The 576,716-nt window shown below is 41.6% G+C and overlaps 5 protein-coding genes, 1 long non-coding RNA gene and 1 other non-coding gene across 12 annotated transcripts; 4 read left to right on the top strand and 3 right to left on the bottom strand.

Moving 5' to 3' along the window:
- Positions 1-100,712: 100,712 nt before the first annotated feature.
- Positions 100,713-144,205, bottom strand: CDCA2 (cell division cycle associated 2). 3 transcript variants are annotated; one of them, XM_061425873.1, is made up of 15 exons: positions 143,727-144,205; positions 142,807-142,870; positions 142,550-142,723; positions 141,155-141,300; positions 129,332-129,482; positions 127,822-128,024; positions 125,828-125,915; positions 124,547-124,755; positions 123,676-123,760; positions 122,820-123,037; positions 117,780-117,858; positions 116,287-116,375; positions 115,298-115,435; positions 104,711-104,885; positions 100,713-102,079 (listed from the first exon to the last, which is right to left on the bottom strand). In XM_061425873.1, the coding sequence occupies exons 2-15, from the start codon at positions 142,868-142,870 to the stop codon at positions 100,863-100,865; spliced, it is 3,036 nt and encodes a 1,011-aa protein (XP_061281857.1). In that variant the 5' UTR covers positions 143,727-144,205; the 3' UTR covers positions 100,713-100,862. The 3 variants fall into 3 exon arrangements, with proteins under 3 accessions (XP_061281857.1, XP_061281858.1, XP_061281859.1); XM_061425874.1 differs by lacking the exons at positions 141,155-141,300; positions 142,550-142,723; positions 142,807-142,870; positions 143,727-144,205 and adding an exon at positions 132,635-132,713 and having other exon boundaries at positions 129,332-129,484; XM_061425875.1 differs by lacking the exons at positions 141,155-141,300; positions 142,550-142,723; positions 142,807-142,870; positions 143,727-144,205 and adding an exon at positions 131,720-131,864.
- A 496-nt stretch (positions 144,206-144,701) lies between these two features.
- Positions 144,702-224,988, top strand: KCTD9 (potassium channel tetramerization domain containing 9). The gene is made up of 12 exons (XM_061425876.1): positions 144,702-144,969; positions 158,114-158,235; positions 160,719-160,762; positions 171,068-171,164; positions 171,771-171,829; positions 172,037-172,165; positions 200,153-200,220; positions 200,308-200,403; positions 201,113-201,262; positions 218,781-218,886; positions 220,174-220,307; positions 223,079-224,988. Exons 1-12 carry the CDS (start codon positions 144,922-144,924, stop codon positions 223,193-223,195), a joined length of 1,170 nt encoding a protein of 389 aa, XP_061281860.1. The 5' UTR covers positions 144,702-144,921; the 3' UTR covers positions 223,196-224,988.
- A 5,015-nt stretch (positions 224,989-230,003) lies between these two features.
- GNRH1 (gonadotropin releasing hormone 1) lies at positions 230,004-233,414 on the top strand. Its single transcript, XM_061425879.1, has 3 exons — positions 230,004-230,150; positions 231,121-231,216; positions 232,724-233,414. Exons 1-3 carry the CDS (start codon positions 230,010-230,012, stop codon positions 232,763-232,765), a joined length of 279 nt encoding a protein of 92 aa, XP_061281863.1. The 5' UTR covers positions 230,004-230,009; the 3' UTR covers positions 232,766-233,414.
- Positions 233,415-240,887: 7,473 nt separating this feature from the next.
- Positions 240,888-524,792, bottom strand: DOCK5 (dedicator of cytokinesis 5). Of its 3 annotated transcripts, XM_061425870.1 has the most exons (52): positions 524,700-524,792; positions 445,162-445,245; positions 417,638-417,678; positions 410,695-410,750; positions 407,347-407,443; positions 384,723-384,871; positions 381,184-381,319; positions 379,798-379,955; positions 377,863-377,944; positions 373,701-373,830; positions 368,673-368,745; positions 365,018-365,160; positions 362,354-362,479; positions 354,574-354,698; positions 351,887-351,985; positions 346,699-346,771; positions 343,198-343,301; positions 341,906-342,089; positions 334,219-334,316; positions 333,913-334,002; positions 332,514-332,614; positions 329,123-329,257; positions 322,415-322,526; positions 320,377-320,447; positions 319,471-319,577; positions 316,716-316,852; positions 314,091-314,186; positions 310,805-310,903; positions 306,110-306,204; positions 304,143-304,221; positions 303,141-303,241; positions 300,656-300,714; positions 300,187-300,341; positions 294,327-294,412; positions 291,786-291,945; positions 290,146-290,186; positions 289,172-289,262; positions 284,231-284,350; positions 280,860-280,949; positions 279,119-279,223; positions 269,850-269,991; positions 266,147-266,228; positions 264,722-264,806; positions 263,893-263,979; positions 261,098-261,274; positions 254,440-254,523; positions 253,475-253,612; positions 250,694-250,860; positions 245,130-245,298; positions 244,332-244,470; positions 242,856-242,959; positions 240,888-241,915 (listed from the first exon to the last, which is right to left on the bottom strand). In XM_061425870.1, exons 1-52 carry the CDS (start codon positions 524,740-524,742, stop codon positions 241,811-241,813), a joined length of 5,610 nt encoding a protein of 1,869 aa, XP_061281854.1. In that variant the 5' UTR covers positions 524,743-524,792; the 3' UTR covers positions 240,888-241,810. The 3 variants fall into 3 exon arrangements, with proteins under 3 accessions (XP_061281854.1, XP_061281855.1, XP_061281856.1); XM_061425871.1 differs by lacking the exon at positions 314,091-314,186; XM_061425872.1 differs by lacking the exons at positions 407,347-407,443; positions 417,638-417,678; positions 445,162-445,245; positions 524,700-524,792 and having other exon boundaries at positions 410,695-410,713.
- LOC133252890 (uncharacterized) lies at positions 245,302-283,436 on the top strand. Its single transcript, XR_009738117.1, has 3 exons — positions 245,302-245,759; positions 280,819-281,053; positions 283,242-283,436. It is a non-coding gene; the product is annotated as an uncharacterized LOC133252890 (long non-coding RNA).
- Positions 523,392-526,213, top strand: LOC133252888 (basic proline-rich protein-like). 2 transcript variants are annotated; one of them, XM_061425877.1, is made up of 3 exons: positions 523,392-525,138; positions 525,482-525,584; positions 525,874-526,213. In XM_061425877.1, the coding sequence occupies exons 1-2, from the start codon at positions 524,480-524,482 to the stop codon at positions 525,531-525,533; spliced, it is 711 nt and encodes a 236-aa protein (XP_061281861.1). In that variant the 5' UTR covers positions 523,392-524,479; the 3' UTR covers positions 525,534-525,584; positions 525,874-526,213. The 2 variants fall into 2 exon arrangements, with proteins under 2 accessions (XP_061281861.1, XP_061281862.1); XM_061425878.1 differs by lacking the exon at positions 525,482-525,584 and having other exon boundaries at positions 523,504-525,138.
- Positions 526,214-567,959: 41,746 nt separating this feature from the next.
- Positions 567,960-568,064, bottom strand: LOC133253514 (U6 spliceosomal RNA). Its single transcript, XR_009738310.1, has one exon. It is a non-coding gene; the product is annotated as a U6 spliceosomal RNA (small nuclear RNA).
- Between the last annotated feature and the right edge of the window lie 8,652 nt (positions 568,065-576,716).

Raw genomic sequence — 576,716 nt, 5'->3', positions numbered from 1 at the left:
AAAATTATAAGATACTGATGAAAGAAATCAAAGACAATATAAACAGATGGAGAGACATACACCATGTTCCTGGGTAGGAAGAATCAATATTGTGAAAATGACTACTATCAAACCCAGTTTACAGATTCAGTGCAATCCCTATCAAATTACCAAAGGCATTTTTCACAGAACTAGAACAAAAAATTTCACAATTCATATGGAAACACAAAAGACCCCAAATAGCAAAAACAGTCTTGAGAAAGAAGAATGGAACTGGAGGAATCAACCTTCCTGACTTCAGATTATACTACAAAGCTACAATCATCAAGACAGTATGGCACTGGCACAAAAACAGAAATATAGACCAATGGAACAAGATAAAAAGTCCAGAAAAAAAAAAAAAAAACACCATGCACCTATGGGTACCTTATTTTTGACAAAGGAGGCAAGGATATACAATGGGACAAAGACCACCTCCTACAGTAATGGAAATAAAAACAAAAGTAAACAAGCGGGACCTGATTACACTTAAAAGCTTTTGCACAGCAAAGGAAACTATGAGTGAGGTGAAAAGACAGCCCTCAGAATGGGAGAAAATAATAGCAAATGAAACAACTGACAAAGAATTAATTTCCAAAATACACAAGCAGCTCATACAACTCAATACCAGAAAAACAAACAACCCAAACAAAAATGGGGAAAGACCTAAAGAGACATTTTTCCAAAGACACACAGATGGCTAACAAACACATGAAAAGATGCTCAACATTGCTCATTATTAGAGAAATACCAATCAAAACTACAACGAGATATCACCTCACACTGGTCAAAATGTCCATCATCAAAAAGTCTACAAACAATAAATGCTGGAGAGGGTGTGGAGAAAAGGTAACCCTCTTGCACTGTTGGTAGGAATGTAAATTTATACAGCCACTATGGAAGATGGTATGCTGCTGCTGCTGCTAAGTCGCTTCAGTCGTGTCCAACTCTGTGCAACTCTAGAGATGGCAGCCTACCAGGCTCTTCTGTCCCTGGGATTCTCCAGGCAAGAACACTGGAGTAGGTTGCCATTTCCTTCTCCAATGCATGAGAGTGAAAAGTGAAAGTGAAATCACTCAGTCGTGTTCGACTCTTCGTGATCCCATGGACTGCAGCCCAACAGGCTCCTCCATCCATGGGATTTTCCAAGCAAGAGTACTTCAGTGGGGTGCCATTGCCTTCTCTGGGAAGATGGTATACAGATTCCTTAAAAAAAAAAAACTAGGAATAAAACCACCATATGACCCACAATCCCACTCCTAGGCGTATACCCCGAGGAAACCAAACTTGAAAAAACACATGTATCCCAATGTTCACTGCAGCACTATTTACAACAGATAGAACATGGAAGCAACCTAGATGTCCCAGGACAGATGAATGGGCAAAGAAGTTGTGGTACATATACACAATGGAATATTACTCAGCCATAAAAAGGAACGAATTTGAGTCAGTTCTGATGGGGTGGATGAACCTAGAGCCAATTATACAGAGTGAAGTAAATCAGAAAGAGAAAGATAAATATCATATTCTAACACATATATACAGAATCTAGAAAAACGGTACTGTAGAATTTATTTACAGGGCAGCAATGGAGAAACAGACATAGAGAATAGACTTATGGATATGGGAAAAGGGTGAGATATATGGAAAGAGTAACATGGAAACCTACATTACCATATGTAAAATAGAGAGCCAATGGGAATACGCTGTATGGCTCAGGAAACTCAAACAGGGGCTCTGTATCAATCTAGAGGGGTGGAATGGGTAAGGAGATGGAAGGGAGGTTCAAAAGGGAGGGGATATATGTATGCTGCTAAGTCACTTCAGTTGTATCCGACTCTGTGCGACCCCAGAGACGGCAGCCCACCAGGCTCCCCTGTCCCTGGGATTCTCCAGGCAAGAACACTGGAGTGGGTTGCCATTTCCTTCTCCAGTGCATGAAAGTGAAAAGTGAAAGTGAAGTCACTCAGTCGTGCCCAACTCTTAGCGACCCCATGGACTGCAGCATGGCTTGTTCATGTTGATGTTTGGCAGCAAACAACAAAACTCTGTAAAGCAATTATCCTTCAATTAAAAAGTAAATTAATTTTAAAAAATAAAAGTAATGATCGGAAAAAAAAATACAGTCAAATTAGCAGCCGGCCACCGGTTTTCATTCCCGAGGACAAGCTCTCCAATCTTTTCTGTAGTTATTCCCTCCCTTTCCCTTCCTGTTATTTTGTATTTCCATCAAGCAGAGCCCATGAATGCGTTTCCCTGCCAGCTATTCAAGAGCCGGTTCCCCCTGGAGCTGGTGACACAGAACCTATTAATAAGCAAACACAACAAACTGGCTCATTCTCCTCATAGTTGAATTCCTCTGCCGCCTATTTCTCAAACACTTCCCTTTAGGGTTTTCCTGCGGAGTCCCATTCATTTAGAGGAAATGTGGGAAATTGTTTAATGTTTCTTATTGTAAGTGAGTGGTGGTAAATGCTGATTACATGTGCAGAGTAAAATGTGTCTCTTCTCCTTGACCTCCAAACCTATCTGGTGGCCCTGGCAAAATCTGAGCCTCACACCCCACCTGGGACTCTCATCATCATCACGTGGTCAGTAGAGTAGACTTTGAGGGGAAAGGCTTCCATTCCTAGCATGGTGGTGATGGTGGTTTAGTCCCTCAGTCATGTCCAACTCTTTACCTCCCCATGGACTGTAGCCCAAGATGCTCCTCTGTCCATGGAATTCTCCAGACAAGAATACTGGAGTGGGTTGTCATTTCATTCTCCAGTGGATCTGCCCTATCTAGGGACTGAATCTGCATCTCCTGCATTGACAGGTTGATTCTTTACCACTGAGCCACCTGGGAAGCTCATTCCTAGCATACCTAGCCTTTAGCCTGCACTTGAGTTAAATCACTCTCCCATTCTTTGCCTTGGTTCCTCCAACTGTAAAATGATGAAAAGTATCTTGGCTCTGTACATATTTTTTTAAGAATTTTTTTTTTTTTTGGTGTGGATCATTTTTAGAGTCTTTACTGAAGCTGTTACAATAGTGCTTCTGTTTTATGTTTTGTTTTTTGGCCATGAGGAATGTGCCACCTTAGCTCCCTGACCAGGGATCCAACCCTCAGCCCCCTGTGTTGGAAGGCAACGTCTCAACTTCCAGGGAAGTCCCAGCTCTTTACCTATTTGATTGAAAGCAATTCAATGATACACTGTTTCACAACTACTCTGGGCTAGTAAATGGTTGAGGCTGCACAATAAGCACAGAAGAGCTCCTATCATTTCAGATTGATTCCAAAGAGAGGCTGGGAAACAATGTCAGTAAAAAACTTAGTTCTGAAGGAAATGATGGGAGCAGAGAAATATTAAGTATTTGGTTCTGCTGTCCCCATACAAGGGAAAAGAAAGAGTCTGATTACCCAGAGAAGAAAAGCATAAGCCTATTTCATCCTACTTTCTATTAATAAAAAATGATAGAATTTTTATTTTTCTGTTAGTTAGCTCCTCTAAAACATCTCAGAGAATAGAGCTTTAGAGAGCTTCCCTCCTGGAATTGAGTGGTAGTATTTAGAGTAAAGGGCTTCCCAGGTGGCGCTAGTGAAGGAAAGGAAACACAAGAAAGGAAGCAACTCACATAAGAGTCAAAAAGGTAGTCTGTGGGGTCTTCCCTAGTGGCTCAGTGGTTAAGAACCTGCCTGCCAAGCAGGAGATGCTGGTTTGATCCCTAAATCTGGGAAGATCCCACATGCATTGGAGCAACTAAGCCAGTGTACCACAACCACTGAGCCTGTGCTGTAGAGCCTGCAAGCCACAACTACTGAGCCCGTGTGCTACAACGACTGAAGCCCGTGTGCCCTAGAGCCTGTGTTCCACAAGAGAGCAAGAGAAGCCACCACAGTGAGAAGCCCATGCACCCCAACTCGAGAGTAGCCCCTGCTCACTGCAACTAGAGAAAAGCCACAACAAAGACCCAGCACAGCCAAAAATACATAAGTATATAAATACATAAAATTATGTATTTATATATATAAGCTAGTCTGTGATGGATTAAGGATTTGGCCTTGGACAAGTGGTTGCACAGTCTGCCCACCTACCCTCTATGGCATCCACCCTCTGCAGCAGGCCTACAGAAGGCACTCAGCACACATGAGATCCTTGTTTCATCTTCTGGGTAACCTTCTCTAGACAGTGCTAGAAAGAGAAAATCCAGTGCATTTCTTTGCCACATGGTGAAATGACATGACATTCAGCCCTGGCTAGCTCCCCATTCTACTACACACTCCCATCCATACCTCCAATTACTGGAGCCTCAGCTGGTTTGTGATGAAGAATGGCATTTTTTTTTTTTTCATTGTGGTGAAATATTCACTTTAAAAATTTACCATTTTATCCATTTTCTTAAAATTTTTATTTATTTAGGCCGTGCCTTGCAGCTTGCAGGATCTTAGTTCTCCCACCAGGGACTGAATCCATGCCCCTCTGCATTGGGAGTGCAGATCTTAACCACTGAATTGCCACAGAAGCCCCTAGCCATTTTTAAGTGTCTATTCCAGAGGCATTGACAACAATCACAATATTCTGTGACCATCACCATCATCTATCTCCATAACTTTTTCACAACCCCCAAACAGAACTCTATACCTATTCAACAGTAACTCCCCTCTCCCTTCTCTCTCCGCCCCATGGAAACCTCTATTCTATTTTCTGTTTTGATAAGTCTACCTATCTTAGTTACCTCATAAAGCAGAATCACCATATTTGTCCATTTATGACTAATTTCACATGGCATGATGATTTCAAGGTTCATCCGTGTTGTAGCATGTATCAGGATCCCTGAGTAATATCACATTGTATGTATAATCTACACTTTGTTGATCCATTTCTCTGTTGATGGCCATCTGGGTTATTTCTGCCTTTTGACCATTGTGAATAATGCTGCTATGAATGCTGGTATACAGAAAGACAAAGAAATTTTAATACCGTTTCTTTTGGTGTCCTGATCAAATTCCAGTGGGAGTAAGAGTGCCTCCCCGTGACAATTCTTAAGACACCTGGAGGGCGTCTGAGAATTCAGCTCAGTTCTGACAGTGTCCACCCAAAGACAACATCAGATTCCACAGATTAAGGGCTCAGTCTACAGGACTGCCTCATACACATCAGAAGCCAGTCGCAAGCCCAAGTCATCCCTGTGCTTCTGACAAGCTGGCTATAGACTACACTCTCCTTGAACTTCAGACACCAGTCGCAAATCCAGGTAGTCACCTGTACCTCTGACTGACTGGCTGTAAATCAGAGGGTCTCATGACCACCTCCTTGGCTTTGATTCATTTGCTAGAGCAGCTCAAAGAACTCAGGAAACCTGTTGACTCACCAGATCACTGGATTATTATAAAAGGATGTAACTCAGGAACAGCCAGATGGAAGAGATGCCCAGGGCAAGACACAGGAGAAGGGAACAGAGGTTCCTGAATGTGCCCAAATTCCCACGTGCTTACCAAACTGGACATTCTCCAAAACCTGTCTTTTTGAGTTTTTATAGAGGCTACACTGGGGCTGCCCTGGTGGCTCAATGGTAAAGAACTGCCTGCCAATGCAGGAGACACAGATTCAATTCCTGGGTGAGGAAAATTCCCTGGAGAAGGAAATGGCAACCCACTCCAGTATTCTTGCCTGGGAAATCCCATGGACAGAGGAGCCTGGCAGGCTATAGTCCATGGGGTTGTAAAGAGTTGGACACGACTTAGTGACTAAACAACAACGACTTGTTATTTGGCAGGCCTTACTATTGCCATTGTTAATTGTTTTCTATGTCTTGTAGTTTTTTGTCCTTCTTTTCCTCTCTTGCAGGGTTTCCCTGGTAGCTAAGATAGTAAAGAATCCGCATGCAATACAGGAGACCAGGGTTTGAAGATCCAGGTTTGATCCCTGGGTCAGGAAGATGCCCTGGGGGAAGAAATGGCAACCCAGTCCAGTATTCTTGCCTGGAAAATCCCATGGACTGAGGAGCCTGATGGGCTACAGTCCATGGGGTTGCAAAGAGTTGAACACAACTGAGCAACTAACACTTTCACTAACACTTTTCTCTCTTGCTAGTTTCCATTGCGTTTCATTGATTTTCTTTTGTGTGTGTGTGGTAACATACTTCTCATTTCCTTTTGTGTTTATTTGATAGATATTTTCTTTGTAGATACCATTTCAATTTTATAAAACATCTTAAAGTTATATTCTATTTTAATCTGATCACAATGTAATTTCAATAGCATACAAAAGCTCTATTCCTGTAAGCGCCTTCCTTTTCTTTATATTGTTGATGTCACAAAGTACATCTTTATATATTATTGGGAAAGGCAGTGTCATGCATGCAGTCTTTCAATTCCTATTGAGATTCATAAGAGTGGAATGCTTCTTTACCAAGATATAAAGAGTCAAAGTTGTCTTTGCTGTCTTTACCCTTTTGTGTGGGTCTTGGTGTGGGCCTTCTTGGATCTATCCTACTTGGATACGTTGAGCTTCTCCCATAATGTGTTTATCATACCACTTGGTAGTGTCCCATAAGCTTCTTAGGTACTCTTGACTTTTCTTTATTCTCTTTTTCTTTTTGCTCCTCTGACTTGTCTTCGATTTCTTTCTTCTGGCTCATCAAGTCAGTTTTTGAATCCATCTAGTAAAATTCTTTCAGTTGCTCATTTATTTTTCAGCTCCAGAATCTGGTTCTTTTTTAGATTTTTTTTTGTTTGTTTTTGATTTATTTATTTTTAATTGGAGGATAATTGCTTTACAATATTGTGTTGGTTTCTCCCATACATCAACATGAATCAGCCATCTTTTTGGTTCTTTTATATATTTTTAAGATTTTTTTATGTGGACCATTTTTAAAGTCTGTATTGAATTTGCTACAATATTGCTTTTGATTTACGGTTTGGGCAGTTGGCCTCAAAGCATAAGGGATTCTAGCTCCTGGATCAGGGATCGAACCTGCACCCCCTGCATTGAAAGGTGAAGTTTCACCCATTGGACCACCAGGGAAGTAAGTCCCTGTTTGGTTCTTTTTCAGAGTGTCTCTATATTTATTGGTATTCTCACTTTGTTCATGTATTATTTACTTGATTTTGTTTAATTGTCTGTGTTTTCTTTGGGTTCATTGAGCATCTTCAGCACAGTTATTTTAAATCCTTTGTCAGGCAGCTCAGAGATCTGTCTATTTAGGGTCAGCTTTTGGAGTTTTGCTTTGTGTTTTTGATTTGGCCATGTTTCCTTTTATCTTTGTGTGCCATATTTTGGTTGCTGTTGAGACTTAGGCATTTGAAGAAACAACCACTGCTTCTAAACTTCATGCAGTTTGGACTGGCTTCATACAGGATAAGACTTTCACCAATCAACCCAGATCTAGAGATTCCAGGATCTCTCAAACCTCTTTTGAGGCTGTATCTTCTGAGAATTTGCAGTGTCCTCTCAAACTCCCTAGACAGCGTGTCCCTGGTTCTTCTCAGAAGGCTGTAATCTCGTGCTCCCCCTGGCTGCTGCCTGCAGAACTGCTACTCTAATGTGTTGTGATAGTTAACCGCTTTCCGCAGCTTCCAAAAGAGGACGCTGGTCCTATCAACACTCTGACTCAGAAGAGACAGACACCAGTCCCTCAGACAGCCCCCAGACTGGCCAAAATGTTGGCTGCACGTTCCCCTCATTTGTTTCTGTCATAAGTAATGATCCCCAGTGCAAGAGACACCACACCAGGCTAGACAAGAAGGAGGAGCAGGAATGAGTTTGCAAAATGCAATGAACTTTCCTAACTCTTTTGCTGGGATCTACTCTTGGTTTCATGGTGGTCAAGGTGCTGAAGCTTCTTAACTAATCTCCAGAGTTCCTGCAAAGGTATTGTAGCCTGTATACTGTTGTTAATTCTGTGTCTCTGGGGGAGAAAAGGGCCTGATGCTTCCATATGAGTCAGCTTGCTGACATCACTCTAAACATGTTATTTTTTTTTTAATTTTATTTTATTTTTAAACTTTACATAATTGTATTAGTTTTGCCAAATATCAAAATGAATCCATCACAGGTATACATGTGCTCCCCATACTGAACCCTCCTCCCTCCTCCCTTCCCATACCATCCCTCTGGGTCATCCCAGTGCACTAGCCCCAAGCATCCAGTATTGTGCATTGAACCTGGACTGGCATCTCGTTTCATACATGATATTTTACATGTTTCAATGCCATTCTCCCAAATCTTCCCACCCTCTCCCTCTCCCAGAGTCCATAAGACTGTTCCATACATCAGTGTCTCTTTTGCTGTCTCATACACAGGGTTATTGTTAGCATCTTTCTAAATTCCATATATATGCCTTAGTATACTGTATTGGTGTTTTTCCTTCTGGCTTACTTCACTCTGTATAATAGGCTCCTTCTAACCTTAAAAGCTTCTGCACATCAAAGGAAACTATTAGCAAGGTGAAAAGACAGCCTTCAGAATAGGAGAAAATAATAGCAAATGAAGCAACTGACAAACAACTAATCTCAAAAATATACAAGCAACTCCTACAGCTCAACTCCAGAAAAATAAATGACCCAATCAAAAAATGGGCCAAAGAACTAAATAGGCATTTCTCCAAAGAAGACATACAGATGGTTAACAAACACATGAAAAGATGCTCAACATCACTCATTATCAGAGAAATGCAAATCAAAACCACTATGAGGTACCATTTCACACTAGTCAGAATGGCTGCGATCCAAAAGTCTACAAATAATAAATGTTGGAGAGGGTGTGGAGAAAAGGGAACCCTCTTACACTGTTGGTGGGAATGCAAGCTACAGCCACTATGGAGAACAGTGTGGAGATTCCTTAAAAAACTGGAAATAGAACTGCCTTATGATCCAGCAATCCCACTGCTGGGCATACACACTGAGGAAACCAGAAGGGAAAGAGACACGTGTACCCCAATGTTCATCGCAGCACTGTTTATAATAGCCAGGACATGGAAGCAACCTAGATGTCCATCAGCAGATGAATGGATAAGAAAGCAGTGGTACATATACACAATGGAGTATTACTCAGCCATTAAAAAGAATTCATTTGAATCAGTTCTAATGAGGTGGATGAAACTAAACATGTTATTTTTATAGGAAAAATAAACTATATTTTCAAAAGACACCTTACTCCATTAAATGGATCTCTCCACCTTTACATGCACTGGGCTTTGATCTTCCCCACAATGTTTATCACATTTTACCTTATAATTATCTTTGATTCAACACATGTTGAATCTCTCCTCTAGGCCAAGGGATATCCTGAATTGTGTGTATGTGTGTGTTTGTATTTTGTAGGTATGTTTTAACTGAGAGGCGGAAAAAAGAAAATTAATAAAGTGAAGGGTCTTCAAATAACAAAAGTCAAGGAAGATAGTGGATTAAAGAAAAGTGAGGACTCCATGAACAGAAAGATCATAAACAAAAGAATAAAGGAGCTGGTGATCAAGAATGGGTAAGTCAGGGACTTACCTGATGATCTAGTAGTTAAGACTTCACTTTCCAATGCAAGGGGTGAGGGTTTGATCCCTGCTTGAGGAACTAAGGTCCCACATGCTGCAAGATGTGGCCAAAATTTTTTTAAAATAAATAAACACAGCATTGCAAATCAACTATACTTCAATAAATTAAAAAAAAAAAAAAGCATGGGTAGGTCAGAGGGAGCTAGGTAAAGACGATTGAAGACCCAGAGAAATCTGGCAGAGACCCATAGCGAAGCAGGAAAAGAACACCATCTTAATTTGCAACTAACAGAAGCCCATGAGTATCAGCATGATCATGAATGTTCTCTACACATTTCTATTTTAATTGACATAGAAATATGAGGCCTGCAACCTTAGAATGTCTTAAAAATCAAGTTTATAGCATGCAAATGGTTTGCCTTAAAAAAACTCATTTTTTTCTCACACAGGAAATGTTAAGACACACTGACATAAAAAAATAAACATATTGTATTTGCGCAGATTTACATAAACAATTGCACGCTGACCACCAGTCCGCTGAACGGGAGCCCTGTTTTAATTCCTGTTTCCTGGTGTTGAGAACTGGGACTCATTTAAAAAATAGTACATGTAAGGAGGGAAGGCAAGGAGAAAATAACCAGTGTGATCCCTGCTTGGCTGTCAGGCCTCAGCGGAGGGCTGGTGTCCCAGATTCGGGGTGACTGAGAGCACCTGCAGAGTCACCTGATCCAGGAGAGTTAGAGGGGGAAACAGAGTCCTTTTATTCATCAAATAATGAGAGATGAATAAACAATATCTATTAAACATCACTGCTGTTCAAGACACATGTGTAACACACACGAACATGAGCTTCATGTAAGTTCCATTAACTCACAATGAACAAAGTTAACTGCTAGGTCAGTTCTCTGAACATTCCTCACAACTATCCCAATGTACTTAGTACTCCAGTGTATTACTCAGCTTCACATGTTGCTGCTGTATTTTAGTCGCTAAGTCGTGACCAACTCATGCAACCCCATGGACTGCAGCCTGCTCACGGACTGTAGCCCATCAGGCTCCTCTGTCCATGGGATTCTCCAGGCAAGAATACTGGAGTGGGTTGCCATGCCCTCCCTCCTCCAGGGAATCTTCCCAACCCAGGGATCGAACCAGCATCTCCTGCACTGGCAGGCGGATTCTTTATCACTGAGCCACCTGTGAAGTCCACATGCTATGCTATGCTAAGTCACTTCAGTCGTGTCTGACTCTGTGTGACCCCATAGACGGCAGCCCACCTGGCTTCCCTGTTCCTGGGATTCTCCAGGCAAGAACACTGGAGTGGGTTGCCATTTCCTTCTCCAATGCATGAAAGTGAAAAGAGAAAGTGAAGTCGCTCAGTTGTATCCGACTCTTAGCGACCCCATGGACTGCAGCCTACCAGGCTCCTCCGTCCATGGGATTTTCCAGGCAAGAGTACTGGAGTGGGGTGCCATTGCCTTCTCCGGAAGTCCACATGACTGGCTTCTAAATAGAGAGGAGTCTGTGTTGGGGGTGTGGTTTCAGTGGTAGTATTGATTTCGTGTGTTTTAACATTGACACGTTTCAACATTGATGGCCAGCCCCACTCAGAGGAAAGCAGAGCATGACACTGCTCTTTAAAAGATCAGAGTTATTAGCCTAATGTATTGAAAAGGGTGATGCTCTAGACATGACAAATCACAACCATCACACGAATGCTGACAACACAGGCAGGGAACAAAGAGCAGGGCCGGAATATGAACCATATGGTTTCATAACTAATAACACTTCTAAGTGTCTTAATTGTTGTTATTGTTTTAAATCCGGCCAATGTTTGGCCTCTCTTATTATAACTGAAATGTTATCTATAGCTGCTATCTTCCCCGTATTTCAAAGTGTTGTTCTTAAGGCAAGATAGGAATACATCAGAGACTCTTTCGTATCTTACAGAGGGGAAGTTCAAATGTAAGAGTCTCCATAACAAAACCTATCCAGATATAATAAATGGGGCTGTCAGATTGGTTCTCACTTGAGACACCAACTGTAGCTAATATTACTCAATATGCAGATGTTTTCTGTCTCATTCCCTTGGACCAAAAAAAAAAAAAAAAGAGCATTTAAATGGAATAATGATAAATTGGTATTAATATGAAGAGGTTCTGTTACAGTGCGGCAAAGGACTATGCAGGTCAAGGATCAGAGACACGTGTGAATGATGGGGGCTTCGCCTCTGTGTTGAAGGCTCTCAGGAATTTATTAGCTGAACTGTTCACTCCATCTCAAGACCACACAACACTTTTTAAAAGAGAGAATAAAACCTTGAACTCAAGCTTCTGTTGGCTAGAGACAAGGTTCCCACCGAACACACCGCCCTGGGTTGCACACAGTAGGTGTTTAGAAACAAAGGGCTTCCTGGAGAATAAAAGTATGAACACTATTCTGGCATAGGGGTAAAAAATAGAAAAGCAAATCCTGACTATCCTTTATCCAGACGTCAGAGCTGATGCTTGCTCTCAACGGATTTCTCTGTCCCCGGCCGGACTGTCCGTCTGCCTCCTGGAATTTCATTCCACGGCACCACCGGCAAACAGTCACCTTCACATTTGTTTCCATTTAACTCCCCCTGCTCCCAACCAGCATGCAGGTATGCAACACTGTGGAGGAATGTGAAAAACTTCCCTCAGCTTCTTTTCAGAAGAGAAAGAAAGAAAAACTAATGAAGGGAGCAAAGGGCAAAGGTTCTAATGGGCATCTCCCTAAGTGATGGGGTATCATTCCTGGGGAACACTTGGGGACTCTTGGTAGGCGTCTCCCGGCAGCAATCAAATGCTCTCTGAAGTCCTTAGGACCCAGAGTCTATAAACCTGGAACATAGCCGTTTATCACGCTTCTGAGAGTTTACTTTGGACAAGTTGACTCCATGGGGGGAGGGGAGCTGAATTCACCTGAAAACATAGTACCAGAACACCCGGTCTACACGTGACTAAACTGAGCAGAGGCTAGGCATTCATTCACTCACATATCCTTTTATTAACAGAAGTTGGAAACCAGAAAGTAGCTATAAAAAGCAAACCAAATATTTATCCATCAGGACTCTCTAAATGGCTACACACCCAACTGTCAGTCTTCCATGGAGGGACTTCCCTGGTGATCCAGGAGTTAAGAATCTGCCTGCCAATGCAGGATTCAATCCCTGGTCAGGAAACTAAGATCCCACTTGCCACAAAGCAGCTAAGCCTGCCCACCACAACTAGAAAGTCCGTGGGCTGCAATGAAAGCTCCTGCATGATTCAATGAAGACCATATGCAATTTTCAATAATTTTTTTTAAAGCACTTAGGACAGAAGTTGTCACAGAGGAAGTGCTAAATGGATGCTGGCTATAGTTATTTTGCCTTGAATTTTTGTAGAGGGCTAAGAAGATAATCTGGGTCAGGAAGATCCCCTGGAGGAGGGCATCGCAACCCATTCCCGTATTCTTGCCTGGAGAATCCCATGGTCAGAGAAGCCTGGTGGGCTACAGTCCATGGAGTTGCACAAAGTCAGACATGAGTGAAGCGACTTAGCATGGAGACATGCAAGAATATGCATGAATGTGTCTGTGAGCCCTGCACAAATGTAGCCCCTTAATGTGATATGGATCCATGGGTTCTTGAAAATGCAGGAAGACCTTATTGTCACTGTTTCACCTGAGCCTGGCTTCTCACAAGTGGATACCAAGACCACTTTGAGAGAGACTTCCCTGGAATTTTAGAAAATGAAGGTCCTTGCTGCCATATGTCATCAACCAAAAGTGCCACTGACCTGCCATCTTAGTGATTTCTTACCTGAACAAGAAATCCTGCTATTCTCATTTCTTAGATAAACGTCAAGGCACAGAGAATACATGCCATGGTAAGCTAGTCATGGGTCAAATAATGATGCAGACCAAGCATGTTTTCATCATGCCCTTATCTTTTGCCTCTGAGTGTTAAAAACATCTCTTCCATGTTCCCATTCCCTTCCAGGTCTCATGGTAACTTCCTGGCCAGAGACTAACTGGTCAAGAATTTACTCTTGAAATAAGCTAGTTTATACTAAAAAGTGAGTGACTAACTGCACTTCCATTTTCCAAAAGTATTGCATCCTAATAGAGGTCAACAGAGCAGGACAGTGATAAGCAAACAACCTCTGATACTCAGGAGCTTTGTCAGTTTGAGGCTGAGGACACTTACAGGGCAAGCTCTCCAAGTTTACATGGGGCTCAGGAGATTCCTAGCCCGTGGCACTGTCAATGCTGAAACCAGGACGAGTTGGCCCCCCTGCTTTCTTGGTGCATATTCTGCCCAGCCATGCCGGGGTGACCAGCAGAGGTGAAGACCTGCTCCTTTGTGTTTGACCCTCACACATGCTGCTGGACTTCCAGAGACATCTCTACATCTTCCTTCACACACCACCCTTACCGACTAATTACTCCTCATTCTTTGGCATACAATTCAGTGATCACTTCCTAGAGGCAACTTTTCCAGCCCACTCCACCCCAGGCAGGATGATTTTCCTTATGATGTGTTTTCAGGTCTCCCTGTACTTTTCTGCCCTAGCACCTAAGCTGTAATAACAGCTTTGAGAAGTCAACATTTGTGTTCATGATTGTTTCAGGGATGGCTTCCCCTCCAGACAATAAGCTATACAAGAACAGAGACAAAGAGTGTATGTAACCCCTCGTTCAACTACGAGGAATCCAGTTCTCCTGCTGACCCATGTCTGCCCAAACCAAAGAACCGAAAGGAATCATGGTAGGCTTCTTTATGGGGAAGGGTTCCCAAGTTCAGATGCATACAATGCCCAAGTCAATAAATGAGACCATGAATCCCAGGGCTGCCCCTGTGCCTCTCAACCCATCTGGGCTCCTGCATGGCTCTCACCAGGGCAGGCATAGCTTCTGGGTAAATTCACTGAAATCCAACTCTGCAAGCCTGGGGCTCCTCTGGTCTGAGTTGACCCTGCTCCCCAGAGCTGCTCCAGGCTACAAACCCAGGCTTTCCATAGGAGTTCATTGCCTGCAATCACAAATGAATGAATGAACTGATAAAATAAATGGAAGTAGGTGGGTACGTGGGTCATGGTGGAGAGGTCTGACAGAATGTGGTCCACTGGAGAAGGGAATGGCAAACCACTTCAGTATTCTTGCCTTGAGAATCCCATGAACAGCATGAAAAGGCAAAAAGATAGGACACTGAAAGATGAACTCCCTAGGTCGATAGGTGCCCAATATGCTACTGGAGATCAGTGGAGAAATAACTGCAGAAGGAGTGGAGGGATGGAGCCAAAGCAAAAACAATACCCAGTTGTGGATGGGACTGGTGATAGAAGCAAGGTTCAATGCTGTGAAGAGCAATATTGCATAGGAACCTGGAATGTTAGGTCCAAGAATCAAGGCAAATTGGAAGTGGTCAAACAGGAGATGACAAGAGTAAACACGGACATTCTAGGAATCAGCGAACTAAGATGGACTGGAATGGGTCCAATTCCAATGGAATTTAACTCAGATTAGTCCAATTCCAATGGAATTTAACTCAGATGACCATTATATTTACTACTGTGGGCAGGAATCCCTCAGAAGAAACTGAGTAGCCATCATAGTCAACAAAAGAGTCCGAAATGCAGTACTTGGATGCAATCTCAAAAACGACAGAATGATCTCTATTCATTTCCAAGGCAAACCATTTAATATCATGGTAATCCAACTCTGTGCCCTGACCAGTAACGCTGAAGAAGCTGAAGTTGAATGGTTCTATGAAGACCTACAAGACCTTCTAGAACTAACACCCCAAAAAGATGTCCTTTTCATTATAGGGGACTGGAATCCAAAAGTAGGAAGTCAAGAAACACCTGGAGTTAACAGGCAAATTTGGCCTTGGAGTACGGAATGAAGCAGGGCAAAGGCTAACAGAGTTCTGCCAAGAGAAGGCACTGGTCAAAGCAAATACCCTCTTCCAACAACACAAGAGAAGACTCTGTACATGGACATCACCAGATGGTCAACGCTGAAATCAGATTGACTATATTCTTTGCAGCCAAAGATGGAGAAGCTCTATACAGTCAGCAAAAACAAGACTGGTATCTGACTGTGGCTTGGATCATGAACTCCTTATTGCCAAATTCAGACTGAAATTGAAGAAAGTAGGGAAAACCACTAGACCATTCAGGTATGACCTCAATCAAATCCCTTATGACTATACAGTGGAAGTGAGAAGTAGATTTAAGGGACTAGATCTGATAGACAGAGTAGGTAATGAACTATGGACTGAGGTTCGTGACATTGTACAGGAGACAGGAATCAAGACCACCCCCAAGAAAAAAAAATGCAAAAAAGCAAAATGGCTGTCTGAGGAGGCCTTACAAATAGCTGTGAAAAGAAGGGAAGCAAAAAGCAAAGGAGAAAAGGAAAGATATACCCATTTGAATGCAGAATTCCAAAGAATAGCAAGGAGAGATGAGAAAGCTTTCCTCAGCAATCAATGCAAAGAAATAGAGGAAAACAATAGAATGGGAAAGACTAGAGAACTCTTCAAGAAAATTAGATACAAGGGAACATTTCATGCAAAGATGGGCTCAATAAAGGACAGAAATAATATGGACTTAACAGAAGCAGAAGATATTAAGAAGAGGTGACAAGAATACACAGAAGAACTGTACAAAAAAGATCTTCACGACCCAGATAATCATGATGGCGTGATCACACACACCCACCTAGAGCCAGGCATCCTGGAATGTGAAGGCAAGTAGGCCTTAGGAAACATCATTATGAACAAAGCTAGTGGAGGTGATTGGAGAAGGCAATGGCAACCCACTCTAGTACTCTTGCCAGGAAAATCCCATGGATGGAGGAGCCTGGTAGGCTGCAGTCCATGGGGTTGCTAAGAGTCAGATATGACTGAGCATCTTCATTTTCAGTTTTCACTTTCATGCATTGAAGAAGGAAATGGCAACCCACTCCATTGTTCTTGCCTGGAGAATCCCAGGGATGGGGGAGCCTGGTGGGCTGCTGTCCATGGGGTCGTACAGAGTCGGACATGACTGAAGTGACTTAGCAGCAGCAGCAGCAGCAGTGGAGGTGATGGAATTCCAGTTGAGCTATTTCAAATCCTAAAAGATGATGCTGTGAAAGTGCTGCCCTCAATATGCCAGCAAATTTGGAAACCTGAGCTGTGGCCACAGGACTGGAAAAGGTCAGTTTTCATTCCAATCCCAAAGAAAGGCAATGCCAAAGAATGCTCAAATTACCGCACAATTGCACTTGTCTCACACACTAGTAAAGTAATGCTCAAAATTCTCCAAGCCAGGCTTCAGCAATACGTGAACCATGGACTTCCAGATGTTCAAGCTGGTTTTAGAAAAGGCAGAGGAACCAGAGATCAAATCACCAACATCGCTGGATCATCAAAAAAGTAAGAGAGTTCCAGAAAAACATCCATTTCTACTTTCCTGACTATGCCAAAGCCTTTGACTGTGTGGATCACAATAAACTGTGGAAAATTCTTCAAGAGATGGGAATACCAGACCTCCTGACCTGCCTCTTGAGAAACTGGTATGCAGGTCAGGAAGCAACAGTTAGAACTGAACATGGAACAACAGACAGGTTCCAAATAGGAAAAGGAATACATCAAGGCTGTATAGTGTCACCCTGCTTATTTAACTTCTATGCAGAGTACATCATGAGAAACGCTGGGCTGGAGGAAGCACAAGCTGGAATCAAGATTGCCGGGAGAAATATCAATATCAATATCAGATATGCAAATGATACCACCCTTATGGCAGAAAGTGAAGAAGAACTAAAGAGCCTCTTGATGAAAGTGAAAAAGTTGGCTTAAAGCTCAACATTCAGAAAACTAAGATCATGGCATCTGGTCCCATCACTTCATTGCAGATTAGATTGGGAAACAGTGGAAACAGTGGCTGACTTTATTTTTCTGGGCTCCAAAATCACTGCAGATAGTGACTGCAGACATGAAATTAAAAGATGCTTACTCCTTGGAAGGAAAGTTATGACCAACCTAGATAGCATATTCAAAAGCAGAGACATTACTTTGTCAACAAAAGTCCATCTAGTCAAGGCTATGGTTTTTCCAGTGGTCATGTATGGATGTGAGAGTTGGACTATAAAGAAAGCTGAGCGCCGAAGAATTGATACTTTTGAACTGCGGTGTTGGAGAAGACTCTTGAGAGTCCCTTGGACTGCAAGGAGATCCTACCAGTCCATCCTAAAGGAGATCAGTCCTGGGTGTTCATTGGAAGGACTGATGTTGAAGCTGAAACTCCAATACTTTGGCCACCTGATGCGAAGAGTTGACTCATTTGAAAAGGTCCTGATGCTGGGAAAGATTGAGGGCAGGAGGAGAAGGGGATGACAGAGGATGAGATGGTTGGATGGCATCACCGACTCAATGGACATGGGTTTGGGTAGACTCTGGGAGTTGGTGATGGACAGGGAGGCTTGGCGTGCTGTGGTTCATGAGGTCAAAAAAAGTCGGACACAACTGAGCGACTGAACTGACTGAACCAAGGTAGGTACAAAGGCAAATCTTCCTCTCTACATCCAACTTAAATTTGCCTCTCTTTTAAAACATACCCTTTGACCTCATCACTTCCTTCCTAGAAATCTGTTTTCAAGAGAGGCAGAGAAAGAGCAAATATTTTATTTTGTTTGGGACTCTATCTCCAGATGCAGGCATCTAATAGCAATTAACTAAATTATTTACACAGTATGACAATAACCTTGGCTGAAACCCTTCAGTATCTATGCCTAAGGGAAAAATAAGAGAACAAAAATGTATTTACAGATGGTTGTTTGGGGTGGTGAGGTTGGCATAAATGTTTTCTTCTTTTTGTTCTTCCCAAATTATCTATAATGTGCAAGATCGATTCTATTTTCAAAAAATAAATGAAGGAATATAAAAATTGTAGAGAGCTTGTTGATGCTTGGTTTCAGGGTATGGCAGCAGATAGATGTCAAGGAAAGCTGTGAAAGGGTAAGGCTAATAAGTCTCAAACAGTGACAGCCTCACAACCAGCACCCCTCAACTACTGCTCCCCAAAAACCAGCCTCATGGTATCTTGCAGTCCAGACACAAGTTACCTCATCTACTGGGACAAGCTCCTTCCTCAACAAATCCCTCTTCCTCTTTCTGTGCAAAGTTTTGCCCAACTCTTTGTGACCCCATGGACTGCAGCATGCCAGTCTTCCCTGTCCATCACCAACTCCCGGAGCTTGCTCAAACTCATGTCCATTGAGTCAGTGATGTTATCTAATCATTTCATCTTCAGCTGCCCTCTTCTCCTTCTGCCCTCAGCCCTTCCCAGCATCAAGGTCTTTTCCAATGAGTCAGTTCTTCACATCAGGTGGCCACAGAGTATTGTCACTTCAGCTTCAGAATCAGTCCTTCCAGTGAATATTCAGGGTCTATTTCCTTGAGGGTTGACACATATATATATTTACCAGGTGGCTCAGTGGTAGAGAATCCACCCACCAATGCAGGAGATGCAGGTTCAACTCCTGCATCAGGAAGATACCCTGGAGAAGGAAATAGCTGCCCACCCCAGGATTCTTGCTTGGAGAATTCCATGGACAGGGGAACCTGCCAGGCCACAGTCCATGGGGTCCCAAAGAACCAGGCATGACTGAGCAACTGAGCACATACACACACGCACATATTTTGCAAGATATGTATATCCTGAAAAAAAGAAACAACTTGTCTGCTTCATGATTATTGAGGGGATGGGTCTTATTTACATCCAACTCGGCAAGGACGAGAAGGTGGTCATGTGGGAGGAGTGAAAATACAGGAGAAAGTGTTCTTCAAGGTAAGGTCAACACTCCTGCAAGTCATTTGTCAAAGGACACATGGCAACTGACTTCAGGAAATACAGGAACTGGTTGAGAAGAAGAAAAGACTATTCATTTCCAGATCTTGCTAGGAAAGGTCGTTTGAAAACCCATGAGCCAGAAGGAACAGGCATACGTAAACAAGAGACGGAATTGTATTCTAGATTCATTCATTATTGCTGTTTATTCTAAGAGTCACCCTCAGCCTCCTCACAGCTCTCAGTATTTGTCTCTGAATATCCCAGGGAACAAAATGAACTAACAGTCTCTTTCTTCATTGCCAGATTAAGAAATCGAAGGGTTTTCTTTCTTTTTTTTTTTTTAATAAAAATCTGTGAGGGCACAGAAAGCTTTGAAAATCTAATTTAGAACCATTTAGACTTCAGGCTTTAGAGCACTTATTTAATTAACATTTATTGGATACCTATTAGGCGGAGGGCGCTGTGGGAGGAGCAGAAGATGGTTAAGACACAATCCCCGCCCCCCAGGAATTTTGCAGTCCAGCAGGGTGATAGTCTATCAGGACCAATGTGGAGAAGAGGGAAGAGTGTGCCCAGGTGAGCTTGCAGAGTCCCCATCGCCACATCTGCCTCCCCTCTCTGCTCACACTGGTCCAGTTCTGTTACCTCTCCAGGCCTTGGTTTTCTCAGCTGTAAAATAGAACTGAGGGGCTTCCTCAGTGGTGAAGAATCCGCCTGCCATGAAGGAGATACGGGTTCAATCCCTGATCCGGAAATATCCCACATGCCTTGGAGCAACTAAGCCTGTGAGCCACAACTATTGAACCCATGCTCTAGAGCCTGGGAGCTGCAACGACTGAAGCTGCAGTGCTCCAGAACCTGTGGTCTGAAATCGGAGAAGCCACCGCAATGAAAAGCCTGAGCACCTCAGCTACTTAGTAGTCTCTGCTTGCCACAGCTAGAGAAAAGCCTGTGCAGCAACGAACACCCAGCACAGCCAGAAATAAATCAATAAATAAAATTATTAAAAAAAAAAAAACAGAACTGAGAATCTAAACCTTCCCTCCTTGCATGGGGCTGTAATGATGGCAAATGAGATACTAATTTGGAAGGTAGCCTGATAATAAGTTTACAGCACTATACAAATAGAAGACGGTACCATTATGTGAAATTCTTGATTCCTACCCCTTCTAGAAAATACTGCAAAAAAGCTTTTATTTGTCTCCTTGTGGGCGCCATCTTCCTCTTAGAATGCTTTTGAATGTAAGACAGTGTCACACTGTGAAGAAGAAAATAAATGACATCTTACTTCTGACTATTTTCCCTCCTGAGAAGGTGTCGGTGTGTCCATCACCTTCTCTTTTATGAAAATGGCTTTTATTTTAAGAGTAAAGGAATTTACAAATCATCGACTTTGGTCCCTGGAGAAACTTCAACAAGGTGATTTAAGGAAGAAATTTTTGAGTCATTTTCTTCTAAATGTCTCTTTCTGAAACTGAAAGGACTCAGTTCAAGGACATGACAGTGAAGTATTGACTGTTTACATAACTCAAAAATGGTTTGAAAATGGAGAAAAGTAGACATTAATTCAGCAGCTTATTGAAATTCCTCAAACATTCTTTTTCACCTTACCTAAATCTACAAGTTTAACTTTTTTCTTTGGGAATTTTGTGGTTGATTGTAACAAAAAGGTAGGATTGGGCTACATCAAGACAACCTGATTTCAACTTCTGTTTTTTGCTGTTCTGGTTTATCACTTGACTGACATGTGACTTGAGCTAATCAAGAAGAGATATGGCATATTTGTAGGACATATATTAACCTTAAAAATGCATTCCAGTATACATTAGGTATAGACAAATACTATCTGATTCCACTTGTACAAGATACCTAAAATGCTCAAATTCATAAGAGTTAGAAAGCACATTGGTAGATGCCAGGGGCCGGGAAATGGGAAGTGAGGAGGGGGAATGGGGACTTAGTGTTTAATGGGGAGAGTTTCAGTTTAGGAAAGTGAAAAATTCAGGAGATGGATGATGGTGAGTTTCACAACAATGTGAAAGTACTTAGTGCCACTGAACTGTACAGTTAAATATGGTTAAAATAGTAAGTTTTATGGTAAATGACTTTCATTACAATAAAAAAAGTTTTTTTAATTAAAAAGATAAAGAAGAGATATGGCAATGTGAAAGGAAACAGGGTGACGGCCAAGGCTTTTTAAGGTTAGGATTCCCTAGCAGGACATTCTAAGCCCCGAAATTCAATCTCTCATATCTCTCCTTTGCAGCCCCCACATGAACCCTACCACTACCACCGCCCTACCACGGTCATCAAATGTAGTACGCATATTCTCCACCTCTGCTTATTTTACCTTCTCTGCTTGCAACACCACTTGCACACATTCAACTGTCAAAATCCTGTTGCAAGTCAAGGGCCAGTAAAAATATCACCTCCCTCAGCTGGTCTTCCCAGATTGTTGTTGTTATTCAGTCACTCCTACTCTTTGTGACCCCATGGAGTATAACACACCAGGTCTCCCTGTCCCTCCTATCTCCCAAAGTTTGCCCAAGTTCACATCCATTGAGTTGGTACCATCTCATCCTCTGCCACCCCCTTCTCCTCCTGCCTTCAATCTTTCCCAGCATCAGGGTCTTTTTCAATGAGTTGGCTCTTCACATCAGGTGGCCAAACCATTGGAGCTTCAGCTTCAGCATCAGTCCTTTCAATGAGTATTCAGGGCTGATTTCTCTTAGGATTGACTGGTTTGATCTCCTTGCTGTCCAAGGGACTCTCAAGAGTCTTCTCCAGTAACACTATTCAAAAGCATGCCTTCTTTATGGTCCAACTCTGACATCCATACGTGACTACTGGAAAAATCATAGCTTTGACTACACAGAGCTTTATCAGCAAAGTGTGTCTTTGCTTGTTAATACATTCACTGCTTCCCAGATTACTCCAGATTATATTCCCTAATCTATGTTCCCATTGTTCTTTGTCTGTAATTCTCTTCATAGTTATTGCATTTTGCCTAGTTTTTATTTTTAACTTTTTATTTTGTATAACGGTGTAGCCAATCAACAATGTTGTGATAGTTTCAGGCGAACAGTGAAGGGACTCAGCCATACAGATACATGTATCCATTCTCCCCCAAACTCCCCTCCCATCCAGGCTGCCACATAACATTGAGCAGAGTTCCCTGTGCGATACAGTAGGACCTTGCTGGTTATCAATTTCAAATATAGCAGTGTGTACATGTCCACCCAAAATTCCCTTGCATAATTTTAATAATTTTTTAATATGTATAGCAGACCATCCTGTGGAAGATGAAACCTATGTCTTGCTCTTCACTACTTTAGCAAGAGGGGACATAGAGATTATTCCTTCTTATTCTTTGGGGAGCAGTTCATCCTAGAATAGAGAAGATATTTCTCTCAAGTGAAGGAGAGCAGTTGTTTTGTGATTCTGAGGTCTAGGAATATCTGAGAGTCAAGGCATTGATTAAAGTGCGATAGGGAATGGATGGAGAGAGTAAGAACTTCTAAGTGTTTGGGGGTTGAAAAGAAAAGCAAGAGTAATGGGTTCCCCAGGACTGGAAAAAGGAAGGGCTATGAGTCCAGTAGTGGTTGAGTGACCTTTTCTGGCAAAGGTCCTCTGAAGTGGGGAGACTGTTTAGTTACTAAGTCGGGTCTGACTCTTTATGACCCCATGGACTGTACCCTGCCAGTCTCCTCTGTCCATGGCATTTTCCAGGCAAGTATACAGGAGTCGGTTGCCATTTCCTCCTCCAGGGGATCTTCCTAACCCAGGGAGCAAACTTGAGTCTCCTGCATTGGCAGGCAGATTCTTTACCACTGAGCCATCAGGGGAGGAGGACTGTGTAAATAACCCAAAGGTCTGGGCAATGAGCTGTCAGCTAGGAACTCAATGAGGAGAACAGGCCACAAGACATAACGCTTGAGAAGTGGAATCACCTGGCATTTACCCTCCAAGAAAAAGCCCCTTGGACCTCTGCCAGCATTCAACAGTGGTACCACGTAGCTGTGAGAAGCCATGGCCAAGGCAAGGGAAGACGGCAGACCATAAACAGATCTGCAGTTTTTCCTTTTTCTCTCTGGCATTGTTGCAGCATGCAGGCATCTCTAGTTGCAGTGCGTGGGCTTAGCTGCCCCACAGCCTGTGGGATCTTAGTTCCCCGACCAGGGATAAAATTACGTCACCTGCATTGGAAGGCGAATTCTTAACCTCTGGAGTACCAGGGAAAGTGCCAGACCTGGGATTCTTAGCTTTGTGCAGGAGGTGTCAGAAGGGCTTCCTTCCTTCATGGGAGGAGTTCCCATGCAAAGAGAAGCCACCAAAATGAGAAACCCGTGCACCACAACTAGAGAGCAGCCTGTCGCTGCAACTATAGAAAGCCTGTGAAAAGCAACAAAGACCTAGTGCAGCCAAAAAAAGTTTTTTAACGTTAGCCAGTTGGTCTATGGAGATTATTTCCCATTAGTCTCTAGGATTTAAGCTTCACTGAACTGTGATGCTCACCCAGGACCTAATCTTCATCTTCTTAAGATGTTCCCTGCTAAGTCATCCCTGACCTAGTAAAGGCACCAAAGCAGAACCCAGTTAGACCACCTCGGGTCACTGGTAAAATAAGTCCCTGGATTTTGGGCACCACCATCCTTCACGTGCACTGCATCAGACGCAACAGCGTTCTTTTCTTCTTTATAAGCTACATTGACACTTTCAGCTCATGAAGATACACTTCCACATTCTTTGAGAGTAATTTTTCACCCAGGACGGCATCCTTTTTAGGTCATCCCCAACCTCATTCTGCATTGCATACACTTATTCCCCACTAACTTCATGGTCTCAAAACTATTTTCAAGGAGACGAGAGAAGTGGAGCTTGAAATATAGGTAGATCATCATCTCCTCTTGCATGATAAATAGCTGCTCTGGTCATTTATTGTTCCCATGTTCCCAAATCTCAAACTGCTTTACAGATGTTCTTTAGCCGAGCTGCCCAACATCTGTGTAGGGAAGGCAGGGTGCAGAGTTACCACCTCCATTTTGCAGATGAGAATAGTTACGGGAGGCCCCAGGGACGGCAGCTTGACATTTTTAGGACATTGTGATTATAGTTTATTAGCTTTCCTCGTAACAGGTTGAAGCAGCCGGCAAATAGCGTGTGTCATTGTCCAGCCCGAGGTCATTCTATAAAGTCGAAAAGAGCGAGAAACAGAACCCAAGATGTGGGGACTTCCTAGCTCAAGTTGCAGTCACTGTTTTCCTGCATTAAAGAGATATGTATAAATACACGCACATAGACCCGGAAGGGGCTTCCCAGGTAGCGCAATGGTGAAGAATCTGCCTGCCAATGCAGGAGACACAAGAAATGCGGGTCGATCCCTGGATCAGGAAGATCCCCTGGAGGAGGAAATGGCAGCCCCCTCCAGTATTCTTACCTGGAAAATCCCATGGACAGAGGAGCGGGCTACAGTCCATGGGATCACAAAACAACCAGGCACAACTGAGCAACTGAACTTATGAGCAGACCAGAAACAAGAACACACATCACTCAACTCAACAGAGTGACTCACTTCACTTTCCAGAAGCTAAAGCAGCCCACTCTGTCTCCCATTCTCTTCTCCTGCATAACAACTGACCTCAATCCAGTCAGTGGGCCACCCAAAGACATGGTCCCTAAGTAGGGACTATTTGTCTTTTGAGTTCCTGATGTCTCCAATGAGTATAAAGTAGGGCTGCACTCACACTGCTTGTCAGTGGAGAGTCTCCAAATAAGAATCAGATGGAAAAAAATAAAAGGTAATAGAGCTTTATGCTGGGATTTCCATATCAACACTTCAGAGATAGTTACATGTTCTCTCAATTTTTTCCTAAATGAAGTCTATTACCTCAAGGTATTTCCCGAGGTGCCGATATCTATTGCCTTTGTGAGGACTGAGTTCTTACAAGGCCAGGGTTTGGGCCGCACTGTGCAGCTGGCTGGAAACTGAATTAACCTGTGTTCCCTGGTGAAAACAGCAAAGCTCCCTGGAAGCACCTGAGGATAGGCCACATTTCCAATGATTTTGCCCTTCCTTCTTAGGTGGGTCAGGAAGATGCCCTGGAGGAGGGAATGGCAACCTACTCTAGTATTCTTGCCTGGAGAATCCCCATGGACAGAGGAGCCTGGTAGGCTACAGTCCATGGGATCACAAAGAATCAGACGTGACTAAGCAACTGAGTGCGCGTGCACACACACACACACACACACACACACAGTATACGCCACTGTATGAACATACAGGTCCACTCAAGAGTCCCACTTCCCAGCTATTACTAGAGCTTGCAGTGCAACCACACTGAGGAATACGCTGCTTTAAAAGGACTTAAATGCGGGACTTCCCTGGTGGTGCAGTAGATAAGAATCCACCTGCCAGTGCAGGGAACACAGGTTCGATTCCTGGAAAGATCCCACATGCTGCAGAGCCATTAAGCCCGTGCACCACAACTACCGAGCCTGTGCTCTAGAGCCTGGGAGCCGCCACTACTGAAGCCTGAGCACTCCAGAGCTCATGCTCTGCCGCAAGAGAAGCCACCACATGAGAAGAGTAGCCCTTGGTTGCTGCAACTAGAGAAAGCCTGAGAGCAGCAGCGAAGACCCAGTGTAGCCAAAAATGAAGAAAGAAATAAAACTATGGTTCTTGAAAAAATTTTTTAATAAAAGGACTCAAAATATGTAAAAAATAATAAAAGAAGTTAAATGAAGTGATAACCATCTAGGTGTAGTTTGGCTCCTTTTTCACATTTTCTTAATCATTCTTGGTGATTTCATCTAACGTCAATTTATCCTCAATTTTCATTAAAATGCTTATTTCCTGTCTTACCACGAAACGTTCTCTTCTAATGAAATCATTTCTAGGAAAGAAATGTATCAAGCTATTTGGCATTAAAGCCCTGTGTGGTGCACGGTGGCTACTGTCCAAGGAGTTTTCTGCCTCCCCTAGGTTCCCTTCTTACCCGCTCAGCTGTTAGGGAGAAGTCAGTTTCCTCTGAGAGTCAGGATGGCCTTGGCTCTTCTGCCAGGGGAGCCACCACCTCCTGCAAGTGAGGAGCAGAAGGACATTATCTTGCCTGTATGTGACATTATCTTTCCTTTTTTAAAAAATATAACAATAATCAAAAGTAGATCTTTTTCTGTTCTCAGATTGAACAGATTTTCTAAGAGAAGCCAACAGTGGTTTCATCACTGTCCCCCGAAGCAAACATTTCAGAAAAGTTCCCTCTGGTTCTTTGTCAGTTGCAAAACAAACGCCAGAGGTCAATTGCTGCTTTCTCTGGCGACCTCAGCACACAGATGCTCTTGGCCCACACTTACCCTCAAGGCTCTGGATGAGGGGGAGATTTCTGTGGTCTTTGACTTTGCACAGGGGGGTTTTAAGAAGATTTCTAGGTTACTTAAAATAATTTTTTTTTTTTAAAGCAGCTTGATAAACCTATCCTTCTATCAGGGAGAAAAACGTTCTACTCCACAGAGGTCAGAGAGAAGCCGTATTTCAAGTGTACCATGGGAACCCAGGAGCGTGATACTGGGTCGGTCCCATGGACTCCCACATTCCCCTGGCACCCACAGACATCACACTCCTTCACCCCTATCATGCATGGACGGCGCAGGCAGAGAGACACGCCTGCAAGAAATGCTCTTGGTTACGAAAAAGCCTGGCCACAGGAGAACCCAGCTTTCCATACAGTACAGATAACAGACACACAAAATTATGTTGTTGAAACGTCCTTAATTCATTAAGATACTTGGCATCTTGGAAATCGCGGGGAGGAAATTTCTCTAAGTGTCCTCGCTGTGCTGTCTGGTATTCCATTAGAAAGCAAAGGTTATCCAAAAAAAAAAAAAAAAGAATGAAAGAAAGCAAAGGTTGATTAGAGTCCTTTGGTTGAAGTGAATGTCGCTCAGTTGTGTTTGACTCTTTGCGATCATGGACTATACGGTGCATGGAATTCTCCAGGCCAGAATACTGAAGTGGGTAGCCTTTCCCTTCTCCAGTGGATCTTCTCAACCCAGGGATTGAGGAGATTAAAATGGGGGGGGGGGGAAATAAAAATAAAACAGGACTTTCCAGAATCTGCAGTTAAAAGTGCTAAAAAACTGTTAAGAGCCAAAAATGTTTCCCTCTGATTAGGAAAGCAAATGTGTCCAGCTCCCCTTTTGGCCTCACCTACAGCTGGCTTCTCTGGTGGCTCAGACAGTAAAGAATCTGCCTGCAATGCAGGAGACATAGGTTTGATCCCTGGGTCAGGAAGATCCCCTGGAGAAGAAATGGCAAGCCACTCCAGTATTCTTGCCTGAGAAATCCCATGGACAGAGAGGCCTGGTGGGCTCTAGTTCATGGGGTCGCAAAAGAGTTGGACACGACTGAGTGACTTTCACTACAGCTGCCAGGCAGGTAGGGATCTGGGGATGATGTGGGGACAGGCAGAGCTGGACCTGGGCTCAGGAGATCTGTGGCAGGAAATCTGACTTTGTCTTAAATGGAAAAACTGTCCCACGGAACAAGGTTAGAATCTCAGTGTCATCCGTAGACATCTGGCCTGTGGATAGATGATGCTCTACTTTGCAATGTGGCCCTAAAGCATCACTTTGGCCAGAAATGACTTGAGAGAAGAGAGAGGGAAAGAGATACATGGAAAGCACCAGGGTCTAATCCGAGGATTCAAAGCTTTCCCAAAATAAAACCACTGTCCACCCCAGATAATGGATGGGTTCACAGTTGAAAACTGAAGCAATTTATCTATTACTTTTCACCAAAGAGCAGTAATGCAAGCAGTTGTTGTTTAGTCACCAAGTGATGTCCCACTCTTTTGGGACCCCTTGGATTGCAGCCCACCAGGCTCTTCTGTCTATGGGATTTTTCATGCAATAATACTGGAATGGGTTGCCATTTCTTCCTCCAGGGGATCTTTCCCATCCAGGGATCGAACCCGTGTTTCATGCATTGGCAGGAGGGTTCTTTACCACTGAACCACCAGGGAAGCCCAAGGCAAACATAGAGGTTTGCAAAATAAGCATGAACAGACTACTGGCATCTTCTCTTGGAAACATCTCATCTAAGGAAAGGCTGAACACTCCTGAAGGCAGCATTCTGAAAACCTCTCTTCACAATTCTTTTCCTTTTTCTCTCTCCTTTTTCAACTTGTCTCTTACTCTTCATCTAATCCCCCTCTAAGATTTGAGCCTCAGAGAACAGGAGAGAGCCCTGATACAGTCTCGGAAGAAAACCTTGCCAATTTCTGGTCCTGGCCATGGAGCCTCAAGAGTTTTTGAGGCATGAAGTCATTAACCTCTCAGCACCTCTGAGTGTTTAAAGACATGTACTACCTTTATCTCCCATTTTATACCTGGCACAACAGAGGCAAAGCACAGTTTAAAGACTTGCCCCTGAATATCGGGAGTCAATAAACAAGCAAGAAACACACACACCCTTCTGCACTCACTACTCACTTCCAATCGACTCATTTATTGTCAAACGCTGGCTTGCTTTGTTTGGTTTTAATCCCCATGCCATTAACATGGGAGCCTGGAACATGTTGGCTTCTTAACAGCTCGCAGAACCACAATCATTTAGGATGGAGAGTAAACAGCATCTTATCCTCGGAAGTGGGGACAGGAGGGAGGTCAATGGAGGGGGAAACCACAGTCATGAACTGGGCAGCATGAGGCAGGCTGGATACAGAGATCTCGCTGATGGGGCCACAGAATGCAGGCTGGGGTTCTGGCCTGAGATGCTCTGACTGATCTCTACATTATCTCCATCCTCCAGGTCATCTCTTGGTACCAACATGGGAAGCGTCACTCAGACACCAAACCTTGAACTGTTCCTCATTTTGGCCATTGAGCAAACTCCCCTATTCCTCCTTTGATATTAATACCTATCTCACATATTCCAAATTGTGGCCAAACGTAGTGCTTAATTAGGAAAGCAAAAAAGAATGCAACCAAGACAGGATTTAGAGTTAGGCACACCTTCTGCAAATTCCAATTCCACTGCTCAATGTAGCTATACACCTAGAGGGCAAGTCATGAGGACTCAAAGACTCATTTTCCTGTCTGCTATGTGGGGATAGCAATGCCTAGCACAGAAAACCGTCCTTTAGAATAAAGGCTGAAAGGTGTGTGTACACCTGTTACCACGTGCCTGGCAAAGTCCAGGAACTCAGAATTCCTTTATTTCCCATCTTGCATTGAAAAATCAAACTTGAGGGGCTTCCCTGGTGGCTCAGTGGTGAAGAGTCTACCTGCCAGTGTGGGGGACACAGGTTCCAACCCTGGTCTAGGAGGATCCCATATGCTGCAGAAGAGCTGGACCCATGCACCATAACTACAGAGCCTGTGCTCGAGAGCCTGGGAGCCTCAACTACTGAGTCCACATACTGCAGCTACTGAAGCCTGTGTTCCTAGAGCCTGTGTTCTGCAACAAGAGAAGCCCAGACACTGCAACTAGAGAGTAGCCCCTGCTCGCTGAAACTAGAGGAAAATGTCAGAGCAGCAAGGAAAACCCAGCACAGCCATAAATAAATAAACAAAAATTTTTAAAATCAAACAATTAACTGTATCCAATGCCCCTGGTACATTATCCTGCTGCTGTTATTAATAGCTAAGAAACAGCATTCTACAGTAATAAATTACAAAAAAGGAAGGAAGGACACCAGGAAAGAAAGAAGAAAGGAGGAATGGAGTGGGGAAAGATAAAGGAAGGAAGGAGTGAACTAGTGCAGCCCGGAACAGCAGAGCATACTAGGACTGAATGTGGAGTATGAAAATAGAGCTGGCAATCTTTTTTCCTTTTCTTTTCTTTTTAATTTACTTATTTTAATTGAAGGATAATTACTTTACAATATTGTGATGATTTTTGCCATACATCAACATGAATCTCATTTCCTAATGCACGCTACTTTGGTGACCTCAAGCAAGGTACTTACCCTCTTCTTTGGCTTTCTTATCTTTAAAATAATAATAATCTTAATAACGCCTACCTACCTCATAAGATTATTTTAAGCATTCGGTATAATAACGGACATGAAGACATCTAGCATAGTGTCAGGCACCTGACAAATGCCAAGAAAAAAAAAAAATACTGATTGAATTTAAATGTCAATTCTAAGATTACTCACATAAGCCCTCCTAGGAAGGATAACTCAGTTTCCTCATCCGAAATAATCAGAAGAGCCAGACTAGCTCAGAGTGTGTAGTGCAGACTATCCTAGAGGGACGTGAAAGCCTCATTGTAGAGTTGCAATATTAAGTTGTTCTTATTAAAATAAGCTCACCAGGCTGCATGGGGACAGAATTAAATCCAATCCACCTACAGCAGGGCAGGAAGCAATCAGTCTGCTCCTGAGCAAGGAACAATAAATAATTCAACAAGATGGAGGCATTGGGAGTCTTCTGATTTTTCTTCTGGCTGGTGATAAGTCCTGCTCCTAGTTCCAAATCATAAATGGAATATAATTCCACAGACTGAGGAGGAAATAAAGCATGTTGGAAATGCAACGACATTTTGACAATTCTTTTCCCAACTAATTCCAGTCCTCAGTGATCTTTTCCTTGACTTGAATTTCTTCAGCGTTGGGCTTACAATCCACACCTCATGACTGAAGGAATGATCCGACATCTTGGAATGACTCTCTTTCTACCTTGAGATCAATTTCTTAACAATCATAACAGTTAATATTTATTGACCACTTACTCTGTGCCAGGCATCATTTTATCATTTCATTTTCACACAATCCTCCAAATCGGTGCTATCATTATGCTCATTTCAAGGATAAGTGCTGAGGCCCAGAGAGGTTAAGTGGCTGGTCCAGTGTCACACAGCTAGCAGTGGCATAGGAAAGACTTGACCGAGGACTGTCTGACTCCAGAGCACAGACTCTTTATCCTTCTCTGGTGCGTATTCCCAGGGTACAAGCATCTCAAAGACCAAAGGCTCACCTTCCACCTAATTTCCTACCCCATACTTCCTACAATAGCACTGAGAAGGAAAAGGTGTCAAGTAGGGACTTTCATGGCAGGCCACTGGTTATGACTTTGCCTTCCAATGCAGGGAGTGAGGGTTTGGTCCCTGATCTGGGAGGTAAGATCCCACAAGCCTGAAAGCCAAAAAAACAATACATAAAACAGAAGCAACATTGTAATAAACTCAGTAAAGACTTAAAGAAAAAAAAAAAGTACCGAGTAGATGACTGGCAAATTGAGTTCCAAAAAGGTATTCAGAGGCTTCTTCTAGAAGACTTCACGTGCACACTTACCATCTAGGACCACTGCATACAACTACACTGGCCACAGTGCACAACGCCAGAGGGCACTCTTCACAAAGATTACAACATGAAGGAACCTGCCAGAACCAAGAGCCATTTGCCTCTTGCCATTCCAAACCAGAACCATTTCCCAAGCCCTCTTCAGTGCTCTCTCGCCTAGACTCATCTCCTCTACCTAACAGGAACATTTAGACTTCTGGACATAAGAAGAGAGAGGTTGTGTACACCTTTTACATATCAACGCCTTGCATGCAGAAGACGTAATGAATACGTGTTACAGAAAAGGAAGTTCTGACTACTTCTCATTTTCTACATCAGAAAATGAGTTGCTGCTTTGACTACTTCCTCCTTTGATCAAATATAAACTCCCCACTGATCAAGAACACATGATCATGGATCTATTTTTATTCAGATCAAACTTATCAAATTAGGTCATAATACTTGGTGCCAGTACAAAGTGAAAGTGTTACTCGCTCAATCATGTCTGACTCTTTGTGACCCCACGGACTGTAGACTGCCAGGCTCCTCTGTCCCTGGAACCCTCCAGGCAAGAATACTGGAGTGGGTTGAAATTTCCTACTCCAGGGGATCATCTCAATCCAGGGATTGAATTCGGGTCTCCTGCATTACAGGCAGATTCTTTACCATCTGAGCTACCAGGGAAGCCCCTTCTTAGTATTAATACATGACCAACATTTCCAATCTAGTGTGGGGGGGACACCATTTAAAGCAAACAATATATTTGTTTCAAGAATACTCCCTCTTCTCCAACCAACCTCCCTCTGATGCATACACACACACACACACACACAATAGCGTTTAGAGTTATAATCATTTGACTGTTAATATAATCACTGGTGAATGTCGGTCATAAATACTCAGTGCTAATGGGGTCAGATTCCCTGGTGGACACTGAGGAATGTGCCTGGTGGATGGTGGAGGGGAACCACTTTTCCAGGGAAGTTCAGGGGGATTAACCACCCATCTGAACCTCCATGGCCTTTCTTTTTATTATTATTTTATTTTTCAAACAACACCAACACTCTCTTCCGGCCAGACTGGACAAGCCCACTTTCCTTCGACTGGAATTTACCACTTACTACAGCCTCTTGGCTGGAGAAGGCAATGGCAAGCCACTCCAGTACTCTTGCCTGGAAAATCCCATGGATGGAGGAGCCTGGTAGGCTGCAGTCCATGGGGTCGCTACGAGTCGGACATGACTAAGCGACTTCACTTTCACGCAATGGAGAAGGAAATGGCAACCCACTCCAGTGTTCTTGCCTGGAGAATCCCAGGGACGGAGGAGCCTGTTAGGCTGCAATCCATGGGGTCGCACAGAGTCGGACACGACTGAAGCAACTTAGCAGCAGCAGCAGCAGCACAGCCTCTTGGCAACAGTACTTCGACTTTTATTGTTGGGAGCTGCACAGGGCACATAAAATCACCATGCTTCTCTCTTAGGAATTAAGAAAGCAGGAAGACAAAGGACAGCTTTTAGTCTTGGTAAATTGAAGTTTTGATATCGTTTTCATGAGACTCACCCAGAAAAATTCTCCCTCTGTTTATTGACCACTGCAGGGCTATAGCCCTGCCATAAGCTGTTGAAATGGCAAACTGAAAAGGAAGCAGTATAAAAATAAAATCACACTACCACAAGTATTTACTGAATGTGCGTGTGTGCTAAGTTGCTTCAGTCCTCTCCAACTCTGCAATCCTATGGACTATAACCCACTAAGCTCCTCTGTCCATGAGGATTCTCCAGTCAAGAACATTGGAGTGGGTTGCCATGCCCTCCTCCAGGGGATTTTCCTGACCCAGGGATCAAACCCACATCTCTTACGTCTCCTGCATTGGCAGGCAGGTTCTTTATACCACTAGTGCCACCTGGGAAGCCCATTTACTGAGCATCTACTAACAACTGTGCTCTGTGCTGTGCTATGCTGCATTTAGTTGTTCAGTCATGTCCGACTCTTTGCAACCCCATGGACGGTAGTCTGCCAGGCTCCCCTGTCCATGGGGATTCTGCAGGCAAAAATATTGGAGAGGGTTGCCTCCCGGGGATCTTCCCAACCCAGGGAGCAAACCCTGGTCTCCTGCATTGCAGGCAGATTCTTTACCATCTGAGCCACCAGGGAAGCCCAAGAATACTGAAGTGGGTAGCCTATCCCTTCTCTAGGGGAACTTTCTGACCCAGGAATCAAACCGGGGTCTCTTGCATTGCAGGCGGATTGTTTGCCGGCTGAGCCACCCGAGAAGCCCAACAATTGTTCTCAGAGGGAAGAAAGTATGGTTCCTGGAATCAAGATGCTTGTAACCAGGCCAAAGAGTAAAGGCTAATAAATACAGAACAATGAAAGAGAGAAACAGTATATAATTAAGCACAACGTTAGGTGACTGGAGAAGGAAATGGCAACCCACTCCAGTATTCTAGCCTGGAAAATCCCATGGACAGAGGAGGCTTGTGGGCTACAGTCTGTGGGGTTACAAAGAGTGGGACATGAACAAGCACATAAAACTTGTATTAGGTGACTTCCGCTGAAAACAACCTGCACCTCCACTGTCCTCCCCTTCGTCCATTCTCCATACCTTGGGCAGTCACCCTTCCACAACACAAATCTAAAGGTATCACTTCCTGTTTAAAGCACTTCAATAGCTCCGCCTCTGATGAAGCCCACATTTCTCACCGTGGTCTCAAAGGCCATTCAGGATGGAGCCTCTGCTTACCCCTGGGGTCTCATTTCTCCTCACTCTCCTTCCTCCCTGGTCCTCTATCCATGCCAGAAGTTTGCACCATTTCCAACACATTCAGAAGTGAGACCTCACTCCCACATCCTTTATTCCTTCCCCAGCATACCTCTCACTCCTGCTCCTCCCCCTGCCTGGAACATGAACACACACCCCCATCTTGCTGACCACTGCCCATCCTTCAAGTCTCAGCTCAAACATCACTACCCCCTGGGGCCTCTCCTGTTGTTCCCACCACAGCCTCTGATCCTCCTACAGCACAGGATTTAGTGTGCCAAGAAAATCCCATGGACGGAGCAGCCTGGTAGGCTGCAGTCCATGGAGTCGCTAAGAGTCGGACATGACTGAGCAACTTCACTTTCACTTTCACGCATTGGAGAAAGAAATGGCAACCCACTCCAGTGTTCTTGCCTGGAGAATCCCAGGGATGGGGGAGCCTGGTGGGCTGCCGTCTATGGGGTCACACAGAGTCGGACACGACTGAAGTGACTTAGCATACCATAGCATAGCATTGTAAGTATTTGTTTAACTGGCTGTTGCCACCATTTTACTTTAAGACCTGTCAGGCAAGGAATCAGGTTTGTCTTAATCCACACAGTATTCCCTCTTCTAGAACAATGCACATTTTAGGTATCCCCTGGTGGTCCAGTGGTTAAGATTCTGAGCTTCCAGAACAGGGGGCACAGTTTCCATCCCTGGATGGGGTGCTAAGATCCCACATGCCAAGCAGTACAGCCAAAAAAAAAAAAAAAAGGAAAGAAACAATGCACATTTAAGTGCTCATTCAATAGATTTGAATGAACCTGTACTGTGGCTAGTTAGACAAAATGAAGATTAACAAGGACCAGAATGCAAAGAAAGGAAGACTGCGTGGAGGAGGTACTACTTAACTTGGACGTTATAGGTGAGTAAGATTTTGGAAAGGGCGAAAGGAGGTGAAATTATGGTCAATAATTTAGTGAAATACTTTCAACTACATCCAACAGCTGGAAGGTATTCAACTAATTGTAAACTAATGACAAAAAGCTTTTTCATACCTAGACAGTGTATGAGAAAGCAGAGACATCACTTGGCCTACAAAGGTCCATATAGTTAAACCTATGGTTTTTCCAGTAATCATGCACAGATGTGAGAGGTGAAGCATAAGGAAGAGGTAGACCACTGAAGAACTGATGCTTTTGAATTGTGGTGCTGGAGAAGACTCTTGAGGGTCCCTTGAATAGCAAAGAGATCATAACAGTCAATCCTAAAGGAAATTAACCATGAATATTCACTGGAAGGACTTATGCTGAAGCTGATCCTCCAATACTTTGGCCACCTGGTTCGAAGAGCCAACTCATTGGAAAAGACCCTGATGCTGGGAAAGACTGAAGGCAGTAGGAGAAAGGAGTGATGGAGGGGAGATGGTTGGATGGCATCACTGACTCAGTGGACATAAATCTGAGCAAATTCCAGGAGACAATGAAGGACAGGGCAGTCTAATGTGCTACAATCCATGGGTTTCAAAGAGTCGGACATGCCTTAGCGACTGCATAAGAACAAATGAATAAATAGATTAATGAATTAAAAAACAAGTTTATGAATAGCTTTCTTGATGAAAGGAACAAAAAAAATAACATGAATTAAAGATGTTTTTCTGAAAACATAAAACTAGTACTATTTATCAACATCCCCAAACATATCGTAACAGAGCATGTTAATGGAGGTGGAGCTTATCAAGACTCAGGTTATCAAGTAACCAGCACGTTCCATGTCCCACGTCATTTCTGACATCCCCAAGCCTACTTCCACCTAGATGATTTTTATTACTTTTAAGAGGTCCAGGAATCCAGAAAAAAATGGCTTCCAGTTGCCTTTGGACTTTGTGTACATTCACTGAGTTTTTTCCATATTCTCGCCTTAAAACAGAAAGAAATGCAGTGTTTCTAGCAACAATATATCCAGCACAGGCTAGACTGACAGTTATTCCAAAGCCAATCTCCAGAACATTCGTCAGATATGATAGGTTCTGAGTTTTACCCTCTTCTCAAAAGCTGTGGATTATCGTGGAATTTTCGTATTTGGTTTGCAATTCTCCTGACTAGAAGTCCTGATTAATAGGGGACATGAAGCCTTGTTTAGAAAAATTCAATACATTATGCTCTAGTCGAAGACATCCTGAGCAACTCTTTTGCAAGCTCCACATTGTAATGTTCACATTGACTCCCTCCTCTGGGGGTTTGAGGGGCCAGGAGTTGAGAAGGGGGGTGGCGGGTGAAAAGAAAGAAACCAGCTTCTTGGCAGCTTCTCAACAATAGCTCCAGCTCCCCATCCCCTCCAAAAAAAACCTTTTTTTTTTTCCATAGTTGCTCTAACCAAGAAAATATGCATAGCTTCCTGACAGATTGGATAATGCGGAGATTTGAGAAAATTGTGCAATTCACCTTATTTTCATTTCACCCCCAAATACTTCGGGTGCAAGTACAGTTTCCATCCACACATAACAGTAGTTTCAGTTTCTTAAACTGTCGAGTGGGGCCAGGCAGCAGTAGTAGTGCGTACTAAGCCGCCTCCGTCATGCCCAACTCTTCACAACCCTATGGACTGAGACCTACCACGTTCCTCTGTCCATGGAATTCTCCAGGCAAGAACACTAGAGTGGGTTGCCATGCCCTCCTCCAGGGGATCTTCCCAACCCAGGGATCGAACCCATGTCTCTTAAGTCTCCTGCATTGGCAGGCGGGCTCTTTACCACTAGCACCACCTGGGAAGCAGAGGCATTTTTTTTTTAAGGCAAGGGACATTGCAATGACACCCAATCTTGTTTGGGGATTGCCCCCTCTTGGTCCCTGTTCAACTGGAGTCAATCAATCCCAGCAGGAGAACCAGCTGACCCAGCTTCACTGAGATGAGATATTCCTGGACAACACAAGGAAGTCTTCCAACTTGTACGTTGGAGAATCAGAAGGAACCAGAATTCTGGCCGGCGGTTGCCAAGAAACTCTATATGATGCAGGTGCAAATCATTTTTCCCCCTCTTTTAAATTCAGACTCATTAAAATATGTATTTTGCGAGGGGATTAAATTCAAACATCTGGGAAAGGCAGGGGGGTGGGGGGTGGAATATCCACAACTCCTGAACTACTTTTTTCACTTGGTTTCAGACTTTGATTGTCCCGTTTCTTAGAGGCAGCGGGTGAGAGGCTGCTTGCCTGGTGGGATGACAGAAAAGGGCAAGAAGAGAGTTAGAAAATGACTTCCAAGGGCCCCAGACTTCAACAGCAGCCGTAATTGTGGGAAAGTAACCCGAAGATGCCAAACAACAGGAAATTACCAGAAGAATCTGTCAGCACAATCAGCTGCTATTTTCATTGTTCTTTGGCAAATTTATACACAGTCGGGAACACCTGGGCTGGCCTGAAGCCCAGGTTTGACTAATTGCCAGGGGAGAGGAGTCGTCATTTGTCTTCGAAGGGATTTCCTCCGTTCGCTCCTCAAAACATGTGGTTTCACTTTTCCCCTCTCTCCGCAGGAAATGGCAGGACAGTGAGACGCAAAATAAATGAGTTCACTTCCAAGAGGTTGCCTCCTAAGAGGCCACTCCAAAAATAACTGTCTTGTGAGAGGTTGTTAATAACCAAGATTCTATAGACTGTCCTCAGAAAACAACATTTCAAAGGCACAATGATTTCCACCCCCAGCCCCTTTCCTTCCAAACGCAGCATACATTAAAAATAAAAGTCATGGGAGACGAGAAAAGTAATCAAGTTTTCTGGACAGAGTGAATGTCACTCCTCTCGCTCCTCTGCAAGACCCCTCTCCTTGGAGGGTAACCTCACCCAAAGCGCTTCCTTGACAAGTGAAAGGTGGAATTGGAGTAGTAAGTGATGTCAGTCTCCCTTGCTCTTCCTTGCTGCCCATCACCCCCTTCCCTCTGACACGCAGCATCTCAGCCTTCCAGGGGGGACCAAGGGGCGATGCCTAAGACATGGACTGAGCCCCGTTCACCTCGGCTGCCCTGCGCCTGGCATGGGATTGGTGCTAGTCAGTATCCATCGAATGAAGAACACTGGGCGGGTTGCACGAGTCACCTGCTTTGTGGCAAGCTTCCCAGGAGTAGGTGTAGATATTTTTCAATTTCTTGAACTTCAAGAGATCACCTTTTTACAAAAACCACCTGCCAGAGTGACAGCCTTCTCCCCTAACCTCTTTCCATAGTTTTATACACACACAACTTCTGCTTTATACCTCCTCGCATTATTTCAGACTCTGGCCAAGATACCTTACTTGGGTAGCAAAGTCATCTTTGATATCCCTTCTTGGAGGCAACAGAGCTTTCTCACTTAATTGCCTAGTATTTTAAATGTGCTGATTGGGAAATGTCACGGGGACAGTACGTTTCCAATTGAAATGTACATCCGCCTTTGGTGAGTCTCACCTGCGTTGCGCCCAACCTCTCCAGTGATTTAGGGGTTCTGGCGTCACATCAGCAAAGAATCAACTGCTTTTCCTTTCTTTCCTTCTTGCTTTTTTCAGGCATTGAGAGCAGGCAGCAGATCATTACTACCCCCGGTGAAGCCAGCAACATTTGGGTTTGATTTGCTTTCAGTCACAGACCCCTTTCTCAAAGTCGAGCGGCACTGTAATTCTAAACTGACCCACCTTCCCCCTCGCAAAGGTGAAAAAATGTTATGGAGCTTTTTACAACCCACAGCCCATCATTTATGCCGAAACACTGGGAGAGTTCAGACTTGGCTTATTTTCGCTAACTCAGAGTTGTTTTGACATGTTTATTTGTTTAATTTGTTTATTTTGACTAGCTCTGATTATAATTGGCAGCAGTGTGTAGCATTAACATTAGACAGTGTCTTAGACTTGTCTGTTACAATAATGCAAAAAGAATGTGAAGGAAAATCTACCCACTGCGTAACAATGGCAGGCAGGCAGGAAATCTACAAGAGAGTTCTTCCACACAAAAAAAGAAATGTTAAAAAAAAAAGAAAGAAACATAACCTCAGTTTTCAATTTTATTTAAAAATTTACACAACTGTACAAATGATATCTGAGCACTAATTATTTCCTTTATTCAATAAATCTGCCGCTCTGCTAAGAGACTTAGACAACAGTGACTAAAAGTGGAATTTTTTAAAAACTCTAACCTTTGGAATTTGTTTTTTTGAGATTTTTTAAAATTGTTCTGCTCTCTGGGCTCTTTAACAAATCAAAGCACAATAATTATTTGATAATGTTGTTGTAATATTGGGATGATCACATGGTATCCAATGCAGTTTATGGTTGAAGATACACTTTCTGAATTCTTTGACTTAGACTCCCTGAACAATGAGATCTCCATCGCAAACAGAGGCTTATCTAAATTAGGCAACTTCTCCTGGATTTTTCTCATATTTGCCAAAACAATGGTCATATCACCTTAGCTTCCTTCTTGGGGCCTGCAAACACAAAGCCCATTTCACAGGGATGATCCATACTCTGTGTATATAAAAATATATATAATCCATTTTTAAAAGAAAAAAAAAATCTGTGTTCATTGTTCATCCAGACCACACATGGAAGTCCCAGTGTCCTTTACAAGCATGAGTCCTTAAGCTAGTTAACAGCATCTTGTTCCAGCAGCCTCATTCCCTTGCCCAGAGCTGATGGCTGGTTGTGCTCCTAGGCACAAACTGTAGGGGCATCTGTAGGGGCATCTGGCCACAGTTCCTTAAAGGGGACAATTAGGAGTCAGTTCATCTACATATTCTACTGCCAATTATGCACAGAGCACAAACATGCTCTGCTCACATTTATTATCCCATAAATATTTTCCCCATGCGCAGTATGGTACATTACTATCTGTGATCCTGACTTGGAACACCATATGTGCTCTGAGACTGGGGCCAAGTTCAGGTTGCCGAATCTACGCCAAGCAGCCCAGGGGTCTCTGTTACGGAATATTTGCTCTAAGAAGCCTGGAGACTCTGGACCACCGATTCCTCAGCTTCTATTTCCCTTTAGCTTAAATCAGACTTCTTTGGGGGCAAGAAACCCCACCCTAAGAGCACGGAAGCGGCCAGTTACAGTGCACTTCCCCAGAGGGATTCTCCTCCCGGGCTGTGTCTAAGGAACCAGCTCATGCTTCTGAAGGGAACGGGGAAGACAGATTTCTCTTAGGAGGCACCGGAGTGTTCTTTTCAGGAAAACGTAAGTGTATTATTTTTCTCCCCCAACTTCACTGACAAATAAAGGAATACTGCAGGGCACAGGCCATAAATTCAAGAGTCAGTTTAAAAAAAAATACAGTATGTGACCTCCCTGGTGGTCCAGTGGTTAGGAATCCACCTGCCAGTACAGGGGACATGAGTTCGATCCCTGCTATGGGAAGATCCCACACGCTATGGAGCAACTAAGGCCACGTGTCACAGTGACTGAGCCCAAGTGCTTAGAGCCCATGCTCCTCAACAAGAGAAGCCCCCACGATGAGAAGCCTGAGCACCATAACTTCAGAGTAGCTCCTACTCGCCCCAACTAGAGAAATACCAGCACAGCAATGAAGACCCAGTGTTGGCAAATAAATTAACTTAAAAAATACAATATGGATATAAACATCCAACTTGCTAGGACACTAGATCTTAATTCTTCCCACCACAAAAAGGAAATAAATATGTGATGAGATAGAGGTGTTAGTTTATACTCCAATGACAGTCATATTGCAGTACATACATGTGTCAAGTCAACTGATTGTATGCCCTAAATGTACTCAACCTTATATTCAAACATATTTCTATTTATATATATATATATATATGGAAAAAGAAAGAGCAACGCAAGGTGCTGCCTTTCCTAAGCTGCATTTTGAGTTTTCTCAAGAGTAGCACAAAGCGGGTATACAAGAAGGACAGGAGTCTCAGACTGGCAGTGTACAGTGCCCACCAGATTATCAGACATTGTTCCCATACCCCCTGTGCCTCTTCACTATGCTAACCCTTGTAGGATGAAGAGTCATCCAGCCAAGCCTCCGGAAGAACTAGGTTAAGCGGAAGAGAGAAGAGGGGCCAACAGCAGGTAAATGGCAAGTGCACAGCAGTTCAGTATTTGGTGAAAACACAGCCCATACAGAAACATGCATACATATGGCTGAGTCCCTTTGCTATTTACCGGAAACTATCACAACATTGTTAATCGGCTATACCCCAATACAAAGTGTTTTTAGTGTTAAAAAAATAAATTAAAAAAAATAAAGTCTATTAAAAACAAAAAACTGCCCATACAAAAATCAGAACATGGTCATTCCTATTTCTCAGGTTTGATGTATCAGCAGGTCTGACAGTAAAGCGCTACCGTCGGTCAGAGAACTCTGATAGCCTGGGTCCTCAAGGAAAGTCAACCAAGGGCTCCAGACTTTAAAAGGACATATAATAAGCATTGAAAAGAGAAGGGTTTACAATGTAACACTGACTTAACTTCTTGCTTCTGAGAACTGAAATGCTTACTCACTCCCTGGGCACTGGGTTACCTGGGACCTCACCACATGTCAAGTTCTGTCCTGTCTCTGCCAACGTCTTAGGAGAATTAGCCAGGACATAAAGATAACGCAGTCAGCCTGCATCCAGAAGCACAGGCACGAGTGGGAGACTCTTCCTTTTTACTGAAAGAAAAATGACAGCCCGAGATTCATAACAAGGAACAAGAGAAAGTCCCCTTCCACTTTGTAACAACTTACTGCCACCATCCCATCACCAGCACTAACAGGAGGGTGACAGGAGGTGAGTCACACAGTCGATCTGATTTCCACTCTGCCCCCATTTTACTAGGCTGGTGATGGACAGGGAGGCCTGGCGTGCTGCGATTCATGGGGTCGCAAAGAGTCGGACACGACTGAGCGACTGATCTGATCTGATCTGAAGACCAAGTGGGCTTCCCCGGGGGCTCAGTGGTGAAGAATCTACCTGCCAATGCAGGAGATTCAGGTTGGATCCCTGGGTTGGGAAGATCCCCTGGAGAAGGAAATGGCAACCCACTCCAGTATTCTTGCCTGGAGAATCCCATGGACAGAGGAGCCTAACGGGCTACAGTCATGTGCAAAAGAGTTGGAAACGACTGAGAGACTAAACAACAACAAAGATTAAGCACTTGCCTTATCTGTTCTTTATTTTTCTCCAGTAGTTCAGTTGCTCAAATTACTTCTAGTTTCTTGGAAGAGAGACGTGTCATGCAGACAAAGTGCTATTCTTATTACCTATCTCAAAGGGCGTGCTTCAATTTGTTAATATGAATTGGGTTGACTTTCCTTGTGGTTACACTAAGTAATGAAGCATGGGCCATAAGTGTTTTTAGGCTCCTTCGATATAGAGGTTATATAAATACAAAGCAATATTGAAATGAAACTTCTGCAGGGCGTTTGCCAAGGGACCCAGTGTTTAGGAATATCTTACAGGAGAAGATTAAATGAGGGATAGTGTAATGAAGTCTTACTGCTGGAGGTTCCACGAGGGCCAGTTTCAAATCCCGCTGGACGTCTGGGTGATTTAGAATACGGAGAGCGACCAGAAAGGGGTGAACCTGAAGAAGGGTTTTAAAACCATTTCACGGTCTGCCAGGGTAGTTTCTATAAGGCTTGGGAGATTTCCCAAACTCATTACACTGAAAATTATCAAGACGAATGGAATCCTTCAGGATGATAAGATCTTATATATTTTCACCTTTTAAAAAAAGTATTCCCTCTTCTAATCAGCAGGTAAAAACCTCTGACTATGAGAAATCAGACTCCTTTGCAATGAGCAGAAGTTCTTGGAGTCTGCTGCCTATTCATTTTAAGATACACAAAAGGTACATCCAAGCGACTTGAACAATTGTCCTCATAGAAGGGAAGTAGCAAGTACCCTCTGGCCAGGACTATGAATGTTAGGGAGCTTGTTCCAGAACTGAGAGGATGGACTCGCCTACAGTTTTCCAAGCTCCAGCCCTGAAGTCCTCCCCCGCCCTAACTATCCCCTGCCACAAGCACAGCAAGGGAAGATAATGGGACATTGTGACACTTTTTCCAATATCATATATCCTGGTGTCCTTTATAAAGAAAGTTGAGAACACCAATGAAGCTAATGAAGAAAATAATGAAAAATATATACTTAATAAAGCACCTTATAAAAAAAATAGAATAGCTTGAAAAATACATAAAAATAACTGTTTAAGCTAAAAAGTAAAACAAACACTTGATGGTGAAACCAGAAACCTGACTTCCACCCATGGATTTAGCACTTTACAGGTGATCATAGATAAGGCACTTAATTCTTTCTGGGCCAAGACGTCTGCACCTGGAGAATTAGGACAACTAATCACCCTCTCCCTTAAATGGCTTCCCCGATGGCTCAGCAGGTAAAGAATCTTCCTGCAGTGCAGGTGCTGCAGGAGACTTGGGTTCAATCCCTGGGTTGGGACCATCCCCTGGAGGAGGAAATGGCAACCCACTCCAGTATTCTTGCCTGGGAAATCCCATGGACAGAGGAGCCTGGGGGGATTACAGTTCATGGGGTCTCAAAGAATCAGACATGACTGAGCACTTTGGGACACATACACAGCACAACTGCGATGTGGAGCAAAGCAGGAAATGGGTATGACACACTATGAAACATGGAAAGTCGTTACATATACAGTAAGTCTCCTACATACGAACAAGTTCCATTCCAAGAGCATGTTCATAAGTCCAACAAAGTTAGCCTAGGTACCCAACTAACACAATTGGCTATATAATACTGTACTATCATAGGTTTATAATACTTTTCACACAAATAATACAAACACATACAAAAATAAAACATTTTAATCTTACAGTGCCTGCTCAGCTGCTTCAGTCATGTTTGACTCTTTGTGACCCCATGGACTGTGGGGGTCTATGGCTGATTACATTCTGGCTGATTTTTCTAACATGTTGGCAGAGACAGCATGGACTTTGCGACACGAGGCTCCCCTGTCCATGGGATTCTCCAGACAAGAATACTGGAGTGGGTTGTTATTCCCTCCTCTGAGATCTTCCCAACCCAGGGTTCAAACTTAGGTCTCCTGCATTGCAGGTGGACTCTAGCCTGAGTCACCAGGGAAACCCATTCTATAAGGCTATATCAATACAAAGAAGTGTTATTTGTTTCAGTTTGCAGTTATATTTAATTTGATTCAACAGATGTTGCAGACAAGTCCCTGCCGTGAATAATCAGGGCGTCCCTACCCATGAGTCCTCTGAATATTCACACTCTGGCATTCAGGCAGCCTCCCTTAGCCTCTTCTTTCTCCTTTACTCTGTCCTTCATACAGGCCTCTCCAGCCTCTCCTGCTGGTCCAGACCCTTTGGAACTTGCACAATCCTGCTTAAATTCTCCACTAAACAGACACTGCCCTGGGGGTGTCCTCTGACCCCTACTCTGAGCTGCAGTCCAGGGGATTTGACAACTATGCATCCATCAGTCAGCCAGCCTGTGGCCACTGGGACTTCCCAGAGGTCAGAATCTGACTCTTAGAGTGCCCCACACACCCTGGGCAGAGAGCCGGGTGAGTGGCCACTGACCCCAAGGCAGAAGGCTCTGGGGGTTCCAGCTGGGGTTGTCTTAAATGGTGACCTACATCATGAGAATGTTCCATCACTTTTCCCCTCAGTCTTTCTCCCTCTTCCTTTCTGGTCTTCTTTTTCTTCCTTAATTCTCTTTTCCATCCTTTTTTTTTTTTTTTTTAACATTTATTTATTTGGCTTAGTTTCAACACACGGGATCTTCGATTGCGGTGTGTGGGATCTAGTTCCCTGACCAGGGATCGAGCCTGGGCCCCCTGCATTGGGAGAACAAAGTCTTAGCCACTGGACCACCAGGGAAGTCTCTCTTTTCTCCTTTCCCTAAGTGACAGGCAAACCAGTGGCACCAACACATACACCCATCACACTCACGGCCAAAGAGCTTTCTGACTATTTTGAATTTGCTATGTGGCTCCATCAAGAAGCTGCTCTTTTCTCTTCGCACCCACTTCCTTCTCAGCAATTCTTTTTGTTTTTATAACAACATCATCTATTAAGTCCCAGGAGAGCGTCAACCCTAGCAGGACTTTGCTGTTGTTTTTCAGTTGCTCAGTTGTGTCCGACTCTTTGTGACCCCATGGACTGCAACACGCCAGGCTTCCCAGTCCTTCACTATCTCCCAGAGTTTGCTCAGACTCAGGTCCATTGAGTCGGTGATGCCATCCAACCATCTCATGCTCTGTCGTCCCCTTCTCCTCCCGCCTTCAATCTTTCCCAGCATCTTTTCCAATGAGTTGACTCTTCACATCAGGTGGCCAAAGTATTGGAGCTTCAGCTTCAGCATCAGTCCTTCCAATGAATATTCAGGACTGATTTCCTTTAGGATTGACTGGTTTGACCTCCTTGCTGTCTGAGGGACTCTCAAGAGTCCTCTCCAGCACCATCATTCATAAGCATCAGTTCTTCGATGCTCAGCCTTCTTTATGGTCTAACGCTCACCTCCATACATGACTGCAGGCCTCAGTGCTGGCCCTTTACAACCCAGACTGTCTTTCCCAGGAGCAGGAAGCCCCTGGACATTACTCACTCTCTTCTCACACCTCCCACAAAACCTCGCAATGCCCCCTTGCTGGGCAAACCAATCCAGGAGTCACTGACTTTCCCAAGGCCAGGGGATCAGGCCAAATTGTTTGTGAGTAGGTGGCAGACAATTTCATACCCAGCAAAGCTGGCTATTTAATTCTTCGTTGAATCAAACCAACAAGAACAACAAAAAAGACTTTCAAAGAGTAGCAAACTCTCTTACATAAAAGAGAATGGGGACAGTGTTGCTTAGCACTTTCCCTCAGAGGCTGAAAAACAGGAGTGACAATATATACACAAATCTATGCTTCGTATGGGGCTTCCCTGGTGGTTCAGACAGTAAAGAATCTGCCTGCAATGAAGGAGACCTCTGGAAAATACAGCTGAACTTGAAGTTATAGGATAAATGCAAAGGGTTAGAAGGTAAGGTCTAAATAGCCAACAATCAGCCATCTCTTAAGCGAAATTCTTGGTATTGTTCCATGCAATAGAGGGGATTTTAAACTTCAGCAGCTTGGAGGTGAAGTTCAGCCAGGAGCCGGGACATAGGCATAGATGGCTCTCTGTTGCCATCTAGTGGATAAGTGCTGTGTGGTCTCAAGTGTCTTCACTGAACTGATTTAATGCAGAAACTTCAGCCTACATCACGTTATCTCCTCTAAAGAATTACCAAAGCTTCCAGAATGATCCTCTACTACTCCTAATCCTCCCTCCTCCCCTCATTAGTTGCCTCTGTTTATCTTTCAGATAAAGGAATCTTGGCTGGACTCTCCTTGTTGACGGAAAAACTCAATACTTGGCCCTTGCACCAAATCTTCAGTTCCCCTAATTGGTTTAAAAGATGGGAAAGAGGAGTGTGGAGAGAGAAGAAATGAGAACCAGGGAGAAAGTGAGCGACTCGGGCTTCAGCTGAGTACCAAATGGGAAATAAGCCCTTTTATGGACTCATTTGGCCTCAGTCCTACAAAGGCTTCTTAATTGAGGGAGGAAGCAGACGGAAAAGGCCGTTTTAAGTGACATTCGATTCTTCCTGAGGAATGCTAAGGTTTGTCGCTGATCTGGAGAACAGATAATAGGGACTCTCAAGTCACTCTTTAAACCCACCAGTTAGTTAACCCAAAATGAAGAGTTTAGTTCAAATGCTGCTGAAATTTTTGTTTCAAGCACATACCTGGCTTTCCCCTCTCCCCATCTCCGGATTTAGGTTCTGATGCAGTTGATACAAGCCCAAGGGCCACGGGTCTGTCTTTCCAAACGGATGGCTCCCCTGTAGGCATGAGAGCCTGAGGATATATTTCAGGTAGTTTCAGACTGTATATCTGAAAGGTTGGTTGCACTGTGTCCCCACAAATGTTTGAAAGTGAAAGTCACCCAGTCATGTCCAACTCTTTGCGACCCCATGGCCTTAACAGTCCATAGAATTCTCCAGGCCAGAATACTGGAGTGGATAGCCTTTCCCTTTTCCAGAGGATCTTCCCAACCCAAGGATGGAACCCAGGTCTCCCACATTGCGGGTGGATTCTTTACCAGCTGAGCCACAAGGGAAGCCCTCACCAATGTTTAAGTATCCTTAAAAATTGTTGCTGTTGTTTAGTCGCTAAGTCATTTCCCACTCTCTCGCAATCCCATGGACTGTAACCTGTCAGGCTCCTCAGTCCATGGGATTCTCCAGGCCAGAATACTGGAGCGGGTTGCCATGCCCTCCTCCAAGGGATCGTCCCAACCCAGGAATCAAACCCGAGTCTCTACATGGGCAGGTGGGTTCTTTATCACTGTGCCACCAGGGAAGCCCCATCTTTAAAAATTACTGCTACCTTAAAAACAGGAGTAAAATGCAGTACCAAGGGTCTTTCATGTCAAACGTTAACACATCAGGACACCAGTAAGTTGTCTTGCGTGTCTGGACTTTTTAAGAATGTAGGCCCTTGTGTGTCTCGTCATTTAAGACTGTGCACAAGTGTTCCTTTCACATGCACTGGCTGGCTCCAGCCATGCTGAGCCAGGCTCACGCCTGTCTACTCAGAGAACACACTCTCCTAGCGTGTGGTCAGTTGCAGAGTAACCAGTAAAGAGATGACAAGACATGTGATAACAGCACATTACAAACAGTCTCAGCATTTGTTATACATTTTGCATGCTTGTTTTACTTAACATCTCTGTGATAAATGATATTAACAGATGTTAAATACTGGTGGTCATTCAACTTCATTTTTGTTTTTTTTAACAATTCAACTCTTCCTCTTTAGAGCTTTTAATCAATTTATTTGAAGAGTATCTAGAGACTGCAGCATGAGCTCATTTAAAGTGTACCATTTGCAAATACTTATCTGTAGGAATTAGAATTGTCCCAATACCATTCTACCTGAACAAAACAAATATATATTAATAAAGCCAGGATACAGTTTATCATGTAGATTTTATTAACAAAGACAACAGTAGACTTCTATTGTCTCAAAAGGATTTCTATTGTCTGAAAAAGAACATAAACTTTGGAGTCTGTTATGGGTTGAACTGTCTCCCCAGATTCACATGATGAAGTCATAATACCCAGTAGCTCAGGCTATAATCATATTTGAAGATAAAGTCTCTAAAGCGGTGAATAAATTAAAGTGAGACAATTAAGGTGAGTCTTAATCCAATGGGACCTGTGTCCTGCTAAGAAGAGGGGATTCTGACACACACAGACACCAAGGATATGTACAGAAAGAGGAGAGACCGTGTTCAGATGCAGGAGAAGGTGGCCGTCTACAAACCAAGGAGAGAGGCCTCAGAAGAAGCCAACCCTGCCAACACCTTGACCTCGGACTTCTAACCTCCACAACCATGAGAAAATTAACACCTACTGTTTAAGCCATCCAGGCGGTAGTATTTTGTTACAGCAGCTCCAGGAAACTAATACAGAGCCTAAAACAATTAGGTTGGAAATTTCCCACTCTACCACATACTACCTGTGTGGTCTTGGAAAAAAAAAAAGCTTATTGAAATATAATTTATATATCCTTGCTGCTGTTGTTGCTTAGTCGCCAAGTCATGTCCAATTCTTTGTGACCCCATGGACTGTAGCTCACCAGGCTCCTCTGCCCATGGGATTTCCCAGATAAGAATTCTGGAGAGGGTTGCCATTTCCTTCTCCAGGGGATCTTCCAGACTCAGGGATTGAACCTGGGTCTCCTGCATTGGAGGCAGATTCTTTACTGTCCAAGCCCCATACATATCCTAGTGTATATCTATTTTAAGTACACAATTCAATGATTCTTTAGTATATTTACAGGATTGTGCAAACATCACCATAATAGCTGTGTAACCACGAGAAAGAGGCCTCTCCAGGCCTTAATTCATCTGTAGAATGGGACGAATAGAATATCTTTTGAATGGGTTTGAGAATTTAATGACACAACAAAAACCCTGGGCACATGTGTTTGTTTCCTTCCTTCTTCAGTCACTCTTAGGACTTGGTGCCCTTCTGCCCTAACCCACTGAGTCTCAAATCCCTGATGCTTGCTAGCTCCAACTTTCTTGTCAAGGCTCCAGGACTTGCAAAACTTGACACGTAACACCCTTCACTTCTACTTACCACCTCCTACCCCAAGGGTATAATAGTTAACTTTGGGTCCCCAAATACAGTTTTCAACTCTGTGGCAGGCAGCCACTGTGCCAATGATCCAAACCTCCCGTGTTCATGTGTGCGTGCTTAGTCACTGAGCCATGTCCTACTCTTTTGTGACCCATGGACTGTAGCCTGCCAGGTCCCTCTGTCCATGGGATTCTCCAACCAAGAATACTGGAGTGGGTTGCCATTTCCTTCTCCAAGGGATCTTTCCAACCCAGGGATCAAACCCACATCTTTTGCATCTCCTGCATTACAAGAGCACTCTTTACCAGTGCACCATCAGAGAAGCCCTCTAGTATTCACATCCTTGTGCAATTTCTTTGAGTTTGAATGGCCCTAGTGACTCACTACTAATATAGCAGAAATGATGGGACATCATTTCTGAGATGACAAAGAGGCCCGTGGCATCCCCTCTGGCTCTCTCATTTACTCACTCATTTTGAGTGAGGTGAGCAGCCATATTGAAAGTTGCCCTGTGGAGAGGCCATGTGACAAGGAACTTGTGCCTCTAGCCAGCAGTTAGTGAGGCTAACTGTTAGGCCTACCAACAGCCATGTGCATGAGCTTGGATGCAAACCCTTCCCCAGGCAAGCTTTGAGATGACCAATAACCAAAACCTTCCCTACAGCCTTCCAAGAGACCACAAGTCAGAGGTCCCCAGCTGGGATACCTGACCCACAGTAACTCTGAGATAATATATTTCTGATGTTTTAAACTGCTTCAAAGGATCGTTTGTTACATAGCAACAGATAACCAATACACACACTTTCCAGTATTCCATTAAGAAAGAAAGTCAAACCAGGCTGACCACTCTGAAATGGTATCTCCTCTCCTCAATGCCCAAAACACTGCAATGCCCAAGTAACTAACAAGTAACAGCCTACATGTGGCCTCTAAGAATATGTTAAAATGTCCATTGCTTCTGGCTATTACCTCTTCTTCTCATGCTCTGCAAAAAGCATTAGCAGTTCCTGTGTGCCCATCTTCTGGAAGGGCCTTACAACACTTCCTACCCTGGAATTCAGTTTGAGTTGCCTTGTGACCACAGCTCTCTCCTGGGTTGAAAAAAAAGTTATGATTTTAGAGATTACCCAGCTTTTTTTCTTTGTTAGGGCAGAAGCAATGTTCTCGAGTGACTTTCTACATCTTAAGAGGAAGGAGAATCCAAGACTGGGTTTGAATTTTGATCTGTCTCTTCCTTTCCTTCTGATCAGGGGCTGTGACACAGGCTCTGGAAAACCCACATGACCAAGACAAGGAGGCCTGAATTTATCCTTTGAGTCCCAGGTCTGCTGCTGACTGGCCCCACCTATTCCATTAAGCCCTACCTAAGAGTAGATAAGCCTATTGATCTGAAGGTGAGAGAAGGGGGTTGCAACAGGGTTTGTAGACCATCCGGGTTGATCTTCATCCATTGGTTGAACTTCCCACCATCAAAGCCAGTGATGAGTTGGATAACAAATCTGTTGAAGGCGGGCTAACACAAGAAAAAGTAGTAAACTTGGGTGTAAGAGATTTGAGACTTTTGTCCAGTTACCAAGTGGGTGATTTGTCTTGTGCAATTCACTTCAATTATCTGTGACTCCATTTTCCTATCTATTAAAGAAGAACCTAGATGATATTCCTTCTGACTATATAAAAGGGAAATTCCAAATGATCAGAAAGAGATTTCTTTTCTCCTCTGACATGCATCTGTATTACTCTGGGCTTCTTCAGAAGATCCCAGTGTTATGCTATGCTCTAAACAAACCAATTAGGGCTTCCCAGGTGGCTCAGAGGTAAAGAATCCTCCTGCCAATGCAGGAGATGCAGGTTCAATTCTTGGGTCGGGAAGGTCCCCTGGAGAACAAAATGGCAACCCACTTCAGTAGTCTTGCCTGGTAAATCCAATGGACAGAGGAGCCTGGCGGGGTACAGTCCCTGGGGGTCACAAAGAGTCAGACAGGACTGAGTACGCATGCATGCAAGCAGACCAATTAAGCTTCAGGGAAGGTTAAGGAGAACTGCAGTAAATTATTCTTTGCACATTTCCCATTCCTTTTTTAAAAAATTACATCCCTTAGAGTGGAGACCCCGGTAGGGGTGAAGATGACCTTCAGATCACAGTGACACCAAGGAGAGTGTCTGTGTCTAGGTGACCACCTACCATGAAGGTGCGCTCCAAGTGGACGCGATACTCCTGCGACACGCAGTGGAAGACGGAGCGACTGGGCTTCCTAAGATGTCAGCTTGGCAGGACGCTGCATCCCCATGGCTCGAACCAGACAGCCCAGCCGATACCCACGATGAAGCGTCCAGTTCTCGAGTGGGAACCGGTCATCCACGTTGGTGCCCATGAGCAGGCAGCTACAGGGAGCGCAGCTACAGGTAGTGGAGCCTTGAAGAGTTTCATGGAACTGAAGTTGAGGGCCAAAGGGCATCTCAACAGCACCCACCTTGAGCTCTGGAGCCTTGTGCAGTTAGGCTCCAGGGCGGTTCACTCGGCATCGGCTTGGGCTCCACACCCGAGGCGTCCAGCACGTACATCTGCGGCCCCGCGCGCCTGCCTGGCACTGGCGCAGATGGAGCGCAATGCAACAGATCTGGCCAGGGACCTCGCCGCCAGTGCCAGGTCCTCAGGGCGGCCGAAGCCCAGGCGCTGATGCAGGTCCAAGCCATACGCCTCGCGGATCTCGCTGCTGTTGTTGGTGATGAAGCCTAGATACTCCTCGGAGCCCCAAATACCATCAGACGCTCAGACGCGCCAGAGCCCGCGGTCTCATTGCATCAAAGCCGCATGGCCGTCGCACGGCGGCAGCGTATCAGCGTCCGCAAGCGGCGCCTGGGCGGGTACAAAGCTCAGCCTCGCGCAGTCTCTGCCTCTTGCTTCCTTGATAAATGCACACCAGCTACAGGCGTGGAGGCGGCACCTGTACCTCCAGTGCTTTAATCCTCAGCCAGCAATCTTTGAGACCGAGGAGAACCCTTCAAAATGCCAAAGAACATAGCTGTCCTGTTTTTGCTAAGCCAGGAGGATGTGCCTTGGGGAATGCTGGCAACCACGTGGAGAGAAGCTTTCTGTACAGAGAAGCCAAGACAAAGAGTGGGGGAAGGGAAAGATAGCCGGGTCTCTGGGAGGGCCATGTTCAGATCCAATTTCTTTCTTTTCTTTAAAAAAATTTTTCCATTGTATTGGCCTATAGCGGATTCCCTCGTGGCTCAAATAGTAAAGAATCTGCTTGCAACGCAGGAGACATGAGTTCCATCCCTGGACTGGGAAGATTCAGTGGCGAAAAGAAGGGCTACCCACTCCAGTATTCTTGCCTGGAGAATCCCATGAACAGAGGAGTCTGACGGGCTGCAGTCCATGGGGTCCCAAAGAGTCGGCCATGACTGAGCGACTAACGCTTTCACTTTTAATATAGAGGATAAACAAGGTGATACTAGTGGTAAATAATCCGCCAGCAAGAGACCCAGGAGACATGGGTTGGATCCGTGGGTAGAGGAGATCCCCTGGAGTAGAAACTGGAAACCCACTCCAGTATCCTTCCTGGAAAAATCCCAGGGACAGAGGAGCCTGGCAGGATATGGTCAATGGGGCTGCAAAGAGTCAGACACACTGAGCACAGACACACACAATGTTGTGATAGCTTCCGGTGAACAGTGAAGGGACCCAGCCACACGTATACATGTATCCATTCTCCCCCAAACCAGTTTCTAAGACTGATCCCTGCAACTCTTCTTTAGAGTCTGTGAACAGACCTAGTACTCTTCCCAGGTATGTGAATCCGTGAGTTGAGTTTCAGTTACTTGCACATCGAGTGATCCTAATAAATACAGAGCTTAAGATGTGTTGGGGGCCTCCCAGGTGGCACTAGTGGTAAAGAACCCACCTGCAACTGCAGGAGACATAAGTAAACACAGGTTCAATCCCTGGGGTCCAGGAAAATGCCCTGGAGAAGGGAATGGCAACCCACCCCAGTATTCTTGCCTGGAGAATCCCATGGACAGAGGAACCTTGCAGGCTGTAGTCCATAGGGTTAAAAAGAGTTGGACACTACTGAAGCAACTTAGCATGCACATACACACCGGTGAGGACTTAAGTCCTATGGTGAAACACAGAACCAAAGGCTTTAGACTAAAGGGATGGGACTCTTAAGGCAGAGAATCCAGTGGACGCAGGTAAAACACCCCACTTGATTCTTTTCCAAATGTACAGGCTGGAGATTGCCAACTACTTCTTAGAAAGTGGCGAAAGAATGGAGGTTTGTTTTTTGCCAAATTGTAGTCAAACTCTTAGGCAATGGGGTTACCTGGGCATGGTTTCTTTCAAGCTGTTTTTGTCTCTGAAAGTTAATTGATGGCACCACCTGTACCCATTAAAAGGACTAACAGGGCAGTCTCTACTGTCTCTCATGCAGGCAGCCTTTTAAGTGCAATGTGGCTCTGGAGACAATGTCACTGTCATGTTACAGAATTAACTGCCTGTGCACTCAGAGCAGAGGCATCGTGTTAGAGGGGAAAGAGGGGGGTGTTGGGTGTTAAAAGTGGAGTCAAACATCATACTCTCTCACCCAGTCCCACTATGTCTGAGGGTGAAGGGTGTCACCTGGGTTTTGGAGCCGTGAGATGCTAACAGCTCCTGTGGGGTTAGAGCTGATAACCTTGGCCTTGGTCTCATTAGTACCAAGCTCAAGCCAGCTGAATTAATCATAGAAACGAACCCTTGTCTATGTAACACGCGGATTCCCAGGGCAATTAACTCCGGGTTTAAAGGGAAGTTACATTTATAGTAGCAATCCATATTTGGCTCAGTTTTCCCACCCTGCTTGCTATAATATCCAACACCCCCCAGCAAGTCTCCCCAAATGATGTCTTGCAATCTCAGGGTGAGGTGGGGTGGGGAGTTACAATAAACACAAAGCCCTGACAGTCATAGTATGGTCTCCACCTCCATACTCTTTTTACCATCCTCTTTCTCTGCCCCTTTACTGTCACTAAAAAAGGACTGCCATCATGTCCTGCAGATGCCAGCAGTGCAGCAACACTATATTACACAGACATAGGAAAAATTCTCTTCTAATTCCTAATGCCCATCTATAGGAATCACCAACCCCTAGCATTGCACCCTGTGAACACACACACACATACACACAACTGTTAGTGACAAGGTCTGCCACAGTGATCTCAAAGAAGTGGTGGTGGTGTTATTTAGTGGCTAAGTCATGTCCAACTCTTTGCAACCCCGTGGGCTATAGCCCACCAGGCTCCTCTGTCCATGGGTTTTCCCAGACAAGAATATTGGTGCCATTTCCTTCTCCAGAGGATCTTCCTGACCCAGGGATCGAACCCATGTCTCCTGCATTACAGGTGGATCTTTTTTTTTTTTTTTTAACCATTTTAACCCCTGGGAAACCTAAGTGGTGTATTATACCCCAAATCTTAAAGGGATCTGTTGTACAAAGCACCCTATTCCATTCTCATTCTTTTGTTTGTATTTCCCATGGCTCAAGGTCTGAATCCAGGATCCTGACAGGGAACCAGCCTCCATGGTAACTCCAGTGCTATCCTCCAGCGAGCGCCATCCGGCACCTCAGAACTTACTCACCTTCTAAGCACGCCTCCCCTTCCTGTCAGCCAAAACATCTCGGGGTTCCATAATCAATACCTGTGTTTTACTTTGATGTTTTGGTTGTGTGCATGCTCAGTCACATTTGACTCTATGCGACCCTATGAACTGTAGCCCACCAGGCTCCTCTATCCATGGGATTCTCCAGGCAAGAATACTGGAGTGGGTTGCCATGCCCTCTTCCAGGGGATCTTCCCGACCCAGGGATCGAACCCATGTTTCCTGCATTGGCAGGCGGATTCCTTACCACTGAGCCACTTGGGGAGTTGCATGTGCATAATTTCTATCTTTGTGTCACATAATAGATCATACAACAGTGGCTGTTGACTCCAGGGATCTTTCAAAGGAAGACTTGCCCCAGCTTACCTCAAAGAAAAGGGTCATGCTAGAGTGCTTCACAGTGTAGTGAAGATGAATGTGATCAGGATTATCTGAACAATGACAGGTGAGAATTTATTTTTCTTTCTGTTCCTCGGCTGACATCTTATGAAGAGATGTATGAGCCGTTAAAATGAAGTCAAGCTACAAAAAGAGTGGGTGGGACTCAGGTAATCCACCTACTAGAGTAAGTCACTCTTTAATCCAGTGCTACAAGTTTCCAGAGTGCTTGAATTTTAAATTCAAATTCAAATCCTGGGTACCCAGGCTACTTCATCTTTCTTATCCTGTGTTAGGGATTTTCTTATGTATTATCCCACTTTATCTCCAGGATGAAACTGTGCTAGCTACAATATTTGAAACAAAATACACTGCTTTACCTTTTGTTCTCCAAGTAACACATGTTCACTCTAAAAGAAAAAAAAAAAATCTGATAAAAAGAGACATTTTAAAATAATCCATAATTCCCATACCTAGAGAAAAGTATTTTAACATTTTGACATGTAAGATACATATTATTCTACCATCTTTTTCTATGCATATATAACATATATAATATGTAATATATTACAATTTTAAACCTACATTTTTTTTCTGAACAAGATAAAAGTGAATTTTATTCTATGACATGAAATACAATTTTTTCTACATGTTAAGGTTACAGAAAGTTCCATGATACACCACACACCATCATATAATTAACATTCCTTATTGTTGGAGATTTAAGCTGTTTCCAATTTTTAGTTATCATAAAAATGCTTTGATCAACATTCTAGTAGCAAAATCTTTGCATGTAACAATGATTATTTCTTTTGGATTGATTCTTACAAGTAGAATTTTTGGGTCATAGCACATGTTAAATTTTAAGTTTTTTCTTGTGCCAAATACTTTCGAAGTTAGAGCAATTTATATGGCCACAAGTGGTATAAAGAAAGTATTAATTTCCCTGCAGCACTGCCGGCATTTTTATTTTTGTCTTTGCTGAATTTTTAGAGGAAAACTTAACTTTCAGTTGTTTAAAACACGCAATTCTTGACCTTTGCTAAGGAGGTTAAATATATTTTCATAGGTTTACTGGCCATTTACATTTCTTCTTATGTAAAGTGATGTTCAGTTATTTTGTGTCTTTGAAGTCATTCTTCTCTTTCTTGTTGATTTCTAAATGCTTTATTATTAGGTATTCTATAGGCACCATGAATATATTGTGATTAACTCTTCCATAAGTACCAAAAATAAATTATCCAATTTGCCTTTTAGTATTTGATGCACCTAAATTTTCATGATAGATTTTTATGAAGTCAAATTATTTCATATTTTTCTTTACAGTTTTTATGTTAGTTAGAATATAGTATTAGTTTTTATATTGTTTTATATATGTATTTTTTATAAAAATATATTTGTTAAAATTTTTTATTTTTATAAAAATATATATATTTTTATATAGTTTTATAGATATATATATATTATATATATATATTTTTTTGTAGTGTTCTACTAGTTTTTATACTGTTAGGCCTTCCAAGATTGTTATTTTTTAATCACTTCATTGTCTTTTAGAACTAGAAAGTTTTGTTTTCACATGGAAATTTTTATTTTGGGTATGGTCTGAAGCAGAAATTCATCTTTATATTAAATGGCTAGCCATTATTACGTAATCCTTTTTTCTTCCCATTTGGTTGAAATACTAGTCTTACCATAAAAACTTGCATTTTGAGTCGATTTCTGTTCCATTTCATTGATTTAGCAAAGTGACTGGCATCATTCTGTGTGCTGACTTTTCCACACATCCTGCTTCACCATCCAGAAACTGATTCCTTTTCTACACAAGCTGAAGGCATCTGTTTTTAGATTTCCTTGAAAAACGAAAAGTGAAAATAATGATTAGCTATGGACAGTTTTAAATCAAAGTGTGTCACTCAAAGGAAATCGCTCCTAAAATAATGGGCTATATTCCTAGTGTTTTTGTTACTATTACCCATTAGGAAGTGAAAGAGGGAAAAAAAAAGAAAAGTCCTGTTAAAACACTTGTCTCTCCCTTTATTAACCCTTGAATGACATGGAGATCCAGTTAAAGGAAGGTGGGGGTTGCCAGAACAGCAGTGCTCTGTAGTCCATGTATGCGAAGCAGGGAGCAGGAAGCCATCCACATGGCCATTTTTGTCAACTGCTGCTCCTTTAACATACTAGAGTAAGAAGCCACTTACGATATGGGGTAGTGTAAATAGGCCTTTGACCCTGCCCCAAAGACCTCTATCACTCACTGTTTTGAATCTGTTTCTGGTCAACTCAGTTGGCCCCATCGCAGCTCTAATGAGGCTGAGGTCACGAGTTCAATACCAGTGTGGTCTAATTACCAATAAGTCAACTGTTTCAGCGTCTTAGCTTGTACTTCTAAACCAAGCCAGCCACTTCTGCATATGCCCAGGTCTGGTCACTCAGGGGATGTGGTGAGAGAGCAGAGATAAATCAGATCAAATCTCCCACTGTCCAGACTGGGATGTATGCTCAATGCCCTGATGTTGGCAGGTCAGTAACCGGGTTTTGGAGATGAGCAATGGGAGCACTTTTTTATTGGCACCACGGCCAGTCAGTAATTGGCATCTACTTCCTCCCACCATTTGCAGAGGCTGCCAAACTCCCCTCTCCAAGGACTTATTATTCTAATTTAGAGAAAAGAGTTTGGGGAGGCAGGGGGGCTCCCCACGCTTTAATGGGAATGCTCACAGTAACCATGGATGCCTAGAGTAAACCCAATTGCAAAAGAAATGGAGATATAATCTTTCTTTTTAATTTCATTCCTGAAGAAGTCCATGGACAGAGGAGCCTGGCAGGCTAAGTCCCAGGGGTCGCAAAGAGTTGAACACTACGGAGCACACACACGTGTGTGTGCCAAGTAAATAAAACGTGTTAAAGATAATTTGGAAAACAAGGAAAGAAAACATGGTCTCATCAACATAACACACGTACAATTAGAAACTTTAGACCCTTCTTACTTTTTCATCATCATTTGATGCATTGCACAAATAACATTTTGTAGGAGGAACAAACATTGTTTGAGAAAATGGAGATCACCTACTCTCTGTTAAAAAGTGACTACTTGAATTTTTCCTGGGGGCTTCCCTGGTGGTCCAGTGGTTAAGAATCCACCTTGCCATGCAGGGGACACCAGTTCAGTCCCTGGTCTGGGAAGATCCCACGTGCCTCGTAGCAACAAAGCGCCTGAGCCACAGCTTCCAAACCAGAGCACCTGGAGCCTGTGCTCCTCAGCAAGAGAAGCCACCGCAATGAGAAGCCCTCACACTGCAACTAGAGAGCAGCCCAGGCCAGCCGCAGCTAGGGAAAAGGCCATGTGCACCCGCGAAGACCCAGTGCAGCCAAAACTAAATAATTTAAATAAATATTTTAAAAAATCTTTTCCACAGATACTCAGTCCTCACGCACAGAAATACTGTGTTTGCAATGACTTCCCATAAATACTGAATCCTCAGAGATGCTGGCCCACCAACCTAACAAAAGGCCCATAATTTAAATCTCCCAGGAAATAGATGACGTGTCTGTAATCTTGATACCACTTTCGATTCACATGCTAAAGGAGTTCCTAATCACAACTATTCAGCACAGTATCATTTGGAAAACATCAAGAGGGGGAAGAAAGTCCTCCTCCCTAATACGAATGCAGCAGAGTTGGTGCGCCCTTTTAGAATGTACTGTAATTTCTCATGGAAACACTTTGTGGAAAGCCTGTCATATATCGTAGCCCCTAAGTATGAAACAACGGGTCCCTCTAACCACACAAAACAGCTGTGCCCTCGGAGGAGAGGTCATCTGCTACAGTCGTGTTTCTTTTTACTTTTAAAGAAATGTCAGACCATGTTTTATGCAGTCCTTATGACAGGGTGCTGTTTCTTGTATCACCAAGCTGCCATAACTTCAGGACAAGGAAACTGCCATTATTTGGAGAGTATATATCTTTCTGACTTGCAGGAAAGATGAAAATTAAGAACGGCCCTCTTTCGGAGTGGGTCTAAGTATTCTTTGACAGTCTCCTACAATATTTCAAACATCTTCGTCAGACCCATAAAACCCGACACTCACCTCGCTTGGCCCAGCTGAAGCTGCGGAGGAGGAGTTGGGACTTTTATCACAAGTGTTGTGTGAATGCTGCCACTTGGCAGATGTTTCTGACTGAGAACTTGCAATCAGCTCACTTGATGCCCCCAAGGACAATGAAATGTACATAAAGAAATCATAGGACATTAGGAAATAATAATGATAGCTAATGCTGACCAAGTGCCAGGCTCTGTGCTAAGCCTTCTACATGCATGACCTCAATTTGTCCTCACCTCTCTGGGGACACAACGAGAAATCCTATGACACAAGATAAGAAAATTAAGATAGAAAGAAATCAAGGGACTTGCCTCAAGGGCATACTACTGCAAAGCAACAGTGCCAGGATTCAAACCTGGGGCTTATCACCCTGACCCGTCCATGTAATCAACACGTGCTGACCACGTGTTAATTCCCCAGGCAGTGTGGTCCCACGGAATATTAAGGACCATCTTCACAGTGCTCATGTGAAGCATCTAAATTGGATCTGCGACAATTCATTCTCTCCCTGTGGTAACAACCGTGTGACAGCTTGCACTTGAAATCAGATTTGTATGACCTCCAATTCCATAACTCAGATGCCAAAGTTCTTGACCTGGAGAGTTTTCTAGAGATGAGAAGTAAAGGGAATGGGAAACATTTTCAAAAACTTGCTCCAGGTCTTCATTATCCTAGGATCAATGGCAGAGGTGCTCTGATAAAGTCACTCAAACGTATTATTTAAAATCCTTGGCAAAGTCTGTTTTCCTGCTCTGCTGCTGCTGCTAAGTCACTTCAGTTGTGTCCGACTCTGTGCGACCCCATAGACGGCAGCCCACCAGGCTCCCCTATCCCTGGGATTCTCCAGGCAAGAACATTGGAGTAGCGTAGGTGAAATGTTAGAACTGGCAGGCTGCTTCAGAAATCAGTTTGGATCTGGACCAAGCTTATGAGGGACAAGTGATTACTAAACTAAGTGTAACCTGAGTGAGTTAGTCAAACACTACCTCCCCCAGGGTCGCCCACTAGTTGTGGCATCGGAGGGTCTAGGCAAGGTTGCTGTTGATTAGAAATCGCCCTGGGGATGGGGATATCATAAAATTCGGATTGAACAGGTGAAACAGCTGAAAACTTTCTTCTGCTTAAAGAAGAAAGTCACGAGAGGGGCTGACAGCTGACACACAAATTTACTTTCCTCTCCCTCAAGTGACCTCCCACCCCAGAGTCTCCTTCTTAGCTCTTCTCCCTAGGGATGGGGAAGGGGTGGGCAGAGCCCCCTATGAGCAATCACGGGATAGGTGGGCTGGCTTCTAGCCCCTGCTCCAACACTCACTAGCTGTGTAACTCTAGACAAGTCGCTTAACAAACCATGTCTTTCGACCTCAATTGCTTCATTTTTTTTCAGCAGATTTGTATTAAATGCCAAATGAAATGTCCATATTTCATTTGTGACATGAGGAGTTAGGCTAAATGGACCCTGCATCCTTTTGCATTTTAAAATACTGTGACTCTCTCCCTCTTACGTGATACTCCTTTTTTACTTCCTTCCTTCCCTCTCTATTTCCTTCCTCTGAAATCTGCATTCCAGCCCACCTCTAAGTCTCTCTCTAACCCAGAAACAGAGAAACAAAGATGGAGGAGAGAGATTCTGTAGGTATATGGAATCTTCCTTCTTTTTTCTTTCTTCTCTCCTTCTTTCCTTTTTTGCTATCTTTTCCTTCCTTCCTTCCTCTCCTTTCTAAACCCCATGGTACCTATCTTTGACTTTTTCAGAAAATGCTTCAGGGACTTCAGAGACCACCACGTTTGATTCATTTCCTCACTCAAGCAAACATTTTGAATGTCTACAAGTGCCAGCATTTTGTTAGTCATAATCATTACAATGATTCTCAATGGGATCTGGGTAATATTCATTCACATTCGATTACAAACTGTGGTTCCTAGATGAGCAAAGGAACTGATGTGTATTGTAATCACTTGCCTTTATAGGATTGTCTATCTAACCAGGCACTTAGACTACCCATGAAATGAAATGTTTTCTGCTTTACTCTCTATCAGTAAACAAGCCTTTTCCATGCAGATTTCTGAGCCCAGGTGAAACAAAGCCAGCTATTTGGAAGCCAACAGCTTCTTCCTCCCTGGTAAGGGCTGAGGAGCTGGAGGGGGTGTGAGAGGCGGCCAACCACCACATTTGCTGTCTTTTACAGTAAACAAGGTATTAGTATGTGAGAAATGAAGAAAGCAGGATTGGCCCCAGATAACTAGATGCATATGAAAGAAATTATTTCAGCAAGCCCAGACGCTTGCATCTTCCCATATATAGAAGATTGCTAAATCTCTTCATGTGACAGTTTACTCTTAATTAACAGTAATAGTTTAATATTCAGATTGTTGCAAACTTGTACAGAGCCTATCTCCTTCTCTCCCCCGCCTCCTTGGAGTCAGCGCTCTTGTGGTCATCAGAGATACTGTCTCCCAGGCTTGAGTCCTAACATTCCTGTCAAATAAAATCTAACTCTCAACTTTTCAGTTGTGTGTATTTTTTTTAAGTTGACATACTTTAAGGGGGACAGCTTCTGGACAAGAACAATAAGTGCCGACTCTGTCGAAGGCATCCAGTCTTAACTGCTTGAGCAGAACTTCAAAGGTCTTGAGAAGAGCTTGACCAGCACTGTCGGTGAGAGCTTTCATGATCAGGAAAATACTGCACTGTCTGATATGGAAGCCATTAGCCACATGGTTATCGAGCACTTGAAATGTCAGTAATGTGACTGAGGAACTAGATTTTCTTTTTTTTTTTTCTATTTAATTATTTAAATTTAGATAACCACATGTGGTGGGCTTCCCTGATGGCTCAGCAGGTAAAGAATCCGCCTGCAGTGCAGGAGACACAGAAGATGCAGGTTCAATCCCTGGGTCAGGAAGATTCCCTGGAGAAGGAAACGGCAATCCACTTCAGTATTCTTGCGTAGAAAATCCCATGGATAGAGGAGCCTGGTGGGCTCCAAGGGGTCGCAAAGAGTTGGATATGATTGAACAACTAGTACACAAGCACAGCCACATGTGACTAGTGGCGACCATATGGGGCAGCTCAGATACAGAACATTAGACACTCATAGGAAAGGACATAGGTCTCCCAGACAGAATACGGCAAATTAGGTAAAATGGAAGTCAAGTATTACTGTATAAAATGATGGGATCAGGAGTATGAAATCCTGAATTGAGAGATTAAGAGGGAAAATGCCAAAACAAGTAGAAGGGAGGAATTTTACTCTTAGGCAGTTTCAGGTGTTCCTGGTACAGAGTAGCTTTCCAAAACTTCACTGGATGGATAAATGGTTCTGGTTAGTCTTGTTTGGTGATTGTAAAGAACAGAAACTCACTCACATTAGCTTAAGCAAATGATAGCAATAATTGTAGAAAAGGTGAGCTTGCTCCACACAGAGGTTTAGACCTCCAAAGTCAGGAACTAAATAGAGCTAGGTCTCTTTGTGATTGGGTGACTTTGAAATAAATTTCAATCATTATGGGGGAAATAGCATGATGTCAGTTACCTGTGAATACTGAATCAGCACTTTTCTGGGTTTTAGCACTAATAAGTGCCAATAATAATAACAACAAAGAATCTGAAAGCATATGTCAAGAACAAAATGGATAGAGACTTCTCTGGTATTCCAGCGGTTAAGACTCTGTGTTTCTCAAGGTGGGGGTAAGGGTTTGACCCCAGGTCAGGAAACTAACATGCCATGTGGCCAAAAAATTAAAAACTAATAGTAATAAACAAATACCTTTTTTTTTTTTAATGAGAAGAATAAGGAAGTCTTCATGCTTGGGACAGAAGTAGCTATTAATTGATAATGGATAGAACTAGAACTGAAGTGAAGTGAAGTGAAGTCGCTCAGTCATGTCCAACTTTTGCGACCCCATGGACTGTAGCCTACTGGGCTCCTCTGTCCATGGGATTTTCCAGGCAAGAATACTGGAGTGGGTTGCCATTTCCTTCTCCAGGGGAACTTCCCGACCCAGGGATCAAACCCAGGTCTCCCGTACTGTAGGCAGACGCTTTACCATCTGAGCCACAAGGGAAGCCCAGAACTAGAACTACTTGGGTCTAATTTTTTTTTTTTTTTGGTCCTCCTAGCTTATCTCAGGGGACTTCCCTGGTTCTGGAAAAAGGTTCTGGAAACTAAAGACCAATAGGCTTGATGATCATCTCCAGAAAAGTTTCAAAGTGGGTTTTAATGGAAATGCTCTATGGACTTGGAAAAGAAAGCAGTGACCACCAAGAGCTGAAAGGGTTCATCCAGAATAAATCAAGGGCTTCCCTGGTAACTCAGCAGTAAAGAATCCACCTGCCATGAAGGAGATGCAGAAGACCCAGGTTGGATCCGTGGCTCAGGAAGATCCCCCAGAGCAGGCCATGGCAACCCACTCCAGTATTCTTGCCTGGAGAATCCCATGGACAGAGGAGCCTGGGGAGCTACAGTCCAAGAGGCTGCAAAGAGTCAGACAGGACTGAAGCAACTGAGCACACACGCAGAGTAAATCATGCTAGTCCAACCTTCACTCTGCTTTCAGCACAGAGAATTGCAAGACAGGTAATAAATCACATTTCAGCAAGGCATATGAGTGGATCTCTCATTAGATCCTTGTGGACAAAATGGAGAAATTAAACAGAGTTAAATGCTGGAACTCCAGGAGTTGGTGATGGACAGGGAGGCCTGGCATGCTGCGATTCATGGGGTCGCAAAGAGTCAGACACGACTGAGCGACTGAACTGAACTGAACTGAAATGCTGGTATCATTAGATAGATTAGCAAGCACTTGGATGGTTATCCTCAGAGTTGTGATTAATAGATGGCTGTCACCTGAAGGGAGTTTTTTATACTGTGCCATAGAACTATTTGTCCTTGGCCTGCTCTCCTAAGCATTTGCATGACTTAGATGAGGACGGGGATGGTAAGTTTATTAAATCAGCAGATGACAGGGAACGAGGAGGGAGCGATAACAGATTTCAGGCCCCAGATCTTCTCAGTCTGAGACAGCCAATGGGCCAACTTCAATAAATTTCCAGTGCGAGGACCTGCCCTAGTTCACATTGACAAGTGCCTTCTCCAGCTTCTTAAAAGATCAGAGTGGGTGAAGCCAGGAAAACTCTGCCTGAATAATTGAAAACTCAGCTTCCACCATTTTCCATGATTGGACCACCAGAAACAATTTGCCTTCCAGCCTCTTGGTCTGTTTTGTTCTGTGGTTAGGATAACAGGCGCGGCATCTCTTATCTCATCCTTTGGCTTTTGTTACGACTGACCCTTCGAAGGACTTCTCAGTCCCTTGTCTTGGTGCCTGGCTCTCCAGGAAGAAGTTTCCAAGTTTCAACCAACAGTTATGGCCCTTGATGTTTGGTTCCCCTTCGCAGTGAGGAACTTGTAAAAGCAAGTCTTGCAATTTGCCTTGAAATGGAGTTTCTGTCCACAGTGACCATCCTGGGCTTGTGTGCAAAGTTGCACTGTCCGTTGTGCAACAGGCTCTGCTTGATCTCTGATGTCATCCAAATTCCCCAGTCAACCTTGCTTTGCCCCTTAACACTTGGGGACTGTAGCCACTGTGACATATGATAGACAATCGAAGTTAGTTGCATTCAAAAACCAATTATTTTTCTTGTAATTAAAACATTTAAGGTTTACTCTCTTGAGAAATGAAAGTGTTAGTTGACCAGTTGTGTCCAATTCTTTGCGACCCCATGGACTGTAGTCCACCAGGATCCTCTGTCCTTGGGATTCTCCAGGCAAGAATACTGGAGTGGGTTACCATGCCCTTATCCAGGGGATCTTCCCAATCCAGGGATCAAACCCACGTCTTCTGCATTACAGGTGGATTATTTACTGTCTGAGCCTTAGCCACTTTCAAATACGCAAAACAAAAATTTTAATTAATTTTTATTGGAATATAGTTGCTTTACGATTTTGTGTTAGTTTTTACTATATAGCAAATGGATCAGTCATTTGTATATACACATATGGTGATGGATGTTCACTAGGCTTATTTGGGTGATTATTTGCAATGTATATACATAACAAATCATTATAAAACAAACAACCAGTTATACAAGGGGCAGCAGAAGTTTGTGCTCAGTTAATGATGAACTTAAAACAATTGGGATTCCAGGCTCTACTATCAGTGATAATGAGTCCATCATAAGAGAAGAGAGCATCTTGCTCCCCCTTGCATGGATTAGACCATGATAGGTACCACATGGAGAAATATTAACACATGGAAACTTCCCTGGAGAAGAATAGCTAGCAGAGTGAAAGACTTGAAACTGACTAATAAAACAAAAGTTGCAAACTTTGGCTATTTAGCTTTGAAAAAACCTTAATAGATGCCCATGAGTTTTAGGTCTGGAATGTGAAGAAAGATTATTCTATAAGACAAAGCAATTATCAAACAGTAAAAACTGTAGAAAATCAGATTTCTGACAATAATCTCTAACAATCAAAACTGTCCAAGACTGACACAGGCTATTCTAGGAGTTTTGAATTCCTTGTTTTTAGAAGTTCTCAAAAAAACAAGGTGTTATCTGTAATGTTATAGTCAGAGTACATGATCTAGTGTATAATTGACTAAAAACCTTCAAAGCCCTTTTTACCCTGGGTCTATGATTTTATAAATATGTATCTGATTTTTAACTTGGGCTATTTTTTCCTAATTTTCTTTGTCTACTATTCCAAGAATATACTCTACAGAAGATATATGGCCACTCTTTTTAAGTTTACAAGACAAGGCAGAGGAAAACTGGGGAAGACCAAGATTAATCCTTCTTTGAAGATACAGCTGGTGAATATCTGCTGGGGTCTCCAAAATACTCCTCGTCATTTGTAACCATTCTTGCCCCCACCCCTAGCTCCCTTGGGTCCTTTGAAATATGACTTCAATCCCATCCTGTTATCAGACTCTGGACGACAGGTCAGTTTCCCTCCCGTCTTCCTCGTCATTGATGGGAACCATTCCAGGACATGTGGCCAAGCTTGGTGGAGAGCCTCACTTACTCAGTCACTGAAACCCACGCAATGACCTGATTGGCTCCTTCTTATCCTACGATTAGAAAAGGAACAGAGAAAGGAGGGAAGAATGTAGAAGATGCTATCTAGGCTCATCTATCTCCCTGTGTAGCCCATGACCATCCCATTTCTGGGCCTCTTTCCATCCTGGGCCTGTCTTTCCAGCTAAACAACCTTAAGGTGACTCTCCAACTCTCTCCCATGTCCCTGGGCCACTCTTCCCAGATGAGCATCTTGTCTGCATCACTACCAATCTCTGTCCAAAACCACACATCCTTCACAGGGAAGATGATCTGGCCTGATTGCCTTCAGATAGAGAAGGTGCAGTTATTTTAAGTGTTATTGGTATCATCCCTATTTCCTGAAAACTTACAATGTCAATGCTGGAAGGTACTTCCTTTAACAGATAAGGAAACAAGCCAAGATAAAGAATACTGAATAATGGACTAGTCTCAGAGCATGCTGTAAACGGAAATATGTTGATGGAAACTGAAAGTAGGGGATGATAAGAAATCTTTTCAAATCTAATTGGAGGGAAAGGGAGAGAGAGAGGAAGGAAGGAAGGAAGGAAGGTGGGAGGAAGGAGAGGAGAAATGGAGGGAAGGAAGGGAGGAAGGAAAGAAGGAAGGTGGGAGCAAGAGAGGAAGAAGGGAGTGAAGGAAGAGAGGAAGGGAGGTGGGAGGGAAGATAGGAGGGAGGGAGGGAAGGAGGAAAAGAGGAACGGAGGTGGGATGGAAGGGAGAATGGTGGTGATTGCCAGGGACTGGGTGCAGGGAGTCATGGGGAGTTATTGTTTAATAGGTACAGAGTTTCAGATTGAGAAGATGAAGAGTTCTGGAGATGGATGGGGATGATGGCTGTACAACAGTGTGAGTGTATTTAATAACACTGAACTGTACACTTTAAAATGATTACCATAGTCAATTTTATGTTAAATGTATCTTAGCATATTAAAAAAAATGGAAAAGATTCTTTCAAATAGATTTGACTCTGATTTTCTTTTTTTATTGTTTAAAATGTATATGTCTTTAATTTTTATTTTTTAAATTATGAAAGTATGATAACACATTTACAGGAGACTTGGAAAATACAGAACAAAGTCACATATAGTTCTACTATATTTTACAATAAATTTTAAATAGATAAATTAAGATTTTTTTGTTGGAGTTTCAATATCGAGCTCTCAAAAATTAATAGAATGAATAGACAGAAATGTAGGATGATACAGTAGACTTGAAAAGCATGCTGAACCAATTCAACATAATTAAGATTTATGCAGTTTTCACACAATAGCAGGATACAAATTTTATTCAAGTTCCCATAGACTATAAACCAGGAGACACTGGAACATATCCAGGGACATAAAACCAGGTGCAAAAGTTTCATGGTCTAAAGGTACTGAAATCATACAGATTGTGATCTTCAATGAGAATGTCTAAGAATCAGCACATTAGATAATATGGTAGCAGGCCACAGGAGTCTGAGACATGATGCCAAAGTATGTGAGAAATATCAATACATCTAAGCTGGAAGGTCATAGTTCTCATAGACAAGAGAATTTCCTCACTCAGAAATTTACCAACACTCAAGCCTTGGTTTTCCGCATTCTCAGCAGACAATAGATTTCAAGCAGCACCTTGAACGCAGCAAGGAAAAGATGTTAGGGAAAGTCACTGAGTCTAGAAAAGATAGCCCACTGAAACCCAAACCCCCAGATACTGAAGGATGACTGTATTCTCATAAGATGTTTTAAATTTTCTCCCTAAGTTTGCATTTAAAATAGAACACATTCAGTTGTCTGGAAGATTCACTGATGCAGAATTCCCACTTTGTAATGATGTCGGAAAAGTGCACCAGAGAGCCCCAGAATTTTAAGAATTCTTCCATTTATACTGACTCCTTTTGAGTGAGGGGAAGTAAGCCCCAAGAGAGTTTCTCTTCCTACAGACATTGCCTCACTCTTGCATGTGAGGTCTCAGTTAACCCACATGGGCTATGTGGAACCAGAAATCAATACAAACGGCAGGCAACCAACCCATTCTCTAGGCTTGAGGAGAGTCAAAGACCAGGGAAGACTGATAGGTAAATAGATAAACTCTGCTCAATGGGAGGGCTCTCACTTGTGTTTTGTTTTGTTTGTTTGTTTTTTTCTTTTCTTTTCTTTTTTGGCCTCATGGTAAACACCTTTTTAAAAAAAAAAATTTTTATTGGAGTATAGTTGCTTTATAATGTTGTGTTAGTTTCTGCTGCACAGCAAAGTGAACCAGTTATACATAAACATATATCCCCTCTTTTTTGGACTTCCTTCCCAATTAGATCTTCACAGAGAGAGTCGAGTTCCCTGTGCTATACAGGAGGTTCTCATTAGTTAGGAAGTGCTCTCACTTGAATGGTAGCAATCTGACCCAATCAATACTGCCTGAGGAAGAGTCAATGCTAGGAAATAAATTAAAAGTGGGCTAATCCAGTTCAGCTTCCTGTTCCAAAGCTGCTCTTTATACTCAATACGTCGTTCAGAATGCTTTAAAAGCCCAACAGCAATTTTTAAGGAGACTTCAGTACCCATAAATCCTCGAACAATGAAAGATAGTCCCTGAACAAGAACATTAATAGAACCAGAAATGGGCATCTGCTCCAAGGCTAGCGAGTCTATTGGCTGATCCCTAATCAGTGATGTGACCCAGCATAAAACGATCTACCCAGTAGATAAATAGCTAGATCATCCTTTCTCTTCCAGTTAAAAAGAATAATAGGCAGAAATTCAGTCAGTCTGCTTGGGATACATACCAAATAAGGAACAATGTCTGGGACTTCCCTGATGGCCCAGTGGTTGGGAGTCCACCTGCTGGTACAGGGGGTGCAGGTTCAATACCTGGTCGGGGAAGATCTCACATGCTGTGGAGCAACAACTGGACCTGTGCTCTGGAGCCTGTGCTCTGCAACAAGAGAAGCCGCCATGATGAGAGGCTCTCGCACAGAAACTAGAGAGTAACCTGCCCTTCACCTTCTCTCTGTTCACCACAAATGGAGATGGCCCTTGGGCAACAAAGACCCAGCACAGCTATAAACACATAAATACATTTTTAAAAAGTAAAGAAAGAAAATTAGAATAGCAGAGTATTGGGATCTCCCTGGTGGTTCAGTAGTTAAGACTCTGCCTTCCACTACAGTGGGCACAGGTTTGATCCCTGGTTAGGGAACTAAGATCGACATCCTGTTTGGTGCAGCCAATAAGTAAACGAATAAAAAATTTTTTAAAAAAGAATGGAGTACTGAATGTGCAGAGAAAATGAGAAGAAATGAGGCTAGGGAGATAGCAAGTTTTGTGTACACCATTAAGCAGTCCAGTCTTTATACTGTCGGAGAAGGCGATGGCACCCCACTCCAGTACTCTTGCCTGGAAAATCCCATGGATGGAGGAGCCTGGTGGGCTGCAGTACATGGGGTCGCGAAGAGTTGGACACGACTGAGCGACTTCCCTTTCACTTTTCACTTTCATGCATTGGAGAAGGAAATGGCAACCCACTCCAGTGTTCTTGCCTGGAGAATCCCAGGGACTGGGGAGCCTCGTGGGCTGCCGTCTATTGTGTTGCCCAGAGTTGGACACGACTGAAGCGACTTAGCAACAGCAGTCTTTACACTGAAGGGAAAAGAAACTACTGAAGAATTGTCAGCAAGGAAGAAATGTGAAATGCTGCAGTGAACATAGGAGACATATATCTTTTTGAGTTCGTGTTTTTGTTTCCTTCAGATAAATGACCAGAAGGGGAACTGCTGGATCATATGGTAGTTCTATTCTTAATTTGTTTGCTAATTTTAGAAAAACCAGTTAAGGTGCAGAACAGAGAACAGATAAAAGAGAAGCAAACACAGAGTGAGGAGGCAAAGTGAGATTTGTGCAGGAATATGGAAGAGAGATGGTGGTGACCTGACTGAGAGAAAATGTGCTGGGGCGGGGAAAAGGGAAGCCTAGGTGGCCTGAATTAGGAGCTGACTTCAAAAGAAGTCAATCATTGGCTGGTCGTGAAGCCCGTGCAGAATCATCAAGGATCAGATTTCTAGATTCAGCAATTAGGTGGACAGTGGTACCTTTCAATGAGATAAAGAAGAGCAGCATACATGAAAAGATACCTAACATCACTGATCTGTAGGGCATGCTGTCAGGAAGGGCAGGCTGAATTCTCAGGTACAAGCGATGGCTGCAATATACAAGGAAGCCTTGGTTCTGCTCTTAAGGCCTTTCAACTGATTGAATCAGTACAGTAAGTCCCTTACATATGAACAAGCTCCATTCCGAGAGCACATTCGTTAACTCCGATTTGTTCATAGATTCCACAAAGTTAGCCTAGGTACCTAACCAAGACAATTGGCTATATAATACCATACTGTAAAAGGTTTATATTACTTTTCACACAAATAATACCTAAAAAACAAAGAAACACAAAAATAAGACATTTTAAATCTTACAGTACAGCACCTTGAAAAGTACAGTAGCACAGTACAACGGCTGACACACAGGTGCTGGCGCTGAGTGAACAGGCAGGAGGAGTTACTGATTGGAGGAGGGAGAGTAGGTGGGAGATGGTACAACTGAAGGATCATCATTTCACTCATGCCTCACATGGGTAGAAAGCACATCTGCACCTTTGAAAGTTTGCCAGCTTGAAGGTTTGCATGTGGGGACTTACTGTATATAAGTATCTAAAATAATCTCCCTTTCTTAAAAGTCAGCTGACTATGGGCTTTAATCACATCTACAAAATACCTCTAAAACCTAGATTGGTGTTAGATTGAATAACTGAGAATGATAGCTTAGTCAAATTGACACATAAACTGACCATCACAGACATGTTCGCGATTCAGCAAGCGGCCCAGTGTAGCTGTATAGGCATGAAAGAGCAAGAGAGAGTGGAAGGAGGTGGAGTCAGAGAAATAACAGGGGAACTCAAATATAGGGGGCTGAAGGCCATTGATAAGAATAAAAAGTTCTGAAATCATTAATTCAAAGACGCAGAGGGTCCAGTTAAGGCTGAAGAACTTCAGTTTAGAGTAACCTCTAGGATGACGTTATTTTCTGTAGCAATGTCACAATCCAGGTTCAGGCAAGTTGAAGTCAGACACAAAATGATCCAGAGTTTCTCAATGGACATAAAGGAAGAAGGGAATAGGGCAAAAAGTTTAAATGGCGAGAGAAAGGTGGAAACACGAATCATGAAGCCTAAGTTGGGTAAGCGATAAAGTGAACACTGGATTGCAGAAGAGCGAGGCTTTGAGAGGTTCAAGGAGGATGGAAAAAAAAACAAGACCAGGATCCAGCAATCCCACTCCTGGGCATATATCCAGGCAAAAGTATAATTCAAAAAATACAGGCACCCCTATGTCCACAGCAGCATTATTTATAATTAGCAGGACTTGGAAACAACCTAAAATAGCCTACTGACAGACGAATGGATAAAAAAGATGTGGCATATGCATACACAATGGAATATTACTCAACCATAAAAAGAATGAAATAATGCCATTTAGAGTAACATGGATGTACCTAGAGGTTATCACACTAAGCAAAGTAAGTCAGAAAGGTAAAGACAAATACCATATGATATCACTTACATGTGGAATCTGAAATACAACATAAATGGACATCTACGAAACAGACTCACAGACATAGAGAACAGAGTTATGGTTGCCAAGGGGGAGGAGATCCAATGGACGTTCGGGATTAGCAGATGCAAATTATTATACGAAAAGTGAAAGTGTTAGTTGCTCAGAGGTATCCAACTCTGCAACCCCATAAACTGTACACCGCCGAGCTCCTCTGTCCATGGGATTCTCCAGGCAATTAGAATGGGTAAACAAAGATACTATTGTATAGCACAGGGAACTATATTCAATATCTTATGATAAACCATAATGAAAAAGAATACAGATACATATAACTGAGTCACTTTGCTGTACAGCAGAAATTAACACAACCTTGCAAATCTCTGTACTTCAATAAAATTTAAAAAACGAACAAAAACCCAAGACCATATGACCAAGAAACACATAGATGGCAGCAAGTGCAAGAGAGAGCTATAGAATTACGAGGCCCTGGCTAGCAGTGGAATGTCTACAATTATCCTTCCAGGGATGGAATGGTGAAGGGTTATGAGAGGGAGACTGGTGTATCTGTGAAAAGGGTGAAGGTCACAAAGATGAGTAGGATTTAGCGTGGAAATCAGGAGCCTGAGCCCCACACTGGTGTCCTCCCCGAATGAAGGGTATTTGTCAGGAGGACAGCTAGTGCTATAGCCAGAGCGGAGAGCCCTACAGAAAAGCAGGAAGGCAGCAGGGCTTGTCTTCTACCTTGATGCGTGTGTGAAGTCACATATGAAAGCTATCCATTTGAGATATACTAAGCTTTTATAGTCTCTATTCTGTAAGTAATAAATAAATTCATCATCTTAAAAAAGAATATAATATATATTATATAAGCTATTATATATAGAATGAATAAACCAGATCCTACTGTATACCACAGGGAACTATATTTAGTATCTTGTGATAAACCATAATGGAAAAGAATATAAAAAAGAGTGTGTGTGTGTATACATATATATATATGTATAATGTATAACTGAATCACTTCTGTATGGCAGAAATTAACACAACACTGTAAAACAACTATATTTCAATTTTAAAAATACAGCAGAGGAACATAATGTATGTGGCTGAGATACCTACGCAGGGGACCCTAAATTTGGTATTGAAAGTAGATTTTAGGATAAGCTCTTGACATGACAGCATCTTTTTTTCTTTCCTTCTTTTTTTCTTGAAAGTAGAATGTGGGAGAAAAAAAATGAGTTCAATTTAGTTGAGTTTCAATTAATGAAAGTTTTGTGGTATCTGCTTAGCAGCTTAATAAAAGCAACTTTAGTACTGGGAAAATTTCCTCCGGCCTTCCCACAGTCCCACAAGAAATTTTTATTTAAAAAATAATAATCACCATAATAATAATAATACTTTTTCTTGTTTTCTAAAGAGGACTCCTTGGACTCCACCAGCTACAGCAGTTACTGAGGAAGGGTCAGAGGTTAATTTTAGTTCTCCTGGGTTATGAACGCTGGCAGGGGACTTAAGAAAAACCTTCATCCAATTTTTTTTTCAAATTAAATCAAGAGCATTGATAATTAGTTTCTATCAAAGACATCTAGTGGGAAATGAAAGAACTGAGAAAGCTATAAGCTGCCTTTACTTCTTCATTAATATTTGCTCCCCAACGCAGGTCAAATAAACCACACTCACAGCTTTAAATGAGTTGCTTTAAAGTTGATGAATTATTTTTCTCTTTGGATTTCTACCACCCATCGCGGCTAATTATTCCCACTACATTCCCTTCTCCGACAAGAGGTTTCAGTCGAACAAAGAAAACAAAGCGAGGTTCCCTAGAAATTGAACTGCCTTTCGCTTTCAAAATTTCTTTCACCACACAGGCATCCCACTTCTGAATACTGAGAGAATTGTTCTCACAATCAGAACTCCTCCTGGCTGGCTCGCTGAGAGCTTGTGGGGTCAGCTGATTTTATGGCTTTCAGAATCCCCACCCCAACAGAAATACGATTTAGGAGCCTGAATCTTGCAGGAGGGACAAATGTAAATCCCACCAGGACCACCACCACGCCAGTTTTTCTTGGTTGAAGTTTTCTTTCACTTTCCTACCCCCCCCCTTTTTTTTTTTTTTTGCTTATCTCCAAGAAAAGGATAAGCACACTGTGGTGGAGACACCAAAATGCATGCTTTCCTTTCCTGTTGCAGAATTGTGGCTGGGAAGTAACCATCAAGCCAGCCTCACTGTATCCAGCTGGAGCTGAAGGACTAGTTTTCATCTGGACAAAGTCTGCAGAGGTGTGGGAGCCTAGAGAGTGGACACACTCCCACTTCTAAGAAGGTGTAACTAAGAAGGTATAACTGGGGACTAGAGTCACATTCATGCCTGAAACAATCTATATGAAGCAATGATTCTCAAGACAATAAGACATCAGAAGATAAAGGGCAGAGAACCCTGAGTGATGGAGAGCAAATGAGGTGAGCTTAAGCATTGCCCCACCCTTACAGTCTAGACAGAGCGTCCTGTCAGCACCACATGGAGGGGGAAGCCAAGCAGAGTCCGGCAGTCTCCTAGAATTGAGGATATGTTCCTGGGAGTGTGGGGAAACCAGAACAGCTGGATTTCACAGACCAATGTATGGGGTGGGGTGGGGGTGGCAGAGGCAGAGAGAGAGGACTGCACAGCGATAGAACGCTGGAGCTCGGCAGAGGGTCTCCATTGATTACTCAGTTCAGTATTACTCAGCCTGTTTGTGTGAGTGAACTGCCTGAGGCCAGGAAAGGTACCAGTCAAAAATCTGAGGGAGCAGTAACACCCAGAGCACATCCCCCGCCTGGAAGAGAGCCCTTTTCAGAGAGCCAGAGGGGAGACTCTCAGGGTTCATGAGGCGCCCAAGTTCCTTGCTACTGGAGAACGATTAATTTAGAATAAACACTGCTCTGGTCCTGCCTAAGATGGCTTCAAAGCAAAATCCAAGAGGACAGAACCATTTTTAAGTAATTCAACTGCATCCCAGAGCAAAGTTCAAGGCTATTAGTTAGAATACAAGGATGTGCATGCTAAGAAACTTCAGTCATGTCTGACTCTTTTGCGACCTTATGGACTGTAGCCTGCCAGGGTCCTCTGTCCATGCGTTTCTCCAGGCAGGAAGACTGGAGTGGGTTGCCATGCCCTTCTCCAAGGGATCTTCCCAACCCAGGGATGAAATCCATGTCTCTTAAGTCTCCTTCGTTGGCAGCCGGGTTCTTTACCGCTAGCACCACCTGGGGAAGCCCAGAAACACAAAGATACCCAGCACCAAATTATGTGAAATTCAGTGTCTGGCATCCAACAGAAATTTCCAGGTGTCTAAAGAAGAAATAGATAGCCCATAATGAAAAGGGAAAAAAAATCCATTGAAACTGTCCAGAGAGCATCAGTAGAAAAGGACGTAAAAAGTTTTTATAACTTTTTATATATTGAATATATTTTCAATATATTTTCATATATTGAAAATACATGAATATATATTCCATATATTCAAGATGTTAGAGGAAAGACAGAACAAGCTAAACAGAGACTGAAGTGAGATACTTACTAAAACAAATGCAAGAAAACAACTAGAACTGATAAGCAATTTCGGCAAGATTTCAAGATAAAAAAATTAATATACAAAAACCAATTATGGGGACTTCCCTGGTGGACTAGTGGTTAAGACTCCAAGTTTCCACTGCAGGGGGTGAGGGTTTGATCCCTAGTTGGGGATCTCAAGTTCATGCATGTGGCCAAAAAAAAATTGTGTATCTATACAGTAGCTTGGAACAAAACATTGGAATTAAAAACAATTCCATTTACAATAGCAACAAAAGATACAGAATCCTTAGGGATAAATCTAACAAAAGATATGCAAGACTTGTACACTGAAAACAACTCTCAGAACATATCCAGTGGGAATTCCCTGGTGGTCCAGTGGTTAGAACTCCGAGCTTTCATAATGGGGGCATGGTTTCCATTCTGGGTTGGGGAACTAAGATCCCACAAGCCACACAGTGCAGCAAAAAAAGAAAGAACATACCCAAGGACCAACTCAGTAGAAACATCACCCCTGGACGGGTTTCTCTTTCAATTCCCTCACTACTCCCTAATCTAATTAGGTCATTGCTCTCCCCAGCCCTATCTCCTGTCCTCTGGTGGGAGGCCTCATGGTCCCACCTCCTCTTGAACCCTCCCCCACCACTGGAGCTAGACGAACCTCTAGCATCCCCTCTCTCCATGGAAACTCATGTCTTCAGTATCCCATCTCCTCTGCACCCCAATGCCAGCCGCCTCTTCCTTTTCCATCCATCAGAGTCCAGCAATCCACCGTCAGCACGTTGTGCCAGGCTGGTTTACTTATCTTGGAATGACATTCCAATGGGCCTTCATATGTTGAGTTTTAAGCACCTAGTCTGGTCTCTTCTTAGGGTCCCTTCATCAGCATCACCTGGGGCTTACCCCTGATCTCCTGACCTAGGAATGGCTTTATCGAGAACCAACCATCATTTTTATTAGCTGAGGACTATCAAAATCCATATAGAGGGGGAAATGTATCCTAAATAAGAAAATAATCTGAGGAAGTCCAACTCTGCCCACAGTGACATCCTTTTACATGACTCTGCAGAACGTGTTCTTGCCTGAAGAATCCCAGGGATGGCGGAGCCTGGTGGGCTGCCATCTCTGGGATCGCACAGAGTCGGACACGACTGAAGTGACTTAGCAGCAGCAGCAGCAGCAGAACAGTTTATTCGCCTGAGACACTCTAATTCATTTGCAAACTAGCCTTTTCAAGAAAGAAAGGATCTTTGAAGTTTGTAAAACCAAGGTTCCACTGAGCCGGGCTTCTTGCAACCAAGAAGTATTTGTCCTAAAATTCTTCAGGACTTTATCTTTTTAAATACTTGTTCCCAAAGTTTCCAAGATCCCAGGACTAATTCTGGCAGGGTTCAAGTGCATGTGAGTCAGCAGTAAAGTAACTGTCACGCAAGAGACGCATGTTCGATCCCTGGGTCAGGAAGATTCCATGGAGGAGGGCATGGTAACCCCCTCCAGTATTCTTGCCTAGAGAATCCCACTGACAGAGAGGAGCCTGGCGGGCAACAGTCCATAGGGTCGCACAGAGTCGGACACAACTTAGCAACTGAGCACATACGTACTTGAATTGACACCCCAGCAGTTCATGCAAAAAAAAAAAAAAAACAAACAAATTTCCAAACTATCACCCTCAAATGGGAAGCTGGCCACCCACAACAAACCCCGGGGATCAAAGCCTGTATCTTCTTATAGGACACACACACACTCACATGTATATATAATATAGCAAATATACAACATAACACTACATATTGTTTTTGTTGACCTACAACAGCCCATGCCTCTGAATGGCTGCCGTTGCCTGTCTTCCCTCTAAAGACTCTGATCCTAATAGTGAGACAAGAGCCCCTATCCCCTACATTCATTTGTTGTTTAGTTGCTAAGTCATGTCTTACTCTCTTGCAACCCCATGGACTGTAGCCCACCAGGCTCTGTAGTCTATGGGATTTCCCAGGCAAGAATACTGAAGTGGGTTGCAATACTGAAGTGGGTTTCCTTCTCCAGGGGATCTTCCCAACCCAGGGATCAAACCTACGTCTCCTTCAGTGGCAGATGGGTTCTTTATTGTTGAGCCACCACAGAAGCCCAGTCAGAAAAATAAAAGAAATTAAAAACCCAAAGCAATGTTTTGACTATGCTTTGCTTCTATGCCTCAACCAAGAACTTCCTTGCTGGAAACGAAGTATCCCAAACCTTAAATTTTCTGGCGCCCCACCCTGTCAGAAGAGGCCCCATGTTCTCTGGACCTGTTCCCTCCAGTGTTCTCTCACTGGGTAACATTTAGTAAGAACTCCAAAAGAAACTGTTACTTCCACTGGATTCCATTCCCTGCTTTCTTCATAATGCATGGCAGGCGGTGTGTTTCAGGCTAGTATTTACGTGGCTATGCGGGCTATTTCCAAGCTTGACTATTACCAGTGAATGCGGTGACATTAATATGAGTAAATGCAGGAAAAGGGATGAAATAAAACATATCCTATTGAAGGAAATGAGAGCTCCTTAAGAAAGGAAAACACACATAGGAAAAGACGTGGGCGTATCAGAATACAAATAGGGCCCTGGGGACCATTGGATTCCACAGGCATGATGTTATTGAAGTATTTGATACTAGAGTAAGCACCTGCAGATATGAATTACATCCTTGTTCAGACCACTAACGTCAGAGTACTGACATCTCCGGAAGCGCTTATGTTATATTTCAAATCCCCCTGCCTGCTGCACGAATATCCAATAAATCAATCTCTGATAACAGACACCAGCTAAAAGGCTTAAAATGCTGAACAAGCCACCACAAGCCACCACTCCCTCCTCGGAGGGGCTGCCACCCCTAATTTATTGGGGGTTTCCCTAGTTGCTCACACCTCTCAGCCTTGGGACACAGGGAATGTGAGATGGGCTATTAACACCCTCAGTGCTGGATTGGGGAAACAGCAATAGGCTGGATATCTGGAGATGTTTCCCCTAGTGGGTCTTGGCTTGGAGAGGGTGGATGGAATTCCCTGATGTCTTTCAGGAATTGCTAACACCTCTCCCCACCCTAGACCTGCCCCCTTAATTGCCAACTTCTCACTCCTTGGGGTGAGACGTATTGTGGTAGGCCATGCTCCTTTTATTTGCTTATAATAATGGTGTCTTTTATATTTGCAAGGCAGTTTTTCTAGTAATAATTTCTATGTAAGTGCAAAATTAGAGGCACAATTTTAGGTAATTTCCTAAGTAAATCAGAAAAAAGACAGCATGACCTCTCTAGTCAGAACAGGTGATTTAAAAAATTAATCTGTGGTTCATTAAAAAAAAAAAAAAAAGAGGGACTTCCCCGGCTGTTCAGTGGTTAAGATTTTGCCTTCCAGTGTAAGGGGTGCAGGTTCAATCTCAATCTCTGATCAGGAAGCTAAGATCCCATATGCCTTGTGGCCAGAAAACCAAAACAGAATTTTTTTTTTAAAGCTAAACTTTATTTTAAAAAAGGTTGGAAATAAAGATGTCAAAACTCTAACAATGAATTTGGAGTCGACTTGCTTTTTTTTTTTTCCTTCTTTCCTGCGTTTCTCAAATATTCTATAATACTAATGTGATTGTTGATTTTATGTGTCCAAATATTTAGTCAAATATTTAGTCAATGGATGAGAGTGATATCTGAATTGGCTGAGTAAAGGAGTTTGCCTGCTTTGATATGGGTGGGCCTTGTCCGATCAGGTAAAGACCTGAATAGGACAACTGGGCTGGTGGGAGGGAGCCTCTCTGTTTTCAAAGTGGGACATTGTTTTTCTCCTGTCTACAGACACAGACTCAAATTGGAATTACACCATTGGCTGTCGTGGGTCTCCAACTTGACAACTGCAGATCGTGGGATTTCTCATGGATTAGGGTATCCATAAATGCATTAGCCAATTTCTTATAATAAATCTCTTTATACATATATATTATATGTTTATGCACATATACATATGATTATAATATCATATCATATATATATATATAGCCTATTTTATGGATGTGAGAGTTAGACCATAGAAGAAGGCTGAGCACCTTCAGCTGAAGCAGAAACTCCAATATTTTGGCCACCTAATGTGAAGAGCCAACTCATTGGAAAAGACCCTGCTTCTTGGAAAGTCTGAAGGCAAAAGGAGAAGGGGGCAGCAGAGTATGAAATGGTTAGACAGCATCACCAACTCAATGCACATGAATCCGAGCAAATTCTGGGAGCTAGTGGAGGACAGAGGAGCCTGGTGTGCTGCAGTCCATGGGGTCACAAAGGGTCTGACACAAATATCCCATTACTTGTGTTTTTCTAGAGAACTCTAATACAGCTAGTTTTGCATTTATACCATCTTCAACAGTATTATTTCTATAATTAGAAAATAACTTCAAATTTATCTATGCAAATTTCAGAAGAACTGTGTACTTTGCAAAGACAGCCTAACAGAATTAATCCCACTGAGAGAATTAGTGTTTCATTTCAGGTTTAATTTTGATATTTATTCTTACCACATAAATCTGAAGGCACCTAGAGAGTATTCACTTCAGTATTATTTCATAACATTACTCAAAGATTTTACTGGTTTTGAAAGCTTTTTTTTTTTTGGTGTGTTTACAATGTTGCATTGGAAATGGAATCAGTTTTAATTATATACCAACAATTCTTTTCTTCAGTGAGTTTAAAATGGGTAATAGCAAAAGTCTTAGCTTTGTTCTTAAAAGACAGCATTCTGGAACTTTCCTGGTGGTCCAGTGCTTAAGAATCTGCCTGCCAGTGGGGACATGGGCTCGTTCCCTGGCCCGGGAGGATCCCGCATGCCTCAGAGCAACAAAGCTCATGCACCACAACTCCTGAGCCCAGCTGCCCTAGAGTCTGTGCTCCACAACAAGAGAAGCCACCACAGTGAGAAGTCCTCCCACTACAAATAGAGAAAGCCCATGTGCAGCAATGAAGACACAATACAGCCAAAAAAAAAGCCAAATTTGTTTTAATTTTAAAAATAAAGTATTAATTTTTTTAATTTTAAAAAATACAGATGGCATTCAATAAAAACTTTAAGAACACAATAAACAATAATGAACATGCTTTTTAAATTAACCAAGTGCTGTGTTAATGCTTATCTTCCAGGTTCTCACAATAACCCTGTAGTTTGGGTATATTGGCCAGTTTCATAGTAGTGGAAAGCACAGCAGGCAGAGATGTAACGACTCACCCACGGTCACATGAGCTGGCAGGTTACAGAGCTGGGACTTGAACCTAGGGCTTCCACTTCTGAATTTTATTCTTTTTCCTATGGAGTAGGACACCGTCCCCCTGTATGAAGAGCTGGCTGTCAAGTCGAGATGGATACACAGGAAACGCCGTAAGAGTATACGATTAAGTATTAAACCTGAGTGGTATTTTCATCGACTTTCATCAATTATAGCAAGTCTTGCCTGACTTGCTCCATTTGAAAAACTGAAGTTCAAAGTTGGAAAATAATTCACCCACATAGTTAGTGGCAGCTCCAGAAAGAGAATCCTGGAATGATGGCCTGTGTTCCAAATGAGGCATAAACAGACACATAACTACGGCCCAAGAAGCAGGGTTTCAAGGAGGCCCAAGTGAAGGCAGACCTCCCCTCGGCACAGATGTTCAGGAACAACAGAATGTAATGATTCAGAGGGGAAAAAGCTTGTGTTCGATTGTTGACTCTTTATTAAGCCTTTATAAAATCAGTGATTCTCTTTAGGGTTCCCCAAATCATTGATTTCTTCTACATGGAATGCCAAAGACTGGATGTTCTTTAATAATTAATGTCTTCCTTCAGATCATCCAGAAAAGGGCTGGGGTGGTGGAGGGAGGAGGAATGAGGGAGGTGTGGGAAGAATGAGGGAAAAAACAGGAAGCAAGAAAAAAGGGAGCAGAGAAAAAGAAAACAGAAAAAAACTGGAGTTTGCTTTGTTCAATTTTATGGTTATAATGTCACCATTTTTGAGAATTTTTTAAGGGCCAGGGTCTATAGGAGGTGTTTTATTTACATTGTCTCACAAACTCTTAAAAGGTAGACATTGCCATTATTTCAGACAATGAATTTGAAATGAACTTGCTCAGGGTCACACAGAGCTCACATCTGAATCCAGGTCAGACTGACTCTGGAGTCTGAGTTCTCCACTTCTCAAGAGAAGCACTTCCCCATTTCTAAGCTCTTTTGGCAGAGACCCCAAATATTTCCAGATGCTCCTTTTCAACTTGGGCAAACATGGCTTACCAGTGGTTCCAAGGTACTTGGTGTTCTTTATCTATTAAAGTGCATGGTCTGAATTAAGATTCTTTACCTATTGAATTTTTAATATGACCAAGAGCCAGGACTGCTGATTAAAGCACAGATTTTAAGTAGAATTAATGCTGGTACCAGAAGGGTCCAGTCAGAATCCCTCAGAACTAATAATCTCTAGACAGTACATTACCTCAATGGATTGTGTCATCCTTATTGTTTTCTATGTTAAGGCGTAAGAGGATTGTGCCAGACCCATCAGCTCTGTGTGCCTGGGGAATGACAGAACAAATCGACAGCTCTTGATTGATAGGAATGTGTCCAGGGATTGGAGGGGTGACTTAGGTGTTTTGGCACCTGCTGTGAAAGTGCTGCACTCAATATGCCAGCAAATTTGGAAAACTCAGCAGTGGCCACAGGACTGGAAAAGGTCAGTTTTCATTCCAATCTCAAAGAAAGGCAATGCCAAAGAATACTCAAACTATCACACAATTGCACTCATCTCACATGCTAGCAAAGTAATACCCAAAATTCTCCAAGCCAGGCTTCAGCAGTATGTGAACTGTGAACTTCCAGATGTTCAAGCTAGATTTAGAAAAGGCAGAGGAACCAGAGATTAAATTGCCAACATCCGCTGGATCATGGAAAAAGCAAGAGAGTTCCAGAAAAAGATCTACTTCTGCTTTATTGACTATGCCAAAGCCTTTGACTGTGAGGATCACAACAAACTGTGGAAAATTCTGAAAGAGATGGGAATACCAGACCTCCTGACCTGGCTCCTGAGAAATATGTATGCAGGTCAAGAAGCAACAGTTAGAACTGGACATGGAACAACAGATTAGTTCCAAATTGGGAAAGGAGTATGTCAAGGTTGTATAGTGTCACCCTGCTTATTTAACTTATATGCAGAGTACATCATGAGAAATGCTGGACTGGATGAAGCACAAGCTGGAATCAAGATTGCCAGAAGAAATATCAATAACTCCTGATATGCAAACGATACCACCCTTATGGCAGAAAGTGAGGAAGAACTAAAGAGCCTCTTGATGAAAGTGAAAGAGAGTGAAAAAGTTGGCTTAACGCTCAACATTCAGAAAACTAAGATCATGGCATCTGGTCCCATCACTTCATGGCAAACAGATGGGGAAACAGTGAAAACAGTGGCTGACTTTATTTTTTTGGGCTCCAAAATCACTGCAGATGGTGACTGCAGCCATGAAATTAAAAGACACTTGCTCCTTGGAAGAAAAGTTATGACCAACCTAGACAGCATATTCAAAAGCAGAGACATTACTTTGCCAACAAAGGTCCATCTAGTCAAAGCTATGGTTTTTCCAGTAGTCATGTATGATGTGAGAGTTGGACTATAAAGACAGCTGAGCACCAAATAATTGATGCTTTTGAACTGTGGTATTGGAGAAGACTCTTGAAAGTCCCTTGGACAGCAAGGAGATTGAACCAGTCCATCCTAAAAGCAATCAGTCCTGAATATTCATTGGAAGGACTGATGATGAAGCTGAAACTCCAATACTTTGGCCACCTGATGCGAAGAGCTGATTCATTTGAAAAGACCCTGATGTTGAAAAAGATTGAAGGTAGGAGGAGAAGGGGATGACAGAGGATGAGATGGTTGGATGGAATCACCAACTCTGTGGACATGCATTTGAGTAATCTCTGGGAGTTGGTAATGGACAGGGAGGCCTGGCGTGCTGCAGTCCATGGGGTCGCAAAAGTCAGACATGACTGAGTGACTGAACTGAACTGAATGAGGTGGTGATGTGTGTAGTACCTGGCTTTTTTTTTCAAACCCCCTACTTTTGCTTTATGCTATGCTATTCAAAAACGGCAGTTGGGTTTTTTTTTTTTTTTTGGTCTCTTTGTATCTTTTGGTCCAGAATTTGTCCTAACTGTGCTTGTGTGAGGTTATTTTTCATCCAATAAAGTTTATTTTATTTTGTCATGGAAGGAGAGGTGTATCCAGGTGCAAGCATTGCAGCATTGCAGGGAAGTGTCCCAGGTCCCAGCCTGTCTCGTCAACCTGTCTGAGCTAGAACGAGAAGCTGGAGGGATTCCTTAACCTTACTCAGCCTCTCAACTTAAAGCTAGCACGCCCACTAAACTTATGCTGGACTCTCTGTTTGATCATTAATTATCATTTAATAAACATTTCTTTTGGCATTGGCTGCCCCAAGCCCTTATCAGCACCTGAGCCAGTTCTACCCGCTGGACCTCCAGATGGATATTGCAACAGCTGACCATAGCTCTGATGGATTTTGTTCCCCAAGTTGAGGTGTTTGACAAGATGGACAGGTGCCTAGCTCAAAATACCTCCAGAACTGGATTTAGGATGGAAAAGAATCCCTGATGGATACTCTCTTCTTTTGCCAGACACTAGTGAGACTATCCTGGCCAGCTTCCCCAGTCCTTGGCTAACATGTACACCTGACCCCTTGCTGCAAAACCACGGGTGGATACATTTTGTGATGAAAACATCCCTGTATTTGATTTCCATGACTAGGAAAACACTGCTGCTGCTGCTAAGTCACTTCAGTCGTGTCTGACTCTGTGTGACCCCATAGACGGCAGCCCACCAGGCTCCCCCGTCCCTGGGATTCTCCAGGCAAGAACACTGGAGTGGGTTGCCATTTCCTTCTCCAGTGCATGAAAGTGAAAAGTGAAAATGAAGTCGCTCAGTCGTGCCTGACTCTTAGCGACCCCATGGACTGCAGCCTACCAGGCTCCTCCATCCATGGGATTTTCCAGGCAAGTGTACTGGAGTGGGGTGCCATTGCCTTCTCCGAGGAAAACACTAGAGCAAGGCTAATAGTATTGAATGTGTGTGCTCAGTCACTCAGTCATGTCCAGCTCTTTTTTGTAGCCCATCAGGCTCCTCTGTCCATGGGATTTCCCAGGCAAGAATACTGGAGCAGGTTGCCATTTCCTTCTCCAGGCAATAGTCCCCATCCAGAGATCAAACCCACGTCTCTTGCATCTCCTGCATTGGCAGGCAGATTCTTTACCACTTGTTCCACCTGGGAAGCCCCATAGTTTTGAATAAGATGATATAAAATGCTAGCAAAAGTGAGTGTGTTCAGCAGGATGACACCATAACCATCTCACTCTTCACACATACACTCCCATAATTTTTTAAGTTGATATGTTGTATTTTCATTTTTATTCAGTTCAAGACATTTTCTTTCTTTTTGGCTTCAAAGCAAGTGGGATCTTAGTTCCCTGACCAGGGATCAAACCCAGACCCCTGAAAGGGGAGAGCAGAGTCTTAACCACTGGACCACCAGGGAAGTCCCCGCCCCCATAACTTGATAGAGAGAAATCCAAACTAGGAGTGAGGAGTGTGAGAAGCTGTACAGCGCTTGAGATTTATGTACTGATGGGGCTGATTTCCTTTTGAAGATAAGCAGGACAAGGTTACTGGGAAGGACATTGAAGCAAGACTAAAAGTGGGGTTGTGTGTGTGTGTGTATGCTTAGTCACTAAGTCATGTCCGATGCTTTATGTCCCCACGGACTGTAGCATGCCAAACTCCTCTGTCCATGGGATTCTCCCATGGATAGATTCTCCAGGCCAGAATACTGGAGTGGGTTGCTATTTCCTTCTCTAGGAGATCTTTCCGACCCAGGGATTGAACCCATGTCTCCTGCATTGCAGGCAGATTCCCCAGGAAAATGGAACAAATGGGTTGTTTTGCCTGAAATCAGGAGGCAGAAGCTGCAGCTCTCCTTCAAGGGCATTTCTGAGAACAGCAGCAAGTCTAACACAGAGAAAATCCTCATCTTCCCTGCATAATTTTATTCTCTTCTTGCCACAACCCCCAAATCTTTGCCTCTCTACTTACAGCACTTTCATCAAAGGAAAATGGACTTTAGGGCAGACTCCTGATTCTCTGCCATGCACCAGCTATCTCATCTTGAACAAGTCACGTTACCTCTTAAAGGCTCAGCTTCCTTGTCTGTAATACAGGCATAAGGATGAGATCACATAAAACGAGGGTGCATGAGAATACACCTACCACAGTGACTACATTGTAGATAAATGGTACCAAGAAGGAAAATGCGCTTCTGTAACAAAGTGCAGAAGGATGCTGGGCTGGTGAAAACAAGAGGCACCACATCTGTATCACCTGATTTTCACAGCAGCAGTATATACAGTAGGTACCAGTGATATCCCCATTTTACAGATGGGTAGCTGAGAATCACTGAGACTTCTGTTGTTGTTCTAAGCACTTTAGTTTTTTATTTTTAAAATCACAATAGACCATTCCAGATTTCAGATATATGTGGTAATTAGGATATTTGCTTTTTTCTTTCTGGCATTTCACTCTGTATGACAGTCTCTAGGTTCATCCACATCTCTATAAGTGACTCAATTTTATTTTTTATGCCTGAGCAACATTCCATTGTGTATATGTACCACAAAATTTGGTATAGATGATCTTATTTACAAAGCAGAGCACAAATATATGGATACTAATGGGGGAAGGAGGTTGGGAGGAATTGAGAGATTGAGATTGAGAAATATACACTATTGATACTATGTATAAAATAGATAACTAATAAGAACCCACTATATAGCACAGGGAACTCTACTCAATGCTCTATGGTGACCTAAATGGGAAGTAAATCCAAAAAAGAAGGGATGTATGTATACATATACCAAAGTCACTTTGCTATACAACAGAAACTAACACGAAATTGTAAAGTAACTATACTCCAATACAAATTAACAAAAATAAAGTCAGTGGCATTTGGTACTTGATTGCAAAAATAAATAAAAATAAAATCATAATAGAGTCACACAAAAATGCAAAAATAGTAGACATGTCCTCTTTCACCCAACTTCTGCCATGCTCATCTTTGACCTACAGTCCGACAGAGGCTGTTGTAATCACCTGAGATGCACACCTCAAAAGCAGAGTTGAACACTCTGAGCCTGACAGAGGCTTGGTTGGGGTCACTAGAGGCCTTTTATTGGGATAAGAAATAAAGGAGTTGATTTCAGCACCCTAGGGAGACTGTACTCATCTTTTGATGGGAGAGGTGAGAGTGCTCAACACTCAGTTGTGCTCAGTTGTGTGTGAGAGTTGGACTATAAAGAAAGCTGAGCACTCAAGAATAGATGCTTTTGAACTGTGGTGTTCGAGAAGACTTTTCAGAGTCCCTTGAACTGCAAAGAGATCCAACCAGTCTATCCTAAAGGAGATCAGTCCTGAGTGTTCATTGGAAGGATTGATGTTGAAGCTGAAACTCCAATACTTTGGCCACCTGATGCAAAGAACTGACTCACTGGAAAACCTTGATGCTGGGAAAGATTGAAGGCAAGAAGAGAAGGGGACGACAGAGGATGAGATGGTTGGATGGCATCACCGACTCAATGGACATGAGCTTGGGTAAACTCCGGGAGCTGGTGATAGACAGGGAGGCCTGGCATTCTGGAGTCCATGGGGTCACAAAGAGTCAGACATGACTGGACGACTGAACTGAACTGTGTCTGACTCTTTGAGACTCCGTGGACTGCAGCCCACCAGGGTCTTCTGTCCATGGGATCTCCCAGGTAAGAATACTGGCATGGGTTGCCATTTCCTCCTCCAGGGAATCTTCCTGACCTAGGAATCGAACTCGCATCTCTTGTACTGGCAGGCTAATTCCCCACCACTGAGCCACCAAGAAGTTGAGAGAAGAAGATAGTAATTGAGGTTTGCTGCCATGGTTAGAATGCTTCTGCCTCAGAAAAGGAACTTGGCCCGGACAATCTAGTTGTCAATTGTCCTGCCAATTCAGACTGCCAACTCACTCCATGGTCCTCTAATCTGTTAACTAGGCTCTGGATACTGATCAGCTTCCAGTCACCAGCTGGGCACTGGGTGATGAAAGCCTTGCTGCTTTATTAGCAATTCCTCTGGTTCATCAGTCCTTCCATCCACTCTAACCACACTTCCAAGTTGTCCTTGTCTGAAGTCAGCCAATGTATATACGGCCAGTTCCACCCACCCGTTTCTCTACTCCAACATGAAAACTTGGAACACAGCTCTCACATTTCTTACTGCACTCTTGATTGGATGGGAGTTATTTCATCAATCACTAGCATCCTGCTTGGGAAACGGGTTCCCAGGAAAGAGGAAACTTGATCCTTTTGTTCAGCAGATTCTGCTTCCAGGGACTGCTCCATCTGCATGATGGACCAAAGTGATGTCTCCCAAATGTTTCACAAGCGTGGCTTTCTTCTGTGTTGGCATGATGCCCCAAAGGCCAAAAAGCCCTTATGGAAAATTAACTAGATGAAGCAGCTCCCCTTGCCCCCAGCTGTCCCCCTTCCCACTGCCCATGGGGAGGCCATGCTTATCCACTGAGTGGGGACACCCTTCTGTGGTGGCTGCATCCTAACCTGATCCAGGATCTGGGGGGCAACTCATGAAGCTGAGGAAGCCTGTGTAATGGCAAAAACAAAGAATATTTGTATTCCTTAAAAAAAATAATAAAGGAGAAATGTTCCCTCTGACCCCTACTAAAACAAAAACCTTTGTAGCAAAAAAACCACCGGGCTCAGCTGCAATAAGGTGAAAGGTTAAATGTGGACAGAGTAGTCAAATATAAGCGGTTTCTTAGTTTTCTGGTGGGAATACTTAACAACCTAAGTATGTTTCCCCAGGAGGTCATCTATTATATTTTGTCCAATTTCTTCCTCCAAGAGCTGAATCAATTCATGATGTAATGCCCCAGGGAGAACAATCTTCTGGAAATGGAGTATCTTTCTGGGGACAAGGTTGAGGAAAACATCTTAATATTGTTACAGCTTTGGCCTGGTGGTAACGGCTCTCTGCTTGTGCCCATGGCAGGATGAGAATCGGGAAGGCAGTGAAATGTCAAAGGACACACGCCTCCAAAGTGTTTGCGATTTGCCTAAAATGGTTTTCCTCTCTTGGAGAAAACAGGCTACAAATCCATTCGGACATTTACAAGACAGTTGCAGGACTCTGGGCATGTCCTTCAGGGCCTGAGCAGAGAACGCTGCTTGTTCAGGGTGTTGGCATCTAAATGTAGACATGGCCCTGCTTTCTAGCCTAAACAGTATTTCCTCTGACTTCTTCCCTGCTCCCTTGCCCTCTCTCCTCCAAATTATATTAGAGAAGAAAGGGTAAGTCAACACTCATCATTCACTTTGTTTTAAGGAAATAGATGCTACTTCTATTTATGAGAGACTTTGGATGGCTTCAAAACCCCAACAGTTATTTATTTTGAAACTGGCTAAACTACTTTTTAAACTTTTTATTTTGTATGGGGGTATGGTAAAGAACCCGCCTGCCAATGCAGGAGACATAAGAGACAGGGGTTCAATCCTTGAGTCTGGAAGATCCCCTGGAGGAGGGCATGGCAACCCACTCCAGTATTCTTGCCTGGAGAATCCCATGGACAGAGGAGTCTGGTGGGCTACAGTCCACAGCGTCGCAAAGAGTTGGATACAAATGGAGCAACTTAAGCACGCAAGCATGCATAGCCAATTAACAATGTTGTGGTAGTTTCAGGTGAACAGCAGAAGAATTCAGTCACACATAAACATGTGTCCATTCTCCCCCATACCCCTCTCCCATTCAGATTGGTATATAACATCTAGTAGAGACTCACAGACTTAGAAAACGAACTTATGGTTGCCAGGGGGATGGGATAGTTAGGGAGTTTGGGAAGGTCAGGTACACACTGGTATGTTCAAAATGGATAACTAACAAGGACCTATTGTGTAGCACATGGAACTCTACTCAATGTTATGTGCCAACAGTTACTGATCTCAAGGGCTCCTCCAAATAAACTTTTACAAGAACAGCCAACAAGCAGCCCTATGGCCTGTTCTCCTTAGGCACCTAGGTGTGAAATACACCAAGAGCCCCCAGTCTCTTGCAGGCTTTATTGTTGCTGGCCACCAAGCAGAGAAAATCACTCCCCTATTGTTTGTCTTGTTTATAATATAGGAACAATGGTGTGTCTTATTATATACTTCCAGAGACATGAGAATACATGACAATACCATAGCAGGGTGTTTTGCATGTTTTCCTATCATGTGATTTGTTAAGACAAAAAAACTGGAAAGTCCAAGCCTAGATTACAAATTAAGAGTATATGTAGGTGGACCCGGGTGATTTATTTAAAGGAAAGTTGGGTTGTCTGTTTCTCTCTGAGGGGAAAGGCAGTCTCATTGGGAATTGAAAGGCTCCAATTTATTTGGGGGAGGTATGTTAGTTTTAAATCTAAAAATAAATTTGAGGTAAAAAAAGGAACTCTTTCCTGGTGGCTCAGACAGTAAAGAATCTGCCTGCAATGCAGGAGACCCGAGTTTGATCTCTGAGTCAGAAAGATCCCCTGGAGAAAGGAATGGCAACCCAGTCCAGTATTTATTCTTACCTGGAGAATTCCATGGACAGAGGAGCCTGGTGGGCTGCACAGTCCACAGGGTCCCAGAGTCGGACACGACTGAGTGACTTTCACTTCAATGCCCTCACAGGTTAAAATAAATGAGAAGAATGTAGATAAACCAGAGTGTTCAATTATTCCTACCTTACTCAATGCAAGAAACTCATGTTATCTACCACATTTAAGTTTAAATACTAAGAATTTGGAAAACAATATCGAAAACTGAAAAACAAGTGCCAGCTTTTTTCCAAGAAGCTTGTACTCTGACCCCCTTGCCCTCCCATCTTGAATGTCATGTTCACGTTTGCTCCTTGACGGCCTGAGAGCTGTGGACCTCAGTGACATCCACTTACTGGCTCATGGAAGACTTCTTATTTCCCACCATCCAGACAGACTGCAAAAAACTAGGCATCGATTCCTTAAAATGATTTATACATCCAGAACATGCCAGTCATGCTAGTTTAATAGGAATATAATTGGACCTTGCTATGCTTGGGAAGTAGAAACCTTTGTGGTAATGTGCCGTGTTCCTAACTAAAATGCAAGGTGCAGGCAGTGTTTTATCTGTAGTGTTATTAAATGAAAAGTTAACGGCCAGTGACACGATGCAATGGCTTATTTCCATTCACGCAGATGTCTGATATTGCTCAACAAAGCGGTCCCTGAAAGTTAGAATTTTGTATTTCGAAAGGAGGACCTAAGAGGTGGATTGAAGTCTGCATGCTACCATTTTGAGAGGCAGATTGCCTGGCTTAACAATTTATGTTTCCAGTATTTCTTGGGTAAGGCACAAACCAAGAGCCTGTTGGTCATAGGTGACCATAAATTTGAAAGTTACTATTGTGACTAATAAAAAATGTATTTTGCTAGGCTCATGAAGCACAATGGTGCATTACAAAATGAATTATCTAGATGGTACAGAGTAATTCTTCCCACAGATCCAAAGGGTGGGAATACTTAACAACCTGGACGGGGGTGGTTGGAGCCAGTAAACAGTGTCAGAGGCATTGCCATAAAGGAGTCATTGATACTCACTAGAGTGGGTTCTTTGGGGGCCAGAGAAGGCTATCATCAAGGGAGTTTTATGGCATATTTGCTGGGTCTGATATTCCTAGAATTCTCAGGTTCTTAGTGGCCTTTCTAAATGTTTAAATACTTAAATTCAAGCATTTATCACTCTTCAGGGACCTCTGCAGAATTTATTTACATTGGGAGTTACTATTATCGAAGAGGAGTTCATTTTTAAAATATTAGCAAAAAAAAAAAAAAAAGTAGTCCATTTCAAAGTATTACCACAAATGCAATCCTTTAAGACAAATATCTAACGTTTCAGAACAAATGCCACCTGCAAGCTGTAAATATGTGTATTAATTTTTCCCCACAGTATTTGCTTTGGCTGTGACCTTCCCTCATATTTAGTTGAACAAGGGCTAAAAATTGTCAAACCAAATTCTTGTTTGAGAGTTTAGCTCTAACTACTGCCAGTTTGAGAGAAACACACATCCAGGTTTAGGGAATATGTTTTGTTTGTTTTGGCTGTGACATAGGGCAGAACAGTTTCCATCCCGTTCGAATGCATTCAAGAGAGTTTGAAATATTGCACAATAAAAGTCATTCATTATATCTGTCTCCTTTCCCTTCCAAAAACAAAAATGGCTTCCCAGTTCCAAGTCGACACAGGGGGCAGGAAGAAGGGGGTCACGGGGTCACTGGAAATCACCCAAGACTAACACCAGGTTTTTCAGGTTTGAGTTAGGGACTCCTAACTTCTGAAATCTTCATTCCCAATGTACACTTCAAATAAGAAGAGACTGCTCACGTTGCATTATTGCTCTGTTATGGATGATTGGAAAATGAACACATTGTATGTGTTCAAACGTTAGGCATAACAACATCCAAATGCCTAGCACTCAAACTAAACTAATTTGAACAGAAAAATCTTTTTACTTACTTTCTCTAGGAAGTGTCAATTGATTGACATCAAATTTATACTAAAAACAATTATTTCACTGTTTGGACCATACATTTGGAAAGACCTAGTTTTGCTAACAACTGACGCTCCTGGGCTGCTGTTTGATGTGTCTAAGTAAAGAAAAAAATTGACATTGTGCTTACTAGCAAGCACTCGGGACATCAGAAATGCAGTTTGTTTTTAAATGACGAAAATAAAGGCACCATTAACAGATGACTACATTTGACAGGACAAACACTACCAAAGTGAACTTATTTTAAAAAGCAAATTTTAAGTGGGTGAATAAAGCTGTGAGAATAAAATTATTAGATGTAAATGGAAGTGCTGTCTCTAAATTTTAGAGATTAAATAATTCATATGAAAACAGAGTTAGAAATTTGGAACTTAGAACAAAATGATAAAATCTGAATTTTCTTGAATTATATCTAAAAAAACTAAAAACTAGCTGTTTGCTCCCCACAGGCCACTTTTATCATAGAGAAATCAATTAAACCATTTGGTCCAATATTGTGCTGTGGACAAATGAGAAAAAGGAAAATTTAAAAAGGGTGCTTTCCAACATGTCATTGGTAATTTTAGAAATCTCAGCCTTAGAAAATGCAAACGTATTTTTTTCTTTAATGTGCATGCTCATTTATTTTCCCTTTTCATATAAGTGATATAATGCTTAAAGTATCAAAAAATAGAAGCAGTTCCAGAAAATACTTGCATCCCAATATCCTAAAATTTTCCAAAACTTTTCTAATAAATCTTAAAATCAAGGTCAGAGCAAGGCTAAGTACGATCTTGGTTGAAGATGTGGGACAAGAAATATGTATCATGAGAATGGTAGTAATTACTCACCTTCTCACTAAAGCTATTAGGTTACTTGTAGTCTGTACCACAATTTCATAAAAAAAAACAAAAAAAAAAAAACAGAAAAGCATCAAAGAATGAACAAAATTGGACATACAAACTTGGAACTGTTAGGTCATAGTACATACAATTAGTCTTTCTAGAGCCAAATCATGGTTCTAAAATAATCTTCAAATAAATCTAAGGCTCCCCCTCTCCCAAATAAAAATCCACTATCTTTTTGTATGTGTGATTAATCATAATTTAATTTCACCCCCCAAAGTCTGCTTACTTGATCTAAGAATCTAAGTCCACAGTCAACCTTTCAGACATACTACAAAGAAATCTGGTAGCATAAAAGACAGAAATGCAGAAGCATTTAAGGAGGGAGATTTTTTAAAAAAACTTTCTTACAGACAATTCATAATCCCTAGTCTAGCTTTGAATCCATGCTTCATCTGGATATATTCATAGGTTAGAATACAATGGGATGAAAAATACTTTAAAAATGTGTAGGAGATGAGGCCAACTTCACACTGCATGTGCTGTGCTTAGGTGCTCAGTCATGTCTGACTCAGTGACCCCATGGACTGTAGCCCACCAGGCTCCTTTGTCCATGGGGATTCTCCAGGAAAGAATATCGGAGTGGGTTGCCATGCCCTTCTCCAGGGGATCCTCCCAACTCAGGGATCAAACCCAGATCTCCTGCATTACAGGTGTATTCTTTACCAACTGAGCCACTGTGGAAAACCAGAAATACTGGAGTGTGTAGCCAATCCCTTCTCCAGGAGAACTTTTCAACCCAGGAATTGAACTGGGGTCAATTGAATTGCATTGGAGGCGGATTCTTTACCAGCTGAGCTACTTGGGAAACCCTCACACTGCCTTGTCTCAGTAAACAACAAGGAAAAGACATACAGAACAGAATGTGCCCTCTGGATCCCTGTTACTCTAAAACTTTTGCTAGTGAATTTTGTTCAAGCATCGCTTATTCCAGAAACAAACGAACTTACCTGAAGTTGGTGCCAGCTTGAGGGCTGAGAGGTCCAGGGCATTCCTTTATAATCATTCCCTCATGTATTATAATTCTGCCCTCAGTTCAGTTGTCGCTCAGTCATGTCTGACTCTTTGCGACCCCATGGGCTGCAGCACACTCATGTCCATTGAGTCAGTGATGCCATCCAATCATCTCATCCTCTGTTGTCCCCTTCTCCTCCCACCTAGAATCTTTCTCAGCATCAGGGTCTTTTCAAAGGCTGCATGAAGTGGCCAAAGTATTGGAGTTTCAGCTTCAGCATCAGTCCTTCCAACGAATATTCAGGACTGATTTCTTTTAGGATGGACTGGTTGGATCCCCTTACAGTCCAAGGGACTCTCAAGAGTCTTCTTCAATACCACAATTCAAAAGCATCAATTCTTCAGTGCTCAGCTTTCTTTATAGTCCAACTCTCTCACATCCATACATGACTACTGGAAAAACCATAGCCTTGACTTGATGGACCTTTGTTGGCAAAGTAATGTCACTGCTTTTTAATATGCTGTCTAGGTTGGTCATAACTTTTCTCCCAAGGAGCAAGAGTCTTTTAATTTCATGATTGCAGTCATGATGGCTGTAGCCCTCATAGTCAACAAGAGTCCGAATTCTGCCCTCACTTCCCCCTTAATGAAGGCACCTTGAAGGCAGTGGTCACACTTAGAAATTAATGTCCGGCACATGTATTATTCAATCTACAATCTTCTTACCTGGGATGTACAGGGAAAATTTCCCGTGTTAAGAAATAATTCTCAAATGCTAAGGCTGCTTTCCAAGTAAGGTTAGTGACTTTTTTTAAAAAAATACTAAACCAAGTTATAATACAAATGTTAATGTATGAGAATTGAATCAGACATTTTTAGCAAACTTAACTCTGAACCTTTATTCATTTCATTTTCTTACTGATAATATACAGTGGTCAAGAACAGAATTCTTTCTCAATGACTAAATTTTAGTGTCTCAGGGTGACAATTTAAAAATCAAGAACTGTAGCAAACTACATGAGAAGATTAGGCTGAATATACTCAACAAGGAAGTTGGTTCCTTTCTCTTATTTCTGATAGCTTAGTATTACTGACTTTTTGCCTTAAATGATAATGCATGTCTGGGTGGAATTATACGCTCCACATTGAATTGTTTGGTCAGCATTTTGCTTCCACAGGTTTCCTTCTTCACAAAAAGAACTTTAAATGAAAACCATGACAAAGATTCACAGTAAAGGGGAAAACAAGCTTTCTTACAGTAATTAAGATGGTTCAATGTTGGTTTAAGAACAGACACGCAGATCAATGGAAAAGAATCAAGTCCAGGAAAAAGACCTACACATACAAGGTCAACAGATTTCAACAGAGGTGCCACTGTAATTCAATAAGGAATGCAAAATCTTTTCAACAAATGGTGCTGAATGGCTTCCATTAAAAAAAAAAAACAACCCTCTTCCCACAGATTATACAAAAATCATCTCAAAGTGGATCTGATACCTGACATTAAAACAATACAATTTCTAGAAGAAAACCTAGGAGAAAATCTTTGTATCCTTGAATTAGTCAAAGATTTCTTAGGATACAAAAGCATGTTCCATTCAAGAAAAAAAAAAAAAAAAGAATGGATAAATTAGATTACATCAAAATACTTTTGATATAAAATGTCTTTTCAAAAGATACTCTAAAAAAATTTTAAAAAACAAGCTACAGACTGGGGGAAAAATATTTGCAAGATAGATACATAATAAAGGATTTATCCAACCCCAAAAAAAAAAAAAAAGGATTTATCCAAATATAGGCAGAACTCTTTCAACTCAAAAAAAAATAAGGACAAACAAAAATGTAGGCAAGACATTTAAATGGAAGCTTCAATAAAGAGGATATAAGAATGGCAAATAAGCACAGGGAATAAAATATGTTTGATATCATTAGTCATTAAAGAAATACACACAACGGGATACGACTGCACACCTACAAGAATGCCTACACGCAACGAGGCTGACACCTCGTGTGATGAAAATGTGGAGAAAGTGAACTATGTGCTGCAGGTGAGGATGCAAAATGGTGCAGTTGCTATGGAAAAACTTGGCAGTTTCTTAAAAACACCCCAGCTGTATGTCTCAGGAATCCCACTTTTAGGTATTTAACCAAGAAAAATGAAAACATGTGTCTATAAAAAAGATCCGTATGTGAATGTTTATAGCAGCTTTATTTGTAGAAGCCAAAATATAGAAACAAACCAAATATCCATCAATGGTGAATTGGATAAACTGTGGTACATCCATAAAATGGACTACTACTGAGCAATAAATAGGAAATCAACTACTTACCACATACAACATGGATAAATCCCAAATGCGTTATGCTTAGTTCAAAAAGGCAGACACAACAGGATATATATTACATGATCCCATTTATATGACATTCTGGAAAAGGGAACACTATACAGATAGAAATCGGCTGAGTGATTGTGAGGGTCTGGGGTCAGGGGAGAGGGGATTGGCTGTGACTGGCAGGAGGAAATGTTTTGCAGGGTGATGAGTATGTTCTGTTACTTGGCCGTGGCTGTGGTTACATGACTGTGTGAATTTGCCAAACTTCAAACCGATACACTTAAAAAAGGGAAACTGTACTGTAGGTGAATTATACCTCAATAAACCTGACTTTAAAAAGTTAATAAAAAAAAAGCTCTTTCAATATAAAGCACAAATCAGACATTATTATTTCCTTCTTGGTATGCCAGGTCTAAGTCTCACATTCAATTAATTCTATAACTTAAGTCAGGGGAGTGGGGAGGGGGCAGTCAGAAAAAAATGGAAGCAATGTGGCATGAAGTGATGGGGGAAGAATATGGTGGGCAGAAGGTGAAATCTTTATAAAGGAACTTTGCTAGGTAAGATCTAGAGAAATGAACTGAATAATCATTTAATTTTAATTTCAAAGAATTTATCTTACATTTTTAAATAAGCCTGCTGCTGCTGCTGCTAAGTTGCTTCAGTCGTGTCCGACTCTGTGCAACACCATAGACGGCAGCCCACCAGGCTCCTCCGTTCCCAAGATTCTCCAGGCAAGAACACTGGAGTGGGTTGCCATTTCCTTCTCCAACGCATGACAGTGAAAGTGAAGTCGTTCAGTCATGTCCGACTCCTAGCGACCCCATGGACTGCAGCCCACTAGGCTCCTCTATCCATGGGATTTTCCAGGCAAGAGTACTGGAGTGGAGTGCCATCGCCTTCTCTGCAAACAAGCCTAGTGTGGCATAATTTTCAGTAACACAAAACTGGAGACAACTAGGGTCCATTATTAAGGAGATGGTGAACTACATTATAGAGATCCAAATTATCTCACTCTAGATGGACTGTGAAGAAAGCTGAGCGCCGAAGAATTGATGCTTTTGAACTGAGGTGTTGAAGACTCCTGAGAGTCCCTTGCACTGCAAGGAGATCCAACCAATCCATTCTGAAGGAGATCAGCCCTGGGATTTCTTTGTAGGGAATGATGCTAAAGCTGAAACTCCAGTACTTTGGCCACTTCATGCGACGAGTTGACTCATTGGAAAAGACTGTCATGCTGAGAGGGATTGGGGGCAGGAGGAGAAGGGGACGACAGAGGATGAGATGGCTGGATGGCATCACTGACTTGATGGACCTGAGTCTCAGTGAAGTCCGGGAGTTGATGGATAGGGAGCCCTGGCGTGCTGTGATTCATGGGGTCGCAAAGAGTCGGACACAACTGAGCGACTGAACTGAACTGGGACAGGGGTTAAAAAGATGAAGTAGCACCAGGACTCTCCATAATATCATGGGGATATTCATGGTATATTGTTGAATAAAATTTTTAAGTTGTAAAATGGAATACAGAGTGATCCCATCAGAAAACAATGAAAGCCAATTATTCTCCAGTTTAAAAAAACAAAAACAAAAACTTTTAAGTGCCTCGAAATAAACTTCTTACTGAAAAGTTTCAGGAAATAAATTTTTTCCACATTTTAAATTAAAAAAAAAGCAAAACAACAAAACCGATGTTTACACAGGCAAAGGGTCTGGAAGAGGTTTGCCTGCTGTTAATGGTGTTGACACCTAGAAAGGTGGGGGAAAAAAGCTGTGGCTGTAGGCATGCCGGCATCAAGTGGGTAGAAGAAAGTTTTTCATTTTGCACAGTTCTCTTTTTTCAACAGACACATATGACCTTTGTGATAAAAAGGAGTGAAAATAAACGTTAAGGGGAAGCACCCATAGCAACTGTAGAGCACTGCCCTATTTTAAGGCAGTGCACACAGGGTAACTTCAGATGTCATGCTGCCATCTTCTGGAACAAGTGAGAATCAACGGGAGCAGATACGGTGGAAACTTTTCTAAGGCAAAATGTCAAGGGTTACTGCAGTGAAACAGATCAGGCCAGTTCTTGATTTAACCATTAACGGAAAGAAACCGTTAAAAAGAAGCAAGCATGAGAAAATACAGAAATCATTAACTTTTCACCAATTTATGATATAAATGAGACAGTGCACAAAATTACCTCCAAGTGGTTATGCTTTCTCAAGACTTTTTTTAGAAAAACAGTCTATTTGTTATTTTATAGATAGCAACAAAAAATTTAGAGTGAAATATTTTAAACTTGTAAAGTGTTAATCTGTTTAACTGCAGATGCTAGGAAAAGAGGACAATTTTACATTTGAAAAACCGAGGCAAAAAAATTTACAAAAAAAAAAAAAACACGGACCAAAATATGTCTTAATTCTCATTAGTACTTTTTTGGGAATAAAACAAAGCATGTCAAATTCTAAAAATTCAAGTACAATTGAGATCATATAAAGTAAAAAAGGTAGAAAATAACAGTAATTTTAGCTTCTATGTTGAATAAACAACAAAAAATTTTTTAAAACCCTCTAACATCGTATGTTTCTGAAAGTTTTTTTCCCCTTTTCTTTTTAAATGACCCAAACCAAAAAGTTTCCTTTTTTTTTTCTTTTGGTTTTTTCCAGTGGTAGAGATATGTCAACCAAACCGAACTATAAATGTGGTGGGGGGTGGGGAAAAGAAGTCCATAAATAATTTACCTGTAAAGATAAAAGAATTTCTGAAACAATCCACCCTTTAGCAGGAGAAATTGGGGATCACTTCGAGTGTTAATGTAAAATACATTAGTCTTTAGCAGCGGGAGTCCCAGACCTATTGGTGCCAAGGAGGTAACAAATAGTCTCTATCTGAGGAGGGGGAAATGGGCGCCCAGCAGGAGCTTTCTTCCCTGTTGTGTTATTTATAGAGAGCCCTATTTGTTAACATGTTTCTGTGATCACTGGGAGAGGGAGAGCTTAATGATTTAAAGGATTTCAAAAACAATTGTTTAATGATACAATGATTTATGCACATTCACAAATTCTAGATATATAGCAATTTAGATTTTCAAACTGCTTTCGCCAAGTGACAGAATGTATCGCTGGAACTTAGCTGGAAAAAACAAGTGCTAGTACTTGGTATTGTGAAATAAAAAGTTAGCAAGGCTGGAAAATGCCATGTTAAGAAAAAAATCAGCAGCCTACCACTAGGTTTCTAGTAAACCAATTTTCTAGGGGCCTTCAAGTGAGTTTCTTTCTGGATTTTTTTTTTTTTTAATGGAGAACCATAAATTAAATCCCAAATTACCTGTGACTAATTTGAATAACATGAGAGATGAGTCCTCCATCAGACTGTTTATATTTTCACCGAAAACCAATCTCCCACTTCCTACCTGACAAAGCATACAAGAGTCTTGTTTGAAGGTTAAAATGCTTTCACATTAGTTATTTCTAAATTATAGATTCGTTTCATAGTGATAGATTTGCAATATTCTTATTGAAAGAGTTTTTCAAAATCCCATGTTTAAGATTTGCTTTTAATCTAACTGCTAAAAGTTTTATTTGAGATGAAGTAAATGATTAAAGCTTCTCTTAACTTTAAACCAAAACAAGTTTATCATTTCCATCTTTCCTAGTTGTTTTTGGGGGCAATATTTCAAGACAAAATATACCCCACACCTCAGGCCGCTTTAAGTTTTCAACCTTATATAACCTTCAACTTTCAGAAAGTTACAGTCATTGCATTAATTTGTTAAAGAAAAAAAATCAAACCAAAACTCTTCTCATCCACATAAAACAAGTCAGTTCTTGTTTTATGTGGATGAGAAGATGCTTTTTCACAACAGAAACTCTAAAGCTTCAGTGGTAAATATGTGCCAACATGAAATAAAACTCAAGAGATAAGTTGCTGGGTCTGAAACCAATCCTTTTTAACAGAATACCAACAAAACATTTCTCCTTTGAGGGGAGGATGTATTTAGGTTTGAAGGATGAAGAAATTCACTTATTTCTCCTTAAATGTAGGTTCAACTCAAATGATTTTATTGGAAACTTTTAAAACATTGAGGTTGAACAAAGATGGGAACTGGATGAAAGAATCTTTCAGGCATGAATGGTGGGTTACCTTCTCTCTTGCCTAACTGCTCTGCTGGCAGTGTCAGTGACTGCTTTAGTTCTCTGATAGGTCTGATTCTCTCGAGGTCTCTTGGAGCGTGTTCTCTCCCTTCTGGCCGAGAAAGGATCTTCTTTTGCAGCCTCTTGACTGGGTGGTACTTTTAGGATTGGCAAGTGTAGAGGTACAGAAGCTTCTCCTCCTCCTCTTCCCAGGTAAACTGGCATCAGGAGCAGCGGTAAAGCCCTCACCGTTCTCCTCACTTGATGTGGAGGGCAGCGTGCAAGGATCCTGCCTGGAGGACACAGGCTCAAAGCCTCTGCTGTCAAGAGTACCTACTGTTCTCCTCTTGGTTCTCTGTGAAGTGCAGGAGGCAGGAGGCGGTGGAAGTGAAACCCACACGAGCCCTCCTTCGCTTTCCAAACTTTTCTGCAGCCTCAAGCTGCGTCTTACTTTGGTTTCGCTCTTTGTTCTCTGAAGGCTTTGCTCAATGGAATCAGATAAATCTTTACACAGTTCGGAATTTTCTAAACTAATTTCTACCAAGCTGCTCATGCTGTAGGAAGGTTGGAGGTTGTTGGTTCTTTCCAAATGTAAACCCGGCCCATCAGAACCACCCACAGAGTGTCCTCTGTATTTTCTTTCTCTGTCACTTACACCACTGCAACTGGCTGTGGAGTTTCGTCCCAAATCCTCACCTTGACTTTTACTTACTTTTCTCTGGTCAGTTAAGACATCTTCTGAACAATCACATTCTTTTTGTGAATCGGGTATGAGATGCTCAGTCTGTAGTTTGTCTTCTGGAATGACTGAGAAGCCACTCTGTTTTTCACATTTGATGTTCATATCTTCTGAGATTTTAACTATTTGAAAGAGGTTTTCCACATTTTGACCAGCAGCAGAAAGTTCTTGGGACTGCAGGGGAAAATCGGGTTTTGGATTATCCGATACAACGGGTGTTACAGTCACTAAAGTACAAGAAATATGGCTGTTTTCACACTCAGTCCCGGTTTTTCGTTCGTTTTCACTTTCCAAAGTAATTGCTTTTGGGATATTTTCATTTTCATCCATTTCTATAGAGTTTATATTTGCATCTTGCTCAAAAGTAGCATTACTAAAAGATGAGGAACTTTTCATGTCAGAGCTGCAGGATTCAGATGCATCGTCTTTATTAAAGCCTTGAATCACCTGCCAATCTTCTGGGTCCTGAGACAAAAGATTTTCTCTCTTTGGAAGCATCATTTCTTCAAATTTACCATTTGAGTTGAAATCATCTAAGGGTATGTAAATAAGGTTAAATTGAATTAAAAAGCAACAATGGAAATAAACTTTCACAAATCAAAACAGGTGCCAAATTGTATCTGTCTGCATTTCAAGCTTTCAAAAAGTCACAAGACCTACAAATACCACCCTGTGCTTGCCCACCGCACCCCCTCCCAATCTGTCAGCAGTCTGTCTTGCTCAGTTCTTCCTCAACCTACAGGTTAAGAAAATATGTACTTAATGCATGAATTAATAAAGCACACAACCCGAGACCAGGGAAATGAGAACTGTATCTGAAATGGCTTCCTCTATTCTAATGTGCTTCCCATCCTACAAGGTCAGTTAGCGTGAGGCAGACACATTTTCCATTTCCCGAAAAATGAATTACTAAAAACGGGCAACACTGTGCTTTGGGAAGTTTTCTATCTGTGTTCCCCCTTGAAATAGAAAAGAGAAAATCTGGAATTCTGGGGGCATTTGAGGACTTCGTTAAAAGGGACTTCTGAAGACACTCCGGTTGTATGCCCTGTGTTAAAAAATTAACATGAACTGCACCATAACCTCAAATACAGCCCTGTTGGTTTCCATTCTCTAGAAATCCCCCCCATTCCATGTCCATCTCTGACTATAATTCACCCTCCAAGAAGACGCGTCATCTGGAGCCTGCCGTGTGTTTCTGGCACCTGGTGTTACACCACAGGTGAAAAACACATCAAGGTTTTCAGGTCGCATAATACAGCCTAAGTGAATCCAGGCTTTGTGAACTCTCAAGCTCAGTACCATGAGAAGTCATCTCTCTGGTTATTGCAGATAATAAAGTTTTTAATTGGTCAGTCAAATGTGTATAAAAAAATGTTTCAAACAAAATTGAAACTGAAAGATAAAAACATAAGCTGAGCCCCAAACCTACAAAACAACCTGTCAGTTTGAAAAGGTATTTATACAACCCTGACTTGGGTACTTACAATCATGTCACGGAAAGCTAGAGATAACAGAGGACAGAAGCCCCTTGGTGCCAACCAACCCATATGTCAATTGGGCTCTTTAAATAACTTTAAAACATTGATATTTGTGTATTTTTCATGAGATTAACATACTAGAAAAGGAAGGCAGGGGAGAAGGATGGAGGGAAGAAGAGAGACAGAGGGACGGAGAGATGGCTTCAGACCCTCAGAGCAGATGAAACCTACAGATTAAAAAAGAAGCTTCAGGTATTTTTGAAAAGAAATTCTCTAATAGGATGCATGATGGAAGATATGCACTAACAGTCACTGTTCAAATGCCTTTAGAAAAACCCTATGAGGAACTGGGGATATAATGAAAATAGGTCTTAGTTTCCAGGCTCATGGGAACAAAAACTTGCAGGGGAAGATGGTGGACAGATCATTATAAACCAGGTGGTAAAGGTATAATGTGAACAAAGAGTTTTCCTGGGAATGCAGCCAGCCTGGCTAAGTCCTAAAGGCTAAGCAGCACTGTGCTCAGTTGCTAAATGTGTCTGACTCTTTGTGGCCCTGTGGACTGTAACCTGCCAGGCTCCTCTGTCCATGGAATTATCCAGGCAAGAATACTGGAGTGAGTTGCCATTTCCTCTTTCAGGGGATCTTCCTGACCCAGGGATTGAACCCATATCTCCTGTGTCTCCATCCCGTTGTCCCCTGCATTAGGAGGCAGATTGTTTACCCCTAGTGCTACCTGGGAAGCAGACACCAAGAGTCCATAATGACATGTACCATATTCACCCCTGACTCTACGATAGATCCTTTATAGTATGTTGCAAATGGAATGTAGGCTATAAATATTTGATGAGTGACAAAGGAAGCTATTTTAAAACTGGTTCCATACAAAATTCACGCACCAAATGAACTCATTTTCAATTTTCAGGATGATTTAGTCGATTGAAACTCAAGCATTAACCAACCAGATGTAACTCCAATCCAATTTTTATCAGGGTATCAACAGACTTAATCTTCCTTTTCAACAAAATTTTCCAAGTAATCAAGTTTGATTTATAAGTCTTTCCAGAAGACGTTTAGCAGTGCCAACTCTACTGAAGTTTTTTCAGGGCAAGTTTTTTATTTGTTTGTTTTAATTTTATTTTTAATTCATAGAAGATACACTATTACTGAGCCATCACCTTGTTGACTTTCAGCAATGGAATACACCACCACTCAGAATTCATTTTGCTTTACCAAAATGCTTTAAAAAGCAAAGACAGGGTAAAAGGAAATTCTTTCCCCTAAAATTATATGCAATCTACTGTGTCTGAGTTTCTCTGGGGAGAGGGAGTGTCCAGCAGATTCTGAAAAGTGTCTAGGTGATCTGGAAGTTAAAGAACTACTGCTTTAAAAAAAAAAAAGAACAACAAAAACACGCTTTTTTGGCCACACCTTGTAGCATGTGGGATCTTAGTTCCCTGACCAGGGATCAAACTCACGCCCCCTGCATTGGAAGCCTGGAGTCTTGGCCACTGAACCGCCAGGGAAGTTGCCCACTGCTTCTTAACATTCTTGTGGGAATAGGAGGGAAAGTTGCTGTTTTAAATTTATGTATTCTTGACACAATGAAGAGAAAAGGGGAAAAAAAAGAGAGTGAAATGGCAACAGAGAGGAAGAAGAGATACAGTGGTGCATGCAGGCTACCTGGGTACGTCCTCCGAACGAGGCTCCCAACCATTGGCGTCTCAGAGACCTCCGGCAGCTCAGGGATAGGGCTCAGGAGCGGCTTCTTAGAGGCAAGGTCTCTTTCTCCATATAGAGACTTCTGGACACCTTTTCTCTTTCCCTTTCCTTTCTTCTTTTTGCAACCTTTTAAAACCTGAGAAAATGTATTAGAACGCCGTCACTGAGAAGGATGGAGCACCACGTACCCTTCTGACCCTCAAATTAAATTTTTATAGAAAAACTTAAGACTAGTTATTCCATTTAAAACTTGAGAAACTTGAGTCAGGGTGAAGGGGCTAGGTAGTTTACAGGTGTCAACTAAAATAAAAGCTGAACTCAATTTATGAATTGTAGAGTCACGGTCTGTATTTCCACAAAGCATGTGCTGAAATAAGTTCTGGATAAGTGAAAAACAGGTGAGGTGCTGTAGAACTGGACAGACTGAAGACAAGAGGAACTGTAACTAGGATGTGGTTAGGATGACTCAGGATTAACCTAGAATGAGTTCTCTATTGGAAACTATGGAAAACCGTTTTCTGTTCCGAGATGTGGATGAAGAAACAACAGGTGTGTACATAAAATTTGAAGATAACGCAAAGCTGCTTCAAACAAGAGACGATCTAATCAAGATTAAAATGATCAGGTCAAAATAAGATGGAATTCAATAAGCATAAGCAGAAGATGAGGGAAAAAAGGTTTGGTAATAACTGATAGAAAACATGTGGGTTTCTATAAAAATTAAAACTGCTTTAATACTATCTGGAATGCAGTGTTCAATTCTGACTGCCTATCAGTAACTGACCACTAATGCTCTATTGTTTAAAAAAGTTTCATATGGATATTCCAGCAATACCACTTCTAGGCATATAGCTCATAAAAATATAAAAACAATAAACAAATAAGTTTCGCATGGAGAAGACTTGAGGGGAACCCAAATACTGTATTGAAATAATACAGTATTATTAGGTTGTTATGAGCAAAAATAATGAAATATATTCAATGTGATAATACTGGAAAGAACCAGATTTTAGGTCAACATAAGGAATACATTGCTAACAGTTAGAGCTTCTGGAAAATGGCATCCATTCAAATCTTTATGGAGAAACTGCTTTGTGCAGGTAATAATTTGCTAGGTATGAGATGTAAAAACAAGTCTTTAGGGAACTCTTGGTTTAATGGCAAGTAATTGTAATACATACATACAGACCAGGAAAGACTCTACATAGACTGAGAAGACGGAGACCTGGCCTACAGGAGGTTTTCAAGACAGGGTCCACAGGAAATGGAATGTCTAAGCCAAATTTTAAACAAGTGAGAATTGTTTCGGTTGATGATGGGAGTGCAAAGAAAGGCTTTTCAAGCAAATGCAGAGGGAACAGATCTAAGCGAGGCAGCACAGAGCAGAGGAGGAGCTGTTCATGGTCCACTGACCCACAAAGCAGCAGCAGAAGAGGCCAACAAAGCCAGCAAGGTCCTTCAATGCAATGAATATACCCCAAAAGCAATGAGGGTTCACCACATGGTGACTTAGAGAGTGGAAACATCTGAGTCTGCGTTTGAGAGAGAGTACTTAGGTAACAGCACAGAAGTGAATGGTGTGGAAGAGTGGAAGACATTTAAGAGTACAGAAATGCCACGGAACTTTATGTTCCTTGAGATTTCTATACATATCCTGTAAAAACAAAACAAGAAAAAAACATTCCAGGAAAAAATAATTTTAGAACTGTAAAAGATAAATGGTCCTCTTGGTGATTTATAATATACACTGAACACTAAATTCTCTGAGAAGTACTCAGTATAAATAACCTCTATATACATTAGAAAAATGCTGGCTTAAATATTTTTCCACGAAACATTCTTTTTTTTTTCAGGGAACATCTGTTGATTTCCAAAAAATAATAGTTTGGTCAACGGAAATGGAAACGAAGAGAAAAATCTTTACTTGGGTTCCATAGCTAAGCTGCAAGAGAGAATATTTGGCTTTGTGCCAGTTGTCTTCAGTTCAAATCCCGACTCTGACACTTCACTCACTGCTTTGTAATCTTAGGCAACTTACCTCACCTCTCTGTACCTTAGTCTTCTCATCTGCAAAATGGGAACCACAAAAGCACATACCACAGAAAGCTGTGGTGAGCATTATATCAATACATGTGAAACGGTTAAAGTATGGCTTGATTCATAGGAAAGGCTATGTGTTAGTTATTCTTTTTCTTCTTACTACTTTGAATACTGATAGGGGAGGAAGTATTTATAACATTAAATTATGCTCTTAGTGTTACCGTGTGACCTCAGCCCTACTGCGTTGGTTAGTATACTATGATCAATGTCATCAGGACAGTTTCTGATTCATGGCTCAAGTAAACCCCCTTTTAATAGGATTCTGGAAATCTTTGTTTATATAAACTGTCTCCAACAGTGCCTGGATCTTAGTGGCTTCTCAAGAAACATAAATGAACTAATGAATGAATGAGAAAGGAAAAGTACAGTTAAACATAAAATTTGCCGAACACGAGGAAAGACTAGTGTTGTTTTTTCACAGTCATGGACCAAGAGAAGGACACCACCCAAAAAGAAAAAAGTAAAGATGAACTAACACAATTGTAAAATTACTACACTCCGATAAAAGTTAAAAAAAAAAAAAGAAAACCTGTGGTCTGTCACGAAAACATACCTAGCAATGCTTATCTTACCCACAAGAAGGTTTTGTCTACAAAGGTTAGAATTTTATCAATACCTGAATTTACTCCAATACAAAAAGCCTTCTTTAGACTAACAAACAAGAGATGTGAGTGCATGTGTACTCAGTTGTGTCCAGCTCTTTGCGACCCCATGGACTGTAGCCTGCCAGGCTCCTCTGTCCATGGGATTTTCCAGGCAATAACACTGGAGAGGGTTGCCATTTCCTACTCCAGAGGATCTTCCCAACCCAGGGATCAAACCGCATCTCCTATATGTCTTGCATTGGCAAGCAGATTATTAACCACTGAGCCACCTGGGAAGCTAAGCAATTGGAATCCTCAGGAAGCCATGTGATGAGACTGGTTTAGGAGTTGGAGACAAAGGACAACTCAAGATATTATGCTTAATGGGATTCTATTTACTCCCCAATCACCATTATTTCTTCTCACACAGGGAACGAGGTCATGCAACAGAAGTGCTTACTTCTTCTATTATTTGCACAATTAAATTGTTTTAGAGTAACTTTAAAATTATTTTAAAATAATTCAGGTACAGAGCAACACATCAAACTGAACAGGAAAGCTCCTGGTGAAAAGCAAACATTTTTCTGTCCCTGCCATTTACTTATTTATTGGCTCATTTTTAGTTCCTGTAGCTGGCTCCATCTCTCTAAAAAAGGGACTCGGATTGCTGTATTTTTAACATTTAATAACGTAAAGTTTCAAACACTCAAAAAGAAGAGAGAATAGGACCTTGAATCCCATGTTCCCAACAGCTAACTCCTCTAATTACTAACATAGAAATCATGATTCATTTATAACTCCCTTTGCTCAGATTATTTTAAAGCAAATCCCAGACACAACATCATCTCATCTGAAAATCCTACAATATCTCTAAGAGATAAGGGCTTCTTTTTTTCCCCACACACACACACAAAAAGAAACATTCTATTATTTGGCATTGTATTTTATTGCTCATTTTTTTCCTCTTGTACAATGAACTTTTATTTATTTTTCCCAGCTTTGAGATGTAACAGACGTATAACATTATGTAGGTTTAAGGAATACACATAAGTATATATATTATGAAATGATTACCTTTTTCTAAAATGACAAATACTAGTCAGCAATAAATGGAACTATTGATATACACAGATCTGGACAAATCTCCAGAGAATGATGCTGAGTGAAAAAGCCAGTCCCAAAAGGTTACCTAAAATATGAGTCTATGAACATAATGACAAAATGAAAGGAATAGAGGACAGACTGGTTCTTAACCCTCCAGGACTGGCTGCTGGGGGGTTAAGGTGGGGGAGGCAGTGAGAAGAGGATAGAGCTACAAGCCAGAAGAGATCTCTGCAGCAATGGAAACGTCCTGCATCTTGACTGTATTTTGTTATCTTACCACTGTGATACTGTACAACTGTTTTGCAAAATGTCACCATGGAGGGAGCTGGGCAAAGGGTAGCTGGGATCTTTCTAGTTTTTCTGATAGCAGCATGCATCTTGAAAATGATCTCAAAATAAAAACTTAGGTGCAAAAAAAACCAGATAGCAGTTTTCCCTAATATTTCCTCCCAGTTCCACTTTCTCCAAGTGGCCCTTAATTGTCTTTTTACAACTGTTCAAATCAGGATTGAACAAGGTCTCCACACATGTCATTTGGTTGAGATTTTCTCTGTTCTATGGCTTAGACCCCTGCCATTTATGTGGTGAATGTCCTTGAGGCATATTATCATGTAGTGGCCACCAAGCTCTGGATTTGGGTGACTGTACTCAAGTATGTCTTTATATTCATCTATCTCCTGATACTTCCTATCAACCAGATATTAGATCCAGGCTTAATTAGATACAGCTTTGATCTTTTTAGGAAAAAGCATCTCATGGAAGGTTGTAAATGCCCTCATTGCACCAGTAGGCCCACCTTCTCCCCCTGCATGGCACTACAAATGACCAGTGGTTTCAGGTGCCTATGACCTCCGGCTCCCCCATTAGCGTCTTCTTAACATTCAACAGCTTTTGTGAACAGATCTTTTTGATTAGTGACAACTATCCCTAAGAGCTTTCTCTTATAAACTATTTACCTGAAACATAGCTCAAATTTTATCTTCTAGCTTTCCAAAATGAAAAAACCCGAAAATAAGAATTGATGTCCTAGACAGCTGCTACGGTGACCTTTAAGTTTGGTGGTTCAGGTCAGTTCAGTCCAGTCACTCAGTCGTGTCCGACTCTTTGCGATCCCATGAATTGCAGCACGCCGGGCCTCCTTGTCTATCACCAACTCTTGGAGTTCACCCAAACTCATGTCCATCAAGTTGGTGATGCCATCCAGCCATCTCATCCTCTGTCGTCCCCTTCTCCTCCTGCCCCCAAGCCGTCCCAGCATCAGAGTCTTTTCTGATGAGTCAACTCTTCTCATGAGGTGGCCAAAGTATTGGAGTTTCAGCTTTAGCATCAGTCCTTCCAAAGAACATCCAGGACTGATCTCTAGAATGGACTGATTGGATCACCTTGCAGTCCAAGGGACTCTCAAGAGTCTTCTCCAACACCACAGTTCAAAAGCATCAATTCTTTGGCACTCACCTTTCTTCACAGTCCAACTTTCACATCCATACATGACCACTGAAAAACCATAGCCTTGACTAGATGGACCTTTGTTGGCAAAGTCATGTCTCTGCTTTTGAATATGCTATCTAGGTTGGTCATAACTTTCCTTCCAAGGAATAAGTGTCTTTTAATTTCATGGCTGCAATCACCATCTGCAGTGATTTTGGAGCCCCCAAAAATAAAGTCTGACACTGTTTCCACTCTTTCCCCATCTATTGCCCAGGAAGTGATGGGACAAGAGGCCATGATCTTCGTTTTCTGAATGTTGAGTTTTAAGCCAACTTTTTCACTCTTCTCTTTCACTTTCATAAAGAGGCTTTTTAGTTCCTCTTCACTTTCTGCCATAAGGGTGGTGTCATCTGCATATCTGAGGTTATTGATATTTCTCCCGGCAATCTTGATTCCAGCTTGTGCTTCTTCCAGTCCAGCGTTTCTCATGATGTACTTTGCATAGAAGTTAAATAAGCAAGGTGACAATATACAGCCTTGATGTACTCCTTTTCCTATTTGGAACCAGTCTGTTGTTCCATGTCCAGTTCTAACTGTTGCTTCCTGACCTGCATACAGGTTTCTCAAGAGGCAGGTCAGGTGGTCTGGTATTCCCATCTCTTTCAGAATTTTCCACAGTTTATTGTGATCCACACAGTCAAAGGCTTTGGCATAGTCAATCAAGCAGAAATAGATGTTTTTTTGGAACCCTCTTCCTTTTTCCATGATCCAGCGGATGTTGGCAACTTGATCTCTGGTTCCTCTGCCTTTTCTAAAACCAGTCTGAACATCTGGCAGTTCATGGTTCACATATTGCTGAAGCCTGGCTTGGAGGATTTTGAGCATTACTTTACTAGCGTGTGAGATGAGTGCAATTGTGCAGTAGTTTGAGCATTCTTTGGCATTGCCTTTCTTTGGGATTGGAATGAAAACTGACCTTTTCCAGTCCTGTGGCCACTGCTGAGTTTTCCAAATTTGCTGGCATATTGAGTGCAGCACTTTCACAGCATCATCTTCCAGGATTTGAAATAGCTCAACTGGAATTCCATCACCTCTGCTAGCTTTGTTCATAGTGATGCTTTCTAAGGCCCACTTGACTTCACATTCCAGGATGTCTGGCTCTAGGTGAGCTATCACACCATCGTGATTATCTTGGTAGTGAAGATCTTTTTTGTACAGTTCTTCTGTGTATTCTTGCCACCTCTTCTTAATATCTTCTGCTTCTGTTAGGTCCCTACCATTTCTGTCCTTTATCGAGCCCATCTTTGCATGAAATGTTCCCTTGGTGTCTCTAATTTTCTTGAAGAGATCTCTAGTCCTTCCCATTCTGTTGTTTTTCTCTATTTGTTTGCACTGATCGCTGAAGAAGGCTTTCTTATCTCTCCTTTGTGGTTAGGTTTTCATTATGAGGAAATTAAGTGTTTTTTCCTATTTGATGTTTCTGTTTCAAACCACTGCAATCAATATGTCTGATGGCTACACTGTCCTACCTTTGGTCAGCAGAGGACCCTTCAAAATGATTGTGTGTCCTTTAATGTGGCCCCAGAAGTTTCTTAGGCATCCTTGCATGCACACTGCTCCAGATCTGCGCTCATTTTCTGCATTTGCTGCTGTAAATCTGAAAGTGGTCATTTCACTAAGGTAATATCAATCCCTTTCAGTTGAGATGGTAGACATGGCAATGTAGGTACAAAGGAGGCTCAGTGCTTCTACAATTTATGAACAGAAAGAGCTAGAGAATTGTTTTAAATGGTAAAAGCATGTGTTCATGATATTTTAAATTCAAATTTAGTCTAACAAGGTTTTGAATTTGATTTTAAAGTTTATCTTATTTCCAGTGAAGAGTCTGGATTCCTACTGTTCAGTTACTCAGTCGTGACTGACTCTTTGTGTCCCCATGAATTGCAGCACGCCAGGCCTCCTTGTCCTTCACCGTCTCCTTGAGTCTGCTCAGACTCATGTCCATTGAGTCAGTGATGCCATCCAATCATCTCATTCTCTGTCGTCCCCTTCTCCTCCTGCCTTCAATCTTTCCCAGCATCAGGGTCTCTTCCAATGACTCAGCTCTTGGCATCAGGTGGTCAAAGTATTGGAGCTTCAGCATCAGTCCTTCCAATGAATATTCAGGACTGATTTCCTTTAGGATTGTCTGGTTTCATCTCCTTGTAGTCCAAGGGACTCCAATATCACAGTTCAAAAGCATCAGTTCTTCGGCGCTCAGCCTTCTTTATGGTCCAACTCTCATATCCATACACGATTACTGGAAAAACCATAGCTTTGACTAGACGGACCTTTATTGGCAAAGTAATGTCTCTGCTTTTTAATATGCTGTCTAGGTTTGTCATAGCTTTTCTTCCAAGGAGCAAGCGTCTTAATTTCATGGCTGCAGTAACCATCTGCAGTGGTTTTGGAGCCCAAGAAAATAAAGTCTGTCACTGTTTCCATTGTTTCCTCATCTATTTGCTCTGGATTCTTAATGACAGTTAAAAAAAAAGACACGCATACACAAATCCTTTCTTATTTGCTTCATTGTAGAGTAAATTCTTCTATCAGTGAGTGTTATTGTTTAAGTTTTTCTGCAGTTATTTTTGTTCCTGGGGCAGCAGAGGATGAGATAGTTAGATAGCATCACCTGACTCAACGGACACGAATGTGAACAAATTCTGGGAGATAGTGAAGAAGAGGGAAGCCTGGCAAGGTGCAGTCCATGAGCTTGCAAAGAGTCAGACATACTTGGCAACTGAACAACAAAATCAATGTACATCCTATTTGGAACTTTCACATTTCTGATCCTGAAAAAAATTTATGAGGTTAAGCTACTGACTTGATATACAGTTACATCAATTTGTTTCCTTTTGTTTAACAACTTTAAAAAATTGAACTATAATTGTTTCATAATCATGCAGAACATTTACAGTTCAAAGTTAAAAGGAAAAAACATATTCAGGGAAATCTAGCCTTTTCCTTTCTGTTCCCTCCTCTGTCTCTTCTCCCTACAGATAACCAGGTTTTATTAGTTTTTGATCTATTCTATGTTTTCTCGTTATTGTTGTTAATCATATATACACACACACAATTTTTTTTAATGCTCCCTACTTTCTTAGATAAAAGGCAATATATTGGTTTGTCATATTAGCTGCCATCACAAAATACTGCAGACTGGGTGGCTTGTTGTTGTTTAGTCACTAAGTTGTGTCCTACTCTTTGCGACCCCATGGAATGTAGCTTGCTAGGCTCTCATAACTCCTGCACTGGCAGGTGGATTCTTTACCAGTGAGCCACCCAGGAACATAAAAAATACACTTTTTCTTACACCCTACTGTTGGTTGAAATCACACTTATTAAAGTTCCCTTTCTATTGTTTTAAAAAAAATTTATTTTTGCTGTGCTGGGTCTTTGTTGCTGCACATGGGCTTTCTCTAGTTGCAGTGAGTGGAGGCTACTCTCTGGTTGCAATGAGTGGGCTTCTAACTGCAGTGGCTTCTCTTGTTACGGAGCATGGGTCTTGAGTCCTTGAGCTTCAGTAGTTGTGGGCTTAGTTGCCCCCAGACATGTGGAATCTTACTGGATGAGGGATGGAACCTGTGTCCCCTGCTTGACAGGTGAAGTCTTAACCACTGGACCACTAGGGAATTCCATAAAGTTTGCTTTCTATTTGCTCCAAAACTCCTTCCTACATACAGACTTTTCTTTGGGATGGTACAGAATGAGCTTTTTTTCTTATATGGCACAACTTTTATTTGCTCAATCACAGGCCTTTTTCTTCTTCCCTTCAGAGACACCCCCCCCAACCCACCCCCACTCCCAGAGCACTTTTTTCTTGTTCAAATTTGGGTTGATTGCTCTTCCAGGCTGACTGAACAGCTATGATCAGAGATTTCTGTTCTCTGTTATTATTATTAGACCCACTGTATCCTGAATTCTCAAGCTTACGTCCTCATTTTGCTAAAGTATCTCCTCCAGTAACATTAAAAAACTAAACTTCCAGAGTCTAAACGGATGAGTTTCGTTATGGAAATGTTGGTTTTTGAAGTGTTGGCAGGGTAGTTTAAGGAAAGATGCCTAGTAGGTAGCTGAACCTATACTTATAGACAGGAAACATATGAGTGTTGTCAACTGTGTTACCCATGAAACCACCCAGGAAATAAGCTGTTTCAAAGGTCAGAGAGTAAAATAGAACTCTGGGTAACATAAACATTTAGGAATGGGTGGAAGGACACAAACCTTTAATAGAGACCATACAGGAGAGATCTCAGTTTTGTCAAATGCTGCGGGGCCAGACAGTAGGAACAAGATCTCAAAGACACACTGGATTTTAGTCACTAGGTTACAACTTAGTAACCTAAATGCTGGAAAAATAATGGAAGAATTATTAACATAATAACATCTGACACAGTGACTCTGCAGTGGCCCATGAGGCTCTCCAGCAGCAATGTCGGATGGGAGAGGGGACAATGGTGGCATTCAGAGGGGACAGATGACATTCTGCTTCCAGGAAGGAAGCAGAATGAAAGGGATGAAGACCCGAGATTACAGACAAGTGTGTTGAAAACAGCTTACACGGCTTAGGATGAATGAGGAAACATAGGAAATGAAATCATAGGACTTCTGAAAGCCTAAGAGTAAATATAACACTAGAGGAGGCATGAGTAAGATAGCTTGAGAACGCTGGGTGGAGAGGAGGCTGGGGGTGGAGAGGAGGACATACAAAGGTCTTGGGTACCAACAAGCTGTGGATGTGACAGGGGAGGGGCCAGTCACTGAAGTGGGGAGCACCAGGACCTGGGTTAAAGTGTTAGATCCGCCTTCCACAAAGAAACAGTGATGTCATGAGCCGACATAGGCCTCCAGGAGTGGAGGAAGACAGAGCTAATTTCTGAATTCTTGCTTCAATACGGAAGGTCATCCATCAACCCACTGGCAGCAGCCAAGTCAAACAAGTGACAGATGGCACACTCATCCCTGAGAAATTCTCTCAGAGGATTCCCGTAAGACAGTATAGTGAGACTAGACCAGATTCAAAGGTAAGAATCAATTCCACATTCGAGTTGGTGATTCCCAGCACTGGGTGTACACAACCCAACCCAATGAAGACAATGCAAAAATGGCTTTTGGGTAACGCACAATTGAGTATATAATCTCTTACGGCCCCTTCTATTCTACGATAACTTGATTTTTAATACTCTTGGTCCCATGTTAACTAGAAAAAAAATTTGTTTTTGTGTTTTCCTAACCACACCACAAACAAATGTACTATGTCTACTCTTCGTTACATCTTTAAACACACACTCACCCGATTCTTTCGTGGAAGGACTTTGTCTGCATGCTTGCTTTCTTGAGACTTCCTCCTATTAGTTTTCTTTTCTTTACAAGGCTGAGCTTCTGCATTGAGTAAGTTGCAAACACTCTCTTGTGAAAAACTGATCAACTTCTAGAAAGAAAATTGAAAGCAGGGCTACCGTAAAACACAGGCAGTTACATTTTCATTTCACGTCTTTTCCCTCCCCTGTGGATTCTACCACTTTACATCCCATTTCTGCAGAAGTTAATATAGCAATATTAATAGTATTAACATGCAGAAGTTGATACAACATGGTAAATCAACTAGATAGAATTCAATAAAATTTAAAAAAATAAAAAAATAAAAAGAATCATTGTCTCAGGTACCTACTGAACACCTATAATTTAGTATCAGTACCTAACTACTGGTGGGTTATGAGGGAGAAAAATAATGAACTGTTAGATTATCTAAGTTTGACTTCTGCGTTTATCATCCAAAAATATGAGCAAAAAATATTATCAGTATGCTATATGTTTATGCACTATGATGCTGTAGACAAAAATCCAAATTCAACTAATTTAATAAAATCACAGAAGACATGCATTCAATGGGAGTTATGATCACATTGAAAACAGTGGAATGTAGTTTAGGAAAAGTTATGTCATTTTCTGATTGTTAACTACATGCTACTCTTCTCTGCTTTGCACTTTGATGCAATTTATAATAAAACCATGGAGATCCCAAAGAAACTTTCTAAACAGATGACCTTCCACATGAATACACACTCTGAAATCATCTTGTTTTAATGTATTTTTCTTCTTACAGAATTAAGATCACATCAGGAAAACAGCATCACCCTGGGTTACATGGTAGGTAGGATAAGGTATTAGCTCTTGAAACATCGATTAAACCAAGATTTAACCAATAAGTCATTTGAACATGAAAACAGAAAAAAAAAAAAAAAGCTATTGCAACATTTAGAAACAAACACAAGCACTTACGCTTCTTCTGTCAGAGGTCCGCGTTGCTCTACCGACTCTGAAGGGGGCTATATTCTCGTGGTTACTTGAAGAGGCAGAGGTATCAGTGCCTAATGAGCAAGATATAGCAAGATTAGGGAAGCTCACAAAAACTTTTAGATCCGCTGCCTTGGAAACACTGGATACTCTTGAATACTAATTTTGCTTTTAGTATCCTATAGTTACTAAGTTCGGAGAAGGCAATGGCACCCCACTCCAGTACTCTTGCCTGGGAAATCCCATGGATGGAGGAGCCTGGTAGGCTACAGTCTATGGGATAGCTAAGAGTCGGACAAGATTGAGCGACTTCACTTTCACTTTTCACTTTGATGCACTGGAGAAGGAAATGGCAACCCACTCCAGTGTTCTTGCCTGGAGAATCCCAGGGACAGAGGAGCCTGGTGGGCTTCTGTCTATGGGGTTGCACAGAGTCAGACACGACTGACGTGACTTAGCAGCAGCAGTCACTAAGTTGTATCTGTCTCTATGCGACCCCATGGACTGTAGCCCGCCAGGCTCCTCTGTCCATGGGATTTTCCCAGGCAAGAATGCAGGAGTGGGTAGCCATTTCCTTCTCCCTGGATCTTCCCAACCCAGGGATTGAACCTGCATCTCCTGCATTGCAGGCAGATTCTTTACTGCTAAACCACTGGGGAAGCCCATATCTGAACATAAATGTTAATTACCATGAGAAATAAATTTTGAGATTCAAAAAAAATTTTAAAACATTAAAGTACTTTCACAAAGTTCAAAAAATTGAAATGTGATCACTTTTGATGGTATAAAGAGAAGGCAGTGAAGCACGTCGAAGAGTATAAGCTCTGGAAGACGATAGACTATGATTCCAACTTAGTTCTATTAGTAACTTAACATTCCACATTTTGGATTCTGTGCTAATGAGATCAGTTTGTGTCCGAGAGACAAGAAGATATGTTGGTGACCCATTAAAGGATGTCCACTAGGGGAGAGACATGAATAATGGTTCCCACCCTACCTGCTCTGCCCATATTTGCCAGCCAAGTACTGGTTTGTCAGAAAAGCACAGAGAGATCTTTGTTGCCTTGTCATGATCATAAAAAAAGCCAGAAACCTTGGAATATATGTGTGTACAAAATGTCATGTTGATGAACGGTTTTGTATATTTACAAATGATGCTTACAATCCTTATCTTTTCAATTGTGCAACCTGATAAGGAGTTCACTGTGAATCCTTAAGAGTGGAGAGAGCAACTCCTCTGCTCGCAGTGACTTAAAAAAATGAGGCTACCCACTGAAGGAAGTAATGTGTGGGTGATTATAAAGTATGTGACTCAGAATGGAATGAGATGGATATGAGATTTCTTATATGCTTTTGTATACTATTTGGGTTTTTTAAAAAATCAACTATGATCATAATAAAAATAAAAATTTAAAATTAAGGAGATCTTCATATATACATACATTTAATAATATTTATGATTATTTAAAAGTTACTACCTGAAAGAGTCTCAGCAATTGAAGACATATTAAGAGAACTCAAAACGGCAAACGAAACCTGAAGAGGCTCTATGTTTTCCTAAACAAAAAAAGGGTAGAAATTAGATATCTTTAAATTCAGTGGACATATAAAAAATGTGCCCCAAAGAAAATAAGATATATCTTTGTAGAACAAATTGTAGTAAGTATAAAGATAGGAAATCAATAAGGGATTAACTAAATTACAAAAAGCAAAATAAGATACTGAATATAAATATAATGTTTTATAATATTTACAATCATTCTAAAGGAAACCACATTTACTAACTATAATCCACCAAAATAATAATAAAACTTTTAAGTGAAGGGTAGGCATTGATGATCCACCAATAAGTTACCTTTTGAATCATTTGAAGTCCCATATCCTAACCCCGATAAAGTAAGAAAATCTATTAACAAATACAATCTAACATTACAGTATTTTTCAGGCAAGCTTCAAGGCAAATATAAATGCAGATGTGAAATCTTTTCTTTTACACAGCCAGTATAATGGTAGCTGTTAATTTTTCACAGATAAAATCTGTCAGGTTAAATAAATTCCTTTATCACCTGTGTGCTCAGAATTTTTTTATCAGAAATCAATGCTGGATTTTATCAAATGCTTTTTCTCCACCTACTAAGAAGCCCATATCATTTTTCTATTTTATTCTGTTAATATGGTGAATTCCATAGACTGCTTTTCAAATATTAAACCAACTTTGCCTTTTGGGGATAAAAATCTTACTTATTCATAATTTATTCCCTTTTGCATATTAATATGTTTATGAGGATACTGCACTGTAAGTTTTCTTTTCTTATAATGTCTGATTATGGTATCAGGTTAAAGCTGACAGTGATGAATTGGGAAGCATGCTCAACTCAATTGGAAATCAGTACTGAATATTCATTGGAAGGACTGACGCTGAAGCTCCAATACTTTGGCCACCCAATGAGAAGAACAGACTCATTGGAACAGACCCTGATGCTGGGAAAGACTGAAGGCAGGAGAAGAAGGGGCTGACAGAGGATGAGATGGTTGGATGGCATCACTGACTCGATGGACATGAATTTGAGCAAACTCTGGGAGATGGTGAAGAACAGGGAGGCCTGGCGTGCCGCAGTCCATGGGGTCACAAAGAGTCAGACATGACTGAGCAACTGAACTGACTGACTGAGGCAGAATTAGTATTGCACCTTCCTTAAATGATAGAATTCATTAGTAAAGTCATTTGGACATGCAATTTTCTTTGCGGGAAGGTTTTACTTACAGTTTAATTTCTCTAGTTGATACAGGGCTAATGACACCACTTATTTCTTCTTGAGTGGAATTAACAGTTTGTGTCTTTTAAGGAATGTAGCTTAAGTTCTTGAATTTACTGGCATAATATAAAGTTGTTCATAATATTTTTATTACCCTTTCAATTTATCAATTATTAGGAAATTAGTTATGTCACCTCCCTTATTCCTTGTATTGGTAACGAGTATCCTCTTTTTTCCTGAACAGTCAGATTAGAAGTTTACCATTATTTTCTGTAGCATAATCTTTTGATTTCAATGATTTTTCCTCTATTGTTTTTCTGTTCTCTATTTCATTGATTTTCTGCACTTTAAAAAAATAATTTTATTTATTTTTGGCTGTGCCGGGTCTTTGTTGCTGCTCGCCCGGTTAACAGTGAGCGGGGGTCACTCTTCGTTGTGGTGCACAGGTTTCTCACTGCGGTGGCCTCCCCTGTTGCAAAGTGCAAGCTCCAGGGAGCTCAGGCCTCTGCAGCTGCATCTCCTGGGCTCTAGAGCTCAGGCTCAATAGTTGTGGTGCTAGGGCCCAGATGCTCTGCGGCATGTGGGATTTTCCTGGACCAGGGATAGAATCTGTCTCCTGCATTGGCAGGTAGATTCTTTACCACTGAGCCACCAGGGAAGCCCTACACTTATTTTTATTACTTTCTTTCTTTTATCTTAGTTTGATTTTCTTTTTCTAGTTTCTTAAAGTGGAGCCTGAGATCATTAATTTCAGACCTTTCATTTTCAAATATAGCCTTTAATTTTTAAAAATTTCCCTAGGCATGGCTTTAGTTGTACCCCACGTATTTTTGTCATTTTACTGTGGTTTATATCTGTTAACTTATTCCACTTTTGTTTATAGCCTAAGAACCTCTCCCTACCTTGATACCATGCTAATTTGGTTGCATATAAACAAAAAATTGTTCTTACTCTTGCTTTGAACAATTGTCCTTATGAAGACTAATTAAAAAGAAGGAGTCTGTTATATCTGCCCAAATATTTAGCATTTTCAGTGCTCTTCATTCCTGTGTAGATGCAGATTTTCATGCAGAACTATTTTTCCTTTGATTAAAGGGCTTCCTTTTTAATACTTCTAAGGCTAACCTGTTATGGTAATAGGATTATTTCAACTTTCCTATGTCTGAAAAAGCCTCTATTTCACTTTTTGTTTTGAAAGACGGTCTCACTGGATAGAGAATTCTCAATGGACAGGTATTTTGTATTTATTTTTTTTGCTCTAAGTACTTAAATACATCTTTAAAAGACGTTGCTATACTGACTTCTGGTTCCCATAGTTCCAGCAAGAAATCTGCAGCTGCCTCTCTTCTATTTTGTCTTATGTCAGGTGTCTGTTCCTCTCTGGCTCCTTTGAGGCCATTTATTGTTGATTTTGCCTTTTCATACTGTTCATGGGGTTCTCAAGGCAAGAATACTGAAGTGGTTCCCTTCTGATTTTAAGCTTTCTGTATGTTACGTTTCCTGTGCTGGGAATTTGATGAACTTTAGGATCAATGGGCTTCTAATTCTAAAAAATCTGAACATTTTTCAGCCATTGCTTTTCAAGTATGTTTTTTCTGTTCCTTTCACTATCTCCTCACCTTTGGGAACCCTAATTACAAGCATATTACACCACCTGAAGTTGTCCCAGATCATGAATTGTCTACTTATTCTTGTTTAGTCTTTTTCTCTGTGTCACTGAGAATAATTTCTATTGCTACATCTTCAAATTCACTGATCTTTTCTCTTGCAGTCTCTAATATGCTATTAATCTCACCCAATACATTTTTTATTCCTGGAGATTTTAACGTATAGAATTTGATTTGGGTCTTTGCTTTATCTTTTGTGTTCTTAAGCTCAATCTTTTCTCACATTCTTGCACGCACAAGAAATATAGTTAAAATAACTCCTTGTCTCTCCACAAATGTTACCATAGGTATCATGTCTGGGTCTATTCTTACTGATTGATTTGTCCCCTCATTATGGCACTGTTCCCTACACAACTATTAATTTTTACTTGAATGCCAGACATTTTGAATTTAATGTTATTTGGTGCTAGGTAGTTTTGTTTTGGTGGGAAGGATCAAACCATTTTATTGAGGGCTTTCAGAGGAGGGGTGAAGGGTTGGTGGACAATTACATCTGATGCCTGTAACCTGGGTCGGATCTCCACAGCTTCACAGTTGCTCAAAGTACTTCTTATATTCTTGGGTTTAATTATGCAATGCAGCTACATGAATACAAGTTGGCTGTTAGTTTAATTCTGCTCCATTTAATGAGTCAATACTCTGAGCATCTGACACCCTATGAATTATAAGATTTTGCTACGAGGGTTGGTGTGAACACAATTCCTGGCCTATGTGCATGCATGCTAAGTCACTTCAGTCGTGTTCAACTCTTTGTGACCCTATGGGCTGTAGCCCACCAGGCTCCTCTGTCCATGGAATTCTCTAGGCAAGAATACTGGAGTGGGTTGCCATGCCCTCCCTCCACGGGGTCTTCCCGACAAAGGGACTGAACCCACGTCTCTAACATCTCTTGCACTGGCGGGTGCGTTCTTTGCCACAAGTACCACCTGGGAAGCCCTGTGTGAGCTCTAGGCATTTCCTTCTGCTCATTTCAGCGATTCCTCCCTGGCCTGTGGCAGTTTACTCACAAAGGTATGTACACCAGCACTGACCCTTAGCAGATCTCCAGAGTTCTCTCTGTGCAAGTCTCTTCTCTGGTATTTTACCTGGCGAACTCCAGCCTCCTTCACCTTCCCAGGCCCAAACTCCATCTTCTCAACTCAGGGAGACTTCCAGGCTCCGTCAAGGTAACGCCTCCCTGTGCTGCAGCCTGGAAATCCAGCCCCAGCAGCAAGATGGGGCTCTCATGAGGTTTACCTCCCCTGTTACCCAGGGATTACTGTCTGTGCTTCCAGTAGCCGCTGTCTGTGAACCACTGTTTCTTATCTTTTTCTTTGGCTTTTGAGTTCTTTTTCACGGGAATATAAATTAGGTCCCTCTTACTCCATCTTGGCCAAAAGCAGAATATTCTTATTTCAAGGTATAATAGCGAGAGAGAATGAAAAACAGTCCCAATGTAAAATGGGTAAGTAAAATTAATAGGTAATTCTAAGAAATTCAAATGGCCTACAAACATGTGAAAATGTTCAAACCTCACTAACAAAATTTTCAAGTCATCTTTTTCTCCTATTAAGCTATTAAAAAAAAAAAGTACAGTTAATACTCAGGGTTTACAAAGATATAATAAAATAGGATTACTTATAGTACTGTGAGTTCAAACAAGTACATACTTTCTGAATGCTAATTTAGCACTATGTATAAAAAAATTCGAAAATTGTTCATATTCCTGAGTCCAGTTATCCTACCTGTAGAAATTTAGAAGAACAATTTATATTTATAATATATTGATTCTAAGATTGTTGCTCTTTCACATCTTAACACCTTTGAAATCTGAGCACATGGTCTGTGTCAGTTTAACTTTCAGCATTTTTTCTCAAAGAACGGCACATCTTACAATCAGTAAGGTTCCAAGAAATATGCTATGTTCAAGGAGTCATGGAAGTTATTGTTTTTAACAGGAGAAAACTGGTAGTAATCTAGCTAGAAAATGCATTAACTTATATCATGACCCCCTATTCATTTTGTTTCATGATTTCAAAGCATAATTACTGCTCATGCAAATAGGTGAGGTATGATGAAAACAGAAACAAGTCTGTTTCACACTTTCCATACTTACAAGATTCTCTTCCTTGTCATCAAAATTTGGTTGAGGTAACCACTCAGGAACTGGAGACTGTTCAAGTAGCGGGGGACTGAGGCTACTTAAATCCTTTTTACGGACAGGTGTTTGTCCTTTACGCAGTGGAGTGTTAGCTGGCAAAGATTCATCAAACACTTCAGGGCTTAGGTCCTCTCCGAAAGTAACTCTCTTCCTCTTCTTTGTATTTGGCAAGGCTGTGAAAGTGAAAGTGAAGGCCACTCAGTGGTGTCTGACTCTTTGCGACCCCATGGACTATACAGTCCATGGAATTCTCCAGGCCAGAATACTGGAGTGGGTAGCCTTTCCCTTCTCCAAGAGATCTTCTCAACCCAGGAATCGAACCCAGGTCTCCCGCACTGGAAAGGCTAGTACTTCACAATTTTCTTGACCTTCTGTAGATAATTACATTTCTTATCTAAAAGGCATATCCTAGAATCTTAACATCACTGGATTGGCTATTCATATAATACAAAACATAGTTTGTAGAGAGAAAAAAAGTTTAAAATGGAAGAGATATACAATATTTCCAATTAAAATGTGGTAATAAAATTTAAGTAAATTTTGCATGCTGAATTTAGATGACAAGAATGGTATATCATTTCCTCTACAAATTTCACCATTATACAAAAATGGATAGATGAAGTGGATAGAACCAATTCTGAGACTCTCTAGAGAGATTCCATCCCCCACCTCTCAAGTTATCTTCATTCCCAGGTAATTTCAGAAGCATCAGGCATCAGCAGGTCATTGAAAAGATCACAGACTATCTCAGATGTTTTTAATAACAAGAAAATTATATCCACATGCTTCAAAATAAACCTGAAGTTCTTACCTGCTGTTTGTTCTTTGCAACTGTTTGCAAGACTGGAGGTTAAGCTTGGACAAGTCTCGTCATTATAGAGGTTGTCAAGGTGTTCCTAAACAAAATAAACAACCATGAATAATTTTACATTTATAAATACACATACACAGTCATTAAGAATGGCAACTTGGAATTTCTTTTCTGCCAAGGACAGATACTATACAGTACTGCAGATTACCTTTACTTTCATAATTGATCTAACTTAAATACCATGATATTAGCCACAAAGAAAAACTGGGTTTCCTAGTTATTACTCTAGTAAGTAGTTTTAAGCCAAAATGAAAAAACAGGAATCCATAATGTGGGCTAAATTCATTTCCTCCTTTTGGATCTGGCAAATGAAGTTAAGGAAAATATGAGTGGCCAGAATTACAGTGTACTCTGGACAGTGTCAACTGAGGTATACTGTATAAATGATCTGAAGTATAAGACTTTCCTCAAAACAAGAAAAAAAACAAGTATGTAAATAGCATAATACGGTGTTTTGGCTTTTGTTTTTTTTTTTTTTTAATGTGCACTATTTTTATTTTATTTGGACCATTTTAAAAGTTTTTATTGACTTTGTTACAATATTGCTTCTGTTATGTTTTGTGTTTTTTTTTTTTTGGCCAGGAGGCATGTGGAATCTTCAACATACTATATTCCACACTGAGTGTAAATAAAAAAGTAAAGAGCAAAAAGAAAGTGCCCAGTGCTACTACAAGTGAGAAAGAGGAGGCAAAAAAAATTATGGTGAGACATTTTCCATTAAGCCAGTATGACATAATATTTCAGAGGTACTTATGGGAACCAAAAGCAGTCTTTATTCGATTTGCTTTAGGAGGTGTAGCTTTCTACTGACCTGCAGGCTTTCTGCACACAGCTTCACAGCGGGTTTCTTCAGTACAGAACGTAGGACAAACGTCTTGGAGGACGGAAGGTCCTTCTGGCACAGTGGGGTAACCAGGGACCTGACTTCGGGAGCTGTGTCTGTGCTCACTTCTGTACATTTATCAACTGAAACGGCATCATTGGATCCTCTCTCTTCTACGGAGGCAGCATCCTGGATTCCTACAACACAGAGTTGTAACCATGAGGGGGGCAGACGTCTGAATCAGTCCATTCTACACCAAAGGTAGTGTGTATTTGCAAAGGGAGGAACATGCTCCTCAGATATTCAACCCTAAGACATCCTGCTTAGAGTGTAACATCTGGGATTTCATTTGGAAATACAAAGAAAAAAAAAGAGAGAAAAGTGGCACTGGTCACAGCTTTTAGTTCAAATCAAACTACTGAGGGAAAAGGTAAGGAAGGTATTTTGGCTCCATGCAAAGTTAAAGAGGAATCCTTGGCTCAGCTATTAACTGTTAACCTGCCTCCACTCATGACACTTATGATGGCCATCATGAAACTAACCTGAGCTAGACAATGAATCTTGACCAATTTTAGTGCTGCAAACAGAAGCATTTTTAGGATGTCAGCCTGGTAGGAGGGAGAGGACAAGATGCTGAAGAGAAAGATTATTAAATAAAACAATTCACATTCTGTGTTGTCTAGCTGCTAAGTCATGTCTGACTCTTTGCAACCCTGTGGACGATAGCCTACCAGGCTCCTCTGTCTATGGGATTTCCCAGGTAAGAATTCTGGAGTGGGTTGCCATTTCCTCCTCGAGGGGATCTTCTTGACCCAGGTATCGAACCTGTGTTTCCTGCACTGGCAGGCAGCTTCTTCACCACTGAGTCACCAGGGAAGCCCTCACGTGCCGTTAAACAAGCCAAGGCTCCCCCGCAATTCTCATAGAAGACCACTGCCTGCTGACTGACACGTAACACATAGATTCTGGGTGCTTAAGAGATACAGTGATAAACACGACAGTCAAAGCCTCCATGGCCTGAGAACATAAAGTATAGGAACTGGGAGGTGCAGAAGGAAGGAGCTGGCTGTGCCTGTAAAAGGGCAGTATGTCATCTCTCATACAACAAGAGCTCTAAAACATTTCTACTAAACCATGAGCTCCTAAAATGCAAGGAATGGTTTCAGTGTGTCCAAATGTTCACATATAAGTAAATCAACCACAAATGTCTACTGAAAAACATTTCATGGGTGAATCAGCACAGGTACCAAGGAAAAAAGTAATACTTACCACTTGAAGCCTCTGTAAGTTCTGAAAGTAGAGGAGACTCATTCATTAAACATCCACACTGTAGATTTAAACCAGATGCAGAAGATTTCTTGGGGGGCAAAAACAATGAAGAAGTATTAAATTTTATTATTTATAGGATTACTATTTTTATAAAGATTTGAGTTAGCATTACAGATTATCTGGAAATCTGATGTTAAATCAATCAATACATCACTTCATTATCTAGTTAATTTTTACGGAAGTATGTAGGAATAAAACTAAAAACAGAGTATTCATTCTCACTGACTCCTAAACATCCAATCCAACAATGCTCAATTCCCTAGGAAGTGTTCACAGGGCATAGTTTTTGCTGCCTTATTGTTTGAAATCTAGAAAACTATGTTAACTACTTTCCTTAAAGAGGAAATTCTCAAAATAATGAAAAACAAAATTACTAATCAAACAACAGAAGATATCAAAAGCTAGAAAGGGAAAACCATTAACGGTCAGGGTAGAAAACACACTCCTATTAATAGGGAAACCATTTCTAAATCATGATGTGTCCAAAAATTAATCAAAATTCTGATTAAAAAATTACCATCAGATGATTTCATATCAACTAGAACAGGGCAGAGAGAGCAGAGATTATAAGCGACTCTGAGATACACATGAAACTCATGGGTCCTGATGGTTGACCATAATGGGCAGCAAACATCTATTAAGCCAGTCTAGACAGGATCAACAGGACATGTGCTGGAGCTGCATGACAGAGAAGGTGCAAGGTAAAAAGCTTCCACTCTACTGGCATAAGGTGTCTTCTCTCACTAAAGAAACAGGAACCTACTGTATCAAAGCAAAACTCAGGGTCATGAGAGAACTAGCTACCTGTTTACACTTGTGTGAAGGTCGAGGATCCTCAGGTTGGTGGTGCTAGTGGTAAAGAATCTGCCTGCCAATGCAGGAGACGTAAGAGATGCGGGTTTGATCTCTGGGTCGGGAAGACCCCCAAGAGGAGGGCATGGTAACCCACTTCAGTATTCTTGCCTGGAGAATCCCACAGACAGAGGAGCCTTGTGGGCTATGGTCCATACGGTCTCAAAGAGTCAGACGTGACTGATGCAACTAAGCACGCACACACGCAAGGATCTGCAACAGTATTATTGAACTCGTGTTGCTTATCATCTTTTGATGATGTTGACAGCCTCTAGGCAGTTATAAGCAACAACAAAAAAACCCCTATGGCTACTTGAAAGAAGTGGGGAGAGGAAGAGAAAAATTGCTAAATGACACCTTGCTTTCCAGCTGGTGTTAAACCAGTGAGGGGCTGCAACGCAGACATGACAGACCCCAGACCTTGGGGTCCAGCCCAAGTGTAACCATCACCTCATTTACCAGGTCTATGTAAGTAAGATGCTCATATGTCTACTGCCTACAGAGACAAAATGCTGTTCAAGGGCGGGACTGGGACTTTCTCACCATGGTACCGTTGGTATCTAGAATAATACATCGCAAATAGAAGATCACAGGGCTTCATTTTGCATAGTGTTTTTCATATCAAAAGCAACATATTGATCAAAGCAGTCTATCACAGCCAGTAAGCCAACCAACCACATAAAAATTTAACAAGCAGGGAATGCCTCATACACACACAATTGAAACCCAGCTCAAATATAGTAATAGCATGTTGTTGTTCCTGTTTAGTCACTAAGTCAAGTCCAAATCTTTTGCAACTCTGTGGATGGTAGTCTTACCAGGCTCCTCTGTCCATGGGATTTCCCAGGCAAGAATACTAGAGTGGATTGTCATTTCCTTCTCCAGGGGATCTTCCAGACTCAGGGACTGAACCTGTGTCTCCTACATTGGCAGGTGGGTTCCTTTACCACCGACCCACCTGGGAAGCCCCAAACACTGCAACACAACGTACATAAGTACAATTGCAAAAGGGCATTGACAGTCCTCAAACTGCTAGCTCGAAAGACCAAAACTGCATTTCCTGTTCCCAGTAAGTGCATTACCTGGGAGAGACCAGCACAAGTTTCAACAGCACACTTCATGTCTGTACTGGGACAAACAGCCATATTAACACCGCAGGCCTGGAGATCAACCGCATCAGTTAGATTTACGTCAGAGCTGCTTGGAGAGGATAGTCTCCGACGTTTGGACGATGACTGTGCAGGGAACTCAGACAGCTGACATTCACCAAGACTTTCCTTTTTGGCTAGGTACACAAAACAAAATAAAAGCAAAACACAGGTTCCAAGATTTTCTTTTACAATATCATTTGAAAACTGCACCCATCATCATAATTTCATGATGTAATTTAATGCTTGAACATAAATCCTTTAACAATGAAAAGGAAAATCTAGTAGTACATTTTTATTCAAAAAAGGAAATCTAACTGAAATGCAAGACAACATGACTACTAAAAAGATAACAATTATCAGAGTTAACTTTCTTTGGGCTTTCAAAAGATACACCAAGATATATTTGCATTTCTGATATAATATCTCATTCTATTTTTTTAATTTAAAATGAAACCTTTTCTTTTGAACATTTTAAAGGATGTGGTTATGTTCCAATATTGGTTCTGTTCTGACTGTATATGATTTTATGAAAAATACAGCCACAATTTTTCCTGGGGACAAAAAGGGAATTTAATTGTCCACAGAATTTATAGCAATTATGTAAATAAAATATCTTAAAGCTCAGATAAAAACTGAAAAATAGGTAAGTTACAAATCACCAATATAAATGAGTGTATGGGAGCTGGTTGTGTACTGCAGAGGCAGATGCCCTGGATTTGTATTAGTAACAATGCCCTGCAATCAAGTAGGTGTTGAAATGCACCTGAAGATGGTTCAACAAACCAAACAAAACCATTTGGAACCTTAGGATTATGTCGATTATATCAAGGCCAGGATTTTGTCTAGTTCTGGGGTCTGAAATGCTTTGTGATTGGAAAATCAAAAGTGACAGAAAAAATTATCAAAAAGTTACAATCTAAAACTTATGGTAAAGAGTATGGCAGGCTATTGAGATGTCAGAATAAATATATCTGTTTACAATATCAGGGTTGGGTGTTTGGTATTCATATAAATGCTTACCAAAATTAATAATAATCCTCTAAAAAACCAAGGGTTTGACAGAAAAACAACAAAATTCTGTAAGCAATTATCCTTCAATATAAAAATAAATTAAAAAAGAAAAAAAAAAAGAAGGGTTGTTCACCCAAATCTATGGGCAGGCCCAATTTTAAAGATGAAGCAGTCCATGGGCTCTGACATTGTAACATTTAACACTTAATTGTGGCCATATGAAAACATAAGGTGTATGCTCAGGAATGATGTTTTTTCAAGAGAAATCAGAAATCTAGATTTTTGTGTGAAACATCCCAAATTTTAAATGTTATGGCTCTATTCAGAAAAGATAGCTTTCACACTATAGAAGTAAATCTTTTTTTTAATATCTCAGAGGTTTGTCTCAAAAGATGCAAAAGTCCAAACAGACTGAATTCTTTCTACTCACTCGAGCCTCTGGTCTTGAACACTCCTTCCGCCTCTGAGAATTCAGGACAGTCAGTCATTTTCTCGTTTTCCTTTATGGAGTTAAAAGCCAAATGGAAGGCAGACATTTGCTCTCTTAAAGAATAAACATTTCGATACAAAGCAGGGCTGCCCTGTTAAAATATAGAAGCACAGAGGACATTACAAATCAAGCCAAAGATGGGCTTTTTGAAGATCAGAGGTAAAAAGTTAATAGAGAAGAGACCCTCCTCCCTTGAATCGAACATTTTTTAAACAATTTTTTTTTATTTTCTGGCCATGCCACTCAGCATGTGGGATCTTAGTTCCCTAAGAGTCGAACCTGTGCCCCTGCAGTGGAAGGATTCCCTTTAGTGGAACCATGGAGTCTTAACTACTAGATCAGCAGGGAAGTCCCAAATCATGTATTTTTAGTCTGAACATTCAGTGTGCTGCCCTCATCTCTATTTCTCCTCTCTCCTACTTGTGCTGAGTCGCTCAGTTGTGTGTGATTCTTTGCGACTCCATGGACTGTAGCCCGCCAGGCTCCTCTGTCCATGGGATTCTCCAGGCAAGAATACTGGAGTGGGTTGCCATGTCCTCCTCCAGGGGATCTTCCCAACTCAGGGATCAAAGCCAAGTCTCCCACATTGCAGGCAGATTCTTTACCATCTGAGCCACCAGGGAAGCCCAAGAATACTGGAGTGTGTAGCCTATCCCTTCTCCAGCAGGTCTTCCCAACCCAGGAATCAAACTGGGGTCTTCTGAATTGCAGATGCATTATTTACCGGTTGAACTACCAGGCAAGCCTTACCAAAGAGCAATAGCTACTCTTTGGTAGCTATTAAAAGTTTATATTACTATAAACATGGAGCAACAGGTTGGCCAGTACTAATATTGACAAACCCATGGAGGAGAGAAGAGAAGTCTGTCTGTAGTAGATGGGAAGCACTTTAAAAAGAAACCCAGACAAAACACATCCCAATTATTTGAGAGTTATACAAATCTTTACATTCGATGACTTCCCTGGTGACTCAGATGGTAAAGAATCTGTCTGCAACCTGAGAGACGCAGGTTTGATCCCTAGGTCAGGAAGATTCCCTGAAGAAGGAAATGGCAACCCACTCTAGTATTCTTGCCTAGAGAATTCCATGGACAGAGGAGCCTAATGGGCTATAGTCCATGAGGTCACAAAGAGTCGGACACAACAGAGTGACTAACACTTTTACTTTCATGAACGTTGAGTTATATATGTTGTTTACATATGATGTATATTATCTCTTAAAAACTGTACAGAAGAACTTTTCTTCCAAAGAGGAAATATGGATGAACAGCAGACGCATGAAACGATGCTCAACATCACTAATCATTAGGGAAATGCAAATCAAAACCTCAGTGAGGTATCACCTCACAGCTGTCAGCATAGCTATCATCAAAAAGTTCACAGATCAGGACTTCCCTGGTGGTCCAGTGGTTAAGACTCCATGCTTCACTGCAGGGGGCATGGGCTTGATCCCTGGATGGTAACTAAGATTCTGCATGCCACATGGTGTGACCAAAAAAAAAAGGAACCCTCATTGCTGTTGGGAGGAATGGAAATTGGTGTAGCCACTGTGGAAAATAGTACGGAGGTCTCTGAAAGAACTAAAAATAGAACTACCACATGATCCAGCAATTCTCCTGGATATATAACCCCCTAAAACCTCTAACTCGAAGAGATATATGAACCCCAATGTTCATAGCATTATTTTCAACTGCCAAGATATGAAAGCAACCTAAGCATCCATCAGCAGACCAATGGATACACAGTGTGTGTACTGGAACATCCACAATATACTGGAATACTACTCAGCCATAAAAAAGACTGTAATTTTGCCACCTGCATCAAATGCACTTGGAAGGCATCCTATTAACTGAAATCAGACAGACAAAGACAAATACTGTACGATATCACTTATATGTAAATCTAAAAAACACAGCAAAAATAAAAACACAGCGAACTAGAGAATATAACAAAAAACAATCAGACAGCTCTAGAGAACAAAATACTTTTTATGGGACGGGAGTAATATGGATTGGGGGGGTGGTGAGTGGGAGGTACAAACTAGTGGATGTAACACTGGTTACAAGGATATATTGTACAACACAGGGAATATAACCAATACTTTGTAATACCTATAAGCAGAATATAAACTTTAGAAATTATATAAAAAGTAAAAATTAAAAAATTAAAATCAGTATTAAGAATGTTTTGTCTACACAGTTAGTGAAGGGTTTACCCAATAATAAAAGAGAGAGAGAGACTATATGGAGATTAAGGTTACAGGAAAACAACAAATTCTGGAGACAGAGCTACAAAGAAGGGACAAGAAGAAACTTTTGGAAATTTTACCAAATTTTGCTAAAAATAACATTTGACGATCTGCCTTAGCCCCTGTGTCATGTGGAGGTCTCAGTATAACTAGTTCCATCCACGCTGGTCTCTATTCATTTCTATCCATATACACACCAGGGGCCAGAACAAGAGACAGGTGTTCTGCAGTAGCTTGGATACCTTCCTACACATATCCTCTCTCCTTTGGCAACCCTGAGCTAAATCTTTCTGATGTCATAGGGGGCTTACTTCCTCAGAGGTGAAAGATAGTCATTTGCTCAAACTACAAAGCCAAATAGTTAAAACAGAGCTCTCTGGAAACTCTGCTAACAGCTGAAGAGTCATCAAATTAAATTGGTACTAGCAGAGGTGGGGGTAGGGAGCTTCCCTGGTGGTCAGTGGTAAAGAACCTGTCTGCCAAAGCAGGAGCTGTTTGGTCGCCCAGTTGTGTCCAATGCTTTGTGATCCCATGAACTGTAGCCCACCAGACTCTTCTCCGTGGGATTTCCCAGGCAAGAATATTGGAGTGAGCTACCATTTCCTTCTCCAGCCAATGTAGGAGACATGGGTTTAATCCCTGATCTGGGACGATCCCCTGGAGAAGGAAATGGCAACCCACTCCAGTATTCCTGCCTGGAAATCTCATGGACAGAGCAGCCTGGCAGGCTACAGTTCATGAAGTCGCCAAAGAGTCAGACACGACTTAGTGACTAAACAACCACGAGCAGGGGTAGAAGTGCCAGATAAATGTGATGTATAATGTAAGAGTTCTGTTACCCGTAAAATAAATTACTGATTAAGTTCTCTATCTAGAACTTCTCCCCTCCCACCACCCCCATCTGTATTATTTAGACTAACATATTTCCACTGATTTGGAGCTTACAGCAATTTAAGGAATTCCACTAATAAGCAAAAATAAAAAAATACTTCCCTTTAAGATATCATATGGAGAAAACCCTGTTAAAATCTTGAAGCCATGTTTGATGATGAATCTGCTCATACTCTTGATTTTATTCCCAGTTAAATACATTCATAAAGCCAACTTTGTTACATAATAGAACATTTAAAATTCAAACAGGTTGACACTGTAAACCTTTATGACATAAACAGCACATGACACTCATAAAAAGCTGGTTGGTGGTCAACTCTCATCTGAGATACAGAGAAAGAAAGGGTTTATCCTAAAGCCATACAATTTATGTTTAATGTACCTTTTTTGTAAACTTATATTTGAACATGGGAAGGTTAGGTTTAATTTCCTAGGAGTCTGGCCCATTTTGAAATCTGCTTTAAACAAATTAAAGGTTCCCCAGTCAAAATCATTGTTCCTCTATTTTCTGATGGAGAAAGAGAACAACGTTCATATACAAAAAGTAAAGGAAGCATTAAAAAACATACTGCTTTTTTTGGATACTCTTGTCTTAGGAATTATATCATTCAGTCAACATTCTTTCCCTGTGCCAGAAACCATTTGAAAGGCTCAGAATACAGGAGGAAATGACTTTCTAGAGTAAATTCTGAAAATGTATTCATATAATTTCAAGTACAAGAGGTGCCACTGAGAAGCTAAAAAAGGAGTGTGATTCAGTAATAACAGTGCTGCTCTACTTGAGTCAGGACAGCACTCCCTCTGAAGTAACAGCTGAGTTGAAACGAAAACATTAAGTGGGAGACTAAAGAATTCACCTGCAATGAATGAGAACTGGGTTCAAATCCTGGGTCAGGAAGATCCCCTGCAGAAGGGAATGGCAACCCACTCCAGTATTCTTGCTTGGAGAATCCCATGGACAGAGGCGTCCACAGGATCGCAGCGAGTCGGACAAGACTCACTGACCAACACTATGAATATGAATGAAAGGAAGATACGAGAAGAGGGAGGCATTCTGCAAGAACAAGGCAGAACAAGAGGCCTGGAATGCAGAGAGGATGCGGCAGAAAGAAGGCAAGGGGGCCCAGAAAATGGCAGGAGACAGGGAGCTGAGGATGGAGTGGGCAGGGCTCAGATCAGGGAGGGCATGAAGGCTTCGAGATGTGGTTTGAGTTTAACTGAAGGCATAACAGGAATCCACGGGAAGGTTTTAAGATGCAGAGTGATTGATCTGATTCATACTTTAGCATTTTTATTATTTTTGTTGTTGTTGTACCCCACGGCATGTGAAATCTTTGTTTCCCAGTCAGGGATTGAACCTGCGCTCCCTTGCATTGGAAGGGTGGAGTCTTAACCACTGGACTGCCAAGCAAGTCCCTTATTCGTACTTGAAGTGTATCGCGCTCTGACTGCTCTGCGGGATGGTGGATGGATCAGGGAAGGTGAGAAGTAAGGAGACTAGTTATGAAGAAGCTGCTGGTGATTCAGGTAGAAAGCACATAAGGGCTGTAGCAGCCAAGCTGAGAGATATGAGAGCTTACAGAGAGGTTTCTGAAATGAAGTGAAAAGGCAATGCTGTGTTGGATGTGAGAGATTAAAAGGAAATGAAACCGAGGAAGACTGGCAGGTTGTTGGCCAGAGCAACTGGACGATGGTGTGTGCTGAGATGGGGAAATGGTGGGGAATGGAAACCTAGACTTTAGCTGTGACCATGTAATGGCAACCCACTCCAGTGTTCTTGCCTGAAGAATCCCAGGGACAGAGAAGCCTAGTGGGCTGCTGTCTATGGGGTCGCACAGAGTTGGACCAGACTGAAGCGACTTAGCAGTAGCAGCAGCATGTAATGCTCGAAGTGCTTACTGAAACACCAAAGGGAAGATGCTGAATAGGCAAGAGGGTATCTGAGTATGAGCTCGACAGAACTTTGGGCCAATGTTACGAGTCACAAGTCTATAGACAATGTCCAAAGTCATGGGAAAGGATTATTTTACATAAGGAAAGCAACAAGATGGGGGCAGAGGAGAGCCTGGGGCGCTCAAACATTTTTGAGGGGAGAACCAAAAAAGGGAGATCTGCAGAGGCAGGGATGACAATAACAAGAAAATGAGGTGAGTTTGGTATCCCCAAGAGCCAAACAAAGTGCTTCAAGGAGGGAGTAGCTGCTGCTGCTGCTAAGTCACTTCAGTCGTGTCCAACTCTGTGCGACCCCATAGACGGCAGCCTACCAGGCTCTCCCGTCCCTGGGATTCTCCAGGCAAGAACACTGGAGTGGGTTGCCATTTCCTTCTCCAATGCATGAAAGTGAAAAGTGAAAGTGAAGTCGCTCAGTCGTGTCTGACCCTCAGCGACCCCATGGACTGCAGCCTTCCAGGCTCCTCTGTCCATGGGATTTTCCAGGCAAGAGTACTGGAGTGGGGTGCCATTGCCCTCTCCGAGGGAGTAGCTGAGTTCAGTCAAATGCTGAGGCAAGGCTGATTAAGATGCAAAGTAAGACTTAATCAATCATGGTGTTGGCCAAGGTGTGGGCCATTTGGGATCAAGGCAGAAGCCCAGGTGGAGTGGCTACAGTCACTGGAGACGATGGAAGAGGAGTGAGACAGGACAGACAACTGTTCAAGGAGTTTCCTGTGAGGGACAGGCACAGAAATGGGACGCCATGGGGGTCTAGAGAAAGTTAAGTGGCAGTCGCTCAGTCATGTCTGACTATGTCCCCATGTACTGCAGCCCACCAGGCTCCTCTGTCCATGGGATCCTCCAGGCAAGAATACTGGAGAGGGTTGCCATTTCCTCCTCTAGGGGATCTTCCTAACCCAGGAACTGAACATGCGTTTCCTGCACTGCAGGCAGATTCTTTACTGTCTGAGTCACCAGGGAATCCCCTAGGGAAAGTTAAAGGGACAGATAAAGATTTGTTTGTGCTAAAGGAAAATGTCTCAAAAGAAAAGGCTGGATAAGACAAATGCAGAAGGGAAAACAGGTGAAAATAACACACATGGTCACAATAACATAAAGACTTGAATACTCAAGTAACTTATCTACTGGGAAGTTGTAAAGGATGGGAAGTGCATATCTATGTTTATGATAAAAGGGATGAGGAAGAAAGAGGGCTAATTTTTCATTGAACACAGTAGGAAGTCACTAGCTAATCCCTTAATACTGAAAGAATAAGAAGCAGCAATTAGGAAAAAAAAAAAAAAGAAAAGACAGCCAAGTTGGAAAGGGAAAAATAAAACTGTCACCATTTTCATATGACATATGTACAAACACAACCACACTCAAAAACTGTTGGAATAAAGAAATTCAATAAAATTGCAGAGTACAAAATGAACATACAAAAATCTGTTGTGTTTCTACACTCAAATAAAGAATTATAGGAAAGAAGATTTAAGAGAACATGTACATCTGTATCAAAAAGAATAAAATACTAAGAAATAAACTGAACCAAGGAAGTGAAAGATCTGTATCTTGAAAACTGTAAGACACTGATGAAAGGAACTGAAAAAAGGCACAAATAAATGGAAAGGTATTTTGTGCTCGGGTACTAGAAGAAGCACTTGCTAAAAGGTCCACACTACCCAAAACAATCTCCAGATTCACTGCAACCCCTGTCTAAATTTTAACAGCCAAGGGAACATTTCATGCAAAGATGGGCACAATAAAGGACAGAAATGGTATGGACCTAACAGAAGCAGAAGATATTAAGAAGAGGTGGCAAGAATACACAGAAGAACTGTACAAAAAAGATCTTCACTACCAAGATAATCACGATGGTGTGATCACTCACACTTACCTATAGCCAGACATCCTGGAATGTGAAGTCAAGTGGGCCTTAGAAAGCATCACTATGAAGAAAGCTAGTGGAGGTGATGGAATTCCGGTTGAGCTATTCCAAATCCTGAAAGATGATGCTGTGAAAGTGCTGCACTCAATATGCCAGCAAATTTGGAAAACTCAGCAGTGGCCACAGGACTGGAAAAGGTCCATTTTCATTCCAATCCCAAAGAAAGGCAATGACAAAGAATGCTCAAACTACTGCACAATTGCACTCATCTCACACGCTAGTAAAGTAATGCTCAAAATTCTCCAAGCCAGGCTTCAGCAATATGTGAACCGTGAACTTGCTGATGTTCAAGCTGGTTTTAGAAAAGGCAGAGGAACCAGAGATCAAATTGCCAACATCCGCTGGATCATGGAAAAAGCAAAAGAGTTCCAGAAAAACATCTATTTCTGCTTTATTGACTATGCCAAAGCCTTTGACTGTGTGGATCACAATAAACTGTGGAAAATTCTGAAAGAGATGGGAATACCAGACCACCTGACCTGCCTCTTCAGAAACCTGTATGCAGGTCAGGAAGCAACAGTTAGAACTGGACATGGAACAACAGACTGGTTCCAAATAGGAAAAGGAGTACATCAAGGCTGTATATTGTCACCCTGCTTATTTAACTTCTATGCAGAGTACATCATGAGAAACGCTGGACTGGAAGAAGCACAAGCTGGAATCAAGATTGCCGGGAGAAATATCAATATCCTCAGATATGCAGGTGACACCACCCTTACGGCAGAAAGTGAAGAACTAAGAGCCTCTTGATGAAAGTGAAAGAAGAGAGTGAAAAAGTTGGCTTCAAGCTCAACATTCAGAAAACGAAGATCATGGCATCCAGTCCCATCACTTCATGGGAAATAGATGGGGGAACAGTGGAAACAGTGTCAGACTTTATTTTTTTCAGCTCCAAAATCACTGCAGATGGTGACTGCAGCCATGAAATTAAAAGACGCTTACTCCTTGGAAGGAAAGTTATGACCAACCTAGATAGCATATTCAAAAGCAGAGACATTACTTTGCCAACAAAGGTTCGTCTAGTCAAGGCTATGGTTTTTCCTGTGGTCATGTATGGATGTGAGAGTTGGACTGTGAAGAAGGCTAAGCACCGAAGAATTGATGCTTTTGAACTGTGGTGTGGGAGAAGACTCTTGAGAGTCCCTTGGACTGCAAGGAGATCCAACCAGTCCATTCTGAAGGAGATCAGCCCTGGGATTTCTTTGGAAGGAATGATGCTAAAGCTGAAACTCCAGTACTTTGGCCACTTCATGCAAAGAGTTGACTCACTGGAAAAGACTCTGATACTGGGAGGGATTGGGAGCAGGAGGGAAAGGGGACGACAGAGGATGAGATGGCTGGATGGCATCACTGACTCGATGCAGGTGAGTCTGAGTGAACTCTGGGAGTTGATGATGGACGGGGAGGCCTGGCGTGCTGTGATTCATGGGGTTGCAGAGTCGGACACGACTGAGCGACTGAACTGAACTGAACTGAATTAAATATCACAGAAATGAAACGAACAATCCTCAAGCTTGTTGTTGTTCAGTCGCTTGGTGGTCTCTGACTCTCTGCAGCCCCATGCACCACAACACGCCAGGCTTCCCTGTCCTTCACTGTCTGCTGGAGTTTGATCAGACTCTGTGACTGAGCACGAGCAATTTTCAAAGTGTCGCACTTTTAAATGTGAACAGAGTCAAGGATCACTAGGCATCTGAAGAAAAGATTTGAGCGTGAGCCAGAACCTAAAACAATTAGGTAGTAAAATGAGACCCCGAGATCTAAGGAAGAAAAACCTATAATGTCCTCAACAGGCCACCATGAGAGATAGTCCCATCATGATATTTTATAACAGCAGGAATGGAGCTTCCAGAATGAAAAAGAAGGCCAAACAAAGGATAGGGAATCAAAGATAAGTTGAATGAATGAAGGAATGAATAGGATTTTTTCATTCTCTAAACTAAAATACAACAGAAAATGCCTTCAAAATTTCAAAATTTTGAAGGAAAATAGGTCCAACCCAGATTTCGATACAGGATATATCATAATTCAATTATGTTGGTAGGATAAACTTTGTCAGATATGCAGAGGCTCCAGAAAAATGAGGCAGTGCACCAAGAAAAGATATGAGATTATGGAGAAAGGAAATACAAATAGCACAGAAAAAGGAAATTACCAAGGATGGTGAAAGGAAGTCATGAAGTGACAGCTGTCCAGCAAATCTAGATCGAAGCCAATCTAAGTCAGAGGGCACTTAGAAATGAGAAAAGAATAGATGGACTCCTAAGATTTACAGTTCTGTCAGAGTGTAGGGATTCTCAAGATTACATGATAAAAGATTAAACAAACAAAGAAACAAAAAATGCAGGAGATGCAGGTTCGATCCCTGGGTTGGGAAGATTTCCTGAAGAAAATGGCAACCCACTCTAGTATTCTTTATTCTTGCCTGGAGAATCCCATGGACAGAGGAGCCTGGCAGGCTACAGTCCAGGGGTTGCAAAGAGTTGGATGCAGCTGTGTACACACGCACACAAGCACACAAACACCATAGATAATACACAAAAAACCCTTATTTAAACCAACATTGTAATTGGTTGTATTGGCAGGAAGGGGAAAGTGTTGGAATAGTTTTGGTTAGGAGATGTGAGAGCACAAAACCCTCATTTTTCACAGAAATAAAAACAATGACAGCAAATCTAAAACATAGGGACTTGCCTGGTGGTCCAGTGATTAAGACTCCACGTTTCCAATGTCGTGGCTGCAGGTTTGATCCCTGATTGGGGAACTAAGATCTCACGTGGCGTGCAGCACAGCCAAAACAACAACAAATACCACACTCCAGGCAGAGTTGTAATTACTTCATGTGTATTGATTTATTCATCCTCATAAAACTCTTGCTACTATTATAACCCATTTTATACATGAGGAAACGGACACAGAAGTCAACTAATCTGCCAAAGTCACAATGAACTAACAATAAACCCAAGAATCAAACACCAGCAATACAACCCCACAGGCCATGCTGCCATCTACTCTAACACAGTTCTCAAGTCTTTACACTCTAAAAAATGACTGAGCACTTCAAAGACTCTCAATTCATGTGGGTTGTATCTATCAAGAGTATTTCAAGAACTTTTTCAGAATTGTGGACATTTTTCTTTAATGCACCATAAAATTCAATAAAGATTTCTTAAAGGTTAGTTGCAATGTCAAATACAAAGTTCAAATTAGTTAAAAATTAGTCAAAAGTTCAAGTTAGGCCAATGAACTTTTCATATTATGTTATGTTAGAATCCATGGGCTTATCCTGCAACTTGAAGGTATATTTTGCAAGCACTTGTCATGCAGAAAATACTGGTTCATTTAGCTGTGCGTATCTTTCAAATGCTGACATATTTTATTATGCAATATCCAAACATCACATTCATTAATAGCCTCACGGACACATCAGAAAAGCAGTCACTGGGAAGTTGTCCAGTAAGTTCAGAGTGGTGGTGAATACAAGTTTTTCATGATTCTGATTCTCTCTCAAAAACTTGAATTTTTTTCATTGGGAAGAAATACCTGTCTTTCCTTGAAACGGCAAGTTCACTGTTCATTTCTGAGAAAATGCCAGGCACATTCCCAAGTCTGGCTAACCGTGTCTGTTTGTCATATAAATATGATGTTCCATGAAAATAATAGCTAGTTCAACTCTCAGCGCCGACCAGTCACATCCACGATTTTTCTGGAAACATCCACCACACTTTGGTATGTACTTTGAAAGTGCGTGGTTTCCACTTCCCATTTCATCACTCATAATATTTCAGGGTTGAAAAATTAAAATGGATGATTTTTTTATTGCTTCATCAAGGAAGTTAAGTGATACTGGACTTATTATTATTTCCTGTGAATGCTGAACAGTGATGAAGGTAAAATGACTGCTTGGTGCTATCAGCTTTTACACCATGAATATAACATCAATAGAGTGAAAAAAAGGGCAAATTAACATCCTAGTGCTGTTTCAAAACATACTTTTGACCTCATGGACCTCTTGGATGGGACTCACAGATTCCCAGAAACTTACAGATAACTTTTGAGAAGGCTTGCAGTGCAGTAAACAGCCTTCCATATACACAGGGTCTAAAACTGAAAGATAAAGAAGTGCCAATAGGTGTACCTTTTCAAATAGGAAGGTCCAGACCAAAAGAGCCAAAGAAGGACAAGCCAGAGACCGTCTTTCACCACAAGTCTTCTACTATTTGACTTTTTAGAAGCATTTATTAGTCTAATAAAAATTGGTAAAAACATCTAAATACTTTCCCATCAATAGACAAATACTTAGCTCCTTTCCACAAAGTTATCCCAAATATATTTTATGGGGTGGCGGGGGGGGAACTCTTATATCTTGACACGCCAATGCATAGCAGTTATTATTAGACACTTACAGATGAAACATTAAAAGAAGAAGGTTGGAAAAACAAACACTGCCTCACCTCATTACACAAAACCAGAAAGCAACTAGACAACAATTGGCAAATAAAATAGAAAGCACTTCCAGAATGCCATTTCCATACAGCATCTCATAACTCTTACTAGATCCATGCTCAACATCAACATTTCTGCTAAGGTCAAAATCTCTGTAAGACACAGAGAAGATATTCTCTCATCAGATTCAAAACAGGTGAGGTGCACTGCAGAGCTCCAACACTGTACAAAAGCTTTCTAAACAGAGCAAAACATCCTCCTAGAAGAATTCATGATGGAACTTAGAAGAACACCATACCTGAAAAGGGGAAGTCTGGGTCAATGAAGCATTCTTTAAACTCCGCTGCTCGGCAACGAAACGAATTAGATGGTTTGTTTCAGGAAGGCCCCGAAGACCAACTGTAGAGCGCCGTCTGGATTTTTTAAGGTAGGGTGATGACTTTCCTGTAATGAAAACTCTCTTTTATGTTGGAACAAAACAAAAGGCAATCATCAGTAATCATGCCCTGAATACCCCCATGATCCACTAGCCTGAGAGAGAACATGGTAAAAAAGTGATACAGAAATCTAAATGGAAAACTGTAAGGAAGACTGGTCAAACATCATCAGTTTTTGGGTAGGGACCTTTGTTTTGACTACTGATTTATTCCATGCCCTGGAGCTGTGCCCAGAATATAGAAAGCGTTTATCAAATAGTTGTATAACACATTTGAATTAACACGCCTCATATTTTGTTTCATATTTCCTGCACAGGATTGGTATCACTTGCTTTGGACTAAGAATTTCCCTTTATGTGAATTAGTCTAATCTCCAAGGACAATCTCCCCCTTGGCACATACTTTCAAGTTCTGCTATCTCAAGACAATTTGTTTCTCCTTGATATTTGTCTACCTTCAGCACATTACCCTGAATTCCAGCTGCATACCTAAACACACAAAATAAGTCTAGCTTTCTAAAGGTCTAAGAGCATTCTTCTTCTTCTTTTTTTTTTAAAAAGTTGTGGCATGCTGGATCTAGTTTCCAGACCAGAGATCCAACCTTGGTCCCCTGCATTGGGAGCTTGGAGTCTTAACCACTGGACCACCAGGGAAGTACCAAGTGGGATGTTCTTGAGAAGGAAGCACAGGATGGTTTGCCACTATGGTCTTGTCTCCATTATGTGTTATTAAGCTAGTGCCCTTTGGCTTTCAAGCACATTTTCCTCCATACTTAAATGCTGTTATCTAATTCCATTCCTATTATTTCTTTCTTCTCCAGGAAAAACAGACTTCAAAAGTGAATTTTACTTCTACTCTGTAAGGGAGATAAGCCTGGGTCAATTTTCTGTTTGTAAGTTTGAAGAGGCATACCCTACTCTTTCAATTTCATATTTTCTTAGTTGCCTTTCAACTTTCTCTCATTTTTGCTATACATGACTGTTAAATGAATTACTATTTAGGGCATACACTCTCCTGTATTCCATGTGTTGAGTCAAAGAGCAATTTGCACACATATCTTTCTCCAGTTTAAATACAGAGCATAGCTGTGAATCAGGAACAACATCATCTTGGTGCCCTGGCACCCTGATCTAGTAAGTTTGAGAGCGAATCAATTTAGATACATAGCATACTAAGCTAGATGGGGTAGGTGAACAGTACAGAGTTTAATTTTTAAACTTTTAAAAGCATTGCAACAAAGGGACAACAGTTCTTACCTGAAGAGTTATTTACAAAGCTTTCAGGTGAAATTCCCAATTGCTCCACAGTTACTGTGGAAAAGTTCAAAGGTGATTTAAAAGTCTCTGATGTGTAACAATTAGGAGTCATTTCAGCTGCCTGCTTGTGGGGAGTTACAAGCTTCCCATTTCCCAAAACTAAAGGGGTTTTTCCTGAAACAGACAGCATGTGGTAGAGGTTAAACATCATTAGAAGATAAATATTAATTTCACAGAGACAAAAGATCTCTACATACCAGCGTTATTAATAGGAGACTCCTTGGTTTGAAGGGGCTCGCTCTCTTGTGAACAAGTATCCATCTAAAGAGAGAGAGGAGGAAAAAGAAAAATAACCTCACCTCCAAGATTAATGTGATTTGATTGAGATCCTCTTTCAAGACTGAATTCTAATACAATCCATGTTGTTGCTGTTTAGTCGCCAAGTCGTGTTCTTTTGTGTCCCCATGGACTGTAGCCGGCCAGGCTCCTCTTTCCATGGGATATCCCAGGCAAGAATACTGGAGTGGGTTGCCATTTCCTTCTCCAGGGGATCTTCCCGACCCAGGAATTGAACCAGACAGCTCCTACGCTGACAGGCGGATTTTTTTTTAACCAGGGAAGCCCAACACAGTCTACTACACTGGCACGAAAACAGATGTCAAAAGACTACTTTAGGACCTCAAATTAAAGAGGAATGGAGGAGACTGCTCTTCGGGATGAAACGAAGCAGACCCCGTAAGCCAAGGATTTTTAACCTTAGGGAACATCAGACTCATCTGGGCACTCTGTTAGAGACGCACCTTTTGCAGACTCTCCAAAATTCAGGAGGTTTGCCCAGACCTCAGGAGTTTGCACGTTAAAAAGCACGCGGGTGATCCAGTGGAACACACTGCTGAGAAAACCCCCCGAAGAAACAGATCTGCGGCACTGTGCTGTGCTTAGTCGTGTCCGACTCTGCGACCCCATGGACTGTAGACAGCCAGGCTCCTCTGTCCATGGGACTATCCAGGCAAGAAAACTGGAGTGGGTTGCCATTCCCTTCTCCCGGGGATCTTCCCAACCCAGGGATCGAACCCAGGCCTTCCGCATTGCAGGCGGATTCTTTACCGTCAGAGCTACCAAGGAAGCCCTGAATCTGCACTAGTCTCTGAAATCCGAACCAGATCACTTGCCTTACCTCCCGTAGGGTTTATTTTGAACGCTACTCCGATGAATGTTGGGGCTGCCGTGCCTTCTAGATCTCGGCTCTTTGGTCCTGAAGCATTCTCTCGAGAAAACAACTATCGGCCGCCAAGCCATCCGCGGGGGGCTCCCAGATCCCCCGCCGCCAACACCCCAACCTGCGACCAGAGTCCCTTACAGCCTTCCTTCCGCGAGGGCTCGGACCGCCGCCTGATTCAAATCGCCGCCCCGCCTCCTCGGCGTCCGGGCGTTACTCTGCGAATCTCTACGCCGCCACCACATGCACGTGTGCGCGCGCACCCCAAACCCTGCCAGGCCTCTACATCGCCGTCCCAGGAACAGGAGAGGCTTCGTGGGCTCGAAGAGACACCACCACTAGCTGCCGATAACACACTGACCAAAGAGACCAGCTGTTGACCTCTGTCCGCAGGGACTACTTTCTGTGACAGCCTCGCGGAAGAGCCCTTCGGGTAGTTTTTTGCACCGTACCCCGCCTTTCGATTGGATGCTGCAAACTTCGAAAAGAATCCTTGGACCAATCAGGACAGAAAAGCGGACCGGCTCTTACCCAATCAGCGAGCCCCAGCCTCAGCCGTTTCCTCTGTGGGTTGGGCGAGGGGGAGGTGTTAAAGTTGGGAGGCGCTGACTGGTTATGGATCACTTCCAGCGCTCCACCTCCTTCTCTCAAACCCCGCCTTCGTATGCAGATTACTTCTACCTGGTGTTGGCTTTGCGCCTGCTCAGTAATGCTTTGAGCCGCCGTTCGGCTCCAGGTTGAGCTCTGATTGGCTGATAACCCTTCCCTGTCGGCTAGACTGCAGCCTCTCTTCCCTCCTTCCACCTGGGCTGGGTTAGTAAGAGCCCACCCAGTGCAGGGGGATGATTGGTTGAGTGCTGCCCTGCGCTGCCGGATGATTGGCGGAGCTTAGAGTCAGTCTGGGAGAGGTGGGGGAAGGGCCCCAGACTGACTGAAGAGCCCAGGGGCGGGGTGGGAAGGAGGACCGGCCAACCTTGGGGTGTGGGACGGAGTGTGCGTGCTTGTGTGTGTGTGTGTCAGTAAAGGAAGGAAGGTGGCGAAGGGAGGAGAGTCCGAGTGGGTGGAGGGAGGGGAAGGGCGGGAGAAGAAAAAGGTGGGAGGAGAGACAGGTGGGAGGGTGGCGACTCACTCAGGATCCGGTGGGGGCAACGCAATGAGGCGGGTGACCCTGTTCCTTAACGGCAGCCCCAAGAATGGAAAGGTAAGGGGGTCGGGAGGAGGCGAGGCGGGCCGGGCTGCGGGGGGTGAGGGCAGCGGAGTGCGGAGCGGGCTTGCGGGGCAGAGGGCTGAAGTTGGGGAGAGGGACTGGAAGCGGGGAGGTGGGCGTGCGCCGGGGCAGGGGGCGTCAGGGAGGAGGCCGACCTTGGGTCCCTGAGGCCTCCCCAACCCTGGGATCCCTAGCCCGCGCCTGCCCTTGGACTCCCCAGCTGCTCTGGGGACCGGCGCAGGTCAGTTTGGGCTTAAATGTTCTCAAGACCAGGTGTGGGTCCTGGAGTACAGAGGACTTGGAGGGCGTGGGGACGGTCACTGTCACCTGATGCTCAAATTCCGCTTCCCACCTCCGCCAAGACCCCGCTGCCCCCCGCCCGTGGCTGCAGAAGGCGCTGGTTCCCACCTTCGTGCTGAGTAATGGTCCGCTCCAGAAAGTGTTGGTTAACAACTAAAGCATTTAAGGGTGATCAGGTGAAAACAATTAAAACTTTCTATCCGTGGCTAAGTAAAACGTTCTCTCAGCCTAAGTCGTATAGAGGGATGAAATAATAGTGACATTTTCTAGATGGTCACCCCCCCCACCCACCCACCTTTTAGGATCCCACAGCACCACCGCCGCCAAAACTTCTGTACTCGCTTTATTAATATTTCGTACTATTTTAGTTTCTTAGAGGACTGGGACAATAGACCGAAGTGGATGGATTGGACATTACTCTTTGCTGTGTTAGGCCTTTGTTGAGGGTGTGGTGCTGAATATTTTTCCATCGCTGGAGCAAGCCAAAATGTATCCTGTTCCTTCTCAGCCCCTTGCCCCACCCATGAAAGTTGTTCGGCGTCTTTGGAAAATTTGACCGTTCAAGGCAGACATTTATGGTGTGGCTAAATGACATCTAGAAATTACTAAGCAACAGAGTCGGAGTTGAAGATTGGGCTCCCTGTCTTATCTGCCAGCATGTTTTCCGCATCTTTTGCACACACTGTAAATTTTTAAATAGCGCAATTGTGCCACGGTATAAAAAAATGGCTTTCCAACTACTCTGCAGTTTTGAGTAAAAGTGCTCTAAAGATTTGAACCACGCTGTAGTTTTTTGACTGCAATTATCGTGTTCTTCTGGTTTTTAGAGATTTAATATTCATTAAAAGAGAAGTAGCATAAATTCAAGTAATTGAGTTTTCATAAATTCTTCACAACATTCACTTTATTTCTGACTATTAACTTTTTCTGTACCTGGTTTGTCTGTTGATAACTACTACTCATAACCCAAAACCTATGTTGTTACTGAAAGAAATATTTAGTATATCCAAAGTTAAAATTGTAGTATGTTCTTGAAAACAGGCCTGTGACTGACCCTTTTCTTCAACGTCTCTGCTATGTTATTTCATGGAAGACAAGATGTTTAGACCCAGCCATAAATTTTTAACTACTTCTCCTGAAACTACTGAGTTTTATTCTTGTCAAAAATTGGCTGGCTTAGTCTTGCCATATTTTTATTAAGGTGGCTTTTTTTTTTTTTTAAACGTACTTTTGACTAGGTTAGCTTTTTGGATTTAAATATTAGTTTACTTAAATATTTTGCTAGAGAATCTCGAAAATTGGAAAAAACTTCTCAAATAGTTAATTACAAACATTATAAAAACTCATATTGGAAAAGGCTAATATGATTCAATATTGAAAGTTAAGTCAGGGGCTTCCCTGGTGGTCCAGTGGTTAGGATTCCATGCTTTCACAGCCGAGGGTGCAGGTTCAATCCTTGATCGGGGAACTAAGATCCCACAGGCAGTGCGAATCAACAAAAAAAAAATTAAAAAGACATGTGATAATCTTTACTGCTTAACTGAAAAACATATTCTGTGCCAAAGTTTTCAGTGTTTCCTCCCCTCCCCTTAAACTGATTAAAAAAAAAAATACTGATTTTAAAAAATTACTCTTATTTGACCAAAGAGAGCAGAATAATACATAACAGCCTGCATTTTTGTATAGATGAAGTGACTGTACTTAGCCGGGGTTGGCATGATCTTGACATGATTTTCATGAAACTGAAACAGAGCACTACTGCAAGATAAACAGTTTGGTCTCTTGTCCACCAGTTGGAATATCTGTGTCACTTTCATTATCTCCATACTTACCTAGCTTCTGTTTTTGTTATCCGGGCCTAAGAGTAATGCCTGTTTTTTTTTTTTTTCACATAAGTTTCCCTCCTTTAAAGCTTGTTGAGCAATTGCCAACACTGGGTGGTGAAGCTTGGGGTTGGGAAGGCAGAGTCACTGCAGATTGTTGTTCAGTCGCAAAGTTGTATCCAACTCTGCATTTTTTAGTCACTGTCATTTCAGTTCAGTTCAGTCGCTCAGTCATGTCCGACTCTTTGCAACCTCATGAATCACAGCACGCCAGGCCTCCCTGTCCATCACCATCTCCTGGAGTCCACTCAAACTCATGTCCATCGAGTCGGTGATGCCATCCAGCCATCTCATTCTCTGTCGTCCCCTTTTCCTCCTGCCCCCAATCCCTCCCAGCATCAGTCTTTTCCAATGAGTCAACTCTTCGCATGAGGTGGCCAAAGTACTGTAGTTTCAGCTTTAGCATCATTCCTTCCAAAGAACACCCAGGGCTGATCTCCTTTAGTCATTGTAGAGGACAACATATGCTCACCACGACTTTTGACTTTGTATATTGAGTAAACGGAAGTATACTGAATGTTTTGATGTTGAAGACAGGTTGTGGGGAGGGGTAAGTTGTGCCTTCATTAAAGTGATGCTTTCCCAAGTAAGGTTGTCTACCTCACAGGGTGTGCAAGAGGATCCAGTAATTTAAGAAGAAATACTACACCTTTTAAGTTTTTTTTTGTTTTTACTTAAAGATACAAAATTACATCAGGACTTGATTTGGCCAATCTTGAAGGACACAGGTGCTTTTAGTCATTGAGTGCGTCAACTGGTTGGCTGCTCCCTAAATGTTTATTGTTCTTTGAAATAGTAGCCAATGATAATCGGATGAGATCATCCCAATTAGCAAGACATTTAAAAATATTTTCCAGCACACAAAAATCACTTTAGACTTTTTTTTCTTTTAATGTTTAAAGTCAATCTTATATTTGGCAGGAGTTCACTAAATTTAATGATATATATTTAAGGGATTTTTACTGGTTGACTCATTGTCTTAAGTCATTAAAAGTCCTTTTCTCATTTGGGAAATTATGTTTTCCCTGCCAGTGGTGTATACTTTGTAAATTAGTTTAACCTCTGAGCCACCGGGAAGTAAATGAATACGTGGATATTTGAGTATATCCCCCCAAGTGTTTCATGGATGGGTGCCTAGTCAAAAGAACTTGAAGGCCATATTTCTAAAAAATTGGACTCTTTAAATTTTCATTTTTTTAAGTTGCTACCAGAGTCAGGTTTGAATCTTTTCATCCTTTCTCCACATGCCTCGGAATTCCCGTTCTCTTTTAATATTCTCTGTAACAGTTGGCATCAAGGAATTTGAAATGAGAATGCAGTGAGTGGCTTCTTAGCTACCTGATGTCAGTTCCATGTTTCTGAGCGTTGTGGACTTAAGTTGCTTTTTCTTTCTTCAGAATATTCAACCAGGCTTTTTGTATACCTTATTCATTGATTAAATTAAATCAGCAGTGACTGAGTACTGTCATATGAAGCACCATGCCAGGCACTGCAGCCATAGTGGGATGTGAAATAGATCTTAATTCTGTGCTGATGTTTACAATCTTGGCCCAAGACCTGTTTAAATCTGGCTTTAGAATTAAGTCAGAAATATGTTGTTAGCAAGTATCCAGAGTTGAATTTGTTGTATTAAGTTGAAGAAAGATGAAAAATCTATGTAAAGCTTACTCATATTGAAATCAAAATAATAAGAAACTTGCTTTCTGGATTTGCGTTCTCCATTGAATACATTTCTAAGAATTCATCCATATTGTTCCACATAGTGATAGTTTAGTCATTTTCACTCCTTTATAATAATTATGCAAATTATATACAAATACTATCACAATTTACCCATTCTCCTGTCAATGGACAGTTGGGGTGTTTCTTTTCTTTATACTTTGCTATGAAGTTGATAGTCCTGAATAGTGTGGCATAGCCTGGTGCGCATGTGCAAGTGTCTTTCTAGGGGAATGGTTTGCACACTTGAGCATGCATTGGAATCACCTGGAGAAACTGATCAACTATTGCTAGGCCCACCCCCAGGGGCTTCCCAGGTGGCTCAGCGGTAAACAATCCGCCTGCTAATATAGGAGACTCGAGATGCAGGTTCCATCCCTGGGTTGGGAAGATCATCTGGAGGAGGAAATGGCAACCCACTCCAGTATTCCTGCCTGGAAAGTTCCATGGACAGAAGAGCCTGGTAGGTTATAATCATGGGTTGCACAGAGTCGAACACTGGGCCACAGAGCACACACCACCCCCAGAGCTGTAAATTCCCAGGGTCTGAGTTAAGGCTAGGAGTTTAATTTTTAATCTACCCCTTAATGATCCTAACGCTGTTTGTTTAGAGAACTCACTTTCGAGAACCACTGCTCTAGGGTTGTAATTATTGGATGTTAGTTTTTGTGAATGTTTAGTTTTTTTAAGAATGTCAAATTTTTCAAAGTCATTGCAATAATTTATATCCCATGAGCATGGCATAAATCTTCTCGTTAATCCATATTCTCTTCAACGCCTGTGTGTGTGTGTGTTTAAAAATTTGGAATATTTTAATATGTCTTAGAGTCATTTTTAGAAATAAAATAATTTTAATTTTTTAAAATGTATGAAGCTGAAAGGGTAGATAACTTCATTCTACATTTAGTTATTGTGATTGGTGGGCCAGTTGGGTAAATTGACTTTCAAAAATCCAGTACGTGTTTATTGATTGTATATTATGTAGTAGGTACTGTGGGCGTGTAAGAAAAACACGTTTTAAATATAGGTTTTACTTTGTAAATTTGAATAGCATAGGTTACGATTTGAGAACAATGTTTAAAGGTAAACTAAACTTCATTAAACTGATATGTCCTGGTAGGCATTTTTTACTTTCTTAGTCGGTGGATAGCTTTCATTTGTAATGGGATCTGAACTTTAGAAAGAATTAAGTTAAACACTAATATAATCTAGTGGCCATAAAGTTTAATAGACATACTTCTCAATTTTCTCCATAGAATGCTTCCATTCAAAGTATAGTGCCTAGGTTATTAAAATGGTTAATCATAGTGACATGAAAACTTGAAGTCCACACTAGGAAGTATAACACACATGAAACAGATAGCCATTGTAAGCATGAACATTTTATAAATGCTTGGCCTCTCTGAGGACTGGAGTAATAAGCTTAGTAAGTAACAGAATTCATATCCATGACATACAAGCTTTCCAACGTCACCTTTTCTCAACAGTGTTGATAGATAATGAAAGGTATATATGTAGCCTGTTTGAATCTCACCAACTTAAAATCTTTTCCAGGTGTATCACATTTTAAAAATTGCATCCCATTTTAAAATCTGATATCTCATTGACTTATATAAAAGATTTTAAGTATTATGTCTGCAATCATACTTGTGAGTTATTTGTTAGTATACTCAAGAGAGTCAGCTAAAGCAATTTTGTTGAAAACAAATGCTGCAATTGCCTTTCAAACGAAAAACAAGTATATTGGCCCAACTTAAAGGGAATTTTCAAATATTCAGTACTGTAAAATTCTTGCCAGTAATTTCAGTGCTGTTTTCTCTCATCAATGGCCCTTTGGTGATCTCATTTAAAAAACGTTGTTCATTACCAGATTACTTGTCAATTGCTAAAATAATTCTTATTTGTAAATCTAGTATCTAGAGCTATGGAAACTGTAAGTTATAACTTTTTTCTCTTTTTGCATAAAAGATGTTCATTGTAACAAGTCTGGAGTACAAAAAGTCTCACAAGATAAGTGAACCGTAATTCTACTATCCAAAAATGACCACTTTCCATAGTTACATGAACTCTATGAACATTACTTTAGAATTGCATTTCTGCTGTGTACTTTGTTTTTTACCTAATGTCCGTGGAAAAGACTTAAATATAATTGACTCACACAAAAAGATGCATCCTCATTCAGCATTCTGAAAGCAATGAAAATTTCATCTGACATTCAGGAAACATTTATCAGAGTCCTATTATGAGCCAGATACTTACTGTGACACTTAAGAGGATCCTTCTTTTTAAACTGGCTGCATTTTGTGTGTGTGTGTGTGTGTGTGAGTGAGAGAGTGTCAAGAGATGTGGGTTGTACAGGGAGGTACTTCTTCAACAATTACAGGGGCTTGTTGGTTACCTAAATTCACAGAACAAATAATGACTTTTTACAAACTAAAAAATTTTTATTAAAACTTTACAGCCTCGATAGGAAGTCATGTTAGAAAAAATTTGGTCAAATGATAAATTGTGTTCAGTACTATGTTAGGCCTTATTTAAGTCATAAAGGCAAACGTAATTTGTGTCCAGAATGTGCTCATTAATAGTTCTACAGCCTACAAAAAAAAACACCTGTTGTATTTTGATTGCCTTGTAATTGCCAAACTGTGTGGTGTGTGGCTTTTTTTAACCTTATTTTTACCTTATAATGAAATTTTACTTCAGTGGGAAACAAAAGATGGCAACTACTCCACCTTCTGTACAAAAAGGATTTAAGTTGGACTCTACTACTTTGTTATCGTGAGTTGCTGTGACATGGTCAAGCTTAACAATTAATATATCTGGTTCTTTGTTCTCCATTTTATTCTGCTCTTTGAAACAGTAGTATTCAAAGAACTTCTGTGATGAAGGAAAACTTCCATATCTGTGCTGTTCAATATGGTAACCACCAGCCATTGTGGCTGCTGATCACTTGAAATATGGCTGATGTAACTGATGAACTTAACTTTTATTGTAATTAGTTGTAATAAAATTAAATAGCCTCTGGAGAAGGAAATGGCAACCCACTGTAGTATCTTTGCCTGGGAAACTCCATGGAAAAGAAAAAATTATTATGCCTGATTATTTTCTTTATTATGGTAAGGTGGAAATACAACATCCCAAAATGTATGAGATGCAGCAAAAGCAGTTCTACGAGAGAAGTTAGTAGTGATAAATGCTTACATTAAAAAAAAAAAAAAAACACAAGATCTTTAATAACTAACGTAAAAAATTTAATAGCCTCTCATAGCTAGGTACTTCCAAGTTTGACAGCATGGCTTTCAAATGTGGTAGGTGCCCTTTATTTTCATGAGGAAACAGCTGACCCACAGAAAAAAATCAAGTCAATCATATGGAAGTAGAAAACAGTTTAATTTGTAGTTTTGAAAAAAAAAATAAGTTTATAAAATGGTATGCTCTACTATTTAAATTCAGGAGCATTATATAGAGAGATACATTAAATTTTCATCATTTTATGTTGCTTGAGGGAGAGAAGTAAAAAGAAATGGGGTGGAGAAAGTTGATCTTAGGGCAAGGAGGGGATAATGTCAGGCAAAATAAAGCCATGTGAAGATACACAAGAAGCAGAGAGCCAAGTGACCAACCAAAGCAAATTCAGAACAACTTTTACAGCCTGGGAACTGCTAGGGGAGAGTAGAAAAATCTTTCTGTCATCAGCATTCTTGTCATAGTTGCTGTTATACTAAGAATTTTCTAGATCTTTCTCCTTCTCTGGAACTTTGTGTCTGAAATGACAGAATTACAGGCTCTGCTGCAAACGTGAAAAATGATATGAAACAGAAGGGACATATTTTCTTCAGGATACAATCATTTATGGCATGTCTGCAGTGTACATTCTTTCTCCAGAAAGAATGAAGGGATGGAGCCAAAGCAAAAACAACACCCAGTTGTGAATGGGACTGGTGATGGAAGCAGGGCTCGATGCTGTAAAAAGCATTACTGCATAGGAACCTGGAGTGTCAGGTCCATGAATCAAGGCAAATTGAAAGTGGTCAAACAGAAGATGACAAGAGTAAACATCGACATTCTAGGAATCGGTGAACTAAGATGGACTGAAATGGGTGAATTTAACTCAGATGACCATTATATCTACTACTGTGGGCAGGAATCCCTTAGAAGAAACAGTAGCCATCATAGTCAACAAGAGAGTCCGGAATGCAGTACTTGGATACGATCTCAAAAACGACAGAATGATCTCTATTCGTTTCCAAGGCAAACCATTCAGTATCATGGTAATCCAAGACTATGCACCGACCAGTAACACGGAAGAAGCTGAAGTTGAACGGTTCTACGAAGACCTACAAGACCTTTTAGAACCAACACCCCAAAAAGATGTCCTTTTCATTATAGGGGACTGGAATGCAAAAGTAGGAAGTCAAGAAACACCTGGAGTAACAGGCAGATTTGGCCTTGGAGTACAGAATGAAGCCGGCAAAGGCTAAGAGTTCTGCCAAGAGAACACACTGTTCATAGCAAAGACCTTTTTCCAACAACACAGGAGAAGACTCTACACATGGACGTCACCAGATGGTCAACACTGAAATCAGATTGATATATTCTTTGCAGCCAAAGATGGAGAAGCTCTATACAGTCAGCAAAAACAAGACTGGTATCTGACTGTGGCTTGGATCATGAACTCCTTATTGCCAAATTCAGAATGAAATTGAAGAAAGTGGAGAAAACCACTAGACCATTCAGGTATGACCTAAATCAAATCCCTTATCCCTAAATCAAATACAGTGGAAGTGAGAAATAGATTTAAGGGACTAGATCTGATAGAATGCCTGAGGAACTATGGATGGAGGTTTGTGACATTGTACAGGAGACAGGAATCAAGAGCATCCCCAAGAAAAAGAAATGCAAAAAAGCAAAACGGGTATCTGAGAAGGCCTTACAAATAGCTGTGAAAAGGAGAGAAGTGAAAAGCAAAGGAGACAAGGGAAGATATACCCATTTGCATGCAGAGTTCCAAAGAATAGCAAGGAGAGATAAGAAAGCCTTCCTCAGCAATCAATGCAAAGAAATAGAGGAAAACAACAGGTGGGAAAGACTAGAGATCTCTTCAAGGAAATTAGAGACACCAAGGGAACATTTCATGTAAAGATGGGCACAGTAAAGGACAGAAATGGTAGGGACCTAACAGAAGCAGAAGATATTAAGAGGTGGCAAGAATACACAGAAGAACTGTACAAAAAAGATCTTCACGACCCAAATAATCATGATGGTGTGATCACTCACACTCACCTATAGCCAGACATCCTGGAATGTGAAGTCAATTGGGCCTTAGAAAGCATCACTACGAACTAAGCTAGTGGAGGTGATGGAATACCAGTTGAGCTATTTTAAATCCTGAAAGATGACTCTGTGAAAGTGCTGCACTCAATATGCCAGCAAATTTGGAAAACTCAGCAGTGGTCACAGGACTGGAAAAGGTCAGTTTTCATTCCAATCCCAAAGAAAGGCAATGACAAAGAATGCTCAAACTACCACACAATTGCACTCATCTCACATGCTAGTAGAGTGATGCTCAAAATTCTCCAAGCCAGGCTTTAGCAATATGTGAACCGTGAACTTGCTGATGTTCAAGCTGGTTTTAGAAAAGGCAGAGGAACCAGAGATCAAATTGCCAACATCTGCTGGATCATCGAAAAAGAAGAGAGTTCCAGAAAAACATCTATTTCTGCTTTATTGATTATGTGGACTGTGTGGATCACAATAAACTGGAAAATTCTGAAAGAGATGGGAATACCAGACCACCTGACCTGCCTCTTGAGAAATCTGTATGCAGGTCAGGAAGCAACAGTTAGAACTGGACATGGAACAACAGACTGGTTCCAAATAGGAAAAGGAGTACGTCAAGGCTGTATATTGTCACCCTGCTTATTTAACTTCTATGCAGAGTACATCATGAGAAACCCTGGGCTGGAGGAAGCACAAGCTGGAATCAAGATTGCCGGGAGAAATATCAATAACCTCAGATATGCAGATGACACCACCCTTATGGCAGAAAGTGAAGAAGAACTAAAGAGCTTCTTGATGAAAGTGAAAGGGGAGAGTGAAAAAGTTGGCTTAAAGCTCAACATTCAGAAAACTAAGATCATGGCATCTGGTCCCATCACTTCATGGCAAATAGATGGGGAAACAGGAAACAGTGGCTGACTTTATTTTTCTGGGCTCCAAAATCACTGCAGATGGGGATTGCAGCTGTGGTACATATACACAATGGAGTATTACTCAGCCATTAAAAAGAATACATTTGAATCAGTTCTAATGAGGTGGATGAAACTGGAGCCTATTATACAGAGTGAAGTAAGCCAGAAGGAAAAACACCAATACAGTATACTAACGCATATATATGAAATTTAGAAAGATGATAACAATAACCCTGTGTACGAGACAGCAAAAGTGACGCTGATGTATGGAACAGTCTTATGGACTCTGTGGGAGAGGGTGGGAAGATTTGGGAGAATGGCATTGAAACATGTAAAATATCATGTATGAAATGAGATGCCAGTCCAGGTTCAATGCACGATACTGGATGCTTGGGGCTGGTGCACTGGGACGACCTGGAGGGATGGTATGGGGAGGGAGGAGGGAGGCGGGTTCAGGAGGGGGAGCACATGTATACCTGTGATGGATTCATTTTGATGTTTGGCAAAACTAATACAATTATGTAAAGTTTAAAAATAAAATAAAATTTTAAAAAAAGGCATAAAATTAAAGACGCTTACTCCTTGGAAGAAAAGTTATGACCAACCTAGACAGCATATTAAAAAGCAGAGACATTACTTTGCCAACAAAGATCCATCTAGTCAAGGCTATGGTTTTTCCAGTGGTCACATATGGATGTGAGAGTTGGACTATAAAGAAAGCTGAGCACCGAAGAATTGATGCTTTGAACTGTTGTGTTGGAGAAGACTCCTGAGAGTCCCTTGCGAGGGACTGTGAGGAGATCCATCCAGTCCATCCTGAAGGAGATCAGTCCTGGGTGTTCATTGGAAGGACTGATGCTGAAGCTGAAACTCCAATACTTTGGCCACCTGATGCAAAGAGTTGATTCACTGGGAATGATCCTGATGCTGTGAAAGATGAGGGCAGGAGGAGAAGGGGACGAGGGAGGATGAGATAGTTGGTTGGCATCACCAACTCAATGGACATGAGTTTGGGTGGACTCCGGGAGTTGGTGATGGACGGGGAGGCCTGGCGTGCTGCGTGGTTCATGGGGTCGCAAAGAGTTGGACACGACTGAGCAACTGAACTGAACTGCAGTGTACAAAAGACTATGCCAAGTGCTTTGCATGATTATTTTCTTTATTATGGTAAAATATACATAACATAAAAGTGCCATTTGAGCCATTTTGAGAACACATTTCATCAGCATTAAGTATATTCACAATGTATATAACCTGACCACTTTTTATTTTCAAGACTTTTGCATCATCCCAAACAGGATCTGTGTACCTGTTAAGCAGTAACTCTTCATTCCCCCTTCTGCTCAGGTCATCTTTGTTTTTTTACTTTCTATCGCTATGAATTTGCCTGTTCTAAGTACTTCAAATAAGTGGAATCATGTGATATTTGTCCCTTTTTTTGGTCTGGTTTATTTCACTTAGAGTAATGTTTTCAAGATTCATCTATGTTGTAGCATGTATCAGATTGTATTCCTTTTTATAGCTGAATGATATTCCATTGTATGAAAATACCACGTTTTGTTTATCCTTGTGTTTATGAGCACTTGGATTGTACATTATTTTTAATAATCCACCTTGTTCCTTTTAAACTGTTTGCCTACAGCCTTTCCCCTAAGTGCCACAACTTGGCAACACTTCTCATAGGTTATGATCCAAAATAAAAGAGTTGGAATCTCTGTACTGTGCTGTTGAGAGATTGGGCACTCCTATATTGGCAGGCAACCCCCCTGTGCTCGATTATTCATTTACTTAACAAAAAATTCAGTCTACTATATTCCAGTGACCAGTGAACAAATGACCAGCTCTGGTTCACATTTCACATGACACCTGTATCCAGTATTTTATGGGAAGTCTGTTTCAAGTCATGCTTCAGGTTCAGCTCCTCACCTACTTTTTATTCATAATTCTCAGAGATCTGATAGTGGTACAACTATACAACAAAGCCACTGGAAGTGTATAGTTAGGATCAGAGCCAAAAATTCACTCTGTGTGAATAGTCTCAACCTCTTACATGAGCAGTTGCATGTATGTTGCACTAGTATCAGACTGCCTGGTTTAAAGGAGAATGGAGCAATTCATTGTAACCCAGCCCTGTGCTGTATTTAGTCCAAATCTGGCTTTTATAAAATAATACAATTATTGAAGTTAGATGAAGTGGGAAGTTGTTAACTGTTTATAAGATACTTGATATGGTAAATGTTTGAATAAGCAGTAAGTTTCTTTCTTTTTTTTTTAATCATTCATTTAACAAAGAAGTCATGTAAAAGCAACAACATAAAGACTTAATAGGTCCCAGGTACTTCGCAAAGCTCTGATCATGCATTAATTCATTTCATTCTCCTGATGACTTTCTGATGCAGGTGCACACTATTCATTTCTCCTTAAAGCCACACAAGCATGAAGAGGTCAATTTTTCTTGAGCTGACAGCAAGGAAATGGCAGAATCTAAATTCAAGTGTGGGTCTCTTTTAGATCAGAACTGGAGCACTGTTTAACGTACTATAAGATTGTATCAGTAGTTTGGTTTTAGTTAGAGCTGATTTCTCTAGTTTCAGATTTCAACAGTATTGTGGCACTGAGTAAATATTTGAGTCATCAAAAGGAGAGAGAGACTGTTAACACGTTATTGACCAGGGGAATTTTGCAGAAATTAACACCTGTGGCAGACTTCGCAGGTGGAGTGCCTGTCAATGCAGGGTACACGAGTTTGATCCCTGGGTTGGGATGATCCCCTGGAAAAGGAAATGGCAGCCCATTCCAATATTCTTGCCTGGGAAATCCCATGGACAGAGAAGCCTGGCGGGCTACACTCCACGGAATCACAAAGAGTTGGATGTGACTGAGCATGACATCTCAGGTCAATAATGTGTTAAGGATCTCTCAAAATCTTTTTATGTGATAATCTGATTTTAAAAAAAAAATCTTATTTATAGTGTGGTGGTTTGTAATTTGGAAGTGACAAAATTGATTATGTAAGTTGTTCAAATTAATCTGGTGTGTTTACAGGTGGTTGCTGTATATGGAACTTTATCTGATTTGCTTTCTGTGGCCAGCAATAAACTCGGCATAAAAGCCACCAGTGTGTATAATGGGAAAGGTGGACTGATTGATGATATTGCTTTGATCAGGTAACCTTCACCTTTTTATTAGCTGTCTACAGTGTACCCTCAGCTTCTTGATGCTTTGCTATCCCCCTTAAGTGGTAGTTAATCCCTATTAAGAATACAGGATTTTGGCAAATGATTGACTGGAATTTACTCTTTGGAATTTAAATAGTTTGGACTTAGGGTGCATTGATCAGCTGGAAAACCCTGAGTACATTCCAGTATACTCATAGTCTTTCTGCAGAGTCCATATATGCTTGTGAGGACCTCTTTATATTACTAGAAATGGATCTAGTAAGACATGAATTATTAATGTTAGAAATTTAATTGTTCTCCTTTATGTGGTACTTCTTATTGTTCAATTCATTTCCTAAGAGCGCTTTTGAATTTTATAAGCGTCATGGAGAGCTACTCTGGGGAAGACTTACCAAAAGTAAGATAGAATGTTATCTATAGTTAACTTACCCATGATCCACCATGATAGCGGTTTTGGTTGGTTTGTTTTGGGGTTTTGTTTTTTAAGTGTGCCAGGCATATTTTAAAACCAGTGTCCAGTTCACCTCATTCCATCCTCATGGGATCATAGACTTTTGGAGCAGGAGTCGGCTTAAAGAAAGTGGAATGGGAGCAGATACTAAGTACTGCCGCTGTGCTAGTTAGTTGTATTTGCTTTACCCACGTTACCTCATTTAATTGGCAAAGGCATGGGCTTTTTAAACATGATGTTGTGAAGATGATGCTCTAAATTATGGTAGTATACAAAATTTAATTTTCATTTAAACCCATCTTAGAATAACGTTTCAGCACAACATACTGCCTTTAAACACTTCTGGCCCCTTTGTTTTATGCATGAGGAAACTAACATCTGAAAAGTAGAAGGACTTACCCAGGTCATATGGTTTAATAGTTGACTCTGATTAATGAGAGGAAAACACATTTTTATATTACCCTTAAAAAATTAACTGGCATGGTGAACAAGCAGAAAAGGTTATAAGCTTAAAAGATACAGATTTAAAAGTCCAAAGAAATTGGGAGAATTTCTTAGTTTTTAAGTATTTATCTCCCAGCTTTGGTTTCTTTGGATTATCACATTGTTGAATGATATATCAACCTTAATTTCTCCTGAGGAAACACACTCTGCTTCCAAGGAAAGTTCTGTGTTCCTGTGATGTGTTATTTAGAAATATAATTTATACTTTAGAATTAAAAATTTCTACAACATAGGTTATAATCGAAGAAGGTCATAACTGAAACCTTCTGAACTATAGAATATGTACTGTTTAGAACTCAAATTGAGTTCTGCCAGAGGGGAAGGAGGTTCGGATTAGGAGGTATAAACTTCCACACAAAACAGATAAGTCACAGGCATGTAATTTGCACCACAAAGAATACAGTCAGTAATACTGTAATAATTTTGTATGGGGACAGATGGTTATTTATTGTGGAGTAGCCATCAGATGGTAGACTTATTGTAGAGATCATTTCATATATTTCATTGTCAAATCACTGTATTGTACACTTGAAACATAATATTATACATCAACTATACTTCAATTAAAAGCTTCAATTAAAAAGGATAAGAAATAGCATTTATGTATATTGTATCATATCTACCTGTTTAATAATTTGTGGTTCACAATATAAGCTCTGATAATTTATTTATACTAATGGTGAAGTGGGGCAGGGGAGGATAAACACTGATAATCCAGATGTTTGGATTATTTGTTTATATAGGTAAATATATTTAGGTATTTATTTTTATAGGTTATATTTAGGTAAATATAGTGTATTAGTGTTTATAGGTGTGTTACTTCTAACTATATTCTTCCAAGATATAATATGAAAGTTTATTTTCATTACCAAAGCAAAGAACAGCTGATGATGTGGGAGAAAACCCTAATAATTTTTTTTAGGGTTACAGAAATAAAGTGAAAAAAGAAGAGTTGGCTATAGTTTTAATCATATCCTTTGAGCATAACAGTATATTTTTCAATTGATGAGAAAGCTGAATTCACATAACTTGTATAGTGGGTTTGTTTTTATTTCCATTTCAAAAGTACTTTCATGTGCAGAATCTTCTTTGAATTTAAATCCAGAAACAGTTAAGTCAGAGGGTTAAGCACTTTGAATTTTATGAAAGTCACAGAGACCTACTTTGGTGAAAGCTTGCTAAATAAGTAAATCAAGTTAACTCATCAGTGATCTACCACAATAGTGGCTTTTGGTGTTTTTTTTTTTTTAAATACCCAAGGCAGATTTATCCCTTTAAATAAGTGTCTAGTGAACCTTATTTCATTCTCATCAGATCATAGAATTTAGAAGCAGGAAGAGGCTGAAGTAACCTGGGTTTAAACAGAAAGCATTAGAAACTTGGTCAACTTCTTTACATCATAGATAGCAAAACCTATCTTCTATAATATTCTCTATAATGTAGACCCTCTAGTCAACAGATAATTAATGTGATTTCTGGATTTTGATGGTGGCTTTTTAAATTTTGATTTCCCCAGGGATGATGATGTTTTGTTTGTGTGTGAAGGAGAACCATTTATTGGTAAGTGACTCCCTTAAAAGCCAATTTTGTCTGCCAAAATAGAGATGAAATTTCAAATATTTTACCTGGCTTTACTAAGCCAAACATTAAAAAGTATCTTGTGGCAGTATTCAGCTCTTCATAGCTCTTTGGATTCTGCATTGGGGTTGGGGGAATGTGAAAGTAAATTTCTATCTTAAATTAGATGATCATATTTTAGTATGGATACTTCATCTTTTATGTGTTTTTAAAATGCTCTAGATGTGCACATATCCATTAATTATGCCACAATAAGGTAGTTTTGATTTTAGAACTCTGTTTTCTTGAAATTTTCTCTGATAGTAGTTACCAAGTCTCTCTCTTGTGTTACATATTTTTAAGCATGTATAGGTTGCAGAGGGCTTCCCTGGTGGCTCAGTGGTAAAGAATCCACTTGACAGTACAGGAGACATGGGTTCGATGCCTGGGTCTGGAAAATCCCCTGGAGAAGGAAATGGCAACCCACTCCACTATTCTTTCCTGGGAAATCCCACTGACAGAGGAGCATGGTCGGCTACTGTCTTGGAGTTAGAATTAGACATGACTGAGCAACTAAACAACAGATTGCTTGCAAAAGTAATGTTTGACAATCATTCACAACAGAAAAATCAGTCAAAGATGCCAGTATCAACCACACACACTCATACACATATATACATACTACCCTTTAATTTTGAAGAAAGCAGGTACAGTGTATATCTCAAAAGAAAGAGCCTGAGGCTTAAATAAGGTAAATATTCTTTAATGAGTATCTCAGACAATCACACTATGAATATTTAAGTATTTTTTAAGCCTTCTCAGTATTTGTGTTTATTGAGTGGAGGTAGTTCTTAGGATCATCATATGGCAACTTAGAAGTAAGTGCATATTCTCTGTCTTTGCCTTAAGGCTGTGAACAAAAAATTTTTCTCATCTTTTTTTACCTGTTAACCTAACAGAGTGGCAGGTAGTAGTCACTTGATTGAGTCATTGCATACAAATAAACAATAAAAAGTGATTTAGTGTTTTTTGTTTCATCATTCTGAGCTTTTAGAGTTAAAAATATTGGGTATGTTTTCATCCTCTGCATTTATTGATACCTAGATTATTTTACTTTTGACCAGTGGAAATCCCTTGAAGTTTTCCTCTTATATAAACCTGTTAGTCTTTTACAGATTCCTTACTGTCTGGAATAGCAAAATGTTCATCTGATACTTCTCTTGTCCTAAACCCAGATCAGTTTTTTATTATTGGAAACCTTCATATCTTTTAGTGGAAAATGTCATTTCAAGACACAGTCTGGGTACTAGGGAGGCTCATTGCTCCTGAGTTCATCATCGTTACTAGGTTTTTTGGTGAACAAAATTTGAAATACATAGCTAGTGGATAAGATTCATATGTAATAAATGTTATATTATAGAAAGCTTTATATCATATATAACATAGATAAAATACCTCAAGAAAGTGACTCAGTTGTGTCTGACTCTTTGCGACCCCATGGACTGTCCTTGGAATTCTGCAGGCAAGAATACTGCAGTGGGTAGCCATTCCCTTCTCCAGAGGATCTTCCCAACCCAGGGATTGAACCCAGGTCTCCCACATTCCAGGTGGATTCTTTACCAGCTGAGCCACCAGGAAAGCATGGGTTCATGCTTTGGTTTATAATTAGGATTATAAGATTTTGTTTTGCATCGAGAATATATTTTGCAAACTTTTACACTGAAACCAAAGCCAGGCAAAGACACTACAAGAAAATTGCAAATATCCTGTATGAATACTGACATTAAAATCCTGAGCAAAATATGAGCAAACCAAAGAAGTATATTGAAAGGGTTATACTCTATGACCAAGTGGGATTTATTCCTGGAATTTGAGAATGGGCCAACAGACAAAAAGGAATCAATCTGATATGTCACCTTAGTAGAATGAAGGAAAACCCCCAAAATATCTCCACTGATGCAATGAAAGATTTTGACAAAATTCACATCTTTTCACAATAAAAACACTTAGTAAGTTTCCTTCTATTTCTAGTTTGTTATGATAAAGGCCATATATGAAAAACCCACAGCTACCAACATACACAGTGGTGAAAGACAAAGTTTTTCCACTAAAATTAGGAACAATGCCCACTTTTGCAACTTCAGATTGATATTATATTAGAGGTTCTAGCCAAATCAAACAGGCAAGAAGTAAAATTATTTCTATTCTCAGATAACATGATCTTGTATTTAGATAAACCCTAAACACACATGAAGTTAGAGCTAATAAATGAATTCAGCAAACTTCCAAGAGTCAAAATCAACACACAAAAATCAGTTGTATTTCTATATACTAACAATGAACAATCCAAAAATATATACTTAAACAGTTCAATTTACAATAGCATAAAAATAAAATGCTTAGGAATGAATGTAACCCCTATCAAAATCTAAATAATGATGAAGCTTTGAAACTAGGGAGTGGTGGTGGTTGTACAACATTGTGAATGCACTAAATGCCACCTAATGGTACACTTAAAATGCTTAATCATATTTTGTCTGGGCAATATTCCAACTTGTGTCTTTTTCTTGTTTCCTCCCAGCATTTTACTTTTAGAATATTTCAGTAAACATCCATATACTCATCACCTAGATTCTACTCATTAGCAGTTTACTATTCTTCATTATTCTTTGTTGCATAATGATCCATGTTTCTACCAGTCCATTTTATTTTTTGATGCATTTCAAAGAGATTGTCATTATCAATACACTTCACCCCTGAACATTTCAGCTACATATGATCAACTAGAGCTCAATATGTTTTACATATTTTTGAGTTAAACTTGCATAAAATGCATAAATTTTAAGTGTATCTTACTGAGTGTTGTACCCATCTGTGTAACCCAAACCCCTATCAAGATAAGAATGTTACAATCATCCTAGAAATTTGCCTCAGGCTCTTTCTTAGTCCCACCCTACCCCACCAGAGACAACTACTAATTTTGTCCCTACCATACAATAATTTCCCCTATTATATAAACCTTCATATAGTTAGAATCACAGAACATGTATTCTTTTGTATGAGGCTTCTGTCATTCAATATGATGTCTTAAGAACTGATTCTCTTTTCAGTTCAGTTCAGTAGCTTAGTCCTGTCCGACTCTTTGCGACCCCATGGACTGCAGCATGCCAGGCTTCCCTATCCATCACCAACTCCCGGAGCCTACTCAAACTCATGACCATTGCGTCGATGATGCCATCTAACCATCTCATCCTCTGTCGTCCCCTTCTCCCGCCTTTATCTTTTCCAGCATCAGGGTCTTTTCCAGTGAGTCAGTTCTTCAGATCAGGTGGCCAAAGTATTGGAGTTTCAGCTTCAACATCAATCCTTCCAATGAATATACAGGACTGATTTCCTTTAGGATTGACTGGTTGATCTCCTTGCAGTCCAAGGGACTCTAAAGGGTCTTCTCCAACACCACAGTTCAAAAGCATCAATTCTTTTGTGCTCAGCTTTGGTTATAGTCCAACTCATATCCATACATGAATACTGGAAAAACCGTAGCTTTGACTAGATGGACCTTTGTTGGCAAAGTAATATCTTTGCTTTGAATATGCTATCTAGGCTGGTCATAGCTTTTCTTCCAAGGAGCAGGTGTCTTAATTTCATGGCTGCAATCACCATCTGCAGTGATTTTGGAGCCCCCAAAAATAGCCACTGTTTCCACTTTTCTCCATCTGTTTGCCATGAAGTGATGGGACCGCATACCATGATCTTCGTTTTCTGAATGTTGAGCTTTAAGCCAACTTTTTCACTCTCCTCTTTCACTTTCATCAAGAGGCTCTTTAGTTCTTCTTCACTTTCTGCCATAAGGGTGGTGTCATCTGTGTATCTGAGGTTATTGATATTTCTCCCGGCAATCTTGATTCCAGCTTGTGCTTCATCCAGCCTTGCATTTCACATGATGTACTCTACATATAAGTTAAATAAGCAGGGTAACAATATATAGCCTTGATGTACTCCTTTCCTGATTTGGAACCAGTGTGTTGTTTCATGTCCAGTTTTAACTGTTGCCTCTTGACGTGCATACAGATTTCTCAGGAGGCATGTCAGGAGGTCTGGTATTCCCATCTCTTGAACAGTTTCCACAGTTTATTGTGATCCACACAGTCAAAGGCTTTGGCATAGTCAGTAAAGCAGAAGTAGGTGTTTTTCTGGAACTCTCTTGCTTTTTCAATGACTCAGCAGATGTTGGCAGTTTGATCTCTGGTTCCTCTGCCTTTTCTAAATCTAGCTTGAACATCTGGAAGTTTTCAATTCACGTACTGTTGAAGCCTGGCTTGGAGAATTTTGAGCATTACTTTTCTAGTGCGTGAGATTAGTGCAGTTGTGCGGTAGTTTGAACATTCTTTGATATTGCCTTTCTTTGGGATTGGAATGAAAACTGACCGTTTTCAGTCCTGTGGCCACTGCTGAGTTTTCCAAATTTGCTGGCATATTGAGTGTAGCACTTTCACAGCATCATCTTTCAGGATTTGAAATAGCTTAAACTGGAATTCTATCATCTCCACTAGCTTTGTTCATAGTGATGCTTCCTAAGGCCCACTTGACTTCGCACTCCAGGATGTCTGGCTCTAGGTGAGTAATCACACCATCATGGTTATCTGGGTCATGAAGATCTTTTTGTATAGTTCTTCTGTGTATTTTTGCCACCTCTTCTTAATATCTTCTGCTTCTGTTAGGTTCATACCATTTCTGTCCTTTATTGTGCCCATCTTTGCATGAAATGTTCCCTTGGTATCTCTAATTTTCTTGAAGAGGTCTCTAGTTTTTCCCATTCTATTGTTTTCCTCTATTTCTTTGCATTTGTCACTGAGGAAGGCTTTCTTATCTCTCCTTGCTATTCTTTGGAACTCTGCATTCAGATGGGTATGTCCTTCCTTTTCTCCTTTGCCTTTTGCTTCGCTTCTCTTCTCAGCTATTTGTAAGGCCTCATCAAAGAAAAACAACACCCAATTGTAGATGTGACAGGTGTTGGAAATAAAGTCTGATGCTGTAAAGAGCAATATTGCATAGAAACCTGGAATGTTAGGTCAGTGAATCACGGCAAATTGGAAGTGATCAAACAAGAGACGGCAAGAGTGAACATCGACATTTTGGGAATCAGTGAACTAAAATGGACTGGAATGGGTGAATTTAACTCAGGTGACCATTATATCTACCACTATGGGCAAGAATCCCTTAGAAGAAATGGAGTAGCCATCATAGTCAACAAAAGAGTCTGAAATGCAGTACTTGGATGCAGTCTCAAAAGCAACAGAATGATCTCTGTTCGTTTCCAAGGCAAACCATTCAATATCACGGTAATCCAGGTCTATGCCCCAACCAGTAATGCTGAAGAAGCTGAAGTTGAACAGTTCTATGAAGACCTACAAGAACTTCTAGAACCAATACCCAAGAAAGATGTCCTCTTCATTATAGGGGACTGGAATGCAAAAGTAGAAAATCAAGAGCTACCTGAAATAATAGGTAAATTTGGCCTTGGATTACAAAACGAAGCAGGTCAAAGGCAAACAGAGTTTTGCCACGAGAATGCCCTACTCATAGCAAACACCCTCTTCCAAACAACACAAAAGAAGACTCTACACATGGACATCAGCAGATGGTTAGTACCAAAGTCAGATTGATTATATTCTTTGCAGCAAAGATGGGGAAGCTGTATGCAGTCAGCAAAAATAAGACCAGGAGCTTACTGTGGCTCAGATTATGAATTCCTTATTGTCAAACTCAGACTTAGATTGAAGAAAATAGGGGAAACCACTAGACCATTCAAGTATGATCTAAATCAAATCCCTTAAGGTTATACAGTAGAAGTGACAAATAGATGCACGGGATTAGATTTGTTAGAGTGCCTGAAGAACTATGGATGGAGTCTCATGACATTGTACAGGAGGCAGTGATCAAGACCATCCCCAAGATTCTCTTTTAGACCTCCAGTTTTTTAATTCAGGCCTAAGAGAATGCTCCCAGTCCTATTACAAAAAAAAAAAAAAAATCAAATCTATATGTGCTGAAACTGAGTATAGAATTGTAAGGTTTTTGTTTAACATTTTCTTTTATGTGTGTCTCCTTTCTTGCATATCAGTAATCCTGGTTTCCAGGGACACACATAATGTCAAGAAATTACTGTTTTCCTTCATCTTACACAAAATACACATAAAAGTTTCACTAACAATCCCAATACTTTGTATATGATTACAAAGACAATATGACTACTAAAGACAGTTAAGGATTTTTAATATGCCTATTCCTTTATTTAAAAGTGTATCCATTGTCACATATGCTGTATACATAGACATACACACACACACCATTGTATACTGTACTCTTTCCCTTAAAACCATCACTTATTTTTTCTCCTCCAGTCCTTAAATTGATGTCTCAAAAGGCCGTCTGAAATTTATTTTCCAGTAGATTCTTTATAAAGAACTTGTGAAAACTGTGTTCTCTTGACATCTTGCATGTGGCCTCTATACCTGAAAATCAGTTTGGCTAGTCATAAAATCATATGTCAGATGATTTCATGACAAAATTGCCACTTTAATGGTATATTTTTTATTGTATATCAGTTATACCTCAATTGTTTAAAAAAATCTTTAGGTTGTGATTTTTCTTTAAATACCTTAAATATGTTACTCCGTTTTTTTCTAGCATAGAGTACTTGTGTTGAAAAAAAGCTGATTTCTTGTAACTGACTATTTTTCCTAGATCCCCCGAAGGGTGATTCTCTTTCTTTAAAATATAGTAACTTTAATAGTCTATTTCTAGATGTTCTGAATTGTTCTGGGTTGATTTTCTCAGATATGTGGTGGGCCCTTTCAATACGTAGTTTCACTTTTTTTAATTTCAGAAAAGTTTTCTTGAACTTTGTGTTTGTTTTGTCACCATGATTTGATTTTCTCTGATCAGGATATCTATTGTATGTTATTCGATCTTTTATACTTGTGTTCAGTTGATGTATTTAAAATCTTTTTAAATTATTGTTATTTTTTAAAATTGGTGATTGCTTTACATTATTGGTTTCATTTCTGCCATACATCAACATGAATTAGCCATAGGTATACAGATGTCCCCTCTCTCTTAAACTCCCTCCCTCTAACCCTCTAGGTTGTTACAGAGCCCGGTTTGAGTTCCCTGAGTCCTACAGCAAATTTCCATTGGCTATCTATTTTACATATGGTAGTTTGTATGCTTCCATGCTGTTCTCTCCATTTATCTCACCCTCTCCTTCCTCTCCCTGGCCCTTGTCCGTATGTCTGTTCTCTGTGTGTCTCCATTGCTGCCCTGTGAATAGGTTAATGAGTACCATCTTTATAGATTCCATATATATGCATTAATATGTGATATTTGTTTTTGACTTACTTCACACTATATAATAGGCTGCAGTTGCATTCATCTCACAAGAATTGACTCAAATGCATTCCTTTTTATGACTGAGTAGTATTCCATTACATATATGGACCACAGCTTTTTTATCCATTCATCTGTAGATGGACATCTGGGTTGCTTCCATGTCCTAGCTATTGTAAATAATGCTGCAGTGAATATTGGGATGCATGTCTTTTTCAGGTTTGGTTTCCTCAGGGTGTATGCCTAGAAATGATATTACTGGGTCATATGGTGGTTTTATTCCTGGTTTTCTAAGGAATCTCCATAATGTCTTCCATAGTGGCTGTATCAATTTACATTCCCACTATCAATGCAAGAGGGTTCCCCTTTTCCCATACTTTCTCCAGCACTTGTTGTTTGTGGATTTTTTGATGATGGCCATTCTGACTAGTGAGGTGATACTCACTGTAGTTTTGACTTGTATTTCACTAATAAGGAGAGGTGTTGAGCATCTTTTCATGTGTTTATTAGCTATCTGTATGTGGTCTTTAGAGAAATGTCTGTTTGGTCTTTTGTCCACTTTTTGACTGGTTTGTTTGTTTTTCTGGTATGAGTTGTTTGTATATTTTGGAAATTAATCCTCTGTTGGTTGTTTCATTTGCTATTATTTTCTCCCATTCTGTGGTTTATCTTTTCACCTTGTTTATACTTTCCTTTGCTGTGCAAAAGCTTTTAAGTTTAATTAGGTCCCATTTGTTTATTTTTGTTCTTATTTCCATTATTCTTGGAGGTGGGTCATAGAGGATCTTGTTATGATTTATGTCATATAGTATTCTGCCTATGTTCTCATCTAAGAGTTTGATAGTCTGTGGTTTTACATTTAGGTTTTTACTCCATTTTGAGTCTATCTTTGAATATGGTGTGAGAAAGTGTTCTAATTTCATTCTTTTACACATAGTTGTCCAGTTCTCCCAGCACTGCTTATTCAAGAGACTATCTTCTCCCCATTGTATATTCTTGCCTCCTTTGTCAAAGATAAGGTGCCCATAGGTGTGTGGGTTTATCTCTGGGCTTTCTATCTTGTTCCATTGTCTGTACTCTGTGCCAGTACCATGCTGTCTTGATGACTGTATGTTTGTATTATAGTCTGAAATCAGGTAAGTTGATTCCTCCAGCTCCATTCTTCTTTCTCAAGATTGCTTTGACTGCTTGGGGTCTTCCATGTTTCCATACGAATTGTGAAATTTTTTTGTTCTAATTCTGTGGAAAGTGCCATTGGTAATTTGATGGGGGTTGCATTCTATCTATATATTACATTTGATAGTATAGTCATTTTCACAGTATTGATTCTTCCAGCCCAGGAGCATGGAATATCTCTCCATCTGTTTGTGTTGTCTGTTATTTCTTTCATCAGTGTCTTGTAGTTTTTTGTACACAGCTCTTTTGCCTCCGTAGGTAAGTTGAAATCTATTAAATAATTTTCATCTCTTCCTTCATTTCTTTTTGATTTTTAAAGCTTTCCCCTTTCATCTTTTCTCTCCCTTCAGGCATTATCTGTGGTGTTCTTTCACTCATGTGTTTCTTGTAATCTTCATTTCTGAAATGATTTTTCTTTTTACTTCTAATTCTGAGTTCTCTTGTCCCATTTCTTCATTTTTGGTTCTGGTTTATATTGTTTACCTCTTTTAGTATATTTTAAATATTATAGTTTACCTATCTTGTGGGTATTTCTGCCATATCTTTATTATCTATAGGGATGTAGTCTTCCTTTTTAAAAATAATTTTTTAATTTTGTATGGGAGTTTCTATTCCTCGTTTTTTACATGAAATTCATTTTCCTTTACTGGAGAAGGACTGGCTGACTTAGGAAAGTTTTCCTAATTTCATGGCTTTAGGTTTGCCTTTTCTGTTTATTGTGAAGTATTGAAAAAATATGGGGATTACCACCTTATGTATTCTGGTTCTGGTGGACCTTGTTGACTTTTATTATCTTTTTTTAAAATTTATTTTTAATTAAAGGATAATTGCTTTTAGAATATTGGTTTCATTTCTGCCATACATCAACATGAATTAGCCATAGGTATATATATGTGCCCTCCCTCTTGAAACTCCCTCCCACCCCGACCCTTTCACACCCCTCTAGGTTGTTACAGAGCCTAGGTTTGGGTTCCCTGAGTCATGCAGCAAATTTCCCTTGGCTGTCTGTTCTATGTATGGCAGTGTGTGTGTTTCCATGCTGCTGTCGCCATTTGTCTTACCCTCTCCTTCCTCCCCTCTGCCTGTGTCCATAAGTCTGTTCTCTGTGTCTGCATCTCCATTGCTGCCCTGCGAATAGGTTCATCAGTACCATCTTTCTAGATTCCATATATGTGTGTTAATATGTGATATTTGTTTTTCTCTTTCTGACCTACTTCACTCTGTATAATAGACTCGAGGTTCACCTACCTCATTAGAACTGACTTCGATGTGTTCCTTTTCCCAACAATTTACCCTCAGTGTGGGGCTTTTTTCCTAGGTGGGAGTTTTGAGAGTTCATTTTCCGCTCCTTCAGATCTTACTGCACACTACCTGAATCACCTGCAGTTAAGAGTGGGCGGACCCCTCCACTTCCGGGTGGTTGTTCTCAAGTAGATTTGCTGAGTTTTGCAGTGAGTCTTTATGGATTACTTTGGAATTCTTAGAATCACTACATACCCTGCTGCTGCCATCAAAGAAGCTGATGCCATAGCTGCTCTCCTAGCTGTCAGTACTGGTGGTATACCTTATACTTAGTTTTGTTTTTGATGCTGTCTATGGGTACAGGGCTTGCTGTCCTAGTAGCTCTGCCATGCTTTTATCTGTGTTTTTAGTTTAAAAAATTATGGTATTGGCATCTTCCCCAAATCACCAAATTAATGATTCCCCGAATTAATGTTTATTTTTTCTACCTGTCATCTCTAGATCCTCAGACAGATTCTAAACTACCTGAAGGGCTGTCAGGATCTCACACAGACTGGCTCACATTAAATGTTGGAGGGCGGTACTTTACCACCACACGGTAGGTGCAACATGCGTGTGTGTGTCAACGTGATGCTATATGCTGTCTGTTCTTTCCTTCAGATTACTTATTTCCTTAGAAGATATTCCAGTGCGGCTTAACTATACTGTGTGATTTGAAACCAATTTTTAGAAAGTTTTTTTTTTTGAGAGTAGAAAAATGGCTCATAAGTCATTCCAGAGAAGGCACAAAAAGCATGAATTTAGCATTTTTAGAATGTGTTTTTAAAATATTGAGCAATATACTTGTAACACAAGTAAGAAAATTAACAACACTGAAATTTTAAGACACAACTGCTTATGCTAAAGGGATAAAAACAGCCTACTTTAGAGCATGAAAATTGTGATATAGTTGTATGCTAGAGGGATAGATTAGCATTGAAATTAAAGTCAACTAAATCGATGTTTAAATCAAAGGAAGTGCCAGATTAGAAGGGATTTTGATAAATGGCAACTTACTGCACATTTTTGTCTCCCAGCATCACTCCTCCCAGGTTATAGCATGCATCTTTTTGAGAGAGCAGCTGAGATCAAGTATACTCTTGACTTAAATATGTTTGTTTATAAAGACAAATGGAGAAATCCATTTTTTTCCCTGAATTCTTAGGAGCACTTTAGTGAATAAAGAACCCGACAGTATGCTGGCCCACATGTTTAAGGACAAAGGTGAGTGCAGTCCATAATTTTCCCATTTTGCATCTGTAGCTGTATTGACTTTATAAACTACTGTCCTTTTGTACTTTTTAATGGTATTGGTAATAATCTGTACACGAGTAAAAACATACTGGTATGCTACACAGTTTTCTTCCTATAAATTCCTGACTTTATTTTTTGCTTATGGGGGGGGCTATCTTCATTTTGTTGGTCCCACAGGTGTCTGGGGAAATAAACAAGATCATAGAGGAGCTTTCTTAATTGACCGAAGTCCTGAGTACTTTGAACCCATTTTGAACTACTTGCGTCATGGACAGCTCATTGTCAATGATGGGATTAATTTATTGGGTGAGTTTGCAATGTAATTCCTTATATTTTTGTAAGTTTAGGATTTATACTTTTTTTTTTAAACTAGCTTAGTGTAATGTATTTTCATCAAGTAAAATTATCTTTTTCACTTTTAATACTAAATGCTTTTATGTGTATACGAGTATATATAGTTACAGAGGTATAGCCACAGACCCATGAATTCCAATTTTGGATTCTAAATAGACTTAGAATTTATCAGTAAGCACTCTATTGTATTATTCTTTTAAAATTTTTATTTACTTTTTAAGTTTTTCTTTATTTGTTTTTGGCTGCACTGGGTCTTCGTCGCTTTGTGCAGGCTTTCTCTGGTTGCGGTGAGCAGGGGCTACCCTTTGTTGCAGTGTGTGGGCTTCTCGCTGTGATGGCTTCTCTTTCGTGGAGCACAGGTTCTAGGAGCACTGGCTTCAGTAGCTGTGGCACTTGGGTTTAGTTGCTTCATGGCACACTAAAGTCTTATTGGACCAGGGATCAAACCCGTGTCCCCTGCATTGGCAGACAGATTACCCATGTTGCCACCATGGAAGTCCTTGTTCTTTTTAAAATTGCATTATAAGTGTGACTTGGATTCGGTTATGGACCTTTCCATTATATTGAGAAGTGAGGTCAAGAGAGGAAATTGTACTTTGGAATCATAGGACTGGATTAGAATGTTGATTCTACAACTTACTACAAGATTAACCTGGGGACAGTCTGAGTCTCCTTTGAAAACTGTTAAAAATATTCTCACCTCAGGACTTCCTTGGTGATCCAGTGGTGAAGACTTTTTCTTCCAGTGCAGCGGCTGTGGGTTCAGTTCCTGGTCAGGGAATTAAGAATGCTGCACTGCGTGGGTGGGACAAAAGACTTTAAAAAAACACTCACCCCGGACTGTATAGTGAGATTTCTGTTAATGTTCATGATGACAGTGAACATGAGAATCCTTATAAAGGAGTTCACAGGCCTCATCCAAGTGACAGAAGCCAGTGTATCCTGTGGAGTGGTGGGAAGGTGGTGATCTTACGGCAGTTTGTTGTCAGGGAGATGTGTGGACTTAACGTTCCAGAGCTGTGATTTTTAAAGAAAAACTGAAAATCTAACATGTTACATAAAATCTTCTGACTTTTAAAATGTTTCTCCGCAAACACATCAGAATCAGCCTGGGGGATGTGAGCTTACAATCCCGATGTTGTTGAATGGCATAGGAGTTAAACATGTGGACGGGAGTCAGGCAGTTGTCGTTCAGTCACTTAGTTGTGTCTGACTCTGCGGCCCCGTGGACTGCAGCATGCCAGGCTTCTCTGTGCTTCACTATCTCCCACAGTTTGCTCAAACTCATGTCCTTTAAGTCGATGCCATCCAACCATCTAATTCTCTGTCGCCTCTTTTGCCTCCTGCCCTCAATCTTTCCCAGCATTGGGGTCTTTTCCAACAAGCAGACCCATTGCATCAAGTGGCCAAAGTATTGAAGCTTCAGCATCAGTCCTTTTTGAATATTCAGGGTTGATTTCCTTTAGGATTGACTGGTTTGATCTCCTTGCTGTCCAAGGGACTCTCAAGAGTCTTCTCCAACACCACAGTTTGAAAACATCAATTCTTTGGCGCTCAGCATTCTTTATGGTTCACCTCTCACATCCGTACATGACTACTGGAAAAACCATAGCTTTGACTATACAGACTTCTGTCAGCAAAGAGATGTCTTTGCTTTTTAATATGCTGTCTAGGTTTGTCATAACTTTTCTTCCAAGGAGCAAGTGTCTTTTAATTTCATGGCTGCAGTTACCATCCACAGTGATTTTGGAGCCCAGGAAATAAAATCTGTTTGTATGAAATGGTGGGACTGGATGTCATGATCTTAGCTTTTTGAATGTTAAATTTAAAGCCAGCTTCTATACTCTCCTCTTTCACCCTCTTCAAGAGGCTAGTTAGTTCCTCTTTGCTTTCTGCCATTAGTATGGTATCTGAGGTTGTTGATATTTCTACTGGCAATCTTGATTCTAGCTTGTGATCATCTGGCTTGACATTTTTCATGATGTACTCTGCGTAGAATAAACAGAATGACAATATACAACCTTGACGTATTCCTTTCCCAGTTTTCAACCAGTCTTGTTTCATGTCAGGTTCTAACTTGCTTCTTGACCTGCATACAGGTTTCTCAGGAGGCAGGTAAGGTGGTCTGGTATTCCCATCTCTAAGAATTTTCCACAGTTTGTTGTGATCCACATAGTCAAAGGCATTAGTATATTCGGTGAAGCAGATGTTTTTCTGGAATGCCATTGCTTTCTCTATGATCCATCAAATGTTGGTAATGCAATGTCTGGCAATTCCTCTGCCTTTTCTAAACCCAGCTTGTACATCTGGAATTTCTGTACATGTACTGCTGAAGCCTAGCTTGAAGGATTTTGAGCAAAACCTTACTAGCATGTGAAAGGAGTACAATTGTCCAATAGTTGGAACATTCTTTGGCACTGCCCTTCTTTGGGGTTGGAATGAAAACTGACCTTTTCCAGTCCTGTGGCCATTGCTGAGTTTTTCAGATTTGCTGGCATAGTGTGTGCAGCACTTTTACAACATCATATTTTAGAATTTGAAATAGCTCAGCTGGAATTCCATCACCTCCACTAGCTTTGTTTGTAGTAATGCTTCCTAAGGCCCACTTGACTTTACGCTTAAGAATGTCTGGCTGTAGATGAGTGACCACACCATCGTGCTTATCTGGGTCATTAAGACCTTTTTTGTATAGTTGCTCTGTGTATTCTTGTCACTTCTTCTTAATCTCTTCTGCTTCTGTTAGGTTCATACTGTTTCTGTCCTTTATTTTGCCCATCCTTGCATTAAGTGTTCACTTAGTATCTCCAGTTTTCTTGAAGAGATCTCAAGTCTTTCCCATTCTATTGTTTTCCTCTATTTATTTGCATTGTTCTCTTAAGAAGGGCTTTGTTTTCTCTCCTTGCTGTTCTCTGGAACTCTGCATTCAGCTGGGTATATCGTTCCCCTTCTCCTTTGCCTCTTGCTTCTCTTCTTTACTCAGCTATTTGTAAATCCTCCTCAGACAATCACTTTGCCTTCTTGCATTTCTTTTTCTTTGCGATGGTTTTGGTCACCTCTTCCTGTACAAACCTCCATCCATAGTCCTTCAAGCATTCTGTCTACCAGATCTAATTTCTTGAATCTATTTGTCACCTTCACTGTATAATCATAAGGGACTTGATTTAGGTCATACCTGAGTGGCCTATTGGTTTTCCCTAGTTTCTTCATATAAGTCTGAATTTTGCAATAAGGAGCTCATGATGTGAGCCACAGTCAGCCCCAGGTCTTGTTTTTGCTGATGAATAGAGCTTCTCTATCTCTGGCTGCAAAGAATGTAATCAGTCTGATTTCGTTATTGACCATCTGGTGATGTCCATGTGTAAAGTCATCTCTTGTGTTGCTGGAAAAGGGTGTTTTGCTGTGACCAGTGTGTACTCTTGACAAAACTCTGTTAATCTTTTCCCTGCTTCATTTTTACTCCAAGGCCAAATTTGCCTGTTAACTCCAGGTATCTCTTGACTTCCTACATTTACATTCTAATTCCCTATGATGAAAAGGACATCTTTTTTGGTGTTAGTTTTAGAATTCTTGTAGGTCTTCATAGAACCTGTGAACTTCAGCTTCTTTGGCATCAGTACTTGGGGCATAGACTTGGATTATTGTGATGTTGAATGGTTTGCCTTGGAAACCAATTGAGATCTTTCTTTCATTTTTGAGATTGCACGTAATTACTGCATTTCGGACTCTTTGTTGACTATGAGGGCTAATCCATTTCTTCTAAGGGATTCTTCCCCTCAGTCGTAGATGTGATGGTCATCTGAATTAAATTCTCCCATTCCAGTCCATTTTATTTCACAGACTCCTCTGATATATCAATGTTCACTCTTGCCTTCTCCTTGATCACCTCTAATTTACCTTGATTCATGGACCTAACATTCTAAGTTCTTAGCAGTATTGTTCTTTATAACGTTGGACTTTACTTTCACATCAGACACATCCACAACTGAGCATCGTTTTTGCTTTGGCCTAGCTGCTTCACTCTTTCTGGAGCTATTGGTAATTAATTGCCCTCTGCTCTTACCCAGTAGCATATAGGACACCTTCTGACCTGGGGGGCTCATCTTCGGGTGTTTTATCTTTTTGGCTTTTCATACTGTTTATGAGGCTCTTGCAGCAAGACTTGCAGGGGTTTGCCCTCCCTCCTGCAGTGGACTGCATTTTGTCAGAATTCTCCACTGTGACCCATCCATCTTGGATGGCCCTGCACAGCATGGCTCATAGGTCCATCGAGTTATGTAAGCCCATTCACCATGGTAAGACTGTAATCCACAAAGGGGCACAAACTCTATAATGAAATACGAAACACTCAATAACTTGCATTGTTGTCATATTAAATTTACATTGCCTACCCAAAGCCAGTGTTCTTTGACAACCTGGAGGGATAGGGTAGGGAGAGAGCTGCGAGGGGGATTCAGGATGAAGAGACCAGTGTATGCCTGTGGCTGATTCATACTGATGTATGGCAAAAACCATCAAAATATTTGTAATTATCCTCTAATTAGAATAAATTAATGAAAAGATGATATGGGTTGACCCTTTCATCTAGCTCCACAATGACTCATACTCCTTGTTCCTCTTTCATTCTTCACCTTCTGCCAGTGATTGCTCTAAGCTTCTAGCCTATGTTTCATTTCAGCCATTCTGCTGCAATAATTACTATAAAAATAAACAGTGAGCTATGCTTATACAAATCCTTATCTTCTCACCACCTGTATCCCTCTGCCGCTTTTCACTTTAATCGGCACCCTCTCCTCCTGAGAACGTTTAAGCTTCAGCTTTATATGCCAATGGGCTGTCTTATGTTTCCCACTTTCATTTTCCCCTGTCTCGTTTCATATCCTACCTGCCTAGGAAGTGACATTGGAAGTGTAAATATTTCCGTGCTCCCTCAGACCTCAGCAAGGCAGGCTGTTCCCAAGCTGGGCCTGTTTTCCCTTTTTCATGTTTCCCAGCCACTGTTTTAGTTATTCAGTTGTTCAGCAAACACAGAGTTCTCTAGTGGCTTCATTTGGCTTCACATTGGCGCAAGCGATCATTTGGATTGGCCAAAAAGTTCGTTTGAGTTTCCATGAGCATATGGAAATCCTGAACGAACTTTTTGGCCAACCCAGTACTTGCTTTAAAATGATCTCTAGTTAACATATTTGTCTTTCTCCTACTTTTATTTCTTGCTTTTCTAATTTGTATATTAGTATTTTTTTACCTTCATGATTTCCCCTTGTTCCCTACCTTTAATGGCCTTCATTTTTTCAATAAATCCTCCTTCTGTACTTGTATTTGTCTTGAAAATCCTCTCCCTGACTTAAATCATCTTTTCTCTGCCTCCTTGCTAAATCTCACCTCAATCCAGTTATTTTTTTTTAGCCTGAGAACTTTTCTGGCATTTTAGTGTTTATTTAAGATGAGTTTTCCAAACCCTAATTTAATAAAATAATTAGCGATCTCAGATGTCAAAAACTATGTAATTTAAAGATAATCAAGGGGTGGTCATTTATTGAGGGCCAACCATGTGCCAAGCATTTGACCAGAGAATGTATAGATGATCTCTTTCAGTAATTCTGACAACTCTGTGAGGAAGGTGATAGTATCCCCATGTCACAAATGTAGAAACTTTAGAAAGAGATTCAGTAGCTTCTCTAAGACAAAGCACAGAACTGGAATCTTTTTATAATTTATTTTTAGCTGTACTGGGTCTTCATTGCTGCATGGGCTACTCTGTAGTTGCTGTCTGCGGGCTTCTCATTGCGGTGGCTTCTCATTACAGATCACAGGCTGTAGAGCATGCAGGCTTTAGTAGTAGCTCATGCAGCACATGAGCTCTCAGTAGTTGTGGCTCCCGGGCTCTAGAGGACAAGTTCAGTCCTTGTGCCACATAGTCCTAGCTGCTCCGTGGGATATAGGATCTTCCTAGACCGGTATCAAACCCGTGTCTCCTCCATTGGCAGGTGGATTCCTTACACCTGTGCCACGAGGGAAGCCCCCCTAGCTGGGACTTAAATTCAGGTCATGTTGTGCTAAAATAAAAAGCACTAAATATTTCTTCCTGTTCTCAGCTGTCCAATTTTGTGTTTATAAGACTTTTCTGGATGTTTTTGAGATTTAGTTCTGAACCTCAAATTTAAAAAAAAACAAGTCCTTACTACCACCTTCCCTAGGAAGTTCTGATTTACTCAGAAAATCATAGCCCACTGAGAGCAAGGCTGTCTGGCACCCTCTTCTGGTGGTTCTCTACCTGGGGAAGAGTGGCGAGTGGCTGGCCCTTCATGAGGACTAAGGAGATGAAGCCTGCCTGGTGTGGATGAAAACTGTTCCGTCAGAGTGGCACTGTGCGAACAATCATGTGACCTGTGTTTTGGAATACTGAGGGTAGAGCTGGTTATTTCTACAAAGATCATTTGTTGTTGTTCAGTTGCTAAATTGTGTCCAACTTTTTGCGACTCCATGGACAAAGATTATAACCTTCTAAAATAACTGTTTGGTTTTCCTATATCTACATATAGTTACCCTTATTACCTTTGAACTGTATGAAGGGGAGGGATTACATCTCCTATTTCTATGTGATTTTTGCATCTTTAGTAGTTTTTTAACATGTAAACTCAGAAAACTGAATGGCTGAGGTCTTCACTTGAAGGAGAATTGATTTCCAAATTTATTCCCACCTAATCTAACGAAGATGTTTATTGACAGATGTGAGAAAGTATATATACCAAGCCACATAGAGAAGGTACAGATTTTTTTTTTCAAAGAAAAGTAAGTGATAGATAAGATCTGTTTTGTCATGTAGAAATCATTTGTTAAAATTTATATTATTGAAGTGTAGTTGATTTACAATGTTGTGTAAATTTCTACTGCACAGCACAGTGATTCAGTTATACCTACATAGACATTCTTTTTCATATTCTTTTCTGTTATGGTTTATCACAGAATACTGACCATACTTCCCTGTGCTAGACAGTAGGACCTTGTTTATCCATTCTGTATGTGATGGTCTGCATCTGCTAATCCCAAACACTGAATCCTTCTCTACACATTCTCTTTTTCCCCCTTGGCAAACCACAAGTGTGTTCTCTATGTCAGTGAATCTGTATTTTGGTTTTTGTAGATAAGTTCATTTGTGTCATATTTTAGAATCCAAATATAAGTGATATCATATGATGTTTGTCTTTTCTCTGTCTGACTTAATTTCACTTAGTATGACAATCTCTAGGTTCATCTATGTTGCTGCAAATGGCTTTATTTCATGCTTTTTTATGGCCGAGTAGTATTCCATTGTATATGTGTACCACATCTTGATCCATTCATCTGTTGAAGGCCATTTAAGTTGTTTCTATGTCTTGTCTATTTTTGAAAAATTTTTTATATTGAAAAATATTTGATTAACAGTGTTGTGCTAGTTTTGGGTATACAGCAAAGTGATTCAGTTTATATTTACATCTATCTTTTTCAAATTGTTTTCCCATTTAGGAAGACATTTAGGAAAACAATTGTTATCCCATCATAGGATATTGAGCAGAGTTCCCTGTGTCATGTAGTAGGTCCCCACTGGTAATCTGGTTTAAACATAGCAGTGTATACATGTAAATCCCAAACTTCCAGTCTGTCAGTCTCCCCGTCCCTCCCACTGGCAACCATAAGTTTGTTCCCTAAGTCTGGTAGTCTGCCTCCACCTTGTAAATAGTTAATTTGTATCATTTTTTTAGATTCTACCTGTAAGTGATTTCCTATGACATTTGCCTTTCTCTGTGCTTCACTCCAGTATGATAATCTCCAGGTCCACCCGTGTTGCTGCCAGTGGCATTATTTCATTGTTTTTAATGGCTGAGTAATATTCTACTGCATGTATGTACACATTTTCTCTTTTTTTTGTTATTTATTTTTTAGTTGGCGTAGAGTTGCTTTACACTGCTGTGTCAGTTTCTACTGTACAGTAAAATGAATTAGTCATACATATATCCTTTCTTTTTTTAGGATTTCCTTCCCACTTAGGTCACCACAGAGGTCCCAGTGCTATACAGTAGGTTCTCATTAGTTTTCTATTTTACACGTAGTAGTGTATGTATGTCAATCCCAACCCACTCCCAATTCAGTCCACCTCTCTTTTTTCCCCTTGTTATCCATATGTTTGTTTTCTACATCAGTGTCTCTATTTCTGGTTTGCACAAAAGACCACCTATACCATTTTTCTGGACTCTACATACATGTGTTAACAGATGTATTTGTGTTTCTCTGACTTCAGTCTAAATGATAGTCTGCAGGTTCATCCACATCCCTGCAAATGACACAGTTTAGTTCCTTTTTATGGCTGAGTAATGTCCATTGTATATATGTACCACATCTTTATCCATTCATGTTTTGTTGTCATTTAGGTTGGTTTAATGTCTTGGCTATTATAAATAGTGCTGCCATGAACGTAGGGGTGTATATGTCTCTTTCAATTATACTGTTGTCTGGATGTATGCCTAGGAGAGTGGGATTGCCAGATCATATGGTAATTCTGTTTTTAGTGTTTTGAGGAATATCTGTATTGTTTTCCATAGTGGCTGTACCAATTTGCATTCCTACCAACAGTGTACAAGGATTCCTTCTTCTCCATACCCTCTCCTGCATTTGGTATTTGAAGTACTTTAATGATGGTCTTTCTGAGCAGTGTGAGATGATACCTCATTGTAGTTTTGCTTGCATTTTTCTAATACTTAGTCATGTTGAGCATCTTTTCATGTGTCTGTTGACAGTCTGTATTTCTTCTTTGGAGAAATGTCTGTTTGGATCTTTGGCCCATTTTTTGATTGGGTTGTTTATTTTTTTTGTTATTGACTTATGTGAGCTGTTTGTACATTTTGGAAAGTAAGCCCTTGTTTGTTGCCTCATTTGCAAATATTTTCTCTTGCTTGATAGGTTGTCTCTTTGCTTATGGCTTCCTTTGCTGTGCAGTGCTTATGTTTGATTAGGTCCCACTTGTTTATTTTTGCTTTTATTTCTATTGGTCCTGGGAGACTGACTTAAGAAAACATTGGTCCAATTCATGTCAGAAAATGTTTTATGTTCCCTCCTAGGAATTTTTATGGTGTCATGTCTTATGTTTAAGTCTTTAAGCCATTTTGAGTTTATTATTGTATATGCTGTGAAGGGTGTGTTCTAACTTAATGATTTACATGCTGATGTCCAACTTTCACAGCACCAGTTACTCAGGAGTCTCTCTTCTCCCTTGTATATTCTTGCCATCTTTGTTGAAGATTAATTGACTGGAGGTGTGTTGGTTTATTTCTGAGCTCTTTTTTCTGTTCATTGGTCTATATGTCTGTTTTTGTGCTAATACCATGCTGTTTTGATTATTGTAGCTTTGAGTATTATCTGAAGCCTGGCAGTTAAGCCTGCTGCATTTTTTTTTTTTTCCTTCAGTATTCCTTTGGCAGTTCTGGGTCTTTTTATGGTTCCATATAAATTTTAGGACTTTTTTTTTTTTTTTCTAGTTCTGTGAAAAGTCTCATGGGTAATTTGATAGGGATCACACCAACCAGTGCATCCTAAAGGAGATCAGTCCTGGGTGTTCATTGGAAGGACTGATGTTGAAGCTGAAACTCCAGTACTTTGGCCACCTGATGCGAAGAGCTGACTCATTTGAAAAGACCTTGATGCTGGGAAAGACTGAGGGCAGGAGGAGAAGGGGACGACAGAGGATAAGATGGTTGGATGGTATCACTGACTCAATGGACATGGGTTTGAGTAAACTCCAGGAGTTGGTGATGGACAGAGAGGTCTGACGTGCTGCAGTTCATGGGGTCACAAAGAGTTGGACACAACTAAGCGACTGAATTGAACTGAAAAATAAATCTGTGGATTACTTGGGCAGTTTGGCCATTTTAATAATATTAATTCTTGCAGTCCATGAGATTTTGATATCTTGGTGATCTTTGAATCACCATCAGTTTCATATATGAATGATGAAATAAGTCTTTTACCTCCTGTTCATATTTATTCTTAAGTATTTTATTTTGTTTTAGGCATTTTAAAAGGGATTTTTTTTTACATTCACTTTTTGTGTAAAGATGTGCAACCAATTTCTATATGTTAATTTTGTATCCTGCTACCTTGCTGAATTCATTTTATCAGTTCTAGTAGCTTTTCTGTGGAATCTTTAGGGTTTTTATATAGTATCAGGACTTCCCCAGTGACTCAGCAGTAAAGAATCCACCTGCAGTGCAGGAGCTGCGGGAAACGTGGGTTTGATCCCTGGGTGGCGAAGATCTCCTAGAGGAGACGGCTACCCACTCTAGTATTCTTGCCTAGGAAGTCCCATGGACATAGAAGCCTGGCAAGCTACAGTCCTTCGGGTCGCAAAGAGACAAACAGGATTGAAGTGTCTTACCACGCAGGCACATATGTTGTGTCATTTCATCTAAATATAATTACAGTTTTACCTCTTCCTTTCCAATTTGGATACCTTTTATTTTCTTTTTCTTTTGTTTGCTGTGACTGGGACTTCCTATGCTATGTTGAATAGAAGTGGTAAGAATTGGCAACCTTGATTTATTCCAGATTTTAGTGGAAGGGCTTTTACCTTTTTATACTTGAGTATTATACTATTTATAACTATAGTCATAAATAGCATTTATTATGTTGATATATGTTCCCTGTATACTCAGTTTGGTGAGAGGTTTTTTTTTTTTTTTTTTTTTGTGAATGGGTGTTGAATTTTACCAAATGTGTTTTCTGCATCTATTGACATGACCGTGTAGTTTTGTCTTTCTTTTTTTGATGTAGTGTGTCACACTGATTGATTTGCATATGTTGAGCCATTCTTGTGACCCTGGGATGAATCCAAGTTGGTCATAGAGTATGATCTTATTACTATGTTTTTGGATTTGGTTTGCTTATATTTCAGTGAGATATTTTATCAAATGTATTGGCCTATAATTTTCTGGTAGTGTCTTTTTTCTGGTTTTGGTATTTGGGTGATGGTGGCTTCACAGAATCTCTTTGAGAGTGTTTCCTCCTCTTCAGTCTCTAGGATGAGTTTAAGAAGGATCAGTATAAGGTCTCCTTTGATGTTTGGTCAGTTTTGACAACGAAACCATGTGGTCCTGGACCTCTGTGTTTTTGGTTTTGTTTTTTTTAAGTTACAGATTCTATTTCATTTGTAGTGATCAATCTGTTCAAATTATCTCTTTTTTAAATTCAATTTTGGTAGTCTTTACGTTTCTAGAAACCTGTCCATTTCTTCTCCATTGTCCAATTTGTTGGCATATAGTACTCTTTTATGGTTCATAGTATTCTCTTAGGTTTTTTAAATTACTACAGTGTCCATTGTTATTTCTCCTTTTTTGTTTCTTATTTTGTTTATTTAGGGCTCTTTTCTGTGAGCTTGGCCAGAGATTTGTCGATTTTGTTTACCCTTTTAAGGAACCAGTTCTTGGTTTTATTGATTTTTTTTTCTAATGCTCTTTTTAATTGCTATTTTATTTATTTCCTATCTGATCTTTGGGCTTCCCAGGTGACTCAGTGGTAAAGAATCCGCCTGCCAATGCAGGAGACATGGGTTCACTCACTGGGTCGGGAAGATTCCCTGGAGAAGGAAATGGAAACCCACTCCCGTATTCTTGCCTGGGAAATTCCATGGACAGAGCAGCCTGGTGGGCTGCAGTTCCTGGGGTTGCAAAAGAGCTGGACTCTACTTAGTGCCTACACTACAGCAACAATGACAACAATTTGATCTTTATTGTTTCCTTCTTTCTGCTGACTTTAGGTATTGTTTGCTCCTCTTCTAATTCTTTTACAAGGTGTTTGAGGTTTGTCTTATTTTTTGAGGAAGGCTTCTTTTACTATGAACTGCTTTTGCTGCATCCGTAGATTTATAGTTGTGTTTTCATTGTCATTTTTCTCATATTTTTAAACTCCCTCTTTGATTTTATCATTGAACTGTTGGCTTTCTAATAACATGTTGTTTAGTCTCCATGTAATCGGTTTTTTCTCATTTCTTTTTCTGTGGTTGATTTCTACTTTCATGTCAATGTGTCAGAAAAGATGCTTGAAATAATTTCTATCCTCTTAAATTTGTTGAAGATTATTTTTGCCCTCATATGTTATCAATCCTGGAGAATATTCCATATGCATTTGATAGAATGTGTATTCTGAATTTTCTAGACAAAATGTCAATGTCTAGAAAACTTTAAAATGTCAGTTAAGTCTTAACTGTTCTATCGTATCATGTAAGACCCCTGTTGCCTTATTGATTTTGTGTCCAGAATGAGTGTCTGTTGATGTGAGTATGATGTTAATATCTCCTATTATTATATTCCTATCAGTTTCTCCCTTTATGTCTGTTGTTTTATGTATTTTAATTCTCCTAAATTAGGTGCATATGTGTTGATGAGTATAATATCTCCTTTCTGTATTGATCCTTTTGTCATTATATATTGTCCTTTATCTTTCTCTATGGCTTTCTTTAAGTCTATTTTGTCTGATATGAGCATTGTAACTCCCACTTTCTTGTCATTTCCATTTTCCTTCCCTCACATTCAGTCTATATTTGTCCTTCACCCTAATGTGAGTATCTTGTAGGCAGCCTATTGTAGGCTTTTCTTTTTTTAATCCAATCTGCCACTCTGTTTTTTGATTGGAGCATTTAGTCTGTTGATGTTTAGGATGATTATTGATAAATATATATTTATTACTATCTTAGACCTTCTTTCCTGGTTGATTTTTACATTTCTTTTCCTTTCCACGCTTCCTGTTGTGGTTTGATGATTTTCTTTTGCAGTATGCTTCTGTTCTTTTTGGTCTTTGTACATCTATTATACGTTTTTGATTTGTGGTTACTCTGTTTTTCAAGTGTGTTAACCCTTTATATGTACTTCCTTTAGAATGATTGCCATATAATCTCAAACACATTCCAAAAAAAAAAAAATCTACATTTTCTTACTTACCTCTCCACATTTTATGATTTTTATGTCCTCTTATACATCTTCATGTTTATCATTTTGCTATCCTTTGTGGTTATCATCACTTTCACAAAATTTGGTAAGTAATTTAATTTCCAATTATGATTTTTTCTTTCCTGTATATTCTTGCTTCCCTTCTATTTATAGAAGACCATTCAGTACTTCTTTTAGGATACATTTGGTTGTTGTTGAGTCACTAAGTCATATCCAACTATTTGCAAACCCCATGAACTGCAGGAAAGCCAGGCTTCCCTGTCCTTCACTATCTCTTGGATTTGCTCAAACTCTTGTCCACTGAGTTGGTGATACCATCCAACTGTCTCAAACTCTGTCGCCCCCTTCTCTTCTTGCCCTCAATCTTTTCCAACATCAGGGTCTTTTTCAATTACTATTGATATATTATTTTAACTTTTGCTTGTCTGAGAAATTCTTTATCCTGCCTTCTATTCTAAATTATAATCTTGCTAGTTAGAGTGCCCCAGTTTGCAGATTTTTTCCTGTCAGGATTTTGACTATATCTTGCCACTCCCTTCTGTCCTGCAACATTTCTGAAGAGAAACCAGTTGATAACCTTACACAGATTCCCTTATAATTAGCGCTTTGTTTTTCTCTTGCTGCCTTCAGAATCGTCTCTTCAACTTTTTTTTAAATTTATTTTTAATTGAAGGATAATTGCTTTACTTCCATTCGTTTGGTTTCTGCCACGTTAACGTGAATTACACGTAGATACGCATTGTCCTCTCCCTCCTGCCGCCTCCCACCTTTTCCCACCCTTCTAGGTTGTGACAGAGTCTCAGTTTGAGTTCCCTGATGCATACAGCACATTCCCATTGGCTGTTTTACATATGGTAATGTATATGCGCTACTGTGCTACTCTCTGCATCTGTCTCACCCTCCCCTTCCTCTCCACACCACCCGTGTCCATAAGTCTGTTCTCTGTGTCTGCATGTCTGTTGCTGCCCTTCAAATAGGTTCATCAGTGCTATCTTTCTATATTCCATATATCAGTGTTCATATAAATGTTTGTCTTTGTGTGATCTGTTTGGGTTCATGTTGTTTGGGATCCCCTGCACTTCCCATACCTGCATATCTGTTGCCTTCTTTTGGTTTGGGAAATTTTCAGCCATAATTTCTTCAAATAAATTTTTGATCCCCTTTTATCATTCTGTTCCATTTTGAATGTCTCTTAGGTGTACATTGGTATGCTTTATAGAATCCATAGGTCTCTTAAATTGCTTTCATTTTTTTTTTTTATTTGCCTTTCGTTTTGCTCTTCTGATTGGGGGATTTCCATTATTCTATCTTGCAGATCATTTATTTGTTCTTCTTTATTATTCAACTTGCTGTTCATTGCTTTTAGCTCAGCTTTCATTTCAGCAATGAGTTTTCTAATTTTCCTTGGCTCTTGGTTATTTTTTCTAGTTCCCTTTTATAGTAATCTGCATTTGTATTGATAACCTTTCTTAACTCCTTCAGTGTTTTCATTATGTCTTTGTTGAACTCAGTGTCTGTTAGACTGAAGAGGTCTGTTTCATTTTTTGTTCTTTCAGGGAATCTTCTCGATCTTTTAATTGGAGTGATTACTCTGCATCTACATTTACTTGAGTTTGTCTTGCTCGATGAGTTTAGGAGAAACAGGTGGCTTTGGGGTCTATTATTATGTGGGAGCATCCTGCATAGCTTGTGTGGGTTTAATATTTTTGGTGTGAGGACTGATTTTCATATGAAAGCCTGCTGCCTGTTCCCTCAGTCAGTGCTTACTGTTATCTCCTTGATAAGGGGGTGTCACTGGTGTGGTGACTAAAGCCTGCACAGGATGTTCGGTGGGGGCTTTCTCTTTGCAGTTTCACAGCCCTCTCAGGGGTAGGGTCTCCTCCCTGCTTGTTGGAGTGGAAGCCCACAGATCTGTTTCTGAGCTGCTGTATAAGGTAGTTGATACTGAAGCGCTGTTGGGGAAGGGAACCATGGAGTATTGCTCTGCTGGAGCTGTCCACTGGGGAGTGTGTTCTGTGGTATAATAACCTGTCACTGTTGTGCAGGCTCACAAAATACACTGTTGTTGGCATTGCCCTCTGTCCCACCTCCATTGTGGGAATCCAGGCAGTCAAGGCTGGTGTCTCTTAGGCAGTGTGTTCACAAAGCCACAGAGCAGATCTGCCAGCAAAGATCCACTGAAGTGAGGTATGAGGACTGCTGTGGTTGTGCCCCTGGGTGCACCGTAGGAGTGTGGAAACAGTCCATACTCTGGTCCAGCCTCCACATGCATATGCCCACAAAGCCCATAGCTGCTAAGGCCAGCCCCATCCCAGCCATGGGAGTACCTGCTGTCCACTTGGATGTTATGTAGGTGCTGAGTTTATGAAACTGGCGACCATGATGTAAATCTCCACAGCTGTGGGGAGAGGGCTCAGATTCCAGCCCCGCCTGTACCTCTAGGTGGTCCACAGGCATGCCCCCAGAGCTACTAGGGGCAGCGCCAAGTCACCTGAAAGCACACAGAGGAAGAAACGCCCATGACTGGCCCATTCCTCCCTTCCTTGCTCTTTAAGAAAGGCTTCCCTTCTATGGCAGGCCTGAAATTCTTCCACATACCCCAATTTCAGCCTGTACCATGCTCCAGTCCCTTCAGGCTATCTCCACACAGCCAGCCCCAGTCCTCTCCTGGGTCTGTCCTTGAAACTCAAGTTTCATCACTCAACCACTGCCCACACCAGCAGACTCATATCTCAGGGGAGCACAGAGTGGTGACCCGGTCCATCTGTGCAGGTCTTTCTGTGTTCTGCCTGCTGTATCCTGGCCTCTGCACTCTCCTCCAATCCTTTGTTATTATTCAGTCACTAAGTTCTGTCTGATTCTTTGCGGCCCCATGGAGTATAGCAAGCCAGGCTTCCCTGTCTTTGACTAGTTCCTGGAGTTTGCTCAGACTCATGTCCATTGAGTTGGTGATGCCATCCAACCATATTATCCCACTGTCACCCCCTTCTTCTGCCCTCAGTCTTTCCTAGCATCAGGGTTTTTTCAGGTAAGTTGGCTCTTAGCATCAGATGGCCAAAGTATTGAAGGATCAGTCCTTCCAATAAATATTCAGGGTTGATTTCTTTCCGTTAGGATTGACTGGTTTGATCTTCTTGCTGTCCAAAGGACTCTCAAGAGTCTTCTCCAGCAACACAGTTTGGAAGCATCAAGTCTTCAATGCTCAGCTGCCTAAATGGTCCAGATGGTCCAGCTCTCACATCCATACATGACTAATGGAAAAGCCATAGCTTTGATTAAATGGATTTTTGTGGGCAAAGTGATGTCTGTGCTTTTTAATACATTGTCTACGTTTGTCATAGCTTTTCTTCCAAGGAAATGGCAACTCACTCCAGTACTCTTGCCTGGAAAATTCCATGGATGAAGGATCTTTGTAGGCTCCATTCCATGGAGTTGCAAAAAGTCAGACATGACTGAGTGACTTCACTTTCACTTTCTTCCAAGGAGCAAGTGTCTTTTAATTTCATGGCTTGAAGTCACCATCTGCAATGATTTTGGAGTATAAGAAAATAAAAGTCTGTCATTGTTTCCATTTTTTCCCCATCTATTTGCCATGAAGTTGATGGGACCAGATGCAATGATCTTAGTTTTTTAAATATTGATATTTAAGCTAGCTTTTTCACTTTCTTCATTCACCTTCATCAAGAGGCTCTTTAGTTCTTCTTCACTTTCTGCCGTTCAGAGAAGGCAATGGCACCCCACTCCAGTACTCTTGCCTGGAAAATCCCATGGGCGGAGGAGCCTGGTAGGCTGCAATCCATGGGGTTGCAAAGAGTCGGACACGACTGAGCGACTTCACTTTCACTTTTCACTTTCATGCATTGGAGAAGGAAATAGCAACCCACTCCAGTGTTCTTGCCTGGAGAACCCCAAAGACAGGGAGCCTGGTAGGCTGCTGTCTATGGGGTCACACAGAGTTGGACACGACTGAAGCGACTTAGCAACAGCAGCAGCAGCAGAGTAGTGTCCTTTATTGTGTCCATCCTTGCATGAAATGTTCCCTTGGTATTCCCATTTTTCTTCAGGAAATCTCTAATCTTTCTGATTCTATTGTTCTCTTCTACGTCTTTGCATTGTTCATTGAAGAACGACTTATTATCTCTCCCTGCTTTTCTCTGGAACTCTGCTCCATTGATTTATTTATCTGGTTTTGTTCCAATCCCAAGCTGTTTTGACTACTGTAGCTTTGAGTATTACATGAAATCTGGGAGAGTTATGCTTCCTGCATTGTTCTTTTTCTTCAGTATTGCTTTGGCAATTCTGGGTCTTTTATGGTTCCATATAAATTTTAGGATTATTTTTTTCTAATTCTGTGAAAGGTCTCTTAGGTAATTTGATAGGGATTGCATTAAATCTGTAGCTTGCTTTGGGCAGCATGGCCATTTTCACAGTATTAATTCTTTCCGTGATAATGTGATAGCTTTCATCTCTTTGAATCACCATCAGTTTCCTTTATTAATCACCATTTAAGTCTTTTATGTCCTTGTTGAGATTTATTTCTAAGTATTTTAATTCAGGCAATTTATTTTTTATTTTTTTAATATAAATTTATTTATTTTAATTGGAGGCTGATTACTTTACAGTATTGTATTGGTTTTGCCATACATCAACATGAATCTGCCAGGGGTGTACATGTGTTCCCCATCCTGAACCTCCCTCCCCATACCATCCTTCTGGGTCATCCCAGTGCACCAGCCCCAAGCATCCTGTATCATGCATCAAACCTGGACTGGCGATTCATTTCACATATGATATTATACATGTTTCAGTGCCATTCTCCCAAGTCATCCCACCCTGGCCCTCTCCCACAGAGTCCAAAAGACTGTTCGATACATCTGTGTCTCTTTTGCTGTCTCACACAGGGTTATCGGGTTATTGTTACCATCTTTCTAAATTCCATATATATGTGTTAGTATTCTGTATTGGTGTTTTTCTTTCTGGCTTACTTCACTCTGTATAATAGACTCCAGGCAATTTTAAAATGAATTATTTTTACATTCGCATGGTTAGTGTAAAGAAGTACAACCAATTTCTGTATGTTAATTTTGTATTCTGCTACCTTGCTGAATTCATTTATCAGTGCTAGTAGTTTTTCTGTGGAATCCTTAGGGTTTTCTATATATAGTATAAGGGTTCCTCAGTGGCTCAGTAATAAAAACCCACCTGCAATACAGGAGCTGCATGAGATGCAAGTTTGATCCCTGGGTCAGGAAGATTGCCTAGATGAGTGCATGGCAACCTACGCCAGTATTCTTGCCTAGAAAATCCCCATGCACAAAGGAGCCTGGTGGGCTCCAGTCCATAGGGTCACAAAGAGTCACATACGACTGAAGCAACTTAGCATGCACATGCAGATATATATTATCATTTCATCCGAATATAATGACAGCTTCACCTCTTCCCTTCCAATTTGGATACCTGTTATTTCTTTCTCTTATATGATTGCTGTGGCTAAAACTTCCCATACTATGTTGAATAAAAGTGATAAGAGCGGGCAACCTTGTCTTAATCCAGTTTTTAGTGTAAAATAAAGGCTTTCAGCTTTTCGCCATTGAGTATTATATTGGCTCTGAGTTTCTTATAGGTTGATATTATTCCCTTTATACTTAATTTGGTGGAGAATGTTTTATCATGAATGGGAGCTGAATTTTATCAAATGGTTTTTCTTCATCTGTTGAGATGACTGTGTAGTTTTTGTCTTGTCTTTTATTTGATGTAGATTGATTTGCAAATGTTGGGCCATTCCTGTGACTCTAGGATGAATCCAGCTTGGTCATGGTGTATGATCTTTGTATTCGGTTTGATAATGTTTCAGTGAGAATTTTTTTCATCTAAATTATCAAATATATTGGCCTAAATTTTCTTCACTGGTGGTATCTTTTTTCTTATTTTGGTATTGGTGGCTCCACAGAATGTTTTTGAGTGTGTGCCCTCCTCTTCAGTCTTCAGGATGAGTTTAAGAAGGATCAGTGTAAGTTCTTCTTCGCAGGTTTGGTCAGTTTTGACTGTGAAGCCATCTGGTCCTGGACCTTTGTATGCTTTTTTTTTTTTTTTTTTACAGATTCTATTTTGCTTGTAGTGATCAGTGTGTTCAAATTGGTTTACTTTTTAAATTCAGTTTTTATAGGCTGTACTTTCTAGAAACGTGTCCATTTCTTCTGGTTTGTCCAGTTTGTTGGCATGTCTCTGATGATTCATAGTATTCTCTTACGATTTTTAAAATTTTTAACATATCAGTTGTTATTTCTCCTTTTTCATTTCTTATTTTGTTTATTAAGGTCCTCTCTCTTCTTTCTTATGAACCTAGCCAGTAATTTGTAAATTTTCTGTACCCTTTAAAAAATCTAATTCTTGGTTTTATTGATTTTTTTTATTGCTTTTTATAATTTCTATTTTATTTATTTCCTGTCTGATCCTCGGGCTTCCCAGATGACTCAGTGGTAAGGAATCCACCTGCCAATGTAGGAGATGCAAGTTCAATCACTCGCATGGGTCACTCCAGGGTCAGGAAGATTCCCTGGAGATAAAAATGACAACATCTTTGCCTGGGAAATCCCATGGACAGGGCATCCTGGTGGGCTATAGTCCCTGGGGTCTCAAAAAAGTCGGACACAACTTAGTGCCTAAACAACAGCAATAACAACAATCTTATCTTTATTTCCTTCCTTCTGCTGACTTTTAAGTATTGTTTGTTCCCTCTTTTTCTAATTCTTTTATATGTTCCCTCTTTTTCTAATTCTTTTATATGATGTTTATTTGAGAGGAAGGCTCATTTTGCTAAGAACTACTTTTGCTGCATCCCATAGATTTTGTATAGTTGTGTTTTCATTGTCATTTATCTCGTATTTTGTAATTCCTTCTTTGATTTCATCCTTGAACCATTGTTTTGTTAACAGTGTTGTTTAGTCGCCATGTATTCATTTTTTTCTCATTTCTGTTCTGTGGTTGATTTCTACTTTCATTTCACTGTGGTCAGAAAAGATGCTTGAAATAATTTCCATCCTCTTAAAATTGTTGAGGATTATTTTCATGCTAGTCTGTGATCAATCCTAGAGAATGTTCCATGTGCATTTGAAAAGAATGTGTATTCTACATTTTTTGGATTTATGTCTTGAAAATGTAAATTAAGTCTAACTGTTCTGTTGTATCATGTATGATCTCTGTTGCCTTATTTTCTGTCCAGAACAGCTGTCCATTGATATAAGTGGGATGTCAGTGTCTCTATTACTAAATTTCCTGTCAATTTCTCCCTTTTTGTCTCTCAGTATTTATTTTATGTATTTTCATCTCATAAATTGGGTGCATATATGTTGATGAGTATAATACCTTCTTTTTGAATTGATCCTTTGTCATTACATATTGTTGTTCTTTACCTTTTGCCTTTGTTTTAAAGTTTATTATGCACAATGGAGTATTACTCAGCCATTAAAAAGAATACATTTGAATCAGTTCTAATGAGGTGGATGAAACTGGAGCCTATTATACAGAGTGAAGTAAGCCAGAAGGAAAAACACCAATACAGTATACTAACACATATATATGGAATTTAGAAAGATGGTAACAATAACCCAGTGTACGAGACAGCAAAAGAGACACTGATGTATGGAACAGTCTTATGGACTCTGTGGGAGAGGGAGAGGGTGGGAAGATTTGGGAGAATGGCAATGAAACATGTAAAATATCATGTAGGAAACGAGTTGCCAGTCCAGGTTCGATGCACGATGCTGGATGCTTGGGGCTGGTGCACTGGGACGGCCCAGAGGGATGGTATGGGGAGGGAGGAGGGAGGAGGGTTCGGGATGGGGAACACATGTATACCTGTGGCGGATTCATTTTGATATTTGGCAAAACTAATACAATTATGTAAAGTTTAAAAATAAAATAAAATTAGGGGAAAAAAAATAAAAATAATAAGCTTACTTTAAAAAAAAAAAATAAAGTTTATTATGTCTGATGCAAGCTTTGTAACCCTTACTTTCTTGTCATTTTCATTTGCTTCCCCTCACATTCAATCTATATGTATCCTTTGCCCTAAAGTGAGTCTCTCATTGGCAGCCTATTGTAGGCTCTTGTGTTTTTAATCCAATCTGCTACTCCAGTGTTTTTGATTGGAGCATTTAGTCCGTTGACAGGGTAATTATTGATAGATATGTATTTATTACCATTTCAGACCTTCTTTTCCAGTTGATTTTTTTATTTCTTCTTTGATCTTTTCCTTCTATAGTTTGATTTTCTTTTGCATTATGCTTCTGTTCCTTTTGGTTTTTGTGCCTCTGTTACACGTTTTTGATTTGTGGCTACTCTGTTTTTCAACATAGATTAACCCCTTATATGTACTTCCTTTAGACTGATTGTCATATAATCTCAAACACATTCCACAAAAAAATCTACATTTTCTTACTACTTCTCCCACATTTATGATTTTGATTTCTTCTTTTACATCTTCACATTTATTGTTTTGCTATTCCTTGTAGTTATCATCATTTTCAAAAAGTTTGGTAAGTGATTTAATTTCCATTGTGATTTTTTTTTTCTTTCTTGCATATTCTTGCTTCCCTTCTATTTATAGAAGGCCTTTCAACATTTCTTTTAGAATAAGTTTTGTTCTTCTTGTTGTTTATTCACTAATTCATGTCTGACTCTTTTCGACCCCATGAACTACAGCACACCAGCTTTTCCTTGTCCTTCATTATGTCCTGGTGCTTGCTCAAACTCATGTCCATTGAGTCACTGATGCCATCCAATCATCTCATCCTGTCACTCCCTTCACTTCATGCCCTCAATCTTTTGCAACATCAGGGCCTTTTCCAATTAGTATTGATATGTTTTTTTATTTTTTGCTTGTCTGAGAAATTGTTTATTCTGCCTTCTATTGGAAACGATAGTCTTGATTGGTAGAATATCCTCAGTTCATTTCAGTTGCTCAGTCGTGTCCGACTCTTTGCAACCCCATGAATCGCAGCACGCGAGGCCTCCCTGTCCATCACCAACTCCCGGAGTTCACCCAGACTCACGTCCATCGAGTCAGTGATGCCATCCAGCCATCTCATCCTCTGTCATCCCCTTCTCCTTCTGCCCCCAGTCCCTCCCAGCATCAGAGTCTTTTCCAATGAGTCAGCTCTTCACATGAGGTGGCCAAAATACTGGAGTTTCAGCTTTAGCATCAGTCCTTCCAAAGAAATCCCAGGGCTGATCTCCTTCAGAATGGACTGGTTGGATCTCCTTGCAGTCCAAGGGACTCTCAAGAGTCTTCTCCAACACCACAGTTCAAAAGCATCAATTCTTCGGCACTCAGCCTACTTCACAGTCCAACTCTCACATCCATACATGACCACAGGAAAAACCATAGCCTTGACTAGACGGACCTTTGTTGGCAAAGTAACGTCTCTGCTTTTGAATGTGCTATCTAGGTTGGTCATAACTTTCCTTCCAAGGAGTAAGCGTCTTTTAATTTCATGGCTGCAATCACCATCTGCAGTGATTTTGGAGCCCCAGAACATAAAGTCTGACACTGTTTCCACTGTTTCCCCATCTATTTCCCATGAAGTGATGGGACCGGATGCCATGATCTTCGTTTTCTGAATGTTGAGCTTTAAGCCAACTTTTTCACTCTCCACGTTCACCTTCATCAAGAGGCTTTTGAGTTCCTCTTCACTTTCTGCCATAAGGGTGGTGTCATCTGCATATCTGAGGTTATTGATATTTCTCCCAGCAATCTTGATTCCAGCCTGTGTTTCTTGTAGTCCAGCGTTTCTCATGATGTACTCTGCATATAAGTTAAATAAACAGAGTGACAATATACAGCCTTGATGTACTCCTTTTCCTATTTGGAACCAGTCTGTTGTTCCATGTTCAGTTCTAACTGTTGCTTCCTGACCTGCGTACAGGTTTCACAAGAGGCAGATCAGGTGGTCTGGTATTCCCATCTCTTTCAGAATTTTCCATAGTTTATTGTGATCCACACAGTCAAAGGCTTTGGCATAGTCAATAAAGCAGGAATAGATGTTTTTCTGGAACTCTCTTGCTTTTTCCATGATCCAGCGGATGTTGGCAATTTGATCTCTGGTTCCTCTGCCTTTTCTAAAACCAGCTTGAACATCAGGAAGTTCACAGTTCACATATTGCTGAAGCCTGGCTTGGAGAATTTTGAGCATTACTTTACTAGCGTGTGAGATGAGTGCAATTGTGCAGTAGTTTGAGCATTCTTTGGCATTGCCTTTCTTTGGGATTGGAATGAAAACTGACCGTTTTCAGTCCTGTGGCCACTGCTGAGTTTTCCAAATTTGCTGGCATATTGAGTGCAGCACTTTCACAGCATCATCTTTCAGGATTTGAAATAGCTCAACTGGAATTCTATCATCTCCACTAGCTTTGTTCATAGTGATGCTTCCTAAGGCCCACTTGACTTCGCACTCCAGGATGTCTGGCTCTAGGTGAGGAATCACACCATCATGGTTATCTGGGTCATGAAGATCTTTTTTGTACAGTTCTTCTGTGTATTCTGGCACCTCTTCTTAATACAAATCTTCTGCTTCTGTTAGGTTCATACCATTTCTGTCCTTTATTGTGCCCATCTCTAATTTTCTTGAAGGGATCTCTAGTCTTTCCCATTTGATTGTTTTCCTCTATTTCTTTGCACTGATCACTGAGGAAGGCTTTCTTATCTCTCCTTGCTGTTCTTTGGAACTCTGCATTCAAATGGGTATATCTTTCCTTTTCTCCTTTGCTTTTCACTTCTCTCCTTTTCACAGCTATTTGTAAGGCCTTCTTTGACAGGCATTTTGCTTTTCTTTTTCTTGGGGATGGTCTGGATTCCTGTCTCCTATTCAATGTCGTGAACCTCTGTCCATAGTTCTTCAGGCAGTCTATCAGATCTAATCTCTTGAATCTATCTGTCACTTCCACTGGATAATTGTAAGGGATTTGATTGAGGTCATACCTGAATGGTCTAGTGGTTTTCCCCACTTTTTTCAACTAAAGTCTGAATTTGGTAATAAGGAGTTCATGATCTGAGCCACAGTCAGCTCCCAGTCTTGTTTTTGCTGACTGTATAGAGCTTCTCCATCTCTGACTGCAAAGAATATAATCAGTCTGATTTCTTTATTGACCGTCTGGTGATGTCCATGTACAGTCTTTTCTTGTGTTGTTGGAAGAGGGTGTTTGCTATGACCAGTGCGTTCTCTTGGCAGGACTCTATTAGTCTTTGCCCTGCTTCATTCTGTACTCCTAGGCCAAATTTGCTTGTTACTCCAGGTATCTCTTGACTTCCTACTTTTGCTTTCCAGTCCCCTATAATGAAAAGGACATCTTTTTTGAGTGTTAGTTCTAGAAGGTCTTGTAGGTCTTCATAGAACCATTCAACTTCAGCATTACTGGTCAGGGCATAGACTTAGATTACCATGATATTGAATGGTTTGCCTTGGAAATGAACAGAGATTGGATTGCATCCAAGTACTTCATTTCAGACTCTTTTGTTGACTATGATGGCTATTCCATTTCTAAGGATTCTTGCCCACAGTAGTAGATATAATGATCATCTGAGTTAAATTCACCCATTCCACTCCATTTTAGGTCACTGATTCCTAAAATGTTGATGTTCACTCTTGCCATCTCCTGTTTGACCACTTCCAATTTGCTTTGATTCATAAACCTAACATTCCAGGTTCCTATGCAATATTGTTCTTTACAGCATTGGACTTTGCTTCTGTCACCAGTCACATCCACAACTGGGTGTTGTTTTTGCTTTGGCTCCATCTCTCCATTCTTTCTGGAGTTATTTCTCCACTGATCTCCAGTAGCATTTTGGGCATCTACTGACCTGGGGACTTCATCTTTCAGTGTCCTATCTTTTTGCCTTTTCATACTGTTCATGGGGTTCTCAAGGCAAGAATACTGGTGGTTCACCACTCCCTTCTCCAGTGGACCACATCTTGTCAGAAGTCTCCACCATTACCCGTCCATCTTGGGTAGCCATATATGGCGTGGCTCATAGTTTCATTGAGTTAGACAAGGCTGTGGTCCATGTGATCAGTTTGGTTAGTTTTCTGTGACTGTGGTTTTCAGTCTTTGTGCCCACAGCAAACTGTGTTTTCACCTTCATCAAGAGGCTTTTTAGCTCCTCTTCACTTTCTGCCATTAGGGTGGTGGTATCTACATATTTGAGGTTATTGATATTTCTCCCAGAAATCTTGATTCCAGCTTGGAATTCATCCAGCCTAGCATTTCACATGAGTACTCTGCACATAAGTTAAATAAGCAGGGTGACAGTATACAGCCTTGATGTACTCCTTTCCCAAGGTTGAAACAATCTATCATTCCATGTCCAGTTCTAACTGTTGTTTCTTGGCCTGCATACACATTTCTCAGGCCCCAGGTCAGGTGGTCTGGTATTCTCATCTCTTTAAGAATTTTCCACAGTTTGCTGTGATCCACACAGTCAAAGGCTTTAGCACAGTCAGTGAAACAGAAGTAGAAGTTTTTCTCGAGTTCTTTTGCTTTGTCTGTGATCCAGCAGATGTTGGCAACTTGACTTCTGGTTCCTCTGCCTTTCCTAAATCCAGCTTGTACATCTGGAATTTCTTGGTTCACATACTGTTGAAGCCTAGCTTGAAGTATTTTGAGTATTACCTTGTTAGCCTGTGAAATGAGTGCAGTTGTGTGGTAGTGTGAACATTCTTTGGCATTGTCCTTCTTTGTGATTGGCATGAAAATTGAACTGTTTTAGTCCTGTGGCCACTGCTGAGTTTCCAAATTTGCTGGTATATTGAGTGCAGCACTTTCACAACATCATCTTTTAGGATTTGAAATAGCTCAGCTGGAATTACATCACCTCCACTAGCTTTCTTTATAATAATGCTTCCTAAGGCCCACTTGAGTTCACACTCCAGGATATTGACTCTAAATGAGTAACCACATGCTCGTGGTTATCTAGTCTTTAAGACCTTTTTAGTACAGTTCTGTGTATATTTGTCACCCTTTCTTAATATCTCCTGCTTCTGTTAGGTCTATACCGTTTCTGTCCTTTATTGTGCCCATTTTTGCATAAAATGTTCCCTTGGTATCTCTAATTTTCTTAAAAAGATCTCTAGTCTTTCCCATTTTATTGTTTGCATCTATTTCTTTGGAGTATTCACTTAGGAAGTTTTTCTTCTCTCTCCTTGCTGTTCTTTGGAACTCTGCATTCAGGTGAGTATATCTTTCCTTTTCTCCTTTGCCTTTCGTTTCTCTTCTTTTCTCAGCTATTTGTAAGGCCTCCTCAGACAACCATTTTTTGCCTTTTTGCATTTTATTTTCTTGGGGATGGTTTTGTCACCACCTCCTGTGCAATGTTACAAATCTCTGTCCATAGTTCTTCAGGCACTCTGTCAGATCTAATCCCTTGAATCTATTTGTCACTTCTACTGTATAAGCGATTTACATTATAAGGGATTTACATCATAAGGATTTGATTTAGGTCATACCTGAGGGACCTTATGGTTTTACCCACTTTCTTCATTTTAAGTCTGAATTTTGCAATAAGGAGCTCATGATCTGGGCCACAGTCAGCATCAGGTCTTGTTTTTGCTGCCTGTACAGAGCTACTCCATCTTTGGCTACAAAGAATATATACTGAATGATTTCAGTATTGACCATGTGGTAATGATGTCCATGTGTAGCCTCTTCTCTTGCTTTGTTGGAAGAGGGTGTTTGTTGTGACCAGTGTGTTCTTTTGGAAAAACTGTTACCCTTTGCCCTGCTTCATATTGGGATGAGACTTGCATGCCTGGGAGGAAGTTGTGAAAAAGGAAAACTTCCTACATCCTCAGAAGCTTCTTCACAGGTGGGGAGATCAGCTGGGACAGAAAGGGAGCTTTAGAGGCTAGTATCACCCGATCTGATTCTGTACCAGCTGATCTCAGGATTAGGAACCTTTCCTCTTTCACAACTTCCTCCCGGGCTGGCAAGTACCATCCCGATTTCTTTTTCTTTTTTTCTGGTCCTACCTGGTTATGTGGAGATCTTGCATGTAATTTGGGGTGTTTGGGATATTCTACCAGCATTCCAAGATTTCTATGAGAACTGTTCAAGATGTAGGTGAATTTTTGATACACTTGTTGGAGAGAGTGAGCTCCATGTCCTTCTATTCTGCCATCCTGATTGGAGTCCCCTAGAAATCCCTTTTAAAAAATTGATTCTCCTATAACAAAGTTTCTAAATTATACTTCTGCCTTTTGTTTTGAAGCTGGCTTGCTTTTATTTATTTCTATAATTTCCTGATTCAGTAAGTAAAAGATACTTGTGACAAACTTATTCTGATCTGCTTCATTGAAAAAGTCAATGAAGTGTTAAGATTAGGTGAGCTAACCATTTATTATTGGGTTTAAAAGTCACTGTATCAGTTATTTAAGAATGTGTGATAATTTGGATTTTTTTGGCCTAGGGCTTATATAAGGTAGTTTTCTGAAATAATTTTGTAATATGGAAAGCTTTCTTTCTGATTCATTAGTCTTCTGTTTTTTTTCTTTTGCTGTATGTAAACTATTTAGAAAGCTTTATTTACAGATATTTTTAAGTATTATACATATGTTCTGCTGCTGCTACTGCTACATATGTTCTAAACATTAGTTGTTTTTCTTGTATAAAGTGGGATAGCCTACCCTACTTGTATTTCAAGGCTTCCCTGATGGCTCAGTGGTAAAGAATCTGCCTGCCAGTGCAGGAGACGTGGATTCAATCCCTTGTCCGGCAAGATCCACTGGAGAAGGCAATGGCAACCTACTCCAGTTTCTTTCCTGGGATACAGTCCATGGGGTCACAAAAAGTCAGACACTGAGCAATGACAGCAAAACTTGTATTTCACTTGTGAGAATTTAACTCTATAGAATCCTTTATAAAGGCTTATTGAGGTGAATAGTATTCTATAAAAGTCAAATTGTTTTTGTTATGATAGGTGTGTTAGAAGAAGCGAGATTTTTTGGTATTGACTCATTGATTGAACACCTGGAAGTGGCAATAAAGGTAAGTTTCTTTTTACATTAGCCAAATAATATATTTACTGTAACTGTCTCCCAGAATTCTACACTAATTTGTCAATATGTCTTCAAGAATTCACAACCACCAGAGGATCATTCACCCATATCTCGAAAGGAATTTGTCCGGTTTCTGCTCGCCACTCCAACCAAATCAGAATTGCGTTGCCAGGTAGTTGAAGCAGATTTTACATGAGTTATTTGTGTCAGTAAGTCTGTGAGGGAAGTTTTAAATTCTTCTAGGAATTTTTTTCTTACCTTATTTTCTTTTTTCATGCAAGATATATTTTAATTATGGGTCATAGCATTGAGTCAGTCCCAAAATGGTTAGCATAAAAAAGAGATGTAATAGTCTTTTACTGTTTAATTATGCCTCATACAGCAGTTTTTGGTAGTGCATAGAAATTCCAACAATTAAAAAGTCAATTATTTGTACAGCTGTTATGTATGATCAGTCAGTGGCAGTGGAAGATACTTATACTTTTATGTGTTATAGCAATAACGATATTAAAAACTGCAATACTCAGTTTTAACAATATAACGTTCTTGAATTATAGAATTAATAACATAAGTACAATTTATTAAAAATAGTGATCAACAGGTGCATGACCAGCAGAGATCTATCTTTTTAGCAACTTCTGCACATAAATGAGGCATAGCCAAAATGCATTCTAATGTTATATGTAAATTGAGTGACTTTTAAGACTCCATTAAGGATACTGATTTTATATATCTGAGTTCCATTTGATGATGTTTTGTAATAGACTCCAAGTGACTGAACTGCCAATTACTTCTATAAACCACGGTGCTTAACTATTGTGGTTAAATTAAATACAACAGATGGTTTATATATTGTGACCATTTGTGTTTTTTAATTTTAGGGTTTAAACTTCAGTGGTGCTGATCTTTCTCGATTGGACCTGCGATACATTAACTTCAAAATGGCCAATTTAAGTCGCTGCAATCTTGCCCACGCCAATCTCTGCTGTGCAAATCTTGAACGAGCCGATCTCTCTGGATCAGTCCTTGACGTAAGAATCATCTTTGGTTACAAGATAAAATTAAAATTTTAGTCTATTGAACACTCTCGAAGAGCACAAATTACACCTCTCTCTTAATGAAGCTTTTACATCAGTTTACTAGGTTGATGACAAAACTTAAGGTTCTGAAAGTGAAATGGGTTGGTTTTGCAACTTTGAGATGCTTTATTAAATATCCACCTATAAAGTATAGCAACTGATAAGAAATTAAATCTTGAAATTAGATACCAATCTCCTCAACACGTTATCAGAACTTCTGTTTTCTGTGAATTAATAGGGTAAAGCTGGAAAGAACCTTGGAAAGAATAGAAATAGAATAGAAATAGAAAGAACTTTCTATTCCACATAATTTCTGGAATAGGAAAATGTTATTTCTCTGGGGGTATTTGGCAGATACTTTAAAACAAATGTGGTATGCAGCAATCTGTAAGTTAGCATCTTGGTGATTCTCTCCTTCTACATATATATATGCGTTTACAAGTATTTGTGTGTGTGTGTGTAAGTGTGTATCCGTATGTGTATGCATGCATTTATATAACAGATAACCTATTTGAGGTGAGAGGATATATGTAAAAGCAACAGTGAAATGTAACTTCTAAGAACTTTAAGTTGCTTAATATCAAGGTCCATATCTGTGTGGAGTGGATAGCCATTCCCTTCTCCAGGGGATCTTCCCAACCCAGGGATTAAACCCAGGTCTCCCGCATTGCAAGCGGATTCTTTACCAGCTCAGCCACCAGGGAAGCCCAGGAATACTGGAGTGGGTGGCCTATCCCTTCTGCAGCAGATCTTCTCAACCCAGGAATTGAACTGGGGTCTCCTGCATTGCAGGTGGATTCTTTACCAGCTGAGCTACCAGGAAAGCTCTTTCAATTAATAAGACCTAATATATTAACTTGCTTGTAGTAGTCATTGAATAAGTGTTTATTAAATTTTATAATTTTGGCTTTATTCCTTAGTTGCAAGGTGTTTTTCTATGAAACTTAAATCTAATAACAAAATCTGCCAACACACATTTCCATTATTTTTACCCTGCTTGTTCCATGTTATGATGGAGGATCAAACTGAAAAACAACATAAGCGAAACACTAACACTACAAAGGGAAGGACCTAGCTTTCAAATTCTGAAATGCTGAGAAACAGTTTGGTTGGTTTCTGTTAGGGAATGGGGAAAAGATAGACTGGATCATTAAATATAACTGGTTCTCTATTTTGTTTAATTATAGCATTACTGTGAGCCTGAACCATAATTTTCTTCTCTTTAAATGCTTGTTCTACCCATATTGTGTCATTGATATGAAGGCCAATATACCTATTTATCATTTATAATTTTTTTTATTTAAATGTAGTTGATTTACAGTATCATTTGGCATTCAGGTGTACAGTACAGCAATTCAGTTACATATACATACACTGTATATGTATGTATGTATACATACATATATATATATATAGTCCTCTTCAGATTCTCTTCCCTTAATACGTTATTATAAACTGTTGACTACAGTTTCCTTTGCTACACAGTAGGTCCTTGTTTGTTGTTTTGTATATAGTAGTGTGTATATGTTAATCCCAACCTGCTAATTTATCCCTCCTCCCATCCCATTTTGCCCATTGGTAACCACAGATTTGTTTTCTATGTCTGAGTCCCTTCATGTGTAGGAAACAAGTTCATTTGAGCTTCCACATATAAGCAATATCATACATATTTATCTTTCTCTGGTTTACTTCATTTAGTATGATAATCTCTAGATCCATCCATATTGCTGCAAATGGCATTTAAAAATTCTCTTTATGGCTGAATAATATTCCACTGTGTGTGTGTCTGTATATACCATAGCTTCTGTATTTGTTCATCTGTCAATAAACCCTTAGGTTGCTTCCATGTCTTGGCTATTGTAAATAGTGCCTCTATGAATACTGGGGTGCATTTATATTTCTGAATTATAGTTTTCTTCAGATATATGCCCAGGAGTGGGATTGCAGGATTATATGTAGCTTTAATTTTAGTTTTCTAAGGAACCTCCACATTGTTCTCCATAGTGGCTGTACCAGTTTATGTTCCCAGCAGTGTAGGACAGCTCCCTTTTATCCATACTCTCAACCAGCATTTATTATTTGTAGATTTTTTGATGGATGATGGCCATTCTGAATGGTATGAAGTGATACCTCATTGTAGTTTTGATTTGAGGTTCTCTAATAATTAGCAGTGTTGAGCATCTTTTCATGTACCTGTTTGCCATCTGTATGTCTTCTTTGGAGAAATATCTGTTTAGCTCTTCTGCCCATTTTATGATTGGGCTGCATGAGCTGTTTCTATATTTTGGAGATTAAGACCTTGGGGGCTGCATGGTTTGCAGATGTTTTCTCCCATTTTATAGCTTGTCTTTTCATTTTGTTTATGGTTTCCTTTGCTGTCCAAAAGCTTTTAATTAAGTCCCATTTGTTTATTTTTGTTTTTATTTTCATCATTCTATTCATTTGGAAATGAATCCAAAAAGATTCTGTCACGATTTATGTACAGGGGTGTTATGTCTATGTTTTCCTCTAGGAGTTTTATAGCATCCAGTTCTACATTTAGGTCTTTAATTAATTTGGGGTTTAGTTTTGTATGTGATGGTAGACACTGTTCTAGTTTCCTTCTTAAGTAGTTTTCCAGTTTTCCCAGTACCACACGTTGAAAAGACTTTTTTTCTTCACTGTATATTCTTGCCCTTTTATCATACATTATCAACAATAGGTGTGCGTTTATTTCTGGGTTTTCTATTCCATTGATCTATATTTCTGTTTTTGTGCCAGCACAATACTGTTTTGATTACTGTGGTCAGGGAGCATGATTCCTCCAGCTCCAGTTTCTTTCTCAGTATCTTTGTTGTTGTTGTTCAGTCGCTCAGTAGTGTCGTAACTCTATGTGACCGCCATGGACTGCAGCGCACCAGGCTTTCCTGTCCTTCATTGTCTCCCAGAATTTGAGCAAACTTCTATCCATTGAGTTGGTGATGCCATCCAACCATCTCATCCTCTGTTGCCCCCTTCTCTGCCTGCCTTCAGTCTTTCCCAGCATCAGGGTCTTTTCCAGTGAGTCAGCTCATCACATCAGGTAGCCAAAGTATTGGAGCTTTGGCTTCAGTATCAGTCCTTTTGATGAATATTCAGGGTTGATTTCCTTTAGGATTGACTGATTTGATATCCTTGCTGTCCAAGGGATTCTAAAGAGTTTTATCCAGCACCACAGTTCCAAAAGCATCAGTTCTTCTGTGCCTTCTCTATGGTCCAACTCTCACATCCATACATGACTACTGAAAAAAACCATAGTTTTTATTGAATTGGACCTTTGTAGGCAAAGTGATGTCTCTGCTTTTCAATACGCTGTCTAGGTTTTTCCATAGCTTTTCTTATAAGGAGCAAGCATCTTTTAATTTCATGGAAACAAACACAAAATCTAATCCAATCAGGAACAGAATGGTTGCTCTCAACACTGATGCTTCTCTGATGTACACCTTGATACAGAGACAGACCTTCAGTTTGCTTGATACTACACTTTCATCTTTTCATCTTCCCTGAGAAATCTCAGCCCCCCTATATTTGACCCCTTATCCCAAGCACCTCTCTTTTTCAACATTCTTCCTGCCCTAAGTCTAACCTCTTTGGTTAAATGTTTGCAGAGACAAAAACATGGAAATGTCTCACTTTGGTTGCTTTCTTAGTTTCCTTTATCAAGGTTAAGATAAAAACCTCACACTCTATCATCTTGTCTCCTTCTGTCCTTGATAGTACCAAAATAGATAGATTCCACTACTTTTTATGCTAGTCTTCCAAGTGAATCATAATTCACTTGTAAACCAGTAATTCCCTTGTCTGAACATCTTTCTGTTTATTCATTCTGTCCTCTTGTTTCTTCTACCCGTTTGTGAACACAGTAGAAATATTTGAGATAAATATACAGGAGAAATGGAGCTATGTAGATTTCCACAGCAGATTCTCACTTGACTTAGAATAAAATTCAAGCCCCTGACCAAGGTGCCCACAGACCTTCATAAACTGGAACCCACTGCATTACTGAGAATGATCCACATGATCATTCTGGCCATGTTCCCTTCACTAACTGCATCCTGGATAGAGGACTGCCCTTCCAGCTAACCAAACAGCTGTAGCAAGAACCAATCTGCTTACTTAGCAGGGGCTACACTGGAATTCCCACCATTCCCAGGAACTCTCCTGGTCTTAAGAGATTCTTTTATTATCATAACTTGGTCAGAGAAAGTGAACACTCTTTGGGTCTCCAGTTCTTGTCACCTAGCATATCATATTTAGGTACCAGGAGAGTATTAGTAGGCTATTCATTGGGTTATCTCAGTTTACTTAAAAAATTATAAAGATACACAATACTTACATGCTACTGTACATAAAGCAGATAAACAAGGTTCTACTGTAAATCACGGGAATTATATTCAGTACTAATTTCATGGCTGCAGTCACCATCTGCAGTGATTTTGGAGCCCAAAGAAATAGTCTGTCACTGTTGCCATTTTTTTCCCATCTATTTGCCATGAAGTGATGGCAAATATCTTTGATGATGATGATCCCATGAAGTGATGGGAGCGAATGCCATTATCTTAGTTTTTTGAATGTTTGGTTTTAAACCAGCTTTTTGCTTTTATCTTTCACTTTCATCAAGAGGCTTTTTAGTCCCTCTTCGCTTTCTGCCTTTAGGGTAGTGTTATCGGCATATCTGAGGTTACTGGTATTTCTCCTAGCAGTCTTGATCCCAGCTTGTGATTCATCCAGCCCAGCATTTCGCATGATGTACTCTGCATATAAGTTAAATGAGCAGAATGACAATACACAGGCTTGAGCCCTTGCCAAATTTTGAATCAGTCTGTTGTACCATGTTGGTTCTAACTGTTGCTTCCTGACCTGTACACAGGTTTGTCAGCAGGCAGGTAAGGTAAAGGGTCTGGTATTCCCATCTCTTGAAGAATGTTGTGAAAGTCACAACATTCAAACAAAGTTTGTTGTGATCCACACAGTCAAAGGCTCTAGCTTAGTAAATGAATTAGAAGTATATGTTTTTCTGAAATTCCTTTTATCTATGATCCAGTGGATGATGGCAATTTGATCTGTTTCCTCTGCCTTTCCGAAATCCAGCTTGAACATCTGGAAGTTCTTGGTTCATGCACTGTTGAAGCCTAGCTTGAAGGATTTTGAGCATTACCTTGCTAGCAGGTGAAATGAGCACAATAGTGTGGTAATTTGAACATTCTTTGGCATTGCCTTTCTTTGGGATAGGAATGAAATCTCTTCCAGTCCTGTGGCCACTGCTGAGTTTTCCAAATTTACTGGAATATTGTGTGCAGCATTTTAACAGCATCATATTTTAGGATTTGAAATACCTTAGCTGGAATTCCATCACCTCCAATAGCTTTGTTTGTAGTAATGCTTCTTATGGCCTAATTGACTTCACACTCCAGGATGTCTGGCTCTTGGTGAGTGACCACACCATTGTGTCTGGGTCATTAAGACCTTTTTTGTACAGTTCTTCTGTGTGTTCTTGCCACCTTCTCTTAATCTCTTCTGCTTCTTTGAGATTCTTATGTTTCTCTCCTTTACTGTGCCCATCTTTGCATAAAATGTTCCCTTGGTATCTCTAATTTTCTTAAAGAGATCTCTAGTCTTTCCCATTCTATTGTTTGCTTCTAATTTTTTGCATTGTCCACCTAAGAAGGCTTTCTTATCTCTCCTTGCTGTTCTTTGGAACTCTGCATTCAGATAGGTATATCTTTACTTTGCTCCTTTGACTTTCACATCTCTTCATTTCTTATTTATTTGTAAGGCCTACTCAAGGAGCCATTTTTCCTTGTTGCATTTCATTTTCTTGGGGATGGTTTTGATCACTACCTCCTGTACAATGGTACAAACCTCCATCTGTAGTTCTTCAGGCAGTCTATCAGATCTAATGCCTTGAATCTAGTTGTCACTTCTACCGTATAATCATAAGGGATTTAATTTAGGTCATACCTTAGTGACCTAGTGGTTTTCCCTACTTTTTTCAATCAAGTCTGATTTTTGCAGTAAGGAGCTGATGATCTGAGCAATAGTCAGCTCCAGGTCTTCTTTTTGCTGGCTGTGTAGAGAGAACTTCTCCATCTTTGCCTGCAAATATTCAATCTGATTTTGGTATTGACCATCTGGTCATATCCATGTGTAGAATCATCTCTTATACTGTTGGAAGAGGGTGTTTGCTGAGACCAGTGTGTTCTCTTGGCAAAACTCTGTTAGCCTTTGCCTTGCTTCATTTTGTACTCCAAGGCCAAACTTGCCTGTTATTCCAGGTATCTCTTGACTTCCTACTTTTGCATTCCAGTCCCCTATAATGAAAAGGACATCTTTTTTTGGTGTTAGTTCTGGAAGGTCTTGTAGGACTTCAAAGAACCATTCATCTTCAGCTTTTTTGGCATTAGTGGTTGGGGCATAGACTTGGATTACTGTGATGTTGAACGGTTTGCCTTGGAAATGAACCAAGATCATTCTGTCATTTTTGAGACTGTACCCAAGTACTGCATTTTGGACTCTCTTGTTGACTATGAGGGCTACTTCATTCCTTCTAAGGGATTCTTGGCCACAGTAGTAGATATAATGGTTATCTGAACTAAATTCACCCATTCTGGTCCATTTTAGTGCACTGATTCCTAAAATGTTGATGTTCCTTCTTGCCATCTACTGTTGACCACTTCCAGTTTACTTTGATTCATGGACCTAATACTGGATTTCCCAATATTTCCAATGAAATATTGTTCTTTACAGCATTGCACTTTACTTTCACCACCAGACACATCTACAGCTGGGCATCCTTTCTGCTTTGGCTCAGCCTCTTCATTCCTTCTGGAGTTTTTCTGTACTCTTCTCCAGTAGCATATTGAACACCTACCTACCTGGGGTTGTGGTGGGGGGTGCCACAGAATGGTTCCTCCTTCAGTGCCGTATCTTTTTGTCTTTCCATACTGGACATGGGGTTCGTCAGGCAAGAACGCTGAACTGGTTTGCCATTCCCTTCTCCAGTTGACCACCGTTTGTCAGAACTCTGCACCATGACCTGCCCTTCTTGAGTGGCCCTACATGACATGGCTTATAGTTTCACTGAATTACACAAGGCTGTGATCCATGTGATCATTTTGGTTGGTTTTCTGTGATTATGATTTTCATTTTGTCTGCCCTCCGATGGATGAGGACAAGAGGCTTGTGTAAGCTCCTGATAGGAGGCACTGTCTGTAGGGAAAACTGGATCTTGCTCTGGTGGGCAGGGCCAGTGCTAAGTAAAACTTTAATCCAGTTTTCTGCTGATGGTTGGGACTGTGTTTCCTCCCTGTAGTTTGGCCTGAGGTGGCAGAGTCCTAGAGTCTGTAGTCTCTGTCATAGGCTATAGACTCTATGGTAGGTATAAAGGCAGCCTCCTCCAAAAGGACTTATACCAGCATACCGTGCCTCCCAGGACTACAGCTAGCAATGCCCTTGACTCTGCAGCAGGCCACTGTAAACCCACGCCTCTGCTGCAGATTCCCAGACACTCATAGGTACGTCTGGCTCAGTCACTTATGGAGTCCCTGCTCCTTTCTCCTGGGTCCTGGTGTGCAGGAAGCTTTTTCTGTGCCCTCCCAGAGTCTCTGTTTCCCCGGTCCTATAGAAGTTCTGTAATCAAATCCTGCTGACCATCAAAGTCAGATTCCCTGCTCCTTTGCCGGATCTCTGTGTTGAGAAGTCTCTTGCAGGGCCTAGAACTTTCACAAGAGTGCAAGAACTTCTTTGTTTTAATTTTTCTCCAATTTGTGGATTGTCCACCCAGCGGCTCTGTGGTGGGGCTAATAGCGACCTCCTCCAAGAGGACTTAGGCCACATGCCGTGCCTCCCAGGACTGCTGCTGCTAGTGCCCCTGTCCCCGTGGCAGGCCACTGCTCACCATGCCTCTGGAGGAGACACTCATACACTCATAGGGAGGTCTGGCTCAGTCTCTTGTGGAGGGTCACTGCTCCTTTCCCTGGGTCCTGGTGTGCACAGGGTTTTGTTTGTTTCCTCCAAGTCTCTGGGGAGTGTGAGGTTTGATTTTAAAACTGATTGTGTCCCTCCTACCATCTTCTTGCCACTTCTCCTTTGTTCTTGGACATGGAGTATCTTTTTTTGTGGGTTCTAACATCCTCCTATTGATGGTTGTTCAGTAGCTAATTGTGATTTTGGTGTTCTCACAAAAGACGAGCGCACTTCCTTCTAATCCACCACCTTTGGTGTCTCTGTGGCTTTGGCTACTTGGGATCTTTTGCACCTCCATGCAAATTTAAAATTTGTTCTAGTTCTGTAAAAAATGCCATTGGTAATTTGATAAGGATTTCATTGAATCTGTAGATTGCTTTAGGTAGTATGGTCATCTTGACAGTATTCTTCCAGTCCAGAAACATGGTATGTCTTTTCATTTGTTTGTATCATCTTCAATTTCTTTTACTAGCTTCTTACAGTTTTCTAAGTATTAGTCTTTTACCCCCTTAGATATGTTTACTCCTAGGTATTTTATTCTTTGTGCTGTAGTGGTAAATGAGATTGTTTCCTTTCTTTTTCATTGTTAATATATAGAAATATAACAGGTTCCTGTGTATTAATTTTCTATCCTACAACTTATCTGAATTTATTGATGAGCTCTAGTAGTTTTCTGATAGCATCTTTAGGATTTTCTGTGTAAAGTATCATGTCATATGCAGACAGTGATAGTATTACTTTTTCAATATAGCTTTTTTTCCTTTTTCTTCTGATTGTTGTGACTAAGACTTCAAAACTGTGTTGAATAAAAGTGGTGAGAATGAATGTCCTTGTCTTGTTCCTAATCTTAAAGGAAATGCTTTCAGCTTTTCATGATTGAATATGATGTTAGCTGTGGGTTTGCCAATATTTATTATGTTGAGGTCAGTTCCCTCTATGCCCACTTTCTGGAGAGTTTTTTTTTTTTTATCATAAATGCATGTTGAATTTTATCAAAAGCTTTTCCTATATTGATTGAGATGATCATAAGGTTTTCACTCTTCAGTTTGTTAATGTGAATCACAGTGATTGGTCTGTGGATATTGAAAAAATTCTTGAATCCCTGTGATAAATCCCACTTGATCATGATATGTGATCCTTTTAATGCATTGCTGGATTCAGTTTGCCAATATTTTGCTGGGGATTTTTGCATCTGTGTTCATCAATGATATGTTGTTGTTCAGTTGTTCAGTTGCTCAGTCGTGTCTAACTCTTTGCAAGTCCATGGAATACAGCAAGCCAGGCTTCCCTGTCCTTCACCGTCTCCCAGAGTTCACTCAGACTCCTGTCCATTGAGTTGATGATGCCATCCAACCATCTCATCCTCTGTTGTCCCCTTCTCCTTCTGCCCTCAGTCTTTCCCAGCATCAGGGTCTTTTCCAATGAGTCGGCTCTTCACATCAGGTGGCCAAAGCATTGGAGCTTCAGCATCAGTCCTTCCAGTGAATATTCCAGGTTGATGGTTCAATTCTCACATCTGTACATGACCATTGGAAACACCATAGTTTTGACTAGAGGGACCTTTGTGGGCAAAGTGATGTCTCTGCTTTTTAATATACTTTCTAGGTTTGTCGTAGCTTTTCTTCCAGGGAGAAAGAATCTTTTAATTTCATGGCTGCTATCACCATCTGTAGTGATTTTAGAGCCCAGCAAAACAAAGTCTGTCAATGTTTTCCATTTTTCCCCATGTATTTGGCCATGAAGGACGTGAAGTGACTGAATGCCACGGTCTTAGTTTTTTTAATGTTGAGCTTTAAGCCAGCTTTTTCACTCACCTCTTTCACCTTCATCAAGAGGCTCTTTAGTTCCTCTTTCTTTAGGGTGGTTGTGATCTGCATATCTGAGATTGTTGATATTTCTCCCAGCAATCTTGATTCCAACTTGAGCTTCATCCAGTCCAATATTTTGCCTAATGTTACTCTGCATGTAAGTTAAATAAGCGGGGTGACAATATACAGCCTTGATGTATTCCTTTCCCAATTTTGAACCAGCTTGTTGTTCCGTGTCTGGTTCAATATCATCAGTGATATTGGCCTATAATTTCCTTTTTGTGTGGTATCTTTTTTCTTTTTCATATTTTAGTTTTTATAATTTGTGTTGGTTTCTGCCATAAAGCAACACGAAACAGCCATAATGATACATGTATCCCCTCCTTCTTGAGCCTCTGTCCCCTCCCCTGATCCTATCCCTCCAGATTATCATATAGCGCCAAACTGGTCTCCCTACAATATACAGCAGCTTTTCACCAGCTATACATCTGACACATGATAGTGTATATATGTTGATGTTTCTTTCTCCATAAGTAAGTCAGAAAGAGAAAAACAAATATAGTATATTAACACATGCATCTGGAATCTAGAAAGATGGTATTGTGTTATCTTTGATTCTGGTAGCAGGGTGATGCTGGCCTCACAGAGCTAGTTTGGAAGGGCTCCTTCCTCTGCAGTTTTTTGGAAAAGTTTCAGAAGGATAACTATGAACTCTTCTCTAAATGTTTAATAGATGTTTAATACTCCTGGACTTCTGTGTGTTGGGAGTTGGGAGTCACAGATTCAATTTGAGTACTTGTGATTGGTCTGTTCATATTTTCTATTTGTTCTTGGTTCAGTTTTGCAAGATTGTACCTTTGTAAGAACTTGTTCATTTGTTCTAGGTTGCCAGTTTTATCGGCATATAGTTGCTTGTGGTAGTCTCTTATGGTCCTTTGTATTTCCATGGTGTTTGTTGTAACTTCTTTTTCATTTTTAATTTTATTCCTTTGGGCCTTCTTCCCCCCCCTCCCGCCCCCTGCCCCCCCCCCCCCCACCGCCTTGGTGAGTCTGGCTAAAGGTTCATCAGGTGTTTTTGTTTTTGTTTTTGTTTTATCTTTTTCAAGAACCAGCTTTTGGTTTCATTGATCTTTTCAGTTATTAGTCTGTAGTTCTAGTTTATTGATTTCTGCTCTGATCTTTATGATTTCTTTCTACTAACTTTGGATTTTGTTTGTTCTTTCTCTAGTTGCTTTAGGTGTAACACTGGGTTGTTTATTTGAGATTTTTCTTTTGTTCTGAGGTAAGTTTTTATTGCTATAAACTTCTCTCTTAGAACTGCTCTTGCTGCATCCCATAGGGTTTGGATTGTCATTTTTTCATTTTCATTTGGCTCTGATATTTTTTTATTTATTCAGGGTCCATTGGTTGTTTACTAGCATATTGTTTATCCTCCACGTATCTGTGGTTTTTGTAATTTTTTTTCCCCTTGGATTTGGTTTCTAATCTCATAGCATTATGGTTGGAAAAGATGCTTGATACAATTTTCAGTTTTTTTAAACTTACCAAGATTTGCTTTGTGGCCCAGCATGTGATAAATTCTGGAGAATGTTCCATGTGCACTTGAAAAGAATGTGTATTCTGCTACTTTGGATGGAATGCTGTATAAATATCAATTTAAGTCCATCTGCTCTAATGTTCCTTTTAAGGCCTGTTTTTCCGTACTGATTTTGTTTGGCTGTTCTGTCCACTGGTGTAAGTGGGGTGTTAAAGTCCCCCACTGTTACTGTGTCAGTCTCAATTTCTTCTTTTATGTATGTTAACATTTGCTTTATATTGGGGTGCTTTTATTTTGGGTGCACATATATTTGTAATTGTTATATCTTCTTGGTTTATTCCCTTGGTCATTATGTAGGGTGCATCTTTGTCTCTTGTAACAGTCTTCATTTTAGCCTGTTTTGTCTGATTTGAGTATTGCTCCTCCACCTTTCTTTTGATTTCCATTTGCATGGAATACCTTTTTCTACCCCCTCACTTTCACTCTGTATGTGTCTAGCTCTGAAGTGGGTCTCCTATAGACAGCGTATCTCTGGGTCTTGATTTTTGTATCCATTCAGTCATTCTTTGTCTTTTAGTTGGAGCATTTAATCCATTTACATTCAAGATAATTATGAATATGTATGTTCTTGTTGCCATTTTGTTAATTGTTTCGGATTTGTTTTTGTAGGTGTTTTTTCTTCCTTTCCTCCTTTGTTGTCTTATGATTTGATGATGATCTTTAATGTTGTATTTGGGTTACTTTTTCTTTTCTGTGTATATATCTATTACTGATTTTTTTGTTTATGGTTACCATGAGGATTTGATATAGAAGTCTATATGGACAGATTATTAAGTTGCTGATCTCTTAATTTCAAATATATTTTTAAAATTCTGCATGCATACTCCTTTGCTCTCATGATTACTGGTTTTGATGTTGTATTTGTGCCTGGATGATTTCCTGCCTTTACTGTATGTTTGCCTTGACTGGTGAGGTTTCCTGTTTCCTAATATTCTTGTTCCTGGTTGTGGCCTTTTCTTTGCAGAGAAGTTCCTTTAGCATTTGTAGTAAAGCCGATGCTGAATTCTCTTAGGTGCTGAATTCTTTCTCTTGTCTGTAAAGGCTTTGCTTTCCCATTGAATCTGAATGAGAGTCTTGCCGGGTAGAGTATTCTTGGTTGTAGGTTTTTCCCTTTCATCATTTTAAATATATCATGCCACTACCTTCTGGCCTGCAGAGATTCTCGTAAGAAAATGGCCACTAGTCTTATGGGGATTTTCTTGTATGTTATTTGTTGCTTTTCCCTTGTTGTTTTTAATATTTTCTCTTTAAATTTTGTCAGTTTGATTATTATGTGTCTGAGCATGTTCCTCCTTGGGTTAACACTGAACGGGACGCCCTGTGCGTCCTGGATTTGGGTGACTATTTCCTTTCCCATGCTATTATCTCTTCAGATATTTTCTCAGGCCCCTTCTCTCCCTCATCTTCTTTTGGGACCTCTATCATGCAAATCTTGATGCATTTGACATTTTTCCCTGAGGTCTCTTAAACTGTCCTCATTTCTTTTCATTATTTTTCCTGATTCTGTTCCACAGCAGTGATCTCCACCAGTCTGTCTTCCAACTCACTAGAAGACAGTTCTTCTCTCTCCTTGTTCCTCTGCCTCATTTATTCTGCTGTTGATTCCTTCTGTGTGCTTTTCATTTCAGTTATTAGATTCTTCAACTCTGTTTATTCTTTGTATTTTCTAACTCTTTGTTGAGAATTTCTTGCAACTTCTCTCTCTGCATCCATTCTTTTCCAAAGTTCTTGGATCATCTTTACGATCATTACTCTGAACTCCTTCTCAGGTAGATTGCCTATCTCCACTTCACTTAGTTGTTCTGAGGTTTTATCTTGTTCTTTTGTCTGGACTATATTCCTTTGCTGTTTCATTTTGTTTAAATTTCTATTTGTATTTCTTATGTATGTAGTTGGAGAAGGCAATGGCACCCCACTCCAGTACTCTTGCCTGGAAAATCCCATGGATGGAGGAGCCTGGAAGGCTGCAGTCCATGGGGTCACTGAGGGTTGGACACGACTGAGCGACTTCCCTTTCACTTTCCACTTTCATGCATTGGAGAAGGAAATGGCAACCCACTCCAGTGTTCTTGCCTGGAGAATCCCAGGGATGGGGAAGCCTGGTAGGCTGCCATCTGTGGGGTCACACAGAGTCAGACACGACTGAAGTGACTTAGCAATAGCAATGTATGTAGTAGCTTAGTAACATTTCTCAACCTTGGGGAAGTGGCCCTCAGTGGGGGCTGTCCTGTGTGTCTAGCAGTATACTCCCTTCTCATCATTAAGAGCCAGGGACCAGCCTGATCCCAGCATAGTTTCTGACTCATATTTATGGACTTAGTTCTGCAGGATCGTAGTTTTCTTGCTTCAGGTGTCTGCCCCCTGGTGTGTGAGGCTGGTTAGAGGCTTGTGCAGTCTTTCTGGCCGGAGGGGCTCATGCCTGCCCACTTGCCTCTGGAGCTGGGTCTTGGCCCTGTGGTGGGCAAGGGCATGTCCATGGGCATGTCTGGAGGTTTCTGTGGGCTCAGTAAGCCTGTCTGCTGATAGTTGGGGCTGTATTTCTGGCTTGTGGGTTGGTTGGCCTGAGGCATCCCAGCACTGGAGCCTACATGCTGTTGTGTGGGGCCAGGTCTTGGTGTCAAGGACTCAAGATGTGGGCCTCCAGCCAGAGTTCACATAGATTTCCACTCTGTCCACCACCAGCTTAAGAACCCAGTGAGAAATACAACTGCCTCCCACCTGCCACCTCCCTAGGAGACCCTCTAAGACTAGCAGGTAGGTCTGGCCCAGGCTTCTATGGAATCAGTGCTTTTGACCTGGATTCCGGTGTGTGTAAGATCTTATCTTAGCTCTCCAAGAGTTGAGTCTCTTTCCCATGGTCCCCTTTGCTTCCCTCAATCTACAATCAAGCCCTCCTGGCTTTCAAAGCAAAATGCTCTGTGGGCCTCCTCCCCCCAGTGCTGGACCTTTAGGCTGGGGACCCTGGTGTGGGGCTCAGAGCTCTCATTCCTGTGGGAGAACTTTTGTGATATAATTACTGTCCAGTCTGTGGGTTGCCCACCTGGGTGGTATGAGGTTTGACTGTATTATAAGTGCACCCCTCCTACCATCTCGTGGTTTCTTCTTTATGTGTTTGGATAGAGAGTATCTTTTTTGGGTAGATTCTGGTCATTTCTGTGGATAGTTGTTTGCTGTGATTTTGGTGTGCTCATAAGATATGAGCGCAAGGTCCTTTTACTCTGCCATCTTTGTCTTGCAACGGCCTATGTAATTTTACCTGATACATACTAAAGTGCTGCAGAACTGCAAGTTTATTGATTAAAATGGCTCATGTTGAGGAGTCACCGCCCAGAGTGTAGGGGCTGTGAAAGTAAAAACTAGTGGCTAATAGTCTTTGGCACTTGAAGATGGCTGCTAATGAACAGTCATATGTATTGCAGTGTCCACAGAATATGAGGCCAGCTAAGCACAAGGTGCACCTGACGTTCCCACCCCTCTTGTTGAACTTCTCCCTGGTTAATCCCTTGTGGGCTGTGAAACCTTCTGCAGGAACCCTCCAATTCTGCTGTCAATCAAGGTGACCTTAGCTGCTATCAGGGTTCATGTCTGAGCTGCACCCTCTGTTCTGTCAGTGCCTTTAGAATGCATCTTCTACCTGATCTGCCTTTCATTGTTGACTTTAGCCTGCTGCGTAGGAGCTGGTATAGTAATCCAGCTCTTATGAATCCATTGCACATTCCCAGTACAAGACTTAACAGATGATAAGACCTGGAAGGGACACTGAAGATGAGTATGACCCTGTCTTACAGACTAAGAAACCGAAACGTGCCCTTACCCAAGCCCCAAAGGCTGGTTTGTCAGCAGCATTAGAGCTAGACTCTAAAGCAGGTGTTTTCTTTTCCTTATGTCTTTTTTGATGACTTTTTCCTTTGGAAAATGTGAAATATAGACAAAAATGAGCTAGTGTAGTGAATCCCTTTGTATCTCCATTACTCAGCATCAACAGTATCACTGTTGAAACAGTTGTGTATGGTCTATACCTCTCCACAGAGTATTTTTGAAGCAACTTATTTTACCTGTAAATATTTTATTCTGTTAAAGACAAGGACCATTTATCAAACAATCTTTTGCTTTTTAATAGTTTTATTTACTTATTTGGCTGTTTTGGGTCTTTGTTGCTGTGTAGGCCTTTCTCTAGTTGCAGCGAGTGGTGACTGCTCTCTCATTGCAGTGCATGGGTTTCTTATTTTGGTGGCTTCTCTTATTACAGAGCATGGGCTCCAGAGCATTTGGACTTCAGTAGTTAGCAGCACATGGGTTTCAGAGCACGGGCTCAGTAGTTGTGCACCGAGCTTTGATGCCTGGTGGCATGTGGGACCTTCCTGGACCAGGGATCAAACCCATGTCTCCTGCATTAGCTGGCAAACTCTACCACTGAGCCACCAAGGAAGCCCTAAGCATAATCTTAATATCATTACCCTTTTCAAAAACAGTAATAACTGCTTTCATCAAAACCACTGCCCCTTGATAAAGTAAATAGCCCAAATCTTCTAACTAGAATGCTGATTTCCTTAGTAGCTGCATTCTGAGGTGGCAGTGTTGGTGACCCGCTTTTACCATTTGATGAATAGAGGGTGAAATACTTTTTGCAGTTTTTGAAGACAAAAAAATCTCACTGAGTTTCTTATATATTTCTTTGTGAGAATTCATAGTACAGCCTTGAGTAGAGAGCAGTACTTACATAATAACCTTGGGAATACTTATATTCTACCTGGGAGCATTACATCGAGAACCAGAGACATTTATTTTCAGATATCACCTTCCTGTCCTTTTACAGTATATTTTCAAGTACATAAAATCTAATCATCTTTGAGTTATCTTCTAGGTCCTCATTATCCTACCTGTCAGTCTGAGCTTCTGAACTACCTCGTGTTAAAGCACAGGCATGGATGGAAATGCAAACCTGATTGTCAGTTATCTGTGATTTGAAATGGTCTGTAGTTCATCTTCTGTTCACTAGAATTGGCTGTGGGTGAATAAAACTGCATTTATGAGACAAGGATTTTTCTTGGTATGGTTATCACATAACTTAATCAGGCTTAAGTAAGTAAGTATTGGTCACTCAGTTGTGCCCGACTCTTTGGGACCCCATGGACTACAGCCCACCAGGCTCCTCTATCTGTGGGATTTTCTGGGCAAGAATGCTGGAGTGGGTTGCCATTTCCTTCTTCAGGGGATCTTCCTGACCAAGGGATCAAATCCAGGTCTCCTGCACTGCAGGCAGATTCTTTACTGACTGAGCTACAAGGGAAGCCCTAATCAGGCTTAGGCATTTAGATTTCTTCATTGGTCTAATTATAATAACAACTGCAATTATCATTTCTTTAATGTCTGAGGGTTTTTAAAATACTTTTTACCTTCTGCTTTGGCCCCAATTAGGGAAGGTCTAACATTATCACTGACTTTATAGCTTCCTGCCATATCCAGTAGTTGTTAGACATCAGATCTGATGGCATTAAATTTAAAGTTCCAAAATGTACTTTCTTTTTCCTCTTTATATCTTGAACTGCCATTTGGGTACTCAGGGTTGACAATGTTTTGGAGCGATGGTTGGTACAGAAAGACCCTACAAGCAACTTGGTGGTGTTTGTAGCTAGATGGCACTTTTCATTGCTGGCCTTAGCAGTCCGACCTTTGAAATGAAGGTAGTGACAACATTACTGAGCATCAGAAATTGCATTCCTGCAGTAATAAGAGAAGATCTAGATCCCTAACAACTTTATGCTTTCTTCATACGTTAACTGTTACATTGTCATGAGCTGAGCGGTTTATAAAAATAGAAATAGGGATGTCATGGTCCTCCCTCCCCAGCTTCTTTATCTAAACTCTTTTCATGTAAAGTAGGAATGCTATTGTTTATTTGGCTTTTTTTCTTTTAAAACAACTATTTTAAAAACTTCTCACAATTATTGTAAACAAAATAGTTGATTGTGAGTATATCAGATTTTTTTTTCTTTTCTTCTTTTACTTTGAGCCAATTTTTTCTAGTCCAAACAAAATTCTGAACCATAATAAACACAGACTTTACTCTTTCCATGGCCAGTGTGCCAATCTCCAGGGCGTCAAGATGCTGTGTTCTAATGCAGAGGGAGCATCCTTGAAGCTGTGTAATTTTGAAGATCCCTCTGGTCTCAAAGCCAATTTAGAAGGTAAGAGTCTCTCTGTAATTACCTTCTCTAAAGTAAAAACACACCATTAAGTAAAAAGCCCAGCAAAATAATTGTTACTGGTAAAATATAACCATAGGGAGGAACATTTCTTCTGTCTTAGAGGATTTGCAAAGGGTTAAGCCATTGTTTGGTCTCAGTGATGGAAACCAGCATGCTGAACTCAGGAAATGTGGCCTCCAGTTTTTAACGAAGCTTCAGCTGGAGATAAGTATCAACATCTTAAATGTCCAAACAGAACAGCATTGTTTTTTAAACTTTTCATTTTATATTGGAATATAGCTGATTAACAATGCTGTGAATGTTTCAGGTGGACAATAAAGGGACTCAGCCATACATAAACATGTATTCATTCTCCCCTAAACTCCCCTCTAATCCAGGCCGACACGTAACATTGAGCAGAGTTCCCTATACTATATAGTCAGTCCTTGTTGGTTATCCATTTTAAATACAGCAGTGTCTACCTGTCCATCCCCATCTCCCTAACTATCCCTTCTTCCATCCTTCCCCCAGGGCACCATAACAGAACACCACAGTCTTAATTGTGGACCAAAATGAAGAACTTCAGTTTGCATAAAGCCAGACAGTTTTTTATCACTTTTGGATGTAATGTTTTGTCTGCGAATTCCTTATTGCTTTGTTTTGTCCATGAACTTGTCATTTTGTTTATTTGTATATCTAGAAGACACATATGGAAAAGGCAATGGCACCCCACTCCAGTACTCTTGCCTGGAAAATCCCATGGATGGAGGAGCCTGGTGGGCTGCAGTCCATGGGGTCGCTAAGAGTCAGACACGACTGAGCAACTTCATTTTCACTTTTATGCATTGGAGAAGGAAATGGCAACCCACTCCAGTGTTCTTGCCTGGAGAATCCCAGGGACGGGGGAGCCTGATGGGCTGCCGTCTATGGGGTAGCACAGAGTCGGACATGACTGAAGCGACTTAGCAAGCAGCAGAAAACACATAACTCATTTCCATCACCATAAATTTTTGGAGGCATATTTAAAAGTGCAAACTCTAGGACCAAATTCCTCCCTCAAAAATACAGACTAAAACATGAATTCTTAATTCATAATATAAGCAAACAGATTGTTAACAAAGAACTCCATATGTATGTACATTGGTCAAGAGACGGATTTATAATTCAGTCATTTCCAAAGGACGCAGAGGTCAACATTTACCCCTGTTAAGTCATCTTGCATCTTTTGAATATAAATGACTATAAATATTTTTAAGTTCAACTGCTCCTAAAATATATTCACTTTAGGTGCTAATCTGAAAGGTGTGGATATGGAAGGAAGTCAAATGACAGGAATTAACCTGAGAGTTGCAACCTTAAAGAATGCAAAGTTGAAGAACTGTAACCTCCGAGGGGCAACTCTGGCAGGAACTGATTTGGAGGTGAGTCACTGAGTTTTTGTTCATCCAGAATGACTGAGTAGCTCCTGCAAAATGTACTTAAATAAAGCAAAGGAGTTGGCTGTTCAATACTGCCAGGTAATGTGCCAACCAGGTTGATGGAATGCTTTTCTTTCAGTTGCTTGTTTAAACAAATTTGAATTCCAGAGCAGAATCTACTTACCTAAGTTACAGATGCTAGGGTTCAGATTTTATTCTTAACTGGAGTAGAATTTCTTTACAGTGTTGTTAGCTTCTGCTGGTACTACAACATCAGCCATAGGTAGACATACATACCCCGTCCCTCTATTTTTATCACAGAGCACGGAGCTGAGCTCCCCGTGCTATACAGCAGCCTCCCACCATCTATTTTACACAAGCTAGTGTGTGTGGGGCAGTGCTACTCTGTCTGTCTTGCTCTCTCCTTCCCTGCCTCATGTCCGCAAGTCTGTTCTCTGCGTCTCTGTTCCTGCCCTGCCAATAGGTTCATCAGTACCGTTTTTCTAGATGGCATATTTGAAGGTTCATCTGGCATTCAGTCTGAGCTGATCTCTCCTCTTTTCCTTGGATCTCCCTCAGGTAGATACATTTGATATATGCTTTTTTAATCCACTTGATTGTGGTTTTCTTAGATTTTAATTCCAAACAGAATTAAATGGAGCCAGATTATTTCTTAAACTTGTTTGGAAATTGAAATGATATCTGTGTTTGAAATCAGGTTCAGGGAAAGCCTGTTCTAAATTGGCATCATATTCTTTTTTGAATCTCAACCTGAGACTTTAATTCTGTCCAGCCAGTCATCTTTTTCATCAGAATTGTCTGGTATATATCATCTTGAGTTGCAGATTGAGCTGGCAGACTGCATAGCTGTTAATGGGTCTATATCACTGTCTGATAGCTCTTTCGGCAACAATGGGCATGTCCTGTGGCTGTGCTATTCAGTCCAGCACCTACCAGCCGCATCTGGCTATTGAGCCAGAGCAACCTAGGGATGGATTTGTAAGTTGTATTTAATTAAAATTCATTTAAATGTAAACTGCTATGTGTGACTAGGAGTATTATACTGAACAATACAGACCTAATACAAGAAAATCTGGCATAGATTGGATTCTAGAGAATAGTATGTCAACATTTAGCTTGTTGATTTTTTTAAATGTTTTCATCTTGCTCTTTTTTCATTATAATACTACGAGTACTGTTTCTGTGTTTTCATCTATCCTTCTTTCACTCTATACTTCCTTCCTATGCAGTCCTATTTAGTCCTAAGGTCCAAAATACAATCCTTAATTCAGTGATCCTGTTTCATAGCTAGCATCTAGATTTCTCATCTGAATTTACCTTGTTCTCTTGATAGCTCTTAGCAGCATAGTAGCAGGCCCCGTTGAACTTGAAGGCAAAAAGAACCAGCTTAAGACTGAAGGTATAAACCTATTATAAGTAGTTACTTAACTTTTTAAATATTGTTACTGTCACCTAAGATGAGGATCTTTTCCCTTTGTTTCAGTTAGCATGTGACTACACATGAGTTCTTTATTTAAACAGTAGAACGCCTCCCTTTATCTGATTGCAAAGACTAATCAGAATGACTGTTGGGGCAGCTGCTAACCCTCTATACTATAAAGGTTATGTGCAGTCACCCTTCTCTCTAACCATCATCCCCACCATCCCTAGGGACTTAGCCAAAAATCCCTGTCCCATCTGTCACTCTCTGATCTCAAGGGAAATTTGAAAGCAGCTACCAGTTGTGGTGGTTACACTGCTGTATATAGATCTGTTAAAACTCACTGAATTGTATACATAATTGGGGGGTTAAAAAAAGGCAATTCCTTACTCTGAGAATGTTAATGTTAGGCAGCTACGTGATACAATTATTAAGTAAAATCCCTTTCTCTGTTTAAAAATCTGAATCTTCCCTACCCCCATGCCTTTCATTATTGTTCATAGATTGTGGTAAAACCATTAAGTCACTCAGTCATGTCCGACTCTCTTGCGACGCCATGGACTGTAGCCCACCAGGCTTCTCTGTCCATCAGATTCTCCAGGCAAGAATACTGGAGTGAGTTGCCATGCTCTCCTCCAGGGATTCAACTCACATCTCCTGCATTTGCAGGCAGGTTCTTTACCACTAGCGCCACCTGGGAACCCCAGAGAGATATATAACTAAATCACTTGGCTGTATACCTGAAACTAACACAACAGGGTAAATCAGCTATGTGTGTTTTAGTCACTAAGTCATGTCTGACTCTTGCGACCCCATGGACTGTAAGCCTGCCAGGGTTTTCTGCCCATGGGACTTTCCAGGCAAGAATACTGTAGTGGGTTGCCATTTCCTTCTCCAAAATCAACTAGACTCCAATATAAATTTTAAAAAAAGAATAAAGATTATCTCAGGTCCCAGAAATCAGTTTCTGATGCTCAGACCCTCTGAGTTTGTCTGGCAGTGGAGCTGCTTCCACTCAAGCCCCATATTCCCAGGGAAGCCCATAAAATTGTTTAGATACATTTTACATTCTGGATTTTAAATGCTTAAAATTCAAAAGGGACATGCTTCATCGTTGACCTTTGTTTATATATATTTGTGGTGGTCAGCCTGAGTAAGCATCAACTAGAGAGAAAAAATACGGCTTTCTCCTAAAACTTCTGAAAGTTTTCCAGAAATAACTGAGTTTTATTCTTTAGGAACCTTTTCCTGATATGCCCCAGGAACCATTTTAAGAAGGAACAGATAAGCCCTTTAATCTGTTAGTTCCATGAACACTGTTTGTGTCCTGCAGAATTGTGACCTGTCTGGGTGTGACCTTCAAGAAGCCAACCTGCGGGGTTCCAACGTGAAGGGCGCCATCTTTGAAGAGATGCTGACACCACTACACATGTCACAGAGCGTCAGATGAGAGGCCTGGAGGGAGGAAGTTGCCGAAGACGACAAAAGTTTTCCTTATCACTCTTCTTTCTCCACCCACTCGGTTATCTAGAAGAAATAACACTGTAAGGGAATTAAAAAACATTTAGAGGATTATGCTTGTTCTCAGAGGTGCATAATGGGGAAAAAGTGACTTTTTTCCCCACATTCTGATTTTTAACAGAGAAGCACTCCTTCAGTAGATTTAGGGAAGCTAGATTAGATTGCTGCCTTTGGAGTGGAGTAGGGGGATTTGCCTGGTGGCCTTGCGACCAGGAATAAATAGTATCTATTATATTTGCTTTTAAATAGGCATGATGTTGAAATACCATCTGGGTTTGAAATGCATTTGAGGAATTTAATTTATGAAAAGCACAACATATGCAATTATATTTATTGACTCTCTAGATGCAGTATGGATATTTAAATTGTTGAACTTTACAATTTTGCAGAAGTTGTTCAGGTTTCTAAATAGCTTTAGTGGGGCCTCTCCTACTTTGAATACCTGTCACACCATGTGAAGATGGTAAGATCAGACTCCCCAAGGCTCTCTTTTCAGGTTCATTTTAAGAATTTTTTTTTTTAAGTACAAAAGAGTAGCTAAATTAAAGAAACCGTGTTACTGATAGAGTGGCAGGAAAGAGACGTCATATATACATCGTCAGCTACATTTGCAGTGGAACTCTCTGGATGGTGAACAATTTACCTACAGCTTTTCACTGAGGTTTCAACTTACAATTTCATTCTAAACAAGTTCCACTCCATGCCAGCCCAGGCAATTTTATCTATTTACACTACTCGCTTAGTTTCCTCCCTGTACAGTCAAAACAAGCATAGGAAGAGAGTTGAAAACCAAAAACCCAAGGCGCATAATTAACATTCATTTAACTCAAATGCCAGATAAACAAGGCCAGCTTGGAAATAGGTGTGAAATCCAAACCCACTGCCATCAAAGCTATAAAATATGAATGAATATGGCAGATTCATCTTTTAGAAGTCAGCAGAACTGCAGCTCTGACCCTACCGTGGGGAACAAAGAATTCTAAACTGACAGTTTGACCATAGTTATCAAAAAGCTTAAATGGAAATAAAGGTTTTCGGCTGGTTCCAAGATGGACTACCAATTCAGTCAGCACCTTGGTTCTTATAGTTCTGGTGTGTTGTCGTTTAATACATTTTAGCCTGGCTTCCTTGAGTCACTTGCTCTGCAGGGGCAGGGCCTGAACTTCCTTACCAGTAACTGGTGTGTCCTTATGTCGACCCCCAAGAGCAGGGATGTAAGCTGTGTCCAAATGGGTTCTGAATTCTCCAGACTCATCTGTGTGAGGCAAGGAATCATTAAAAACCACTTTGTCTCCTGTGGGAGAATGACATGTCTTCAGTATTTACATAGCTTATTCTTCTATACATATGCAAAGCTTTCCTTAACAGTAAAGGGTACATATGCATAAGTGGGAGGAGATAGACCTTTACAGGTGAAGGAAAGCAACTTCAGAAATGAATTATTTTCTTTGCTTTATTATTTTTACCAAGACAGAGAAGTATTGTATTGAGAGATAATCTATTTTCATAATCAATATGTGCCTAAATTATATTTAAATCATTTCACTCTGTACTATATTTTCAATAATTAGAGAATGTGTTGTTCATCCACTTAAGGGTACCTCTGTAGACATAACCTAAACCTGCAGAAGAATCCGAAAGATCCAAACACAGTATGCTTAGAAAATGCAGATTTTGGATCTAATGTGTCCTGCATTAATAAATGATGTGAAATGTTGAAAAGGTGTTTCTTGTCTTGCTTTTGGAAATTAGAGCTTTCCAAATTTACTTAATTTCTTCAGTATGCGTTTTAAGACCGGCCCGGAGGGTCTGTGTGAAAAAGAAGAAAGTGCCTTTAAACTTATTTCTTGAAGCATGATTATTTTATGATTCTCCTCTTAAAATCCACCATGCTAACAACACAGACATTTCATTAATGCTGACCAAAAAAGGCTGTCTTCCAGTAACTCATTTGTGTTACTCTTTAGCTGATGAACATTTTTACCTGTTAGCTTTGTTGGGTTTGTGAAATACATTGTTCCTAAAGTGTTCTTGCCTGACAACCAGGAGAAAGAAGTTTAAGCAGGAAGGAACATTTCAAAACTCCCATTAACCCTTGCAGTGAAACATGATTGTACACACAGGTTTAAAACACAGTTGTTTGGGGAGGGGCGGGAAAGTCTAGAAAAGGGTTTTAAACTAGATAAGCTAATGATCTACATTGAGAAAATTTGTACTCATGTACCTGTTTAGAGCAATATGTATTATGCTGTAATAGTCTTTTAGCTGTAATTTCAAAGCAATGAAATATTGTATATTCATTTTCTTACAAAGTTTACCATCATAAATCAAGAGTTGGGGTATTTTCTCCAACTGTTCATTTTATGAATTGGCAATAAATCTACCCCTAGTCAACTTTAATCTTTAATATATGAAAAACCCTAGTAGTTTTTTAAATCTCCAAGGAAATATTGTCTTTAAAAGGTACAACTCTACAAGGAAAAGCAGTTATTATTTTTCACAAAGTACCTTATGCAAGGATTAATTATCTGAAACCCTGTCACAACCTTAGATATGTCAGCAGGAGTTCATGAGTCCTTCCTGCTGAGATTTTACATTAGGACAAAGAAGGTTTCCATCTGTCATTCAGCAAGATTGTGTGTGTTGTATTCATTCGCTCAGTTGTGTCTGACTTTGTGACCCCATGGACTCCTCTGTCCATGGGCTACCCAGGCAAGAATATTGGAGTGGGTTGCCATTTACTCCTCCGGGGGATCTTCCCAAGCCAGGGATCAAACCCACGTCTTTTGCTTCTCCTGCATTGGGAGGTAGATTCTTTACCACTAGTTCTACCTACTAAATCATTGTTACATTTTAGTAATTTTGAGGTGCTTTTTTTAAATGCTAAAAAAAAAGCCATTTTCCCTTTATAGAGAGCCATACTTTAAAATTTAGGAGATTTCTAAATTTAGGGGGAAAAAATGTTTAAGGGTAAAATTCAATTATTTAAATCCTATTTACTAAATTCAGCTTCATGGCAAATTGATCTGTCGTTGGAACTATGACAAGGATCAGTTTGTCACCAAACCTCCACATTCTATTAATTGTATATTTGTTTGATACCCGATTTGGTGCTGTAGAAAATAAACAAGTTTGGCCTTTGCCCTTGAGATCTATGACAATGCTAAGGCAGGTTTCAAGGGCATGACGCATAGTGAAGGAATTCACAGACCATGTGGCTGCATTCATCTAAAAATTTCAAAGCATTTTTCCAAGACTGAATATCAACTGACGGAAATTGGCTACCAGTAATCCAGGGAAGCTTAACCAGGGACAAAAGACTAACATGACAAGGGTCAAAGCCTCAACTCCCCTTTCATTAGTCTCAACCAAAGACACATCTGCTTCAGCAATACTGTTACAAGCACATCACACCTTAAACAGCATCCATCGTTCAAACAAAATGGACTCTTGTTGAAAACCAGCCTCTCATACCTTCATAGGGAGATGAGGTTCCATTCCTCCATGTTAGAATGGCGCTTAAATTATTCAAAGTGTCTAAATGAGATAAAGTCAATCACTTACATTCTATTTTTAATTCCCCCTAGATTTGCAATTAAAGTTCATCCTCTTCTCTACCCTATCACAGATCTGACAACCTCCACAGAGGTGGCTGGGCAAAGAAGTTTATTTGCGTGGACCAACATTGCTTTTTATGCCAAAATTCTTGTAGATGTAATTAATTATTTCCAGATAACACTGGGCAACAGCTGACTGATCTAGCATCCTACTCAAGGAGAAATTTCCAATCTTAACTCTAAAGTGAATACACATCCAGTTATTTTGAAACAATTTACTGCTTAGCGAATGTAACAGACCTTCATCCAACTGGACATGAAGATTTCATTCTAAGTCAGTTAAAACACATCTTTGATGCAGAAGAGGAAACAGATCTGATCAGGTTAAAAGGTCCTTACCTTTCATTCATTCATTCCAGTCTATTGAATGCTGACTAAATGCTGCTGCTGCTGCTGCTAAGTCGCTTCAGTCGTGTCCGACTCTGTGCGACCCCATAGACGGCAGCCCACCAGGCTCCCCTGTCCCTAGGATTCTCCAGGCAATGCTGGGGACTTACTAATAGATGTTTAAGTAAGATGCGATCTTTGAGTGTCATGACTTTTAAATTAGGAGAAGATAATCATGTATTCAAATAAATATAATAAAGAGTAATGGTTCTCTTTTTAAAATGCTTTTACTGTGTAAATATAGCGTCCATTAGCTCACTTCTGGGGTGGAATGTCTATCTCTGAAATTTAGATCATGAGATCTGCTTTGCAGGGCTGTGATAATGAGCAAGGTTAGCGTCATTCACATGCCATATTATCTCTCATCTTTGTACTCCCACGACCTTTAGCATAGGCATTTGTGTCTTTTAACTCAATAACCATCTACTGAAATGAGCTGAACCTCTGGCTGGTTATTTTTGCACTTAGCACATTCAAACTGCAACATTTCTCCTTAACTTTTTGATACTGTAGAAGGCTTGCAAGAAAGACAACGTGGTGTATATACAGGATGGAATACTACTTCGCCATAAAAAAGAACAGAATAATACCATTTGCAGCAACATGGAAGGACCTAGAGATTATCATACAAAGTAAACTAGACAAAAACATCATAGACTGTTGTTTATATGTGAGATCTCAAACACGATACAAATGAGCTTATTTACAAAACTGAAATAGAATCCGAGACATAGAAAACACATTTAGGGTTACCAGAGGAAAAAGGAGGGGGATAATGAGTTTGGGATCAGCAGATGATACATATTACTATATATAAAACATAAACAACAAGGACACACTGTATAGCACAGGGAACTACACTCAGTATTTTGTAATAACCTATAAGGGAAAAGCACCTGAAAAAGAATATATGTATATATATTTGCTGTACACCTGAAACTAACACAACATTGTAAGTCAACAATACTCCAATTTTTAAAAATAAAGAGACTTACCCGGTGGTCCACCAGTTGAGATTCCACACTTCCACTGGAGAGGGTGCGAGTTCGATCCCTGGTTGGGGAATTAAGATCCTGCATGATAGGGCAAAAAAAGTTAAATAAATAGACCTGCTGTATACGCAGGGAACTCTACCCAATACTCTGTAATGACCTATGAGGGAGGAGAGTTGGGAGAGAGAGAGTGGGTATATGTATGTGTGGGGCTGGTTCTCTTTGCTGTACAACAGAGGGTAACAAGCCTTGTTGATCAACTACGCTCAGATAAAAATTTTAAAAAATAATAGTCAAAGAAGAAACCTGGAGGGTAGAAGACTAGGGGATTTCCAAACTCCTACCATCTACTTTAGCGATTCTGTATGGGTTTGGGACAGTACCAATACTCACTTCTTATTCCTTATAACTCAGCTCATTTTACACATGGGGAATCTAAGAGCTGAGAGCTGCTCCTATACAACCTGACTATACAATTACTATTACATGGGCTCCTTAGTGACAGTTTCCATTTAGCATGTGTGCCATTTAGCATGACTTAGTCTAAGACTGCTATTTTCCTTGAACTCTTGATTGGCCTGTCAGTTTCCTCAAGGGAACTCTACCTAGCTAGATTTTAATCTCTTGAATTGTGGCCTCGACTATAAAAGTCTTAGGTGAGATTTTAATGGCCAAGATTTAACTAAATTTAACAGATACACCAGTGGGTGTTCCAATTATATACACCATTAAGGGCTTGATGTGAGGCTTTAAGAAATTACTATTAAAAAAAGAAAAAAAAACACAGTCTATGTGCAATGCAGTTTACCAGTGGGGAAGATTTCGGTGTCTTGGAAAAGTTTCATATAAAAAGGAAGCTAGAAAAGTGAACAGTCAGATTCAACACACTTCAAAGGAAGCTTGAGATTTGGGGGACTCTCTGCTCTCAAACAGGTAAAATGCTTTGTATTTCTAGCACTTTTGTTTAGACTGCGTGCTATTGTCTATCTATAGGGCATTTTATACCCTAAGGGCTTAAGGCCAGGTGTGGTGTCTATAGAAGCCTTGACCTTCTTGGTCCTTGTCACCTCCAGCCGTAGAGCTCTAGCCTGTGGGGAACTGCAAGAGCTCATCAACCAATATTTGGTTCTGTCTTTAGCTTCTTCCCCACCAATGGAAATTTAATCTGTGAGAATTCCACATGTCATCAGATGGCTGAAGGCCGCTGTGGCCAGGGAGGCAGCTGGTCTGGGACTCGGAGCTTTGAAAAGTGTGAGGTCCTCTCTTGTGCTCACAGATGGTCCAGTCAGCGTCCATGTGGAGGACCAAAGGACACACACTCAGCAAAATGCAATTAGCACCACAGGGTAACCATTTAATGTCAAGCAACTTTTATTAGCCAGAGACTTCTAGTCGGAGCCACTTTTCAGAGCAGATGGCCCAATTTTCTTTATCTCAGGAAAGAATCTCAATCACAGGGGGAGAAAGTACTAAGGTAAAAAGTGAATTTGATAAAGGTGGAATCCTGAGGTTTGGATAAGCAAATAAATAATAAAAATCAGAACAGTTTAATTCTAAAAAGTACTCAACATGTTAAAGGACTGGCTTTGTCTCCAAGGCAAGAAAGTACTTTTATGTGAAAACTGTAGATCACTCCCACTTTCGTCTTCTGCGGGGTGAGTGACCCCAGTGTTAGGATTTTCACCAAAGAGGTCTTTGCTTAACCCAGTCTGGGTCTATTTTTATCACTGTGTTGATATTCCTCAGAATGAAGCCGACTCCCAAACTTCTAGCTGGATTAATCCTGCTGATTCTCTGTGTGGTGGGTTGCTCTGGTCAACACTGGTCCTATGGGCTGCGCCCTGGAGGAAAGAGAAATGCTGAGAACGTGATTGATTCTTTCCAAGAGGTAAGTCCCTCTCAACTTCAAAATGAGACGTGGCTTATGTGATCCAACTGAAGGATACTAAAATCCTTTGTGTGCCCAAGTGTGCTATGGATTCTTGCCCCTGACCCAGGTATTCTTGGGGAGATAGGCACTTCCCAAGTCAAGCCCCATTCCTGCTTTAATTCGGACAGAGACCAGTGGAACAAAGAACAGGAATGATTCCAGAGAAACAGGTGCAAAGGAGCAAGCTATACTCTAAGGATACAGAATCACCAAAAGACCTAGAAACAATAAGGCTTCTCAGGTGGCTCAGTGGTAAAGAATCATCTGCCTGTAATGCAGGAGACCTGGGTTCCATCTCTGGGTCAGGAAGATCCCCTGGAGGAGGAAATGGCAACCCACTCCAATATTCTTGCCTGGAGAATCCTATGGACATAGGAGTCTGGCAAGCTACAGTCCATGGGGTTGCAAAGAGGCGGACATGACTGAAGTGACTTAGCACATGCACAGTATGAAATAAAGAAGCCCAGAATCCTCTCCACAGACTATTTGTGAAGCAATTCTCTATTAACTATGACATATTTAGTAAAAACTAGAAAATTAGAACAATCCTAGTCATAACTCTAAGCTCTTTTATTTTTTTGTATACTTTCTCCTTGTGAGGTTCAAAGTACTTCATTTTCATCACTTCTAGGAAGAAAAATATTCTCTCTCCTTACTATGGCCTCCGGAGCTGCACACCAATCTATAAAAGTGTCTGACAGTATCCCATAAAAAAAATTTAAAAACCCTACGTGTTGCATGGTGCAGCCAGAAAATAAAAAAACATTAACATTTTTTAAAAGGAGAATTGAAAAAAAGTCCCCATCCCAACTCGCAACTTTCTCAGTCCCATAGTCCCCTGACTTCACCTTCCACATACAATTTTTGGTGGAAACGAAAAATCCCATTTCATTTCTTTACCTCCATCTTCAATAATCTTTATTCGCAGATAGCCAAGGAGGTCGATCAGCCAGTAGAACCTAAGTGCTGTGGGTGCATTGTTCACCAGTCCCATTCTCCTCTGAGGGACCTGAAGGCAGCTCTGGTGAGTTACAATGTTAACAACATGGAGCTTTAGAGATGGATGGGTCCTGGGTACCACCTCTTTGGTCATCCTCTTAGGACAACTCCCTCTCAGCCACTGCAGGGCTTACCTTCCTGACGGCCTGAATTCCTCTTGTACTGGGCCCTTGTCATTTCTTAACACCCTTTCTCAGTGGTTACACAGTACTAATGGCCGGAACCTTGTTTCATTTCTTAAATTGAAATCTCTTTGCAAACTGTGTCCACTAATCTCAGCTCTGGCTTAGGAATGACTGACAAATTTCTTTCCATAGCTACCTGTCAGTGCTTCAAGTATATTCATCAAACTCTCTAGATTATTCTCCTCTAGGCTAATCCACACTTTTCCACCAAATTCTTCAAGAGTTCTTGGTATAACACGGTTTTCTCCGGGAAATGTAGAAATCAAAAATGGTGCGCTACAGAATTTTCTTTCTTTTTGGAATAAAAAATCCCCAACTGATCAATTTACAATTCAGAGCTACAGATTTGATTTCTGGTTTTCTGATTGGACAAACCAGTTTCCAAATTCCCACCCTAAATGGAAATCTACTAACTCAATGTAGGTTTTCTATTAAAAAAAAAATATATATATATATATATATATATATGGACTTGAATATAGAAGTTGAATCCTGAATTCAATATTGATATTCTCTGAGCAATGTGGTCCACTTATTTGCAGCAGTTAGAAGGCATTACAGGCTTTCCTGGTGGCTCAGATGGTGTAGAATCTATCTGCAGTGTGGGAGACCTGGGTTCAATCCCTGGGTTGGGAAGATCCCCTGGAGAAGGGCATGGCAACCCCCTCCAGTATTCTTGCCTGGATAATTCTATGGAGAAAGCATTACAGTTCACCTTCAGTTATGGCCAGGAACAGAGAAAGCCTGAAAACATCACATCTGCAGATGAGTGACAGGACAAAGAAGAAGTGGACAGGGACTTCCCTGGTGGTCCAGTGGCTAAGGCTCCATGCTCCCAATGCAGAGGGCCCGGGTTCAATCCCTGGTCAGAGAACTAGGTCCCACATGCCGCAACTAAGACCAGGTATAGCCAAATACATTTTTTAAAATAAATCAGTAAAATGTAAAAACCACTCTTTTAAAAAAAAGTGGACAAATATCTTTATTTCCTTTTTTTCAATTCTACTTACCTCATGATAAAATAAAAGCAAGCTGTGACATTTTCTGAATATGACACTAGAAAGAATTGAGGCAAAGACTGGATTAATAATAGATGAACAAGTCAAAAGACAGACTTCTCTTTCACCTCTGTCCTCACACCCTATACTTAGAAACAATGTATTAATAGATCTTATGTTTATTTGATTTATAAAGCATGATCCAGCTCTCTAGCACTTTATAGTGTGAAAAAAACAAATGGATCTATTATTTAAATATCAATATTTAAAAAAATTTAAATGTCAAAAAAAGTTGACATTCAGCTCAGAAAATCAACTTTGATATATTTATTACTGATTTATTTTTCAGGAAAGTCTGATTGAAGAGGAAACTGGGCAGAGGAAGATATAAATCCACAGGACCAGAAAAACTGATAACACTGAAGTATAATTCTGATTTTGAAATCTGTGACCCATTTAACGTCTGTAAATTGTGTGAATTTCAGAAATTCTTACACCAGGTTGCATGGATTTCATGATGGAAGTGCTCGTATTGGGAATAAAATGGCATAAGTGTTAAGTCTTTCTCTAACTCAGAACTCTGGTGTGGGAGGGCCATGGTAAGCCTCCATGCATACTAGTGTGTTAAGTCACTGAAGTCCTGTCCAGCTCTTTGTGACCCTATGGACTGTAGCCCACCATGCTCCTCTGTCCAAAGGATTCTCCAGGCAAGAATACTGGAGTATGTTGCCAGGTCCGCCTCCAGGGGATCTTCCTGACTCAGGGATTGAACAAGTGTCTCTTATGTCTCCTGCACTGGCAGGCAGGTTTTTTTACCACTAGTGCCACCTGGGAAGCCCACAAGCCTCCAAGGGCGTGCTTCTAAATGTGTTCACAGCGTGGGAGGCGGGGGTGCAGAGAAGAGGAGATAACACAAAGGCCATGTTATTGCTGACTCAAAGAATCACATGGCTCCCTTCCTCCCCCATTCCCACCACCACCCTGCACTCACAGGACAATCGCTCTAAACCCAACACCAACTCAGTCCAGTTTTCTATGGGGTGAAAGCTTTCTCTCTGACCTACAGAAGTTAGATGGGGCCAAGGCCAAAGTCTCCCCACTCACCCCCAGATTGTCTCCAATCCCTTTGTAAGTCAACCAGAGCCTGGGAGAGGCCTCGGGGAAATGAGGCCTCACTGGGCTCCTGGTCCAATGATCCTTTGGGCTCCATTTGGTCCTTCTAGGTTCATCAGAGCAAGAGGTGCATAATAAGGTTTGGACCAAGCCCTAAAAATAGTACTGTTCCCTTGTCTGATTTTTCTGATGATTTCAGTTCAGAAACATATGGATTATAGTCAGTTGAAGACAGGTGTCAGGTGTTCTCTTGTCCCCTGGTCAAACAGCACTGGCACCATTCATTCTCCAGAATTGACTACCTATAATCAGTTCAGTTCAGTCACTCAGTTGGGTCCAACTCTTTGCGACCCCATGAATCACAGCATGCCAGGCCTCCCTGTCCATCACCAAATCCCAGAGTTCACTCAGACTCATGTCCATCGAGTCAGTGATGCCATCCAGCCATCTCATCCTCTGTCGTCCCCTTCTCCTCCTGCCCCCAATCCCTTCCAGCATCAGAGTCTTTTCCAATGAGTTAACTCTTTGCATGAGGTGGCCAAAGTACTGGAGTTTCAGCTTTAGCATCAGTCCTTCCAAAGAAATCCTAGGGCTGATCTCCTTCAGAATGGACTGGTTGGATCTCCTTGAAGTCTAAGGGAATCTCAAGAGTCTTCTCCAACACAGTTCAAAAGCATCAATTCTTTGGCGCTCAGCTTCCTTCACAGTCCAACTCTCACATCCATACATGACCACTGGAAAAACCATAGCCTTGACTAGACGGACCTTTGTTGGCAAAGTAATGTCTCTGCTTTTGAATATGCTATCTAGGTTGGTCATAACTTTCCTTCCAAGGAGTAAGCGTCTTTTAATTTCATGGCTGCAATCACCATCTGCAGTGATTTTGGAGCCCAGAACATAAAGTCTGACACTGTTTCCACTGTTTCCCCATCTATTTCCCATGATGTGATGGGACCAGATGCCATGATCTTAGTTTTCTGAATGTTGAGCTTTAAGTCAACTTTTTCACTCTCCTCTTTCACTTTCATCAAGAGGCTTTTGAGTTCCTCTTCACTTTCTGCCATAAGGGTGGTGTCATCTGCATATCTGAGGTTATTGAGATTTCTCCCGGCAATCTTGATTCCAGCTTGTGCTTCTTCCAGCCCAGCGTTTCTCATGATGTACGCTTTATAGAAGTTAAATAAGCAGGGTGACAATATACAGCCTTGATGTACTCTTTTTCCTATTTGGAACCAGTCTGTTGTTCCATGTCCAGTTCTAACTGTTGCTTCCTGACCTGCATACAAATTTGGACTCAGGTTCGTGACATTGTACAGGAGACAGGGATCAAGACCATCCCCATGAAAAAGAAATGCAAAAAAGTAAAATGGCTGTCTGGGGAGGCCTTACAAATAGCTGTGAAAAGAAGAGAAGCAAAAAGCAAAGGAGAAAAGGAAACATATAAGCATCTGAATGCAGAGTTCCAAAGAATAGCAAGAAGAGATAAGAAAGCGTTCCTCAGCGATCAATGTGACGAAATAGAGGAAAACAACAGAATGGGAAAGACTAGAGATCTCTTCAAGAAAATTAGAGATACCAAGGGAACATTTCATGCAAAGATGGGCTCGATAAAGGACAGAAATGGTATGGACCTAATGGAAGCAGAAGATATTAAGAAGAGGTGGCACGAATACACAGAAGAACTGTACCAAAAAGATCTTCACAACCCAGATAATTACGATGGTGTGATCACTCACCTAGAGCCAGACATCCTGGAATGTGAAGTCTTGCTCTGCTTCATTCTGTATTCCAAAGCCAAATTTGCCTGTTACTCCAGGTGTTTCTTGACTTCTTACTTTTGGATTCCAGTCCCCTATAATGAAAAAGACATATTTTTGGGGTGTTAGTTCTAGAAGGTCTTGTAGGTCTTCATAGAACTGTTCAATTTCAGCTTCTTTAGTGTTACTGGTCGGGGAATAGACTTGAATTACCGTGACATTGAATGGTTTGCCTTGGAAACAAACAGAGATCATTCTGTCATTTTGGAGATTGCATCCAAGTACTGCATTTAGACTCATTTGTTGATTATGATGGCTACTCCATTTCTTCTGAGGGATTCCTGCCCACAGTAGTAGATATAGCGGTCATCTGAGTTAAATTCACCCATTGTAGTCCATCTTAGTTCGTGGATTTCTAGAATGTCGACGTTCACTCTTGTCATCTGTTTGACCACTTCCTATTTGCCTTGATTCATGGACCTAACACTCCAGGTTCCCGTGCAATATTGCTCTTCACAGCACTGAACCTTGCTTCTATCACCAGTCCCATCCACAACTGGGTGTTGTTTCTGCTTTGGCTCCATCCCTTCATTCTTTCTGGAGTTTTCTCCACTGATCTCCAGTAGCATCTTGGGCACCTACCAACCTGGGGAGTTCATCTTTCAGTTTGTATCTTTTTGCCTTTTCATACTGTTCATGGGGTTCTCAAGGCAAGAATACTGAAGTGGTTTGCCATTCCCTTCTCCAGTGGACCACATTCTGTCAGACCTCTCTACCATGACCCGTCCATCTTGGGTGGCCACACATGGCATGGCTTAGTTTCATTGAATTAGACAAGGCTATGGTCTGTGTGATCAGATTGGCTAGTTGTCTGTGATTGTGGTTTCAGTCTGTCTGCCCTCTGATGCCCTCTGTGCCTACCGTCTTACTTGGGTTTCTCTTACCTTGGACGTGGGGCATTTCTTCACAGCTGCTCCAGTAAAGCGCAGCCACTGCTCCTTACCTTGGACGTGGGGTAGCTCCTCTCGGCCACACTTCTGCTCCATCGCAGCCACCATGCTTCATCAAGACAGTGTGGTATTGGCACAAAAACAGAAATATAGACCAATGGAACAAGATAGAAAGCCCAGAAATAAACCCACGCACCTATGGGTACCTTATTTTTGTCAAAAGAGCGAAGAATATTCAATGGGGCAAAGACAGCCTCTTCAATAAATGTTGCTGGGCAAACTGGACAGCTACATGTAAAAGAATGAAATTAGAACACTTCCTAACACCATTGTGCTTATGCTAAGTTGCTCAGTCATGTCCAACTGTTTGTGACGCCATGGTCCCTGCCAGGCTCCTCTGCCCATGGGATTCTCTAGGCAAGAATACTGGAGCGGGTTGCCATTTCCTACTCCAGGGAATCTTCCTGACTCAGGGATCAAACCCGTGTCTCTTTCTGTCCCCTGCATTGGTAGGAGGGTTCTTTACCACTAGTGCCACAACTATGCCTAATTATTTGTGGTGAATGAGTGAAGGAACAGGACTTATGACATTAAATAACTAACAGAAAACCATCAGCTCACATGCCATGGGATGAATGGGGTACGGGTGGAGAAAGAACCAAACAGCTTGCAGTTTTGATTGCTTTTAGGCAAAGACGGTTCTGTGACCCCCACAGTACAAGTTTAAAACAAACAGGACCACCTGGAATGAAATGAGACCAAAAGAGACTGTTGAGTGTGATACGTCAACAGGGAAATGTTCAGGAATGAAGTCATCTCATTAATAGTATAGTGAAGTTGCTCAGTCGTGTCCGACTCTTTGCAACCCCGTGGACTGTAGCCCACCAGGCTCCTCCGTCCATGGGATTCTCCAGGCAAGAATATTGGAATGGGTTATCATTTCCTTCTCCAGAGGATCTTCCTGACCCAGGGATGGAACCTGGGTCTCCCACATTGGAGGCAGACGCTTTAACCTCTGAGCCACCAGGGAAGCCCTAATTAATATAAGGGTAATAATCAACTAAATACACAAACTTTAAAATACATTTCCATTTTTAATTTAAAAAATAAATTACAGCAAATCTGAACAAAATGTTTTCTACTTCAGTGCATATCTTCTTACCCACTTTGTGTTTGAAACCCAACTAGTTCACACAATCAAGGCAACTGGGCTTTTGACAAAGTTTGGATGAACAATTCACAAAATGTGGCTAATGGATAAGTCTGGGATGCATAGCAAGCAGATAAGCCTTGGCTGGACTGTAAGCATCAGCCTGAAATCATGAACTTAAAAGGAAAACATTCTCCTTTTGTAGAGTAAAACTAATAATTCCACTTTCAACCCACCCAAAGGGCAACTTACCTTTTCCAATTTAACTTTACAATACTACTTAGTCATGAGGTAAGGATTTAAAAGCTTTGGAAGAGAAACTTAAGATTTCTTCTGACTCTCCACCCCTCTTTTTCATTCACTTAAAAGAAAGCTAGGCCTGAAAGGATTCTAAAACAATCATGTAACCTCAAATACACACACACATATATATGTATACATGTACTTTATATGAAGAAATTCAGGTTAAGGTCCAGGGACTGACCAAATTGACCTGGCAAACGTACACCCTTTATAAAGTCTTCTTGTGTGTCGACAGTAGGGTTTTTTCCTTTTCATTAAACCTGCAAAATGACAGGAAGGACAGTACAAATGGAAGGGCCCTCTAAATGCCTTTGATAAATGACAGCAGATGCCAGGGAGGCTTCCATACGGCTGGGAGAAGCCTGTGGCTCTCTGAGGTGGTAACTTGAGTGTACACTATTATCAAATTGGATTCATCTGTACACCTAAGATTTGTGACCTTAACTGTCTGAATGTTACACCTTAATTTCAAAACAAGAAATCACCCCATGACCCAAGGGCAAGCAGAGGGAAAGGAGTCTCCAAGCTTAGAGTTAGAAAAGGCAGCTTATAATCGCATATCCTGCTTGATCTCTGGCTCTGTCTTAGCGATCTGAGGGTGGCAGTTGTTTTTTTAATGGGTCTGACAGGGGAAAACAACTGTAATTTTGGAATCAAGGCATGAAGGTGGAGAAGGAGAAAGCAACCCCTGGCCCAGCACCTTATTTATGGCTTCCCTTAAGGCCAATGCCACTGTCTTGCCACTCCCATGACACACCACAATCCTCGTATCTGGGGCTGTTCCCTTTGAACACATTGGATTGTCACAACCTGGGTGTTAGGACAGTGTCTGACATTCAGTAAGAGTTTAATCTATGCTACATGAAACGATTCTTGGAAAAAAAAAAAAATTCAAGACAAGTCGCCAAGATGGAGAGAGAGAGACAGGGAAGAAAGGATTTCAAACAAAAATTCCATAAACCAGCATCCACAAAGGTTGCGACAATTTGGGGGCTACTTCCAAGGGCTTTCAATACTTGAGTTCTTATCAAGGAAAATAAGGACCAGTTGCTTCTTCAGTATTTCACCTACCTTTATGGTAATCCTAAAGCTTTGCAGCTTTCCTTTTTTACTTCAGGACAGACATTACTTAGGATCTTTTGTCAAATGGGACTCTTTCTGACCAAGAGTGAGTAGTCCAGTGTCCTCTGGGACCTCTTATTCACCACATGACCTGGAATCCTGTGTATTCAGGCAGGAGAGATCTAGGATTTGCGTGAATGTGGGAAGGGAATCTTATGGGAAAACGTTATGTCAAAAAAGGAAATGTATTTGGGCACTGGTCTATTGGATGTCCCTGTGTGCTCAGTCACGTCTAACTCTGTGATCCCAGGGACTGTAGCAGCCAGGCTTCTCTGTCCATAGGATTTTTCAGGCAAGAATATGAGAGCGGGTTGCCATCTCCTCCTCCAGGGGATCTATCTTCCTGACTCAGACCAAATCCTTGTCTCCTGCGTTAGCAGGCAGATTCTGTACCACTGCACCCCTTAGGAAGCCCCAACCTCTGACCAAAGGCCAGAACTTACAATGTACCCTTGTGACTTGAAAGGAACATGCTTCAGGTTTCTTTCTTTTGTGACGTAGTTTACATCCTTCTATTTTAATGGGAGCATGTAAAGCTCATGAATCCCCTCCAGCCAGTCTGCCTTGCAACTTCTCAGAAGCTGCTCTGGGTTCCAGGTCAGCCCTGCAGATTCTCTTCCTCCTCTTCTCGTGCCACTTAAAATCAAGTCCAGATCTTTAAAAAAATTTTTTTTGGCCAAACTACATGGCATGTGGAACCTTAGTTCCCCAACCAGGGATCGAACCCACCCCCCCTGCATTGGAAGGATGGAGTTTTAACCACTGGACCACCAAGGAAGTCCCCTGTCTTCAGGTCTTGTTAACAATTTGTCCCTAGTAACATATAAGATGCTACCTTTTAGAGAGGGACTGTTGTGTGCAGAACTAATCTGCACTCACCCTCCAAATTATCTTCTAAAAAAAATAAAAATGAAGATCGATCATGCTTGTGGAGAGCTTCAAATATTATGTCGGCCCAGCAGAGACAAGAAAGGCCCACAGAATGAGGATCTACTTCAGAGTCAGCCTCACTTGAACCCCCGGCAGTCTGCGTGGGAGGGATGACCTTTTTTGAAAGGCAAAAAAAGCTCAAGAGAATTTAAAATAATTCAAGGGGGTGTGCAAAGCTGAGAGAGGCCATAGCTGGGTTGATTCAACCCTGAACGGGTTACTTCCAGAGCCCTGGCTTCACATCTTTCTGCTACATCACATGCGGGTGCTCTGAGTGGAGCCAAAGAAAGAACACAGCACTAGCAAATATGCATTCTCATTTCTTCAGTCACCCTGGACACGTCTCAGAGGCTTTACTTCCCTGATGCTGTGATGAACTTACACGTCTCTCCTAGGAATGGTGGTGAAACAGGCACCCAAAGAGGCAGGCAAGAAAACCCCAATTTTTGGAAGTTAAATCTCTCTCTCTCTCTCCTCTGTGTGTGCTCAGTCACTCAGTTGTGTCCAGCTCCTAAGGGCTATAGCCACCAGGATCCTCTGTCCATGGGATTCTCCAGGCAAGGTTAGTGAAGCGGGTTGCCCTGTCCTTCTCCACAGAATCTTCCCGACCCAGGGATTGAACCCAAATCTCCTGTATCTCCTACACTGGCAGGCAGATTCTTTTACCACTGAGCCATCTGGGAAACCCCCCACCTATCCTGGACCTCAAAGGCAAGGTGACCTGGCCAGGCTGCCGAAGAGTCCCTGGTGAGCATACCCACAGGCTGACCCAGGACATCCATACTCTAAATGTTTTCTATTTTGCCATAAAAAGCTAAGTAGTACAGAAATTATCTGGGACATTTCCACTATTGTTCCAGCTAGGGGTAGGGACTGAAGAATTCATAAGGGTTGTCTTCTAGAGATGTTATCTAGGTATAAACTCAATGAGAAAGCTGGGTTATTAGGGAGAGTCTGTAGTAGGATTTTCTGTGTTTAGCCTCAATTTCCTTATCTACAAAATGGGGGGTGGGTACTGGAGGACTTTTAAGGGCCGTCGAGCTCAAAAGGTCTTTAGTTCTGTGTGGCTGTTTACGTATCTGCTGATAATATTTGATCCTCTGAATCACCCTACCTTTTCTTCTGAAAAGAGGCCTGATGAGGGTACCGTGAACACATCATCAAATCAATTAAACAATCAAGAAGGAATAAATAATCAACAAGAGATATTGCACTGTATTCTCCAGGATAAAATCAGGTTGCAGATGGGGGGCCACCAAACCATTCCAATGAGATCTCGAAGCAAAGCAGTTCAATCCAGGCTTCTAAGTCCCTTATATCCAGTGATCTGAGCTCCGAGGTAATAGAAGAAACTGTGCCAAAGTCAGAGTCTTGGGAGTCTGTGGTAGGAAGAGGTGACTGCCGTGCAGAGAGGACCATTAGCTGGGAGTGTGGGGAACTCCTGGGAAGGTGGAGGGGGACAGTTTAGGTGGGTGGGGGTGGGGGAAACAGAGGCGCTCAGGGCTCACGGTTGAGTCCACATTCTTTCAACGATGATAGCCATTCCTACTTGAAAGCAGCCAATCTCCATGAAAAAGATGTTCTTCCCGGAAAAAAAAAAAAGCACAGGGAAACCTCAGAAAGATAGATAATTTTGGCTACCAAAGTACGTGATGTTGGTCTCTTCCAATAGGTTATATCACAGGGTGTGTCCACATGAGAAAACAATGTCTTAAGTACAGCTTTTCAGAAGCAAAGCAGGAAATTACTGTAAGGAGTAGGTTTGTGAGGCTTTTCCCACCACCAGCACCAACGAAGAACTTATCCAGGCTCCTGGAGACCCTGGTGGTTCTGTGCTGGAGGCTGAAATGTAATAACGGTGAGGGAGAAACACAGGAAGTGGCCAACTATGGAATTCCACATGGGTTGGAGGAGAAATGGCAGGGCCTCAGGCATGGATCAAAAAGACGCTTTGGAAAAGACGAAACCAGTGTTGAGCTGGTGAACCTCAGTTCCAGATCAGGAAAGGAGGCCAGCAGGGACCCCGGGCAGTGAGGACCCTGCTTCTCCAAGGCCAATTCCCAGGCATCCGTGGTCCAGGTGCTCAGAGCTCCAGAGAGAGGATAAGATCCTTACTGGGATCCAGGCTCAAAAGAAAGGATGCCGGATTTCCGTACTTTTGGAGGTGGAGGGGGCGGGACTATGGCCTCTCTTCGGACAGGCAGTGGGGGTGCAATCTGTTGGGGTGGATACACAAAAGGAGACATGAGTCTTCCCTTTCTTCCTAATTTTGCCTTCTCCTCCACAATTCCAACATTCAGTGTTAGCTTAAAAGTGACCTGAGTTTATCTACAAAGCCTTTGCAAGGCAAAATTTTAGAGACATGACTAGTTTAATCTCCCCCTTTTCCCTTTTGTGTGTGTGTTGCTCAGCTGTGTGCAACTCTGCGACCCCATGGACTATAGCCTGCCAGGTTCCTCTGCCCATGGAATTCTCTAGCCAAGAATAGTGGAGTAGGGTGCCATTCCCTTCTCCAGGGGATCTTCCTGACCCAGGAATCGAACCCAAGTCTTCTGCATTTCAGGCAGATTCTTTACCATCTCAGCCACCAAGGAAGCCTCCCCAAAATAGCATTACTATGTGTTCAGCCATGTACGATGCTTTGCAGCCCCATGGACTACAGCCCACCAGGCTCCTCTGTCCATGGGATTCTCCAGGCAAGAGAACTAGAGTGAGGTGCTATTTCCTACTCCAGGGGATCTTTCCGACCCAGTGACCAAACCTGTGTCTCTTGTGTCTCCTGCATTGCCAGGCGTGTTCTTTACCACTAGCGCCACCTGGGAAGCCCGTATGTATAGTAAGGGCTCAGTAAATATGTGTTGAATGAATAAAGGAAACCACGGGAGGCCCTTCCAGAATGACTATCCCTCATTCACTCAGGTGTGAGTCAGAACTCCTGGCTTATTTCCCTCCTCTGGACCCAGGGTGAGGGCCCTTCAATCCAATGAAACATCTTCCTTCCCATTGAAAATGCCTCTCTCTCTCAGGAAGGAATCAAAAACTGATCAGAGTGGCAAATCAATGGGACAACCTGCTTATCAAAACCTGGGGAAATCCAAGGTTACATTCCCATGAGCGGGTGCTCCCCAGCCCCAGTGCCCACTGTCACCTTCCTACCTCTGTGGGATTCCTCTGGCTGCTCTCATAGGGCTTGCTTTTGGGGGGAGGGGGCGGTGGGACATTAGCCGTTGTCGGTCCATCTGTCTGCAACGATGGGGAGCCTGGAAATGACACAAAGTAGATGAAAGCAGAGAAGTGAACTCACCGAGGAATCTCATGGCACTTCCGCTGGACACTGCCACCCTAAACCACCTGGTCAATCAAATCGCTAAGGTCACATTCTACAGTTTTTGTGGACAGAATGAAGACCTCTTACCTGCTGGGACACATGTAGCGCCCTTCCTTCACCAGAAGGCGTCATGAGAAACTCTTAAGTAAAAATTTCATGTTTTGTTAAAGGGTGTCACTGTTACACTGAAGATGAGAATATTTTCTAGAACTTAGGGTATTACTCTGTTCTCTGATATATCCCAAGTTCTTAGAAAAAAACATCTGTCACAAACTAGGTGGTTAATAAATACTGGTTATATTGGACTATTACAATTTATCATTTAAAGCAGCAGTCCCCAACCATTTTGGCACTAGGGACTGATTTTGTGGCAGACAACTTTTCCATGGACCGTGGTGGCGGGAAGGGTTCAGGATGATTCAAGCACATCACATTTATTATGCACTTTATTTCTATTATTATTCCATCAGCTCCATCTCAGATCATCAGGCATGAGATCCTGAACTTATATACCCCTCATTTAAAGAGTGCAATATCTACTTCCTCCAGGAAACTGTGCCTGATTAACTCTGACGCTGGCTGACTACAGTCTCCTGTTTGGGGTGACGATCTATTCTTCCACTGCTCCTTGGTGTTAAGCATCCTTGTACTTCATCTCAGGACTTGTGTACTGCTGACTCCCCAAACCTGAGTGTAATTTGTCTATTTCTTATCCTTTCAGACCCTTCTCCACATAAAGCACATGGCTACTTGGCCAACAGTTCCTAAATTACTTCCTATCTAGTTCTAGTCCAATCGATCTCATTTATACCATCAGCAATGGAAAACGGGCAGTGAAACCCCACGGTGCTCCCTGTACTGCTGCTAAGTCATGTCCGACTCTTTATGATCACAGAAGCTGTAGCCCGCCAGGATTCTCCATCCATGGGATTTTCCAGGCTAGAATACTGGAGTGGGTTGCCATTTCTTACTCCAGGGATTGAACTGGAGTTCCTACCTGGATTCCTACTCCCCACCCAGGGATTGAACCTGTGTTTCCTTTATTGGCAGGTGGATTCTTTACCATTGGGCCACTAGGAAAGCCCCACGGCTCCCTGTATAGAAAAGTTTAATGAGTCTTAGCAACCTAAGGACTCTGGCCAAACACTAATCTAACTGAATGACACCCATGACCACCAAACTGAACCAATTTGACTATCATCTCAGTGCCCTTGTGGCTATTTTGATTAAAAATGGCCCAGATTCATAAACATACTCCATCACCTAGTGAAATGACTATAAGGGGTCTCTACAAGTAAACTTACTCAGGGCCCTGTTCGCTTTAGGAGTGAGTTGGGGTGGGCTCAGGGCTGTTGACTGTGGAGGTGAAGCGCCAGGAAATGGTGTCAGCCGATTGTCCGACAGCTGGAGACTCTTGGGTCTCTGTGATTTCTTGGTTGGGCTCTAGTTGGGGGGTGGGGGGAGAACAAAGCAAAACACTGTCACTGTGAAGAGTGTCGAACTCATCAATACTCTTTAAACAACACTGTCTGCAGAGCAGAATCTTGTTAAAGGGCAAAATTTCAGGAGCCCTCTGTAAGTTTACCACACTAGCACATGGAGGGTACGAGGATGAAGACACAAACAGGGAATCCCCGGTGCACAGACTATTTTCTGGCTAGCCAATGGGTTGTGTCATTTAGTGTGGAGATGAGCCACCCTGATTCTCAGGGATACCCGGTCCCACCACATTTAACAACATGATGTGGCTTATGGAAGAAAACGTACTTTTTATTTTTTTTTTAAACTAAAAGAAGGTAAATGACAATGTTTGGATGGGCTCATGGAACATGGTGGTGAGAATCACAACTCTAAGCATCGATCCACGTATTTTCACTGAGGATAGATCTTGTGCCATTACTGATTTAGAGAGCTGGATCTCTGTACATGGTTTTCTCAGCACCATCTGAGATCTGAGCCCATCCTAGGCTGCTGTGTCCTGAGAAAGCACGACAGGCTTCAACCTAGTCACTCACAGTTATGATGTCAATGGTGAAAAGCCTGCCTACAGGGAACACGGTGGAAAACCTACAGTCATCTTGTTTTGGGTTTGTTGTTTTTACCATCAGATCAGGTTCTGGCACTTTCTCTGCGATGACCTGGGACTTGCTCAGACTCCAGTCTTTAATCTTGAACTTGCTCATCCGAGTCTCACTCTCCTCTTTGAGGGACAGATCTTCCACTCTGGCCCCTGACGAGGCCCTGCGCTCCAACAGTGGCTCCAGGAAGGACCTATCGGGGTGGGGGAGGGAAGGATTGGGAGGCCGGCGTGAGTGGATGCAAACTAGTGTACAGAGGCTGGATAAACAACAAGGCCCTACTCAACAGCATAGGAAACTCTATTCAGTATCCTGTAATAAACCATAATGGAAAAGACTATGAAAAAGAATATATATGATGTATAACCAAGTCACTTTGCAATACAGTAGAAATTAACACAACATTATAAATCAACTACATGTCAAAAAAACAAAAGACTGACCTGTCAGCTACAAACAAGGACAAAGTCAGAAAACACTGATCACCTGCCAGTGAAAACTGATGCCCCAAAACCAGAGGGTACGACTCTTCAACAGCATCTTCACCTGTGGCTTCCTTCTCAGGTTCTAAACCCGAACTTCCAACTGCCAACTGAACATCTCAAGGTCTACAAGTAAGAAATGAGGCCATCCAAGCACGCCAAGAAAATACTAGTGAGTATTTATCTTATGCTAGGAAGATAAGATCTTACTAAACTTATAGGTAAAGAGAGAGCTCATACAGTAAGAGATGAACGGGCAGCATTATATAGCGGCTAAGAGCACACGTCCCGGAGCCCTACAGCCTGCATTCAGATCTTACCTACATTTACTTGCTGGGTGACCTTGGGCAGACAATTTTTTCATACCTCAGTTTCCTTATCTGTAAAAATGGGGATAAGAATAATATCTACCTCATAAAGTCATTAGGGCTTCCCTGGTGGCTTAGACAGTAAAGAATCTGCCTGCAGAGTGGGAGACCCAGGTTTGATCCCTGCGTTGGGAAGATCCCCTGGAGAAGGGAATGGCTACCCAACTGCAGTATTCCTGCCTGGAGAATGCCATGGACAGAGGAGCCTGGTGGGCTACAGTCCATGGGGTCTCAAAGGGTCGGACACAATTGAGCAACTAATACTTTTTTCACTTTCAAAGGGTTATTACAAAATACTTACAACAGTACCTAGCAAATAGGTGTATGCATGCTCAGTATGTCCAGCTCCTGGTGACCCCATGGACTGTAGCCCACCAGGCTCCTCTGTCCATGGAATTTCCCAGGCAAGACACTGGAGTAGGTTTGCCATTTCCTTCTCCAGGGGATCTTCCTGACCCAGAGGTCGACTCTGTGTCTTTTTTGTCTCCTGCATTGGCTGGTGGATTCTTTACCACTGTGCCACCTGGGAAGCCCTAGCATATAGGAGAACTTCTCAAAAACAATTTTTTTTTAATTACATTGACAAATTTTAAATGCCATAGTAAGAATCATGATTAGATGCTGATATAGAGGGGAAGAATTTGATGAGAAACAAAAGTGTCTAGAGAGATTTTGAAATATCTCTCCCTAAACTGCTTATCAGTTATAAAGGGAAAAATAGTAAGTATTATTGTAATTAAAAAAAAATTTTTTTGGCCACCCCGTGTAGCATGTGGGATCCTAGTTCTCTGACCCAGGATCAAACCCACACCCGCTGTATTGGAGACAGAGTCTTAACCTCTGGACTGACAGGGAAGTTCAGTGATGTCTTCTTCCTCATTGGGCAAATGTGGGCAAGAACAATAACTCACCTTGCCTGGGTCACAGCAAGAAGAGGACCCCAGTCATCTGCTCTGTGTTTACTGCCCTAATGGATCAGCAATTACGGGGTCTCTGGTTCTCAATAACTACTTGAAAAAAAAATTTTTTTTTTAATGGGGCAGAGTTCAATTAAGAGAAGAGTCGTACTGAACAGAACAGAACTTCTACATGACTCTTTGAGACCCCATGGACTGTACCCCTCCAGGCGCCTCTTTCCATGGTGATTCTCCAGGCAAGAATACTGGAATGGATTGTCATGCCCTTCTCCAGGAGATATTCCCAACCCAGGGATTGAACCCAGGTCTCCCGCATTGCATACAGATTCTTTACCATCTGAGCCACCAGGGAAGCCCTTCCACAAAGTAAGTAGTATCCCTTTAACAGCATGACCGAAACCATAAAAGAGAAAAGCAAACCAGGTATTATTTAATCTTTAGGAATTTACAAGACTAAAAATAATAAAAATACCTAATATAAGTGAATATATTATGAAAAATGATATAGTCACTCATACATTTCATATGGCATTGCATATTAGTATTTGTGATAATACAGCAAGAATTATAAAGAATCTAAAAAAGACTGAATTTATGTATATGTAAAATTGAATCACTTTGTTGTCCACCTGAACCTAATACAACATTGTAAATTAACGATTCTCCAATAAAAATTAAAAAACAAAACAAAACAAACTGTAAAAAAAAAAGACCTCTCCTGAATAGGCCATACATGCTTTTGGAAGTGCATCCTATACTCCATGTTAACCAAAAGACTTAGAAATGATTTGAGAATATATCTTAAGTGATTATAAAGCTAAATGTACACAAATACATGCTACTAATAATATAAATGCATTTTATATTGATACAACCTAAATGCTTTTATATTAAATTTATAATGAACTTTTATGATTACCTGTTTAGAGTGACACAGCTAAAACATCCCATTATAGGGAGAAGAATTAATTATGGCACATTCATATGCTGTACTGATAAAAAGCCATCAAAAATGATGAAAAAAATCTTAATATTATATAGCACTGTAGATAGTGCTTATAATAAAAAGACAAAGAGGAAAAAGCAAATTACCAAACTCTATCCATGTGATAATTGCAACTATGTAAAGATATCTATGTCAATGTAAAAGGATGGATAAATAATTTAAGAAATAAAAAACATTTAATTTCCAGGTAGAAGACCATTTGAACAGGTTATTTTTGTGGTATGGCTATTATAGCATGGAATTAAAAGATTACAAATTAAGTTTTAAGCCAAAAGATTTAACTTATATTCAACATTAAAATTCACACTGATGTTAGGTATTCATCATTTATATAAAATTAAGCAGTAGGTCACAAAACGGTACATCCAATGCTTTTCTATTTGAACACAATTATGAATTCACTCCTTTAAAATATTTTAAGTTTGATCACATGGAAAGGCACTCCACGTTTCCGGTAAGGAAGGTTGAATATCAAAAAGCCATAAACTCAATCCATAAATGTAACATCATATATCTCAATAAAAATAACAACAGGATTCTAAACAAGTTAATCCAAAAACAAGCACTGAGTAAAACTAGCCAGGCAAATTCTGAAAAAAGCTATTAGACACTTAAAACCCTTTAAGATCTACAGTAAATAAGACTGAATTAGCAGAAGTGCATGAACCATGTAGGTAGGTCTAAGAAATGGGGGGAAAGTCCATGAATAACCTAAAGAACACGTTAGAATTTGATTTTTTTTTTTTTTAATAAGGAGGACATTTCAAATCAGTAGAGAAAAGATGGTTTGCTCACTTAACATTATAGGCTAGCCAAGCATGGAAAAAAATTGGCTCTATACTTCATACCTTATAGGAGAATAAACTTAAAAAAGAATCATAGATTTTATTATAAATAGTGAAACTGTAAAATTAGTTTTTCGTAGTCTTACAGTAGGGAAGGACTTTAACCATGATATAAAATCCAGAAGTCATAAAATCAAGTATTAAGGTATTTGACTGCATTTAAACAAAAATCAGCGCAACTAAATAAAAATTTAGAAGCAAAGTCAATAGACAAAGGAAAAATTAGGGTAATATTTCAGCTCAACACAAAGGGCCAGAATCCAACAGAAAAATGTACACGTGTGACCACAGTTCACAGAAAATAAAATACATACAAGCTACTAAACAAATGAAAAAATGCTCAATTTCATACAAGAGAAAGAAAACCACAAGTGCAACAAAACAAAATCCCCATGCCAAGAAAACACTTTCCACCTATCAGACTGGCAAAAATTAAAAGGCCTGATGATACACAATTTGGTGGCAAGGTGTGAGTCGCCAGGTACCCTTGCATATTGCTGGTGGGACTATCAACGGTTATAATCTCTGTGAAAGTCATTTTATGAATAATTTTGAGAACTTCAGCTATATATGTTTAACAGTAATTTCACTTCTTGACTTTTTCTTATATTGCTATAATTAAATATTTACAAAGTAATTTTTTTCCATTCTTTTTTAAAATTAATTTTTATTGGATATAGTTGCTTTACAATGTTGTGTTAGTTTCTGCTGTACAGCAAAGTGAATCAGCTATATGTATACATATATATCCCCTTTTTCGGATTTCTTCCCAATTAGCTGACCACAGAGCACTGAGTAGAGTTCCCTGTGCTATACGGTAGATTCTCATTAGCCATCTATTTAATACATAGCGTCAATAATGTGTATATGCCAATCCCAGTCTCCCAATTCATCCCACCCCCAAAATAATATATATTGAAGATCATTCACTGCTATCACTACTATGATAGTAAAAGGCTTATATCAATCAAATGTCCATCAGGAAACAATGATGGAGTGTATTATGGTGTAGGTGTATCATGAGATATCTAACCTCAAAGAAAAGAGGAGGCTCTCTTTGTTCTGAAATGGAATGACTTCCAGATCTAGTAAGTGAAAAAAGCAAGGCAGATAGAGTATTATATACCACCATTTATATATCAAAAACATGTGGGAAAGGATATATATTTAGGAACTGCTTCTGTACAGATAAAAAGCTGCTGGAAAGGCACCAAGAACAGAACCTGGGGCACTTCCCTGGTGGTCTGGTGCTTGGGACTCCAAGCTTCCAGTGCAGGGGACATGAGTTCAATCCCTGGTCAAGAAACTAAAGAGCTACACGTCCAGCAGTGCAGCCAAAAAACAGAACAAAACCAGAAGACAATATCACTGGCCTCTGGAGAGTGGTACTGATAAGCTGGGAGTCTGGGACTGATGGGAGATTATTTTCATGATATACCCTTTTAAATTTCATATGTGATTATATTTCCTATTCATGAAATAAATTTTTAAGTTATTTTTAAAAATTGAAATAATGAAGGATTTCTCCAGTGGCCTACTGGGTCAGGATTCCCAGCTTTCACTGCCATGGCCCAGGTTCAGTCCCTGGGCAGGGAACTGAGATCCCATATGCCACCTGGTCCAGCCAAAAAAAATTTTAATTGAAATAATGAAAAACAAAAGGCAAGCAATAACTAGAAATTATTATGAGACAAACTAGGATATGACTGGGTGGGTTGATAGGGTGTGACAGGATTATGGGTGATTTTTTTTTTCTATTTTTCATAACTGTTGTTACTATCATGTAAATAATGATATTTCTCATGAGGAAGATGATGAGAAAGATCCCAAAACTAATAACCCAGGTACTGTGAGTTATTTTCCTATGAAGATGACACATCCACATTGACCAAGTTTCACTTGGGTGACCAAAGGCAAACATTAGGAAAGATTTACCTATCCTTCTTGGCAATTAGAGATCAAAGCCTTACCCATCAGATCCTGGTCTGGAAGGAGCGTTATCAGATGAGTTAGAAGAGGTGGAGATCACAGAGGAAGCCACTGAGGTGATGGACAATCTCCGCAGTGTGGATGACATGATGTAGGGGATCATCACGGATCCTGTGCGGCTTTGCTTCCGGTCGGTCAAGTTGGGCGGCTGAAGGAGACATGACCCCTCATGGTTAGCTCGCCTGGAATTAAGCCCCTAGCAACTGGCGCAGTTCCCACTGGTTTATGGCCAGTCCCATCTGTGTCAGTGCTGGGACCCCATCCTGATAGGTTGGTGCCTGTGCTTCATTGGCTGTTAAATACTACAAATACTATATTCTTTTTCTGTAGTTGGGAAGATTTTATTGACATACTATTTTGCTTATTATGATATAATGAGATATTTTGTAATTGTGTATCACAACATCCTGACATTTTAAAGTCTAAGTTGTGAGTTCATTTTCTGTATATTTAACAACTCTACATTTATTTTGTTATAGTTGATTTACAATGTTGTTAAGCTTCCGATGTACAGCAAAGTGATTCAGATATATATATATATACACACACACACACATATAAATAAATTCATTGGAAGGCCTGACGCTGAAGCTCCAATACTTTGGCCACCTGATGAGAAGAAGTGACTCACTGGAAAAGACCCTAATGTGGGTAAGACTGAAGGCAGGAGAAGGGGATGACAGAGGATGTGATGGCTGGATGGCATCACCAACTAGATGGACATGAGTTTGAGTAGGCTCCGGGAGTTGGTAATGGACAGGGAGGCCTGGCGTGCTGCAGTCCATGGGGTCACAAAGAGTCAGACACAACTGAGCGACTGAACTGACTGATAAATATATATATACACACACACACACACTATACACACACACACACACCCCTATATATATATACATATATATATATATACACATACATATATATATACATATATATATATATATATATATATACACACACACACACACACACACACTTTTCCATGGCTTATCACAGGATATTGAGTATCGTTTCCTGTGCTATACAGTAGGTCCTGGTTGTTTATCCATTCTACATGTAATAATTTGCATGCATCTGCTAACCCCAAACTCCCAATCCATTCCTCCCTCACTCCCCTTGTGTAGTCCTCCCCCACTACCTTATATTCTTAGTTACAGACACAACTTAGGTTAAACCTGCCTTGTTTCTAAGACTAGAGAAAAATTCACCCTAATTTTCTATCAGTCCCATGAGAAGGGACAAACCAAGATGTTCATTACCATCAGTAGGATAGCAAAACCTTTTGTCTGCTTCTCCAACTTAGCTTCTGAAAGACGGCACTTAAAAAAAAAAAAAAGCATATACTGGAATAACAGAAGAGTTTAAGATTGAAACTATAAACCTAAAGCTTATCCTGGTGAACCTTAGGAAGTCAAGGAGCATGGATCTTCTGTTGTAAGACATGTCTCTGGTAGGACTGATTATCCCCATAGGCCACCATATCAAATCTAAATCTTAATACTCACCTGGGTCTAATAAAAACTAAATTCACTGAGTGAAAGCCACGTCTTTGCCATCTAGGAATTTGTGTAAAAGACAAATGTTCCTAAAAGAAAACTGGCAGCAGGTTAGGAGGTAAATTCATAGGAAGGCCTGACTAAACACTTGGACGCCTGTGAGAGAGGATCAAAATGACACTTGGGAGAAAAATGAAATAGAGATGGAGGCATGGGAATTGGGGAACAGAAATACATGAAAAGAAATTCAGAGCTATGATTTGAGACAAGAGAGTTTTTAAAAATCTGGAATTCAAGAATACAACTTTTGAAGAAAGTAGGATATGTTAAAAAGGACAGCTAAATGAAGATGGAACCAAGCATATCAACAACTGTAGAAGAGAAAAGGTTGGCCCATGTACCCCTCCACCTAATTTCTTGGAAGGAAAAAAAGAAAATTGTAGCTGTGAGAAATGTTACGTTTAGTCGCTAAGTTGTGTCCGACTCTTGCGACCCTGTGGACTGTAGCCTGCCAGGCTCCTCTGTCTGTGGGATTTCCCAAGGAAGAATACTGGAATGGGTTGCTATTTCCTTCTCCAGGGGATTTTTCCAACCCAGGGATAGAACTCAGGCCTCCTGCATTGCAGGCAGATTCTTAACTGACTGAGCCACCAGCCAGAGTGAGAAATGTTACAACTGTTCTTAAAAAATCATGAAATCAGCTACATGCATCGTCAAATGTAACTCACAATTCTTTCTCCTCTTCAAAGGTGCAAAGGGTGTGAATATTTCACCAAAACAAAAAATAAAATTAAAAAAAAGATTAGGAAAAACTATGAGTTGGACTAGATAGGACACAAATAAGTAGAGTCTGGGATGAGGAAATTCCCATTTCTAGTAGTGCGGTTTCCACAGTGTGGTCCCTAGTCCCACAGCACCACCTGGTGCACGCTGGAAATGCCAGTTCTTGGGCCTCACCCCAGACCAAGTGAATGAAAATCCCAGGGAACATGGCCCAGCAATCTGTGTCTTCATGAGCCTTCCAGGTTGTTCTGATGGTCATTCAAGTTTGAGAACCACTATCCTACACAACAGTTGAAGGTCATCAAGAGCAAACCATGCCTTTCCGACCCAGCCCTCCCTCTCCCACCCCGTCTGTTCAAGCCATCCCTAGTCTACTTTGACTATTTTGGCATCTGAAAAAAGGATCAGTATCACAAACAGTAGAAGAGACTAGAAAAAGGTCAGAAATAAGAAAAGCTCATAGGCTGTTGAGACAAAGCCTACCAGTGTTATGACCCCATAGCGCTTTTCCACTTTCTCCTTGAGTTCCCGGAAGCAGGAAGACAACCGGTCATGCAGTGGCTTCAGTTGCTCCGTCAGCTTCTCCCCATGGATGCGGATCCCCTCTGTCAGCAGAGGCATCTGGGGAAAAAGGCATGAGAGGAATGGGATGAGGTTTAGGAAGAGGGATGATTCAGATTTCGAGGCTGGGAGAGGATGAACGGTGGGGGTAGACAGGTCAACTGATGGACACAGAACAGATCAAATGAAAACGCTGTTTCTTAGCACAGGGCTTGGGAACCAGATGCCCTTGGGTTAAAGACGCAGAGGCATTCACACACCTAGGACACAAGTAACCAGGGGACCAAGCCAGGCAAACTCACAGAAGCCTGGGGACCTTTCTAGGCAGGGGCAACTGATAGGTGTCACCTTGGACTGACCTGTATGACTGCATTTCCTCCCACTGTTTACAAAGGTAATGAGAGACAGAAACTGAGACCAACAATTCTCAGATGGAAACACATGCCAGTAAATCAACTGGGGGAGCTTAGTCTCCCTGCTAAGAAGACCACTCTCAACACTGCACCGTCTAATGAAATGCTCCTCCTGTGTCACTTTGCCAAATAAGTAAGACAGGCTGTGATTCTAAGAGTTTAAATAAAAAAGGAACCCTAAATGGGGGCTTGGAGATGGATGCCCCAGAGCAAGGGGTCTTCAACCTCTGGTCTAATGGCTGATAATCTGAGGTGGAGCTGATGTACTGATAAAAGGAATAAAGTGCACAATAAATGCAATGAACTTGAATTATTCCAAACGATCATTCCCAACCCCGATCTGAGGAGAAACTGTTGTCCACAGAACTGGTCCCTGGTGCCAAAAAGGCTGGGGATCGCTGCCCTAGAGAGTATCATGCAAGGCAGTCACCCAAGGAGCACGGGGTGCTGTCCCCCCACCTTCCCTGGACATACCTGCAATGCTATTAGTCGCTTTAGCAGCTCAATCTTCTCCAGGTCTTCAGGATGCTCCTGCAAGTACTTATCTGTAAAAAATGCCTAAAAGGAGAGCATTGGCAAGTATTGATTAGAATGCATTCCTGTCTGTATATGTGACCCTGAAAGGAAGGGGAAGGAAATGGGAAGGGGGAAACACATCCTCTGTTCCTCCAGTGAACCAGGAATGATTAAGTAAACATAGATTCCATTCCTGGGATAGCCCTTAAATCACCAGTGGACAATTCAAAAAGGAATGGGGTATTTTGTAGTCTTTCTAGAATCATGCAATTCCTAGCAAGAGGACATTCTTAACTATAGCTACATATACACGTCAAATCAACAGCACCAGCGGAGAATGTCATTCATTAAAATAAGTTCCCCAGAGAACTAAGAAAAGACCAAGTGACAATATCAAAAAAGTTAATCATGAGACTAAATGCCTAGATTTATAAAAGAGCAAAAAATTAACAGGTTGAAGATGTGGCTGACAGTTTTCCTGCTTTGCAGACTTTATCACAATTCCTGAAGACCTGCAAAAGTTTTAACACTTATACTCATCATCAATCTGAAAGGCTATTTTTAAGGAAAAAATGAGAAATGCTATAGATGTGGAATGGTTTTGAAAATATTAAATGCAGGTAAATGCAGGTTGTATTTATTATGGTATGTCAAGACCACATCACCCATGACATCATCAATAAATATTGATGTAAAGGCCCTATGATAAGAAAATAAACCCAAATTCAACCTACAAACATAGGTGTTACATGAAAGACTATGTTAAAGACAGAATTCATTAGGGGAGAAGAACCAAAGTCTATGGTGAACATTTATGCTCCAACAGAGTTCCAAACTAGAGTTACCTATTTCCTCCCTATACTATAACCATCACAAGCATAAGAATGCTTTCAGAGACCTTCAAATATCCCCCTTACTCTTTTCCTCCACTCCTTAGAAGGACCACCCCATTACATGAGATCCAAGAGTTCCAAAAACTATAGAATACAGTTATAAAAGAGGTCAGCGCATTTTCTGTGGAAAACAGAGTATGTGCAATATTTTTCCTTGATTGGTTGAACTGTGTCCCCATCCCCAAGGCACAGGTTGAAGTCCTAAGCCTAGGACCTAGGAAAGTGACCTCATATGGTCACAGACTAACTGCAGAGGTCTAGATGAGGTCATATTAGAATAGGAGGAACCCTTAGACACTGGTGTCTAACTGGTTTCCTTACAAGGAGGGGACATGAGAAGACAGATACCTATACACAGAGAGAACACCACGTGACGGGACAAGGAGAAGACAGTAATCTACAAGGCAAGGGATGCCAAAAGTTGCCTGCAGGACTTCCTTGGTGGTCTTGTGGTTAACAGTCTGCCTGCCAATGCGGGGGACATGGGTTCGATCCCTGGTCGGTGAAGATTCCACATGCTGTGAGGCAGCTAAGCTTATGTATCACAACTACTGAGCCCCTGCTCCAGAGCACAGGAGCTGCAACTGCTGACCTTACTAGTGCTACAACTATTGAAGCCCATGAGCCCTAGAGTCCACTCACCTCAACAAGAGAAGCCACCACAATGAGAAGCGCATGCACCGCAACTAGAGAGTAGCCTCTGCTCTCCACAACTAGAGGAAAAGCCCTCAAAGCAACAAAGGCTCAAGTCAGCCAAAAATAAATAAAATTTTTTTTTAATAAAGCAAAGGCAGCCAGTAGCCCACAGAAGCCAGGAGAGACGCAGAGAGCAGACTCATCTTCACATGCCCCAGAGGGAACTGATGCTATAGACACCTTGCTTTCAGACTGTGAGGCAGTCAATCCCTATTGTTTTAAGCCACTCTGTTGGTGGTATTTTGTTATGGCAGCCCTAGGGAACGAATACGACAGAGAATATAAATGTATAGAATCCAAGAATCACAAAAAGGAAATGGGACATTTATGGAGCAGCTTGTTATAGCAGATTCATATTTAGACGGATTATCGATCTAAATCAAGTATTTAAGTATTTGCTTAAATCTTCAGCCACCTTTCAAAATACATGTACTTGGGACTTCCCTGGTGGTCCAGTAGCTAAGACTCTGTGCCTCCAATAGAAGGAGCCCTGTCTCCATCACTAGTCAGGGAACTGCAAGCTGCAACTAAAAAGATCCTGCATGCCACATCTAAGACCAGGCATAGCCAAATAAATAATTTAAAAAATACATGTAGTTCAGGGCTTCCTTGATGGCTCAGTGGTAAAGAATACACATGCCAATGCAGGAGGCCTGGGTTCGATCCCATGTCTGGGAAGATCCCACACGCCACGGAACGACTGAGCCGGTGAGCCACAACTACTGAGCCTGTGCTCTAGAGCCCATGGGCCGCAACTACTGAAGCCTGCATGTCCTAGAGCCTGTCCTCCATGATAGAGAAGTCATTGCAACGAGAAGCCTGAGAATCGCCAACTAGAGAGTAGCCCCCACTTGCTCCAATCAGAGAAAAGCCTGTACAGCAACAAAGACCCAGCACAGCCCAAAACAAGTAAAATATTTTAAAAATACAGGTAGTTTATATTTTTGAAAGGTAATTTTTTTTAACCTATAATACACCCTAAAATTCCCAAAACATCAGTTGAGTCATGGATCACCAGAGCAGAGTGCTCTGAAATTAATTTTTCTAGCAGAGTCCTGCCTCACACCACAAAGGGCTGATAAATTACAGTAAATGGCTCCTGGGTTCCAATGACTAAGGCACTGATTAAAGAGCTGCCCTAAAATAGGTCACCTGTATCAAACTGGTAATGATGGATTTCCCAACTGACTGCAATAGCTCAAGGTGATCCAAGAATTTACTCTTTTCTTATACTGAGAAATATACAAAGTCACACATATTAATGAAAAGTATAAACTAATATTTTTGAAAAGTTCTTGAAATAAATTTGTTTATATATACTTCCTTTCCCTTTTCATTTTAATTTGAAGATGGTCATATTGGAAAAAACTTCATATAAAATTATATAATAGTCACAACAATGAGGGCTTCCCTGGTGGCTCAGATAGTAAAGAATCTGCCTGCAATGCGGGAAACCCAGGTTCAATCCCTGGGTTGGGAAGATCTCCTGGAGAAGGAAATGGCAACCAACTCCAGTATTCTTGTCTGGAGAATTCCCATGGACAGAGAAGCCTGGCAGGCTACCGTCCATGGATTCGCAAAGAATTGGACACGACTGGGCGACAAAGCACAGCACAACGAGGCACAGACAAATGCTGCTTGATTCCACTTACAGAAGATACCTGTAACAGTCAAACTCATGGAGTGAGAAAGTACACTGGTAGAGGCCAGGGACCAGGGGATGGGGGGATGAGGAGTTAGTGTTTAATGGGGGACAGAGTTTCAGTTTAGGAAAGTGAAAAATTCAGCAGATGGATGATGGTGAGATGTAAATGTACTTAGTGCCACTGAACTGTACAGTTAAATATGGTTAAAATAGTATGTTTTATATTATTTGACTTTCACAATAAAAAAATTAAAATTATATAATTGTCACCAATATTGGCATATATAAATCAGAGTTTAGGGCGTTCTGAAAAAAAAAATGAATACTTGGAAAGACACATTAAAATTTGTGCCAGATAGCTAATAGGAAAAAACACACACTGAAATCATTATAGTATTTAAAAAAAAAGTATTGCCTTCTGGGTCCTAATATTGAATTCCATAGAAATACTGGAAATTATTACTGAACCCTCACATGGGCAAACTAGAATTGCTCTCTGGTATTAAGTCCTTACTAGCTGCTGAGAATAATAAGACTAAAAAAGGCTGAAAGAAGAGAAAGAAAGAGAGGACAGAAGAAAAAAGATCTTTGCAACAACAGACTCAGAGCAGTGGGAAACCCAATTTATCAAGAACATTCAAATCACATGTTTCACCCCTAATAGGCAGAGAGAGACAGGAAGAAAACTGACACTGATCAAGCCTCTACCACATGGCAGGTGTTGTAGAATGTTTCTTATAGACAGGACGACTCCATTCCCCACATCGCTCTTGTCAGTTATGTATTTTCCTTACTTTTTCCAAATATGAAACCGGGGCTCAAGAGAAGCTAAGTATCTTGCCCAAGAGCACACAGCAGCCAATGGAAAGCCAGAACTGGGTCACAGCAGTGACTGATTCTGAAGCCCCTCATCTTCCCAGGGCACTGGGTACAAATGTAAATACAGGAACCCACAAGCTGCAAACTTTCAAAGATGTGAACATGCGTTCGCATGTCCAATCACACGAGCTGTTCCTGTGTCTGGTGTGCACTGCCACGTGCGTGCGTCCTCTACAAGTGGCTGTGCTTCGTGTACTTTCCTGTACAGAGTACACTAGTACAGGGTCATCATTTGAAGCCCAGGATGTCTGGAAGCAAGTGTAAGACAGCGGTCATGTAGCGAGTACTACTATACATTCAAGGTCCTGTACTGTAAGATTAAAAACTGTTTATTTTTCCTGTTTGTTTACATGTGTTATTTGTGTGAAAAGTACTATAAACCATTATAGTACTGTATAGCTGATTGTGTTAGTTGGGTACCTTGGCTACCTTTGCTGGATTTAACAAAAAAACTGGATTCACACACATGCTCTTGGAATGGAACTTGTTCGTATGTAGGGGACTTACTGTTAAGAGAATCGGCCCATTTAACCTCTGCTTGTCCTTCCCGTCTGTCTCCTTTTCTTCCCCCTCATTTTCTGTGCTACTCGACAGGGGTGTTACTTCTTATATTTATATTCAAGAAGCATTAGTCCCTCAGTCGTGTCCAACTCTCTGCAACCTCACGGACTGTAGCCCACAAGGCTTCTCTGTCCATGGAATCCTCTAGGTGAGAGTATTGGAATGGGTTGCCATTCCCTTCTCCAGGGGATTTTCCCAACTCAAGGATTCAATCCGGACCTCCTTAATTGCAGGCAGAGTCTTTACTGTCTAAGACACCAGGGGAAAAGTTTTCAGGAAGACTCCCAAATTATTTAGCCACTGAAACCACACCTAACAATTAAAAACCCTCTATTATATATACTGAATGCATTCAGTTCAGTTCAGTTGCTCAGTCGTGTCTGACTCTTTGCGACCCCATGAATCACAGCACTCCAGGCCTCCCTGTCCATCACCAACTCCAGGAGTTCACTGAGACTCATGTCCATCGAGTCAGTGATGTCATCCAGCCATCTCATCCTTTGTCATCCCCTTCTCCTCCTGCCCCCAATCCCTCCCAGCATCAGGGTCTTTTCCAATGAGTCAGCTCTTCACATCAGGTGGCCAAAGTATTGGAGTTTCAGCTTCAACATCAGTCCCTCCAGAGAACACCCAGGACTGATCTCCTTTAGGATGGACTGGTTGGATCTCCTTGCAGTCCAAGTGACTCTCAAGAGTCTTCTCCAACACCACAGTTCAAAAGCATCAATACTTTGGCGCTCAGCTTTCTTTATAATCCAACTCTCACATCCATACATGACTACTGGAAAAACCATAGCCTTGACTAGACAGACCTTTGTTGGCAAAGTAATGTCTCTGCTTTTGAATATGCTATCTAGGTTGGTCATAACTTTCCTTCCAAGGAGTAAGCATCTTTTAATTTAATGGCTGCAATCACCATCTGCAGTGATTTTGGAGGCCAAAAACATAAAGTCTGACACTGTTTCCACTGTTTCCCCATCTATTTCCCATGAAGTGATGGGACCGCATGCCATGATCTTAGTTTTCTGAATGTTGAGCTTTAAGCCAACTTTTTCACTCTCCTCTTTCACTTTCATCAAAAGGCTTTTTAGTTCCTCTTCACTTTCTGCCATAAGGGTGGTGTCGTCTGCATATCTGAGGTTATTGATATTTCTCCTGGCAATCTCGATTCCAGCTTGTGTTTCTTCCAGCCCAGCGTTTCTCATGATGTACTCTGCATATAAGTTAAATAAGCAGGGTGACAATATACAGCCTTAAGGTACTCCTTTTCCTATTTGGAACCAGTCTGTTGTTCCACGTCCAGTTCTAACTGTTACTTCTTGACCTGAATGACTGAATGCATTACCTCCAGTTAAATGGTGCTTCACCCAAACCCTATACAGTGGATTCCCACACAATGAGCATTCCATTCACGCATTTCTAGAGTAACAGATAAGACTCTTACTTGAACTAATTTAATTGTAGAGCCAGGGCCAGCATTTGTCCATGTAACCCATTGCACAACATGTCAGGGCAGGGATTCCTAGAATCTAGTTTCAAATAGAGTGTGGCTCTGTGTTTCCCACGGACGCTGCTTCCTTTCTGGGGCATCCTCAGGTCTAGAGTCCACTAGAAAGCTTTCTACCGTCCAGAGGAGAGAGGGAGTGGGGGGTGGAATTCATAGGTAGTGAATCAAGCAGAAGTCCACCAGGCTGATCTTTTGGTGACTCTACCAGACACTGGCCTGACCCTGGCTGGGCGGCTAATAGTCTCTAGGAGGTGTGAGCTCAGGGAGAAGCTTTCCATTCATTTCATTTGCCCATTCCTAGAGTCGGGAGCATGAATACCTCTCAGAGAAATTGTAAGAAACTAATTCGCCAGCTGCACAATGCCACTGGAGAAGGAGGGAGAGATACACCCAACCTGGTGGCCCTGTGGGGTTCCCAGGATGCAGCCCACCTACCTTCTCATAGTTAGAGAAGCCCCCCATGACAGCTGGGTCCACGATGCCATTGAGCAGCATGGAGAGGGGATGCACAGAGAGGGACCGGTCCCAGGCATGCTGCTGGACACAGTTGCTGATCTTCTCATTGGTGAGCTCCATGGTTTCGATGGCATTCTCCAGAGGACTGATTTCCTCCTGTGGACAGAGCACATGGGAGAAGAGAGACATCGAGCTCCATGGTCACTTCTGGGAAGAAGCCCAAGCCTTCCACTCAACAGGAACACAATTCCCACCAAGCTATGGAGGAGTGATGTTCTGCTTGTTAAGATCACGTTTATTAATAAGGATAGAACACTTACTTGAAATGGTGTTGGTAAGCTGCAAGATAAGCTACTTTGTTTCTCAATATAGTTTAACACTTTTGCATGATTTCATAAATGACAGCTATTTTTATTTATACATTATAAATCCACTGAACACTCAGAATGTATGGAATCAGAGGGCAAGATGAAAACAAATGGCTAAACAGTAAAAACTAGGAGTAAGTAGAATTTTAATTTGTGAGGTATTTAGAAGACACTCATTTTCTTTGCTAAGCTGTTTAAAATCTCAGAAAGTACAAGGATGATTTATATATCGGAGTTATGGTAATGATTATTTCTTGGGGCAAAGTGTCTACGGAAATTTTGAGAAGCAAAATTGGAGCTGTAAGAATGGTTGTTTCTTAGGCAAATCTTTCTTAAGAGATTCTTGAGATGATCAACAACAAGAGGGAGAAATATATGTGACCCAAGACATTTGGGCACAACCAACAATACTCACTGCTAAGAGGTTTCATGCTCCTTTCATGAGAAAAGCTAAGAGATTCTGGGAGTCGCACATTCAGACCTACATTAACTCACCTTAGTATGGGTTCTATTGTTCATAGAAGTCGGAAATAATAAGATGTATTAGAATATTCAAGCTGGATTTTACATGAGAATCAAGTAAGATATAATATGGATTCAGAAAGAGCTCCTTCTGTGGAAATGTCTTCCAAACCAGATTCAAGAAAAATTGCCTTCTTCTTCACTTTACCCATGATCAACCAGCATGACCTCCTACTCCAAACTTGATACAAGCCTCTGTCCAAAATCACATTCACATTTCAAAAATAGTAATTTATCACTAGTGGGATGGAACACCTCAAACTTCAGATTTGTTCAAGACCTATTTCTTAATTGCTTATTTTCTGCAAGCACTGGGCTGAGAACCATTGTTACAAAAGTGATTAAGGTACAATTCGGCTGGAAGAAGCTTTGGACAGAGGAGCCTGGTGGGCTACAGTCCATAGGGTCGCAGAGAATCAGACACGATGGAGCAACTGAGCACATGGCTGGAAGGAGCATGTGATTTTTATAGGGTCAAGGTCAGAATGCAGAGGTCTCAAGACAAGTGAGCATGGGAGGTAACTCTTTAAAATAAGCCCAGGTTCTGACAGGGCATAGAAAAAGGGCATCTAACTCAGGTTGGGAGTTTCAGAGATGGCTTCCTGGAAAAGCTGGTATCTAAACTCAATCTCAATGGGAGTTAGGTTAAGAAGTAGGGAGAGGGCATTCTGGATAGAAAGAATGACCCAATGTCATAGAGGACTGAATGAGCACAGAATAAGCAATTTAGTTCCAGGCACAGAAGACCAAGTAGAAGAGGCTTTTAGTCCCAAAGACCCTGTCTACATGTGCTAGGAGCATGGGCTTTCTAGTCCAGGCACTGGGGAGCCATGGCAAGGTTTTGAGCATGAGAATGATACAGCTGGATTTTCACTATGGAATTCACATTCTGAGGCAGAGAGGGAAAGACCTAAGAAGCCACCAGGCAGGGTGGGGCCAATCAGGAGCCTTTTTCAACATCATCAGCCAGAGATGAATGAGAGTAGAAACAGCGCACCATAGTAGGACTGGGGGAAGAAAAAACCAAAACAGACTTAATAAATATTAGAAAGCTAAAAATGACGAGCTTTGGGGAGTGCTGAAGATGGATGTGAGAGTTGGACTATAAAGAAAGCTGAGCGCCGAAGAATTGATGCTTTTGAACTGTGGTGTAGGAGAAGACTCTTGAGAGTCTCTTGGACTGCAAGGAGATCCAACCAGTCCATCCTAAAGGAGATCAGTCCTGGGTGTTCACTGGAAGGACTGATGTTGAAGCTGAAACTCCAATACTTTGGCCACCTGATGTGAAGAGCTGACTCATTGGAAAAGACCCTGATGCTGGGAAAGATTGAGGGCAGGAAGAAACGGGACGACAGAGGATGAGATGGTTGGATGGCATCACTGAACTGATGGACATGAGTTTGGGTAAACTCCAGGGGCTGGTGATGGACAGGGAGGCCTGGCGTGCTGCAGTTCATGGGGTTGCAAAGAGTTGGACACGACTGAACGACTGAACTGAACTGAAGATGGAAAAGTCGAGGATGAGTGATGATGTGATGAGTTGAAAAATAAAAGGAGAGGAAGTATTCTTGGAGGAAAGAATGTAACTGATAGGAAACTCTAAGGAGGAATTTCAAAAATGTTTCTGGGTGCTGGCAGGATCCTTGGGGAGACAAGAGCCATTTGGTCTTATAAAAGAGCCATTCACTGGCAGTAACCTTTAGGATTGGTGTTGTAACATCAGTTTTATAAAGGAGTTCTATTAGACAAGCATGTCTTTTATTTCTCTTTTGGAAAATGAAGTTGGCTGGAGGAGCTAGTGAGTACCAGAGGGGGGGATTTAACAAAGGCTCTTATTTTATTTGGAGACAGAAATATTCTGAGTTCCACTTTCAGATGACTTACTATTGAGATCTGTTTGACTTCAAACCACTTGAGGATCCCAGGGAAGGTATAGGCAGTCGTATATGTGGTCCTTTCAATCCACATGGTCTGGTGGAAGGAAGGAAAGTGGGAAATGTTGGTTAGTTCCCAAGAAAAACAGCAAAAGTCTCAGGTTTAGTTGAGATTCTATTGGATTTATTTTTAAAATTTTTAAACATTTTTTCATTTTATATTAACAAATTTTATTTAATATTTTATATTATTTTACTTTGTATTTACTTTATATTTAAGGAATTTTTTATTTTATATCGAAACTAACACAATGTTGTTTTCGTTTCAGGTGTACAGCAAAGTGACTCAGCTATACAAATACATGTATCTATTCTCTTTCAAACTCTTTTCCCATTTAGGTTATTACAGAACTGTGAACAGAGCTCCCTGTGCTAGACAGTAGGTTCTTGTCGACTCTCTAGAGATTCTATTTTAAATGCCTCCTTAGTGAATTAGCCCAAATTTTCTACTAAACTTTAAAGATTCTGTACGTTTAAAGCAGAAAGGAATTCTCTGTTAGGTCCCCCTCACTCTTTTTGATGGGAAATTTGAGGTCCAGAGAGGTGTGACATGCTCAAACCAAGTTCATGGTGGCAGCAGGCTCAGGAGTGGAGCCCAGTTCCTGGATCCCTAGTCTAGCGCTTTCCACTGAGAGGACAGCCTGCTGATGAGGTAATAAGTACATGGACCCGCTACACCAGGGCTGCCATCATTTCTGCTGTAGGTGCTGGTTGGGTGGATAGCCTCCATTCTGGATGTCAATTTCATCTTGTTTTAGAGGTCCAAGTGGTGAACTCACAGCAAACTCATTGTCAGGATCCTTTTCTCCTTTCCGGAATGGCCGAGAGTACCTGAACTGCTGTACTTCGTTGGCTCTGTAGTAGCTGGGGAAAGACACAGTCACAATGCTGTGGCTTCTTTCTTACAATAAGCACTCCTCCATCAAAACCTGGGATGCATTTCACATGGACTGAGTCTTATCCGTTAAATTTTCTGAACACTGATATAGTCTCCATGATGAAGGCTGGAGGTGGTACAGAACTTGATTTTATTGCACATCTTAATTACTGATGCACCTATCTCCCAGTTCACAATGTTAAAAGGCATATGGGGCTTCCCTGGTGGTTCAGTGGTAAAGAATCCACCTACGAATGCAGGAGACACAGGTTCCATCCCTGATCTAGGAAGATCCCACATGCTGTGTGGAGCAACCAAGCCCATGCGAAACAACTACTGAGCCAGCACTCCAACAACCAGGAATTACACCTACTGAAAGCTGTGGGCCCTAGAGCCCATGCTCCGCAACAAGAGAAGCCACCGCAACGAGAAGCCCGAACACGGCAACTAGAGAGTAGCCCTCACTCACCAGAACTAGAGAAAACCCCTCAGAGCAAAGAAGACCCAGTACAGCCAGAAATAAAATAATAAAACTTTTTACAAGACTTAAAGTAATAAAAAAACTGTTAAATAAAAGGCAAAAGAACTTATGGCAGTGTTTGTGATCTCATTTGTATTACAGTTTCATCAGGCCAACTAGCATTTTAGCTTCTTAAGAAAACAGATGAGGCCTTCAGTCATGGGGGAACTCACCAAGCAAGGTGAGGTCAGCCATTACTTACCAGTGAATCCTTCTGGGTGGAAAAATGAACTAGGGGATCTGAACTCAAGAGCAAACTTCCTAATTTCCTACCCTCTGCTAGAAGAAATAAAAATAAACCCCCGAAATTCTACGAGTTACCAAGCTCTTACCTTATACTGAACATGGAATAGATATTTGCTGTGGTCTGAACATTTGGGTCCCCTGCTCACCCCTATGTTGAAATCTTAATGTCCAATGTGATGGTGTTAGAAGATGGGCCTTTGGGTGGTGATTAGCTCATGATGGTGGAGCCCTTGTGAATGGGGTTAGTGACGATATTAAAAAAGAAGAAACACAGAGCTTCCTCACCCCTCACTCCAGCAGGAAAGACACACTGAGAAAATGAACCATATATGAAGCAGGAAGTAGGCCCTTACCAGATACCAAAACTGTGAGGAATAGATTTCTGTGGTTTATAAGCCTCCTCAGTCTATGGTCTTCTGTTACGGTACAGCAAATGGATGAAGACAAGAGAAGGTCTTTCAAACGGTAATGAATTTAAGGATTTGGTTTTGATAGACTTCTACATAAAGTGTGTGTGAGAGACACATGGTTTAAAATACCAAACAAAAAAACCCCACTTACTTTAAGATCTGCTCCGGAACTGGTTTATCCTTGTAGTTGGGTGGAAGGTTCATCACTGGCTTGACAGTGAAGCACTGCATGTCTGAGGAGCTCGTTAAGGAAGAAAGAGCCAGGAAGCTGTCACTGCAAAAAGAACTGCCTTTTCCTCTTGCTTTACCAATGGAAACACTACCCACACCAACCACTCCTTTGAAGCAAAGGCCAGGACCACACTGAAAATGAGGTTCCATTAGGTATTACCGCAATGCCTTAGTAAGTCATAATCCTAGAACACTTTTTTATCAGACACATGTCAAACAACCTTGCCAGAGGAAAACAGACATTAATGCAATTTCAGGAAAACAGGTGATTAGAAATTATTTTAACTTTGTTTTGGACAAGCATCCATCTGAAATATTCAGACTCCAGAGCCCAGGCAATACGAATTTCTTGTATCTTTGGATACCTTAGATTTGAACCTTAGACTTGAACTTTTCTGCCTTTGCCAACAAAGTTTCCAAACCTATAGTTTTGAAACTGGCACTGGGTCTGGACCTAATATTGTTGTTGTTGTTAAGTTGCTCAGTTGTGTCCAACTCTTTTCAACCCCATGGACTGCAATCTTCCAGGCTCCTCTGTCCACGGGACTCTCCAGACAAGAATATTGGAGTGGGTTGCCATTTCTTCCTCCAGGGGATCTTCCCAAGACAGTATCGAACCCATGTTTCTTGCATTGGCAGGCGGGTTCTTTATCACTGAACCACCAGGGAAGCCCCAGACCTGACACTGACTCCCCATATTTCTCAACATGAAGGCTGCCTTCCACTGACACCAAAAATCACCTGGAGATTTACTCAAAATGTAGAATTAGAATTCACAGCTGGTGAATCAGAATCTCTCCATGGTGATTCTTAAATATAACACAATTGGAGAACCACTGGGCTATACTTTACAATGTTACAGCTTACAAAGCATTTTCACATAAATGATCTTTTTATCTTGATCTTCACAGAAATGCTATTCAATATTTGCGAAAAAATAGAGTTCAGTTCAGCCGCTCAGTCATGTCCAACTCTTTGTGACCCCATGGACCTCAGCACGCCAGGCTTCCCAATCCATCACCAACTCCCAGAGCTTGCTCAAACTCATGTCCATCAAGTCGGTGATGCCATCCAACCATCTCATCTTCTATCATCCCCTTCCTTCTCCTCCTGTATCGTCCCCTTCTCCTCCTACCTTCAATCTTTCCCAGCATCAGGGTCTTTTCCAAGGAGTCAGTTCTTCACATCAGGAGGCCAAAGTATTGGGAGTTTCAGCTTCAATGAATATTCCAATGAATATTCAGCACTGATTTCCTTTAGGATGGACTGGTTAGATCCCCTTGCAGTCCAAGGGACTCGCAAGAGTCTTCTCCAACACCACAGTTCAAAAGCATTAATTCTTTGGCACTCAGCTTTCTTTATAGTCCAACTTTCACATCCATCTAAGACTACTGGAAAAACCATAGCTCTGTCTAGACAGACCTTTGTTGGCCAAGAAATGTCTCTGCTTTTTAATATGCTGTCTTGGCTGGTCATAGCTTTTCTTTCAAGGAGCAAGTGTCTTTTAATTTAATGGCTGCAGTCACCATCTGCAGTGATTTTGGAGCCCCCCAAAATAAAAGTCTGTCACTGTTTCCACTGTTTCCCCATCTATTTGCCATGAAGTGATGGGACTCAAGCCAGCTTTTTCATTGTCCTCTTTCACTTTCATCAAGAGGCTTTTTAGTTCTTCTTCACTTTCTGCCATAAGTGTGGTGTCATCTGCACATCTGAGGTTATTGATATTTCTCCCAGCAAACTTGAATCCAGCCTGTACTCATCCAGCCTAGCATTTCTCATGATGTTCTCTGCATATAAGTTAAATAAGCAGGGGGACAATATACAGCCTTGACGTACTCCTTTCCCAATTTGGAACCAGTCCGTTGTTCCACGTCTGGTTCTAACTGTTGTTTCTTGACCTGCATACAGATTTCTCAGGAAGCAGGTCAGATGGTCTGGACCTAGGAAAATTCTTAAAGAAAATTCTTTAAAAAGCCAGAGTTACCCCTTTGGAAAACCAAGGCCTGGAGAAGTTAAGCAACTGGTTAAAATCAAATGGCTATGCAGATATGACTTTGGCATGAGCTCCAGGACTCGTGTTTCTACATCAAATCCATAAAGACCTCTTTTCATTGCCACACCAAGGAGGCATCTCAACTGTTTTCTGAACCCCCAAACTGAAACCTTTCTTTCCCAAGCATCTACTAAGTGTTAATAGGCCATACACTTCCCTTTGAAAGACATGTCAGTCAACTGCTCTATCGCTATTACTGACCATCTTTCTATAGCAACTGACCACTCTATACCTATAATAATTAATATGTACTGAAATTTTATTATGTGCCAGGGACTCTTCTCAGTATTTTACAGACAATCTTTACAAGAACTCCAAGGGGAAGAGTGATCATCACCCCCATTTTCTTGATAAGAAAACAGGCACAGAGAAACTGAGCTGCCCAAAGTGACATAGGAAGGGACAGCGCTGGGACTCGAACCTGGGCAGTTTGCTCCAGAGCGCTTTTTCTTATTTATCTACCATTCCCCACCTGCTCTGGCTTACCGACCTCTTTTAGAATACAGTAAGTCCTCTAAATATGAACCTTCGAGTTGTGAACTTTCAAAGATGTGAATGTGCATGCCATGCCATCAACATCAGGCCTGAGTGAAACTGCAGCTTGCCCTCCTCTCCTATTGCTGATGATCTCATCTCTACCATCTCCCTCCTCCAATCAGTAACTCTTCTTGCCTATTCACTCGACACCAGTCCCTGTATGCCAGCTGTGGTACTGGACTATGTACTTTTCAAGGTACTGTACTGTAAGATTAAAAGCGTTTTACTTTTTGTGTTTGTCTTTTATGTATTATTTGTATGAAAAGTATTATAAACCTATGACAATACAGTACTGTATGGCCAATTATGTTACTTGGGTACCTAGGCTAACGTTTTGGACTTATGAACAAATTGGACTTGCAAATGTACTCTTGGAATGGAACTTGTTCATACGTGGGAGACTTCCTTTACTGTTCAATTCCATAACATCTCTAATTTTTAAAATGCATGCAACTGGTTTTTCAGTAAGCATTATACATTACCAAAAGAGAGCTATGTGTCTTTATACAGGTTCCAGAATTCAGAACAGGAAGTCTACATTCTCCCCGGGCTCTGCCTGTGACTGTAACACACGTCCTTCCATACTCAAGATTTGCTTCTCATCTCCCTCTTTCAGTTACATCATAGCCCTGAGCTAAGGACATTAGGTTCCCGAAGCTTTTATGCAGACGGGACACTGAGTCAGGATGGTTAAATGAGTCTGAGGACAGGACCTACCTGCATGCAGGCACAGGACTGAACCCCCACCTTCTGTGGCTGGGCTGGGGCTGTAGCAGGTTCTAGAGCCCCGGGCCAGGACTTCCCTGGTGGTTCAGTGGCTAAGACTCCACACTCCCAATGCAGGGGGACTGGGTTTGATACCTGCTCGGGGAACTAGATCCCACGTGCTACAAAGAGTTTGCATGCCACCAGCTAAAGATCCCATGTACTGCAACCAAGACCTGACAGAGCCAAATAAATTAGTAAATAATAAACGTTAAAAAAAAAAAAAAAAAAAAAAGAGCCCCTAAGCTGTGGTGCGAGACAAGGATACACTGCTTGGGGGAAGACTTGATATCATCTCCTGGGGGGGTGGTGCTGCTCATCTTCTCCGCGTTGGGAAACTGGGTCAGCAGCCGCAGGCTGAAGTCTTCTCGCCTCTCGTACTCCTTCCCCCGGTAGATGAAGATCTTGTTCTGCAGGTCAGGACACGCAGGGAGAAGCATTAAATATGAACAGTGAAGGGCAATTGGGGATTCAAGTCTCAAGGAAGTCACCGTCCTCCCCAGGCTAAGTGCAGGCTCTCCCTCGCCACCACGTTCCCACTGAACACTTACTACGTGCTCACAGCAACCGTCATATCTGAAAGAGCTCACAGTTTATTTGGGGAGTTAAGTCAAAATGCTTCTCAAGAGGGTGCCCTAGGATGATAACTCTTGTGCAAGGTCTACACCGATCCATAAGGAGATAAGGAGTTTGCACCCTATCGGAAATTCATGAGGTCACTGGGCATGCTGCTTAGGTTAGCTGGTATTTCTCACGGCAAGAAAATGAAAGAATGAAGGGCATTCATATACACTGAGGTGCAAGCTCCTTTCTCATTCCTTAACTTACTGGATCTTACTTTCTCATCATGATCCAGTAAGTTAGGGAATCAGGACGTAAGCGACCCTGCCTCAGAGAACTCAAAAGTACAAACAAGATCAATCAACAGGTTAGGTGGGAACAGAGAACAGGATTAATTGACAGCCAGTCCCAAGCCAATCCTGGAGATGGCTGTGGATGACAACATCAAGGTCTCATAGACAAGAACTGCTCTCAATACTACTCTTTCCACTCCAAACTGCAGCTTTTTTTCCCTTTAATAAAATTAACAAAATTGGATGTTTTGGAAAAGAAATTTTTGCAAGGTCCCAGACACAGAAGAAATTTGCCTCACAGTTCCTGCAAGTTCAACTGTCACTGTTTTGATGGTTCCTGCTCCTCTCATTGTCACAAACATGAATACTTAGCTTAGTATTTAAAGCATACATGTATTGTGGTGTATTGTGTGTTCAGTCACTCTGTCGTGTCTGACTCTTTGCAACCCTGTGGACTGTAGCCCATCAGGTTCTGCTGTGTATGGAATACGCCAGGCAATAATACTGGAGTAGGTTGCCATTTCCTCCTGCAGGGGATATTCCCGACCCAGGGATTGAACCCATACCTCCTGCGCATCCTGCAATACAGTTAGATTCTTCACCGCTGAGCCACTGGGTAAGCCCCACACGTGATCCATTTTTAACTAAAATCTGGGCCCATACTGTCCTATAAAATGTTTCTTAAAAATCACTAGTCCAGATGAATGGACAAAGAAGACGTGGTACATATATACAATGGAACATTACTCAGCCATAAAAACAAATAAAATTGGGTCATCTGTAGAGAAGTGGATGGACCTAGAGACTGTCATACAGAGTGAAGTAAGTCAGAAACAGAGAAACAAATACTGTATATTAATACATAGATGTGGAATATATGGTACAGATGAACCTATTTGCTGAGCAGAAATACAGACACTGGCATAGAGAACAAATATATGAACATCAAAGGGGGAAGGGGAAGTAGGATGGACTGGAAGATTGTGACTGACATATACATATCTGGACTGACATACTGACATAAGATAGATAACTAATAATGACCTACCGTATAGCACAGGGAACTCTACTCAATACTCTGTAATGATATATATGGGAACAGAAACTTAAAAAGAGGGGATATATTTATACATATCGCTGATTCACTTTGCTGTACAGCAGAAACTAATGCAACATTGTAAGGCAACTGTATTTCAATAAAAAAATAAATCAGAAGAAAAAATTTTAAAAATCACTTGTACAGCCATACACTAAACATGTATTGAGCAAATTAGATCTGCTAAATGCTGGGGGTAAAATGGTGACCCTGCTCTGGTGGAAAGAAACAGAGAATGAGTAAGTTAATAAAATAATTTTGGTAATTTAAGTATCTTGAAGGCAATACACCTCTAGGCCCAACACAGAGGGCCATGAAAACTGCCCAGTCTTTTGGAATTGATGATTAAATGTTTCCAAGCTGGGAGAGATTTATGAGACTGATGTTGCATTATGTGATTTCATCCTTCAGGCAGAACTATGGTGAGCTAGGGATTGGAGTATAAGAAAACACTAAGGGTATGACAACTGTGGAGAAAACCAGACAAGCAGAAGCTCAGCACAAGGGTGCTCAACCTGAAGGAGAGGGCTTCAAGGCACACTTGGGACTTGACTGGGTAGAGATGGAAGGATAGGGTTAGATGAGAGAAGGAGAGGGGAGGACAACCAGGCAAAAAGTACTGAGAGCAGGCAGAAGAAATGTTCTCGAGACTTCCTGGTGATTCAACGCTTAAGAATCCGCCTGCTGAGGCAGGGGACATGGGTTCAAGACCTGGTCCGGGAAGATCCCACATGCCGCGGAGCAACTAGGCCTGTGCATCACAACTACTGAGCTGGTGCTCCACAGTAAGCAAAGTCGCTGCAAAGAAGCCCACGCGCCGCAAGGAAGAGTAGCCCCTGCCCACTGCAGCTAGAGAAAGCTTGAGAGCAGCAACCGAGATCCAACACAGCTAAAAATGAACTATTTTTTTAAAAAAGAAGGGCGTTTGGATGTGTTAGAATATGAAAGGCTTTGAAAGACAGGTCAGTAGTCCAAAGGCTGGGAATTTGCTGGAGGTTCTGGTAGGAAGGCTCAATGTGATGAAGGAAGAAGCGCCATCAGCCTAACGTGTCCAGCTGTAGGGAACTGCGGCAGGAGTCCGTGCGAGAAAGAGAAGCTGAGGGATCTCGTGTTGGAGCCTGTGGTATTTGGTAAAAAGCAAAGAGATGGGGGAGTGCGTGAGAGTTCTCAGATGACAGCCTCAGGGAAGGAAGAGTGGCACCAGTGACAGAAACAGATGAGAAGGAGGCCTGCTGGGGGCCAGGGGAGAGGACGGGAAATTCACATATTCTGAGTTTGGGGAAATACTCCGTAACACAGAAGAGCATTCAGGTTACATCATTCACGTGGATTCTCTATTTTTCAGTACACATCAACAACACACAACATCTACAAACTCCTATACAGTTTATAAGAACTCCCATCTAACAGTCATTTCATTCTCAAATCAGCCCTGCAATGTGGACCTTATTTTTGTAACGTCCAGGTCAGAAAACCAAGACTTGATGGTTATATGATTTGGTCAAAATCACAGGTACTCAGAAGATGATTCAGACTCACTTTTTCAACTTGAAAGTCTAGACTTATTTTCACTGAATCACTGCTGCCACTAACTTTATAACCATTATTCCATGTGAACTAATAATCATATGTAATAAGTGTACCAGCTATCAATATCTTATCATGTGTTAGTCACTTAGTTGTGTCCAACTCTTTATGACCTCCATGGATCGTAGCCTACCAGGCACCACTGTCCATGGAATTCTCCAGGCAAGAATACTGGAGTGGTAAGCCATTTCCTTCTCCAGGGGATCTTCCTGACCCAGGGATCACATGCTGTCTCCCACATTGCAGGCCAATTCTTTACCAGCTGAGCCACCAGGGAAGCACCAATAATACTGGAGTGGGTTGCCACTGAACTGGGTAGCCATTCCCTTCTCCAGAGCATCAAGAACGACAGCAAATTTAAGAACAGAACCTACTGCCAGGCTCCATTCCAGATCCCCTACTCTTGTTTCTCTCACTTCAGCCACTCAGTCGTGTCCAACTCTTTGCAACCCCAAGGACTGCAGCACGCTTGGCTTCCCTGTCTATCACCAACTCCCAGAGTTTGCTCACACTCATGTCCAATAAGTTGGTGATGCCATCCAACCATCTCATCCTCTGTTGTCCCCTTTTCCTCCTGCCCTCAATCTTCCCCACCATCAGGGTCTTTTCCAGTGAGTCAGTTCTTTGCATCAGGTGGCCAAAGTATTGGAATTTCAGCTTAAACATCAGTCCTTCCAATGAATATTCAGGACTGATTTCTTTTAGGATGGACTGGTTGGCTCTCCTTGAAGTCCAAGGGGCTCTCAAGAGTATTCTCCAACACCACAGTTCAAAAGCAGAAATTCTTTGGTGCTCAGCTTTCTTTATAGTCCAACTCTCACATCCATCCGTGACAAATGGAAAAACCATACCTCTGACTAGACGGACCTCCGTCGGCAAAGTAATGTCTCTGCTTTTTAATACACTGTCTTGGCTGGTCATAGCTTTTCTTCTAAGAAGCAAGTGTCTTTTACTTTCATGGCTGCAGTCACCATCTACAGTGATTTTGGAGGCCAAAAAAATAAAGTTTTTCATTGTTTCCATTGTTTCCCCATCTATTTGCCAAAAGTGATGGGACTGAATGCCATGATCTTAGTTTTCTGCATGTTGAGTTTTAAGCCAGCTTTTTCACTCTACTCTTAACACTTTCATCAAGAGGCTCTTTAGTTCCTCTTCACATTCTGCCATAAGGGTGGTGTCAACTGCATACCTGAGGTTACTGATATTTCTTCCAGCAACCTTGATTCCAGCTTGTGCTTCATCCAACCTGGCATTTTTCATGATGTAATTTGCACATAAGTTAAATAAGCAGGGTGACAATATACAGCCTTGACATACTCCTTTCCCAATTTGGAACCAGTCTGTTGTTCCATGTACGGTTCTAACTGTTGCTTCTTGACCTGCATACAGATTTCTCAAGAGGCAGGTCAGGTGGTCTGGTATTCCCATCTCTTTCAGAATTTTCTGCAGTTTATTGTGATTTACACAGTCAAAGGTGTTGGCATAATCAATAAAGCAGAAGTGGATGTTTTATCTGGAACTCTGCTTTTTTGATGATCCAATGGTTGTTGGCAATTTGATCTCTGGTTCCTGTGCCTTTTCTAAAACCAGCTTGAACATCAGGAAGTTCACGGTTCACATACTGAATCAAACCTGGCTTGGAGAATTTTGAGAATTACTTTGCTAGTGTGTCAGATGAATGCAACTGTGTGGCAATTTGAGCATTCTTTGGCATTGCCTTTCTTTGGGATTGGAATGAAAACTGACCTTTTCTAGTCCTGTGGCCACTGCTGACTTTTCCAAATTTGGTGGCATATTGAATGCAGCACTTTCACAGCATCATCCTTTAGGATGTGAAAGCGCTCAACTGGAATTTCATCACCTTCACTAGCTTTGTTTGTAGTGATGCTTCCTAAAGCCCACTTGACTTTGCATTCCAGGATGCCTGGCTCTAGGTGAGTGATCACACCATCATGGTTATCTGGGTCATGACGATCTTTTTTGTATAGTTCTTCTGTATATTCTTGCCACCTCTTCTTAGTAACTTCTGCTTCTGTTAGGTCCATACCATTTCTGTCCTTTATTGTGCCCATCTTTGCATGAAATGTTCCCTTGGTATCTCTAATTTTCTTGAAGAGATCTCCAGTCTTTCCCATTCTATTGTTTTCCTCTCTTTCTTTGCATTGATCACTGAGGAAGGCTTTCTTATCTCTCCTTGCTCTTCTTTGGAACTCTGCATTCAAATGGGTTTATCCTTTTCTTCTTTGCCTTTATCTTCTCTTCTTTTCTCAGCTATTTGTAAGGCCTTCTCAGACAACCATTTTGCCTTTTTGCATTTCTTTTTCTTGGGGATGGTCTTGATCACTGCCTCCTGTACAATGTCAAGAACCTCTGTCCATAGCTCTTCAGGCACTCTATCAGATCTAATTCCTTGAATCTATTTGTCACTTCCACTGTATAATCGTAACAGATTTGATTGAGGTCATACCTGAATGGTCTAGTGGTTTTCCCAACTTTCTTCAATTTAGGTATGAATCTGGCAATAAGGAGTTTATGATCTGAGCCATAGTTAGCTCCCAGTCTTGTTTTTCCTGACTGTATAGAGCTTCTCCATCTTTGGCTACAAAGAATATAATCAATCTGATTTCAGTGTTGACCATCTGGCAATGTCCATGTGTACAGTCTTCTCTTGTGTTGTAAGAGGGTGTTTGCTACAACCAGTGCTTTCTCTTTGCAAAACTCTGTTAGCCTTTGCCTTGCTTCATTCTGTACTCCAAGGCCAAATTTGCCTGTTACTTCACGTATCTCTTGACCCCCTAGTCTGCCTTATACACAACCAGTGTTAACGACATGTAAATAACCCACCATCTTTTATATCCAGCCTGGAGCGTTCCTTTGCGTTCCAGATCCACATTATCAAATTGTCCACTCAAATGTTTTTGGATGTTTCAAATCCACATCACATGGAGTATGTCCAAAATCAAACTTTTATAATCTGAAATGATGCCGAAAACCCCTCTGCAAAGCGGTACCCACAGCTCTCTGACCCTGTTCTCTACCTGCCCTGTGTTCTTCAGGTGCTTCTCCAGCCTCATGGCTTATGAACCTGCTGTTCTCACTGTCTGGCCCCCTCATGAGAGCTACCTGGCTTATTCCCTTACTTCTTTCAGGGTTTTACTCCAAAGTCACTTTCGTACTGAAGACTTTCCTATTCACTCTGTTTAAAATTACAACTCTAGGGACTTCCCTGGTGGTCCAGTGGCTAAGACTCTGTGCTCCCAATGTGAGGAGTCCAGGTTCCATCCCTGGTCAGTGAACTAGGTTCCATCTGCTGCAGCTAAAGAATCTGCATGCTGCAACTAAGACCCAGCACAGACAAACAATAATTTTTTTAAAAAAGACTGCAACTCAACCCCCATCACCAGGCTCTCTATTCACTTCCCCTGACATAGCTTCTCTACAATACTTGCTGAGTATCTACCCTGTAGGAGGCATTGTTCTAGCCCATCTGACATACTCAATATTTTACTTACCCACCTTAGTATTTTTTTATTTACTTGTCCCTCAAGAATATAAGCTCTACAATTTCAGGGAGTTGGGTTTGTTTTGGACTCTGCCCCCAGGCCTGTGGGCTTCCCTTGTGGCTCAGACAGTAAAGTATCCACCTGCAATGCAGGAGACCTGGGTTCCACCCCTGGGTTGGGAAGATCCCCTAGAGAAGCGAATAGCAACCCACTCCAGTGTTCTTGCATGCAGAATTCCATGGACAGAGGAGCCTGGCGGGCTACAGTCCCCGGGGCTGCAATGAGTCTGACACCACTGAGCACGCATGCCCAGGCCTGTGTTACAGCAAGCACCACAGTGAGAGATCAGTAAACACTTATTCAATGAGTGGATTCACTCTCCTCCATAACTGTCCTTTCCCAGCATTGCTATCTGAGTGGACGGCTGCACTGCCCCACCAATTATGCAGACCAGAGAGCAAGGAATCGTTCTTACCATGTCCGTCTTTTTCTCACCCTCATCCCATCAGTCATCAAATACTGTTACTTCGTCTCCATCACACTCATCTTTCCACTTCTCACTAAGCCATTTCCCAAGGCTGGCTGGCATCTCTTCCCTGAGTATCTGCCATGGTCTCTATGCACGTCCCATCCATTCTCCATACCAAAGCCAGATGACCTCACCAACACAAAAAATGGGCACTGGCTCCCCACTGCTCTCAGGATGCTGACAAAACAGGATGTGGAACCCCAAAGCCGGACACGCTCTTCCCCTGCTTCCTGTCTCATCTCCCTGCCCACTTCTGAATCCCTCTCTTCCCACAGCACTGGTCTGTCACTTGTAGTGCCTGCCACACTCTTGCCTGCTCTTCCCTCTGCCTGGAATACTTTTTCCCTTTACCTCCTGCCCCTTTCCCCTTTTCCTCCCTTACCTTTACCTTACCTCCATCCCCTTTACCTCCTTAACTTCCAGTTCATCTTTCAAATCACAGGTGAAGCAGAAGTTTTCTAGGAAGTCTTTCCTGACTCTTAAAAAAATCTAGGTATAACTGACACAGTAAAATCTACCCCCTTAGTGCAGAATTCTGCCAGTTGTGACAGACATAACCACAACTACAGTTAGGATACAGAACAGTTTCATCACCATCAAAAATTTCCCTATGTTTCTCTGTAGGTCAAACTCCCCTCTGGCTCCAATTACTCAATAACCACTGATCTGTTTTCTACCCCTAGAGAAAGTACTGACTTGGTCAGAATGCCATATAAATAAAATCATAGAATACGTAGGCTTTAAGGTCAAACTGCTTTTACTCAGCACAATGCATCTGAGATTCATCCCCGTGTTGTGTGTATCAGGAGCTTATTCCTTTTCTTTCTTGAGCGGTATTCTACCGCATGACTATCCCACACTTTGTTGATCCCTTCAGCAGCAGCTCAGGGACTTCTGGGCTGTAGCTAATCTTTAGTGATTATGAGTAATGGTGCTATAAACAATCATGTACCATTTTCACGTCAACGTAGCTTTTTACTTGACTTGTGTATATACTACTTAACCAGCCCGCCTAGTACAGAATACCTGTCTTGGTCAGTTTGAATTTTATATTCATTTATGTGGTTATTTAATTAACAACTCAGCCATTAGGGTGTAAAACCCATGAGACCAAGGACCACATCAGATTATAATCAGCACTGTATCTCTAATGTCTGGCACACCGTGGTGGTGTTTAGTCACTAAGTCAAGCCTGACTTATTCGCCACCCCGTGGACTGCAGCCTGTCAGGCTTCTCTGTCCATGGGATTTTTCAGGCAAAAATACTGGAGTGGCACACAGTAGGCTCTTGCCACACAGCCATTGAATGAATGAACTATTTCCTTATTAGACACTGTAAGGAATGTATTTTCCTTTCCACTTTTTCTTTGCCTTTTTAAATTAGGGGAAGGAAGATGGCCAATATATATGCACAACATAGCTCAGCACTAAAAGAGGCTTCTTTTCTGTGGGAGAAAATAAGCAGCTTTTTTTTTAGGTTTGTTTTTTGAGATTGTAAAATCAGTATCGCATGATAAAAAGTTTCTGAGAAGGAAGATAAACAGGGTCCTTCTCACTATTACAACAAAACTGGTTTAATTTTTGTGCAACTTTTGCAGTCTTGTCCTGGGGAGTATTTGTTTTCAAACTAGCCCTGGCTGGAAATCAAATAAACAATGAGACACATCAATCCACACCTTCCCCCAGCCTGACCCGCAGCAGCAGACCAGCAGAGAAGATGGTTCTGTTTTTCCTTTTTTCACTCCACCTGGGAAAAGTCATTTTGCAAAAGAGCTGCCAGAATACCAAAGGCGGCCAGGGGTGAAGAGACCAGCCGCTCAGGAAGTGGTTTTCCTCCCTGACCACCCACAGTGAGAACACAGGGCTCCAGCTGCTAACACACTAGACTCATCTGGAAAAGAGATGAAGACATTCCCTCCTCCAACTGCATGGCTCAATGGCCAGGGAGACCACCCTCGCGCTTCTTACCCGCAGGAAAGAAGGGAAGCCCTGTCCGTAGTAGCCAACAGCAAAGTACTCGGGCTGAGGCCTCATGGCCTTAATGATGTTCTCATAAAACGAGGCTCTTTTTTTCTGGAAGACAAAACAAGACATTTCATGGGGAGGTTACAAGGGCATCATCAGAGGAAAACAAAAAAGTTCAGGCTCTGTGCTTTGTTGTTTCCTATGTAACACAGAGAAATGAAAGGTTTTTGGAAAACATCTTGTGAGCCAAACACAACAGAAGGATAATTCTGTTGGATCAGGGGTTTTGGGTCTGTGTCTATGAATGGGCCTAAGAGGGCCTGGGAATCCCTGTGCTGCATGCTCAGTCATATCCGACTCTTTGCGACTCCATGGACTGTAGCCTGCCAGGCTCCTCTGTCCATAGGATTTCCCAGCAAGAATCCTGAAGTGGGTTGCCATTTACTCCTCCAGGGGATCTTCCCGACCCAGGGATAGAAATCATGTCTCCTGCATTGGCAGGTGGATTCTTTACCACCTGGGAAGCCCTGGGATTCCTTGCTGTTATATGCAGAAGGACAAATGTCTGTGCATTTCATCTGTGGGCAAAGCAGGGTTTTGCTTTCACCAGTTGCTTAAAGGGGTTCGGGACCCCTAAAAGGTTAAGAAGCACTTTTTGGGATTCAGGTGGGTGGTTACATTGGAACAGAGACACAGGAGGAAAGAAAGAGAGAACCTTCCAGTTCACGCAGGTAGTTTAGAATCAAGTCCTTGGTTCAGCTACAAGTACCCAGAAGGTGGTGATGATGTTCTGTTTTTCAATATCTGGTGTCATTCTTAACTTTTCCCCTGGAGAGAGGCTTTCTGGCCAGTGGGTACATGGTGGCATGTGGGATCTTAGCTCCCTGACCAGGGATGGAACCAGTGTTCCCTGCACTGGAAGTGTGGAGTCTTAACCACTGGACCAGCAGGGAAGTCTCCAGCATCAGGTTTAAAGGAAGCAAAATAGGTATCCAGACCTGGGGACTTAGACAGCGGTACCACCCCCACCCCCCACATACACAATGGTGTTAGCATGACTGTATTACTACACTACCTCCGTAAAAGGTTTCTATCACAATGCTTTCTTAGAAAGTTAACAGGTAACATTACTCACACTTGAGCTTAGTTTCTGAAATTCCTATGTGACTTTTTGCATGATGGCAGGAGCAGGTGCCATATACACTGACAAATATTTTTCAAAATGATCTTGACAATTATCTCCTCAAATTTTTACATGACAGTGGGTGACTGACCTTTTGTGACCCTTCTACTAAAAATGACCCAATGTCATATTGTGTTGGCCTCCTACTGGGCATGGAAAAGGTTCACAGCTCTGAGGATGTGGACCACAGAACAAGTAACTCTATGAAGAGAAGATGTCAGAAGACATCGGAAGCATGGACAGTCTTCATGGAAGGCAGAGTAACCGAGAGGGGAAAGGGAAGCTCGATTAAGGACATGAAGGGTCCAAGGAGCAGCAAAAGGCACACAGCAGAGAGGGCTGCAGACAGGGGTCCTGAGCCCCCTATTAAGGATATTCTGGAGAAATACTGATGATAGCTTTTAGATCTCATCTTTCTTCATTTTTAATCCAAGCAAGGTGTACCTTCCCCTCGTAGAAAACATCATTTGTGCTGACTTGCTTACACTTAAAACACCATTTTCATGACCACTATGCTCAGCTCCTCTGCAGGAGGAAAGACATCTTCTGATCCAGACTCACCAGGAGATCGCCCAGGCCCTCGTAGTCAAAAACTTTGCTCTCGTATGTCTCCGCCAACTCTTTGCTCAGCTTGATTGCCTTCTCCCACATCTTCAGAAAAAAAGAAAAGGAGGGTTACAAGTGGAGAACAAAGCAGTCATTGATCCAGCAGCAGAAGCCATTCCGGAGTCACTGGGCAGTGACTAAGGAGTCAGGTGGGTTCAGTTTCAGTGGATATTTCCCCACATGCCTCACTGCTAGGATCAACTAACCCTGGTTTCTGACATTATAAATCCACTGTACCTTGGCTGCTCTGCCAGGGGGCATTTTCCATTCTGTTTGCAAGAACATGAAGAACACCATGTGTCCCCCCAGAAAGCAATACTTAGTTGAAAGAACAAAGCACTAAAGACCACTGAAAGAGGAGGGGAACCAGTTTTGAAGCTTAGGTCTTGGGAGCATGGAAGTCTTGTTGGAGGGGAAGGGAAATAGGCATGGGCTCTGGCTCTGGGCATATGCATGTGTGTTTCTTCTGAGTTAGGCTGTTTGGGAGGAGGCAGGGGTATGAAAGTCTGACTGTACTGTTGTGTGGAATTTGGGAAACTACTTCTCCAATTCAGGGCACTGATTTGCTGTTTATAACTAAACTACCTACTTGGTCAAAGACAGCTTTAGGAAATGCCTTAGAAAAGTGGTCCCCAACCTTTTTGGCACCAGGAACTGGTTCTGTGGAAGACAATTTTTTCATGGATCGGGGAGGGGGTTGGTTTTGGGATTATTCAAGTGCATTACATTTCTTGTGCACTTTATTTCTATTAGTTATTACATCAGCTCCACTTCAGATCATCAAGTATTAGGTCACACAGGTTGGAGACCCCTGCCTTACAGCACTTATGACCAAGCAAGTTACAGCCAAATGCATATATCTGGCATCTGAGGCTAGTATCCCAGATTGATGAGCCTGTGTTCACTCTGGCTTTTCATAAAATGCCTCTCAGCTGGATACTATTAATAGCAGCATCTGGACATGTCCCATTTCAGTCATAACCAGGCACTATGGTCCATTGCTTCTGGCTGCTGAAGGACTGTATGTGCAGTTCACACAGACTTGTACAACACTTTAAAATGAAATCTTCTAAGGCCATTTGCCAAATTTGTCCCTTCTGCAATCTCTGGGCCCGGACCACTCAAAAGGCTCTGAAATGTGCCAAATGGAGACCATTCCAGCTCAGCTAGAACTGATGCAGGAGGCCAGTCAACAGTACCATGGGGCCCAGTTCACTCCTTATTCACCAAATGCTAAGCTATAAGAGACAGGGAGACAGCCTAGCGGAGAGGTTCTCAAAGTGTGATCCATGCCTGGTCTCTGGGAGTCCCCAGGACTCTTTCATGGGATCAATGAGGTCAACACCATGTTCTTAATACAAATACTATTTGCCTTTTTTTCTTTTCTTTTCAATGTTTATGTATTTGTCTGCATCGGGTTTTAGTCGTGGCATGCAGAATCTTTAGTAGTGCATGTGGGATTTAGTTCCCTGACCAAGGATTGAACCTGTAGCCTCTGCGTTGGGAGCATGGAGTCTTAGCCACTGGACCACCAGGAAGTCCCTATTTGCCTTTTTTCAATGCTCATTCCCTTATGAGTCTACAGTGGAGTCTCCCAGTGGCTACAGGACGTGTGATGTCACAACATATTGGATGTCGAGGCGGATATTCGAATCCTGCTGTTTCTATGGCGCCAGATGATAAAGAGATTTGCAAAAATATCCTGTCACTTACTTTTTTGGAAAATACGGTCATTGTTTATAAACAGATATGATTTATATTAACAGGTAATAAGCTTACTATTGTTAAAAGAAAAAATATTTTAAAATTTTGTTTTAATTTCAAAGAATATAACCATTAATGGACATAGCCCCCATGAACAAAAGCTCTTGAGGCTCTTCAGTGATTTTTAAGCGAGTAAAGGAGTGCAGAGACCACAAAGTCTGAGCAAATACACTTGTTCTGTGCACCTCAAGTTATCTGTAAAACAGAGATAGGATCGATATTACAGGGTTAGAGCAAGAATTAAATTAGAAACAGTCTGGAAATCACCCAAAATAGTAACCTGCACTAAACAGGTGGTAGTTATTTTATCATTATATTTATTTGACCTATTTATTTGATCAACAGGTTCCACTGGTAAAACAGTGGCAGCTGAAAGTGGCAGGCTCTTAGAGAGTCAAATCTGGAAATCCTTTTTGTTGTGGTAGCATTTTCTTTCCCCACTACCTAAGCGTTTTCTTTTCTTTTTCAATTTTCAATTTAAAAGCCTTCCAACTGGATATGTTTTCTCCAGATGATCAGAGATTCCATGACTTGGTGGCCCTGTTGATACATCTATTTTACTTTCCCTTGTAGGATTTAAGTTGCTTGTTACATGTAGTCTACGATGTGAGGCAAGCAGTGACCTAGGGATGGAAAATGCCCCAGGTGTCAGCCAACAACATCTTAAGAATGCACTGATAGTGATGGTACCAGCTCCTGGCCTTCAGCAGTATTTAAAAGGTACAATTATAAAAAAATAAAATAAAATAAAAGGTACAATTATGGCTATGAGAGTGGGGCTCTGGGCTGTTCACTGTATTCTCCATTACATTAAGTGTCCTCCACATAAGTGATCCTTATTTATTGCCTTTCTTACCTTGGGCTTCCCTGGTGGCTCAGAGGCAAAGAATCTGCCTGCAACTCAGGAGACTGGGGTTCAATCTCTGGTCAGGAAGACTGCCTGGGGAAGGGAATGGCAACCCACTCCAGGATTCTTGCCTGGAGAATTTCATGGACAGAGGAGCCTGGAGACCTATAGTCCATGGGGTTGCAAAGAGTCAAAAATGACTGAGTGACTCACACTTTCTTACCTTATTTTATCAACTCATTTTCTCACCCATTAAAAATATCCAGCCCCCTTTGAATTCAAAGATATACATGGGAATAGTAAAGATTAAGTTTGGGGTCACTGCTGCATAATAAAAATCTGTCTGGCTTTTGTCTTGAGTTCCTGGTAGGGAGCTTCTAAACTCTTGAATCTCCCCAGTGATAGAAGTATCTTTGTAGTTCACAGTGGACCCCTCAGGAGACATGGGAATTGATACTGAGGTGACTTACGGCAGGCACGCAGATGGTCTGAGAATGGGGACTGGCCTTGCCAGAACCAACATCCATGTGATTTATGGGCGGCATGGGGACCCCTGCTCTTGCAGCTGGCATCTGAAGTTTGGGCTGACTTGCTGGGAGCTGTGCCCTTAACCTGTAGGCCCTGCACTAACTCTGGCTGGTAAGGATCAGCAGTGTAATGTAGTAAGTGTGGCAGTCATTTCCCCCTTTGCCCTCACTCCCCCCCCAACACTGACCTTGCCTTTGTCAAAATATGATATGATTTCTTGATATAGCTTCTCTTTAAGCTCTTGCTGGGTGTACACGTAGTAACTGTCCCTCTGAAGCAAATGGGGCACACAGGGCTTGTCAGACCACTGGAAAACACACAAAGGCAACACAAGAGATGAATGCAGTGCCGTTCATTTAATTAATTAAAGGGGCGAACGCAAACAAACATTCAACTGGAAACCTTCACAGAAATATTTGTACATATCTGATTTATCCACGTTTTCAATGATTCACTAAACACAAAAATTGCATACACACACACACACGCACACAGCAGCTTCAAAACAAACAAGTGGCATGCCAAACGGACAAATACTGAAGGCATTCCATGAGGGTCAGGAATGAGGCGAGGCTGCCAACCAGCATGACTGTGGTCTTGCTGGAGGTCACCATTCATACAACCAGGTAAAAGAAAGATATCAAAGCATAAAAATGAAGAAAAGGGGGTTAAAAAAAACTATCACGTGAAAGCAATAATTGTATTTTTCATAATCAATCTCTTCACAAAGGTGCCTACTAAACACCTACCACAACTGATGAGAGAATTAAGTAGTGGGATTAAAAAATAACATATTTGGAAATAATTTAGAGATAATTAAGATAACAGAAGAAAAGATACCAATAAGAATAAATTCAAAATGACTGGATATTCAGGCACAATCATGCAAAAGTACTTAATGCCACTCAACTGTACTTATTATACACGCATACAGTAGTAAATTTTACATTATACGTATTTTATCATAATTACCTTAGAAAGAGAAGATATCTAGAGATTAACATAACATCTACACAGAAAATGTTAACACACCATGGGAAGGCACAAAAGCAGATCTGAACAAATGGAAAGTCATACCATGCTTTTGGATAAGAAAGTGCTATTTCATAATCATGGAAATTCTCCCTAAATTAATTTTTAAATGTCATGATTCCAAAGTCCATATGCAAAGATAAACAGAAAGGAATAAGGTGGAAAACTCTGAAAAAGAAGAGGAATAAAGAGTGACTAACAGGTCATAAAACATGCTGTAAAGAATTGATAATTAAAACAGTGTGGTTCTGGTGCATTATCCAACAGACACCCATGCAAAATACATAAAATCTAGAAAGAGGTTCCCTTGACTCTCCATATAGTGATTCAGTACATGATAAAGATGAGATCTCATACCAGTGATGAAACTGAACGTTCAGTAAGCAATATCCTTACTGAGCAGCACTATACAGGGGAAGAAGTGGCGTCCACACGTGCCACCTTACACCAGGAGAGGAGAGTTTAACTTTCTGAGCAGCAAAAATGAAAAGATCTACAGTCACTGGGACTTCCCTGGTGGTCCAGTGGTTAAGAAACTGCTTTCCGATGCAAGGGACGCCAGTTCAATCCCTGGCTGGGGAACTAAGATCCCATGTCCCACAGAACAAATAAGTCTGCACACCACAACTACTGAGTCTGTGTGCTCTAGAGTCCATAATCCACAAGAGAAGTCCCCACAACCACAACGCAGTACAGACACTGGAGTGTCTGATCACCCCACAGTCAACAAGCTTTCCCCTCTAATCCAGTAAGTTTTCTGGTGCCCCATCATGAATATGAACTGTGAATGGCTGACTTGGAGCAAGTGGTCAAGCAGAAGACGTCAGTTTTTAATTCCAAACCTTAGAACAATGTACATGTATTCTTTAGGTATAAAACAAAATTGAAACTGTGTAAGAAAATTCATTGCTAGGGACAAAACTGGAGGCAGGGAGATGTAGAAGGAGGCTAAAAATGGAAATTTGGACCAGGATAGCAGCAATGGAGATAAAGAAAAATGGATAGGGTGGGGAGTGTAGAAGAGACTTCTGCACCCCCATGTTCAGAGCAGCATTACTCACAAGAGCCACAGTACAACTTAAGTGTCCATCAATGGATGAATACAAAGGTGGTTTATACACACAATGGAATATTACTTCACCATGAGAAAGAAGGAAATCCTGCCATCTGCAACAACATGGATGGAGCTTAAGGGCATTATACAAAGTGAAATAAATCAGAGAAAGACAAACACTGTATGATCTCATGTATATATGGCATCAGAAAAATCGAGACTTGTAAAAACAGAGTAGAATGATGGTTACCAGGGGCTGGCAGGTGGGGAATAGGAGAAAGACTGTTTAAGGATATAAACTTGCAACTAGTAGGTAAATAATTCCTGGAGATTTAAGACTGTCACATAAATTTTCTCAATTAAAAAGAAAAGATGGCTTCCCTGCTGGCTCAGTGGTAAAGAGTCCACCTACCAATTCAGGAGACACAGGTTCAATCCCTGATCTAGGAAGATCTCACATGCCTCAGAGCAAGCAAGCCCATATGCTACCAACTACTGAGCCTGTGCTCTAGAGCCCGGGAGCCGCAACCACTGAAGCCTGTGCACCCTAGAGCCCATGCTCCTTAACAAGAGAAGCCTCTGCAACGAGAAGCCAGTGTACGGCAAGTGGAGTGGCCCCTGCTCGCCACAAGCGGATAAAAGCCTGTGCAGCAACGAAGACTCAGCACAGCCAAAAATAAATAAATAGATAAATAAAATTCAAACATTTTTCAAAAAGAAAGTAAAGTGGATAAAGTGAGGGCAAGTCTTGGACAAAGGGTCCATGATTCTTGCTTGTGGAGAATGTGGGACCATGTGAGTAAAAGATGATGTATCTTTTATTAGATGGTGTATCTTTTATTAGATGGTGGTGCCTTTTAGTGAAATGGGGAGAAAGGAGAGGAAGGGACGAACCCAGAAGGACAGTGGAGGAAACAGCTTGTGTTACTGACATGCTAAGTTCAAGGTGTCTATTAGTCATTTAGAGATTGATGTTGATAGAACAGTTTATATAGAATCTGAAGTTGGAGGAGCTGTCAGAGCTGGAAATCATTATTTGAGATTGATAATGGAGAGATGTATTTATATCCATAGCACAATATACTTTCTCAGTGAGACAGGTAAATAGGAAAGTACTTCTACAGTTCTATATTTATTTACAAGTCACTTCTCTGCAGTTTTACATATTTTTAAAAACATATGGATCGATGTGCATCTTTAAAAAAAAATTAGAGTGTATTAGCAGCCTGAAAGGTGTGCTCTGCTTCCTAAGGAATTTTAAATAAATGATACCCACTCCTATGTTCACAGCAACATCATAAACAATAGCCAAGACATGGAAATGTCAACTGATGAATCTAGACAATATGTATATACAGTGGAATACTACTCAGCCTTGAGAAGAATGAAATAATGCCATTTGCAGCAACATGGATGAACCTAGAGATTATCATGCTATGTGACATCAGTCACTTAGAGAAAGACAAATACTACATGATGTCGTTTACATGTGGAATGTGAAATACGACACAAATGAACATATCTATGAAACAGAAACAGACTCACAGAGAGAACAAGCTTGTGGTTGCTAAGGGTGAAGAAGGGTAGGGGAGGGATGGATTGGGAGTTAGGGATTAGCAGATGGATATTGTATATAGGATGGAAAAACAACAAGGTCTTATTACAGCGTGCAGGGAGTTATACTTAATATCCTGTGATAAACCATAATGGAAAAGAATATGAAAAAGAATGTGTGTGTATATATGTGTAAATGTGTGTGCATGTGTATATGTATATAAATGTATAACTAAATCACAAGAAGCAACAGAACTGGACATGGAACAACAGACTGGTTCCATGGTCCCCAATCGGAAAAGGAGTACATCAAGGCTGTATATTGTCACCCTGCTTATTTAACTTATATGCAGAGTATATCATGAGAAATGCTGGGCTGGATGAAGCACAAGCTGGACTGAAGATTACCAGGAGAAATATCAATAACCTCAGATATGCAGATGATACCACACTTAAGGCAGAAAGCAAAGAAGAACTAAAGAGTCTCTTGATGAAAGTGAAAGAGGAGAGTGAAAAAGTTGGCTTAAAGCTCAACTTTCAGAAAACTAAAATCATGGCATCTGGTCCCATCACTTCATGGCAAACAGATGAGGAAACAATGGAAACAGTGACAGACATTATTTTTTTGGGGCTCCAAAATCACTGCAGATGGTGACTGCAGCCATTAAATTAAAATACGCTTGCTCCTTGGAAGAAAAGTAATGACTGACCTAGTCAGCTTATTTAAAAGCAGAGACATTACTTTGCCAACAAAGGTCCATCTAGTCAAAGCTTTGGTTTTTCCAGCAGTCATGTATGGATGCGAGAGTTGGACTATAAAGAAAGCTGAGCACCGAAGAATTGATGCTTTTGAACTGTAGTGTTGGAGAAGACTATTGAGAGACCCTTGAACAGCAAGGAGATCCAATCAGTGCATCCTAAAGGAAATCAGTCCTGAATATTCACTGGAAGGACTGATGCTGAAGCTGAAACTCCAATACTTTGGCCACCTGATTGGAAGAACTGACTCAGTTGAAAAGACCCTGATGCTGGGAAAGATTGAAGGCAGGAGGAGAAGGGGACGACAGAGGATGAGATGGTTGGATGGCATCACCAACTCAATGGACATGAGTTTGAGTGAGCTCTGAGAGTTGGTGATGGACAGGGAAGCCTGGTGTGCTGCAGTCCATGGGGTAACAGAGAGTCGGACATGACTGAGCAACTGAATTGAACTGAAAGCACCTTGCTGTATAGAAGAAATCACCACAACATTATCAATCAACTATACTTCATAAAAGAAACTTAAAAGTAAGTAAATAAGTAAATGAATAATAATGGACATTTTCCCAACCTTGGTCTAAGTAGCTCTGCCTATTTAGAAGGTATACAAATACTCTTGGATAAAAGGGTCCTCCCTGAATAGGAGTTTTTCCCATCAAAATCATGACACGTACATGACGTGGTCCCACAGGCTGGACGGCTGACATAATGCCTCCCTGATCCACTCACCTGCAGGAGCTCGGCATGTAAGAGGAGTGTGTAGGCAGCTTCAGTGTAGTTCTCACAGTCCCGGTGCAAGTCTCGCAGCTTGTACAAGTACCTGGTCAGAAGGGGAGAAAGGAGGTATTCTGCCACTGGGGAGTTGATGGGATACTCGGCTCATGCCACAGCCAGGTGGCAGGAATAGTTACTTCCTAATCCCATAAGGCAGCAGTCCCCAACTTTTTTGGCACCAGTTTCATGGAAAACAATTTTTCCATAGACAGGGAGTGGGGGATGGTGGTTCCAGGTGATTCTCATGAGGAGTCTGCAATCTAGATCCCTCACTTGCACAGTTCACAGTAAGGGTCAGGCTCCTATGAGAATCAAATGCCTGTGCTGATCTGACGGAGATGGAGCTCAGGCAGTAATGGAAGCGATGGGGTACCACTGTAAATACACATGGAGCTTCATTCACTGGCCCACCGCTCATCACCTGCTGCACAGTTCAGTTCTTCACAGGAGGTTGAGGACCTTGCTTTAAGTCTTTGTGCTGCTTCCTGTCTTTCCTAGTCCATCTGTTCTACTTGGTATTCTTCGTTTAAGGTAGTAGTGTTTAAATTTGTTTTTCATGTCTCAGACCTCTTTGGGAAGCTCATGAGAACTAAGGAATCTTTCCCCAAGAAAATGCATATGCTTTACATCCAAGTTTGTTCAGGGCTTCCTGAACCCAGGGCTAACAGTCCTTGACAGAGGGTGAATTTCATGTCTTTGCCTGGTTAGCTGGCTGGAGTGTCCTCCATCCTTCCCTGACACAGTCCTCGCCCTGCACTTCCTCGTGTACTGATCTAAAGAGTTTACCTTTTCAGAAGGATGGGAACACATCACATACTATTTGGTGTCTCTCAAAGCATCATGGATGGTGTTCAGGTTTATCATTGCTTGAAAAGTAATTAACAAATCCATGACATAAACAGCAAGAGCAGAAATTTCCTTTGGCTTACCTTATGTAGATGTCCTCTCTCTTCTTTTCTTTGTAAAAATTCTACAAAAAAAGACACAAAATACAATTATAAATCAGTTATTGATGAGCTTGCCACAAAAATAGTCAAACCGCTAGCTACACTTTTCAACAGTGTCATTTTTCCAAAGGCTTTGTTCTTTCCCTTTAATACACCCACAAAATAAGGAAATGGCAGCATTTTGTTTTGGGTGTCTTTTTTTGGCCATGCTGTATCACTGCAGATGGTGACTGCAGCCATGAAATTAAAAGATTCTTGCTCCTTGAAAGAAAACCTATGACAAATGTAGATACAATATTAAAAAGCAGAGACATTACTTTGCCAACAAAGCTATGGTTTTTCAAGTAGTCATGTACAGATATTGAGAGTTGGACCATAAAGAAGGCTGAGTGCTGAAGAACTGATGCTTTTGAACTGCGGTCCTGGAAATACTCAAGAATCCCTTGGACTGCAAGCAGATCAAACCAGTCAATCCTAAAGGAAATCAATCCTGAATATTCACTGGAGGGACTGATGCTGAGGCTGAAGCTCCAATACTTTGGTCACCTGATGTGAAGAGCTGACTCATTGGAAAAGACTCTGATTCTTGGTAAGATTGAAGGCAGGAGGAGAAGGGAATGACAGAAGACAATATGGTTGGATGACATCACTGAATCAATGGACCTGAGTTTGAGCAAGCTCCAGGAGATGGTGAAGATCAGTGAAGCCTGGTGTGCTGCAGTCCAAGGGGTCGCAGAGTCAGACACGACTGAGCATCTGAGCAACGACAAGGTGGTATGTGGGATTCTAGTTCCCCAACTGGGGATAGAACCCGAGCCCCCTGCATCGGAAGCACAGAGTCCTAACCTGGACCCCAGGGAAGACCAGGAAAAGTTTCAGTTTATAAAAAGAAAAGTTGAAGAATTTTTTTAAAGACCAATGTGAGGAAAATCGAGGTGAACAGACAACAGGTCATAATACCCAAATCACTTGATACTCTGTTTTCTTAGGGAGTCAGAAATGGTAGGTATTTTGTTTACATTCAGCAGAGGAGACGACAGCTGCTAAATCTCTGAGGTCTTTGGTCCCAGTTATAATTCTTTAGGAAAAGGCAAGACCACAGGGTTCTACCACTTTGAGGGTTTTATGGACTAATTGTCTACTCATGGTATATTGCTTCTAGTGCATTTTCATCTGTGTCTGATACTTTTCAACAAAAAAGCAATCACATAAAAAAAGGCAGAGAAACAGTTTGAGCATGGCCTTCTGTAAGAGAGCTGAGTCAAAAGCTTATGTTGCATTTTCCATTCCTGTTTCTATATTTATCCTCAAGGTCTGAGGCAGTTGTTATCTGTGAGTTCAAAGCTGAGTTAGCCATTCCAATTATCTTTTTTTGGCCACGTGGTATAGCTTGCAGGATCCTAGTTCCCAAACTAGGCATTGAACCTGAACCCACAGCAGCAAAGGTGCTGAGTACTAACCACTGGACTGCCAGGGAATTCCCTTGGCCATTCCAATTAGACTCAGCAGGACACATACTTCAGAAAGGTTGTCAAGGGAGACCCTTGTGTCTGCCATATTTACTTAGAGCTGTGCAGTCAGGGGACTGTGCCCTCTTGGGGACCCAGGGATGTGGTACATACCAGCACGTTAACAGTACAGCTCATGCGGTTTTCCTTGCTCTCGTCATGCATGATGATGGTTCTGTAGTCCAGGAGATTCTCTAAGAGGCTGCTGACCAGGAGTGCGAATACTTCTCCGGAACTGGAGAGGTATTTATGTTTCCGGCAATGCTCTAGGAGCCTGGGGGGCAGAGGAGGAGACAAAATGCCTTGTCCCACACCTACATCCCAGCACCACCTGTGAGTGCTGCCCAAGGTCCTGGCAGCAGGTGGCGCTGGACCAAGAGACACACATCATGACTCCAGGTTATCCTATCCTGGAGCCTTCACTTACAAGGCTCTTTGCTGTTACTCAAGTTCTGCATTTTCTTTAGGTCTGCAGCTCAAGCCCCACCATCACTGAGAATCCCAGCCCATGATGCCCTTCTTTGAACTTCTATTTCTAAACAGAAGTATTTCTATTTCTTCTGTCTATACCACAGAAATGAGAACCTTTGCCCAAGAGGTTTGCGTGTACTATCTGATTCCTCTGGTCATTTGAAAGGATCATCTTTTTCCTGTCTTTATTCTCAAGCATCCTGAGGGAACTCTGGAGTGTCTTGGAGTAATGCCCAGCCTAGAGGAACCTAGGAACCTAGTAACATCCAGACATGTGGCTTTTCACATAAAAGTGTTATTTTTCAGGGAAGAAAGGCACAGGTGTAAATAAGTAAACAGAAGTTAAACTTTTGGTCTAAATTATCTCCCTCTGGACCCACATAGGAGCTTCTTAGATTAGACAGAAGAAAACTTGGTGAACAGGACAAAAAGTGGGTTCAAAGCACTAGACTAGACTCTGAAATTATTCTTGAGCACTGAAGATTTGTGCAGTCATATTTTTCTGCATTCATGATTCAAAACGAATGAAGGAAAAACAAGATCTGTACGTGAAAAGTCACGATTTTTTTTAAGTGTAGTTTTATCATTTGTAAACACTGTGGTTATGTGTTTCTGTGTGTGGGTTAACTTTAGCATTTAATTCCTGTACGAGATCAAAACTGCAGAAGTGATAAATTGAGAGGTTTGAAGCTCAAATAGGCAGACCAAACGGATACAGGATGAAAAGATCAACCAATGTTCTTATCACCCATTACAAACAAAGTAAGACAGATTTCTAGAACTTCAAAATATAGACAAGTCATCAGTTCCATTTCTGAGCATCCTCTGTGCAGATTCCTTAGAAATTTTTTGAAAAAAAGAATAATAGAGTTGGGAGTGTCACTGTCCTCAACTCAGTCTACTGCCTACCACTTCCCCAAAGCAGGTAAATCCAGAAATGATCTAGGCACATATTCCATCAACAGTTGACCGAGTTTGCCATTATCATAAGAGTTCAGCGAACACAAGAAATGAACAGTTAGGGTAGTTAGAACCTAGGATGCTAGGGAAATCTGCAGGTAATAACAGCAACAAACACCAGAACAGCCCACATTTATCCAGCATGAGCTCTGCGACAGATACTATGTGAATACATCATCTCATTTAAATCCTCACCAAAATACAGATCCTATTATTGTAGATGACCAAAAAAAAAAAAAGGCATCACATAAATACAAAGTCAAAATCCTAGTATGTGGAAAAAATGGGATTTGAAGCACAATCTTTAACTCTAATATCTAAGTGTTTCTTAAAATTCTTTAATCCATCAATTAATTAATTTATGGCTGTGCTGGATCTGCATAGCTGTTTGGGGCTTTCTTAGTTGTAGCAAGCAGGGGTCAGTTACTCTCTAGTTGCGGTGTGAGAGCTTCTCATTTTGGTGGCTTCTCTTGTTGAGGAGGACAGGCTCAAGGCACAGGGGCTAAGCAGTTGTGGCACACAGGCTTAGTTGCCCCTTGGCACGTGGGATCTTCCCAGACTAGGGATCGAAGCTGTGTCCCCCGCATTAATAAGTAGATTCTTGACCACTGGAGCACCAGGGAAATCTTATCTGAGTGTTCTGAAACACTGTTTTTATATTGTTTTATAAAACGCTATTTTATATTGTTATTCCATACATGCAAAGGGTGCCAGAGTAAAAGGGCCAGAGGGTGCCAGAGAGGGAGGGAATGGATGAGCTGAGTTAGGGATGGAAGGAGGGAAATGAAAAGGACTGACAATGTACCTAGTGTTCCCAGACATCCTTTCCAGGGCATAAGGTATTTTAAGGGGACCTTGAAAAGTTTTCCCTTCTCCTTTAAATGACTGTTTTGAAACCATAATTAGAGGAGCTAGCACTTTTGTTAAACTTCAGCAATTCAAACACTAGGAAAAATATCACCACTCAGTCGATCTCCCCCTCTCCTCCATCTGCCCTGTTCTTGAGGGCCAGGCTAGCCAGGAAAACATGAACATCTGACTCACAGCAGATAATAAATGGCAGCAGTGGATGGTGTCAACTCCACGAACCTCACGGAAAACCAGTGTGGTGGTGACCCCAGCGATGCTGAGACTACTCAACTGGTCTGTAAGTGCAGCAGAAGCCCGTTTCGTCCATCACTAAATGATGCCGTCAGCTAGAGATTCTGTTTCTGAAATACTCACAGTTTTTCCAGAAGGACCTTGTATTGTTCGTCTCCTCTGCCCCCTTCTACTTCCTGGTCCAGCTTTGTGATCAACTCATTCTCAAACTGAAAGCAGCCAAAATTTCACAGAACGTCACAACCTCAGAAGAGGACAGGAAAGACATACAGCCAACATTTCTAGACTAGGACCCACCCCTCTACTGAATTGTGAACTCTCTTCAATATACACAGAGGATGATCACAGTTCACATCACTCATTAATAATGCACCTGCTAGCTAGCTAGCTTCAGTTGTGTCCGACTCTCTATGACCCCATGGAAAGTAGCCAACCAGGCTCCTCGATTCTCCAGACAAGAATACTGGAGTGGGTTGCCATGTCCTCCTCCAGGGGATCTTTCCAACCCAGGGACTGAACCTGGGTCTCTTATGTCTCCTGCATTGGCAGGTGGGTTCTTTACCAACAGCACCACCTGAGAAGCCCAACAATGCACCAAGGCCATGTCAGCATTTTCTAAAGCTATCTGGCGTAACTTTGTCCTTTGCTTTATAATTGCAGAAAGAAAACTAGCCTAAATATTATTCTATCACAACTATGCATATAAAAATAGCTTAATGGTTTTAACTTTCCATTTTGGTTCCTGTTGAAGTCTTTGACAATGGGATTGCTTTTGCGGAGCTTCATAGCTGCAAAATCTTCCTTTTGATACTAATATACTATGTATTGATAGATAAGAAAACTGAAGTACGGGAAAAGGTATCAGGCAAACTAAGATCTCCAAACTAAAGACTTCAAAAACTAAAGCTTAATCCACTGTAACAGCTGTAAGAGACAGGATTAAAATGCATAAAGTCAAATTTTTTTTTTTCTCTAATTTTATTTTATTTTTAAACTTTACATAATTGTATTAGTTTTGCCAAATATCAAAATGAATCCGCCACAGGTATACATGTGTTCCCCATCCCGAACCCTCCTCCCTCCTCCCTCCCCATACCATCCCTCTGGGCTGTCCCAGTGCACTAGCCCCAAGCATCCAGCATCATGCATCGAACCTGGACTGGCAACTCGTTTCCTACATGATATTTTACATGTTTCATTGCCATTCTCCCAAATCTTCCCACCCTCTCCCTCTCCCACAGAGTCCATAAGACTGTTCTATACATCAGTGTCTCTTTTGCTGTCTCGTACACCGGGTTATTGTTACCATCTTTCTAAATTCCATATATATGCGTTAGTATACTGTATTTATGTTTTTCCTTCTGGCTTACTTCACTCTGTATAATAGGCTCCAGTTTCATCCACCTAATTAGAACTGATTCAAATGTATTCTTTTTAATGGCTGAGTAATACTCCATTGTGTATATGTACCACAGCTTTCTTATCCATTCATCTGCTGATGGACATCTAGGTTGCTTCCATGTCTTGGCTATTATAAACAGTGCTGCGATGAACATTGGGGTACACGTGTCTCTTTCCCTTCTGGTTTCCTCAGTGTGTATGCCCAGCAGTGGGGTTGCTGGATCATAAGGCAGTTCTATTTCCAGTTTTTTAAGGAATCTCCACACTGTTCTCCATAGTGGCTGTACTAGTTTGCATTCCCACCAACAGTGTAAGAGGGTTCCCTTTTCTCTACACCCTCTCCAGCATTGATTATTTGTAGACTTTTGGATCGCAGCCATTCTGACTGGTGTGAAATGGTACCTCATGGTGGTTTTTATTTGCATTTCTCTGATAATGAGTGATGTTGAGCATCTTTTCATGTGTTTGTTAGCCATCTGTATGTCTTTTTTGGAGAAATGTCTATTTAGTTCTTTGGCCCATTTTTTGATTGGGTCGTTTATTTTTCTGGAGTTGAGCTGTAGGAGTTACTTGTATATTTTTGAGATTAGTTGTTTGTCGGTTGCTTCATTTGCTATTATTTTCTCCCATTCTGAAGGCTGTCTTTTCACCTTGCTAATAGTTTCCTTTGATGTGCAGAAGCTTTTAAGTTTAATTAGGTCCCATTTGTTTATTTTTGCTTTTATTTCCAATATTCTGGGAGGTGGGTCATAGAGGATCCTGCTGTGATGTATGTCGGAGAGTGTTTTGCCTATGTTCTCCTCTAGGAGTTTTATAGTTTCTGGTCTTATGTTTAGATCTTTAATCCATTTTGAGTTTATTTTTGTGTAGGGTGTTAGAAAGTGGTCCAGTTTCATTCTTTTACAAGTGGTTGACCAGATTTCCCAGCACCACTTGTTAAAGAGATTGTCTTTAATCCATTGTATATTCTTGCCTCCTTTGTCGAAGATAAGGTGTCCATATGTGCGTGGATTTATCTCTGGGCTTTCTATTTGATTCCATTGATCAGTATTTCTGTCTTTGTGCCAGTACCATACTGTCTTGATAACTGTGGCTTTGTAGTAGAGCCTGAAGTCAGGTAGGTTGATTCCTCCAGTTCCTTGAATGCCCCAACCAAAAGACAAAGACTGGCTGAATGGATACAAAAACAAGACCCCTACATATGTTGTCTACAAGAGACCCACCTCAAAACAGGGGACACATACAGACTGAAAGTGAAGGGCTGGAAAAAGATTTTCCATGCAAATAGGGACCAAAAGAAAGCAGGAGTAGCAATACTCATATCAGATAAAATAGACTTTAAAACAAAGGCTGTGAAAAGAGACAAAGAAGGTCACTACATAATGATCAAAGGATCAATCCAAGAAGAAGATATAACAATTATAAATATTAATGCACCCAACACGGGAGCACCACAGTACGTAAGACAAATGCTAACAAGTATGAAAGGAGAAATTAACAATAACACAATAATAGTGGGAGACTTTAATACCCCACTTACACCTATGGATAGATCAACTAAACAGAAAATTAACAAGGAAACACAAACTTTAAAGGATACGATAGACCAGTTAGACCTAATTGATATCTATAGGTCATTTCATCCCAAAACAATGAATTTCACCTTTTTCTCAAGCGCACATGGAACCTTCTCCAGGATAGATCACATCCTGGGCCATAAAGCTAGCCTTGGTAAATTCAAAAAAATAGAAATCATTCCAAGCATTTTTTCTGACCACAATGCAGTAAGATTAGATCTCAATTACAGGAGAAAAACTATTAAAAATTCCAACATATGGAGGCTGAACAACACGCTGCTGAATAACCAACAAATCACAGAAGAAATCAAAAAAGAAACCAAATTTGCATAGAAACGAATGAAAATGAAAACACAACAACCCAAAACCTGTGGGACACGGTAAAAGCAGTCCTAAGGGGAAAGTTCATAGCAAAACAGGCACACCTCAAGAAACAAGAAAAAAGTCAAATAAATAACCTAACTCTACACCTAAAGCAACTAGAAAAGGAAGAAATGAAGAACCCCAGGGTTAGTAGAAGGAAAGAAATCTTAAAAATTAGAGCAGAAATAAATGCAAAAGAAACAAAAGAGACCATAGCAAAAATCAACAAAACCAAAAGCTGGTTCTTTGAAAGGATAAATAAAATTGACAAACCATTAGCCAGACTCATCAAGAAACAAAGGGAGAAAAATCAAATCAACAAAATTAGAAACGAAAACGGAGAGATCACAACAGACAACACAGAAATACAAAGGATCATAAGAGACTACTATCAACAATTATATGCCAATAAAATGGACAACGTGGAAGAAATGGACAAATTCTTAGAAAAGTACAACTTTCCAAAACTGGACCAGGAAGAAATAGAAAATCTTAACAGACCCATCACAAGCATGGAAATTGAAACTGTAATCAAAAATCTTCCAGCAAACAAAAGCCCAGGTCCAGACGGCTTCACAGCTGAATTCTACCAAAAATTTAGAGAAGAGCTAACACCTATCCTGCTCAAACTCTTCCAGAAAATTGCAGAGGAAGGTAAACTTCCAAACTCATTCTATGAGGCCACCATCACCCTAATACCAAAACCTGACAAAGATCCCACAAAAAAAGAAAACTACAGGCCAATATCACTGATGAACATAGATGCAAAAATCCTTAACAAAATTCTAGCAATCAGAATCTAACAACACATTAAAAAGATCATACACCATGATCAAGTGGGCTTTATCCCAGGGATGCAAGGATTCTTCAATATCCGCAAATCAATTAATGTAATACACCACATTAACAAATTGAAAAATAAAAACCATATGATTATCTCAATAGATGCAGAGAAAGCCTTTGACAAAATTCAACATCCATTTATGATAAAAACTCTCCAGAAAGCAGGAATAGAAGGAACATACCTCAACATAATAAAAGCTATATATGACAAACCCACTGCAAACATTATCCTCAATGGTGAAAAATTGAAAGCATTTCCTCTAAAGTCAGGAACAAGACAAGGGTGCCCACTTTCACCATTACTATTCAACATAGTTTTGGAAGTTTTGGCCACAGCAATCAGAGCAGAAAAAGAAATAAAAGGAATCCAAATTGGAAAAGAAGAAGTAAAACTCTCACTATTTGCAGATGACATGATCCTCTACATAGAAAACCCTAAAGATTCCACCAGAAAATTACTAGAAATAATCAATGACTACAGTAAAGTTGCAGGATATAAAATCAACACACAGAAATCCCTTGCATTCCTATACACTAATAATGAGAAAACAGAAAGAGAAATTAAGGAAACAATTCCATTCACCATTGCAACGGAAAGAATAAAATACTTAGGAATATATCTATCTAAAGAAACTAAAGACCTATATATAGAAAACTATAAAACACTGGTGAAAGAAATCAAAGAGGACACTAATAGATGGAGAAATATACCATGTTCATGGATTGGAAGAATCAATATAGTGAAAATGAGTATACTACCCAAAGCAATTTATAGATTCAACGCAATCCCTATCAAGCTACCAACAGTATTCTTCACAGAGCTAGAACAAATAATTTCACAATTTGTATGGAAATACAAAAAACCTCGAATAGCCAAAGCAATCATAAAGTCAAATTTTAATGATCCAGAGATAAGAGTGCTGCTTTAGGAAACACATACACCAAAAAGACTGCTTCTAAGACATGGCATCCGGTCCCATCACTTCATGGGAAATAGACGGGGAAACAGTGGAAACAGTGTCAGACTTTATTTTTGGGCTCCAAAATCACTGCAGATGGTGACTGCAGCCATGAAATTAAAAGACGTTTACTCCTTGGAAGAAAAGTTATGACCAACCTAGATAGCATATTCAAAAGCAGAGACATTACTTTGCCAACAAAGGTCTGTCTAGTCAAGGTTATGGTTTTTCCTGTGGTCATGTATGGATGTGAGAGTTAGACTGTGAAGAAAGCTGAGCGCCGAAGAATTGATGCTTTTGAACTGTGGTGCTGGAGAAGACTCTTGGGAGTCCCTTGGACTGCAAGGAGATCCAACCAGTCCATTCTAAAGGAGATCAGCCCTGGGTGTTCTTTGGAAGGAATGATGCTAAAGCTGAAACTCCAGTACTTTGGCCCCCTCATGCGAAGAGTTGACTCATTGGCAAAGACTCTGATGCTGAGAGGGATTGGGGACAGGAGGAGAAGGGAACGACAGAGGATCAGATGGCTGGATAGCATCACTGACTCAATGGACGTGAGTTTGAGTGAACTCCGGGAGATGGTGATGGACAGGGAGGCATGGCGTGCTGAGATTCATGGGGTCGCAAAGAGTCAGACATGACTAAGCAATTGAACTGAACTGAACTGAGGACCAAAGATGGGCTATCTTAATTCTATGTCTAATTGCTTTACAAAATAAAATGCAAAAACAGAAGATTTTAGATAACTTTGATTTGTACTGTTCAGGCTACTGATTCTCCATTAGAAAAAAAAAAAAGAATTGGACTCCACATGCAGTAAGGTGATCCACCACTCCTTACCATATGGAAATTGCCGTTTCCACTGAAATTGAACTCACACTGCATCATATCAAAGAAAATGGGGATGGTGGCTTTCTGAAGCTCTACTTCGGGGGTTAATGTGACTTCCAGAATGGGACCCACCATGGATGGGATGAATTTGATTTTATGGGGACCTGAAATGAAAGGAAGTGAGGATATTAAACAATTTCACCAGAAGTAAAGTGCTACAATTTTCCTCCACAGGGCCCATAAGAAAAGAAAAAGTTGTGGGTAAAGCAATTCAATTCAGAAGTGAGTGACTAAATATTCTATTCTGATAACACGTGATTGTCATAAGAGACCCATACGTCAACCTGCACTTCCAGACACACAGACAAATCAATCGCAATTAAAATGACATTTTAACTGAATTAAAAGGAATTAAAATGAAAGACTTCCTCATGGAATGCATGGAGCACAAGGAGTGGTGTTCAGATTGTACACTTACCCAGGTTATACCACATGTCCCGGATCCTAAAGCCGATTTCCTTTCTCATGTCCCCGTATCTAGGAAGAAGACCATAAACCAGGAGAAAAATGTGCGGTGGAAACAAGAACATGTAATGCTGATACAATGATAAGGGGAGTTAAGAAAACCTGCGTTCTCTAGGTCACACGCAAGGTAGATAGTGAGGCAAAAATCACATGAAGAGATGCAGCTGACATGTAAATAAGCCCCCAAAAGACTGATACACATAGAGATAAGGGGACACAGACATAGAGATGGGGGGGAGTCCAGCAAAAGGTGGAGCCAAGTAAGTGCCAAAAATCACTGAGAAGATGAGATCAACACACTTACTGAAGGGAGAAGGATGAGAAACACTCTGATTGCTCTTAAACAAAAATAAATAAAATACTAAAGAAAAGGAAGATGAATGAGGTATGACTTACATGGTAATATGGCTGATGATGTAACAAACATGCTGCCTGTATATACTTATATTAGAGTAACCCTTATCCACACCAGTACATTCTTTAAAGCGCTTACATTGGGAAGGTCTAGACATACATTCTCAAATGAGGTGATAACGTCTCCAAAGGGGTGAAAACTGGCCCATGGGGACAAAAAAAAAAAGCTTACTGCTTTGGCATATAAAGTAAGGTATACATTTAGTACATCAACAGATATATTTAGTATACAGGTGGTATTAATATTTCATTGCCGGGGGGGGTGGGGTGTGATTAGGAAAACATTTTTCTAAAAAGGTTCCAGGGACTTTAATGGCAGTCCAGTGGTTGGGACTCTGTTTCTAGTGCAGGGGGCATGGGTTCAATCCCTGGTCAGGAAACTAAAATCCCAGATGTAGCATGGCATGGACAAAAGAGGAAAAAAGTTAAAAAAAATAAAATTAAAAGGTTTCTTATAGAAGTTTACAAGGGAGGACAAAAATGTAGAGAAACACTGATCTAGACAGTGGTTCTTGGGTGGAGATGAATGAGTCACCTGGAAATCTTTTAAAGAATACAAAAGCTGGGGGCTGCTCCACATAACATGCCATATCAGAGGTTGGGGGCTTAGAAAATGGAAATAGGGTGGGTCAAAGGCAGATAAGGAGACTGTTCCCAGGGAATTCAAGTACAGATGTATGACCTACCCTGCCAGCACAGATCTACATTCTCTACTCCTGTTACTATTGCACCCAACATTTTTTTCAAAATTCCTGCTTTGGAAATGCCTTCAAACGTCAGAATAAAAATCATATTGAAAAATTTCTCTTACTATTCCATTTTAACAAAAGTATCTAATTTTACTATTAATATTATATAAGCATGTGTAGTCCAGACTGGCACATACTGGACAATAAATAACTATTCTTATTGCTTTTTAATACTACTGTTGATGCTTTTACTAAAAATAAGAAATCCTGAAAAAGAACTCATTTACATTCCTATAACCTTAATATAAATGTTTTTTATTTCCTAAGGCTTAGCTTTACCAGTATGCATACACATTTTTATGTGGATTGTACATATAGTCACACTTTCCTGAAACGACCAAAACGAGAATCATTTATCCTAACTAGCCACTTTATCACATTTGGTGTCAACTCATTTCACCAAAATCAAATCCATCCCTGAATGAAATTATGCCATTTAAGATATTTTAAAGAATAAGACTAAGGTGTCCATCTTAAAAATCAAATATCTCTTGATAACCACCCCACTAGGAAATCTACAAAATAGTTTTTACTTTTATCTTTGAAAGTGCAGTCACTAAATCTCAATCTCTTAGACACCAATCTTAGTATTTAAGGGAAGAGTTAGAGGGATGCTAAAATAATTTTCCTAGAATCCCAGACATGCTAGCAGGGAAACAGAACAAAAACGTCATAGCCTTCAAATGATAAATTTCTTAAGCCCTTTTTAATTACACAGCCTTTAAGTTCCTAGGCTCTCAATGAACTTTGAAAAAGACTTGAGATGAAAGCAATGAAAATCTTCCCTAAATCTCTCATCACACTTGCACACAAGTCCATTTTGAATACTAAGCCAGGAATCTGGAGGGTATTTTTAAGTGATATGTTAGTCTTGGCTTCTCTGCAAAAGTAACTAAACCTGGGAGATAGACCAGTGGTGCCAAAGGGGTCTGCTCTGTGAATCATGAGTAAGAGCAGCACTAAGCTTGCAATTTGGATAAGCTGTCAGCAGGTGGCAGCTGTTCTGGGCGATGGGAGGACTTTCTGGCCTAAGTGCCTCTCCATGTAGGGATTTTATAAAAGAATGCGATGGTTGATTTGAAAATGAATGGGGCCCTGAGAAGAGATGTGAATCTGGGGCAATCTGAGGTTTATTAAATGATTATTTTAAGACCAAGGTCACTAACAATATGAGTAGCCAGTAAACAGTAATTTCCGTGATATTAAAAATCCTGCTCTGAATAGAAATGGAAGAACTCCCTTCGCAATCATAAGCAAGTTTAAGAGGACACTTACTTTTTTACAATTTTGTTGCGCTTGGCTTGTGAGAAGGTTTCAAGCTGAAGGGACTCATGCGTGAGAAATGCTACTGCCAAATGGAAGTAATTGTTCCAGAGCTGTTCAAAATTAATTGTGTGGGTAAAAAGAAATGGAATATAACATTAATAAGGGTCATACTAAAACAGTGACACATAGTAGAAATTCACTCTCCAGAAATTAATAAATAAAGTAATATCCACAGGACATTTTTCTCTCTTGTGTTTCAATGATTCAGCCCTGAAAATGTGAACACTTTACTAAGATTTAAAAAAAAATTTTTAACTGTTATATTTGTTTCACTCTTGGGATAAAGGAAAATTGCTGCCAAGAAGTGCACCTATTTATAGTAGGTAGTTTGGCAATACTTATCAAAAGTCCTAGTGTTTTGCCAAACTTTTGAACTAGTAAATATTTTAGGACTTTATCCTGGAAAAATAAGGGTATTTAAAAAATATTTAAGTAAGTGCTATTTAACATAACAGAAAATGCAAACAACCTAAATTTTCATACATAAACACATATGTACATATATGCACACATACACATGTATACATATATGCAATATCCTCTGCTTATGTCTTCACTTTCAAAGTTCCACAGATAGAAACACAGGCCATGACACAGCAGAAGCACATCACCAAGCAAATGTACCTGTACCGGAAGCAGAACCTTGTCTGCCCTCACCAGGACTTAGAATAATGCCCTGCACGCATAACTCTCTAACATTTGTTGGATGAATGAATGAAGATGGAGCTAGTGGTCACTTGTTTTGCTATCACTCTGGACTTTCAAACAGGTGTGTACACGCACAGCTCTCTGGACACACAACCATTTGTAGTAGAGGAATACCTGTGTGACTGCCTGCAAGCACTGTGTAAGGGTTCTAATAAGAGCTGAGGCAATCTGTCTTCCAAAATGAAACTCTCCTCCTGCTTCAGCTGAGAACTGAAGAAACTCCTAGGTGAACGGCATGCTTACCTGAAGTTCAAAGCTTGCCTGATCCATGAAGAATCTGGTGAGAACCTCAGCAAACTGATTTATGGCACGGAGGAAGACCCTGGCGGGGGGAAGAAAAACACACTGGATAAATAAGGCAAACTTCATGCTCTTTGAGACATTTTCTGGGGCTTCCCAGGTGGCTCAGAGGTAAAGAATCCACCTGCCAATGCAGGTGTTCAACCCCTGGGTTGGAAAGATCCCCTGGAGAAAGAAATGGCTACCTACCCAGTATCCCTGCCTGAGAATTCCCATGGACAGAGGACCCTGACAGGCTGCAGTCCATGAGGTAACAGAGTCAGACATGACTTAACATTTTCTATGTTAAAAACACCACCACCACCACAAATCAAGCCTGGATTTGTTAACCTAAGACCTTTAGATCTATCAAGATCCTTAGAGACCAAAAGCAGCACAGTCTACAGTGAAGGCCAGTTTCTCCAACTGTCTCCTAGCATCACTCAAGGCTGCATCACAGCTGAGCCAGTTGAGATGATCAGCTCCTGAGCCTCAGACCAGAGCTCTTTCTACTCTATCGTGACGCTTGTGTTTTAAAGTCTACGACTTCGGATGCAATTGTTTCTCTAATCTGTATATAGCTGGGAAGTGTTTTCTAACCAGATATCAGGACCATGGAAACTTAATGCTTATCATAATAATTTATTTAGCTCTTGAAAAATCCTGAATCTGAGTATCTGTGCATGCGTGCTCAGTTGTGTCTGACTCTTTTGGATCCCATGGCCTATACAGCACACCAGGCTCCTCTAGACATGGAATTTTCCAAGCAAGAGTACTGGAGTGGGTTGCCATTTCTTATTCCAGGAGATCTTCCTGACCCAGGGATCAATACTGAGTCTCCTACATCTCCTACACTGGCAGGCAGATTCTTTACCACTGAGCCACCTACCACTTAGGAAGCCCCTAAGTATCTGTATTCAGTTCATTTGACTTGAATTCAACAAGTCTCTGTTGAAGACCAGCAACTGCAAAGCACTGGCTTAGGTTTTATCTTGAAAGAGACACTTCCTGGTCTTAAGAAGGTTACAGCTTGGTGGGGTTCACCTGCAACCTGTAAATCGAACCTAGACCAACAAAGAACATGGAAAATTCTAGGAGGGGGTATCAAATAGGTATAGGGAATCAAAAGGAGAGAAGAGGACATCTAGGTCAGAATGGCTTCCTTTGGAGATGGCATTTGAGAAGGACCTAAAGGAATGGGAGGCAGACTGATGGCCAGAGGCGATGGGGCAGGCACTGCAGGCGGAAACAGCCAACGTGAGGGAAGGCACAGAGCATGCTCAGGCGCAGCAAGGGGTCAGTGTGGCTGTAGCGCACACTGTATGTGGGCTTCCCGGGTGGCGCCGGTGGTACAGAACCTGCCTGCCAATGCAGGAGACCCAAGGGATGTGGCTTCCGATTTCTGGGTCGGGAAGATTCCCTGGAGGAGGTCATGGCAACCCACTCCAGTATTCCTGCCTGGAGAATCCCATAGACAGAAGAGCCTGGTGGGCCAGAGTCCATGGAGTCATAAAGAGACGGACGCAACTGAAGTGACTTAGCATGTATGCACACTGTATATGGTGGGAAACCGTGGAAGATACGGCTAGGAGAGCAGGGTGGGTCAGGATGCCAAAGCCTTGAATATTAGGATAATAAAGGCCGCAGGGTGGCACTGAAAGATGTCTTGCAGAGCTGATGATCAACACATGAGAGTGATGAGGTAACAGCAGAAAGAAGAGAGTTGAGAGCCCGAGTCAGAATGACTGATATAGCCTGGATGAAATCAAGAACAGGAGGGCATACACCAAGACCATAGAAGCAGGACAACCTTTACTTTACAGATGATGGACCTGAGGCAAAGAGACAAGACAGTGCTATACAAGGCTCAGAAATCTAGTTACCCGACCCAAGTTTTCAGATGCCGCCGGCCCCACAATGGGTGGTCTCACCTGTTCTGTGTCATATTCATGACCATCCAGTCTTTAGCGTAGATGTTCTTTCCAATTAGATCCTTAAACATGATAAAAGTTTCCATGAGGAAGTCCTGCAGAAAACAGATTAGGAATGACTGGGGGAAAACTGGGTTACACATCATATGCCTGGCTCGCATTACACTGATGCAAAGGGAGGAACATGAAGGCCACAGTCCCATTAACAGTCTATCTTTTAAGGTTCATGGGAATAACACAGTGTTTTGTTTTTTTTTAAATTATTTTATATGGGAGCACAGTTGATTCACAATGTTGTGTTAGTTTCAAGTGTACAGCAGTGATTCAGTTATACACATACATGCACATATTCTTTTTCAAATCCTTTTCTCATTTGGGTTACTACAAAATATTAAGCACTGCTCCTTGTGCTATATAGAAGGTCCTTATTGGTTATCCATTTTGAATATAGCAGTGTATATATAATACAGTATTCTTAGAGCTGTCCTATGATTTGATGTTTGTATCATATAATCTGGCTTCCCTGGTGGCTCAGATGGTAAAGAATGTGCCTGCAATGCAGGAGACCTGGGTTTGATCCCTGGGTCAGGAAGATCCCCTGGAGAAGGAAATGGCAACCCACTCCAGTATTCTTGCTTGAAGAATCCCATGGAAGAGAAGCCTGGCAGGCTATAGTCCATGGAGTCACAAAGAGTCAGATATAATTAAGTGACTAACAATTTCACATAGTCTGATGAGGGAGACAAGAATGAAAAAAAACTGCACAAATTTTATAAATTATAAAATAGACTATTGGAAAATTAAATGATTGGCTTAAGGCCATAGAAATCAAGAAGCAGAAAGCTAGGATCCAGACCTTTGGGTTCTGGATCCCAAGTCTACAGCCATAATATCATTAGTGCTTGACTGCCAAACGTTATCTGAATAAATCTACTGCATTTCAAAAGCATCCACCAATTGTGAGAAAACTGACACTTCTTTTTAACTTTTTGGAATCTTTTAAAAATTGAATTGTAATTAACACACAGTATCCTATTAGTTTCAGGTGTACTACATAGTAATTCAAAGGTTCTATACATGATCATCACACCTAGTCCAGTTCCATCTGTCACCCTACAGAGTTTTTAGAGTATTATCGACTGAATACCCTCTGTGACAGTACATCCTTGGTAATTATTTACTTTATAAACTGTCAGTTGGGGTCTCTTAATCCCCTTCACCTCTTTGGTCCACCTCTCTCCCCTCCTTCCCTCTGGTAACTACCAGTTTCTTCTCTGTATCTGAGTCTGAGAAAACTGATACTTCTAACAACTCTGAGTCCAGTTCTTCCTTATTACTCTAAGAACGGAGACAAAATGCTATAAATAAGAAGCAGAGTCAGGATTCTTCCTATTCCAGGAATGCTTCCGTGGGTAGCCTGGGGAGAAGGGTCCTAAAGGCTCCTTAAAAGAGACGTCAGCAGTGGACCATGATGACTGTAACAATTAACAAAAGCCCAGGATCGAGAAAATAGCCGTTCTACTCACAAGGCGGCTAAGAGGAAAAAAGTAACTCAGAAAAAGAAAAATCAGGCTAAAAATCAGCGCTTAAAAGTTTGGAAAGCTTTTAAATTTATTAGTTAGTTAAATTTAGACATTTTCCACTCAGATTCCTGAGATGAAAACCCAGTCCAATTTCTCTGGCACTAAACCGTGCAGTTTCAGCAAGTAAGGAAAGAACACGGGGCTGTGCAGGCAGGGGGCCTGGGTTCTATTTCTAATGATATTCCTCAGAGGCCCTAGTCCTGATGGCTACCCAGTGCACTTCGGAGGCCAAATAGTGAAGGATCAGGAACAATAACAGCCCAGAAGTCTGTGCTTTGCAATCTTCCTTCTGGTTCAGTGCAGACTAAATCATTTAGTGTGCAAGATTTTCAATTTTTCATCATACATTTTACGTGCACCCATTACTTATTAACTATTCCATTAACTTTTTTTCCCCCAAGTCAACAGGAGCTCATGGTTTGTGAAGCGAGGATGTAAAATGCTGGTTATCTGCTTCTGACACCGACTACGTTCAGCCCTAGGCGCTCTCAGTGAACTGTGAACAGTGATGGCATAAGAAGGGCAGCTCACAGGTCTCCCCAGGCCTTCCTTTCTCTCCTGCTTCCCAGGGTCCTTCAAGTGATTTCTTCAGAAGCAGTAGGACAGAGAGAAAGGAGGGTCCACTGAAGGTCGAAAGGCCTAGCCGCACCCGGCAGTTCTCCCACTAATGACCACTGTTCCCTTGGGAGCAATAATCCTTTTTTAATTAGATGATGCTGGGAGAAAAGTTCACATCGACCTAGAAAACAAAGGTTAAACCTGAGTTTAGGGTTGTTGTTGTTATTTTTTTTGCTTACTTAATGCAGCCAAATTACCAGGAGTTTGAACTTACTATAAATTTCTTTATTCTACCTGCTTTCAAAGGAAATCTTAAAAAATGTCATTCCCCGCCCCATCCCCCTGAGTAGGGATCGAACAAGGGTCCCCAGCATGGGAATGCAGAGTCCTAACCAGTGAACCTCCAAGGAAGTCCCAAGAAGTCACTATTTTTATATTAATTTTATCTTACGTAATAATAAAATATTATACACAGTTATAGTATAACATCATAATTATTATTGTAAGTAGTTGGTTCTCGTAGGTATTAACACTCACAAAGCGAGGCATTTTCCATAAGTCCAGCCATCAGTATTTACATTAAGCATTTCTTTTTTGGAGTGATGAAAATACCCTGGAATTACAGAGTTGTGACGGCTGCAAATGCTGTGAATATACTAAACAGCCATGAATTGTATGCTTTAAGTGGGTGAATTATATGGAATGTGAATTATATCTCAATAAAGCTGTTTTTTTAAAAAGTACTCACATTAACCCCCTCCCCTCCCCAGTAGGTACCATCTTATACATGAGGAAGTCAAGGTTCAGTGAGGTTAAACAGCTTGTCCAAAATTTCGCAGAGGGAAGCAGAATAGAATTCAGAATTCAAACCCAGACCCCGGTATTCCAAAGCCTGTGTTCTTAAACACACTGTACCATCTGCCTACGGAAGAGAAACACCACTACCCTCAGCTTCCACCTCTCAACCCCTCTCCTCTCCTCTGTGATTCTCTCGCCCAGATTTCTGGAAGCGCAGCTAAGGATGGCTATGGACTCCTGTACCAGCCTGCCTGCGAGAGCATGGTCGAAGTGGAAGTCCACAAAGTCTCCAGACTAAGCCACAATACCTTATTGTGGTCCAAGACAGTATTCTGAGAGTTCACCACTGGATCGATTACAACTAATAATAAAAAACAGTACTGACTCAATAGATATGAACTTGAGCAAACTCCGGGAGACAGTGGAGGAGAAGGGAGCCTGGCATGTTGCAGTTCATTCGGTAGCAGAATCAGACATGACTTGGAGATGGAACAACAACCGCAACTTTCTCTCCAATTCTTTGTTATGTTTTTCCATCATGTAGACCTCACAGAAAGGACAGTGACTGGCAGGGAAAGAGCTGGGTATCCTTGAGAGTACTGGCCACATGCTATCCATATAAAAAAGGCAGAAAATGGACAATTGAGAGCATAGAGAAGACAAGACAAGAATATGCACAAATGATGGAAGTTACCCAAAGGAAGTCTAGTCTACTGAGACCTCAACTGTTAATCCAGCTCCATATCCAGCCCATTGCTTCACAAGACAAGATGATAACTTCAGGGATGATGTTTTGTTTTATGCAGGGTCTTAGTTCCCTGACCAGGAACTGAACTCGGACTACAGCAATGAAAGCGCAGAGTCCTAACCACTGGACCATCAGGGAATTTCCACTTTCAGGGATGTTTAATAGCCATTAACAGTTCCCTGAAGGAAGAATCATGGGGAAGCCGCCAGAGATCTAACTTATCTTCTTAAGCTACCTTTGGCTGTATGGTTAATAGTAAACTATTAAGAAAACAATTTTGTTTAAAACAAAAGAGAATGGAATATTTTCAACTGAAGACAACTTATAAATGTTACATGGGGCAGGTGCTACCTCTTTTTGTTTCCCTTCCCAGGGACTACTGAAAAGGATGACATCCACCACATCTCAGAAGACCATGCACATCACGGTCTCCTAAAATCCTTGCAAGGGTGACCACCGTCCCTGAAAATGAGACACTGTCCTCTTCTGAGAGCAAAAAAGCCAAATGTTTCTAAGTACAGGGTCTCTCTAAATCAAAGAAACGTCAGTGTCTCCATGAGGACCTATTGGTATATGAACTCTTGTTTAGTCACTCAGTTGTGTTCAACTCTTTTTGTGTGTGTGTGTGTGTGTGTTCAACTCTTTTGTGATGCCATGAACTGCAGCCCATCAGGCTCCTCTGTCCATGGGACTTCCCATGCAAGAATACTGGAGCAGGTTGCCATTTCCTTCTCCAGGGGAATCTTCCCGACCCAGGGATGGAACACTCTCTTGCATCTCCTGCACCGGCATGTGGATTCTTTTACCACTGAGCCACTTGGGAAGCCCACATTTACCATACTCTTCTTTAAAGTTTATGGCAGAGAAACACTCTCCCTCTTATAATCACTGTGCAAAGCCACACAGCATTAGAGACGTGTGGGAAGAGAACCCACACAGAACTGATGCTCAGTTCTGTCAAAATATGAAAAGTCTTAAAGTGAGCAGGACACAATGAAGACAACTTACAACGATGTCTTGTCTGGTTTTGAAAGTGCTGATGTAGTGGCTGTAGTGGCTGTCATCCATCTGCTGCAGGATGGCGATCATGCAAGCAACAAAACTCCCCTGGAAGGAGATGGAAAACACAATATCCAAGCTCCTGAGACCACCAACTGACAAAGCAAGATGTGGGTACATGGTCTTCGGTTTTCTCTACCCAATTAAGTATGCAGACACCCCAGCATGCTGGAAACATACTGAATTCTAAAGGTCTAAAGGCATGTGCTTTGTAGTTTCTTGGTAAAAACAAGCTTCTTCTGGGTTTGAGAGGAGGGCTTCATTCATCCTGTGGTCAGCTCTGATCTCTGAAATCCCATATGTCAGGGGATACTGACTCTGAGATCCCAGCTAGATGACTAGTGAAGCTCAAACAACTTGTAGATGCTGAGTTGCTTGTTGAGAAAGATGGGTAGTAGAGACATCCAGAGAGAAATGCCAGAAATATTTAGATCATTTAAACAAATTTGAGCTTGGAGGACAGCAAGAGGAGAAAGAGAAGCAGAGGAGAGGACAGGAGAGGAGAGCTCCCTGCTAGACCACTTCAGTGTCATGCTTCCAGCTCTGGAGTCCTTTGGTCAGTAATTCTTGCATGTTAAGCTATGTAACTGTGGACCTGGTTTGAAGAAAGGGGTTGGATAATTAGATGTGTATTCAGTCTCTCAGCTGTGTCCGATTCTTTGCGGCCCCATGGACTGTAGCCCTCTAGGCTCCTCTGTCCACAGAATTTTCCAGGCAAGAATACTGGAGTGGGTTGCTGTTTCCTACTCCAGGGGATCTTCCAGACTCAGGGATGGAACCTGCATCTCTTACATTGACAACTGGATTCTTTACCACTAGTGCCATCCCTGGTCTAGATAATTAGATGATTACCATCATTTCCATTTTTGAGGCCAGGAATTACATATTCAACTGGCTTTCCCCTAGTCCAATCATATTTGAGTCACAGACTTAATTTTCTAGCCTAAGGTAAGTACCCAAGGCAGAATCTGCCTGTATTCATGTAGTTATGAAAACAATACAAATTTAAATGAATTTGGCACAGAAGAGAGGAAAACCTAGCTGTTCCTGGGATGGAGAGAATAACTTCCTACATACAAAAACAATAAAAGACTATTCATGGTCACCTCTCTCTGGATGAATGCCTTACAACTCCTTTGTTTAAAAAAAGTTTATTTTTATAATTATAAAGCAATGTAAATTTATTGTATTAAGGCTTTGATATTTATTGCCAAACTAGCATACAGTTTGTATCACCATCAGCACCTAACGCTATTTATTTCTCCAGGCCTTTGTTAAAGTGTTTGTCCAAATTTTACCTTCTTGGAAAAGGTATTTTTGGGTCGGGGGCATGCCCTGAGGTTTGTGGGATCTGAGTTCCCTGACCAGGGATGGAACCCAGGCCCTGGGCAGTGAAAGCTCCCAGTCCTAACCACCAGGGAATTCCCAGGAAAGCCACTTTTTTTTTTTTTTTTGGTCCTACTATGTAGCATGTGGGATCTTAGTTCCCCAACCAGGGATCGAATCCACATCCTCTGCATTTGTGGAGTCTCAACTGCTGGACCACCAAGAAGTCCCTAAAAAGCCATTCTTAACCACCTTACATAAATTTGTAACTCTATGACCCTGAATCCCTTTATTCCACTCAATTTTTTTTCCTTCCACAGCACTTATCTCCTTCTAATATTCTGCACTTATTTTTTTATTGTTATTCTTGCTAGAATGTAAGCTTTTCTAAGGTAGCGATTTTTGTTCTGTTTCCTGATGTATTTCTCTTGTCTAGAACAATACCTGGCTTATAGCAGTTTCTTACTACCTATTTTTTTAATAAATAGATTTTATTTACAGTAGCAATTTAGAAGAGTTCTTTTTCTATCCTCTAATTAAAATCTCATTGGAAATGGCGACCCACTCCAGGATTCTTGCCTGGAGAATGCTATGGACAAAGGAGCCTGATGAGTTACAGTCCACAGGGTCACCTGACAGGTGGGACACGACTGAGCAACCAAGCACACGTGCATGTAGCTTACACAACTGCAGGCAAAAGACGCTCCATTTTAACGATGATACAACTGGTCTCTCAACAGTCACCTCTGGTCTCCATCATACCTTTTACCTGACAGTTAGTAGACATAATAGTTGGAAAATAAGAGGCCAACACTGACATTTCTAACAGCATGCTAATCTCAAGTTCTTGAAAAGATTTTCTTTGAGCGAAAAGGGCTGCCCGGTAATCCAGGGCACCAATCTATAAGCATTTCAAGCATCAGGGGAAACAGAATGTGAAGGGGAGAACTGAATTTATCAGAATTTCTCTCATGGTACCTAAATGCATAGTTGGGAACATAACTTGGCAAGCTGCTGTTGGGGGGCATGGCTAACACATGCAGGGCGCTGCCTCCAGAACAGCTGTCTGGAGCCAGAGTCCACCTCAATCACATGGTGGTTGTGTAATCTTGTTCAGGTTTCTGCATGTTTCCTCTTTTTAAAAACGGAGCTTACTATGAGTTTTCAGTGAAATATAAAGTGCTCAAGATACGTTCTAGCACACACACAAAAATGAGCTAACAGTGACCACTACTATTAACATTATTTTGGCTGAACATACTATTACTGTTATCATTCTAATGAAGGTGGATCCACATAAAACATGCAGACATTGAGAATTACCATTACACTGCTTGAGATACTAGAGGAAATGCTGAATGCAGTCAGCTAAACTAATTTTCTGCTCACAAAAGCTCATATTTTCCTTAAAGAAAATATTAAGTAAGTATTTAAAGAGCATTAGAACTGGTCCCAAGTTCTCAGTCCACCTAGGGTGCCTGCATATCTCAGTGGGTCTCTGCTTTAATGTATAATATTAGAGGAGGTTTTTGTTTCACCGTCCATCTGAGTAAGACTCCTTAAGAATGTGTTCACACACTTTGTATTAGTGAGATCCTTAATAAGTGTCCCCCATTCATCTCCTCTACCTTCCAGTTGGACCATTTTCCCTGAGGAAAAAAATCAGCATCAGATTTACTGACAGTTAAAAAGAAGAGTCACTCAACCAGGGAGGATGTAAAGTTCGAGGCCCCATTCAATTCCCAAGGGAGCTATGCCACCCAACAATCAGTGCAGTCTAGAAACTGGGATGGGAGGGGCCTATGTGAATTTGGTCTCAAGTCACTGGTTCCCCAAACCCCTCATTGGGTAGGTGGGATGGGACATTGAGAAGCTGCAGTGGCCGCGTGGTCCCCTGGACGACACTCACAATATGGGGAGATTGTCGGCTCATCCCAATCACGGTCCGGTTGATCCTTCTCAGCAGCCGTTCCATTACCAGCTGTATGTGCTTCGCCGTGGGGCCCTAAGGAGGAAACACATGGATGGACACACTTCTGACTTGCTTCACTTTTCTTAAGGAAACCTTAGACAAGTCGAGATTTCTCTTTCATCTTGTTCTGGCTCTTGCCTACAAAACAGTCTCCTATCCAAAAGGGGGAAACATCGCAGAATGATACATAATGTTATTAAGTAATCTGCTTAACACCACTGGTTCTAACGTTTGAAAGTTGAAGGTGGAGATGCAGGAGAAGAATGTCTCCCTAATAACCTAGGTCATCTGGACTCACTGAGAGCTCCCTGTAGCTGCTGACTCAACAGTTTTGGGAGGACCCCCACTAGCATGAGGTACTGGGTCCTGACTCTGAGTAGATCAAGTCACTCAGGAAAATTAGGCACATGAATGGGAAGCAAAACGCAAATATACAAAGTTCTTGCCATCTTCTGTGTAGGCGGTTTAAAAAAAAGAAGAAATTCAAGTCAAGGACATTGCTATGAACTGAAGGTTTGCCTTCAAAATTTCTGTGCTGAAGCTCTAACCCCCAAAGGTGATGGTATTTGGAGATGGAGCTTTGGGAGCAAATCAGGTCATGAAGACAAAATCTGGGATTGATGGGTTAGTATCCTTTTAAGAAGGGACACCCGAGAGGTTGTCCTACCAAGGAAAGGCTGTGTGAGGACACAGCTAGAAGGTGGCTGTCTGCAGGCCAGCAGGAGGTCCTCACCAGTACTCAACCATGCAGGCAGGCTGACCTTGAACTCCCAGTCCTTAGAACTATGAGAAATAAATCTATTCTTTAATCCACAAAGCCTTCAGTATTTTATTAGAGCAGCTTGAGCAGACTAAGATAAGGAATTAATAATCTGACTCTGTCAGGTATCTATGAGCAATTATTCAACTTTGTGGAACCTTCAATATTCCTAGCTACAAGAAAAAAAAAAAAAGAAAAGTTCCTATACAGGAATTAGCTGGGCTGATACACCCAGCACTGCCTTGTGAATGTTTTTCTTTTTCCTTCTCGTGATTTGATATTACATTCCTTCAGTTCCAACTTATCAATATTCAACTCGCCTTTTCAAAGCCAGTATCCATTCCTGCTTCTTGAAAGATAGTCTGCATCTCCTGCTTAAGGCTTCCAACAACTAGATCATTGCTATTTCTGTACTTTTATTAAAACAGCAAGTATTATTAGTACCCCCTTGCTTTTTATTATTTCTTCAAATGAAAGTGACTCATAAAACCTGCCTCTTTGTGGGGTGTTGTGTTTTCCTCTATTAACATGAGTTCCATATGTTAGACTGCAGTAGGTGGGTCCAGTATACAGGCACCCTCTGAGTCTTTAACAAATTTACACTTCAGCAGGAGGGTTGGGGCTTAAATATAAATAAACAAAATACAAGGTTCCCCAGGAAGGTCAGTTTCATGAGGGGAGGGCTTGCTTCTCTTGTTCACCGCTGAAGACTCACACCTTTCACAGTGTCCAGAGCACAGGAGCTGTATAAGGAGTGTTTGTGAGTGGAATTTACAACTCCAGGATGGTAAAAACCTTAAAACGTAAGGACAGAATAAAGGCAGCTAGTGGAGTGCAGGAATTTGGGCAGGACTGCACCAACAACTACTTCATGGAGGTGCTTAATGCAACTGGACGCTGAGGAATGGGGAAAATGTGAAGATGTAGTTATAGGAAAACAGGAGGGAATACTGGGCTATAAAAAAGGGGGGGGGCATAAGAATAAACTTCAGTAATGAGAGCCTGGAATGAACTGAAATGGTATAGGGAGACACAGGGAATTAGTTGGTACATATAAATATGTCTAGGGACCTTATGTAGGAGATCTGGGTTTGATCCGTGGGTCAGGAAGATCCCCTGGAGAAGGAAATGGCAACCCACTCCAGTATTCTTGCCTAGAGAATCCCATGGACAGAGGAGCCTGGCGGGCTACAGTCCATGGGGCTGCAAAGCACTGCACACGACTGAGCGACTAAACTACCACCCTCAGGGACTATACTGATGGTTCAGTGGTTAAGACTCTGAGCTTCCACTGCAGGGGAAATGGGTTAGATCCTTGGAAGTAAGATCATGCAGGCTGCATGCCTCAGCCAAATAAAAGAGATATTATCTAAAAAATAAGAGTAGAAAACATTTAGGTTTCAGAAGGAAGGATCAGCATCAGACAGCATATATGGAGAACTTCTCAGAAGCTCAAGAATACATACTATAGTGCTCTCAGATACCAAAAGCATAAGAGGGTAGAGGTTTCTACCTTACAAGCCTACACAGAGCTCTGGTTCTGAAAAGTTCCCATAGAGACCTCAGTGATGGTCAAACTGGGCTGGCCAGGAAATCAGCCAGCAGCGGCCCCCATAGCAGGCAGACTTCCCCAGACCTAGATTTGCCTGGTAGGTTCTAGCCAGGAAGAGCCTCTCTAAACCTCTAAAGTGGGTACCGCCTAATTCTCAACTCCTGGGATGAGCAGGGCCGCACAGCTGTCCCTGTCCCTGGCCACAGGACCAGCATGAGCTGTGCTCCACATCAGGGACTCTTGAACTCACCACATCCTTCCTGTCCAGAACCTCCAGGAGGTAGCTGAGAAGCTGTGAGCTGGCTTCGTGGTCAGGCTTGCTGGAGTTGTCGTCTAACTGGCCGCTGAGCTGGTCTATCAGCAGAGCAAGCAGCACATCCCTGCACTCTGCGGGCAAGAAGGCAGACCACTCAGCGGCTGCCGGAGTACCCCCCCCCACATAACCTGGCTCCTTCCTACAGCCCCCTCTCTGCCTGTCCCTCCAGCTCCCGGCTCTGGACTCAGCCCTGCAGGGGCTCCTCCGGGCTACCTGGGAGCAAGTGATTTTTAGGCACGAAGTTCAACCCTCTACCTTGACCTTAAATGCAAAGGAAATCCCACCTAGTGTGTAGTCCCATGTTTATAAAGTATTTAACAATGTCTTTAGCTTTTTTGGCAGGGCAGGGGTGGAGCTTCCTTTGCCTCAGATGGTAAAGAGTGTGCCTGCAACACAGGAGACCAGGGTTCAATCCCTGGGTTGGGAAGACCCCTTGAGAAGGGGGAATGGCAACCCACTCCAGTATTCTTGCCTGGAGAATCCCGTGGACAGAGGAGTCTGGCAGACTGCAGTCCATGGGTTCACAAAGAGCTGGGTACAACTGAGTGAGTAACACAGAGCATTTTTTTTTAAGGCATATAACTTTTTTTTTTTTAAAAAGGACTAGGACTTCCCTGGAAGTGCAGTGATGAAGACACTGCCTTCCAGGGTAGAGGGGTGTCGATTCAATCCCTATCAGGGAATTAAGATCCCACACGCCTTAAGGCCAAAAAAAAAAAAAAAACCAAAAACCCTCAGAAGCCCTATTACAACAAGTTCAATAAAAGACTTAAAAATGTTTTTAAATAAAATAAAATTTAAAAAGGTCAACTTAGGGATTCCCTGGCATTCCAGTGGTTAGGACTCAGCGTTTCCACCGCAGGGTGCACAAGTTTGATCCCTGGTCAGGAAACTAAGATCCCATAAGCCACGTGGTGCAGCAAAAAAAAAAAAAAAAGGCCAGTGTGATATTTGTAAGCTAAGTTATAGGAAATTAATAAACTAAGCAAGGTATATGCTTTTAATTTTTTGACATGTTCTACAGACTGGATAAAATATACTCAAAAATTCCTATGAACGCTAAGCTTCATCAGCACATTTCAGTGAGTTTCACAGATATTCTTTTCATGCTTTGGCAGATACTTCGACTTCATACAGGAAGGTGCTGTCTTTCCACTATGTCTTCTTTCTGGGAACTTCATGATGATAAAATATTATTCTGATAAGTCCAGATATTCTGGGCATGAACAGAAATGACTGTGAACAGTGATACTACTTCCTCTGTTGGAATTATGCAGTGCATCCTTGCTCTTCAGCTCAAATGCCTCATCTTCATGGTCTCATTTATGCCTTCCACATCCTTAGAGGCACAAGTTATCACGGCATAATAAGAGGTTGACTAATACTAGGTTTTCTACTTAAGAGCACTCACTAGCTTTCTGCACCACCCCTGACCATGTTCGTGAAACAGTTGAAATATCTGAGCACAAATTCAGAGGCTTAGAAAATATCAGAGCCAAAAAACACTGCTGATTTGATCTAGTACAAGTCCATCCTTCTATAGAAACAGAAGCTGAGACTTACTAGATGGTCCTTTGTTTGTCTGAAGTTATATAACTAGCCTGGAGCAAAGTCAGAAGGGTTCTCTCACCAACCTACTCAACTTTTCCTGCTTCTGAGGTACCCTGGTGGTCCTCGGACCCTCCAGCCAATACACACAGCATGAATCACCCACTGGGACTCCCTGACCTGGTGGCAGCTTCAAAAACAGCTTCCACAGCTGGCCCACCCTGACGAGTCTTGGGTTTACTGGGAAAGGACCAGGTATGGGACCTCCTTCCCATGTCAACTTTGGGGCAGGAACACAGTGATTTACACCTGATGGCTCCTTGCTTGACTAGTTACAAAGTGAAAGAGTCTTTTATCAGCGTAAGAGTTTTCTTCCCTCGGTGCCCTCCTCCACTCTTAGCAGTAAAATGGTCATCTGGCTCACCCACAGCTCCCTCCAAACCTCTCTGATTTATTGTGACTGCCACTACTCCCGCCATGGTCAATTTTTTGCCATTGATATGACATGAGTGGAGGAGTGGAGGAGAAATGTGCATAACCTGCTCTGCTGAGCAAGTACAAGCAGCAAGAAGTCCATCACTGCCCCGGGGCATCACGGCATCCCTGCCATAGGGTACCACCGGCCCACAGCATCACTGCCCCCTGCCATGACATCATGGTATCACTGCCTGCCCCAGTCCCTGGTTCAGTTCAGTTCAGTTGCTCAGTCTGAACTGAACTGAACCAGGGACTGGGGCAGGCAGTGATACCAAGATGTCATGGCATGGGGCAGTGATGTTGTGGGGCGGTGGTACCCTACGGTTACTGATACTATACTCCATGTCTAGGTCAAAGGAGATGCATTTGTTTAAAAGGACCATCTTTCCTGCTTGCCTATTGCTTTCTGGGGTTTATATTTTGAGGACAAAGTTTGCTAATTAATGCAACATTCGCTATAGAATTAAACATTAAAGAACACATGATTTTGCTCTTTCATGGAGCTAGGTGAAATGCTGAACTGATTTCACCTTCTGCTTAAAACCAGTTTCTCAGGAAGTGCTTAAGTATCACCAAGGACATAATTAATTTTTTTTTTTTTTTAAAGGCAGCATTGGCTGAGGAAGACAATTTCCATAAGCGGCCATTTTTGCTGGAGACTCACCCGACTGCTGGAAAAGATTGCTCTCTACTATCTTGGTCATGCAGTTCAGTTTCTGGCGAACTAAGTGGTTGTCAGGGATGCTCTGGATGAATTTGCAGAAGAGCACACTAGAAGAGAAACCCAGGTAGTTAGTGGTTTTATCCTGCCTTGTTGAAGGGAATAAGCTCTTCCTCTCTCGTGGGAGATTATTTGGGCTTGGAGAGGTTGACCTGGAATTCTCTCCTCCATGACCGGAGAGTCTGTCTCTAAGAAGCCAAGGAGAGGCTATATTCTGCGTTCACTCTAGGGCTCAGCTGGGGAGCTGAGTCTGCCAAACCTGCCACTCACTCAGGTCCATCACTGCTTTGCAGACCTGTCTTCATACTCAATTTCTGCAAAAGCCTTTCTGGCTAACTCCACCCCAGTGTCAATCACCATGTGACCTGGCATTCCTGGGGTACTTAGGTATATGGCTGGAAGCATATTATTATGTATATTTTTCCTAGAGTTAATTTTATATCTGTGCATTTTCTTTCTTTGGAGAAAGTGCAAACCTCTCTCAGGGGCCTTTATCTTCCCTAGAACTAAGCACAGAAAGGTGTTCAGTCCATATGTGTCCATACATGTTAGAAGAATCACAGCATGTGTAGTAGTCCAAGCTGAAGCTGAGCAGGGGAGATGCATCTCCTGTTAAGAAATAACAGGAACTTCCCTGGTGGTTCAGTGGTTAAGAATCTGCCTTGCAATGCAGGGGATGCTGGTTCAATCCCGTCAGGGAACTAAGATCCCACATGCTGTGGTGCAACTAAGACCAAGCTTTCTGGAGCCCATGTGACACAACCAGAGAGGCCTGAGTGCTGCCACTAAGACCCAAGACAGGCAAATAAATAATTTTTTTAAAAGAAACAATAGTTTTTGGCTATTCACCTGAGTTCAATAGGATCAAACACAAGTTTGACATCATTAATGATGCTAGGAAGGTACTTCAAGGCTGCCCCCTGCAAGAAAAACAAAAAAGCAGATTCAGTCATCAAGCAAGACAGATACAGAATTTCCTGCATGATCTCAAGAAGAAATGACCAATGCTGGGAAACAGGAAACTGGACACGAATGTTCTTGTGATGAAGAAGAAACCTAGTATTGCTAACATACGCTCTCCTATCATCTTTCTCCTAAAAAAATCTGGACAGACAGCTTTCCATTGTCCATTTAGAATTCATTTTTCTATCCAAGGAGGTAATCAAAACCTTGACATTTCCCTCACAAAGTTGCCAGAGAGAGAAGAAAATAAAGTTCAGATCTAAGTCCTTAGGAATTACATATTTTACACTTAAATAACTGCTAAGGATGATGATGATGAAGACTTTGGGCTTCTGGGGAGAAGGGAAGCCCTAAGAAGAAAGCCTGCTGCTTGAATCATTATCAAGGTCAATTGGCTAAATTCAGAGAGGCCATAAAAGCCATGCAAGGGATGTCTAAAAAGGTAGCTTGTCATCTTTGGGAAAATGTCTATTTTCCCAAAAAGGTCTTCTGTCCATTTTTTGATTAGGGTGTTTGGTCTTTTGATATTGAGGTGGATGAGCTGTTTTGTGTATTTAGGAAATTATTCCTTGCAGGTTGCATTGTTTGCAAATATTTTCTATCCTGTGGGTTGTCTTTTTGTTTTCTTTACGGTTTTCTTTGCTATGCAAAAGCCTTTTACTTTGATTAGGTCCCACTTGTTTATTTTTCCTTTTATTTCTTTTGCTCTGGGAGACTGATCTAAGAAAATACTGCTGCGATTTATGTCAGATAATGTTTTGCCTATGTTCTCTTCTAGAACTTTTAGGTGCCATGGATTATATTTAGGTATAATTAGGCACATGCAAAGATGCTCAACATCACTGATTATCACAGAAAAGAAAATCTAATGAGACATTATCTCATACAGGTCAGGGGTCTATAAACAATAAATGCTGGTGAGGGTGTAGAGAAAAGGGAACACTCAACACTGTTGGTGGGAATGAAAACTGGTACAAGCACTATGAAGAACAGCAAAAACAAAAAACAGAGTTACCATACCATCCAGCAATCCCACTCCTGGGCATCTACCCAGAAGAAACAAAAACTCAAATCCGAAAAGATACATGCACCCCAATGTTCACAGCAACACTGTTCACAATAGCCAGAAGATGGAAACAGCCTAAGTGTCCATCAACAGAGGAGTGATAAAGATGTGCTGTGTGTGTGTGTGTGCGTGTGAGATGGAATATTGTAAGTGTTAGTCACTCAGTCATGTTCGACTCTTTGCCATCCCATGGATGGCAGCCCGCCAGGCTTCCCTGTCCATGAAATTCTCTAGGCAAGAATACTGGAGTGGTTGTCACTTCCTTCTCTGATAATGGAATATTACTCAGCCATAAAAAAGACAGATATCATATGATATCACTTACATGTGGCATCTAACAATAACATACATGAATTTATTTATAAAACAGAAACAGACTCACAGACATAGGAAAAAAACTTAACAGTAATCAAAGGGGAGAGGGTAGGAAGGGATAAATTAGGATTAACAGATATACATCATGATATATAAAATAGATAAACAATAAGGACCTGCTGTATAGCATAGGGAACTATATTCAATATCTTATAATAACCTGTAATGAAAAAGAATCTGAAGAAAAAAATACATATGTATAACTGAATCACTTTGCTGTACACCTGAAACTAACACAACATTATAAATCAACTCTACTTCAATAAAAATAGGTAGCTTATCTTTGGGAAATGAACATTTGAAAATGCAAATGTACGAAAAAGCGAATACAAAGGGATTTCCCCTTTACTTTCTACACGTCATTCTAAAATTAAGTTTTCCATGAATGAGGATTATTTTTTTTTATCATGCACTGTAAGTTTTTCGTTCCCCAGAACATCCTCACCCACAGTATTAAGAGTAGCCCAAGTAGATCAAGCTGACCTTGATCTTGACAGCTTCTTCCATAGGCCTGTCCATCAATGAATTGAAAGCAAGAAATAACTGGCGGATGGAATTATTAAATTCATCTCCATCTTCACTTTGGCCATAAAATCTTAACAGAAAAAAAAAAAAAGAAGGCAGTCAGACATTCCATGTTTAAAAGACACTTTTCAATAGGTTTGTTGCCTCCCTGATGCTAGCGGCCCACGCCTCACTTGTCACCTCTTCACACTGCACGGAGCCATCTCAGGTGCTCTAACTAAGGGGGATCAGGGAGGCGCCCCGAAGCTGGGAAGTCATCACCACCTGGACAAAAGGAAGGTAGTGATTTGTATGTAAAGTCCTACAACAGAGCTCTCCTCCTGGTCCCCTGAAGCTGTCTGAAGGCCAGTCTTGGTGATGTCCTCCATCATAGTGGCGTGTGGGCATTCCTGGAACAGGGTGGGGAACAGCCAGAAGCTGCTTCTCAAGTAGCAGATGAGCCCTGCCTACAAGCCCACCATCCTCAGCTCATGAGAACAATGTCCAATAAGCAGGGGACTTTCTCAGCTACCCAGACTGACAGCTCAGTCTTGCCACCTCCTGCTCTCCAACCCTCCCTCTCTCTCACCTCTTCTAATCATGCTATCTAATCACTCTGCAACTTGAATCATTCTGTCTCATCACATCAAGATCATTTGTGCTGAAGTTTCAGACAATAGGTAGTAAAGTTCTTCAACCCAGAAATGATCTGAAACCAATCTAGTCTGTGAGTCCAGTTAGCATTCTTCTATCTACTGACCTAGCCAACCTGCTCCACAACAGGGCCCTCACAGGACACAGGCCACCTTGGCCTTCACTGATACTGCACTTCATTTCTTGCTTTTTAAATTATATAAAAAAAACAAAAAACAAAAAACAAAAACCTTTTGGCCATGCTGTGAGGTATGTGAGATCTTAGTTCCCCACCGGGGATCAAAAACACCTGCATCAGAAGCTCGGAGTCTTAACTGCTGGATCTCCTGGGGAGTCCCTGATTCACGCTTGTTTAAGTAAGGTACCCTGCTTGTCTATCAACTGAAAAGTTGGTTTTTCTCCTAAGTAGAAATCAGAAGTCTCATGTCTCAAGAAACACCAAAGTACTGAAACTGTAGCCCAAGTGCACTTACGCTGGGTGGCCATCTTACCACCAACTGGTCAAGAGTAGGGATGGTTTGAACTTGGAATTTTATACACACACTCAAATATATACGCATATACATATTTATATTCGTCTCCTCCATTCACCTAAAATCTATATGGTACTTATGGAATGTGAACTTCTCTGAAAATTATTCAGAGGGTTCCTGCTAATGCTCAATTCATCCATCTGCAGAACTGGAAAAGAACTTTATTTGCAATTTATTCCACGAAGTATCTCAAAATGAACATGTGCAAAACAGAACTCACTTGATTTTCCTGCTCATCTTTCAATAGTCCACATCTTGGCAAGTAGCACACCAAACCTAGAAGTTCTCTACAACTCTTCTCTCTCATTCTCCCACCCATTCTAATAGCAAGTCCTGTGACCCTAAATCCCTAAATCAGTCCACTCTCTGCATCTCACAGGAGACAGACCCACCGGATCTCACATTTGAACTATAACAGCCTATTGGAGGGAGGGTCAAGAGGGAGGGGATATATGTATAAACTACAGCTGATTCACATTGTTGAAACTAACATTGCAGAAACACACACAACACTGTAAAACAATTACCCTCCAATTAAAAAAAAAAAAGACTAAAACTTAAAACACAACAAAAAACAGCCTATTAAGTGGTCACCCAGGTTTCACTTTTAACCCCTGGCAATCCATTTTCCACCTAAGAGATGAGATGATCTTATATTGGGTTGGCCAAAAAGTCCGTTCAAGTTTTTCCACAGCATCCTATAGAAAAACCTAGATGAACTTTCTGGCCAACTCAGTAAAATGTAAGCCAGGTATATCACTACCTCTCTAACTGAAACCCTTCAGTGGTTTCCCATGACACCTGGAATGAAATCTGAACTCCTTAGGATGACCTAGGTGGTCTTCATCAGGCATCACTGCCTGTGAGGCTCCGTCCCCCCATTCTGGATCTGTGCTCCAGCAACAGTGGCTTCTCCTGATTCCTCCCACAGGTCACTCGGTGACCCCGCAGGACACTTGCCATAGCTGTTCCTACTCCCCACACTTCTCTTACCTGAGACTTTCAGAGGCCAGCTCCCTGTCTTTCAGTCTCAACTCAAATGCTAGCCACCGGAGAAGTCTCTCCCACCAGCTCAGCTCAAGGAGCCCTCCCAAGTCACTGCCACATCAATGCCTTCCCTCCTAGCTTTTATCTATCTGAGATGATCTTGTGGGCTTCTTTATTATCTGTCCCCCTGACCTTGATGTAACCCACAAGCATCACTGGGGCAGGAACCTCGTCTCATCTGTGCTAGACCCCCAACACCCAGAGCACCCTACGTGTGTGACTTAAAAAAAGGAATTATGGACTTCACTGGGAGTCCAATGGTTAAGACTTCACCCTCCAACATTGGGGGTGTGAGTTCAATCCCTGGTCAGGGAGCTAAGATTCCCACATGCCCTGAGGCCAAAAACCAAAACCTAAAACAGAAGCATATTGTAACAAATTCAATGGAGACCCCCCCAAAAAATATTAATTAATTAAAAAAGGACTAACATGAGATTGCAGGATTAAAACCAACCTTCTCAGTGTCCTATTGCATCTATAAAATCCAAGCGATTGACCACAACAAAATTCTGTAAAGCAATTATCCTTCAATTAAAAAAAAAAAAATCCAAGCGAGTGGAGAATACAGATTGCTAGACTCTCTGTCCCAGCTTAAGCTCTTTTTTAGAATGAGAAAACATCAGGGGGAAAAATAATAATAAACAGGCCATCCAGGCCCAAGTTCAAGAGTCACTCTCTTAGTTTCATGGGTTAATTAACTTGGCTTTTCCACTGTTATCATGCAATCTGATGTTGAAAATGATGAACACAATGTTGTTGCTCAGTCAGTCGGTCCTGTCCAACTCTTTGTGACCCCATGGACTGCAGCATGCCAGGTTTCCCTGTCCTTCATCTCCCAGAGTGTCCTCAAACTCACGTCCACTGAGTTGGTGATGCCATCCAACCATCTCGTCCTCTGTCGTTCCCTTCTCCTCCTGACTTCAATCTTTCCCAGCATCAGGGTCTTTTCTAATGAGTTGGCTCTTCACATCAGGTGGCCAAAGTATTGGAGCTTCAGCATCAGTCCTTCCAATGAATATTCAGGACTGACTGCCTTTAGGATTGACTGGTCTGACCTCCTTGCAAGTCCAAGGGACTCTTCTCCAACACCACAGTTTGAAAGTATCAATTCTTTGGCACTCAGTCTTCTTTATGGTCCAACTATCACACCCATACATGACCATTGGAAAAATCGTAGCTTTGACTAGACGGACCTTTGTTGGCAAAGTTAAGAGTGAAAGAACACAACGGGCTGGATGCAATGAAACTTTATGAAGGGTAAAAGAGTCAGTGGATCATTAATGGAAACTGTTTTTTAAAATTTCATCAATCAAGGTTTTCTTTTTATGTTTTTATGAGGATTCTTATTGCTGGACATCAGGGTTTGGTTTGCCATACAAACTTTTAGGTAAGGGAAAGTTTCCTCAGTAGGACATCCTAACTGAATATGTGGAAATTCAGCATTAATTATGAAATACAAATACCAAACAATAAAAGACCATCTGAAAAGACTAACAGAGGGTGAGTATACACCCTGTGCTAGGGGAACACCGCTGGCTTCTGCTAGGGAAGAAAGAGTTGTCATTTGTCCAGCTCAACGTTTAAGTCATTAAACATGTTTATAAACCATAAAAATGTACAAATTCACTGTAGAAACTTTGAAAATGCAGATTAAAAAATAAACCTAAAGTCCTCTTACCTACAGTTTTACTACAATTTTAGCATATTATGCATCCAGTCCTAATTATTTTTGAAATTGTTATATTATGTTTTCTACCTTAGTCTTGAACCTATCAGGGTTCTCTTACCTCATTCAAATACCCTACATTTGAAAGGCTGCAATATACATACTGTAACATTCATCTTTGTTCATACTTGATGGATTTCTTTTCATAAATTTTTAGATGGTTTATCACTGGACAAATATCTTCCTCTGCTTTATGTGTATATGTTTGATTTTTATCCACAGTGCCCAATTTCCATGCTTAAAGAGTTTGTATTCCTATCAGCATTAAAACACATGGCTAAATTTGTCCACTCTTACCAAAGGATGATAAAGATTTTTCACCTTTATTAAATGTAGAGGTAAAGATGGTGTATGTATTATTTTAATAGTATAAATTTTTAAAAAAATTTAACTGACCACTTGTTTTCTTTAGTAAATTATATTTTTGGTTTGTATTGTGTAAGGATATTTATCATTCTGTAGTTGATTTTTCAGTTCAGTTCAGTAGCTCAGTTGTGTCCAACTCTCTGTGACCCCATGAATCACAGCACACCAGGCCTCCCTGTCCATCACCAACTCCCGGAGTTCACTCAGACTCACGTCCATCGAGTCGGTGATGCCATCCAGCCATCTCATCCTCTGTCGTCCCCTTCTCCTGCCCCCAATCCCTCCCAGCATCAGAGTCTTTGCCAATGAGTCAACTCTTCCCATGAGGGGGCCAAAGTACTGGAGTTTCAGCTTTAGCATCATTCCTTCCAAAGAACACCGAGGACCGATCTCCTTTAGAATGGACTGGTTGGATCTCCTTGCAGTCCAAGGGACTCTCAAGAGTCTTCTCCAACACCACAGTTCAAAAGCATCAATTCTTTGGCACTCAGCTTTCTTCACAGTCCAACTCTCACATCCATACATGACCACTGGAAAAACCATAGCCTTGACTAGATGGACCTTTGTTAGCAAAGTAATGTCTCTGCTTTTGAATATGCTATCTAGGTTGGTCATAACTTTCCTTCCAAGGAGTAAGTGTCTTTTAATTTCATGGCTGCAATCACCATCTGCAGTGATTTTGGAGCCCCAGAACATAAAGTCTGACACTGTTTCCACTGTTTCCCCATGAAGTCATGGGATCAGATGCCATGATCTTCGTTTTCTGAATGTTGAGCTTTAAGCCAACTTTTTCACTCTCCACCTTCACTTTCATCAAGAGGCTTTTTAGTTCCTCTTCACTTTCTGCCATAAGGGTGGTGTCATCTGCATATCTGAGGTTATTGATATTTCTCCTGGCAATCTTGATTCCAGATTGTGCTTCTACCAGCCCAGCGTTTCTCATGATGTACTCTGCATATAAGTTAAATAAGCAGGGTGACAATATACAGCCTTGATGAACTCCTTTTTCTATTTGGAATCAGTCTGTTGTTCGATGTCCAGTTCTAATTGTTTCCTGACCTGCATATAGGTTTCTCAAGAGGCAGGTCAGGTGGTCTGGTATTCCCATCTCTTTCAGAATTTTCCACAGTTTATTCTGATCCACACAGTCAAAGGCTTTGGCATAGTCAATCAAGCAGAAATAGATGTTTTTCTGGAACTCTCTTGCTTTTTTGATGATCCAGTGGATGTTGGCACTTTGATCTCTGGTTCCTCTGCCTTTCCTAAAACCAGCTTGAACATCTGGAAGTTCATAGCCTTTAATCAGTAAATCTATTGACCTTTGATCCTTACTATAAGTTACAAGTTTTTTTCCATGTTGTTTGCCTTTAATTTTATGATTTTTTAAAAAAACAACGTTTAAAAAAATACACATGCTCAAATCACAGGCTTGCAAGCCTCTTACTTGCAGCTTTATGCCTATTCACATTTTAGTATGTTACCTGTAGTTTCCAAAGTACACATCTGCCTTAGAAATATAGTTTAACAGTTTGGAAATCCAGTAGCGATGGCAATGGGGTTGTGGGCATTCCCAGAAAAGTGATTTTTTCATTTTTGATTTCTATTGTTTTTGATGGAACAGTTATCCTAGGAATTCAAATTGGGAATTATCATATCTTTAGGGCTTAGTTTCACCAGGCACCTCAGCTTTAAGTCAGCAAAGAAACACAAACCTCAGACACAAATCCTCCAAACAACAGCCACTATTTCCATCTACTTCCAACAACAGTTCACGATCCTAGATCTGCACGTCCAATATCACCGTGAAGCGCCTTGCTATTTTAAATACATTCTTGCCACAGGAACCTGATTTCCTAGACATCTGTCACCAACAAAGGCTCTCATTTAGGTTGCACATTGTAGCCACCTGCATCCCTCAGTCCAACTGCCACTACTGCCTTAGAAATTCTGCTGACCCAAAAGGACTTGGCATGAACCTCCTTTAAAGGTTGCACAGTCCACCCTTAAGTTTCCTTGGTGCCTCAGTGGTAAACAAAATGCCAGCAGTGCAGGAGACACGGGTTCGATTCCTGGGTCGAAAAGATCCCCTGGAGATGAGAGGGCAATCCACTCCACTGTTCTTGCCTGGGAAATCCCATGGACATGGGAGCCCGGTGGGTTGCAGTCCATAGGGTTGCCAAGAGTCAGACAGGACTGAGCAACTAAACAACAAGTCCACTCTCATCTTCAGCTCTGAAGTTCTGAAATTTGACAGTTCCATGATCCAAAAGCTCAAAGAGCTGAACATGTACACAAGGAATAAGAAAAAAATACTGTCAGAGAGGGTGGAGAGCATCAACATCGTATTACCATCACCATTACCTCAAGTAGAGTACTCTAGATTGGATGATGAACCTAAACAAGTACTTTAAGGCTTTCAAAGCAGCAAAAAGCAATTCCGTCTTGCTGGAATCATCTGCATTTGCCACGTAAAAGTTCAGTACCTTGGAGAGTTTCCTGAAAAAGAGGAGAAAGAGAAAAGCGTCAGTGGGCAAAGCGGTATTCTGGGGCCCAAGGTGCACAAGACAAAAGGGAACCTGGCTTCTGAGGAAGAAGTCGTAACTATAGTAACTATTTCTTCTAGAAATTTCTTCTTCACTGCAGTCTAGCTTCCCTTCTGCTTATAAACCAGGGATAGTTTCTTTTCCTTTGCAGGATTCTTTTTTTTTTTTTTTTTTAACTTTTTATTTTGTATTGAAATATAGTCAATTAACAATGTTATGATAGTTTCAGGTGGACAGCAAAGGGACTCAGCCATACAGATACATGTATCCATTCTCCCTCGAACTCCCCTTCCATTCTTTTTAAAAGGATCAAGAAAAAGAGCTGAAGGGACGCGAATTGCGAGGGTATTTTAATCTCTAGTATGTTACACAGGGGCTTCCCAAGTGGTGCAGTGGTAAAGAATCCGCCTGCCAGTGTAGGAGATACAGGTTCGATCCTTGGGTCATGAATATCCCCTGGAGGAGGAAATGGCAACCTACTCCAGTATTCTTGTCTGGGAAATCCCATGGACAGAGGAACCTGGTGGCCTACAGTCCGTGGGGTCGCAAAGAGTAGGACATGACTTATTGACTAAAACAACAACATGTTATGCCGACTTTTTCAAATGTTCTTGTAAGGATGGAATTGTCTGCCTAAGTAGCCACCTTAAAAGAAATCAAATTCCCTCCAATCTGCCCCAACTTTTTAGAATCTCCAAATTGGAGCCAGATGAAAATTTTATTGTCTGAGAAGAGCAGCCCAGAGCTCTGAGCATCTGAACAGATAAAACTGCTCTGGGATTGCTCTTTATGCTTTTCTAGAGTCTTTGGACTAGGCACTGTTTTAATTTGGGGCCATCTCACATTTTTGAGGGCACTGAAATGTTGAACTTTTCTTCTGGGAATCTTTTTGAGTTTTCCCAGTATTAAGAAAAATTCATAGCAATCATGTAGAATTGATCAATTATTGCAAATCAACTCAGATTACCAGAAGCACACCACTTGGAGTCCTGCACTTGGCTCTGTGTAATAAAGATCCAATGACAGGATTTCATCTTTTTCTTTTTTTGAGTATAGTTGACTTAAAATGTGTTAGTTTAAGGTGTACAGCAGAGTGCATCAGTTTACACATATACATATGCCCACTGTTTTTAATGTTTTCCCATATAGGCCATTACAGAGTACTGAGGAGAGTTTCCTGTACTATATAGTAGGCCTTATTATCAATAGTTATCTATTTTATATACAGTAGTGTATATGTAGCTGTGTATATGTCAATCTTCCAACTTACCCCTCCCCTCCTGTATCCCCTGGTAACCGTAAGGCTGTTTTCTCCATCTGTGACTCTACTTCTACTTTGTAAATAAGTTCGTTTGTACTATTTGTACATCACTTTGCCAAGGGTCCATATAGTCAAAGCTTTGGTTTTTCCAGAGTTGGACCACAAAGAAGACTGAATGCCAAAAAATTAATGCTTTTGAATTGTGGCGCTGGAGAAGACTCTTGAGAATTCCTTGAACTGAAAGGAGTTCAAACAAGTCAATCCTAAAGGAAATCGATCCTGAATATTCACTGGAACGACTGATGCTGAAGCTCCAATACTCTGGCCATCTGATGCAAAGAGCTGACTCATTGGAAAAGACCCTGATGCTGGGAAAGACTGAAGGCAGGAGAAGGGGATGACAGGATGAGATGGTTCATTGGCATCACTGACTCAATGGACACAAGTTTGAGCAAACTCCGAGAGATAGCGAAAGACAGGGAACCCTGGCGTGCTACAGTCCATGAGGTCACAAAGAGTCGGACACAACTGAGCTACTGAACAACAACTTTTTTTTAGATTTCACAAATAAGTAAGATCATATGAAGGATTTTGTCTCTTGTGGCTATTGCCTTGGAAATTCAGACTACTGGGTGTAAAGAACTGCCTCATTGGTTTATCTGCTGCTTCCCTGAACCTAGAGGGCATTATATCCATTGTGTTAATTGCTGATTATGCTTTAATGTCACTTATGTTTTATTACATTTTTGAACCATTATGCAGATAAAACCGAGAACTTTCTTGTTTAGTTCAGAAAAAGACACATGGGATCAAAGGTCTGAATGACAGAGCAGGTCAGCAGGTAGCCTGAGAGATCAGCTGGCAACAACTGGCACAATCAGGCATAAGCCATGTGAGAAACATCCCTGCCATCTCAACTACACTCCTGTCACTATCGTGTTGCTCTGCACAAAAACCAGAATGCAAGGGGCTGGGGACAGGCCACACTGTGGTGAGCTGGGCACTGCAAGGCAAAGCTCAGAGTAAACACCAGTCAGGTCTCATAATCCAAAGACAGAAAGAAGGCTTCACTCTGGGAAAGGTGGGGACCATTCCCTCTTATGTAAAAGAAAGAAAACTCAACCATTTTCTATCCTCTGAGCCAGTGGTCCCCAACTTTTCTGGCACCAGGGACCAGTTTTGTGGAAGACAATTTTTCTACAGACCAGCGGAACAGAAAATAGTTTTCAGGATGATTCTCATAAGGAGTTTGTAATCTAGATCCCTTGCATGCACAGTTAATAGGAGGGTTCACTCCTATGAGAATCTAATGGCACCATTGATCAGATAGCAGGCAGAGCTCAAGCGATGATGTGAAGGATGGGAAGTGGCTGTAAATACGGATGAAGCTTTCTTCACATGATCACCAGCCACTCACCACCTGCTGTGGGACCTGGTTCCTATTGGGTCACTGACTGGTATCAGCCCATGACCTGGGGGTTGGGGACCCCTGCTCTAAGCAATGACTTCTACAAAGCATTCGTTGTATAGAGTTGAGGGCATGACCTATAGTTCTCTCGTATGTGGTCCTCCTTCACCTTCTGATTGATCCCATTGGCACCTCTGGTGATCCCACTGACACCCACCTCCTAAGATCTTGGGTAGGGTCCTCTGTCCTGGATCATGCTCCTAACAACTTCAACTCCTCACCTATAGATGCTCTGGATTCTTAAGGCAGTACAGCCTTCTCTCTTCCATAACTTCCCAGAGATGAGGGCCTGAATATAATCCTTTTTCCATAGGCGGAATTGTTGGATGGTTCCCACTTTCCACCAAGAAGTTTAGCACAAGGTTCTGTACTTTAGAGGTGCAGGTCCTCAGCTCATGGCCTTTTGGTTTCTCAACAACCCAGCCCCTGGAGCACAAACCGACAACCCAACCACAGACCCTTCCCGGGCCTGGTACTCACACGTAGGCCAGAGTGGCGCTGAAGTGCTTATAAATGTAGGTCTCGAGAACAGGGTTGAAATGCTGGAACTTGATGTCTCCTATCAGTGAAATAATAAACACCTGCCAAAGGTGAAAAATATAAATAGCAGTACAGCACAAACCCTGGCATTCAGTCAACAAGCTGGGTCTCAATGTATGGGGTCTTTTCCTTCTCGATTATTCTGGCAGCGTCCCCAACATTACTATTCCAGAGCTGAAGAGAAGTCTCAGGTTTCTTTTTATTTAACATGAACAGAGAGACCATGAAGTGTCAGGCACTGTGGTAAATGCTGGGAGGAAGACAATACAATCCAGCACCCCTGGCCTCAGAGAGCTGACCGCCACAAAGAGCGGGCGGGCACAGGTAAACACGTCAGGGAAGAAAACGGAATCGGAGGGGGCAGGGTGTGGGGAGGGGTTTCCTGGAGAATAATAGATACTATCTCAAGGATACAGCTAATGAAATACTGAACGACGTCTCTCTCCTCAGCGCAGTGTGGGTGCCCCTAAAAACTGAACTTCACCAGATTTCTGGGTCTCAATTTTCTGCTCAGATGTTAACTCTTATCAGGTGCCATCTTATCACTACCAGACACACAACCAACAAATAACCACTTTGCACCTACTTATGATGCACGCATGCATGCTTAGTCACTCTGCCATTTTTGACTCTTTCCAACCCTATGGACTGCAGCCCACCAGGCTCCTCTGTCCATATTTCCCAAGCAAGAATACTAGAGTGGGTTGCCATTTCTTTCTCCAGGGGATCTTTGCCATCCAGGGATGAAACCTGGATCTCCGGCATCTCCTGCATTGCATGCGGTTACCTTACCACTGAGCCACCTGGGAAGCCCATGTTCTGGTTTAGGGCCAGACGATTTTAAATCAAGTTAAAGGGATTCCTTATGTCAAATGTAGTAAAATACCTCATTTTCCCGAATGAGAAAGAAAAAGCATATCAAAAAGGAAGATTTAACAGGAATTGAAGAAAAAAGGTCTTGACTATAAGTCAATCATATCTAGGTACCACCCTGGTGGTCCAGTGGTTAAGAATCCATCTTCCAATGCAGGGGACATAGGTTCAATCCTGGGCTGGGGAACTAAGATCCCACATGCCACGAGGCAACGAAGCCTGAGCACTGCAGCTAGAGAGAAGTTCAAGTTCAAGACCCATCACAGCCAAAAATAAATAAATAAAAAATTTAAGAAGTCAATTGTATCTAACATTACTTCTGGGAATGTTGCCTCAAGAATTCATCAGAGAGATGTATATAAATATTTATGCAGGAGGATATTGTCACCATTATTTATAATAGTGAACTATCAAAAACCACAAAGTTGTGAGAATGAACACTAGGTTAACATGCATAATTGCTTACCAGTGCATCAAACACGAGGAAGTCATATGTTTCATCATCTGACATTTCCATCATGATGTTAAAAAGTGCATCTAGTGTATCTTGCAAAAACTGAAGATAAGAAACAGAGAGGTTATCTGGTGAGTGCAGAAATATGAGGAGAATTAGATTTCAAAAGAAGAGGTTTAAAAATAGCATTTTCCTAAAAACTGGCACACTTGCTTCCCAATGCAGACTAAGGGTTATGTTTACACCCACTGGGTTCATTTAAGATGCTGAACTAAGGATGCAGTGGCTGTAGTCTTACCTGTGAATAAATAAACATACCTTCACAATCTCTCCTCCATCCACCTCCATTAACTTCTTCAAGTTGTGTTTAATATTCTGAGGGCTTGAGCGCCAATTTAACAAGCCTAACAGGTCAACTGGGAAGAACAACCACAAACCATAAGCGTTAGACACAGATGTGCAGAGCAACCCACACACACAGCTCTGCAGAGGAGATCACTGCTCCTGCAGGTGGCTAGAACCTTACGCAGTCTTTTAATTTACTGTCTCTTACCTAACTCAAAGAAAACCTTTTAGTAATCTTTCCTTCTTCACAGAGAAAAAAAACCAACCACAATTGTACAAGAACCTAAAACATTTCCTGAATAGAATGCACACCTCTCATGTAAGATATCACCGTCTTACACATGAATCACTAAAATAACCTACCGACCTTTAATTTGCTGTACTGCTTAATTTGTCCCTTGGATGCAGAGGGGAAAACAAACTTACAGATGTACATTAATTCATTTAAATATCACATCCACAGTGTAGAGATTTCACTGATTTTTTTTAACTTAAAAACAATTTATTTTATATTGGAATATCATTGATCTACAATGCTGTATTAGTTTCAGGTGTACAGCAAATGATTCAGCTATAGTGAGTGAGTGAAAGTCACTCTGAAATGTCCGACTCTTTGCAACCCCATGGACTACAGCCCACCAGGTTCTTCCGTCCATGGAATTTTCCAGGCAAGGATACTGGATGGGTAGCCATTCTTTTCTCCAGGGGATCTTCCCTGGGTCTCCCAGGAATCAAACCCGGGTCTCCTGCATTGCAGGCAGATCCTTTACCATCTCTGAACTACCAGGGAAGCCTGATTTAGTTATAAGAATATGTAATATGTATATGTAAAAAGAATATATAAATATTTTTTTTTTCAGATTCTATTCCCCATACAGATTATTACAGAGAATTGTTATATAAGAATAAATAAGAATTATATAGGAATATATAAGAATATATACTGTAATAATACTGAGTATACATAATATATAAGAATTATATGTAAGAATACACAGTAATGTATAATATGTAAATATATATAACACATAATTATATATATAAATATATAAAAATTATATATTCATATATATGTATATATGTTCTTTTTTAGATTCTATTTCCCATATAGATTATTACAGAGAACTACTCTGAGTAGAGTCCTGTGTGTTATTCAGTAAGTCCTTGATGGCTACCTATTATATAGGTATGTATATGTTATATATAGGTATGTATATGTTTTATAGGTATGTATATTTATTTCATAGGTGTGTATATGTTAATCTCAACCTCCTAATTTATCCCTCCACCCCACTTTTCCCCTTTGGTAACCAAGAACAGATTCTGTTTCATTTTATTTGTTTCATTTTTGAGATGAAGAAACTTAAGCTTTGTGAAATTAAATTACCCGCCTTAGATTACACAACTGCCAGAGAACAGCATGAATGGAATTTAATAACAGATTTTCTGATTCCCCAAAACCATGTCCTTGCTATTCTATCATACTCCCTCCCAGAGTTCTTCAAAGAAATAAAACAGATGGCAAATCAGATGGGTTGCTATACTGAAGGATGGTAGAACAGATGAATGGCCTGCAGGGTAACTCTGCGACAAAAATCTTTGGGTGTTTTTGGATTTAAAATGCAGAATTTGGGATCTATAAACCACTTACAATGGGCTTCCCTGGTGGTTCAGTGGTTAAGAATTCACCTGCAATGCAGGAGACCCAGGTTCGATCCTCGGGTCAGGATGATCTCCTGGAGAAGAAAATGGCAATTCAACCCAGTATGCTTGCCTGGGAAATCGCATGGGCAGAGGGGCCTGGTGGACTACAGTCCATGGGGTCACCAGGGTCAGACACGACTTAGCAACTACACAACCACAAGCCATTTACAGGTCTAATGAATGTCTAGATACTGAAAGTGTCACTTTAGTGTCATACTAAAGCAGGCATCTGGACCATTACTACTTTATCATTTTGTCTAGTACATCAAGTTACTATTACTATTCGTAGAGCATTTTTTAGTAAGCGTAGCACTATGTATTTTTAATCAATGGATCTGTATAAACACATATATAAGGAGTTGAAAATGCATTCTGTTCGTGAGAACAGCCAGTTTGCTTCAGTGTGTTTGTTTTACTGGCATGCACATGTTTAGTTCCTGGGAAGCCTCCAATGCCTAGAGACATCCCACTGTCAACAAAATAAAATCCCAATAGCATTCACAGTAGAAGGTGCTAAGGTCCCTCCTAGGGTTTGCCTGCCAGCCCATCACAGGCAGACAGATCAACTCAATACTCCCCAAGCTGTGGCATGCTCTTCAATCATTTCCTGTCTTTACTTCCCTTTGTTTGAAATGTCCAGAAATACTATACTGCTGTGACCAAAAATTCCGTTCAGGTTTTATCCATATGCTGTTACGGAGGGACTTCCCTGGTGGTCCAGTGGTTGAGAGTCTGCCTTCCAATGCAGGGAACACAGGTTTGATCCCTCATCAGGGAATTAGGTGGAGAAGGAAATGGCGGCCCACTCCAGTGTTCTTGCCTGGGGAATCCCAGGGACGGGGGAGCCTGGTGGCCTGCCGTCAATGGGGTCGCACGGAGTCAGACACAACTGAAGCGACTTAGCAGCAGCAGCAGCGGCAGCAGGGAATTAGGATTCCACATTCTACTCTACGGGACAACTAAGCCCACGCGCTGCAACTACCGAGCTCGCACACTCAGAAGCCTGCTTGGTGCAACTGGAGAGAAACCCGCGCACCACAGCCAACACCTGATGAAGCCAGTAAATGACGTGTGCTCAGTTGCTCAGTTGTGTCCGACTCTTGTGCAACCCCACGGACTATAGCCCACCAGGCTCCCCTGTCCATGGGATTTCCCAGGCAAGAATACAGGAGTGGGTTGCCATTTCCTTCTCCAGGGGATTTTCCCAACCAGGGATCGAACCCAGGTCTCCTGCATTTGCAGATGGATTCTTTACAGTCTGAGCCAACAGGGAAGCCCAAATAGGTAATAAATAAATACACTTTAAAATTTATTTTAAAAAAAAAGAAAAAAAAGATGTTATGGAAAAACCCAAGCAAACTTTTTGGCCAACCCAATGCTGTGGATTTGGTCAGCTGCTACTTCTACCTCAAGACTCATTTCAAACTTTATTCCCTCTAGGAAGACATAACCAATCATTCTGTTCTATCTGCACTCCTTGTCCATATATATGTACATTAGGACAAATAAGTAAGGACACACTTGACACCTCTTTGCCTCTTCCCATAGATTGAAACACTTGAGGGGAGGGACCATATTGTATTCATTCTTAAAGCCATCACAGTGCTAGCCACCTAGCAGGTGTTCAGTACACGCTGGATCAGACGGCATAGCAGGATGGAATCAAAACCAGCAGCCCCAAGGAAACTGGTAGTGTACACAAGACAATTCTTCACTCCTTACATAAATACTTCAGAACAGACACTGTGCTAGACCTATCCACTAGGCACTGTCCATTCCAGCTTCCCATCTCCTATTTCTGCCCGAGGCTAGTCAATCATTCTGTTCCACTGGTTACACTTCATTTCACGAGCGCTACCTAAGGAAAAGGACTTAGATACGCCATCAGCAGAGAAGAGTCGAGCAGCAGATTTTAGCATCTGCTAAGCACCCGCTCATCAGCCTAGAGGTTTATTCCCTAGAGATGCTTGCATGCTCCATCAGTGCTCATATTAAGGATGTATTTGGCAAAGGTGAACCATAAGGTCTTAGGGCAAGAAAAGTGGTGGCACAGTCACAGAAACAGGCCTAGACTCACCGTGTTTCTCGGATTCACACAGGTTGATGAATGGCTCTGACAAACTTCATTGCTGTATAGTATCTATCCCATTATATGGATGTACCAGAATTTGTTCATCCATTTTACTGTCAATGAACAACCAGATGGGGGAACGCTCTGCCAATCCAATGGTTAGGACCCCACACCTACACACCAAGGGTCTGGGTTCAATCCCTGGTCAGAAAACTAAGATCCTGCAAGCCAAAGCAGCACAGCCAAAAACAAAAAACAAAACAACGCCCCCAAAACCAGATGGGTTGTTTGTGGTTTTGAGACATCATAAACAACTGTGCTGTGTACATTCTCATATGCCTCCCGGTTTACAGGTACAGCTGCTTATCTGAGGTATAAAACTAGAGTATATTTCTGGGTTATCAGGAATGACCACCTTCAACCATATCAGATACTACCTAAATGTTATCCAAAGTTGTTTCAACTTACATCTCCATCAGAAGTATGTAGGAATTCATGATCCTCTAATTGACAGTCCTCAAATTTAGGGTAGTGATTACCTTTGGGAAAAGATCAGGACTGCAACATTTAAAAAAGAAAAAAATGACAAAAAAACACTAAATTTTGCTACAAATATGTATTTTCAGATCCAACTCCATTACTTATGAGTTCAGGCACAGTATTAGGTAAGGTGTTATAGAAAAACTTGAATGAACTTTTGGCCAGCCTAATATTTCAGTTTCTTAACTCAGCATTCTGATCAGCATATTGACATTAATGATAACAACATGGGTGTCTTCCTGTGCGAGGATGTCCATGGGTAAAATGAGACAGCTGTGAAAGCCTGGTGCAAGGCCTATACCTGCAGAGACTTGACTCCCCTCTCCCTTTTCTAGAACAAATCTATTCTCACCCTCCAAACGGTCCAGCAACAAAACGATCCCATATAAATCGAGCTGTTCTAGTTTCGAAAAAATTCATAAAGTAATGAAAGCACCTACAGGCTCTGTTTATGACAAAGTCCAGTGGCTTTTGACCTTTGGAGTCCAAACAGCCCTCCAAAGGCTAAGGAACAACACCTCTGGTCAGTCTCTGTGTAAAAGGAGAACAGATACATTCCTGATCAGCAAACGCCCTCGTAGAGTTGACGGTTTACTTATGTTCCTCAGCTGCTTCTTTCTCAGAATAAATTGAACTGGTTCTTTATCATTCCCATCATATTAGAAGAAAGCAGAGAAACAATAACACTTACGATCTGCTGCTGGGAATACCCTGTCTTTTCAAATATGCACAAGGCTGCCCTATCTGTCCCCTCTTCCTACTCTGTCCAGGCCGACAGCAGGTGAGATCAGGTGACTTGTCCAAGATGAACCAGCTAGCAAGTGGCAGAGCTGGGAACTGAACCCAGGCAACTGGCTCCAAATTCTCCTTATATATTTAAACAAAACTAAGGTTATGTTCTATGTACTGTTAACATTTTTCTATGTCTTTGTTTTGAAATCTTGAGTTGGCCCCAAAGTTCATTCATGTTTCTCTGAGGATGTTACAGAGGAACCTGAATGGACATTTTTGGCCAAGCCAGCTTTTTTCACAGTCTCATATATTTTATCATTTAATAACATTATAGACTTTGACCTCATCCCCAACTACTGGACATCTGGATTGTTTGCCGTGTTCCCCCATTATGAATAATAGGGAAACCTCCTCCTACAAAAATCTTTGTGCACATCCCTCATTGTCCATTTATGTTCACTTTCTAGGGGTCACAGTACTAGACCAAAGGGTCTGAAAATATTTAAAATCTCTGATACATCTTCTTAATCATTTCCAATATGATGCTAAAGCTGAAACTCCAGTACTTTGGCCACCTCATGCGAAGAGTTGACTCATTGGAAAAGACTCTGATGCTGGGAGGGATTGCGGGCAAGAGGAGAAGGGGACGACAGAGGATGAGATGGCTGGATGGCATCACTGACTCGATGGACGTGAGTCTCAGTGAACTCCGGGAGTTGGTGATGGACAGGGAGGCCTGGCGTGCTGCGATTCATGGGGTCGCAAAGAGTCAGACACAACTGAGCGACTGATCTGATCTGATCTGATTTAACCTTTTATCAACAATTTATTTATACTTACTTTTTCCCTAACAACGGTTATATCGTGGATGCAGTTTTGACATGTAAGCTCAGAATGCTTTCTAGCTTAATTTTTAAGGTGTTTCTCTTTTCCTAATTAATAGACTTTATTTTGGAGAAGGAAATGGCAACCCACTTCAGTATTCTTGCCTAGAGAATCCCATGGACAGGGGAGCCTGGTGGGCTGCTGTCCATAGGATCGCACAGAGTCAGACATGACTGAAGCAACTTAGCAAGCGTGCATGCACTGGAGAAGGAAATGGCAACCCACTCCAGTATTCTTGCCGGAAGAATCCCAGGGATGGAGAAGCCTAGTGGGTTGCCGTCCATGGGGTCGCAAAGAGTCGGACATGACTGAAGCGACTTAGCAGCAGCAGCCACAGCAGTCTTTATTTTTTTGAGCAGTTTTAGGCTTGCAGAAAAAATTAAGCCCAAAGTGCAGAGTTCCCAAATATCCTTTCAAGGTTGCAGAGTTTCCAGTATTATTAACATCCTGCATTACTGTAGTACCTTTATTACAACCGATGAGACAACACTGATAAAGATCATGAACTCAAGGCTGTCGTTTAAGTTGGGCTTCACTTTGTATATTCTGTGGGTATGGAAAAATGTCCAGTGGCATATATCCCTGTACCCATTAGGGTATCATTTAGCATATAGCTTTACTGTCCTAAAAATCCCTCTTCTTTGTCTGTTCATCCCTCCCTCTCTCCCCGAGCCCTTTGTAATCATGGATCTTTTCACGTCTTTATAGTTTCGCTTTTTTTCTGGCTTCATTTTTGGTGCATGCTTTTACTTTCCCATAAGTAACAGCTCTAAGCCTCACTCTACTGAGTCTAGACACTTGCTCAAGTTGAAATACTATCCATATTCTCTACCCAACCATGATTCACCAAAATAAATCTTTAGACCCTTTCTAAAGACTGAACACATGCTATCTGATGATCCTTGAGTGTCCCTTATATCTCAGCTGCTTTGTCTACCTTATCATCTCCCTAAGGCAGAGCCCCAACTCTTCTCAAAGGTCAAAGGGACAAATCATCCACACAGCACAGGAGATACAGAATTTTTAAAGCAAGTCCGCAGAGCATCTAACCCTTGGAGCACTATATCCAGCAGCACTCCTTAGAAATTACATAGGTTAAGTAAATAAGAAGCTGTTATTGGCTATCAAATGCCATGATATACACAAGAGAAGTTAAAATTGCTATCAGATTTCAAGAAGGGACAGAGTAAAGCTGACTCTGAACTGTTCAGCTGATTTTATGAAAACTCTCTGACTGCTTGAGGAAAAAAATGGGGAAAGAGGAGTCTACATGGCAACAAAGGGAAAGGCTAACAGGAAATCCTCCCTGCTCTTTGCCATCCTTCTTGAGCAAGGCACGGATATTTGCCTGCCAGTGTCCTTCCCCTGCTACCACAATCTCTCATTACACACATTATACAAAGAACAGTATTAGAGCTCTTTGCTGCACTGAAGGAATGAAACATAAGACCTTCAAATTTTACAGCCTCCATTAGAATACATTTGTAGGTTTTACCATATTTAAAAAACACCAGGTTTTTCATCCTGGTTCAAAGATAGACAAAGAAGCCTCATAAAAAGCTTTAGCTATCTAATAGTTTACCTAGAACATCACGCAAAGAGCAGAATCCAGAAAGCCTAGGACCCCATCTCAGAAGACTGATGGTCCAGTCTCTTGAATTTAACAAAGGAGCCCAGGAGGACCCAATAGAAAACCCATTCTGGTGTCATTCTGGTCACCATGCCTACCATTCTGGGTGAGCTTCGTGGAACATATGAGGGTGGCAATCTGAAAGCTGTCCTTTGTGCTGTCTTTGGCTGGTGCAAAGTTGGCTGAGTTTTTAGATGCTTGGAGCTCCTTTTCTTCCATCTCCACCTTGGTTCCAGGCAAGGTCAGGTAGAATTTAGCATCTTCCATCTTCTTGTTGTCACCCTGCAAAGGAAGCATGTCAGGGACTCCAGAGAGTAGACAAAATCCCTTGGATGCAAATAAAATAATATTTATCATGAGCACAGTGTATTTCTAGCATAAGAAAGTTTTTATAGTAGATCCCTTCTAACTCTGAGGTGTTATGATATTTTTCAAAAATCTGAGCCTAGAAATAATTTAAACATTGTATGAAAATGGAATAAGTAATGAAGCAGAAATCAGTATCCTAGTCTGTGTTATAAATACGTAAGTAAAGAGTAAGGATGGTTTTCTTGAATGTGTAAATTGTCACAGTTATACTTCATTGGGTCCCCTGAGAAGAAAGAGCCAGCCATGGCTTCCAACACTAATTCTGAGCTCAGGAGCTATTAACAGAAATACACTTCAGGCAGCTTCATCTCAGAAAAGCTATCAACTGAAAAAATCCTCCTTGATGTTGTTGGACAAATGAGATCTTCTCAATATCTACTTTCGACTCTAAAATCTCAGTGGGAATGACAGCTCTGCAGCACTCAGATGGAAGAATAAGGACAAAACTGATACCGGAGGAAGAGGGGCCCCAGAGCACAGAAACGGTGCCTGGCTCATGCTGATATGAAAACCACATCCTACCACACCCACCACCACACCCACCACCTGCTAACCCAGCCCAACAGCGCAGTTATCAACACTCCACAAGGGGTGATGCAAAGAACAGAAAGCCAGAGAACAACCTCTGGCTGTTCACCTCCATGAAGCCATTTGCAGAAGAAGGAGGGACTATTCTTTAAAAAAAAAAAAAAAATTTTTTTTTTTCTTGGCCATGCTGAACAGCATGTGGGATCCAAGTTTCCCAACCAGGGATCGAACCCACGCCCCCTGCAGTGGAAGTGTGACTGGCTGTCCCCACTGGACCATCAGGGAAGTCCCAGGACCATCATTTATTAGACTGAAGGGGATGGGAGTCCAGGAAGCTAGTGTGACCACAGTCCTCTGGGATTCGAGACTGGTAGGTGCGAACACATACAGCTCTAGAGAAGATTCTGATAGTTATACACGAAGTCTAAAAGGAGTTTTCAGAATCATTTTCAGAGGGAGTAAGGAGGTCCTCAGCCTCTTTCTTTAGCACCACCTTATACACCACCAGATCGTGCCTCCCGTCCTGCAGAGTGGTGCCATTTATGTTCATCAGCTTCACAAAGGACACGCCAAAGGCTCGCTCCGATTTATCTCTGGCTGAAAAGACAAGAATATATGTCTGAGCGGGACAGAAGAATACCAGGAGTGATGGCTATGACAGCTGATGGCTCTGCAGTCAGGTGTTTGACTGCACACTCATTAGTTCAGTGAGCTCCAACAAGCCATATGGATTATCCATGTCACTGCCTCCCTGAAGGAAATAGTTCCTTAACTGAAATCTTCTGGTGCCCCCCACACATACCCTGCTCTTCCTATATTTATGAATGAATGACAATAGAATCCACTCAAACATCCAATCAGAACAATGAGTATCGACACTGACCCCACCTCCAGGCTAACCCCACATCCTAAGAGCCTCTGGACACCTCTTCTCTCCATTCCTGCTGTTCCCTCCTGAGTCCAGGCCACCCTCATCACTTCCCTGTATTCCCATAAGCTCTTCATAACAGGTCTCTCTGTCTTTAGCCCTTCAACCACCCAGCATCTCTCCATTCTTTGGTATGAATTTCCAAAATCAAACCTAATCAGGTCAAATGCCATGCTTCCAAACCATTCCATGGGCTATTTCACTACTGCTGTTTTAAAACAGACTCAGTATGTATGTATGTACACTCTGTATATATGTATTTAGTTATATTTTGTTGCACTGGGTCTTTGATGCTGTGCACAGGCTTTCTCTAGCTGTGCTGAGCAGGGACCACTCTCTAGTTGTGTATGGGCTTCTCATTGCAGCAGCTTCTCTTATTTGGAGCATGGGCTCTAGAGCACAGGCTGAGTAACTGTGGTGCATGGGCTTAGTTGCTCCTCAGCAAGTAGGATCTTCCCAGACCAGTGATGAAATCCATGACCCCAGCATTGGTAGGCAGATTCCCAGCCACTTGACCACCAGGGAAGTACCTCAGCAAGTATTTTATTTATTATATTTCAAGGTTTGTGGACAGCAAGGAGATCAAACCAGTCAATCCTAAAGGAAATCAATCCTGAATATTCACTGGAAGGACTGATGCCGAAGCTCCAATATTTTGGCCACCTGATGCGAAGAGCCTGCTCATTGGAAAAGACCCTGATGCTGGGAAAGACTGAGGGCAGGAGGAGAAGGGGCGACAGAGGATGAGATGGTTGGATGGCATCACCAACTCCATGGACACGAGCTTGAGCACACTCCGGGAGACAGTGAAGGACAGGGAAGTGTGGTGTGCTGCAGTCTGTGGAGTTGCAAAGAGTCAGACACAACTTAGCCATTGAACAATAACAAAGTTGTGATGCCATCTAAGGTTTCTGTTCCTCTCTTTTTCCAAGATGCCAATGTGCCAGGAAAAGGGGTTATGTGTTTCTTATGGCATCTGGGAGGGAGAATCCAGCCTCTTGAGGAAGGAAAGGGCCTCCCTCCTGGTCTTCAGAGTTGGCCTCTGAGCTCACCATGTTCCCTACTCAGATGTCTATGGCTGGGGTGGCTCGTGGCCCCTTCTCCCCACAGGCACACCTCTAAGCTCTGCTAGGTCTCGTGTGTCTCCAGACTGGCTGAGCAGGTATCTGTTATGAAAAGATTATACTATAGTCTGTTCATATGTTCTCCTCTCAATGGCCACTTGGGCCGTGTCCAGTTTGGTTGGGGATACCATGACTAAAGCTGTTATAAATAGATAACCAAATCACCACCACCACCCATATACTTGCAATCCCCAATCATTTTGGCACCAGGGACTGGTTTCATGGAAGATAATTTCTCCACAACCAGGGGCAGGAGGAATGGTTTCAGGATGATTCAAATGCATTACATTTATTGTGCACTTTATTATTATTGCATCAGCTTTACCTCAGATCATCAGGCATTAGACTCCAGAAGGTAGGGACTCCTGACCTATACAACACTCTTTAATGGCTCCTCTACAAGATGGTCTGAAAAGAATCTTCACTTTTCATGACCCTGCTCCAGCCTGCCTGGAATCAGACTGCCAAGGTGTCAATCTGGGTTCTTACTAGCCCTGTGACCTTGGGCAAAGTGAAAGTAAAAGTCACTCAGTCATGTCCAACTCTTTGCAACCCCATGGACTTCTCCATGGAATAGCCAGGCCAGAATACTGGAGTAGGTAGCTGTTCCCTTCTCCAGGGGATTTTCTCAACCCAGGGATCGAACCCAGCTGAGCCACCAGGGAAGACCAAGAATACTGGAGTGCGTAGCCTATCCCTTTTCCAGCAGATCTTCCCAGGAATTAAATCAGGTTCACCTGCATTGAAAGGGGACTCTTTACCAGCTGAGCTACCAGGGAAGCCCAACCTTGGGCCTAACATCTCTGTGCCTCACTTTCCTTATGTACAGATGTGGATAAAAGTAGTATGGATCTTATCAGACTACTGTAGATACTAAACAAGACAGTGTATAAATATAAATACCACATGGTATTTGGTACAAACTAAGAACTTGAGAAATGCTCCTTCAGTATAATGTAGAACTGGACGAAATTGCTAATATTTGACTATTTGCTACTGACCTATAAAACTGGCACTTTAAGATGGCTCAATTTAATATTATAATTGCTCCCACTTCAGCAGCCCTTTCCTTTTTCAAACACATTTCTCCACCATCACCCTTCGCTGGGTTAACCTCTGCTATCTTCGAGGCTCAGACAGGATGTAGGAAATCTTAGGAGTTGTAGGAAATCCCCAGGCAGGGTTGGGTGCTAGGCTTACAACTCCACATTTGCTGTTGTAACACGTCACATTGATCTGACCTTCATTGTCTGTTTTCATAGTCATCTTTCTAACTAGATCACAGAGACTTTTCAGAGCAGCGCCTGAGTCCTGTCTGCTATTATCTATTGAGGGCCTGGCCTGCAGTCTGGTAGGCAGACGGCAGTCAAAAATTTCAGTTTGGAAGGAAGGACTGGACTTTCATGCAGTGCTGAATAAGAAAAACACTTCCAGACACTTGTGATCAATCGGAAAATAAACAATATTCTCCTTTGTTCGTACTTTAGAAATGTCAACTCATGAACTATGATCTAAAATTTGAAATAGTTCTTTCATTAGAAAAAAATTGGGGAAAGTAGAGATTAAAAACTTTTCTGGCTTCAGGATTTCTCAGCAATATGACAACATACACTGTGAATGCCTAAGAGGAAAATATAATACACAAGCATTTCCTATCTCTATCCAACTGTGAAACTCATTGTGTCAGAGAACATCTATTAGCATCTTAGAGAACCTTAGTACTCACAGAACACATTTTGGGGAAATTCTGATACAGAATGAACAACACAAATCCTGGAAACCTAGAAAAATTCATTAAAAAATATTTCCTTAGCACCAGTGAATCCTCAAAGATGCCAAATATCTTGTTCTACAGACACACAAAAGTGCTGTCAAGCAGGAGGTTTTTTTGATGAAAGATATTGTTTTGATGAAAGTATGTCACAGACCTCCTAATACTTACATTCCTGAGACGACCGGTGTCGGAAGGTAAACCTTATATGGCAGCGAGTAACTTCTTCTATAGCAATGGACACCTGTATAATAATTCAGAATTACGAGTTTATATTAATTCAGTCCTTGGCATGCAAAGCTCATTTTATAAAATGAGGCCCATTTTAGTATCTGGTCATAAGGAGTCATTGTGATAGAGTGAGATTTCGTGGAGGACTTCATTCAAGAGAGCTTTAGCTATTTCTCAAAACCAAGTGAAGCTCAAGAGATCATCTTTGCTATTTATCATAGATTCTGAAAGCGGAGATACTACAAATTTCTAGTGTCTTCTCAAGTATGAAGCAGGAGATGCTTCAGAGTGAAAACATCAGTACCTGTACCTTTCAGACTACAAGCTGTACGTGAATACAATAACATTTAGGGACTATAACAGAAGGAAAGGGCTTTCCTGGTTGCTCAGTGGTAAAGAATCTGCCTGCCAAGGCAGAAGACCCACGATCGATTCCGGGGTCGGGAAGGTTCCCATGAGAGGGAAATGGCAACCCATTCCAGTATTCTTGCCTGGAGAAACCCATGGACAGAGGACCCTGGCAGGCTACAGTCCATGAGGTCACAAAGAGTCAGACATGACTGAGCACATACACACACTAGAACAAAAAGATAAAATACTGGAGAAAAGGAAGCTTTTTCTTTTTGCTGCTTATATGTAGAGAAGAGACAGGGAAAACAGAGGCATGGGGCAATGTAGAGAGCAGAGAATTTGTGGCAAGAGTTTAATTATGGTGTGGTTATATAGTGGACTATTGTGCAAATATCTATCAAATCTCAACATGAATCAGCCATAGGTATACATATATCCCCTCCCTTTTGAACCTCCCTCCCAGCTCCCTCCCCATCCCACCCCTCTAGGTTGATACAGAGCCCCTGTTTGAGGTTCCTGAGGCACACCGCAAATTCCCATTGGCTCTCTATTTTACATATGATAACGTAAGCTTCCATGTTACTCTTTCCATACATCTCATTCCGTCCTCCCCTCTCCCCATGTCCGTAAGTCTATTCTCTATGTCTGTTTCCCCACTGCTGCCCTGTAAGTTCTTCAGTACCATTCTTCTAGATTCCATATATATGTGTTAGAATACGATATTTATCTTTCTCTCTCTGACTCACTTCACTCTGTATAATAGGTTCTAGGTTCATCCACCTCATCAGAACTGATTCAAATGCGTTCCTTTTTATGGCTGAGTATTATTCTATTGTACCTATGTACCACAATTTCTTTTTTTTTTAATTTTATTTTTAAACTTTACATAATTGTATTAGTTTTGCCAAATATCAAAATGAATCCACCACAGGTATACATGTGTTCCCCATCCTGAACCCTCCTCCCTCCTCCCTCCCCATACCATCCCTCTGGGTCGTCCCAGTGCACTAGCCCCAAGCACCCAGTATCGTGCATCGAACCTGGACTGGCAACTCGTTTCTTACATGATATTTTACATGTTTCAATGTCATTCTCCCAAATCTTCCCACCCTCTCCCTGTCCCACAGAGTCCGTAAGACTATTCTATACATCAGTGTCTCTTTTGCTGTCTCGTACACCGGGTTATTGTTACCATCTTTCTAAATTCCATATATATGCGTTAGTATACTGTATTGATGTTTTTTTATCCATTCATCTCTTGACGGACATCTAGGTTGCTTCCATATTCTAGCTATTGTAAACAGTGCTGCAATGAACAAGGGATACACGTGTCTTTTTCAATTTTGGTTTCCTCAGGGTATATGCCTAGGAGTGGGATTGCTGGGTCGTATGGTGGTTTTATTCCTAAACTTGCATGCACAGCATGATTCAAGACATATTAAGTATGTAAAATTGTGGAGGATGGTTCAGTTCAGTTGCTCAGTTGTGTCCGACTCTTTGCGACCCCATGGACTGCAGCACGCCAGCCTTCCCTGTCCATCACCGACTCCCGGAGTTTACTCAAGCTCATGTCCATGGAGTTGGTAATGCCACCAAACCATTCCATCCTCTGTCGTCCCCTTCTTCTCCCACCTTCAATCATTCCCAGCATCAGGGTCTTTTCAAATGAGTCAGTTCTTCACATCAGGTGGCCAAAGTATTGGAGTTTCAGCTTCAGCATCAGTTCTTCCAATGAATATTCAGGACTGATTTCCTTTAGGATTGACTGGCTGGATCTCCTTGCAGTCCAAGGGACTCTCGAGTCTTCTCCAACACCACAATTCAAAAGCATCAATTCTTCGACACTCAGCTTTCTTTATGTTCCAACTCTCACATTCATACATAACTACTGGAAAAACCATAGTTTTGACTAGACGGACCTTTGTTGGCAAAGTAATGTCTCTGCTTTTGCATATACTATCTTGGTTGGTGATAACTTTTCTTCCAAGGAGCAAGCGTCTTTTAATTTCATGGCTGCAGTCACCATCTGCAGTGATTTTGGAGCCCCCCAAAAAAGTCTTGCCACTGTTTCCCCATCTATTTCCAATGAAGCAATGGCACCAGATGCCATGATATTAGTTTTCTGAAAGTTTAGTTTTAAACCAATTTTTTCACTCTCATCTTTCACATTCATCAAGAGGCTCTTTAGTTTTTCTTTGCTTTCTGCCATAAGGATGATGTCATCTGCATATCTCAGGTTATTGGTATTTCTCCCAGCAATCTTGATTCCAGCTTGTGCTTCATCCACCCCCGCATTTCTCATGATGTACTCTGTACATAAGTTAAATAAGCAGGGTGACAATATATAGCCTTGACGTACTCCTTTTCCTGTTTGGAACCAGTCTGTAGTTCCATGTCCAGTTCTAACTGTTGCTTCCTGACCTGCATACAGATTTCTCAAGAGGCAGATCAGGTGATCTGGTATTCCCATCTTGTTAAAAATTTTCCACAGTTTGCTATGATCCACACAGTCAAAGACTGTGGCGTAGTCAATAAAGCAGAAGTAAATGTTTTTCTGGAACTCTCTTGCTTTTTTGATGATCCAGCAGATGTTGGCAATTTGATCTCTGGCTCCTCTGCCTTTTCTAAATCCAGCTTGAACATCTGGAAGTTCACAGTTCACTGCCTGGCTTGGAGAATTTTGAGCATTACTTTGCTGGCATGTGAGATGAGTGCAATTGTGCAGTAGTTTGAACATCGTTTGGCATTGCCTTTCTTTGGGATTGGAATGAAAACTGATCTTTTCCAGTCCCATGGCCACTGCTGAGTTTTCCAAATTTGCTGGTATGTTGAGTGCAGCACTTCGACAGCATCATCTTTTAGCATTTGAAATAGCTCAACTGGAATTCCATCACCTCCACTAGCTTTGTTCACAGTGATGCTTCCTAAGGCCCACTTGACTTTGCATTCCAGGATGTCTGGCTCTAGGTGAGTGATCACATCATCGTGGTTCTTCTGTGTATTCTTGCCACCTCTTCTTAATATCTTCTGTTTCTGTTAGGTCCATACCATTTCTGTCCTTTATTGTGCCCATCTTTGTGCATTTATTATGCCTCCAACCATTGTGGAGGATGGTTACTTCTGAATTAAGATACAAGGGCAATTTATTTTTTAGTTATTTAGAGTTTTTAAGACTCTGACAATCAGAAAGTCAACGTGGATAAGCAACAAAGTTCCATTGTACAGCACAAGGACCTATATTCAGTATCCTGATCTCAGTCATAATGGAAAAGAATATTCAACAGAATATATATATATATGGATGAGCTTCTCGGGTGGCTCAGTGGTAAAGGATCCCCCTGCTAATGCAGGAGATGTGGTTCTATCGGGTCGGAAGGATATCCTGGAGACAGAAATGGCAACTCACTCCAGTATTGTTGCCTGGGAAATTCCATGGACAGAGAAGCCTGGCAGGCTACAGTCCATGGGGTAACAAAGAGTTAGATAGGACTTAGTGACTAAACAAAAACTAGAAATACATATAGATAATGGAATTGCTTTGCTGTACAGCCAAAATTAACACAGCACTGCAAATAAATTATACTTCAATTATAAAATAATAAAAAAAGAAAGAGCTAGTGGAGCCTAGGTTTCAGAAAAAGTGGGCTCTAGTGTAGACTCTGACAGAGAGCAGCTAGAGGAACATGGCTGCTTCACTTCTCTGAGTTCAGTTACCTCTTTAGAAAAAGGGCTACTGTTGGGACTTCCCTTGTGGTCCAGTGGTTAAGACTCTGCCTTCCAATGCAGGTGGTACCCAAGTTGGATCCCTGGTGGGAGAACTAAGATCCCCCATGCTGCTCAGTGTGGTGAACGATTAACAAGAAGAAAAAGGGGTACTGTAACTCAGGCCATTTCAGTTGCAGAGCTATTGCAAGGCTCACATGAGCTGACTGATCTCAAGAGCGCTTTGGAATCTGAAAACCACGTAATTAAATTGAAAAGAGGCCCAGCAAACTTGGTTAGAGGCCAAGAAGGAGAGAAATGTTAGGAAACTGCTCATGAAAGTGTGAAAATTTCCATTTGGTGCTGGACCATCTTGGCAGCCTCTTACATCATTACAACCACAAGTTTTTCTCCAAATTTCAACACGTTGACAAACTAGAACGTTATTTAAGATTTCTGAAGTTTCTGAAAGAGAAATGCTCTTCTAAAGAATTACGATGATCAGTTCATTTCTTATGGCACACCACAGGCAACCTGTGTAAAACTTCAGGATAAAGGAGGAAATCACTGGTGGGTAAAAGGGTCATTTGTGGAGATGTGTTTGGACCTACAGTCTGTCAAACAGAGAAGTAAGTCAGAAAGAGAAAAACAAATATAGTATATTAATGCATATATGTGGAATCTAGAAAAATGATACAGATGAACCTACTTCAGGGCAAGAATAGACACACAGACATAGGGAACAGATGTGTGGACAAAGGGGGTGGGATGAATCAGGAGATTGAGATTGACATATATACACTACCACGTGTAAAACAGAGAGCTAGTGGGAAGCTGCTGTATGGCATAAGGAGCTCAGCTCAATGCTCTGTGATGACCTAGAGGGGTGGGATAGGGGAGTCGGGTGGGAAGAAGGGTCAAGGGCGGGGGTATATGTATACATATAGCTGACTCACTTCACTGTGCAGCAGAAACTAACACAACATTGTAAAGCAACTATATCCTAATTTTAAAAAAGAAAGGAATCTAAAAGAGGTTTCATGTATGACAGAAGTTACTGATAGCACATTCTCACCTTGACGGTCTCATACCAACAGGGCTGCTTGACTTGATAATACACCACTGATTTGTACTCAGAAATGCCTTCATATCCAGCACCAGGATGAATCGCTTTCTTTGGATGGAAAGAAAAAATTAGGAGGTGATAATATTATCTAGACAGTCAGGGTACTCCACATGGCTAGCGCATGTCTTACATTGGCATCCATAAGCTGATTACCTCTGGGGTGAAGAGTGAGATGACTTTCTAAGAAGATGTGCTACATGTATACAATGGAAGACTACTCATCCATAAAAAGGAATGAAATAATGCCATTTGCATCAACATGGATGAACCAGAGATTGTCATACTAAGTGGTGAAGTGAGTCAGACAGAGAAAGACAAATATGAAATCACTCATATGTGGAATCTAAAGTGTGACAGACATGAACTTATTTACAAAATGCAAACAGACTCATGGACATAGAAAACAAACTCTTGGTTTCCAAAGGGGAAGGTTGAGGAGTGGGAATAATTAGGAACTTGAGATGAAAAGATACGCACTATTCTATATAAAATAGGTAACAAGGACCTACTGTACAGCACAGGGAACTATATGGAATATGTTGTAAAAACCTACATGTTAAAAGAATCTAAAAAAGAATATACATAGATGATCGATAGATAATGCTGTACAGATAGACACTTGGCTGTATACCTGAAACAAACACAACACTGTAAAGCAACCATATGTCAATAAAAGAAATTAATTTAAAATGACTGAGTTTTGGGCTTCCCCAGTGGCTCATTGGTAAAGAATCTGCCTGCCAATGCAGGAGACACAGGTTTGATCCCTGATCTGGGAGGATCCCAAAGCAACTAAGCCCAGGCACCGCAACTCTTATGTCTGTGCTCTAGAGTCTGCAAGCCGCAGTTACTAAGCCCATGTGCTACAACTACTAAAGCCCGCATGCCCTAGAGCCTGTGCTCCGCAACGTGAGAAGTCACTGCAATGAGAAGCCTGCACACCCCAACTAGAGAGTAGCCCCCAAACACCACAAACTAGAGAAAAGCCCAGCAAAGCCAAAAATAAATTAATTAAATTATATATTAAAAAAAAAAAAAGAGAGTGAGTTTCTAGCACTTTGAGGGTCCAAGTATCTTGATGCGTAGTTGCTAAGGCAGCCAGTACCAGCTTAACATTCCTCTTTGCTGGAACTTTTATTCTCTCTTCCATTCCAACCATATACTGTCCTTCCTTCCTTTCTTCTTTCCTCTTTCAGCGAATGGAGGTCTAATGAGGGTGACCCAGAGCTAAGCACACTGCATACATAAAGCCGTGTGAGGTCCTGTCTACACTCTTGTTTTAAGGACTTGGTACGTAGGTGTGGTGTGTCCACTAGAACTTAGGGTTGTGGCTCTTCCTAGAAAGGAACCACTTAGAGAAGTAGAGTCAGGCCTCCGTGGGGGTACTTCCAAGCTAGTTAGCAAAGCCACGATGTGTAGTTGAACTCTTGGGGCGAAAGGGCTCTCCTAACAGCACAAAGAAATCACTCCCAATTGTGGCCCACGGCATTCTGCTTCTCCCTCTATGCAGAGGACAACTTGTCTTTAAACAACTGATTCCTTCGAAGACAAGCACATCCCCAGGAAGTGGTGGATGTTGTACTCTGCTGTGCCCTCACCACGATGCACTCAGTGAATGGAGTGGACTCCCCAGCAGGTAACTATGGCTCACACAAGAGGAGCCAGAGGTCACTCGGGCAGTAAAAGCCTGCTGTGACCACCCCTTGCCTATCCTCCTCCATGACGTCAGAATCAAGACTTAACTTCTGTTGGAGGAACAATGGACCGGAAGTCAGGACACCTGTGTCTGTTTCCTGCATCACCTCTGGGTCCTGTGCTTCCCTGAGAGAACACCTTATCCTCTCTGGGCTGCAGTTTGATGATCTCTAAAACTAAAAAGCATGGTAGTTGACCTCGAACCAAGAGCCCTTCCAGTGTAACAGCTCTAAGCAGTGCACTTCCACTGGTTCAGCTCACCCAGGTGGAGGACCTGTACCCTCCAGATCGAAAGGAGGACCTTATCAGATTGAAAGTGTCTAAATTACTTGAAAATGATTAAGAATCTCTACATCAGGGGCTTCCCTGGTAGCTCGGTGGTAAAGAATCCGCCTGCCAAAGTAGGAGACGTGCATTTGATCCCTGATCTGGGAAGATCCCATATGCCTTGGCACAAACTAAGCCCATGCACCACAACTATTAGGCCCAGGAGCTGCAACTGCTGAGTCCATGTGCTTCAACTGCTCTACCCAAGAGCCTGTGCTCTGCAAAGGGAAGCCACTGCAATGAGGAGCCTGCACACTGCAAGAAAGGGTAGCCCCACTCACTGCAACTAGAGAAAGCCTGTGTGCAGCAATGAAGACCCAGTGCAGCCGAAAATAAATCAATAAAAAGGAGAGGGAGGGAATCGCTACATTAGAAATGTACACCTGAAATCCTGGTGGCTTGAGGTCTTTCTCAGCACAGGAGAAATAATAAAATTAAGAATCTATGTGAATTTATTAATAAAACTGGTAACTGCTATTCACAAATTTAATGGGCTTCCTACGTTTTTCTTGTGAAACACCAAATCCACTCTACAGTGAAGAACAATTAACGTCAGGCCTGAAGTCCTGTAAAGGAGTGTGTGATGGCAGTGGGACTACCGGGAACATACTAACCTCCAGGAGCCTGCCCTCCTCGTCATGTACAGACATGGTCACCTCCACGTTCTTTGGTGTCTTCTTTTTCCCCTTGTCAAACTCCCCATGGATCAGGGTGACATAAATATCATTCCGAACATCTCCTGCAATACAACAATCCATCCTGTGAGTGGTGCTACCTGGAGTCATTTTTAAATTTCAGAGTGTAATAAGATGTAAATTATATGTAAAATATAAAATGCTCTGACTTTGTAATAAATCATTTACATAGGAGTTTTTATATGTATTGTTCCCAATAGCTTACCTCATTTTACCTCTCCAGACATAGCACAGTGTCTCTGAAGTACAGTTTAGTGCTATTTGTTGTACACGTGAAACTTATATAATATAGTACATCAACTATACCACAAAAAAACATGTGAGCAATGATTTATCCATAAGGATATTCATTGTGGTATTGTTTGTTAATGTGAAAACTTTGACACATCTTCAGTTTCCAACCATAGAAACGGTTGAGTAAATTAAGGTACAGTGAAATGAAATAATATTCATTTACTCCTTTAAAAAACAGACTGAACACAGACTCTGTTATGAAGCACTGTGCTAGGTGTTTGGGAGACAACGGTCAGCCATACACCCACAGCCTTGCTCTCAAGCAGCTTATAGTCTGGTGGGTGAGAGAAGCATTCTCAGACCATCATCTGATGAGATGCATCATTATAAAGTCAGGATCAATGGAGGGTGTGGGAATTTACCCTTTGGGCTGATACTGGAGGAATGAGAGTAGGAGGGAGAGTACATAGCATGTGCAAAGGCCCAGAGGTAGCAGACATATCAATGATGCTTTCAAGTGAAGGAAATCTGGTATGAGATGAGGTTATGGAGACAGACATAAGCCTGCCTGAGGCCAACAGAAGAATTTGTATCTTCATCCTAAATATAAACAGAAGTCACTGACATGTTTTCAGAAAGGAAGGAGTGTGACGATATCAGAAAGGCATTTATAACAGACCATTCATGCTACCGTGTGGAGAATGAGATAGAAAGAACAGAACAGGGAAACCAGTTAGGAAGACATGGCAGTTGTCCAGGGAACTGAAGTCAGTAGCTACAATTTAGGGAGCTGCAGCTGGATAAAGAAGGGGGTGGAGTTGAGAGGCTTTCAAAGGGAAAACTGGTGGATCTTCTCCCTCAATCCTGTGTGAGGTGAAGGAAAGGAGGTGTCAAGGGTGATTTCCAGGTTTCTTGTCTATGCAAGTGGATGGATGAGGGGCTGGTCTCTGAGATAAAAACACAATAAAAGAGTCAGGCCCAGATGCTTAGGATGGCAAGTTCCAGGTGCAGATTTTGAGTTAAGAAATAAACAAAGAGAAAGAATGATCCAATTGAGGGTGGGAAGAGAAGGTCCTCTTCCCACCTCTGATTAAAGGAAGGGTCTTAGAACTAGAGATTCGGATTTATAGGCAACTACCACAGAGAAGCAAAATGAATGGATGAGGACTCCCCTGGTAGTGCAGAGCTCCCGATGCACATGATCCAGTTCAATCACTGGTCCCACATGCCACAACTGAGTCCACATGCTGCAGCTAAGACCCAGCACAGCTAAGTAAAGAAATACGAAAACAGAGAGTGGATGAGATCACCTAGGGAGAGGACAGCGTGCAGAAGGAAAGAAAGGGGACCTGTTAAAGACTGAACTGTGTCCCCCTCCCTCAAATTCACATGTTAAAGAGGTGACTAATGTAAAAGGCGGTCATATGGTGAGCCCTAATCCAATATAACTGACACCTTTATAAGACTAGGACACAGATAACACACAGACCAAGGGGTGACAGTATGAGGACACAGTAAGGAGGCGGCAACCGGTAAACAAGAAGAGGATTCCGAAGAAACAAGCCTACAGATATTTTGATTTTTGACTTCCAGCCTCCAGAACTATAAGAAACTATACTTTCATTTTTTATATTTTATTGTTTGGCTATACCGCATGGCATATGGGATCTTAGTTTCCTAAGCAGGGATCAAATCCTCACCTGCTGTATTGTATTTACCACTGGACCTCCAAGGAAGTCCCATATACTGCCATTGTTCAAGCCACACAGCCTGTGGTTCTTTGTCATGCAGCGCAAGCAAACCAAGAGAGGGCATAAGGACCAAATACTGAGGAACGTAAAGGTGAGGTCGAAGATAGTAAGTTGGCAAAGGAACCCTGGGAGAGATGCCAGGGGCAGGAAACAAAGAGAAGAGTGTGGCATCACCAACAATGTGTGGTAACATTCCAAAAGAGGGAGTGAGCAACTGTGTCATATGCTAGCCAGAGACTATCATCAGGCTAAGAATATCCACTGGACTTAGAGACACTATAATCTTTAGTGAGTAGTGACAGCCATTCTGGACATAGAGAGACTGACAGGTGAGGAAACAGAGAACATATAATTGCTTCCACGAATTTAGCTACGAGGGAAAGTGCAGTAGAGGGAAGAATTAAAGACGACTCTGGAGCCTGTTCAAATGGTGACAAAAAGGACACCAGTGAGGGATGTTGGCCCAGATCTATGTTTCTCAAACCCGGCCAATTACCAGAATCCCCAGGAGAACCTAATAAAGGTCCATACAGTCAAAACTATGATGTTTCCAGTAGTCATGTATGGATATAAGAGGTGAGCCATAAAGTAGGCTGAGTGCTGAAGAACTGATGCTTTCAAATTGTGGTGCTGGAGAAGACTCTTGAGAGTCCCCTGGACAGCAAGGAGATCAGACCAGTCAATCCTAAAGGAAATCAACCTTGAATATTCATTGGAAGGACTGATGCTGAAGCTCCAATATTTTGGCCACCTGATGCAAAGAGACAACTCATTGGAAAAGACCCTGATGCTGAGAAAGACTGAGGGCAGAGAAGGGGGCAACAGAGGATGAGATGGCATCACTGACTCAATGGACTTGAGTCTGAGCAAACTCCAGGAGATAGTGAAGGACAGAGAAGCCTGATGTGCTGCAATCCACGGGATGGCAAAGACTCAGACAAGACAGCAACTAAACAACAACCTGGAGAACCCGGGTCTTACAAACTGAGTCAGAGTCTGGGAAAGTCTGGGAATCTGTATTTTAATATTACCCAGGTAATCCTGACTGGCTGAACCAATGACTTACATTTGAGAACCATCATTCTGGATGATTTTTAAAGCCTATTATAGCCCTGGCAGTTCATGAACTAATACTATTAAGTAGAAGGACTCTTTCCAGACAGATTTCAAAGGTAAATTCACTTTGCCCAAAGAAAAAAACTCGTCTATTACATTTTTTTTAGGTTTCGGTCTTGCTGAAGCAGTAAAACGGCCATCAGTTACAGGAAGAATACCAATACTTATTTTTATAAACAGCAAGAAAACAAACATTTTCCAAGAATGTTGATGAAAATGTATTAGGGTGAAACAGCTCTGTAAAGGATAAAGCAGATGAAAACGACTATTCGTGAGCAAAGAAGATGATCTCCATTTTAGAACTCTTTCATTTCTTCATTCCACAAATATTCTTTTAATACTCACTATGTATACAAATGCATGAGGCCATCAAATTATTTTGTGTGTGCATGCTCAGTCTCAGTCGTGTTCAACTATTAGCGAACCAATGGACTGTAGCCCACAAGGCTCCTCTGTCCATGGGATTTCCCAGGCAAGAATACTGGAGAGAGCTGACATTTCCTCCTCCAGGGGATCTTCCCCACCCAGGGATTGAACTGCGACTCCTGCATTGGCAGGCAGATTCTTTCCACTGAGCCACCAGGGAAGCCCATCAAATTATTACTGCTCCTTAATTTCACCAAGGAGGAACAAGAGCTTCAATTAGTTGAAAAGATCCTGGGGACTTCCTTTGCGGTCCCGTGGTTAAGAATCTGTGCTTCTATTGCAGGGGGCACAGGTTCAATCCCTGCTCAGAAAACTAAGATCCCACATGCTCTGCAGGGCAGCTAAATTAAATAAACAAAAATTTTAAAAACCTGAATTTTTATGCACTAGATAACAGTTTGGCTTTCAAGAATTTTTCTAACATGCCAAAGATTGTTTATTCATATTTTTTTCTAATGAACATACAACATATTTGTGCTTTAATATTTATAATATATATTTTATATAATCAGATCAGATCAGATCAGTCACTCAGTCGTGTCCGACTCTTTGCGACCCCATGAATCACAGCATGCCAGGCCTCCCTGTCCATCACCAACTCCCGGAGTTCACTCAGACTCATGTCCATCGGGTCAGTAATGCCATCCAGCCATCTCATCCTCTGTCGTCCCCTTCTCCTCTTGCCCCCAATCCCTCCCAGCATCAGAGTCTTTTCCAATGAGTCAACTCTTCCCATGAGGGGGCCAAAGTATTGGAGTTTCAGCTTTAGCATCATTCCTTCCAAAGAAATCCCAAGGCTGTTCTCTTTCAGAATGGACTGGTTGGATCTCCTTGCAGTCCAAGGGACTCTCAAGAGTCTTCTCCAACACCACAGTTCAAAAGCATCAATTCTTCGGCGCTCAGCTTTCTTCACAGTCCAACTCTCACGTTCATACATGACCACAGGAAAAACCATAGCCTTCACTAGACGGACCTTTGTTGGCAAAGTAATGTCTCTGCTTTTGAATATGCTATCGAGGCTGGTCATAACTTTCCTTCCAACGAGTTAAGTGTCTTTTAATTTCATGGCTGCAGTCACCATCTGTAGTGATTTTGGAGCCCAGAAAAATAAAGTCTGACACTGTTTCCCCATCTGTTTCCCATGAAGTGATGGGACCGGATGCCATGATCTTCGTTTTCTGAATGTTGAGCTTTAAGCCAACTTTTTCACTCTCCACTTTCACTTTCATCAAGAGGCTTTTTAGTTCCTCTTCACTTTCTGCCATAAGGGTGGTGTCATCTGCATATCTGAGGTTATTGATATTTCTCCCGGCAATCTTGATTCCAGCTTGTGTTTCTTCCAGTCCAGCGTTTCTCATGATGTACTCTGCATATAAGTTAAATAAACAGGGTGACAATATACAGCCTTGACGAACTCCTTTTCCTATTTGGAACCAGCCTGTTGTTCCATGTCCAGTACTAACTGTTGCTTCCTGACTTGCATACAAATTTCTCAAGAGGCCAGGTCAGGTGGTCTGGTATTCCCATCTCTTTCAGAATTTTCCACAGTTTATTGTGATCCACACAGTTAAAGGCTTTGGCATAGTCAATAAAGCAGAAATAGATGCTTTTCTGGACCTCTCTTGCTTTTTCGATGATCCAGTGGATGTTGGCAATTTGATCTCTGGTTCCTCTGCCTTTTCTAAAACCAGCTTGAACATCTGGAAGTTCACGGTTCAAGTATTGCTGAAGCCTGGCTTTGAGAATTTTGAGCATTACGTTACCAGCGTGTGAGATGAGTGCAATTGTGTGGTAGTTTGAGCATTCTTTGGCATTGCCTTTCTTTGGGATTGGACTGAAAACTGACCTTTTCCAGTCCTGTGGCCACTGCTGAGTTTTCCAGATTTGCTGGCATATTGAGTGCAGCACTTTCACAGCATCATCTTTCAGGATTTGGAATAGCTCAACTGGAATTCCATCACCTCCACTAGCTTTGTTCGTAGTGATGCTTTCTAAGGCCCACTTGACTTCACGTTCCAGGATGTCTGGCTCTAGGTCAGTGATCACATCATCGTGATTATCTGGGTCGTGAAGATCTTTTTTGTACAGTTCTTCTGTGTATTCTTGCCATCTCTTCTTAATACCTTCTGCTTCTATTAGGTCCATACCATTTCTGTCCTTTATCGAGCCCATCTTTGCATGAAATGTTCCTTTGGTATCTCTGATTTTCTTGAAGAGATCCCTGTCTTTCCCATTCTGTTGTTTTCCTCTATTTCTTTGCATTGATCGCTGAAGAAGGGTTTCTTATCTCTTCTTGCTATTCTTTGGAACTCTGCGTTCAGATGTTTATATCTTTCCTTTTCTCGTTTGCTTTTGGCTTCTCTTCTTTTCACAGCTATTTGTAAGGCCTCCCCAGACAGCCATTTTGCTTTTTTGCATTTCTTTTCCATGGGGATGGTCTTGATCCCTGTCTCCTGTACAATGTCACGAACCTCATTCCATAGTTCATCAGGCACTCTATCTATCAGAGCTAGGCCCTTAAATCTATTTCTCACTTCCACTGTATAATCATAAGGGATTTGATTTAGGTCATATAATACATATATATAAAGTTCCTCAAGGGGATGATGTTCTTTTATCACTACAATGATCAAGAAAGTAAATGGGTCAAATTAATGAATTCTCAAGAATACATATGCAGATCACTATCACGTGGTGGCAAGAAAGATGAAACTACAGTAGGAAACTGCAAAACGTTTATATTCCTATCACCACGAGTAAGGGGAAAGCCAGGAACACAGCTGGAGCTAAAGCCAACGGAACAGAAGGTCCAGCTGAGTCTGAGCTGAGCGGGCACCTTGCTGAAGTTTCCTGTCAAGGAGCCTACAGTGTTGGTGATGTCATCATGAGAATAGGCACCTGCAGATGAAGCAAGTAATTCTTGGGGCAGAGATACTGCTATTTAGTGCTACTTAATGGGTGGTCTAGGAAGTATTTCAGAAGGACTTGTGCAGAACACAAAGGAAGAGAAAGCAAAGAGAAAATTTTGAGTTACTTTTAAAAGCGCTCTCTTGGGCTTGCATACTGGGTAGTTTTCTAAGAAACTGCAACTTGTAAATGATGAAATTTGATCCATGTTGCCTCGAGGGTCCCATTAGAGCAATCCAATGGTCACTGCAGCACTATTTACAATAGCCAGGACATAGAAACAACCTAAATGTCCATCAACGGAGGAATGGATAAAGAAGATATGGTACGTACATAAAATGGAATATTACTCAGCTATAAAAAGGAAAAAAAAATGGGTCATTTGTTGAGACATGGATGGACCCAGGGACTGTCATATAGAGTGAAGTAAATCAGAAAGACAAAAATCATATTCATACATATATGTGGAATTGGAAAAAACTGTTATATATAATCCTATTTATAAAGCAGAAATAGACACAGAGACATAGAGAACAAATGTATGGACACCCAGAGGGGGAAGGGGTTGGGATGAACTGAGAGATGGGCACTGACGTATATACACTATCTGTGCATATGTGCCTTAAGTTGCTCAGTCATTCCGACTCTTTGCGACCCCATGAACTGTAGCCCACTATACTCCTCTGGGAGAAGGCAATGGCACCCCACTCCAGTACCCTTGCCTGGAAAATCCCATGGACAGAGGAGCCTGGAAGGCTGCGGTCCACGGGGTCGCTGAGGGTCAGACACAACTGAGCAACTTCACTTTCACTTTTCACTTTCATGCATTGGAGAAGGAAATGGCAACACACTCCAGTGTTCTTGCCTGGAGAATCCCAGGGATGGGGGAGCCTGGTGGGCTGCCATCTAAGGGGTCGCACAGAGTCAGACACGACTGAAGCGACTCAGCGGTAGCAGCATACTCCTCTGTTCATGGAATTCTCTAGGCAAACATTATCCATACTACGTGTAACAGATAACTAACAAGAACCTACGTATAGCACAGGAATCTCTACTCATTGCTCTGTGGTGATCTAAATGGGAAGGGAATCCAAAGAAGAGTGGATATATGTATAGGTATAGCTGATTCACTTTGCTGTACAGTGGAAATTAACACAACATTGTAAAGCAACTACACTTGAATAAAAAAACTTTTTTAAAGTGATGGCTATGTGGAAGGAAAGTCCTAGAGGATGCATAACAGGTGAATCAAGCAAAGCATTTACCTGGAAGGATTATCTCAGGAAAGCCCATCTTCCGTGCGATAGCTGTGGATCGATCAACCAAGTGTGAAAAATTTTTCTGAACTTGCGTGAGGTCTCCTGGCAATAGCTTCAAGGACACCCAAAGTCCTTTAAAGGAAAAAAAAGACAAAATTTTAGCTCTTTGTTATGATCTATGTAATAAACGCACACTCGAATGTTAAGAAAAATATATGCCTGGTATTAATACACAGATACATTACTGTAAATACATCAATTCTCCCCCAGTTAACTTAGAATTTTAATGACACTCCCAACAAAAGCATGGCAGGATTTCTTTGAGAATTTGACAGAAAGGTAAAATAGATGTTTGCTCTGGAGGGTGGGGGGAAGATGGTCCCTATCAGATACCAAAATACTATGAAGTTATAATAATGAGTGATATTAGTAGTAAAGATATCTAAATCAATGAAAACAATGAAATCAAGTACTATTATATACAGCTATTAAGCATACAGCAAAAAAGACATAACAAATCATGAAACAATGGATCAATTCCATAAATGTACTGGAATATTCTATTCTACTCAGAGCAGAATCAATCTAACCTCTCACCACACATTTTCATTAAAATAAATTCCTAATGTAAAAGATAATGGAAAAACAGACCAGAAATTTAAAAAGTGTACAGCTTTCTAAACCATTTTTCTACATATGAAACAAATGAAGAAATCACAAAAGCAAAATAATTATCTATGCAAGCTGAAATTTTGATATTCATAAAAACACAAAAGGTATACTTCATATACCATACACTACATACAACTATAAAAGGCATGGCGAAATACTTCCAAGAAATTATGAGTTTATACTCACTAGATGGAAAATATTCAGATTACAAATAAACAAAACACGAATACACAATTCACCAGGAAATACAAGAAGTTTATAAATACTTGGCTAGCCAGAAACTAAAAAGTATGCATCCTAAGTAGATGACTACGACCTTTAGTATACAAAGAGTTTATAAAAACTGAGAATGAAAACTTTAGAAAATTATAAATACATATGAGTGCCAGATAATTTCAAGTCATTTTTTTTAATGCAACAGAGTTATAGAAGTCAACTTTTCACCCCTCAAACAGGTAAAGAATTTTAAACATCAGTTTGCCAAGCAGGCAGATAGTAATTAGTGCCCATCTATAGAAAGCATTCTGGTAACATGTGTGTCTCTAGTCATAAGCTTATTCCCATCGTCTAATCCAGAAATCCTACTTCCGGGAATTTTCTTGGGGAGATAGTCCTAAATATGAAAAAGATAGTATGTATCTTCAGAGAAGGCAATGGCAACCCACTCCAGTACTTTTGCCTGGAAAATCCCATCGACAGAGAAGCCTGGTAGGTTGCAGTCCATGGGGTCGCTAGGAGTCTGACACCACCGAGCATCTTCACTTTCACTTTCCACTTTCATGCATTGGAGAAGGAAATGGCAACCCACTCCAGTGTTCTTGCCTGGAGAACCCCAGGGACGGGGAGCCTGGTGGGCTGCCGTCTATGGGGTCACAGAGTCGGACACGACTGAAGGGACTTGGCAGCAGCAGTATGTATCTTTTATAGTATATCTTATATATCTTCATATATAATGATAGCCACACCAGAGTTATTTAAATTTATAATGGTGACAAACTAGAAAGTACTTAAGTATTTACCTAGGGGATTCCATGCTTGGGAAGAAAAAAAAATAATCCAAGCAATGGAATATTACACAGCCACAAAAATATTTATGAAGAGCATGAAAACATTTGAAAAGTATTTTGTTAGGAAGGAAGAGAAGGAATATTTTCTTACAGTTTTGATAAAAAAAATTATACAGACACAGCAATTTAATTAGTTTAAGAATTTTTCACTCTAATAAATTACATCCTTAGGTTAGGAGTTCTAAAACAACAGAAATATATTTGGTTATTCATTTTTAGAATATGTGTTTCCTCACATCTATTTCTCACTCAGGGTAACAATAGATGGCAATAGTTGTCAATAGATGGCAAACTAAACATGCCAAAAATAACGTTTCCTAATTGCTTCCACTTCAGAAGACAATTACAAGGTGGTTTAAAAAGAAAAGTAACTCTAAAACTGACCCCCAATCATCACTACCTTGGTATCTAGATTTTAACTATTTTCCCTTGTTACCCGAATTAAAATTTAGTTTCAATCAGCAAAACTAAGTCAACAAAATGACATATGGAGGTATGAAAAAATGATTGGCTGGAAAGCCCATTATTTTATATGAAATCATATTTATTTACATGACTTTGGTCTCTCTCTTTGCAGTTTTTGGAAATGTAATGGGATAAACCTATACAGAGAGTGGAACATAATTATCTTCAAACTCTTTTTCTTTGTGCCTTAATTTAGAGCATTGGGATCATAGAGCAGACAAAAGTGAGACTTATCAGATGAGAATTCATTCTACACAATTCACAAAATACAGCTGCGAGACAATGCTCTCAAGTCTGAACTGCCGTCAGTGTCAGTCGGAAGTTGAGGTGGGCAGTCCCCAGCAGGGTCTGTTTTATATCAGAGAAAGATAATGAAAGGGCCAGAGTCCAAGGACTCAGCTCTGAGGGCCACCACTCCCGAGCCCCACCAGAGCCCCCTCCCAGCTTGGTACACAGGGCCGAGTACCTTGTCCTTTGTGATTCACTTCTTTGGTTGCTATCACTTTATTCAAGACTGACGTGAGTGGTTCATTCTCCCCGATCACGTGGGATGTTATCAGGGGCGACATGATTAGCTGCCTCTGTCGGATATATGTTTCCATGGCAATTCTGGGAAAATGAGAAATAACTGGTAAGACAAAAAGAGGAAGTCTCTGCAGCAGAGCCTCAGATACTGCTGGGTCTGATGGGCCTATCATTTGAAAATATAAATAGTAAAGCAACCTAACTACAGGATACTTTCCATCTTTATTTTCCCCACTGGGTGCCTATCTTAGCAAATTCATCTCAAAATGACTTGGGGGGAAAAAGGGGAAAAAAAGCAACTCAGGAACAAACAAAACTGATGGTCAAATGATTAGACTGAAACCAGAGGCAGTGCTTGATGTGCTTTCCAAGGTGGGAGAGGCCGAAGGAATGGAACTGTAGAAGGGTGGAAGCAGGGGCAAGAGACTCAGCCCCCAGTTCCGGTTCTACTTGACAGTAAGCTCTGCCAGAGTCTCCCCTTCAGACTTTAGTTTCTTCATCTGTAAGGAAACAGACCTGAAAACACATGCCTTGAAAGCTTCCACCTACTGCCAACACTCAGTGTACCAGAGTGCTGCATATGCAATGGATTGTGGATGGTGTTTGTAGAATCCCATGTGATGATGACGAACTATATATAGGGTTGCAACGCCACAGGCACCAGCAAACAAGCCTCACGTTAACAATCAAATCAGGCTGAGATTCTTACAGGGTGATCAAAGAGGGAAGCACAGCCCCCACTCTATGGAAAGCACAAGCACTATTGGGAACTCCCTATCAGCCTGTGTAGAACAACGGTCGCCAGTCTTCTCTGCTGTGGTTTTGGTCTCTTGCCCACAACACACAGGCCAGCTTGCTCTGCAGGGTTCAGACCTGTATCCTGACAATACACAGGAAGCATACTGCAGTACAGGAGCATGGTGGCTCAGTCGGTAAAGAAACCACCTGCAATGCTGGAGAACCGGGTTTGATCCCTGGGATGGGAAGATCCTCCGGAGAAGGAAATGGCAACCCACTCCAGTATTCTTGCCTGGGAAATCCCAGGCTGGATGGAAGAGTCTGGCAGCCTACAGTCCATGGAGTCGCAAGAGCTGAACACAGACTTAGGGACTAAACCACCACCACCACACTGCACTATGTTCCTAAAAAGTGGGATTGCTGCAGAATGCGTTGTTTTCGAATGACACCCTCTCAGTCTAGCAGGATATGTGTATAAAACTCTCCCAATACAATCGCTGTAAAGCTTCTGAGGTTAAGTTACAAAAGCTCTGCCATAAATCTTGGGAGTTCAATGCCAGAGGCCATGATGTGCATCGTGAAGGCTTTAAAGTGGTTGCCGGCTGCAAAGTGAGTAGTAATCAAATTAGGGCTGGGCTCCTCGGAGACACAAAGCTTGTATTATTCTGTAGTGGAGACAATCTGAGGACTCAGTGTTTCAGCACAACTGCTAGAAAGAGTTGGTTCTGAAAGTAAGCGGGAGGCACATAACCAAACCAGAAACCCACTTCATAAAGTGAGACAAATACAGAGAAATGCATTGGAGACAGTTCATATCCATAATACTGCTCCTGTTCTACAATTATTTATATTATTTGTATGGAGCAGATTAAATTTCATTCCATGAATGCTGCCTTGATTATTTATATATACACACATAATATTGTATCATATTTTTTTGTTGTTTAGTTGCTAAGTCGTGTCTGACTCTTTGCAGCCCCATGGAATGTAGTCTGCCAGGCTCCTTTGTCCATGCGATTTACCAGACAAGAATACAGGAGTGGGTTACCATTTCCTTCTCCAGAGTATCTTCCCAACCCAGGGATTGAAACTGGGTCTCCTGCATTGGCAGGTGGATTCTTTACTGCTAAGCCACTGGCGAAGCCATTGTATCATGTTACCATATAGTATTTCATATAATGTTCAAGAATCTGCCTACAATGCAGGAGACCTGGGTTCGATCACTGGTTTGGGAAGATGCCTTGGAAAAGGAAATGGCAACCCACTCCAGTATTTTTGCATGGGAAATCCCATGGACAGAGGAGTCTGGTGCGCTACAGTCCATGGGGTCACAAAGAGTCAGACACAGCTGAATAACTAACAGTTCATATTCATGAATGCTGTTCCTAGTACATATATGCACAGTGCCTAATAATATATGTATATATAGAGAACAACATTCATAGATATGAAAGTTATCTTTATCATAAGCATGTTTTTATAGTTTATTTACTCATGTCTATGCTATGTATTTTAATATTTATTGTATTATACAAGACACAGCAAACTGCCAAGGTTTTATTAAACTTTTTCTATGTATAAGTTGTTTAAAATTTTTGTGTGGTTAAATCAATTTCTTTTTTTCAGTCAAATCTCTGGTATTTGACTCAGAAAGACTTCCCACACATCACATGGTATAAAACTTTTATTTTCCTATAGTACTTTAAGACTGTTGGCTCTTACCCTTTTATGTGTTATCATCTGGAAATTATGATGGTTTAAGTTGGGAGATAAGGATTTAACTTAGTTTTTGAAATGGCTGGCTAATCTTGAACAATAGCTTTTGCATGGCTTATCTTTCCCCACTGATTTTTAAATATCATTTAAAAATAATTTTAAAAATAACATAACCATATTATTGGGGTTGGTCAAAAAAGTTTGTTAGGGGATTCTTCCATAACACTTTATGGAAAATCCTGAACGAACTTTTTGGCCAACCCATTACTTATTATTAATAAAATCACATTAACTCAGATATCCCTGGGTCTAGTTTCTGGAATTCTCAGTTTATCACACTGATCTGTGGTAGTGGCTCTACACTGGCTGAGACAATCATCTTTCCTCACTGACATGACTGTCTCGTTAGGAGTCAGACACAGCAATGCTCCCAAAGCCGCCTGTGCGAGGTTAAGTGGCACGGGCCTGCTGGGGTCAGTCGTGATGTTCACAGGCACGCTCACTCAGTTACACGGATGGAGAACAGCTCTGCAGCGTCCCCCAGTGGCCCACTCAGGGCTCCAGTTCCCAAGGCTCAGTAAGGGGGCTTGAGTGCAGGTCAGGGGGCATCCTTCCAGGCACTCCTGGGCCGGCTTTCCTCCACTCGCAGGAACCCAAGGACTAGTCCACCCTTCACTCTCACCAAGTGTGCTCCCCAGACCTGCAGCAGCAGCATCACCCAGAAGCCTATTAGATGGAGACTCCAGGCCCACCAGATGGCGTTCTGCATGCATCCATCAAGACCCCAGGTGCTTCATGAGCAGGTTACAGCCTGAGAAGCCCTGTGCTGTCCTACTTAATTTCTGGTCCTCTGCGATAACCGTTCCATATGACAAAGTACAGGCAGACTCTGGCATTTATACGGTACCATAACCTGCTAGATGTGTCCCTTATATTGCTTCAGTCATTTCTGTAGAATCAGAAGAAGTTAGGTTACTCTCTTAAATTGCGGTCTAATACAAGGATTTTGAATATAGTTTTCTGTCAAGAGTTTTCCTCGTCTAACCGGGCAAAAGGTTCCGAGCACTTGGTTCTGTGTAAATGCACCTCCCAAAGGCCTAACCCAGGTCTCAACTAACCTGGGTAAGTGCCAAAGTACTTACTGTTGAAAGGGAATAAAATGCTGCTTTTCTTCATCATCCACCTTGCCATGAACAATATCAGTAATATCCATCACTAGGAAAAAGATAAAACTTAATTAAAGAAACTAATTGCTGGACTTCCCAGGTGGGGCTAGTGGTAATGAACCTGCCTGCCTATATAGGAGACCTAATAGATGTGGGTTAGACCCCCAGGTTGGGAAGATCCTCTGGAGGAGGGCATGGCAACCCACTCCAGTATTTGCTTAGTCCCTCCTTCACTGTTCGCCTGAAACTATCACAAAATTGTTAATCGGCTATATCCCAATACAAAATATTTTTGGTGTTTAAAAAAAAAAACAAACATAAAATTGAAAAAAAAAAGAAGCTAATTACTTGAGGCCTCAGTGAGGAACTGGAAAATTACAGTATCAGCAAACACAGAATCCTGGAGGAAGAGAGAGCAGGCAGAGATGTTTATTTTTTTGTCAACGATGACTCCCAGTGTCCCTAGGGTGGCAGAAGAGCAATTCATCAGGGTCCTTGGCAGGGGTCTGGGTGTTCTCAGATCAACCCTGCAGACTACCCTCTTTAAAAACTCTAATATCCAGGACACGCAGGCAGCCTAAATGTCCAGTGACAGATGAATAAAGATGTGGTACATATTTACAATGGAATATTATTCAGCCATAAAAAGAAATGGAATTGGGCCATTTGTAAGTGATGTGGATGGACCTGGAGTCTGTCATACAGAGTGAAGTAAGTCATAAAGAGAAAACCAAGTATCTTACATTAATGCATATATATGGAATCTAGAAAGATGGTACTGTTGAACCTACTTGCAGGAATAGAGACACAGAGAAGAGGCCTGAGGGCACAGCAGAAGGAAGGAGAGAGGGGGATGAATGGCGCGAGTGGCACTGACATATCTACACTGCCATGTATGAAACAGACAGCTAGTGGAGACCTGCTGTGCAGCACAGGGAGCTCAGCTTGCTGCTCTCTGATGACCTAGAGGGGCGGCATGGGCAGTGGGAGGGAGGCGATATATGTTTACACATAGCTAATTCATGTTGTTGTACAGCAGAATCTGGCACAACATTGTACAGCAATTATCTTCCAATTTTAAAAAAATAAATAAAAATAATAAATATGAAAAAAATTCTACTAGACCAAGTTGCTTAATTCTTGCACTGACAATTTTTACTAAGCCCACATTCTAAGACACAAGAGAATACTTTTTTTGGGGGGGGGGCAGGAGTGTTACAGAATAAAAGACCTGGGAGAGGAACTTATGACTTAAGTGGCCCACTGTCCCTCTGATGTGACATTTTCTCACCCGGTTTCCACATAAACCAAGGGCAGCAGGTCATTAGCAGCATAGATTAGAAGACCACGTATTGATTTGCTCTTTCACATATGAGAAGAGCTATTAAGGAAGCACTGTGCTAACCCCACTGGGTATATTATCTTTTTTATACAAATATTAGTATCAGCCCTACTTTAAGAGATGAGAAGGGAGGCTCAAGAGGGAGGGGATATATGTATACTTATAGCTGACTGGCATTGTTGTACAGTAGAAACCAACATAACATTGTAAAGCACTTATTCTCCAATTACAAATAAATTTAAAAAGAGGGGGTTTCTCTGGTGGTCCAGTGGTTAAGAATCCACCTTGCAACGCTGGGGATGTGGGCTCGATCCCTGGTTGGGGAACAAAGATTCCACATGTGGCAGAGGAACTAAGCCTGCATGCCACAATGAAAGGTCCTGCATGATGCAACGAAGATACCGTGTGCCACAACTAAGACCCAATGTGGCCAAATAAATAAATAACAAATTTTAAAAAAGAGAGATGAGGAAACTGACCCACAGGGAAATGTAGGTAATCTTCCCTAGGTCAGAAGTGTTAATGGTTAAAATCAGGGTATGAACCCAACAGTGATCACAGGGCAAACCATGTAACCAAACTCTGCCTGCTCCCTAGAAAACTAAGAAGTGGGGCATTGACTCCACAGGCAGCTGAGGGTAGACAAGGCCCCAAGGCAAGAGGCCATCAAGCCTTGGTTAATAAATGACAAGCTAGTCATAAAACATGCACTAATAATCCACGCCCTAGCTAACCTGTTTGGAGATTAAAAGAAATTCCAAGCTATGACGCAATAATCATAAGAAAAACTAAGGAACCAGGAGGAAATGCTTGCTCAAAGTAACCTAAACACGTAATGTATTAGGCTTGGGAATTAATGTTAGTGTAAGGAAGCTGTAAAAAGCAAGCATGACATCAACTTGCTGTCAGCTCTTAAAAGACCCCCGCAAACATTGTGTGTGAGTGCATACACGCACACAAATATTGCAAAATTTGAATTTAAACCCCCAAGTAGGCAGTGCATTTGTGGACATCATCTAGTTACTGCTAACCTCTGCTGACGTTTGGCATCAAGGCTAAAACTAATCTCCATGCCCTGAACATACATACACACGCACACACACAGAAACACAGGAGCAAATAAAAGCCTCAAGCTTGATGTTCCAATCTCCTTAGCCCAGTTTGAAGGACAACGACCCTGAAAACGCCTTCAACTTCTATGAAGGAATAGATTGGTGTGTAGGTGGCTAAACAGTCCTGGGCCAAGGCTGCTTGCCTTTCCTGGGATTTCATTTTAATTCACTATCACGAATAGTGTTGTCTCCTCTAGACACAACCCGGCCAACCTTGAGAGGAAAGGGGTGCGGGGCGGTTCAAGGGACCCACGACGCACACAGCCTCCTGGGGCTGCATCACCAGCCATGTGACCCACAGGTCGATCTTGACAATGTGGAGTTTCTGGGTCCTCGTTCCAGGAGCAGGATTGATGGCTTTCAGGACTACTTAGTAACTAAAATGTCAGAGTAAGACCAAAAATATATATCCTCCATTTAACAAACTACAGAGGAAAATGCAGGGCCTCCTGGAAGGTTATGGAGTCTGATTGAAGCCAACGACCCTCTTTGAAAGCAATGCTGCCTTTGATGAGTAAATTTCCTAGACAGGCAAACAGCTTTCCAAGGAGAATTTTATTCAGATAAGATCAATACGTGGCTGCAGGCAAGGAAGATTCCAATAGACAAACAGAGGCTTTACCCAGAGGCTTGCTGTGTACAAGATACATAACTGGGCGGGGGGGGGGGGGGAACAAACACGGGGTATCTACATGAGCACCACCAAAAGCAAGCGCCTGCCAGGTCCAAGTAGTGAATGCGGTATGTCTGAGGCTAACACTTACAACCAAGTTCATCTTGCACTGTCTCTGGGTCTTCTCTTTCCTTCCTCCCTCTTTTCTTTCTTTTAAATTATTTTTATTGTGGAAAAATAAATACATAACATGGGGCCTCCCGGGTGGCACTAGCAGTAAAGAACCCACCTGCAAATGCAGGAGACCTAAGAGACTCGGATTCAATTCCTTGGTGGGGAAGATCCGCTGGAGGAAGAAATAACAACCCACTCCAGTATTCTTGCCTGGAGTATCCCACGGACAGGGTGACCTGGCAGGTTACAGTCCATGGAGTTGCAAAGAGTCAAACACGACTAAAGCAACTTAGCATGCACGCACACATACATACCATGAAATTTACCATTTCGACCATTTAAAAATGTACAGCTCAGTAGCACTGAAAACTTTCACACTGGGACTTCTCTGACAGGCCAGTGCTTAAGACTTTGTCTTCTACTGTACAGCACAGGCAATCCTACTCAATACTTTGACCTATATGGGAAAAGAATCTAAAAAAGAGTGGATATATGTATATGCGTAACTGCTTCACTCTGCTATACACCTGAAACCAATACAACACTGTAAATCAACTATGGTCCAATACAAATTTTTAATAAAGAAGAAAAAAAGACTTCATCTTCTAATGCAGGGGGTGGGGGCTCAATTTCTAGACAGGGAGCTATGATGCCACATGTCTTGTGGCCAAAGAACCAGAACATGAGCAGCAGAAGCAATATTGTAACAAAATCAATAAAGATTTTAAAAAAGGTCCACATCAAAAAAAGTCTTTAAAATTAAAACATTCACACTGTCATGCAGCCATCACCATTATCCACCTCCAGATGTTTTCCTCTTCCCAAACGGAAACTCTAAGCCTTTAAAAAATACCTCCTCTGTCCCCTCACCCTGCCACCTGTGTCTCTAGGAACTACCATTCCACTTTCTGTCTCTATAAATGTGATCATTCTAGATTCCTCATAAAAGTGAGTTATCATATAGTATTCATCTTTTTGTGACTGGCTTAATTCACTTAACACAGCATCCTCAAAGTTTCTTCAGGCTGAAACATGTGATGGAATTTTCCAACTGCTTCAGGCTGTTCCACTGTAGGGACAGACCCTTTTGTTTATCCATTCATTCATCAACAGATACCGGGGTTACTCCTACCATTTGGCTGTTGTGACCAATGCACTGCTGTAAACAAGAGTATAAGGACGGGCATGTACACACTGCTATCTTTAAAATGGATAACCAACAAGGAACTACTGTATACAGTGCACGGAACTCTGCAAGGTCACGTGACAGCCTGGACGCAAGGGAGGTCTGGGGGAGAATGGATACATGTATAGGTATGGATGAGTGCCCCCACGCTGTTCACCTGAAACTATCCCAACACTGTCAATCGGCTAGACTCCAAGACAAAATAAAAAATGCAAAAGAAAAAGAGAGCCAAGAATGATTTATTGTATAGCCCAGGGAATTCTACTCAATATTCTGATAACCTATATGAGAAATGAATCTGAAAAAGAATGAATATATGTATAACTGAACACTCTGTATATGGATAACTGAACACTTTGCCATACACCTGAAACGAACACAACATGCAAATCAACTACTCTAATCAAAGATTTTTTTTAAAGTTAAAAGAAATATAGTCCCTCATTTTACTTGGTTTGAGCATAGGGAAGTAGGATTGCTGGATCCTAAGTTCTACGTTTAATTTTTCTTAGGCCCCCATCATACTGTCTCCCCAGTAGCCACACCATTTTACATCCATCTCGGGCTCTTTCTGTACCTGCTACTCCAAAGGGTCTCCGGAGTCCACAGGTGTGCTTCTTGCCCTCCTTCAGCTCCATGTGGCCAACTCGGACAATCTGGCACACGAGGCTGATACGGGGCCGGATGAGGTCTGTGCTGCTGAGGTCCTACGGGGCAGAGAGCACAGAAAAAGGAGGTCACGTTCCATCACCCTCTCACCTCCGCTTTCTTTCTGTTGACTCTACAATAGAATACTGTTCAGAGCATACTTTTTAAATTTTATTTATTTATTTATTGGCTGTAACTGTTCTTAGTTGGGGCATGTAGGATCTAGTTCCCTGACCAAGGATCGAACCCGGGTTCCTTGCATTAGAAGCCCTGAGTCTTAGCCACTGGACCACCAGGGAAGTCCCCAGAGCATACTCCTTAATGCTCAAATATCAGAATGACTCCTCTCCTCCCCTATCTGCATCCAGCCAAGAACTCTCACTGCGTCATAGGAAAATGACTGTATTAAAAAAAAGAATAAAAAAAAAAAAATCCCCCAGCTCCTGCTTCAAATTTATAAATCAGATCATATTCATCCTCAAGTCTCCAGCTTATTCAGGGTCCTTTGTCACATCGACTTTATATCCTGCCAGGGCATATCTGAGCACCAGGTGCCTTCCAGTGCCAAATGAAATTAAAACTTATGAGACACTGACATTTATTTTGTATCCACACAGGCTGGTGATATTTCATCTTACCTTCCAAATAATCCTGTGAGGCAACTATAACCCAGAAATTTACATGCTCTGCTTTTTGTAATTATTCCTCTGTTTTCTGAGAGGTATCCACTGAGGGCTTCTCAGAGTGTGTTGATTAATGAGAAATGTGTGGATGAAATGTCTCTGTCTTTTTGTGGCTCATGCTCTAAGCTTTTTTGTACTCCTAGGATGGCTGAGTAAACCCACAAAGCTCACATAACTCATTCACCTTAACATCAGAAATGATTTAACTGCATCTCAAATTCTTTTCATGAAACAGCTTCCCAAGGCCTCTTTACTGAATCAAGAAAGAACTTTTTAAACAATCAGTTCACATCTATCCTCTATAATCAAGTTAACTCAGGGCTCCGAGCTAGGAATATATACCAATGACACTATCAACCTTGAGGCTTCTGTTAACAGAAAGACTTCAAGTGCCTCAGACAGTAAGAATCCGCCTGCAGCGCAGGAGACCTGGGTTCGATCCCTGGGTCGGGAAGATGCCCTGGAGAAAGGAATGGCTATCCACTCTAGTATTTCTTGCCTGGAGAATTCTATGTACAGAGGAGCCTGGTGGGCTGCAGTCCATGGAGTCGAAAAGAGTTGGACACGACTGAGCAACTGAACTGAAGTGAGAGACTCACACACAACACAAGTGCCTGCTTACATTTACTGGGGCACACCGGTATCATTTAATAACATGCGGTCATTTACTGGGGCACACCGGTATCATTTACTAACATGCGGTCATTTACTGGGGCACACCGGTATCATTTAATAACATGCGGTCATTTACTGGGGCACACCGGTATCATTTACTAACATGCGGTCATTTACTGGGGCACACCGGTATCATTTAATAACATGCAGTCATTTACTGGGGCACACCGGTATCATTTAATAACATGCGGTCATTTACTGGGGCACACCGGTATCATTTAATAACATGCGGTCATTTACTGGGGCACACCGGTATCATTTAATAACATGCGGTCATTTACTGGGGCACACCGGTATCATTTAATAACATGCGGTCATTTACTGGGGCACACCGGTATCATTTAATAACATGCTTACATTTACTGGGGCACACCGATATCATTTAATAACATGCGGTCATTTACTGGGGCACACCGGTATCATTTAATAACATGCGGTCATTTACTGGGGCACACCGGTATCATTTAATAACATGCGGTCATTTACTGGGGCACACCGGTATCATTTAATAACATGCTTACATTTACTGGGGCATACCGGTATCATTTAATAACATGCTTACATTTACTGGGGCACACCGGTATCATTTAATAACATGCTTACATTTACTGGGGCACACCGGTATCATTTAATAACATGCAGTCATTTACAAATGAACTTTCTGTAGAACGTTTAAGGACCAAGGAATCAGTCACGTTTCATCGAATAGAAAAAGTTGGATGTGAATTTGCATATAGGAAGAGCCTAATTGATAGGGGGAGGAGGGAGGGTGAGTGAATCGCAGCTATTCTAAAACACTGTTAATTAAAAGATGGACCAAGAATTTAATAATATTAAAATTTTTTTAATAATGTACATATTGACTGATAAATGTCTTTTTATTTCATGGGAAAAAAACACGTATCTCAGAATTGAGGAAATACTGTTTTGGGGAAGAGCTCTAGACTCTCTCTTGTCCACACTTACTAGGTGGTAAAGGTATGGATGGGTCAGTGCAGGGATAGAAACAGACCACTCTCGTCCCAGGGGTAGAGTTTTAATGGATGGAATGAACAACAAAAAGTTGGAAGGAAAGGGAGGAGGAAGAATAAGCCTGTTCTGGTGTTACAGCGAAGAACAGAACCTGATTGCACGTTGGATCAGTTTACTTTAACCTTTGCTTCCCATAGCTTTTGTTCACTAAAAGGATACTGTCTACACATAATGGCCTGCCTCAGGGATACCTGCCCCTCTGCCTAAAGGGTAAACCATAGTCCCTTTGTTCAGGGAAACATCCAGATCCTGTCCACCTGTGAGTGGCTTCAAGACAGAAGAAATGAACACATCCCCTCCCAGAGGCTGGCCATTCCAGGAGATATTTGAAAGACTTATGGACTTCCTCCCCTTCCCTGTTGTATAAAAAAAAACCTGGCATCCAGACCCTGATAAGATGGTTATTTTGAGACACTAGTCTGCCATGACAACTCTGTCATGTGAAGAGTCGACTCATTGGAAAAGACTCTGATGCTGGGAGGGATTGGGGGCAGGAGGAGAAGGGGGACAACAGAGGACGAGATGGCTGGATGGCATCACCGACTGGATGGATGTGCGTTTGAGTGAACTCCAGGAATTGGTGATGGACAGGGAGGCCTGGCATGCTGCAATTTATGGGGTTGCAAAGAGTTGGACACGACTGAGCGACTGAACTGAGTCTGCCACCTTCTTGGTCAGCTGGCTTTCTGAATAAAGTTGTTACTCACTGCCTCAACACCTTGTCTCCTGACTTACTGGCCTGTCCAGGGGCAAGCAGAGCAAGCCTGAATCTGGTAACATGCAGACCACTGCCTCCTATCAGTCCTTCTGGTACTTTAATCTTAGACTCTTGTTTTCTTTGCTGTAAGAGGGACTAAGAAGAATAAGCAGACAAAATATGGGGGTGGCTTAAGGGAAAAAGGAAGAAAGAGGCATCAGTATCTCTTTTAGGCTTAACGGGAGCTGGGAAACCCATCCACTGCTCAGAGCAGTTGGCAGCGGCTCCAGGGCTTTTCAAGCACTGATGTCAAAAAAAAGTGCAAGAACCCCAACAGAGTTCCTAGCCTATGAGAAAGAGTCAGCAGATTCCAAGCTATAGCTCAATACATTTCCTGGCTCTCAGTCCATATACAGCAGCATACCTCCTGCCTTGGGGAAATGGAAGAGCAGAGGGAAAAGTCCATTAAAATACAAGCCAACAGAAAAGTCTAGCCCGGTCTTTGCCCAGGCAATAACTTTGGCCTGGAAGACTCCTCTCTCTATCTGCACAGCTTACATCCTCTTCAACTGGAAGTTCTTACTCCAAAGCTCCTTCTCAATGAGAGCAGCCCTGACTTACCTATTTAAGACAGCATGCCTCCCCCAGCCCAGAAACTCCCAATTCTCCCAAAGCACTTAAAACTCTAACATTCTGTACAAAGTACTCATCTACCTGATTACTGCTTATTATTGTCTGCTCCTTTGGGACAAAAAAAACTCTCGAGAATCCGGACATTCTTATCTGATGTGTTCACTGATATATGTCAAGTGCCTAGATCAGTGCCTGGTCTCTAAGAGGTGCTCAATAAATATTTGGTGAATAAATGAGCGGATTATTCCTAGTAGAGGGATTATGAGAATTGCAATTTTCATGTTTTCAGTTTTTAAGTTTTCTATATACTTACCACATGTACTCACGAACATCATAAACTAAGGAAAGGGTTAAACACAGGTAGGACTTACAGTAAAGACCGCTTGAAGGTTATTGAGCTTCTCGATTTCCTTGGGCATTCCATTACTGCCCCAACGAATTAGGTAGTTTTCACTGGTGAAGGGAAAGAAAAATATTCTCGGTGAGCACCTGAGTGGGGAGGAAGCTGCTCTCAGTACAGGCTTAATAGGGTCCAAAGGGGGTCCAGAAGAGCTCAGTGAAATTCAGGCAGGACTGAGACCACACCAATGACCATTCTCTGGTGTTCTGGCTGCAGCCCAGTTCCTAGAGGCACACCAAGTACAGCCCCACGACAAGCACTACTCAAGATGGGCCTGTGCCCAGTACATTCCACCAGATTCTATCTGGAGTCTTTCTTTCATCTCAAATCCTCTGTATAAATTTCAGCTTTGCTGAATCAGGAATATAATTTTATAAGAATTGTTCCAAGTCCATTCCCTGGAATCCACATCAACACACTCCCATAAGATTTCTATTTTAGAAACAAACAATTTTAACCATCTTCTCAATAATAAATATGCTTTCTTAGCTGCTCAGTAGATGACTGTAGGTTGAACAAAGTCTATTATTCCTTAAAGTCTTTGAAATTTTATAACCATTACTTTTTTAGAGCAGTTTAGATTCATAGCCAGTTGAGAGGAAGGTACAGACTTTCCTATGCCCCACTTCATTCCCGGGCTTCCTGGTGGCTTAGGCGGTAAAGAATCTGCCTATAATGCAGGAGACCCAGCTTTGATCCCTGAAATGGGAAGATCCCCTGGAGAAAGGAATGGCTACCCACTCCACTATTCTTACTTGGAGAATTCTATGGACAGAAGAGTCTGGCAGGCTACAGTCCACGGGGTTGCAGACGACTGAGCGATTAACAACACAACAACAGCACTCCATGCCCAGCCGCCCTCTTTATCAACAACCCCCAGCAGAGTGGTAGATTCATTGTTGTAATCGCTGAACCTACCCTGAGACGTCATTATTACTCAGTCTGTGGTTTACATTAGGGGTCACTCTTGGTGCTGGATACTCCATGGCTATGGAAAAAATGTGAAAGGACGCACACCCTCTATGACAGGACCGTACGGGACGGTTTCACTGCCCGAAAGCCCTCAGTGCTCTGCTGGGTCATCCCTCCCTCGCCCCTCTCCTACAGTTTTTTGAATCCCTTCATCCCTGTCGCCATGGTCTGATGAGTTTTATTTAATTATTTTTAATTGGAGGATAAGTGCTTTATAATATTGTGTTGGTTTCTACCGTGTATCAACATGAATCAGCCATAGCTATACGTATGTCCCCTCCTTCTTGAACCTCCCTCCCACCTCCCACCCCATCCAGGTGGTCACAGAGCACTAGGTTTGAGCTCCCTGTCTCATACAGCAAACACCCACTGGCTGTTTATTTTACACATGGTAATATACACGTTTCCATGCTACTCTCTTCATTCGCCCCACCCGCTTCTGCCCCCGCTGTGTCCACACGTCTGTTCTCTGCGTCTGCGTCTCCACTGCTGCTCTGCCAATAGGTGCATCTGCACCATCTTTCTAGATTTTATATCTATGCGTTAACATATGATATTTGTTTATCTCTCTCTCATTTACTTCACTTTGTGAATAGGCTCTAGGTTCATCCACCTCACTAGAACTGACTCAAATGCATTTCTTCTTATGGCTGAGTAATATTCCACTGTATATATGTACCACAACTTCTTTATTCTGATGAGTTTTGTGTGATTTCTAAGACTCAGTGAAAACATGAACTATTACTGCACTGTTTCAGTAGTCACTCAGAAAAGCATAGCAGCCCAACGGGGTTAATTTTCCACTGCCTTGAAATCCTCCCCTTCGTCTCCATCTTCCCTTCTCAAACGCAGCAAAGAAATCCTCAGGGAGGTGGGGAGGTGAAGGTTGGGTATTTTCACAAGATTGATGGCAGACGATCTGGGTCTCCACTACCTGATGAACTTGGACTGGTCCGGGTCATAGAGGGCCATGAACAACTCTGCATCTTCCCCGATGTTGCAGACAAAGTTCTTGAAGTTCACAAAGAGGCCATAGGTGTGGACGGTACTGAAGATCGACTGGCCCCGCAGATCCAGGTTCTGCAGAATGGACTGAACACAGAGGACAGGAGAGAAAGTCATCGTGGTTTCAGCAAATGGGAAACACTGGCAAAGACACTGGCCTCCAAACTGGGGCCAGATGTAATTACTGGGTTGGCCAAAACATTTGTTCAGGTTTTTCCATAAGGAAGACACAGAAAAACACAAACAAACTTTTTGGCCAACCCAGTACCACCCAAAACAAGCACTTACTAAGAAAGTAAATGTAAAGAGACAAGTAATCGAGTGAGCAAAATAGAATTATTATTTTAATGAAGGTCTTGTGAAAGGCCTTAAACCCAAATAGTTCAATAAATGCTGTCTAAAGAGCATATATCTAAAGGTTATAATAACTCATGGTTTTAATGGCTTTGAGACGTTCTCATCTCTCTCACAATGGCTTCTGGGGAAACCTCAAAAGCATAAAATTCATGATTCATTATCATTCTTTGGGAGAATGACTCTCATCGTAAATAAGACTCCACTGGACAGGTCTGTCCTCAGCCACAGTTAGCCATTAGATCCAGAAATGCAATGAAATGTCATTACAACTGTACTAAAAAAAAAATAAAACCTACAAATTAAAGTAAATAAATAGTACTCTTCACTTACTAGAACAGAAAGACTGGAAGAACATACACCAAAACATCAGTATGGTTGGGCTTCATAATGTAGGTGACTTTTTTCTTTTTCTGTACCTTTCAAATTTTTATTTATTGTCCAGTTACAATTTTTAAAATCTCTCAAAAACTTCATTTGTAAATATTACTGTTATTTCCTTTAGAAATCATAATCTAGGGACTAAATTCAAAAGTTTAAACAGTCAAAGGGTTCTCTCCCACCCAGTTCTATTCAGAGGCATCCATTATTGGTCAATTTCTTGTCTATCACTACAGAGTTAGTCTGCACAGAAGTAAGCACAGATGCATATTCTTTTTTGAAATACATATAACAGTATTTTATACACGTGGTTCTTGCATCTTGCTCTTTTCCACATACTATATATCTTTGCAATCTTTCCAGGTCATAACATATACTGCTGACTCGTTCTTTTTGTTATATTTTGCTTCTAAAATGAGAAAATGGATATTTCTTCTCAACAACATTGCCACCTCTGCTGTCACTGACTCCCTTTCCTTTGTTAAAAACAAACAAACAGAAGAGCAAAATAACAAACAAAAAAAGCAAAAGCAAAAATGGAACCTCCATGGCCAAGGTCTGCACGTTTCAGGAAGCTCACCTTCTCCTCTTGGATCTTTTCCTCAATCCTCTTTGAGGCCATTTCATGGGCCTTGAAGAGGGCAACGGTGCTGGTTTCATCTGGGTCCAAAATGTTCCCATTGTCATCCCGCACAACCAGATCCAACCCCAGCATTCTGGAAACAAAGGAGTAGTCAGCTGGTTCTCACCAGGAGCAGACTCTTTTCTGAAGGCTCTTCATGGAGGGACAACCCTGGTGGTCCAGTGGTTAAGAATCTGCCTCCCAATGCAGGCGTCACGAGTCTGATCTCTGGTCTGGGAAGATTCCACATAAGCCCTGGGGCAACCAGGCCCATGCGCCACAACTACTGAACCCCACCTCTGGAGCTGCAAGTGCTGAGCCCACAGGCCTAGAGTCGCTGCTCTGCAACAAGAGATGACACTCCAATGAGAAGCCCGAACACTGCAACTAGAGGGCTGCCCCTACTCGCCACAACTACAGAAAGCCTGTGTGCAGCTACAAAGACCCAGCACAGTCATAAATAGAAAATAAGAGTTTTCATGGAAAAACCCAGAGGATTCGGATGAAAGGCTGGGTGCTGGACAAGTTAAGACGAGAACTCACTGAATTTTCTTGCTTCAATTTCAGCCTTCTTTCCAAACAAAAACTAAAAAATTTAGGATGTTACCCAAACTTGTAAATAATACGCAAAGTAATCTGGTCCCAAGAACCTCAATGGAAAATGCAAAATTGGCACTCACTCTAATCAAAATACTCTAACCAATGCTTCTTTCTCCCTAACCATCTGTACTTTGCTATGGGAACTTCTATGAAAGACAAATGCTCAAATACTGGGGGACTTGTCCTGATTTCCTTAAAAGCACAGGAAGATAATCTTCATTCAAGATTATCTTAAAGGAGACCAAGGAAGTAAGTCCTGGCATTGGTATCACAAAATCTATCTCAGAACCCGGACTTTGGTGTCAGCTGAACCAAAATTTACATCCTGATTTTAACACTTGCTAGCAAGGTGATAAATGTAGATTACATTTAAAAAACAACAACAACAAAAACTGTTTATTTGGCTGTGTTGGGTCTTAGTTGCAGAACACAGGATCTTTTGTTGCAGTGTGCAGCTTTCTCTTTATTTGTGGCTTGTGAGCTTAGTTCCCCAACCAGGGATTGAAACCAAGTCCCCTGCACTGGAAGGCGGATTCTTTACCACTGCACCACCAGGGAAGTCCCTGAGTAACCTACTTAATTTTGCAAAGCCCTGGGTTCCTCATCTGTAAATACACTCTGTCAGGATTACAGGGGAATTTAATGAGATAATGCACATAAAGCACCTAGTATCTAGCATGTATCATGCTTTCAATGAATGTTAGTTTTGACTGCAGCAACTAGCACAGGAAACCTCTGGCTGTGTTAAGTAAACGTAGCTCTGGGTGCTGCATGGCAATAGTAAGGGCCATAGGCTCCCTGCCTGGCACCATCCCACCAAGGCTTTTATGCCCAACACCAAAGCAGAAAAAACTGTTCTTAGTTCTAAGAAGTTGGGGATTGTGGTTGAAACACAATACTGCAATCTGAATTCCCAGAAAGCATTCCTGGCACTAGCAATCCAGGAGTGGGGATGTCCAAATGCCAAGAAAACTCAGGCATAATAGTGCCAAGACATGTGCTAAGTCTTTGAGAAGAAAGCAAAAATGCCTAATTTCCCTTTGCCCTGTTTTATGGCTTCTCCATCAACTGATTCAGTCTGGCAGGTCCCTTGTCATGGGAGCCAGGCCCACAGGCCACCCAGGATCATGAGCGATGGCCCATGTTGGCCTCTCAGAGACTGAATCATGGACGCACCGATGGAGCAGCTTAATTTCTCGAGCTGCTTCAAAGGGCTGAAATAGAAGGCAGGCATGTCCTGCTGTTTGTGGGATGTTACCATCTTGTAGCAGAGACCAGGGGCCCCCAGGCTGATGCCACTCTGTGCCAAGACTCAAAAATACACTGGCAACATATGTGCCAGAGGGAGCCGCTTATCCCCTCTTAGCTGTTTAAGAAATCTCCCAGCACTGCTTTCAAATTGTGGTGTTGGAGAAGACTCTTGAGAGTCCTTTGGACTGCCAAGGAGATCAAACCAGTCAATCTGAAAGGAAATCAACCCTGAATATTGGAAGGACTGATATATATTAGAACAACTGATGCTGAAACTGAAGCTCCAATACTTTGGCCACCTGATACGAAGAACTGACTCGCTGGAAGAGACCCTGATGCTGGGAAAGACCGAGGGCAGGAGGAGAAGGGGGTGAGAGAGGATGAGATGATTTGATGGCATCATCGAGTCAGTGGACATGAATTTTAGCAAACTCCAGGAGACAGTGAAGGACAGGGAAGCCTGGTGTGCTGCAGTCCATGGGGTTGCAGTCAGACATGACTTAGCAACTGAACAACAACAGAAACTGAAACTGAATGTCAAACGCATCATCAACAAAAACTGAGAAACTAGTCCAGTGTTTTAGAAAGAGCCGGGCAGGAGGGCTGAATCCCAGGTCACAATCAATTTTGATGAATTAATTCAATCTTTCATTTTCCAAAGGGCAGTAATATCAGGAACCTACATATACACTGGGGCCAATGAGAAGCTTAATTAAGAGGTTACTGAGGTTATAGAGGTTATTGAAGATATAACAGAAGCTAAAAGCATGCTTTACTATTCTGGCAAATCTGGTTTGCACACAGCATAAACAATAGTCCCACTTAGGGGAAGACACAGAGAAAGAGAGAGAATGAAGCTGCTGATTTTAAATCTACTTTCAGAGTTCTGTGATGGCCTAGAGGGGTGGATGGGAGTAAGGGGATTTCAAGAGGGAGAGGACATATGTATACATATAGCCGATTCACTTCATTGTACAGCAGACATTAACACAACAGTGTAAAGCAAATATACTCCAATAAAAAATTTTTTTAAAAATCCACTGTTAGAACAAACAGAGAAGGAAGGAGGGATAAGTCTGGTATTAACATATATAACTACTATATATAAAATAGATCATCAACAAGGGTCTACTGTATAGCCCAGAGAACTCTACTAAATATTCTGTAATAATCTGTATGGGAAAAGAATCTGAAAAAGAATAGATACAGGTGTAAGTATAACTAAATCACTTTGCTGTACACCTGAAACTAACACAATATTGTAAATCAACTATACTCCAGCATAAAAAAAAATTTTAAAAAGAATAAAGATAAAGATTATCTCAGGTCCCAGAAACTGTCAGTTTCTGATGCTCAGACCTTCTGCATTTGTCTGGCAGTGGAGTTCCTTCCATTCAAGCCCCAGGTGCCCTGCTCATCTGTCATCTCCTTGAGCCCCAAGATCCAGCACGGGGCCTGTGCTGGCCCATGAAGGGCACTGGCAGTTTCTTCTACACAATTAAATGGCTCCCAAAGCTGAAAGAAAGCAGTACGCACTATTCTTTTGTGACTCCAAGATCACAAGCCCTTGGGGAGATGTGTCCTCTGCCTGAATGTGACTGGGTTTTTCCAAGTTCTCAGTGAGATAGATGTCATCCCTGATTTACCTGTTCCCATGATCAATCTTGGCTGTGACTTTCTTCTTGAGCTCTGCCAGTTCATCTTTGGGGAGGGTGCCAGACAGGATCTGGGACCGCCACTCTATCAGGCTGTATGTCATCTGCTGCAGCTGGCGGAAGAGCGTGACCTTGTTGTTCTAAGGTGGGAAAATGAGGCAGAGGAAAGGACCAAAAAATAAATGGTGTGATGGGAGATGAGAACATCTTTTGCCTTGATCCTTTATAAAGTGTTATTTAACCAATTATTCTGCCATATAATGAACTGTGCACTTTGAGGGGACCTCTTTTGGCTCAGTGGTAAACAAATCGCCTGCCAATGCAGGAGATGTGGGTTCGATCCCTGGGTCAGGAAGATCCCCTGGAGAAGGGAATGGCAACCATAATCCAGTATTCTTGCCTACAAAATTTCATGGACAGAGGAGCCTGGTGGGCTACAGTCCATGAAGTCACAAAGAATTAGGCATGACTGAGCAACTGAACATGCATACACAGAGCAAGCTGTGCACTTGGAGGCGACCTCTTTACATTACTAGGGATGGCTTTGCCCTGACCCATTCCCACCTTCTCCTCTGCTGCAACTTCAGAAACAGATAACCACTTGTAGGATGGACAGGATGGAGGGTTGGTCCTAACTCATAAGTGTACCAATCATCCACGTGCCTTAAACTTCTGCCCATGTTCCTCCTGTGGTTGAAACCAGCCACTTGGGACTTCCGTGGTGGTGTTAAGAATCTGCCTTTCAATGCAGAGGACATGGATTTGATCCCTGGTTGGGGAACTAAGATCCCACACACTGAGAGAGGGGCAACTAAGCCCAGGTACTGCAGCAAAGATCCAGCACAGCCCAAAACAGAAAGAACAATAAAAACAGCCAGCGATTTCCACCGTCCTCCAGACACACTAGATCACTTTGTAAGTCTCTTCCCATCTTGGCTCCTACCCACATTCCCAGCCACACCATACACTGATCACTACCTCAAAAATCTATGCTCCTTCCACATAAAGCCACGTGTGTTCTCCCATGTGCTCCAGATCCTCACAGTAACATGACTCCTCTACCTGGAACCACTTTTCTCCTCCTCCCCCCCGCAACCCTCCACGTCTCACTCTCACAACACACCCTTCTCTAACTGCTAATTCTGACATCTACAGGATCTTACTTCTTCCTCAAAACCGTAACTCTGGCTTGGTTGTCTCTCCCACAAATGCTGGAATTTGCTCCTCTCTCAGCACTCTACCTGTACCACATTGGCTAGCGTTCCTCTCCCCTTCGATGGTAAGAACCTACAGGACAAGGTTAGTTTTGCATCTCTAGGAGCTGGTACGGAGTAGCCATTCAATAAAATATACCTCACCAATGAATTCTGGATGGGAAAAGAACTGTAATTTCAGAGATATGGGATCACTGAAAAGAGACTGTGACCAGTTATTATAAAGTCCCCAGAAAATTGTTATACCATCCCAAAAAACATTAGACCTGGAATAAATGAAACCATTATTCTGGGCTTCAGTAAGAACTTCCTTAACTGAACTAAAATGAACTTAACAACCAACTAATTATTTGTGCTTCAATCATTTTAAGAGTCTAGTGCTTGATATTCATACCATTATACCTTGGTTCTATCCAAAGGATGCATTCATTATATTTAAAAAAGAAAAAAAAAAAGTCAATAAGCATTTACCACGTGCTAGAAATAAAGTTCCTGTACATTCTAAAGGAGAAGGCGACAATAAATTTTAGATATATGTAAATATATAAAAATATTTAAATATGAGCATTTAAATAATATACATCAATATCATATGTAATATGTACATTAATTACATGCATATAATATATATTACATATGTAACCACACAATAGATAATTTCAGAAATGATAAAAAGTACAAGGAGACTCCTCTGGTAGTCCAGTGGCTAAAACCCTGGACTTGCTATGCAGAGGGCCTGGGTCCCATCCCTGGTCAGAGAAATAGATCCTACATGCTACAACTAAAGAGTTCACAAGCCACAACAAGACCTAGCGCAGCCAAATAAATAAATAAAAATAAATATTAAGAAAAAAAGCCAAAAGGAGGTAGAGCAATATGATAGGGCATGCCTGGTGGAAGGAGGCCTCCATAGAATAATCAGGAAAAACTGTTTTGTGCATCCTTTTTGATACACCAATATATGCCACCACCCTCTGTATACTGTGAGACCACTTTTTTTTTTTATTCATAGGTGGAAAGTCATGATACATTTGGATAACATATGCTTCCAGAATTATCAGGAATATTACGATCTCCCATAAAAACAATGCCAAAAAAAAAAAAGCCGCACAAAGAAGTGGCTGATGGCTGTCAGGCACGTTCCTTAGTGATGCTCTTCTACATCCATCTCGGGGAAGATGCCTGGGCCAGGTATCAACAACAATCAAGGCTGAAAATATCCAAGATACTCCTGAACAAAGAGGAAATGTAGGGGCTTCCCTGGAAGTTCAATGGATAAGACCCTGCCTTCCAACGCACAGGGTGTGGGCTCAATCTCTCATAGGGGAACGAAGATTCCGAATCCTGCATCCCACAGGGTGTGGCCAAAAAGTAAAAAAAAAAAAAAAAAGAGTACATGTGGAGTAAAGGGTCCTTAACCTAAGAGCGGACAGTGAGGACAGCAATGGGATTAGAGGTAAGAGCCCTTCAAGAAGTTCAAGGTTCTAGGCAAACAGAGAGGAAAGAGATGAACACATTTATCTATGATTGCAATACTCTCTGATAATCCCCTGGAGAAGGAAATGGCATCCACTCCAGCATTCTTGCATGAGGAATCCCGTGGTCAGAGGAGCCTGGTGGGCTGCAGTCCACGGGGCCGCAAAAGAGTCAGACATGACTTAGCATCTGAACAACTACTGCTAATGCCAATGATCTGAAAGCACAAAACACAAAAGCTGATTAAAATCATGAAACCACCTGCATTTTAGGCTTTTAGCATTTTCTGAATTGTCTCTTCCTCATCAGTCTTTAGAAAAACATAAATGAAACTTTTTTTAAAATCTCATTTTTGAAAAGAAGAGGTAAACTAACCTTGCTTTTTTATTCATTCATTTCCATATAAAATATTTCCATGTCCTTGTCTTTCAAACTGAGAAATCAAGCCCATAAAATCTTGTCTTTCAAAGCCTCTAGGCAGAAAAGGATCTTTTATTTCTTGCAAATTATTTGTCTGCTCCTAGTTTTTCCCCCCAATATCTTCTCATTTTAATTAAGATATTAGGTCTTATAATACAGTAAAGAAAGAGCTTCAAGTCTCCGGGGACTACCTATGAGAGACAGCTCTTTGTGTGGGGTACTTTTTCACAAGTTCTTGGTCTCAATTATATTAGACACTATCCAAGGCAATTTAATTATTGCCTGTCCATATCAGCCTGGTTTGCCAAGAGTTCCCCCAAGAAGTATGAAGATGGCCATTCTTCTTGCGATCACTGTGCCAAGTTAGTTCTGAATAGACAAGCTGGAACACATCAAAGGATGCAGTCTCCGACCGTAAGAAAATGGATTTTATTACCACATTCCTAAAATTGTTCTAAGAGGATGTTCTGTGCAGGAGCTGGTTCCTGACACTTTATGGATTCCTGGGAAAGCAAGTGAGGACAGGAGAGGGGAAAATCAAGCGTTGCCTATAAAACCAGGAGTCAAGGACTCAGGCCTCCATCTTCACCCCCCGTTCATGTGCCTCTCCTACTATCTCTAGCCCTACTAATTTCAGTCTTTGTACTAGCAGGCATTCCCTGGTGGCTCAGGGGACTAAGAATCCACCTGCAATGCAAGAGACACGGCAGACATAGGTTCAATCCCTGGATCAGGAAGATCCTCTGGAGAAGGCAATGGCAACCCACTCCAGTATTCTTGCCTGGAGAATTCCATGGAAAGAGGAGCCTGGGGGGCTTCATACAGTCCATGGGGTCACAAAGAGTCAGACACAACTGAGTGACTGAGTGTGCACACACACATTGTCACATAATTCAGGAGTGCAAGGAATGTATTTAATAATGTCTTTGATCCTCCCTGCAAAAGTCAGCACAAGTCTGGACACAGGAGTGGACGAAAAGCAAACTGTGACAGCTCGGATTTAAAATGACACTCTGGTTTCAGTTCAAGGAACTTTTCAAAATTAATTTTTATTGTAGTTGCTTTACAATGCTATGTTACATTCTGTTGCATAGCAAAGCGAATCAGTTATACATATACATACATCCCCTCTTGGTAGGATTTCCTTCCCATTTAGGTCATCACAGAGCACTGAGTAGAGAGCTCTGAGCAACACAGTAGGTTCTCCTGAGTTGTCGAGCTACACAAAATAGAGAAATTCAAATATTCCTCCAACCAGACAGTATAGATATTTCTGCATTTGCTGAAAACTTCTCCCTCTTGGCAATCTTTGAGGTTTCACTTTTTACATTTCTATTCTGGGTATCTTTTTATGATTTTTATGGTTACCTGGGGGGTACAGGGAGAAGAGAAGGGACAGACTGGGAGATTGGGACTGACATATAAACACTACTATATATATAATAGATAACTAGTAAGGACCTACTGTACAGCACAGAGAATGCTACTCAATGCTGTTATGACCTACATGGGGAAAGAATCTAAAAGTGTGGGTATATGTATATATATAACTGGTTCACTTTGCTGCACATCTGAACTAACACAACATTGTAAATCAATTACACAGCTATCCTTATTGTTATTTAGTCACTAAATTGTGTCCGACTCTTTAACCCCATGGACTGCAGCCTGCCAGGCTCCTCTGTCCGTGGAATTCCCCAGGCAAGCATACTGAAGCAGGTTGCCTTTTCCTTCTCCATGGGATCTTCGTGACCCAGGGATCAAACCTGCATCTCCTGCAAGGGCAAGCGGCTTCTTTACCACTGAGCCACCTCCAATACAAATCATGTATTAAAAAAAAAAGAATTTCTGGAGATTAAAATCAAAGTGACAGGAGGAAAAGAAAAACAGCTTTGTCTTCAATAGTAGCAGGAATACAGAAACCATCCACTGAGTAAATTAGACATTCCAGGGTCATGGAGACAATGGTATCACTCACTGGGTATCAGAAAACCCAAATTCTATTCTCCATCTTCTTTCCCAAAGAATGCAGACCACAGTCAAAAGCCTCTTCTCTGGCCTTCTACTTCATCTCTCCCTCTGCAAAAGAATCAGTGTTTCCTCTGCTCACCCTCTCCTCTTCCATGTAAATGTTCTTTGCTGGAAGTATAGGAACTTACTTAATTTCTATCTTTAATTTGATCACCAACTTGCTAAGTGACTTTGAGCAAATTATTCCCTCTGGGATATGACCATCTGTAAAATAAGGGGACCAGCACTGAGATCCGTTCCCCAGGATAAGCGTCTTGGAGTCTATGGCTGAGATATTAAATTCAATTACTCCTCTAAGCAACTTCCTGATTAACTGTATCTGACCATCTCACTCTGATGTATTCACACACTGGGGTGGCTCTATATCCAATTGCCCCATATAATAGCTCTTCAAAATGAATCTCATGTCTTTTCTGAGTATCTGGACCCCGTGGGATCCAGGATGGTATCCAGGTCTCTCTGTGTACTGTGCTGCACTGACCCTCAATTCTGGGAAGACGGGAACCACACCTTCCCACTCAGTCTAGTGCTTTCTCTCTGTGTCAGACAAAGAGACAGCCTGGCTAGCGAAAGCTCAGTTTTTCAATAAAAGATTCCAGGAAAAGACAGTTTTTGTCTCTGGAAGCAGTGCAAGAAATTCTAAAAGCCAGGTACCAAAGTCAGAGGAAAACAAAACTGGAAAAATACCCAAAGCACCCCCCCTACCCTGTTCTGACCGTCATCCCACCTCCTCTTGCCTCTCATGAGAGCCACACACTGAAACAGGGCTTGTGACCCACAGAGAAAGAACTCTGACACCAGGACAAAGATTTCTATAGCAATTTTCTGTCCTTTGGGACTAAGTGATCAGATGTCAGTTTCAACCATGAAGCCAGCTTAAGTACTGAGAGAGTCAATTCCTAGGCAGACTGATAAGAAGTCCAGGGTTCCAAGGAGGAGAAAGGGTTTGGGGTTGGTTCTCAAGGAGGAGATAGGGGTCTGGAATTTTCAAGGAGGAGGAAAGGACAAAGGCTTTTTTTCCCCTCTATATTCCTTAGTCACATAAAATGTTTTTTTCTTTAAACCCAGAATTGATGATCACACAATAAACAACTCAGTTTAAACTCTGTAGAGTCAGCAAAAACAAGACCGGGAACTGACTGTGGATCAGATCACGAACTCCTTATTGCCAAATTCAGACTTAAATTGAAGACAGTGGGGAAAACCTCTAGACCATTCAGGTAGGACCTAAATCAAATCCCTTATGATTATATAGCGGAAGTGAGAAATAGATTTAAGGGACTAGATCTGATAGAGTACCTGATGAACTATGGATGGAGGTTCGTGACATTGTACAGGAGACAGGGATCAGGACCATACCCATGGAAAACAAATGCAAAAAAGCAAAATGGCTGTCTGAGGAGACCTTACAAATAGCTGTGAAAAGAGGAGAAGCAAAAAGCAAAGGAGAAAAGTAAAGATATAAGCATCTGAATGCAGAGTTCCAAAGAATAGCAAGGAGAGATAAGAAAGCCTTCCTCAGCGATCAATGAAAAGAAATAGAGGAAAAAAACAGAATGGGAAAGACTAGAGATCTCTTCAAGAAAATTAGAGATACCAAGGGACATTTCATGCAAAGATGGGCTCGATAAAGGACAGACCTAACAGGTATGGACCTAACAGAAACAGAAGATATTAAGAAGAGGTGGCAAGAATACACAGAAGAACTGTACAAAAAAGAGCTTCATGACCCAGATAATCACGATGGTGTGATCACTCACCTAAAGCCAGACATTCTGGAATGTGAAGTCAAGTGGGCCTTAGGAAGCATCACTATGAACAAAGCTAGTGGAGGTAATGGAATTCTAGTTGAGCTATTTTCAAATCCTGAAAGATGATGCTGTGAAAGTGCTGCACTCAATATGCCAGCAAATTTGGAAAACTCAGCAGTGGCCACAGGACTGGAAAACGTCAGTTTTCATTCTAATCCCAAAGAAAGGCAATGCCAAAGAATGCTCAAACTACCGCACAATTGCACTCATCTCAGACGCTAGTAAAGTAATGCTCAAAATTCTCCAAGCCAGGCTTCAGCAAGACGTGAACCGTGAACTTCCAGATATTCAAGCTGGTTGTAGAAAAGCAGAGGAACCAGAGATCAAATTGCCAACATCCGCTGGATCATGGAAAAAGCCAAGAGAGTTCCAGAAAAACATCTATTTCTGCTTTACTGACTATGCCAAAGCCTTTGACTGTGTGGATCACAATAAACTGTGGAAAATGCTGAAGGAGATGGGAATACCAGACCACCTGATCTGCCCCTTGAGAAATCTGTATGCCGGTCAGGAAGCAACAGTTAGAACTGGACATGGAACAACAGGAAATCGGAAATAGGAAAGAGAGTTCCAAATAGGAAAAAGAGTCCGTCAAGGCTGTATATTGTTACCCTACTTATTTACCTTATATGCAGAGTACATCATGAGAAACGCTGGACCGGAAGAAACACAAGCTGGAATCAAGATTGCCAGGAGAAATATCAATAACCTCAGATATGCAGATGATACCACCCTTATGGCAGAAAGTGAAGAGGAACTCAAAAGCCTCTTGATGAAAGTGAAAGTGGAGAGTGAAAAAGTTGGCTTAAAGCTCAACATTCAGAAAACGAAGATCATGGCATCTGGTCCCATCACTTCATGGCAAATAGATGGAGAAACAGTGGAACAGTGTCAGACTTTATTTTTTGCGGCTCCAAAATCACTGCAGATGGTGACTGCAGCCATGAAATTAAAAGACGCTTACTCCTTGGAAGAAAAGTTATGACCAACCTAGATAGCATATTCAAAAGCAGAGACATTACTTTGCCAACAAAGGTCCGTCTGGTCAAGGTTATGGTTTTTCCAGTGGTCATGTATGGATGTGAGAGTTGGACTGTGAAGAAGGCTGAGCGCCGAAGAACTGATGCTTTTGAACTGTGGTGTTGGAGAAGACTCTTGAGAGTCCCTTGGACTGCAAGGAGATCCAACCAGCCCATTCTGAAGGAGATCAGCCCTGGGATTTCTTTGGAAGGAATGATGCTAAAGCTGAAACTCCAGTACTTTGGCCACCTCATACGAAGAGTTGACTCATTGGCAAAGACTCTGATGCTGGGAGGGATTGGGGGCAGGAGGAGAAGGGGATGACAAAGGATGATATGGCTGGATGGCATCACTGACTCGATGGACATGAGTGTGAGTGAACTCTGGGAGTTGGTGATGGACAAGGAGGCCTGGTGTGCTGCGATTCATGGGGTCACAAAGAGTCGGACAGGACTGAGCGACTGAATTGAACTGAACTTACTAACTCTCCTGTGTGCTTGTGTGAATGAATGACATGCCCTGCGTGAAGTGAGCATTAAGCCCTGCTCTTCTGTTTCCCAATGCCTCATAATGACTGAAGGCAGCCCAAAACGGGGAGCCTTATCGGGGTTTTAACCAACCTATCAATGCCAAGAGACACCCAACATCCCTTAGAGGGGAGCAGTCAGAAATGTGCGAAGCATGTGGCCTGAACTTTCCTTTCTCGGCCAGCTTTTTCTGGTCTCTTTGTCCACTTCATAATCGTGTGGGGAATTAGAACTACTAACAATCTGTTGGATCATAGACTTTCAAGGGACTTGTGACCCATGCTGTTATTGTGTACTTTTCCTTAGAAACCCCATATATGGAAGCGCTTAGCCTTGTTAGACTACGCAAGCCTTGCTACAAAGTTCCTAGAAGCCCCTATGTGAGAGGTGGAACTCTAGCTCCAGGGATGACTCTAGCTTGGCTGCCTGCCTCAGGGGCCAGCGACCTGAAAGTGAGTCTTTGTCATGGTTGTGCCTCCTATCTATATGGATAGAAGCACTGCTGGTGACCGTGAGGTTTTTGAGGACACAGACTGGGAACTGCAGGATTTGTTCAGATTGGAAATACAGTGGACTTCTTCCTTTGGTAGTGCTAGCTCTTAGTGGACCAGAGGAGGCTCTCTGGTGGCTTTTGTCTCAACTCCTTAGATATTCTTTTGTGAAAACTATGGAAATGAACTGGAAGGATTGGTCCTAGTAGCTCGAAGACAAAAATCACTTTTTCCTCACTAGCCAACCCTCCACTACCTCTTTTGCTATACTGATGTGGCAATGACTCACCACTTCTACTGAGGCCAGGACTGCACTCAGGAATGGGCACCGGCACACATAAGATGGATCCCTCCCCAGTAGGCGTAGCTTGGGAAACATTCCGGGAAAGCTACTCTGCTCCACCCCAGGTGGCATCAGAGAAAAGGGCAAATCAAAGGTTTTGATGGTATGAAACTAAGTTGGTCTGGGATGCCATCAGGTCTACCCTGTTGCATAGTGGTAAAACAGGGAGGGACGAGTAAGATGTCTGTGTTGGTAAGGGACAGATTAAGTCCGACCAGAGATGGAAAGCTTCGGTGGACAGTCTGTCTACACCCCCATCTAGAGCAGGAAAGGACTCTTCTGTTACAAAGAAGCCACAGCTGTGGATGCTTCTTTTTTCTCTCTTATAGATGGGAGCTAACAGTTCCAAAACCACTCCTTTAAAATGTATTAAAAAAAAAAAAATGTTGGAACAAGTTGGATCCCCAGAATTTAAAAAGACATGCCTGATCTTCTTCTTTGATACTGAATGGCCATGGTATCCTTTGGAAGATGGGGAGCACTGGCCTGTTAAAGGGTCTCTCAATTACGATACCATTTTACAACTAGACCAGTTCCATAGAAAAGAAATGAGAAGAAGTGACATGTTCTTCTTTACCTCTCTGAGAGACATGCAGACTTATGTCATAAGGGTGCAGATTTGGATGTGAAACCTTCAGCTGCCTCCTGTTCTCTTACTTTGCCCCTGTATCTGGGGCTCCCAACTGAATAGGCTGAGAATCAGGGCACCCTTCCAGTAGGGGTTGCCTCAGTCTCAGTAGAAATTCAAACAGTACCAATTGCGGTCGAGACTATTTAGAGAATTCAGAAAAGTATATAACTAAAGAGCCTCTTGATGAAAGTGAAAGAGGAGAGTGAAAAAGTTGGCTTAAAACTCAACATTCAGAAAACAAGATCATGGCATCCGGTTCCATCACTTCATGGTAAATAGATGGAAGAACAGTGGAAACAGTGGCAGACTATTTTTTTGGGCTCCAAAATCACTGTAGATGGTGACTGCAGCCATGAAATTAAAAGACGCTTATTCCTTGGGAGAAAAGTTATGACCAACATAGACAGCATATTATAGAGCAGAGACATTACTTTGCCAAGAAAGGTCCATCTAGTCAAGGCTATGGTTTTTCCAGTAGTCATGTATCGATATGAGAGTTGTACTATAAAGAAGGCTGAGCACCAAAGAATTGATGCTTTTGAACTATGGTGTTGGAGAAGACTCTTGAGAGTCCCTTGGACTGCAAGGAGATCCAACCAGTCCATCCTAAAGGAGATCAGTCCTGAATATTCATTGGAAGGACTGATGTTGAAGCTGAGACTCCAATACTTTGGCCACCTGATGCAAAGAGCTGACTCATTTGAAAAGACCCTGATGCTTGGAAATACTGAAGGCAGGAGAAGGGGACGACAGAGGATGAGATGGTTGGATGGTATCAATGACTCAATGGACATGAGTTTGAATAAACTCCGGGAGTTGGTGATGGACAGGGAGGCCTGGCGCGTTGCAGTCCATGGTGTCACAAAGAGTCAGACACTACTGAGCAATTGAACTGAACTGCACAGTATATAGAAGCCTTTATGGGACTAACTTTACTTTATGACATTACTTAGAGAGATGTAATGTATGTCTTGGGACAGATGCTGACTCCTGACTTGAGAGCTCGAGTTTTGGGGGAGGCTACTACTTTTGGAAATGAATGGCTTGAACATGAGACAAGGGGAAAGAGGGAACATGAAATAGCCCTCCTTCCTACTGGGAGCCAAACAGTTTCCATAACATAGCCACTTTGCCAGATGTACTCTTATAGGACTTAAGTACATGCTAAGACTTTAAACTATGCTCAGTTGGCTGACACAGAACAGGGAGAGAAGGAAATTCCTGATAAACTCCTAGTATAGACTACAGGAGGCTCTCCACAAGTTTACTGATGTCAATCTTGAAAGTGCAGAGGAGGAATGATCTTAAAAGACAGACTTCTCACTCAGTCAGCTCCAGATATCTGCTGTAAGTTACAAAACCAGGCGTTGGACCAAATCAATCTTTAGGAAAACTGTTACAGCTGGCTCAGACGGTATATTATGGTAGAGAATACAAGGAAGAAAATAAGAGGCAAAAAAGAATCAGGCAAAAGACTGAAGCCCCAACAAAGGCTGTTTGACCTGCTCTGAAACGGCCTGAGAAAAATGCCCAGAGGGACCCATGTGAAAAGGGCCGGACTTGTTATTACTGTGGAAAGAGGGTATCTCGAGGGAGATTGCCCTCAGGCCTCTAAGCCGCCCCTGGCTCCATGTCCTGTCTGCAAAGGACCATACCGGAGAAGAGGCTGCCCTCATAGGTGTAGGCCCCAGGTTTCAGACTCTCAAGAGAATCGGGACTGAAGGTGCCCAGGAGTCCCCACACAAGCTCCCATCCTAGTGACACTTGAGGAACCCCGGGTATTATAACTGTGAGGGCCAATCAGTCGATTTTCTTTTGGACACTAGGGCAACTTTCTGCTCACTAAAGCCCCTGGTCTGCTTTCCTCCTGATCCACGACTGTAATGGGGCTGTCTGGACAAGCCAAATATTTTTCAATCATTGATTTGAAGGATGTTTTCTAGAGTTAAACCTATATTAGATAATCCTCTACTATGACTTCAAGACAACTGAAAGGATTCTTGGCATTACAGGCTACTGCCACATTTGGATTCCACATTATGGGGAATTTGCTTGGCCTTTATATAAACTTATAACTGAGACTCAGCAGGCCCAAACCAACAAACTGGTTTGGTCTCTAGTTACTCAAAAGGCTTTAAGGCTCTTCAAATTGCTCTCTTGTAGGCTCCAACTTTGAGCTTGCCCACAGGCTCAGAGTTGCGTTACTTTGTTACTGAAAATAAAGGCTATGGCCTCATTGCTTAAGGGTAATTGTTGCTATTGTTTTGCTAATGCCTAAAGCTTATAAGTTAATTAATGGGCGAAATTTTACTGTACTGACTTCTCATGATGTAAGTGGGATCTTAAACTCTAAAGTTCAGAGCAACAATGCTCCAGCTTTAAAGCTGCTGTAACTCAAGGGGTGTCAAAAGCTCTAGGAATAGAATGTCACTTACACTGTTACCGGAGACCCCAATCTTCAGGAAAGGTAGAAAAAAGCTAATGGCATTATTAAGAGACATCTGCGTAAGCTAACTCAGGAAACACAGGACGGTTTAAAGTTTTACCCATAGCTTTAATGAGGGCTCAAACTGCTCCTAAGAAGAAGGGACTGTCTCCATGACAGACTGTTTCCCTGCACAGATATTGTCATAGATCCTGAAGCCTTAAAATTAACTATGTGACTCAGCTTTCAGCTTTTCAAAAGACATTACCAGGAGGTTAACACCTGACCCAGCCTTTGATTCAAACAGGCCGCTGTTGAGCCAGGAACTGAGATGGGCCTGAGAATCTAGGTGGGCTTGCTTCTGCTGACTCCTGAAGTCCTGATGTCTGCCGTTTGAACCTCAAAACAATGCCTTCTTGTCCTGGACTCATTCCTATGCTGCATTCCACAATCAGTCTAATTGCTGGGTCTGTGGAGCACTCCCTTCCTCATCAACTGAAGACTTCCCAAGGTGAGTTTCTCCACTTCAAGGAAAGGACTTTCTTCAACTCGGAGAATATCTTCACCAACAACAATCATATATGACCCCTCTTCTTGATCTGATGACATCTAACAATCCTAAGACAGACTGATGCAACTATGGACATAATGTAACTTTTATTTTGATTATGTTTTAACTTGGTTTAATGACTATTTTCCTGCACATAAGAAAGTAAATGGGTCTAGATATGGTGGGTTTCTACCTGATGTTTATCAAATATGGGATGAGGTCATACGGCTAACTCCTAAAAAGGGGCTCGTACTATCTAATACTCCCATGTGCTGGGAACAAGTAGAGCCATCCCCAGAAGTCAGCCAACTTAATTATAATGATTGGAAACAACTGGGACTTTTGCCTCAAGAAATACACAATGCAATCATTCCTGTGTTTTCCAAACCCAGTTTAGGTCCTCCTCTTGCCTGGCGAGGAACTGATTGGGACTGGATCCCTCAGTCACGCTGGTTTGCTCCAAACGGGACCTGTTGGCTATGTGGCTCTAACCTATGGGTGTGGCTTCCCCTTGGCTGGATAGGAAGATGCACCCTAGGTCTAACTTTTATTCATAGCTTCTTATTTTCAGAGCTTCCAGAGAAACCTATTAATCTGCCACACTTTAAAACTCCTTGGGCAATATCTGTATTTCACTGGTACGATCATCCGGCTACAATATTCGTTCTCTCTCTGGGAACTACAGGTTAGATGTTATACTACAAGTTGATGCTCTAACTTTCAGCCCTTAATGCTGAACAAATACAAATTAAAAAGGTGGTTTTACAAAACTGATTGGCCTTAGATTTTCTAACAGCTGCACGAGGAACTTGTGCCATTATTCATATCCAATGCTGTACATATATAACAGATATGAGTACTAATGTTACTCACTTTACTGAACACATGAATAAGATGATTCAGGTTTATGGATTCTCCTGAAGCCTCAGTCACGTCACTTTGTGAAACATTAACTAGCTCCCCACAGTGGAAAACTATCTTAATTGTAATAATTATAATTGTTCTCTTTCTACTGTTTGCTCCCTGCATCTCTAACTGTATAACTGGATTTGTTTCTAACCGTTTGAACGCTTTTAAATTACAAATGATTGTCCAGGCTCTTACCAGTGCCACAACCTCCTCCAACTATTACTTGGGGCCCCTGGATCAGAGACCCTCAATATGAGGGTTAGGAAAATATGTTGCCTCAACAATTCAGGAACCAAGAAGCAGTTATGGAATGAAAACGATGCCCATTTCCCTTGGCATCATAATTTTACTAAAAGAAAAGGGGGGACAGAGAGTCAATTCCTAGGCAGACTGATAAGAAGTCCAGGATCTCCGAGGAGGAGAAAGGGGTCTGGGGTTCTCAAGGAGGAGGAAAGGACAAACCCCCCCTTTTTTTTCTCTCTACATTCCTTTTTTTCTGTAAACCCAGAACTGATGATTAGAAAACAAACAACTCAGTTTAAACTCTGTAATAGGGACTATATAACAACAATGTATTCTGCTTGAAAACAGTTTCTCCTTCCTGAAAACCTTCTGACTAATCCTGATATCTTAAAATGCATATTGTGGGAGTGGGTCTGGTTCAGTTCAGTTCAGTTGTTCAGTCGTGTCCGACTGTTTGTGACACCATGGGCTGCAGAACGCTAGGCTTCCCTGTCCTGGAGCTTGCGCAAACTCATGCCCATCGAGTCGGTGATGCCATCCAACCATCTCATCCTCTGTTGTCCCCTTCTCCTCCCGCCTTCAATCTTTCCCAGCATCAGGGTCTTTTCCAAGGAGTCAGTTCTTTTGGCCAAAGTATTGGAGTTTCAGCTTCAGCATCAGTCCTTCCAAAGAATATTCAGCACTGATTTCCTTTAGGACGGACTGGTTGGATCTCCTTGCAGTCCAAGGGACTCACAAGAGTCTTCTCCAACACTACAGTTCAGAAGCATCAATTCTTTGGTGCTTAGCTTTCTTTATAGTCCAACTCTCACATCCATACATGACTACTGGAAAAAGCATAGCTTTGACTAGACAGACCTTTGTTGGCAAAGTAATGTCTCTGCTTTTTAATATGCTGTCTGCTGCTGCTGCTGCTAAGTCGTGTCAGTCATGTCCGACTCTGTGCGACCCCATAGATGGCAGCCCACCAGGCTCCCCCGCCCCTGGGATTCTCCAGGCAAGAACACTGGAGTGGGTTGCCATTTCCTTCTCCAATGCATGAAAAGTGAAAAGTGCAAGTGAAGTCGCTCAGTTGTGTCTGACTCTTAGTGACCCCATGGACTGCACCCTACCAGGCTCCTTTGCCCATGGGATTTTCCAGGCAAGAGTACTGGAGTGGGGTGCCATTGCCTTCTCTGAATATGCTGTCTAGGTTGGTCATAACTCTTCTTCCAAAGAGTAAGCCTCTCTTAATTTCATGGCTGCAGTCACCATCTACAGTGATTTTGGAGCACAAAAAAATAAAGTCTGACACTGTTTCCTCATCTATTGGCCATGAAGTAATGGAACCAGATGCTATGATCTTAGTTTTCTAAATGCTTTAAGCTAACTTTTTCACTCTCCTCTTTCACTTTCATCAAGAGACTCTTTAGTTCTTCGCTTTCTGCCATAAAGGTGGTGTCATCTGCATATCTGAAGTTATTGATATTTCTCCCAGCAATCTTGATTCTAGTTTATCCTTCATCCAGTCCAGCATTTCTCATGATGTACTGTGCATATAAGTTAAATAAGCAGGGTGACAATATACAGTCTTGACGTACTCCTTTCCCAATTTGGAACCAGTCTGTTGTTCCATGTCCCGTTCTAACTGTTGCTTCTTGACCTGCATACAGATTTCTCAGGAGGCAGATAAGGTGGTCTGGTATTCCCATCTCTTTCAGAATTTTCCATAGTTTGTTGTGATCCATGGAGTCAAAGGCTTTGGCGTAGTCAATAAAGCAAAAGTAGATGTTCTTCTGGAACTCTCTTGCTTTTTTGATGATCCAGCGAGTGCTGGCCCTAGGTTCTATTTGGCTGGCAAATTTTCAATGAGAGGAGACCGATACTTTTAACAAAGAACATTTTATTAAATTTTTATTTTTATATATTTATTGGCTGTGCCATGTGACATGCAGGATCTTAATTACATGACCAGGGATGAACCCCTGTTCCCAGCAGTGGAATTCAGAGCCTTAACCACTAGACCAGAGAAGTCTCATTAATGAAGCTGTTGTTTAGTTGCTAAGCTGTATCCAACTCTTTGTGGCCCCAGTAGCCTGCCAGGCTCCTCTGTTCATGGGATTTCCTAAGCAAGAATATTGGAGTGGGTTGTCATTTCCATTTCCTGGGAATCTTCCTGGACCAGAGATTGAACCCATGTCTCTTGCATTGGCAGGCAGATTCCTTACCACTAAGCCACCAGGAAAGTCCGTATCAACAGAGTACATTTTAGCAATTAAGTTCACTTGATTCAATAAGACGTATTAACCACCTTCCACTGCCAGGCTCTTTTGTGATCTCTTTCCCATAAGAAATCAGATCAAGTTCAGTCTCAACTTGTATGAACAAAACAATCTGCCTGACCAAACCTCACCAAACCATTTCTCCAACTGGAAGGTGGGAAACAGTACTTAATCTCAGGGTGAGGTGAGAGAGGATGTGTTTATGACGACGAAACATCTCACAATTCCTAGGACAGTCTGTCTGAAAAAAAGTTTGACCCCGACAACCACACAAATATACTCTAGAGAATTCCTTGGCTGTCTAGTGTTTGGGACTTTGCGTTCTAGTGCAGGGAGAATGGGGGGCTCCAGTTTGATCCCTAATCAAGGAATTAGGATCCCACATGCTGCAGAGTGTGGCCAAAAATTAAATAAATAAAACTTGTTAAAAAATACAATCTAACTTGCCAGTTTTCAAGACCTGATTTTAAATTGAGAAAACAGGACATTTGGACGGTGGGATAGAGATTTGTGCATATTCAGAAAGTGTAACTGGGTTGTTGCTAGAAAAGTAAACTTAAGATATTATATCCACCTGTCACGTAAAAGTTTTTCAATGCATAGGAGTCCACCCTTCCATCTGGGCGAGTTCATACGGAGCACGGAAGAAGGAAAAGAAACCGAAGTTCAGCTCACTGCATCTACTTTCCTTGGCTAGAGAAAACCTGAAAGATTCTGAGAGGCCACAGAAAATAAAAGATGAAATACTATTCACCTAATGTAGCTGAGTAACCCTGTGGCTGGAAGGGAACCCATGGGGTAGGTGACACACCCTTATTATACTACTTCAGGGCAAAATTCCACGTGGATCCTTTCATCACGAATCAACTCTTTCATGAAGCAGTGTTCTAAAGGGAGAGTCAGTCAGGGGCCGTGACATCTGGCCCACAAGATGCAGGCACTGTCCCAGGAGTTCGACACAGATTTTCCCTATTGAATTCTACAGCCAATCTGCAATGCATGTGAAATATATAATTACCACTGAGGCTGAAGAAAAGAAAACTTAGGAGGTCAAAGGACTTGCCCTCCTTTGTAAAATCCACCAGTGGAACACCATGAATCAAAATCTCTGCTCTCAGAATCCATTCTTTTTGTTTGTATTATCAGGTTTGTTATTTTTTCTGAATATAGTAAAAGTATATATACCAAGTAAGGGAGCAGGAAACGGCAACCCGCTCCAGTATTCTTGCTGGGAAATCCCATGGACAGAAGAGCCTGGGGGGCTACAGTCCATGGAGCTGCATTAAGAGTCAGACATGACTTGGCAACCAAACAACAAAGGGAGCAAGTCAGAACTTTTTTTTTCCTGGCCACGTCATGCAGCTTATGGGATCATAGTTCTCTGACCAGGGATTGAACCCAGGCTTGCAACAGTGAAAGTGTGGAGTCCTACCCACTGGACCACCAGGGAATTCCCAGCAAGTCAGGATTTAAGAAATGGCTCTCTGTCTGCCCCAGTGTTGCCATTTTACCAGGCAACCACTTCCTCCTTCACCATGCTCCCTCCTTCCCTGTTCAAGCTCTGAAAACACACCCAGCACACGGGATCCCGCTGAGGATCAGCAGTGCAGGCAAAGCACACCAGAAACTGTGGTAAATTTGCATGATACACTGGCATGCCCCCCCTTTCCTTTCTGGAAAGATCTCTGCCTCAGGACTGGAACCTAAGCTAAGGAGGCTCACAATTCTATGGGGAGAGACACATAGCCTGGTTACTGAGAGCGCAAGGCCACACCACCTAAGAGGACAACACAAGCCAAAGGAAGTGGTCTTCATTTGGGCGGGGAGGTGTGGCGCAGAAGGGAGCTTCAGGGTCTCCAAGTCGGGTCAAAGGAATGCCAAGCCAGGTTGTCCCACGGGAGGACAACCAGGACGGCAGCTACTTCCAGCTAAAACATCAATACGCTCATGTCTGGAACTTCCCTCGTGGTCCAGAGGTTAACACTGGGCCTTCCAATGCAGGGGGTGTGGGTTCGCTCCCTGGTCAAGGAGCTAAGATCCCACATGACTGGCAGCCAAAAAATCAAAACATAAAACACAGAAACAATATTGTGACAAATTCAATAAAAGCTTTAAAAATGGTCCACAGTAAAAAAAAAAAAAAAAAAAAAATCTTTACAAAAACGGTCATGCTCACCTTTGCAGGGTCCTTGATGGTTTGTCTGCACAATATTTCACAGCCACCCTCTTTTTATGCCCTTATGACTCTATGGAGTCAGCAAGGCCCATTCGACATCATTTTTACAGAGGGCCCCTAATTCAGCAGACACATGGAGACTTGAAGCTCTAAAACCAGGGTCAGTCACAGAAGAGCCAGGATGAGAAAGCAGGCCTTCTAATTTCTAATCCCCATCTGTCCCCTACAGCTTTCTTCTTCGCCAAAGCACACAAGGAAGATAATTAAAAGAAAAATCAATAAATAATATTAATACAACAAAGAGAAAAGAGGGAAAGAGTGGGAATTACCACTTCTTTCTAGTCTGAATGAATGGGTTCCCCTTTCCCTAGCACGGCCATCCTCCCACACTAAAACGTATTTATGGTAATTTCACAAGCTTACAGTCTGAATGCTAAGAAGAAACCAGAATTATACAAACATCTTTCCTTTCTAGAATAATTACATGGCTGGCCTTAATCTGGTTAACAGACTGCATTTTCCTCTCACTTAAGACACTATATCTACCTCCTAATTTTCTCATGAACTGAGGCTGAAAAGAAGAGAACTAAGACATGTGTCACAGAGAAATGCAGAGGTTCTAAGATGTTCGTAAAGACACCAGAGAGAATGCCTAGTTTCATAATCAGTGGGAGAAAATGCATGCAAGATAGAAGTGCTGATGTGTTTTAGTAAAATCTGTATTTATCTTTACAGAAACTGAAGGAACTGACACAGAATCAGAAAACACACACGGATAAAAGTGTAGGGGTGTGTATGTCATGAACGTGCACATGTGGATGTGAGCACACTTGCATGTCTCAGAGCGTGTGGGGGGAGTGGACTGAAAGCTATAAATTTGGGTTCCTTTCCCTTTTTTCCCAGTGAAGGCTTGCTATTTGAGGCTTGCTACTTTGACATAAAAGATTTAAAAAATTTTTTATTTTATATTAGGATATAGACAATTAACAATGTTGTAATAGTTTTAGATGGACAGTAAAGGGACTCAGCCACACATATACATGTATCCATTCTCCCCCAAACTCCCCTCCCATCCAGGCTGCCACGTAACATGGAGCAGAGTTCCCTGTGCTACACAGTAGGTGTTGGTTATCCATTTTTAAAAGAGCAGTGTGTACATGTCCATCCCAAGCTCCCAAATTCTTGAGTAAGCATTTCAGAAATTCTGCCTGAAGTGAACTGTCAATGCTTTAGGAAGGGACGGTGGGGGGGGCGGGGGGGGTGGGAATGGAGAAAGCCAAGATTTCCATATGAAATGGATCATCTCTGAATGGGTGAGCCTTGTTACCAAAAGCAGGAACAAATTCTCAGCCTTATCAACTGATGAAGATTCCCAAACTGAGTGCCTTTTAGTCAAGCAACTGCAGCTATAAGTCATCAAAAAATATTCACAAATAATAAAATAATTATCTTATGAGAGTCAAATTAAGATGGGAAACGTGCTGATCTCCAAGAAGGGGGTGGATTTTTTTTTAACTTAGAACCCCAATTCTGCTATTAAATAGTGGAATTTCCACACAGGAAGTTCCTCAACCAGAGCTTAAGAGATCTGAAGCCCAAATACATGAACCATGTATCTTCCTCTCTGCCTCACTTACTTCTCATTTCTGGTCAATAGCAGACTCAGCACAATTACCTGTGGACATGGACTAGACACAGACAATGAACTCAAGCATGAGAGTCGTCTTTCAGCAAGCAGAAATGTCTAGTTCATCCCATGTTTGTACATTACAGCTATCAAAATCTCATTTCCCAGTACTTACTAGCTAACCCGTATCACCACTCACCAATTTCCAGAAAGAATCGGTTAAAGAACTAACTCATCCATCAACCTCGTTACATCCTCCACTAACCAATCAATTAACTGGAATGAGAGAGTGTTTTCAATAGAAAGACAAGATGATCGATGGGGATCAAAGGGCTTAAAACAGCATCTCTCTCCTCTCCTAGCTTGTGATTTAAGGACTTATAGGTCAGCTCTCTCCTGGGTGAAACATAAAGAGATCAAAAGATCACTTGCATTACAAGGCAGCGTGCCCCAGGGGCCAGATCGACTTGGCAGTAAGTGCTCCCGGTCCAGGAGGAAACATTATGGATTGATGGGTTTAGAAGACACATTGTGAAGAAAAAAAATGACTTAAATGGGGCCTTGAAGGATGTGCTGGCAGAGAAAAATCAGGTGCTTTTCCATAGAAGGGGCTGGTGATTTCTACTGCATGTCCATCCTATACAACCACAGCCCTGGGAGATGAAATATCTCACACTAACTCTTAGAAGTTAGGCTGAGTTTGATTCCTGCTTTTAGTACTGAGGGTCTAGAGTGAGGTGCTCTCAATAACTTAGTAAGACTGGCTTTTGAGTTAAAATGCAGAATACACACATGACTGAACAAAAACCAAGATGAGCACAGCTACATAAAAAAAAAAAGAGAGTGAGACTGCCTCTCAGGCACTGAGCCGAGTTCATTACCTCACTGATGTCATTCACACATACGGGAGTATACACTGCTGAGAATTCTTAGCCACGGAAGTGTGGAAGATGCCTACAGAAGGCAAAACTTAGTGACGCTTACCCATGAAGCCTACAGGAAAGAGGAAACTTTAGGAAACAGTGTCTGCGCATTTCAGTGTTGAGCAAGAGCATCCTCAAGTGGACACGGGTGCACCCTTGCTGCCACGAGACTCAGAGTTCTTGGTCTCCTGCAAGATGGCTGCCCCAGGTGCTAGCCTGATAAATATTTTTTCTAATACACTGACTTGCATGTGGAATCTTTAGTTATGGCATTCAAACTGTTAGTTGCAGCTTGTGGGACCTAGTTCCCTGACCAGGGATTGAACCCAGGCCCCCTGCATTGAGTGTGTGAAGTCTTAGCCACTGGACCCCCAGGGATGTCCCCAGCCTGATAAATATTAAGTGCTAAATTTACTTGTCTTTAAATACAGCAAAAATGTCAAACTTTTTTAGCTAGGCAAAAATTCGTAATTTTCTAAAATATATATATTATCCATACTATATATGTATGCAAAAGCTTTTCTACTATGCTTGATAAAGGCTTGAGAAAGAGCAACAACAACAAAGAAAAAGAGGGAGAAATTGGAAAACATAAACTAAATGAAATGGGAGCACCGAATATGTAGACTTACCTTGTCTTGATTACAAACCCACACACCCAACTTGGGAGGATGGTTTATGAGCGAGTGAATGTGCTGGTTTCTGTGTCATTTCCCACTGACCTGGCCTGTTAGCATCCTGACGTCAAGCCATTATTGTGATCAACAGTACTACGAGTTGGCCTCAAAAAGAAGACTCTTTAGAGCATGGTTTACCATGACCCACATTTAAGCATCGCTAAGGCACACTGGACACAATAGGGAAAGTCACCCTCATGGGAGCCCTCAACATGGCTGAGCACTGACAAGTGCCAAATGCTTATTCACTGGGTTAGATGGAAAGGCTAAGAGCATGTCCTCCAATTTCTCCACTGATATTTTTAGTTGCTCAGTCATGTCCAACTCTAGGGGACTGCATGGACGGTAGCCCACCAGGCTCCTCTGTCCATGTAATTCTCCAGGCAAGAATATTGGAGACACTCTCATCTCCACGGGATCTTCCTGACCCAGGGATTGAACCCGGGTCTCCTGCACTGTGGGCAGATTCTTTACTGTCTGAGCCACCAAGAAGTCCTCCAATGATCAACTGGCGATAATTACATCTACTTTATAGGACTAGGATTGCTGTGACGATGAATAGTTCCAAGCACTTAGAAAGGATGCTGGATTTGCAGTTGTCATCCTCATAACATTACAATCAGCATGTCAACTGGAAAAATACTAGCCTAATGTCTTATGGGCACTTCCTCCACCACCTGTATCCTCAGCCGCCCTCCTCCAGGAAAATGGAAGTCTGCAGGTTATCAGCCATTGTACTGTCCATGTAAGATGCACTCACTCCACATACAGAGCTAAGGAATGGCTGACCTCTTGTAGCAGAACAGATGGGCTGAGGGCCCAAGAACAGTGCCACCAGCTCCAGCCTGGGGATAACTCACCACGTACAGCTTGCGCCAGATGACAGCCCATTCCCGCAGTGTGGAGGTAAGCTCTTGCACCAGGGGGAGCTCCCCAGGAATCACGGTCTCGTTCTGCCTAAAAAGAACAGATACAGGCTCCCTTTACTCCGGGGGGATCATCGGTGATTTTCCTGATGGACGTCATGATCCTTAGAACTCAAAGATGGAGATGGGTTTGGTTGGTCTTGAAACCAAGCAAAACTTGTCCATTTAGGGGAGCTCTGGCAATTTTTATCACATCTAGCATTCAAGAAAAGAGAAAGAGCTTAACACACGATGATTCTCAAAATGAATTGTGTCTACAGTGGAATGGATATGGAGTCCAGCCTCTACTTTCTTTTTTTTTTTCGTTTTGCTTTGTTTTCTGATATTTTTTGTTGTTGTTTTTTTTTGGCTACGCTCCATAGCTTGGGGGATCTGAGCTCCTGGACCAGGGACTGAACCTGGGCCCTAGCAGTGAAAGTAACGAATCCTAACCGCTGGTTGTTGCTGTTCAGTCACTCATTCATGTTTGACTCTTTGTGACCCCATGGACTGCAGCACACCGGGCTTCCCTGTGCTTCACTATCTCCCAGTGTTTGCTCAAACTTATGTGCATTGAGTCAATGATGCCATCCAACCATCTTGTCCTCTGTTGTCCCCTTTTCCTTCTGCTCTTGATCTTTCCCAGCATCAGGGTCTTTTCCAATAAGTCGACTCTTTCCATCAGGTGGCCAAAGTATTGGAGCGTCAGCCTCAGTCCTTCCAATGAATATTCATGGGACTGCCAGGGAAATCCCTCTATTTCCCCATTTTGAATCTTTCTAATGGCACCCCACTCCAGTATTCTTGCCTGGAAAATCCCACGGACGGAGGAGCCTGGTAGGCTGCAGTCCATGGGGTCGCGAACAGTCGGACACGACTGAGCAACTTCACTTTCACTTTTCACTTTTATGCATTGGAGAAGGAAATGGCAACCCCCTCCAGTGTTCTTGCCTGGAGTATCCCAGGGACATCGGGGCCTGGTGGGCTGCTGTCTATGGGGTTGCACAGAGTCGGACACAACTGAAGTGGTACAGCAGCAGCAGGAACCTCGAGTACAGTAAGTCCCCTACATACAAACCTTCATGTTGCAAACGTTCAAAGATGCTAATGTGCATCTGGTTCCAGAAAGGAACCAGAACCTGTGCCGTCAACATCAGGTGTGACTGAAATCACAGTTTGCTGTCTCCTGCTGCTGCTGATCTTTCATCTCTACCTTCTCCCTCCTCCTCTCCCTTCTCCAGTCAGTAACTCTTCTTACCTGTTCACTCAATGCCAGCAGCTGTATGCCAGCTATTGTACTGGACTACTGTACTTTCCAAGGTACCATATTGTGAGATTAAAAATGTTTTTTGTTTGCTTTTTATGTATTATTTGTGTGAAAAGTACTATAAATCTGTGACAGTACAGTACTATATAGCTGATGGTGTTAGTTGGGTACCTAGGCTAACTCTGTTGGACTTATGAGCACGCTCCTGGAATGCAACTTGTTCATATGTAGGGGACTTACTATACCACGTTAGGCTAGCTTCAGCAATTCCCAGGGATGGAAGCCTAAACTGAATCCTTTCGCTGGTTCTGCCAAGTTGCCATTTTATTAGTGAAGGTGGGCAAGTGGAGGGGTGTTCATGGCATAAGGTCCTGGGGCTTGTAACCTCACACAGGGCCTGCTGTGGGATGGAAGTAGGGCTCTCTTTTGCAACAGTGCTTGGTTTGCTTCTCATCTGCTGGCTACCTGCACAGAAAACGTACATATACCCAAATCTTCACTTACTCACAGTGGACTTTTAATACAAGGCAGACGTGGCATTCATGCACATAAATCCTGTCTGGTATTTTTATGATTAGCAAAAGGAAAGAGTGAAAGCAATCTAACAAATGGGGATTACTGGTGGAATTTCCAGACATCGATAAGAATACAAGATGCCCCATTAGGTTTGGATTTCAGATGGATTAATTTTTAACTCTAAGTATGTCTCAGGAAACACATGGGATATGAATGTAAATAAAAATTACTTTTTACCTGAATTTCAAATTTGACATTCTGCATTTTACCTGGCAACCCTAGTTATTGGGAACATGCCCCAAACTCTGCCTTTCCTCCAATGTGGCCATGGCTAGTGATCCTGGAGGCTGCCCAGGAACAGACCATCAGAAAGATTTTCCAGAGACTTCCTTGTGGTCCAGTGGTTAAGAATCTGTCATTTAAAGCAAGGGGTGTGGGTTCGATCCCTGATCAGGGAACTAAGATTCTACATGTCCCAGAGTGTAACCAAAATTAAAATAAATAAAACTTGCTTCTGCTTTTCTTTCTTTTTTTTTTTTTTATTAAAAAAAAAAAAGGCAGGGGGAAGTTCTCCAGTAGCGGCAGGACACGTGGTTTTGAGTCCTGATTGTGTGTGAATTTGGGCACATTTCCATCTCTCATCTATAAAATGATGCTGTGGAATTTAGGGCTGAAAATGTTCTCTGTGGCTGTGAGCTAGTATGCCTCTGTGACCCACTCCTTTCTAACAGCCCTGGAATTCCTGCTCCAAGCTTTCTTTATTCCCTCCTGATGCTCCTGCCCACTGACTCACCATCAATGAAGTGAATTTTCTCTGCAGAGCACAATCACACATACTAGTTAGTTCATACAATTTTACATCAAGTTCACAACCAGGGACTTCCCTGGTGGTCCAGTGGTTAAGACTCTGGGCTTCCACTCAAACCAGGGTTGCTGGTTTGATCCCTGTTTGGAGAACTGAGATCCGATATCATATGCCATGCGGTACAGCCAAGAAAGGAAAAAATAAACAAAAAAGTTCAGGGCCAATGTGGGGCCAGATTTGTTTTCTCTGATTTGCAGGGGGAAAGCCCCAGGTGCGCTGACTTGTCCAAGGTACAGAGATAAATAGCACAGGTTGTAGCTTGGTCACCTGTCATCCCCCAAGGTTCCCAAAGAGAAGGTTCTCAGGTCTAATGGCTAAAGAGTACCAAACGTTCATATGTGTGTGCGTGCATGCGTGCACAGACGCACACAGGCATAGTGAGCAGTTGGTACAAGAAGAAGATACAGGCCCTCTATGTTCATTCATTATCTGCCTCCACTGTCCCAGGGAAGGATGCAAGGGAGGAAAAAATACCCAAAGAGAAGGCAGAAGGAATGATATCAGGAAAAAAATCCCATTTCCCTTTCATCCAACAAGTGGAACTGATGACCTGAGACAAATAATGCACAAAATGATACCTTTCAATTTCATAAAACCTATAATGATATTATACCTTTACCTCACCTGTTAGGCATTTTCCTATGTTAGAACTTACCCGCGGTCTTCCACAGTGGCCTCTTTCAAATGGATGTACGTTTCAGGGAAAATACCCTGTGGAGAGAAGAACTTGGGTTATGCGGCCATAAAAATCCCAGTCCAATATTACTCTGAGGAAAACATAATTCAAAGAGACACACATACTCCAATGTTCACAGAAGCACTATTTACAATATAGCCAGGACATGGAAGCAACCTAGATGTCCATCAACAGATGAATGGATAAAGAAGATGTGGTATACTATGTACAGTGGAATATTACTTAGCCATAAAAAGGAAAAGTTTGGGTCATTTGCAGTGATGTGGGTGGACCTAGTGTCTGTCAAACAGAGTGAAGTTAGTCAGAAAAACAAGCACACATATTAATGCATATACGTGGAATCTAGGAAAATGGTACAGATGAACCTATTTGTGGGGCAGGAATAGAGACGCAGATGGAGCAACATGGTGGGGGGTGGACTGGCAGAGGAGCATTCAGACACATACACTCTCATGTGATATCTAGTGGGAACTACTGTAAAGCACAGGGAACTCAGCTTGGTTCTCTGTGAGGGCCTAGAAGGGTAGGATGGGGAGCAGGGTGGGAGGGAAGTTCAAGAGGGAAGGGATATACGCACACATATAGCTGACTCTTGTTATACAGCAGAAAATAATACAACATTGTAAAACAATTATCCTCCAATTACGAAAAATATCAAAAACCCCTCAGCTCACAATAAAGAGCACAAACAATGGCAAGTCAAGGAGGGGAGGGGCAAGGGCACCAGGGCAACACCTACAGTTTGCAGTCAAGGTCGTAGGCTGTCAATTACAGAGGCTGGCCACCTGAACGAAAGCAGGGCTGAAACACTGAAAACATATAACTGAATCCTGGGGTTCAGAGAGCTTAAGATAAACACCTTGTAAATGAACAGGCAAACATGCCCAGAGTCAGCTCAGAGCATTTATAGATCCTAAAATGCCTCCAGATTCTACACAACAGGAGGTGCTTCTCTTAAAGGGTTTCAAGTAATTAGTAGATGGAGGGCTATGTACTTAGTGGTCCAGAAAATTATGGTGATTTTCTAGGCCCATTCCTCTCAGCACTTTACTTAAACAAAATGCATGGAATCAATTAGGCTTGGTTATTTTTAGCCTTTTCCAGTCTCAAACTGCTCTCCATTCTAAATCCCTAAGAAGCAATTTGATGCCGGTATTAAGACACTGCCTGTGGGAAAACTATGCCTAAAAAGACCTAAAAGAAACCCTGGAAACTGGTCAGGAGCAATCTGCAAAACTGTAGACTGGATCTCACCCACAGGAAGTAAGCCACGGATGTGAGTTTTCTTAAAACCAAAAGCTCCTGCTGTTCAACTGTATGACGTGCTCATCAATAAGCAGAAACACTGGCATTCAGAAAGGCACCGCTGGTCCCTACTTTACGTACTTTTCAGGCCAGACAAGGAGAGGTACTGGATTAACCAGAAAGTTCATTTGGGTTTTTATGCCATCTTACGGAAAAACCTAAGTGAACTTTTTGGCCAACCTAATAGAAGAAGCTGTTTAACAAGCACCATTGGCTCAACTTGCTTGTAGCCCTGAGCCTGTTAAAACTGCAGCCATGTGGACATGGCATGTCAGGGGTAGCTGACCACAAAAGTGGGAGAGGGGCAGGCCACGCCCTGGGGACCCAGGTCAGAGACGCCTGTGTACTCAGTGATCCTTATTCGTTCAGAGCCAGAAAAACGAGTGCATTTCCACCAGGGTTGGTTGTGCATCTAGTTTCGTGTGCTACGTTTATCTGAGCAATTCTCTCCTTTCTCCCTTTTAATCCTCTGCCAATAAAACAGGAAAACAGCATGAAAATTTGAGACTATGCTGCTCCCAGCATTGGTGATGACAAGGTAGATCCTGCCACTGCCTGAGGCAGAAGCAGAATGGCCATCCTTTCCCTCCAGGCAGGAAGAACCAAAAAAACATATAAAGATACCTGCCCCTCCTCACTGTGAGAAAGGAGCAGGCATAGGGTACATGAGTGAGAAAGCATAATCCCAATCTTGTTACTGATAAAGACCCAGAACACACACAGAGACAAGGTAACACCGATCTCTCTCATGACAAGGACAGGATTCAGACTGATTTTGGAAAACTGATCACAGAGTTAAACACTAACAAAAATGCACTGTGTGTGTAATTTCTTTGGGGTTTGATTAATGGGTTTCTGAAGCTCCAGGTCAGTCTTTAGGATGCCGAAGGAACTTTGGGTGTGTCTTCCTTCTGCTGCTGCTGCTGCTGCTAAGTCACTTCAGTCATGTCCAACTCTGTGTGACCCCATAGACAGCAGCCCACCAGGCTCCCCCGTCCCTGGGATTCTCCAGGCAAGAACTGATGTAAATGTTTTGTTGATCCCTATCTTTGTGGAGAACCAGACTGCCTGCCCAGTGCTCACCTTGAGGACAGGATGCTGAGTGAAATAAGCCAGACACAAAAGGACAAATACTGCCTGACCTCACTTGTATGAAGGTCCTAGAGTAGTCAGATTCATAGAGACAGAAGAGAACTGGGGTTACAAGGACTGGGAGGAGGGAAGAAGGGGGAGCTTATATTAAATGCTTATAGAGTTTCAGTTTGGGATAATGAAAAAGTTCTAGAGATGGTGATGATGGTTTCACAACAATATAACTATACCTAATACCCCTCAACTGTACATTTTAAAAGAGTTAAGGGACTTCCCTGGAGGTCAGCTGTTAAGACTTCACCTTTCAAGGCGGGGGTATGAGTTCAATCCCTGGTCGGGGAGCTAAGATGCCACATGCCTTGTGGCCAAAAAATTGAAACATAAAACAGAAGCAATATTGTAACAAATTCAATAAAGACTTTAAGAATGGTCTACATTAAAATAAATAAATAAAAGAATTAAAAATACTAATTTTCTGTCAAGTATACTGTTTAACAATAAAGCTGTCCAGAACTCATAAAAAGGTGGTGCACTGAATAACAATGAACCATTCAAAGTAGCAGTTAATCAGGAGCCATATTTGCAGGTTTAAAGGAGATGTGAAACTGTTGGTCCCAAGGAGTATTCTTGCAGAAGATTTTTCAAATCAAGAAGATAAAGGACTGATTAACTTTCATACACCTAAAACCTGATGACTGCTCTCTGAATAACAGGGAGAAATCCAAAACAGAAACATTTGTAACGTAAGTGGCTTATTTTGTAATGGAGCCCTGGGTTGGATCCCTGGGTCGGGAAGATCCCCTGGGGAAAGGAATGGCACCCCACTCCAGTATTCTTGCCTGGAGAATCCCATGGACAGAGGAGCCTGGCGGGCTACAGTCCATGGGGTCGCAAAGAGTCAGATATGACTGAGCGACTAACACTAACGCAGGCAGCAATCATAGCAGGTAATTTGTACTGTGCATGCAGACATGATGATTTTCATATTAAGAGTTATCTATTTTGTTGCATTTCCACTGTTACTTGTAGGCATCATCGTTCCATGGTAGCATTTGTCCACTTGCAGCCATTTAATTGGTCTTGTAAATCTGAGACTATAGGCTTACTTTTTTTAAATTTGTTTAGTGATTTATTTTAGCTGCATTTGGTCTGGGTTGCAGCACTCAGGATCTTTTGTTGCAGCACAGGGGCTTAGAAGCCCCACGGCATGTGGGACCTTAGTTTCCTAACCAGGGATGGAACCTGTGTCCCCTGCATTGGGAGGAGAAGTCTTAACCACTCGACCACCAGGGAAGTCCCTGTAGGCATTTTCCTATGCCATTCTGACACACAGAAAGCCAGAATAAACCTAGGTAATATGTTTCTGATTTCCAGCCTCTCTCCATTTTGTTTTTGCTTTCTCAGGGCAACCTATCCACTCGAGTTTAAAAAAAAAAAGAAGAAGAAGAAGAAGAACAACTAATGATTTTGTAGATATTACCCTTATCCTTACTTCCCCAATCCTGCCAGGATCAATAACCAGTTTCTGCAAATCTCTTGGCTTCTTCCATTTGCAAAACCACTAGCTTGTTTTATCACCGTTCTAACCGATTAAGTCTGCTTGTAAATAACACCAGAAATTTCCACTGAAACAATAGGCTTTTCAAATAGCTCTTCCCCTAAAGACTGACAAACAAGGAGGCAGCATTAGGACAGCATTTCAACTAGGCTGATTGCTTCATGAAGGGGTGTCAAAGTTGAGCATAATTCATAACAGCTGACTGAATTCTCTGTTTTGCTTAGATCTACCAGAAAGATATTTCAACTTATAAGTCAACAAGTAAATGCATGGCCTTTGTCTTATTATTTCGCTGAAGTACAAAGTTTAATTATCAAGAACTGAGAAAAGCTCTTACTGAAATAATTCTTCTCAAGAGTGAGACTGGAATCTTAAACGGGTTTTAAGAATATGAATACAAAAAATTTAAAAACACGAGACTTTGTCATTTAGATCCTAGTGAAGCACTCCAACTTTCCAAAGCAGACAACAGATGGATTCTGGTGTATTAGGACATCATAAGATGCCTCAGAGATGCTCCAAAGAGTCTTACAGACTGCAGACAAAGAAAGGGAAAACTGTGGTCTGGGACCTTGTTTCAACAGAATTCACCTGCATCAGTTAAAAATATAAAATTCTGTTTGGTCTTAAAAGTTCATATGATCTTATCCGAGAGTGGCTTTTTATGTTTTAAAATTACTTAAAAAAAAAGGATTGGTGATTAAGTGACTTAAGTATTGCTGCTCTTGAAATTTAGAACTTCAAAATTATTCACTTTAATCGTGCTTTGAAAAATAACTCATGTTAATGCTCAGTCATGTCCAACTTTTTGTGACCCCACGGACTGTAACCCACCAGGCTCCACTGTTCATGAGATTCTCCAGGCAAGAATACTGGAGTGGGTTGCCAGACCCTCCTCCAGGGGATCTTCCTGACCCAGGGATTGAACCCGAGTCTCCTGCACCTCCTGCATTGGCAGGTGGATTCTTTATCACTGAGCCACAGGGAAGCCTGAAAAATAACTACCACTTCCATAACTGTAAGTAAAATAAACATGGATAGGGTTCAACCAAAACCAAGAAGCAGAAGTGGCTGTAAACTAGGTTCCCTTGTTAACAAGCGTACTAGAGGAAAGGCTTTTGCTCTAGTCCTAACATGCTCTCATTCACACCAGAACATCTGCTGTCCTGGGTTCTTATATGAAGGCACAGGGAAACTAAAGTCAGCAAGAGTTTACTCCTTTAATCAAATAATTTATCATTATTTTCACTACATTTAAGTAGAAAATGAAGAGTCAGAGGCACAAGCATCTAACTGTGGGTATAAAAACTCAGCATCAGGATTTTAGGGAGGGATAAAAGGACTAAAACTGTGGGAGTGGATAACCACATTAAAAGCAAACATTCCTTTATTTTGGTAGATTATTAAATTGTCAGAGTTAATAAACTGTGTGTGCGTACATACACATGTGCGAATACTGACTGCTGTTTGAGCATCAACAATGTAGAAAGCTTAACTAGGACCGTCATGGTTTTAAACAGCCTATACCTTCTAGAAAGGTGTTTTTCTGGGCCCACACCTTTTTTTAATTAATTTTTATTGGAGCTTCGTTGCTTTACAATGGTGTGTTAGTTTCTGATGTACAGCAGAGTGAACCAGCGATATGTTTACACATATCCCCTCTTTTATGGATTTCCTTACCGTTCTGGCTACTACAGAGCACTGAGTAGAGTTCCCTGTGCTCTCCAGTAGGTTCTCATTCGTTATCTATTTTACATGTAGCAGTGTGTGTATGCCAGTCCCAATCTCCCCACCCACAGCCTTTCTGAGACTTCTGTGCTAGCTTCTTTTTTGTCTTGTGCTGTATTTGGCAAGTAAAACCTGTGGGTTTGTGTTTTCTCTTTCTACTGAGTTCTTGATCAGTTCTGAAATGTTCCTCTCGCCCCTCCTCTTCACCCTTTTGGATGGGAGCTAACTGTGAAATTGCACGGCCCCATCAACACTGTTCTTTTCAAAAGAAAGTGCTGACAGGCTATGCGCTGCCAGTCTGCAGTGTCACAGAAAAAGTGCTGACCTGACCTGAAATAAACCGAGAGGGTATTAACCTAACTCACAGGTTTTCTTTAGCTTGACTATTAGCAGCTCTGGCACTGGGGAAAGGAACCCATGAGCGTCAGTGTTTTTCAAATTCTTTGCCCATGATGGGACAGCAACCCAGCATGACTATCATAAAACATAATTAAAAATACACAAAATACTGTAAAATATACACCTAACACAAAAGTTTCCTGAAACATGACTTACCATGGCATTCCATTTTCTATTTTTCAGTTTGAGTTGTAAAAAGATGTAGGTTCTAACCCACTCTGTTGATTTCGTGTGAGTTTCACAGTTGGAAAACTAGGACTCTGAGGACTTTTCTGGTGGTCCAGTGGTTAAGACTCTGCACTCCCAATGCAAGAGGCACAGAGTCGACCCCTGGTCAGGGAACTAAGATCCCACATGCCAATGGTGTGGCCCCCGCTAATAAAAACTTACTACTCTGATTTTCCATTTTATAAAAAAGGAAAGAGTCACATGGAAATGGGGAGACCCTGTGCTTCTGGGATATCAGCACTGGAACTAAAGGATAAACAGAGACGTCCCCCCTCCTCTGATACAGAGCAACATCCGTAGATGACCACATCGCTCAGGTCAAGCAATCAGAAAGCCTGCAGAGGCCCTACCTGGGGTGTCAAATTCATCTCCAGCTTTTATCCTTGAGTTGGCTGGTGGGAAATACAGCCATGGGACTTGGACTCTTTTACCTGAACAGTGAGGTCAGACACTTTGCTTTTGAATCTACAGAACAGCCATCAAAGAGAAAGCAAACTGGGCCCACAGACAGCAGATAATGGGATCAGATAAGACAACACAAGACTGGCAAACAGTAGATTTCCAAGGAGAACACTGAACCATAAGCCATACCTTTTTGGATTTATTTTGGAGGGTGTATCCTCTGTACCAACCTGTCAGGGTAGAAGAGAAGACAGAATTGAGTACGTTACCTGGGACAACACACAGACATTAGCAACATACATCCTCATAACCTGGGTATCCTGCATTGCAGGCAGATTCTTTACCATCTGAGCCACCAGCAAAGCCCATGGTTTGGATGTGGAGATGGAATCCAGGAGACCTCTAGCAGACAACATGAACGTTTTCATTTATTATACAGTAAAAATCTAGATTTATTTCAGAGCTGCACTGTCTTGATAATTAAAGGATTTAAAATTCACTTAGAACCACGCTTCATCACTTCTCCTTTGGAGAAAAGACCAAATAAATAAATAACAAGATGGAAGACAGCTCAGTCTCTTAACACCTTAATCCCTTCCAGTCATTCAAAAAATGCTTTTGCATGAATGACATTAACTTTCATCCATTTATATACATTCTGTGAGCTACCTTACACTACTAAAATAGATATTTTAAAGTAATTTATATATATTCTCTCCTTCTTGCTTTCTCTCCCACTCCCACGTCCCTCTCTCCCAGGATAAGAACCAATATTCTGGAACAATTTTAAATCAGAGTAGCAAACCTTATGTGTATATATATGTGTATATATATATCAAACCTTATATATATTTATACCTAAAAACAAACTGAAACAAATAAAACATTTTAAACAATTCTTGGCAATGCTGCAATACTCCTCTACATAAAAAGATTTTATATGTTTGCTTAACAAGGCTTTAAGTAAAGTCTTTAACTTTCTTTTAAAAATTCCAATCAGTACACATATTCCTATGGATGTTTTCCCACCCTCTATCTTATAAAGGGAGTATATAATTTAATCTATCCATAAATAGATACTGGATAATGAATATTTACTGAATACCTAATACAGGTAATTCACTGAAATAATTTTGCTCATTCCCTATAACCATGAGGCATCAGGGTGGTTATCCTAAGTAAACCTTGTCAGCAGGCCAGATGCATAAAGGAGCCATAAACACACAGTGAGCACATGCAAGCTATAATGGAAACTTCAAGCATACTGTTTCTGGACAAAATTATAATTGGAAAACACACATGCACTCCAATGTTCACAGCAGCACTACTTACAATAGCCAAGACACGGAAACAACCTAAATCTCCATCGACAAATGAATGGATGAGGAAAATGTGGTTCATACACAGAACAGAATACTACTCAGCCATAAAGCAGCAATGGATGGACCTAGAGATTATCAAACTATGTGAAGTCAGAAACAGCATAGGATATTATGCCATGGACTGCTATCTTTAATTAGGAGTGGTGCTCCCTGTTCAGATATTTTTTTGTCAATCATGGGCTTTGATGCAAATCTATAACCAGTCCACAGCATAATACCCCATTCTAACCAGTTAAAAATAGGAAAATCCTTAACACTTTTGAATGCTGACAGTTTAAAATTTGAGAAAAAATTAATAACTCTACGCTTCAAGAAGGTAAATTCAGCTCCCTAATATATCCAAAATAGTCTGTGTCCAGTGTTGGATGATTTTATATAGAACAAATTATAGAAGAGTTCTATTAGCAGATGCATGAAATTAAAAAAAAATTTTTTTTTAAGTGTAGTTGGTTTATAATGTGTTAACTTCTGGTGTACAATAAAGTGATGTAGTTATGTATACATTTATATATGTATATGTGTGTTTCTTTCCATGAATGCAGAGTTCCAAAGAATAGTAAGAAGAGATAAGAAAGCCTTCTTCAGCAATCAATGCAAAGAAATAGAGGAAAACAACAGAATGGGAAAGACTAGAGATCTCTTCAAGAAAATTAGAGATACCAAGGGAACATTTCATGCAAAGATGGGCTTGATAAAGGACAGAAATGGTATGGACCTAACAGAAGCAGATTATATTAAGAAGAGATGGCAAGAATACACAGAAGAACTGTACAAAAAAGATCTTCACGACCCAGATAATCACGATGGTGTGATCACTGACCTAGAGCCAGACATCCTGGAATGTGAAGTCCAGTGGGCCTTAGAAAGCATCACCACGAACATAGCTAGTGGAAGTGATGGAATGCCAGTTGAGCTATTCCAAATCCTGAAAGATGATGCTGTGAAAGTGCTGCACTCAATATGCCAGCAAATTTTGAAAACTCAGCAGTGGCCACAGGACAGGAAAAGGTCAGTTATCATTCCAATCCCCAAGAAAGGCAATGCCAAAGAATGCTCAAACTACCGCACAATTGCACTCATCTCACACGTGAGTAAAGTAATGCTCAAAATTCTCCAAGCCAGGCTTCAGCAATATGTGAACCGTGAACTTCCTGATGTTCAAGCTGGTTTTAGAAAAGGCAGAGGAACCAGAGATCAAATTGCCAACATCCATTGGATCATGGAAAAAGCAAGAGAGTTCCAGAAAAGCATCTATTTCTGCTTTATTGACTATGCCAAAGCCTTTGACTGTGTGGATCACAATAAACTGTGGAAAATCCTGAAAGAGATGGGAATACCAGACCACCTGATCCGCCTCTTGAGAAATCTGTATGCAGGTCAGGAAGCAACAGTTAGAACTGGACATGGAACAACAGACTGGTTCCAAATAGAAAAAGGAGTTTGTCAAGGCTGTATATTGTCACCCTGTTTATTTAACTTATATGCAGAGTACATCATGAGAAACGCTGACTGGAAGAAACACAAGCTGGAATCAAGATTGCCGGGAGAAATATCAATAACCTCAGATTTGCAGATGACACCACCCTTATGGCAGAAAGTGAAGAGGAACTCAAAAGCCTCTTGATGGAAGTGAAAGTGGAGAGTGAAAAAGTTGGCTTAAAGCTCAACATTCAGAAAAGGAAGATCATGGCATCCGGCCCCATCACTTCATGGGAAATAGATGGGGAAACAGTGTCAGACTTTATTTTTCTGGGCTCCAAAATCACTGCAGATGGTGACTGCAGCCATGAAATTAAAAGACGCTTACTCCTTGGAAGGAGAGTTATGACCAACCTAGATAGCATATTCAAAAGCAGAGACATTACTTTGCCAACAAAGGTTCGTCTAGTCAAGGCTATGATTTTTCCTGTGGTCATGTATGGATGTGAGAGTTGGACTGTGAAGAAGGCTGAGCACCGAAGAATTGATGCTTTTGAACTGTGGTGTTGGAGAAGACTCTTGAGAGTCCCTTGGCCTGGAAGGAGATCAGCCCTGGGATTTCTTTGGAAGGAATGATGCTAAAGCTGAAACTCCAGTACTTTGGCCACCTCATGTGAAGAGTTGACTCATTGGAAAAGACTCTGATGCTGGGAGGGATTGGGGGCAAGAGGAGAAGGGGACGAGAGAGGATGAGATGGCTGGATGGCATCACCAACTCTATAGACATGAGTCTGAGTGAACTCCGGGAGTTGGTGATGGACAGGGAGGCCTGGCGTGCTGCAGTTCATGGGGTCGCAAAGAGTCGGACATGACTGAGCGATTGATCTGATCTGATCTGATGTGTGTTCCTTTCCATTATAGTTTATTATAGGATATTGACTATACTTACAATAGCCAAGACATGGAAACAAGACTTGAGTCTCTTCCAAGCAGTTTTCATCTCTTTATGTCCTATAAACCCAAGATGTTTTATCACAGACTGGGTTCACTTTCGGAGGGGAACTTACCAAAACTTTTGTAAACAGTGTTTTTGTACAGCTATCCATCGTAGAATTATGCTTCTGAAGCCTGTCATTTTTGAAAACTTTTTTTTGTTCTTTTAAACCTAAGTCTTCTCTAGGAAATGGCAACCCACTCTAGTATTCTTGCCTGAAAAATCCCAGGGACAGAAGAGCCTGGCAGGCTACAGTCCATGCAATCGCAAAGAGTCGGATACAACTTAGTGACTTAACAACAACAACAAAGTCTTCTCTACAACTGTGGTATGTGTACAACTCCCTCTAAAGGCTCAAGTTCACCATGCTGAATTCTACAAAGTGAACGCTCACATTCCATGGCATTGGGTACTGGCAGAACACTGTCTGTTTCTGGAGTTTTCATCATATATGCTGAGGATTTTATAAATTCGGCTGCTTATAAATCCAAGAGATATGGTAATAGTCCAAGAGTACATTTGCTCATTTGCACGTCACAAACCACAGTGGTGACACAAGCAAGAACATGAATTTCCAATTAATGCCAACACCTAAAGCAAGATAATTACAGCTAAATACAGTATGCTACTGGCCTATTGAAAGTGTTATCAACAAGAGCCATAATCAATGAGTCGTGTGAACCCACTGGAATCTCAGTTGCTGTCTTAAATTAAAAAATGAAGGGAATGGTGGAGAGATGGTAAGTCCAGAGGATTAGGTGAAATGACAATCTCAAAAAGTAAGCTTCTGGCAACCATGGGGAACTTCAAAAGTGATTCTATGCAGGGACTTCCTTGGCAGTACAGTGGTTAGGACTCCACGCTTTCACTGAAGAGGCCTGGGTTCAATCCCTGATTGGGGAACTAAGATCCTACAAGGTACAGTGCGGCCAAAAAAAAAAAAAAAAAAGTGATTCTATGCGAAAGGTTGATCTGTTTGGGAAAAGAGTCATTTCTATTTTCCTGGGGCTGACCCAATCCAGAATAAAACTGTCCCCTCCAATTTACAAATATCAGAGAGTCCCTAATTCCATTGTCAAAGTCACTTACTTAAGCTGGTTTCTCAGATAATTTCCATCAGCCAAGATTCCATCATCACCTGCTCCATTTTGCCTCACCTGTCCAAATGCATCTCTGGCCACTGCCCACTTTCTGGCTCCCACAGGACATGTCCCTTACTCAGCTCTTCACCCACTCTACATACAACCATTCAATAAATATTTATTAAGCACTAGTTTAGATATCATGGTGGAGTGGAGAACAAGAGTTATTACAAAGATTACACTCTAATATAAAATATGATATATATGATGATCTCAGAGGATGACAGAGCTGGGTAAAAGCACTCAAGGAGAGCACATGGCAGAAAATAATTAGCAACATGGGACATGATAAAACAAAATGAACTACAGCTATACACAACATCATGGGTGAACCTAAAAAGCATTATGCAGAATGAAAGGAACTAAATGAAACAGATATGCATAGTTCCATTTACATAAAGCTGAAGGGCAGAAAGACTAATCAGTCCATGGTGACCTAAATTAGCAGAGTTTTGTTTTTTTTTTGAAAGTGGGAATTGCACAGAGGAAGGTGACGGAACTTTCTGGAGCACTGGGAGGGCTCTGTATCTTGACTGGAGCATTAGGCACACGTTGTGCACTCAATTTGTTTAAATTCCTTGCATTGTACCTAAGATGAGTGTATTTCACTGTATATACATTTCACTGCAATTTCTAAAAAAACATTAAAAAATGTAAACTTATCAAAGGAACAAAAAGCTACGAACAAAGCTAGTGGAGGTGAAGAATTCCAGTTGAGCTATTTCAAATCCTGAAAGATGATGCTGTCAAAGTGCTGCACTCAACATGCCAGCAAATTTGGAAAACTCAGCAGTGGCCACAGGACTGGAAAAGGTCAGTTTTCATTCCAATCCCAAAGAAAGGCAATGCCAAAGAATGTCCAAACTACTGCACAATTGCATTCATTTCACACACTAGCAAAGTAATGCTCAAAATTCTCCAAGCCAGGCTTCAACAGTACGTGAACCGTGAACTTCCAGATGTTCAAACTGGATTTAGAAAAGGCAGAGGAACCAGAGATCAAATTACCAACATCCGTTGGATCATTGAAAAAGGAAGAGAGTTCCAGAAAAACATCTACTTCTGCTTTATTGACTAAGGCTAAGCCTTTGACTGTGTGGATCACAACAAACTCTGGAAAATTCTTCAAGAGATGGGAATACCAGACCACCTTATCTGCCTCCTGAGAAATCTGTATGCAGGTCAAGAAGCAACAGTTAGAAACAGACATGGAACAACAGACTGGTTCCAAATTGGGAAAGCAGTATGTCAAGGCTGTATATTGTCACCCTGCTTATTTAACTTCTATGCAGAGAATATCATGAGAAATGCTGAGCTGGATGAAGCACAAACTGGAATCAAGATTGCCAGGAGAAATATCAATAACCTCAGATATGCAGATGACACCACCCTTTTGGCAGAAAGCAAAGAAGAACTAGAGCCTCTTGATGAAAGTAAAAGAGGAGAGTGAAAAAGTTGGCTTAAAACTCAACATTCAGAAAACTAAGATCATGGCATCCGGTCCTGTCACTTCATGGCAAACAGATGGGGAAACAGTGACAGACTTTATTTTTCTGGGCTCCAAAATCACTGCAAATAGTGATTGCACCCATGAAATTAAAAGATGTTTGCTCCTTGGAAGAAAAGCTATGACCAACCTAGACAGCATATTAAAAAGCAGAGACATTACTTTGCCGACATAGGTCTGTCTAGTCAAAGCTATGGCTTTCCAGTAGTCATGTATGGATGTGAGAGTTGGACTATAAAGAAAGCTAAGCACTGAAGAATTGAAACTTTTGAACTGTAGTGTTGCAGAAGACTCTTGAGATCATGTTGATGTATGGCAAAACCAATAGAATATTGTAAAGTAATTAGCCTCCAATTAAAATAAATACATTTATATTAAAAAAAAAAAAGACCCTTGAGAGTCCCTTGAACTGCAAGGAGATCCAACCAGTCAATCCTAAAGGAAATCAGTGCTGAATACACATTGGAAGGACTGATACTGAATCTGAAACTCCAATACTTTAGCAACCTGATGCAAAGATCTGACTCCTTGGAAAAGACCCTGATGCTGGGAAAGATTGAAGGCAGGAGGAGAAGGGGATGACAGAGGATGAGATGGTTGGATGGCATCACCAACTCGATGGACATGAGTTTGAGCAAGCTCCAGGAGCTGGTGATGGACAGGGAAGCCTGTCGTGCTGCAGTCCATGGGGTTGCAGAGAGTCGGACATGACTGAGCAACTGAACTGAACTAATCAAAGGAACATTACAAAGTATCCACCTCAAAGTGACACAGAATTCAACAATAAAGGCATTGCTCAAGTATTACTGAATATTTTTGTTGGAAAGTACCTTGAAACCAGTTTCAGCCACGTGTGAAAAATCAGAATTTTTACTCCAATTTCTCGATTGTTTTTACTTTGTATTGTGTCTCTCCAATGACATTGTTCTTCTTTCTTGTTTGGGGCTCCAAAACTGATTCTGAACGAGTATTGCTGTTTCCAAAAATTCAATCCCAGTCTGGAGATTCATTTACTCATTCAACAAAAAGATGCTTAGGAGAGCAAGACCTATAACATCCTTGTCATACTTGGTCTCATTTTTTAATGGGAAGAGAAAAACAAACATGTGAACACACAGGGATATGAAAAAAGTCATTTCATTAAGGGCTAAAAGTTATTAGGGAAAGAGTGACAATGCACCCTCACATTCACTGCCACACTATTCAGAACAGCCAAGACACAGAAGCAACCTAAGTGTCTATCAACAAAAGAGTGGATAAAGATGATGTGGTTTATATACACAGTGGAATATTACTCAGCCATAATAAAGAATGAAATAAAGCCACTTGTAGCAACATGGGCAGACCCAGAGATCATACTAAGTGAAGTAAGTCAGAGAAAGATAAATATATGGCATTACTTAAAAATGGTATTAGTCGATCAACTGCGTCTGACTCTTTGCAACACCATAGACTGTAGCCTGCCAGGCTCCTCTGCCCACAGGATTCTCCAGGCAAGAATACTGGAGTGGGTAGCCATTCCCTTCTCCAGGGGATCTTCCTGACCCAGGGATCAAACCTGGGTCTCCAGCACTGCGGGTAGATTCTTTATGGTCTGAGTCACCAGGAAATCCCAAATATACATGTGGAGTCTGAAAAAGGATGCAAATGAACTTATTTACAAAAACAGAAACACTCACAAATTTATGTTTACCAAAGGGGAAAGGTAGGAAGGAGGGATAAATCAGTAGGAGTTAGGGATTAACATTACACACTACTACATGTAAAATAGATAACAAACAAGGACCTACTGTCTAGCACAGGGGACTATATTCAATATTTTATAATAACCTAAAGATGGAAAAGAATGTGAAAAACAAATATACATGTATATGTTTTTTTAACTGAATTACTGCTGTACACTTGAAGCTAACACAACACTGTAAATCAACTATACTTCAATTTAAACAAAAAAAAAGTGACAAGTGGAGATGGGTTACTTCAGCATGCGTGGACAGAAAGTTCTCTCTGCTGAGGATTCACATTGCTAATGTGGTCATTCATTTATTATACATAAAACACTTATTCAACCCTAGCATGCCAGACACCGTCTTCAAGGAGGAAGGAAATAGACTGTAAACAAATAATGAAATACAAAAGGGCCTTTAATGGTAATGCTTGAAGACACTTGGCACACAAAGGCAGGGTTATGAATATGCTGAAGGCATTTACTGACTCGGAAGATTTTTTTTGAACCATAAAACCATCATTTACATGTGTAAGGCATGAAGCATTCTGTAAAATCTCTCATTTTGCAGCCCCAGAATAAATCTGTTTCCTCTCTGCTCCATCAGTAAATTATTCTTATTGTGGTAAAATATACATAACATGAATTTTAACACTTTAACTATTTGAAAGTACACAGTTCATTGGCATTAAGTACATTTGCACTGTTGTACAATCATAATTTTTGACCTTCCCAGGAATTAAAGGCAAGAAAGAGATAGGGAACCATGGTTTCTATGCACCTTCTCTGGGCAGTGTAGCCAGCCAGGCTCCTCTGTCTGTGGGATTCTCCAGGTAAGAATTCTGGAGTGGGTTGCCATTCCCTTCTCTAGGGGATCTTCCCAACCCAGGGATTAAACCCATGTCTCCCGCATTGCAGGCAGATTCTTTTCTGCTGAGCCACCAGGGAAGCCCAAAGCCTGGCTGGTCAGGAGTGGGATTCGGAACCACACCTTCAGAGGACTCTGGAACCTGAAGGCAGGTCTGTGCCTTACACAGCTAGGCCGTCCTGATGGAGGAAGAGCCAGGGCTAAATCCTGTTGGTTTTTATATGTGTCACCGGCCTGGTAGCTCGCTGGCTGAAGCAGAGTTAATTAGGCCAAGGTCGAAGGTTCCATTCCCTGCGGGCCAGGTGAGCCTGTCAGGTTTCCATGGCCACAGCCTATTCTCCCATTCCCAGTGAGTGTCCCTCAGGACAAGCCTGAGGTCCCTTCCTAGAGGGAAGCTGGGAAGGGGGGCAAACCTCTACTGGACTTCATTGCTACATCTTTGTCTGAAGGCAGCACAGAGCCACTGGGGTTCAGGAAGTCCACTTTCTGAATGCAAGGACCATCTCAGTGGGGCTTTTGAAACTAAGTTCAAAGGCAGATAGCAAAAGGATGCAAAGACAGTCAGAGGCAATTCTATTCTTTCGTATCATTTTGTGAGACGATCGGTCATCCATGTTAATAATCTGAGCTCGATTTTGTGCCTTTGAGTCAGGCATGTGCAGTAACTGCTAGAAGCCTGCGCTCCAAAGAACTGAGTTCACAGAAATTTAACACCCTCACCTCGAAAGAGAGGAAACAACAGGCAAGGAACTGAAAAGGTTGTCCAGAGTCAAGCAGTGACTTGCTAGCTAAGAGGAGGATCTGAACATGGGCTTCCTAGGGCATACTTCATAGCTCACTGCCCCCTCACTGCTCCTGGCGGTGGTGGGGGGCAGTTGGCCACAGAATCCTCTCAATATAAACCCCAAAGACACAAGCACAGCAAGTTAGCAGAAAAGAAAGATGGCAGTTTCCGGCTTTTGCTTCTTGAATGAACAAGAAAGAGTCGTGTCTTTGCGGTATCTGGCACACAGCAAACACTCAATACATTTTGGATGAATATATTAATGAGAAAGAGAACTCCTAGAGCTAATGGCCACGGACAGAACAGACTGATGGAGGACCCCCTAAAATCTGCTCCTCTGGGCCAAGACTGACTGCAAGGTCTGAGACATCCTTCTCTTCTCTCCAAGATCCCATAGCCAGTGGCAGAGCAGGGTGGGGCCCAAGCACCTGCCTGGGAGGCCAGGGACAGAAGAGACACCACTTCTTATGAGACTCATTGAAACCCAAAAGCCTAGGTCTCCATCCTGGTTCTGTACTCACCAGCTCTGCCAGACTCCCATTGGTCAACTATTCATTTCAAGGTAGGAAGGCTCTGATCTCTCAAACATCCTTCCCCCAAAACATTCCTTTCTCCTCCGCTCGTAAAATCCAACCCCACAGCTAAGAGAGGTTTGCTCTGGTTGCCCACAAGACATGGTGATGACATGACTTTTTTCCAACAGCACACACCTCCTCAGACAGATGGAAGGATCTGGTCCAGGCGGTGGACCCACAGGAGGAGCAGATTCAAGTTACAGCCGACAAACCAGAGGTGACATACACGAATTTCTCCTGCAAAACTGGGGACTCTCTCTGCGATTCTGAAGCTCAGTGAGAGGAAGGGAAAAGATCTCCTCCAGTCTGATCAACCTCTTGACTTTGGTTTGCCCATTCCCTTTCAATATGCTTGATGTGGCCTTTTCTTTGTTTTCTAAAGCAAAGTAATCCTGACAGTTGTTTGTCCCTCTGGCTCCTGGCACTAATTCCCCTCTTCTGTGGTGGAATTTTCTCTAACTTACCCAACCAGTTTAAGCAAGCTGAAATAAACGGATGCCACATGCAGTTTCCTCTGTAGTAGCAATGAACTTGCTGGAACTTTCTCTTAGATTGATTTTGTTATCATCAGCACCGATATTTGCAAAATGGGAGAGAAAGGAATACAGGTTTGTGAATGAGGAATAATTTCATCAAATGGGATATATTGAAGAAGGCCTGCTTTTACAAGGAACAATGCTAGGTTCTGGGGGTGGGAGATGCTGATTTAGGAGTTTGGGACTCCAATAACACCCACTCCTGATCTGGAAGAATTTCTAATGTAATTGCTAGTAGAACAGAAGGAGACAAGTGAGGGTGAAGTCATAATTAACTTGCATGTCTAGTTAACCAGGATTTCTGGAATTTCAGTGCAGACTTTTTCTTTTTAACTGGAGGATAATTGCTTTACAATGTTGTGTCAGTTTATGCTGTATAACATGAATCAGCTATGTGTATACATATATCCTCTCCCTCTTGAGCCTCCCTCCCACCCCACCCCTCACTACATCCCCCTAGGTTATCACAGAGCACTGAGCTAAGCTCCCTGTGCTATACGGCAGATTCCCTCTAGCTAGCTATTTTACACATGGGAGTGTGTATATGTCAGTGTTACTCTCCCAGTTCGTCCCACCCTCCCCCCAGGCCCCGTGTCCATGTCTCTATTCCTTCCCTACAAATAGGTTCATCAGGACCATTTTTCTAGATTCCATATATAAACATGTTAATATATGATACTTTTCTCTAACTTACTTCATTCTGTATGACAGACTCTAAGTCCACCCACATCTCTGCAAATGTCACAATTTCGTCCCTTTTATGGCTGAGTAATAGTCCACTGTATATGAACACGACACCTTCCTTATCCAGGTCCATCCATCTGTCAATGGAAAGAATTCTGGAATTTCAGTGCAGACTGCTTTTTCAATGAAACTGCCACTCCACCTGAGGACACTGGGATGAGAGGTAAGAGATGAAGGCTGCCTTCATTTCTGAAGGGGACCAGAGGCTCCAGCAAGGCAGGAACCTGATCCCGGGCAGAGGGACTGGAAATACGTGAGCCTTCACACAGAGGACAGGTCAGGTGATGTGAGGAAAGCCCTCCAGTGTGACCCAGTGCTGAATCTAGGATCCCTTCAGCCTGATCTCCTAGAAACCTGCTCTAAATTCCTCAACGGAATGCCTCCTAAAAATGAACAAGCAAGCCTACAATGTTGTGGACCCAGAGAGCCAGGGCTGAAAAGACACTACCAAGGGTGAGAAGAGACCGACAGTGCAGAGTTGGAACCCAAGACTGGTGACAACATCGAGTCCTGGTGTGACGTCCCTGGCAGTCCAGTGATTAAGAATGCACCTGCCAATGCAGGGGACACAGGTTCAATCCCTGGTCAGGGGAGATCGCACAAGCCACAGAACAACTAAGCCCATGAGCCACAACTGCTGGGACTGTGCTCTATGAGAAACCACTGTAATGAGAAACCCAGGCACCGCAACAGAGTTGCCTCTGCTCGCCGCAACTAGAGAAAACTGGTGAGCAGCAGTGAAGACCTAGTGCAACCATAATAATTTTTTTTAAAGTCCTGGTGGCAAAACATCAGAAAAGCTGAAATACAAACCACGTGGGACGCTCCCAGAGTGTCAGAGCCAAAGATGGCTGAATCTGACCCATGTGCCCTCTTCACTAACTCAGGCGGGAGGACACAACCCAGGACCTGAGCCATACATCCTCAGACACACAGGGAGGGAGAGACTGCCACAGGCTGGTAGGTGTCAGAGACCCCTGCAGAGACCTCTCTGCTTGCTGGTCCTTCCTGACCCACCTACCACACCTGAGGGGCTTGGACACACTGTCAGTGACGACTGCCCACCACCTCAGTCATTCTTCCCCAGAGAGTGTGGGCTGCAGGAGGGGGACCGATCTCTCTGGATGTAGGGGGAGACAATTCTGCTAGGCTCCTGAAGAACAGGTATGCCTACCCACTTGGAGGAAGCCAGCTGCTGAAAACAGGTGGGGAGGAGGGGTGTGGAGGCTGATGAGCACCCTGCACCGAGGGTGAAGTGGGTCCAAGCACACACCGAGCTTGGGGGGCAAGCAGGAGACCACTGGCCAGAGGGACAAGTTTGCGTGGAAGAGCCACGGAGGGAGAGAAGTGCAGAAAGAGCTCACCCTGATACATTTGGAGTGGCAGGCAACTCATCTGACAGTCATTCAAATAGCAAAAGAACCTCACCCTCTGTGGAAAATTGTACTTTATGTTCAAAACAGAAATGCTGTTTCCCCAAAGGCCTTGGAACATGGAAAGAATGCTCTTTGGATTCCAGGGGCCCCTGGTGGAATGAGACCTCTGCCATTTCACAGCTTTGTCAATGTCTTCAATGTCTCGATATTCACATTTATTGAACAGGCATCGGTAACTCTGATCTCCTAGGATTGTTAGAACTGAGATGCAGTGTACGAAAGCCCTTCACTCAATGTCTGGCACGTAGAGGAAGGGAAAACGCCAAAGCTGGAGCAGTGAGGACCCAAGGACATAATAGAGGGATCCACTTCTTCACTTAGGGCCACTATCTGCTTCCTATGCTAATGCCTGCAGGGGACTCTATATGGGATTCTCATTCATTTGATTTCTGAGGCATGTGTCTGTGCTCCCTAGAACAAGGAGCAGAACCTCTCTAAATTATTAAATTACTGGCAACTGATCCCTGAGTTAAGAAGGTCCCCTAGAGAAGAAAATGGCAACTCACTCCAGTGTTCTTGCCTGGGGAATCCCATGGACAGAGGAGCCTGGCGGGCTATGGTCCATGGGGTTGGAAAGAGTCGAACAGGACTGAGCACTTATCAGCAACAATATAGATGTTGGAATCATGCTGGAGGAAGCTTCACCCTGAGGGCTGATAAGAATATATACTTCTGTTTTCCAACACAATAATTGCCTTCTCCAAGAAAAGAAAGAAAACATGACTTAAGGGAAAGAACAAGAAAAAGCAGAAGAAACAACTTGGGTGATAGAAAAACCATATGACAAGTGCCTAGAATAACCAGACAACGTGGTGCTGAATACCCAGGGCCTGAGCAGAGACTGAATATAGCCCCAAAGGAACTCAAAGGTCACCAGAATGGGTGACTCTAAGACCTGGCTGAACACTCAGCGGGCAGTGAATCTGCCAGGAAGACATGTAAAGAAGAAAAAGTCTTCCCGACCCATATCCTTTAATTCCAACGACAGTAACAGATACTTAGTCCTGCATGGTGAAAACTATACAAGCATTCAAAGCCGGGAATTTAGTGTTCATTGCTTCTGCCACTTAGAAGATGAACTAAATTGCTAGGTATAGTATAGCTATTTTAAAATCTATTTGGCAATACTGAAACGTGAAAGTGTTAGTCACTCAATTGTGTTCAACTCTTTTGTGACCCCAAAGACTGATCCCGCTAGGCTCCTCTGTCCATGGAATTCTCCAGGCAAGAATACTGGAGTGGGTAGCCATTCCCTTATCCAGAGAATCTTCTCAACCCAAGGGTAGAACACAGGTCTCCTGCATTGCAGATGGATTCTTTATTGCCTGAGCCATATTACTCAGCCATAAAAAGGAACGAAATTGGATGCTTTGTAGAGATGTGGATGGACCTAGAGTCTGTCATACATAGTGAAGTAAGTCAGAAAGACAAAAACAAATACCATATATTAACACACATATGTGGAGTCTAGAAAAATGATACAGATCGATCTGCAGCGCAGGAATAGACACGCAGGTGGAGGGACATGGTGGGTGGTGGGGATGGATTGGACAGTAGCACTGACATATATATACTACCATGTGTAAACTGGATAGCTAGTGGAAGGCTGCTGTATAGCAGAGGGAGCTCAGCTCCCCACTCTGTGACGACCTACAGGGGTGGGATGGGGGGTGAGGAGGCTCACGAGCAAGAGGATATAAGTGTACATAGAGCTGATTCACTTTGTTGTACAGCAGAGACTAACACAACATTGTAAAGCAACTATACCCCAGTTAAAAGAAAATAAAATCTGCTTCTATTGTCAAAGATAAATGCACACACATTTAATATTCCTGTTCAAAAGATAATCATTGAGGATGCCTATACAGAATATAAGGGTTAGATGAATAATCTGTAACAAGATTATTCTGTCTTGCCTTGTCCATCCCTATTTGTAGCCTGAGTTATACATGGAGGAGGCCAGGAAAAGAACTGATGTTCTCCTGCTATTGCTAGGTACAGTTAATACTACTTTGGGGCACATAAGTTTTATAGGTACTGGGGTTTCCACTCTTATAACACTTCTATTTTTTTTAACTTTTTATTTTGCATTGGGGTGTAGCCGATTAACTTTGTTGTGATAGTTTCAGGTGAACAGCAAAGGGATACATATACATGAATCTATTCTCCCCCGAACTCCCCTCCCATCCAGGCTGTCACATAACATTGAGCAGAGTTCCCTGTGCTGTACAGCAGGTTCTTGTTGGTTTTCTATTTTAAATAAAGCAGTGTGTACATGTTTGTCGCAAACTCCCTAACTATCCCTTCCCCCCAGCAGCCATAAGTCTGTTTTCTAAGTCTGTGAGTCTCTCTCTGTTTTGTGCTGTAACATCCCTTTCTATGGCATGATTTGCTTCCATGGGTTGAATAAAATGGGGGTGGCTTTAGCAGAGAGTTAAAATTTATGATGCTTAAGCCTCCTTACATGCTTTTAAAGGTCATAAATTACTCACAATACCATGAGCAAAGCAGAAACATCTATTTACTTCTCCCTCCAGATACAAGCAAGAGAACTACCTAATGCCAGTTTGCCCTCAATCAATTTTGAACTTTCCTCTAGGCCTTTTTCTTCCCATGAATACTTCACAAAGTCTTACCCAGACCCACGATGGTCGGACGTGCTGTATGTTGCAATGGGGATGAGATACCGAAGGCATTTTTTGATAAAAGTTACAATCAGAAGTGTGAATGCGTGTGCCTGAGATGTAAAGAACCTATTCATCACTTGGCCTCCTTCTCGACCCCTAGATGCCACCAAGATCCCCTGGAGAAAACCAGAAGCTCCCAAGAACCCTCCTCCAGAACATTCCCAATACAGTTCTGCTTTCAGGCTGAGCTTGCCTGTTTCAGTACATAGGTAGCTGCCCACAGAGAAGGCAATGGCAACCCACTCCAGTACTCTTGCCTGGAAAATCTCATGGGCAGAGGAGCCTGGTAGGCTGCAGTCCATGGGGTCGCTAGGAGTCAGACACGACTGAGCGACTTCATTTTCACTTTTCACTTTCACACCTTGGAGAAGGAAATGGCAACCCACTCCAGTGTTCTTGCCTGAAGAATCCCAGGGACGAGGGAGCCTGGTGGGCTGCCGTCTATGGGGTCGCACAGAGTTGGACACAACTGAAGCGACTTAGCAGCAGCAGCAGCAGCAGCTGCCCAAATGGGCCAACACCAAGTACCAGCTCAGGATGAAGTAACCCAAAGAAGGCTCCACTCAGAAAGGGTTCTGGGGCTTCCCTGGTGGCTCAGTGGTAGAGAATCTATCACCTAACAACGCAGAAAACACGGGGTTGATCCCTGATCCAGGAGGTCCCACATGATGCAAAGCAATTAAGCCCGAGCACCACAACTACTGAGCCTGTGCTCTAGAGCCCGGGAACTGCAACCACTGAAGCTCAAATACCCTAGAAAGCCAATGCTTCACACCAAGAGAAGCCACCACAGTGGGAAGCCTGAGCACCACAATGAGAGTAGCCCCTGCTTGCCACAACTTAAAAAAACCCCGAGCAGCAACGAAGATCCAGCATAGCCAAAAACATATAATAAAAATTTTTAAAAAGAAAAAGGTCCTCACCCTGATCCTAAAAGATCCTACATTTTCCTATATGCCAAGAACATACGTTTTCAAGATAGCATTTTAGAAGCACGCTTGAATATATCTCAAAAGGAAAAAGAAGAGAAGGCAGTCTCTTTTAAATAAAGATGAAACCTGAGGTAGGGGAGGTATAAATTGAGAGACTGGGACTGCAATATACACACCAGCATATATAAAACAGATAACTAATAAGGACATACTATATAGCACAGGGAACTCTACTCAATATTCTGTAATGACCTGTATGGGAAAGGAATCTAAAAAAGAACGGATACATAATATTAACAATGGGTAACTGATTCACTTTGCTGTACAGCAGAAACTAACACAACGTTGGAAATCAACTATATGCCAATAAAAACATTAAAAGATGAAACCTGAAATGAGACTTTTCACCAACTCTACTTTTTAATTAGTTTTTCTTATAAACACCCTCCTACTGCCAAACATCTATGGAAAAACACATCTCGGGAACACGTGTCCCCAGGAGTAGTAGCTGACCAGGTGGCCTTAAGGTGAAGGTCAAACAGATGTGGGAAATGACCGGCATACTCATCAAAACACCACGGGGCCTATTTTGCGTTCAAGGCTGGAGGCAAAATGTTTGCACGCAATCCTTGTCGTAAAATCCAAGCTGTTGGGCACACTGCCATTCACGTTTGAGAAAGGTGATTGTTTTCCTAACTAGAACCTGGTAGGGCTATGGATTCTGAACGACAATGAAGTTCCCATTACTGTGACAAACAGGGTAACGAAAGTAAACGAAACTTACAAATACATCGAATGCCTTATTTCAGCTTATACCCAGTCAACTTTTATACATGCTGTTAAGGACTGATTTTTTTAAATCAAGTTTGATTTTCTCTCACTTGTTTTATGGTCACTAGCATGACTGAACAGAGAAGGAACTGAGGTAGAGAAGGGAGTGAACAGAAAAAAGGAACAATAAAGGGATGACAAGACTACCAGGCTGACTCACAGGACTGGAGGAGGTGATGATACAAATTTTCAAATCAGAAGCTCTGAAAGCCTTTGATAAGACCTGACTGTATCGCATGGTCCACTGGAGAGTTTTTTTTTTAAAGTTTTAGGGAAGAATGGTTGATTTACAATGTTGTATTCATTTCTGCTATACAAAGCTATACACTATATTCTTTTTCATATTCTTTTCCATTACAGTTTATCACAGGATATTAAATATAATTCCCTACACTATACAGTAAGACCATATTGTTTATCCTTTCCGTACACACTAGTTTGCATCCACTAATTCCAAACTCCCAATCCTTCCTCCCCAACTCCCCTCCTCCTCCAAGCACAAGTCTGTTCTCTGTATTTGAGAGTCTGTGTTTGTTTCTTGGGTTCATTTGTGTCCTATTTTAAATTCCACATATAAACAATATTCTATGGTATTTGTCTTTCTCTTTCTGACTTCATTTCATACGATAATCTCCAGGTCCATCCAAGTTGCTGCAAGGCATTATTTCACTCCTTTTTCTGGCTGAGTAGTATTCCACTGTATATGTGCACCACATCTTCTTTATCCATGCATCTGTCAATGGACATTTAGGTTGTTTCCATGGCTTGGCTACTGTGAATAGTGCTGCTATGAACACAGGGGTGCGAGTATCTTTTTGAATTATAGTTTTGTCCCAATACATGCCCAGGAATGGGATTACTGGATCATATGGCAACTCTATTTTTGTTTTTGTTGAGGAACCTCCATACTTTTTTCCATAGTGGCTGTACCAATTTACATTTCCACCAACAGTGTGGGAAGGTTCCCTTTTCCAATGGAGGGTTCTTAATTCCACTTCCCAGAAACACACTGATTAGGCTGCTTCTTGGAATAAACTCTTCCAATGGACTCTCTTCTTTTTTATGCCTCTGTTAGAAAGTTTGTCAGCTATGGAGCTAAAATCCAGTACCATGTAACTTTATCTACCTGTCATAATACTGCTTACTCAGAAAAGCCTGCTTTACAAAAAATGAGACTCAAAGGTAGTAGAGCCCAAGTCGTAATCCATTTCTATTCTTTTTCATATCATACAGTATTGATTCTTGATTAAGGTGCATTTCAAAACTGGCCTCATTCCACACAGAAGACATAGCATGGGTATATTGAGAACCTCCTGATATACACACAAGTGCTCCTTTTTATTTCATCTTTTCAGAACTACCCATTTCCTCTGGTTCTAACCCAATTGTTTGGGCTCTCCTCTAGGTCTTTACAAATTACACTGAAATCATATAAAACTTTACTCTATGCCTGCCTCTGTAGAGCTTGGAAGGCCTTTGAGACATAATCTCATTTTGTTATTTCCAACAGGAGCCAAATTTGTTGTTTACCCCCAGAAAACACTGTTCACACCAGTCACTGTCTCTCTTGAGCTTGTGAGTGGTTTATGGAGGTGAAAACAAGTTAACTAATGGATATGAAGCAAAGGCAGGAGACTAATACCTGCTGATGGAACGACAGACCCTGGGCAAGAAATCCCTTGTGACTGGAATCTGGTTAATTACAGGAGAGGAGGGCTTCATGGCTGAAGGGATGCAGAAACCTGACTTTTTAAGTCACTTTGGTTTAATCACTTTCAATTCAAAGAGTGACCCTATTTTAGATGAAGTGACCATGACATAAAGAGAATTCAAATGTATTGCCCAGGGACAGCTAAACCTAGATAAGATAGAAACAAAACTGTCCAATCTAAAGTGGTCCTGTGTACACACTGCTTTATTCAAAATGGATAACCAACAAGGACCTGCTGTATAGCACAGGGAACTCTGATCAATGATATTTGGCAGCCTGGATGGGAGGACAGTTTGGGGGGAGAATGGATACATGTATATGGTTGGCTGAGTCCTTTTGCGTTCACCTGAAATAATCACAACATTGCTGATCGGCTATAATCCAATAAAAAATTATAAGTTTTTTGTTTTTTTTTTAAAGTGGTCCTTCTCTCCCTCTTCACCACCTTCACTTACCTCTCTGGTCTATGTAACACTACCCTTTTCTCCCCACAGCACTTACAAGAATCCAAATGTTCTTATTCTCAGATTTTGTTCACTTGTCTTATCATCTATCCCTTGAATGAAAACCCTAAGAGAGCAGGAACCTGGCCATTTTGTTACTTAGGTAACAGTGCTGTATCATCTCTTGTGCTCAATAAATGTTGTTGGCACCTAAGAGCATAGTACTTGCTCAGTGAGTCCTGTTGAATGAATAGATGACCACAGCTGAAATCTCTCCTGGGTTTCAACGCTTTCTCAGTCGTGCTCATGGATCTGGGGTAGGAAAGAACACAGAGATGGAGAATAGTGGTCTCACTGACAAACCTTTTGTCTGGATAAACAAGCAAAAACAAGCCAGTTGCTGCAGGCAGGCCAATGCCACAGAGGAAGAAAGGGAAGGACACCTGCTTTGGTCCTTGCGGATTTCTGTCTCCTGAAAAAGTTGGTGAAAGCAACATGGAGGCGGGCTATGAAAGATGAGCAGTATATATCTTCTCAGTCAATTCCACTCCCTTCCCTTATCTTTAGTAACAAATGATGTTCAGGGACAAGGTCACACAGAGAAACCATGATAAGGGATGAGGGATGGAACACTTGCTCATGTGGACTGTGGTCTCCTGTTTTAGAGCCAAAGCTCAAGCAGTAAGTTTGGCAGTTCCCCAAAAGGTTAAATACAGAGTTGCCATTGTTGTTGTTCAGTCACTAAGTCATGTTCCACTCTTTGCAACCCCACGGACTGCAACATGCCAGGCTTCCCCGTCCTTCACTATCTCCTGTAGTTTGCCCATGTTCATGTCCAACGAATCAGTGATGCCATTCAACCATCTCATCCTCTGTTGTCCCCTTCTCCTCTTGCCCTCAGTCTCTTCCAGCATCAGGGTCTTTTCCATTGAGTCAGCTCTTCGCATCAGGTGGCCAAAGTATTAGAGCTTCAGCTTCAGCATCAGTCCTTCTGATGAGTATTCAGGGTTGATTTCCCTTAGGACATACTGGTTTGATCTCCTTGCTGTCCAAGGGACTCTCGAGAGTCTTCTCCAGCTCCATAGTGAGAAAGCATCAATAATTCTTTATGGTCTAATTCTCATATATGAGCCAGCAATTTCACTCCAAGGGATAAACCCAAGAGAAGTGAAAACATGTATCTACACAAAACGTGTACGTACAAGTTGAGGGCAGTAGCATTATTCATAATAACGAAAAAGTGTAAACAACCCTAATGTCCGTTAATTGATGAATGGATAAATACAACGCGATCTACGCATTTAATAATTATTATTTAGAAAGAAAAAGGTATGAAGTACTGACATATGCTACAACATGAATGAGACCCCAAAAGATTATTTTAAGTAGAAGAAGCCAGTCACAAAGGACCACATGTCACACGATTTCACTTACATGAAATGTCTTAGAACAAATAGGCAGACCTATAGAGACAGAAATTAGGTTAGTGGTTGCCTGGAGCTGGGGGGTAATAACCATGAATGAGTATAGAGGGTTTCTTTGGAGATAATGAAAACATTCTGAAAGTAGAGTTATATGATTGCCCTACTCTGTGAATAGAGTGCTTTGTAAATAGCCATTAAATTGCATCCCCTTTTTTAAAAATACTTTTTTTTTTTCCTGATGCGGAACATTTAAAAAGTATTTATTGAATTTGTTACAACAGTGCTTCTGTTTTATGCATGTGGCATCCCAGCTTACCAACCAGGGATCGAACCCACCCTCCCTGCGTTGAAAGGCAAAGTCTTAACCACTAGACTGCCAGGGAAATGGGTCAACTGGATGGTATTTGAAACCTATCTCAATAAAACCATGTTTTTAAAAAGCAACTCACGTGATAACCAAATCCTTCTGTGTAGGTAGTCTGTATAGGGCAGAGCAATGCTGGCGTGTCATGGAAGGAGAAAAGCCCTGCCTTGTACTACCAGGGACTGTGTGGGGTGACCCTACACACCCCCTTACTCTCCACACTAGCTGTCCTTGATCTCTCTTTACTCGTTCAATAGACTTGAGCACCTACTGTATACAAGAAGCCATGCTAGGCAGGGGTCCCACGGATGAAGAAGGAGCAGACCTCCAAGGAGCTACCACTTGGAGAACCATTCACTGAACCACAGGATGGGAAACAACAGAGAGAGTCCTGCGTAGTACTGTTGCAGGTTGTGGGCAGGAAAGAAATTTCCAAGTCTGGGTTCTGGAAAGGTGGACTCATGTCCACGCCTGAAGAGCCCACCCAGGTCTGGTACGCAAATATCTCAAAGGCAGGGTGGGGTAGGGTGTCTGCGGGGAGGACCCCCTGGAGTCAGGAAGACAGGAAGCTCAAAGACACACCCCTGCCTGCCACCCCTGGGCCATGAAATGATGCCAGCACCACCCTTAAATTCCATCTGGCAGTACTGTGGGTGTTTCTACTTCGTTTATTTTTTTAAAGAGGAGATGGGGGGAGGAGGGCTAGAACACAAGTTATTACTCAGCATTTCCATCATGTTGAATATCTGCAAAGCACTCCTGCCTTCACTGTGTCCTGAACCGGCTATAATAATCAAGGAATTTGAGAACCCAGCCAAGAATGCGAGGTACTTAGCAGATAGAAGAATCTATTGCTCTGTCTGGCAAGGCAAGCACCATAAGAAAAAATTAATCCCATAAAATACACACTTTTAAAACTTAAGCCAGTATCATCATCTCTGTAAAAAGCTGATCTGTCACCTGGCTATTAATGAAGTGAAAAAGCTCATGCTCTAAATACCCCCATACACACCCTGACACGTGTCCACTTTTATAGAACAGGCACTGATGTCCTTATTTTTATTTGCAGGGAGGCAATGGAGATGCAGACAGAGAGAACAGACTTGTAGACACAGTGGGGGCAAGAGAGGGACGAATTGAAAGAGTAACACTGAAACATATCCATTACCATATATAAAACAGATAGCCAGTGGGAATTCGCTAGCTATATGATGCAGGGAGCTCGAACTTGGTGCTCTGTGACAACCTTGAGAGGTGGGAGGGAGGTTCAAGAGGGAGGGGACATATGTATACTTATGGCTGATTCCTGTTGATGTATGGCAGAAACTAACACAATGTCGTAAAGCAATTATCCTCCAATTTAAAAAAAATTTAAGGAAAACTACAAAAATAAAAAGTTTTCCCCTGGCATGTGGGATCTTAAGTTTCCCAACCAGGGATTATACCTGCACCCCCTGCATTGGAAGCTTGGAGTCTTAACCACTGCTGCGTGCGTGTTTAGTTGCTCGGTCGTGTCCCACTCTTTGTGACCCTATGGACTGTAGCCCGCCAGGTTCCTCTGTCCATGCAGATTCCCTAGGCAAGAATACTGGAGTTGGCTGCCATTTCCTCCTCCAGGGGATCTTTCCCACCCAGGGATCGAACCTGCATCTCCTGTATTTCCTGTACTGCAGGTGGATTCTTTACCCACTGAGTCACTGGGAAAGCCACTGGACCACCAGGGAAGTCCCTGACATCCTTCTCTGGGATGAAAGAATTCTATGGCAGGCCCCCAAGCATTTCACGGTAACAAGAAAATCTGCTTCTTGCTGTGAGGACCTACAGCATCTGGATCATCACAATCCAGACAGAGCAGGGTTCAAGTAAGTTTTTTGCATGACTCTATTGACGGAGAAGGCAATGGCAGCCCACTCCAGTACTCTTGCCTGGAAAATCCCATGAACAGAGGAGCCTGGTAGGCTGCAGTCCATGGGGTCGTCAAGAGTTGGACATGACTGAGCGACTTCACTTTCACTTTTCACTTTCATGCATTGGAGAAAGAAATGGCAACCCACTCCAGTGTTCCTGCCTGGAGAATCCCAGGGACGGGGGAGCCTGGTGGGCTGCTGTCTATGGGGTCGCACAGAGTCGGACACGACTGAAGTGACTTAGCAGCACTGACTGTGCTAGTGCTTCCAGAAAGTATACTGCGGTGTGAGTTGTAATACATCAGGTGCAGTGTGGCTTTTGGACTCAAGCTCCAGAAGGTATTTACAATAGACGTGTTTGTATATTTATACTTATAGTCAACCAAGCTCAGTGACCACCTTACCTTGGTCCGTAGGAGTGCTACTTTGAGGAATGTTCAGTGGTCAACTGAGAGATTGCTCAGTAAAGTATAAATAGTATACACACTTAAAATGACCATTAATGTGAATCCTATGAGGACAAAGTGCATTAATCAAATATTTCCAGAAACATGCTTGTGTCACATAAATATGAAAAAATAACTCTGGGACTTCCCTGGCAGTCCCGTGGTTAAGACTCCATGCTCCCAATGCAGGGGGCATGGGTTCAATCCCTGATCAGGGAACTAAGATCCCACATGCTGCCCAGCAATGCCAATAATAATAACAAAGGAAAAGAGAATTTTGAAAATGTATTTAAAAGATATCAGCCACTTGATTTCAGATCAACTGTATGCTCTTCGCTCCTACACTCTGCAGGTCAATTAGAAAAGCTTAAGTATAACATAAGCACACAACAGGCACACAGAAAGAGCTAACATGGTAAAGTGAAGAATTACTAGGTCTAGATATGAAAAAGACCAAACTCAGGAAGAGGAGACCATCACTGGGAGCTCCTTTCCTCTTGAGGTATTTGCTGAATTAAGAAAAGATCCCTTGAGTCTCTGAGCAGCATTTAGAACAGCTTTGTGGGGCCAGGAGGACAAAAAAGGGGAGCCCTGGCACTGCCCGTGAACTGGCTGCAATTTCAGACAAAACAGACAGCATACTGCAGACGGAGACAATGATCAAAGCTTTATAAACAGGAATTCAAAGTTGGGATTGTCTAATATAACAATTTCAAAATTGTATGTACCTCAAAACAGGTCTGAGAATACAGACCGCAAAAAAACCTGAAACCATATGTCAAACCATATGACATATGTCAAATCATAAACTGACACAAACTACAATGGTGGAAGATTTAACACAGTTCTCTCAGTAACAGAAATTCAAAAGAAAGATTAGCATATAGCAAATTTGGGGGAAAAAAATAGGGATAAAATCAGAATCTAATTGCCATCTATAGAAATCATACCCAATACCAGTAAAATATAATTTATTTTCAAGCCTATAGAAACTGAACACGTGTCTTACATGTACAGTGGGAAAATGTGTGTCCCCATAAAGGGTGATGTGCTCTGCTTAGTTGATCAATCATGTCCAACTCTTTGCAATCACATGGACCGCAGCCCACCAGGCTCCTCTGTCCATGGGGATTCTCCAGGCAAGAATACTGGAGTGTGTTGCCATTCCCTTCTCCAGGGGATCTTCCCAACCCAGGGATTGAACCCAGGTCTCCTGCACTACAGGCAGATTCTTTACCACCTGAGCCAGCAGGGAAGCCCATAAAAAGTAGAATGGATTGATCTGGCCCCTGACCAAGTGGCATGACCTAGTAAGGCCATGTTTAATATGCAAAGGAGCTCAAGAATGTAAGTAGATTATCCCTGTGTCTTGCTGATACCACAGAACTGACATATGACTGGACCTGAGATGGTGTGAATAAAAATGGGAGAGAGACAGCAGAGAGGGAAGAGACCATGCAGCCCTCCCTCCCTTCCTCCTCCCCACCTGCAGAAGCTGCACATCAACACTCTGAAGTGTGTGACAGGTAGAAGGATAATGCAAACTACCAACTCTTTGCCTAAAACCAAAGGGAAGCAGCAGTAACAGTGGAGTCTTCTACGCAATGCAGCAGACAGCTTAGCTTTTCTGTGGCTGAGCCCTACTTCCTGTCCTTTTAACTTCCCATCTCCTCTTCTCCATCCTGTGTCTGTCTGTCTGAACCTCAGAAGCCGAGGTGGATTCTAGAAAACCACCCTCACAATGCCATGATTACAACCATTTATGTGGTGGGACCAGACCCTGCAAATTCACAGTTCTTGTCCTAACAAGCCTCTGTGCTCTGCTTAGTCGCTTAGTCATGTCTGACTCTTTGTGACCCCATGGACTGTAGCCCACCAGGCTCCTCTGTCCATGGGATTCTCGAGGCAAGAATTCTGGAGTGGGTTGCCATGTCTTATTCCAGGGTATCTTCCTAACCCAGGTATCAAACCCAAATCTCCTGCACTGCAGGCAGATTCTTTACCATCTGAGCCACGAGGGAAACTCACCATATGAGAAAAATCTGCCTCACTTCCACCTCATTCCTACCCCAGTCTTCAGAAAGAATAAATGGATTCTCAGTTTTTTGCCTTGATCCTCAATGTCAGTGGCCTAGAGACGTGTTTGTTGTGCTCTAGGCATTTGGATTAGAAATGTGGCAACACTGGAGTTCTACTAGGATTTAGGGTGGTAGTGAGAAGTCTGGGGTGGGGCGGCATGAGTGCACCCATGACCTGTGCTCTTCAGATGAGCTGGGAGCCTGGATACTGTCCAACAGTCCACTTACAGGTTAACTGGGACACCCTGCCCCCCAACCCGATCTAGTTGCAGGAAATATACTAGAAGGCTTTCAGCACCTACAGTCGCCCTGACCTAATTCTTTGAAGGAATTTCAGCAACACCAGTAAGTCTCTCCCTCGTTTCTCCCCAAGTCTGGCAACACTCAGAGGTGAGAAGAAAGAGCCACTTCATCAGCCATGCTTCCTTTGATCTCCCATCAGCCCAGTGATGCACTTGTCTCCTCCGGAGCCAGGGCCTTCTGCATCGAGTCACTTTTTTTTTTTATTAAATCAATTTAATTATTTTATCTGAGAGAATTTTACTAAGAAATAAACTCTTTTGCCTTTTTGAACCTGAATTATGTGTACATGCTAAGTTGTTTCAGTCGTTCGTGTCTGACTCTTTGTGACCCTATGGACCAAAGCCCGCCAGGCTCCTTTGTCCATGGGATTCTCTAGGCAAGAATATGGGAGTGGCTTGTCATGCCCTCCTCCAGGGGATATTTCCAACACAGGGATAGAACCTGTGTCTCTTGAGTCTCCTGCACTGGCAGGCAGGCTCTTTGCCACTAGTGCCACCTGAGAAGCCCAGTTGAATTATATGCTCTCCCTATTTATTCATGGGGTCGCAAAGAGTCGGACACGACTGAGCGACTGATCTGATCTGATCTATTCACAGTACCTATGAAAAGACACCATCTTTCACATATTAGGGTCTTGCTTCATGAGAAGCCACCAGAAATCAACAGTGTCTCATTTCACCTGGTTCTGTCACTAGCTGTATGACACAAGGTATATTATTTTCTCTGAATATTAGTTTTCTCAAGTATAAAACGAGCATTATGTTTCCTACATTTAAAAAAGTGAGTGTGGGGTACTCATGTAATTTTTAAGAGTTCTATAGTTTTTGACTTCCCTGGTGGCGTAGAGAATAAGAATCTGCCTGCCAATGCAGACGATAAGGGTTCGATCACTGATCCAGTAAGATTCCACATGCTATGGAGCAATGAAGCCCGTGTGCACAACTACTGAGCCTGTGTGTTGTAAATAGAAGCCCACGCACCTAGAGCCTGTGCTCCACAAGACACCCCAAGAAGTTCGAGCACTGCAACGAAGAGTAGTAGCCCCTGCTCGCCCCAACTAGAGAAAGCAAGGCAACAGAGCCAAAAATAAACAAATTTTTTTAAAAAAAGAGTTCTATAGTTTTGACAGTCAGTCATATATACTTTTCCTTAATTAGAAAAAATAAACACTGCCTTGCCACCCTTAGAGGACTGTCATCAGAATTAAATAGGATGGGGATACACAAGAGCATTGTAACTTACAGATTGCAGAGTCACATATTTTGATTCTGGTGTCTAAGCACATCTGTGCTCGGGCACTCAGCTGGCTGTTTTGAAACCACCCTGGTACAAAACCCTAAGCGCTTCCTAGATTTTTACTAGCATTGCTTCAGGAAGTAAACTGTGTTGATGTTTGCTCCAAGAGCCTTATGAGTAAGTAACTCACACTACTCGGGCCTCCCCACCCATCTGGCAGAAGGCCATCCAGACTTACCCTCATACATTTCCAGGATGTGAACTGTGTCTCCAACCTGCAAGGACAGCTCCACATCTTGAGAGGCGTTGTAGTTATAGATCGCTGGAAAGGAGAAACAGAAGACAGAAATGATGGCATCGGTGGCACTTAAAATACAAGTCACCGAAGAGCACACCCAGGGAACTTCCCTGATGGTCCAGTGGTAAAGAATCCGCCTTCCAATGCAGGGGACACGGGTGCAATCCTTGGTCAGGGATCCAAGATCCCACACGCTACAGGACAACTGAGCCCGTGCACCACAACTGCTGATCCCTCTCACTCTAGAGCCTGTGCTTTGCAACAAGAGACGCTGCCATGTGCCACAGTGAAGACCCAGCGCAGCCAAAATTAAAAACAATATACGCAACTTAAAAAAAGAGCACATACTTTAGTTATTGAACCAATTCTCCAACAAATAACCACCTCTTTAATAATTTCAAGTGAATCCCCTTCTGAAAAGCAGAGAGCATCCTCCTGGATTCCCACTGCTGGCATTTTAGTCATTCCTCCATCCAACAAGTTTGGGTTGGTTGCCTGATATGTTCCACATATTGTGCTACAGACTGGAGACAGAGTGTTGAGACACTCAGATGTGGTACCTATACCAGGGATTTTTTAATAGTATAGTATGGGAAGTGACAGAGTAAATGTATCATTACAGACACAACTCCTTAATTAAAATGGTTATATAAGGGTTATCAGCCTACAATACCACTGAGCTTCTGATCTCTTGGCCACAGGGCGAGCCATCTCCTGGCTTCCCTGACAGTAATTGGCAGCCTAAGGGCCAACTGTGAGTCCCATCCATCCCCCAGCCCAGTAATAAACTAAACCCCAGTGGCTTCCTTGCCCCCAGTTCTAGGCATCCTGTGGAAATGGGGCACCTTAGCACTTTCTCATCAAGGTGATCGCCATCAGCACAGCACTCAGGACTGGACCAGATCGTGAAAAACAGCAGACTAACTCTTGTACCTCCAAAAGAAGGTGACAATCCAATTTTAAGATGGGTAAGAGTTCTGAAGAGACATTTTACCATGAATTATATACGATGAATAATCAGAGCAAGAAAAAATGTCCAACAACCATTAGTCATCAGGGAAATGCAAATTAAAACCACAAGGAGCTGCAATTTCACACCCACTAGAATGGCTGTAACTTTTAAAAGGCAGACTTGGCAGGAATGTGGAGAAACTGGAACCCTTATGCATTACCAGTAGGAATGTAAAATGATATAACCTCTCAGTTTGACAGTTTCTTAAAAAGTTAAACATGCAACCCAGCAATTTTACTCTTAGTTATTTACAAAGAGAAAGGGAAACATGTCAACACAACTTCATGTGAATATTCAAAGTCACTGTGGTATGCAGAAAAATACCCCCCCGCAAAGATACACATCAGATTTTGAAACGTGCAAGTGTTTCAAGGTAGCAAAAAACAAGATGAAGATAGGAGAGGAGGTTATTCTGAAAATTCAGGCTGTGACCTAAACACAATCCTATGTATCCAGATAAGAGAGAGACAGAGGGAGTTTTAAGAGATTTACAGAAGAGAAGGCAACATGAGGTTGGAGGCACAGGGTGAAGTAACGTGACCTCAAGTCAAGGATTGGCATCACCACTAGAAGCTAGAAGGGACAAGGAACAGAATTCCCTGAGAGCCTCTAGAAGGAGCACAGGCGGTCAACACCTTGATTTTCGATCTCTGACCTTCAGATCTGTGAGAGAAGAAAATCCTGTTGTTCAAGTCACCAAGTTTGTGGTCATTGGACATTGTAAGGACATTGACAAGAAGCCAACACAGCAGCATTATTTATAACAGCCAAACACCAGAAACAACTCATTCACTTAAGAATCAATGGATATATAAAATATGGTCTGTCCATACAATGAAATTACTCAGCAATAAAAAAGAATAAAAGGGACCTTCCTGGTGATCCAGTAAGACTTCATACTCCCAGTGCAGGGGGCCTGAGTTTGATTCCTGATCAGGGAATTAGATCCCACATGCCACAATGAATGATCCTGCATGCCACAACTAAGACTCAGTGCAGCCAAATAAATAAATAGAAATAAATATTTTTTAAAAAGGATTGAACTGTGGCTGATGCATGTCAATGTATGGCAAAAGCACTACAATAGTGTAAAGTAAATGGCCTCCAATTCAAATAAATAAATTTTAAAAAATAAATAAAAAGGAATGAACTATGAATACACTGCAACTCAGATGACCTTCAAAGACATTATGCGAAACAAAAGTCATATGTACAAAATATATTAGGCTTCCATTTATTTATCTGTAGTATCCAGAAGAAGCCAATGGCTGTCAATGGCATAGGGCATTTCATTGTTTCCTGGGGTTGAGGGTGTGAATGGTGACTGAGCATAACGGGCACCAGGGAGCTTTAGAGAGAGACGGAAACATCCTAAAATGGGATTTGGTGGTGCTGATGGTCTCCAAACTCTTGCGTATTTACTCAAAATCAATGAACTATCTGTCTAAAATGGGTGGATTTTATGGTGTGTTAGACTTCAGTTAAACCTTTTTTTTTTTTTTTTTTAAAGCAAATGTATTTCTTGCCCTCTCTCATAATGAGTGAGCTGCTTCCCTTCAGGGAGAAAGAACCACCTTAGAGATTGGGTTCTATCCATGTACCTGAGGATCCAAGGAGTCCATGAGATTCCCCATCTCTGCAGCTCTGATGAACATGAGGCTGGTCACTCAATCCATTTGCCAGATCCCACAAGGGTCATTAAAAAGGGAAGAACGGTAACCCTGCCATTGCCAGTCGTGAACAGTAGCCATTGCCTCCTGCTCTTTTCCTGAGCCGGCTATCCACCTGGTTCAGCAGACTGCCAATAGACTCGGGCTTCCATCAGTCTATCTCGGAAAGGAAGGAGCAGACTACCAGCCCCACATTTTCAAGTGGCTTCTTTAAAAAAACAAAATTAAACATTGTATTTTGTGTTGGCATATAGCCACTAACAATGTTGTGATAGTTTCAGGTGGACAGCAAAGGGACTCAGCCATACAGATACAGATACATATACCCATTCTCCCTGAGGCTCCCCTCCCACCCAGGCTGCCACATGACATGGAGCAGAGTTCCCTGTGCTGTACAGTAGGTCCTTGTTGGCTATCCATTTAAAATGTAGTAGTGTATACATGTTCAAGCAGCCTCTCTTTGTGAAGAGAATCAATCAAATACGTGTTCTTCTATAGCCTTGGCACAGACTCCTAGAGGTATGTTGGAGATGATCGACTACTGAGCTTTTAGACTGTATTATGAATTCAGAACAAGGGCACGCTGATGAAGTGGGCTGGGAGAAACTGCACCGAATTCAGCAGAAGGAGTTAGTTCCCGGTTTCTAGACGCTTTCACGGGCCACCAGGCCACAGCTCCTGTTCCACTGAAATTCACTTCCTTCATCTGACCGCTACTTGATTCAAATGTTTTGCCTACTAAGTATACCGCTGGTTCTCTATGGAAAATGTCGGTCTTCATCTCTAACTCCCCCATGCCGTATTCACTGCCTCCCACCGGACCGGTTCCTTGCTCTGGCCCCACCAGCGGATGGAATCAGGAAGTAGGGAGGCTGCCGTGTCACAGTGTATTATGTAACCACCAAGCTTCATGTCTTCCTTGTTCTTAGTCACCAGGAGAGCGAGCAGAGGCGCCCCACAGCTGCAGCTGGCACTGTAGCCCTAAGCTCCAAACGTGTACCAAGGACTGCTGCAAACACAGGTACGCACGCACGCACACCACAGGCTATTGCTGTTATTTACTTGCTCAGTTGTGTCCAACTCTTTGGGACCCCATGGAATGTAGCCTGCCGGCTTCGTCTATGGAATTTTCCAGGCAGGAATTCTTGAGTGGGTTGCCATTTCCTTCTCCAGGGGAAGTTCCTGACCCAGGGACTGAATCCACCTCTCTTAAGTCTCCTGAATTGGCAGGAGGATTCTTTACCAAGGCGCCACCTTAAATCCTAGATTCCTAAGCCTGACAATCAAAGTGCTCCCCAAATTATCCTGGCCTTAATTATCCACTGCTGCTTCATCATCTGCCAAATTGACCCTCTGCTTCAGTTGAGACTCATAATCTCTCCTAAATTCTGTGCTCCACTCACAGTTTACCTCTATCTGGGGCAACAGTTTATCTTTTTCTTCCGCATACTGCAAAGCTCACATTCACAATGCAATTCCACAAATGATGAGTGACAGTGGTAAAGAATCTGCCTGCCAAGCAGGAGACACAGGTTCAATCCCTGGGTCGAGAAGATCCCTTGGAGAAGGAAATGGCAACACTCTCCAGTATTCTTGCTTGGAACAACCCATGGACAGAGGAGTCTGGTGAGCTACAGTCCATGGGGAAACAAAGAATCAGACATGACTTAGCAACTAAACAGCAACAACAATCACCCTGCAAGGACCTCATTATTCTCCATCATTCCACAAGTTTTCTTTCCAACACAGTTTGGATTTTTAATCAGAGATAATCTTGTGTTATCATCTGCCACAAAGCAGAAGGTAAACCCCTCATGAATGGGGACCTGGTTACACATTATTTTGTCTTTCCAAAGAACTGGATGAGGCTCAAGGCACAAGAGTGGCTTTTATGAGACCCATCCATCAAAATTCAGTTATTTACCACTTCTTCCCCAAACTTTCAGATTATTTCCCTGCTTCCCCCAGAAGCAGCAGTTATGGTCTCCCACCACTCAAGAAAGGGGTATCCAATCATTCCCTTGTGTTTTTTATTTGCAAATTATACAAGACAATCTATCTTTCCAACATAAGCCTTCAAAGAGCTTCACTTAGGAAACATCCTTCAACAATGCCTTCTGCTGGAATGACAAGTCACCAGTCACACTTGTGCTGTCTGTTTCACGTCTTCGGACTGAAGTACTAACAAGATTTCCAATCACTTACAACGACCTCTATTCATGCCAAGTCCGCACTTTTGAACCATGCCCTTCCCTCACCCTCTGTAATATACTTCATTTCCGTTGCAGTTTATGGTTTCACTTCCATATGGAATGCAGTCATTGTATGGAATGGCTGCCAATTACCATATTATTTAACGAGGAAACAGAGACTCAAAGGGTCAGCACCTTGCTCCGAGGAACCCAGCTTTATGAGCAGCAAAGCTGTTACTAATACAGCTCAATGATGACCTATTCATCCCATTTTACCAGACTGGTCCATGATGGCAAAGAGATGCCCTGGAAGAGTCTATGAGCAAAGAAAAGAGCCTGACCGATTCTCAGTATGTTGTCTGCCTTATGTGTGTGTGTATGTGTGCTCAATCACTCAGTGTATCCAACTCTTAGAATTCTCTCACTACAGGCTTCCCTGGTGGCTCAGTAGTAAAAAAAAAAAAAAAAAAAAAAATTCAGCCTGCCAATGCAGGTGACAGGTTCGATCCCTGAGCCGGGAAGACCCCACATGCTGTGGAGCAACTAAAGCCTGTGTGCCACAACTACTGAGCCTGTGCTCTAGAGCCTGGGAGCTGCAACTATGGAACCCATGTGCCCTAAAGCCCGTGCTCCACGAGAGAAGCCACGGCAATGAGAAGTCCATGCCCTGTAACTAGCGAGTAGCCCCTGCTCGCCACAACTAGAGAAAAGCCCATGCAGCAACAAAGACCAAAATGTTTTGGTCTTTGGCTTTTGCACAGCCAAAAACTTAAAAAAAAAAAAAATTTTTTTAAAGAATCCCCTCATTCTTTAAGACTCCAACCTCCTCAAACAAGCTTTACCATATAAACTGGTAATTGGTGATCATGTTGTCTGTTTGCCTGATGCTATTTCAGGCATACAACTAATGCACTCAGTGGATTGTGTTTTCTCCCTGGAATGTGAATAAATGCTACAGAGGAAGACAGAGAAAGGAGAAATAAAGGAAACCCTTTGGACTGAACAAAACAGACTCAATTCTGCCAGTGACACAAGCATGACCTGGTTCGTCTAGGGCCTCAGTTTCCATCTGTAAACTAGGCATTGGACCGGATGACACGAAGAGTAACTGTGGCTGCAAGCCCCCCGATTCAGGAGGTTATGATAAGAGGGAAGACAAACAATTTGTGTCCTTTCAAATCAGCAGGCACCACCACAATCTCTTGTTTTGTCTGAGGAAATTAAACAAGAACTGTGAGTTGCTGTGTATGAACTGACTTGCTAGCTGCTGTGAAAGACGAGCTCCTGGAATTCTGCCCTAAGCAGCTTACTGTTTATGTCGCTAAAGTATAATTTTGTAGAGCCAACTAGACAAGACGGTATGTCTACAAATGTAAAACAGTTTGCATTTTACCACATCTTTGATTTGGCCTGGCCTTTTCTTTTGAACCAGACTTTTAAAAGACAGAGGAAAAGAGAAGAAATTTGAGGTCTTGGGATTGCTGCTGTTGTTCAGTTGCTCAGTCGTGTATGACTCTTTGTGACCCCATGGACTGCAGCACGCCAGGCTTCCCTGTCCTTCACTCTCTCCGGAAATTTGCTCAAACCCATGTCGACTGAGTCAGTGATGCCATCCAACCATCTCGTCCTCTGGCCTCCCCTTCTCCGCCTGCCTTCAATCCTTCCCAGCACCAGGGTCTTTTCCAATGAGTCAGCTCTTCGCATCAGGGGCCCAAAGTATTAGAGCTTCAGCATCAGTCCAGTGAATATTCAGGGTTGATTTCCTTTAGGATTGACTGATTTTAGGATCATGCAACAAAAACCAATAGAATAGACTGATAAGTGCCAATATGAGGACTGATTCTGACAATGAAAAGTTGATGGGTTACTAGTATTTAATCTTTTTGATAAATGAGGTTCTTTCATGAATCCTCAAATTACAGCCCCCAAAGAATAACTAGAACCTGACATGGTCTATTATAGTGTTTGGTAGTGTGTATGAAAGAAAGAGCCAACAAACACAGAACAAGCTCCCAATCTGAGTTGTCTGCTACTCCAGAATATTAACAAGATGATCAAACGTCATCATTTTCCTTTTTATCTTGATCTGCCTACTTTCAGCCAGTAGAACGGTAGACTATGGACTTCCCTGGTGGTCCAGTAGTGAAGACTCTGCCCTTCCATTGCAAGGGGTATGCGTTCAACTCCTGGTCTGGGAACTAAGATCCTATAAGCCACACAGAATGGCCAAAAGAAAAAAAAAGACTAAAAAGGTCAAAGAATTGATGCTTTCAAACTGTGGTGCTGGAGAAGACTCTTGAGAGTCCCCTGAACCGCAAGGAGATAAAACCAGTCAATCATAAAGGAAGTCAGTCCTGAATATTCATTGGAAGGACTGATGCTGAAGCTCCAATACTTTGGCCACCTGATGCGAAGAGCCAACTCACTGGAAAAGACCCTGATGCTGAGAAAGACCAAGGGCATGAGAAGGGGGCGACAGAGGATGAGACGGTTGGTTGGCATCATCAATTCAATGGACATGAGTTTGAGCAAACTCCGGGAGATGGTGAAGGACAGGCAAGCCTGGCGGGCTGCAGTCCATGGGGCTGCAAACAGTTGGACATGACCGAGCAACTGAACAACAACAAAGGAGGAAAGCTAAAACAAGGCAATTCAAAATTGTAAAATAGAAAGTCTTTGTTCTACAAACACTGGGAGCTTTACGCCACAGCTTCTCTAAGTAAGAAATGGATGTACCAGTATATTTTTCCAAAGAAGAGAATGCAGCAGAACCTCGAGGAAGATAACAAGTGGCAGACACAGCAGTCACCTGCCCCTTTCCCCTTTCTGGCTCTGTCTGGCTTCCCATTTGGGGCACGGTGGCAGCCATATCCTCAAAGATGGATACAACAACCCTCACCAATAGAACAGTAGAAGTCATTCAGTGAAAACTGGGAATCAGGAAGAACTGTAGAGGTAATAGAACAAGCTATCCTCAGCAGTTCTCCCAGGTAAAGTTAGACAATGAAAGGCAGGTGTCCTTAAGGACAGCAAACCCATTTTATTGCAGGCAGCTAAATACAAAGCTTGCTCCTTGGAAGGAAAGCTATGACAAACCCAGACAGTGTATTAAAAAGCAGAGACATCACTTTCCCAACAAAGGTCCATACAGTCAAAGCTACAGTTTCTTCAGTAGTCACATACGGATATGTGAGAGTTGGACCATAAAGAAGGCTGCACGCCAAAGCATTGATGCTTTCGAACTGTGGTGCTGGAGATGACTCTTCAGAGTCCCTTGGACAGCAAGGATATCCAATCAATCAATCCTAAAGGAAATCAACCCTGAATATTCATTGAAGGACTGATGTTGAAGCTCTAATACTTTGGCCACCTGATGTGAAAAGCCAACTCATTGGAAAAGACCCTGATGCTGGGAAAGACTAAAGGCAATAGGAGAAGGGGTGGCAGAGAATGAGATGGTTGGATGACCTCACCAACTCAATGGAGATGAACAAACTCCAGGAGATGATGAAGGACAGGGAAGCTGCAGGTCATAAGGTCATAAAGAGTCAGGCATGACTTAGCAACTGCACAACAATAAGAAAAGTACAAAGCTCCTCTAAGAAACAGCAAGAGAGTCTGGGAATAGCTTAGGATTTTAACCATCTTCTTGCTGCCCTTTCTAAGCATTTCTGCAGTGATTCAACTGAGGACTCAGGGTGTTACTGACAACACCAAGGATGCCTCAATCGTGGCCTCACGTGTACTCTCCACCTGGGAGTAGCACTAAAGGTACATATTCTAATGTCACCACGCTTACACTTCTACTACCTGCTGTTCTTTTCAGCTGACCTCTTTCTTGATGAGGAAAAGTAAGAGAGAGAGAGAGAGAGAAAGAGAGAGAGAAAAGAAAAACCAGAGGGCAACTAAGGAAGGATTTTAATGAAGAAGAAAAAAAAAAAATTAACATATTAACAAGACCAGAACATCTTTCCTTAATCAGATAAGGCATTATCATCAGGTTCTTCTCAGTTCAATTCAGTCGCTCAGTCGTGTTCAACTCTGCGACCCCATGAATCGCAGCACACCAGGCCTCTCTGTCCACCACCAACTCCCGGAGTTCACTCAGACTCACATTCATCGAGTCAGTGATGCCATCCAGCCATCTCATCCTCTGTCGTCCACTTCTCCTCCTGCCCCCAATCCCTCCCAGCATCAGAGTCTTTTCCAATGAGTCAACTCTTCACATGAGGTGGCCAAAGAATTGGAGTTTCAGCTTTAGCATCAGTCCTTCCAACGAACACCAGGACCGATCTCCTTTAGAATGGACTGGTTGGATCTCCTTCCAAGCCAAGGAACTCTCAAGAGTCTTCTCCAACACATTTCAAAAGCATCAATTCTTCAGTGCTCAGCTTTCTTCACAGTCCAACTCTCACATCCATACATGACCACTGGAAAGACCATAGTCCTGACTAGACGGACCTTTGCTGGCAAAGTAATGTCTCTGCTTTTCAATATGCTGTCTAGGTTGGTCATAACTTTTCTTCCAAAGAGTAAACGTCTTTTAATTTCCTGGCTGCAATCACCATCTGCAGTGATTTTGGAGCCCCCCAAAAATAAAGTCTGACACTGTTTCCACTGTTTCCCCATCTATTTCCCATGAAGTGATGGGACCAGATGCCATGATCTTCGTTTTCTGAATGTTCAGCTTTAAGCCAACTTTTTCACTCTCCTCTTTCACTGTCATCAAGAGGCTTTTTAGTTCCTCTTCACTTTCTGCCATAAGGGTGGTGTCATCTGCATATCTGAGGTTATTGATATTTCTCCCAGCAATCTTGATTCCAGCTTGTGCTTTTTCCAGCCCAGCATTTCTCATGATATACTCGGATGTGGGATAGCTTCTCTCGGATGCTGCCCCTGACCTTGGGCGAGGGGTAGCTCTTCTCGGCCACACTTCTGTGTGGTCTTCAGGTTCTTCTAGGTAAACATTATTCTTACACAAAGATGAAAGTGAAAAAGAGCAAGTGAAAGTCAGTCATGTCCGACTCTGGGACCCCATGGACTATATAGTCCATGGAGTTCTCCAGGCCAGAATACTGCAGTGGGTAGCCTTTCCCTTCTCCAGGGGATCTTCCCAATCCAGAGATTGAACCCAATTCTCCCGCATTGCAGGCGGATTCTTTACCAGCTGAGCCACAAGGGAAGCCCAAGAATACTGGCATGGGTAGCCTATCCCTTCTCCAGAGGATCTTCAAACCTGGGTCTCCTGCACTGCAGGCAGATTCTTTACCAACTCAGCTAAGAGGGTAGTCCAAAAACACACACAAAAAATGGTAAAGATGATCTTCTTCGCAACGAAGAAATAGAGACACAAATGAAGAAGACAAATGTATGACTACACAGAAGAAAGTGGTGGAGGTTGGAGGAATTCTGAGACTGGGATTGGCACTTACACACTATTGATACTGTGTATAAAATAGAGAACTAATGAGAAAATACTGTATAGCACAGGGAACTCTACTTAATGCCCTGTGGTAACCTGAATGGGAAGGAAGTCCAAAACAGAGGGAATATATGGAGTAGGAAATGGCAAACCACTCCAGCATTCTTGCCTGGAAAGTTCCATGGACAGAGAAGCCTGTCAGACTACAGACCCCCATGGGGTCGCAGAGTCAGACACGACTTAGCACACAGGCATTTGTATACGTACAGCAGATTCAATTTGCTGTATAGTAACCTAGATAGCATATTCAAAAGCAGAGACATTACTTTGCCAACAAAGGTCCGTCTAGTCAAGGCTATGGTTTTTCCTGTGGTCATGTATGGATGTGAGAGTTGGACTGTGAAGAAGGCTGAGCGCCGAAGAATTGATGCTTTTGAACTGTGGTGTTGGAGAAGACTCTTGAGAGTCCCTTGGACTGCAAGGAGATCCAACCAGTCCATTCTGAAGGAGATCAGCCCTGGGATTTCTTTGGAAGGAATGATGCTAAAGCTGAAACTCCAGTACTTTGGCTACCTCATGCGAAGAGCTGACTCATTGGAAAAGACTCTGATGCTGGGAGGGACTGGGGGTAAGAGCAGAAGGGGATGACAGAGGATGAGATGGCTGGATGGCATCACTGACTCGATGGACGTGAGTCTCAGTGAACTCCGGAAGTTGGTGATGGACAGGGAGGCCTAGCGTGCTGCGATTCATGGGGTTGCAAAGAGTTGGACACGACTGAGCGACTGATCTGATAGTAGTAACTACCACAATATTATAAAGCAACTATACTCCAATAAAAATTTAGAAAATAAAATATAAATGAGACAGACTGAAGATAAAAAATGGTCAGATCTAAGATTGGGCCCAGGGATCGAACCCAGGCCTCCTGCATTGCAGGCAGATTCGTTATTGTCTAAGCTACTAGGGAAGCCCAAGAATACTGGAGTAGGTGGCCTATCCCTTCTCCAGGGGAATCTTCCTGACCCAGAAATTGAACCGGGGTCTCCTGCATTGCAAGTGAATTCTTTACCAGCTGAGCTACCAGGGAAGCACAAAATCTAATTTAAAAAAATAGAATAGAAATGAGACCAAAGATTAAAAATGGTCATATCTAAGACTGGGTTGAGCTGCGACATCTATCTTTCAGACAGAAATCATAATTGAGGAATAGAGAAGCTAAGATAAAAGCCACCAATTATTGTGGAATCTAGAACAAGCATCTTGACATGATAGTCAAAAACGTTGCTAACTATTTTCTCCATGTGTACATGAATTTGAGATAAAATACAATTCACTGGCGAAATGCATGATCCCCAACCAGGCTGGAAAACCCATTAATTTAAAACCATCAACCTGAACATTCAAATATAACAACAGCAGCTTTGGTCCCGGGCTTATGTCTCTGCAGGGCCTGTTCCAAGATGAGCTCAGCCAGTCTACTTTCCCTATAGCCCGCTTTCAAGAGGGTCTCAGAACACTTGGACTGCAAGGAGATCAAACCAGTCAATCCTAAAGGAAATCAACCCTGAATATTCATTGGAAGGACTGATGCTGAAGTTGGAAGATCCAATACTTTGGCTACCTGATGCGAACAGCCAACGCACTGGAAAAAACCCTGAAGCTGGGAAAGATTGAAGGCAGGAGGAGGAGGAGGCAACAGAGGATGAGATGGTTGGATGGCATCATCAACTCAATGGACGTGCGTCTGAGCAGACTCCGGGAAGATAGTGAAGGACAGGGAAGCCTGGCGTGCTGCAGTCCATGGGGTCGCAAAGAGTCAGAGAGGACTGAGCGACTAAACAACAGAAGAATGAAAGCCCAGCTTTTCTATTATATATGGGGAAAGCACCAGGAACAAACAGAATGTGGGCACACGTGGCCAGGACGAAGGGAGAATCAGAAGAGCCAAGAGCTGAGGAGAGAGCCTGACACTGAAGAGATGTGGGGAGCCTCCTTTCATAAATGGAGAAACAGGCACTGGGTGTGTGATGGACCAAGGTGACACTGAATTACAGTCAGGCTCTTGAAGGTACTTTGCACAGCTTGGCCAAAAATCTACCATTCTGTTCTTTGGCAAGTCATTTAATCTTATGGCTTCAGTTTCCTCATCAATAAAGTGACATGTATAAACTGGTATTTTGCCTACCTCTTAGATGTTGAAGCTGAAATTCCAATACTTTGGCCACCTGATGCGAAGAGCTGACTCGTCTGAAAAGACCCTGATGCTGGGAGGGATTGAGGGCAGGAGAAGGAGGAGCAACAGAGGACGAGATGGTTGGATGGCATCACCGACTCAATGGAGATGAGTATGAGTAAACTCCGGGAGTTGGTGATGGATAGGGAGGCCTGCCATGCCATGGTCCATGGGTTCGTGAAGAGTAGGACACGACTGAGCGACTGAGCAACTGAACTGAACTAGAGCTGTTGTAAGAGTAAAATGTGGTGGTGGTTTAGTCACTCTCAAGTGTCGTACTCTTGCAACCCCATGGACTGTAGCCCGCCAGGCTTCTCTGTTCATGGGATTTTTCAGGCAAGAATACTGGAGTGGGTTGCCATTTCCTTCTTCAAGGTATCTTTCTGACCCAGAGATCAAACCCAGGTCTCCTGCATTGCAGGTGGATTCTTTACCGACTGAACCACCAGGGAAGCCCCATGAATAAAAAACATAAAAACGAGTAACTGTTGGAATGTTTTTGGAACCAAGATTTTTCAGCATCACAGAAAGACAAGTATGAAATAAAAAAGATACATAACTTTGGACTAATCTATTTGAACTGGAAATTCAGTATGAGTTTAGAATACTTTTCTCTCTTGAAAAATACATATTCATTTCAACTTGTGGCCAAAGCGGACCAAAGAACACATCAGGAATCAGATGCTACTCTCCTGTCTTAAACATATAAAATATCAAAAAGGGGGAAGGGGAGGGTGGGATGAATGGGAAAGTAGCACTGATATATATACACTATCCTGTGTAAAACAGACAGCAGGTAGGAACCTGCTATTTAGCACAGGGAGCTCAGCCTGGTACTCTGAGATGACCTAGAGGGGTGGGATGGGAGTTGGGAGGGATGTTCAAGATGGAGGGGACATATGTATATATATGACTGATTCACTTCATGATGGTTTATTTGCTAAGTCATGTCCAACTCCTGTGATCCCATGGTCTGAGCCCGCCAGGCTCCTCTGTCCATGGGATCCTCTGGGCAAGAATACTGGAGTGGGTTGCCACTTCCTTCTCCAGACTCACTTCATATTACAGCAGAAACTAACACAACTTCATAAAGCAGTTATACTCCAATTAAAAAAACAAAAATATGACACAGTGGTTTTCAGACACTGAACAGCAATGCAATGCAGGAGAATGATGCTCTTACAGATGAGGAGATAAAGGAAATCTACAGTTGCATCTCCAGGCAGAAGTTCAGGGAGGAGAAATCCAAACAGCACAGTAGTCACCTTGAGATGTGAGGAGAAGGTTGAGAATTCAGGGAAGTCGAGGTGGGAAGCAAGTTCAAGGCAGAGAATCCAAGAGGTGAGGGCTGCAGCAATTTCCCTGTTAGCTTAGTTGATTACCAATCAGCATGTGAAGAAAATTCCCAAGGGCAAGGGCAAGAGCAGAAGGAATAATTCCCAAGCCTCACAAAGGGCTGGGAACAGTTTCCATTCTCCACAACCAGAGTCGAGAAATGTTGGGATAACATGGCCATTGGCTTGAGTACTCAGAAGAGTAAGTGCCTTGGTCCTCAGAAGGACCATTTTGCCTGTGCTGGTCTCACCTGATAAAGATGAACTGCAGATCTGGAAAGAATAAACATTTCCTCATAACTCCATCCCACAACAAGGCTTAAACGCTCAACAAGATAAAACTTAAAATGTTTGACATCTAGTTCAAGATTACCAGGCATGCAAGGTAGAAAAATACTCCTTACCATTAGGAGAAAAACGAACCATAGAAAAAGACCTAGCAATGATGTAGACCAGGTAACAAAACAAATCCCAGTTAACTGAAAAAGACTCAAATCATAACAAAGCATGTTCTTTGACTACAATGGAATTAAATTAAAACTCAGTAACAAAGACATTTAGAAAACCCCAAGATATTGGCCTTCTCAAGTAGAGCTAGTGGTAAAGAACCTGCCTGCCAATGAAGGAGACATAAGAGACACAGGTTTGAACCCTGTGTCAGGAAGATCTCCTGGGGGAGGGTAGGGAAACCCACTCCAGTATTTTTGCCTACAGAATCCCAATGATAAGAGGAGCCTGGCGGGATATAGTACATAGTGTTGCAAAGAGTCAGACACGACTGAAGCAACTTAACACGCAAGGTGTTTGGAAACTAAATAAGACATCTCTAAAAAAAAAAACAAAAAAACAACATTAAGAAGAGGTGGCAAAAATACACAGAAGAGCTATACACAAAAGATCTTCATGACCCAGATAACCACGATGGTGTGATCATTCACCTAGAGCCAGACATCTTGGAATGCAAATTCAAGTGGGCCTTAGGAAGCATCACCACGAACATAGCTAGTGGAGGTGATGGAATTCCAGTTGAGCTATTTCAAATCCTAAAAGATGATTCTGTGAAAGTGCTGAACCCAATATGCCAGGAAATTTGGAGAATTCAGCAGTGGCCACAGGACTGGAAAAGGTCAGTTATCATTCCAATCCCAAAGAAAGGCAATGCCAAAGAATGTCCAAACTACCACACAATTGCACTCATCTCACACACTAGCAAAGTAATGCTCAAAATTCTCCAAGCCAGGCTTCAACAGTATGTGAACTGTGAACTTTCAGATGTTCAAACTGGATTTAGAAAAGGCAGAGGAACCAGAGATCAAACTGCCAACATCTGCTGGATCACTGAAAAAGCAAAAGAGTTCCAGAAAACCATCTACTTCTGCTTTATTGACTACACCAAAGTCTTTGACTGTGTGGATCACAAGAAACTGTGGAAAATTCTTCAAGAGATGGGAATACCAGACCACCTTACCTGCCTCCCGAGAAATCTGTATGCAGGTCAAGAAGCAACAGTTAGAACTGGACATGGAACAGACTGGTTCCAAATTGGGAAAGGAGTACATCAAGGCTGTATATTGTCACCCTGCTTATTTAACTTCTATGCAGAGAACATCATGAGAAATGCTGAGCTGGATAAAGCACAAACTGGAATCAAGATTGCCAGGAGAAATATCAATAACCTCAGATATGCAGATGACACCACCCTTTTGGCAGAAAGCAAAGAAAAACTAAAGAGCCTCTTAATGAAAGAGAAAGAGGAGAGTGAAAAAGTTGGCTTAAAACTCAGCATTCAAAAAAACTAAGATCATGGCATCTGGTCCCATCACTTCATGGCAAACAGATGGGGAAACAGATGGGGAAACAAATGAAAACAGTGAAACACTATTTTTTGGGCTTCAAAATCACTGCAGATGGTGACTGCAGCCATAAAATTAAAAGATGCTTGCTCCTTGGAAGAAAAGCCATGACCAAAAGCAGAGACATTACTTTGCCAACAAAGGTCTGTCTAGTCAAAGCTATGGTTTTTCCAGTAGTCATGTATGGATGTGAGAGTTGCACTATAAAGAAAGCTGAGCGCCGAAGAATTGATGCTTTTGAACTGTGGTGTTGGAGAAGACTCTTGAGAGTCCCTTGGACTGTAAGAAGATCCAACCAGTCCATCCTAAAGGAAATCAGTCCTGAATATTCATTGGAAGGACTGATGTTGAAGCTGAAACTCCAATACTTTGGCCACCTGATGTGAAGAACTGACTCCTTGGAAAAGACCCTTATGCTGGGAAAGACTGAAGGCAGGAGGAGAAGAGGACAGTAGAAGATGAGACAGCTGGATGGCTCATCACTGACTCTATGGACATGAGTTTGAGTAAACTCCGGGAGTTGGCGATGGACAGGGAAGCCTGGCGTGCTGTGGTCCATAGGGTCGCAAAGAGTCGGACACAACTGAGCGATTGAACTGAACACATTTCTTCCTTTTCCTTTCAGTGGACACTGGGTTAATTCATGTTTTTGCTGTCACAAATACTGCTGTGAAACACTGTGAACATACTTACAAATATATATATATATCCGGTACACTTGTGCAAGGGTTTTTCTGGGACAGTGGTTTTAAAATTGTCTGACCTGTAATCTATAGGAAGAAGTGAACTTCACATCATAACCCAATAATCTCAGCTTGCTTGTTGTAGTATAGAGAAATGCAATGTTTTTTTTGTTTTAATATTGACCAAAATTGGATCCTAGAACCTTCTTGCGTGCTCTTGGCTTCAGTCATGTCCAACCCTTTGTGACCAAATGGAAAGTAGCCTGCCAGGCTCCTCTTCTCCTTGAGATTCTCCAGGCAAGAATACTGGAATGGGTTGTCATGTCCTCCATCAGGGAATCTTCCCAACCCAGGGATTGAATCCGTGTCTCCTGCATTGCATGTGGGTTCTTTACCCACTGAGCCACCTGGGAAGCCCCCAAACCTCCTTAACCTCACTCATTACTTCTAGAAATTTTTGTAGCAATCTTAAAAATTTTCTATATAGGTGATCATGTCATTTGCTAATAAACACAGCTTTATGACATACTTTCTCATTAATATAAGCTTTTTTTGTTCTCATATTGCACTAGCTAGAACCACCTTGAAAATGTAAAATGGAGAAGCAGATATCTTTGCCTTGTTACCAGTATTAGGGAAGCACATTTAATGTTTGATTCAGTATGATGTTTGCTGTAGGTGAATCACATATACTTCTTATCAGGTTGAAGATATTTGTAATTTGCTAACATTGTTTATCATCAGTGGACATCAGATTTTATCAAATGTCTTTTCTGCATCTGTAGAGATGATCTTTTTTTTTTTTTCCTCTTACTGTGGTGGATCACATTGATTTTTGAATGGTTCTGGAGCTATTTCAGTTCAGTTGCTCAGTCGTGTCCAACTCTTTGTGACCCCATAGAAATAGGTTATGTTATATTCAAACACAGAATGCATTCATCAAGTGTGCACACATACCACTAACAAAATGTTGAGCGTATTTAATAAAATACGAGACATACCCAGGGTGGTTCCTTCAGATAAAATTTGAAGTCTTGGAAAACTAAATGAATTAGGTTTATAAAATATACACATGTGGTAAAACTATAGGAAATATTACGAAAATAAAATACACTAATTTCAGAATATGTTTACATCCAGGGTGAGACTAGGGTGTCAGACTATTGGGAGAAGCATGGGTATAGTGCTAATACACAGAGAACTTTCTTTGCAGTTCATGAGATGGGAACACATGCAGGGTTTTATTCGTTTCTTTTTATACAAGCATTGTATATTCTTTAATGAATTTCACATGGAATATTCCATTGGTTCACAAATTTCAGCCTGCATTAGAATCACCAGGAAGGCTTGTTAAAACACCAAACTGCTGGGCCCCACCTCAAGACTTTGAGTCAGCAGGTTAGGAATGAGGCCCCAGAATTTGCATCTGAACACTGCCTGGTAAGAATGACACTGCTGGTTCAGGTCAACACTTCAAGAATCTCTGCGTTACTTATTTGAGCCTCATACAAACCTGCGAAGAAGGAAGCCTGAACATGATTTTCATTTCATGACCAAAAAAAAAAAAAAGCATTCTCGGAGAGATTACAGAGTTGACTTTATTACACCATTGCTAATCATACCTGCTCTGGACTCAGGCTACCTGTGTCCAAACACTGGCTCTGCATTTTTTTTTTTTAATATATTTTTGATGTGGACCAGTTTTTAAAGTCTTTATTGAATTTGTTACAATAAGGTTGCTATTTTATGCTTTAGTTTTTTGGCTGAAAGGCATGTGGGATCCTAGCTCTCTGACCAGGGGTCAAACCCACAGGCACTGGTAGGTAAAGTCTCAACCACTATACCATCAAGGTAGTCCCTGTATTTATTGATTCTTATCGGAGGTAACTAAAACTCTTGGTGCCCAATTTTCTCACCTGTAAAATGAGTACAATTACAGCAGTTCACACACAGACCTGTTATGAGGATTGATGGATTATAAAGGTAAAACATTTAGATCTGTGTCTAGTACATAGTAAATCCTGGGTAAATGTTAACTTTATTACAACTGGGTTAGTTAGTGGTAGAGTTGAGACTCAAATCTATGTATTCATATTCAATTACTGTCAAAGCAAATGAGTTCCACAAAAGCTTATCTTTAAAACTATTTTAGACACCTTTAAAACTGGACAGCTTTATGGAAATTCTAGATCCAGCTGCCTTTGCCACTTACAAGAAAACTAAGAACCTAAGACTATATATAGCTAATTAGATTCAGTCTGGGATGAGCAAACTGGAATAACTTTCAAAGCTCACTTAAGTGGTCTTTATAATAAATATCATCCTTTACTGAATTGTACTGAGGGTAAACAATGAAAACAGTAGAGAAACAAAACCAGTTACCATTTCTGGAATGAATGAATAAATCAAATAAGCAAGCAAGCATCAGGCCTATGAACCTGAGGAGCTGACTTGTTTACTTTAATATATTTATTTTAAAACCATATAAAATTTTCTTTACACAATACAACTAGTTGGAGTCGACTGACTGGAAAAATATGGAAGTTTCCTTTCAATATCATTTCTTCCTTTAGTGTCTAGAAAGGTAAATATTTCTAGGAATTAAGAACAAATGAAAAATCTAAATTTGACTGTATATCATTATAACCACTTTACACTTAAAAAAATATTTACCAGAATTCCATTTTTTTTTGCAACTACATTAGAAAATAATCAAAGTAGCATGCACATTCAAAATGCTCCCCTCAAAACTAAAATATTTTAGGTACGTATGTTCATTAAAAGAAAATACAGCTCATAAATTAGAAGCTAATTTACAGCACAATCTCAATGTTAATAGCAAAGTAACATTTTTCCAACCAGAAATCTAACTTTGCATGTTTTCTAGCATTTAAGCATAGGAATCACTCAAAAGCTAATGGAAAGCTTATTTCCTGGTCTTCCACACCAGCACGTTACATTTTATCTCTATACATCCAATGAGTCAATCAGCACTGACATACAGCAGAGCATAAAACAAGAACAAAGGTCAGCAGAGAACAAATATTTCAGAGAGACAACTGGGAATGTTAACTGTTTGGAGTCACTTAGGCATGACACCCATAGAAACCTGCTGCTCTTCATTGCTAGTCCCACAATTTCAACCTTTTAACCTCTCCTTTATGATAGAGAGCTGGGGACCACTACCTTTGGATGGCAAATGATCACCCTCCCTGCAGTCTCTCTTCCTGTGTAAAAGAGTTTGTTAAAGAGAAAAACAGGCCCAAAATGGCATCACTTGTGCTAAAGCCCAAGATTCCCAATTTAGATTTAATACCTAACACCAGAAATAGAATTTTAATCAACCAATCTGGAATTTTCTTGTCAGCACCAGTGAGGGTCATCTGCCAGGTGGACTCTATCCAACCCCCAAAGGAAGAAGAGATAACCTACATGATAAAACCCTTACTGTTCTCATCCTCCCAATAAAGAAGTGCTGGCCTAAAAATAATCCTTTCTTTCCTTTTGGTAGTACCTCCCTTGCTCAATCCTTCTTCCTATAACAACTTCCCCCTTCATACAACCTTTCACAGCCCCCTTCTAGTTGCTATGTGGGATTCTGCAGGATTCATGAATCACCTAATGAAGCTAAACAGATCTTCCAATTTACTTGGTTGGATTCTTTTTTTAAACACAGATAATAATGACATAGAGCTACTGTAGAGACTGAATAATAGAACACCAGGGGAAGAATTCGTTATTTTGGTTTTATAACACAACTTTGTATAATTGTGCCACTCTGATACTTTTTAAGACTACTTATAACATTTATGGGCTTTCCTGGTGGCTCAGCTGGTAAAGAATCCTCCTGCAATGTGGAAGATGTGGGTTTGATCCCTGGGTTGGGAAGATTCCCTGGAGAAGGGAACAGCTACCCACTCCAGTATTCTGGCCTGGAGAATTCCATGGATTGTATAGTCCATGGAGTCGCAAAGAGTCAGACACGACTAAGCAACTTTCACCTCATAACATTTATAACATCTATTCCCCAGTTCAAAAATTTTCTGATAGTTCTGTTTTCTACTGATGCATGTGAAGAATTTTCAAAGCTCAGTCCTGTCTGAATCTTCTTTTGTGATCCCTTACTCCAATAACCCTCTCTACTGTCCTCCACTGGACCAAATCCTATCCATAAAAGTATACAAAAGGCCAACAAATATTTGCATCTCATTTTTTATCATTCTCACTTCGTGCTTTCTATTTTCTGTGTTTTGTTTCATTTTTTATCTCTTGTTCTGTGGATTTCTTTCCCTTCTTCTGGCAATATAATAAGGTAATTCTCTGAATAGATAGGCTTTCATTGTACTTGTCAAAAACCAGAAACAACCCGAATGTCTTTCAACAAGAGAATAAACAAACAAGCTATGTTACATCTATACACCAGAATTCTTCTCAACAATGAAGAGGAACAATTGCTGATACAACATGAATGAATGTCACACCTGTTATGTTAACTAAAGGAAGCCAGACTCAACAGAGTACATAGGTACTGTAGGATTCCATACAGTGTATATTTATATGTACAGTATTCCATATATATATTCCAATCATACTGTATGATTCTGAAAAAGCTAACAGGGAGGAAGACAGACCAGTGGCCACCAAGTGCTGGGCATGGAAAAGGAGAAGGGGCTCAGGAGAATTTTTGCAAGTGATGGAAGTACTCTACATTTTGATTATGGTGGTAGTTGCACAACTGAATGAGTCTGTCAAAATTCACAGATTTATGCACTGAAAAAGGTAAATTTTATGTATATCAATTGTCTCTTAATCTTTTTTAATTTTAGTAAAAAAACAAGGGCTTGCCTGCTGACTCAGATGGTAAAAAATTTCTGTCTGAAAAAAAAAAAAAAAAAATTTCTGTCTGCAACAAAGGAGACCCAGGTTTGATCCCTGGATCAGGAAAATCCTCTCGAGAAGGAAATGTCTACCACTCTAGTATGCTTGCCTGGAGAATCCCATGGACAGAGGAGCCTGGTGGACTACACTCCATGGGGTGGCAAAGAGTCGGACACAACTGAGCAACTAACACACAAAAAACGAAAAATCTCCATTTTACTTGTGATTCCTTTGCTACTTAAAAAAAATTTCCTGAACCTATATTTAATTATCGATACCTTAATTTAGACATCAATTCATGTAAGAGAAAATCAGTTCCTTTTATATCCTCAGCTCAGTTCAGTCGCTCAGTCATGTCTGACTCTTTGCGATCCCATAGACTGCAGCCATGAAATTAAAAGATGGTTGCTCCTTGGAAGAAAAGCTATGACAAACCTAGATAGCATATTAAAAAGCAGAGACATTGTTTTGCCAACAAAGGTCCATCCAGTCAAAGCTATGGTTTTTCCAGTAGTCATGAATGGTTGTGAGAGTTTGACCATAAAGAAGGCTGAGCACCAAAGAACTGATGTTTTTGAACTGTGGTGTTGGAGAAGACTCTTCAGAGTCCCTTGGACTGCAGGGAGATCAAACCAGTCCATCCTAAAGGAAATCAACCCTGAATATTCATTCAAAGGATTGATGGTGAAGCTCCAATACTTTGGCCACCTGATGTGAAGAGCTGACTCATTAGAAAAGACCCTGATGCTGGGGAAGATTGAAGGCAGGAGAAGAGGATGACAGAGGATGAGATGGCTGGATGGCATCACTGACTCAATGGACGTGAGTCTGAGTGAACTCCTCGGGAGGTTCCTCAAAAAACTAAAAATAAAATTATCACATGATCCAGCAATTCTACTCCTGGGCATACTTCAAATAAAACTATACTTCAAGAAGATATATGCAACCCCAATATCACAGCAGCACTATTCACAATAGCCAAGACATGGCAACAACCTAAATGTCCATCAAGAGATGAATGGATAAAGAAGATGTGGTGCACATGTACAATGGAATACTACTCAGGTGAAAAAAGAAGAATGAAATAATGCCATTTGCAGCAACATGGATAAACCTAGAGATTATCACACTAAGTGAAGTTACAAAGAGGAAGACAAATACCATAGGATATCACTTATATGTGGTATATAAAATATGACACAAATGATCCTATCTATAATCAGAAACAGACTCACAGACATAGAGAAGAGATCTGTGGTTACCAAGGGGGTAAGAGGAGTAGGAGAAGGCTGGAGTAGGAGGTTGGGTTTAGCAGATATAAGCTTTTGTGTATAGAATGGATAAATATCAAAGTCCTACTATATAGCACAGGCAACTATATTCAATATCCTATGACAAACCATAATGAAAAATAATACTAAAACAGAATGTGTATATGTGTGTATATATAACTTAATCACTTTGCTGTACAGCAGAAATTAACATGCTGTAAATCACCTATAACTCAATAAAAAAAATAATAATTGCTTTGCTGGGTAGACAAAACATGGGATGTTTCCTCACACCATATATGGTAACAAATTTTCAATGGATTAGGGATTTAATGTAAAACATAAAACCACAGAAGTACTCAAGAAAAAAATAAAGACAATATATTTTTAACTTTGGGAAAAGAAACGCCTCCCTTAGACAGTAAAAACACTGCAGGTTTGATTAGATAAAAATTACAACTCCCACAGAGCAATAAAGCCATAAATGATATGTAAAAATGAATCATAAACAGAACACAATTTACAATATATTTATATGATCAATAGAAAAAAGCATTTGAGAAAATCAAATACCCATTCATGATTAAAACTCTGAGTAATCTAGGAACAGAGGGAACTTTCTTTACTTGATAAAATCCTATAGCTAATATCACATTTGATAGTAAGAAACTAGAAGCTTTTCCCACTGAGATCAGGAACAAGTCAAAGACGATTGCTCTCACCACTCCTGTTCAACATTGTACAGGAGGTCCTAGCTAATGCAGTAAGGCAACACATGGACACAAACAATATAGAGACTGAAGAAATAAAATGTCTTTGTCTACAAATGACATAATCTACATGGAAAATCCAAATCTTAAAAAAAAGGAAGTTCCGGAAACTAATTTCAGCAAGGTTGCAGGATACAAGTTTAATATACAGAAGTCATTTATTTTCCTATTTACCAAAAATTAACAAGTAGAATTTGAAATTAAAAGCACAATGCCATTTACATTAGCACCAAAAAAAGAAAAAAGAGAAATATTTTAAATATAAGCACAACAAGCTATAATCAAGATCTTTGAGGAAAACTGCTATGGGGTCACACTGAGTCGGACACGACTGAAGCGACTTAGCAGCAGCATAATTCTGATTAACAAAAGGAAAGAAGAACTAAGTAAGTGGAGAGAGACTTCATGTTCAGGGATAGTAAGACTCAATATTGCCAAGATATCAGTTTTTCCCAACTTGATCTACCTAGATTCAATGCAATCGCTATCAAAACCCCTCACATTACTTTGTGGATACAAACAAACTGATTCTAAAGTTTACATACAGAGTCAAAAGACCAAGAATAGCCAGAGCAATTCTGAAGAAGAGCAACAAGTTGGAGGAGAGCTACAACAATCAAAACGTGGGGTACTGGTGAAAGAATAAACAAACTGACCAACGGAACAGAAGAGAGAACCCACAAATAGACACACACAAATATAGTCAACTGGTCTTTAACAAAGGGAACAAAGGCAATACAATGGAGGAGAAAGACAGTTTTACAACAAATGGTGCTGGGACAACCGGACAGCTACATGCTAAAAAAAAAAATGAATTTAGATAAACCTCACACTCTTAACAAAAGTTAATTCAAAAGGAGGTCTTGTTGGCAAGAATGTGGAGCAAGAACTTTCATTTCTTTGCTGGTAAAAATGCAAAATGGTACATCCACTTTGGAAGACAGTTTGACAGTCTTAAAACACTAAACATACTTTTGCCATATGCTCTAGCAATTACTTACTCTTTGATATTTATTCAAATGAACTGAAAACTTATGCCACATAAAAACATGCACAGGGATGTTTATAGAAACTTTATTTATAGCTGCCAAAACTCGGAAGCAACCAAGACATCCTTCAGTAGGTGAATGGATAAATAAGCTGGTATGTTGAGACAATGGAATATTATTTTTTTTAGATTTTTAATGTTTTATTGGTCATTCTGATTTTTCTTTTCTTTGAATACTTATTGCATATCTCTTTTTCTCTTGGTTCCTATGCCTTTTTAAAAAATTGCAGTATAGTTAACTTACAATGTTGTGATAGTTTTAGGTATACAGCAAAGTGATTCAGTTATCAGTTCAGTTCAGTCTCTCAGTCATGTCCGACTCTTTGCGACCCCATGGACTGCAGCCTGCCAGGATTCCCTGTCCATCACCAACTCTCAGAGATTTCTCAAACTCATGTGCACTGAGTCCGTGATGCCATACAATCATCTCATCCTCTGTTGTCCCCTTCTCCTCTTGCCTTAAATCTTTCCCAGCATCAGTGTCTTTTCAAATGAGTCAGTTCTTTGTATCAGGTGGCCTAAGTATTGGAGTTTCAGCTTCAGCATCACTCCTTCAATGAATATTCAGGACTGATTTCCTTTAGGATGGACTGGTTGGATCTCCTTGCAGTCCAAAGGACTCTCAAGAGTCTTCTCCAACACCACAATTCAAAGGCATCAATTCTTCAGTGCTCAGCTTTCTTTATAGTCCAACTCTCACATCCATACATGACTACTGGGAAAACCATAGCTTTGACTAGACAAATCTTTGTTGGCAAAGTAATGTCTCTGCTTTTTATATGCTCTCTAGGCTGGTCATAGCTTTTCTTCCGAGGAGCAAATGTCTTTTACTTTCATGACTGCAATCACCATATGCAGTGATTTTGGAGTCCCCAAAAATAAAGTCTTTCACTGTTTCCATTGTTTCTCCATCTATTTGCTATGACGTGATGGGACTGACGGTGGAGGCTAAGCATATGTAGGATCAGGAGATACTGATATACAGGAATCTCTGCACCTTCCTCTCAATTTTGCTGCGAACCTAAAACTGCTCTTTAAAAACAAACTGTTTAAAAACTTACAACATATATGACAGAGACAGAAAAATGTAAGTTACCAAGACAAACTGATGGCTAGTAAATACATGACCCACTCCAGTACTCTTGCCTGGAAAATCCCATGGGCGGAGGAGCCTGGTAGGCTGCAGTCTATGGGGTCGCACAGAGTCGGACACGACTGAAGTGACTTAGCAGCAGCAGCAGCAGTAAATACACGAAAAGATGCTCCACATCAGTCATTATTAAGGAAACGCAAATCAAAACTACAGTGTGGTATCACTGGAAAGGGAACCCTCTTACACTGTTGGTAGGAATGAAACTGATACAGCCACTATGGAGAACAGTATGGAGATTTCTTTAAAAACCAGGAATAATAAAATAAAATTTAAAAAAATAATAATAAAATTAACTAATCATAAAAAAAAATAAAAACCAGGAATAAAACTACCATATAATCCAACAATCCCACTACTGGGCATATACCCTGAGGAAATCATAACTGAAAAAGACACATGTACCCCAATGTTCATCACTATTTACAATAGCTAGGCCATGGAACAACAGACTGGTTCCAAATAAGAAAAGGAGTACATCAAGGCTGTATACTGTCACCCTGCTTATTTAACTTATATGCAGAGTACATCTTGAGAAACGCTGGGCTGGAAGAAGCACAAGCCGGAATCAAGATTGTCGGGGGAAATATCAATAACCTCAGATATGCAGATGACAACACCCTTATGGCAGAAAGTGAAGAGGAACTCAAAAGCCTCTTGATGAAAGTGAAAGAGGAGAGTGAAAAGTTGGCTTAAAGCTCAACATTCAGAAAATGAAGATCATGGCATCCGGTCCCATCACTTCATGGCAAATAGATGGGGAAACAGTGTCAGACTTTATTTTTGGGGCTCCAAAATCACTGCAGATGGTGATTGCAGCCATGAAATTAAGACGCTTACTCCTTGGAAGGAGAGTTATGACCAACCTAGATAGCATATTCAAAAGCAGAGACATTACTTTGCCAACAACGGTCCATCTAGTCAAGGCTATGGTTTTTCCAGTGGTCATGTAGGGATGTGAGAGTTGGACTGTGAAGAAGGCTGAGTGCCAAAGAATTGATGCTTTTGAACTGTGATGTTGGAGAAGACTCTTGAGAGTCCCTTGGACTGCAAGGAGATCTAACCAGTCCATTCTAAGGGAGATCAGTCCTGGATGTTCTTTGGAAGGACTGATGCTGAAGGTGAGACTCCAATACTTTGGCCACCTCATGCGAAGAGTTGACTCATTAGAAAAGACTCTGATGCTGGGAGAGATTGGGGACAAGAAAAGAAGGGGATGACAGAGGATGAAATGGCTGGATGGCATCACCAACTCGATGCACATGAGTTTGGGTGAACTCCAGGAGTTGGTGATGGACAGGGAGGCCTGGCATGCTGCAATTCATGGGGTTGCAAAGAGTTGGAGACGACTGAGCGACTGAACTGAATTGATAGCTATACAGGCTCATTAATTATTAAGAAATAAATATGTACATGTAACCACCTCCAAGGTGAAGAATTTCTCAATTTCCTCCTCAAATGTAATCACTTTTCTGACACTAGAGATACTCCTTGTCTGTGTTAAACTTATATATAACCTGAGTCACCCAATATATGTATGCAACTCATTCATGTTGTCACCTTTACTCATAATTTGCTCATATTCATTGCTAACAGACTCCCATTTTATGAATCAATAATTTACTTATCCATGTGGGACGTGTCCAACTTGAGACTACCATAAATACACATTCTTACACATGTTTACTATGCATGCAAATTCAGTTCTGTAGGGTATTTACACAGAAATGTGATTGTTGGAGCACATGTTATGCATGTTCAATTTTAGTAAGTACTATCAAACAGTTTTCTGTAGTTATATCAAATTACAATCCCAATCCAACAATGGGTGAGAGTTCCAGTTGCTCCACATGCTAACCAGCACTTGCTTTTAGAAAAGAAAAGCTGAGAAGCCAATGATCTAATCAATCAGGAAGCCCATGAAACAAAAAACAACACAAATGAAATGCAAAAGAAGGAAATAATAAAAAAATAAACATTCAATAGAAGGATTGACAAAGCCAAAAGTCGGTAGATATTAAAAACTAAATGTCAGGCGGAGCCAAGATGGCGGAGGAGTAGGACGGAGAGAACACTTTCTCCCCCACAAATTCATCAAAAGAGCATTTAAATGTCAAGTAAATTCCACAAAACAACTTCTGAATGCCGGCAGAGGACATCAGGCACCCAGAAAAACAACCCAACTCTTCGAAAGGAGGTAGGAAAAAATATTAAAGACAAAAAAAAGAGACAAAAGAGGGAGGGACGGAGTTCCGTCCCGGGAAGGGAATCTTAAAAAGAGAGAAGTTTCCAAACACCAGAAAACCTTCTCACTGCCGAATCTGTGCCGAGCTTTGGAAGCACAGAGGGCAACATAACAGGGAGAAAAAATAAATAATTAAAACTCGCAGATTGCGAGCCCTACAACGCCCCCAGCGGAGAAGCAGCGCCCCCAGCGGAGAAGCAGCGCAGACGCCTGCATCCACCATTAGCAAGCGGGGGCTGGGCAGGGAGGCGCGGCACGGGCTGCATCACTGAGAGTAAGAATCTGGCCTGAATACCCTGAGTGCTATCTGAGCGAAATAATTTGGGCTAGCAAACCAGACTGTGGGATATCCACCACGCGAAAAGCCAGCCCTAACCTAAGACCGCCAGGCCCGCGCACAGAACAAAGGACTGAACAGAGATAGCCGGCTGCAGATCTTCCCCCTCCGGTGACAGGCAGCCAGAGCCGGAAGGGGGCAAGCGCAGCCCCAGAGAGACATTATCAATAAAACTGTAAGCAGGCTTCTTTGCTAACTAAAACTTCTTGGGGGTCTGGACGGTCAACATCTGCCTGAGAAGGTGCGCCGGTTTTACACCCAGATAACCGAGTGGCGGGGAGGCGATAAGTCGCAGCATTGGCGCTCGCCAAACACCTCATCACCTGAGCTGCTCGGACCTGAGAAGAGCACAAAATGCAGGCCCAACTGAGTCTGCGCCTCTGAGGACTACCCGAGTGCCTGAACCTGAGCGGCTTGGACCTGGGAGGTGCATGCAACCCAGGGCCAGCCTCGGATTGTTCCCGGCGGAACAACCTAGAGCCCGAGCAGTGTGGGCAGGGAGGCTACACATGCCGTGAGCGGGGGCAGACCCAGGGTGGCTGAGGCACTGTGAGCCCACGCCAGTGTTATTTGTTTGCAGCATCCCTCCCTCCCTCCCCACAGGGCGACTGAACAAGTAAGCCTTAAAAAAAAAAAAAAAAAAAGTGTCCTCCACCATCCCCTTTGTGTCAGGGCGGAAACCAGATACTGAAGAGACTAGCAAACAGAAGAAGATATAACAGAGGGAAACGCCTTGGAAGCTACAGGCAATAGATCAAAACCCTGTGGTTACTACGGACTACATAGGAAGGGGCCTATAGATCTTGAGAAATATAAGTCTGACCAAGGAACTAGCCAAAAATGAACTGAACCCACAACACCCACAACAAAACCAAGAAAGTCCTAGATATATTTTTATTATTTTTACGATCATTCTTTTTTTTTTTAAAAAAAAAAAAAATTTTAAGTCCTCTATTGTTCCTTTAATTTTCACTTTTATAACCTATTTGCAAAAAAAAAAAAAAGACCCTATTTTTTTCTTCTTCAGCAAACTTCATATACATATATTTTATAATTTTTTGACCTTGTTTTTTTTTTTCTTCTTTTCTTTAACATTGTATTTTTGAAATTCCAAACTCTACTCTAGATTTTTAATTTATGCTTTTTGGTATTTGATATCAATTTTGTACCTGTATTTTCTTTATAATTTTTGTGACATTGTTTTTGTTTGTTTGTTTTCTCTCTTTATTTTTCTTCTTTTTTTAACATTGTATTTTTGAAATTCCAAACTCTACTCTAGATTTTTAATTTTTGCTTTTTGGTATTAGTTATCAATTTTGTACCTGTACTTTATAATTTTCGCAACCTTGTTTGTTTTTGTTTATTTGTTTTTTCTCTCTTTCTTTTCCTTCTTCTTTTCTTTAACATCGTATTTTTGAAATTCCAAACACTACTCTAGATTTTTAATTTTTGCTTTTATGTATTTGTTACCAATTTTGTACCTTTAAGAACCCAATCTTCAGGACCCATTTTTCACTAGGGAGCGAGATTACTGGCTTGACTGCTCTCTCTCCCTTTGGACTCTCCTTTTTCTCCACCAGGTCGCCTGTGTCTCCTCCCTAACCCCTCTCTACTCTACCCAACTCTGTGAATTTCTGTGTGTTCCAGATGGTGGAGAACACTTAGGGAACTGATTACTTGCTGGATCTGTCTCCCTCCTTTTCATTCCCCCCTTTTATCCTTCTGGCCACCTCTGTCACCTTCCTCCTCCTTCTCTTCTCTGTATAACTCCGTGAACATCTCTGAGTGGTCCAGTTGTGGAGTGCACATAAGGAAGTGACTACTGGCTAGCCCACTCTCTCCACTATTGATTCACCTCATCTCATTTGGGTCACCTCTAACTCCCTCCTCCCCCTTCTCTTCTCCATGTAACCCTGTGAACCTCTCTGAGTGACCCTCACCGTAGAGAAACTTTTTATCTTTAATGTAGATGTTTTATCAATGGTGCTGTATAGAAGGAGAAGTTTTGAAACTACTGTAAAAATAAGACCGATAACCGGAAGCGGGAGACTTAAGTCCAAACCCTGACTCCAGGGAACTCCTGACTCCAAGGAACATTAATTGACAGGAGCTCATCAAATGCCTCCATACCGACACTGAAACCAAGCACCACACAAGGGCCAATAAGTTCCAGGGCAAGACATACCAAACAAATTCTCCAGCAACAAAGGAACACAGCCCTGAGCTTCAAGATACAGGCTGCCCAAAGTCACCCCAAAACTATAGACATCTCATAACTCATTACTGGACATTTCATTGCAATCCAGAGAGAAGAAATACAGCTCCACCCACCAGAACACCGACACAAGCTTCTCTAACCAGGAAACCTTGACAAGCCACCTGTACAAACCCACACACAGTGAGGAAACGCCACAATAAAGAGAACTCCACAAACTGCCAGAATATAGAAAGGACACCCCAAACTCAGCAATTTAAACAAGATGAAGAGACAGAGGAATACTCAGCAGATAAAGGAACAGGATAAATGCCCACCAAACCAAACAAAAGAGGAAGAGATAGGGAATCTACCTGATAAAGAATTCCAAATAATGATAGTGAAATTGATCCAAAATCCTGAAACTAAAATGGAATCACAGATAAATAGCCTGGAGACAAGGATAGAGAAGATGCAAGAAAGGTTTAACAAGGACCTAGAAGAAATAAAAAAGAGTCAATATATAATGAATAATGCAATAAATGAAATTAAAAACACTCTGGAGGCAACAAATAGTAGAATAACAGAGGCAGAAGATAGGATTAGTGAATTAGAAGATAGAATGGTAGAAATAAATCAATCAGAGAGGATAAAAGAAAAATGAATTAAAAGAAATGAGGACAATCTCAGAGACCTCCAGGACAATATTAAACGCTACAACATTCGAATCATAGGGGTTCCAGAAGAAGAAGACAAAAAGAAAGACCATGAGAAAATACTTGAGGAGATAATAGTGGAAAACTTCCCTAAAATGGGGAAGGAAATAATCACCCAAGTCCAAGAAACCCAGAGAGTCCCAAACAGGATAAACCCAAGGTGAAACACCCCAAGACACATATTAATCAAATTAACAAAGAACAAATATTAAAAGCAGCAAGGGAAAAACAACAAATAACACACAAGGAAATTCCCATAAGGATAACAGCTGATCTTTCAATAGAAACTCTTCAAGCCAGGAGGGAATGGCAAGACATACTTAAAATGATGAAAGAAAATAACCTACAGCCCAGATTATTGTACCCAGCAAGGATCTCATTCAAGTATGAAGGAGAAATCAAAAGCTTTTCAGACAAGCAAAAGCTGAGAGAATTCTGCACCACCAAACCAGCTCTCCAACAAATACTAAAGGATATTCTCTAGACAGGAAACACAAAAACAGTGTATAAACTCGAACCCAAAACAATAAAGTAAATGGCAACAGGATCATACTTATCAGTAATTACCTTAAACATAAAGGGGTTGAATGCCCCAACCAAAAGACAAAGACTGGCTGAATGGATACAAAAACAAGACCCCTACATATGTTGTCTACAAGAGACCCACCTCAAAACAGGAGACACATACAGACTGAAAGTGAAGGGCTGGAAAAAGATTTTCCATGCAAATAGGGACCAAAAGAAAGCAGGAGTAGCAATACTCATATCAGATAAAATAGACTTTAAAACAAAGGCTGTGAAAAGAGACAAAAAAGGTCACTACATAATGATCAAAGGATCAATCCAAGAAGAAGATATAACAATTATAAATATATATGCACCCAACACGGGAGCACCACAGTACGTAAGACAAATGCTAACAAGTATGAAAGGAGAAATTAACAATAACACAATAATAGTGGGAGACTTTAATACCCCACTCACACCTATGGATAGATCAACTAAACAGAAAATTAACAAGGAAACACAAACTTTAAACGATACAATAGACCAGTTAGACCTAACTGATATCTATACGACATTTAATCCCAAAACAATGAATTTCACCTTTTTCTCAAGCGCACATGGAACCTTCTCCAGGATAGATCACATCCTGGGCCATAAAGCTAGCCTTGGTAAATTCAAAAAAATAGAAATCATTCCAAGCATCTTTTCTGACCACAATGCAGTAAGATTAGATCTCAATTACAGGAGAAAAACTATTTAAAATTCCAACATATGGAGGCTGAACAACACGCTGCTGAATAACCAACAAATCACAGAAGAAATCAAAAAAGAAATCAAAATTTGCATAGAAACGAATGAAAATGAAAACACAACAACCCAAAACCTGTGGGACACGGTAAAAGCAGTCCTAAGGGGAAAGTTCATAGCAATACAGGCACACCTCAAGAAACAAGAAAAAAGTCAAATAAATAACCTAACTCTACACTTAAAGCAACTAGAAAAGGAAGAAATGAAGAACCCCAGGGTTAGTAGAAGGAAAGAAATCTTAAAAATTAGAGCAGAAATAAATGCAAAAGAAACAAAAGAGACCATAGCAAAAATCAACAAAACCAAAAGCTGGTTCTTTGAAAGGATAAATAAAATTGACAAACCATTAGCCAGACTCATCAAGAAACAAAGGGAGAAAAATCAAATCAACAAAATTAGAAACGAAAATGGAGAGATCACAACAGACAACACAGAAATACAAAGGATCATAAGAGACTACTATCAACAATTATATGCCAATAAAATGGACAACGTGGAAGAAATGGACAAATTCTTAGAAAAGTACAACTTTCCAAAACTCGACCAGGAAGAAATAGAAAATCTTAACAGACCCATCACAAGCACGGAAATTGAAACTGTAATCAAAAGTCTTCCAGCAAACAAAAGCCCCGGTCCAGACGGCTTCACAGCTGAATTCTACCAAAAATTTAGAGAAGAGCTAACACCTATCCTGCTCAAACTCTTCCAGAAAATTGCAGAGGAAGGTAAACTTCCAAACTCATTCTATGAGGCCACCATCACCCTAATACCAAAACCTGACAAAGATCCCACAAAAAAAGAAAACTACAGGCCAATATCACTGATGAACATAGATGCAAAAATCCTTAACAAAATTCTAGCAATCAGAATCCAACAACACATTAAAAAGATCATACACCATGATCAAGTGGGCTTTATCCCAGGGATGCAAGGATTCTTCAATATCCGCAAATCAATCAATGTAATACACCACATTAACAAATTGAAAAACAAAAACCATATGATTATCTCAATAGATGCAGAGAAAGCCTTTGACAAAATTCAACATCCATTTATGATAAAAACTCTCCAGAAAGCAGGAATAGAAGGAACATACCTCAACATAATAAAAGCTATATATGACAAACCCACAGCAAACATTATCCTCAATGGTGAAAAATTGAAAGCATTTCCTCTAAAGTCAGGAACAAGACAAGGGTGCCCACTTTCACCATTATTATTCAACATAGTTTTGGAAGTTTTGGCCACAGCAATCAGAGCAGAAAAAGAAATAAAAGGAATCCAAATTGGAAAAGAAGAAGTAAAACTCTCACTATTTGCAGATGACATGATCCTCTACATAGAAAACCCTAAAGAGTCCACCAGAAAATTACTAGAAATAATCAATGACTATAGTAAAGTTGCAGGATATAAAATCAACACACAGAAATCCCTTGCATTCCTATACACTAATAATGAGAAAACAGAAAGAGAAATTAAGGAAACAATTCCATTCACCATTGCAACGGAAAGAATAAAATACTTAGGAATATATCTACCTAAAGAAACTAAAGACCTATATATAGAAAACTATAAAACACTGGTGAAAGAAATCAAAGAGGACACTAATAGATGGAGAAATATACCATGTTCATGGATTGGAAGAATCAATATAGTGAAAATGAGTATACTACCCAAAGCAATTTATAGATTCATCGCAATCCCTATCAAGCTACCAACAGTATTCTTCACAGAGCTAGAACAAATAATTTCACAATGTGTATGGAAATACAAAAAACCTCGAATAGCCAAAGCGATCTTGAGAAAGAAAAATGGAACTGGAGGAATCAACCTACCTGACTTCAGGCTCTACTACAAAGCCACAGTTATCAAGACAGTATGGTACTGGCACAAAGACAGAAATATAGATCAATGGAATAAAATAGAAAGCCCAGAGATAAATCCACGCACATATGGACACCTTATCTTTGACAAAGGAGGCAAGAATATACAACGGATTAAAGACAATCTCTTTAACAAGTGGTGCTGGGAAATCTGGTCAACCACTTGTAAAAGAATGAAACTAGACCACTTTCTAACACCATACACAAAAATAAACTCAAAATGGATTAAAGATCTAAACGTAAGACCAGAAACGATAAAACTCCTAGAGGAGAACATAGGCAAAACACTCTCTGACATACATCACAGCAGGATCCTCTATGACCCACCTCCCAGAATATTGGGAATAAAAGCAAAAATAAACAAATGGGGCCTAATTAACCTTAAAAGCTTCTGCACATCAAAGGAAACTATTAGCAAGGTGAAAAGACAGCCTTCAGAATGGGAGAAAATAATAGCAAATGAAGCAACTGACAAACAACTAATCTCAAAAATATACAAGCAACTCCTACAGCTCAACTCCAGAAAAATAAACGACCCAATCAAAAAAAGGGCCAAAGAACTAAATAGACATTTCTCCAAAGAAGACATACAGATGGCTGACAAACACATGAAAAGATGCTCAACATCACTCATTATCAGAGAAATGCAAATCAAAACCACTATGAGGTACCATTTCACACCAGTCAGAATGGCTGTGATCCAAAAGTCTACAAATAATAAATGCTGGAGAGGGTGTGGAGAAAAGGGAACTCTCTTACACTGTTGGTGGGAATGAAAACTAGTACAGCCACTATGGAGAACAGTGTGGAGATTCCTTAAAAAACTGGAAATAGAACTGCCTTATGATCCAGCAATCCCACTGCTGGGCATACACACTGAGGAAACCAGAAGGGAAAGAGACACGTGTACCTCAATGTTCATCGCAGCACTGTTTATAATAGCCAGGACATGGAAGCAACCTAGATGTCCATCAGCAGATGAATGGATAAGAAAGCTGTGGTACATATACACAATGGAGTATTATTCAGCCATTAAAAAGAATACATTTGAATCAGTTCTAATGAGGTGGATGAAACTGGAGCCTATTATACAGAGTGAAGTAAGCTAGAAGGAAAAACAGAAATACAGTATACTAACGCATATATATGGAATTTAGAAAGATGGTAACAATAACCCGGTGTATGAGACAGCAAAAGAGACACTGATGTATAGAACAGTCTTTTGGACTCTGTGGGAGAGGGAGAGGGTGGGAAGATTTGGGAGAATGACATTGAAACATGTAAAATATCATGTAAGAAATGAGTTGCCAGTCCAGGTTCAATACACGATACTGGATGCTTGGGGCTAGTGCACTGGGACGACCCAGAGGGATGGTATGGGGAGGGAGGAGGGAGGAGGGTTCAGGATGGGGAACACATGTATACCTGTGGCGGATTCATTTTGATATTTGGCAAAACTAATACAATTATGTAAAGTTTAAAAATAAAATAAAATAAAAAAACTAAATGTCAATAAACATGAAAATTCTGATGAAATACAAAGTTGTTTTTAAAACTGTAACAACTAATTTGACACACAAAGAGAGAAAATCTAAACAGTTCTATTGAAGAAACTGAACAATTACTGAAACTCCCCAATAAAATTCCTAGTTCAAATAGCTTCACTGGTGAATCCTATATAATCTTAAAGGAACAAATATTACCAATCTTACATAAAGAAAGAAAAAGAGAACACTTCACAACTCTTTATGAATCTTTGAAATGTATATAAACTTCAACCAATTCCATTTACAGGAATTTATTCTATAATATATTAACTTAAAAGCACAAAGATAAATGTGCAGGAAAAATCACTGCTCATTGTTAATGCTTGAATCGTGTCCCCCTAAATTTTTATGTATAAGTCCTAAGCCCCAGAACCTGAGAATGTGACTCTCTTTGGAGATAATGTCTTTGCAGAAGCGGTTAAGTTAGAATGAGCTCATACACAAGTAGGCCCTAATCCCACTAATACAACTGGTATCTTTTATAAGAACAGAAATGTGGACACAGGCACAGAGGAAGATAATGTGAAGACACAGGCAGAAGACAGCCATCCAGAAGTCAAAGAGAAAGGACTGGAATAAATCTTTCCTTCACAGCCCTCACAAGGAACCAAGCCTTCTGACAAACTGCCAGTCTTCACAACTGTGGGAAAATAAATACCTGTTCTTTATGCCAGCTAGTCTTTGGTACTTTATCATTGCAGTCCTAGCAAACTAATGCATTTATAAAAATGAAAGGAGGACGCAATCAATACATCTACCAGAAAAATTATTTAGATAAATTATAATACATCAGCACTAGGAAATACTATGGAGCCTACAGGAAAAAGCAAGGGTGTTTGTGAAAGTACTGAAATAGGGTTACTCTCTTCTCAGTGCCCTGTGGTGACCAAAATGGGAAAGAAATGCAAAAGAGAGGGGATGTATGTATACGTACAGCTGATTCACTTTGCTACACGTAGAAAGTAACGCTGTAAGGCAACTGTGCTCCAATAAAAATCAATTTAAAAAATATAATTTTAAATGTCAAAAAAAGAAATAGGGTTACTGTGAAGATGTCCACACTTTTTCCTAAGTGGAAGGGAAAAAGTGTATATTTCCCTTCTGTGTATATTATTTTCCATCTTTGTATATTATGTGTATATATATGTGTATGTTTCATCTGTGTATATTATGTTCCATCTTTGTTAAATAATTAAAATATGTGTTCAAAAGCACAGAAAAATGTCTAGAAGTTTACATAATAAGTGATTAATGCATTCAGGAGATTAGAAAAAGTATTATTTCTTTACTGTTTTGTTGAAAATGAAGAGTATATATAGTTTCCTTAATCATAAAAATTTGAGGTATACAAATATACGCACAGACCACATTATATGTAAAATTTGAAAAGATGATCAGAATTTCAATTGGACCTTTAAAAAATAACTGAAAAAAAGATTTTAAAAGTTCATAACTATGGAAAAATAGATATCTGAGAATGGATGAGAAAATTTTGAAAAGGGAAAATGGTAAGGAATTTTCCTTTTGACACATTAAACTGTATGCCTTCCATTTATACAATTGTACCCACTATTTCTTAATAAAACTGGAAAAAAATACTTCCCTGGTGGTCCAGTGGTTAAGAATCTGCCTGCTGGTACAGGGGACAAGGGTTCAATCCCTGGTTTGGGGAAGATCCCACACGTCACAGGGCCAACTAAGCCTGTGTGCCGCAACTACTGAGCCCGTGCTCCACAACAAGAGAAGCCACCACACAGAGAAGCCTGCACCACGGCTAGAGAGTAGCTCCCGCTCGCCACAACTCAAGAAAGCCTGTGTGCAGCAAGAGACCCAGCACAGCCAAAAAAAAAAAAAAAACTGGAGAAAAATTGATTATCAAGTTCCTATACACTCAAAACTAATTCAGCACTGATACAGAAATGGAAAAGTCAGTGGAATCAGTCTAGAAAAATATCAAAACATACATGATAATAGCATTTTAACTTCGAGGAAAAATGATTTAATAACCAGCGCTGGCATAATTGGCTGTTCGTCTGAAAGAAAACAAAATTACACTTTCTATCTTATCCCATATACCAAAAAAAAAAAAAAAGCAGAGCTAGTACATTTTTAAAGAAACTCAACTTCACAACCTCAAGTATGAAAAACTATAATAGCAAATCATTATCCACCAGCAGATTGCAAAGCCTGATAACAGAATGGAGGTCAACAAGCTGACACCTCATAAAGTATTAAATACCATGTGAATGTGAGGAGCTTTAAACATTCAGGAAAAGAGTCTGACAATACTCTTGACTTAGCAATTATTTTTGAAAGTCAGCAGAAATAATTCAGCAGTACGTTTTGTTGTTGTTGTTCAGCCGCTTGATTATGTCCAAGTCTTTTCTACACCATGGACTGCAGCACGCCAGATTTCCCTGTCCTTCACTATCTCACTAAGTTTGCTCAAACTCATGTCCGTTGAGTCAATGATGCCATCAGCCATACATAAGGAAATACAAAGTTTTTTATAACAGCCTCGCCTGTAGTGGCAACCATGCTGGAAATAACTGGAAGGATCAGAAAAAGGAAACATGAAATAAACCCCAGTATACACATCCTATGGATAATTAGTCACCTTTGAAAGACACATGAGTCACATCAGTGTTCACTGACCTGGAAAGATATCCATATGTCCTTAAATGGGTTAAAGAGGAAAGCAAGTTGCTGAGTAAATGTCTGTAATATGATCCCCTCACTTTTTTTAAAAAAAAAAACAAACAGGAAACAAGAAGTGGCCTGTATGCTCTTGGCTTATAGGAGTCTGTATCACGCACACCTGTCTTTGTGTGATACAGACACGTGTACGTGATACAGACTACGGTCTTTTTGCTTTCCTTAAATTTTTAAAAAACTGTAGTACAATGCATATCATTTAAAATTTACCATTAAGTCATCTTAGGTGCACAGTTCAGTAGTGCCAAGTCTATTCCCATTGTTGCGCAACTAATCTCCGAATTCCTTCATCGTGCCAAACTGAAACTTGGTACCCATTAAAATAATAACTTCCCCTTTCGCCCTTCTCCCAGTCCTGGTAACCAATATTCTACTTTCTGTTGCTATAAATCTGACTACTCATAGGAACCTCATGTAAAGGGAGTCACACAGTATCTGTCTTTTTGAGACTGCCTTATTTCACTCACCATACAGTCTGTAGGTCCATGCATATTGGACCCTGGGTCAATTTCCTTTTTCAAAAATTATTTTTTAATTTTTATTTTTTTGGCTACACTGGGTCTCAGCTGCAGCATTTGGGATCCAGTTCCTCAACCAGAGATCAAACCCAGGCCCCTTGCATTGGGGGCACAGAGTCTTAACCACTGGTCTCATAATTTACTTCTTTTTAAAGGCTGAATTCATTGTATGGATAGATCAGAGGCTTCCCAGATGGCGCTAGTGGTAAAGAATCTACCTGCAGATGCAGGAGACATGGGTTCAAACCCTGGGTCAGTAATGATCCCCTGAAGTAGGAAATGGCAACCCACTCCAGAATTCTTGCCTGGGAAATTCTAGGACAGAGGAGCCTACTGGACTACAATCCATGGGGTCACAAAGAGTCAGACACAGCTTAGCACACAGACAGACCACATTTGTTTATCCATTCATCTACTGATGGACACTAGGGTTGCCTCCACCTGTGGCTGTTGTGAACAGTGCTGCTATGAACACAGGTTTACAAATGCCTACTTGAGACTCTGCTTTCAATTCTTTTGGGTACCTACCCAGAAGTGGAGTTGCTGGATCATATTCTTGTTTTAATTCTTGAGGAAATATCACTATTTTCTAGAGTTGCCCTTCACTTTACATTCCTATCAACAGGGTACAAGGGTTCCAATTTTTCCACATTCTCCCCAACCCTGTTACTTTGGGTTTTTTGATAGCAACCATCCTGATGCTTGTGAGGTGCTATCTCATTTCTCTGAAGATGTTGTGATGTTGAGCATCTTTTCCTATGCGTGTTGGCTGTTTGTATAACTTCTTTGAATAAATGTCTACTTGAGCCCTTTGCTCATCATTTTTAATTGGGTAATTTGGCAGTTTGGGGCTGTTAAATGATAGGTCTGACAACCTTCTTAACATTGTCACCTAAGAGGGGTACCAAGGCGGCCCTGACAGAAAAGAGGGCAGAGAAGCCAGTTATGTTGTCTCTGTATTATTCGAATTGTTATAAAACACATACATTGCCTTTCTTATTGATTTTATATTAATGAATTATAGGGAAAAAAGATGAAGCTCTGTCTCTGTCCCTCACTGCAAAGAGGAGCCTTAAGTTGATCCTTGTGAGGTCTAGCCCATCTGCTCTCATCCTAAGTTTCTCTGAGTTAAAAGAAGCTGTTTTAGTTCATTTGTACCTTTTCCAACTGCAAGGGACTGAGGTTCAAAATAACCCATTTCTTGGTCTTTTTCTCACAGATATTAAAATATCCATAACACTTGCCACAGGGTGAAAAAGTGAGTGATATTTGTTCTTTTATAGATATTATTAAAAATACCAAGAACTCAAGGATACTACAAAGTGAAGGAACCATCAGTTCAGTTCAGTTGCTCAGTCGTGTCTGACTCTTCACGATCCCATGAACTGCAGCAGACCAGGCCTCCCTGTCCATCACCAACGCCTGCAGTTTACTCAAACTCATGTCCATTGAGTCAGTGATGCCATCCAACCATCTCATCCTCTGTCATCCCCTTCTCCTCCCACATTCAATCTTTCCCAACATCAGGGTCTTCTCAAATGAGTCAGTTCTTCGTATCAGGTGGCCAAAATAAAATATGCTGAAAGTAAAAATGCTTCATTCATTCATTCAACAAACATTAACTGAATGCAACTTGGTCTTGTTCCATTTGCTGGAGATACAGCAGTAAACAAGAAGAAGTTGGAAGGTGATTAAGTGCAGTACAAAATAATGTCAGGCCAGGAGGGAGGGATAATATTTTGGTAGAATGGTCAGGGAAACTTTCTTGGATAAGGAGTCTCAGTGTGACAGCGGCTAAATGCCCATGGTTCATCCATGAGGGATAGAGTCTCCTTAATTAACAGAAATCTAATTCTCAGAAAGATTCTGACAAGCTTAAATAATCATCTTAAAACTCAACATTCAAAAAACTAAGACCATGACATCCAGTCCCATCACTTCACGGTAAATAGATGGGAAAAACAGAAACAATGGCAGTATTTTCTTGGGCTCCAAAATCACGATGGACAGTGAGTGCAGCCATGAAATTAAAAGACGCTTACTCCTTGGAAGAAAAACCTATGACAAACCTAGACAGCGTATTAAAAAAGCAGAGACATTACTTTGCCTACAAAGGTCCGTGTAGTCAAAGCTATGGTTTTTCCAGCAGTCATGTATGGATGTGAGAATTGGACCCTAAAGAAGACTGAGTGCCAAAGAATTGATGCTTTTGAACTGTGGTGTTGGAGAGGACTCTTGAGAGTCCCTTGACTCAAGGATGTCAAACTAGTCAATCCTAAAGGAAATCAACTCTGAATATTTATTGGAAGAATTAATGTTGAAGCTCTAATACTTTGGCCACCTGATGCAAAGAGCTGACTCATTGGAAAAGACCCTGATGCTGGGAAAGATTGAGGGCAGGAGGAGAAGGGGGTGGCAGAGGATGAGGCAGTTCGAAAGCATCATTGACCCAATGGACATGAATCTGAACAAACTCCAGGAGATGGTGAAGGATGAGCAAGCCTGGTATGCTGCATGTCCATGGGGTCACAAAGAGTGGGATACGACTGAGTGACTGAACAACAAAAGTCCTTCACTTATTCACTTTTTCAATCACAAAACATTTCAGCACACATACTTTGTTGAGTCAACTAAAACTGAAAATGCACATTCCAAATCTTGGCCCCTGAGTGCAGAGCCCTGGAAGGATGGGTTAATCAGCACGCAATTCTAGGCTTTTAAACGGAAACGCTCGGAAGACCAGAGCAAAGGCCCCAGTGCGGGAGAGGTTCAGTGGGTGAGAGGGAATCAGTAAAAGGGATTACACAGTCTGTTGTCTACAAGGCAGGTGGTCGTCAGTGGCCACTTTGGTATGTTTTCCGCAATACTTCATGCTTCCTGCAGATGGGAAAGTCTGCTTATAGTAAAGGAAATTCTGATGGCCCACAACCTTTATAAGAGTCTTATTTAGCTGACTGGGCTATGTGCTTGCTAAAGATAAGCAAAAGCATCCCAGGATTCATAGGAGTCTCTACTGAAAGGTAGGAACAAGCGAAACAAAGAGAGATCAGATAAAAAGAAATGCTTTCTAATGAGTTCCACCTTGGTGTGGTAATGTGGCCATACTTATGATTCCTGGTCTTCATCCTATCTGATTAGAGGGGGAAAAAAAACTTATTTACAAAGATCCTCTTTCTTATTCTCATGGAACTTCTGGGAAACAGCAAGAGGCAGGGCATATGATTCTTTTATTTATATTTGAGAAAATAAAGGACTGTCTGAATCAGGGGGAGACTCAGGCCACCTGCCTCCCAAGAGCTATCACAGCTACTCATCCAGAAGTGAATATGATATGACCAACTGAATTATTGTACAGATGGGGTAATAGAACAATTCCTAAGCGATAAGGTGAAGGCCCTCAGGGGTTTGGCCTGCCTATCAGATGTGCTATGAAATAGTACTGAAATTCTCAGAAGAAAAGAAAACAGGACTTCCCTTGAGGTCCAGTGGGTAAGACTCCACACTCCCAACCCAGGGGGCACAAGTTCAATCGCTGGTCGGGGAACTAAGATCTCATATGCCATCAGGCACAGTCAAAAAAAGAAAGAAAAAGTCTGCATCCATCCTAGAAACCAAAGCAAAGCACTTTCCATATGTCAGAGCCTTGGAGAGAATTTGGCTGCACCAAATGCAGACTGGAGCTGTACGAAGAGATCAAGAACACCAATTCATAGCTTCTTTTCTTGAGAGAAAATGTAGTATCCCCAGGAACAGCAAAGAGCCCTAGCAAATGGCATCACCCCTTGCTAACTTGGATGGATGAAGGAAAGTGGAAATGTGAGACTCTGGACATATTTCTTCACTCGCCAATGCCCTGAAGACGAGCCCTGATAAGGAAACAGGGCAGACCGGGGGATGGAGGGCTGACAGGATCAGCGTAACTATGCAGCCAGGTGGGTCTGAAAATGAGTTCCAGTTCTAGTACTTACTAGGTCTGGAACCCCAGGCAAGTATTAAACTTCTCTAAATCTCTCTTTTCTTCTCTGCCAAACTGACTAGTAACTGTGCCTTTTGCACAAGACTGCTGTGAAGATTCAATGAGGTAAGAGTGTAGAGTGCTTAGAATAGTCCCTGCAAGTGCTTGTTTAGTGATGATGGTGATAGATATGATGGTGATGGTGATTGATAGGATGACAGTGGTCATGGTGATGAATAGGATGGTGGTGATGAGAGATGATGCTGGTGATGATTAGTAGTAAAACTGGAGTTTAAGATTTGGCAAAATATAGCTAAAGCTTTTGAAGAGCTTCCAATATTTTAAATACTCTTACTCTTTGATCCAGTAATTCCACTTACTGGAAATATTCTTTTGTTTTTGTGGGTTTTTTTTTTAAGCTTTTTTTTATGTGGACCATTTTGAAAGTCTTTATTGAATTTGTTACAATACTGTTTCCTTTTTTCAACCAGGAATCTACCCACATCCCCTGCATCAGAAGGTGAAATCTTAACCACAGGACTGCCAGGAAGTCTGGAAATATTCTTTTGGAAATAGAAATAGACAAGAGTATTTAATGATAAAGTTTCATTGTAATTGGAAAAACAGTAAACAAATTAATAAATACCTAACAACAGTAGAGGGCTTGAGGGGGAAAACTGTAGCAATAATGAGATCCAGACAGACTGACCCCAATTATGGAGAGTGTGGTGGAGCAGGCTGTCAGCACTGGGAAATGTGAGAGGCTGGATAAATGAATGATATCTCTACTCCCTCCACACTTACAGAGAACAATCCCTTCTCCACTTCCACAGGACAAAGAAGTCTACCCTCTGCAAAGACTGAATGAGAGATGTTCCCAATTTAGGGAAACCAGGTTAGAGAGAGAGATAGGGGAAAGATACAAGACAAATGGGTTTACATATTAAGTTGAGTTGAGGATCTTGGCCTTCTTGTCCTATTGATGTCCCACAGCCCTGGGGGCCAGGGATGTTCTGACTAGGTACAATTAGAACAATTTTTCTGAGAGAATCTAAACTGCCCAGAGAAAAGTCTATAGATAAAAGCATTCAAACTTAAAAAAAAAAAAAGAGTTGAGAATTTCTCATTCTCCTATATGAATAAGGAGTCAAGAGATGAGCAAACATTTGGGGGAAATTGTTCAATATGCAGACTATAGCAAAGAAAAGAGAAGGGGATTCCCTGGAGGTCCAGTGGTTAAGACTCAGAGCGTCCACTGAAGCGGGCACAGGTTAAATCCCTGGTCAGGAAGTTATGCATGCCATGAGGTAGAGTCAATGGGGAAAAAAAACAGAAAAGAGAACCTGGCATAAGGCAAGCTAGTCCAAGCAGCTACAGTAGCCACCCAGACTGAGGCTGCAAATGTTAAATGTTACAGGTGTTAAGAATGCACTACACTCAGATTTTCTATTTGGTGAAACCAGAGGTATTGAAAGACAAGTCAAAAGGAATCATTTGCTCACTATCTGATTCACTCTTATGTTCATACCATGTATATTACACCATCTAAAATTCTCTCTCTGAAATCAAAAACATGGCCCCCTTCCTGCTGGCAGGGCAATAACATTCTTTCACATCCAACCCTGAACCACTGTCCTCCACCAACACATCCCACTCAGGCACCCAAGCTTGATTTCCATTACCTGGGTCACTGGAACGACTGGCACTAGAACTTCATTATACTCTATGCCCATGATCTGGCATATATGATACTGAGATCAACAGGCGTAGAAATAAGAACCCAAAACTCTCAAATAAAATGATCCCACTGAGCAGGACCAGCCCCATGAGCAGTAAGTTCGGAAACCTGATGGTGACCCAAACACCTAACATTGATTGCTCCTTTTTAAGAAACCCATAATTCTCTGTGACAGCCTAGAGGGTTGGGATGGGAGGTGGGAGGGAGGCTCAAAGGGAGGGGATATATGTATACTTATAGCCGATACACGTTGTTGTACAGCAGAAACAAACACAATATTGTAAAGCAATTATCCTATTAAAAAAAAAAACACTTTAAATACCATTAATAAATTTTTTTTTAAAATGGAGAAGGAAATGGCAACCCACTCCAGTGTTCTTGCCTGGAAAAGTCCATATACAGAGGAGCCTGGTAGACTGCAGTCCATGGGTTTACATGACTGAGCACGCATGCGTGAGGGTGAAAGGAGATGGGCTGGTAGCAATAAACTGGTAGAACTAAAATACAAAAAAAAAAAAAAAAAATTTTTAAGATACCCATTATTTAGGAGCCTGAGATCAATTAGTTGTTTTAAACACAAAAGAGTTTGAAAGATCCCCTCTCAATTATTGTATTATGTGTGTGTGCAATAGACTGATTCCAGGGTTTGAAAGATTAAGAAAAATCTGAGATGTCATTTTTAATAACAGTATAGAAATTATAATAAGCTTTTACTCCATCCAAATTGACGGAAGTGATATCAAAATTAGGAGTTGTGATTTTCCATTACTGTGAATTCTTTAGCAATAGGACCATATTGCTTTAATAAATAGTCCCTTTATGGTTTAACAAACAAACAAAAAAGGCCTGTGTTCCAACGATACACACTGTAGTCAGAGACGACAGCTGCCAAAAATAGAAATAAAGTCCAAGAGACTGAGTAGGTTGCAAATTGCTCTTCTCTTGGGAGGAACAATTCCCTTCTCCCCTATCTTTGCACTGTTCCTCCCTCAAAATGCATTACAACCAGAATACATCCTGTATAAGTGGCCATGGAGATCCTAGCCAGGACCTGATAATGGGCTGGGTGCTGAGGGAGGGCCTGGAGGAAGCAATTTCTGCACTCCAAGAACTGAAATCTCACCGCTCTCTCCTCAGGGTTGATGGATCCAGGACACAGGAGAAAAGAAACCTCCTCAGTCCACACACAGTGACTCTGTTTTGTTCAAAGGTGCTTGGTTCCCACAGAATACTTTGACCACCATGTCACTCTAGCTTATCCATGTTTTAAAGCTGAAATCAAACGCTTCACCCAACTCCCCTTTGCTTTTCAAGCAGACACAAAGAGCCCAGCTGAACCATTGTGAGGGCACTCTCTGGTCTGAAGAACCACATGCCAGGGTGCAGAGGATGAGCCCTTCTCAGAAACAGAGTCCAGGATTTCCCCAGCTCGACAGATCCCCTTCACAGATCATGTCTCTTCCTTCAAAGACTCATTGGGTGATGCACGGGAGAAACAAGTCCAGCCAGAATCACAAGAAGTCTTTCTTTCCAGTCGCCAGCTTGCTGCTGTTGAGAGACAATGTGGAGTTGTCCAGTGAAGGACAAACCCAAGCTGGGGGGACTTCCCTGATGGTAGAGTGGCTAAGACTCCACACGCCCAATGCAGGGGGCCCAGGGTCAATCCCTCATCAGGGAATTAGATCCGGTATGCTGCAACTAAGACCCAGTGCACCCAAATATATAAACATGTGTATGTGTTAGTCACTCAGTCGTGTCCAATTCTTTGCGACCCCATGGACTGTAGCCCGCCAGGCTTCTGTCCATGGAATTCTCCAGGCAAGAATACTGGAGTGCATTGCCATTCCCTTCTCCAGAGGAACTTCCCAACCCAGGGATCGAACCCTGGTCTCCCTGCATCGCAAACAGATTCTTTGATATATAAATAAATATATTTAAAAGTCCAGTTGGGGTTTGGACACAGATTTAAGGCAGCCCACTCTGGTACTGGGTGCCGTATCACCCGCTCAGCCAGGTGGCCTGTGACAGATGGGCCTCTCCCCTAGGTCACAACCCAATGTCCCATTCATCTCTGTCCCTTCAAACACATACAGAACAAGTGGAAGGACACCAACTGACTAACGTCCACTGAATGGACGGGACCTGCTATCACTAAGAAAAGAGGATCGAGGGGCCAGCATTCACCACAGGCTCTAAGACAGGGGTCCCCAACCCCCTGGGTCATTAACTGGTCCATGGCCCTGATAGGAACCAGGCTGCACAGCAGGTGGTGAGCAGCAGGCAAGTGAACAAAGCCTCATCTGTATTTACAGCCATTCCCCATCACTCACATTACCGCCTGAACTCCACCTCCTGTCAGATCAGCGGAGGCATTAGATTCTCATGCGTACTAACTCACTTCAGTCATGTCTGACTCACTGCGACCCTATGGACTATAGCCCACCAGCCATAGGAGACCCTATGGCTCCTCTGTTCGTGGGCATTCTCCAGGCAAGAATACTGGGGTGGGTTGCCACGCCCTCCTCCACGGGATCTTCCCCTAGATTCTCACAGGAGCACAATAAATATAATACACTTGAATCATCCAGAAACCATCTCCCCCACCCCTGGTCCGTGGGAAAATTGTCTTCCACAAAACTGGTCCCTGGTGCCAAAAAGGTTGGGGACCACTGCTCTAAGGGACCAGAGAACCACCTCAGCTAAACAGTCCTAAGACCAACCATGTAGGTGGGTCAGGGGCAGAGGCAGGGGCAAGGGGGGTTGACAGACTGTAAGGAGGGTTTTTCTCAGACCCTCAGACACACCTACAGCAAGAAACGTGCAAAATTACGGATACTGACTGTGAAAGTCCTACCCCTGGAGGTTGAAAAGACCAAGATGAGACTGAAATCGGGAACTACTGGATCAGACTGAAATGTATGGTTCAGGTGTGAAAATGCCACTTCCTCTTATCCGAGGTGTCAGAAACAGCTGCCCCCTCACACCTTTGGATTACTTAACCCCAAACCACTTCCCGCTCACAGGGCACACGTGAGGGTCCCGACTCATCCTTCTACACCCGGCTCCATACCAAACTCGCCCAGAACAGAAGCCAAACACCCGAGGTTAAAATTAAAAGAGGAACAAGCAACCCTAAGTGAAAAAGCAGTTCTCTAAATGCAGAGGGGCAGGCAGGGCAGCACACAGGACCTGGTAGCATCTTTGCTCATCCCAGCACCAGCCCCCCAGCCTGAGCATCCTAAAGGGCCTCAGAAACCTAACATCACCCAGCTTCACTGCATGCATTTTCAAGAATAAATGTGTTTGGGGACCTCCCTGGTGGTCCACTGGTTAAGACTTTGCCTTTCAGTGCAGGGGGTATGGGCTCGATTCCTGGCTGGGGAGCTAAGATCCCACACGCTGTGTGGCCAAAAAAAAAAAAAAAAAACCCAAACATAAAACAGAAGCAACGTTGTAACAAATCCAGCAGATTTTAAATATGGGCCACATTGAAAAAAATTTTTAAAGAATAAATGTGTTTATGATGTCAGGATAAGAATGTCTATAATTCTGGAGGTCTATCTCATTTGCTTGATTTCTTCTCCTTGGAGCATGGGGAGGTATTCACAGACAAAGCTGAATCTTTCTGGAAGGCTACTTGAAAGATGCCTCTAATGAAGCCCTGATGGAGCCATGAAAAACCCAAACTGGAGTTAAAAATGAGCTCTGCCTCCCAGGTCTCCAGCATCTCCCAGAAAAGCCTTCAGAAAAGAGTACAACACACTCACCACATAAAAAAGAAAGCAACACTCAGTTCTCCCAGTCAGAAGGGGGACAAACAGCCTAGAGATTATCAGCTTTGTTTTGTTACATTGATTCTGTTCTAGGCACCTCCAATTTGTGTGTGAAACAAACAATTGGGGCTAGGTAAGCAGAGTGCTAAACAAGAGTCACCCTAGGGAAACTGCTGGAACACCCGCCTCCCCTCTTTTCCACACTGCCGGTTCATTTCAGGCCGGAAATAGAGAGGCCTCCCCCGCCTCTTGGGTCTGGCCCGATCCACAGGAAACTTCTCTCTTGATTAGACTCCCACTGAGCTGAGGGTTCAACTTTCCATCTTTCATTCCAACCCACACATCCCATCACTCTACTAAGGCCTAGCCAGGGGGCCACGGCAAACAAACTTGCCCACCCACATCCACTGTGGGCAATCATTGTAGGAAGTTCAGGCTAACAGTCAACCATGCCTTTTTCTTGGAATCAAGAAATCATCCTTTGAACCACCAGGGAATACTCTCTGAACAGCAGATTAATCCTCTTCGCTTTTGGCAGTCACAATTCAGGGGTCAATTAAACAGAGCCAAGTCCTAATGCCCTAACCTCTTTCCTGAGCACTGATGATGCTTGAAAAGGGTGTAACATTCTACCAGCCCCATCTAGATGACAGCACTGGAAATCACACTGACCTTCCAGAACCTTCTTATTCCTAGGCTTTCCTCCATTACAACACAAAGCAGACCCTCTCAGTTGCAAGCATTAAGACAAGCAAGATGAATCAGATGTTTGCTAATGACTTCGGATGAATGGTTCACAGTCACATGACACAGCGCAGTATTTCCTTTTAAAACAGACTTTCCAACTGAAATGGGATCCAGATGTTATAGGCAGATGTGTATCCAGTCCCCTTCCTAAGTGGTACCTACGGAATGAAGACTCAATTTGACTTGTATGTGTGTTCCTTCTTCCCCACTACGATGTAAGCGCCTCCAGATCTCGAGCGTAGAGCACTTGGCCACCGCATGGACAGCACGCCAGGGCTGGCCCACAGTTGGTCCTTGAAAGCTGGCTGGTCCAATAAATCAAACAATACGGAAATAGAGTGAAGACGGTTCAAATGCATCAGACTAACCCCAATCAATGTTCAAGAACAAAATATTTGCTGTACAAGGTTCTGGGGATGGATTTAGATTTGGAAAATCTTAATCCCCTTGCTTACTAGGACTATTCATCAAGTTGACAGCCAGATTTTTTTTTTTCCTCCTGTTTTGTAATAGCTGCTTATTTGAATCATCCTTTACATGGAAGCTTTATTTCTAAAATCTTTATTAGATGACAAACTACACAGATAGCATTTCATATTTCAGAAATCCAAACCATTCTTTAAGACCCAACTCCAAAAACTAGTCACATTTATTGAGCACTTTCTATGAGCCAGGGGTTTTCCCAAGTGGCTGATTGGTAAAGAATCTGCCTGCCAATGAAGGAGATGAGGGTTCGATCCCTGGGTTGGGGAGATCCTCTGGATGAGGAAATGGCAACCCACTCCAGTGTTCTTGCCTGGGAAGTCCCATGGACAAAGGAGCCTGGTGGGCTACAGTCCATGGGGTCACAAAGAGCAAGACATGACTTAGCAACTGCACATGCATGCACGATGTGCCAAACCCAGTTTGGGAAGCTCTCAGGTACTTATTACCCACGTTGTCTTTACAACCTCTGGGGACTATCTTGATCTCATCCTTCACAGGTGAAGAAACTGGCTTGTCTTTCCTTTAGGCCTCCTCTGTCCTCTCCAAAGGAAAGGATTCATTTCCTCTTCTGAAACCCTCTTTAGCACGGTGTGCTTCTCTTATGAAACATATACTGTCCCATGAGCATGCAACAATTGAAGAATCCTACCCTCTCTGCCTCACTGTCAGCTCCCTGAAAATGAGGCTACCTTCTACCAAAGGTACTAAGTGAAATGAAAGTTGCTCAGTCATGTCCGACTGCGTAGCCTTTCCATTCTCCAGGGGATCTTCCCAACCCAGGCATTGAACCCAGGTCTCCCACATTGCAGGCAGATTCTTTACCAGCTGAGCCACTAGGGAAGCCCTTGGTACTAAAGGCAGGTCCCAAATAGTACTAAAGGCAGATCCAACAACTGCTAATCAGAATCACTCAACATGTTTTTAAAACAAAACACAGCAGAGGCCTGGGCTTCCCTCCCTAAAAATTCTGGTCTTGGTGCTCTGTAACCTTCATCTTCAGAAGGCTGTCCGGGTGCTACTAACACCCACCAGGTTTGAGGACCACTGTCCAATTCAACAGCTCAGGACCCTGCACATTGTAGGTAATGAACAAAACGTATACAATGAATGGATGGCTTAATGAGGAACCCATTATTATGAGATGCTATTCAAGATATTTCCAGTTGTCTTCCAAGGGGATACAGAACAACCCACATCCAAACTTTGCGAACACGCCCAACCTACTCCTTAGCACTCTGTCCCCACCCCTTCCCACATACAGCTCCAGCCACAATGGCCCTGTGTTTGTGTGCATGCTCAATCACATCCAACTCTTCGCAGCCCCACTGATGGTAGCCCGCCAGAATCCTCTGTCATGGGATTCTCCAGGCAAGAATACTGGAGTGGGTTGCCACGCCCTTCTCCAGGGGATCTTCCCGACCCAGGGACTGAAGCTGCATCTCCTACACGGGCAGGTGCATTCTTTACCACTGAGCCACCTGGGAAGCCCCTGGCCCTGTGCACTGATCCTCAATTGTGCCTAGCCCTCTGCCTGGACCATTCTAGCCCTATATTTGCATGGCTTGTCCCTTCTTTTCTTCAGATCTCTTCTCAAATGTCACCTCCTCAGAGAAGTGACCTCTGGACACCCTCACTAAACCAGAACACTCATCACCCCCATCACAGTCCTTTATCAAAATTCTCATGGCCCTTAACACTAACTGACATTATATTACATATATTTTTAAATTTTTTTTTATTTTTAATTGGAGGATAATTACTTCATAGTATTTTGTTGGTTTCTGCCAGACATCAACATGAATCAGCCACAGGTATACTTATGTCCCCTCCCTCTTGAACTTCCCTCCCACCCCCATCCCACCCCTCTAGGTTGTCACAAAGTACCAGATTTGAGTTCACTGTGTCATACAGCAAATTCCCACTGGCTATTTTACACATGGTAATGTATATGTTTCCATGCTACTCTCTCAATTCGGCCCATCCTCTTCGTCCCTGTATTACATGCATTTTAAATGTTCTGTTTGGGGACTTTTCTGGCAGTCCAGTGGTTAGGACTCCGTGTTTCCATGGCTGAGGGCACAGGTTTAATCCCTGGTCAGCAAACTAAAGCTCCCACATGCCCCACAACATGGACAAATAAATAAATCATCCGTTTCTTTCTGATTAGAATGCACACATCAAGGTTATGTACGGATTCTTTGAGGAAAACACGTTTCCCCTGCTGTTTAAGTCTTTTTCTATCTGCACTGTTTCAGAGGACTCCTATCTCTCACTGTGACAGAAAGGAGCGGCCTAGTTGATTTCATGGATCCCTTCCAGGGTCCAAAGTCCTAGAAAAAGGCATATTTTTTAGATAGGAAAAACGCTCAGACATCATCCAGTACAGAAGGTTTTGTTAATCTGCAGTCAGGGAGTCCTTGAAGATGTATAAACTTTGTAAAACTGGAATTTTGTCTACACAATTTTCTGTGGCAAGAATCCACAGCCCTAAGACATGGAAGCAACCCAGGTGTCCATCAACAGATGAATGGATAAAGAAGTTGTGGTACATATATACAAAAGAATATTACTCAGCCATAAAAAGGAACGCATTAGAGTCAGTTCTAATGAGGTGGATGAACCTAGAGCCTGTTATACAGAGTGAAGTCAGTCAGAAAGAGAAAAACAAATACTGTATATTAACACATGTATATGGAATCTAGAAAAATGGTACAGATGAACCTATTTGCAGGGCAGAAATAGAGACACAGACAGAGAACAGAACTTGTAGACAGAGATGGGGAAGGACATGGCAGGCTGAATTGAAAGAGTAACACTGAAACACATACATCACCGCTTGAAAACAGCTAACTGGTGGGCAGCTGCTGTGTAACACAGGGAGTTCAACCCAGCAGCCTGTGACACCCTAGAACTAGGGTGGAATAGGGTGGGTGGCTGAAAGGAGGTTCAAGGAGGAGGAGACACATGTATGCTTATGGCTGACTCATGTTGTTGTATGGCAGAAGCCAACGCAACATTGTAAAACAATTACCCTCCAATTAAAAATAAAATAAAAAAGAATCCACAACTCTCATTGGAATTTCAAAAAAAAAGACTAATTTCCTAAACAAAAAATAAAATTCTCTCCGCAAAATCTTTGATTATGGATGAGGAAACTGAGGTTCCCCAAAGAAGTAACTTGTTTTTCAGTTATTCAGTTGTGTCCTTTTTTGTGTCAAAGAGACGGCTGTGTTAGAGCAGACCAACTGATATCAGTTCAGTCGCTCAGTCGTGTCCGACTCTTTGCAACCCCATGAATCGCAGCACGCCAGGCCTCCCTGTCCATCACCAACTCCCGGAGTTCACTCAGACTCACGTCCATCGAGTCAGTGATGCCATCCAGCCATCTCATGAACTGGTATAGCTATAACAAATAATTTCCAAATCTCAGTGACTTAACACACTAAAAGGGTACTTCTCTTTTGTGAAAAGTCCAGTGTACATGTTCCTGACATCTCTCCTAGGCAGCTCTCTCCCAGCTGGGGACTCAGGGATCCAGGCACTTTGCATCCCACGAGTTCCCCATCCTCTGTGACCTCAGAGTCCTCCACTGGATTCTCAGCAACTGGCTAGCAACAAGGGAAGAGAGAATGAGCCGAGAAACCCATGGGATGTTTCCGGAGCCAGACCTGAAAGTGTCACACAGCGCTTTCACCCACATGAATGGACCAGCGCTCAGTCACTGAGCCCTGATCTACTTTCAGTGAGGCTAGAAAATGCATCTTCCTATATGTCCAATTTAAAAAAAAATGGATTTGGTGACTACTTAGCCACTCTCTACCTCAATCACATAATCCACTGTTTTCCAAACTTCAGTCATCCCCAAATAACCTTTGTAGGTTTTGCTATATGTGTATCAGCTGTATTATTATTTAACTAGTGCTTTTCTAGAAGTTGATTCACTTTTTTAATAGTTAAATACATTTATTTTAAAAGGCTACTTGGTCACTACGGTGAGTAGAAAAGTAGTATCTCTTCCCATAGATAGAATGTAGTCATAAAAAGAAAAACAATCACAAAACACTCTTAATTTAGTTAAGGACCATTTCTTGCCAGGCTTCCCTCATAACTCAGTTGGTAAAGAATCCTCCTGCAATGTCGGAGACCTGGGTTCGATCCCTGGGTGGGGAAGCTCCCCTGATGAAGGGAAAGGCTACCCACTCCAGTATTCTTGGTCTTCGCCTGTGGCTCAGCTGGTAAAGAATCTGCCTGCAACGTGGGAGACCCGGATTGGGAAGATCCCCTGGAGAAAGGAAAGGCTACCCACTCAAGTATTCCGGCCCGGAGAATTCCATGGACTGTCTAGTCAATGGGGTCATGAAGAGTCACAATTGAGCGAACTTCACTTTCACTTTTCACTTTCTTGCTAGAGGCACTGAACTGAGGTCTGCTTTGCTGTTGTTCAGTCGCTAAGGCGTGTCCGACTCTTTGCAACCCCACGGACTGCAGCACACCAGGCTTCTCTGTCCATCACGATATCCCAGAGTTTGCTCCAATTCATGTCCATTGAGTCAGTGATGCTATCTAACCATCTCATCTTCTGCTGCCCTCTTCTTACATAAGATCAAATGGCTGGTGAGTGACAGTTCTAAAAAGGATCCACATTTGTTGATTCCCAAGCCGTCCCCTGCCCCTTCCCCCACGCAATGTTCCCACAGAAAGAGAGGACCCAGCCCTCACACCACCAGACTGCCATTCTGGACCACTGGACTTTCAGAGTAGCTCCTCTCATGACTAAGCTTCTGGGCAAAAACAATGAAGTATGCCTTCCCCTTCCTAACAACTCCATTATTCACAAATTTGCTTGTGGTAAGGACATCCAAAGGGAGGAAGACTCAAAACTGCCCCAAGCCTCTTTCAAACGGCATTTCACACAAAGCAGTACAAGGCAGTGTCACATACCCTCACCAGATGCCCTCAGCAAATAAAGAACTCCTTTTCCTTTCCTACTAATGGCTCAGATTTTCCCATGATTTTCTATAATGATGAGCGCCAATGAAAATCAGCCCCATCACATGTTCCACTGACTATTCTTTCAACAGCATGGCTTCCAAACCAGCCTTGCTGGAATGAAAAAAATAATATCCACCAAGCCATTTGCAGAGAGCGCAGAGAGAGAGGGCCTGCAAAAAAATAAAAGGGCAAGGGCACACAGTAACGTCCATCAGAAGCACATGATCTGTCTCCTACTCTTAAGGGATTTGCTATATTCACAGAAAGCTCTTCAAAGTACTCTGGGACGCCATATAAATTTTTCCAGTTAGGTCACTGCATTGCAAGTAGCAGAGACCCTCTCACGTTACCCCCGGAAAAAGTCTGTTCTAGACCTGGAATTGGAAAGCTGCTCGGAACAAGGACAGCTCAAAGGCCTGGATTACCCCTCCCCATCCCACCCCCAACAGGCTGGAGGGTTTCACTCCATGCCTGTTTCCTTCTATCCCTCAGCTTCCTCAGTTTCCACGTGGTTTTTCATTCATAACTCTGGCTGCCTTGTGACTTCAGTCTGCCATGGATCCAACTCTCTCAAATAACATCCTTTCAGCATTCGCCTCTATAAGAAAACATTTCCTGGGATTCCTTCATTCAAATTCTCGAGACAGGGAATCTGATTGACTCAACTTATGTCTTCGCACCAAGATCTATGACATTGTCCTGACTATGGAAGGGTCTCCCTGGGGTGCTGGGCCCACCATGCACCAATCAGCATGGCCATGGAAGTCGGATGTGGGATAAAACTGACTACCTAGACCTTCCCCGGGTCTTCTGTAGGGGCTGCACCTAGACAGGTAGAGGAATGTCACACAGGCACTAAAGCAGGCTGTTCAACCATGTGCTGGGACTGACATGCAAGAGACAGCTGTTAAATTTTCAGGAATTTTGAGAGCTATTTGCTAATCCACACGTAGCTGAAAATAGGCCACAGACATTGGCAAATACCACAAATTCAGGGGTTCTTTTGGTTTTCCTAAAGAGCTCATTTGGGAACACACCACTGCAGCATTAATGGTTAAAGGGGAAGAAGAAAAAATTCAAGGTAAACACGGTTCCCCAACAATCTGGTATCATCTATGTTGTTTCCCTCTTTTCTTCCCCCAACCTCCACTCCAGCCAAAAATGGACAGCTTGCTCATCTGCCACCTGCCACAAGGACCTGTGTTACAGCCAGTGCTCATGCTAAAGCCACATCCCAGCCTACCCAAGTGACAACGCCAATCTCTGTCAGGTTCAACTTCCTCCCTGAAGCCTACGTTGCTCCCTCTATTAGAACAGCCTCTGCTGCTCCCAATTCCTGGAACCCAAAGTATACATCTCTGCATCCTTTTCACATCCAAGCCTTTTACTATAGTCATTCCTGGCTTCATACATTGGGGTTCTTTAATTCATTACAAACTTCCCAAGAAGGGGTCTATATCCACTTCTCTGGGTCCTTCCAAGGGCCACCCACATAACCGCTCCTCAGTTAACCAGCCTACCTAGTAAGCACGTGGTAAATGAATACAGAACACTTATTTTCACAAGTCTGCTGCCTACAATTCTAGGCCTGCTAATCCACCAGTTCCCCCAACAGATCTGAGCCCTGACAACTGAACCAGCAACAAGAGAATTCAGCCTGGAAGATGGCCAAAGGCGTGGTTCTCCCATGTGTGTGAATTACATTCGCTAGATCCAAACGCTTTTAAGAGAAGGGAAAAGTTAGGCATTAAACACGAGGATTAAACTTTGATCTGACAACATCAAGAGTCACACTTTAAACCACATTCAAACCATCCCCCACCCCTCAGTTAACCTCATTTCCCTTAAGTCTTTGGGAAAGATGACTGGGAGCATTAAGGGGGAAAAAAATCTCAGAACTAGGAACCAGATGAACAAGATCACAAGTTCTCCACTGTTAAGTGGAGAACATTAGTCCTTCATGTCATGGATCACTTAACAGCCGGAAGAGTATATACAAGCTGCCAAGAAGTTAGAAGGAAAACTATTAGATTACAAGTGGCATGTGAAGAAAAAGGCCAGGAAGAAATGGGCTTCCTTGCCCCAAAGCTTCTTCTGGCCAAAGCCTCCTCAGTCAGTCTCTAGGGAGAAAACTACATGGCATGTCACCTTTGCATCATGGTGTTTTGGGGTCCGTGAATGTGGCCTTACTGGCAATGCTTAGTTTGCAGAAATATTCAAAAATTGAAAATTCTTCATACTCTGAGAATCTGGAAGGTAGAAAATAGTATCTCTAGTCTACAGATAGAAAAACTAAGCTAAAGAAAGGCAAGTCACTTGACTATAACAGACACCAAAACACAAAACCAGTTCAAAATCCTGGTATCCGTAAGTCTCTGATTCATTCCACTCATCACGCCAGCAAACCCTAAGTGCCCCAGAATACGAAAAAACAAGTGACTCCTGTGGAATGGATAATTCTTGAAGCTTAATCCAAACACATGGTATGAAAAATAATTTAAAAAAAAATTCTCAGGGATTTCCCTGGTGATTCAGTGGTTAAGACTTCACGTTCCAGTGCAGGGGCTATGACTTCGATTCCTGGTTGGGTAGCTAAGATCCCACATGTCTCCTGGCCATAAAACCCAAACATAAAACAGAAGCAATATTGTAACAAACTCAATAAAGACTTTAAAAATGGTCCACATCAAAAAAAAAAAAAAAAAGTCCTAAAAAAAATTCTCAGAAGTCAGACAAAAGAACATGGTAGAATGACCATTTCAAGCAAGGAAACAAGCCCTCTAATCTTCCCCAAGTATAAAAACCCTGTCACTCAAGGCTGCTGATAAAAGCGAGAAGATAACGACATATTATGGCAGAACACATGTTTTTGTTTTAGATATCATGTATATTTCCTCCATCTGTCCTTTCTTGATATTAGCGGTTTAAGGAAGATAGGACTACAGAGATGCTGTATTTTTCCTAAGACTTGCTTAGGAAAAACTGCTGCTGTTTAGTCCCTAAGTTGTGTCTGAGTCTTTTGTGACTCCATGGACCTCTGTTCATGGGATTTCCCAGGCAAGAATACTGGAGTGGGTTGTCATTTCCTCCTCCAGGGGATCTTCCCAACCCAGGGATCAAACTAGAGTCTCCTGCATTACAGGCAGATTCTTTACCACTGAGCCACCAGCGAAGCCTCATCAACATGGAATTTTGCCCCCTGAGATCTAAAAGAAATCGACCGAGAAGTAAAGAGAATAAATAAAAGCAAAAGTCCACCTGTCCAGATGTCCTCCCCTAACACATGCTGATCTGATCCTTAAACATTTAGTCTTTTGGGGGTACATTCCTTGGTGGTCTGGTGGTTAAGACGCTGCTCTCCCAATGCTGGGGGCCTGGGTTGGATCCCTAGTCCGGGAACTAGATCCCACATACTGCAAGTAAAGATCCCATGTGCTGCAACTAAGACTTGGTGCAGCCAAATTTTTTTTAAGAGTGTTTATATGACCAACCTAGAGAGCATATTCAAAAGCAGAGACACTACTTTGCCAACAAAGGTTTGTCTAGTCAAGGCTATGGTTTTTCCTGTGGTCGTGGATGGATGTGAGAGTTGGACTGTGAAGAAGGCTGAGCGCCAAAGAATTGATGCTTTTGAACTGTGGTGTTGGAGAAGACTCTTGAGAGTCCCTTGGACTGCAAGGAGATCCAACCAGTCCATTCTGAAGGAGATCAGCCCTGGGATTTCTTTGGAAGGAATGATGCTAAAGCTGAAACTCCAGTACTTTGGCCCCCTCATGGGAAGAGTTGACTCATTGGAAAAGACTCTGATGCTGGGAGGGATTGGGGGCAGGAGGAGAAGGGGACGACAGAGGATGAGATGGCTGGATAGCATCACTCACTCGATGGACGTGAGTCTGGGCGAACTCCGGGAGTTGGTGATGGACAGGGAGGCCTGGCGTGCTGCGATTCATGGGGTCGCAAAGAGTCGGACACGACTGAGCGACTGATCTGATCTGATAGTTTTTTAAAAAAATTTAGTCCTTTGGGCAACAAATGAGGAGCTCTCCATTTTCACGGTCTAAAATTGGCATTAAATCAGAAACAAAATGCCACCCATAGAGAAAGGTGATGGGATTACAGTTTGCTTCAAGGAGTGGGCCATTTGCTTTTGAAATAAGTCCTGTTGTCACATCTGAAAGAAGCAAGCAGGCTTCTATCTAATTCAGGAAAGAAAATAAGAGGCAGATTCAAAATTTCCAAGGCTCTTGGCTTCAGTCAGAGCTGGGACATGAAAAGAATTCTTCTACAGACTCAAAACCATTTCTGAATTTGTAAGAGACCTCTGTGAAGCTATCAAGCTGTTTGGAAACAAGCTTGAGTGACAGTCCTGATGTTGCCAAAGCAGCAGCAGGAACCAGCCTCTCCCAGGGCATCTAAAGTTCTTGAAAAATGACTCCAGGGATTTCCCTGGTGGACCAGTGTTTAAGAACCCGCCTTCCAATGCAGGGGACTTGGGTTTAATCCCTGGGCCGAGAATTAAAATCCCACAGGCTGCAGGGCAATTAAACCCACAAAGGGCAACCACTTAGCTCACACTCGAGAACGAGAGAAGCCCAGATGCTGCACAGCAGAACCCACATGCTACAATAAAGACCTAGGGCAACCAAGTTTTTTTAAAAACGACTCCAGTACCCTAAGGCAAACAACTCTTGACTTAGGTTAGGTACCTGGCTTCCTTAAGGAAGACTACAGGCCCACAAGATAATCATTCAAGAGTCTGTCCTCAATTGATTCCTATTTTCAGATTCTATAACAATCCGTGCAGTAGGACCAGAAAGGGGTGGCCTAGGGCTTTTGGTCATAAATGTCTCTGAGGTCATCCGGCTGGAGATGGCATATACTGGAGCACTCTGTCAGGCCAAAGTAAAGGAAATCAGCCTGTGTGAAGCCCTATCTACTCTATGGATTTCCTATACACCCCTCATCTTATGTTAATACAATCCTCACAATCATCCCATGAGCCCTGGAACATAAGAGATGCTCAGAGAAAAGTCACAGGGAGTGCAGATTCAAATTCCAATTGATCTGACTCAAAAGATTTATGAGTGAGCGAGTGAGTGAAAGTCACTCAGTCGTGTCCAACTCTTTGTGAATCCATGGACTATATAGTCCATGGAATTCTCCAGGCCAGAATACTGGAGTGGGTAGCTTTTCCCTTCTCCAGGGGAACTTCCCAACCCAGGGATCAAACCCAGGTCTCCCACATTGCAGGTGGGTTCTTTACCAGCTGAGCCACAAGGGAAGCCATGTTAACACATTAATGACCCGGGGATTTCTGCACAAACTAACACCTGTGGCATTAATACATCTCTGGTTAATAATGTGTTAATGAGTCCAGTTAATTATGTGTGAAGTTATTTATACGTCTTAGGGACGTATTCAGAGCCAGTAACAGAGGGCCACCTAAAAGTGGAGAGAATTCCCTGGCAGTCCGGTAGTTAGGGCTGGACGGTTTCGCTGCCACGGCCCAGGTTCAATTCCTGGTTGGGGAACTAAGCAAGCCGTGCGGCATGGCCAAAACATAATAAAAATAATTATAAACAATGTACAGGGACAGAAACAAAAGTCCCATCACCCAGAAACCCCTAGGATTTCAACCATGTTCTATGGAGAGTCTTGCAAGACCAGGCAAGTATTCATAAGGGTTTCAAAACATAAGGGTTTTGAAATTGGAAATACACTAGAATCTAGTGTGGACCTTTGAAGATGAGCTCAGAAAGAATCAACCTCCCCTACTGAGGAATCAAGTCGGCTCTGCAAACAAGGGCACCTGACTGCCAGGCCAGCCTACTGTCAGGCAGGCTCCCACCCAGCCAACTTTCAGATAATGACTGCATACTGCCCACTGTACCAGGAAGTGTGCTAATCTTGTTCCTACCTTCTCACTTGGCTGACAGCCTTCTATGACTTCACAAACGCAGAGAAGAATAAAAGTTAGCAGGCGTGGACTTCAAAATTCCAAACCACAAGAAGCTGCTCTCTAAAACTTCACTCTGCAGCAATGGCTTTTGCCTCTACCTGGACGTTTCTCATAGTAACTAAGCATGGCTTGGCCACAAGGCAGAAATACGGTCTGCAGGGCTGTCAACAGTAACCACGGTTCTAACGTCAGCTTACTATGTGTCCCTGAGCAGACCAACATCTGCATCCCAACTGTTTTCAGTAACTCAGAACACAATTTTTTTAAAGGTGTATCATATTAGTGATGCTGTTAGACGACAGAAATAATATATAAGTGTTCTGCTTCATTCATCAAATATTTTATATAATGCAAGACCAAGAATGGTGTACGCCCCAGGATGTCCACTATCTTATCAAAATAAAAGTGACATCATACTTAATTGTCTTCCAATGGGTAGAGGAGTCAAAGTCTGAGACGAATGGTTTATCCACCATAAAACAGCCATTCAGATCCTAAAAACAACCAGTAGATCAAAATAAGGTGTGATTCCATGAGCTTTGAATTTCAGGATTATAAAGAGATTAGACTAGGATAAACATGAAAACTCCATTTCATCCTTAACTGAAGTAAAATCTTGGATTTGGTTTTGATGATCAGCAGAGACAGAATGTGTCGTAAGTCAACTGAATGGAAGGAAGCAAAGTGTATTAAGTTACAGATGGTCATCAAGAATAGAGGAATAGAGGTCATCAAGCTAGAGTTTTTGCTACAACACTCAAAAGTCAGCATAGTTTCAGATAGAGGGTGGAAGGCCAACTTACAAACCCAGCCAAGACATCCTGTGTGACTTGGGCCAACCACCAAAATAAGTCTGTGTCAGCTGCTGGATCTCTAAAGCACAGGCAACAACAGCTACCACCTTTCGCTCACAAACTATATTAATAAAAATAGGAACGTTAGCTCAAATTCTTTTAAAAAAATTGGTAATCCATTCACATTGCACAAACTTAACAAGGTACAAAATATTCTGTAAAAACCCTTATATTCAGTCCACCATTCTCTTCCAAGAAATAATTAATGGACAATCTCATATATACTTTTGGAAATAATAATCTAGCATTGGCTTCCCTGGTGGCTCAGTCAGTAATGAATCTGCCTGCAATGGAGGAGACCCGGGTTCAATCCCTGGGTTGGGAAGATCCCCTGAAGAAGGAAATGGCAACCCACTCCAGTACCCTTGCCTGAGAAATCCCATGGACAGAGGAGCCTGGTGGGCTACAGTCCATGGGGTCGCAAAAAGTTGGACACAATTTAGCAACTAAATCACCATCACTGACAAGTACACGCTGACACATGCTTTATCTATTGTGTTCACTGTCTACAACAGTGCCTGACAGAGTGGGTACACACCTGTTTAATGAACGAAATTAATACTATATACACTTTTTGTATCCTGCCTCTTTACTCAAATATATCTTGGAAATAAGCCCATACTGAAGAGCTAGCTCATTCTTCCAAATTTTTAAAATTTAAGCATAATACACATATAGAAACTGCAGATACATGTACATTTCACTAAATTTTCATAAACTGAATACACCTGCCTAACCAGTACCCAGACCAAGAGGCAGAACAAACACAACCAATAACCTGAGTGTCCTGCCCAACCGCCATTACAGCACAACTACCACCCTTTACCCTACAGACATCCAGGGTAGCCACGATCCTCTCTTCTAGAAACAGCTAGCGTTGCCTGCATGGGTACTGACAAACTGCGTAACACAGTACGCACTGTTTCCCATTTGCCTACTTTCACTTAGCCTTATGTTTATGACTATCTGTACTTCTGTGTGTCCACGTCAATCACTCATTCTCATGGTCTCACTGTATTTCCTGGCATGAGGACAGCAAAGCTGATGACCCATTCAATGGCTGATTGAAACTGAATGGCCCCCATTCAATTCCAACTGGGGGCCATTTTGAATAGTGGACTAACAACCCTCTACACAAGTCTTTTTGTGGAAACTTTTCATTTCCCTAAGAGTAAACTGCTGGGTCCTAGGGCAGATGTATGTCTAACTCTACCAGAAACTATTAAATAGCTTTCCAAAATGGCTGTGCCAATCTATACTTTAATCAGTGCACAAGGCCTCATGGTCACACAGCCTGCAAATAGGTGAAACGTCTTTTTGGTTGCTGCTTAATTTAGCTCTATTAATGGGGCTGTAGATGGCTGGCACTGTGTTTACTTCTCTGTGATGACAAGTGGAGATCAGCACCTTCCTAAATATTTCCTGGACATCTGGATTTCATTTTTGACCATTTTTCTACTGGATTATTGCTTTCTCTTATTGATTTGTACTTCTTCACATATTCACAATATAAATGTCAGATATGTGTACAGGGACCATATTCTTTCTATTCTGTGAGTTGTCCTTTTCAGCTCTTAAGGGTTGTCTTTCAATTTTAATATGATTCAGTATAATCTGCTTTAGTGGTTTTTGTGTCCCTTTAAGAAATCTCTGACTCCAAGATCAAGATGTCCTCTTATGCCCCTTTTCTGAATGCTTTCACTGTTTTACCTTTCAGACCCTGGAGTCAATTTTTTATATGACATTTAGTAGGAGTCCAGTTTATTTTTTCAATATAGATAACCAACTGACCCAGCACCGTTTTTTGAAGAGATCAGCCTGTATCACTGCATGACAGTGTCACCATTAGCAGACATTCTGTCACTGAGTTTTGATTCTTTCTAATGTCTGTATGGTACTCCCTTGTATACATGTGTCATAAATAACAAACCACTCCCAACTGATTCCCATTTAAACTGTTTTCAAGTCTTGCTTTAAATAATGCTGTACTGAATAATCCTGTCCACATACCATTCCTCACCTGTTTTAGTATATCTGTAGGACAAACTCACAGAAATGGAACTGCTAAGTCAAAAAGTGTGTGCACAGAGGTTGTACCAGTTTTAATGGGATTCTCAGATCACAGTGAACTGCACACACAGTACTACTATAAGACCCAGCACAGAGAATTCCCTGGCAGTGCAGTGGTTAGGGCTCTGAGTTCTCACTACTGAGGGCCTAAGTTCGATCCCTGGTTGGAGAACTAGAACCCTAAAAGTTGCACAGTGTGGCCAGGAAAATAAAGAGAAAGAGAAAAAAGATCCAGCACATTAGAACTTCAATTATAGCAAAGTTGCCAACATTTTTGAGCCCCATATGTGCTAAATCACTTCAGTTGTGTCTTATCTTTTGCTACCCTGTGTAGCCTGCCAGGTTCCTCTGTCTGTTGGATTCTCCAGGCAAGAAAACTGGAGTGGGTTGCTGTTTCCTTCTCCAAGGGATCTTCCTTAGCCAGAGATGGAACTCCTGTCTCCTGCATTGGCAAGCAGATTCTTTACCACTGAACCACCAGGGAAGCCTCAGGATCCCTTTTATAAAACAATAAATGTTTATGCTTCTAGTATCCACTGATTAAGAAAAGATATATTACCATGTAATCCACAGATACTGTGCCTCAGGACCTGAAAGACAGAAACTTAGCCAAGTGCTGTCACTCTCTGAGGGGCGGCCTCCTCTGCTCAACAGTGAAGAGCAAGGGCACCTGCCATCTGTGACTGTTCTGAAGGAAGCTCAAAGCCCAGGGCAGTCAGCCAAGGAAGCTTTACTCGTCTAAAAAAGCTATGTCAGTGTGTCTTCACTTCCAGGTCAGCACTGTAATCTTAATCCCTTATGATCAACACAGGCTTCCCCTGGTGGCTCAGATAGTAAGGAACCTGCAGTGCAGGAGACCCAGGTTCGATCCCTGGACCAGGACGTGGCAACCAACTCCAGTATGCTTGCCTGGAGAATCCATGGACAGACGAGCCTGACAGGCTACAGTCCATGAAGTCCCAAAGAGTCAGACACAACGGAGCAATCAACACTTCACTTATGATCCACACAGAACCCTCCCTTTCCCCATCAGCACCTTGTAAACTGCATTAACACTTATTCTCAAACACAGCTGTAATGTCATGAGAATGTCATGCTACTTTTGAATTTTGTGACTGACATCACGTCAACACCATGGTGACAAGAACCAAAGACACAGGACCCGTTGCCAACCTGAGACACTGTGACCACCATGGAAGCCACAGCCTGACTTCCACTTTGCAGGCTCAAACCTCGGAACACACTTCCTTCTCTGAACTCTTCAAAAGGGGAAGGTGGTCAGCAGAAGAAACCATCAACAAAATGAAAATGACAACCAACCGAAAGGAGGAAAATATTCGCAAATTGTACACCTGATCAGGGGGTTAATATTCAAACTAGGTAAAGGACTGATACAACTCAGTATCAAAGGCAAAAGAACCAAACAGTAAGATTGAAATTGGGCAGATGATCCGAATAGACACTTTCCCTAAGACATACAGATGGCCAAAAGGTACATGACAAGATGTTCAACATCAGCTGTCATCAGGGAAATGCAAACCAAAACCACAAATGAGAGATAATCGCACACCTGTCAGAAGGGCTCCTATCAAGACAAGAGATAAGCGTTAGTGAGGAAACACTTTCTGGAGAAAACAGAACCTTTGTGCGCTGTTGGTGGGAATGTAATCTGGTACAGCCACCAAGGAAAACAACTACAGACATTCCTCAAAATATCAAAAATAGGACTATCATATGATCAAGCACAAAGAATTGATGCGTCTGAACTGTGCTGTTGGAGAAGACTCTTGAGAGTCCCCTGGACTGCAAGGAGATCCAACCAGTCAATTCTAAAGGAAATCAGTCCTGAATATCCTTTGGAAGGCCTGATGCTGAAGCTGTAATTCCAACACTTTGGCCACCTGATGCAAAGAACAGATTCACTGGCAAAGAGCCCGATGCTGGGAAAGACTGAAGGCGGGAGGAGAAGGGGACGACAGAGGATGAGATGGTTGGATGGCATCACCGACATGATGGACATGGTTCTGAGTAGACTCCAGGAGTTGGTGATGGACAGGGAAGCCTGGTGTGCTGCAGTCCATGGGATAGCAAAGAGTCGGACACAACTGAGCGACTGAACTGAAGATCAAGCAATCCCACTTCTGGGCATCTGCCTGAAGGAAACAAAAACACTAACAGAAAAAGATGGAATAGCCATTAAAAAAAAAAAAAAACAAGGAAATCCTGTTATTTGCAACGACATGAATGGACCTTGAGGGCATTACGCTAAAGTGAAATAAGTCAGACAGAGAAAGACAAATACTCTCTCTATAATATTATTTATGAATGGAATCTAAAAACAATATAAATACAGAGAACAGACTGGTGACTGCCAGAGGTGGGGGTTGGCCAGGGTTGGGGAGACTGGTGAAGGTGGTCAAAGGTACACACTTCCAGTTATAAGATAAACAAGTCCTGGGGATGTGATGTATAGCATGGTGACTACAGTTAATACTACTGTACTGTATATTTGAAAGATGCTGAGAGAGTATATTTTTAAAGTTCTCATCAGAAAAAACAAAGACTTCCTTAGTGGTCCAGTGGTTAAGAATCTACCTTGCAATGTATGACATGCGGGTTCAGTCCCTGGTTGGGCAGGTAAGATCCTACATACCGTGGGGCAACTAAACCCACATGCCACAGCTGGAGAGCCTGGGTGCCACAACGAAAGGTCCTGAATGCCACAACTAAGACCCAATGCAGCCAAATAAATACTAAATAAAAGAAAGAAACTTGTAACTCTGGTGGGGTGACTGATGCTAACCAGATTTACTGTAGTGTTCGTTTCATAATACATACGAATATAAAGGGCTTCCCAGGTGGCGCTAGTGGTAAAGAATCTGCCTGCTAATGCAGGCGATGCAAGAGATACAAGTTCAATCCCTGGGTCGGGAAGATCCCCTAGAGTAAGAAAGTGGAGAAAGATCCCCACTCCAGTATTCTTGCCTAGAAAATTCCATGGACTGAGGAGCCTGATGGATTACAGTCCATGGGGTTGCAAAAAGTCAGACACGACTGAGCACACACACAAACAAATATCTAATCATTATATTCTACCCCTGAAACAGAATTATATGTCAATTATATCTCAATAAAAAAAAATAGTGGGGGGGGTGATTTAAAAGCTGGATCTTATTTACAACAAAACCTCCACCTAGAAAAAACCCAGGGATTACACAGCCTTTGTCCTGTGTGGAGAGAACTTACTCTTTCAGACCCCTTAAGTATACATGATAAAAAGGAACCTGCTTCCTCCAGAGTTATAAAGAATAAGGAAGCAGCTAGAAGACAAGTTAAGACAAGCAAGACATCTGCTACTGGCTTTGGGATTTAGGTGAAGTCATTTCATGCCTCTGGGGCATATTTTTCCAATAAAATGAGGTGTTAGCCAAGAGGTGATACATACAGAATCTAGCCCCGAAGAGTTTATGATCCTATACACAAAAGCACAAAGCAGTTAGATTTCTATGACTGAGACTTATGACTTACTCTAATAACTGGTTTCTGGCAGGAAGGCTGGGGAGTCAGAGACCTCTGGTTCCAGGCTCACAGGAAATACAGTGTATCCTTCCCCAGGTACACAGGTAACAAGCCAGTCAGAGGGATGCATTCACTTTGACTGAGTCAGCCAAGAGCTATTTACAAGAGGGAATAACCTCTGCTGCAATTTCCTTTCCTTGAGTTTATTTTTAATTTTTATTGAAATAATAGTTGATTTACAATGTTGTTAGTTTCAGGTGTAAAGGGATCCAGTTATACACATATATATTTTTACATTCTCTTCCACTGATTCTTGAGAGTCCCCTGGACTGCAAAGAGATCAAGTCCATCAATCCTAAAGGAAATCAACCCTGAATATTCATTGGAAGGATTGATGCTGAAGCTCCAATACTATGGCCACCTGATGTGAAGAGCCGCCACACTGGAAAAGACACTGATGCTGGGAAAGACTGAAGGGAATAGGAGAAGAGGGCAACAGAAGATAAGATGGTTGGATAACATTGCCATCTCAATGCACATCATTTTGTGTCTCACAGACATCAGGCTGTGAGATACTGGAAGACAGAGGAGCCTGGCGTGCTGCAGGCCATGGGTCGAAGAGTCAGACGTGATTTACTGACTGAAAAACTATTACTGGCTGTTACAAGACACTGAGTATAGTTGCCTGTGTTATACAGTATCAAGTTGTACTAAAAGACAAACAGTAAATGACCAAGATTCTCAGAGGGCATCCTGGGGGTCCAACTACTTCACCCGACCTAGACTGTCGCATAGGGAATAAACGTGTAAGGGAAGATGGCACAATCCGGAAAAGTGGATCCGTTTGAACAACCGCAGCTTTGCGATGACACAGAGGTTTGTGAAAAGACAAAGATCACTTTTGTCTCTGGCTTGGGAACCAGCTGCCAGCAATTCAGACAATCGTCTGAGTGAGCTGACGGCCGGCCCAGGCTCCAAGAGGACATGGCCTGGACATCACTTGGAAAAATTAAATTAACACAAGCACCCTCTGCTTTTCCTCACCCAAATCTCTGTCTCAAAAGTATTCTCAGCTTGATCTCAAAAGCACTTTTTTAAGCTTAAAAATAAAACTCCATTATTCCTGCTGTTTGCTGGAAGCTACTTATCAACCAAGGTCAAAGGACTCCTGAAGGATTTATAATAGGCTTTAATGTTCACACACAGCGGACATTTCATGGGTGACTCACCTACTTGATGAGGGAGAAACTATTTTTTCCTCCTTTGGAATATTTAGTGAAAAACAAACTGCATGACCGTAGTCAAGTTCTTGGGTCAGAGATCAGGGTCAAATTGTATTACATATAGAATAGACCAACACTCTATAATTCTATTACAACTCATTTCAAAGAACTGAAATGACTTATAAGAGATTTTGACCCATATTCCTCCTCTTATTCTTTTGAGAGTACTAAAATATTTTACATGTGTAAAGTTACTGTGTTATTACAATGGGTATTGCTGGGAAATAACTAGAAGCTGGAAAATGTTTCCTTTATGGAAAAAAAAATCCCAAAGAAAGGCAATGCCAAAGCATGTTCAAACCATCACACAATTGCACTCATCTCACACACAGTAGCAAGGTAATGCTCAAAATTCTCCAAGCCAGGCTTCAACAGTACATGAACCGTGAACTTCCAGATGTTCAAGCTGGTTTTAGAAAAGGCAGAGGAACCAGAGATCAAATTGCCAACAATCACTGGATCATAGAAAAAGCAAGAGTTCCAGAAAAACATCTACTTCTGCTTTACTGACTTCGCCAAAGCCTTTGACTATGTGGATCACAACAAACTGTGGAAAATTCTTCAAGAGATTGGAATACCAGACCACTTGACCTCCCTCCTGAGAAAAGATATATGCAGGTCAAGAAGCAACAGTTAGAACCAGACATAGAGCAACAGACAGGTTCCAAATGGGGAAAGGAGTACGTCAAGGCTGTATAATGTCACCTGCTTATTTAATTTATATGCAGGTACATCATGCGAAATGCTGGGCTGGGTGAAGCACAAGCTGGAATCAAGACTGCTGGGAGAAATATCAATAACCTCAGATACACAGATGATACCACCCTTATAGCACAAACTGAAGAACTAAAGAACCTCTTGATGAAAGTTAAAGAGGAGAGTGAAAAAAGGTGGCTTAAAACTCTACATTCAGAAAACCAAGATCATGGCATCCAGTCCTATCATTTCATGGCCAATAGATGGGGAAACAATGGAAACAGTGACAAACTGTATTTTTTTGGGCTCCAAAATCACTGCAGATGGTGACTGCAGCCATGAAATTAAAAGATGTTTGCTCCTTGGAAGAAAAGCTATGACCAACCTAGACAGCATATTAAAAAGCAGAGATATACATTACTTTCCCAACAAAGGTCCATCTAGTCAAAGCTATGGTTTTTCCAGTAGTCATGTATGGATGTGAGAGCAAGACCATAAAGAAAGCTGAGCACTGAAGAACTGATGCTTTTGAACTGTGTTGTTGGAGAAAACTCTTGAGAGTCCCTTGGATTACAAGAAGATCCAACCAGTCCATCCTAAAGGATATCAGTCCTGAATATTCATTGGAAGGGCTGATGCTGAAACTCCAATCCTCTGGCCACCTAATGCGAAGAATTGACTCCTTGGAAAAGACCCTGATGCTGGAAAGGTTGAAGGCAGGAGGAGAAGGGGATGACAGAGAATGAGATGGTTGGATGGCATCACTGACTGGATGGACATGAGTTTGTGCAAGGTCCAGGAGTTGGTAAAGGACAGGGAAGCCTGGCACGCCGCCGTCCACAGGGTCTCAAAGAGTCAGGCACTACTAAGCGATTGAACTGAAGGAAAAAAATCATCGCGGTGAGATCTGACTAATTCTCAAACCCCACTGGTTTGTCTCAGAAAATTGAGATGAGAAGCAAGCACAGATTAGGTTTCAGCAAAGATGACGGCAGAAATGGACTGCTACAAAAAGCCTTCTGTAAATTTGGACAAACAGAATTTTGAGTAACTACCACCTTTGCTTCAAAGCCCCTTACCAGTACTCTAAATTACTTTTCTGATCCACGTTACTTGTGATCACATCTTGTTTAATTACCCTGCGTATAGTGTAGATGTGCTTTATCCTTCAGGGTAATGGGAAGTAACGGAGGAATCTGAATGCCTTGTTCCTTCCATTAGACTGCACCTTCGCTCCTCTCTAACTCGTGCTCGACACGGCATGCACCCACTGAGTCAGAATCTCCTAAATGCTCTTCACCACTGTGATCAAGCCTTTTCTTTCCATTAAACCAATCCTACAACGTATCTTCCTCCAGGAAGCCTCCACAAATAATGCAGGGGAAAAAAAAGGCGGTAGCAGCAAATTTCCACGGTTCCCTTCCCAAGACTACATCATTGAGGATTTCAATTCCTTTCCAATCCCACGATGTTCACAAGACCCTTTGCTAAAACAGTTATTAATCCTATTCATCTCTTCTTTAAATGTTCCCTTTCTTACTGCTTTTGACTGTTTATCTCACGGGAAGTGCACGAAGGGCAAAATATTTCATTATGTGGGGGGAAATTCCCTCTCCAGCACCGGAGACAAATTTAGGTAGATAAGGGCCTTCATTTACTCCTTCCTCATTTATTTACTGAGTGCTGGTCACACGCCAGGAGCCACAGAGGGGTAGGGGAACACTTGATGAAAAAGATAAAAGTTCTTGTTCTTGTGACTCTACATTCCAGTATGGGAGACAAGACAGTAAACACAAATAGGACAGTTAGGGAAAAGGAGAGCCACCGAGAGGGACAGCGAGCAAGGTGGGCAAAGCCAGCGGTGCCCTTAGCTAGGGTTCGCAGAAAACTCAAAGGAGGGATTATTCTAACAGACAAACAATACAGGAATGTGATTCCATTTTTAAAACAATATTTTGGCCAAACTGCATGTGGGATCTTAGTTCCCAGACCAGGGCTCAAACCTGCATAACCTGCACTGGAACTGCCAAGTCTCAACTGCTCAAATGACAGGGAGTCCCACCCTCACCAGCTTTCTCACTTTTCTGTCTAGAAGAGGTGGCGCCCGGCTGGGCCTGCCTCTGCCACTGGCTCCACCACTGGCTCCTTTGCAACTCTGGGGTTGAGAGTGTGCGCTTCCAAGCCATGATTCCATTTTTAAGTCTCCTTTATCCAACTAACTACAATTGATCCTCACTATTCACAGATTCTATGGTATTTGTGAATTCTCCCACTAAAATTCACTCGTAACCACCAAAATCAACGTTCCTAGTGCTTTTGAGGTCATTCTCAGTCTTATGCAGAGAAGCAAAGTATGACACACAAGTTCCCATTTAAGGTCAGGCAAGGTGACACTCCGCTTTTTTGTTTCAGTTCTCATACTGTAAACCAGAGTCCTTCTTACAGTCTTAACTTCAGTGCTGTGTCTTTCTTATTTTCTGTGTTTTGTTAATGATTTTGCTATTTAAATGGTCCCCAAGCATACTGCTGAAGTGCTGTTTCGTGTTCCCAAGTCCAAAAAAGGCTGCGACTTGCCTGCTGGAGAAAAACATTATGCCTGTGTTAGATACACTTCCTTCAGGCTTGAGTTTATATAAGGTGTTATGGCCATGAGTTCAATGTTAGTACATCAGTGATGTACACTAAATAAGGTCTTTAAGCCTTAAACAGAAACATACATGCATAAGGACGGGGATCAGCTCAGTTGATAAACATGTGACCAGAGGCTCACAGGAACCTAACCTGGTATTTCCCCTAGGAACAATGGCTCAATATGCACTAAGTCCGTGTTTTCAGTGACTTTTTATCACACTAACTACCGCAAATAATGAGAATTCACAGTAGATGGATGATGGCAGAGAAAGCTTCAGTGGGCCACCAGCCTCCTTCTTCTTTAATAGAGAAAATGGTCTGACAGGCAACAGCATGGAGCCAGAATCCAGTACGCTGCTGTTTTATCGTCGTTGCCTTTAATTTTAAGGTTGCCTCTTTCTAAAGCAAGTGATGCTGGTTCTCATTTAATGGTAGGAATGTATGGCTTTTTCAGTCACTGTTTTAAGTAAAAACCAAAAAAGTAGGCAACATGAAGAAAAGATTAAGAAATAACTTACAGTGGAATCTGAAAAAATGATAGAAATGAAATTATTTTCAAAACAGACTGACAGAAAACAAACTCATGATTATCAAAGAGGAAAATTAGGGGGAAGGGACAAATTAGGAGTTTGGGATTAACATATACACACTACTATATACAAAATGGGCTTCCCTGGTGGCTCAGCAGTAAAGAATAAGCCTGCAATGGTCCTGCAATGCCAGGAGCCGTAGGAGACAAGGGTTTGATCCCTAGATCAGGAAGATCCCCTGGAGAAGGAAATGGCAACACACTCCAGTATTCTTGCCTGGAGAATCCCATGGACAGAGGAGCCTGGCTACAGTCCATGGAATCACAAAAAAGTCGGATGCAACTTAGCGATCAAACAAATATATATTAATAAAATAGATGATCAACAAAGACCTACTGTATAGCACAGGGATTCTACTCAATATTCTGTAAAAACCTATATGGGAAAACAATCTGAAAAAGAATGGATTTATGTATGACTAAATCACCTTGCTTGTATACCTGAAACTAACACAATATTGGAAATCAACTGTACTCCAATATAAGATAAAAATTAAATTAAAAAAAAATTCAATGGGGAAGAAAGAGATGGTTCATTCAAAAGTAATAGTCTGCAAAAGTGAGTACAAGACAGTCCTTTGGGACTCAAGAATAAAGTATCAGAACTTTTATTTGTATTTTTAATCTTTAAAAAAAAATAAAGAAATTAAGCTCTAATATTTATGAACAACAACAACAACAAAAACAGAGACAGTAAATGGGTAAAGCAGAGGCATGAGGTACTCAAGGGTACCTGGTGTAAAAATGAATACATACAGAGAAACCTCAATTAAAACAGTCATGAGGCCAGAAGTGGGAGCCTTCACCCCTTACAAGAGAGCAGAGCCCAATGGGAAGACAGACTTCCTCTTCTCACCTGGCAAGAGCTCAGTCAATGAAAAGCCAATATACTTCAAACTCTTCATTCCTCCGATGGACTCTGTTTATTACAGCTCTGCCAACTTCCTTTTCTATAAAAGGGCTCTCTCCTGGTTGCAGGGATCTGCATGTGGTTGCAGACCTGCCCCCCATCCCAACCCACACCCCCTAAGGATTGCTGATTCTGAATAAATCTATTTTTTTGCTGGAAAACTAACCGACAGTCTATTTGTTTCAGGTCAACACAGGACACAGCAGAGATCAAGGTGATGGATGAACAACTGTTGGGAAATGCACATGGAGTAGAGTTTTGGCCTAGGAGTGAAATTATGTGGACATGGATAAATAATTTATCCTGTATAAACCTCAGTTTTCTTACCTGGAAAAGGAGACAGTATGAGAATGACAGCATCATCTCAATGATTTAATGAAATAATGTGTAAAGCAGCAGTGTTCAAAGTTTTTAGTCTTAGAATCCCTATAATGCTCTTACAAGTTATTGAGAGGGGATTTCCCTGGCAATCCAGTAGTTAGGACTCCACGCTTCCACCACAGGGGCCATGGATTTGATCCCTCGTCAGGGAACTAAGATCCTGCATGCCACACTGCAGGGCCAAAAGTAATAAAGAAGGAAAAAGAAAATATCTTTTAAGAAAAAGTTACTGAGAATTCTAAAGGGCTTTTGCTTATGTGGGTTACATCTATCACGATTCAGTATATTAGAAATTCAAGTTGAGACATTTAAAAAAACCCTTATTCATTAACTAACGTGAAGAACATGAACGTGAAGTCACTCAGTCGTGTCCGACTCTTTGCGACCCCATGGACTGTAGCCTACCAGGCTCCTCTGTCCATGGGATTTTCCAGGCAAGAACACTGGAGTGGGTTGCCATTTCATTCTCCAGAGGATCTTCCCAACACAGGGTTCAAACCTGGGTCTCCTACATTGGCAGGCAAATTCTTTACCACTGAGCCACCAAGAAGTCACAATAAACCCAACTAGCTAGCGAAGTATTTTTTAGATCAAACATGGCTCAGACGGTAGAGAATCTGCCCGCAATGCAGGAGACCGGGTTTGATTTCTGGGTCGGGAAGATCCCCTAGAGGAGGAAATGGCAACCCACTCCAGTCTTCTTGCCTGGAGAATTCCACGGACAGAGGAGCTTGGAGGGCTACAGTCCATGGGGTTGCAAAGAGTTGGACATGACTGAGTGACTAACACACACACTTTTCCAAACAAAAACACTTAGAAGAGTGGCACTGTTTTGCATATTTGTAAATCTCTTTAATATCTGGCTTCACAAAAGGCCTTTAGACTCTCTGCCTCTGCATTCAATCTGATGCAGTATCACATTCGACGTAGCCTCTGGGAAACTATACTGTGTACTCATGACAGAACAGAGTGAAGACAGGCCAATAACATCTTACTATTATTACCAGGAAGTTTTAATCTCATGGGCCATCTGAAAGTGTCTCCAAGACCTCCATAGGTACCTGGGGCACACTGAAACAAAGGGTTTAGAACAATGCCTGTCAAGAGGTAAATCCATAATAAACATTAATTCCCTATTCCTTTTATTCTCAGCCTCAATGTTGTTAGAACATGAATGCATTAGAGTGAGGCCTTCTTCAGTTCACTACAACTGTATAATATCTAGCTTGGTCATATAACTAACAGGCTCTATAATTAACTAGCTGTGTGATCTTCATAGCCAAGGACTCAATCTATGTTCAAATTCAAGGATCCATGGGCTTGAAAAGGGTAAAAAAAATTACACATCTGTTCTCTGACACTCAGTGTTCACTGCATTAATGACCAGAGGCAATAACCCACAAGTGTACCAGAGATGCTGGCCTCAACTGAAATCACAGGTGTTTTACATACAAAACAGACAACCAGCAAGAGCCTAACATACAGCACAGGGAAATACATTCAATATCTTGTAATACCTTATAATGGAAAAGAATCTGAAAAAGAACAGATTTATATACACATATAACAATCACTTTGCTGTACACCTGAAACTAACACAATACTGCAAATCAGCTATACTTCAAAAACAAATTCAATAAAAGAAATCACAGGTGATTAAATAGCATATTATGGTTACTACAGATATCTTGAAAAATTGTATATACTCAATCACTATTTCAAAATAAAGTAGTTATTATGTGTTAATAAAGCAGCACAGGTGACTTCCCAAGTGGTCCAGTGGTCAGCACTTCATCATCTAATGCAGAGGGGTGCAGGATGGATCCCTGGCTAGGGAACTAAGATCCCACGTCTCACCACCAAAAAAATAAAGCATAAAACAGAAGCAATATTGTAAAATACACAATAAAAACTTTCAATTTTTTTTAAAAGCACATATATTACAATAACAAATTTTGAAAACTATCTTGACAGCTGTATTCAATACAAGTGGCTTGTTTTCAATCTTTTATACCTGACTGTATGCAATTAAAAACCTTGTTCCAAGAAAGGGGCCAAAGGTGTTCATGCAAGCAAACAGGTGGGAACTATCTATTTTAAGCAGTTCACTAATTACCCTTTGAGACCAAGTTCCATCACTCCAGCTAGAGTCTACGGAACACGATGCCCGCGGTGAGGATGAACTGAAGACCCACAGCACACCTAAGTGCATTAACAAACCACTACAAGAATCCAGTTTGTTTTTACACTAACATTTCAGAATCTACAAAGTTAAATGCTTTTAGACTAACTAGGCCTAGCACAACAAAATTGCTGCAAAGTTAACCGTGAAGCAAATATTCCCCCAAAGCACCTTTTATCACATTATAAAAACATATAGGACAAATTCTAACAATAATGAACGATTTTGCAAAGACTCTGTCATCAACATAATTTGGGTCTATCGTTGAACAGACTGAAGCAATGTTTCGATGATCAGAAGACTAACCTGGACATGTATCACTAAGGTTTGCTTAACATCAAAGTCAAAGTGTTTGACCCTCATGTCCTAAAACAGAAAAAAATGAAAGAAAAAGGAAGAAAAAGAAAACAAGAAAAAGGGAGAAAGAAAAGCATTTTCCATAGCTGTGGGGCAGCCATTAATCCAACCAGCCAATTTTTCCCAATCACATTTAAGCAAGTCCATCTATTCCATGCCTGCTTTCTCAGCAGCATATCTCATTTTTTTTACTTGCAAAGATAAAGACAAACTTAAGGGTCTCACTTCATCTAACAGAACAAGGTAAAAGTCATACTAGAGTGAATGAGATGTTAAAACCTAATAGGGGAAAAAAAACTGCACTAAATTATAGAAATCAGGTTGGTGCCTTAGAATGTCACACCAACGCCAAGGACAAGCAGTTACTGAATGCATGCTCTCTACCCGTATACCTCTAGTCCCAAGGATGCAATACCATAACCTTCTGATTCACTGAACCAAAGGTTAAGTAATAAAATGTAGGAATGTTGAGGAAGCAGCGTACCCTGGGTGAAAGGCCAGATTATGGGATCCAGAGGTGGAAGGGGACTCGGAACAGGGGACACACAGAGGAGCGCAAAGTCCCAGAGGAGGGACTCTCAGTGTAAGGCACAAGAGGGAAGGGCAGCGTCTGCGTTAGAGGGTTGATGAGAGAAGCGATGAGAGATGTGCTTTATGAAAACATACTGAGCTGGATCTTAGAACCTTGAAAACTGGGCTCAGTTTAGACCTTACCGGGCTGGCCAAGGAAGGCTTCCCAGCAAGGAACTAGGATGATCACCATGTGTCTTGGGAATAAACAATGGACACTGATCCCATAAGCTCATCTGTCCTAACAGTGGGCCCTTTTGTCAAACCCAGATTCACCACAATCTACTGTGTTGGGAACTCTGGTCAATGTTATGTGGCAGCCTGGATGGGAGGGGAGTTTGGGGCAGAATGGATACATGTACGTACATGGTTGAGTCCCTTTGCTGTCCACCTGAAAACTATCACAAACACTGTTAATCACCTATACTCCAATTCAAAAAGTTTTGTGTGTGTGTGTTTTTTAAAGTATCCATTGTGTCTAGTGAAATAAATTTTCTAAATGATACTCTGGGGCAATTTCGCCGCTCCCTATACCTTTGAAATGCAATTCAATTTTCTTGACTGATGATAAAAATTAAAAAGAGAAAATACCACTCTTATTACTATAACTATGGAAATAAAACCCATGTTTTTAGGCTATGTTTGCCTTAACTATGCCGAAGTCAGAATACTTTTGGAGAGAGTTTCTCCTATTAAAATTAGAATTGATAATTTTTTCGTGAGAAGTATTGACTGCTGCTGCTGCTAAGTCGATTCAGTCGTGTCCGACTCTGTGCGACCCCAAGACGGCAGCCCACCAGGCTCCCCTGTCCCTGGGATTCTCCAAGCAAGAATACTGGAGTGGGTTGCCATTTCCTCCTCCAGTGCATGAAAGTGAAAAGTGAAAGTGAAGTCGCTCAGTCAAATCCGACTCTAGCGACCCCATGGACTGCAGCCTACCAGGCTCCTCCGTCCATGGGATTTTCCAGGCAAGAGTACTGGAGTGGGGTGCCATTGCCTTCTCCAGAAGTATTGACTAGGCACTGCTAAATATACTTTCATCTAGGAGTTAGTACCCAATTAACACAAAGAAATTAGCTCCATCCGACTTCCAGAATTATTGGCTACTTACTAACTGGCACCTGAAAGCTCATGACCAAATTATGAAGCAGAAGAAACAATAGCTACCTATTTCTGAACTACAGTCACAGAAGAGTGCAAGGATTCTAAAAGAAATTTAAAGGAAAAAGTTTTTGCAGAGGGAAAACAAGGATTCTTGTGCATATTATTGTCTACACACACATATAAATATATACACCAGGATCACCATCTCAAAGTAATAAATATCAAAGAGTTGGTTTGTTTCTTGTAACTGACTCAAGTCTTCCAAGTTGAAAAGCCCCTTAGAGATCTCTCTCTGAAACTGACAAAGCCGTCAGAAAACACAGAATAGGTTCAGAGACCTGCTGCTGCTGCTGCTAAGTCACAAGTCGTGTCCGACTCTGTGCGACCCCATAGACGGCAGCCCACCAGGCTCCCCCATCCCTGGGATTCTCCAGGCAAGAACACTGGAGTGGGTTGCCATTTCCTTCTCCAGGGTTCAGAGACCTAGTAACCACTAAAGTGAGGGGGTAAAAAAATGCGGGCGAGATGGTAGTGAAGCCGAAGACTTACAAATATGCCCAATGAACGACCCTGAAAGGAAGTGATAAAATTCTCAACTGTGTTTATACTAGGGAATCGCACCCAAGCCTAAAGCCACTTTAATCGCCCCACTAACGGCAGAAGTCTTTCCACAAGACCTAAGCAACTTGACTCCTCGATAAAAAGTGGAAAGACCAAGAGTTTTCACCTGTGTTAAAGCCCCGCTCAACCACCGTTTCGGATCGAAAACTAACACGAAAGCAACCTCCTGCACATCCTGCGGGCCCTTCCAACACCGCTGTTCGGAACGCCCAAGTGCCCAGCACAGGACCTGTCACTCTGTTCCTAGTAAAATGTCCTTGTTTTATCCCACGGCGGAATGGGGACTCAGAAGGCAGTCGGAGACCCTCTCCACTCACGCTCGGGTAGAGGACCACAGTTAGCACCAGCAGCCCCGGGGGCCAGCCACCCCCGCTCCCATACCACACACTTCCTGCCGCTTCCATCACCTCCACACCACAGCTTGAGTCTCCTGACCAGTTCACAACTGCTACGGGGATCCCAGTGCCTGGGAGGAGTTGGGAGAGGATGGCTCCCTAGCCCCCCGTCCCAACAACCCCACACAAACTCTTCACTTGGAGCTTCAGGGAGAACCTAAGAGCAAAGGCAGGAAGCATTGGGGCAGCCCGCCGACTTCGCGTTCCATGGGCCTCGGCCGGTTACAAAGTACTGAATGAAGCTACACGGGCACGAGCGGGCCGGTGGATGGGGGGATAGTGGGCGTGAGCACCGCGGCAGGGCGCCCCAAATGAAGCAGAGCGAGCTCCGTCGCTTTGCATGTTTCTACGCTGCAAAGCGCTGCAGACTTGGGAGTCGGGGGGGCGGGATGGCCAGTCCGGAAACCAACTGCACTTTTAGCCACTCGGACTCCCCAAACTCAGAATGACTTCCCCCCATGAGGCTCCCGGAGCCGGCTCCAGCTCGCACCGCTTCCAAGAAAGAATGGGGCCCGAGCCGAGCCTTGGCGGCGCCCCGGCGGGTAGCGGGAGCCGGAGCCCGGTCCCGGGCAGGCGCGCACCGAGTGACCGTGTGTCCGCCGCCCAACTCTGCACCCGGCAGGGCCGCTCCCCTGAACTTGGCGGCGGCGGCGGGGACGGGGTGGGGCGAGTACTCACCAACCCCATACTTCTGCCTCTTGGTCGGGATCCAGCGGGCCATGGCGGCGACCTCGCCCCGCGGCGGCGGCTGCGGCGGCTACAGCTCCCAGGGCTCCGACCGCCAACGCGCCGCGCACCGGCGCGCCCCGGGCCCTTCCGCCATGTTCCGGGAAACTTCGCTCGGCCCCGCGCGCCGTCTCCCCGCCGCGCCGCCAGCTATACACTCCGGCTCCCACCGCGAGCCGCGGTCACCTGCTGCGCCCGGCGGCCACGCCGCCGTGCGCGCCCCTCCCGGCGCCGCCTCGGCCCCTCCCGCTGGCCGCGCCCTCTGCCCGCCAAGGCCGCCTCCGCGCCACAATCCACGGGCGCCGGCCAGCCAAGGTCTCCGCGCTCTCCCGGGCCCAGGCCGGCTCCGCCTTGCACACTTCCCGGGAGCAGTTTCCCAGCACAGACTTGGGTACGGCTTTTTTTTTTTTTTTTTTTTAATCCTTTTACTGTTCGGCTTTTTCCCCTCGCCGTCCCCAACCGGGCTAAACCCTGGAGCCTGGATCCCCGGCGGCGGGGTGTCGAGAGGGCTGCGCTGGAGGGGTCGGGCACCCGCAGGCGGAGCAAGCGGGAGTGGATGCGGAGTCCTTTCTCACCGCGCGCTGCGGAGCATCTGGGGGAACTAGGATGAGTGCATAGTATCTAAGATAAGTTGGTTGTAGCCGTCCGGGCTCTCGCAGTGCCAGGCACTCAACCGGCGCTCGATAAATATTTGTTGAATGAATGAGCAGTTGACTACCACGTTCACCCCCTAGAGCTTTCGCTGACACCACGAGAGCCGGAAGCCGAACTCCGAGGCAAATGTGATCTCCTGTGGCCACGGTTCATAGCCTTCAAAGCAGGAACATTTGTCTTCTGGTAAATAGAGAACTAATGCGAAGGAGCCGGGCTCCTTAGAAGTATCAAGTAGTTTCTTAGGGGGGCCTCTTAGCGAGAATTATGTAGCGAGTTCTGACTTGGAAATCTTATGTCCCCGAGAAACACCTGGGCTCCTCCCCAGCTGAAGAGACTCAGACCCAGCTGAAGAAATTCAGACCTTCATGGTCCACGGGAAAGCCCGCCCCAAAGACCTCCCTTTTTCAGCAGCCCAAAGAGCGTTCCTGCGGGGAAGGGGACGAGGCACATCCGAATCTTTCTTGTTCACTAGGTGCGTTGTTCAGACAAAGAGTCAAACGCAGGGACTGCACAGTTGAACGGCCCTGAGCTGTTGGCGTCCTCTGAAACTCTCCTCCTGGAACTCACTTCCATCTGGAGAGACCTCAAGAATGAAGATTGGATCCGAGTCCCAGGTGGGTGTGGGGCTCCTTGCTACCTCACCCATAGAAGTAAAATCTCAGAGTAAATGACCAGCTGATTCGGGTTCACCATCTGAGAAAAAACCTCTTGAAATTGCTTTGTTCTCGAAGCCTATGAAGATTTTCTTGCCGATTTCGAACGTGAAAGGAAAATGAAATAAACACGTAATAAAAGCAAAACTTCACTGAAAACGGTGCATTTTAACTTTGGTAACTTTTTACAAAGTCAGATCTGAATTTTTTTTTTAAAGGTCTTGTTAATGGTGGGTAACTCTACGTATTTATTCATCAAGTGTAATAATAATCTAAGAAATCTAGTCACTTTAGACTTAACATCCAGAAGGGATTCCATCATCTGTCCCCCAGATTTCTTTTCCTCTGCTAATGACATCATGATTAACCTAACTTCCCAGGTTAGGTAATTTTTTTTCTTTTCACAAATATTTATTGGTTGCCTAGTAGGTGTCAAGCACTGTTCAAAGAATTGGAGCACAGCAGTGAATAAAATAAAATCCCTACCCTCATAGAGCTTAGTGTCTAACAGAAGTGGGTAAGGCAAATTTAAGCCAAATGAGGCTAAACCTGTATAGAAAACTCCAGAGTAAGGAGGACAGGATGAGGGAGGTAGGGATGCTGCAGTTCTATATCCAGTGGTCTGCTAAGGCATCTCTGATAAAGTGACATTGAACTATAGATCTGCAGGAAGTGAGGATTTCAGAGAAAAGCGTTCAGAAATCAACAACAGCAAAAGTAAAAGCCAGAGGTATGTTTGGCTGGTTCTGAAACCACGGAGGAACAGCAAGTATTACTGGGTAGCAAGAGATGTTAGTAAGGGGCAGATTATGGGAGAAAATTTGTGAGAGACACAGTGTGAGCCAATAAAGCAGGACCACAAAAGGTATGGTGAGAACTTCATATATTGGCTGTGAAAAAAGTTTGGAGGATTTTGAACCAACCAAGGACATGATCTAACATGACTGCTGTGGGTTGAATAGACTGTAAAGACACAAGGAAGATGAAGAAAGATCAGATGGTCAGAAGACTATTTCAGTAGTTCAGGCAAGAAATGAAGGCAGTTGGGTCCAGGATGGTAGGGGTTGAGATAGAAAAAAGGTTCTTGACATAGACTGAAGGTAGAAACAACTGAAGGGCAGTGTGGACACAAGGAAATTTACTGAGGCTTCTGGACTCCTCAGTGTACTTTTACTACCATATGTTTTTGGAAAGTTTGTGTGCTTAGTAGCTCAGTGGTGTCCAACTCTTTTGTGACTCCCTGGACTGGAGCCTACCAGGCTCCTCTGTCCATGGGATCCCCCAGGCAAGAATACTGGAGTGGGTTGCCATTTCCTCCTCCAGGAGATCTTCCCGACCCAGGGATGTGAACCCTAGTGTCCTTTATCTCCTGCATTGCAGGTCAATTCTTTACCCACTGAGCCAACTGTGAAGCCCTTTTGGAAAGTTTGGTGAATGGATAAATCTATGTTTTATATATATATATATAATATATATAAACAGCTTCACTATATAGGCTTCAGGCCTTAGAAACTCTGAATCTTGACCCCTAGTGTGAAACACAACATGAGTCAAGCATAACCCTAAGGAGAAAGGATATGGGTAATACTGGGTTGGCTTGCCCACATGCAGTGAAGCCAATCTACTAACACTCGGTCGTGGTGAAAAAGTGCAGTATTTATTGCAGGGAGCCAAGGAAGAACTTCAGGAGTCCAAAAATATTCAAACTCCCCATTGGTTTCAGCTAAGCATTTTTAAAAGCCAGGTGAGGGAGGAGCATCCCAGACTGTGTGATCAGCTCGTGCATAATTCTCTGATTGGTTGATAGTGAGGTAACAGGATCCTGTCACAGGGGTTAGCAATATAGATCCTTAGGCTCCAGTAGGTCTGGGGGGCTATGTGCTCATGGTCATCAAGTCGTTGATTTCTTCCACTTGGTGGGGGTTTTAGCATCTGTAAAACAAGTCAGGAAACCTGCACTGGACACTATTATCTGGATACCTCTGAGAAGAACAAAAGCAGTGAGCCTGGGGGAGGGGTCTGTAATGGGAAGGCCAATTACACAGTTACTACATAGAGTTGCCATTTTCTTAGTCATCTGTGATATCTACCTATCTTTACCTTTTATATCCCAGTTGCTCTGGATTGAAGTTTCCTTTCATATTTCCTCAGGTCTGACTTCATACCTTCCTCAGCAATTCTCCACATGGACCGTTAGGAGCCTAAGTATTTTGCACCAAGTTATTTCAGTCACCTGTGTTTGAGAAAATTGGATGAGTGACATTCTCTAACCACAGGTTTATTTTAAATTTAATGCACATCAGAGTGTTGATCTTCATTCAACATAACTGGATTTCTACCAAAATGACTTCAGCTGCCTCAGCCCCACCCCCGCCCCCACACACACACCCCCTCCACCCTGCCTCCACCCCTACCCCACCACCTCGAATTGAAGGCTTTTTGCAAAACTTGAGGTTTGAATTTGGACACTGGATATTTCAAGTGTGACAATAATTGCAATAAGAGGGTTGGAGGAAAATGGAAAATTTTAATTACAGTTTTCAGGATGTTTATTCTTTTTCCTCTGAAGACTGAAGTCCACCCACTTCTTTATATCAGATGTGAAAGTCCATTTAAATCATAAAAGCAGAGCTATTCAAAGTCTTTTATTAAAATGTGGCTGAAAATTAGAGAGTCAACTAGATGGGTAAGTGGAATAACAGCAGGATTCCCAGAAATACCCTTTTCTTTTTCCTCTGATATCTTTTCAGAGGAAACATTAAGCATATTCCACAACCAGGGATATTCGGACTCCAAAACCCACACATATACAAACACAAGTAAGCACTCACAAACACTAGCTTGCTCTGTTGGAAGGTGCCTTGGAGAAAGAAATGAGGATAAATGAATTTGGAGGCTAGTTAACGATGCCGATGAGAATAGAGAGATGTGAAGACGACTGGCAAGAGCTTTACTTCCTCCACTGATTACCAGGTTTATTTTCCCAAATTTGGCTGACTTATTTGAGTCCCTCAAAGAAGCTATGGATTCTGTTAAAGAAAATTCTTTTCTAGGTAGAGGAAGCTCATTCTTTGATCCTAAATATGAGTGGAGTTACTTGTTGTTTAGCCACTAAGTCACGTCCTACTCTTGAGAGCTCATGAACTGTAGCCGGCAAGGCTTCTCTGTCCATGGGATTTCCCAGGCAAGAAAACTAGAGTGGGTTGCCATTTCCTTCTGCAGGGGATCTTCCTGACCCAGGGATTGAACCCACATCTCCTGCATTGGCAGGCGTATTCTTTACCACTGAGTCACCTAGGAAGCCAGAGTGGAGTTACTAGAACTACAAAAAAGGGGAGGAGGGATATATTTGACTCTAAACACCACTTTGCAGTCTTCTTAGGGCAAATGCTTCAGGGCAGGGTGGTTCTGTGTATGTCAGGGCCAGGGTGACACATTGTAATTTGAGACCCATGAGCTAAACTGGACAAAGGAATGGATATCTACAGCCCTAGAAACACCTTTTTCATATGACCTGAAGATTCCCATCACTATCTACACTCTGTCCTCAAATATCCTGGCTGGTGAGCATCTCTGGGTCTGTCTTTGGCTCTGCTCTGTGACTTTGGAGGTCCAGTTTCTCTGATGAATGGGGAGATGATGGTCAGGGCTCTAAAGCTGTTCGTATCTTCAGCCCCATCACTGTGAGATTGATGCTTGGTGAACACTTTCATAACAACAAGCTTTTAGCTTTGTTTCTAGAATACTCTATGCTGCACATATCCTTTAGGAGAAGTTGATGATGTGAGCAATTTGAAGTCACTTGTTGTTCAGTCGTGTCCGACTCTTTGTGACCCCATGGACTCCAGCACACCAGGTCTCCCCATCCCTCACTATCTCCTGGAGTTTGCCCAATTTCATGTCCATTGAGTCAGTGATGCTATCCAACCATCTTATCTTATCCTCTGGAAACAGTTGACTTATTGGAAAAGGCCCCGATGCTGGGAAAGATTGAAGGCAAAAGGGGAAGGAGGGAGCAGAGGATGAGATGGTTGAAATCATTGTGCTTAGTCGCTCAGTTGTGTCCAGCTCTTTGTGACCCCATGGACTGTAGCCTGCCAGGCTACTCTGTCCATGGAATTTCCCAGGCACGAATACGGGAGTGGGTCACTGTGCCCTCCTCCAGGGGATCTTCCCATCCCAGGGATCAAACCCAGGTCTCCAGCACTGCAGGAGGATTCTTTACCATCTGAGCCATTGAAGTCGCTAATTTAATGAAAACTGGGTTGTTTGATAGGGAAGAAGGAATGAAAACTACTTGACTTTTTTAAAGACTGTATTTATATATATCTTTTTAAGTGGGGTCTTTTTGTTTTTTAAATTTATTTGCCTGTTTTTGATTGTGCTGGGTCTTCATTGCTGCATGCGGGCTTTCTCTAGTTGTGGAGAGCAGGGGCTACTCTGTTGTAGTGCTCAGGTTCTCACCGTTCTCTAAGTTCTCTCATTAGGCAGCACACATTCATATTCCCTGCATTGGCAGGCTGATTCCCAATCCCTGGACCTCCACAGAAGTCCTATTTAAATGTACCTTGAAAAGAGATATATATATATTGAAAAATTATCTCCATAAAACTCTGTCTAAAACAAAAGGTGATGAAAACTAAGAAGCAAAATGGAAAAGTTAAGCTGTAAGCGTAAGTAAAAATAATTCAACTATATATGCTATATTATGATTGTAACTACATAAAGTTATTCATTTTCATGGAAAATGTAGAGGAAAATGAAAAAAAAAATTTATTCAACCTTCTTCAAAACAAAATAAGCAAAAGAAAAACTACTTGGTTGCTGAGATTCCCTGGATAATGTAGAAAAGCAGGATGTTAAATGCCTAGATTTGACCTTTATTCAGGACAGGAGTGAAGTTTCATTCTGCAGCCCCTTTGTAACAAGGACACTATTCTTATACTATTTAGGTGACTGTCATATTCAGCAAATTTTTCTATTACTTTGAGGTCAGTTAAGAAACAAACGTTTGGTCCAGAATTTTTATTTAATACCAGACAGGTTTTCCATGGTCACCAGCTATACTGTAACAATGGTAATTAACATGTATGGCTGGTGTCTGGTACTATTCTAATTCAGTTTCTTCAATCCCCACACATCCTAAGGAGGTAAGTAGAACTGCTGTCATCTCCTTGTTACAAATGTGCAACTTGCAACTCAGGCCTGGTTATAGTATTGCCCACATAGGTAGTGGCAGAACTAAATTCAAAACCCAGGCAGACTAGTGCCAGGGTCCATGGTCAAAACCAAGAATCAGTGAACTTTTATTGTAAAAGGCCCATGTATGTATTTCAGACTTTGCAGGCCACATGGTCTCTGTTGCAACCACTCCACTCTGCAGTTTTAGCAGAAAAACAGCCATAGACAATATGCAACAAATGAGTGTGGCTGTGTGCCAATAAAACTTTATTTGTAGACATGGCATTTGAATTTCATGTAATTTTCTTATGTCATGAAATATTCCTCTCGATTTTTTCCCTATTATTTTTAAAATGTTAAAAACCGTTTGTGCAGGCAGTGGGCTGGATTTAGTTTGAGGGTCATAATTCGCCAACCCCGGCTCTGTACTGTGACTGCTACCCTTTGAAATCTGTGGAGGAGGGGAGAAAAGGAAGGGCCTCCAGGAGAAGAGGCAGGGAACAAGGGAGGCACCAATGTGGCACTTACCCACCAGAAATCTGTCGCATAAGGATTTGGGAGAAGCTTCTAGAAGAAAAGTCATTAGGAGAGGAGAACTCCAAGTAGTGAAGGTTGTCTTAGAAATCAGAGGACAGGACACTGACAACAGTGAGTATCTTTTCTGGGGAATAGTCTACTGGCCTAGCCCCTCTATTCTGAATGATGGAAAGTAAGAATAAAAAACATAACTAAATCTCTATAAGACAATGGCACACAAGTAACTGCTTTGGTACCCACTGAACAAGTGGACTTTTAAAGAGGTGAGGGAGGTATGTTCATTGTGGCATTAGTCACAATAGCCAAGATGTGGGAAGGACCTAAATGTGAATGCAAGGATAAATGGATGAAGAAGATGTGGTATATACATACAATGGAATACTATTCATCCCTGAGAAAGAACGAAATCCGGACATTTGCAATATCATTGAGGACCTTGGGGGCATTATGCTAAGTAAAATAAGTCAAATAGAAAGCTAAATACTTGATCTATGAACTCAAACAAACAGAATAGGCTGATGGTGGCTAGGAGCTGGGGGAAGGCAAGACTGAGGAGATGTTGGTCAAAGGTTACAAACTTGGAACTAGAAGTTCTAGTTGCGGATCTAATGAGGATCTAAGTTCTGAGGATCTAATGTACCGCATGACGACTATACTGTAGTTAACAATACTGTATTATATACTAGAAAGTTGCTGAGAAAGTATATCTTAAATGTTTTCACCTAGACTATGTAGAAAAGCATATAGTAATTAATTATGTGATGCTATGAAGGTGTTAGCTACAGCTGTGGTGGTAATCATTTTGTAATATGTAAGTATCAACATGTTACATAGCTTAAACATAGTATATATTACATAGTAATATGTAAGTATCAACATGTTATATAGCTTAAACCTACCCAGTATTATATTAATTATATCTCAATTAACCTGGGGGGGAAATAAAGTGGAGAGAGAGACATTGTTTTCTTGTATGTCCTAATGGAAAAGACAGAGTGCCTGGCAGAAATCATGGTGCTAGAAGGAGATATGAAAACATCCCTGGAAAGGTTTGCAAGGCCTTGTAGACACTTGTGATACCACCCAGCAAAGATCAGAGTAAGAAATAAAAGAAAATGGTCAGATTATTCTGAGGACTATTCCAGAAATATTTGAAAGGAAACTTGTCAAGGAACTGAGAGTGTTGAAACTGTAGAACCAGATCCAGATAGACAGTCTTTTTTTTTCAGCCTTATTGAGATATAATTGACATACAATTGTATATATAAGGTTACAAGGTGATGATATGATGTACATATTATTGTGACCACAATAGGATTAGGTAGCAGCTCCATCACGTCATGTGATTAATGTGTGTGTGTGTGTGTGTGTGTGTGTGTGTGTGTGTGTGTGTGTATGTGTATGTATATGTGGTAAAAACATTGAAGATTTACTCTCAGCAATTTTCAAGTATATAATACAGTATTGTAGTCACTATACTGTATATTAGATCCCCTACACTTATTTATCTTTTTTCTTTTTAGTTTTCTGGCCCTCAAGAATTCTCTGAAATATTTATTTATTTAAAAAAATTTTGGCCATATAGCCTAGCATGCAGTAGGCAGGATCTTAGTTCCCTGACCAGAGATGGAACGTGTCCCATGCAGTGGAAGCATGGAGTCTAAACCACTGGACTACCTGGGAAGTCCCAAAACTTACTCATCTTACAGCTGGAAGTTTGAACCCTTTGACCAACATCTCATCTCCCACATCCCCCAGCTCCTGGCAACCACCATTCTACTCTGTTTCTATGCGTTCTTTTCTTCACGTTCCACATATGAGTGAGATCATATACTGCTCGTCCTTCTCTGTCTGACATAGTTTACTTAGCATAATACTTAGCATAATGCCCTCAAGGTCCATCTTTGTAGCTAGAAATGGCAGGATTTCCTTCTTTCTCATGGTTGAGTAATATTCTATTGTCAATATATACCACATGTTCTTTATCTTGTCATCTCTTAATGGAAACTTCGGTCATTTCCACACCTTGGCTATGGAGTATAATGCTGCAGTCAACACGGGCTCATAGATCTTTAGATATCCTGTTTTCATTTCCTTCAGATAAACTACATGGGTGATATTCTTAACTGCTTTTCTCTTCATGAGTTCAATGGGATTTGGACAATTATTTGCTGTCTTCAACTGGTCCTTGGCCTCAGAATTCATGTTTTTGAATGTCAACTCTTTTTATCCTCTTGAGAGAACCTACATTTAACACAGAGTTGTTATTATCACAATAAAAGACAACCAAGTTTTTAGGGATTGTTCATTTGGATGATAAGATTTTAAATTTAGATTTTTTTGCATTAGTAATTTCAATTAATTTTTAAAATTTGTGTATTAAATTATTTGGCTGTGCCAGGTCTTGGTTGTGGTATGCAGGATCTTCCATCTTCATTGTGGCTTGAAGGATCTTTAGTTGTGGCATGCAAACTCTGAGTTGTAGCATTGGGATCTAGTTCCCTGACCAGGGATCGAATCTGGGGCCCCTGAATTGGGGGTGCAGAGTCTTAGCCATTGAACCATCATGGAAGCCCCTAAGTTAAAGATATTTTGAAAGTTATTCTTTGAACCAAGCAAATACTGGTTTGCAAAGCCTGTGAATGATAGCTTGGCAACAAACCTTTAATGTTAACTTGTATGCAGCGTAATGGATGCAGTCTTTCTTGTACAGTCTTCCATCTCAAGGTATGGCTTCATCTCAGGATTGTTTTGCGTCATCTTTAGGCAATATTCCTGAACTCACTTCTTTCACAATAACAAGTTTCTCTAAGTAACTTGGAGCAATCACCTGGCCCAGCTGGCTCAGGGGTTCCTTTCATACAGGGTTTCTTAGTTATGTTACTGTGGCATAATGTTCTTATTTAAACAAGCCCTTCCCTCCATAAAATGATGCCTCAGGGTTTGTTTCTCAAAAACGACTCATAGAACATATGCAAAAAGTCTCTTAGGAGGAGAAATAATCTCACTGATGTTCTTTCTGGAGCAAATTCTATTTAGAAACCATCTGACTGTTAAAGTCTGTCCTTGTTAACTTTGGGCTTGGCTCACACTTCAAGTGCCAAGAGAGAGTCTGGCCCTGGGAATTGTGTTTTGGTTTCTCCTGTAATTTGCCAAAAAGGCCTTGCTTGACTTTAGTCCTCTTATTTTTTAAGATTTATTTTACTTATTTGGCTGCACAAGATCCTAGCTGCGGTATGTAGGATCTTCAGTCTTGGCTGCAGCATGATCTTTTTGTTGTTGTTGCAACATGTGAACACTTTAGTTGAGCCACGTGGGATCTACTCCCCTGAACAGAGATCGACCTGAGCCTTCTGCATTGGGAGCACAGAGTCTTAGTCACTGCGTCACCAGGAAGGTCAGAGTCTTCCTATTTTAAAAATTGTTGTAACTCATGGTCTGGGTACACATGTTAGAATTCTTCTCAATGGTATATTATTAGAAGATAGGAAACTCTTGTTTACTTAGAATATGAACAACAGGAAAATTCCACTGGCCATATATTTTAATTGATGTTCTGTAAGCCGTTTTATCGGAGAAGGCAATGGCACCCCGCTCCAGCACTCTTGCCTGGAAAATCCCATGGATGGAGGAGCCTGGTGAGCTGCAGTCCATGGGGTCGCTAAGAGTCGGACACAACTGAAGTGACTTAGCAGCAGCAGCAGCAGCAAGCCGTTTTAAGTAGAAACATTCTGATTAAATGAATAGACCTGGAGTGAATCTAGTCAAGCAAAAAGAAAACTATAGACACTGTACACAAAGGAATACGAGCATTCTGATCAGTCGAATAGACTTGGAGTGAATCTAGTTAAGAGAAAACTACAGATACTGTACACAAAGGAAGACGAAAGGATATAAGAGCATAGGTGTAGAGAATCAAATTTACAAAAGATGGTGCTGCATATTTCTTAATTAATAAATTGTAAAAACCACAAGGAAAGACAGAATTCTCTAGGAAAGTGTAGATGGATAAAACTGAGCCAAGAAATAGAAAATTTGAGCTGACCAAACAGCATAGTGAAAGTCACTCAGTCGTGTCCAAATCTTTGCAACCCTATCAACTACACAGTCCATGGAATTCTTCAGGCCAGAATACTGGAGTAGGTAGCCTTTCCTTTCTCCAGGGGATCTTCCCCACCCCGGATTGAACCCAGGTCTCCTGCATTGCAGGCAGATTCTTTGCCAGCTGAGCCACACATATTTGACTGTGTGTAAACAGCAGAGAAGGTATGGAAAATATGGCCCAGATATTACATCTAAAAGAAAAAATGCCAGCTGTAAATATAAAGGCATATACTTCTGTATATTCGAAGAATAGATCAGTTGAGTGTAGTATTAACTTCCATAGAAAACGATGGAATGCTTCCTAAGTTATTTTATGAAACAACATCACCCTGGCAGAAAAACTCATTACAGTGTAGAAGAAAAATATAAACAAAAATTTAAATTTGTACAAATATAGCTACAGAGATGATAAAATATTAGTGAATCTCATCTCTGTGAAAAGAACAATGCAGAGTGGACTTCAGTTTTATTCTAAAAGTAGAAGGGTGGTACGGTTGTAGGAAATTTATCAACAGAATTTATCTCATGAAAAGGTCTCAGAGAAAAACCAAATGATCATCTGGGTAGATATGCAAAGATGTTTGATAAAACTAACATTCACTCTTGATCCAAACTCTTAATCAACTAAGAATTGGATATACTGTGTCCCAGTCACCCGCCAGGCTCCTCTGTCCATGGGATTCTCCAAGCAAGAACACTGGAGTGGGTTTCCATGCCCTCCTCCAGGGAATCTTCCCAACCCAGGGATCAAACCCTTGTCTTCTACGTCTCTTGCTTTGGCAGGCGGGTTCTTCACCACTAGCACCACCTGGGAAGCCCTGAGAACAGGATATACATCCTTAATTTGAGGAAGAGTCTATGTTAGAAACAAGCAGCTTGCATCACACTGAAGTGCAAATTGTCCCGTTCACTGGAAATAAGAAATAAGAAAGTAAGTCCTCTAATACAGGGGTCCCCAACTTTTTTTGTCACCTGGGACTGGTTTTATGGAAGACAGTTATTCCATGGACCTGGGGTATGGGATGGTTTGGGGATGATTTAAGAGCATTACATTTATTATGCACTTTATTTCTATTATTACTACATCAGCTCCACCTCAGATCATCCGGCATTAGATCCCAGAAGCTGGGGACCCCTGCTCTAATACAATCTTTAGACCAGTATCCAGGACTGCTTTATCCAATACAAGGAAATGTGAGACAGGAATTACAGGAGATCTAATTGTCATTGTGTGTGTGCTCAATTGCTTCAGTCGTGTCCAACTCTTTTTGATCCTATGGACTATAGCCTGCCAAGTTCCTCTGTCTATGGGATTCTCTAGGCAAGAATACTGGAGTGGATTGCCATTTCCTTCTCCAGAGGATCTTCCAACCCAGGGATTGAACTCTCATCTTTTACATCTCCTGCATTAGCAAGCAGATTCTTTACCACTAGCACCACCTGGGAAGCCCCAGTTGTCATTATTTGCTAGGAAAATTACTGGCTAACGGAATCAACAATGAATATTTTCCACTAACTCGGAATTTTATCATGACTCTTGTCTCTTCTTTTGATGTCCATGTGAGGGGACCTCATTGGCCAAAAAATAAAAATAGGGCTATTTCATGAAATTTACTACTCAATTGTACACATGTGATATTTCAGCTTCTGCAAAGTTTTGTCCTACCCCCTACCCCCACCCCCACTGAAAACTTATCCATCCTTAAACATGGAAGAGAATTTAGGTTCAAAATGATTTTACTTGTTACAGAGAAATTTAAAGAAGTCAACCTGATTGCTGTTATTTTTTCACTAGCATGTGCTTTTGGAGGGAATGGGCCTTTCAGTGGGTTGCAGGATGTCATTGTAAATTCCTCCCTCAAAGCTGGTGCCACTGCCCCCTAAAAGGCATTAGAGGACCCTCAGAGTTCGCCTCCTGTCCCTGTGTGAGCTGACAGCCCTGCTCTTGTGGTCAATCTTTCTTAACACCACTGTGTGTGTGTGTGCTCTGACCACAGAATTAGGTTGCAACCGAGACTCTGGGATGTGGTTGCACAAATACACTTTGCAAGAGCCTGTGTTTTTGCCTTCAGTTAGCTCTGAGTAAGCATCTTACTGTGAGGAACTGGGTTAACTCTTAGAAGACCTCTAAACTCAGTGACAAAAGGGAACCCAGGCCCGTGTCACAGTTCAAGCTTGATGCAACCACATAAAGTCAAACCTGCAGCTTCCAGCCTGGGTTAGAGAATGACCTGCCATTAGCTGCAATGGCAGCAGCAAAGGATATTACATACACTGATATGTTGTGAGAGCAGTGCAAACTGAACTGGAAAAATGTCATGATCATTGCTGCTGAATTAACCATAAGCAGATCCATCATGCAATTTAAAAATGATTTCAGAAGCATTAATAGTTTTCCTTTTGCCAAGCTCAAAGTCTTTTCTTCAAACATTCCTTCTAATAAATGTATTTGTTGTTATCTTGTGGTATTCTGGAAAAGGGGGCTTGAACTTTTCTTAGGATGAAAGGCGAACACAGATGTAAAATACTCGTTTCAGTGCCCATAGGGAAACAATATGGTCAAATTTAGAGAATGAATTAGAAAGAAGGCAAAACTTCAAAATAAATTTTAAAAATTTCATGTAATCAGCCCATGGAAATTTGTGTCTACATTAAAAATATTAAAAATAGAAACTATTTACTAGGCTATGCTACTGAAAATAGCCTACTAAATCATAGAAGGATAACAAAAATTGAAAAGATCAAGGAGGAAATGCTGTTTCTGGAAAAGAAAACCAAAAGGGAATGCTTAAAAAAAAGAAAAAAAAAAAATTCAGGGGCCATGTAGTATCAGATAAATATGATATTAGTGCCACCTGCTGTTATAAATATGAATTACAGCTACCCAATAGCTGATGAGTTTTGAGTATTTAGCTCAGTTGGTAAAGAATCCGCCTGCAATACAGGAGACCCTGATTCGATTCCTGGCTCGGGAAGATCCGCTGGAGAAGGGATAGGCTACCTGCTCCAGTATCCTTGGTCTTCCCTGTGGTTCAGCTGGTAAAGAATCTGCCTGCAATTAGGGAGCTCTGGGTTCAATCGCTGCATTGGGAAGATCCCCTGGAGAAGGGAAAGGCTACCCACTCCAGTATTTTGGCCTGGAGAATTCCATGGACTATACAGTCCATGGGTTTGCAAAGAGCTGGACACGACTGAACGAATTTCACTTTCACTTTTTCTGAGTGTTCAGAATTCTTTTAATACCTGATCTCTCGCTCACAGATTTAGAAAACTAACTTATGGTTGCCAGGCGGCAGGGATAGTTAGGGACTTTGGGAAGGCCATTTACACACTGCTATATTTAAAATGGGTAACCAACAAGGATCTACTGAATAGCCCATGGAACTCTACTCAATGTTATGTGCCAGCCTGGATGGGAGGGGAGTTTGGGGGAGAATGGATACATGTATATGTGTATGTATGGCTGAGTCCCTTCGCTGTTCACCCGAAACTACCACAACATTGTTAATTGGTTATACCCCAGTACAAAATAAAACATTTAGAGCTTGGGGAAAAAAAATAGTCAATTTGAGACTATGAAAAAAACCCCAAAACCTACTCTCTTATGTCAGGAACAGGGGTTTTATGTTGCTTTCAGTATTACCAGTTGCCCAAATCTTACTATGCCTTGAGAGTAACTGTGATAAGACATTTACATAGACCCTCTCATTTCCTTATTAACTCTATCAGGTGGGTAGTATCTTTATCCCAATAAAATGGGTGAACAGAGTAGAGCTTGAGAGTCACTAAGTAACTTACCCAAGGTCAGGCACACAGTGAGAGGCAGAGTCAGAGACAGAGCTTGGATCCTCTGCTCAGAATCAACCTTAGGGTGGTTATTCTGCCTTTTCATCCTGTGTTGCTTCGTAGTGGGAACTCCCTTTCGGGAGATCTTCCAGAATATATCTTTCCATCACTTCGGCCTTGGTTTACCATCTCCAAAAGGGTTCATACAAAGAAATGAATTATTATAAAATATGATTAGAGCAAAGAAGAAGGTCTTTTCCATTTTAATAAAAAATGTTTATCAAGTTTCAGACCTTTATATGCCTTTGTGCAAATCTGCATGTCTGACACTAATAACTTGTACGTGAATATTTTCAGAGTACCACAAGTTAGCTATAGGAAGATGGGTCAGATTTTTCCTGAAAGGAGCCCTTTGAGAATTCCACAACCACTGTATTTCCATCAGGAGGACAAGAATGGCCTATTGGTCCTTATTTTATATCTAAGCCTATTGTTATCAAACCTTCTTTGATTATTGTATGCAGATGCTAAGAAATTTTAGCACTCTATTCTAACGAATCCCAGTGCTTGGGTGCTCAATCAGTCCAACTCTTTGTGACCCCATGGACTGGAGCCCACCAGGCTTCTCTGACCACGGGATGTTCCAGGCAAGAATACTGGAGTGGGTTGCCATTTCCTCCTCGCTGGGATCTTCTTGACTCAGGGATTGAAACCTGCTCTCCTTCATTATACGCTGATTCTTTACCACTGAATCACTGGGGAAGTCCAGTGAATCCCAGAGTTTGTTGTTAAATATAATGTATTTTGTGTTCAATGTTTAAAAACATAAAATAGAGAAGGGATGAAGCAAATGGAAAAGTATGGTAATGGATGGAGTCTAGTAGGGCAGAAGGGAAAACTGGAGGGAGATACAGGTAGGGTAACAAACCCAGTAAGAGGAAAAAAGGAAAATAAGAAGAATGTACACAGGAGCAGGTTCCTGGAAAAATGGAAATTGGAGATCCAGTCCCAGCACATACCTGTAAGTAGCACCAACAGCTGGAGTGATGCAATTGTTGCTGTTGTTTAGTCACTGCGTTGTGTCCGACTTTTTGTGACCCCATGGACTGTAGTCCGCCAGGCTCCTCTGTCCATGGGATTTTTCAGGCAAGAATACCGAAGTGGGTGGTTTGCCATTTCCTCCTCCAGGGGATCTTTCTGACCTAGGGATTGAACCTGCATCTCCTGCATTGGCAGATGGGTTTTTTTACCACGGAACCACTGGGAAGCCCAGAGTGATGCAGAGACCAGGCTGATTAGAGGCACATGGCTGGGGTTTCCACGACAGTATGTATCGTTTCTTAGGAGAACAGCCCTGAAATCAGGAGAGTCAACACCAGATACTATTAGGGTTCAATCAATTCCAATAATTAAGATTTGTCCACTGTCATTGGTGTGAGAAGGACTGAACTAGCCGTGCACTAACACAGTAACCAACAATCTGCCCCAATTCATCTCCTCTCCTTAGTAGATTTGGCATTGGCAGCACTTAATTCAACCCAACTTGTAAAGAGTAGAAAAACCTCAGTAGTTCAGTTCCAATCTGATCACGCATGGTGTACTCAAAAGCCATGGCTTAGTTGTGTGTGTGTGCGTGTGCTAAGTCACTTCAGTTGTGTCCGACTCTTTGTGACCCTGTGGAGCATAGCCCACCAGGCTCCTCTGTCCATGGCTTAGTTACCTAGTGACAATTTAGATTGGCATCTCAAAGCTGTGTAACTAATTCCTGGGCCAGCATCCTACTTTTCACCTGTAGAATTCTGCTCCTTACCTGTGTGTGTGTGTGTCTGTATGTAGAGGTTACCAGGGAGAAGAGAAAAGCAGGGAGAGGACAAGATAGGGGTAGTGGAGTAAGAGTTACAAACTAGGCTGCATAAAATAAGTAAGCTACAAGGATGTATTTTGCAGCACAGATAATATAGCCAATATTTTATAACATCTTTAAATGGAGTATAATCTATAAAAATTTTGAATCCCTATGTTGTACACCTGAATCTAATACAATATTGTATATCAACTGTATCTCAATTAAAAAACACATAAAATTTACCATCTTAATAATTTTTAAAAGTCCAGTCCAGGAGCATGAAGTCTATTTATGTGTTATAACAGATCTCTTGAACTTTCTCATCTTGAAAAACTGAAACTCTGTACTCATTCAGATGAATTCCTCCTTCCTCTGCCCCCAGCCCCTGGTAACCACATTTCTACTTTCTGTTTCTATGACTTTGACTGCTTCAGATACGTCCTAAGAATGGAATCACACAGTGTTTCTTCATCCTAGCAGTATAGGGAGTGGTGATGGAAACTGAGGCAGAAAAAGGGTCAGAAACTCAATGTCTCAAGAAACAGCACACATGGGAGAAGTCTAGGCTTCCATGCCAGTACATCTCACTTAGAAATAAAGAATGTAGCTTTCAGCAAGTCCTCTGGTTTATAGAAAGACAATCTTATAACAAAGGGCTAGGTCTTTTCTTCAATGATCTGACTATGTCTTGCAGCTCAGATCTCAGGTCACCTTGTATTAATACATTACCCAGAGATTTTGGGAGTCATCACCATCTACTCCCAAAATGGAGACACGTGTGCTTCATCAAATTCCACGGAAGGAGGTATACTGGAAGGGAAGAAAGAACATAGATTCTTAAGAACACTAATTTTAGTCCATTGCTTTAAAACTTGGGTAAATCATTTATGTTCTTTAAATTTCAGCTTTCTCTTTTGTTAAATGAGGATGATCATACAAACCACACTTTTTGGGTGAGGATTTAAAGAGTAATTGTAACAATTTTTAAAAGTGTTATAGAAACATTGACTGCGTGTGTTCAGTCTCTTAGTCATACCTGATTCTTTGTGACTCCGTGGACTGTAGCCTGCCAGCCTCCTCTGTCCATGGGATTTCCCAGGCAAGAATACCGGAGTGGGTTGCCATTTCCTTCTTCAGGGGATCTTCGCAACCCAGGGATAGAATTTCCTGCATCTCCTACATTGGCAGGCGGATTCTTTACCACCGAGCCACCTGAGAAGCCCAGAAACATTGAATACATTCATTCGTTTTAGTATCAGTATAATAGCATTTCTAGCAAATTTCTGAACTTGTCTTTTAGCTGCTTCTTTCCTCTTTATAACTCTAATGGGAGCAAGTTTCTTTATCAGATCTCCTTCAGGGTTCTGAAAAGTAAATTCTCTCCTTTCTGTAAAGAAAAAAACTGCCTGCAGCCTTCATGGGGTTTATAGTTACTTTGAATACAGATTAGTTATTTGAGATTTATCAACTAGGGAGAATGTATGTGGCTGGTCAGAGATTGCTACTTTTCCCTGTATATGCATTCTTCACACTCCTTCTTTGCATTGATATAAACCTGTTAGGTTCAGCAAACAAATAGAATTGATTGTTGTAGATTGTTTTATTTTTCCTGTTGGTGTTGCTGATTTGTGAGCATGCTTTAAGATGAAAAAAGCATGAATAATAACTTCCTTAAAAGGGTGTGGCATCCAATTCAGATATTTTGTCCTGATTTTAAAGCTGGTTGGTGTAGTGCTACTAAAATTTTGTTCAATTCATTTTCTTTTCTTGTCTTTTTAATTTATTTTTAGTCTGTGCTAGGTCTTCATTCTCCAGTACTCTTGCCTGGAAAATCCCATAGACGGAGGAGCCTAGTAGGCTACAGCCCATGGGGTCACGAAGAGTCGGACACGTCTGAGCGACTTCACTTTCACTTTTCACTTTCATGCATTGGAGAAGGAAATGGCAACCCACTCCAGTGTTCTTGCCTGGAGAATCCCAGGGACGGGGAGGCTGGTGGGCTGCCGTCTATGGGGTCGCACAGAGTTGGACACGACTGAAGCGACGCAGCAGCAGCAGGTCTTCACTGCGTCTCATAGGCTTTCTCAAGTTGCGGAGCACAGGCTCTCTCTAGGTTCCACAGGCGTCTGTAGTTGTGGTGTTCCTCTTTTGGCCTGGTGGCATGTGGGATCTTAGTTCCCCAACCAGGGATCCAACCTGAGTCCCCTACATTGGAAGATAGATTCTTAACCACTAGACCTCCACGAAAGCCCCCATTTTCTTTTTGAAAACTTGTTCACATGTTGTTTTGAGTGCCTTTACTTTAGCAAAAGAGAAGGAGTAGGAGAGCCTTAGAATATTTGAGAGAAAGAAAGCCTGTAACGTACAGCATACTGTATCAAACTATTTTACATAAATGACACAAGCATTGTGAATTAAAAAAAAAAATGAACATTTTTAACAACAAGGCGTGGACTTCCCTGGTGGCACAGTAGATAAGAATTTGCCTGCCAATGCAGGGGACACAGGTTTAATCCCTGGTCCAGGAAGATTCCACATGCCTCAGCAGCTAAGCCTATGCACCACAACTCCTGAAGCCCGCTTGCCTAGAGCCTGTGCTCAGCAACAAGAGAAGCCACCACAATGAGAAGCCTGAGCACCACAACAAAGAGTAGCTCCCACTCACTGCAACTAGAGAAAGCCCATGCAAAGCAACAAAGAACCAGCACAGCCAAAGATGAATAAATGAAATTTTTAAAAAGGCATTATGTAATAAATTTATCTTCCATGTTAAAAAAAAAACCACACACACAGAACTTCCAATTTTTAGGTGGACACATAGCTGCCCAAGACTATTGTGTCTGGCTCTGGTAAGGGGCTGAGTTATGGTCAATTAACATTATACCAATCTACATTTTTTTTGCAAGCAAAAAAGTTAATACAGGCAATTCACCTGTTTCAAAGTAATTGGAGAAGGGGATTGCAGGAGGCTGCCATTTGAACTACTGAGTTTCAAAACACTTGATCATTGCTTCAATACATCTTGTAGCATGAAGGAGAAGTCAAGTGATGATCCTGGGCACCTGATGATTATGGAGTTATCAAATCGGACCCGTGGGTTGCTCCCCTCTTTTTTTATTTAAATTTTGGTGGCACCAGGAAGCATTCGAGATCTTAGTTCCCCCACTAAGGGTGGAACCTGTGCCTCTTGCAGTGGAAGCTCAGAGTCATAACCACTGCTCTGCCAGGGAAGTCCCAGGTTGCTTTTCTGAGGCATGGTTATGGACAAGGGAAATAAAGTTCTTTCCTGTTTCTGTCACTATTGCTTTCGGTTTTCTGTCACTCAGAATGGAAACAGCTCACATCTGATTCAGGTTGATTGTGATCATAAGTATTATCAGCTTTACTCATCAGTTCAGTTCAGTCACTCAGTCATGTCCAACTCATTACGACCCCATGAACCACAGCACTAGGCCTCCCTATCCATCACCAACTCCCAGAGTTTACCCAAACTCATGTCCATCGAGTCGGTGATGCCATCCAACCATCTCATCCTCGGTCGTCCCCTTCTCCTCCTGCCCTCAATCTTTCCCAGCATCAAGGTCTTTTCAAATGAGTCAGCTCTTCGCATCAGGTGGCCAAAGTATTGGAGTTTCAGCTTCAACATCAGTCCTTCCAATGAACACCCAGGACTGATCTCCTTTAGGGTAGACTGGTTGGATCTCCTTGCAGATCTCCAACACCACAGTTCAAAAGCATCAATTCTTCAGCACTCAGCTTTCTTTATAGTCCAACTCTCACTCCATACATGACTACTGGAAAAACCATAGCCTTGACTAGACGGACCTTTGTTGGCAAAGTAATGTCTCTGCTTTTTAATATGCTGTCTAGGTTAGTCATAACTTTCCTTCCAGGGAGTAAGCGTCTTTTAATTTCATGGCTGCAGTCACCATCTGCAGTGACTTTGGAGCCCCCCAAAATATAGTCAACCACTGTGTCCACTGTTTCCCCATCTATTTGCCATGAAGTGATGGGACTGGATGCCATGATCTTTGTTTTCTGAATGTTGAGCTTTAAGCCACCTTTTTCACTCTCCTCTTTCACTTTCATCAAGAGACTTTTTAGTTTCTCTTCACTTTCTGCCATAAGGGTGGTATCACCTGCATATCTGAGGTTATTGATATTTCTCCTGGCAATCTTGATTCCAGCTTGTGCTTCTTCCAGTTGAGCCATTTCATATCCTAAAAGATGATCCTGTGCAAGTGCTGCACTCAATATGTCAGCAAATTTGGAAAACTCAGCAGTGGCCACAGGACTGGAAAAGGTCAGTTTTCATTCCAATCCCAAAGAAAGGCAATGCCAAAGAATGCTCAAACTACCACACAATTGCACTCATCTCACATGCTAGTAAAGTAATGCTCAAAATTCTCCAAGCCAGGCTTCAGCAATACATGAACCGTGAACTTCCTGATGTTCAAGCTGGTTTTAGAAAAGGCAGAGGAACCAGAGATCAAATTGCCAACATCTGCTGAATCATGGAAAAAGCAAGAGAGTTCCAGAAAAACATCTATTTCTGCTTTATTGACTATGCCAAAGCCTTTGACTATGTGGATCACAATAAACTGTGGAAAATCCTGAAAGAGATGCGAATACCAGACCACCTGACCTGCCTCTTAAGAAACCTATATGCAGGTCAGGAAGCAACAGTTAGAACTGGACATGGAACAACAGACTGATTCCAAATAGGAAAAGGAGTACGTCAAGGCTGTATATTGTCACCCTGCTTATATTTTTACTCATAGTCTTACTTTAAAAAAATCCATACCACACATGGTGATCTGTGCCTAGCACATCCTAACACACAGAAGGTGTTCATATGTTGATGTGGTAAACACTGCTGGTCTCACTAAGAAGCAGAATTTGCTTGAACATTTTAAACAGAAATAGATGCCACTTGAGGGTACTGGCTACTTAGTGAATAGAAGAGTCAAACAGAGGACAGTGAGCTAACCTAGAGATTATCAACAGCTGCTACCACTGCTGGGCTGAAAGGACAGAAGGAGGCGATGGTACAGACTGTGTTATTGTTTCCATTTTTATTCACTGTTCTCCCCAGAAGAGGATCATACATCCATCCCGCCTCGTTGACACATGGCTTGCTTTGGCTGATAAACGTGAGCAGAAGTGACACATACTACTTCTAAGGTGAGTCATCTGATACACAAGGAAGACAACGTGTGTGCACAAAGCCTTTCTTTTTTTGTGTGTGTATACATTTATTTTTGGCTGTGCTGGGTCTTTGTTGCTGCATGTGGGCTTTTTCTAGTTGTGGTGAGCAGGGACTTCTCTCTAGTTGCGGTGCACAGGCTTCTCCTTGCCGTGGCTTCTCTTATTGTGGAGATCAGGCTCTAGAGCACAGGTTCAATAGTTATGTTGCACAGGCTTAGCCACTGTGGGGCATGTGGGATCTTCCCTGACCAGGGATAGAACCCATGTCTTGCGCTGGCAGGCAGATTCTTGACCACTGGACCACCAGGCAAGTCCCTCAAGGGCTTTCTAACAAGTAGGCAGCTTGGTAAAAGAGGAAGCATTGGGCTTGGAATTAGGACATCTGCTTCAGTTCTAGGCCTCGGACCAGTCACTGGGCTTTGTGTGTGCTCAGTCACTCAGTCATGTCCAGCTCTTTTGCAACCTTGATGGGACTTTAGCCCATCAACCTCCTATGTCCATGGGATTTTCTAAGTAAGAATACTGGAGCAGATCGCCGTTTCCTTCTCCAGAGGATCTTCCCCACCCAGGGATCGAACCCGTGTCTCTTGCACCTCCTGTGTTGGCAGGCAGATTCTTTACCCCTTAGCCACCTAAATGACGACTGGGCTTTACTTGATGTCAACTTCTTCACTGGATGAAAGGTCTCAATCATGGGTTATAATGATCTCTCAGCATCTTTTCATCCTGCCTTAATATACCCTGGATCAACCATCATTAATAATTTCTCAGTTAAAAATCTTCCAGGTTATGAATTCATTAAATATGTATACTATTCATTTACTGGGCTTTCCTGATGGCTCAGTGGGTAAAGAATCTGCCTGCAATGCAAAAGACACAGGAGATGCAGATTGAACCCAGGGTGGGGAAGATGCCCTGGAGGAGGAAGATGGCAACCCACTCCAGTATTCTTGCCTGAAATATTCCATGGACAGAGGAGACTGTAGGCTATAGTTCAAAAGGTTGCAAAGAGTCAGACATGACTGAGTGACTAAGCACTCAGTGACATTTGCTAGCAATGGAACAATACAGGCCAAGTTTATGCATTGCAGCATTATTTTTAATATCAAAACATTACTGAATATGAGTGTTCATTCCAATGTGGGTTGATCCCTTGTATTATAGTACATCATCCATCCTCTATATCCTAATAAAGGGTAATTTCCAAGATATTGTCAGATGAATAAAAACAATCTGTAACAACAACAAAAACCCAGTTCCTTAAAGGAAAACTTCTTGTCCCTAGATCCAGTACTTTTCTTTCTTGTACATGTCCCTTTGACTAATCATTATTTTTGTCCTGGTATTTATCTACAAACTGGGCTTTTTATTTCCCTCCTAAGAATGAATATTTCCTCCATGAACCAAAGCTGTGCAAAGTCTACTCATTCCAGTTTTTACTAAAACAATTACACTAGCTGGAAAGAGGAGTGTTGGTTTCAGGAGTGACTTAGCACGTGCAGAAAAACCATCATCACTTAAGGACCTTGGAAGAACGCAGATCCTTTCAAGTGGTGTTAACTGTTTTGATGGAGAAATTTTCAAAATGCAGCTGTAATGCACTTTTAAAGTCTCTACCCCCCACTCCAGCTATATTTCAAAGTTGCCAGTTGGGCTTGTCAGCTGCTGTCACCACCTTCTTTTCCTGTTCTTCAGTGTGAAGAAGATCGTATTTCACTTGAGTTATGCCAACCAGACTTTCTGAACTAGGACAACCAAGGCCATCTCTGGTAGCTTTAAACCTTACATGCCATTGTGATAACAGTGGAGGTTGGAAGTGACGAGTTTTGTTTTTTTTGGCTGTGCCACACAGAATGTGGAATCTTAGTTCCATGACCGGGGATTGAACCCATGTCCCATGCGTTGGAGTCTTAACACTGGACTACCAGGGAAATCCTGAAGAGTACCATTTTAAATGAGGACCAGTAAGATAAAGACCTGTGGTGCTTTCCGAATCACCACATTGATGTAAGGTAGTGGTATGCTTAGAACTCATCCTGTCAGCCACTTCTTCTAAAGTGTAGAGTCTTGGCAACTTGGGATATGAGGAAGACCCCTGGAAAAACATTAACCCTCTGACAGCTCATAAAACTAGCCGTAACAATAAATAATTACAAAAGCCGGATCGAGTGAGAAAGCATCGAGCTTCCAACTTGGTCAGTGAGTAACTCAGCCCTAAAACGTGTTCTGCCTTCACGTTTCCCCCAGCCTTGGCAAAAGGCTGCACCCACGATCTGTGTGTGCTTGAGTTTTCATCTCCAAGGCCACTTGGCCAGATGCGGGACAGGGCTTCTAGCTCCCTCACAACACTGCTTGGGATGACAACACACAGACACATGAATGGTAGAATGGAGCAGGACCCTGATGGGAGAAGGCTGAGTGGAGTGGAGCCCTCGTAGGACCTGCCTGGCTGACACAGTCCTACGTCCCATCTCTCCAAGGCACTGTCCTGTGATCTCTTACCAAACCTTCTGACTGGTGGTCATGCTGACTTCTAACCAAATGGCCATGACTGGGGCAGGTGGGGACTTCCCTCCAACACCCTCTAACAGGGCCTGGCTTTATTCTTCTGCATGGCCATAGGCTTATTCTATGTGCTGGTCCCCCTGAGTCAGCTGCAAGGGGTAGGATGGCAGAAAATTTTTTTCAGGTTGGGTATTGAGCACAACTGTGTCTGGTAATCTAGTATTGGGGCTTCTATGAAAATGGATATTCCACAGTTTGCTGGCTGAGCTGAGTCTTCTTAAAGTAACACATACAAAATGAAAACATGGCCTTCTCTACCTTCAACAAGGGAAGAGGATGGCTTTTGATACCATTTCTCACATTTCCTCCACCGACAGGCTTACATGTCATTGTTTCCATTTCTTTTAATCTTTACAAATTGTACAAGTAGGGACTTCCCTGGTGGCTAAGACTCCACGCTTCCAATGCAGGGGCATGGGTTTGATCCCTGGCTGGGAAACTAGATCCCACATGCCACAGATAAAACCTGGCACAGCCAAATAAATAAATAAATATTAAAAAAAAAACAGTACAAGTAACACTTGCATTGTGTATTCATGTCCTGTTGGTGCTGTAACAAATTACCACAAATATTCGTGGCTTAAGATAACACATCTTTGCTATCTTCCAGTTCTGCAAAGTCCCTTTTGCCTTGTAAGGTAACCAGAATGGTTAGCTCCAAGGCTCCAAGCATTAGGAAATGAAGATTTTAGTTCTGCCTATGACACATGGTAAAAAAAAAAAAAAAGTCAAAAAGTCATAAAATAAAAAGTAAAAAACCTCCAGAAAATTTTAACAGTTCCTATTATTACTTCATCTGCTTGTTTGCTACTAAACTCTAAATAATATGGTTATATATTTCTATTTTTGATTTATTAACTTTAAAAATGTCTATTGACTCCCTGAATTTAACACACTCACCTTTCTTCTCTTGCCCCTCAACACTCCCTCACCTGCTAACTTTATATATTAACTAACTTTGAATTTTGACACTGTTTACTGATTGCCCTAATATAAGATGCAACACTTATTATACCTATGTCTTCCTCCATTTCCTCTCCTACTCCTGTATGCTGGGCTTGTCAGTGATATAATTAGTTTTCCATCGTCAAGGATTATTTTTCTGAAATTTGAATTAACTCTTCCATATTCTTTGACTATATGCTGTGCTGTGCTTTGTCGCTTAGTTGTGTCTGACTCTTTGCAACCCCATGGACTGTAGCCCGCCAGATGCCTCTGTCCATGGGGATTCTCCAGGCAAGAATACTGGAGTGGGTTGATATTTCCTCCTCCAGGGGATCCTCCCAACTCAGGGATCAAACCAGATCTGCATTGCAGGTGGATTCTGTACTGTCTGAGCCACTAGGGAAGCCCATGCTTTGACTATAGATTAATTCTAACATTGGACATCAATAGCGATTCCAATATAATTGGTATGAAGGTATTAGTCATTGAAGAATGAAATAGGGTAATTGGGCCTATAGAAAAGGGACTTCCCTGGTGACCCAGTGGCTAAGACTCCTCACTCCCAATGCAGGGGGCCCAGATTCAATCCCTGGTCAGGGAACTAGATCCCACATGGCATGAACTAAGAGTTCTCATGCTGCAACTAAATATCCTGCCTGCTTCAACTAAGACCCAGCACAGCCAAATAAATAAAAAGAAATAAGAAAAAGTAAAGGAAATTCAGTCACACTTCCCTGAACCTATACCTCTTGAGGAAAAGATTCTAAGCATCAAAGTTAAGGGAATCTTTTTTTCCTCCATCAAATACTCAAAATTGGTCCACAAGTTAATTTGCTTCCCATTCTTGCCTACATCTATCCTATTCCCCTCCCAGGATAAAAATTCATATTATTTTCTTAGGTATTCTTCTAGAGTTTCTCTGGGAATATTAATGATGTATAGTTATCTCCTTTCCTTACATAAAAGGCAGCATACTATACACTATTCTTACTCTGTTCTGCACTATTACAGGGTGGCTTGTGTTCCCGCAAAAGGTATGTTGAGGCCCTCACCTCAAGTACCTACAAACGGGACCTTATTTGGATGCAGGGTGTTTGAGACAAAATTAAGTTAAGACAAGGTCCTTTCTCTCCTCCTTGGTTTTATGAATAACCCTGAGATCACCTCTTAGGACTGGTTGCCTTTTTAATTTATCTTCCATGAGTGCTTAAGTCGCTTCAGTCATGTCCAGCTCTTTGCGACCTCATGGACTTAGCCCGCCAAGCTCCCCTGTCCATGGGACTCTCCAAGCAAGAATACTGGAGTGGGTTGCCATGTCCTCCTCGAGGGGATCTTCTCAACCCAGGGATCGAACCCATGTCTCTTATGTCTCCTGCATTGGCAGGTGGCTTCTTTACCACTAGCATCACCTGAGAAGCCCTAATTTATCTTAGCCACTTAAAAACAATAAGTTAATTTTTGGCTGTGCTGGGTCTTCGTGGAGGCAAATGGGGGCTACTCCCTAGTTGTGGCATTTGAGCTTCTCATTGTGGCAGCTTCTCTTGTTGTGGAGCATGGCTTCTAGGGCACAGGCTCAGTAGTTGTGGGACAGGGGCTTAGTTGACCCGCGGCATGTGAAATCTTCCTGGACCAGGGATCAATCCCATGTCCCCTGCATTGGCAGGTGGATTCTTAACCATTGACCACCAGGGAACTCCTTAGAACTGGTTTTTAACCTTTAGCTGCAGTGGCTGTGCTGCCAAGTGTATATACATATGGTGTACCTTGCACACGCACTTGGATCCCCAGTTTGGTCTTCTTCTCAGCTACCCCATTATAGTATGATGAGTTAACAAGTTGCTGACCTGCACAAAGCAAGGCACAGCTATTTTATCTCTTGCCAGACATCGTCCATCTTAGTGCAATGCTGTACAGGTCTCTGTAAAAAGTTCTTGCTGTCTCAGCAGCCAATCAAGGCTATTTTTTTCTGGGTTTTTCTTTTCTTTTCTTTCTAATTAAGGTGTGAAAAAGTTCTAGGTTCAATTAAAGCTCCTGATGAAGAAACACAATTGGGATCTTTTTTTCAGTTTTAAAATCTGCATATTTTCATTTCAAACAATGTAGCTAAAATTTTATGTAAGTGCCTCTTTTTTCCCTTTTTGGCTTAATGAATGTGATCTATTCAGTATGAAATCTTTATACTATATGTTCCACGTGTTAAGAATAAGTGTACAGGGACTTCCCCGATGAGTCCGTGGTTAAGAATCCACCTTGCAATGCAGGAGACATGGGTTTGATCCCTGGTCCAAGAACTAAGATCCCATATGACACAGGGAACTAAGCCCACTTACCACAACTAACAAAGGCTTCTCACCCTAGAGCCTGTGCTGCACAGAAAGCTGCCGCTGCTGCTAAGTCGCTTCAGTCGTGTCCGACTCTGTGCGACCCCATAGACGGCAGCCCACCAGGCTCCCCCGTCCCTGGGATTCTCCAGGCAAGAACACTGGAGTGGGTTGCCATTTCCTTCTCCAATGCGTGAAAGTGAAAAGTGAAAGTGAAGTCTCTCAGTCGTGTCTGACTCAGCGACTCCATGGACTGCAGCCTACCAGGCTCCTTCGGCCATGGGATTTTCCAGGCAAGAGTACTGGAGTAGGTTGCCATTGCCTTCTCTGGCTCCACAGCAAGAGAAGCCATCAAAATGAGAAGCCCTCACAATGAGAAGCCCATGCACCACAGTTAGAGAGTAGCTTCGCACCATTCGCTGCAACTAGAGAAAAAGCCTGCACAGCAACAAAGACCCAGCACAGCCAAAAATAAATAAATAAAATAATAAAATTGTAAAAAAGAATGAAATACTACTGTCGTTGTAAAAAATAAAACAATCTGGCAAAGAATAATCCGGTACATACGTCATTTCATAAGAGTGTAGGGAATTCCAGGGCAGTCTAGTGAATGGTACTTGGCGCTTTCACTGCTGGGGCCCAGATTCAATCTCTTATCAGGGAAATAAGATCCTTCGAGCCATGTGGCGAGGCCCCTTAAAAGAGTGTAGCTATATCTGTAGGATAAATTTCTAGAAGTGGAAGTGCTGAGGCAAAGGGTGAATACATTTATAGTTGTAAACTATATTTACAACTATTAAAAGAATTCACCCATATTTTCTTTTAATGATTTGATATTTTTTTACATGTAAATTTTGATCCACTTGAAATTTAACCTGGTATATAGTGGGAGCTTTTCTTCTTTTTAATTTTTCACACTTTATTCCTTATATTGATTTAGTTTTCTTTTAAAGTGTGAGCTTTTTGTACAACTTTCCTCTTTCCAAAATCTCTCCTCAGTTGTCTGAATACCATGTGTTGATATGAGATTTACCTTTATCATATACTAAATTCCCACATATATTTTGGTTAGTGTCTGGACTTTCTATTCTGTTCTATTTATTTATTTATGTCTCAACACAAAAATATCTTAATTTCTGTTATTTCAATAATATGTTGTAAATTTAGTAATGCAATTCAATGTTCTTTTTAATTTCAAAAATGTCCTGCTCTTGCTTTATTTTTTTTGGCCATGCCACACAGCTTGCAGAATGTGGGATCTTAGTTCCCTGAACCTGTGCCCTCAGCATTGAAAGCGTGGAGTCTTAACCACTGGACCAGAAGGGAATTCACGACTCTCTTTTTCTTATTTAACATATATACACTTGAGAATCTGCTTCTGTTTATTTAATAAACAAACAGATGTTTCCATCTTTGCCCACTACATTCACTATTTTAGGACTCAGATACTTTAAGGCATTCCTTCCATATGATGATAGAGGTATCAGAGACCCAAACTCTAACACACCTCTCTTTTTTCCCTAGGGTGAGAGTATCCTAAGAGACTCCTTAGACTCTGACATGACCCACTTCTGCCAGAGACCCTGAATCCTTCAGTCTGAATTCTACATCTGTCACAGTTCAGGCTTGAGCAGAACCTTGATGACATATTCATTTATACTTTCAGTATTTGTTTTTGTTGAGTCACTCAGTTGCAACCCCTTGGACTGCAGTATGCCAGGCTTCCCTGTCCTTCACCACCTCCCTGAGCTTGCTCAAACTCATGTCCATTGAATCAGTGATGCCATCCAACCATCTCATCCTCTGTCATCCCTTTCTCCTTCTGCCTTCAATCTTACCCAGCATCAGGGTCTTTACTAATGAGTCAGTTCTTCACATCAGGTGGCCAAAGTATTGGACTGGAAAAACCATAGCTTTGACTATACAGGCCTTTGGTGGCAAAGTAATGTCTCTGTTTTTTAATATGCTGTTGAGGTCTGTCATAGCTTTTCTTCCAAGGAGCAAGCGTCTTTTAATTTCATGGCTGCAGTCATCATCTGAAGTGATTTTTTCAGTATTTGTTAGCACCTTCTCAAATATCCAAAAATAATGTTAATTAAATAAGAAATGAAGCTCCCTTATAGGGCTTCCCAGGTGGTAAAGAACATGCTTGTCAATGAAGGAGACATAAGAGACATGGGTTCAATCCCTGGGTGGGGAAGATCCCCTGGAGGAGGGCATGGCAACCCACTCCAGTATTTTTGCCTGGAGAATCCCATGGACAGAGGAGCCTGGAGGGCTATAGTCCATAGGATCGAAAAGAGTCAGATGTGACTGAGGATGCACACAATGTAGTTTTGGTATCTATTAGTAATTCTTACATGGAGAAGGTGATGGCACCCCACTCCAGTACTCTTGCCTGGAAAATCCATGGACAGAGGAGCCTGGTAGGCTGCAGTCCATGGGGTAGTTAAGAGTTGGGGAGGACTGAGCGACTTCACTTTCACTTTTCACTTTCATGCATTGGAGAAGGAAATGGCAACCCACTCCAGTGTTCTTGCCTGGAGAATCCCAGGGGTGGGGAAGTCTGGTGGGCTGCCGTCTATGGGGTCGCACAGAGTCGGACATGACTGAAGCGACTTAGCAGCAGCAGTAGCAGCAGCAGTAGCAGCAGCAGTAATTCTTAATCATCAGCGGCAACAGCTTAGCTGACAACCAGCATCAACCACCAGACAAGAGAGTGATGGCTGAGCCCTTAGGCTTCACGTCTTCCATCCAAGGATCCCAGATATCACAGGGCAGAGACAAGCCTCCCATGGTATGTACTGAATTCCTGACCCATAGAATTCATGAATGTAGTATCTGGTTGTTCTCTGCCACTAAATTTAGGGGTAATTAGCTACTCAGCATAATAAACAGAACAGTAATAATCTTTTTTTCTACGTCATTAGAGAATAAATTACAGACACGATGCCCTTTACCTCTTACTGTTTCCTAAAAACAAAGACGGACTCATGTATAACCACAGGGCAACCACCAATCAGGAAATTAACATTCACAGATCTCATTCAGACCTCACTGATTGTCCCATGATGTCCGTAGAGGTTCAGGATCTAGTCCAAAAATCATGTTGCTTTTGGTTGTTTTAGTCTCTTTCATCTGGAACCATTCTTCAGTCTTCCGTTGGCTTTTCTGGCCTTGACAATTTTGAAAAGTATAGACAACTTACTTTGTAGACGTCCTTTGGTTTTGGTTTGTCTACTGTTTGCTTATGATTACATTCAGATTGAGGAGAGCATGGTTACCCACTCCAGTATTCTTGCCTGGAGAATCCCCATGGACAGAGGAGCCTGGTAGGCTACAGTCCATGCAGTCTCAAAGAGCTGGACACAACTGAGTGACCAAGCACAGCACACAGCACATTCAGATTATATAATATTTCCAGGGACATCACAAAAGTGATTCTGTGTTCTTCTTAATGCATTATATTACTCAGTCGCTCAGTCATGTCTGATTCTTTGTGACCCCGTGGACTGCAGCCCACAAGGCTCCTCTGTGCATGTACATATATATGTACATGTCTTTCTTATGTATGTATGTCTCATGATTTCTATTTAATTCATGTATTATAATCTCTTGAGTGAGTGAATGAAGTTGCTCAGTCGTGTCCGACTCTTTGCGACCCCATGGACTGTAGCCTAACCAGGTTCCTCCGTCCATGGGATTTTCCAGGCAAGAATACTGGAGTGGGTTGCCAATTCCTTCTCCAGGAGATCTTCCTGACCCAGGGATTGAACCCAGGTCTCCCGCATTGTAGGCAGACACTTTACCGTCTGAGCCACCAATCCCTTAATCCCTTTTAATTTTAATGTTCAGATTGTCCCAAACTGGGTCAATGAGATAAGTTTCCCTCATTCTTTGGGCATTTCCTTTCTCCTTGGCACAAAGTGATGTTCTAGATTATAGCAGCAAACAATGGCCCATTGGCCAAATCTGGCCAACCCGCTCTTTTTGTAAATGAAGCATGCATATTGTCTATAGTTAATTTCATACTCCTGAAGCTGAGTCATATTTACTTTTTAAGAAACTTCCAAAAATATTTCCAAAGTTGTTGTACCATTTTACATTCTCACCTAGAATGCTAGAGTTCTAGTTGCTATGTATTATCGCTGACACTTGGTATGGTTAATCTTTTAAATTTTTAGACATGATAATGTGTATATGGGTCTATTTCATTGTGGTTTTATTTAAAAATTTTTTGGCTGTGCCACATGTGGGATCTTAGATACCTGACCAGAGATCAAACCCTGTGTGTGCCTCCTGCATTGGAAGCACAGAATCCTGACCACTGGACTGCCAAGGAAGTCCCTCCCTGCGGTTTTAGTTCGCTTTTCTCTGATGACTGATGATGTTGAGCATATTTTCATGTGCTGATCAGTCATTTGAATATCTACTTTTATGGAGTGTCTGTTAAAGTCTTTTTTTAAATGGGGTTGTTTGTCTTTTTATGATTGAGTTGTAAGTTCTTTATATATTCTGATACAATTCCTTTGTTAGCTGTGTATTGTAAATCTTTTCTCCCATTCTGCAGCTTGTACTAGTTGTCAACCCCAGGGGAGGACTCCACCTACATGGACCACAGCGAAGATTAGCACTATGCAACTATTCAGAACAGAAGTCCAAAATTCTTCCCGTTGCATCTTGTATCAGAGTGGCCAAGGAAGATAGCACTGGATGAAACAAAGCTTTAATTACATAGAGATGAGGTAGAGTTAGATTAGTTTTTTGGGGGGTTATGTCACAAGGAATGTGGAACCTTAGTTCCTGGGCCAGGGATCAAACACTCGCCTCCTGCAGTAGAGCTCAGAGTCTTAATCACTGGACTACCAGGGAAGTCTAAAGTGAAAGTGAAAGTGAAGTCGCTCAGTCGTGTCCGACTCTTTGTGACCCCATGGGCTGTAGCCTACCAGGTTCCACCATCCATGGGATTTTCCAGGCAAGAATACTGGAGTGGGTTGCCATTTCATTCTCCAGGAGATCTTCCCGACCCAGGGATTGAACCCGGGTCTCCCGCATTGTAGGCAGACGCTTTACTGTCTGAGCCACCAGGGAAGTCTAAGATTACCTTTAATTGTGTGCCTCATACCCCTGGCCAGTGGCTTGCTCTGGGGAGTGACACAGGGCAATTGACCTATGCTCACCCTTCTGGTACCCCAGTTGAAGGAACCTTGTCTCTTTCCTGCAGAGGACGTATATAGTAATGGGATTGGGCAGCTGCCATCTGACACACATGCTTTAAGCAGAGACAAAAGGACTCATTGAGCCAGAAACAAGGAAAGATATTCCCACACAGAGCTTGGCACAGGTTGTGTGGGCTCTTTATCTCTTGGTAGGAAGTGTTTCAGGCCCCAGGCCCATTCTGAGGCAGCAGAGCGGGGGCTCCAAAACTGCATATGTGAGACAGCCTTTCCCAACACCTACAAAACAAAACCCACATTGTCTGTGTTGCCTCTTAGAGATGCAGCATGAGATGCTAGGCTAGGATGAGGATGTGCACGTGTGCTACGCCACTTCAGTCGTGTCCGACTTTTTGCAACCCCAGGGACTGTAGCCCGTTTGGCTCCTCTGTCCATGGGATTCTCCAGGCAAGAATACTGGAGTGGGTGGCCATGCCCTCCTCCAGGGGATCTTCCCAACTCAGGGATTGAACCTGCCTTTCTTATGTCCCCTGCACTGGCAGGTGGGCTCTTTACCACTAGCAGCACCCGGGAAGCCCAAGATAAGGACAATGGCAATAAAAAATTCCTATTTGGAAAAGAAAAAAAATTGGAAGGGCTTTCCTGGTGGTTCAGTGGTAAAGAATCCACCTGCCAGTGCAGGAGACACGGGTTCAATCCTTGGTCTGGGAGAAACCCACGTTCCACGGAACAACTAAGCCTGTGAGCCACAACTATTAAGCCTGTGCTCTAGAGCCTGAGAGCCACAACCACTGAAGCCCTATGAATAAAATTAAAAAAAATTTTTTTTTCAATTGGAAACACAGCAGCTAATGGTCTATAGTATTGATCAATTCCTGCAAGGCCAGGTGTGAAGTCTACTTGCCCTGGTGAAGGAGTGACTTTTAGGCCAAACTCTGGTTCTACTCTCTGAGAACTCTCCTGTCCATTGTTCCCTCTGACCCCTAGTTTTGTAATGAATTTGACACTAGAGAGTCTGGCACTTCAAGTCTGTGTCACCTTTAGAATTTGCTTTCTGCTGGTGCAGGGTACAGTTGGCCCCTTTTGAGCGAGACAGATCGAAGTCTACAGGCCATTGCATCAACGTCAAAACCCAGGACCTCTGACCGATGCAGTCTTTTCCAGAGTGTGCTGGAGGCTTAACCATCTGTGCTAGGAGATAGCACTTACCATCTTTCTCCAATTTCATCTGTTAGAACTTTCCATGTGGACAGACACGCCTGGCTGCAAGAGACCAGGAAATGGAGACGTCGTCTGGGTAGCTATGTCTTTAGCTAGAACTCAGGAGTCCTGTTTGGAAAGACATAGACGAGGGATGCTTGTCAGTCTCAGCCACGCTCACACATGAAACCTCTCTCCTACACCACACAGAACTCAGTACGTTCCTGTGGCTAACACACACACATAAATGCAGGCACGCTTCCACAAAGCTTTTGTTGGTGGTCACAGACTAGTTGCTTCAGAAACATGGGTGACATTTAAGCAACAAAATTAAAAACGTAATAGTAGAACTTCTTGTTCTTTAATTATTATAAAATTTAATTATATTGCAATAAAACTGGAAGAAAAAAATAAAAATAAAAACATGACAACTGAAAAAATGAATTCAAAGGCTATTAAGAGTGTCTTTCATTCTCCTCAGTGTTTGTTTAATATATTGCACAGAAGAAAAAAAAAGAAAAGGAATAGAAAGGGACTATACTATATAAAATGCCTATTATTGAATGGTTAGAGTACGAAAATTTTATTTATTTTACAATTGTATTATTATAGAAATATGTTTTATTCATAATCTGAGGAATATAAAAGATAAATTAACTAATCAATAATTCTTTTCCTGAGATTGGTGAGCATGTTTCATAAAGTATACCAGTCCAGCTTCCTATCTGCATTTGTATACATACCAAAATAGCAAAGATCAAGTAATTATAGTTATTATTCATTGAGTATTTGCTATGCTCTAAGCAATTTACTACATACTGTACATGAATTAACTGATTCAACACTTGTAATGACCCTATATGATACATATTATTTTTTATTATTTCTGTTTTATAGATAAGGATCCTAAAGCACAGAGAGGTTAAGGTACTTGTGCAAAGCTCACACAGCTGATGATAATAATAATAACAGGGTGCTTGCTCTAAACATAGTTCTGAGTGCTTTATATGTAATAATACCATTTAGGTCTCATCTGTGTGATAGATGGTGACATGGTCCCCATTCACAGATGAATAAACTGAGGCCCAGAATAGTTTAGTAACTTGTTCTGAGTTACATAGCTAGTAAGAGGTAAGGCTGGGATTTGAATCTGGACAGCCTGGGTCTAAGTCTATGCTTGTAAACTTTGCATTTTTTTACCTATTTTTTCTTAAATTTTTGTTTGTTTTTAAATTTTACATTCTTAAACATTAATATTCACAACCTGAACTTGTACGGTCAAGTTGATGAGCTGATCTTCTCAAACAAAGGGGTCCTGGCAGAGATTATCTTTGAGAATACTAATACTAGGGATAAGACCTGGTGAAGCTTCTGAGACTGTGGGGTCATTATGTGTGTTAGGTCTGTGGATTTGAGTTCCACTGTGGAATCTAGCTGGGTGCATCCATTCACAGCAGGGTGGAAAGACTCTGAGGAAGGCAGGGCTTGAATTACAGCAACCTGAAAGTGAAGCGAGGCCCTTGCCTGGAAAGCAAACATAAGAATGCTTATTCAAAAAGCAAAGCCTGGATTTGCTGGGCTCTCTCGAGAGATGCCATCATTATTGAAGGCCTTCTACCAGCTGGCTGCTTGTGCTCAGCAAAGCCTAATGATGCTGACAGGTCACATAAGCTTGCACTAATGGGCTCGTGTTTTATTTATTCAGGTGCTGATTTGACATTTCCCAGCCCCGATGAATCTATGGATTTGGAAATAACAGGGTCCTCTCTCTATATATGTGATGTTATCTATCCAAGTGAAGGAAATGAGAGACAGGAAAGGCTAGATTCCCTGCAGATAACTCTCACAGTTTACAAGAAGAATTCAAATGTTACAAAAAGCATTAGCCAAAATTTAAAACACAAATCATCAGTGTTTAATATGATATATTGCAAAGAAATTTCTGGCACTAAAAGTCTCTCTTTAAGCCACACTTCCACACAGCGCCAACTAAATAATGTAACAGCATCTGGACTCCTTCTAAATCGAGTATGAAATTATGTATTTCTCCCATGACACAGATTAGACCAAAAGGCAACATTTCCTAATGTAAAAAATGAAGAGTAAATTAAGCGGTGGCTAAGAGAGTCTCTCTTGTGCTTTTTTCCTTTTATTTTTAAAAACATCTTTAAAAAATATCTAGTTAAGTAAAATATATATACGGAAGAGTGAAGAAATCATGGATGTTTATTTTGACACATTTTTATGCAAACCCAAATAACCACCACTTAGACCCAAAACAAGAATGCCACTATGTCCTCAAAACCTTCATGCTCTTTAAATCCTCCTCTCCAAAATTAATCACTATCTTGACTTCTTTTAAAAATTTTTCTAATTTTAAAATATAGCATAGGGATTTCCCTGGTGGTCCAGTGGTTGAGACTTTCCCTTCCAATGCAGGGGGTGTGGGTTCAATCTCTGGTCAGGGGAGCTAAGATACCACATGCCTCACTGACAAAAAAAAACAAAAAATGAAACAGAAGCAATATTGCAAAAATTCAGTAAAGACTTTTAAAATGGTCTACATAAAAATATATGGCACAGATACACATATAATATCAAACAATTATGTAAAATACAGAGTTATTATAAAGTGAACACTTGCAACTACCACCCATATCAAGGGATAAAACTTGACGAACCACCCAGAACCCACCACATGCCCCATTTTTCTAGAGGGAAGACAGAGGCTTACCTGTAAACAGGTAATATAACAATCATTTCCTTGCTTTGATTTATAGTTTTATAGTGATTTATATTGGAGAAGGCGATGGCACCCCACTCTAGTACTCTTGCCTGGAAAGTCCCATGGATGGATGAGCCTGGTGGGCTGCAGTCCATGGGGTCGAGAAGAGTCAGACACGACTGAGGGACTTCACTTTCACTTTTCACTTTCATGCATTGGAGAAGGAAATGGCAACCCACTCCAGTGTTCTTGCCTGGAGAATCCCAGGGACAGGGGAGGCTGGTGGGCTGCCATCTATGGGGTCGCACAGAGTTGGACACAACTGAAGCAACTTAGCAGCAGCAGCAGCAGTGATTTATATATATACATTGGAGAAGGAAATGGCAGCCCACTCCAGTGTTCTTGCCTGGAGAATCCCATGGACAGAGGAACCTGACAGGCTACATTCCATGGGGTCGCAAGAGTCAGACACAACTGAGTGACTAAACTACCACCACCGTATGTATATACACATACATATATATATATATATATATACACTATATATATAAATATATACACTATATACACAACTATATATACACTATATACACAACAACAAAGCTTATTTTTGTCTGTTTTCTAAAAAAAAGTCACTTAAGCCTCTTTTAATGGAAAGATTGCCCCTCTATCATCATAATTACTTGTGCATTGTATCTGTTGAAGAAACTGGATCTTTGTCTACATAGAGTTTCCTATTATGAAGTAATCTGACTCACGATTTCAAGCCTGAATATGATCAAGTCTGTAGTTCCCAGCGCCTATTTATAGGAAATGCAGGGACTTCACTGGTGATCTAGTGGCTAAGACTCTGAGCTCTCAATGCAAGGGGCCTGGGTTCCATCCCTGGTTGGGGAACTAGATCCCACATGCTGCAACTAAGAGTTCATATGCCACAACTATAGATCCCACATGTGGCAACTTAAGACTCAGTGCAGTCAAATAAACAAATAAATATTAAGAAATTATATGAAATGCAAAGGACAGAGGGATTTATTAAAATACTCATGGAGATGCACTCAAGACTAATATCCAGTACAGCTTCTATAAACAAGTGATGAGAAATGCCTAATTTTTTTCTTTTGGAAAAACCAGTATTAAAAATAAGGAATTGACTCTCTACTGTCCTTCACAGATAGCCAAATGCCTAAAGAATTGTTATGAACCTATGTATTTAAACTGCACATTAGGGTGAAAATAATTACCTTAGAATTCTAGAAAACAGGCTGGCACATTGAAGAATATATAAATTGGTTTTCAAAGTCTTTCCTAAACTAGTGTATTTTTTTTTCAGAGAGATAAACTTTCTTATTTATGGGTCATTGGAAGTATTTTAGTCTTTTTATAATCTTGTCCATCTTCACGCTACTCCTGTGTCCTTTTGGTAATATTCTTGTGGTCTTTGGTATTTTACCTGCCATGATGAGATGCACTAGGCTTGTTTTATATATTTCTTGCCCAAGTCTAGAATTAGCTATTTCTTTAAGAAGCTTTGATTTCTTTAAAGTTGAAAGTGATATTTCACAATCATGTCCGGGGGTAGGTCACTGTTACTATGCATTTTCAAGTGGACAGACAGACATTAACATACATGAAAAAACCCTCACGTGTGTGCACTCAGTCGTGTCTGACTCTTTTCGACCCCATGGATGGTAGCCTGCCAGGCTCTTCTGTCCATGGGATTTTCCAGGCAAAAATACTGGAGTCAGTTGCCATTTCTTCCTCCAGCGGACCTTCTCAACCAGGTGTCAAACTCATATCTCCTGTGTCTCCTGCATCGCAGGCAGATTCTTTACCACTGAGCCACCTAGGAAGCTCATTAAAAAAATCCTCACGAGGTCAAATTAATACTTTCAATTCAAATTCAGTTCTACAAAGTATTTCCTTAACCTTTTCTGTCTTAAATCTGAAATCTTTTCTTCCATACTAAGAATAATTTTCAAGGATATTGAAGATGCCAGAATTAGACTATCACACGAGTACTTACTTTATCCCATCTAACTACATAATAGTCCCAGGTTAGAACAGCAATACTACCAGTACCAATATGATTAAAATTATTTTGTGCATCTGTTCTGTTTTCCTCCTATTTAGAACACAGTTATATAGCCAAGACATGGAAACAACCTAAATGTCCACTGACAGATGAATAGATAAAGCAGATGTGGTATACAAATATAATTTTAATATATATATAGATTTATAATTTAAATATAAAATTTAATTTATTTTTTATTTATAAACATATATATATATATACACACACACACACATCCACAATGGAGTACTTCTCAGCATAAAAAGAATGAAATAATGCCATTTGTGGCAACATGGATGGATCTAGAGATTATCATACAAAGTGAAATAAGTTAGACAGAGAAAGACAAATACCATGATATTACTTATATACGGAATCTAAAATATGATACAAATGAGTTTATCTATGAAACAGAAACAGACTCACAGACATAAGAGAACAGATTTGTAGTTAAAAAAACCCATGAGGTAGGACAACATTGTTCTGTGCAGTGTTCAGTCACTCAGTTGTGTCCAACTCTTTGCAATCCCATGGACTGTAGCCCACCAGGCTCCTCTGTCCCTGAGATTTCCCAGGCAAGAATACTGGAGTGGATTGCCATTTCCTTCTCCAGGGGATCTTCCCAACCCAGATCTCTTGTGTCTCCTGCATTGGCAGGCGGATTCTTTATCACTGTGCCACCTGGGAAGTCTCAAATAGTTTTATTACCCCTTCTTTTTTTTTCTTTCTGCTAAAAAAAGAACTTGTTCACATATTTTTAAATGGATGTTCAGTTCAGTTCTGTTGCTCAGCTGTGTCCAACTCTTTGCGACCCCATGAATTGCAGCACGCCAGGCCTCCCTGTCCATCACCAACTCCTGGAGTTCACTCAGACTCACGTCCATCGAGTCAGTGATGCCATCCAGCCATCTCATCCTCTGTCGTCCCCTTCTCCTCCTGCCCCCAATCCCTCCCAGCATCAGAGTCTTTTCCAATGAGTCAACTCTTCCCATGAGGTGGCCAAAGTACTGGAGTTTCAGCCTTAGCATCATTGCTTCCAAAGAAATCCCAGGGCTGATCTCCTTCAGAATGGACAGGTTGGATCTCCTTGCAGTCCAAGGGATTCTCAAGAGTCTTCTCCAACATCACAGTTCCGGGCATCAAATATTTAGGGTATTTGGAGTCCACCAGATATGTTTAAGAATGATGTAATGGTTTAAAATATCAAAATTTACAGTAAGCCAGAAATTATATCTTTTGCAAGTATTTAAATTTAGATATCAACTTAGAAATGAACAAGGGGATATGTAGCTTTTAAAAATTCTTTCACGGAGTCCATTCCAAAATGTCTGAAGACCACTTGCCCATATAGTGTGTTTGGGGATAGGGCTCAAAACTTCAATCCTCCACCCTATTTCTCCTGAGAACCTGCTATCACCCTCCATCAGAATCTTGAAAAAAAAATTTTTTTTAAATATGTTTGGTTGCACTGGGTCTTAGTTGTGGCACACAGGATCTTCAGTAGCAGCATGTGAGATCTAGTTCCCTGACCAGGGATTGAACCTGGACTCCTGCACTGGAAGAATGGAGATTTAGCCACTGGACTACCAGGGAAGTCCACACCATCAGAATCTTAATACTTCTAATTCAGACACTGGTTTCCCAGAGCTTTTTTTGTGTAGTATCTCCAGACATTGCCAAGTTTCCCTCAGAGAGCAAAATACCCACAGATTAAAATCACTGGATTTGAAGTTTATCAGTTTTATTGATCTTTGCTAAATACCAGTTTATGGCTCCATTGATTTAGATCATTGTTTTTTTTTGTTTGTTTGTTTTTGGTCTTCTGCATCTCTACTTGCTTCTCTCATAGCTCAGTTGGTGAAGAATCCTCCTGCAATGCAGGAGACCCTGGTTTCTATTCCTGGGTTGGGAAGATCCACTGGAGAAGGGATAGGCTACCCACTCCAGTATTCTTGGGCTTCTCTTGGGTCTTAGCTGGTAAAGAATCTGCCTGCAATGTCGGAGACCTGGGTTTGATCCCTGGGTTGGGAAGATCCCCTGGAGAAGGGAAAGGCTACCCACCCCAGTATTCTGGCCTGGAGAATTCCATGCACACTGTATAGTCCATGGGATTGCAAAGAGTTGGACACGACTGAGCAATTTTCACTTTCAGTTGCATCTCTACTTAGTGTATATATTTTTTCTAATTTTTTGAACATATGAAAAATTATCATATAACTGTTCAGTCCTTGTCTACTAATTCTAACATCTGTATCAATTCTGTGTTGGTTTAGTTGATATATTTTCCTTCTCGACATGGGTCATATTTTCCTGTTTCTTTGCCTCCTTAAGAAATTTTAACAGGAAACTTAACGTCATGAATTTTACTTCATTTCATGCTGGATAGATTTGTATTCCTATAAAAATTCTTGGGCTTTATTTTGGTATACAGTCAAGTTACACAGACACAGTTTGATTCTTTGGTTCTTGTTGTTAAGATTTATTAGGTAGGACCAGCATGGTGTTTAATCTGGAGCTAGTTATTTTCCACCATGGAAGCAAGATTCTTCTGAGTGCTGTACTTAAAGTGCAATGAATTATGAAATTTTCCTGACTGGCTCTTAGGAACAAGCACTATTTTGAGCCTCAAGTCTGCTCAGTGTGCTCTTCCTTTAGTCCAACTCCTGTTCTCAGCCTGGAGTAACTGTCTCACAGGTTTATGCTGATTTTTATTCTGTTGGGTTCCTCTGTGACTGCTCCTCCTTTCTGGTACTCTGCCTGTGAATTCTAGCCACCTTGGACCCTATCCTCTGCCTTCTAATTTCTGGGAGTCTTCCATGGTCTATTTGGGATCCCCCACCTGATGCTGCAGCCTGGAAGTGTTTTCAGGGCATAAACTAGTCAGTTACAGTGTTCATCTTATTCGTCTTTTCATCTCTCAGGGCTCACTCTTCTTTGTTGCCTGATGTCCAGATGTACTCAAAATTTTGTTTTATCTTTTTTTCCAACAATTAACAGTTATTTCAGTTGGGAGGTAAATCTAGTCCCTTTTACTCCATTTTAGAAATGTAAGGCTACATAAATATATTTTAAAATGGAAAAAATGTATGTTCTTAGAAGAATGCTATGCTATCACTCACTCAGTCATTTCTGACTCTTTGCGACCCCATGGACTATAGCCTGCCAGGCTCCTCCGTCCATGGGATTTCCCAGGCAAGAATACTGGAGTGGGTTGCCATTTCCCTTCTCCTCTTAGAAGAATAGAACTTACCAAATTCAACTAAGCAACTGGGAAACATAAAGAGATATTTAGATACTAAATAAGTTGAACACAAATCTGTGCATAAAGTAATATCTGGATCAGATAGTTTTATAGGCAATATTTATAAATTATTTAAAGAGCAGATAATTCTAGTCTTCTATAAAATGTTCTAGAGAATAAACATGAAGGAATGTTCTCTACTTTATTTTGTTATACTAATATAGCTTTGACACCAAAACCATTCAAGGATAAAATGAGAAAAGAAAGTTTTAGACCAATCTTGCTATTAACTCAGATGCACAAATTCAAAATCTATCAAGGTTATCTATTTTAAAATATGAAATCTAATTATGTCATTTTTCTGCTTCATATTGTTCAATGGTTTGTCACCATATTTAGAATAAAATCTAAATTCCTTACCATGGCTTACAAGATTTGTTCCCTAATCCTCTTGCCCATACTTCCTCCTTTTTAATTATAGTGTCCTTCTTATACATCTAGTTCTTTTACAATTCAAAGATTTTACACTTAACTCTTCCCCGACCCCAGCCAGCTTCATTGCCTAGATCTTCATATGCTATGCTCCTAACACCATTTCTTTTTATTTTTTATTGAAGGATAATTGCTTTACAGAATTTTGTTGTTTCCTGTCAAACCTCAACATGAATCAGCCATAGGTGTGCATATATCCCCTCCCTTCTGAACTTCCCTCCCTCTAAGATTGATGCAGAGCCCCTGTTTGAGTTTCCTGATCCATACAGCAAATTCCCGTTGGCTATCTATTTTACACATGGTAATGAAGTTTCCATGTTACTCTTTCCATACATCTCACCCTCTCCACCCCTCTCCCCATGTCCATAAGTCTATTCTCTATGTCTGTTTCTCCATTGCTGCCTGTAAATAAATTCCTTAGTACCATTTTTCTAGATTCTGTATATATGTGTTAGAATACGCTATTTCTCTTTCTCTTTCTCACTCACTTCACTCTGTATAAAAACATATGAAACGTTTCATGACTTGTGTGTTATCCTGGCGCAGGGGCCCTGCTAATCTCTGTATCTTTCCAATTTTAGTATACGTGCTGCCAAAGTGAGCACTCTTAACACCATTTTGATTTAAGTTCAAGTATCCCCTCTCTGGGCTTCCCTGGTGGCTCAGATAGCAAAGAGTCTGCCCGCAATGCAGTAGACCTGGTTCAATACCTGGGTCAGAAAGATCCCCTGGAGAAGGGAATGGCTATTCACTCCAGTATTCTTGCCTGGAGAATTCCATGGACAGAGGAACCTGACAGGCTACAGTAGCCCGTGGGATTGCAAAGAGTCGGACATGACTGAGCATGCACACACATTGCCCCTTTAGAAATTTCTTTCCTGTTCACCTTATCTCAAGTATCCTCCACTTCTGCTGTCCTGTTTCTCTCTCTTCTTCCTTTACTTTATCTTCTTCAAGGAACATCCTTATTACTATGTGGTTAGTATTTTTATTTATTTGTCTCTCTCACTCTTACTAGTATGTAAGTTCCAAGAGAAAAGGGACTTGTTCATTGTTATATTCCCAGCATCAAGAACTATGGTTGATTCATAATATGGTTTAAGTAAAATTTAGGTTGAATTAATGGATATCATGTTGTTGTTGTTGTTTAGTAACTCAGTTGTATCCGACTTTTTGTGACCCCATGGACTGCACCACGCCAGGCTCCTCTGTCCTTCACTGTCTCCCTGAGTTTGCTCAAATTCATGTCCACTGAGTAGTTGACCCTATTGAACCATCTCATCCTCTGTTGTCCCTTCTCTTTTGGCTTCAGTGGTTATCATACCTCCCAAATACTTGTTTCAAGGTTAAATATTGTAAAGCTATATTTTTTCTTTACTTAAATGAATTAATATTGTGGGATGTTGGACTTCTCAGGCATTCCACTGGTTAAGAGTCTGTGCTTTCCCTGGTTGGGGAACTAAGATTCCACATGCCTTGGGGTGTGGTGAAAGGAAAAAAAATAATAAGAATAAAAATAAAAATAAAAAAAATATTGTGGGATGTTGTAGCATAAGTTGGTTAAGTGGAAGATTTAACTGTAACTTATGGTAAACTCTGATTCTTGAGAATTAGAGTAAACCATTGTCTTGAATTATTTTATGAAAATTTTCAAACATGCAAAATGGAGAGGATGATAAGCCACATACATTATATCCATTATGTATTTTAAATAATTATTGTGTTTTTGCCCCATTGGCTTAATCTACTTTCCTCCTCTCCTAAAGTGTTCTAAATGTACTTAAATATATATAATGGTCATTCTTTCTTCCATAGTTCAATGAACCTACAAATACAGATTTTTTTTTACCTAACTACAATGACATTATTCATATATAGTATAATAAATAATAATTATTTGGTGCCTTCTGATACCCAAACCATCATCAGATGTCTTCAATTGTCTCAAAAATATTTTTACATTTGACTCATCCAAATGAGGACTCAAAAAAGAAGTCAGCAGAGATTTAGTTGTTCAGTGTTTAAAAAATATCCAGAACAATCTCCCACCACTTTCCCCCATGATATTTACTTGTTTCAAAGGTTGGGTCAGTTGTCCTGTAGGATGTCCCCTCTGGGTTTGTCTGCTTTTCCTAGCGGTGCCCTGTCACGTATCCTTCTGTCTCTCACAATTCCTGTAAATGGACGTTAGTTCTAGAGCTGGGTTAGGTTCAGCTTTTGCCTTCTAGGTCAGAATACTTCATAGGCGATGCTGTGTGTTTTGTATTACATCACAGCAGGTCTGCTTGTTCAACTTTTACTGATGCTAAGATTGATTACTTATTTCAATGGGTGATAACTTGATATCTTATTTGTAAGTTCCCCATCAAGTTCTCCTCTAATCACTTCACCCATGATGATGTTCGGCTGAATCAAACATTTCATGAGGGGTTGCAAAAGGATGGTTTAAAAATTATTATATTTCCTCATTCATTGACTTGATATTTTTTGAAGAGAAAGATGTTTCCTTATCAACTAAAGCAATTTGGTTATCCTGAAATTAGGATAAACGTTGAATCTGTGTATTTTATTTGCCAGTCTTTGGGTTAAGAAGTCCATGCCTTAACTTTCCTACTTGTGCCTCAAGGGTCAGGTTTTTGTTTTTGATGTTGTTTTAATTTTCCTTTTCTTTCTATCATTAAGAACTATGAGTTTTAAAAAAATTCAATGTGTTTGAATCAATTGCTTTCAGTAAATTTTTAGATGCACAAATTATCCCATTCTTAATCAAAAGGAGTCACTTCATGTTGGTTTGGGTGCCCTTTGATGATGACCCTTTTGTCTTAGTTTCATCTTTAAAAGCTTTTGGTTTTTGTCATGAAAAATCTTTCTGAACTTGAGAAAAGTTTGAATTATAGATTTTTCATGAAGTCTCTTCCTTCCAGGTACGCATGGGAATTTGGACTAACTGTGAACAAAATGTTGCCAAGAAGATGTCCCTCTGGATTTCTTGTAGTGACTCATCTGCACATCAGCAATAGAAGTATTAGTATTTTCAATCTTTTTTTCTTCTGTGTGTTCAATGTTTTATTCAGTAGATATTTATTGAATGCTTAATATATTCTCTGTACTATTCTACTTGCTGAATAAACAACAATAACCAATCAAGTCAGACCTCCCGTTGATGTGAAATTTGCACTCTAATAAGAGAGATAAGAAACTAATAATATAAATAAATGAGTACATTATGTCTTAAACTGACAAATGGTAAGAAAAAAATAGCAGATAAGAGAGATAGAAAGTATGTGTATGAGAGTCAGTGAAGGAGTATTAAATTTTTAGATAGTGTGGCCAGAGCAGGCTTAATTGGGAAAATGGTATTTGGGTAAAAACGTGAAGGAAGTGAGGAGGCAAACCACATCAAAACCCAGGAGAACGTTCAGCCACAGTAACATGCACAGAGGTTCTACAGTAGGAACACGCTCAGTGTCACCAAGGACTGGCAAGACCAGTGTGGCTGGAACACAAGACGTAAGGGGAAGCAGGCAGAGGGGTCAAGAGTGATGATGTGAGCAGACCATGCAAAGCCTTTGGGTGGTCATGAGAGTATGTTTTTTGCTGATTTCTCACTACAGAGTGTCATTGGTCAAAGGCTCCCGTGGCTGTGTGCTCAAATCCACTGACGTTTCCTAGGGCTGCTTCCTTCGATGGCCAATAACCCTTATGTCCATTTCTTGGAGAAAACGAGGACTTGTGATGATGGACACTGGCCAATGAACTTGTCAAAATTTCTTTAAACTGAATTGAAGTCTAGGGTGCTTCTGCTATGTCTTCCTTCCATTTCTCCATTCCTTCCTTAGAGAAGTAATTGCTTCCTGGTCTGATGGGTCTCTCAGATCTCTCTAGTTCCCTTCCCATTCTCTCTCACAAATATTTCCCCCAATAAAACTTTTGCACTTTTTTCAAGATTATTTTTTATTGTGGACTAATATACAAATCACAAAATTTAACATTTTGGACATTTTAAAGTATTCAGTTCAGTGCCATCAAGTTGTGCAGAGTCAGACATGACTGAGCACATGAATAGGATAGATAAATAATGTCCTATTCTCTACTCCCCCTGAAGAAGTGAAGTGAAGTCGCTCAGTCATGTCCAACTCTTTGTGACCCCATGGACTGAGCCTACAAGGCTCCTCTGTCCATGGAACTTTCCAAGAAAAGCCGCATTGCAGGCAGAAGCTTTTCCATCCCCTGGGCACTGGTAATCACCATTCTACTTTCTATTTCTTCAGATTTGACAACTCTAGGTATCTCACATAAGAGTAATTATAAAGTACTTGTGTTTTTGTAAGTGGCTTATTTCACTTAACATAATGCTTTCATGGTTCATCCATGTTGTAGCATGTGTAAACATTTCATTATTTTCTAAGGGTTGAGTCATATTCTATTGTGTATGAACACCATGTTTGTTTACCCATTAACCCACTGATGGATACTTGGGTTTCTTCCACCTTTTGGCTATTGTGAAAAATGCTTCTGTAAGTATAAATGTACAATCTGTTTATGTAAATGTCTGTTCAAGTCCCCGCTTTGAATTCTTCTGAGTATATACCTGGAAATGGAATTGCTGGATAACATGGTAAATCTATTTTTATGTTTTGAGTAACAACCAAACTATTTTCCATAAGGATTGTATTGTTTTACACTTTCAGCAGTAGCACATAAGTATTCCAATTTCATGACATCCTCATCAACACCTGTTATTTTCTGTTTTGTTTTTTGATAATAGTTATCTTGTGCTCAGTTGCTCAGTTGTGTCCAACTCTTTGTGACCCTTTGAACTATAGCCTGCCGGACTCCTCTGTCCATGGAATTATCCTGGCAAGAATACTGGAGTGGGTTGCCATTTCCTCCTCCAGGGGATCTTCCCAACCCAGAGACTGAACACACATCTCCTGCATCTCCTAAATTGCAGGCAGATTCTTTACCCACTGACTCATTAGGAAGCAATAGTTATCTTGATGGGTGCAAATTAATATCTCACTGTGATTTAGATTTCTATTCCCCTATGGTTAGAGATACCGAGAATCTTTTCAGAAGCTTATTGGCAATCTGTATATTTTCTTTGGAGAAATGCTTATTCAGATCTTTTGCCTATTTTTCAATAGGGCTTTGTTGTTGTTGCTATTGTTGAATTGTAGGAGTTTTTTACATATTGTGGGTATCAATCCCTTACCAGATAAATGATTTGCCAATATCTTCTCCCTCTCCATGGACTGGTTTTTGTTTCATTCTATTGACAGTGTCTTTTGATGTACAAAAGGTTTTTATTTTGATGAAGTCAAATTCATTAATTTTTTCCTAGTTTATGCTTTTGGTGTCATATTCATGAAACCATTGCCAAAGTCAATGTCATGAATCTTTCCTTTCATATTTTCTTCTAAGAGTTGTATAGTTTTAGGTTTTACATTTAGATCTTTAACTCATTCTGAGTTATTTTTTGTATATGGTGTAAAGTAAAAGTTCAACTATTTTTCTGGCATATGTATATCCCATTTTCCCAAAACCCTTTGTTAAAAATCCTGTCCTTTCCCCCATTGAATAATCTTGACATTCTTATCAAAAATTATTTGATTTCATATATGGCAATTTGTTTCTGGACTGTTTTCTATTCCTTTGGTTTATGAGTCTGTCTTTATGATAGAACCATACTGTTCTGACTACTGTATCCCTGTAATAAATTTTGAAATCAGGAAATGTAAGATCTCCAACTTTATTTTTCTTTTTCAAACTTGTTTTGGTTATTCAGAGCCAGTTAAAATTTCATATGAATTTTAGGATGGATTTTTCTACTTCTGCAAAAACATCATTGAGATTTTGATAGGGCTCACATTAAATGTGTAGATCACCTTAGATAGTATGGACAATAGTGTCTTCCAATCCATGAACATAAGAGGTCTTTGCACTGACTGGTGCCTCATTAATTTTTTTCAGCAGCCTTTTATAGTTTCTGTACACAAATCTTTCACACTGTATTATTCAGTATTCTACCCCCCCCCCCACCCATGTATGGAGAGATCTATATCAATAGATAGAAAAACACACACAGAAATTGGCTCAAACAATTATGGAGGCTGGCAAGTCCCAAGGTCTGCAGAGTGAGTTAGAAAGCTAGAGACTCAAGAGAGCCAGTGGCTTAGTTTTCACTTAAATCCCAAAGTCTAAGAACCAGTACTGAAGATGGCTTCCGTTCAGTTCATTCAGTTCAGTCGCTCAGTTGTGTCCAACTCTTTGCAACCCCATGACAGGGGCAGCACGCCAGGCCTCCCTGTCAATCACCATCTCCCGGAGTTCACTCAAACTCATGTCCATCGAGTTGGTGATGCCATCCAGCCATCTCATCCTCTGTCGTCCCCTTCTCCTCCTGCCCCCAATCCCTCCCAGCATCAGAGTCTTTTCCAGTGAGTCAACTCTTTGCATCAGGTGGCCAAAGTACTGGAGTTTCAGCTTTAGCATTAGTCCTTCCAAAGAACACCCAGGACTGATCTCCTTTAGAATGGACTGGTTGGATCTCCTTGCAGTCCAAGGGACTCTCAAGAGTCTTCTCCAACACCACAGTTCAAAAGCATCAATTCTTTGGCGCTCAGCTTTCTTCACAGTCCAACTCACATCCACTGGAAAAACCATAGCCTTGACTAGATGGACCTTTAGTCCAGTTCAAAAGTTGTAAGCCTTAGACTCAGGAATAGCAGATGTTTCAGTTCAAGTTTGGAGGAAGGGAAAAAAGTTAATGTCTCAGTTTGAAAGAAGCAGGAAGAATTCTTTCTTGCGTGCGGGTTAGTAGGCCTTTTTGTTCTATTCAGGCCTTCAACTGATTGGATGAGTTCCACCCACATTAAGGAAGGGAAAATGCTTTACTAAGTCTACTGATTAAAATGTTAATCTCACCCAGAAACACTACCATATACACACTCAGAATCATGTTTGATCAAATATCTGGGCCTCTTGTGACCTACTGAAGTTGACACATAAAGAGAACCATCACAAAGGACTTCTTGGTGGTCCAGTGGCTAAGATTCCCAATGCAGGGGGCCTAGGTTCAAAGTTTGGTCAGGGAACTAGAGCGCATATGCTGCAACTAAGATCCTGCATGCTGTAACTAAGACCTGATGCAGCCAAGAAAAAGATCCTTCTTAAAAAAAAATTAACCATCACCATATATGTGCATATGTGCATGTCTATACATTGATTACAATTAACGTAAGTATTATCTAGAATACTTTTCTAGAACACATGACTTGCTCTGAAAGAAAGGGCTTGCAAAGTGAAGTGGATTCATATAGCTGAATGACTTTATTAACTTAGAGAAATGAGGATGTACATACAGCAAGAGTTAACCTCCAGAGTTAACTTTTTGCTTAACTGTTCTGTATCAAATGATCAGATTAATCACAGATTGTAGACTTCTAAATAATCTAAATTCCCTTTCTAACTTATTTGCATGCAATAACTTTTTCTTTAGTGTAGAGTTTTGTGATCTATGATATGGCTCATGAAAGGGTTTAAGGAAGAAATAAACAGTGGTCAATTTATGTGGACCTGGGTGTGTGCCCCACTGTGGATCTTTTGAGGTAGAAATACAGTTTAGTTTTGTGACGGCCACATGGGAAACTGCAGCAGAACTCTAATTAGAGATTATTCTCTCTATTTCATAAATGAGAAATCAAGTTGTATAAATTTTCCGAAGGCTATTCTACAAGTTAATAATAGAAGCAAGGATATGATTTAGCAGTTAGACAAATACTCCACTGCAGTCCATATTCTTTCCCGGTTTTGATTTAATGACTTTGACCTCATGTTCAATGAAAGATCCTGGCTTAGCAAATAACTCTGCAGAAACCATTTCATGATGCCAATTAAGTTTTTCCTGGCTGCCTTTTTGTCCTCTTTCTTTTATTAATAACAACTTCCACACCAATTTCTTTAAAGAGGTTCATTCAGGTTATATATAGCTGCTCCAGGTGTTACACAGCTGTCAAAACTTAGAAGCTATAAGTTCTTAGGAAGCATACTGTGGCTTGTCCTCTGCTGAGAAACAGCTAGAACCAAGATGCCTATATTCCGTGTAATGTCAGTAACATTTTTTTCCTATTTTGAAAACAATGTTCGTCATTGTAGAAAATGATAAAAGCAAAGATAATAAAAAATTACTTGTAATCCTCCAAACAGATACCACTGTTAAAATTTTCCAGTCGTTTATTCTATGCTTATTTTAAACATATATTGGCAAAATGGGTGTATGCACACATGTGCACACACACTACAATAATGCACTGTTCTCTATGTACTCGTTGTTTTTGCTGTGGAATAATTCATGTTTAAAAATAGATTTAAATAGATATGCAAAGAGCATTTCAGATAATTCAATAATTATAATAACTTACCAACAAATTTGTAAACATTTCTTTGTAATTATCTTTGCAATGTAGACAATATATTTTATAACTTTGGGGTTTTGACAGAAAACAGATTTATTTTTATTACCTGAAAAAGTACAGATTTTATACGGTGACAATCATGCCTTCACTCACTCATTCAAAAAATGTTTACTGCACATGAGGTGTGTGCAAGACAACGTGAGAACGGAACAGAGTGGAATTTTCTTCAACAATCTAGTGACTACCCTAACACTCAGTGCTAAAGAGCTTTCTTTTCTATTTTTATTGATATGTAATATATTTTAGAGCTTCCCTGGTGGCTCAGATAGTAAAGAATCTGCCTGCAATGCAGGAGGCCTGGGTTCAATCCCTGGCTTGGCAAGATCCCCTAGAGAACGGAATGGCTACCCACTCCAGTATTCTTGCCTGGAGAATTCCATGGACAGAGAAGCCTGGGGGCTACAGTCCATGGGGTCACAAAGAGTGAGTCACGACTGAGTGACTAACACTATAATAACAACAACACATTTTAACTCAATGTATTTGTTATTACACAAACTTTCATTTTGTAAAATTGAGATATAATTGACCTATAACATTGTATTAGTTTTGGGTGTACAGCATAGAGATTTGGTTACATGTATACATTGCTAAATGTTACTCTTTAGTTAACATCCACATTCATACATGGTTACATTTTTGTGGGTGTGGAGTGAGAATTTAGTGGAGGTAAGGGTAGAGTGGGGTGAATTGGGAGATTAGGACTGACGTATGTACACTACCATATGTAAAACAGATTGCTAGTGGGAACCTGCTGCATAGCACAAGGAGCTCAGCTTG

Source organism: Bos javanicus, chromosome 8 (genome assembly GCF_032452875.1).
Source record: "Bos javanicus breed banteng chromosome 8, ARS-OSU_banteng_1.0, whole genome shotgun sequence".
Lineage (NCBI taxonomy): Eukaryota > Metazoa > Chordata > Mammalia > Artiodactyla > Bovidae > Bos > Bos javanicus.
The sequence above is the reverse complement of the archived record's forward strand: the minus strand, read 5'-3'. Positions and strand labels throughout refer to the sequence as shown.

Coding starts and splice junctions, on each gene's coding strand:
- DOCK5 (XM_061425870.1), bottom strand. CDS start 524,742: ATGGCCCGCTGGATCCCGACCAAGAGGCAGAAGTATGGGGTTG. Junction 290,187..291,785: donor GCTGTACTGTTAACGTGCTG/GTATGTACCACA, acceptor CTTTTTTTGTAG/AATTTTTACAAAGAAAAGAA. Junction 264,807..266,146: donor GTTCCGGAGCAGATCTTAAA/GTAAGTGGGGTT, acceptor GTCTTTCCCCAG/CTACTACAGAGCCAACGAAG.
- LOC133252888 (XM_061425877.1), top strand. CDS start 524,480: ATGAGGCTCCCGGAGCCGGCTCCAGCTCGCACCGCTTCCAAGAAAGAA. Junction 525,139..525,481: donor GTTTCCCAGCACAGACTTGG/GTACGGCTTTTT, acceptor TTCACCCCCTAG/AGCTTTCGCTGACACCACGA.
- KCTD9 (XM_061425876.1), top strand. CDS start 144,922: ATGAGGCGGGTGACCCTGTTCCTTAACGGCAGCCCCAAGAATGGAAAG. Junction 158,236..160,718: donor GATGATATTGCTTTGATCAG/GTAACCTTCACC, acceptor TGATTTCCCCAG/GGATGATGATGTTTTGTTTG. Junction 171,165..171,770: donor CGGTACTTTACCACCACACG/GTAGGTGCAACA, acceptor CTGAATTCTTAG/GAGCACTTTAGTGAATAAAG.
- CDCA2 (XM_061425873.1), bottom strand. CDS start 142,870: ATGGATACTTGTTCACAAGAGAGCGAGCCCCTTCAAACCAAGGAGTCT. Junction 117,859..122,819: donor ATGACAAGGAAGAGAATCTT/GTAAGTATGGAA, acceptor TTTTTTGTTTAG/GAAAACATAGAGCCTCTTCA. Junction 116,376..117,779: donor AATTGCTGAGACTCTTTCAG/GTAGTAACTTTT, acceptor CTTGCTCATTAG/GCACTGATACCTCTGCCTCT.
- GNRH1 (XM_061425879.1), top strand. CDS start 230,010: ATGAAGCCGACTCCCAAACTTCTAGCTGGATTAATCCTGCTGATTCTC. Junction 230,151..231,120: donor TGATTGATTCTTTCCAAGAG/GTAAGTCCCTCT, acceptor CTTTATTCGCAG/ATAGCCAAGGAGGTCGATCA. Junction 231,217..232,723: donor GGGACCTGAAGGCAGCTCTG/GTGAGTTACAAT, acceptor TTTATTTTTCAG/GAAAGTCTGATTGAAGAGGA.